At 44.8% G+C, this 576716-nt stretch overlaps 1 protein-coding gene and 1 long non-coding RNA gene across 2 annotated transcripts; both read left to right on the forward strand.

Moving 5' to 3' along the window:
- The first annotated feature begins 83156 nt into the window (after positions 1-83156).
- LOC144771596 (uncharacterized) lies at positions 83157-371197 on the forward strand. Its single transcript, XR_013599381.1, has 3 exons — positions 83157-83285; positions 324041-324151; positions 371089-371197. It is a non-coding gene; the product is annotated as an uncharacterized LOC144771596 (long non-coding RNA).
- Positions 120115-142033, forward strand: LOC144772209 (uncharacterized). Its single transcript, XM_078656752.1, has 3 exons — positions 120115-120398; positions 122726-124210; positions 142015-142033. Exons 2-3 carry the CDS (start codon positions 122889-122891, stop codon positions 142031-142033), a joined length of 1341 nt encoding a protein of 446 aa, XP_078512878.1. The 5' UTR covers positions 120115-120398; positions 122726-122888.
- Positions 371198-576716: the final 205519 nt, after the last annotated feature.

A 576716-nucleotide genomic window follows, 5' to 3' on the forward strand; every position in this document is an offset into this window, starting at 1 on the left:
TAAAATTGGAGTTATGAAAGCTTAGAAGATTTCAGTGAATATAGCGCCAAAAAGCACAAACTGTGGCTATGTGCATACGCTGGGCCAGATATCAGGCCAACTGCAACATAGCGCGGGCTGGATCAGGGACCCAGTTAGGTACGCTGAACACAGTTAATTCTGGTTGCGAAGAAATGCTGAGTCCTGCATTGAGGATGTGTTGTGCAACTGAGGTGATGCAGTGTCCGGGCAAAAGATGCAGTTCTGGGGAGCTGTTAAGTGCAGTACAATGCAATGTTCTTGCGTGGAATGCATCACACAACGGTGGTTCCGATGGAGTGCATTGGGAGAGGCAACGTCTTTGCATGAAGGTGCATCACGTAGCTGCTGTTCCGATGGGCTGCTGTAGGCGATGCATAATCCTTGCTTTGGGGAAGTCCACGCCACACAGGCAATGTATCAGTTCCGAGGGCGATGCGTTGGACAGCAGAGATGATGCTCCAGGTCTGCGAGAGATGTGCCATGCCTCGGAGGAGATGTGTCAGTTCTCCTGAATCCACAAATGGGCTGGAAGAGCACTTTCAAGCCCATTTGCAAGGGTCCAGGATTAGGGCTGCACCACTTGGGTATGGAGGACTCATAGATGGCAATGCCAAGGTTCTAGGTTCAAGGTTGTTGTAAGCGTGTCCTGTCCCTGAGTTTTCTGATCAGGAGGCCAGCCAACTAGCCTTGCGAGTCACTCTGGGGTCTGGGTTTAGAGTTGCAGGTTCAGTCCTTCTCACTCAGGCAAGAGGGCAACAGGTTAGCACAGAAAGGCAGCAGTCTTACCGGGCAGCAGTCCTGCACAGTGGCAGTCCTTTCAGCAGCACAATAGTCCTTTTTGGCAGGGTCTACAGGTTCAGAAGTGTACTGAAGTGTTCAGTCTGGAGGCCAGTATTTATTCCTGGTGCCCACTGTAACATAGAGGATGCTTCTAGATGTTTCCACCCCCCTGTGGAGTCAGGCATCACCTCCCTCCTTGTCCTGACTCTGGCTCGTCTGGGATCATAAAAGACTCATGACAATTCTTTTGTGACAGGGTTCAGGCAAAAGCTTTGTGATGTGAAAGTGTGGTAGGTCTTCAACAGATAGGAACCGGGAGCTGTTTAAACAGGATCCTACACATGTACTCCCAAATGTGAACTAAGTATATCTGATTGGTATGCAGTTCCTAAGTGCAAGTGTGAGTGTTCAGGTCTATGAAAAAGTGCCCTCACAGGGGGTGATGAAGCATGACATCACGAAGGATGTCATGCTTCATCACTGGGACAGCTCCTCATCGGGCTGGCGCTGCAATGCAGAACGGGCACCCGCGAAGGGGCTCTTTGGCGGAGATTTCATTGATGAAGCTGTTAAGTGCATGTGGGTGTGCAGAATAGGCAGTGTAATGAGTGCAAAGTGGTGTCTAAAATAGAATTAGGGCAACCCTATTGCCTACATTTTATTCCTAGGGTCACTAACCTAACTAAAAACAAGGATCCTTAACTGGATACAATGACCCTAAAGGGCATGTGTAGTGAAGAAGGGCGACATGTTTCTTGCCTATGGTAGCCCCTAATGGGTCTCTTGGCAATTAATCAGGACCAATAGTTTCAGAGAGAGTATCTAAACTCCAACACTACCGCAATGCTGGTTCTAAAAATGAGGGGATACAATAGTTACCAGCTTTGCAAGTGAATACCAGGTCCAATTCACCTAGCATTCCTGAAAGAGAAAATGATAATGAAAACAAATTTTAGGTAATGTGCGACTGAAATACCCCGCAGCGTGTGGTGGCCAAGTGATCACAGTGTTGATGAGGCTGTAGTAAGGCATTCATTGACCATAGGGGGAACTCATTTTGTAGCTCCTGTGTGGTGCCTCGATGTGCTCCAAGTAAGAATTAACGGGAAATATCCCATGTGTGCCCATGTGTGCTAGCACCGTTGGCGTAATGGTGTAAAATTATCGGCATGACTAATTAATCATAACCAGCCCGTCGTGACTATTGCGGCAAGTTATATTGTCATACGTGTCCCTAATAATGGATATATGAGAAGAGAGCCTGAAGACCCAGTTTTGCTCCTTCCTGAAGAGAGCTTCCTTCTGTATTTGGGGGTGGGATTCCAGGATAGTCCAGTCTAGGTCATTGGAAGTGTGGTTCATTGCTCTAAAGTGTAGACACATTTTGGTGTTTGTCTTCTTACGTCTTATATTGCTTCTGTGCTCCGTTATTCTTGTTTTCACAGGGCCTATTGTCATCCCCTTTTATTTGAGCTGGCATGGGCAAGTGATTAGGCAGACGCAGTTGCTGGGGGACAGTGAAATAATGATGGCTGAGCATGTTACATTTTTAATAGTCTTAGAGATGTTTCTGTATCCAGGTCTAGTAGCACAGACGTAAGAGCACTACTACTGACTGAGTTAATGACATCTGCAGAAAGACCAAAAGCAGTCTGTTAAATGCTATCTAAAGTGGAAACTGTAGGGAGATCTGGATAACCAGAGTTGTGTATAGGCAGGAATGAAAACAAGTGAAGATATCTTGGGAAAGCAAGCTTTGTGGCGAGTTGCTCCAGACTTCCACGACTAATGACAAAAAAGGTTTTGGTGGTTAGTGGTAATGGGAATTCCTGAACTCCTGCTGGGTCTTCTATGCTCCCTTGTGAATGGGTTGCTCATTTTAGTAGCCTCTAATCATCTACACCAGTCATTGATTAGTCCTCGGAAGCACTTAATCTTGTACTTGTTTCTTCTCCTAGCTGGGACGAGCCTCGTGCTTTTTTAGTATTTTCCTTTGAAGAGACTGCCTTAGCAATCAAAGCAATGAAACAAGGGAAAGCACCAGGCTTGGACAAAATCCCAGGTGACCTTCATCAATCTGATAGCAGCATCTGGGTCCCATATATTAACACCATTACAAACGCAATTGTTGCAGGTGCACTAATCCCACCCTCTTGGAGAGGGACTGTGATCATCATCATTTTTAAAAAGGGGAATCTGGGTGCCCCATCCAATTACAGCCTGATTAATCATCTGGATAATCTTCAGAAGGTTTTTGTGAGCAAATTTTAGAACAGTTAGTGGAGTGGATAAATGACAACCACGTAATATTCAAGTCTGAAAGCAGGGTTTAGACCCTTGACCACCTCCATTAACCAAGTTTTAGACCCTTGACCACCTCCATTGACCAAGTTTTCCACTTCTTGCAGATCAAGTGAACAACTGTTGATTTAAAGGACAGTGAGATTTTTGTGGCATTTGTAAACCTCCGTGCCACTTTGATCTGGTTCCAAGTGAAAACCTGTGGGCAACCCTGGGGGAAACGGGAGTCCCTGGTGAATTGTTAAGAATTATAGTACAACTCCATGAAGGGAACTATGCCAGAATCTGTTGTGACACCAAGTGGGACTAACTGATCGAGTCCGTGTTCAGAAAGGCATCCGCCAGGGATGTGTGCTGGCCCCTACCCTCTTTTTATTGTATATTAAAATTTTTATAAAATATATAACTAATTGTGCCAATGACCCTCCTTCTCTTACTGGGTGAGAAATCCAAGGCATTTTTTATGCAGACAGTACTCTTCTTCTAGCAAATATGAGGGTGGGTCTCCAACATTTAGTTGGCAGCTTCTGAGCATTTTGCAAAGATTATGGCCTAGAGTTAAATGTTTCCAAAATAAGACTTATAATTTATATCAAGAGGAAGCAGGTAAAAGGTATGGTTAAACTATGTGATGAGGTATTGAGAAGGTACCAGAATTTGATTACCTATGGGGTCAGATTAGCTGACTCTGGATCCTGGGCTCCACGGATTGAAAAAAGTTTTCAGGTAGTAAGCCATAGAGCAGGGGGCATCATTAGAATTTTATATTCGTGCTTTCATAAAGCCTGGTTGCATCCCCCTGTGGGGCACTCCTGAAAACAAATGTGTTTTGTTTAAATTTCAGTTGATGTTTCAAGAATAATGTTCATACAAGAAAATGTTGCGTAAAGTTCTTTGTTTGAATTTTATTCATTCATCTAAAGATTTCCTTTTTGGTTGAAGCAGTAAATAAACTCATTCCTTCAGTTTTAACGTGTCTTTAACTTGGTCTCCAATGCATTTCGAGCAAAATTTGCTCTTCATCAGGGATAAAATCCTATGAAAATGAGAATGAATGCTGGCTTACTGATACATTCCATTGAAAATAAACACATTATAAAAACTCACAGTGGCTCAAAAAATAAATAAAGTGCTGTAGTAAATCATGCTGGTGTAACATGCCTTAGTGTAAACTAATGAATGTAGAACTTTTCACTCGAGTTACTAGTCACGGGTGTGTGAACAAGATAGATGCCTCACGGGCAAGGTTCTGTAAAAGAAATCCAAACGGATAAGATTAAGGTCACACATTAGACAGAGCTATTCAAAGAGTCTCAAAACTAAGTGCTACCGCGGTTGTCAATAAAGTTGTATACGCTATGCGTTATAAAACGCTATGCGTAAAGGTAACTCCAGGGTCTCTTAACACGCTCTCCCATAGCTGCGGAGAGCTTTAAGAATGGTAAAAAAGTCCACTTACTTGGAAACCGAGTCTCTAACTCTCGTGTGGGAGTCTCTACCATCCGGCAATTTGCTCTGATCGAGTGTAAGTTTGTCTATACAATGTAGCGTGTCACGTGACGTTTAGAAAAGGTAAACACTAAAAGTGGACTAGTTCTCATAAGGAGAACGGCAGACATATTGGAGTGTAAGAACGCGGTAAACTCAGAGAAACTAATAGTGTGCAGTGTGTAACACTATCTAAAGATGAAAAGTGAAATAGTGTACATGAAAAATAATTCTATATATACAAAGAAGGAAAAAATGAACAACTTTTAACACATCATAGAATGTAAAACAATGATGAAAAATCTGGTATGGAGGATCCCAGAACAGTTCAGTCATGCAAAACTGATAATGCCTGGTACTAGAGGTAACAGGCATATTCCACTCTTTCATTCAGTCCAAACGGTTTTTGTGATTGTAGCTTCACCATCCAATAATTTTCTCTGCGTAGCAGTTGTTTATTGTTATCACGTCCTTAAATTTTGTCTATTTTCTCAAGTACCATGAATTTTAGTTTTGAAATGTTGTGTTGTTGTTCCATGAAGTGGACGGCCACTGTAGATTTATTATTTTTGGTTTATTTTCAATGGAGTGTATCAGTAAGCCAGCATTCATTCTCATTTTCATAGGATTTTCTCCCTGATGAAGAGCAAATTTTGCTCAAAATGCATTGGAGACCAAGTTAAAGACACGTTAAAACTGAAGGAATGAGTTTATTTACTGCTTCCACCGAAAGGAAAATCTTTATGTGAATGAATAAAATTCAAACAAAGAACTTTACGCAACATTTTCTTGTATGAACATTATTCTTGAAACATCAACTGAAATTTAAACAAAACACATTTGTTTTCAGGAGTGCCCCACAGGGGATGCAACCAAGCTTTATGGAAGCACAAATATAAAATTGAATTTAAAATAAGTATGGGTGAAATTTGCGAATTCGCAGTCCGCGAAATCGCACGAAAGCGAATTCGCGATCCGCAGAATTCGCGAATTCGTGCGAATTTGCAAATTGTTTTTTTTTTGCATGTTCGTGCGTTTTTTTGCTAATTCGCAGGCTGCTTGCAGTGCACCGACCGCGAGGTTGCCCATGCGGTCGTACATGGGCGCGGCCATCTTGTGTGCATTGCGTATTTCCGTTTCCGCTATTGGCAATATCGCGTTGTGTGTGGGTGCTATTACGAGTTCGTGCGTGTTTCTGCCTACTCGCGGGGGAAAAATCGCGCAAACTTACCCACGCGGTCCTCAATGGGCGCGGCCATCTTTTTTTTTTTCATTCATTGCTATGGTTCTGTGCATGCTTTCTAATCCTCCTTTCATCTGTGTAATCCTTTGTTTCTCTGGTCTTTTTTAAATCTTTTCTACTCTATATCTATCCCTCTTTTTTTCTAGATCTATATTTTGTGTTTTTTTCAACTTTTCGTTAATTTTAAAGCTACTTTTTAAACCTTTTTTTTCCTTTACTTTTTCCCTATTCTTTCCTTTTTTTTTTCTTTCTGCTGTACAGGACCATGGCAAAGGGAGCCGGGAAGGAGAAGGGGAAGGGGAAGGGTCCCGCACCCCGTACCCGGCTTCCTTGCGGGCGGTTGCGAGGGGAGGAAGTGGTGGCCAGGGAGACATTCAGCGCAGTGGAGGTGGCCGCAGTGATCTTTTTTGTGCAGCGCCACCTCCCCAAGACCGTGGCAGCAGGGGGCAGGCTCACGGCAGGGTATGGCCTCCGGGAGCGTCACCAGCTGTGGGAAAAGGTGTGCCGGGCCATGCGGATGGAGTCAGGGGTCTGGCGCACCTACCAGCAAGCGACGCACCGGTGGTCGGACCTCCTCGACCGCGAGCAGGACCTGCTCCACCTGCTTGGTGTGGAGGTCCCTGGCCTTGGTGAGTAGCTATTTAATAACTACTCTGTTTTCTTCTGCTCTGTGTTATATTGTTAATATATGTTTTTCCCGAAGAGCAAGAATGCTGCCAATTCGATTACATTGCAGGTAAATTAACGTTTAAATAGCTTCTGTGATTGCAGGTGCTCGCCTGCTCAGTGGCGTTGCTACTATGCTTACTTGTTTGCAACTTTGTGCTCATTTGGCCTGAATATGTATGCGTGTAGTACTTTACAGAACTGTGTAATGCTAGAGAGACTAGAGACTCAAGTCTAGTCCTTCCTTTGTACTCCTGCTGCCACTAAGAAGAAGAGATAGTGATGGATTGATAGGTTCAGGTTGAGTATATTATAACTTGTTATTTGGTCTGCAATCATGATGACTGACGGTGTCTGTCACGTCGTGTGCTGCTGAGTGCTGGCAGTCGTAGTAGAACCTTTTTGTTGTTGGTTTAGTTAGTGATTTATATAACTTTCCAAGTAGACGGTCTGCGAATCCAGCAATACTGTACTAGTATCCTCCTAGTTGACCAGATCAGATAGGTCAATACATGTAGTGCAATTCTTGCTAATTTGTTTCCCCAAGATAATTTAGGATTGTGGTCAAAGAAATCAAATATTTCCAAAAAACAATCATCCATGTTTGTGTTTATTTCATGATCATCAGCACCTCCCAGGGGCAAGAGGACAGCACCACCCCAGACTCTGGCAGAACAGAGTGGACAGGAGGAACGATCCACTGCAGGCTCTTCTGCTGGCCCCAGTAAGTAGTTCTGTTGTTAATATAATTATACTTCCCTAACTCTATTTTTTACAAAATAGTCTTTGATCTCCTTGTACACTGTTTCTACATTCTTATCCTGCCTCTCTACCATCACTCTCTGTGCTACTACTATTTACTATTATTTCGGAGTCGGTCTGTGTAGGTAACTAAGCTTGTCTAGTCGGCAAACGGTATTAAACAAAACTCTGATCCAGCAATAGCTCTAGGGGCACTCAGTGCAGTCCTCTGGGTTGCCCTTGCTGTCTATTCCAGTCTTCTTAATGTTAGTGCTTTGACAATTTCCAACAACAAAATGTCAATGTTCACCAAGAATAAGCTAGTAGTTGTCTTTTTGATTTGATAGTAGCACATACCATACCACTAGTGTTTCAGGGACTATTCTGCACATACAGAAGTATGGACAAGAGAAATAGGACATTGTTGATGATAGGTGCAGTTCGACTTTCCACATACCTCAGTCAGAAGTAACTGTGTGGGACTCGGGAGCCCTCACCTTGTTGGAACTTCAAGTCCTCCTGGTGGTGATGAGGAGTAGTTGGTTCTGTCTGTAATTGTAAAAATGTTGCACGTTAAAGAGCAAGCATTCATCAGTTGTGCCAAAAAGAGTTGCATGTTATGGCTAAGCATATAAGTTAACACCCTCCCCAAAACCGTGACTTCTTTTCACTCCCAATAATTAAAAATTGTTTAACATTTTCTCTTCCATTACGAGACGAAGTAGGGGGTGGTGTATGGCATCTAAAAATATGACATGTTTTTTCTAGGTGTCACAACATCAGATACAGCACTTGCCAACACCTGTGCCGGGGCCAGCAGCGTGGAGGGGTCCACTCAAGCGGCGGCGCCACCAGGAGGAGCTGAGGGGGATGGCTCAGCAGCGGCGGACGGTGATAAGTTATTATTATCATCCTTTCTTATTGACATTTTAGAGTAGGCTCGCAAAGGAGTGTATGATGTACTGTACAGTAGAAAGTACACTACTACAAGTACACTGTACTGTTAAGAACAGTTACTGATTTAGAATTACATTTTTTTAGCCAATCACGGAGAAGACAGTCACCCATGACTTAGCAATAGCATTAGCGGTGGTAGTTCTCGAGTAAGCAATGGCCCCCTCTATTTGACTTCAAAGCAGCTGGGAAACTTTTATCGTGAAGCCAAGTCATATCAGATGAACTTGTGGGATGTGATGAACGAAAAGGGAAAGAACTTAGGGTCAATGGAAGGACTAGCGAGTCGTAACATTTATTACTAAAGAATGATACATGTTTTTGAATGCAGACAGAGGTGGCTGATAGGAAGGAATCAGATGCGTGGCTGCTTGAAGCAAGGATGGTTGGAGGAAAAAGAAAAAATGACTGCCTGTGTGGGTCAATCAGAAAATTCATGTGTGGTGTGCATTGCAATATATCATTTGGGTGAAACTCAAATGCAAGTCAAGAAGACGGTGGTTTACCAAATGAAATGAAAAGGGTGTTATTTGGTTGTTGAGAAAAAGTAAAGTTGTTACAGTTGAGACATTAAGAAAAATGATAGACGTTTACTTTGGAAGCCAGGATGGTTTCTTCTTCCTCATACATAGCAGAGGTGTATGTAGAGCAGACGCTCAGTGCATGAAGAGTGTTACTTTGTTTGAACAGCATGTCCGTGCCAGAGTAGCAAAGCAGAGGAAATCCAAATACTGCAAGTTGTGATTGTTCTGAAACTCTCCCTTGCCTAAAGTAACAGTACAGTAGTTTACTTTGCAAGCGCAGCATATATTGTGTATGTATTGTATAGTTGACAATTATATCAAGTCAATTCCCCCGGCAATTATGGTTACCACACTCACTCCCTATGTTCATAATTTTCTTTCTGCTGTGTTAATCATGGGTGGACTATCGCTGTTGTTCACTCAATCTATCAGAATAAAGCACCTAAAGTCATGCATCACATAAGCAAAGAGAACATATGATCGGCTGGAGACATGATCAGAAATTAATAATCTTCATTTTTCTTTTGTAGTACTGAAGGCCCGGGGGGGGAAGTGCGAAATATAAATTACATTGAGCAGTAGCCCTTGATGTAACCGACTATGGCCAGTGCCACCCCTATACAAAAGTAAGAGCTTCCCATCCCCACCTGCATATACTGCTTAAAGTAATGCATGCAAGTCTGCGTCATCATGGCTTGTGTCTCTTTTTCTTGGGTGCAAGCTGACTGAGCTGGCATTATGCCGGCTACCACAAGTTCACGTACAAGTAATTAATTTCTTTCGCAAAAGTAGAGAAAAAAAGAAGAAAACAGGTGTACTCTCCGACTATGGATGAGTCCATAGTGCTGCCTGGTAGTAGAATTCCTGAAACTTCCACTGTTACTGGCCTACAAAGACAGCGGAAAGATACATGCCAAAATGTTATACTGTGCGTGCAAATTGCTAGTGTTACTGTGAGACAACTTTCTGTTGAATTATTTTGTGTTTTTGTTAAAGAGTATTAGTTACATTATTTTTCTTTCTTTCTTCATATAGATGCTCCCAAAAAGCTCACCAGAGGGGAGATGACTGCCCGGGCCAGGGCCAGGAAAATGGAGGCCGTTCGAGTGGAATATTGCCGGCTGTGGGCTCGGGAGAACGAGGAGGGAACGTCACCAACCTCCTCCAGCACTGCCACCGTGTCCAGCCAGCAGCCTCCATCCCACCGCCGGGCTCGGACAGCCCCCTGCTGCCGCTCAGCTGCAAGACCATCAGCAGCTGGCCCCCTCAGAGCCTGGAAGGCACGCATGCGCCACCTAAGCTTGAGAGTGGACTACCTGGAGCGCAAGGTGGACGACCTTAAAAAGCAGCTCTGGGACCTCCGCAAGGACCTCCTGCCCAAACACCGCCGGAAGTGACTGTGTCCCTTGCCCCTTTTTTAAAGACTGTTGGGGGGGTGGAATCGGGAGTAGGGGATTGTTTATTTTTGGACTACTTCAAATGGACAATTGTTTGGGTTAGGGAGGGGTGGGACTAGTTTATTTTTTTGGGGGGAAATACATTATTCATTTTACATACTTCAACATAGTGTACGCTTTGATCTTCTTTTGTGGGTTGGTGGGCGGGAGTTACGGCACGTTTGGTTTTCCTCAAAATTACCAGCATGAATTATCTAAAACTTCCAAAAATGCCACTAAGAGAGTTAGTGAATTCAATTGGCCTACTAGTACTTTACTTGTACTACTATGAGTCTCTCCTTCGCATCCTAGCCCATCTTTCTACCTCCCCAAAATGCTTATCTTACCTGTGATTCGTGTTTGAGAACAGAGCTAGGCACAGCGCTGGCTGCATGGCAAATGGCGATTACACTATCCCGGACCGAAATTCCGTTGTTGTGGTGTTAGTAGTAGGAGTGGTACCACACTAGCAGTAGCAGCATATGAAAAACAAAGTAAAAAAATTAGACATTGAGTGGCATGAGAGGAGTATTAGAAGGAACAGTAGCCTAAGCAATGCTAAAGATAAGTATGGGGAAAAAAGAATTGCATGGATGATTATGACTACAACAAGAACAGTGATACAGCAGCGTAACACAACAAGTCTTCTTGACATGTAGGAGGATGATGTTGACGATGGATCCAATCGATGGTGGGCATGAAATTTAGAATTTATTTTAAAATACTCATTGTTGTTTTTTTACCCAGAATTACAATATCCTAGGATTCATCTAGCTGACTTAAAATTGAGTTGATGAGGTTGCTTGCACCTTATCCTCCTCAGCAAGTGTGTGAAATTATTGTTGTAATTTGCTCACACCTCTATGAAAACCACACAGCCCGGGGGAAGAGGGTTAGGGTTTGAAACTTGGATGGGAATGGGGTTTGTGGGTAAAGTTTTGTGGAGAGAGGAAAAAAAAACACAGCATGTACAAACAACAAATGAAGATAAACAAATATTTGGATACAAAGCTATTCATAAATCTTTTAAGGGACATAAAGGAAGTGCATGCACTACTGCATGCATGAAGTTGTTTTCTAAATGGATAAGTTTTTGTAAAGTAAGTAGTACTATCTACAATGTACTATGAAGAAACAACAATGTGACAGTACAGGGCTGCAGTAATTACGTAATTTCACTTGCCTATCTGCCCTCAGAGAGAAGAACCACTTTGTACATGAAATGAGTTTAAAAAATAGCAAAGAAAAAAGTATACAATGGCTGGAGGGATGAATTGAAGCAGAGAGCGAACAAATGCACAGTGTCACACACAGTAGTTCACAGCAATAACATTACTTAAAAGATAAGTTGAAATGAAGATGGATACTGTAACTGTATGTTGTTGTAGTTGTCCTGTTGAATTTGGGAAGTTGCATGCATCCAGCCATTACTCTTTCGTGGTACTCCTCCATTCCATCTGACGCTCCGCCTATCCATGTTGGGGACCAGAAGACACCTTGTCCACTGACTGCCTGGCGGATGCTGAATTGCGGGTCGCTAAGCCTGAGGTCATCCTTTTTGTCATTGCACAGGGTAAAAGCCGGCCTGTAATTATTGATGGGAAAACGGGAAGTGAAATGTAAACACCACGGAGAAAATAAAATAAGGTACGCTGTGTAGTGCAAAAATAACAATTTTAGTTTCAGAGTCGACAGTATTACAAAACATACAAGCATCATTTCGAAAGTGCGTACTCAGAGTCTCCTTTTCAAGGATAAATAAATGTGGGCGAAATTTACAGATCTTTCCCCCCAAACTATGTGTTAAGTGGAAACAGCGATTTCAGAACCCTAACCGTAACCCTAACTCTAACCCTAGGCCCTAACCCCCCTTTTTCACCATGGATTTTGTCCAAACCACTTGATTCCGATATTAGACCTTCCCAGCAATGCCCCAAGACCCACCAACCTACCCGCAAAAAAGCAGACCCCCCCCAAACAGGCAAAAAGCAAAAATGGAAAATCTCATACTTAGAATATTTTCGGCCTTCTTTCAATTCTGTCCAAACGCGCTCTGCAGCTAGGCCATAACTCCCCTTTTCCACCATGGATTTCCTGAAAAACAAATGCAATCAAAATTAGACTGTGCCAGCAGTGCTCCCAGACTCCAAATCCCACCCCAAACACCAGGAACCCCCCAAACAGCACCCCAAAAACAGGCAAGTGAGCAAAACGGAAAAACTTTTTCACCATGGATTTAGTCCAAACCTCTTTTATCCGGTATTAGACCTTCCCAGCAATGCCCCCAGACCCGTCAACCCAGTCAAAAAAAAGTAGAAGACCCCCAAACAGGCAAAAAGCAAAAATACAAAATCGGGCACTTAGAATTATTTTGGCCTCATTCCAAAATCACTCCATGGGAGCTCTGCAGCTAGCCCCTAACTCCCCTTTGCCACCATGGATTTTCTTCAAACCACTTGCAATCAAAACTATCCATACCCAGCATTGCTCTAAGACCCCCCAACCCCCCAAACACCAGGAATACCCCCAAGCAGGCCCCCGAAAACACGAAAGTGAGCGAAAACTCTGAAAAGTGAAAAACTTTCACCATGGATTGTCTCCAAACCACTTTTATCCGGTATTAGACCTTCCCAGCAATGCCCCCAGACCCGTCAACCCAGGCGAAAAAAAGTAGAAGACCCCTAAACAGGCAAAAAGCAAAAATACAAAAACGGGCACTTAGAATTATTTTGGCCTCATTCCAAAATCACTCCATGTGAGCTCTGCAGCTAGGCCCTAACTCCCCTTTGCCACCATGGATTTTCTTCAAACCACTTGCAATTAAAACTATCCATACCCAGCATTGCTCCAAGACCCCTAACCCCCCCAAACACCAGGAACACCCCCAAGCAGGCCCCCGAAAACACGAAAGTGAGCGAAAACTCTGAAAAGTGAAAAACATTTTCACCATGGATTTAGTCCAAACCACTTTTATCCGGTATTAGACCTTCGCAGCAATGCCCCCAGACCCGTCAACCCAGGCGAAAAAAAGTAGAAGACCCCCAAACAGGCAAAAAGCAAAAATACAAAAACGGGCACTTCGAATTATTTTGGCCCCATTCCAAAATCACTCCGTGCGAGCACTGCTGCCAGGCCCTAACTCCCCTTTGCCACCATGGATTTTCTTCAAACCACTTGCAATCAAAACTATCCATACCCAGCGTTGCTCCAAGACCCCCCCCAAACACGAGGAACACCCCCAAGCAGGCCCCCGAAAACACAAAAGTGAGCGAAAACTCTGAGCAATGCTCCCAGACAGGTCAACCCAGGCGAAAAAAAGTAGAAGACCCCCAAACAGGCAAAAAGCAAAACCGGAAAAACTCACACTTAGAAATATTTAGGCCTCATTCCAAAATCACTCCAAGCGCGCTATGCAGCTAGGCCATAACTCCCCTTTCCCACCATGGTTTTCCTGAAAAACAAATGCAATCAAAATTAGACTGTGCCAGCAGTGCTCCCAGACCCTCCGACCCAGCACCGCAAATCTAGAACACCCCCAAAGAAACCCCCAAAAACCTGCAATACTGGTATAATCTAAACATGGCAAATTGCGCTGTTCACAAAAAACACAAAAAACAAACAGCAATTGGTTTCAACAGAGACAGACAGCCATTGCTGTCCACTGCATGCCATCTTCTCTTTATTCATTACCTGTTCTACTTTCTGTCCGCATCTTCTTCGGAAAGTGAGGGCCCACAGGGCAGCCTCTCCTGTCAATATCAGAAGTAAGTCTGTCAACAATCAGCAAGCATGTAGTCAGTAATTTCAGTCCCACTTGAGGGGACTCGTCTACGAAGACAAAGTTTATTTATTCTCCATAATCCATCCAACTGCCTTGAGGGAAATGGATAGGGTGATTTTGGAGGAGGAGGATAGAGGAGCATGATTGAGTTGTGAACTTGTGAACATCAGGAATGCAGACTGCGGCACCTTCAAATCAATAAGGAAAATAAGATGAAGACAGTGCTGATGATGGACTTGTTGTGATTAGGTGATTAGAGGTTTGTTGTGGTAAAAGTTGCAAAACAAAGGAAGACACACAGGAATAAAAGTGAATAAGTACGGAAAAAAAGGAAGTAATTTTCAGGCCTCGGTGTCAGGGAAGTAGAGCTCGTCCTCAAGGTCTATGAATTGAGACGGGAGTAGGTCCGGTGACAGAGAAGAACTTCCGTCGGCATCACTTAAGTCGGTGTCCTCTTCTTCCTGCGTGCATTCACGTATTTTGTAATCGAGTGGTATGAAGTGCTGATTCATCTTGATTATTGTTAACCTTTCCACATTTTTGGGCGAGAGGCGGGTCCTTTTTGAAGTTACAATGGCACCAGCAGCACTGAAAACACGTTCAGAAGACACACTTGCGAGTGGGCAAGACAAATAATTTAGAGCCAGGTTGCTGATCAGTCGCCATCCAGACCTTTTCCTATACCAATACACCAATGGGTTCTCATTAAGACAGACCTCTGTTGGGTCATCCAGATAGGCCTGCACCACTGACTCAAGGTTCTCCAGGGTTGCTCCACTTTGCGTAAAATCTGTGGCCTTTACAGCAGTGGACCGAGCAAACCCATGCTGAGTTAGCCAATCCGCTTCTGACAATATTTTTTTTGGGCCTGGTGCAGGTGAGGATGATGATGACACGGTTGCTGGTGTCGTTAACGGCTGTGAGGGAAAGTGACTCCCTTCGGCCACGGATTCAGAAGTGGAACTTGACGCCAGATGGCCTGCTGATTCAGTTGTACTTGTGCTGTCTCCGTGCAATTTCATTTGCTCTTTTTCTAACCGAGTGGCTGACACAGCGAGCCAATGTTTGTATTTGAAACATCTGCTTCATCAAAAGGAATGAATGCTTTGCTGGCCACTGCCTTTTTGTACCGTGGATCCAGAATAGTGGCACAAATGTAATGTTGTTCTGTATGTTTATTTTGAAGCCTTTCATTGTGAAGTAAGCGCCTTAATAACTTCTCCGCCAAACCATATGCTTCTCGCTTTTCAGCATGATCTCTGAAGGTTGCAGACACCTCCTTCAGTTGGTGCTCTAGCCTGACCAACAATGGGATAGCTTTGCCCAAAGAACAGTCCTCCCTGCTGACTTCACGCGTGAAGACCTCAAAAGGACGAAGCATGTCTGTCAGGCTTGCAATTAGCTTCCATTCCTCCAACTCTAGCCTCATTTCTTTGTGAGTAGAACCCAGTTTATAGACATACTCATTTATTACCCCCCACTGCTCAGACAGATGCTCAAGCATGTAAAAGGTTGAGTTCCAACGTGTTGCCACCTCCTGGATTAGTCCTTTGACTGGCAGTTTACGTTCATGTTGAATGCTCCTCAGCTCCTTCCGGGCCTTAAAAGAATGGCTGAAATGTGTGCAGATTCTTCGGCAGGTGGTCAGTAATTTGATGACTGGCTCTTCTTTTTTCAAGAATTCTTGCACCACGATGTTAAGACTGTGCGCCAAACACGGCACTCTGAAATATCCACCATCAGTCATGGCCCTAACTATATTACTGCCATTATCCGTGGAAACATAACCAACTATGCGATGTCTTGGATGCAGCCATTCATTGACCTTCCTGTTAAACTCCTCCAAAAGGTTAGGTGCAGTGTGAGATTTCTCCATGGCAAACTTGCCTACTGTTGCATGTTTGCGAGTAGCTTGAAAAACTTTCTCCGTGTCAACACCTGCTTGTTTTAACTGCTGTTCGACCCCTGCAAAAGATACCCAGTGTGCAGTGATGCACATGTAATCAAGGGCTTGGCAACTGGTCCACATGTCTGTTGTCATGTGGATAGTGTGAACAGCACTCTTCAGAATAGCTGCACCAATCACCTCCAGCACATCTTGATTTAGTGCTGGAACAGCAACCCTGGCAAAATAGGACCGGCAAGGAACCTTCCATTTAGGGCAGACTGTTGCCACAAATTCAAGAAAACCCACCCCTTCCACGAAAGAGAAAGGGAGAATGTCCAGCGCTAGCATTTTAGCCAGATTTGCGTTATACAGACGTACCATTGGGTGGTTGCGTTCAAATGGCGCATCCGACCAAAACACGCTGCTAATGGTGGGCTGGACCATTTTACGTGATGATAATGATGATGATGCAGACTTCAAACCAGTTAGGCTCATTGATTTATTTTTTTGCATTGGTGTTTGTCCCAGACTCTTAGTGTGCCTTATACATGTTGCAGGGGTAGAGGGTGTGGGTGCTACCACTGCAGTGCTGCTGCCAGGGGTACGGGGTGTACCAGAAAAAATGTCGGTCGGTTCTTGACTTCCCTCCTGCACAATCAGCCCCTCGTCAGCATAAGATGCAATGGCAATGGATACATTTGGATCAGTTCTACTTTGGTTTTCCCGGATCTTCCTTAGGTGCGCCTCCCACCGGATAGTGTGGTGTTTTTGGAGATGACCTCTCTGGCCTCCGGTACCATAGTTGGTACCAAGCTTACCCCGACTAACTGATACTTTACAAATCGAACAAATGACCATGTTTTCTGCCTTTTGGCTAACAGTAAAGCAGTCCCAAACTGGGGACTGGAAATGTCTGCTGGTGGTGGAGGTGCTACTTTGACTTGCAATGCCAGATGAAGTGGAGGATGGGCGTGGCTGAATTTGTTTCTGTTGTTCACTTACAGCACCACTACTTGAGGTAATGGAGGTCGAGCTGGATGGAGGTCCCTGCCGGCCCTTCTGACGAGAAAGTATGGAAGCTGTAGGACGTTTTGGTGTTGTAGCTAACTGCGTCGGTGGTGGTACCAGTGCCACACCGCCCACATCCTGCTCAGCATCCATTCGGGATAGGGTGAAAATGTTTCTCTGCTGCATCCCGCTGTGGCTGGAGTGACGTCTGTGATGTCTGGGTCATCGTCAGACTGTTCATCAGCAGCAGAAGACACCACTTTTTGTTCATCGGCATCAACCATAGGCCGAAGCCTTGCGGGAACCTTCCTTTGTCGGCTTAGCTACCTTTGTCGGCTCATGGCGTGCCTCACTGTCAGACTGCATTGCTGGGTTCCAATCATGATCAAGGTAATCAGAATGAAGGGGGCTTGAAGAAGAACTTGTAGTAGTAGAAGTAGCACCCCTCCTTGACCTTTTTCTTGCTGGGGATCTGGAAGACAATGGATCATCCTCAGTAGGAGTGGCTTCCTCGGATGATACCTCCACTTGAATATCAATTTCCTGATGTGCCCCTACTTCTGGAGGAACAAGCGTTGTAGGCAGTTGTGCCGCTCCTTGAACCTCTAGTTGCACCTCTCCATGCACCTCTACTTGCGCCTCTCCTTGTTCATGTACTTGCGCCTCTCCTTGCCCATGTACTTGCGCCTCTCCTTGCCCATGTACTTGCGCCTCTCCTTGCCCATGTACTTGCACTTGTACTAGTTGCACTTGTGGTTGTCGTTGCGGCTGTGGTTGTTGAACACTCGTCAGCTGAGTTACATCCGGCGTTGATTGGATGGTACTTTCTTGTGATGAGCCAACATCACTGGTCGATGGTGATTGAACAACCAAAGTGGCTGCCTTTGCGGCACTCATGGGCTTGGGCCTAACTTGGCGTGGTGACACTGAGCCCAATGAAGCGGAGGTGCTGCTTCCAGCTTGGTCCCCGGCGGACACCGCTGGTGCTGCAGGCGTAGTTTTTTTTTCTCCCAAAAAAGGTGTCGGTGGGCACACCAGTCTCCGTGGTAGGTGGTGCCACTTGCTTCTTCTGCTCCTTCTTACTGGCAGTGGCACTGGCAATTTTTTTTCGCTGAGGCGCTACCGCCACCTTTCTTTGGGGCCATCTTCTTCAGATGTCAGAACAGCAGGCCGCAGTTGCACGAGTTGCAGAGTTGTCTTGTCTGTGGCCACACGTGAGACACGTGACGTTGTGCTGCACACACCGCTGCAGCACTTCTTCCTGGCACTGGTGGTTCTCTTGTGCACCTAAAAGCAATGGAAGCCAGAGGAACATCAGTTAAACACCCCAAAAAGTCGAGAAACACACAAAAATCGCCACAATCAAATGCCATCCATGCCCTCAATCGGGTTTAAAATCAAGATACCCCACTGAAAGACTTGGTCCACGCACCACTCAGTACCCCTGGGCATAAAATGGATGAAAGCAAAGCAAACTGTGTGCAGGCCTGAGCACACTGCCTGGCTTCCAAATGGCCCCTTGACCCCCACCACATGGCCAGGCCCTGCCTGGACCAGGCCTCATAATGCCCCCACCCACATGGCCAGGCCCCAACAACACCCCAAAAAGTCAAAAAACACACACAAATCACCACAATCCAATGCCATCTATGCCCTCAATCGTGTTTAAAATCAAGACACCCCACAGAAAGACTTGGTCCATGCGCCACTCAGTACCCCTGGGCATAAAATGGATGAAAGCAAAGCAAACTGGGTGCAGGCCTGAGCACACTGCCTGGCTTCAAATTGGCCCCTTGACCCCTGCCACTTGGCCAGGCCCTGCCTGGACCAGGCCTCAAGGCCCCCACCCACATGGCCAGGCCCCAACAACACCCCAAAAAGTCAAAAAACACACAAAAATCACCACAATCCAATGCCATCCATGCCCTCAAGGATGTTTAAATTCAAGACACCCCACAGAAAGACTAGGTCCATGCACCACTCACTACACCTGGGCCTACTGGCTAGTGAGGCTTTACAGGCACCCCAAAATTTTAAACAATCAACATATAACAGCTAAAATTCCATGACATAAATGAGAATTAAGTTAAAAAAACCACAGAAACAGTTGTATCATGCACCCATGACTAACCCTGGGCCTACTGGATACTGTGGCTACCCACAGGCCACAATATAGTTTTTTACAGTTGTGAAAAAGTTTTAAAATTGTAGTTGCAGCAACTGCAATGCCCCAAACAAACAACACCAACTTACTTGTAAAATGTCAAATCCAAAAGTGAAGTAAAAAAGTCCTCAAATACAAATATCCAGCAGCAGCCACAAAAAGTAATCTTTCCAGCTCCAGATCCAAATGAAAAGTGACCAGGAGATGGACAAAGCACTGGGAGGAGCCTGCTGGACAGGAACAGGAAGTTGGAGACTCTGGGGCACTTTCTTCCTCCCACCACCACCCAAAAATGGACTCCTTGCACCAAAAAGTGCAGCCAAATGTCAATCTGAGGAGTTAATCTGATCAAAATCAAGATTTTCAGAAGGTTTATGCTGCCTGCAGTGGATTTCTTATGCAGAATTGCAATTTTTGCAATTTCGGGCACGCGAGCTGTTCAAATCTCCTGCCGGAAGTCAGCTGCGCGGCGCATCTACGTGTTCGGCATTGTTTACTCCCGCGATGCGTGATCGCGAGCCCTTATGACGTACTCGCGTTGTCAAACTCTTGCTGTGCAAGATGGCAAACCGCGTGACGTAATTGCGGTCGAAAAACTCACGCGCGATCACGCACGAAGATCTAAAATGGCGCAGCACACGCAAACCGTGGGGAAAAAAACTCGGCGGACTCAGAATCACGGTAAGTCAACGCCGCGCGCGCGTTATTGTATTTTTCAAGCGCGACCAAGCAAATTAATCCGCAACTTGCGAATTTACGGATTTTTGGGCAAATTCACGCGATTCGCGGACCGCGAAATTGTCAAAAATCCACAACTTCGCCCGCAAAACGGATTTTACGCCCACTCTTAATTTAAAGACATTCCTGGATGGAAACGTCACCCCAGGGTGCACCCATTTCATTGCAAACACTTTTAGTGGTTAACCATTCAAATTTCAACTTCTAAAAACATTTTAGGCTGTGCACTATATCCATCCACTTCAGATACTAAAGGCATCATTAGAATGACACACATGGCCCAGTGGTTTCCTACTATCCCTGCAACAGACATATATAAAATGCAGGCACAGGGAGCAGCACTGTATGGTGCAGAACTATGGGAACATTGTAATCACCGTGCCTTGAGTGTCAAAGAGAATAACCTCTTTAGAGCCATTACAGGGTTAGGAAAGGGAACTCCCTTGCTTCCTTTAACATTAGATCGTGGGACTAACTTGGTTGCTGAGTTTGGTGGTCCTAAAAACGCTTTTGTACTGAGTCTACATTTGGACCATTAGTTACCTTCAAGATTATAGATGGGGCTGCATGGTGCATGGACCGATCTGGGTCTACGGGAGACATGGGGGATCTCTTTTACATTCAGGCTAATACAACCAAAACAGTCATCTATAGGTATTGAGAGAGGATAGCTGCCCAAAACGAACATTCAAGTCACAGAGGGAGCCTCTCAAGGTGCATTTTAATGCACAAATCTGGGCCTAAAGCTGAGGAATACCTCAATTTAATTTGCCCAGTGCAAGCTCGCACTTTGTTCTTGATGTTTTGATATGAGATCCTGCCAATAGCGGTATTTACTTCACAATGGGATTCCAATAATGAAGGATCAAGAAGCTGTAATTTTTGTTCTTCTACTGATGAAACAGAAGAACATTCGGCTCGAAATATGTGAACCCTCGGTGCAGGTGGCTCGTTCCTCTGTGTAGGAATGTATCAATTGCGAACTAAGTGAGCGCCTTAGGGATTCGCACAGGTCATGGTGAGACGAGAAGGTGAATAATGATGACACACAAGCTCAAATATCATTTTGTATTCGGGGATCAGAAACTGGAACTAAGGGCCTGATTACAATGACGGTGAGTCCTCCACCGACAGCCCGTTGGTGGCAGTCCCATTACCATCGTAAGACTGATTACCGCCCGCCATCTTAATGTGGGAGGGGGTGAGGCGAGACCAACCGCCATGCATAGGACGGGCTCAAGGAGCCTATCAGTCAGTCGGAGGGACTTGTATCCCTACAACAGTGGCGGTGCCTGCCAGACACCACCGTAGGGATTACAATGTTTCTTCCTTACAGAAAGGTACTTTGGGGGCCCGCAACGTGCCCTCTTCCTCCCTGGCCCTCCAACATGGCCCCGGGGGGACACCTGTGTTGTCCCCAACATATCCCTGCATGATGTGGCAGGCACCACATGGTGCCCACCACATAGTGCAGGGATATGCATGAGGTGCACCATTTGTACTGCAGCGTGTGCTGCACCGCGCAGCACTTACTGTAATACTAAATATACACTTTTTGCATCGTGATTCAGGGTGTGGGACCGCCAACAGCTTGTTGAGCGGCCCCATTTTCCACCAGCATGGCAGTCAGATGTAAATGGGAAATAAATTGATGGTAATTAATCGATATTTATAATAATAATTACTTATCTAATTAAATATGCAAATTGTGTAATACATTTATTTTTTATTTTGTGTAGTTTGTTGTTATATGGCTACAAAAATAATTATAATATTTAATTAATGTTAATGTATAATATTTATTAAATTGATAATTATGTAAAGTGTGTAATTAAGATATTGTTTTTGTTATATCTTATGTGTGAGTTGTATTTGTAAGGGTACAGAGTGAGAAGTTAATTAAATATAATTAATTTGTAAGTATTTAAATAGTAACTGTATAATTGATAAGACATTATGCAAAATGTGTAAATAATGTAATTTAAAATATATATATTTCAAGTGGGTGTTCTGTAGTTTGTATAAGGTGGGAAGGTGCTTAAGTAATAATAAATTTACAAATATTTAAATATGTTGAGAAAATTGTGTTTTTATTACGTTATGTGTTAATTGTGTTGTGCTTTTTAAATTTAAAAAATATCGTATTTATTAGTTGTTATTAATTTGGAAATATAGAGAACTTATTTATGTTAAGCACTGTAAGCCCAAAAAAATAATAAACCACAAATGTTGCCGTTGGTACAATAAGGAATGCAGGCAGCCAAGAGTTCTCCTCGGGGATGAAATTAGAAGTGGCGAGCCTGCCATGGTACATGCAGCTAGGCAGGCATACAAGAGTTCCATGAATAAAGCTAAACGCTCCTAGGATGAGAAAAGGTGGCAGGACCTCAAAGAAGCTAGTATCAAGAACAATAGCAAAGTATTCTGGAAGATCATAAAGTGGGACAGACCGGGTCAACCCGAACATCCACAAAATGATGTCACACAGGAAGACTGGGCCAAAAATTTTAAACCACAATATGCCCGTAGTCCAATTGAGCGAAATATGGAATGCCCTAGCCATGTGTTTTATGTAGAAGAGGTTTTTAATAGTAACGATGTTGTGGTAGCCCTTGATGCAGTGCTTCTAATGAGATTGCACGAGGGCAATTATGCAAAAATTTGTTGGGGTTCCCAGGGTATGCTGACCAACCCTTTTTCAGTAGAGCGAGGGGTGCGCCAGGGTTGTGTCATGGCACCCACCTTATTCTCCTTGTTTATCAACGGATTCGTTGATTGCATTACAATTATGAATACTGATCCCCCGATTTTAGCAGGAATATAAATTCCTATTTTAATGTTCACGGACGACACATTGATAATTTCAATGACACCAAGTGGACTCCAGCGAGCCCTGTTCATTTTTTTTTTTTTTTTTTTTTTGGGATCAAAAACTTTTATTGCATCCTTCAAACACACTGCGGAATGCCTACAACCCAATGGGCCGGCCGCTATTATTCAGATAAGTAGACATGGTTATGTTACATATACCGCAGGAAAATATTCCATAAAATTTGTAGCATGACGACCGTTACATACACAGGTCCCGGCATTTCGTGCAGTTAGGCAGAAAGTATTGGTTGTTGATTTCCCCTTTTCATAACTAAACAAACAAACAAACTAAATAACTATCAGGAACAGAATTGTGGTCAGGTTCAGTGCCATAGTGGTCATTTGAAAGCAACCTACTGAGGACTCCCTGGGCAGAGCCCTTCAAGGTGGCATCCCATCCTGTAAAAGGTAAGTCTTTGCCCATCCCCGTGGGCCTGTAATGTACAATTCTAAGCCCTCCTGGCCCCATTACATTGCTGGATAGTGGAGCAGCTGCCCCCCTGCCAGTGTCCGTGCTTCTCAACCTCATACACCTCTCATCTCATTATTCCCCCTCCCCTTCGTCATCCGAATCCTCTAGGTCCTCCTCTGGCAATGGGTCACATATCTCTCCTCTATACGCGTTCCATTTGGACCAGACTTTATTCCATTTTGCCGGGCAGGCGCGGCTAGCGTAGACCGCCCTTTCCGTCACCATTGTCTTGTCCATGTTCAAACACCATTGTGACTTGGTCGGTGTTTCTGGGACCCCCCAGCGCTGTGCGACATCCCTTTTCGCTATCCCTAATCCCACTGTGACCCAGAGCCGTCCGTGTCGTGAGAGGTCGGTAGGCTCCCATATATTGAGGAGGCACCTCCTCGGGTCCGGTAGTAGCGTCGAGTCTAGTGCTTGCGAGATTGTCCGAAACACCTGTTTCCAATATTCCTGAATGCGAGGGCAATCCCATATGGTGTGGAAGAATGAGCCCTCCTCCCCGCACCCACGAAGGCAGTAAGGGTGTTCTATCCTGTGGATACGATGTAGCATTGTTCTAGTGTAGTATACCCTATGTATTATCTTCAATTGCACTAGTCGTAGTCTTGAGGAGATTCCGACCTCCCTAGGTGACGCCAGTGCCTCACTCCACTCATGTTCGTCCATCCCGCCAGTGTCCCCCTCCCACTTTGCCTTCAATGTCAGTGTCGGGTCTGGTGCATTATTAAGTATTTTGCGATAGACAAGGGACGTTGCACGTTCTACCATGAATTCAGTGAGAAGACGGTCCTCTAGCGGTGAGGACTCCGGCAGGTCTGTGTCCGGAGGCAGCACTGCCAGTAAAGCGTGCCTTATCTGGATGTACCGGTAGAGCTCTCGTTCACTGAGGTCATACACTTCCTTCAACCTATTGAAGGGCACAACCCCGCCCTTCTCCCAAAGATCCCCCACTGTGGAGATCCCTATCGTGTCCCAATGTGAAAACCCTTTGCTGTTCCTCAGGTGACCCAGGGCTCGGGAGTCCCACAGCGGGGTCAGCTTGGTGATCACCCCCTTCCACCCAAGCGCGGTCGTCGCTGCATGCCAGACCGCGATAGTCAATTTAGTGGGCCCCACTAAGGAGCGAAGTTTACGGTGATCGTAAAGCGGAGCCAACACGGTATCCGAGCCCAGTTGACCCCTGTCTGCCCGGAATGCCGGCTCATCCTGTGGGGCATGTAGCCAGTGGTTGATGGGCTTAAGGTGCACTGCCCAGTAGTAAAATTTCAGGTTGGGCAGGGCGATACCTCCATCAAACCAGCCTCTGTGTAATTTAGATTGGGCTATACAAGCAGGGTGCTTCCCCCACAGGAGGCTGGAAATTAATGCTGCTACAGTTTGAAAGAATTTGGGGGCAATCGGGAATGGCGTGTTCTCGAGGACATATAACAATCTGGGCAGTGCCATCATTTTGTAGAGTGCGGCCCGGCCTAAGAGCGTCAGTGGGAGGTCAGACCAGAACTTAACGTCGCGTCTGAGTCTATCTACGTGGGGTTTCAAATTTTTATCCATGAAGTCAGTAGGGTCCCTGGTAACATGGATGCCTAAGTATTTGAACGAGGAACTAGCCACCCGTAGAGGGCAGCTCGGGTCAAGGGCCGGAGGTTGTCCCCTCAGGACAAACAGTTCTGACTTAGTCCAGTTCAGCGTGTAGCCCGAGATCTTGCCGTGGGCATCACAAAGCTGTAACAATGCCGGAATACCATCGGTAGGATTAGATAAGTAGACCAACATGTCGTCCGCGTAGAGGGACAACCGGTCCTCCCACCCCTCCCTCCAGCTGATACCCCTAAGAAGGGGCGAGGTTCTGATGAGCGTGGCGAGTGGTTCCAGCGAGATCGCAAACAGCAAAGGGGAGAGGGGGCAACCTTGTCTTGTACCCCTTCCCAGGGCAAACGTCCGAGAGACATGGCCATTAGCTACTACTCTAGCCTCCGGGTCTGTATAAAGCAACCTGACCCATGCAATAAAGCGGGGCCCGAACCCTAGGCGCGACAGCGTCTCAAACAGGTACGCCCATTCCACCAGGTCAAACGCCATCCTGGCATCGAGTGCCAAGACCACCGCCTGGGACGTTATCGAATCCGCCCTAGCCAGCACGCCATGTAGGCGTCGTAGGTTCAAGGCCGTATTCCTGTGTGGCATAAACCCGGACTGGTCTGGGTGTATCAGAGAAGATAAGTGGGGCAAGAGTCGCGTCGCCAGGAGTTTGGCCAACACCTTAACTTCCACGTTAAGTAGCGAGATAGGGCGGTAAGAGGAACATTCCTCAGGTGGTTTGCCCGGTTTGGGGATAGCCACTATAGTCGCTAGTCTTTGATCAGGCGGGAGCGTACCCCGCTCCTGACACTCCTGAAACATGTCTAACAGGTGTAAGCTAAGGGCCTCAGGCATTGCTTGATACCACTCCACCGGTATCCCGTTAGGCCCCATGGCCTTACCCGGGGTCAAGGCCTGAATAGCTAAGTGAATTTCTTCAGCGGTGACATCCGCTTCTAGTTCTTCTGAGGCTTCCGGGGACAGTGTGCGGACTTCGATCGGTGCTAGTGCGTCTCTGGCCATCTCAGGGGTGACCATCCGGTCAGGGGTGTACACCTGTTCAAAGTGTTCTGCCAGGAGATCTACAATGCGCTCCGGGTTGGTGTGCAATGTGCCTTCTGTGTCCCTTAGACTCGGAACCCCCCTAGAAGTCCCGTCCCGTTTATCGAGCCAGGCCAGCAGTTTCCCGGCCTTATCACCCACCTCGTAGACCCTATTCTGGGTGTCGGTCAGTTGACCCTTGACATACAGACGGAGATGGTCGTTGTAGATCTGCTGTTGTAATGTCAGTGCGTGCAGGGTGGAGGGTGTGGGGGACCGGTCGTGTGACTCCGCTAGGTCCCGCAGGGCCAGGTCTATAGTGTCTAATTCTCGGGAGCGCTCACGCTTGTACCCTGTGATGGTGTTTATCGCTGCCCCCCTCAGAACGGTCTTGTAAGCCTCCCATAGTATCTCGGAGGATTGTACTGAGTGAACATTTTCAGTGAAATACTGTGTTGTAACCTGTTTGAGTGCCTTGCGGACCTGGGGAACCTTGAGATAAGTGGCCTGTATGGGGAATAGACGCCTGCGTGATCTCGTCTGTGAGGAGAGAGTGAGTGTAAGTGGAGAGTGATCCGAGATCCCTCGAGGGTGAATCGTCATTTCCTCCGCTAGTCGGAGACCGTCCCCCAGGGTTAGGAAAAGATCAATTCTTGACAGACTCCCATGTACTGAGGAGTGGAAGGTGTATCGGTTAGTATTGGGGTAGAGGTGTCTCCAAATATCAGTTAGACCCATGGCAGTTAAGAATCGTTGGAGGCGGGGGACCCCCCCCCGCGGGGGCTTGTGTGGGGAACCTATCGAGTTGTGTGTCTAGGATGGCGTTGAAGTCCCCTCCAAGAATAATCTCGCCCTCCGGGAGGGCCAGAATAAACTCACCCAGTTTGGGGAGGTGAACTGAGTGCAGTGCCGGGGGAATGTAGACTGAAACCAGGGTGAGAAGCTTTCCCTCCCACTGCCCCTGCAGAGCCGCGAAGCACCCTTGATCGTCAGTTTTTGTGAGCATGGGGATAAACCGTGTATTCTTCAGCATCAGGATTCCGGTGCCTCTGGAACCGGACGTAAAGTCCGAGTGAACTACCATCTTGTACCCTCTTCTATCCAGGGCTTTGACCGCTCCCCCCGTTAAGTGCGTTTCCTGCAATAGTATTACCATGGGCTTCAGTCTCCTGATTGCAGTAAGGACCAAACCTCGCTTAACCTTGTCCCCCAGCCCTCTCACGTTCCAGGACATGACCCGCAAGGCCGGGCCTTGCTTTTCAGTATCCACTCCGCCCCTCACGGGATTGAAAATATCTGCCATTGGGTATTCCGGGGCCGGTAGTGTAGTACCGGAGAAGTGTTGTCTGGGCACCGGGCGTTTCTACGCTCTCTAAGGAACAGGAGGATCTCACGGGGTGCCTCCCCCCCCCTGTCCTACCCCCCCTCCCGGGGTTGATCCACTGCCAAAGGCTCTGCTGGGAGCCGTATCTCCCTGTGCGGTACCTTCGACTCGCTTAAACACATATGGAATCCTTGTTACTTTCCTTGACCATGCATGTACGTTCCTAACTTCAACAAAACCCTCCCCTCCCAAATACCCCCTCCCTGCATCCCTGCCTAACGGACTTCCAACTGCCCGCCTCCCCAACTGAGCAGAGCGCTTTACCCATCCCACAACCAGAGTACTTGCGTGTAAGGGGGGAGAGTGTCTCCCCGAGCAGGCGGCATCCCTGCGTGCTTCTGGGGTAGTGTCGCCAGAGTCCAAAACCAGCTACCAAACGATTTGACGACCATCAGCAGTTATTATCGGCGCCCTCGCTTAAACGGGAATCATTCTTCTCCGCCATTTCCTGCCAGTCCATGTAAGTGCGATCCTTCTGCTCCGCTTCTGCCGGATGATTGTGAGCCTGTCCCGTTTTGTCCTCCACGGTCGTGATGGTGTCTCGGCGGTTTTCGCTGCCGGTCCACAGTGTGCCATCCCTCCAACCAGTCTCGAGCCGCGTCCGGGGTGTCAAAGAACCAGACCTTCTTGTCTGCCACCACCCTCAGCCGGGCCGGAAACTGCATCGAGTATTGTAGTTCTTGTTCCCTCAACGTTTTCTTGACTTCCAGGAATGTTCTCCTCCTCCTGGCGACCTCCGCCGTATAGTCCGGGAAGAACGCTACTCTCGAATTTTGGATCTGGATGGCCGGCGCCACTCGTGCGGCCTGCAGGATGGCGTCGCGGTCTCTAAAATTGAAAAGCCTTGCCAGTATTGGTCGAGGTGGCCCTCCAGTCTTAGGCTTCCCCCCCGGCACCCTGTGGGCCCGTTCCACCGAGAAGAAGTTCGACAGCCCCTTGGGCTGGAGCTTGGTCTTGATTAACTCCTCCACGTAGAGGTCCATGGCTCCCGTGTTTTCTGATTCCGGCACCCCTAAAATTCGGACGTTGTTGCGTCTGGAGCGCCCTTCCTGGTCATCCAACTTGTCACGAAGCGCCCTGTTCATTTTTGAAGAGTTCTGCTCTGCTCATGGTCTTGAAGTCAATGTGTCAAAAACTAAACGTATGGCTTTACCCACATAGAACTTTTAAAGGTGGTATTTTAATGAATAACTGACCATTGTAACAAGTTAAAGCGTTCATATATTTGGGGGTAAATATTCAGAGTGACCTAAAGTGGAACAAGCAAATTGACCTGGCCACAGTTAAGCACCAGCAATTGTCGGGAGCGTTACGCCTGGAGCACAAAAATTCTCTTATGAAACCAATTAGACCGGGGCTGCAAGTATATGATATAAAAGTGGTCAGCTCAGCCCTTTATGGTGTAGAACTATGGGGGTTTGAGAACATGCCTAAACTTAGTGCATCAGAAAACAGGTCCCTACGTGGTATCACCAATCTCCCCCAAAGTACGGCGTTGTGTCCCTTATTTTATGATCCTGGTAGGAAACCTTTATCTGACATTGCAAAATTACATCCTGTGTTATATTGGTGCAGGCTGTGGACAACACCAGAATTGGCGCCATATGCCAGGGGCTTCATAGACGTAATAAAATTTGACAACTTTCATAAAATTAGCTGGCTACGCGGAATTAGAGACGTCCTAGTAGAAATTAGTATGACAATGCTATGGGAGGATCCTACCACTGCTTGTTTTCCCTAAAAAAAGATTCTAAAAGAAAAGTATTGAGAGATGGTTGCATATAACATTCTGAGATCTAGCGTATCATCCTCATTGACAGGAATCTTCTTGGAATTTAAACACACTCCGAGTTTAGAACCATTTTGGGACACAGTAACCAAACCACTCGATAGGAAACTGTATCGAGTTGTTGCCCCTAAGGTCTCTTACATCAAGGTGGTCTAAATCATGTGATAGTAAGTGTCCTACCTGCATGGCTTGCATAAAATCAGTGGCGCACATGTTATTTGTCTGTCCAGCCCATGAAGCCCCTCGTCGGGTGTGGTTGAGGCCTATATGCAAACTATTAGGCACTAGAAGAAGTATGGAAGCAGAAAGAATTATACGTACTAGTAACTCATCCCCCATTTCAATAGCAGTTGCACTATATCTTGAGTGGGCGTGGGTAATAAGGTCGAAATCTATACCTGTATGAAATGTGCATGCTAACTGTGACAAGATAGCTTACTGGTTTAAGTGATTTAAATACTTACATATATCTAAATTTATCTAGTTCTCTCTACAATTCTGGGCCCATCCAGCCAAGATGCATTTTTATTTACTGTGCTCCTTTGTTTGAGAGCTTTATGTAAGGTTTGGGTATTTGTAAATACTGAGATCTCTTCTTAAAAATAATTTCAGAAAGTTGATATATAACTGGTATGTAATTATGCTTTCCCAGACAGACTTATTTTATAAATTATGTATGACATTTTCATATAAACTATCGAATAATTTGTATTGTGCTTTTATGACTATATGTCGAATAAAGCTTGTTTGGAATTGGTATAATGTAGGAAGTTGCTTAAGTAATAGCAAATTTACAAATATTTAAATATTTTGAGAAAAATGTGTTTTTTATTACATCATGTGTTAATTGTGTTGTGCTTTTTAAATGTAAAAAATATTGTATTTATTGGTTGTTATTAGTTTGTAAATATATGGTATTTTAACTATGATATTACTATTTGCATTAATGTATACTATGTGTTAAAGACTGTAATAAATATGTAATTTCTCTATTTTGTAAAAATAAAATTATATATGTAATATTTCAATTTAAATATGTAAACTTTTGTTATTTAGTAATGTTTTAAAATGTTTTAATTTCTTTGAAGTGAACTACAGTGTGTGTAATGTTGCATAAATTGTTGTTCTAATAGTAAAATGTACCCTTCCACAATCCAACACTTTCCTACTTTTGTACCGTTTGGAGTTGGAATAGTAAATATTACTCCTTCACAATCCAACACTTTCCCTACTGCTGCACTGACTGCAGTGGGGAGAGTACATTTTACTCATCATCAATCCAACACTTTCCCCACTATTGCACTGACTGGAGTGGGAATAGTAAATATCACTGACTTTAGTGGGAAGAGTACATTTTACCCTTCATGATCCAACACTTTCCTTACTGTTGCACTGAGTGAAATCAGAAAAGAAATTTGTACACCTCCACAACCCAACACTTTCCCTACTGTTGCACTGACTGGAGTGGGAATAGTACATTTTCCCCTCCTTAATCCCACATTTTCCCTACTGTTGCACTGATTGGAGTGGGAATAACCAATTTTACAGCTCTGCAATCCAACACTTTCTCTACTGTTGCACTGACCGAAGTGGGAATAGTAAATTTTACCCCTCAGCCATCCAACACTTACCCTACAATTGCACTGACTTAAGTCAGAATAGTAAATTGTACCCCTGCGCAATCCAACGCTTTCCCTACTGTTGCATTTATTGTAGTGTGAATAGTATTTTGTACTTGTACTGAGTTGGATGATTTTTGTACTGTTTCTAAATTGGAGTGACTATACTATATGTATGATGTGTGGAATTTCATAGTTTAGATATTTTTAATAAAATGTATATTATTATGTTTTTGTGTAATTCAAATCATAATATATTTAATTAGTAATTTTTTTAATATATAAAATATTTTTTATAAATATATATATTTTTTTTAATACTTTTAACACTTTGTAATGGGTGTGGTGGAACGTGTAGGACTTTCATTACCAGCATGCACCTTTACTCAGGGTTGCGGATCCCGAAACGGGTCAAGCCCAAGACATTTTACAGAGTTTGCTGGTTTTAAATAAATCACATCAGTACGAGTGTGACTTTGTATTGAGGACAAACCTTAGAAGCCAGGGGCCAGCCCTGTCTAGTTAGGAAGTCGACTTAAACCCTCCACATTTGATTCCATCCTTCATGTTTATGTGTAGCAGACACATTTTAGCAATACAGACTTGGACCAATCTCACTGTCTCATCAGTTCTGAACAAGCAGCCCCAAACAATTCAATTGAAGACTTTCTCTGCATCAAGTGGCAAGGCAACAACACATCTTCTAAATCTTTAGTGAGCCAGCGTAGAAGTGAAAATTGATTTCTAGAAGATTCTAGATCTCCCTGGGATTAAATCAATCTGCTTCTCATAGACACGGTTAGGAGGTACCTTTTTCAGTTTATTGGCCAAGATTTTGGTCAGGATCTTGACGTCTACATTGACCAGTGACATAGGTCAGTAACTGGCACATTGAAATAGATTGTCCCTTGGCTTTTGATTTGAGGAGGTCAAGGAGGTCAAAACATCATTACAAGAGGCTGACAGAGTTCCAAGTAAATATTGCCTCATTGAAGAAGGAATGAAGCATTTTTTATCAGAGATAAATGTTCATTTTGTAGATTTACAGCTCATAGCAATTCTTACCAAACAATGTGTTATTGCGCAAGTCATTAATGACATTCAAGAGTTTTACATAGTTATCTCCCATTCTAGCATAAGTCTGTCTTTGTCTAACAATTTAAGCAAAGTCAGAGTTAACAGGTATAGGTGCTCTTCCTCTAACGAGCCAGGCTGCTCAGATTTATACAAGACTGCAAAGAATGTGGAGAATGTTTTTGCAATGTCAGGTGTGTAGGTGTAGAATGTTCCTTGGGCATCATATACAGCTGGTATATCTGACTTATTCTCCCTCTTTATGAGTTGTGTTCCGAGGGATCTACCAACTTTCTCCCCGGCTCTTAAAATCGCCATTTTGTTCTAGATATAGCGTATTGAGCTTTGGAGGTAAAAACAGTTTACGCTTTTCTCTCTTGACGTCATGTGACAGATGAACCAAGGGATGTCAACAATATTTCTCTGTGCGGTTTCTAATGGGCATCTTCCAGTTTAAGCTGTTCTGCTAATAAGAATTCTCCTGAAAGTTGCATCCCTCTACATTATTCTTCGTCAAGTGGCCTTCCCTGTAGTCCAGAGTTTGAAATGAGGTTACCGAGCCATCTTTGTCCATCAAATAGTCATCAAAGTAGGATTTTCTTTTCCAACATGGGTCATATATTAGGTAACATTCATGCTTCACAACTTGGGCAGTAGTGCCATATTGCTAAGGTCAGGGTGCAAGAGGATTGGCAAGTAGTCTAATAGAGCCCCTTCATAAAAAGAGAAAGCATGTGGAGACCTGAAAAAAGTCAATACTTGAGCTTGAGAACTGTGCACAAGATGTAAAATGAACTATTAGTGCATATGTCTCCACAAATCCACCAAATCACAATCATTTGTGATAGCTTTCAAAAGTAATCTGTTATTTGTGTTTATCATTAGTGCTGAACTGTGCAACGAAAATCAGCTATAGAAGCTTCCAATATCATCATATTAGTAACTTTGTCATGCCAAATTCTAGCAGGAGTCCTGATAATAAATAGTGAAACTGAAGTTTTGAAGAATTTGAAGACCAAATGGAGTTCTCAGTTAGCATCCTAAATATGTGTAAAGTTTGGTGAAGAAAAATTAGCGACTTGAGTCTGGTCAGGTTTTCCTTAGTTTACTGCCTAGTGACATCATAGGCAGAATTACCACTCCTCACTTTTTGGAGATGTTAAAAATGGGGGCTTCATCTTGTATGTCATGGTCAGCGCAGTTCCTATAGTTTACTTTGCCTATCCAGTCACTCATCAGCTTGTCTTGTCAATTCCAAGGGGGTTAAATGGCTTTCTTCTATAAGGGCAATGTCAGAGTGATTAGAACATAAATAGTCCAGAATTTCTTCTGTTTTACATTATAGCTCAGTGCTTTACATTCAGATAAAAAAAACAATACTTTTTTCTTATGTCTCCTCGGTTGGTTCATGACATAAGATCTCAATGTACAGCAGGGACTGGTGGGAGGAAAGGGCGAGAGGGAAGTCATATGGGAGAGAGTGGTGGGGATGCAGAGAATGGGATTGGTAAAACGGAGGGTTACAGGCAATTATTGCCTCACAGCGAGTATGTGAATACCTAGCGGTCTATTGGAAGAACACTAGAAATGAGTGAAGTTAGGAGGATGGGGGACAAGCAGTAAAGTGGTAAGGTACCATGAGGGATTATCTGTGCAAAGAATAATTTCCATGAGGAGAAAGCTTGGGATGTGTTGTCTGGCACTGGCCCATGCTGGGAATTCGAAGGTGAGAAAGTAAGTTTCCCATTGAGACATAGGAGTAAAGAAAAAAAGCATCATGGAGGTGGTAGTGGTCTTGAGGGGTAGTGTGGTAGCAGTTGTGAAAGAGGTAAATGCAGGTGAAGCTAACTACAGTTCGCAGCTTTCCAACTAACTGTAATTTTACCTACAACATTCCAAACAGTGTTCAAAGTTGAAGGGAGGAAAAGGAACATGCCATTGAAGGATAATTAATACAAAGATACCACACAAAGCTTGAGTTAGTCACAAGGATAAATATTTCCATCATATGCTCATGCTGATTCCTTAATTTAAAAGCCATAAAGGAAAGATAGTAAAGCGAAACAAGGAAACCCTCAAGGTAAATAAGGACCTTGGGTAACAGTTTATATATGCGAACAATGGTCTTTAAATAATCAGATGTCAACAAGATAAATATCGACTGAAATCAAAGCCATATTCCAAATGTCCAGCCGGTCAAAAATGTAATATTGTACGTAATCAGACAACCGTGGTTGAGAACATCATTATAGTGGGACACAATCCTGTATCCTATATGAAACATGCAATATACAAAAATCACACAAAGAGATTTCAGGCAAGAGAGGTTGTAAAATATAAATTCTTTCAAGTTTAGTATAAACAGTCAATGCTCTAGTTTTACACAGTGGATTAATGTGTAAGCTGTTTATCATGGGTCGACGACGTTTCGATCCTTACAACGAATTACTAGGATCATCATCAGGACAATGATTAGTGCATGCCTGATAAGTTTGGAAATTGCCTCAAAGTTTGAGGGAACCAATTCTGATTGTTAAATGATTCAATTTACGGATCTTTAGGAACAATTCAATTGCATGTATCAGATATCAATTCCGTTAATTTTCCTTAATGGTGGACATTGCGGCTACGTCTGTGTGACAATGCACAATAAAATGCAGCGTCCTCGCTGAGAATCTTCCGAGTGACCCGAGGAAAGATAACCAAGTTTAGTGGACCACACATACATATTTGCATAATTTACTACCAGCACATTTCCTAAGGGTTTATCGTAGTGGGTACAAAGAATCTTAATGGAGTTTTGCTGATAGAACATATTAAGGAAAACACCTCGTGAGAAGGAATACGACAAAGGCAGATAGAAAAAGGCAGCCCTCTCAGCTGCAGACATTGGGAGATAAGAGCAAATGAAACAGTCCTCTACCTGCACGATTTCACACATTCTGCTAACATCTGAAAATAAATGTTAGAGCTATAAACACTTTCATCATGCGGAATGTGTGAAGTCGTACCTCCATGCACAGTTTGACTAACAACAAGATTAATGGTTGTGTTTACAGGAGTACGGGAAACATTTCCACCAGCAGATGATCATCTAACATGCACCCAACTACAGAGACAGAAATGACAATTGCCTAACTTGCAAGTCATCCTTTTTTACTTTTGTCAGTGGTCTTCTCAAAATAACCCCCTTTTGTGGGTGAGAGCTCAAGGAGGTTCATCTATGTTGGTCACACAGTCATCAAATTCAATGCCAATTTTTGCAAGACATATCCAATCAGGACCTGAGTATTAGCTGTTGATTTTCCTCTCACTTTTAGGTCATTTTGATTTTAATGGGTGTGACTCTCAGATTTGAGGCCTGATTGCTCTGAAAGTGCTGTCTCCTCCAACTCACCAACCTCTCTTATGGTTTCATTTTAACCCTGTTAACAGACTCTTTTGGGTAGTCTTTGTCTTTGGACACTCTTCCTCTGTTAATGCAAAATCCTTGGATGTGCTGAGATCTCAGGTTCGGATGAAACTGATTCACCTTCAGATATGGCATTTTCTCTACCAATTCTGCTCTCTATATCCTGTGAACCTGGCTTGTCCTGGCTTGAGTGAGCTCTCAACGAGTTCTTACTGTCTTTCTGAATGTTTATTTTAAACCTGGTGCTTGGTGTCACAGCAGCAACTAGAATGACACTTTGTCGAGTTTGCTCTGTGGGCACTGCAGGTTCTTAGACTGGCCTTCTCCTCCTTCTTCTTCAGATGCTTGAGAAAATTCAAACCTAGGTGGACTCCAGGAGCTAGTGGATGTTAGCTTAGCTTCATCCTCTTCTCATCCTACTCTTTTGGTGTTGGAGGCATTGGTACCGAGTCATTGACACCAGTGTGCATCAGCCTCAGTAGAGGCTTTGGCACAAAGAAAAGGTTTGGGATTTGGAATTTCATTTTAAGAAATGTTTCAATCAATTCATGGGCCACTCGCCTGATTCCCTTCTCTATTTGATGTCCCAAGATCAGTTTGAGACCCTCCCTGTATTCCTTGGCTAGTTCTCCTTCAACTTCTCCCTCATACTCCTTTGTGACTTCCTTTTTCCATTTCAACTTAACACTCTCCTTTTTGGACCACAACTCCCTGAACTTTTCAGACTCAAACCTGTCCCTGATGTTCTTAATCAACTCCCTTACAGATGCTCTTAGCCCCATCGACTTTAGGAGCTTCAGCTCCTTGTCGCCCATTGTCATCCTGATATTCTTTTGAAACTTCTTTCTTAATGTCAAATCAATTCCAAATTTGTCCACCAGTCTCTCTATTTTTTTAATGACTCTCGCACCACCCTTGCAGCTTCCTCTCTGATGTAAAGTAGCTTGCTCTCATCATAGTGCCCTAGGAAGTCCATCCCTACATTACCCATAATAATTTCATCAAATGTTGGCTTTCCATTAGGCAACATTTAGTCTTTGTGAGGTCTGTCCCTTACTATGGAGGTTGTGTGACCTCCTGCCACAGGGGTTGTCATAGCCTCTCCATGGGCTGGGCCTGATGTCATTAAGCTGGACACCCCTGAGACATCATTAGGAAGGCTTAGAAGGATCTGATTCTGAGACATGGTAATGGCAGTCATAATAGGGGTAACACTTGGAGTTGTCAATGAGTGTGAAATACCCATTCCTACAGGGGTTGAGGGTCTAAGCAGGAGTCGGAACAGCTGTCTCTGAGTAACCTTGGGACTAGCTATCTTCCAGGGGAGCCACAGTGTTTTTTTTAAAAAATTCAGCTTGTGCTGTAGTACTTGGTGCTGTTGTCGCATTGTATGGGCAGTCTTAATTTAAGGAGCTCATCTATGAAGGAATCTTCCTCCTCGCTCTCTACTTCTGCTTCGTACATAGCTTTCTTTTTCTCACTAGGATTTTCCTTTTCTATCTCCTTGCCCTCTATTAGTGGGCAAGCTCCAACTGTCTTAATCACTTCCTCCTTCTCTTTTGCCTCTCATCTTCCTGACAATTCATCCACGAATAAGCCTTATGGTGAATGTTTGATGCAAACTTCTTTGTCTTTTTCTCATTTGCAACTTGTTCCCAAAGAGTCAGCGCCTCAAACTGTGTCGGTCTATGCTGAGGTCTCATGTCATACATTTTTCACCTTAAATGTTCAATTCTGGGACTGAAAAAGGTCCTGCTCAATGGGATTCTAAATTCTCCTTACTTGGACGTACATTTGTGACATTGGACTAAGCCACATGGACATTTGTAACCCTTTCTTTTCTGCCATTTACCTAGCTGGAGTACCTTCTGGCGGTAATTTCTCTTTCTTATTTACATATTTCTCTTTTTACAAAAAAGGATTTTCCATTCTGATATTGTTATCTGTCATGCCTTTCCCAAATCTTCTCTCTCTCTGCACAATTGTGTTCACGATCAGCTTACAAATACCAGTGCGTCCTCACCCTATCGCAGTGCGGTTTCAGAGCCTGCCAGACAATCCCTGGGGAGCACCAACTGATGTAAACACCTAACTATTGCCAAGCTCTCATGAACTCATTTCACCACAATTAACATTCTGTCTGCTTCTCATAATCAGAAACGTTTACAGTACCAAGAAGACTACTTACTTTCACACACCAGTAGACTCTCAACAAGTGCAAGTTGCTGTATTTATGTGTGTTCACTCCTGTGCACCAAGGAATGAACTGACACTGAGCCCGATTAATGCACTTGCATGATAAAAACATTACGTCTCCATCTTGATGTAACTGATAGTGCCTCACAGTTCACCTCACCTTAGCAGACAGTTCAATAATTCAACAAAATCTAGCTTAGGCACCATTCTTCTGGGTCAGGGCAGGGTCAATTTGAATCTTGGGGCAAAACCGCTTGACCCATGAAGGTACGGTAATTGGTTCTAAAGCCAAATGGGTTGATTTAATGGTGATTGGATCCAATCAGAACCATAAGCTCTGCTACCAGATTTGTTGGCATGTAAATCTGTATCACCTGGACTTACCCTGGGCACACCAACGGCTCGGACCAAGATTGGGGTAATTCCTATATGGACTTCGGTGCTCCCCGATTGGCACCGTCTTTACCTTAGACTCAGTAATGAACTTGGACTGTGACGTCCTCAATAAGAATGACTGTCAAAGTTTCATCCAGTCATGGCTTCACTGGCTAGCAAATTTTTGTCCTACATTCTACTAAGCTTGAAAGCATTGGTGCCGATATACTTTTTAAATACCACATGATTGGCCGACTTCCTTGCTTGTAGAGAATCCAATGCCTTTTCCAGAAATTGATGGTGTGACAATGTACAGTGGTGACAATTTCTTGCCAGATTAGGTTATCCAGGAAATTTGACTTTGAAGCTCTTAATTTGTGGCACAAAGGGAGGAATCAATGCTGTCTGGATATGCCTTGGTTTAACAGTCCATATTCTAGACACACGTGGGCGGGTGATGCTGTTCTTAGAAATTGAAAGATTGAGTTATATATTTTAACCGCCAGGCTATTCAGGAGTCTTAAATCTTCTCCTAGCTAGATTTCACTATATAGATTGATGATGGCAATAACTTTGCCTTCATAACCTGAAGTATTAGGTGTAAGCCGGAGCCCCATAGATGTTTTGAGGCGACTGAGAATGTGAATTGAAGTGCCTGAGCTTTATTTCGAATTGATTCTTTCTGCTGAGCCAGATTTCCTCTTGCTTTGATCCAGACACCTACGTACCTTTATTTGGATGGAATGCTGATGATTTCACTTCTCAGACACCGAGCCCCATTACTGATGACTCTTTTTCCAAAGACAGTTATCTTTTTATTCAGCATATTCACTTCAAGCTTTTTTGTCCTTGTGTATGTGCCACATTTGTTGATCTGTTGCTGGAGGCCCACTTTTGTTTTGCTCACTATCGCCAAATCATCTGCATAGAATAAATCCCACCATTGTGCAAATTAATTTTTAAGATAAAAGCTGCCGTCACCTAGTGTTATCCTTGTCCTGGTGTCAGAATATATAATTCTTTTGCTCTTAGCAACTTCTTTGGGATTGACCTGGACAGAATTTTTTCCACAATTCACATCTGGTATCCTAATCAAAGGCTGCCTTGAAATCAACTTAGCAGATGTATAATAATGTGGGTGAACAGACAGCCCATGCCGTAAGCTTAGAAATTGCCATCAGATTCCAAATGCAGACTTGGTTTTGTCAGAAGCCTTTCTAAATCAGGGATACTAGCCCCTTTTCCTCCACCCAGAATTTGAGGTCTTCCAGCAGTAGACCTGCGAAGCGTTTTGCCTCCATTTCCACAAGAGATATCAGATGATCGTTTATTGGCTGGTTCCACTCCCCAACCCCCCACTTAAAATTGGATGTATTATTGAATCTCTCCAGGAATCTGGGACTTTTCTATACGGTGCACTGCAATGAAAAAAAGAGCTAATTTATCTGCCCAAAATGCAGGCTATCTAAAAAAAACTCTTCCCGAAATCCCGTTTGGCCCTAGAGCACAGTAAATATGTGATTGAGCAATAGTTTTTTTCAACTTATGACTGATCGATTCTATCGCTACAAGGGATCCAAATTCCTGCAAATCTGCACCATCTTGATTTTCCTTTTGCTGCAGAGTTTGGCTCCTCAAAGTCTCTCTAGGATTAACACGGCCATTAAGTGGCCAGCATGCCTCCTCCTTTTTTTATCATATGATAAGAAATTAATATACTTTCTGAATACTAAACATCTAGGACAACCTCAACCATACAGCGATCTAAACAGAGTCACTGCTCTCCTACTGCAGTGCTTTGATACACTACACCATCACACCTTACTTTGGAAACTGTATTGGCCTCAGTTAACAAGGGACTGTAATGTACAGAATCTCATCATAAGTTACAAACAGATCTTAAATATTCCCTCTTGATCTGTTCCTATTGTTAGAGATATCTCTCTGATGCCAGCATCCTAAAAGGCTGCACCATCAAACCACTTCAACAAATTCTTCAACCCTGATAAATACTCAATCTTAAAAAGCCTTTGAATCAAGACTCTGGATTCCATGTCTCTTTCTAGAATTGTACCCACCAAACATACATATATACCATAATCTCCTGAGCGAGACTCCCTCGCTGCCCTGCCTGTAAACATCAAAATGGGGAACCTTGGGAGGATCATGGACATCCAACTTTCTCTTCAATACAGGTATAATTGGAAACTGAACCCTATTTCTTCACTATGATAACTTTGTTTCAATTCTTCCAATAACTTAGGTTCCCCTACAGGCTACAGGCTGGTATGACCTTATTTCTTACCACCTTGATTTTCTTAATGGTGGATCCTATGAGTGCCCCAGTATTTGTCCTACGCAGACTGTACATTATTCAGAATGCCTGGCAGGCCTGCCAATGTACCTCCGTAGCTATGAGCACATCACCCCTACCCTTCATGTTCTTTATTGTTGCACAGTGGCAAGGCATAGATCTTCAATAACACCAAATGGCTATGCTTATTTCAAGGTTCTCTGTATCTCTCATCAATTCTTCCAGGTCTTGATCTTTTTGTTCTGCAGCATACCTACCTAGAAGAACCCTCAGATCAAGACTGGCACTACCCCGGGCCGTCATCGAATTAATAATGTCCCCCAACTGTGGGACCTCCTTTGTGCTACAGATGACAAAGCGCCTTATGTATGAACACATTTTCCCATAGACACAGAATAGGCAAAACCCTTTGATACATCTGGCCCAAAGCTCCTTAATGACCTTTCATAAAAATTCTGAAAACTGCTTAGCCACCTAAAGATCCAAAGTGCTGAATAGGTCTGACTCTCTTGAACGTACTGATTCTGCCCTCCCAATCAAGACCACCATGCAATATGGGCTCTACTAATAAGAAAATCTCATATACAAAACTAAGAGCTTAGTTGGAGCTTAGTTGGAGACAATAAGCCAGACAAGCAAGATTCTAATATATTACACTCTTCACTAACAAGTTATGGTACAGTGCCATTTCTACTGCAGCATGACTAGCCCAACTCTCTGGCCTTATCCAAGACACACAGTGCTTTCCACATTGGTCCTGCTATGAATAGGCAATCTATAAACCAAACATAATTAGCAGGGTGCCATCATGCAAGACTTATCAGCCTCACGCTCCTCTGCATCAATGACAGGCCTAAATGCATCACCAAGTCTACGGCGACATAGCTACAGCTCTCCTCTGGTTATCACACATAACACTGAATGGTTCTCACATGAATCACATTGTAAACCTACCTTTCCTACTTATCAAAACTTGCTGGCAGGGTTGCTTCAAATTTAGCTGGTACAGCACTGTGCTTCAGGGCACATCATTAATATGAATGTGTTATTCTAACTATATAGAAAAATATAATACACATGTGTCTTTCTTGTACAAGTTACATCTGAATGTGCTCCTACATAAACTGCTATGTCAGTGTCAAATGTAAAACTCTTCTTACTTATTGATAATTGTATGTATATTGTTGCCCTCATTAGACTTGTCAATTCTAGGTGTTTTCTCTCTTCTCTGGGCTCGAGGCTCATGGGAAATTGTTTTAAATGTATTACGCCATCAACATTTAGGTCAGCCTCTCTTTCAGCATTTATTCATCCTGAAGAAACTATAGAGGTCAAAGAGTAAAACATTCACCAGTAACATATACTGCGATCTGTACATCACCAGTTCAAATCAATTCAGCCTTTCATTCTTTCTGAGTTAGGTTAGTTTAGAACCACTAAGTTTGATATAGGAATATCTGGTATTTACAGCCCTTAGAAACTGCATAATTGAGAAATGGAGCACTATATGAAAACAGGTTATTATCTATTTATAGTACTTATACTGTTTTCTCCTAACAAAAATCCTTGATATCTGTGATGGTATGTATTGCACAATTAGCACAACATTAGGAATATGCCATTGACATTTGATGCTTGCAAGGGCTCATTACATAACACAACAGTTTTCATATGAAAAAGTTTGGTTTTAAAATTAATTTCAAAAATCGTACATCTAAGGTACACAAAGTGAATGTCTTTTTCCATTTGTGTTTCAAAATTTTAATTTAACTACTTCTCATTTAGTAAGCCCATTCCTTTATTAAGGATAACCCAGTCACAGTGGCATATAACCAGTACCACTGTAATTATGCAGCAAGAATACATTATTCTGTTGCGTTGATTAACTTGTGTCACACCTGGATGGCAAACTATGCAATATAGACAAATTATGTGTATTATAACAAAGAAAGTTTCAATTTTAGTACAGATTTCCCTTGAAAAGAAGCCCAAGCTTATAGAAAATTATACACATTCACCAGATCCTAAGATGGTGCTAATAAACAGTAATATTATCTTGCAGAGCAGTAGAGGAACTCCATTCTAATAACATGGCCCTTCACACATCTCAGATTGAACCGGTTTGTGTAAAATAAATACAAATGAATTCAAGACTATGGGGCCGCTTATGATGTGGCCCATAAAGGCTCCGACCAACGGATCAGCAGAGATGAACAACACCACCCATTGCTCAATGTGTTACGGGCAGTTTACTGCCAAAACATGAGCTCCCATTAGGAAATGGGACAATGCGACCAAACAGTATTCGGTCACATTGTAATTAGCCGGCCGGGACCACCGGCCGGAGTTCGATCAGTCCCAGGACCAACATAGTGTCAACATCGTAATCAGGCCCTATAAGTAGACATTTCTTTCTAAGGAAGAATGGGTCTCTTTTATTCTGTGCATCAAATTTATATTTTAAAGTATGTCTTTAGTTTTGGATTCACTTGGAGTACACACTATAGTGCCACTAGAAGCCATCTCTTCAATTAGGCAAAAGCATGTGGTATTGTACATTATAAATGTATTATGCATGTCTATCAATAGAAGACAATTTAATACTCAAAGATTCTGGTTCTAAAACGAGATGCAAATATGCTTTTAATTTTCTTAAACTTTCACTGCCCTCTTGTTTCAACTGCTGCTTTGAGGACAGTGTGAGAAACTCAAAAAATATTTTTCATAGATCGTGAATGAGAAAGACTAAGGGCCTGATTTAGATTTTGGCGGACGGGTTACTGCATCACAACAGTGACGGATATCTCGCCCCCCGAAATATAAATCCCATGGGATATAATGGAATTTATATTTAGGTGGACTGGATAACCATCACAATTATGACCGGGTAACCCGTCTGCCAAGATATGAATCAGGCCCTAATCCTTCCCATTCAAATTAAATGTAAAAAGATGTGGAAAAAACATTCTCTGGTTCATCGGTTAGAAATATTAACACAATTTGGACAAAATTCTAATCTCGTTGCTACTTAATTATAGCTATTCAATCAAGAGCTGCAAGCTGACAAGTTAACTGATTCATTTGAGATAAAAATACTTTTATATTTAAATCTGCAAATTATACCTGGAAATGTTGGTTTCTTTGGCAAATTTGTAATTATGTGGAATATACTGAGAACAAGGAACTCCTTTTCAGTGGCTTTAATATAAACACTAAAGTATTCAAGTTACATGTTTCTGATATGCGTTTTGCCTAACAGCTCAAGCAAAGTATCTCTTCTTTCACTCACCTGGATAAAAGCTGGCATAGGAAATTGTAAAATTATCTACACATGGATATAATGACTAGAATCAAACATAACATTTTTGTGGGTCATAATAAACTCCACCATTTAAAGGCAAAACAAATCAGCACTGGTTTTCGAGAAATACTACCTTAATCTCTTATTCACACAGAATTCAAGGACACAAGAATACATCTGGTTCCTAATATAAGCCTTTCTGCAAAAGGAGAGTGGAGCTTAATATTGTGTGCTGATATAGTCTATATGAAGATACGTATGACCTGTATTTTGCATCATATGCCCAGAGGTGGGCTGGGGATCTTTTAAGAGCATTTTGGATGAATTCAAATGCAATGCTAACAGGAAAGTTGATGGAATTAAAGCTGATTATTCTTCACTAACCAAGCTTTAATACCGTAATGTCTTAAATTTCCAATCCAATTCTTGTTTAACTATTGTAGGGATTATGCTGACATTTCACCTGACTGCATCATTAAGCTATCTCTTTGACATGTTCATTTATATTTATTATAATAGTGTTCCTGCTCTGATCTGATATGTCATATCTGATTTTTAGCAATGCCAGAATTCTTTGAGGGGCTGTAGAAAACAAACTGAGGTGGGGCCTTTATAATTTAAACACAATGTGCTGTAGTGAAAGTGGAGGTATAGCAGATCCTGCATCTGGTGCCAACAAATAGCATTGGCCATGTTAGCTGGCTTGTCAGTGGGCTGATATGCTTTCAAATCTATAACCAACTGTATGCCGCATATGCGTGAGGCCTTTAAAAAGTACGGGACCTGGGGCATAATGGTCCCGCCGCAAAGTCCCCTTCTGACAGACCTCTCTAGTTTACTTTTCCCATTAGTTTTCATCTCTCTGTTTAAAACTTGATTTGTTTCCATTTCTTCATTTCACCTTGATACTCCAGAGTATGAATCATTAAACAATTTGCTAGATTCTTCTTTCTAATTAAGTTTATTGACTTCCTCAGTGAGTAACCATGGTTATTTATTCTACTGCTTATAGTCATGCTAGCAATTTTAATTACATATTCTATTGTTTAAATAGAAGATGCTGCTAGAAAATATTTCAATTCAATAAAAAGGCCAGTGTTGTATTCAATGTCAACCATTTTTAAACACTTTGAAATGTTAGCCATGTTTTGGTAGCTAGTAAACAGTGTGAATTGCAAACATCACATTAAGGGATGCTTTTTCAGGTGCTTATATTCTATTCTTAGGTTTATTTGCGAGCTTCAAAGGTGCCACTTTGTAAGAAATTGGAATAAAGGGGTGATGCCCTACTCAAGCAGCAGCCACAATCCTTGTCAGGGTGAGGCACAAGCTAACCCAAAATTAACCTGTGCTTAACCCTCTGGTAGCTTGGCACAGAGCAGTCAGACTTAGCTTAGAGGCAATGTGAACAGCATTGATATAGCACTTCAAACAGTGATAACGCGAAAACACACCACAAAAAGAAGCCCACACCAGATTAGAAAATTGAGTAAATTTAAATAAATAAAACAAGATGAAAACAACAATAATACAATCAGTAGAACCGGATATATGCGATTTAAAAGACTTAAATGAAAATAGTGTCAAAAAGCCCAAAGCACCAGTGATGCATCTGGTCGTATGAGACCAGAAGAAAGTCACAAGTTCAGGCCAACTCTGAGGGAGCACAGGTCGGACACAGGGACCAGGTTAGTCCAGCTGAAAAGTTACCTTGTCAGTCCTAAGCAAAAAATCCTGTGCGTGGTGGAGTGGTCCCCGAGCCGCAGGGAAACATTTTAGACGGTCATCGATGTAGCACAAAGAGCAGGCCTAGCAACGCGGACAGTCATGGTTGTAGTGCAAAGATCCTGTTGTCATCACAAATGGTCCGGCTGAAGCTTCGCGGTGGCGTTACCCGCGAGTGGTCAATGTTGTAGCATGAAGTGTCAGATTGACTGAACTGTGCATTGGTGGGCAGTGCGAGCGCCAAGGTTTTGATGCCAACAGGCCTGTTCACGGTCACTAGGAGACCAAAAACCTCAATTCAACTCCACTGAATTGAAGCACACCAAGGTCACATCATGGGTCCAGGACCTGAGAGGCTCTACTTGTGGGTCAGGTACTAGCTCCAGCTGGGTCTGGGGGCTAGTTCACGTGGTTGAGAGCCTGTTATGTCCATGTGGCTATGAACAGAAGTCAGAAGACTAGCCTTTGGAGTCACTGTGGGAGTCCTGGTTTCAGGTGCAGATCGAATCCCAAATGTGTCAGGCAGGAGTACAGCAGTGTAGCAGGGCAGCATTTCTGCAAGGGGGCAGGTCAGCAAGGCAGTAGTCCAGCAGGGCAGCAGTCCAGCAGAGTGGCAGTCTTTTCTGCAGCTCAATTGTGGGGTCCAATATTTATAGCAGGCACCACCTTTGAAGTGGGAGAAGCTTCTAGAAGTTTACCTTTGAAGTGCACAGGTTTCCTGACTCCCGTGCTCTGGCTCCAGACTAACTACAGGGGTTATGCAGCCATTTATGTGGAGGACAATTCAAATGCTAGTAGGGCTGTGCCTAGCTCTACCCTCCCATCATGCCAGTGTTGGCCCATACAGGCACACCTAAGCTCACTATTGTGTGTGACTGTCTAGGTTGACTTCACAAAGCCCAACTGTCAGCTGCATCCAGCCATTTGACCCAAAGACAAGGCTACCTGTACTAAATGTCTAAGGCAGGAACATGCTAACTTTCTAAAAGTGGCATTTTCCAAAATGTAATTTCAAATTTGATATTACCATAGGAGATGATTTTTCATTACAATTCCAAAGGCACCAAACACAAACTTTTTCGCTATTCCCATTTGGAAGTCACAGCTTATTAAATGTAAAAGGGTCAAACCAATGTTATCCTTTGGGAGAGGCAGGCCTTGCAGTAGTAAAAAAATAATTTAAGTACCAGGACATATAAAACATAAAATCACATGTCCTATTTCTTATAATACATTTCACCGCACCCTGTGGACTGTTTAGGCTCTACCCTAGGGGAGACTTATATGTATTAAAAAGGAATGCTTGAGTCTGACACAAGGTTTATTTTGTGAGGTCAAAATGGCAGTCTAAAACACCATGCACAGTCTGTATTGGCATTTCTGAGACATGTTTAAAGGTCTACTTAACAATAACTGCTGCCGGCCCACTAGTAGCTTTTAATTTACAGGCCCTGGGTACATGAAGCATTACTTTACTATGGACTCATAAGTAAATTAAATATGCCAATTGAAGATAAGTCAATGTTACCATATTTTAAGGAGCACATACACTTTAGCACTAGCTAGCAGTGGTAAATTGCACAGAGTCCTAAGGCCAGCAAAAACGAGATTGTCAAAAATAGAGGAGAAAGGCAAAACGTTTGGAGGAAGACCACCCTTAGGTTGATAGGTCTAACACAGTTTTTCTACCAATTCCCTCACCTTTGCCTCTTCCATAGAGTTCAGTGTATTGTCTCAGCGATTTCCGCAGAAAAGTTTAAGAACTTTTTTTTCTGACGGTTACCTATTTATTTTCACTTGTGTATATGTTCATAGATGCAATCCCTCTACTGTGGTGAAGCTGATTTCTAGCACCACAGCATTTTCCTGTGTGTAAGGATTGTACGTGTCCTAAGAGACCTACATTTGTCTCCTTCACCAAGCTACTATGGAACTCAATACAGAGCTTACATTTTTGGTATAATGAAGAATGACACCCTCAGCAGGATTACCAGTAATCTGAGTGTGGTAATAACAATGCAATATCCCGGCACTCATCACAATCAGGGATGAGTAAGGCTGGCTTCTGCTCTCAGTCTTCCTACTTTCGTACACATGAATGCCCACCATGGTATATTCACTACATTTGTAAAATATTGTTTACTTTAAGATAAAATAAAGAAAAAGATGATACTTTTAAGGAAGATGTGGAGAATGAAGTTATTCTGCAAATTCCTGGCACTTCAGTAGAGGAATAAAAGTATTTGTCAATATCGACATTATTGTAACTCTTTAGCGGTCAATTTCATATCCAATACACACATACACACCTCTGACATGCCTGTGAGAATGCCGACTAGACTAAAATAACTTCAAAATTGTGTGTATCTATCATTCATGCATACATCGTAGGTGCACATTAACAATTACATGTTCAAGGTATTATTTATACTGTTGTCAGGAAAAAAGCTTTGTAAATCTTCCCAAAATACACTATCAGGGACTACAGATAAAGTTGAATATAAATAATGCTCATTTCGACATTTCCTCTAAACAGCTTTGCAGTTCAGAAGCCATTGTTTGAATGTGAATAAAGTTGTAAGAAGTTACAATCTCACAGTGTCTGCTTTATACAAAGTACTGCAGTTATTTTGAAAAGTGCTAAGACAAAGGAACTTAGTTAGAGTTTGCCAGATGGGATACTCTGTCAACGCGTGGCAGCTATCCTTTCTACAGGACCATCACATTTGTGATAGCATATCTTGTCTGCCATCCTCTAAAAAAAGCCTTACATCTTTGCAAAAAGAGTGTTATAAACCTCTTTGGAGGCTAGCTGTATTTATTTATGAAAAATTCTATCTATGATAATGCCTCTGATACAATTTTTGACATTAGATAGGCAATTGCAAATATTACTGGCCAATGGTGCAAGACGAAAATGTGTTTTAATACGTTTTTGTACCCTACATCAAGCAAATGTCAGACCCCAAACCAGCAAGAACTTGGAGTAGACACTATCTACGTATTCAATTTTTAAACAATTTTTATTCAGTGCAAATAGGTCACCAGAGGACGTCAAGGTACTTTATAACTTTCCCTCATAAAACAAATGACTAACACAATACAGAGTAAATATGTAAGATCTTGAACTTTTGATCTTCTAAGAGTAAATAGGTTTTACCTCCTGTCGGAAAGCTCTGACCTCACCTCCCACAAGACTTGTGAACTGCAGACCCAGCAGAGGGCCTCCGGAAACAACTGGGAACTCTAATAGAGCACAAACACCAAAAAAACAAGGGCTAATCATAGTCATGACTATCCGACTATCCTTACAGAAGGAACGTGAGGGAAACAAAAACATAAGCAATGGAGGGCTGGGTGACAAACTGCAAGGCAGCACTGGCAACCCACCAATACAAATTGTTGCCTGACAATGTGCTTCTCTTCCCCTTGCCTTTTATACTGTACCTGCCACACATGACACTGAACAGGAAGAAGGGAGCCATTTGTTTGGGATCACTGACAGAATATCGTCACTAAAAATATAGTGTGGACAGAATATTGTGTCAAAATATCTAGGACCAAAATATTGAGAAGATAAGTGCAAATAGGTAAGTATAAATTTACTATATTTAACTCCACATCAGCGCACCTCGAATATATATATATTTTCATGGTACATAGATGTGAAGTTATCCATAGTAAAACTTTACTCACCTATAAAAACTAACATTCAAAATGTTTTTGTGCTCGATGTTCTTGACACAATATTTTGCCCCAAGTTATTTTTGTTTCCGATATTTTATCTAAACACCATTGGATTGGGAACATTTTAGGTCCAGTCTTTCCTTTCTGGAACAGACCATCTTGAAACAGGTTGTAAACAAATGCAACCCAAATACCTGTTCGACTGCTATCCCAGACTCGGATTCCACTGTCTCCAAATCTTCTGACCTGGCTTTGCTACCTACCAACACAAAACTGAACGTGATGTTGAACTAACCAAGACTTTTTTAATCCCTGACATGGATGTAAGTGTAAGCCCTGCAAATAAACTAAAATGATACAATTATTTTGTTTTGGGTTTCCATGTAAATCCATCGCCATTGGCTTTGCATAATTTAGTGTCAATTTATTTGAACTGTCAAAAACAAAAAGAGAGAGTAAGGGTTTCTCCACGATGTGGAGGGAGGTACTCCTGACTTCAGAATCTGGAAGTTTATCCGCCTGACTGTGACTAACAGTTAGGTCCTGAGGGCCGAGGGTTGGATGCACCTTACCGTGTGTATACCGCCCAGGTTCTCTCATCACTTTTTTGGTCCTGACGAAAACCTGGAAATCTCCAACACAGGTTGAAACATGTAGACCCAAGCACTTGTGACATAGATATAGTCCGTCCATCTAACCCACTCTGATATCTTCATTTGTTTTTATTATTGTCCAGTACCTTCAGATTAAAGTTTTATTGAAGGTATACTGCGCCAATTTTTAAATCACTTTTTGCACTACACTCACAAAAATTACCCGCTCCACTGTAATTCAGGTGTAGCAGCACACCCGGATGGCACTAGGCTATCCGGGTGGGACCCCGATGATGAAGCATGTCACCAACCAGGTTGGTGAGTGAGGGGTCTTCTAAAAAAGGAACATCTTCCTTGTGACTGCATCCCTTCCCCCTTCTCCATTAGGACAACTACCTGGTCCTTTGGTGATACTCCTCCTTTTTGTTTAATTTATTTGAACTAGCATAAACCAGCAATGCATTTGCAGGGTGTCTGAAAACCATGAGTCATCTGAGACAAAAGAATCTATACGTTTTTGTATAAGGCCTGCTCATCCTTATCCTTCAATACCACTGCAGCATGTACTTAGTGTCTATGATTTAATATGCTGACAGCAAAAGTCTTTATAACCTTAGGCACACTACATTTTAGGCCAGTTCGAATATAGAATTTCTCTAGGTATGAAAAACGATTGAGAACGTAATAAAACATTGAGATATTTAATTTTTATAAAAATCCCTTCCACTGGAAAACAGAGAGGGTACATATGAAGGTACTACAAAGAAACAAACAACAGTCTCAGAAACAAGCCTGCATGACATTGGCAAACATGAACTTCAATAGAAAACTTCTTAATCTCATGCACAATGTAGGTTTTCATTTGAGTGACAAGTAGATAAAACCTCATTCTATTTTCATTTGTTAGAACTTCCCAGCAGTGTGGCAAACTCAGAGCTTGGCTGAACCTGAACGCCTTCAAAAAAGGACAACTTCTAACTAGCTCCCATGAAATTAAGGGCAATCACAGGTCTTAAAGGAGCTGTCCAGTAAATGATATCACAATCTATTTCAAAACCCAAGCAGCCATTTAACAAAACACACGATTGTAAAATGCCCATTGTTGGTGATTGTAAGAGATGCAGGGAACATCCTGGAATGGTCTAAAATATCCTCCTTCATGTTTGCCTTTCCAGGTAGTCTTAATTTGACACATGTAAATCGGAAGATTTTCGGAACCTTGTAATAATTTTGACTAGGCTCTTTTACAAATGTATTGCCCTAAAATGTTGTCCTTTCTCGGATTTGCTACACATTTTTTATTTCACTGATGTTTTTATTCTTGTTGCAAATGTGAAGATTATATTTATTTTGTGCTTTTGTGGCCTTTAATTAGGCCGAATAAAGTTTTTTTGATTTGATTTTACTATGCTCTTATTGTCAGAATTCAGATTTGCATGTTCCGATATTAAAGTGAGAGTTTTATTACATGGATTCCCACAGCACAGTCCACTACATATCCCCAGAAAAAAAAGAAGCATAGTTAGTACAATTCAAGGTCAGCTCTTGTATTCTCTTCCCAGCACTCTGAAGCCAGTCATTTAGAACCCTCTACATCTTTTCTTACTGGTTCTGCACCAAGGGATGGGAAGCCTTAATAGTTTCTGTACCCAGGCACTGTAACTGTCTCCCACTAATCTTCAGACTTCACAACAGCTTAGGTATTTTAGTATAATTATCAAATCTCACCTGTATAGCACGATTTTCGTTCTCGCTCTGTTTTAAATCGCATGCTGTCCTTTTGATATCAAAAATATAATATCGGGTCAGTAAGTGTTCCACTGATTACTAGGTTTCCCAAACTGATTTTCTTTGTTAAACTACAGGGTTCAAAAAGTTCAAGTACCACCATGGTGCGCAAAAGCGGCTGTTTCCTTTATTTTTCTCTAGTTTAGTATTGTTCCACAGGGCTGTGTTTTTCACTTTCATATACCTAAATACACACAGTTCAATCAACTAAGTATTTAATATTTAACAGTGTTATATTCACCACTGATTTAAACTTTGAAATGTGGGAGTAATCTGAGGTAAACTGAAATAAATAATTTTTGTGTCCCGGAAAAACTTGAAGGAACATACACCATTTAAACTGAAAATTATCCTTGGCTGATCCCTTAAAAATAGACAGAACAAGTGCAGATTGAGACGCAGAAGGGGTCAAATGTTTCAGAAAATACTTTGAGCTCTTTGAATTGCTGCCATTCAGCATTGATGTCACTCCATTGGAAGTTTGGACGGATTCTGCTAATCTCCGCAGGTATTAATCTCCGAATGAGCATAGCAACAATGTCACATAGCCTGGTAACTATGAATTTGAGAGGGCCGAAAGGGAGGGAAGGGGGCAGGAAAGAACAGAAGAAAAAAATTAGCAAGAATCTTGAACTTCATTTGATGGTCGTTTCACTCTAAAAGACCATTACTTTATAAATTAGAATATATTTTTGAAAAGTTTAAAGATGAATAGGAATGTGGTGGCTATATAGTAAGAAAATCAGCAAAACAACATGACACCCATTAGCTGATGTTAAATAGGTAATAGTTCATTGCTAACATTACATATAATTTCAATATCTACATCCACTGATGCATTTGTGATATGATTTAAGCAAGTGCGGCCAGATATTAAAAATCAATGTGATGAGGATGGTAAATTGTGCTGTGCACAGGCGGAATCTCTGTGCACTCAGCACAAGGCACAATACAGTGGTATGTGGGATTACAAAAACTCTATAGAGTTGCCTCCGTTATTTATTTATTTATTTAATGTGATTTTATATAGCGCGAACTTTACCCGAAGGTGTCAGAGCGCTTTACATACGAACCAGTTGCAAAACATTAGGATTTAGGATTACATGCATTACATAAAAGATACAAACAGAAAAAATTGCAAATGTACAAGATGTAAAGTCACACAAGAAAGAGATACAAACAGAAAGAAAGATTTCAAATGTACAAATAGTAAAGTCACTCAAGGAAGAGATACAAATGGATATACTCTGAGTCACATAGGAATGGTAGAAAGTACAATTGTCTACTGCATATACTAGTGATTAGAGTTATCTCTATATACATATATACACATAGTAGATTTTCCCAGGTCAAGACCCCAAAAAAAACGAGAAGAGAGGAGTTCCATTAAGTGGGGTCGGACCTTGTGCCCTGCACAAGGTCCTCTGTGCCTTGGGAGAGCAGCAGTAGTATTTAAAGCTCTATCTGAGGGTGCTGGTGGGGAGGGGAGTGCACATGCAGCTCAATAGGGGCTGAAAGATCTCAAAAGGTTGTTTGCAATCCTAGGCTCTCACTTCACCGTAATTGTGAAGAAAGCATCGACCGACCGTGGAAGCTGACTCTGCACCAGAATGAGGGTTCCATAACTGTACCAGAAGCACCATGGGAATCACAGGATACTCTGACCGGAAGCATGCACCTACCTCCGGTGCTGCCTCTGCCCAGCTCATAAAGCAAATTGCAAAACTGCCCTGGTTCTGTGAAATCTCTGATTTGCATGGTACATGCGCCGACATAAATTGTCAAAGGTCGAAAGCCCATGTCCAGAAACAGGTGCCAGACATACAGGGGCTTATTTATTTTAAAGAAATGTAGGCACAGCTTCGACTATTTCAGTTTTGCGGGCATTTAATTAGGGTGACCAGAATTTTAAAGCAAAAAACCGGGACATTTCACAAAAATAGAAGGACTATAACTTTACGTCCAACAAGCGCACAGAATGACAGCGCTCCTCAGCAGAGAGTCACAGAACAGGCAGTAAGAACATACCTGAGATGCAATCTTTTAAACCCAGAGGGGCAGATTTACAACTTCTGGCGCATCTCTGCTAATCAGCAGGGATGCGCCAGAACAGTTTTGACAAGCCAAACCACCCATGCTCCACCACTGATGCGCCGCTCGATGGGCAGATGTGTGTCGCATCCCCCGGTGGAAAGGAGGCGTATTGCTGGAGTCACGTCGCAAGTGCGACACAGCTCCAGCAAGGCTCGGGTGCCCCTATGCCTAATGTTGGACCTGGCCCTTTTGGCAGGTTCACCCCGAAACTTTTTGCTTTTTCCTAGCCTGTTTTTAGAATCTGGTGTTGGTGATTTTAGGCTTCTGCGCACTTTTTCACTGTGGTACAGTGTAAAGTGCGTGAGCTCTCTGTGTATGTGTGGTGAGTGACCTGCCCTCCCATAGGAATGAATGGGGAATATGTATGCCCATGGTAATTCCTGATGTGTGGGGAGTGCAGGGTCGAGTTTGATATGTGCGAACCCGTGAGATTGAATGCTGCGTAATGGTGTATGCGGCATGGTTGTGTCTAGTCTAGAAGTGCCACTTTGAGAAGTTGGTATATTTGTGTAATTTGTGCCTGGCGTGTGATTGGCTGGTGAGCCTGGCCCAGAGTGCCTGGGCCTGCTTGTGGATTGACTGTCTGGTCTGAGGGTGACAGGGGCTGCAGAGCCCCCAGGAGGTTGTCTGAGTCAGCCCGTGGATGAAAGGCAGCATCTGCTGCCAAGGAAGTGGGTGGAGATAGCACCTGAGTGTGAATGAGGCTGTGCCTGCCTGCCACAATGCTGGCTCCACCTCCCCGCTGGGTGACTGTCACCTCTGTCCCTGATACTGACAGGACTTCCCTATAACCAGTTATAGCTGGTTCTCACACTGTCTGCACAAAGACTTCAAAGACTTTTCTGTGTATAAGAAGGGGCTGTGTCCCCTTCCAAAATGTTCTTGTTTCTGACTTGAATCTACCAGGGGTGGGCGCTGCCCAGCCCCTGGATGCCTGGAGGACTTCTGGGGGACCCCTCTGCCTTTCCTGGGCTGAAGGGGGGACTTGGCTTTGCCCTGGATTCCTGCTGTTTTCCTCCTGGACTCTGGAGACCCTTTTACTGGGTCCCCTTTGCTCCACCTTCCTGATGGACTTGTCCTGGACCCTGAAGGACTTTTTGCTGCACTTTGCTGCCCAGGACATTTGGGGACCCCTTTGCCTGGCTCTCCTGCCCCCTTCACTCATGGGGGCAGCTTTAGTGCTTATAGCGCTGGGAGAGCGCTTTATTTTTGACCCCTAGCGAGCGTGTCGCTATCACGCATTTTGCGTGATGTTTGGCAGGTGCCTACCTTGCTTGGCGCCCGATTCATGTTTTGTTTTATTGATGTGTGCCACCCCATTTATTTAATTAAATAACGGGTGCTCACCCCATTTCTACTTTTATTTCTACAACCGAGGGTGCCCACCCCTCGGTTTGCCCCATTGTTGCACCGCCGCGGCCCTCGCTCGAGAAACCGGAAGTCAGGCGATGCTTTGCCTGGCGGCGGGCGGGACTTCCGGTTTTGCGAGAGGAGTCTCGCGCCCGCCGCCGGCATCAGAGGAGTGAGGGGAGAAGCGTTGCGGGGCTCCCATGAGCTGAGGGAGCCCCGTGGTGTATGGAGGGAGCCCTGGGTCCCAGGAGGGGGCCCGGGTGAAGCACCGTCGCCGCAGCCTGAGCGGAAGAGGAGACGCGACCCACGAAAGAGCCAGTGAGTTGGGCTCTGTGATGAGGGGCGGCGACCCGGAGAGAATGTAGTGCCCAGGAGGCACAGAGTCAGGGCGGCCCCGGTTGCGCAGGGGGCCGCCCCAACGTGGCACAAGTTGGAGCAGCCCCGTTTGGCAGTGGGCTGCTCCCCGTGTATTGGCAGCGTCCCAGTGAGCCCCGTGTGGCACAGTGTCGGCGGTGCAAGCAGGGCGGTCCCGGTTGGCAGCGGGTCGCCCCAACGTTGTCTAGAGCCCCGAGAGGCTCCCTGGGGGCCATCACAGTGATCTTGAGCCCCAGAGGGGGGCTCCAACGGCCCACAGTGTTTTTGCAGAGCCCACGAAGAGCCCCAGAGGTACATTCAGAGCCTCGAGGGCTCCATGGGGCATATTTGTTTTAGAGCCTGTGTGGCTCCAATGTGCGCAGTTTGCTAGCAGTGGGCACAGTTTGCTCCTGAGGGCTAGTGAGAGCCCTGCCGCAGTTCTGCTTCACAGCTGCCCAGCAATTAGTGGGCAGCTGCACCGTTTAGGTTTTGTGTGGTTCCCAGGTGCCCAGCAAGTAGTGGGCATCTGCTAAGTTTAGGTTTTGCGCCAGTGGCGCACCCCTGACTGGCGCTGCATGGCAGCGCGCCCTGACATTCTGGACACAGGGCTCTGTAGTCCCTTTATTGGATGGGGGCTGGTATGTAAGTTTTGCGCAATGTGGTTACCTGCTATGTTTAGGATGGTAATTGTCTACTGTGTGTTTTTGCGCTATTGATTTGGGTTGGGGCACCTCTGAATGTTTTTAATGCATTATGTGTCTTCCTTGATTTTACACCTCTGAATGTTTTTATACATCATGTGTCTTTCTTTCCCTGCGCTGCACCTCTGAATGTTTTAGGCATCATGTGTCTTCTTGCGCTGTACCTCTGAATGTATTTTATTGCATCATGTGCTTTGTTCTTAACACCGCTGAATGTGTAGGTTTATGCATCATGTGTTTCCCTTTACTACTCCTCTGAATGTATATTTATGCATCATGGGTAATGTGTTCTTTCCTAGACCCCTAAATGCTGTGTGATACTTAGGTGGTTGTTCTTTCTAATACAGGTGGTCCTAGTAAGGTCCTGGTCCCTGCGTGACATTCTCCTAAGGTGTTTAGGGTTGCGAAGGTGGTACTTACCTGTTCCCAGTATTTACTGGATGTGATTTATAACTGTTATTTTGTTTTATATCTTATTTTCTATGATCTACAAAGTACTATTTCTAAAAGTGTTGATTCTGACAGTGGCCCATGTGGCCCTGTCCTGTACATATTCCCTTGTGAATATTGCCCGTGCCAGTTGGCACAATGTACATGTGTGATTTCTATCTGATGTGGTTTTGACAATACAGAAGTTATTTTTATATAACTTTGTGTGGAGTTCCTTTTGTGGTGTGCCTAGGATGTTGTTGCTGTTGTGCGCTGGCGCAAATGCTTTACACATTGCCTCCGAGTTTAGACTCACTGCTTGTGCCAAGCTACCAAGGGGGTGAGCAGGGGTTATCTTGGCGTGTGACTCCCTTGCCCTGACGAGAATGGTGGTTTCTGCCTGGCTTTGGCGTCAGCCTTAGCCTACCAGAAATAGCCAGTTCTAACATTGTTGGTCAGCGGTGCGGATTTGGACTTGTGTTTGCGCAGTGCCACAGCGACAGCTGGCTACATTACAAAAACTTTGCATTTTTTAAATAGTCACATGTTTGGGATTATTGTTTGTGATTTTGTTTTTCCTCAAGAGTGCCATTTTCAGATGGTGTTCCTGCGCTTTATATTTAGTGGCAGATGAGAGAAAGTGACAGGGCGGGACGCCAGTAGTGGGGGAGATTCCCACAGATTAGGAATCCCTTGCTGGGTCCAGTGGCCAATCCCTGTTCCTGTCCCTGTGTGGGTAGATGGAAGAGAGGGAGTGTGGAGGAGAAACGGCTAGCTCGAGAGGGTGGTTATCCCCTGAGTGTAGTGTGTGTGTCTGGATTCCCCAGTATGGTAGGATCCAGTGGTGGCAGCTAAAATGTGTCCAGTGCATGAAGTCCCATTCTCAGTTCCCAGAGTATGGTGCCTGGTGCTCAGTAAGAGGGGTACAGGTTGAGAGTCAGGGGCAGTGAGGAACTGTCTCGCCAGTCTGGAGGGGGAGTGTATGGATGAGTGGTGTGTTGAACTGGAGGAGTTGGTGTGAGGTTTTTTTAAGGAGCTTGCACGTGAGGTGTACCTCTGGTGGTGTGCAGGAGGTCCAGCAGAGGCACTGGATAAGAAGGTGGATTTCTGGCGGTGTGCTAGATGTCTTGCAGAGGCATTAGGGAGTGATTCTAAAAGTAGTGGCTTGTGTATCTGATGATCCTGTGTAGGTGAAGAGGTTCATGTGTAGCCCAGCTAGGTTCCATTAGGATGGTAGGGGTGTAGGGGCTCACGTCCTGTCTCAGTGGAGGCGGAGTGAGTGTGGGACGGTGTGTCCCACGTTGGCCCGAAACCCTGTCTCTGGGCCTGGAGGGTTCCCCTGGGAGCGCCTGGTCAGGGGCCTAGGCTGTACTTACAGGTCATTTGAGGAGGATCTTCCTGTGTCTAGAGGACGGGGAGTGTCTGTAACCAGACCTCCGGCGGTCCTGGTGTTGGGTAGTACCGCTCCTAAGTGGAGGGTGCAGAACTCTGGAAGGGGGTGCAGAGGGACGGTGTACTTCTGACCCCGGTGCAACCTGAGGGTTTAGATCATAGGTTGGGAGATTAGGAAGCTTCCAGGTCAAGAGGAATCTCTACCAAAGTGGATCAGCTGAAGAGATTGAGGGGGCTGCCCTTGCTGTGTGGTCTGGGGCCCACCTGCAGTTTGTTGTTTCCACTAAGGTAGAGGAAAGGGGACTTTGCTGTGTGCTGTGTCCCCCCACCTGCTTGAAGAGGGACTGTGCTGTGTGCTTTGTACCTCAGAAGTGAAATAGTTTCCAGGTGGTAGACCAGTGGTGGAGTGAAATCCTGATCTGGTAGGAGAGTTGTGTTCTGGTGAGTGCTTCCCTGTGAGGGTGCGGAAACCCAGAAGTAGAGGTAGGGTGGGGCATTCTTGCCCATGACCTCTGGTCAGCCTGAGGGTGTGGTCCCTAGGTTGTTGGATCAGTGGTAGTTGTAGCTACCCTGAGAGGGAGAGTGGAGAGTGGCTATTGTGTGCCAGGGGTTACTGCCCCCCACTCTGTGGATTGGTTAGGACCTGTGATATTTGGATGGCCTAGGGCCTGGTTCTGGCTGTGGATGACTAGTGTGTACCAGTGGGGTATCCTAGTTGGGTCAGAGAGTTCTTGTTTGGAGGAAACCATGTAGGTTCAGAGTGGCGAAAAACTGGAAGGTGTCCCTGCCTTGCGGGCCCGTGTCCGTGTTTTGTCGCCCAAAGCAGTGAAGCCCATCAGTGGAGTGATTGGTCTACCCTGTGTTTTGGCTGGAAGGGGGTTGTGTTGGACCTGGCCCTTTTGGCAGGTTCACCCCGAAACTTTTTGCTTTTTCCTAGCCTATTTTTAGAACCTGGTGTTGGTGATTTTAGGCCTCTGCGCACTTTTTCACTGTGGTACAGTGTAAAGTGCGTGAGCTCTCTGTGTATGTGTGGTGAGTGACCTGCCCTCCCATAGGAATGAATGGGGAATATGTATGCTCATGGTAGTTCCTGATGTGTGGGGAGTGCAGGGTCGAGTTTGATATGTGCGAACTCGTGAGATTGAATGCTGCGTAATGATGTATGCTGCATGGTTGTGTCTAGTCTAGAAGTGCCACTTTGAGAAGTTGGTATATTTGTGTAATTTGTGCCTGGCGTGTGATTGGCTGGTGAGCCTGGCCCAGAGTGCCTGGGCCTGCTTGTGGATTGACTGTCTGGTCTGAGGGTGACAGGGGCTGCAGAGCCCCCAGGAGGTTGTCTGAGTCAGCCCGTGGATGAAAGGCAGCATCTGCTGCCAAGGAAGTGGGTGGAGATAGCACCTGAGTGTGAATGAGGCTGTGCCTGCCTGCCACAATGCTGGCTCCACCTCCCCGCTGGGCGACTGTCACCTCTGTCCCTGGTACTGACAGGACTTCCCTATAACCAGTTCTAGCTGGTTCTCACACTGCCTGCCCAAAGACTTCAAAGACTTTTCTGTGTATAAGAAGGGGCTGTGTCCCCTTCCAAAATGTTCTTGTTTCTGACTTGAATCTACCAGGGGCGGGCGCTGCCCAGCCCCTGGATGCCTGGAGGACTTCTGGGGGACCACTCTGCCTTGCCTGGGCTGAAGGGGGGACTTGGCTTTGCCCTGGATTCCTGCTGTTTTCCTGGACTCTGGAGACCCTTTTACTGGGTCCCCTTTGCTCCACCTTCCTGATGGACTTGTCCTGGACCATGAAGGACTTTTTGCTGGACTTTGCTGCCCCGGACTTTTGGGGAACCCTTTGCCTTGGTCTCCTGCCCCCTTCACTACTGGGGGCTGCTTTAGTGCTTATAGCGCTGGGAGAGCGCTTTATTTTTGACCCCTAGCGAGCGTGTCGTTATCACGCATTTTGCGTAAGGTTTGGCAGGTGCCTACCCTGCTTGGCGCCCGATTCATGTTATGTTTTATTGATGGGTGCCACCCCATTTATTTAATTAAATAACGGGTGCTCACCCCGTTTCTACTTTTATTTCTACAACCGAGGGTGCCCACCCCTCGGTTTGCCCCATTGTTGCACCGCCGCGGCCCTCGCTCGAGAAACCAGAAGTCAGGCGATGCTTTGCCTGGCGGCGGGCGGGACTTCCGGTTTTGCGAGAGGAGTCTTGCGCCCGCCGCCGGCATCAGAGGAGTGAGGAGAGAGGTGTTGCGGGGCTCCCATGAGCTGAGGGAGCCCCGTGGTGTATGGAGGGAGCCCCGTGTCCCAGGAGGGGGCCCGGGTGAAGCACCGTCGCCGCAGCCTGAGCGGGAGAAGAGACGCGACCCACGAAAGAGCCGGTGAGTTGGGCTCTGTGATGAGGGGCGGCGACCCGGAGAGAATGTAGTGCCCAGGAGGCACAGAGTCAGGGCGGCCCCGGTTGCGCAGGGGGCCGCCTCAACGTGGCACAAGTTGGAGCAGCCTTGTTTGGCAGTGGGCTGCTCCCCGTGTATTGGCAGCGTCCCAGTGAGCCCCGTGTGGCACAGTGTCGGCGGTGCAAGCAGGGCGGCCCCGGTTGGCAGCGGGTCACCCCAACGTTGTCTAGAGCCCCGAGAGGCTCCATGGGGGCATGTTTGTTTCGTGCCCACGAGGCTCAGGGGGCCATCACAGCGATCTCGAGCCCCAGAGGGGGGCTCCAACGGCCCACAGTGTTTTTGCAGAGCCCACGAAGGGCCCCAGAGGTACATTCAGAGCCTCGAGGGCTCCATGGGGCATATTTGTTTTAGAGCCTGTGTGGCTCCAACGTGCGCAATTTGCTAGCAGTGGGCGCAGTTTGCTCCTGAGGGCTAGTGAGAGCCCTGCCGCAGTTCTGCTTCACAGCTGCCCAGCAATTAGTGGGCAGCTGCACCGTTTAAGTTTTGTGTGGTTCCCAGGTGCCCAGCAAGTAGTGGGCATCTGCTACGTTTAGGTTTTGCGCCAGTGGCGCACCCCTGACTGGCGCTGCATGGCAGCGCGCCGTGACATTCTGGACACAGGGCTCTGTATGCCCTTTATTGGATGGGGGCTGGTATGTAAGTTTTGCGCAATGTGGTTACCTGCTATGTTTAGGATGGTAATTGCCTACTGTGTGTTTTTGCGCTATTGATTTGGGTTGGGGCACCTCTGAATGTTTTTAATGCATTATGTGTCTTCCTTGATTTTACACCTCTGAATGTTTTTATACATCATGTGTCTTTCTTTCCCTGCGCTGCACCTCTGAATGTTTTAGGCATCTTGTGTCTTCTTGCGCTGTACCTCTGAATGTATTTTATTGCATCATGTGCTTTGTTCTTAACACCGCTGAATGTGTAGGTTTATGCATCATGTGTTTCCCTTTACTACTCCTCTGAATGTATATTTATGCATCATGGGTAATGTGTTCTTTCCTAGACCCCTAAATGCTGTGTGATACTTAGGTGGTTGTTCTTTCTAATACAGGTGGTCCTAGTAAGGTCCTGGTCCCCTGCGTGACATTCTCCTAAGGTGTTTAGGGTTGCGTAGGTGGTACTTACCTGTTCCCAGTATTTACTGGATGTGATTTATAACTGTTATTTCATTTTATATCTTATTTTCTATGATCTACAAAGTACTATTTCTAAAAGTGTTGATTCTGACAGTGGCCCATGTGGCCCTGTCCTGTACATAATCCCTTGTGAATATTGCCCGTGCCAGTTGGCACAATGTACATGTGTGATTTCTATCTGATGTGGTTTTGACAATACAGAAGTTATTTTTATATAACCTTGTGTGGAGTTCCTTTTGTGGTGTGCCTAGGATGTTGTTGCTGTTGTGCGCTGGCGCAAATGCTTTACACATTGCCTCCGAGTTTAGCCTCACTGCTTGTGCCAAGCTACAAAGGGGGTGAGCAGGGGTTATCTTGGCGTGTGACTCCCTTGCCCTGACGAGAATGGTGGTTTCTGCCTGGCTTTGGCGTCAGCCTTAGCCTACCAGAAATAGCCAGTTCTAACACCTAACATGCTGCGCCAATCCTTATGCTTGCTTCAAGCAGGCGCAAGGTTTTGATGCAGCATGGCTGTAAAAGTGACTGAGTGAAATCTTGTAGATTTCACTCAGCCACTTTTCCGAGTTGTTCCTGCACCGGAACGCCCCCCATGCCAGAACGCCCACATGTGGCACAGGGCTTTACAACGTGACGCATCTCCCTAGATGCTTTACGTTGTGAATACCCAGCAGCATGGCGCTGCCTTTGCACCGCCGCTGCATCACAAAAGTGACGCAAAGGCGGCACAAATGTGGCGTACAGGGCTTGTAAATCTGCCCCAGTAGCTTGCCTGTGAATTAAATTGCTTTCTTGGAACAATTGCTAACTATTCCCGCTTTGTAAAACATAAAAAACAACTCCCCCCATTTTTAGTCGACCCTCTCCAAAAACGGGGACATGAGCTAAATTTATCTAAATCTGCCTGGACAGCTGGTGAAAAATGGGAACCGTCCTGGCAAATCCGGCACGCCTGGTCACCCTACATTTAATGCATTTGTACAGGTGAGTTGATCTCTTCTAGAGAGCAAATTAATAAACTTAGAAGGGAACAGTCTGTGGCTCTGCAGCTTGAACTTGATCATGCCGCGCTCACTCACTCCACTGCCCAAACATCAAGAATAGAATAGAACCAAGGTCCATCATGCATGACAAAATCTTAAAGACTATTCCATGTCTAGGGAAATTGTTAACCAAAATACTTGTTTTCAGAAATGTTATGAGGAAAGCGAGCACGTTGGACGCGTTTTGGCATGTTCAGTTATGAAAAAAATGAATAAAGAAGCTATTAAGACAATCTTTAATGAAGGTGAAGGAAAAGTGGTTATCCAGTCAGATTTGATAGGCAATGTTTTTCTAGACCATCATTCAAGGCTGTATGCCTCAATTAATAGTTCTCCTCCTGTACATATTGAGGACTTTTTGCATTCGATTCTGTTGCCTGCCCTGTCCAGTGAGTTACAAGGTACCTCTACAGTGTCTATTGCCTTGGCCAAAGAACAAGTCTCAATAAAATGTTCCCCCAATTGCAAAAGTTTGTCAGTGCGATGGTCTGCTGGTTGTATTGTGCAAGATGTTTGAAGCCCCAGTATATACACTTTTTGTTATTCTTTTCAATGAGATCATTGAAGGGTGGGAGCTTCCCAGTTCTTTCCCGGAAGCTATGATCAACAGTTTTGTGAAAAAAGAAAAGCTCCCGGAAAAACCAGGCTTTTATCACCTAATTAGCTTGCTGAATAGCGACTGTAGAATCTTTACTAAAATCAGTGCAGCTAGGCTAGCCCCCTAGCGCAAAATGTGGTCTTCTTCGACGTTTTATTGAGGTCAGCGCTAAGGAGGTTGACCTCTATGGAGACTTTGTAGATTTTCGTCTCCAGGTTGGCGCCAAGTGACTGGATGGCCGCCATGATGGAAGCCAACGACGGCTCCTCCGGGCCTGACTGATCTCCAGCTGGACCCTCCGCCTGTGGAGTTCCCTTCTGGACCATGTACTTATCCAGTTTATTAGTTTGGGAGGTCGTACCTTGTTTGGGCCTCATGACAGCTGTGTCCCACTCCGTATGGCACGGCCAAGTGAAGTACCCAGTCCCGCCCGGGAGCACTGCTTGTGTCCTCCGTGGGTATCCGAAATCCCCACAAATGTCTCAGCTGCTTCACCGCACCGTCACCCAGGTCACTCAAGGGGTATGTGGGGCCCTCCGTACCTGCTGTCCGGGCTCCCGGCCCTCAGTTGTCCACTCAATGCGACCATCGCTTCGGGCCCGTGATCACCGGACTCCGCCTCAGACCCTGGGCACCGCCTCAATGGAGGTACGTATGCTGCTTACGCCAGCACTCCCCGGCCATCTTTCTACCCAGTGGGGCTCCTTAAGGGTTGTACAGACGCAGTTGCTCTTGTCCACTATCCCAAACAAAGAGGGCAACGCACTTGGTCGATGGAACTGCCAGGCTCTCCCCGACTTGGATTCACCGCCGCCTCTCAGGCCCTTCAGGTCCCCACTTTCGGCAGCTGTGGGGCCCCTGCCCCGATTGGGCCCTTTGTAGGGACGTGGGTGGTGTCCCTTACTGCACCTTGAGTCGCTGTCCTTCGCCATGTCCCAGGACGAGGTATCCGCCGGGCATCTAGCTTCCCTTCCAATCCACACAGGCCTCAGATCACGCTTATCATGGGCCTAGGTTCGATCTCCACTCCGGCTCCCAGCGTCCGCCGACGGCGATATAGGGAGGATTATGTGGCTCCAAAGGTGCAGCGTCGTAGTTATTGTGCCCCCTGATGGAGGCCGAGGCCCGCCGCATAGACCGAGCCGGGCTCCACCACGCCCCGACTCGGCCGCAAAGCCGGAGCCTCGCCTGATGTTCCTGGTCGCCCGCGCTGCATCTATGCTCCGTGCCGGTGCACGGTCCCCAGATGACAGGGGCGCCGCGCAGCAACGGAGACACACAGCGGGCCGGAGTCGGGCCGCTAGGTTCTCCTTCCACGCGCCTGTGTCAGCGCTGCCACAAGAGTGCAGGAATCTACGGATATTGGCCGGATTTAATGGGGGTGAAGGCTCGGTGACACGGAGCTCTCGCTCGGGTCAGGCGGACATCTTAGCCAGCTCCTGGCAACACCCCCTTGCCTGCCTTCTTACCTGAGTCACTGTTTTCTTTTTTCACGTTCGTGAACTAAGGACGTTTTGTACTTAACAAAACTCTTCATTTTTGTTGCCTCTCATTTACATTTTGCTGGATATACGCTGTATTTCATGTATTTTATTGAATTTCTGAATCATGATGGGTGTTTGTAATATTACTATGAATTTTTCTACCTGATCAATAAAATAAACTTTAAAAAAAGAAGAGTTTTGGACTTCTGTCATATGCCAGGAAAACATGTATACGTTCATATTTGGCACGCATCCCTATGTTCAAGCTCATAGTGAGAATGGTAAAGATGGCATGCTGGTCGTAGATGTCTGATCAGCCAGGACAATGATGGCCAATGGAGGGACGTAAGTGCACTGGAGTAATCAAATTCAAAAGGGGAGTAAATGAGTTATCAAGTATTTTCTGAGCTTGGTGACATCCTCAAACCTTAAATGTAGTGGAAAGAGCTTCACAGGGAGGACCCCACATTGCAAAGTGTCTTCCACCAAGTCTCTTGTATCTAGTAATTCTGGTAGTCCGGAGACATCTGCTTTTGCACCTGATGTGTCTGGTCATTACATAAAAGACTAACAGCTTTGTGGAATAAATTGATGATGGCCATGGGGTGTGAGTGTTCAAGGCCTCTCTTTCCATTATAGCATGCAAGGCAGAAGTGATGTGCCAGTTATTTTTTCAAAGTGAACAACAGATTGGTAACCTAGTTTTAGATATCTGGATGTAGCCTCTACTAAATGTCTTAATATAATACAGGCGGGGCATGGAAACCCTTCAAAAACTGAGATATCAATTTTGGAGTGGGGAGCCATAACAACATAGTAAACACAATCTGGTTAGGCCACAGCACAGCTCACTGAGAAACTCTTCCTAGCCCCTGGTATCTGTGGCAGTTGCAGCAGTCAATTCCCCAGAGGAATGTGCTAAAGTCAAGCACTAGCAAACAGCATTAAATGTAAGAAGTAAAATTCCCAAACTAATTTAGAAAAACAAACAATAATAGACAAAATAAAACAGACATTGATTTAAAAAAATGATTGGGAGAAAAAAAGATATGTGGATTTTTATCATTTTAAGACAGAGAATAGCAGGAAATGCACTGTTAATGTATGTGTATTACCCAAAAATAACCAAAGGAGAATTCTCTTACACCAAAAAAAGTTGCCAGAAAACTATTCTGCCTCACTGAGGTTGGGGAGTAGTGGGCAGAGTGAACATTCATTCAGGCTGGCACTCTCAAATGATTTCAGTCTTCTTGGCACTTTCTTTTGGGACTTGAGTCACAGCTCCAAGGGCTTAAGAGACCTCTGTGACACTGCTTCTGGCTAAAGCCAAGAGACCCAATTTGTTGACCATACTGTCAAGGTAGGCAAAAATCGCTCATTTCCAAACATGTCTAAAAATCAAACAACTTCTAATTCAGTTCAGGTAAGTGAAGATGACTCCTACTAACTTGATATATACAGATGCTACTTTTCATGAGATTGTATGCACTAATAACATTAATTACATTGCAGGGCCTATCTACACAAAACGCAGTTTAAACAATCACATCTACTTCTATAAAGAAAATAATTTTGAATCTTCAAATAACTTATGGATGCAAGTTTAAAATCTCTAAAACATACTAATTGTTAGGGACGTCTCTAATTAGCAACTATGGGCCATATGTATGAACATATGTGAATTATTGTGCCTTTCCATTTAGGCCCTCATTCCACTGAATAATTTCCCTCCTTGTGGTGTCCCCATCCACCCTCAGACTTTGGTTCTTGTCCTAGAATTTTCCTTCCCCTGTAAAATACTTGAGTCGGAACAAGACAAATGTCCTGTTGCTCTACTGCTCTGTTCCCCATATGCCTTCAAATGACCTCTTGCAGGAGGGCATAGGTCTATGCCCTTGGAGGCTATACAACTGGAGGTACATGCATAATTTGGGGCATGATGTATCAAAGGGTTTTGAGTCTATGGGGACTCCATAGACTCAAAACCCTTTGATACATCATGCCCCAAATTATGCATGTACCTCCAGTTGTATAGCCTCCAAGGGCATAGACCTATGCCCTCCTGCAAGAGGTCATTTGAAGGCATATGGGGAACAGAGCAGTAGAGCAACAGGACATTTGTCTTGTTCCGACTCAAGTATTTTACAGGGGAAGGAAAATTCTAGGACAAGAACCAAAGTCTGAGGGTGGATGGGGACACCACAAGGAGGGAAATTATTCAGTGGAATGAGGGCCTAAATGGAAAGGCACAATAATTCACAAATGCTTAAACAATACCGGGACAAGCGAAGGCTCCAAACAGTCTCAGTGGGGTGTTAGTGGGAAAGTGGCACTGAGGGGTCACAACGGCTCTGTAGGTTTTAAATGCTCTGAGCTGGGTGGGCAATGGAATAAATACTTTGCACCAGCATTTCTGATTTTCTCGCCTGTTTACACTCTTATGTCTTGAGCTGTTATCACTATCACACAGTGCATGGCACTACATAGTCAATACACCAGTGCTGGGAAATGTTGCACCAGTGTCAATACCTGTGCTCCAGTATCAGATCAGTGCTAGATTTAGTTTTTGAATAGCTCATTTGTTGAAAATATCAGTTTTGAACTGGTCTGTTGGTGCCGTGAACAGACACACACACACACACACACACACAATGTATGTGAAAAGACTCACACCAACGCAACCTTTTAGAGCGACGGCGGATAAAAATGAGCTGCTCAGTTTAAGACACGCTTAACGAATCAAGGTGCATCAAAAATTGCCACTTTTCACCCTTTTGATTTTCTATTGAGCCCCACGCATCGAAGAGCCCACAAGCCTCATATTAAAATAAGAAACAGGATTCTTGGCCTCGCAGCACGGCGTGCCACAGCGGCTCCCAGTTGAACGCGCCTTTTCATAGCCCTGAATGAGGCTTATCCGTGGCCTCCTCATTCACTGCCAGTCAATATCTTCACGCGGCTTGTGTCCAGAGAGGGCTCGCTGCCAGAGAGCTTCTCGTCCCCCTTCCATCACTGAATAATGAATACGAGCTAAGTGATGGGCTAATGCCTGGCCGGGCTCACAAATATTCCCCCCAGGGCTCGGGGATCAATAGCACTTAGCTGTTGTTCTACACTCTGGAACAGGGAGCAACGACGCATTATCTTCCAGCGGGCGCGCGCCCGGCAACAAGCAGGCGCATTACTTGCTCCGTGCACGCTGAACAAAGAAAGATGAGGCATTTACTTCCGTAAGCGCGGCTATGTATAATATTGTATTTATAGAACAAGAGCAAGAGAGAGAAGTGACTCCCCTCGGACTTCTATTTTTGAGAGGAGAAATGTCCTCTTTTCCTGCCTATTGATTTCTATGAGAGCACGACGTTATGGAGGCACGCCTTCAACTGTGAGGCGAACCCGTCTGCGCTGGGTTCTAGCGAGTACATCATTTATTGGGCAGTTACTCTCTCCCAAAAGGGAGCTGCTACCACGAGAAGCTTACGTCCGGACAGCTCTACGCATCATTTGAGAGTGCCAGGGCCCGTTACAGTGCTCCAGACTGTAGACTAAAAACTCCTAGGCCTCTGCAGGTTCCATGATTTCCCACACAACCGCCCCATCGATTGCCTCTGCAGCTCTCGTGCGTGCAACCCCCCTGCTCTTGCAATGAAAATGACTGCCTTGTAAATCCACGTGACTGCCTCTGCAATTCAGTGACGTACCATGTACATGAGTACCTTCTCATTTAACAGGGATGCTTTTGCAATCCTCATGATTACCATCCATATAAGTGTCATTTCAGTTCCATTGGTTTCTTCCCAAACAAAATCATTGTCTTACAGTTTACACGAATGGCCGCACAATTCACACAGGTCACTCAATACCTCCTGAGAGGATCATTCCGTTAGGAAGATCCCTTTTTGTTGTCTGTTTCTTTATTCCGCTAAGGCGGTGGTTCTTTACCTGGTGTCCATGGACACCCAAGGGGCCGCAACACCGACTCAAAGTGAATTTCGAAAAGCTTCAAACTTCCCACTAAAATCCCGATGTTTTACTTTTTTGTTTGTGAACTAAATAAAAATATTTAATAAGGTGTGCACTACTTTGATGTATACTTGTTTCTGTATTTTTGTGTATTGTTTGAGGGGCAAATCTTTTTCCAGTAGTCATTCAGTGGGGATTCACAGAAGTATAAAAATGTTAAGGACTTTGGCAGCTCATTTTACCACTACAAGTAGTATATGAGATGTGCTAGTAACAAGTGTGTTAATTGAACACTAGAGATAAACAATATTGGAAGTTGATCTCCTTTCCATTCTTTGTTGCAAGCCATTGTTTTCTTAGTTAATTTGATATTTAAAACTTAACTGGAGCGTGCCTTATTGTATGGTTTCAGACTGCAGTAACAGCAACCTCATACATGAGGCTCAAGCAGGCTTTCTATGGCCATGGTATCAACATTGTACGCAGCTGGATGCATATTTTTGCAGCAGGATTTACACTAGCACTACTGGATGGATATTTCTGAAAAATAGCGCTTCAGGAGGGGAGACAACTCTTGCCACTGGCCTGGCTGTTCTTGCCATTGCTACTTTCAACCAAGTATGCATCCATCTTCATCCTATTATACCCACTCATCTTCTAGAGGGTGCTCATGATTTTTCTCCTCAGCTTAGCCTAAATTCCCATCGTCATTCTCATTCTCATAATCATTCTCCATATTATTATTACCTTAGGGCCTTATTACGACTTTTGGCAGTCCTGGAGCAGGCGCACGCCACTGTACTGCTCCAAGACTGCATAAACTCACTGCCACCTGCCCACCAGATGATAAGTAATTTTTGGATGGGCGGGCAGCGTGGCGGTCCAGTGGTGGTGCTGTTTAAAGTTTCATTGTGAGCCTGAAACAGCCCGCTGTGGTATCACCAGTTCACATTCCGGCACAGGACGGATTGCACCATGTCATGCATTCCTTCCTGTGCAGGAGCTAGGGGTGCAAAACTAAAGGGGGCACAACATGTGCCCCCCCCTACATGCACCCCCGTGCATAGAGGCACAATGAGGCCCTTTTGAAGGCGGTGTGATCGCCATGAAAAGGGTGTGGGTGAGGCAACTCAAAATATGCTTGGCTGTGCCGCTGTGGCACTGCCAGCTTATTATGGCATTGAACCGCTGCCAGACCTCTGCAGCATCCTTGATTCCGCGGTGGTAGCAACGGTACACTCCGACTTATAATACTGTGGGCGGTCCCACAGTGTGGCAGTGGTCGGATCACCACCAAGACGTAGTTGTAATAAGGCACTAAGGGCCCGATGTAATGTAACCAAATACCGGTCGGTAACGGCCGATTTCAGCCGTTACCAACCGGTATGTGGTCTTTGATATGTAGGGGGCCTAACATTTACAGAATCGGTAAATTTACTGATTTGGTAAATTTACAGATTCAGTAAAATACAGAATCAGTAAATTTACCGAATCGGTAAATCTAGATGTAGGTGGCACTGAAAACAGTGCCACAGGCCCTTAAGAATTTGTTATTTACCACAAAATACTATTTGGTGGTAAATAACAAATTCCTGTGTACATGCACATCTGTGCATGTACACCTGTGCCATGTGGCACACATACATGCCCTTAGGGAATGCATGTGTGTCACATGGCACACAAGCAAGAATCAGGGGTGCAACAGGGTGTCAAAGTGACACCCTGTCCCTCTTGACACTTCGGTAATTTTACCGAATCGGTATTTACCGATTCGGTAATTGCCATTAATTCCTATGGGCCTTAAGGCCCTTAGGAATCAATGGCAATTACCGAATCAGTAAATACCGGTTCGGTAATTACCAAATCATACCAATTCGGTAAAAATTACCGAATTATTTCCTACATCTCATTTACCAGATCTGGAATACCGAATCGGTAAAATTCGATATTCTAGAGTCGGTAAATGAGATTTACCTACATCGGGCCCCTAATCTCCTGCATGCTTCCTTATTCTTTTGTTTTCTTTTGCCACCCTCACTGTTTTGTCCATGAACTACTCTTTGAAAACTATCTTCTCTTTAATCTCTGCCAATTTGACAGCAACAATCCCCTCCTCCCACTGTCTTTGCCCTTTATAGCTGGTCCAGTGTTACATTATCTTCCTTTTCCTGTGGATGACCCATTTGTTCCGGTTCTCTTTTAGCATATCATTGTAATGTATTGTAGATTTGTATCCACTTATTATCACTGACAAGGCACTGAAGAGCTTTGCAAATGGGTAACATACTCCTTTGTTTTTCTGGGAGTCACCCGACAGGGCCTCATTCTTCTTCTCGGTCCTGCTAAATCCATTGGTCTGCACTTCATACTTCTTTATGAGATCAAAAACAATTACGATCAAAGCCAACTAGTTTGCCTTCAATCACTATAGTTTCAACTGGTCTCAGTAGCAGAAGAAATGTGTGCTGGGCTGTGTTTGTTTTATTACTAGTGCATCTCAAACATAAATACACTACAGAACATTTACAGACCAGTGACGTTGGACGAGAAAGCTGTATGTATCTTTTTCTTCCCTTGAAAAACAGTTATAAGAATTATATATATGAAAGCTGTATCTAGTAATAGACACGAGGGGGTTCATAACTGATGGTAAACAGCACTGGAGATATTAGCAAACTCAACGGATTAATCATTGCATCATGCCTGAAACCACCTAGAGAGTGGTGTTTTAACATGTTCAGTGAGCATACTTTGGATAGATTCAAAGTTCATGGGCATTAGAGAGCTATATATAGAAAATGTTCTGATCCTAGTTATACATTGTGCTGAGAGAGTGTACAATGGTGATGAGCAAGGATGATCGTCTCCAGGACAGATGGGATCAGAGGTCCAACAAAAGAAAATTATTGCAATGTATGGATCAAAATGAATTTCAAAGCCCAGTTTTCCAAATGCATTACCCCAAAATCAGAGATTTTGTAGACCTCCCTTAAATGGACCTTATTAAATAAACCTCTATCTAGGGCCTACGACCACCACACCCAGTATTCAATATTATTCCAGGATGCACCTATAAGTACATGGTGTGTGCATCACAAAACACTGGTTGCACAGCAGCAAAATATTTGTGCCGAAGAGAAATAGTTTCCGTCTTACACAGTGTGACACAGAGGGCAATATGCTTATCAAGAAGACATTTCCAGACATGTAACACCTTATTTAAATATTGCAGTTGTAATAATGTCTAACACTGCTCCTGTAGCAGTTAATAGGTCATCAAAACACCTGTGTCATAAAGTAAAACACTATCCAAACTAATGCAGTTATTTAACTTTAATTTGCCATCATATATTAGTGAGCCCAATGAATAAGTATTTAAAATTTGCATATTGAGATATTAGGTGAAACAGGATGCATATATTAAATGCCGTTCTTGTTTTAGGTGTTCGTTTAGGTTAATGATGGTGATCCTGGTAACCAATATCACAGATGCATCACTGGTGGCAAAAATACAAGTGAGTCAATGCACAAAACAGTGTTTGACTGAAATATCAAATCAAAAATATTATAGGCCAAAACTATCATGACCATAATATTATGATGTCAAAAGTATTGTAGAACTTTAAAATCAAAAGTGAGAATAATGTGTTTTAAAGTATTTAATATTGTTTTTAAATATGTTTGTGTATAATAATTGTATTTGATAGAGTGGTTTAACATTTTGTTTTAAGTAAGTTAGTTTGATATATATAAGTTATTTTAGTATTACATGGTATTAGTATTATACGAATAATTGTTTAATTTGGTTTTATATGAAATTTATATTTTTTACATTTTAATTCCGAAATTGTTAATTTAGTAGTAGGCTGTTGGGATTAGAGGTGATTAGAGTGGGACGTTTATTAAAATGTAAATGTTTTTTTTTTTATATTTTATATTTTATTGTTTTCTTGCAAGGAAATACAGCAGTACAAAGTTACATAAATAAAAAAAAAGATATCCAAAATAAAAAGCAACATACAAAATTTATACAATTCAAACAGTATGATTAAATCCATTCAGCAATAGGTGCCCAAATTTTCTCCCCCAAAGCTCTTCTTTTAACCCCCTTTAACTTATAAATAGCAGACTCGATATTATACATAAAAAATAGTTTTTCCCGCCAAGTAAAAAATGAAGGAGGATCTAAACTAATCCATTCCTTAGTAATACAAGACCTGGCTGCCGCCATACATATACATAAGAAATAAGATATTGGCTTTAACCTAGTAGGGGTATGCTCAATACCCAGTATCGCCAACTCAGCAGTTACAATAAACTCACATTTAAGAACAACAGAGAGGAAGCTTTCAATTTGTTGAAAAAACATCCTAAGTTTGGGACAGGAGAAAAACATGTGTACTTCATCAGCTGCAAATAGCCCGCAACGGCTACAGTTCGTTCCAGTTGTCGTACTCCACTTGACGACTTTGCTTGGAGTATAGTAAAGATTATGTATACACATAAAATGCTGGGATTTCATCATCCCTGTAATCAGACAATCTGAAGCAAATTTAATAGACAGCAAGATATCTATATCAGGAATACCTAACTTATTAGCCCATTTCGACTGACATTGTCCCAGATCGTCCCCACATTCCTGAATCAAACTTAAATAAAGAGTTCCTATACCAGGCTTTTTCTGTAAAAGTTCTAATAGTGGAATTTTTATCATTTTTACTCTCTAATTCCTGAAATGAAGCAATTTGACCATTAACGAATAAGTCTCCCAAATATCGTAATCCTTTCTGCTCCCACCTATACATCGTTAAATCACCAAAGATGGCTGGCAAAAGACCCGACGATGTTAAAGGGGTATAAAAATTTATTTTAGGAAGAGCTAAGAGTTTTCGCACTTTTTGCCACGCTCCAAAGGCTGCCTTCAATGTCTTATACTTTGTTTTTTTGTAGTAACTGGGCTCAACAACCTTAAGAAAGCTACTCTTCACTGTTTCGCCCATAGTCATTTCATAAATCAATAGAGTTTGGCAGTTCGGCACTTTTACTCTATCTCCCATAATTAAAGGACTAATGAATTGCAATACAGCAGATAAGTAATAAAAAAGAAAATAAGGAACATTCCAGCCGCCACACTCGTTACTGAGTATCATTTTCTTGAGGGCTTTACGATGGCGTTTATAGCCGCACAAGAACCGGGAAGTAGTCCTTTCTAAATTTTTAAAAGAAAGCAATTGAAATTCTAACGGTATAGTGCGATACATATACAACACTTTTGGTAGAATCAGCATTTTTAAAATGTTGAGTCTGCCATACAATGATAAGTGTAGATGATCTAAACGCTGTAGCATGATGTTAATTTGTACTATCACAGGGTTTATATTAGGTTCCGGTATTTTCTCTATGGGCAAAAAAATCCTAATTCCCAAATATGTAACCTCTGGAGTAGTAGAGATATTCAAAGGTGGGTTGTCCCCAGAGCAAAGAATCTGCGTTTTTTCTGGATTAAGTTTATAACCGGAGAAGGATCCAAATTGTTTAGCAAGATCATTAATGGCCGGTAGGGCTGTCTGGACATCAGTAGTAGTTATCACTATATCATCGGCGTAGGCTAGAGCTCGATAGTTAATATTAGCCAGATGGATGGGTTTGATTTTTTGTTCCAAAATAAAACGGTTAATTAAAGGATCAATATAAAAAGCAAAAAGTAAAGGAGAGCAGGGACATCCTTGTCTGGTGCCCCTGGTAATTGAAAAAAAAGGGGAGATTTGCCCATTAATTCGAATATAAGCTTTCGGGGCAGTATACATAGTTTTTAGTGCTTTAATAAAACCTGAGCCAAGTCCTTTCCTAGATAACACTTCCCATAAATAGCCCCAGGCAACCCGGTCAAAAGCTTTTTCAGCATCTAAAAGTACAAGGCCAACATTGGACCGGGTTGCTTGGGACCAATTCAAAAACGTGATCATTCGTCGAATATGATCTGCCGTATCTCGGGCTGGGATAAAACCGTGTTGATATTTAGAAACTAACGGAGAAATAATATTAGATAGTCGTGAGGCAAGGATTTTAGAAACATTTTTACTATCGGCGTTTATAAGTGATATGGGACGAAAGGAAGAAGGTAGTAAGGGAGGTTTGCCCTTTTTAAGAAATACAGTAATTATAGAATCATGCCATGATTGAGGGGCAATACCTTGTTGAGCTCTTAAACATAAATCTACCAATTCTAATTTTAGAACGCCCCGAAAATGCTTAAAGAACTCTAAAGGAATAGCATTGGGGCCTGCAGCTTTTCCTGAGGCTAAAGACATCAGAGACAGCTCAATCTCCTCCCAAGTAATTGGTAGATCCAGTAGATCCGGTTTCTCACTCTTATGACTGGGTAAAATAGCATTCAAAGCTGATTCAATACATTCAATAAATTGAGTGATCTGATCTGAGCAATCTCCCACAACGTCCTCCGTATACATTTTAGAATAAAAATCACAAAACACTTTAGTATATCTTCTATTTTGTTAAGGGTCATCCCTGTGATGTTATTAATTTTGTCAATGCTAGCAAATGCCGCTTTCTGCCTAGCCCTCTTAGCCAAATATTTTCCTGAGTTTTCTCCAACTTCATAGACTTCCGTCCGAAAAGCGGAAATTTGCTGAGCAAATTTTAAAGCAAATCCTTGATGAGTCTTAACCTTAAGAGCCAATAGTTCCTTTATGATAGTTTCTGTAGCTAGTCCTTTGTTACAAGCCTGCATAAGTCGAATGTCCAACAATCTTAAATTATTCATTTCTATTTCCTCTTGCTTTCTAATCTCCTTCTGTTTTCTTATTGAATAGCTCAGTGTTTCTCCTCGAACCCCACACTTGAAAGTATCCCAGACTACTTCTAAGGAGGCAGATCCCTTGTTATTAGAAAAAAACTCAGGAATCCAGGTATTCATATGCTCGACATAAGATGAATCAAGCAAAAGTTTGCGATCAAAAGACCATGGTCGAGGGGTGGGCAGAATATTCAGTTCAAAGCTAAGAGTTATAGGATTATGGTCTGATATAATTTTTGGTAGCACCCTATATTTCATTTTAGTAAGTTCATTATATAATGTCTTAGAGACAAAGAAGTAGTCCAGCCTGAAATATCTTTGATGGGGGGCAGAAAAAAAGTACATCCAAGAGTCCCCCCCCTTTTTTCATACCCCACGTCTATCAATCTATATTCTTGGACAATCCCCTTAATTGCCTTAAATACATTCTTCTTCCTCCCTAGGTATGGAGTATTCCCGTAAATATCAAATGTTTCATCCAAGTGTAGATTAAAGTCTCCACATAATATTACGTTGGGTGACAATAAAGCTAACTCCACACTTAAATGATATAGTACTGTGGGGTCATCGAGTGTTGAGGCATATATTGAACAAATAGTAATGATCGATCCCCCAAGTTTGAGTTCAGCAATAACCCATTGTCCCAATGGATCTTCTTTAATTCTTTTAACTTCGCCTAGTCCAAACCTCTTTAAAATAGCCACCCCTCCTATTGTGGAGCTTTGACGGGAGCATCCTACCACCTCCAATCCAAGATCCCTAAGCCACCCTCTGTTTGCCCAAGAGATATGGGTCTCCTGTATACAGATTAAATCCGTCCGCATAGATTTTAGCATCTGAGCCATTATACCCCTTTTTTCTTTTATCATTTAAACCACAAACATTGATGGAACATATCGTCAATTTAGCCCTTATTTTGTATTAGTGCATTTGCGCAATTAAGCATGTGGTAACAGAAAATTCCAAAAGTCATGAACTTTAAAGCAATACATCCTTCAGCTGTATTTCCTTGCACCCAAAAGAAAGCATTTTCCCACCCACGTCCCGCCCAGCACACCCTTCCCAGCCCACCCTCTTCCCAACACCCCCCCACCAGAAGCTTAAGGGCAAAGGCCCTCATTGATGGAAAGTAAGTGTGAGCTGTGTGATTTCCCCCGAGCCGAGCCGGCCAGACCTAAATAATACCCTATTTCTGGCACAGAAAAAAATAAGAAAAAAAAATAAGAAAATAAGTGAGAGATAGGGGGGCACACCACCAAAACTGAGAAATATATAATCATTATCCTTGTCCTGTCCAGTCTTCTACTACATTGTATCTAAGAATTGCTGTGCTTTAATCTCAGATAAAAAAAGTATTTTTTCCCTTATGAACAACCTTGAGTTTAGCAGGATTTAGAAGAAAAACTTGCCCCCCCCTTAGACTGTATTGGTGCCATTAGTTGTTTAAGTCTCCAGCGTTGCTGCACTGTGGCCGGGCAAAAATCAGGTCGAACAAAAAACTCATGCCCCAAACCCTTTCTAGTTTTTAAAGGCCTAGCCAAATCATACAAGATCTCACGAAGTAAGTAGTTCTGTAGACATATAAGGATAGCTCTTGGATTTTTGTTTCCCCCCCCCCCCATATCACGTTTTTGGTTAAAAGGAAAACGATGGGCTCTTATAATTTCTTTATCCCAATCCCATCCTTTGAGATCCGGAAAAGCATCCGAGAGCATCTCTACAACAAAACGACGAGCGTCTTTTCCCTCTGATTGTTCAGCTACTCCTAATATACGTAAGTTGTTACGTCGTGCGCGGTTTTCTAAATCGGTCAGTTTCCAGTCAATGAGGAAGCAAGATGGCGGCCGCTACTGCTGCCGAGTGAAGAGCTGCGGCGTTCTCCCCGATGCCTGACCCGATCTGACGTGACTATCGAATGGGTCTGCTGCTGTCACGTTGAGCTGAGTTTTCTCCGTTCTGCTGTCATTGCCAGGCTGAGATGCGGTCATTTTGGACATCTATGGCTGCCCGGAGCTCGAGGCTGCGAAGCTGCGGGGCGGCTGTATGCTGTAGTTGTGAGCTGTGAGCCATGGCTCTACGGCGAGAGGTGGGGAGAGAGGCGCTGATAGGAACCACTGAGCTGTGCCGTGCCGTGCCGTGCTGACTTGGACTTTCACGACTGTTTGCAGCTCAGGGGCTGTGAAGCTGCAGCGCGGCTGTGTGCTGTGCGCTCCGGTCGGGAGGTACGAGCTGCGGTTCACACAGTGAGAGGCTGGGAGACAGATGCCGACGGGAGCCACGGAGTACTGCAAGAGTTCTTGGATGACGGTGTGTGAAAGCGGGTGAAAGTAATTAAACGCCTCGAGAATTGCTGAAGACGCCGAAGGCTTTCCCTTTTTCCGGTAGGAAGCTCCTGTGGTGCAATATTGAGACTTTGTGTCTGTGCTAGCAGATACTGCAGTTACTTGAATCGGTGACTACATTGTAACACAGTAACAAATATTCCTGCATTTGGGAGATATTAGCTCAAGTAACGCTCAGGGCTAAAAACTTAAAATCTAAGTAATTTACTGATATTGTTATAAACTGTCACAGACATTGATAAATATCTAGACAGTACTTCAATAGCTTATTTAAAGGCTTATTTAAAGGCTTATAAAATTTGCTGATATCAGTACAAGGACTTTTGCTACAGGAAGAGACCTGCTAGTTACTGAATTATTTAAGTAACAATCATGGCGCCTAAAGGCAGAGGAGTAAAAAAAACTGTAACTAACTCAGCCAACGCCACAACTGCTACGCCTAGTGTTGTGGAAAAAACTGCAACTGCGCCAATCTCAACGACAGAGCCAAACCCATTCAATAAAGATGCTTCTGAGACTCGGGCTCACCAACAGAACGGGGCCATTAAGGAGCCTGTAATACCTGATTTATTCAGGAAGAAGAATACAGTTAATCCCTCTAGGAACAATAATAGCGAGCAGATGCCTATTACTGACTCACGTGATGCTATTCCTAAGAAACATGGCGCAATTCTCTCAACTGAGTCTCCTTTAAACCTGGCTTCGTCCACAGCTGGAGATGGAGCTGGAGTGGGGGCTGGAGTGGGCGATGATGACTTAGCTGAAGTCTGCCAAGCGGTAGAGGAAGTCCGGGTCTCGCCTAGGGCACATGATCAACCTTTAAATGATGTAGAATCCATTGAATCGGGTGGTCAATTTTGTTCTATGTCTGATGTGTCGATAACTGCTGATGGGGAATTTGAAGAGGAGTAATTTAATGAGGGTCATCAGCCTGTAGAAGACTGGGCTGATGATCGCAATCAAATTTCTGAGGCAGAACTTCTTCGTTCTGATTTTCTGTTGAACGAAGGAGCTCCCAACACAGTTCGTAGGGCTGTAGAGACTAAAAATCCCCCCACAGGTGAAAATCTAGCCTTAATAAATCAACCGCAATGGGAAGGGGCTGGAATGGCTCCAGAAACCGAGGCCGAATCTCCAGAACTATTGGAGGGAGATGAAGAGATCACATTAAAATCAATATATAAACTACAGACCTCCATGTATAGACTGATTATGGCTCACAGAGAAGAGACTAAAGCAGAGGGACTCCGCACTCAAGGAGCTGTGCGTAAATTGCAGAATGTGGTTCGTCGCTTAGCCAAGTCTAGTACTGAAACTAATTTAAGAGTTCAGGAGACCGAAGCTCGTATCTCTGTTGTGGAAGACGAATTTTCTACACAAAAAACTTCAATTAAGGATTTGGAAAGTACTAGACAAGGTAAATGTTTGTTTTTAATTTAGAATTCATCCTATAATACATTTTAATGTTTTAATTGCTAATGATGTCATTTTAAAAAAAAAAATATGAATCATTTCTCATGTTGGGGGGCGTGGCCAAGATGGCGACCAGAGCGGACACTGCCTAGAGAGCTCCGCAGCCCACCCGTCAAACTATCCTCAATAATCCTGCCCACCTGAGCCCGTATAGAATTGTATTGGCAGCTCCCATTGCTGGGGAGGTAGGGGCTGTAAATTGAGGGGCGGCAGGCCTCCCCGTTGCCCTGAGCCGTGATCTTGTGCATGTTGGGCCTATGCTGCCTCAGCGCGGAGTGAGCTGAGAGGGCCCTGTGATCATTGGGGTGACCCGCCTGAGTGCTGAAGCAGACGTCGACCTCCTGCCCATCAATGACCTAAATAGCAGAGGCAGAAGGACTTGCATGTGTGCCCCCAGCTCTAAAGTTTACCCTTGTGGGGAGCTGAGGCAGCGCTGCAGGCGGGCCTGGCCTGGTGAGTGGAGCCGGGGTCTGGTGCAACCTGCAAGTGGAGGTGCAGCAGACAAGAGGCGACACCCCATCTCCCAGCGGGAGGCCTCGCCGGAGTGGACCCTGCCGAAGAAAGTGAGCCTATATGCAGCTCGTCACTGTGCAGGAGCACACGTGTACGAGAGAGCTGGCCTGGGCCCGTCTTCGGGTCCCAAGCGGTCAGGCTGAGGAGTTGGGCCCGAAGTGGTGAGGTGTTTCCTGGCAGTGTCGCCCCCCCCCCCTGTGGGGGTATCATGTGGCAGGGGCATGGTGTGGGAACTCCCATGAACAGAGGAGGGGCGATCCCTGTAGGCACCTGGATCAGCAGACAGCAGCAATGTGGGCCGGGATGTAAGAGATATTGAGACTGTGGACCTGATGCTGGGCCTCTGCCCTGGGCATGTCCCATCTCCGTGGAGAGATGTGGCCTGTCTCGGGGCCTGCGGGAGGGCCTAAAGTGGGTGCACTTGCACAGGACACCCCGACCGAGTAGGGGGGACACAAACGAACCAAGAGGCCCTAAATACAAAGTGGGGACTGCAGCAGCTGGCATCCCATTGGGCCCATAAACTCAGAGGGGGACAAAAGCAAGGAGGGAGTGCACTTGAATTCTCCCCCCATAACTCTGCTGCTTTTGCTACTGGTGGCCCCGTGGGCTGAATCCTTGGGGGCCCCCTCTCGTTCACCCACCTAACAGAGCTGTAAGGCCAGAGGCAGATAAAAAAACAAGAAAGGACAGCAAAAGAGGGGGACAAACAACAACAAAAAACAACAAAAAAACAGAGAAAGTGTCTGAGAACTGGGCTCACTGAAGTAGCAGGATTTATATTTACCTGTCCCATAGCAATAAGGCTCACAGAAGCAGGTGACACAGACCCGTTGGAGTCCGGCTGGTCAGTGAGTAGAACGGCACCCAGGATATCTAGAATAAGTAGAAGGGGTTGACTGCGGGTGTGGAGGCTGCTAAAAAGCGGCAGCGACCCCTGGTCCTGCTCACTCCTTCCGAGGGGGATGCAGAGCCTCAGGCACACTAAGACTGTTTGGAGATGAGGTCAGAGGGTGATAATAAAGAATGAACTAAACAATTAGACGAGACAACCACGTCAGGGAGTCCCCCAGACCCTGACCACACTTACGCGAGTGCTGCCATGAAAGGAACAACCGACATATCATAGTGTCGACTGGGAGCCGTTGATAGTCTGCATGGCCCTCAAGTTGCGGATTGCGTCACGGTTCCCTGACCTCCGCACAAATAGTGGTGTGAAGTGGACGAGCGGCCCCATGTGGCCAGGTAATGGGCTGTACCATGAGCAAGGACAGACCCCAGAAAACGGATCAACAGATGAAAATGGATCACTACAGGGTCCTGGGTGTGCCCCCGAGATCGGGCCCACCACATACTCCACTGACGGGGGCAGCACAGCCGGAGCCCACTAGGGGCCCAGATTCTCACAGCTATTGAGACTTCCAGTTCAACTGTCCAGGCAAAAATAGATGCGGTTTTGCTGGATGTTGGGCTGCTGCGTGCTGACCTCTTCACTGTTGCAGACCGCTCGCTAGCCACAGAATAAACAGTTGGTGAGCCGCAGAAAGAAGTCACCACACTAAAGACAACACTAACCGAACTCTCACACAAGATGTTATCCCTGGAGCGCCGGGCCGAGGGCGCTGATGGGGGCTCCTGCAGGTGCAATCTGTGCTTTGTGGGATTTCTGGAGGGGGTAGAGGAGAAAGAGCTGGAACTTTTCCTGGAAAGATGGATCAAGGAGGCACTCCAGACAGCCAAACTCTCCTCGACTTTTATTGTGGAGCAGGCGCACAGGGCGCATGTGGCCGGGTGCCCAAACCTGGACCCTTATATCCAAGATCTTAAATTTCAGAGATAGGGATTGTACCCTTAAAGCGGCCAGGCGTGATGGATATCCTGCCATCGGGAACCAAAAAATCGGCATATTTCCATACTACACCTGTTTGGTTCCACAGCAGAGAGCGTCCTTTATTAGAGTGAAACAAAAACTATATGCCATGAACATCCAATACATGCTCCTTTATCGTGCAAATTTGAAAGTTCTCAACGCTGATCGGGCCCACTTCTTCACGGCCCAGAGGCGGTCTTGGACTGGCTAGAGGTCCATGGAGACAAGAGGACACTGCATAGGGGGAGAGAAGTGGGGAGACCCTCAACTAACCCCAAAGGGTGAAAGAGCTACAGCCGTAGCAGAACAAAAAACTCCAGATCAATTCAATGAGTGGTGGTACGAGGGCATGGATCCCGGGATTTTGAACAAACAGATTCTGGTAGGGAGGGCAGGAGGTCTCCCAGAATAGATCAATTGACACAACAGGCAGAACGAGAGGCCACCAAGGCACTGGTGGAGGTGGTAACGCCTACAGGTTCTGAGGCGAGCACAGGAGAAATTGTCGAGCAGCTGGGAGGCCTCTGAGAGGTTCGTGGATGGAGGCAGCAACTGTGAGAGGATGGATTTAACAAAAGGTTTTTCAGAAACCGTGCCATAGATAATAGCATCTTTGCTAGAACAGTCTACTGTGTCGCAATGGTGTTTGCCTCCTCCACCCTGAAGATGGAGGAATGGACTTGAATAGGCTCTGGTATTAGACAGGCTGACATTGCCTCCTCTCCTCTCCATTTTCTTTTCAGCTCTTTCTACATTGTTGTGTCATGCTCCTGCTCACCTGAACATCCAGATAGTTCTGTTGGATTCTGAAGACAGTTCGTACCCACCCTGAAACCTCTGATTCCAGCACTCTGATTACATACAGTGTGCAAAGAAAAGAAGCTCAAGGGAAGGGGGAAGTGGATAAAATAATAAAAGAAAGATAACACTGCTCCTGTTGTGGCGTATACTGGAGCTTAGCCGAGCTGGGTGCTGTACCTATCCAAGACACAAACAAGATGACATATGAGTACAGCCTATCCCTAGTCTAGTTTATTGCTTTCTTCTACTAGCTTTCACAATTCTCCAAAATCTTGCATGTACCTCTCTGTTAATGGTCTTTCTGCTCTCCAGGCAGGGTTTTCATTAAGGGTGGGCGGCCAGCTACGCTCCGTGCACGGAGTGCGCGTAGTGCCGTCTCCTACGCATTTTGCGTAGCGGGCGTAGCCAGGCGGCACTACGCGCGCTCCGCAGACGGTGCGTAGCCGGCCGACACCCGCCTCCCTCCCGCCCTCTCTAAATACTTAAATAAAAGGATAGAAAGCTCCCTCTCGCCGTCCCTGGATTCGCGCCGCCATTTCGGATACTAATGCGCATGCGCGGGCGGCCGCGCATGCGCATTTCTCATGAGAAATGCGCATGCGCGGGCGCCCGCGCATGCGCATTAGTATCTGAATCGGTGGCGGCGCGAATCCAGGGACGGCGAGAGGGAGCCCCGGGGACGCGGCAGACAAGGTAAGTGTTTTTAAAAGCTTTCTATCCTTTTATTTAAGTATTTAGGGAGGGCGGGAGGGAGGCGGGCGGCGCGTAGTGGGGCTACGCGGAGTGCGCGGGTGGGCGTAGTTTTGCGCCCACTTCGCGTAGCTCCGCGGAGCCCCACTCCGCCCACTACGCCCAGGGTGAGTTTTCATACAAGGTGTGGTATCCTACTTATGTAAAAAGAATCACCATTAAGCCTTACATATGTCAGGTACAAAACATAAATAATACAGGCGTGGTTAGAAGTTTGCGTCTTAACTCACTTTAAATAAACTCCAGAGTAGCACACAGTAATGTTCTCAGATTCTTTAAATACGATGCGCTGTATTCCTAACTCAAAACACAGCGTGTAAGTCTTTCCAGAAATCGGGGAGGAAATCACACTTGAATTATAACTCAATTGTTTTTAGCTCTGGGTATGAGCTTTATATAGAGCCAAAAAATATTAGTCTTTTATAACAATGTCTCAGCAAAGAAAAATGTAAAGCAAAGTTTTTGTAATTCACCAAATATGTCTGTGTCTTTATCCTTGGAATGTCTTCAGGATAATTCTTTATAAAAGTATGTTAAAGAACTTACTTGACAGTCGTTGGTTTAACTTTCTTGCTAACCTTGGTCTTTGTCTTTTTGTTTCAGATCGTTCCGCTTTCGAAGGGGAGCCAGAATCAAGAAGCGCCGGAAACAGCAGGAAGGAAATCGGAGCCGGATCCAGATCCGAGGGAGAGATGCAGGCCCGAAGAGGAGAGGGGCTTGAAAGGAGGAGCCAAGCACCGGAGGACAGAACCCACGCAGAAGCCGAGGAGCAGGATCTTCAGGTAAGCGGGAATGGTCTGACGAGCACAAGCAACAGCTAGCGCTCTGGGCTATCTTTTATAGACAGCGGTGGGTGGGGTTCACATGCGCTGCACATTGTACGATTTTTCATTGAAAACGTGCAGTGCTTCGTTAATATGCAAAACCGTGTTCGAGAGGGTAATAACTGTAGCAAGCAACACGTGGCAACAAGTGAACAACAATCCTTGGTAAAAACAAATCCAGCATTTTGGCAATAATAATTTAACAAACATAGCCATGCCTCAAAGCGTGCATTTATCAAGATTCACTTTATGTTTTATCACATGTAAATAATGTTTATACAATATAATGCACAAAAGAATAGAATGTTATTTCAAGGAAAGGGGACAAGCTCTTTGTTGTGCAGACATCCTAACATGTTGTTTCCTACTTTGTCTTCTTGCTTCTATTCTTTTCCAGCCTTACTCTCTTAATTAGATTATCATATTTCCTGATGGTAACAGGTATGAGGCTGCAAGTGGTTAGAGTTAATAGCGGTAGGAGAGGGTGTGTGTGTGTGCCAACCATGGTTGAGGGGGAGTGCTGCTGACGACACATAGTGAGTCTGGGAAATGTGCAGTCCCTGGCCTGGCAGAAGGTACATATTGGATGACTGAATGTGGAGTGCGTGTTGGTAAAATTAGAATATGACGTGCATAAAGAGAGTAAGGGGCAGATTTATGAAGGCCTTGCGCCGCCGGTGCGTCACTTTATTTGACGCAATGACGGCGCAAACAATGCGCCCTATTTACAACGTGACGCATCTAGGAGATGCGTCACGTTGTAAAGCCCTGCGCCATAAGGAGGCGTTCCTGCGCAGGGGGGGCGTTCCTGCGCAGGAACACCTCCTAAAAGTGGCTGAGTGAAATCTATGAGATTTCACTCAGTCACTTTCAGGACAATGCTGCGTCAAAACCCTGCACCTGCTTGAAGCAGGCGTAGGTCTTGACGCAGCATTGTGGAGATGGGGCACCCCCGAGCCTTGCTGGAGCTGCGTCGCGCTTGCGATGCAGCTCCAGCAATGCGCCACCTCTACGCCACAGATGCGTCACGCATCTGTGCCGTTTTTGCCCCATGGTGCGCCGCATTGTAAATGCGGCGCACCATGGGTGGCGGAGCAGTGGCGCAGGATGACTGGCGCATCCCTGGGGATGCGCCAGTCATCATAAATCTGCCCCTTAGTGTATAGCTGTTTTTGTTATGGAGTTTTCATGACAGAACTGATTAAATTTGCTCGCTGAAAATGTGCAAGCGTAGGGATTCGGGTTTGTGATTGGGGATTATATGGGAATGCACGTTTTCTTAATACAGTGTCTACCCAGGGGGTGGGATGTTCGAAATATTCATTTCACAAGCCTCTCTGGCAGCGATGGTGGCAATGCGCAGATCTTACACAAAATGGATAGGACAGGCACGGGTTGAAGGATATGGAACAATACAAACATAACATGGAATGTGAGGGGGTTAAATTCATTTGTGAAACTTTATAAATTACAAACATATTTGCGGTGACAGTGCATTCAGGTTGCTATGCTACAGGAGACACACCTGCTAGACATTGGAACATAGAAACTCCATAAGAAGTGGAGAGGGAAGCTGTTCGTATTTACATACTTTACCTACGCTAGGGGGATGGCCATATGGGTAGCCCCACAGTTTAAACATAAATACGAGGCGTATGTGAAGGGCAGATATGTGATAGTGCATAGTGAGCTCGATGGTGTAGAGGTGTGCCTGGTGAATGCTTATGCCCCAAATACAGTTGACGGTGAGTTCTTCAACAACATAGAGAGCCTGCTCCTCCCATACATTGGGATGCCATTAATATGGGCAGGTGAACTTAATTGCATGCTCGACTGCTAATTGGACAAGCACCGCCGACATAACACACTAAACCGCTCATGAAGACTGCCCCGAGTTAGGTGATGAGCAGGCTCCATTGTGTAGATATCTGGCGCCATACACATGTAGGTGAACAAGGTTATACTTGTTAAACACCGGCCCGCGAGGTGTAAAGTAGCCTCAACCGTTTCCTGCTCTCTCGGGAGGCGTGTGGTGGAGTAACGAAGACAGAGGCGATGGGACGTTTTTTGTCGGTCCGCGCTCCGGTATTGCTGGAGTGGGGACCTGAAAGAAGTAGGTCGAGGGTCCCATTGTGGTGACTGAAACAGGCCACAGTACGTGACTTGGAATTTAGAGAGGAACTCAGGGTGTTCATTGTAAGTTACTTCGCCATGAAATGGTCAATTACTGGGACCAGAAGTACAGAATGGGACACATTCAAAATGGTTACTAGAGGGGATCATTTGTCCCGTGTGGTGGGCACTAGAAGGTGATTAGAGCTTGAAGTGACAGAGGCAGAGGATAGGATGACCAGGCTTCAACGTGAGGAGCGGGCATCGGGGCGCACCAATGACTCACTCCTGCAGGCACATAGCCGAGTTGGGGAGGTCTGGGAGAGATTGGACTGTCTGGTCCATAAGAAATATCAACAATTACTACATAAGGAGGGTGATAGATCTGGAAGGCTATTGGCATGGTTGCTAAAGTGGGAACTCCCATCCCCACTGATATTGACATTGCGTCGCCCTGTTAGAGTCATGGTCACCACGCAGACTGGTGTCAAAACGGTACTATTTAATCACCTAGATGAAATATACCATGAGGTCCCAGGGGATGAGTTGCCAGTAGAGGGGGGGATCTTCTGGATGTCCCCTTCCCATACCTCAGAGAAGAACAGAGGGAGGAATTGGAGGCAACAATCTAACTAGAGGAATTAAAGGAATCATTACAAGGTATGGCTCACTTTAAATCACCGGGCAAGGACGGGATCCCAATAGAATTCTAACAGACATACACAGATGTTTTGCTCCAACGCCTATTGGAAACCTACAGGAGGCAAAAATGGCTGCATGCCTACCGCGATCTATGAGAGAGGCGCAGATAATCATGCTCCCCAAGCCCGGTAGAAATATAGAAGACCCTTTCCCTACTTTGCAGTGGGAATAGTACATTTAATCCATCCAGAATCTGACACTTACATACTTTTGTTTAATTTGACAATCTTAAATCTAACCCCTCCAAAGTCCATCATTTTCCCTACTGTTGTTTACGAGGGAATGGGAATACCAAATCTGTCCCCTCCATGTCCAGCATTTTCCCCACTTAGAAGAAATAGTAAATCCAACACCTCCAAATTTCAACATTTTTCCTACTGCTGCTAAGATTGAAATGGGACTATAAATCTGATCTCTTCAAAGTCTAACATTTTCCCCAATTTTGCTTACCCTGGAGTGGCAATAGTAAATTTGACTCCTCCAAAGTCCAATATTTTCTCTTCTTTTGCTTTATTTTGTGAATAGTATATCTGACCCCTCCAACACTTTTACTATCTTTGCTTATTTTGGAGTGGAAATAGCAAATGTGACCCCTCCAAAGTTCAACACTTTATCCTACTGTTGCTAGTTTGGAATTGGAAGTGTAAATCTGATTCCATCAATGTCTAACACTTTCCCTACTATTGCTTATGGCCTGATTATGACAGTGGCATTCAGACGCTAACAGACCATCTGTGGCGGTCTGACTGCCGTCAGCCCTTCGGTCCAACTGCCGTATTCTGATACTGGCGGTCAAACCCAGAGCTGTTGGACGCAAGGCCACCACTTCTGCCAGGATCATAGAACCAGATGGTGCAGTCGGAGGAGCATCCCAGAATAGTGGCAGTGCCGAGGCTGGCACCACCACCGGGATTTTAATGACCCTTTCCAACAGCCTCTACATGATGGTAACCCCACCATGAAAAGGTTGCTGAAATGGCATCGGGCGGCCCCTGCACCATAGCTCAGAATAAAATGTGCATGGGCAACATGTGGTGCCCCCCACTCCTGGCACTGTCATGTGTGCACTGTGTGCCACGCATGACACGGTGCGTGGCACACAGTGCACAGACGTATCAGAGGTGCTGCACTGCAGCGGCAATTGCTGCAGCCCTTTTCTATGGCAGCAGCATGCCTCCACGTGTAGCTGCCGACTTTTGACTACCAACCCTGAGGTTGCATCAAAATACGGTTGCCCGACAGCCCGCATGCTTTTCAGCTGTCTCTCTTCTCAAAACCTATCATTGTAATAAGGCTCTTAGTTAGGACTGTTAATAATTATTTTCATTTTATATTTCATTTTTTGTGAATTTTCTTTTTAAAATTATATATTTTCTATAATTTGCTTCATATATATGTTTATAATTAGTTCTTATTTTTTTATTATTAATAATTTTAATGTAATTCATTTTTTATTAACTGCGTAAATATTTTTACATTTTTAAATCATGTACTTTTTTGTTTCATTTCATAAAATGTTTACATGATTTGTATTTATTTTCAATTATATTATTATTTTAAATATCATATTCAACACTAAGTTAAAAATAATGCTGTTTTTTAATGATATTCTGTCCACAATAGTTCCATCTCAATATTTTTGTAGTTCACATACATAGTTTTGCTTACTGATATTTGTGCATCTCGTTATTTTGATTTAGATATTATGCCATAACATGCAATACATATACAGGCAACGAATTCAAAATAAAAATACTGAATTGAAAGAACAACAGGAACTCAAGTGACAGTTCTCAAGTTGACCACAAAGCGGCGAGGCTCCTTTGGCTAGCCTGAATATGAAACATCATCCTGTCTCAGCATATTGTACAACCTGCCCACATACATGAGATCAGCTGCAAAGTGCCACCAGAGTGCTTGAGGCAGATCTTGAGGAGGCGCTCACCTGCTTCTTTGTTGACATTTTGCCAGCTGAATCTTCTTCCTCCTACAACTGGCACCCAAAATAGCAATGAGACCTGCACTAGTCTGGTAGTGGCAAGAGGTGCTGGTGATCCTCTAGGTCCTTTTCACAACACTAGTCCCAAACTGATCAGGTTTTTAAGGCCTTATTGACTACAGGTAAGGACCCCATTTTAGAGGTGTTGAAGAGTTGTGTGACCACTTCCCTATGCCACCAGAGCCTGGGTGGTTGCTCAAGTACATACTGTGTCTGTGACCTGCTAGCAACTCTTCACTGCACCTTTGTGTCACTAGAGTGAGGCCACATAATGTGTGCGGGGAATGTGCTCTAGGATGCCAGGCAAGGCCTGGCTGATCCCATTCGATGAGTGGGAGGACCCATTCTGGTGGGCCAATGAGGAGGGTCTACAGTCAGATGTGAGTGGCATGTGGCAATGCACATCACAGAATCCCTGGTTGGCCACCTACATGAGACATTGCAACAGGAGTGGAGGGTGCCACTTGCACTGAAGCAATACTTAGACCAGAGGAGAAGAGGTGGCAGTACTACAGGCTTGAGGGATCTTCTAAGACTTATGAGTTTGCTGCAACTGGTGTGCCTGGACTTCAGGGTAAGATATTCTCACTTGCCTTGACAATATGGTCTACATTTCACATATTTGAAAACGTATATGAACTTATGAGCTTGAACTAAAAGTGGGTATCTTTGTATGTGCTGTTTCCAATGACTGTGATGAAGAGTGATATCTGAAGGCAGATGCTGTGGGGACATGTAGCCCATCATGGTGTGCCACATGAGCCGTGATTCTTAAAAGCTGTTAAGATGAGATGATCTCTACTATTACTGTGTTCTTGGGAAAACTGAAGCAAATAAATCCAAGCTTTATTTTGACGTAAAGCACAACACAAAGACAATGGAGAGTCAGCAACCTCTGCAACTAGAGAAAAGGCAAGTCTAGTTGCTGATTTTGGACATCTAAAACATAATTTCAAGCATAAATGGGAAAATAGACTCCCTTACAATGCACATAAATCGTGAAAAGAGGATTGGAAAACCAACATACCCCATACCTGGCGAAGTGCAGCATTTCTAATATTGTGGTGGACACATCCATCTAGAAATGGAAAGCCTGTACAGGTGGAAACAATAATTGAAGTATTCAAAATCAGAAATGAAGACGTAGAAGCAAGTTAACAACGACGCATCATGAATATTGTGAGAAAAACAGAATCTGCAAGAAAGATGGAATCATTTGTGGAGCAATTGCTTTTCACACTTTTAGTATGTCTTTTAGTATGTCAATCTGTTTGCTTTTTTGTGGTGCGGTCTTCAATCATTAATACAGAGAGTCCTTTGTGAGTCCCATTAAGGCCCATCTTTGCCCATCTATCGAACTGTAGGGAACAGAATGCGCATTTCTGCTTATCAAAGGAAGGTTACATACCTTACATACAGAGGGGGCTTTCTCTATTTTACCTGATTTCACTTTGGCTGTTCAGGAGTCATGAGATGCATTCTGTTCTGTCATTAAGTACAAGAAACTCCAACATGTGCATGCTATATTTGGCTAGATCACTGTGAAGGGTAAGTGCATGTCCTGACTAACCTATAAACCTCGGCGTTTTTGAAGAATGGGGGAAGCATCCATGCATTTTGTTGAAACAGCGAAAGGCAACTTCTCAAGATGGAGCGATCCTGCTATTTCATCAGAAATGTCACTGGCTGCTGGTTTGTACCAGAAACATGTGCTTACAGCCCTTATCCTACTCAGACTTTTACAGCTCCTACTGATAATATCATGCTTCATGTGGTTTGATGGTTTGTCTTTACACTGTTTGATGGTTTGGGTTTTTGGGATGATATGCGTTATCCACTGAAAGTTTGGGTGTTAGTGTGAAGGGGAGAAGCAGTGGTACACATGACATCTACAGCCAGAACCACTTGGTATATGCCCCATGAGTAAATACTTTGTCAATTAGTATTCATGATTAGAGTGGTATTAGCCTTCAGACCAGTATTTCTATGACACATAATCTATATTACAAAAGTCGAGGTCTACGTATAATGCTTCGTATCACTATTGCCAAAGGTAACAGGTGCTTACGTACTTTGATAGACATAATGTGGATAATGCACTATTACCGGATACCCATTCACAAGGTATGCTGACCAAATTTTCGCCTAAAAACCAAGCTTACTCAACTTCTTTCTATTTTACTCTATGCACTCCATACGCGTGGCAATACTCATTAAGCAGAGCACACTTCCCCCACACCTGCAGGCACAGAAGGCAGATGCTTAGTAATACAAGGTGTCCTGAAATGTGTCAATATTGTTATATTCAAAACATATGGCACTACCTTAAACAACCTCTCCTTCTTTCAGGCTGTGATGGTGGCTTGTGTGCATCACTTCCAACAATTGATTGTCTGAGAGGGGACATCGAGGTTACTTTAAACCTCTGCTGAATACACGAAGTGCAATGGCTGTGAGAGAACTGTCACCCTTACTAAGGTAGCACAAACTGATAGATATTTGGAGAGACAGATTTCCATTGTGCTTGGAGTATACCTTCCACTCAGCAGTGGATACCATGTCATCGTGTTTATATTACTGGCTGGGCACTAGGACTGATTTAATCTCTCGATATGACTTGTAAACTGTCTATTCATTGTTCATTTCAAGTTTCAGGTCACTATTTCTGGCAGTGGTCTACTATCCCACACATGGCAATTGCAATCTATGCCATTGTTAGACTCAGTCTTTCATAAAGAATTGGAACAGACCATTGGAGCGTACATTTAGCTCTTTGTCAGCTCTAAGCACTGTAGGTGACCTTGCAGGTGACAATTAGGAGGGTCTGTCTGACGAAGCATTCTGCGATACTTCGATCCAGCTGTGCTTGACCTAGAGACTACCTGCCGAGATATTAGAGGTGCGAAGGGAAGAAGGGAATAGTTACTATTCATTCAACATTGCAGGACTATTCAGAGGCAGTAGACAGGGAGGTCAAGCTTTCAGACACACACTCTGCAGCGTGTGTACACAGTTAAGATAACCTGAGCGAAGCGCTTTCAAAACTGATCAGTCATGGGCATCAAGTGGTAACACTGTGATAAAGAGAGACCTGGGAGAGTGCGTGTATGACATTAATTGTACATAACTGGACTTTGCCTCATTCGGCTTTGAATTGTACAGTTCATGCACCGCTGCTGCCAAGTCAGAGCTATCATCACATTTCAGACTAGTTCCATTGGCATGGATTGGCATCGTGAGCACTTACTCCTAAACATCATTCTGCCGAAATGCAAGTGCACATGTCCTGGGACTGCCGGTCTCCCTGCTAAGATTTATAATGAATACATTCATATTCTATCTTGCATCGCTTTCCTATGTATGAGGCAAAATGTTCAGGAGTCCTCCTGCTCATGTTGCCCGAGCATGCTTAGCAACTCTTCCCAGGCCAGATAAGCCCCCACTATTGCTCGTAATAAATGTAGCCAGCCAGTTGATACCCCCACTGATTGAGCTTTTCCTGCCAGATAAAAACAGTTTAACACTTGATGCATCCACGTCTCGTAACTTAAGTACTCTGTATTCACTGCTTTATCAGAAAAGTAGTCGAGGTGATGGCTGTAGTCTTCAATATAAACACAAGAGAGAGGGGTGAGGGTCAAGAAAATTTATACTCTAACACCCCAAACCCCAAAGAAACTCGATTGTATGCACAAGGGGGGTGTATAGAGTGAGTTATATCAACAAATTAATAAATGTGACCAAACAGAGGAAGCCCCAATAGGGCAAATTCCTCTATTTGAAAAAACTGCCCTCACCCACATACCGAAGTATGTGACATGCTTCATCATCGGGCCTGCTTGCAAAACACCCTGGTGTAGCCACACACAGGGCGGAGCATGAGGGAGGGGGAAAAAAATAATAAACTTTTCTTAACGAGACTTACAGTCAAGACAAATGGACATATACAACATATAACAAAAATCTTGGTGAAAGTAGTGTAAACTCCAAGTGATCACCACTGAAAAAAGTGCGACGAAGGGTGCAGTTAGAGAAAGTGATTTAAAACTGATTAAGGGTGTCAACCAGAACACAACCTTTATTAAGCTTTTCTTGACACCCCTATCAGGATTAAAAAGAAAGAAGAGGATGGGAAAAAGCCACAATGAGATAGTTAGGAATCTCAAGGCTACCCTCCTACCACTGCCAGAGTCAACATGTTTTGACCGCTCTGTATGTGCCCAAGGGGTCACTCCGGTCTTCTTCAGGACCGTCACATTCAGTGTCACTCTGGGTTTTTCCGTATTTCGGATAATAATACCCTTGCGGTGAGGTGGGTCCACTGGATCCGTACACCTCCCGTAGTGAGTGTGGAGACAGTTCCCTCAAGTGCGGGAAAACATGTACTGTTGTGAAAAGAGAAGACAGTGTAAACAACATTAGTAGTCATATATTCTTACTGCTATTCCCTTTTCATTATGTCTCCTTCAGGCAAAACTCATTGGGGTTCCATTATCTAACATGGGGCTATACACCCGATATCAAAATGTACCCAGGAGTCCTGCTCAAGTATGTCTTAACGTAAGTCCATTCTTAACCTGATAAAAACAATGTGCAGGCCTTTGTAATATATCCATTTCCTTACATATTAGTAGATATTGGTATCCCAATGCCACAAAACCTTTGATGCGAATGGAGATTGGACATGTATTCCTTGGGTGGGTTAAACTGTGATGCACAATTCCAATCACCATGATTGCGATTGATGGTACAGCTTCGGCAACCGTTAAAATGTAAAGGAGGACAAGATCGAGGTGCCATCTTTCTCCTACTTTGTTTGACTCTAAAGTGTAGTCACTGCCAAGCAAACATGAGCTCGGAAGAGGTTAAATTAAGCATTCCCGCTCCAATCTGAGCAACACTAGTGAAAGTGTTGGACTTTGGAGATGTTCATTTTACTATTTCGACTCCAGTCTGATAAAAGTAGGGGAAATGTTGCTCTTCGGAAGAGGCAGATTTACTATTCCTAAGCCTAATTAAATAAAAGTATTTAAATATACACATACAATTACAATTTTAAAATATCTTTAAAATAAATGTTTGCATGTCATATTAAACAAATAAAATGAATGTACTAAAAATACAATTTATATTATAAATAGAATAACAATTATTTAAAAAAGAATTCCAAAATTTTCTATTAAAATGCATCCCAAACTACAATGAAAAAAAACGATAAACAAATAAATGTAATTAAGTATTGGACTGTTAAGGTGTCATATTTACTATTTGCAGTGCAATCTGAGCTTCCAAGCAAAAGTAAGGAAAGTGATGAACTGTGTAGGGGTCAATGATACAATTCCCACTCCAATGTGAGCAACATTAAGGAAAGTGTTGGAATTTGCAGAGGTCATATCTACTAATCCCTTTCTAATGTAAGGAAAATTAGGGAAAGTGTTGGACTTTGGAAGGGTCAGATTTACTATTCCCACTCCAATGTACGAAATACTATGGAAACCTTACTATCCACACTCCAATTTTAGCAACAGTAGGAAAAATGTTGAATGTTGAAGGGGTCGAATGTACTATTCTCACAAACAAAAGTATGGAAAGTGTTGGACTTTGGAGGGGTCAGACCTACTATGCGCACCGAAACCATGGTGGCGGTCCTCAGACTGCCAGACTGCCTATCTTCCCACCGCATTAGAACTGTGGTGGTTGGACCATTACTAGACCACTGACGCCCATGATCCATGATCACTGGTGGTGGTGCAGTTGACTGAGGCTGCCAATATGATGACAGTGCCGCTGCAGCACTGCCAAGCATATTAGGAGTTTCCTCAAGCCACACTTTTAATGACGGTCGCATCGCCATGAAAAGTGAGGCGGTGAGAAAACAAAGGGGGCCCTACAGGGCCCCTTCTGCAACTGTACCATGGTGCATGCAGGGGAGCACATGGTGTGCCTCCACTGTCTGCATGCACCCCAATGTTCCTGCACAGACCAAGTGCACAACATTGTGCATTTTAGTCCATGCAGGAACAAGCTTTGGCATCCCCATTGCGGTGCCTATTTCAAAGGAACCACCGTGGGAACAACAAAGAAATGCCCACCACAAACTTAAAAAGTGGTAATATGGCAGGCGGTCTTTTTTGGCTTTGGCGGTGTGGGAGCGGGGCGGCAGCATGGTGGCCCTGCTCCCAAACCGCCATAGTCAGAATTAGGCACTAAGAAACAGTAGGAAAACCTCTGGACTTTGTAGGGGTTACAACTACGATTCTCACTCCAAACAGAGCAACAGTAGGGAAAGTGCTAGTTATGAGACAGTTCAGATGTACTCATCCAAATGCTTAATTTTGGGATTTTTTTTTTTAATATGCACAAAAAAGTTACCATTTGAAAATATCTTTAAAAAAAGTGAATGTCTTTATTAAATATATAACAAATAAAATTAAAAGTAATAAATACACATTTATAATACAAATGGAAAAATGGAAAGGTTTTCATTTAAAACACTTCCCACTTCCCTAAAACACAAACATCGAAAATCAATAACAATTATTTTAAAAATTAATATTATACATTAAGATGTTAAAGGGTTATTAATACAACAAAATAAATTAACACAAATAATGAATAAAATAAGAATGAACACAATAAAAAAGAAATACATTGTCAATTAAATAATTAATTAAAATCAACACATAATTAAAATAACAATAAAGAAATTAATTCAAACAATAAACCAATTATTACAATTTAAATATTTAATACAAACTAAAGATTTGAATATTTAAAATCTTTCCATTTTAATCCCTACAAACTCTCCAACCGGCAATGAAATTATTAATGTATTACTAAATAAAAAAGTTAGATTTCATAAAAAAATACAAAATATACTAAAACAAATCAAACGCATAATATTGCAATAATACTAACATACTACTTTCCAATACTAACATACCAATGAGTTATCAAACTACTTAAAATTATATTGTATTCAATTACATTAAAACACCATATTATATACTTTATTTAAAAAAAAGAAAAATAATAAAATGTTATCTTACATTAGCTAAAAACTCAATATTCTTAGCTTCCACAGCTTGTCCCATGACATTCTTGACATCACAATATTTTTGACACAATAGCTGTGTCTCACAGTGTGTTTTCCTCAATATTGTGTTAAAATACCTTTTGCTCATTGGGCGGTAGACTTTCATTGTCCCTTTACTTGGATGATATTCTCCTCTATATTAGGAATCCTGCCAGTTGTTTATCACCTTTTATTTGAAGATTTGTCACATTTACGGGCCTCTCTCGTCTGTACATAAACTAGGTCCAATAATCTAGAGCTTCGCAGCCCGCCATTCTGTATGACAGTGTCAGAAATTTACTGTGATATGTGGATGTTTCTCATTTCAAGCCAATTAAATAATTAGAAATGGTGCGTTAGTGACATTAGGATGTTAAAAAGAGGTATATTACCTGAAGCAGAACCATAATTTCTATAAATGCCTCTTTACCCACCAAGAATAACAATAAATCAATCCAGTGACCAACCAGTATGTCAATTCTCCCATAAGTGACACCATACTTGTCTTTAATAACTGTGCATCTATTTCACAATAGATGTCCATACCTAAACAGCAGAATAGAAAGGCAAGTTCACAAGAGATAGCATCGGAAGTAAGCAGAAAAACACATTTTGAGCTATAACACTGTATCCCAGGCTCATTTATTCGTTACTGGCTTCATCGCCAGGGCTGGACTGGTAACCAAAAGCAGCCCTGGCAAAAAAAATTCAAACCAGTTTTGCTCCTGTCCGCCTTGCTTTCTCATATTTATCTCCTTCTCTAGCTTTCCTCTCTCTATCACTCTCTTGAAGCCGCTTTGCCTTTCCTGGGGAAGATGGAGGTAGTAACAGAGGCGCCAGCAGCGGTCTCCGGCACTAAAATCTGGCCTCCAAATCTTCCAGCCAACCGGGGACATGCCTGGCAGAAAAAACAGACAGTCCAAGCCTATTCATACTCCTTCTCTACTCCATTTCTGTGATCAAAGCAAATACTGCATTCCACTTTGAACATTTGGAGGTGTTGTGTCTACCCCTTAATACCCCCCCACCCCAAGGAAGTTAATCCAGTAATCTGTCCATGCTGGGCCTCAACAACCTGATTGAGTGTGAAGGCTGTGAATCACTTTATTCTCCTCGTTTGCCTCTTGGGACCAATACCTCACTCCCACCTACAATGGAGGCTATGGGTCAATCACAATTGCAGAAGTTGGAGTTTTGAAACATGGGTGAACACTGTCCAAACTGTGCGTTTCTGACTCTGCAGACAGTTAAGGACGCTGCAGGCAGTTGGCCTCATTACATTGTTTTATCTTTTAGATCATGGGCAGCTGTACAAGCGGCATGGGCCACCTTCTCTGCAGAACCTCGACCCTAATGCTATTTATCCACTATTCTCAAATCTTGATTGATGTCCATTAACCACCCAGTTTTAAACAGTTGGACAGAAAAGCATTGCAGGTAAAGGTCAAAGGAGAAACGGAACAGGTTCAGCTGTCCCAAAACTGGAGAAGCATCTTTAGATGCTAGTCATAAAGAAATACCTTTACATTTTACAAAAACTGTTCCCCTTCTTTTTGTTGAAAAATCAACTATCCCTGGACAGTTAATGCTACCCTTTAGGTTTGAAATGGAGGTGTTTTTTTTTATCTTTGGGGTAAAGCTGAGGTAATTACAGATAGTTTTACTGTTTAAGAGGAATCTGAACTGATATTGATTGAATTTCTTGTTATATCTGTTTTACCTGGGTCTGGATCTGTAGCGACGACCTTGTTCGCCTATTAGTTTTTAGACCAGTAGTAGGATTACCCCTTTTGAAAGTCATTAATAAAAGCATTACATTTAGAAACAGGCACCACAGGATCTACCATTGCACTTCGCACTTTTTTATGTCAAGCCTAGTGGCAACTCACATGAGCTGCTCGCTCTGCGAGACTCCTGTAGTAGAGTATGGGAGAGAAGCCACACCCACTCTCCACCCATATTTTTCATTAGCTTTTGTCCTTGTCTTTTGTAAATGCTGCCATCAGATTCGTTAATAGGCTTGTTAGTCCTTACTTAGGACCGCCTTGTCTTCATTTGTAACCTTCCACGGCTACTGGCCCTTTTACGTTGGTTCTTACACAGGACCTGTTATTTAGTCTGTAAACACTATTTGCTTTATTGAGTTTCTCTTACTGCAAGCCGGACATGCGCTGCTTCAACTGAAACTGCTTGTGTGTTTTTTTAAGCAACACGGCCGCCCCCGTAACATGGGCTCCTGCTTTCAATGACTTTAACCCGTCATTCTGACGTGTCTGCTTCAACCCCTAGTAAAATGGATTTAGAAATGATTAGCGAATTAAGTCATGTCAATTCCAGGTAGCACATAATCCTGTGCTAATGGGCTGAAGCTGACAACAACACATCTGTGTTACACAGGACTTTAAGTGCGCCGGGTCTCACCAGTGCAGAGCACCAGCAGTTTTTTAAAGGAGGCCTCGAAACAGGTCTCTATCGGGCTCTGTTTTGTGCCCTGGCACAGGCGGTCCATTTTTTTCCGGACTGCAGTGACAGCAGGCACATCAATGTGCGTGTGCTTACACTACTCACTTCTCACTAATGGAGAATTTATGGCATGACGTCATGCCAGGTGAGCATTGTAGGGTGGGAACTCCTTTAAAGGGAGTCATTTTCTCTCTGATTTCCCTTCTCTTTTTAAAATCCAGGAACAGCAACATTGTTGTGGTGTCACCACAGCATTAAGTGGAAGCTTTTACAATATTATATACAAGCCATAGTTGCTGCTTATTTACCTTATACAACTAACAGCCATTGACAAGGCCAATAGTCCTTGCTTGTTATAGGTATGGTGTTACTTATTGTATCATATATCTGGATGCAATGACAGAAACAGCAAACTACAAGTCAGGAGGAACACTATGCTGAGCACAGATGTTTAGCTTATGTGTTTTTAAGCCATGCCTTTAACTACACTTGCCATGCCCCTTCGGGAGACACACCCAGGGGCTTATCACCAAGCAATAGCGATAATTATCGCTATTGCTTGGTTAGAGACAAAATTTTACCGGTGAGCTGCGGCGATTTTTATCACAGATAAACCTTGGTATTACCAAGGTTTATCGCAAATGCGATAAAAAACGTCCGCAATGCATGAATATCGCTGAAAAGTCAGCGATATTTATGCATTACCGAGCTAATGCTCTTAGCCATGTTATCCACCTCCCATTGGATAACATGGCTAAGAACTGCTCAGGGCAGGTGTTAGCTTTTGGAGATATTCGCGCTTAGCGCGAATATCTCCAAAAGTTGGTAATAGGAGATAGCGATGTTAGCGACTGTTTCCAGTCGCTAACATCTTGGCACGCCCACTTTGCATGTAATTAGTGATAAATATCTCTGCATGCAAAGTGGGGCCCAAGATGGTCGCTATCTCCTACTAGCTGTCGCGAACTGGTGTTAGTGACAGCTAGGTAATAGGGAGATAATTTTATCTCCGCTTTCTTGGCTTTTAAAGCCAAAAAAGCAGAGATAAACCCCCTTGATAATATGCCCCCCAGTTTTTTAATCCCACTTAAAGTGTTACATGTCATCTGTTCTAAAGCCACCTGAGGCATTGTTTTCAAACCCTGTTTTATTAACAACACCACCACCAATACCAGCACCAACACCAATGCCACCAATACCACCACCACCACCAATACCACCACCACTACCAATACCACCACCACCAATACCCCTACCACCACCAATACCAATACCACCACCGCCATCAATACCACCACTACCAATACCACCACCACCAATACCACCAGCAATACCAATACCACCACCACCAATACCACCATCAATACCACCACCACCACCAATACCACCACCAACAATAACGCCATCACCACCAATACCACAACCACCACCAATACCAACACCAATACCAACACCAATACCACCACCACCAATACCACCTCTACAACCACCACCACCAATACACCACCACTAATACCACCAACACCTCTACCACCAATACCACCACCACCACCAATACCACTGCCACAAATACCACTACCAATGATACCAACACCACCAATAAAAATACCACCACCCATACCACCACCACCAATACCACCCCAACCAATACCACCACAACTAATACAATACCATCACAACCAATACCACCATCAATACCTCCACAATCAATACCATCACCACCAATACCACCACCACCAATGCCACCACCACTACCAATACTACCACCACCAATGCCACAACCAATGCCACCACCAATACCCCCACCACCACCGATACCAATACCAATACCACCACCACCATCAAAACCACCACTACCAATACCACCACCACCAATACCATAACCACCACCACCAATACCACCATCAATAATACCACCACCACCACCAATACCACCACCAACAATAACGCCACCACCAACAATACCACAACCACCACCACCAATACCACCACCACCAATACCACTGCCAATACCAATACCACCACCAATACCACCACCACCATTACCACCACCACCAATACCACCACCAATATCAATACCACTGCCAATACCAACACTACCACCACAAATACCACTATTAATACCACCACCACCAATACCACCACCACCAATACCACCACCACCATTACCAATACCATCACCACCAATACCACCACCACAACCAATACCACCACCACCAATACCATCACAAATACCAACACCACCACCAATACAACCACCAATGCCACCATCATTACCACCAATACCACCAATACCAGCACCAATCCCACCACCACGTTAACACAACCAATACCACCACCACCAATAAAAATAACACCAATATCACCAATACCAATAGCACCAATGCCAATACAACCAACCCCAGCACCAACAATACCACCAATACCACCATCACCACCAACACGCAACCACCCATTACACCACCATCACCACCATACCACCACTACCAAAATATCACCAATACCACCACCACCACCAATACCACCACCACCAATACCGCCACCCCCAATACCACCATCACCAATACCAATACCACCACCAATACCACCTCTACCAATACTACCACCAATACAATACCACCATCTCCAATACCACCACTAATACCACCTCTACCAATACCACCACCAATACCAATGCCACCACCACCAACGATACCACCACCACCAATACAAATACCACCACCCATACTACCACAACTAATATCAATACCACCACCACCAATACCACCAATACCAATACCATCACCACCAATATTACTACAATCAATACCACCACCACCACCAATACCACCACCACTACCAATACCACCACCACCAATACCTCCATCACCAATACCACCACAATCAATACCTCCACCTCCCATACAACCACCACTAATACCACCAATACCACCACCACACATACCAACCCCAGGGCCAACACTAATACCACCATCACCACCAATAGCACCACCATCACCAATACCACCACTACCAATACCACCACAACACCACCACCACCAATACCACCACAACCAATACCACCACCACCACCATTACCACCACCACCAATACCACCACCAGTACCATCACAGATACGACCAATAACACCACCAGTATCACCACCACCAATACCACCACCACACCACCAATACCACCACCAATTTCACTGCCAATACCAATACCACCACCACCACCAATACCGCCTCCACCAATACCACCACTATCACCACCAATACCCCACCACCATCAATACCACCACCACCAACAACATCACCACCACTAATACCACCAAGAACTCCACCATCAATACCACCAACACCACCAATACCACTGCCACAAATACCACCACCAACTATACCACCACCACCAATACAAATACCACCACCCATACCACCACCACCAATACCACCACAACCAATAACACCACAACTAATACCAATACCACCACCACCAATACTACCACCACTACCAATGCAACCTCCACCAATACCACCACCAATACCCCCACCACCACCAAACCACCACCAATACCAATACCACCTTATCCACCACTAAAACCACCACCACCAATGCCACTACCAATACCATACCACCACCAATACCACCATCAATACCACCACCAGTATCACCACCAACAATAACGCCACCACCACCAATACCACCACCAATACAAACACCACCAATACCACCACAAATACCAATACCACCACAAATAATACCACCACCACCAATATCACCACCAATCCCACCACAAATACCACTTCCAATACCAATACGACCACCATTACCATCACCACCACCACCAATACCAATAACACCACCACCACCAATACCAATACCACCACCAATACCATCACCACCAATACCACCACCACCAATACCACACCAATATTAATACCACTGCCAATTCCAACAGTACCACCACCAATACCACCAAAACCAATACCACCACCACCAATACCAGCACCACCAATACCACCACTACCATTTCCAATACCATCACCACCAATACCAATGCCACCACCAGCAATACCACCACCACAAATGCTACCACCACCAGTACTACCACCACCAATACCACAACCACCAATACCACTGAGACAACCAATACCACCACCAATGCCAACACCACCAATACCATCACACATACTACCAATACCATCACTGCAAATGCCACCACCACCAGTACTACCACCACCAATACCACAACCATCAATACCACCGAGACAACCAATACCACCACCAATGCCACCACCACCAATACCACCACCACAAATGCCACCAATACAACCATCAATGCCACCATCATTACCACCACCAATACCACCAGTACCAGCACCAATACCACCAACACCAACAACACAACCAATACCACCACCACCAATAAAACCACCACCAATATCACCAATATCAATACCACCAATGCCAATACAACCAACACCAGCACCAACAATACCACCAATACCACCATCACCTCCAACACCACACCACCTTTTACTCCACCATCACCACCATACCACCACTACCACAATACCACCACCAATACACCCAATACCACCAATATCACCACCACCACCAATACCACCAACTTCACCAATACTGCCACCACCAATACCAACACCACCATCACCTCTACCAATACCACCACCAAAACCACCTATATCACTAAAACCAATACCACCACTACCAATACCACCAGCACTACCAATACCAATGGCACCACTACCACCAATACCACCACCACCACCAATAGCACCACTAATACCACCAATATCACCAACACCACCACCACCATGCCACCACTACCAATACCAATATCACCACCAACACCACCACTGCCAATTCCAGTACCAACACCACCAATACCAATACCACCACCACCATGCCGCCACCACCAATACCAATAACATCACCAATACAAATCCCATCACCACCAATAACACTAATACCAATACCACTACCAACACCACCAATACCACCACTACCAATACCACCACCACCAATACCACCACCACCAATCGCGTTACCACCACCGCCAATACCAATACCACCACCAATACCACCAATGCCACCACCACCACCAATACCACTACCAATACCACCAATACCGATAACACCACCACCAATACCGCCACCATCAATACCACCACCACAATTACCAATATCACCACCACCACCAGTAACACCACCACAAATGCCACCACCACCACCATCACTACCAATACCACAACTACCAATACCAATACCACCACCAATACCTTCAATACCATGAAAATACCACCAATACCACCACCAATGCCACCATCAATACCACCACCAATACCAGTACCAATACCACCACCACCAACAACACAACCAATACACCACCACCAATGCCACCCCCACCAATATCACCAATACCAATACCACCAATTCCAATACAACCAACACCACCACCACAATACCACCAATACCACATCCACCACCACCAATAACCCACCACCAATTACACCACCATCACCACCATACCACCACAACCACAATACCCCCACTACCACAATACCACCAATACCACCACCATCAATACACCCAATACCAACAATACCACCGCCACCACCAATACCAATACCACCATCACCAATACCAATACCACCACCAATACCACCTCTACCAATACCCGACCAAAACCACCAATACCAATACCACCACCACCAATACCAACACCACCACCACCACCACCACCAATACCAGTACCAAAACCACCAATACTATGTTTCCTCCCCGTGTTACTTTGACACAAATGATGCAAGTATGTTACCTGTAATTTGCAGATCCTAACGTGATTTCTTTGATTGTACTGATGTATCTATGTAACCTGTAACCTCCCCTCCCTAATGTAAAGCGCTCTGATACCTTCGGGTCTAGCCAGCGCTATATAAAACTGTTCAAATAAATAAATAAACCACCAATGCCAGCATCAATACCACCACCAATACCACCAATACCAGCACCATTATCGCCAACAAACAACATAACCAATACCACCACCACCAATATCACCAATATCAATACCACCAATGCCAGTACAACCAACACCACCACCAACAATACCACCAATACCACCACCACCAATAACCCACCACCAATTACACCACCATCCCCACCATACCACCACTATCACAATACCACCAATACCCCACCAATACACCCAATATCACCAATACCACCACCAATACCACCACCACCACCAATACTGCCACCACCAATACCACCATCACCAATACCAATACCACCACCAATGCCACCTCTACCAATACCACTACCAAAACCACCAATACCAATACCACCAATTCCACTAAAACCAATACCACCACTACCAATACCACCAGCACTACCAATACCAATAGCACCACTACCACCACCACCACCAATAGCACAACCAATAACACCAATATCACCAATACCACCACCACCATGTCACCACCACCAATACCAATATCACCACCAACACCACCACCAACAGCACCACTGCCAATACCAGTACCACCCCCACCAATACCGCCACCAATATCACCAATTCCACCACCACCATGCCACCACCACCAATACCAATACCACCAACAACAACACTAATACCAATACCACTACCAACACCACCAAGACCACCACCACCAATACTACCAACACCAATCCCATTACCACCACCGCCAATAGCAACACCAATACCACCAATGCCACCACCACCACCAATACCACCACCACCATTACCATTACCACCACCACCAATACCAATACCACCACCACCAATACCACCACCACAAATGCCACCACCACCAATACCACCACCACCAATACCATCACCACCACCAATACCTCCAATACCATCAAAATACCACCAATACCAGCACCAATACCACCACCACCAACAGCACAACCACATCACCACCACCAATACCACCACCACCAATATCACCAATACCTGCAATGCCAAAACAACCAAAACCACCACCAATACCTCCAATACCACCACCACCACCAATATCCACCACCAATTACACCACCATCACCACCATACCACCACTACCACAATACCACCACTACCACAATACCACCAATATCACCACCACCAATACACCCAATACCACCACCACCACCACCGCCAATACCACCACCGCCACCACCAATGCCACCACCACCACCAATACCAGAACCACCAATACCACAACCTATACCACCAATACCACCACCACCAATACCACCACCACCAATACACCCAATACCACCACCACCACCACCAATACCACCACCACCATCAATACTGCCACCACCAATACCAATACCACCATCACCAATACCAATACCACCACCAATCCACCTCTACCAATACCACCACCACAAATACCACTAAAACCAATACCACCAGCACTACCAAGACCAATAGCACCAATACCACCACCACCACCAATAGCACCACCAATACCACCAATATCACCAAGACCACCACCACCACCATTCCACAACCACCAATCCCAATATCACCACCAACACCACCACCAATAGCACCACTGCCAATACCAGTATCACCACAACCAATACCACCACCAATATCACCAATACCAGCACCACCATTCCACCAATACAGATACCACCACCAATACCAATAACATCCCCAATACGAATACCACCACCACCAATACCACCACCAATAACACTAATACCTACCAGATTTTAAATAAAGCAGCTAAACTTCATTCACTTGTTTTGGATAAAGACATTTTTTCTCATCGTTCGCACTCTTGGACTGTAGTAAATGGCTATAAGACACTGACACCGGCACTGTTTTTGGAAACAACTTATTCCATCTTTATTAAAAGAAAGCTGATGTCATTGAGATTTGGTAACTTTCCAACATTAGCTGATGAACCAGCCTGGAAACGGCAGGTAGCTGTCTCATGTCGTTTGTGTGGCAGCTCCAAAGAAGATCTTATACATATAATTTGCCATTGTAAGACGCTGTCTAAGGAACGGTCATATTATTTAAAGAGTAGTTTTCAGATTAAGAGGTTGCGAACATGTAGATCTGCTACTATTGGATGCCTGGACACAACTGCCCCTCGGTTACATTGTAAGCTGGTGAAGTTCTTGCAGGCATTTGAGAAACGCATTAAACACCATGAAGATATGTAATGCTAATGATTTGAACTATTGCACAATGATGTAAATATTGATCGGAAATCTTTGAGTTTTACTTTTTGCCATATAATAGACATTTTATTGCTAATTTTAACGTAATTTTATAAAACAAAACAAAACATTTTCATTTTATATAATGGATGTGTTTTTATCTAGCAAATTGTTATGGTTTTAATTTACTGAACAATAAAGTTTATTATTATCACTAATACCTACCACTACCAACACCAGCAATACCACCACCACCAATACTACCACCACCAATCCCATTACCACCACCGCCAATACCAATACCACCAATGCCACCACCAATACCACCACCACCAATACCACCAATACCAATACCACCACCATCAATACCACCACCACCATTACCAATACCACCACCACCAATACCAATGCCACCACCACCAATACCACCACCACAAATGCCACCACCACCACCACCAATACCACCACCACCAATAGCACAACCACCAATACCATCACCACCACCAATACCTCCAATACCATCAAAATACCACCAATACCACCACCAATGCCACCATCAATACCACCACCAACAACAGAACCAATACCACCACCACCAATGCCACCACCATCAATATCACCAATACCAATACCATCAATGCCAAAACAACCAACACCACCACCAATACTCCTGTCAATACCCCGCCACCAATTACACCACCATCACCACCATACCACCACCACCACCAATACACCCAATACCACCAATACCACCACCACCAGTACTGCCACCACCAATACCAATACCACCATCACCAATACCAATACCACCACCAATACCACCTCTACCAATACCACCACCACCAATACCACTGAAACCAATACCACCACCACCAATACCACCAGCACTACCAATACCAATAGTGCCACTACCACCAATACTACCACCACCACCAATAGCACCACCAATAATACCAATATCACCAATACCATCACCACCATTCCACTACCACCAATACCAACATCACCACCACCACCACCAATAGCACCACTGCCAATACCACTACCTCCACCACCAATAGCACCACTGCCAATACCACTACCTCCACCACCAATACCACCACCAATATCACCAATACCACTACCACCATACCACCACCACCAGTACCGATACCACCACCAATACCAATAAAATCACCAATACGAATACCACCACCACCAATACCACCACCAATAACACTAATACCAATACCACTACCAACACCACCAATACCACCAACACCAATAACACCACCACCAATCCCATTACCACCACCGCCAATACAAATACTACCAGCAATACTACCAATGCCACCACCACCACCAATACCACCACCACCAATACCATCAGCACCAATACCACAACCACCATGAATACCACCACCACCAATGCAATACCCCCATCACCAATACCAATACATCACCTCTCCACCTCTTGCTTACTAGTAATAGCAGGGACATTGTAGAGGTCAGTTCTGCAGCCAATACCACCACCACCAATACCACCAGCACTACCAATACCAATAGTGCCAATACCACCAATACTGCCACCACCACCAATAGCACCACCAATAACACCAATATCACCAATACCATCACCACCATTCCACCACCACCAATACCAATATCACCACCACCACCACCAATAGCACCACTGCCAATACCAGTACCACCACCACCAATACCACCACCAATATCACCAATACCACCACCACCATGCCACTACCACCAGTACCGATACCACCACCAATACCAATAAAATCACCAATACGAATCCCACCACCACCAATAACACTAATACCAATACCACTACCAACACCACCAATACCACCAACATCAATACCACCACCACCAATCCCATTACCACCACCGCCAATACAAATACTACCACCAATACTACCAATGCCACCACCACCAACAATACCACCACCACCAATACCATCAGCACCAATACCACAACCACCATGAATACCATCACCACCAATACAATACCACCATCACCAATACCAATACCATCACCTCACCACCTCTTGCTTACTAGTAATAGCAGGGTCACTGTAGAGGTCAGTTCTGCAGCCAAGACCACCACCACCAATACCACCAGCACTACCAATACCAATAGTGCCACTACCACCAATACTACCACCACCACCAATAGCACTACCAATAACACTAATATCACCAATACCATCACCACCATTCCACTACCACCAATACCAACATCACCACCACCACCACCACCACCAATAGCACCACTGCCAATACCACTACCTCCACCACCAATAGCACCACTGCCAATACCACTACCTCCACCACCAATACCACCACCAATATCACCAATACCACTACCACCATACCACCACCACCAGTACCGATACCACCACCAATACCAATAAAATCACCAATACGAATACCACCACCACCAATACCACCACCAATAACACTAATACCAATACCACTACCAACACCACCAATACCACCAACACCAATAACACCACCACCAATCCCATTACCACCACCGCCAATACAAATACTACCAGCAATACTACCAATGCCACCACCACCACCAATACCACCACCACCAATACCATCAGCACCAATACCACAACCACCATGAATACCACCACCACCAATACAATACCCCCATCACCAATACCAATACCATCACCTCTCCACCTCTTGCTTACTAGTAATAGCAGGGACATTGTAGAGGTCAGTTCTGCAGCCAATACCACCACCACCAATACCACCAGCACTACCAATACCAATAGTGCCAATACCACCAATACTACCACCACCACCAATAGCACCACCAATAACACCAATATCACCAATACCATCACCACCATTCCACCACCACCAATACCAATATCACCACCACCACCACCAATAGCACCACTGCCAATACCAGTACCACCACCACCAATACCACCACCAATATCACCAATACCACCACCACCATGCCACCACCACCAGTACCGAGACCACCACCAATACCAATAAAATCACCAATACGAATCCCACCACCACCAATAACACTAATACCAATACCACTACCAACACCACCAATACCACCAACATCAATACCACCACCACCAATCCCATTACCACCACCGCCAATACAAATACTACCACCAATACTACCAATGCCACCACCACCAACAATACCACCACCACCAATACCATCAGCACCAATACCACAACCACCATGAATACCATCACCACCAATACAATACCACCATCACCAATACCAATACCATCACCTCACCACCTCTTGCTTACTAGTAATAGCAGGGTCACTGTAGAGGTCAGTTCTGCAGCCAAGACCACCACCACCAATACCACCAGCACTACCAATACCAATAGTGCCACTACCACCAATACTACCACCACCACCAATAGCACCACCAATAACACTAATATCACCAATACCATCACCACCATTCCACCACCACAATACCAATATCACCACCACCACCACCAATAGCACCACTGCCAATACCAGTACCACCACCATCAATACCACCACCAATATCACCAATACCACCACCACCATGCCACCACCACCAGTACCGATACCACCACCAATACCAATAAAATCACCAATACGAATACCACCACCACCAATACCACCACCAATAACACTAATACCAATACCACTACCAACACCACCAATACCACCAACACCAATACCACCACCACCAATCCCATTACCACCACCGCCAATACAAATACTACCACCAATACTACTAATGCCACCACCACCACCACCAATACCACCACCACCAATACCATCAGCACCAATACCACAACCACCGTGAATACCACCACCACCAATACAATACCACCATCACCAATACCAATACCATCACCTCACCACCTCTTGCTTACTAGTAATAGCAGGGACACTGTAGAGGTCAGTTCTGCAGCCAAGACCATCCCTGCCTCCCTCCATGCCTACCATAAAACACAGCCCACCCTGTACCAGGAGGTGAGGCCAGGGCCCTACTACAGCTAGAGTGTTTTTATTAGCCAAAGATAGCAATGACATTAGGCAATGCCACACTGCACACTGAAATCACATTGAGGGCAGGAAATAGTCCTACCTCCCACCTTTCCTCCTGAGCCACGACAGTGTAATGACAGAGCAAAAACTGTTGGAGCGCTTTGTTCGTTTTTATGGCTCAGACCACATTTTACTTTCACTTCACACTTTGTGTCTTTGTAATTTACAAGACTTTCTCATCTCCTTCATGGCACTTTTTATAACTATTTTGAAGATGTCGTTGGCTGGTCTATTCCTCTGATATTAACAATTTAACAAGTTGTCGAGAAGGCCCTTTGTTGCAGTGCAAAAGGGTTGACCTACGTGACAGTTTAAGCTATTAGTACTGTAAATGACAATGCCTTTTATTTACGTTTTAAAACCCAAAACATAAATAAAAGGCATTGTCATTTACAATGCCAATAGCTCAAACTCACGTGAATGCGAGACCTATTGCATTGCAAATGCTTGTTTTACTTACTTTCAGAATTGACCGTTTTAACTGAGGTTAGCCTCTAATGTTTCATGGCCAATGTGCTCACAGCAAGAGGACTATTAAAGGAAGAGGGCAGGGCGTCCGTACCTCTGGCACATCCATGCCCAGTGGCCTGCCTTTATGCCCTATTTTAAAATATGCACAATTACATTACAGTAAGTATAGAAATATGCTCAGAGCTTGAAGATGTATTCCATGTAAATTAGCTGTTGGTATTACTGATTGAATTTAATGATATAATGGGGAGTAGTACTCTTGGCAAGGTAAAAACAATTCATCTATGGCCCCACTACAACAGGTAATTCAGGTGGCATATCTTAATAAACGTTAAGATCATTAAACGTGGAGTGGAAGTTAATGATTATATAACACAAATAATCTAGATTTATTGCTGCGGATGGAATCATGGTGATGGAAGAGTCAATACCCCAATTGCTTGAGGTAGATCCAAAGGATTACTACCTGTTCTATGTAAATAGAGAGGGTAAGAAAAGGGGTGGAGGAGTAGCTGCAATTATACACAGCCGATTGAACACTAATCACTAATCAACTTAACTGTAAAACTATTGGAGAGGAGGACCTACTACTTTTTAAAATGGAATTTACCAATAAAACTATTGCCTATTTACTTGTATCTTGCCTATATATATATATACACTAATCACTAATCAACTTAACTGTAAAACTATTGGAGAGGAGGACCTACTACTTTTTAAAATGGAATTTACCAATAAAACTATTGCCTATTTACTTGTATCTTGCCTATATATATATTCACTGAAAAAACCATAGGTTTCAGGCCTTATATAGTTAGGAATTAGCATTTAAAAAACCTTTGAAATTCACTGAAAAAACCATAGGTTTCAGGAGTTATATAGTTAGGAATTAGCTTTTAAAAAACCTTTGAAATTCACTCAAAAAACTATACGTTTTAGTGGTGTTATAGTTAGCTGGACATTTTACTCATACAAAACAATTGAAATTGCTCCTATATAGTTAGTTGTACTAACTATATTTCGCGCACCCGCAATCCAATGCTGATGATGTCACATATTAGATCATTCATGACATGGTCAGTGACATCACTGATGACATCTCAAATGACATCACTGATGACATCACTGATGACATCATCCAGTGAATGTGGTTTGCTTCGTTATTTAAATATGCATTATATATATAGCAATTTGCATTGAAGAATAAGTGGATATATATAAATACATATTTGGATGGAGGATTTAGTAGCAGTGTAATTGACTGTTTACTTGACCAATTTATAATGTCTCACTAAATATAGTGGATAGTGACTAAACTGTGTGAATATCTGTATCACTTTGTCAGTTGTTGTGTAAACTGATTCTACAGTTGGTTACTAGCTATGTGAAAGTCTATATTAGTTATTGATTAGTTAACTGAGTATTTGTATGGGAGTGTGAAAGTGTGTGTGGTTCGGTGGGGGGTGTGTGACTGTCCAAAGATGTGTGAATAGTTGATTCAGTAGATATATGAAGTTAAAACTACATGTTCTAACAGTTGTTTGGGTGAGTGAATATCTTTATGGGTGTGGTGATGAGCAAATATATTTCTCAATGGTACAGGTCCAACAAACTAGAAAAATAAAAGGCAGTGTATGTGTCAGTTGTTGTATATAAATAAGTATACATAAGACACAATGATTGTGTGAGTGACTGTATGGATAACTGTATACTTGTAATAATGATTTTATAATTCACTAAGTATGACTTACTATCTAAATGAATAGAAGAAGTGGTGTTTGTATAAGTGTTTTGCTAAGTAAATATGTAAGTATGATCCATTGTTTGCATAAGTGAGTAGGATGACTTCATATGTGAATAGGATGCGTGCTGTTGTTTAATGTCGATATAGATGTATAAGTATTTTTGATAGTGTTCTATTGTTCATTGACAGCATGTATGAGTGAATCCATAGGTAAGTGATTAGATGTGTGTATACATCTATGAATCACTGAGTGGATTTTTAGATACTTGTATTGCTGTGACAATGGATTTAAATATGATACTCTGTATTTTACAAAGAGTGATGAAAAATTGTAATAGTGTATGAAAAGGTGTATGTGATTGTCACGTGGATGATGTCATCAGTGATGTCATCAGTGATGTCATTTGAGATGTCATCAGTGATGTCACTGACCATGTCATGAATGATCTAATATGTGATATCATCAGCATTGGATTGGGGGTGCGCGAAATATAGTTAGTACAACTAACTATATAGGAGCAATTTCAATGGTTTTGTATGAGAAAAATGTCCAGCTAACTATAACACCACTAAAACTTATAGTTTTTTGAGTGAATTTCAAAGGTTTTTTAAAAGCTAATTCCTAACTATATAACTCCTGAAACCTATGGTTTTTTCAGTGAATTTCAAAGGTTTTTTAAATGCTAATTCCTAACTATATAAGGCCTGAAACCTATGTTTTTTTCAGTGAATTTCAAAGGTTTTTTAAATGCTAATTCCTAACTATATAGGGCCTGAAACCTATGGTTTTTTCAGTAAATTTGCAAGGTTTTTTTAAATGCTAATTCCTAACTATATAAGGCCTGAAACCTATGGTTTTTTCAGTGAATTTCAAAGGTTTTTTAAATGCTAATTGCTAACTATATAAGGCCTGAAACCTATGGTTTTTTCAGTGAATTCGCAAGGTTTTTTAAATGCTAATTCCTAACTATATAAGGCCTGAAACCTATGGTTTTTTCATTGAATTCGCAAGGTTTTTTAAATGCTAATTCTATTAGCGGATAACGTTTTTATATATTAAAACGTTTTTTAAATCTCAAATGCCTGCTTTGCTAACAGAGTTTTTAAGCACAGGCTCGTTTGTCTCTGGTGGCCATCTTGGGAGACTGCATATCAGAATTGTTTTAATGAAATATAAGAGGATTTGAGAAGTCACTCAAAATGTGCCCTAATTTTTCTTTCTTCAGCACTAATCATAATTTCTATGGCAAAATGAACCCCCTCATTTTGTTCCTTTGCAAATTAAATGTTTTAAGTGTTAACACTTTATTCCAAACAAGATGACTTCAGGTGTGCCATACTTTTGTCATAAGTAAGACTGTTAGCGCTCTAGTTGTTCTTTAGAACACTCTGGGACATTCTGTCATTGGGCTATAGTTGGGCTACATCTGGCTGATATTTGGCCTACATTTGTTTTTTTTTGTCTCTGGTGGCCATCTTTGGGCTACATTGGGCTACATTGGGCTACATTGGGCTACATTTGGGCTCTAACATATATATAGCCCAATGTAGCCCAATATATATTTTTTCAAAGTTAATTTTTCGTAAAAACCACTGGAGCACATATCTTGAGACATAGCAAAGGCACATCGGGCTACCACTCCCTACAATTTTGCCAAGTTTGGTGGAAAACCATTCAGCCGTTCGGGCTAAAAGTGAGTCCAACCGCCCTATGGAAATTAACGTGGGGAAAACACATTTTGGGACCCCCCTTTTATCTCGGCCCCCGCTTGACGAATCCCCCCCAAACTTTCAGGGAAGGACCGGAGTGCCGCGAGGCAAAGTTAAGGAAACTTTCAGGAAGATTCCTCAACTGGCGCCAAAGTTATTCCCAATAGAATGTTGCGATTTCCCTATGGAAAACAATCCTAACTATATATACCTACTGGCTATCGCCAGTAGGTAATATATATATAGGCAAGATACAAGTAAATAGGCAATAGTTTTATTGGTAAATTCCATTTTAAAAAGTAGTAGGTCCTCCTCTCCAATAGTTTTACAGTTAAGTTGATTAGTAATTAGTGTTCAATCGGCTGTGTATAATTGCAGCTACTCCTCCACCCCTTTTCTATATATATATTACCTACTGGCGGTCGCCAGTAGGTAGTTATAGTTAGGATTGGCTACCATAGGAAATCCGCAACATTCTATTGGGAATAACTCTGGCGCCGCTTGAGGAATTTGCGTGTAATTTTCCAAAATTTTGGCCAGCTCCGCTCCGCTCCTTCCCTGGAAGTTTCGGGGGGATTCGTGGAGTGGGGGCTGAGAAAAAAGGGGGGTCCCAAAACATGTTTTCCCCATGTTAATTTCCATAGGACGGTCTGAGAGTCTACATCCCGAACCGCTGAACGGAATTACGCCAAACTTGGCAAAATTGTAGGGACTGGTACGCAGATGTGCCTTTGCTATGTTTGGTGACAATTGGTCCAGTGGTTTTTTTGAAAATTAACTTCAAAAACACATATATATCTATATGCGTGCTTTGAGCACTTACAGGTACTCGTACCGGGGATCGCACCCGGCGCGCTACGGGAGTGCGCGAGCGGAAAGCTGATTGGCTGTCGGGTGTCTGTCAACATTCTAAACAGTCCGGAGAGTCCGCCATCTTGTGTCTCGGTAGAATCGAGACACAAGAGGTGAAAAAGAAAGGGGGAAATAATTAAAAGGGGGCAAGGTAGACATCCCCTGACCCCCTAGGTTTTCTGAGGGGGGCCTAGAAGGACCTTGAAGGGCAAAAAAACTTTTCTTTTTTTAAAAAAAAATTCGCGGGGTAAGCGCTGGGTGCGCTCCCAGGTGCATTCTCCGGTACGCGCACCCTGAGCGTACCACGGGGAAAAATAGTGTAAAAAAATAGAGTAAAAAAATAATGTAGAGTGTTTAGAGGTAAGTTGGCTCTGAAAAGAGCTGTTGTGTTAAGTGGGTGCTTTTTGTACCTACAAGTAGGTACCAATGCAGAGACTTATATTCAAGAGGAAAACTCTATACCCCCCCATCTGTAAAATGCACACCATCTCTCCTATAGATATCTTGCATGTTGTAACGCAAGTTGCTGTGGTAAATGGAACCCATACCATAGTCTCTGAGGTAAGCAGAAACAGATTTATTCACATGTTTCCTTGCTTTCTCAATCTGTGGACAAAATTGGTTGGACCAGTTCCATTTTTGCCTTTGGCATATATTAGAAAATACCAAGGCAGTTTTTGGAAAAAGTGACATCAATTGCCCAAAGATGTCCTTTAAAAGCATTTCCAGACCTACACCAGTCAAAGTGCCTAAGTCATTTCCACCACAGTGCACTATTAAAAGGTCAGGGAGTGGTAAATGCATAAAGGATTTTACCAATGGTATCAATTGGTGACTCCTCAATCCTCTCTGTCCAATCCATACAATGTCCACATTTGGTAAATCAAGATTGTAAATACCTCTGTTAGCTGCGTATTTTTGACTCCAGTGGACATAGCTATGACCCACAAACCAGACTTTTGTCATTGTGAAGGTAGATGTGCTTCAAGTCAGATGAGTTGTGGAAATGAAATGGCAGTTTGATTATGAAAAAAAGTGGTTGTGAATCAGTGCAGTTGAATAACCATAAATGATTGGAGCTTTGTTAAAAATCTCCACTGAAAATTAGGGTGCATGCTTTTTGTTTTTTAAGAAGTCATTTCAATGGTTGAGAAAAAGTCATTTAAAGAAACATTGCATTTCATTAGCTAGTAGATTGAGAGGTCAAACAGCCTTGAAGGATTGTTTTGCAACATAGTATGATGAACTCTTTTTCATTTTTTTAAGAATACAGCTCTTTGATGAGAATTGGAGGTAGTTCTGAAAAGAACTTTTTTTTTCTTCATTTTTCCTTTTTTTTAACAAAAACAAAAACAGGGAATGGGAAACTGCTCAACAGGAGCAAAAAAAAATAATCAAAATTAGGACTGGGACGGCAGCGGTGGTTGTCTATTGCTCGAACCATGAGCATAACACTTTGTTCCCCATAACAAAGTAGCTGATCACATTGTCTGCATTTAATTACGGCTTCATTAAAAGCAGGCTGAATATTAGGGATCAGCTCTTCTGGTCGCCCCCTCACCGATGTAGTTGGTCCTCCGGTTGAAGTAGAGGCACCATCCCTGGGAGCCTCTCGTGCCAGAGCCCTGACACTCTCCCGGGCATAGTTCTGGGGATGCCTTCTCTGCACGTGGCGAATCATGGTAGAATTACCAAAACTGTACTTCCTTGAGGGGTCTCCTCTGGAAAGCACAGTATGGCAGATCTTACACTCCACCTTTGGAGCATTTACTTTCTTCCGTCCCTCTGGTATATCAAAAAATTTCCAGATAAAATGTCCCTTAACTCTAGGCTGAGGAACCTCTTCATCTATAAATCCCTCTGTGTCATCACTGCTGCTGGATGCTCTGGCAGCCATGATAATCCAACAAAGAGTCAAGAGCAAAAAGACAGGTCTTGCAGTCACAAAAGTGAAAGAAGAAGTGAAGGAAATGGGTGGGGATTTCATTCTTTGTAAAAACAACTGTTAGCAACCAATGAAAAGTGTTATTTTAAGGTCACATGACTTGACACGCTTACGCTGCGCGCACCAGAGCACTTCCGGGGGCGCTTACGCGGCGCGAACGTAGGCTCTTCCGGGGGCGCTCACGCGGCTTGCCTGAGTGACATTTTGGTAGCTTTACGGAAATGCTAAATCATTTTCATTTCGTAAATCAAAAATACTGCTTTTATAAGTATGGTACTGAATGTCTTGCATTATTATATACTTTTCATACATATTTTTTTTTACGAACGGAGAAATAGCGCTCTCGGGAGAGCTTACCGGTGCGCGCACCCTGAGCGCACCAGGAAAAAATTATTTAAAAAAATATACATTGAACAAATATATATTTTTTTTTAAATATATAATTAATACTTATAAAAAACAGCTAATAAAAAAAATCATAGGTTACAAAGTCGATATACAAAGGAATTTGCTTTTTAAAAAACAATGAAATTCACTGAAAAAACCATAGGTTTCACAAACGTTATAGTTAGGAATTAGCTTTTAAAAAACCTTTGAAATTCACTAAAAAAAACATAGGTTTCACAATCGTTATAGTAAGGAAGTAGCATTTAAAAAACCTTTGAAATTCACTGAAAAAACCATAGGTTTCACACTCGTTATAGTTAGGAATTAGCATTTAAAAAACCTTTCAAATTCACTGAAAAAACCATATGTTTCACACCAGTTATAGTTGGCTGAACATTTTACTCATACAAAACCATTAAAATTCCCACGTTATAGTTAGTTGGACTCACTATAACTCGCGTGCCCGCAATCCACTGCTGATGATGTCACATATTACATCATTCATGACATGGTCAGTGACATCACTGATGACATCACTGATGACATCTCAAATGACATCACTGATGACATCACTGAAGACATCTCAAATGACATCACTGTTAATGTTATGTTATGTTATGTTATGTTATGTTAAAACAATTTGTATAGCGCTACTAACACCTGAAGGTTTCTTTGCGCTTGTGCTGAAGAGACAGAGAGAAAGTGAGGGACAGAGCTAATTGTAGGCCTCAGTGAACAAAAAAGTTTTAAGGAGGGATCTAAACCTAGAGTAGGAGGAAGGCAACCTTAGAGGGAGGGGAAGGGCATTCCAGAAAAAAGAAGCCAAGAAAGAAAACCTAAGTCCACCATGTTTCTTCCTCTTGAATCTCGGGACTGATAGCAAAGCCAGTTGGGATGAGCGAAGATTGCGTGAGGGGACATATGGGTGAAGGAGAGAGGAAATGAAAGAGGGGCCACCGCCTGCAAGAGATTTAAAAATTAAGCAGCCTAATTTAAACTTGCAGCGTGCAGTGACCGGGAGCCAGTGAAGACTTTTACAAGAGGGCGAACATGTTGGTGTCTGGGTTGTCGGAAGATGAGACGAGCGGCCTGATTTTGAATCAGCAGGAGTCTCTTGGCTTGGTAGTCAGGAATGCCTACGTAAAGCGCGTTAGCGTAGTCGAGTCTAGAAATGACTAACGCTAACAAGGCCAAGGTAAGGGCCTCGATAGTGAGGAGGCGGGAGATTTTGCAAATCTTCCTTAGCTGAAAGTGGCTGGAGGACACTACCGCGCTGATTTGGGGTTTCATAGAGAGATCACTGCTTATGATAACCCCCAGGCTTTTAGCTGAGTTCACTGGGCAAGGGGGGTTGCCTAGACTGGACGGCCAAAAAGAGGGTTGCCAGGGATTAGAAGGCCCCCCGACAAGAACCAGCTCAGTCTTGTCGGGGTTGAGCTTAAGATGGTTTGAGCTCGTCCAGTTGCTAATGAAACAAAGGGTGGTTTGAAAAGTGGAGATTGATTCATCCGAGGGGTCGATGGTAAAGACCAGTTGAATGTCATCCGCGTAATTAAACGCGGTGACATTCAAACTGCGGAGAGAGCGGATCAAGGGAGCCAAATGCAAATTAAAAAGGAGTGGGGACAAGGAGGAACCCTGCGGGACTCCGCAGGTCAACCCGACCTGGTCTGCTGAAAATTGGGACAGTCTGACTGCCTGTTGGCGTCCAGACAGAAAAGAGCAGATCCAGTCAAGGGCGGTGCCCTGGATGCCGGCCTCTCCGACACGGTCGACAAGGAAGCCATGGTCGACCGTGTCGAAGGCGGCCGACAGATCCAGAAGCACCAGGGCCTGACAGATGTTAGCGTCGGCCCCTCTGCGCAACTCCTCCATCACAGAGAGTATAACTGCCTCTGTGGAGTGCGCAGGTCTGAACCTAGCTTGCTGGGAGTCCAAAAAACAAGATTCCTCAATGAAGGAGCTGAGAGTCTGGGTAACATGTGACTCCAGAACCTTACTGAGGAAAGGGAGGAGAGATATGGGCCGAAATTTGCTCATAATAGAAGGATCTGCCGAGGTTTTTTTTAGGATGGCCACCACCTCTGCCTGCTTAAAGGAGCAGGGGACCTCGCCCATGGCGAGAGAGTTGTTCAAAAGAGCCAGGGGGGGTTCGGGGCAGGCAGTGAAGGCTTCGCGGAGAACAATGTGAAGGCAGCAATCACTAGGAGAGCCGGAGGAGACTTTATGTAGGAGGGTAAGAAAGCCTTCCTTCGTAATGGGGGGGATCTGGGTTAAAATGTGGGAGTCTGATGGGGGACAAAAAACAACAGGCTGAGGGAGGGCAGGTGAGGCTTGAGCGGGGATACTGTTTTTAATCTTGATTATTTTGTCAACAAAAAATTGATTAAGAGAGTCACAAAGTGACTGTGAAGGGGGAGGTGCAATAGTTACTCTTTCGGGGTTAGATAGTTCCTCGACTATTGAAAAGATGTCCCTGGATTTATTTGCTGAATTCGAAATTTTATTAGAAAAATAAAAAGACTTGGCTGAAAATATAGCTAACTTATACTTTTTTAGCAGGGAGGAGAATATCAATTTGGTTTCAGGGGAGTAGGAGTTCGGCCTGTCGGAGCCCAAGTTTCAGGGCTTTAAGATCTTCAGAAAACCACCTTTGGGCTAACCCTGGGCGAAGAACTACGCTCCGCTCGCGGAGCTTGCGGAGTTTCGGCAGCTCCGCGTTCCGCGGAGAACGCGTAGCTGTCGATAACTCCGCGATCCGGTGCGTAGCGTAGTTCTCGCGCGCTGAATAACATTATCGCGTGCGCGGCAATGGCTTACCTTCGTTCTGCGTTCGTTTTTTCCTGGTCGCTTGTGCCACCATGTTTGGAAACACTCTCGCACAGCCCCGTGCGACTGTGCGAACGCGATAACGTCATTTTGATGCGAGATAGCGTCATAAGGACGCGCGAGGATGCTTTTTGGTAAGATCGAGTTGCCGAACACGCAGAAACTGCATTCTTGCACAGAATAACTCGCGAGCATGTTAAAACCATAATAAATTACCATTTTGGTTAGGAAAAAAAAGGCAAAAAACCTTAAAGTTGTACCTTTGGCTTTATTTTTAGGGGGGAAGGACCCCTCTTTTTGTTTCTACTCTTGTTTTGCAGAGTAAGGAGGAAGGGCTCTTGAGTTTACAACTTCCTGTTCCTGTCCACCAGGCTCCTCCCAGTGCTTTGTCCATGTGGTGCTCACTTTCCTTTGGATTTTGAGCTGGAAGGATCACTTTCTGTCTGTGTTGGCTGCATTACTGATTTACCTTGGATTTAATGAGGACTTTTTGAATTGGAATTCTCTTTTTCAAGTAAGTTTGTGTAATGTATGAGTGATGTAGACTTGTGCTTGTTTGATTTGATTTTTTTTTAACAACAGTATTCAATCCTGGAATTAAATTATTGATGGAGGCCTGTACTTTCATGAGGTCCCAAATTGTAAATTTTTTCTAACATTGCATTTTGTGGAATTTAAAATGTTTCTAATTTTTAAGCCAATATGTGACCCTAGTAGCTAGTACCCCATGTAGTTAGTGTGTAGGCATGCATGAGTTCATTTTATTAACTTTCTGTGGTTGGCCTGGCCATGTGTTGGCGGCCATTTAATGTTTCCAGCCACTTTGCTCTTGCCATAGGCCTCCAACCTTGTGGCCTACTCTGCCAGTAGGCCATAGGTACTACTCATAGGGTCATGAAAGTTAATCAACTGTTTTTGTGGTGTACCCTTAATGTGAAAAACATGGATGGCTTGGATTGATATAGAAAATCTTATTTTTATGTGTGGGGTATTTCTGGTTTTGGGTGTGTTTAAACTTTAAATACTCTGTCAATTTCTGCCATTAGGTAACCCTAGGAATACAGCTTGGGTAGTTTTGGTAACTTCGCACCATGTGAGCACGTGAACTTACATTTTTTGTCGTGTTCGCGCACTCAATGTACTTGCTCGGGAACGCGAACACGACTTTTTATTCCGTTCGCGCTGCCGAACATGCCGATTTAGCATTCTCGCGGACAATATGTCCCGAGTTGCATAAAAGTTTCTCAAAAATGTTGCAGGTCTTTCTTGTGCACCTAAAAATTCCTCATTTATGTTATGTTCTCATTTTGTTAGTACTTTTCTCTTTTTGGAGCATGGACCACTTCCATTTTCTCTCCTCTGTTATTTTTTTTTTTTTTTTGGGGTGGGGTGACCAATTTGGGCGGTGGTGTGGTGTGTCCATTTTCTGAAGCAAAGCATTGTCCCTTTGCCATAGGCATTATTGTCTGTCTTCTCTTTCTTGTCATGTTGTTCTTGGTGGCCAGGCCATGTGGTGGCGGCCATTTTGTGTATGCTTCCTTTGTGATTTATTTTGCCATGTTGTTGTTGGTGGCCAGGCCATGTGGTGGAGGCCATTTTGTAAAGTTGTCCATGTTGTTGTTGGTGGCCAGGCCCTATGGTGGTGATCTTTTTGTGTATGCTTCCTTTGTGATTTATTTTGCCATGTTGTTGTTGGTGGCCAGGCCATGTGGTGGAGGCCATTTTGTATATACATCCTTTGTGATTTTGCCATGTTGTTGTTGGTGGCCAGGCCATGTGGTGGCGGCCATTTTGTGTATGCTTCCTTTGTGATATATTTTGCCATGTTGTTGTTGGTGGCCAGGCCATGTGGTGGAGGCCATTTTGTATCTACATCCTTTGTGATTTTGCCATGTTGTTGTTGGTGGCCAGGCCATGTGGTGGCGGCCATTTTGTGTATGCTTCCTTTGTGATATATTTTGCCATGTTGTTGTCGGTGGCCAGGCCCTATGTCGGCGGCCATTTTGTGTGTCCTTCCTTTGTGCTTTTGCCATAGGCATAGGCCTCCAACCTTGTGGCCTACTCTGGCAGTAGGCCATAGGTACTACTCATAGGGTCATGAAAGTTAATCAACTGTTTTTGTGGTGTACCCTTAAATGTGAAAATCATGGATGGCTTGGATTGATATAGAAAATCTTATTTTTATGTGTGGGGTATTTCTGGTTTTGGGTGTGTTTAAACTTTAAATACTCTGTCAATTTCTGCCATTAGGTAACCCTAGGAATACAGCTTGGGTAGTTTTGGTAACTTCGCACCATGTGAGCACGTGAACTTACATTTTTTGTCGTGTTCGCGCACTCAATGTACTTGCTCGGGAACGCGAACACGACTTTTTATTCCGTTCGCGCTGCCGAACATGCCGATTTAGCATTCTCGCGGACAATATGTCCCGAGTTGCATAAAAGTTTCTCAAAAATGTTGCAGGTCTTTCTTGTGCACCCAAAAAAACAGAATTTGTCATTTGGTTGTTGTTTTGGGAGCCTGGGCAGGGGTTTCTTTGTATGTGTTTTTGCGGTGTTATGTTTACAACCTCTGTCTTAGCCATGGGCTATTTATTCCTTGCACATTAACCTGTCATGTGCAGCAGGCATCCTCGTTTTTCTGTCCATATTGGTATCTATAGGCCTGCTTCACTTTATTGGTTCTTTCTGGACTTCATGTGGCCTTTGAGCTGTGGTGCTGCTGGACTGGTATTATTAGTCTTCTGTTTTGTCTTTTATACATTGACCTGTGTGTCTTTCAATTGTTCACGTTGCCTTACTGCTTGTTTGACTGATGTTGTTCTGCCTTCTTTACTTGTAGGTGCACAAAAAAGACTGAGGAGGTGCTGGTTGTTTTTTCATCCATCGCTCGTTCTACCGCCAGACGGACGTCCTTCAGTTGGACGCCACGTGTGGTGTGTGACTCATCTGACCAGACATCTCTGCAATTTGTGCTGCTGTGAGCTGACTGACATCAGAACAAGATGGGCCCTAAGAAAGCTACCAGGTCCTCCACCACAAAGAAAGTTGCTGCGAAGAAGGAACAGCAGAAGGAAGTGTCACTTAAGTCTGGTATGGACCCCAAAACCTTTTTTGGCACCCCAAAAGGTACGCCTGCAGCAGCGGGGTCTGGGGTGCAAGCTGGGACCAGCACATCTGCATTAGTGGGGGCAAGCCAGCATCCCAGGGCCAAGCACATGATGAGGGTCGAAGAGGTAGCCAGCCTTCTGCTTGCGAGCAGTGATACTGAGCCAGAACTAAACTTATCGCTGTCTCAAAGTAGTACACAATCCACGCAAGATGGAAGTGCTCAACAACCACCGCCAGCAGTAGATGTTCAACAACCACAACCACCGCCCGCAATAGGAGTTGTTCACCCACAACCACAACCACTTCCCGCAACAGTTGTTGAACAACCACAACCACCGCCCGCAACAGTTGTTGTTGAAAAACCCCAGCCCGCAATAGTACTTCCTCAAGAACAACAACCACCATCTCCGCACCAAATAGTAGTAGTTGTTCCTCCCGAAGTCGGGGCAGTTCAGGAAGTAGAGCCTCCTTCCGAGCAAGAAGAAGAGGAAGCCACTTCTGTAGGTGATCTATTTCCTTCGAATTCACCAAGGGAAAGGAGGGTTAGTGCATCGAGTTCTTCGCAAAGCATCGCTTCCGATGACCTTGATACGGATTGGCAGCCACAACTATCTGCGCATTCAAAGGAGAGACATCCCAAGAAGACCATGCTAGGAAAAAGGAAGTTTCCAGGCAGGCTTGAACTTATGGAGGTCGATGTAGGTGAGCAGGATACTGCTGGTGATAAAGACGGGTCTGACACTGTCATCATCACAAGCGTTATTCCTGGTGCAGAGGATGTAGAGACAAACATTTTCACCCTATCCAGAAATGCTGCAATGACTGATGAGCAGGTACCACGCATAACTCCTACACACTCAACACCCACAGTAACACCAGCTCCAATTTTTTCAACAGCGAAGGCCCGGCAGCATCCGACATCCAGCAGAAGCGCCACTTCAACAGAAGGAGGTAGTGGCAGTACTAGGACTGAGCTGTCCCATAGTCAAATTCCACAATCCTCCAGTCCATCCGGCATTGGCAGTGGGTCCTCCTCTTCCTATGGCAGGAGACAAAAGTTTACCTCCCCAGTGTGGGACTTCTTTACGGTTCACCCAGTTCAGGAGAACATTGCTGTATGCACCATTTGTCATGCCAATGTTAGTCGTGGTAAGCTTGGTACAAACTATGGGACTGGAGGCCAAATGACCCATTTGAAAAAAACACACGTGATCAGGTGGGAGAACCACCTTGCAAGCTTAAAAAATGTTAGCACTCGTGTTGGTGGGGATACAGTGGTACAAGGTCCACTCATGGTTGACCAGGAGGTAGAAGAAGAGGGAGACGATGACCTTCTATCTAGGAGTGGTACACAATCGACCCCTGTCGCCAGCACTGGAGTGGTAAAGTCCACATCCTCCGCATCTGCAACTTCTCAGTGGCACCAGAGTCAGCTGGAAACACCAAGGAGTGCAAAGTCTGCGATGCAAGGTGGTCCGTCTAGCACAACTCAAAGACATGCAAAGCAGCTTACCATTCCTAGCATGTTAAGGCAGGAGGGAAAGTACGAGCGGAACCACCCAGTAGCACGTTTATACAATGCCAAACTTGCGAAAATGTTAGCACTGGACCTTCTCCCATTTTCATTTGTTGAGGCTGTTGGATTTCTGGAATTAGTGGCAACCCTCTGCCCAAAATGGAACGTTCCCAGTCGCTACTATTTTGCCCGAGTGGCTGTTCCAGCACTACACCACGATGTGCTGGAATTGATTGGGAAAGCCTTACAACAGAGTGTTGTCCATTGTATCCACCTGACAACAGACATGTGGAGCAGTTGCGATGCTACAGATTTCATGTGCATCACCGCACACTGGATCTCTTTTGCAGGTGTTAAAGACAAGTTAACTTCAGGCCTCCGTGACGTTGCTGGAATTTTTAATGATACGCGCAGACATGCAACTATAGCCATGTTTGGTATGGACAAAAGTCATACTGCTGAAAACATTTTGTCTGACTTTAACGACAAGGTCTTTGAATGGCTGAAACCAAGAGGCCTTAAGATTGGTTTTGTTTCCACCGACAATGGCAGTAATGTAGTGAAGGCAATGAGAGAAGGACATTATTTCAGGGTACCCTGTTTGGCACACTGCATAAACTTAGTCGTGCAAGACTTTCTGAAAAATGAAGCCAAAGTCAGCAACATAATGGCCATCTGCAGAAGAATATGCACGCACTTTAACCATTCTTTCAAAGGACGGAAGCTGCTACGGGTCATTCAGCAAGAGCATAGGTTGCCAGTCAAAGCACTGATCCAGGAGGTCCCAACACGCTGGAACTCAACTTATTTCATGCTTGAGCGTCTCTTTGAGCAGTACATCCCACTGAATGCTTATGTCATGTCAAGAAGATTAGGGGATCCTACTGTTAATCTTAAAGCCCTGACCATTGAGATGTGGCAGTGGGACCTCATTAAATGCATCACAGAGATGCTACAACCCTTTGAGGTCTTCACACGTGCAGTTAGCAGGGAGGACTGTACTATGGGCCAAGCCATCCCATTGTTGTACATGCTTGAGCAACAGGTGAAGGAGGTCTGTGAAACATACGAAGGTGACGAACAAAAAGTTGATGCATATACCTTAGCCAAGGGCTTAGTCAACCGCTTGTGTGAAAATGTAAGGCTCAACAATATTGTGTCAGGTGAACATTACATAACTGCAACAATCTTGGATCCACGGTACAAATTATTTGTCAGCAGTAACGAAGTAATTCCATTTTCAGATGAGGATGTTGACAAGTACAAAACTTCCATAGCTGCGAAGCTAATGAGTTAGAAACTGAACGGCTGTTACTTAAAGGCCTGCCACTGCCAGCCCAGGCCAGTCCAAGTACTCCTGACGCAAGTTCTTCACAGCGTGAGAGCAGTGCGTCTGCTTTCCAGCAGGCACCAACAGTACCAAAAGCAGCACCTACACGATCTGATTCAGCAGACCCAACCAAAAGCATAACTGATTTTTTTATACAGAAAGGGATGGGTAAGTCCGTTGCTGTTGCAAAGGGAAAAGAGGACCAGCAAAGCCGAGCACCAATGAACATTGAGCGGATGGTTCAGGCCTATCTGGATGACACAACAGAGGTGTTCATGGAGCAAAGCCCATTGGTCTATTGGTATGAAAGAAGGAGACAGTGGCCAGTGCTGAGCAGGCTGGCGATAAAGTATCTGGCTTGTCCTGTAGCCAGTGTCTCCTCTGAGCGGGTTTTCAGTGCTGCTGGTGCCATTGTCACATCGAAAAGGACTAGTCTCTCCCCCAAAAGCGTGGAGCGGCTGACAATGATAAAAATGAATCAACGCTTCATACCACCAGACTATCAAGTACGTGAATCACCGCCGGATGAAGAAAGCGAGTGTGAAGAAGACGTCCTCACTACTGGGTTACATGACCTACTTCTGTCTGAACGCACAGAGTTTGAGGACGAGCTCCTCTTCCCTGACAACTAGGACAGGTATGTTAAAGGAATGATGCAATGCATTGCATAGGATTGTTTAGCCGACTCTGAGCAAATGTGCATGGAATTAAAGTATGCTAGTAGTAACTTCAGACTCACGTGATGGGCAATTTTCCCATGTTATTTAATAATATAAATTATTTATGCACTTGTGACCCTACTACTACAGGTGCAGTCAGTACTTAATTTATCGTTCGTAGTGCATGTTCATGTTGCACAACGTACATTATTTGGTGAAACAGTCCCCCCTCCACCCCCCCAACAAACACAAATGAACTTCAAATGTTTTCTTGTGAAAATAATATCTTTGTTTTATTTTTATATTTTAATAATGATAATAGAAAAATAAAATATATAACAAATGTAACCCCCTGACCCAGAGCTGTCCCTCCCTACCCTCCCCTAACCCCAACCAAATTTCAACCCAAATGTACACCCCAACTCCCACATCCCACCCACCAACAAAAGGATTAAAAAAGGGGCAAAAAACAGGGTCCATTTCAAAGCCGGCGGGCTTTCAGGTGTTTGTCCACCAGTATTTTGACACGCTCCTCTAGACCGTCCTCCTGCTTCTTCCGCTCCTCCTCCAACTTCGCTACCCGGCGGAGAATCTTTGCTTTGAAAGCACGGCACCTACACTTGCATGCATGTGGTTGTTGTTGTTGTTGTGGGGGGGCCGCCGAAGATGTAACAATGCGGCGGCGGGCGGCTGCCTGACCACGGCGACGTAGTCCTGCAGGCTTGGGGCCCGGGGCATTGGAAGAGGCAGCAGCTGCTGCCGCCGCCTCCTCCTCCTCCTCCTCGGCCTGATCCACCAGCCGGCGGTAGGCCTCTACAATTGCCTGCAGTTTCCGCTGCCGGGCCCGGACTGCCAACTCCTTCCTGGTTGGTTTTTGGGAAGGAGTAACTATAAAGAAAGAAACAGAATTGTTAATCCAAACTCCCCGCAAATCAAGAACACAACATTGATTCAACACATAGTGGGCGGCACAGTAGCACTAGCAAGCAAGCTGAGTACCAGAAATAGTGTTGCGTCTATCTTGAACATTCTACAGCCTCTATTCATTTTTCGGACTTTTTGTCACGGCTTTATGTCTGCCCTATTAGCATGGGTGTACTTCAACGGTCACACACATTAGAACGAACACCTGTCTTTTACATATCTCCTTTTGTTCCGGGAAGGCGGGAACACTCTCAAAGTAACATTAATTAACAGGGGGCAGCTAGTAGCACATGTCTAGTAAAGACTATAATACTTTATACCGCGCAACAAACCTTATTTGGTTTGTGTTTCACCAGCAACGACCCATGCACCCAGTCGTCCCCTCCTTCCCTTGCCTTTGGGTTTGCCCAAAACACCGCAGCTGCTGAGACTATCCACTAACCACCGGTATTGGGTGTGTCTCCCAACCACGCTGGCAGCTGTGTTTTCCCCTTTACATGCTTTAACAACAACCCATGCATCCGACTGCTATCAGGCACTTGCATTACTGTAGTGGTAATGCTTAGCATGCTAATGACAAGTAAAGGTAACATATATTTTCCAGTAGAGTACAGTGAGAAAGTTTTCCCCTCCCACCAAGTAATGCAGATCACTATTGAATCTAACTTACCATCGCCCGCCGCTGTTGGCTCCCCCCCCACTGCTGCTGGTGTAGGTGCCTCTGTTCCTCCTGTCCCCGCCGGGAGCGCTGAAGCAGCGCCGCTGTCCCCGTCGGCACTGGTCGATGGTAAGGGTTCTGCACCTATAAAAATAAGTACGCCTTTTTAGATGGATGCACAGCCCACTTTGTACTTGTTCACCAAGAATGGAGTTCTTCAAAACAGTTAAGTCCAACGTACGTAATCAGTATGAGTCCACATTGCATAGTACAGCAGAGTCACTAGACATATTATTAGCATTCATTGTTATCGTATGGTACCCAAGCTCATCTCATCTGTCCTGCTACTCTAGTCCTTGGAAATTGGAAGTGAACTATGTAACCTTTGTACATCAATGTATCCAGTTTTGCGCATGTGTTAACTCGCAGCTTGTTGCGCAGTACGAGAAGACGCTCTGGGGCAACACATCATTGTTCAATGCATACACCTGAAGAGGTGGGAAAGTAAAAGGGCCCGTATTTAAGTTTTCTATGTGGATTGTGGGATACAGTTTGCTTACAGGTTACACAACTTCTTTTTAGCATGGCTGCATAAAACTGGCATAAATGTATTTAATACTGTCTAACGTGCACCACTTTTGTCATTATTTTTTGGCAGGTGAGAAGATTGCCTTCTACGAAGCGGACATTTCCATAGCTTACAAAAAAAGAGGAATATCTGACCAGTATACGTTGGTGAGAGGTCTCCGATAGTTGCCACATTTCCCTATTGTGCACTAGTAGCTGTACAAATGTTGATTACTTTATTATGCCTGTTTTAACTCTGGATTTTTTCTGGTGGGCCCTTCAACGTATTGGACGGAAGCACTTAAAAACATTGATGTTACTTACTTACTTCTAACAAAATAAAGCTTTGGAATGACCACTTTGACTCTGAAGTTTATTTTCACTGTCTGTTGTCTTAGAGACTCACACGAGTGAGTGAGCAAAAGGGGGTTTCTTAGCTAACGGTTTGTGTCCTAAAAGCATTCGGCATCTTGGTATTGGGGTTCAGGAGTGTGATTTGAACAATAGACCAATGACTCAGGCCATATAGGCTGACGTTCAGTGAATTGTGCGTTCCTCAGAGTTCTGTGACTGAGGTGTAAGTAAGGTCCAACCTGCCTATCAGTACCAACAACATCCAATTTTCGTGTGCATAGTTACATAGTTGTGCAATATGTATATAACTCCGTAGGAGATAGAAGAATACCCACAAGACTAGTAGTGGTATACTAACGTTTACAAAAATACTAGACAAACATCATTCTGGATGCCTACTTGGTTGCTGTCAATTGACAAAGCACTGCAGACACATTACAGAGGAAAAAACAAGCACTGTTGGACTTACTGGGGACAGCAGCAGGATCCGCAGTAGAGGAGCTCTGTGTAACTGGTGGTTCACCCGCCGACTCGGTCCCTGTATTCTGCTTGCCCCTGGATTCTGTGGTTCATGTAAAAATTAAAATAATAAACATAGATAAATACATTGAGTGATGTGAAACATAGACATAATTGCAAATCACACTGCTACAGTGGAACAGAGCCGGAGGCAACAAATCCATGCCAGGGGCCGCAACGCAAATATGTATCCATCCTTAGAGTATTATTACATTAAGGATATCTATTGGTGCGGTGGCCCCTGAAGTTTGGTGCCCCTGTGCAGTTGCACAGCTTGCACATGCCCCCTAGAGCCGGCCCTGGCTGAGGTAAGAAGAACAAAGTAACGTTAGCATTCTTTGCAAGAAAAGGATTCCATTCATGCAGAAGAGAAGGCCGTGAAAAAAATGCTACAATATGCAAACAACGTACAATTAATAATTATCCATCCACCGCTATTTCACTGACGGACAAAGGAAGGACAAGACTCTATTAATAGCATTAACTAACTCCAGTTCTCAGCAATAAAGAAAATCTCACATCAATAAACAGCAACAGCTAGCGCCAAGTTGAAACAACACGCAAGAGCCAGTGAAGAAGAAGAACACTGTCATACAATGACAGTAGATATACCGGAATACATCGCAAATGTAACTAGGGGCAACAGTCATCGCGTTACTTATTCAGCCAATATTTACAAAGATACAATAACAATATTTAGACAACTATATATCTATATATGTATATATATATATATATATATATATAATCTATATGTATATAAATATATATATATATATATATATATATATATACACACTTTATTTTTGGGGTAGCCACTCACCAAGACCCACAACCTCCACACCAAGCAGGTCCAACAGGTCCTGCTCACGGTCCAAAATGTCGGCCCAGCGGTGGGACAGCTGATGGTGGGTACGCCGGATACCGGAGCAGCGGAAGACTGCACGGCGCACCTTCCCCCACCGCCGGAGACGCTCTTCAATGTGCTGGTATCCGGAGCCGGGCCTGCCGCCTGCTGCCAAAGTCAAGGGGAGGTGACGTTGGATAAAAAAGACCAGGGCGGCCAACTCCTCCTCCCCAAAAAGTTGGCGGGGCGTCACTCCTGCCGGGCGCATTCTGCCGCAAGGCAGCCTGGTTTTTTTAGGCACAGCCGCCTTGCCCTTTGAGCCGCCGATTCTGCTGGCACCCTTCACCATGGTTCTGGGTGGAGGGGAGAAGGAAAGTTGAAGACAAAAAGGTTAGGGGAAGAAAGAAGAAAGATAAAAGAAGGAAGTAATATAAAACAAGAGAAAAGTTGCAAAAAAAGTGGTAAAAGTAACAATAAAATGAGAAATATAAACCTAGGCACAGACAGAAATAGGTACGAAGTAAAGAAAGTTAGAAAAACTGAGGGAAAAGACCAGGATGGAAGAGATAGGAGTGAGATGCTGAAGTAGGCCCAAAACCATAGCCAGAGTGTGAAATCGAAGATGGCTCTGCCCGTCGCGACCGCCGCGGTAAGTTCGCGCGATATTTGACGCGATCACGCACTTTGGCAGTGCGAACGAGAAGATGAGTTCCCGAACATGTCTAACACAACGCGAACACGTTACTTGTGACCCGGAACCGGAAATAAGGGAACGCAAGCGGGCGGGACAAACCTCATTGAGTAACTTAGCGCGCTAGCTATCGCGAGCATGCAGGCAGCGCCCCGAACACGCGCACCGCGCTCCCGAAGACGAAAAACGGTGCGCGAACGGGTCTAGCAACCTACTACGCATGTCCGCGGAGCTACGCGTAGCTCGCGGAGTGCAAGTGCGTCTTCGCGTAGCTTCGCGGAGTGCGGCTACGCGAACTACGCCCAGGGTTACTTTGGGCATCATGGCGACGCCTGGCTTTGACCAGTTTTAATGGTGCCACGGAGTCAGAGGCAGAAGTAAGCCATCAGGTCAGATCCTGGGCTTGAGAGTCAATAGATCCAGTACTAGAGGGGACAAATGTGCTAAGAAGGGAAGTGAATTTGCTCAGGTCGGCCCTGTTCCAATTACGCGCGGGAAAGTTGGTTTCTAAAGCATTGGTAGCAGGCAAGGGCATGGCTAAAGTGAAAGTAATCAAGGAGTGGTCTGACCAAAGGCAAGGGAGGATAAGGGGAATGGAGATGTCCAGGCAGGAGGTCCAGACCTGGTCCAGAATGTGGCCCTTGATGTGAGTGGGTGAGAGTATGTGCTGGGTACAATTCAGACCCACCATAAGGTCAGAAAAAGCAAAAGAACATGGGGATTCATGAGCATCAGAGGGCCAATAATTAAAGTCACCTAGGACCAGGATGTTAGTGTTGTTAATGGCGAGTTGGGAGATGAAATCACCAAACTGGGCCGAAAAGCTGGGCATAGGCTGGGGAGGACGATATACCAGGACGCATATAAGAGACGAACCTGGTTGCTCCAACCTAAGCACCAAGCAGTCGGTCATAGGAATACTAGTAGTGGCCACTGGGGAAAAACGGAGCGGGTGCCTGATGATGGCTGCAACACCACCGCCTGATTTACTCGGAGGGCGGTTTACTTGAAGTATGTAGTAGCCCGGCGGGATTGCAGCCAGAATGTCAGGAGAGGAGTCTTCAGTGAGCCAGGTCTCGTGAGAAATAAAATATCAGGTTGCTCGGACTCCAGAAGATGGAAAACATCCAGCTGATGGATGACCAGGGAGCGGGTGTTAAGGTAGATCGCTGATAGCTTAGGTTTGCGGGCCCTTACAGATGGTGGGGAAGTAGTCCTGGGAACCCGGTCAGCCGGTCTGGAGGCGCCCGATAGGGATGTAATCTCGGGGAAAGCCTTTCTAGCCGTAAGCAAACCCAATGAAGCAAGCCTGGGGGAGGACTCAGGGGGGGGAACATGGGATCATGGAGGTGGATGAGGGAAGAACGGGAATATGCAAGAGGATAGGCATAATGGCGTGCCCCGTGTCCCGGTCGGCCGTGGATGGGCGCAGACGGGCTTAACTCAGGCGCAACTCCGGCGCGCCTTCGTCGCGCCCGCTGCGCTCGTCCGCTGCGCTGACACATGAGGCCCGTTTAAGTAGGGGCGGATCTCGGGGGTGTGGCGATGATGTCACTCGCCTGAGCAACCCATCCCAAGATGGCGCCCCCGGCCGCTGAGAGCCCGCCGAGACGATCAGCACCCAGCCGGCCGCCGGAGCTCTCCTGAGGTGGGAAGCAGGTGAGTGTCCTGTAGAGCTTTGTTAGGTTCCTGGAAGTAGGTCAGGGCAAAGAGAAATTATCACGAGATAACATCACTGATGACATCATCCATGTGATAATACGATGCACCTCCTCACTCTCTAATCTAACCTTTGATTCACCCAGTGTTAAATACAAACTACCATTCATTCACCCATACAATCACTGATACATACAGTCACTCATCAATAGAACACTATCATATCCACTCATACACCTATACAGACACTCACACGCTGATACTCATCCACAGAGTTACTCACACACCTAGTCAGTTATGCAAAGAATGAATCACACTCCCATTTCCTCAACTACACAGTTATACACACTAAACCTTCCTTATTCAAACATATACTAACACATACTTACTCTCTTTTACAATCACTGATACAAGTACAAATTGATCCATACAGTCACTTACGCAATCACAGGCTCTCTTGTATAGTCATTTATATATGCCAACTCTCACATGCACTGTGTTTACATATGTACTTACTTGGACATGGAGCACTTAGATAGCTATTAACTCACCAACACACCCATGCACACAGTCAACCACCCATACAGCTCTTTCAACATGCACTCTTGAACCCATATACCAAGTGAATCAACTGCTCACACATATATGCACAGAGTCACACACCTCCCAGCCACCCACACACACACTCACCCTCACATACAAATACTTGGACAACCAATCAATAACCCATATAGCCACTCATATAGCTACTGATCAACACATGCAGCAGCTTACACAACAACAGACATAATGTTGCACACATTCAGACAGTTTAGTCACTAACCCATGCATTCAGTAAGACACATTTAATCTCCCACTCATATAGTCAGTCACACACCTACTAAATCCATTATCCAAACACTCATACATACACTCATTCTACAATATGTTAAACACATTTTTAATTTTTAATTTAGAGGAACACACATTTACTGGATGATGTCATCAGTGATGTCATCAGTGATGTTACTGACCATGTCATGAATGAATTAATATGTGACATCATCAGCAGTGGATTGCGGGCACGCGAGTTATAGTGAGTCCAACTAACTATAACGTGGGAATTTCAATGGTTTTGTATGAGTAAAATGTTCAGCTAACTATAAGTGGTGTGAAACCTATGGTTTTTTCAGTGAATTTGAAAGGTTTTTTAAATGCTAATTCCTAACTATAACGAGTGTGAAACGTATGTTTTTTCAGTGAATATAATATATATATATATATATATATATATATCCATACTAATATTATAAAGAGAGAGCCCAAACATTTGAGGCGGGTAATCTCAGTAACCACAGCACCAATCACAACACCCAATACAGCGTTGGAAAGGGCAGTTGCAGCAGAAGGACATAGGCTATGCAGACGGCTGTCATATACATTTTTTTAAAATTATTTTTATTAACTTTTCAAGAAACAGTGTTGTTCATCACAATCATACAGTGCAAGACATAGAATTGTACCATAGGACACCATATACATTTAAAAGGTAAAAGAACCGTGCCTGCAAAGTACTCCCTTGTGGGCGTGTCTGCGTTGTGCTGTGGGCGTGGGCTGGGGGCGTGACTAACACTGAAGGCATGTGGGACGGCCATCACATCGTGGCCTGTGGGTGTGTGCTGGGGCGTGACAAATGCTGGGGGCATGACAAACGCTGGGGGTGTGTGTCCGCCCTTCATGCCATGTGAGTCGTACATACAAGCGTCAATTACGTTGCTGCACAGCATCAAGGGGCACGCTGGGGGCGTGAGAAACGCTGGGGGCGTGTGTCCGGCCTTCATGCCATGTGAATGCAATTGCGCCGCATTAAGGGGCTCGCTGGGGGCGTGAGAAACGCTGGGGGTGTGTGCTACATTCCGCCCTCCATGCCATGTGGGTCGTACATTAATCAGAAGATCGTCTGCTGTGGCCATGTGCTGGGGGCATGACAAACGTGTTCAGCTGGAGGCCTGGTAAGTAACATTACTGCAGCCTCTCCTGCGGTTGTTACTGAACTCTCTCATTCAACGAAATTAGACGCGCCTGCTACCATCAACCAGGGCTCTAGCAGGGCTCAGGCGGCGGATCAGTACACTAATTACACACGCCTGATAACATCAACCAGGGCTGCAGCTGGGCCTCAAGCGGGGGAACACGCGCCTGCTAACATCAAACAGGCCTGCATCTGGGCCTCAAGCGGGGGAACACGCAAATGAGCGTGTCTGCGATGACAATTACTGCAGCCTCTCCTACTCGCTGTCACTGAACTCTCTCATTAAACGGATTTAACCGCGGCTGATAACTCTCTCATTCAACAACATTACACGCGCCTGCTAACATCAACCAGGGCTGTAGCCGGGCTCAGGTGGTGGATCACTACACCAATTACACACGCCTGCTAACATCAACCAGGGCTGCAGCTGGCCCTTCTCCGTCCCTATTCTAATAAAACAAAAACTGTTGTCTACCGCAAGATTTTAAAATAAATTGCCCTTGCCAAATACACACATTACACACATTCTATTTCATACCCGGACAATGTCGGGGCAGGCTGCTAGTATATATATATATATATATATTTTGTTTTATCTTTGGCGCCGATTGATGAATCTTCGCGAAAACTTTGTGGGGTGCTCTGGTCTGCTCCTATCCACAGCCCCCCGCAGCCCCAGGGACCGCCACTCCCCGGGGCTTGTTTCTAGAAACATAAAACTTCCTGTGTGGTGGGGCTCGAGCCCCCACACACACCCCGGGGACCGCCACCTCCCCGGGGCACTAAATATTTAAAATAGGGGGTCCGTTACAGACCCCCAAGCCCCGGGGACCACCACCCCAGGAGCTTTTCATTATCTGGGAGGGGGGCTGCGTGGCCCTCCTTCTGGAGCCAATGATGGCCCTGGGGACCGCCAACCCCCAGGGCCGGCTCCTGCCATGTCGCGGGGTGCCTACCCCCGGGATACTGTTGTTTGCTATACCTCCCTATGGCTCCCTATGGCTCCCAACCTGCCATAGCAAACTTGGTTTGGATTTTGATTTTGTATTTTCAAAATGCAAACCCGATTGCTTTTCCACACGGGGAGCTGCATGTTAGCAGCGCCCCATGTGGAAAAGCAATGCCAGCTCCCGAAGGACGCGGGGAGTTGGCGGGACCGTGGGGGCATTAGGGCTCCCCCATGGTCCCCAATGTTGTATATACGCCCCAGGGGATGGGGTCCCCGGAGAGAATATAAATTAGTGAAAGGAGCTGAATGTAGGAGTTGCGCACCCAGTGCGGCACCCAGCGTGGCCCCTTGGTGTACACAGGCTGGGTGCGCTACTCCCAGCGTTGCCCCCTGGTGTGAACGTGTTGGGTGTGTGACTCCAAAACGTGCTGGGTGCGCGACTCCAAACAAAAAAATAATATTTTTTTAAATATACATCAAACTTATATGTTTACATTTTGGGTGGCTCTGAAAAGGACCCTTGTGTTTATTGGGAGAATACGGTACCTACAAGTACCTATGCAGAGTCTAAAGTTGTTGAGAAAGACTCTGTTACCCTCATCTGTAAAATGTACACCATCTCTCCTGTAGATGCCGTCCATATTAAAACGCAGATTGTTGTTGTAAATATACCCCATCCTATAATCTCTCAGATTTGCAGACACAGCTTTATTGACATGTTTCCTAGCTTTCTCAAACTGTGGACAAAATTGATTAGACCAGTTCCATTTCTGTCTTTGGCATTTGTTAGAATAGACAAAGGCAGTTTGGGGGAAAAGTGACATAAATTCTCCAAAGGTGTCCTTCATAAGCATTTCCAGACCTACCCCAGTCAAAGTGCCTAGGTCATTGCCACCACAGTGCACAATTATGAGGTCAGGGTGTTGGAGATGCAAAAAGGATTTAACCAATGGCATGAATTGGTGCCACTTTAATCCTCTCTGTCCAATCCATTTAATATCTACATTTGGCAAAGCTAAATCTTTGTCAATATCTCCGCTTTCAGCATACATCTTGAAGGGAGGTCTGGATGCACTTAGAAGGTGTCTGTATGTGAAATGGGCAGTTTGAAAACTAAGATTTTTCTAAAATGGTGGATAAGATGCAGTTTTAAAAAAAGAAGAGAAATGATTAGCTGTTTGTGAATATTATGGACTGAAAAATAGGGTGCATGTTTCTGTGTTTAAAAAGCATGTTTCTTATTGGTTAGTAAAAACTGTTTAAAAGGAACATTAGATAGCTGATATTTTGAAAAGTCAAGCATACTTGCTGTTTGAATTTGCAACATTGTGTGCTGAACTTGTGACCTGTGTGTTCAGTTGAGTGTTCCATGAACTGTTACTATGGTAACAGGCATTAAGCAGAATGGGGGTAGGTTTCAAAGTTATGTCAATTGGAAAGGGTTGAAATGTATAATCAATAGAAATGTGTGTTAGCTCTTGAATTAATGTGGGAAGAAATGTGATTTGATGTTTACATGTATATGTGTGCAGAATGAGATGGAAAGTTTGCAATTTTTGGGTTTTGCTAAGAGCAGTGCAATATAGACATTCTATATAAGAAAATCTGGTGTGTGATTCAGACACCTCTTAATCTACAAATCAATTTGAAAGGTGAGTTATTAATTTGGGAGTTGTTTCTGTGTTTCTCCTACTAAAGTCCAGGGAATAGTCTTGCTTTTCTAGAATCACACTGTGAGTCTGTGTGTACTTGTGCAACCATTGTGGCAGAAGCATGTGGTTACTTCATGTGTTTGCTGACACATAAGTGCCTAACAAGCTATCCTGTTGTCAAATTTCAGTAGTATTAGAACCCAGTGATTGCTTATGCATTCGCAGAATGAGTCAGGCATTCACACTAGAGTGCTGTAGTGAAATGTGTCCAATGTATGCAGTCACCTTACCCCTTTCAGACTCCTGTGTTTCTCCAGCTAAAGTCCAGGGAATAGTCTGCCTTGTCTACAATCACACTGTGAGTCTGTGTGCACTTGTGCAACCATTGTGGCAGAGGCATATGGTTACTTCATGTCTTTGCTGACATATACGTGCTTAAAAACCTATGCTGTTGTCAAGTTTCAGTAGTATTAGAACCCAGTCACTGCTTATGCATTCACAGAATGAGTCAGGCATTCACAGTAGAGTGCAGTAGTGAAATGTGTAGAATGTATGCAGTCACCTTACTCCTTCCAGACTAGTGAGTTTATTCTGCTAAAGTCCAGGGAATAGTCTTGTTTGTCTAGAATCACACTGTGAGTTTGTGTGCACTTGTGCAACCACTGATGCAGAAGCATGTGGTTACTTCATGTCTTTGCTGACACATAAGTGCTTAAAACATATCCTGTTGTCAAGTTTCAGTAGTATTAGAAACCAGTCATTGTGTATGCATTCGCAGAATGAGCTAGGCATTCACGCTAGAGTGCAGTAGTGAAATGTGTACAATGTATGCAGTCACCTTACCCCTTGCAGACTACTGTGTTTCTCCTTGCTTGTCTAGAATCACACTGTGAGTCTGTGTGCACTTGAGCAACCATTGTAGCAGAAGCATGTGGTTACTTTATGTCTTTGCTGACATATAACTGCTTAAAAACCTATCCTGTTGTCAAGTTTCAGTAGTATTAGAACCCAGTCATTCCGTATGCCTTTGCAGATTGAGTTAGGCATGCACTCTAGAGTGCAGTAGTGAAATGTGTAGAATATATGCAGTCACCTTACCCCTTTCAGACTACAGTGTTTCTCCTGCTAAAGTCCAGGCAATAGTCTTGCTAGTCTAGAATCACACTGTGAGTCTGTTTCCACTTGTGCAACCATTGTGACAGAAGCATGTGGTTATTTAATCTCTTTCCTGACACATAACTGATTACAAATCTACTGCCCTTGCACTCCTCTAGTGACCCAGTCAGTACCACGTATTAATCCATTCACTGCGCCAAAACGCAACCACTTATAAATTCACCCAGGCACTCTCCTTGCAGTACTCTAATCATTGAGTCAGTACCCAAGTACTCATGCAGTGACTCAGGCCTTAGCAACATAGACTGATTCAAACCCGTATCCACTATGCATGCAGCCCTCTAACCACCTACACATTTTTCTTTCACACCTCCAATGCACAGTCAGTGTCCATACACTCCAGCAAACACCCTGTCACTCCCTTTGAACTCCTCTAGTGACCCATTTAGCACCATGTAGTAATCCATTCGCTGTGCCAAAACCCAACCACTTATAAATTCACCCAGGCACTCTCTTTGCAGTACTATCACCATTCAGTCAGTATCCAAGTAATCACGTAGTGATTCGGGCCTTAGCACATGGACTGCTTCAAACCCCTGTCCACTATGCATGCAGTCCTCTAACCACGTACACATTTGTCAAATCAATTACTTAATATACTATGTATGCAGACCTGCAAGAATCTACAAAGTAATAATACAGTCTTCAAATTACCCTGGGCCTCATTTATGAAAAGTGACGCATCACTGCGTGACAACAGCGATGCGTCACTTTTCACTGCGCCCTCCTTGCAACACCAATGATGCGTCATATTTACAGTATGACGCATCATTGCACAAGGAGTTACAGATACGTCAGTATTTCTGACGTATCTGTATGGCGCAAAAGTGATGCATTGCTGGAGTATGTCACAAAAGTGATGCAACTCCAGCAATGTATCCTTTCACATGGGGCAAGCCCCATGTGAAAGGGCCTTCGTCAGTTTTACGCCTGCTGTGAGGCAGGCGTAAGAAATTGATGCATTTGTGTCCTAGAAGTGGCGCAGTGAAATCACATAGATTTCACTGCATCACTTCCATGACCCTTTCTTGCGTCAATACGCCCCCCTTGCATACATTATACCTGGCGCAGGTATGATTTGGCGTAGGGGTTTACAAAGTGACACATCTACCTACATGCGTCACTTTGTAAATATGGCACAACAGGGCGCATTTTTTACATCACTGGTGCGTCACAAAAAGTGACGCACCAGCGGCGTAAAAGTGACGCATAGCCTCATAAACGAGGCCCCCAGTTTATATCTATGTAGTTTTGGAATCTCTCTGTCATAGAATCCCATGTGACCTGAACAAAAAAGATTTGATTGGTTCATAACATTTACCATTGTAACTACTGAAGGACTGCAACCATTTCAATCATTATGGTTGGAGCATCTTTGGAGAGATATCTCTGTGCTTACCTTCTGTCACCCTCCTTCAATTTTTCTATCAATCAACTAGCAATATGTTTTTATTGTAATAGTCTACCAATACCTAAGCACTAATAGGCCAGATTTAGAAGCATCCTGTATCAACAATATGTCACTTTTTGTAAGATAGTGATGGCGCCAGACACTCCTTCATATTTACAAAGAGAGGAAAATGCACCCTGTGTAGCTTTTCTTCTCCATGTAAATACGATCTCATCATACACGCCACTTTGCGTTGAAGGGGCGTTCCATAGGTGTTGCTGTGGGTGTTTGCACACAACGCTCATGCAACAATACACATCTCTAGATTTATCATAAATCATAAATCTGGAGATGTGTGTGAATGCTGCACCATCCTCTAGTTGGTGTAGCAAGGCACAACAAGGAGAATTTTTATTTCTCCTCATTTTTTCTCTTTCAATATATGCTGCATTGCACAGCATACATTGAAAGAGAAAAATGCTTTCACTGATTGTTTTTGTGCGGGAAGGTGTCTCTTCTGGCACAAAAACAATCTCCGCACGATACAGATATCCTTGCACCATGATGCAAGGGTGCCTGTATTGGCTGCAGTTTGTGAAGCAGTGCAGAGGGAAGCATAGAGATGCAACATATTTATGTATATATGTTGCATCCCTGTGCTTCGAAAGTACCACATCACACTGCAGCTAAAGAGCTTACAGTGTCATGCTGCAGCACTTCCTTATAGTTCTGCACTTATACATTCACCATACACTACTAATACATTCTTTCAGTCAATTATGCACTACACATACATTCAACCAAACTTTCACACATTATCATACAAATATAATTATTTCTTTAACCAGAGGAGTTAGTTCTGAAAATAACTTTTTTGGTGTTGTTTTTTTGTTTTATATATTTTTTGTATTTTTCTAACTGATTTTGTTATTTTTTGGGTGTTTTTTCAAATGAAAAAAAGAAAAAAAGACGAAAAAAACCAGAAAACTTCAGGAATTAACAAGCATTCCCCCCAAAAAAGAAACAAAAGTCTAGCAACAGTGATTTTGTTGCGCAGCACACACTGCTTCAACGGACTGCTCCCCATAGGAAATTAGTTTATTTCACTTTACACAGTGGTGCTTTAGTAGAGCTAATTCAGGACGTATGTCCGGTGGTGATGGTGCTGTAGAACTGCCAGATGTACCAGGCACTGCAGGTGGAGGGTTCTGTTCCGCTCTTCTACACTCCTCCCAAACCAGATTCACCGGATGTAGAGTCATCAAGAGTTTATACATTGTGGCACTACCTCGGAACAAAACACGCTCACAGATCTTGCAGGTTACTTTGGTGGCATTCACTTTCTTCTGCCCCTCTTGAAAGGTGAAACACATCCATACCACTGATACTGGCCTTTGTGAACATGGAGGTTCCGGTAAAAATTCTTCCTCTGAAAAATGTTCCTCCTCCTCCTCCTCCTGTGGCTGCTGTCCTGAAGCCATGATGTAGTTTTATTCTCCAAAACACCAAAAAAAAGTAATGGAAATATGGTCTTCCAAGCAGAGATCACTCTCCAAAGAAGCTCAAAGAAGAATGATGGAAATGGGTGGGGTCCTTCAATAGTTACAATGGGAAATGTTATGAATCAATAATTTCTTTTTTTTTTAGGTCACATGGGATCCGCGCACCGTGTGCACATGCACACCGCACTCTATGCAACTTCGCGAAATTGCATTTAAAAGTAATAGAAGTTTATTAAAAGTAAAAATATATTATTTTTATGAATAGTTTAGATAATCATTTGCTCTAATATGTATATTAAAGACATATATATATATCATTTTAGATACAAAAAATGTTTGCGGGAGTCACGCACCCACCGTGTCCAACACGTATATGACGTCACACAGAAGCGCGCAAGCGTGACGTACACTAATGCGCATGTGTCGCAATGCCTGGTCGCAATGAGTAACTAAATATCTTTGTGCTTTTTAGGAAAACAATTTCCCATTTCCTTGAAGAGATGCCCAAGACCAATTTGAGGTAGATATAATCTTGAAATATTTACGAGTGCAATAGAGATGATAGAGAATGAGGAGTGTGTACTAAAACAATACACATGTTTCTTGGTTTTTACAGAATCCAGTCACAGCCCTGAAGAGAGCCCCCAAAAACAGACTGGGACTTGAAACATGTTGGCACTTCTAACCAACAGGGAAAGAATGTAAATAAGAATGCGTAGCAACTTAGGGAAATATATGTACTGAATACTATACCCCTTTGTTAGCTGAAATGTTGTTTACCCCTGTTGTGTGGTAACCCCAGGGCTCCTTGAAAATTTGATTTGTGGGTTACCATTTTTTTCTGTTTTTGGACTGGAAACCATCTCAAAAATGTTTCTGGTATTTGTCACTATGTCTCAATTCTGTTTTGTTTGATGTAATGTGAAGTTATGTGTATCTGACCACTGCCTTGAGGATTTATAAAATGAAATGATTGAAAATGAATAGGTAAATGCAATAGACCGACTGATTCGTGGATTTGGTCTGAGTCTCTCTAAAAGTTAGCAGCCAACAAATGGTCAGTGAGATGTTTTGACTTTTTTTAACACTTCTAAAAGTGGCATTTTCCGTATTGTAATTTAAAATCCGACCTCACCGTAAGTTAAGATTTTAAATTAGGATTCCAGAGACACCAGATTTTGGGGTCTTATCTCTTCTCTATTGGAAATTGCACTTATAAAATATAATACAGTAATCCCAATGTTATTCTATTGGAGAGATAGGCCTTACAATAGTGAAAAATAACTTTGGGAGTTTTTCACTACCAGGACATGTAAAACTTAAAAGTATGTTACCTGGCTTTTAAATACATGGCACTCTGCCCTCTGGGTTGTCCAGGCCCCACCTTAGGGGTGATTTATATGTATACAAAGGGAAGGTTTGGACCTGACAAAAGGTTAATTTTGCCAGGTCAACATGACAGTGTAAAACTGCATACACATGCTCTGCTATGGCAGGCCTAAGACATGGTTAAAAGGCTACTTCAGTGGGTGGCACAATCAGTGATGCAGGCCAACTAGTAGCATTTAATTTACAGGCCCTGGCGAAAGGGTGTACCACTTTACCAGGGACTTAGAAGTAAATTAAATATGCCAATTGGGGATGACCCAACGTTACCATGTGTAGTAGAGAGAGCACAAGGACCTTAGCACTGGTTGGTAGTGGTAAAGTGCTCAGCGTCCTAAAGCCAACAAAAATGAGGTCACATAAAGTGGTGGAGGAAGGCAAAAGGTTTAGGGGGTGAACCTTCAAAAAGGGCCATTTGCCAACAGTCAGTCTATAAAGTTGATCAAAAATGCACTAGATGCGTGACAACAGTGGTTGATACTCATGTGCCAAGCAAAACCTGTGCCCTGGTATATTAAAGAATTTAAGGAGCCCATGATTAAACTGTGCCAAATAGAACGCCAATGGTGCAGAGAGTATACAGAAGATTTAAAAGTTGCATTTAAAATGGGCATTTATGAGTATAAATACAAATTCAGATTAGTTCAATCTAATTATTACACCAATAGGATATTGGAAGCAACAAACAAACGAAATGAAACCTTTAAGATACTTCAGGAACCAACCTCCCCATAAGTGGTGTTGTCTAAGGTGATTCACTCTCAGAAATTCTGTGATAAATAAAAGTATTTTTTTCAGTGATAAAATAAGGACAGTTAAAGATAGCATTTCCTCTGGACATTTGATTTTTGGGGAACCAAATAGGAAAAAGAATAATACATTTTTGGGAAATCAATGAAAAACGAATGGATGTTCTTCTTACCAAAGGTGCATCAGGTTCCCCAAAGGACCCTTGTTCTCCATCCTTTTTTAGTGAATTCATGGCCATAATTTGTTCCCTTTGCTGACATTACTACATCAAGCTCCTAAACAGGGAATAGTGTCTCACGCATTTAAACACAAAGATGGTTATCCCCTTGTTGAAAAAGCAAGGGGCGAATCCATCGGCCTAAACAAATTATAGACTAATGTCACTGCTTCCTCTTACAGCAAAACTGTTAGAGGCCCATGTGGCCCAGTAACTGTGTAGTCATCTACAGCACACATCCTTCCTTCATTCAGCACAGCCTGGTTTTCGCCTGCTACAGAGCACAGAGTCTGTAAATATGACTGCGTTGGATGAATTAAAAAGGAAAAATTAAGGGCGTGGCTAAGCGGCCGTGTGAGATGGCCGAGGCTTGAACGGGCTCTTCCCGACCCGCGGCAGTAAACCGTCCTGCAGCCTGCAGACCCGGACGAAAGCCCTCTCGAGGTGCCCCCCCGAACGGCAGACACCCTAGCGGAGGCTGCAGAGTGGCTTTCCAGCGCGGCAGGCGCCGTTAGACCGGCGATCGGGCACTCGACTAAGGGGACACCCAGACGGCGTAAGATGGCAACTCCGAAGCGCTGAGAATAGCGCGATCCTGCTTTCCATTTGGCAGCCTGCTGATGACTTCTCCCCCTTCAACCGGGTGAGGCGAGGAGGGGGGCCTGGCCCCTGGCGACGTTGAGGGAGCCCGGTGGTGGGACTGGAGGGGCGACGACCTGCCTAACATTGCCGGAGGCGGCGGTGGCAACGGCCCAGACCCGGGAGTAAATTTAGGCCCCGGCTTTGAGGCCTACCTTCGGGCGACCGTAAGGACGACGGCGTGGCACCGCTATGGCGGGGGGAGAGGCGGAGTGTGACACGCTGCCCTGCTGTGGACTGCGGGGGCGCGACGGAGCCCGTGTGGCCTGGGACCCTCTGGTCGCCTCTAGGAGTGTTCCATCCGCACCCGGAGGGCGCCTTAGAAGACGGCGCCCTGGCAGAGTCTGGGGCCTATTGGGACAATGGAGGGCCTCTGGGGGCCCGCGTGGAGGCAGTCAGGAAACCTGTGTCGCCCTTTCCCTTCCCGCCTTGCTCAGGGTCGTTCCGGATGGACTACTGGACCAAAGATTGCGTGACCCTCCCTCCTCCTCAATTGACTGTGCGGTGCTGGTGGCTACGTCCAGCCCTTAAAAGATCCAGGGTGTGAGGTGTATCCATCGGCGATCTGTCGGCATAGGACAGGACATATATCAATTGCACCGGCTCTGGGTACAGGTGCCAAAACACTGTCCCATTTTCTGCGACGTGACTTACCGGCTGGTCTCTCGCTGTGGGGGGAAAATGGCGTCAGGAAGTAGGAGCTCCAAAAATAATGCCCAGGCGAGACTGTCCAAGTATGCGTGGCAGCAGGGTGGAGACAAAATTTACTCGCCAAGAACTGCAAAAAGACAGCGCGAAAGGGTCATCCCCCCAACCAAAGGAGCCCACGCTCCATGACGTCCTGGCAGCCATAGGGGAAATGCGCATGTCTATGGAGTCTGTGACGACAGAAGTTTCACTGCTTCGTGCCGATTTTAAGCAGACGAACGAAAAAGTGTGAGATCTCAAAGTGGTGACGGCGGCGCTCCAGGAAGATACCTCCGAGCTCCAACGGCAAATGTCGGACATGGAAAAAAGACAGGCTCGTATGGCACAGCAGCTCGACGACTATGAAGGGAGGGCCAGTCGCAACAACGTCAGGATTCTCAGGGTTCCGGAGAAAACGGAGGGGCCGGCGGCTGACCTTTTATGTGGAGGAGCTAATTATGAAACATTTGAAGCCCAAGACGTTGTCTGCATATTTCTCCATAGAACGAGCCCATAGAGTACCGGGCGGGAGGCCTAAGGTCGGGGCCCCTCCCAGGCCAATTATTGCCAGAGTCTTTAACTTTCACGACCGAGACAATATTTCTACAAACTGCCAGAGCAGCCCCCCCAGTTAAGATTGATAACTACGAGGTCTCCTTCTTTCCGGATTTCACGGCTCGGGTCCAGGCGCAGCGACGCAGCTTCCAGGCGGTGAAACAAGAACTGCGAGGCAGAGACATCAAATACGCGATGCTGTTTCCAGCGAAACTAAGAGTCAAAAGGGACGGTAAATCTTGGTTTTTCGACTCACCGGTGGCAACTTGGGACTGGCTGGATGGATGGACTAAAGTCGGAGGCAGACCCGGTGGACACCGCGTCGCACCGGAGCGGGGACCTGGAGATAAACCGGAGACAGCAGCGATGGGAGATGACGTGGGGGCAAGCGGCCTCTCGGAACAGGAGTGAGAGGCACAAGAGACCTAAAGAAGGACTGACTGACCCTGATGGACACTTGCAAGTATTAGGGGGGATGGGCAGCGTGAGAGGGGTGGTATTGGGAGTAAGTGTCTTATTTTAGTGATTCCGGGTTTATAATATGGTTTACTGTCTTTACTTAGACATGTTGTGACGATTTTCCATAGGCAAATATTCTTGATTGCAGGCTGCACTGCTGTGACCTTATATTAGATAGTTATGCCGCGGGGAGGGAGGGATCGGTTCGCCTCTACGCAATTAGTACGGGTGGGGGACACATAGGCACTCTGCCGGGTTGGGGGGTGGACGAATTGCGGTCCACAGGCAGGGGTGCAGGGAGGGGGGAGGAGGGAAGTCAAGGGGGTGTTTCGGGGGGAGTTGGCACAGAGTTATTGGTGAACACGACTGCAGTAATGGTGTACAAATTCAGATCGCAATGTTCAAGGGGAGGGAGGGTTGGTTGCACTTTGTTTGGTGTTTTAGTTTTGGACTGTATTTCAAGGATATCAGTTATTGCATGGGTGGACTGTTGATGAGCTTTCAAGGAGGTTTCAGTAATGATGGCGGACGGGGTCTTGGCTGATGTAACAACAAATGATAATTCCCCGATTGTGGCCCTGGTACCCCCCCTGACCCTGCTTACCTGGAATGTGCGTGGTTTGGGTGACAAAATCAAAAGGGGTTTGGTGTTGCAATATGTACGTAGGGCGGCCCCAGCATTAGTGTTACTTCAAGAGACGCATTTGGTGGGGTCGACATGTAAGGCTTTGGATCGATGGGGCTACACAATGGTGATACACTCTGAGTTCTCCTCTGGATCCAGGGGGGTGGGAATCCTGAAGCGTAAGAATTCTCCCGTGATAGTTCAACAGGTGTGGAAAGATACTCAAGGGCAATTTGCTGCTATCTCCTGCTTATGGGAGGGGAAGATATTTAATGTGGTATCGGTATACGTTCCCCCTGCCCTACACTCAGTAGCTCTCCCCACCCTCAGTGCATTTCTGCTCACGCTCCCTGAGGGCGAGCATATAATGGGTGGAGACTTTAATTCAGTTCTCGATGAAGGTCTTGACCGCCACCCCAACAGGACAAAAGGGATGAACAAGGCGAGGCTGAAGAGCTATGTAGAAGCTATGGGTCTTACGGATGGGTGGTGGTTCAGGCACCCCGAGGAGCGTGGCTACACCTTTTATTCAGGGGTGAACAATAGTCTTTCTCGTATTGACCATTTCTTTGTTTCAACTGACATTCTGCCACACATACTCGATGTAAAGATTGGCCCAAGGGGTATATCAGATCACTCCCCGCTTCTCATGGTATACACCTCTCATGTAAAAACCCGGAGGCGTATTTTCCCGATCCCGCCCCATTATTTACAGATTTCCAAAATCAGAAGGGACCTAGTAGCGACCACGAAATGTTACTTCCAAGAGAATGTCGCTACCGTGGACTCCCCTGGGATCCTATGGGAAGCATACAAAACGGTGCTAAGAGGCCAGGCGATAGCCTCCATAACCGGTTATAGGCGGACTGTGCAGGAAGACCTGGCAACATTAGAGCGAGACGTAGGCAATTTGCAGGCCAAACATGATCAAGATCCTACTGAGGAAGCTATGCGACAATTACGCCTCAAACAGGCGGAATTCACGGAGTATCAGCGAGTGCAGGTCAGACAACGGCTCATGCGTACTCAACATATGGTATATGAGGTGGGCGATAAAGCGGGCAGACTATTAGCATGGCTCGAAAAGAAAGACCGGGGCCAGAGAATAGCACAGCTTCGCTCCATCGACGGTAGGGTGCATACTTCCCCCACAAATATAATAAACACTTTGGCTGATCACTTTGAGGAGGTATACACGTCCTCTTCGGAGATGTCTTCTGAGGAGGCACAGACTTACATTAAAGATATCCGAATGCCCTCCATTTCAGACGCAGATGCTGACGTTTTAGAGTCGGACTTTACTGTGGAGGAGGCCTTGGGTGCTATCCACTCCTTACAGTCGGGTAAGGCTGCGGGGCCAAATGGAATCCCAATAGAACTGTATCAGCGCTTCTCAGATCATATAGCCCCACATCTATTGCAAATGTTTAACGACAGCGTGGCCTTGGGGGAAATACCTAGAGATCAACGGACTGCAACAATCATAGCTATACCAAAACCCAGTAAGCCCCCTGGCGAATGTACGTCATACCGCCCTATTTCGCTATTGAATATTGGCCAAAATGATCGCTGCGTGACTAACCCCGCATTTGGAAACGCTGGTGCATACGGATCAATCCGGATTCATGCCAAACAGGAGCACTGCTTTAAGTCTAAGAAGAATTCATGCGGTCATGGCGCAGATCCCGGCGATATCTGAACCGGCTGTGATCTTGTCATTAGACGCGCGTATGGCCTTCGACATGGTCGAATGGCCATATCTATTCGCGGTCCTGTGACATCTAGGCTTTCGGACGAAGTTTTGCGCATGGATCAAACTCCTCGATACGAATCCACTTGCGCATGTCGTGGCCATTGGCCATATTTCCGGGGATTTCCGCCTGGGTCGTGGTACGCGTCAGGGATGCCCCCTGTCGCCTCTGCTTTTTGCATTGATTTTGGAACCCCTGGCAGCATGGATACGGTGTGACCCTATGATAAAAGGTCTTAATTGGACTGAATCGTGGGAGGAGCGCATATCGTTGTATGCTGATGATATTCTTCTCTATTTGACTCGCCCCAGGCGTTCTCTGATGGTTCTCCTTGACATATGTAAGATCTTTCGGAGGGCCTCGGGATACACCATCAATTGGGCCAAGTCGGTGCTATTCGTCCTCAATGGGCCCCCACCTATCCTCCCGAATGACTGCCCCCTGAGAGTTTCTGCCGAACCCTTCAAGTATTTAGGGGTATGGGTGACACCGAGTCAAGAGATCTTTTATCGTCATAATTTGCTGCCACCACTTGAGAGACTTCGCACGGATGTGCGGCATTGGCACACCCTACCGCTGACCCTGTTAGGAAAAGCCGCTCTGTTTAAAATAATGACATTACCGAGATTTCTTTATATCCTAGAAAATACCCCATTTCTGGTGCCTCCGAAATATTTTCAGTCCATCAACGCATTAGTCACTGGCCTACTTGAGGGGATAACCCTCCGCGTATCTCCCCACTAAAGTTGGTAAGAGAGTGGTTTGATGGGGGCATCGCGCTTCTGGATGTCCAGTTGTATTATTGGGCGTCACAATTAAAAATCATAAATCACTGGCTCCACGCCCCACAGACAGAGCCCGCGTTTAAGGTGGACCGATATGACCTAGGGGCTGGAGGAGTGATGACCGCGCTCTATGATCCCCGGAGTGTAGCAAACCTGATAGGCCCTACGGCCCACACAGTGAAGCTCTGGCACATGGCATCAGCACGTCTCAAATGTCAGAACACGATCACGCAGATGACACCACTTTGGGCGTCGCGCCGCCTCGGCTGACTTAGTAATGGCAAGGGATTTGAGGCTTCGGACCACATAGGAATTTCGACGATTGGAGACATTTACAGACGGGGTAAAATCCTTACTTTCGACCAACTTGCGGCCCAAATCAGTTTGGTGGAGGCGGAACGTTTCTGCTATCTGCAAATCACTCATGCCCTGCTATCGGTGCTACCGGCAGAGGGACGGCTACCTGAATCCACTCCTCTAGAGGATAGATTGCTTACGGAACATGTGCTTAACAAGGCAACCTCATTGGTTTATCGTAAGCTGATTAACAACATGCCTGACCCCATGGACAGACTTAAAACCGCCTGGACTACAGAACTCGATGACATTGACAACTCGGACTGGCAAACCACACTCTCCTCGGCTCCGGAGGTTGCTATATTGTCACGACATGTCTTTACATTATTTATGTATGATTGATAAGTGCAAAGTGACCTTGAAAATGTCCAATGTTCAATTTTTATTTTCAATAAAAAAAATTTTTTTAAAAAAGGAAAAATTATCCGGGAAAAGATGTTGCACTGGTCCTGCTAGACTTGTCTGTGGCCTTTGACATGGTCGATTACAAAACGCTGATCGACCATGTAGAGGCAGAGTGGGTGCAAGGCATAGTGCTGCAATAGATTATATCCTTCCTAGAAGAGCGCAACACAGTCCATTAGACTGAAGCAGTTTTCATCTAAACTTAAGAAGTTAGGTTGCGTGGTCTCTCAAGGATCCTCACCATCCCTGCATCTTTTTAACCTTTACATTAGACCTTCTTATAATGGAGCTAGCTGCTTGGGGCTAAGGTGTATATGATTATACCAATGACCGCCAATTATTGTTCGATCTAGATGGCACTCAGTCTTCTTATGAGCAATTCAAAACGCAATAAGATATATTCCCAGGTGGATGGACACTAGTCATCTGAAACTGAACCCAGACAAAATGGAGCTAGTTCTCCTGAACAACAGGAACTTTGCCTCGAACCATCTTTATCAGCCAAATGAATTGGGACTACCTCCGACTTTATCTACCTCGGTTAAACGATTAGGGGTGGTGATTGATGAAGATCTCTCATTAATTCTCCAAGTGAACTCCTTGGTCTCTAAATATATGTTATTACTAAAAATGGTGAGGAAATTAGCACTTCTCCTTTCTGTTGAAACAAGGAAGCTGATAGTAATAGCCCCTATCACTTCGAGACTTGATTAATGATTATGCGAATGCAATTTATACAGGTTTGCCTAAGATTACTCAGCATAAATTACAAGTTATTCACAGTGAGGCTGCCAGGTCAATATTCCTTTTGCATAAATATACACATGCTACTCCTCTTTTACAGAAACTTCATTGGCTTCCTGTGAAAGATCGAATTCAGTTTAAAATATGTTGTATGATGTTTAGTAGCATGAAAGCTCCCCCTTTTATGACCGAGAGAATAAGGAAATATATTCCTTCACGTAAGATCTTCCTATGCTAATCAATTAAACGTACCTAGATTTTGGAAGAAAAGATCTAGGGACGGAGCTTTTCAGTAATAGCTCATGCCACGTGGAACTCTCTGACAGCAATGTTCCCTGAGACCTACTACAATATCTTTCAGAAATGCCTTAAGACCTGGGTGCTTATACAGGCCTATGGAAATTGAATAGTTAAATAATTACCCTATCTATTAGCATCTTTACTAGTGCCAATAGACCGTTGGTGAAAGTGCGCTTTTCAAGTATACTTTAAAATAACTTTGACAACAGCTAAAGAAATGTAAATGTGTTCAACTGGTTAATCAGCAAATGTATGGAGCCAGGGTACACTCTAATCGCTTGAGTCACTTGAAGCTTCATGGTGACAAAGATGTGTTCAGTTTTGAGAGGTAATTAGAAGTAATGTAAGGGTGCTACCACTCATGCTCTGATGTGTGTCCTGTTAAAGGACACGTACAATGTTTGCAGTAGGTACAGTACGACGGTGTATTACTAAAAGGTATATATTTGAAAGCACTTATTTTACTGTGTACACTAAGGGCCTAATGTACGATCCGACAATTTGAGAGTCGCAAGTTGCATCGCATTTGCGACTTGCAAACTGGAATGCACAACAGTGTCTGAGGCACTGCTTGCAATTCCCAATGGGGTCGGAAATTGCATGCTTCATGCATATTAATGAGGCAAGCGCAATTTGCCACCCCATTGGGAATGGCTGGCACTCCCAGGGATGGTGGCCTGCTGTGGAAATCAGACAACCATATCTGGGACTGCTTTTAAATAAAGCAGTTTTTTTTTAAATGCAACCCGTTTTCACTAAAGGAAAACAGAATTCATTTAAAAAAGAAGAATTAAACTTTTCAGTTTAATTTTTTAAGAGCAGGCAGTGGTCCCTTGGATGTTGTGCATGCATTCACAAAGGGGAAGGGGTCCCCTAGGGACCCTTCCCGTTTGCGAGTGCTTTACCACTTTTCTGAGAAGTGTGGAAACTGCAAGTGCTTTGCAACAGCAATTGCGGTCGGAAAACATTCTTACATAGCTTCAGGAGACGCCCTTGAAACGCCCCTTCCTAATAGTGAGTCGCTAATCCTATTTTGCGAGTCCCAAATTGATTTGCGAGTCGCAAAATAAGATTAGTACATGGGCCTCAGGTTTTTTGTGGGCGCAAACAGGTCTAAAACCCATTTGCGCCCACAAAAAACCTTTGTACATCTGGCCCTAATTCTTTTTGTGCATTTTGCGACACCGTATTTTCTGCAGTATTTAATACAATTTTAAAATAATGGCTTACATGTTTAAGCGCTTTCTGTGACAAGCTGGGACCTCGTAGTGCCAAGACTACACCAGTCACTATTACCCAAAGCAACAATTAGGGTTCAATTCTGTTTCTCTGATTACACACGCAGATATATTTAGTGAACGCGTTACCCAATTGAGGTTTCATAACTGAAATGTGTGCGTTTCCCACTTACGCCTATTTCTCATTTAAGATATATGCTTTAATTTATATGCATTAACTCACCGTGAACGACCAACAAAACAACTACAGAGTATTTTGTTCTTTTCTTTAACCTCGCCCCCACACCACTGACCCACCCCCAATTCACCCATGATCGCATTTCTCATAACTTGTTCATGCACTTTAACCACAGGATAAGGCACTGAGAGAGGATGCACCCTGCTACCATTGTCATCCTGAAAATCAGACCTGGTGTCACCCAGATGTAGCGCCCACTGGAATGCAGTGTTTTTACATTGAAAGAGACAATTGGGACTTTGTTAAACCCATCCCCACTGATAGCACTTCTGAGATTTGTTAATGACAGCCCAGCAGCAATACTCTGATATGCTGCAGTGACCCTACGGATAGCTAAGAGGCAACCGGCACTCAGGTGGGAATGCTGTCCTTGCCTGTTGGACTTGGCAGGTTCACCCCTAAACTTTTTGCTTTTAATTGTGGCCTGGTGTTAGTTGTTTTTGGCTTCTGCGCACTTTAACACTGTGTCCCAGTGTAAAGTGCGTGCGCAGTCTGAGTGCGTGTGGTGAGATTGGCCTGCTCTCCCATAGGAATGCATGGGGGATATGTGTGCCCATGGTAGTTCCTGATGTGAGAGGAGTGCAGGGGCGAGTTTGGTATGTGCGAACTCGTGAGATTAAATGATGCGTGACGGTGTGCACAGATTTAATGTGACTAGTGTAGAAGTGCCACTTCTAGACATTGGCATGTCTGTGTGCAGTGAATGTGAATTGCCTGTCTGGCTTGTGAGTGACAGGGGCTGGCTGGTGTGCTTGGCTCCAGGAGTCAGGATGGGTCTGCCCGGTGGTGAATGGGAATATCTGCATGTAGATGGGAGGGAGGAGTGCACCTGGGACCTGAATAGGGCTGTGCCTTCCCTCCACAATGCTGGCTCCGCCCCCTTTGATGTCCCCAGCCTGTCCTGTGAATGGGGAGAGGGGCTGAGCACAACAAAGTACTCAAGAATCAGTTGTACCTGGTTCTCCCCCTGCTCTACAACCTTAGAAAAAGGGAAATTGTGTATAAAAAGGGGCTGTGACCCCATGTGAAATGTTCTCTCTGATCCTGACTTGAGGGGGGCCTGCTGCTGCTGCTGGGCGCCAGGAGGAACCGCCACTGGGGACTGCCTCCCTGCTGGAGGGCCCTGTGAGCTGGCCCCTGGCCCAGCCTTTGCCCCCCTACCGTCTACAAGACTTTCTGTGGACTTTTCTGCCAAGTGCTTCTAGGGGCGGAGGAGCGCTGTGTTGCTGCCCCAGGAGGACTGCTGGGGGCCTGCAGCACGAAGCTGCACCATGGTCCCTTCCTTCCTTAGCCGCTCCAACGAAAAGGCCTATATTATTGTTGAAGGGCCCAGAGTGGCCCTTGCCTTCCTTCCCTGGTGGCCATTGTCAGAGTTGCCCTGCGAGAGCGCAGGCAACTCCAACGTTGGGGGCAAGTGCCTTCAGGAGTCCCTCGAGTGGGGCTTCCACAGTGGTGCAGGTATCATGACTTCCACAGCTGTCCTGCGAGAGCGCAGGCATCTGCAACGTGGGGCATATTTACTTTGGGGCATATGGTGTTTAAAGGGCCCAGTGAGGTCCTCAGGGGTCCGTGCTACCCCAGAATTACAGGAGCCAGTGTGCTCCAGGAGGACATGATCTCCAGAGCCTAGAGGGCTCCAACGTGTGGCTGATTGTCTCCCTGAGCCCCGTGGCTCCAACGTTTGGTGCCATTTGTTTAAAGGGCTTCTGAGAGCCCTTGCCACATTTTTCCCTACCACACAGCTGCCCAGCAAGTAGTGGGCAGCTGCCACGTTTAGGCTTGTTCTCTTGTGTTGTTGCTTTTGGCTGCGTGCGCAACCAGCCCTGACTATTTGGGACAAAGGGCGCTTGAGCCCCATGGAAGGCCAGTTGGCCTGGGGTCAGTATCTAATGTGCTTCCTGCGCAAGGTGATTGGTGATTTGGGTCTGTGATAATAATTGCCTAATGTGATTTATGCGTAATGTGCAATGCCTTTATGCCTGTGATACATCTAACTGTGTTTTTTATGCTTAGGAGGTTGTTTTGCCTAGTATAGTATATGCTAGTGAGTTCATGTTTCCCTGCGTGATCTATGCCAATGGTGATTAGTATTGCGTAGTGTGTACCTACCTTTTACCAGTGGTTACGGGTTGTTATTTTGTGCTTCAGTTATTACCTGTGCTAAATCTACCATTTCTACTGAGTGCTGATTTTGACAGTGGCTCACGTGGCCCTGTCATGTATAAATAATCCCCTGTAAATACTGCCCAGTGCCCAGTGGCAGTTGGCACAGTGTATCTGTGTGATTATGATCTAATGTGTTTATGGTAATACAAAGGCTATTTTTTTATATATAACCTTGTGTGGAGTTCCTTTTTGTGGTGTGCCTAGTGTGTTGCTGCTGTGTGTGTGTTGCGCAAACACTTTACACATTGCCTCCGGGATAAGCCTTACTGCTCGTGCCAAGCTACCAAGGGGGTGGCAGGGGTTATCTTTGACGTGTAACTCCCTTGCCCTAACTAGAGTGGTGGTTTCTGCCTGGCTTTGGCGCAAGCCTTAGCCAACCAGAAATTCAATTTCTAACATTGCCCTATGACACAATCTAAACACCTCTAACCATAATGGAGAGCCACATACAGCAATGCTTCCACACTCCTTTAGACTAAAAGACATACCATATATACTTTTTTGATAAGCTGAGACTTACAGCTATGCTATAGGCATGCAGGAGATGGTGATCACAGTAGGTAGAGAGGATTACGTGGCATTCTTAAATAAATAATGAGGGTATGAGATGACATGTTAAATTGATTATCTGCTACCTGATTGTCCCATGTTTGTATGTATTTGAGCACTGTAAAATTGGCGCTATGTTTACTTGAAGGGAAACCCCTTGTGATCATTTTCTTCATGACAAGGGAAGGCTCAGCTACCTCAGTAGGCTTAAGGGGATCAGAGCCATAACTGGAGAAATGGGAAAAGGTAAGCGCCTATCCCCACTAGAGAGGATGAGAGGAGGGTATTAGACCTGGCATATTTGGCCTGGTTTCCCCTGTCTTTTTGGCCTCTAGATCCTGTATTTTTCATGCTGTGCTGGATTTCGTTTTTGCTGGTTTAGATGCTTTGGACACTCTGCCACTGCTGATCAGTGTCAGAGTGTAAGTGCTCCCTGTGTAAATTGTTATGATGATTGGATGTACATGATTGGCATATTTGTATCACCAATAAGTCCCTAGTAAAGTGCACTGAGTGTGCCAGGGCTGGTGATGACAAATGCTACTAGTGGGCCTCTGGCACTGATTGTGCCACCCACATGAGTAGCCCCAAAATGGTGTCTCAGGCCTGCCACCGCAGTGCCTGTGTGCAGTCTGTGAACTGCCATGTCCTCCTGGTCAGTGTCCCCACTGACCAGGCTTAACCCTTCCCTTTTCGTGCACATTGGTCACCCCTATGGAAGGCCCAGGGTACCCCCTTGGGCAGGGTGCAGTGTATGTGAAAGGTAGAGCAGGAACTTGTGCAGGTGACATTCTCTGGTAGTGAATTACAGCCATTTTCGTTTTTCACTGCTGCAAGGCTATCTTGCTCCATAGGCTATCATGGGGGATGCTGGCTACAGTGGCTACCAGAATATCTTCCCATAGGAACAAGATAGGACATAAGAGTCTAGTATCCCTGAACTCAGAATTTAATAACACATCTTTTAGGAATGGTTGTTTTTTAATCCTGTGTTTGAGAACAGCACTTTTAGAAAGTTGCTGTTCTCTTGTCTGACCTTCCTGTGTGCCTTTGCCTGTTTGTGTATTGACTGTCTGGTTTGAGAGTGACAGGGGCTGGGGATTCCCAGGGGAGGCTGGCGGAGTCAGCCCTAGGCTGAATGACTGCATTTGCAACTTGAGTGGTGGGAGGAGATAGCACCTGGGCCTGAATAGGGCTGTGCCTGCCTTCCACATTGCTGGCTCCACCTCCTGCCGGGCGGCTGACGACCCTGCCCCTCTCTCTGAAAGGAAAGGCGAAGCCAGGAAAACAAAGTGCTCAAGGAACACCCAGAACTGGTTCAGACCAGGCTCAGGCCCACTTGCACAAAGAGAACAAAGAGTTTTAGCGGTATAAGTACAGGACCCCTGACAACAGAAAATTAGATCATCCTGGAATCAAGAAGGAACCTCTGCCAAGGAGAAAGCTGAAACTGAAGAAGGAAGATTGTCCAGCTGTTGCTCTGCTGGATTGCCCTGCTGTTGCTTTGCTGCCAAGGAGAGGGGAAGGACTTTGCTGTGTGCTGTGTCCCGTTGCTTGAAGGAGTCTCCAAGGGCCTGAGAAGAGCTGGCTCACTGTTTTGAAGTCCCAGGTTCCCATGAGCTCTACTGAGAGAATTCTGTCCTTCCTGAAGTGCGTGGCCCATGTGTGGTGTATCTGGAAGTTGTACCTGTGCTGGGAAGCTGGAAACTAAGCTTTAAAGCCTTTGCTACAGAAAAGTTGTTGTATCGCTCGCTGCGGAGCGCATCCCAGCAGTGCGAGGAAATTCCCGCCGCTACGAAGGCCGAGATCGTTGCAGCGCCTGTTGCCGCTGCCAAAGCCGTCCCATCCTTCGTTTGCTGGACACACCAGACCGGTGCGGGAAAACTACCATTGCTGCAAGTGTCGTTGCAGAGCCTGTCGTCGCTGGGTGAGATCGCCGCACTGCTTGCGGACCGCATCAGGTCACTACGAACATCGTCGCAGAGCCATCGCATCGAAGAGCTGCGAGACAGAGATCGCCGCTGGATCGTGCATCGTCGCCCCAGAGATCGTCGCAGCCCCTACGAGATCGTCGCATCGTGCCTTCCTACGGAACCTATGCACCGGAATCCCTACAACTGGCCTTCCTCCCCATACAGATCGGATTCATCGCAACGCGCTCGCTGCTGCAGCGGGGTTGTCGCATCGCCTCCACTAGATCTCAGGAGCAACGCATCGCTTGTTTTCCACCGCATCAGTTTCTGCGTTTGGAACTTTGTCGCATCTAAAGGTACTGTTGGCTAAACGTGACGCAACTGTGAACTTTTCACGAATTCTATGGATTATTTTTATCGCAACCTTAAGAACTCTTTTGCAACCAAATTCTTGAACTGTGTATGTTGGATTTTTGTTGTTTTGTCCGTGTGGTTTAGATTAAATACCTTTATTTTTCTAAACTGTTGTGGAGTCAGTTTGTGGTGTTTTCACTGTGTTACTGTGAGTGTTGGTACAAATACTTTACACATTGCCTTCTGATTAGCCTTGACTGCTCGTGCCAAGCTACCTCGAGGGTGAGCAGAGGTTATCTCAGAGGGTTTCCTCCTTACCCTGACTAGAAGCAAGGGTCCCTATTTGGAAAGTGGTACCTACCTCTGCCAACTAGAGACCCCCAGTTCTAACATTGGTGGCAGCGGTGGGATTCGAACTTGTGTTTGTACTGGATCCACAGTGATTGGTGTACATCACTAGTGAGTGCAGACCACTACACCACCACATACTACTGTTTTTGATTTTTGATTCTATTTTTGAGTAACACTTCAAAGCATCATGTCTGAGAATGGGAAGGCACCCAGTAAGGAGGCAGAAGTAGAGTTGGAATTTGTCATTGAGGAGTTGTATTCCTACAAAGTTGATGAACTTAGGAAATTCTGCCACGAGTTTGAGTGCCCCATAAAGAGCGGCTACAGGAAGGATGAGCTGCAGCGAATCTTGAAGGCCCATTGGGAGGCACAAGAGGCCAATGATGTGAATACAGGGAATGGTTTTCAAATCACAGATCTGCTCGTGAGCAGAGTGGACTCAAGGGCTGGCAGTAACCATTCCGGTAGGGGTTTCACCCAGGAAGAGTTAGAGGAGAATCAAAGAGAGAGAGAACATGACTTAGAAGTCCTGAAGTTGAAAATGAAGCAGTTGGAAATGGAGAAAGAGGTGCGGCGGAAGACACGAAAAATGCCCGTGCCCTGGAGGAAAATAAATTGCTTTTGGCTCATGAGGTGAGCATGAGAGATCTTAAAGCCAAGGAGGTGGATGCCAGTTCAAATGGTGGCAGCGCACAGCCAGTGCATGGGGGTAAAGTATATATTCCCACGGATCTGGTACAGAATTACAATAGGAGTGAGGATATTTATGCCTGGTTTACTTTCTATGAGATTGCATTGAGAATGAATGGTGTGCCTGAACAGCATTGGGGGGCAGGCCTGTGGAAACATTTTGAGGCTTCTGGGAGGAGGGCTCTAGAGCCCTTAGAATTAGCAGGTGCCATGACTTACCCCGATAATAAGGAGGCCGCCCTATCTCCCAGGTATGGACTTACTCCAGAGCAGCACAGACTGCAGTTTAGACATTCTAAGAAGAAAGAATCTGAGACTTGGATGGAGTGTGTGAATTTGTACTCGCGTGCACTGGAAGGTTGGATGAAGGGCTGCAAAGTAACTGATTATAAGGGGTTGTTGCATTTAATTAGTTGGGGGCACTTGAGTAGTCTTTGTGTTCCAGAGCTGCGCCAACATCTTTTAGACAGCAAGCTGACAGACCCCATTGAGCTTGCTAAGGAGGTGGACCGCTGGACCAGTACCAGGGTCCACAGAGGAATTGTGGGTACCACAGCCAAAGGTGGGCAGGGTCCCCAGCAGATGAGTGGGGGGACAAGGGTAACCAAAAGGAGTCATCGCAAGGGCCACAAAATAGTTCCCAGGAGAAGATCCCAACCCCCCAGACCTAGACAGCCATGGCCCCCTAGGGGCAGGCGGGATAACAGAGACCCCAGGGACAACAGAGGTCCCCCTACCTGCTTTCACTGCAATGAGGTGGGACATGTTATCAACCGATGCCCCAAGAGACCCCAGCACCCACTGGTGCTCCAGCCCCAGGGTTAGCAAGTGTAGCTTTGGGAGGGGATTTGATTTCTAGTGGGGAGGAGGGGCTAGCAGTTATGTCCCTTGTCTCTTTAGAAGACCAAGAGATGGTCCAGGAAACCTTACTGCCCCTGAACACTAAGAAATATGGGCGGAAGGGGACCGTCAATGGGAGGGAGATAGAGGCTCTGAGAGACACAGGGGCCAGCGTGACATCCGTGAGGTATCAGTGGGTGTCTGAAGAGCAGTGTATCCCCAATGTACTCTGCCCCGTAGTAGCAGCTGACAGTTCAGTGCGCCTCTGCAAAGTAGCACGTGTTCCCTTTGAGTGGAGGGGAGTCTCTGGTCTTTTGGAAGTTGTTGTCAGTGATGCCTTGCCTGTAGACTGTCTGCTAGGTAATGACCTGGAGAGTTCTCCATGGAAGGATGTAGAACACCGAACTCATTTGGAGATGATAGGGTTGCCTTCGTGAATCTGTGTGACCACGCGTGCTATGGCAGCCAGTAGGGGTGATTCAGCAGAACTGGAGCCTGAAACAGTGGCCCAGAGACCTGCCAGGAGAGGAAGGGGCAGAGGGGGCGGGAAACCAGCCCCAGCCGTTCCCACGGTCCAGGAAAAAGCAGACCCTGAGGGGGATGCCCTGGAACCTACAGGGGAACAGGTGGCCAAACTGGGCGACCTACCTGAGCTGACCCATACGCAGCAAGAAGGTGGGCCCTCCAGGGAGGAATTCTGCAAGGAACAGAAGAGTGCCCTTCTCTCGTGGGTATGCGGTAACAGGCTGCAGACCAGGCAGCAGGTGGAGCAGCCAGAGATCACTTCATCTACTGGGAAGATAACTTGTTATATAGCGAGCCTAAGTTTGCTGAGCCCGATGCAGTCCGTGTGCTGGTGGTACCCACATGCTTCAGGAACTTCCTAATGGGTCTGGCTCATGACGTGCCTCTCACAGGACATCTGGGGCAAGACAAGACCCTAAACCGGCTTGTCACCCACTTCCACTGGCCCCAGATGAGGAAGCATTTTGCTTCCTTTTGTAGGTCTTGCCAAACATGTCAGGCCAGTGGCAAGACTGGAGTGAAGTGCAAGGCACACCTTTAACCCTTTCCTGTGGTGAGCACCCCCTTCGAGGGGGTAGGCATCGACATCGTGGGGCCCCTGGACCCCAAGACAGCCTTAGGCAACAGGCTCATCCTGGTCTTGGTGGACCATGCCACCCGGTACCCGGAAGAAGTCCCTCTCAGGACAATCACAGCACCCGTGGTGGGCCGTGCATTGATGGGGATCTTTTCCCGTGTGGGGTTTCCCAGAGAGGTGGTGTCCGACCGAGGTACCAACTTCATCTCTAGGTACATGAAGTCTCTGTGGGTGGAGTGTGGGGTAACTTATAAGTTCACCACTCCTTACCACCCTCAAGGAAATGGGTTGGTTGAAAGGTTCAACCGCACCCTGAAGGGTATGATTATGGGCCTAGAAGAGCCCATGAGACGGAAGTGGGACGTCTTGTTACCATGCCTGTTGTTTGCCTACAGGGAGGTGCCTCAGAAGTCCTTAGGGTTCAGTCCCTTTGAACTCCTGCATGGCCACCCTGTTAGAGGACCTCTCGCACTGGTGAAGGAGGGGTGGGAAAAGTCCTGTGGGAAAACCCCCCAGGATGTGTTCAGCTATGTGTTGGCCATCCGCAACCAGACACAATGCTTCAGGAAGCACACTCAGGAGAACCTGGAAGCTAGCCAGGAAGAAATGAAAAGATGATACAACCAAAATACCACTCTGGTCGAATTTCAACCTGGGCAGAAAGTGTGGGTAATGCGCCAGTGGAGCCTTGTGCGCTCCAGGACAAGTGGACTGGGCCCTATGAGGTGGTGGAAAGGAAGAGTGAAGTAACCTACCTGGTTAACTTGAGGACCCCCAGGGAACCCCTGAGAGTCTTTGTCATGAACCGCCTCAAACCACACTTTGATAGGTCTGAAGTTACAATGCTCATGGCTACAGATGCTGGAGGGGAAGAGGGTAGTGATCCTCTCCCTGACCGCCTGGCAGCCAAGGAGCAAGACGGGTCAGTGGATGGTGCGGTCCTCTCGCCCTCCCTGACCCCAGAACAGCAGAGGGACTGTCGCCAAATGCTGGGTCAGTTTGCCCCCCTGTTCTCCCTGACCCCAGGTATCACCAATTGGTGCGTCCATGATGTGGACACTGGGGATAGTTTACCTGTAAAACAGAAATTTTACAGGGTAGCTGACAAGGTCAGGGCCAGCATCAAGGAAGAGGTTTCCAAGATATTGGTGCTAGGGGTGATTGAGCCCTCCAGCAGCCCCTGGGCTAGCCCAGTGGTCTTAGTGCCAAAAGCTGCTGCACCCGGTGCCACTCCAGAACTCAGGTTTTGCGTGGACTACCGTGGGCTCAATGCGGTCATGAAGACTGACGCACACCCCATCCCCAGAGCTGATGAGCACGTGGATCGGTTGGGAGCTGCCCAGTACCTCAGTACGTTTGATTTAACATCTGGGTACTGGCAGATTGCCTTAACTTATGGGGCCAAAGACAGTTCTGCATTGTCAACACCAGAGGGGCACTTCCAGTTCCGAGTCATGCCCTTTGGGTTGAAGAATGCCCCTGCCACCTTCCAGAGACTGGTTAACCAGGTACAGACCGGGCTGGAGGAATTCAGCACCGCATGCCTGGATGACATTGCTGTGTTCAGCTCCACGTGGGAGGAACACTAGCAACACCTCTGTGAAGTGTTGAAGGCTCTGCAAAGGGCAGGCCTTACAATCAAGGCCAGCAAGTGCCAGATAGGGCAGAGATCTGTGGTGTATTTGGGACACCAGGTGGGGAGCGGCCAGGTGGCGCCCCTACAGGCAAAGATTGATACCATTCTGGCTTGGGAGCCCTCCAAGACCCAGACAGAGGTGAGAGCCTTTTTAGGTCTCACCGGGTATTACAGACGGTTTGTCAAGGAATATGGCACCATTGTTGCCCCCTTGACAGAACTGACTTCTTAGAAGCAGCCCAAAAGAGTGAACTGGACTGAAGCCTGGCAGACTGCTTTTGATGCCCTGAAGACTACCATGTGCACAGCACCGGTGCTCAAGGCACCTGTTTCTCCAGTGAGTTCATAGTGCAGACAGACGCTTCAGAGCATGGTGTGGGCGCAGTACTCTCACAGATCACTGAGGAGGGCTGGGACAATCCTGTAGCTTTCATTAGTAGGAGACTACTCCCCAGGGAACAGAGGTGGAGTGCAATTGAGAGGGAAGCTTTTGCTGTGGTCTGGGCCTTGAAGAAGCTGAGGCCCTACCTGTTTGGGACTCACTTCTATGTTCACACCGACCACAGGCCACTCCGATGGTTGATGCAGATGAGGGGTGAGAACCCAAAACTGTTGAGGTGGTCCATCTCTCTACAGGTAATGAACTTTACGGTGGAACACCGCCCTGGTACAGAACACGCCAACGCTGATGGTCTGTCCAGATTTTTCCGCCTTAGTGAAGAGAACTCCCAAGAGGGTGGGCAGTTCCCCCCACTTTCAGCTGGAGGGGACACATGTTAGACCTGGCATCTTTGGTGTGGTTTCCCCTGTCTTTTTGGCCTCTACCTCCTGTATTTTTAATGCTGTGCTGGATTTCGTTTTTGCTGGTTTAGATGCTTTGGACACTCTGCCACTGCTGATCAGTGTCAGAGTGTAAGTGCTCCCTGTGTAAATTGTTATGATGATTGGATGTACATGATTGGCATATTTGTATCACCAAGAAGTCCCTAGTAAAGTGCACTGAGTGTGCCAGGGCTGGTGATGACAAATGCTACTAGTGGGCCTGTACCACTGATTGTGCCACCCAGCCCCAAAATGGTGTCTCAGGCCTGCCACCGCAGTGCCTGTGTGCAGTCTGTGAACTGCCATGTCCTCCTGGTCAGTGTCCCCACTGACCAGGCCTAACCCTTCCCTATTCGTGCACATTGGTCACCCCTATGGAAGGCCCAGGGTACCCCCTTGGGCAGGGTGCAGTGTATGTGAAAGGTAGAGCATGTACTTGTGCAGGTGACATGCTCTGGTAGTGAATTACAGCCATTTTTGTTTTTCACTGCTGCAAGGCTGTCTTGCTCCATAGGCTATCATGGGGGATGCTGGCTACAGTGGCTACCAGAATATCTTCCCATAGGAACAAGATAGGACATAAGAGTCTAGTATCCCTGAACTCAGAATTTCATAACACATCTTTTAGGAAAGGTTGTTTTTGAATCCTGTGTTTGAGAACAGCACTTTTAGAAAGTTGCTGTTCTCTTGTCTGACCTTCCTGTGTGCCTTGGCCTGTTTGTGTATTGACTGTCTGGTTTGAGAGTGACAGGGGGTGGGGATTCCCCAGGAGGCTGGCGGAGTCAGCCCTAGGCTGAATGACTGCATTTGCAACTTGAGTGGTGGGAGGAGATAGCACATGGGCCTGAATAGGGCTGTGCCTGCCTTCCACAATGCTGACTTGCTGGGTGGCTGACGACCCTGCCTCTCACTCTGAAAGGAAAGGAGAAGCCAGGAAAACAAAGTGCTCAAGGAACACCCAGAACTGGTTCAGACCGGGCTCAGGGCCCACTTGCACAAAGAGAACAAAGAGTTTTAGCAGTATAAGTACAGGACCCCTGACAACAGAATATTAGATCATCCCGGAATCAAGAAGGAACCTCTGCCAAGGAGAAAGCTGAAACTGAAGAAGGAAGATTGTCCAGCTGTTGCTCTGCTGGATTTGTGCTGTGTCCCGTTGCTTGAAGGAATCTCCAAGGGCCTGAGAAGAGCTGGCTCACTGTTTTGAAGTCCCAAGTTCCCATGAGCTCTGCTGAGAGAATTCTGTCCTTCCTGAAGTGCGTGGCCCATGTGTGGTGTATCTGGAAGTTGTACCTGTGCTGGGAAGCTGGAAACTAAGCTTTAAAGACTTTGCTACGGAAAAGTTGTTGCATCGCTCGCTGCGGAGCGCATCCCCGGCAGTGCGAGGAAATTCCTGCCGCTACGAAGGCCGAGATCGTTGCAGCGCCTGTTGCCGCTGCCAAAGCCAACGCATCCTTCGTTTGCTGGACGCACCAGACCGGTGCGGGAAAACTACCATTGCTGCAAGTCTCGTTGCAGAGCCTGTTGTCGCTGGGTGAGATCGCCGCACTGCTTGCGGACCGCATCACGTCACTACGAACATCGTAGCAGAGCCATCACATCGAAGAGCTGCGAGAGAGAGATCGCCGCAGGATCGCGCATGGTCGCCCCAGAGATCGTCGCAGTCCCTACGAGATCGTAGCATCGTGCCTTTGCGAGAACAAACTTCCTAAGGAACCTACGCACCGGAATCCCTACAACTGGCCTTCCTCCTCATACAGATCGGATTCATCGCAACACGCCCGCTGCTGCAGCGGGGTTGTCGCATTGCCTCCACAAGATCTCAGGCGCAACGCATCGCTTGTTTTCCACCGCATCAGTTTCTGCGTTTGGAACTTTGTCGCATCTACAGGTACTGTTGGCTAAACGTGACGCAACTGTGAACTTTTCACGCATCTATGGATTATTTTTATCGCAACCTTAAGAACTCTTTTGCAACCAAATTCTTGAACTGTGTATGTTGGATTTTTGTTGTTTTGGTCTTGTGTAGTTTAGATTAAATACCTTTAATTTTTCTAAACTGTTGTGGAGTCAGTTTGTGGTGTTTTCACTGTGTTACTGTGAGTGTTGGTACAAATACTTTACACATTCCCTTCTGATTAGCCTTGACTGCTCGTGCCAAGCTGCCTCGAGGGTGAGCAGAGGTTATCTCAGAGGGTTTCCTCCTTACCCTGACTAGAAGCAAGGGTCCCTATTTGGACAGTGGTACCTACCTCTGCCACCTAGAGACCCCCAGTTCTAACATTGGTGGCAGCGGTGGGATTCGAACTTGTGTTTGTACTGGATCCACAGTGATTGGTGTACATCACTAGTGAGTGCAGACCACTACGCCACCACATACTACTGTTTTTGAATGTTGATTCTATTTTTGAGTAACTCTTCAAAGCATCATGTCTGAGAATGGGAAGGCACCCAGTAAGAAGGCAGAAGTAGAGTTGGAATTTGTCATTGAGGAGTTGTATTCCTACAAAGTTGATGAACTTAGGAAATTCTGCCACGAGTTTGAGTGCCCCATAAAGAGCGGCTACAGAAAGGATGAGCTGCAGCGAATCTTGAAGGCCCATTGGGAGGCACAAGAGGGAAATGATGTGAATACTGGGAATGGTTTTCAAATCACAGATCTGCTCGTGAGCAGAGTGGGGTCAAGGGCTGGCAGTAACCATTCCGGTAGGGGTTTCACCCAGGAAGAGTTAGAGGAGAATCAAAGAGTGAGAGAACATGACTTAGAAGTCCTGAAGTTGAAAATGAAGCAGTTGGAAATGGAGAAAGAAAGTGTGGCGGAATACAAGAAAAATGCCCGTGCCCTGGAGGAAAATAAATAGCTTTTGGCTCATGAGTTGAGCAAGAGAGAACTGGATCTTAAAGCCAAGGAGGTGGATGCCAGTTCAAATGGTCAAAAAACCCAGTTGATGGACAGAATGTAGAACAATGTCATACATTCACCCCAGTACAAGGATCTGGGCCTAAATCCATTGTTTTTTTGCACTCCACACCACCCGGGGTTAGACACTGGCTATATGCAAATCAGCTCTGACCCTGTGCCTCATGGGAACAGTCCAGTCCGAACTACCAAGCCATGTCTTTCCCAGACCGGAATCAAGCATCCAAGGACCGGTTTCTGGCTATCAGCCTTCATTCAGCCCGGATAGCTTGACTCCATTGGGGTGGAGAGCCTGGGACTCACGTCTGAGCATACCCAGCCCACTCGGGGTGAAATTTGCAAAAAACCCAGTTGATGGACAGAATGTAGAACAATGTCATACATTCACCCCAGTACAAGGATCTGGGCCTAAATCCATCGTTTTTTTGCACTCCACACCACCCTTGGTTAGACACTGGCTATAGGCAAATCAGCTCTGACCCTGTGCCTCATGGGGACAGTCCAGTCCGAACTACCAAGCCATGTCTTTCCCAGACCGGAATCAAGCATCCAAGGACCAGTTTCTGGCTATCAGCCTTCATTCAGCCTGGATAGCTTGACTCCAGTGGTGTGGAGAGCCTGGGACTCACGTCTGAGCATACCCAGCCCACTCGGGGTGAAATTTGCAAAAAACCCAGTTGATGGACAGAATGTAGAACAATGTCATACATTCACCCCAGTACAAGGATCTGGGCCTAAATCCATCGTTTTTTTGCACTCCACACCACCCTGGGTTAGACACTGGCTATATGCAAATCAGCTCTGACCCTGTGCCTCATGGGAACAGTCCAGTCCGAACTACCAAGCCATGTCTTTCCCAGACCGGAATCAAGCATCCAAGGACCGGTTTCTGGCTATCAGCCTTCATTCAGCCTGGATAGCTTGACTCCAGTGGTGTGGAGAGCTTGGGACTCACGTCTGAGTATACCCAGCCCACTCGGGGTGAAATTTGCAAAAAACCCAGTTGATGGACAGAATGTAGAACAATGTCATACATTCACCCCAGTACAAGGATCTGGGCCTAAATCCATCGTTTTTTTGCACTCCGCACCACCCTGGGTTAGACACTGGCTATATGCAAATCAGCTCTGACCCTGTGCCTCATGGGAACAGTCCAGTCCGAACTACCAAGCCATGTCTTTCCCAGACCGGAATCAAGCATCCAAGGACCGGTTTCTGGCTATCAGTCTTCATTCAGCCTTGATAGCTTGACTCCAGTGGTGTGGAGAGCCTGGGACTCACGTCTGAGCATACCCAGCCCACTCGGGGTGAAATTTGCAAAAAACCCAGTTGATGGACAGAATGTAGAACAATGTCATACATTCACCCCAGTACAAGGATCTGGGCCTAAATCCATCGTTTTTTTTGCACTCCACACCACCCTGGGTTAGACACTGGCTATATGCAAATCAGCTCTGACCCTGTGCCTAATGGGAACAGTCCAGTCCGAACTACCAAGCCATGTCTTTCCCAGACCGGAATCAAGCATCCAAGGACCGGTTTCTGGCTGTCAGCCTTCATTCAGCCTGGATAGCTTGACTCCAGTGGTGTGGAGAGCCTGGGACTCACGTCTGAGCATACCCAGCCCACTCGGGGTGAAATTTGCAAAAAAACAGTTGATGGACAGAATGTAGAACAATGTCATACATTCACCCCAGTACAAGGATCTGGGCCTAAATCCATCGTTTTTTTGCACTCCCCACCACCCTGGGTTAGACACTGGCTATGTGCAAATCAGTTCTGACCCTGTGCCTCATGGGAACAGTCCAGTCCGAACTACCAAGCCATGTCTTTCCCAGACCGGAATCAAGCATCCAAGGACCGGTTTCTGGCTATCAGCCTTCATTCAGCCTGGATAGCTTGACTCCAGTGGTGTGGAGAGCCTGGGACTCACGTCTGAGCATACCCAGCCCACTCGGGGTGAAATTTGCAAAAAACCCAGTTGAGGGACAGAATGTAGAACAATGTCATACATTCACCCCAGTACAAGGATCTGGGCCTAAATCCATCGTTTTTTTGCACTCCACACCACCCTGGGTTAGACACTGGCTATATGCAAATCAGCTCTGACCCTGTGCCTCATGGGAACAGTCCAGTCCGAACTACCAAGCCATGTCTTTCCCAGACCGGAATCAAGCATCCAAGAACCGGTTTCTGGCTATCAGCCTTCATTCAGCCTGGATAGCTTGACTCCAGTGGTGTGGAGAGCCTGGGACTCACGTCTGAGCATACCCAGCCCACTCGGGGTGAAATTTGCAAAAAACCCAGTTGATGGACAGAATGTAGAACAATGTCATACATTCACCCCAGTACAAGGATCTGGGCCTAAATCCATCGTTATTTTGCACTCCACACCACCCTGGGTTAGACACTGGCTATATGCAAATCAGCTCTGACCCTGTGCCTAATGGGAACAGTCCAGTCCGAACTACCAAGCCATGTCTTTCCCAGACCGGAATCAAGCATCCAAGGACCGGTTTCTGGCTATCAGCCTTCATTCAGCCTGGATAGCTTGACTCCAGTGGTGTGGAGAGCCTGGGACTCACGTCTGAGCATACCCAGCCCACTCGGGGTGAAATTTGCAAAAAACCCAGTTGATGGACAGAATGTAGAACAATGTCATACATTCACCCCAGTACAAGGATCTGGGCCTAAATCCATCATTTTTTTGCACTCCACACCACCCTGGGTTAGACATTGGCTATATGCAAATCAGCTCTGACCCTGTGCCTCATGGGAACAGTCCAGTCCGAACTACCAAGCCATGTCTTTCCCAGACCGGAATCAAGCATCCAAGGACCGGTTTCTGGCTATCAGCCTTCATTCAGCCTGGATAGCTTGACTCCAGTGGTGTGGAGAGCCTGGGACTCACGTCTGAGTATACCCAGCCTACTCGGGGTGAAATTTGCAAAAAACCCAGTTGATGGACAGAATGTAGAACAATGTCATACATTCACCCCAGTACAAGGATCTGGGCCTAAATCCATCGTTTTTTTGCACTCCACACCACCCTGGGTTAGACACTGGCTATATGCAAATCAGCTCTGACCCTGTGCCTCATGGGAACAGTCCAGTCCGAACTACCAAGCCATGTCTTTCCCAGACCGGAATCAAGCATCCAAGGACCGGTTTCTGGCTATCAGTCTTCATTCAGCCTTGATAGCTTGACTCCAGTGGTGTGGAGAGCCTGGGACTCACGTCTGAGCATACCCAGCCCACTCGGGGTGAAATTTGCAAAAAACCCAGTTGATGGAGAGAATGTAGAACAATGTCATACATTCACCCCAGTACAAGGATCTGGGCCTAAATCCATCGTTTTTTTTTGCACTCCACACCACCCTGGGTTAGACACTGGCTATATGCAAATCAGCTCTGACCCTGTGCCTAATGGGAACAGTCCAGTCCGAACTACCAAGCCATGTCTTTCCCAGACCGGAATCAAGCATCCAAGGACCGGTTTCTGGCTGTCAGCCTTCATTCAGCCTGGATAGCTTGACTCCAGTGGTGTGGAGAGCCTGGGACTCACGTCTGAGCATACCCAGCCCACTCGGGGTGAAATTTGCAAAAAACCCAGTTGAGGGACAGAATGTAGAACAATGTCATACATTCACCCCAGTACAAGGATCTGGGCCTAAATCCATCGTATTTTTGCACTCCACACCACCCTGGGTTAGACACTGGCTATATGCAAATCAGCTCTGACCCTGTGCCTCATGGGAACAGTCCAGTCCGAACTACCAAGCCATGTCTTTCCCAGACCGGAATCAAGCATCCAAGGACCGGTTTCTGGCTATCAGCCTTCATTCAGCCTGGATAGCTTGACTCCAGTGGTGTGGAGAGCCTGGGACTCACGTCTGAGCATAACCAGCCCACTCGGGGTGAAATTTGCAAAAAACCCAGTTGATGGACAGAATGTAGAACAATGTCATACATTCACCCCAGTACAAGGATCTGGACATAAATCCATCGTTTTTTTGCACTCCACACCACCCTGGGTTAGACGCTGGCTATATGCAAATCAGCTCTGACCCTGTGCCTCATGGGAACAGTCCAGTCCGAACTACCAAGCCATGTCTTTCCCAGACCGGAATCAAGCATCCAAGAACCGGTTTCTGGCTATCAGCCTTCATTCAGCCTGGATAGCTTGACTCCAGTGGTGTGGAGAGCCTGGGACTCACGTCTGAGCATACCCAGCCCACTCGGGGTGAAATTTGCAAAAAACCCAGTTGATGGACAGAATGTAGAACAATGTCATACATTCACCCCAGTACAAGGATCTGGGCCTAAATCCATCGTTATTTTGCACTCCACACCACCCTGGGTTAGACACTGGCTATATGCAAATCAGCTCTGACCCTGTGCCTCATGGGAACAGTCCAGTCCGAACTACCAAGCCATGTCTTTCCCAGACCGGAATCAAGCATCCAAGGACCGGTTTCTGGCTATCAGCCTTCATTCAGCCTGGATAGCTTGACTCCAGTGGTGTGGAGAGCCTGGGACTCACGTCTGAGCATACCCAGCCCACTCGGGGTGAAATTTGCAAAAAACCCAGTTGATGGACAGAATGTAGAACAATGTCATACATTCACCCCAGTACAAGGATCTGGGCCTAAATCCATCATTTTTTTGCACTCCACACCACCCTGGGTTAGACATTGGCTATATGCAAATCAGCTCTGACCCTGTGCCTCATGGGAACAGTCCAGTCCGAACTACCAAGCCATGTCTTTCCCAGACCGGAATCAAGCATCCAAGGACCGGTTTCTGGCTATCAGCCTTCATTCAGCCTGGATAGCTTGACTCCAGTGGTGTGGAGAGCCTGGGACTCACGTCTGAGTATACCCAGCCCACTCGGGGTGAAATTTGCAAAAAACCCAGTTGATGGACAGAATGTAGAACAATGTCATACATTCACCCCAGTACAAGGATCTGGGCCTAAATCCATCGTTTTTTTGCACTCCACACCACCCTGGGTTAGACACTGGCTATATGCAAATCAGCTCTGACCCTGTGCCTCATGGGAACAGTCCAGTCCGAACTACCAAGCCATGTCTTTCCAAGACCGGAATCAAGAATCCAAGGACCGGTTTCTGGCTATCAGTCTTCATTCAGCCTTGATAGCTTGACTCCAGTGGTGTGGAGAGCCTGGGACTCACGTCTGAGCATACCCAGCCCACTCGGGGTGAAATTTGCAAAAAACCCAGTTGATGGACAGAATGTAGAACAATGTCATACATTCACCCCAGTACAAGGATCTGGGCCTAAATCCATCGTTTTTTTTGCACTCCACACCACCCTGGGTTAGACACTGGCTATATGCAAATCAGCTCTGACCCTGTGCCTAATGGGAACAGTCCAGTCCGAACTACCAAGCCATGTCTTTCCCAGACCGGAATCAAGCATCCAAGGACCGGTTTCTGGCTGTCAGCCTTCATTCAGCCTGGATAGCTTGACTCCAGTGGTGTGGAGAGCCTGGGACTCACGTCTGAGCATACCCAGCCCACTCGGGGTGAAATTTGCAAAAAAACAGTTGATGGACAGAATGTAGAACAATGTCATACATTCACCCCAGTACAAGGATCTGGGCCTAAATCCATCGTTTTTTTGCACTCCCCACCACCCTGGGTTAGACACTGGCTATATGCAAATCAGCTCTGACCCTGTGCCTCATGGGAACAGTCCAGTCCGAACTACCAAGCCATGTCTTTCCCAGACCGGAATCAAGCATCCAAGGACCGGTTTCTGGCTATCAGCCTTCATTCAGCCTGGATAGCTTGACTCCAGTGGTGTGGAGAGCCTGGGACTCACGTCTGAGCATACCCAGCCCACTCGGGGTGAAATTTTCAAAAAACCCAGTTGAGGGACAGAATGTAGAACAATGTCATACATTCACCCCAGTACAAGGATCTGGGCCTAAATCCATCGTTTTTTTGCACTCCACACCACCCTGGGTTAGACACTGGCTATATGCAAATCAGCTCTGACCCTGTGCCTCATGGGAACAGTCCAGTCCGAACTACCAAGCCATGTCTTTCCCAGACCGGAATCAAGCATCCAAGGACCGGTTTCTGGCTATCAGCCTTCATTCAGCCTGGATAGCTTGACTCCAGTGGTGTGGAGAGCCTGGGACTCACGTCTGAGCATACCCAGCCCACTCGGGGTGAAATTTGCAAAAAACCCAGTTGATGGACAGAATGTAGAACAATGTCATACATTCACCCCAGTACAAGGATCTGGACATAAATCCATCGTTTTTTTGCACTCCACACCACCCTGGGTTAGACACTGGCTATATGCAAATCAGCTCTGACCCTGTGCCTCATGGGAACAGTCCAGTCCGAACTACCAAGCCATGTCTTTCCCAGACCGGAATCAAGCATCCAAGGACCGGTTTCTGGCTATCAGCCTTCATTCAGCCTGGATAGCTTGACTCCAGTGGTGTGGAGAGCCTGGGACTCACGTCTGAGCATACCCAGCCCACTCGGGGTGAAATTTGCAAAAAACCCAGTTGATGGACAGAATGTAGAACAATGTCATACATTCACCCCAGTACAAGGATCTTGGCCTAAATCCATCGTGTTTTTGCACTCCACACCACCCTGGGTTAGACACTGTCTATATTCAAATCAGCTCTGACCCTGTGCCTCATGGGAACAGTCCAGTCCGAACTACCAAGCCATGTCTTTCCCAGACCGGAATCAAGCATCCAAGGACCGGTTTCTGGCTATCAGCCTTCATTCAGCCTGGATAGCTTGACTCCAGTGGTGTGGAGAGCCTGGGACTCACGTCTGAGCATACCCAGCCCACTCGGGGTGAAATTTGCAAAAAAAACAGTTAATGGACAGAATGTAGAACAATGTCATACATTCACCCCAGTACAAGGATCTGGGCCTAAATCCATCGTTTTTTTGCACTCCACACCACCCTGGGTTAGACACTGGCTATATGCAAATCAGCTTTGACCCTGTGCCTCATGGGAACAGTCCAGTCCGAACTACCAAGCCATGTCTTTCCCAGACCGGAATCAAGCATCCAAGGACCGGTTTCTGGCTATCAGCCTTCATTCAGCCTGGATAGCTTGACTCCAGTGGTGTGGAGAGCCTGGGACTCACGTCTGAGCATACCCAGCCCACTCGGGGTGAAATTTGCAAAAAACCCAGTTGATGGACAGAATGTAGAACAATGTCATACATTCACCCCAGTACAAGGATCTGGACATAAATCCATCGTTTTTTTGCACTCCACACCACCCTGGGTTAGACACTGGCTATATGCAAATCAGCTCTGACCCTGTGCCTCATGGGAACAGTCCAGTCCGAACTACCAAGCCATGTCTTTCCCAGACCGGAATCAAGCATCCAAGGACCGGTTTCTGGCTATCAGCCTTCATTCAGCCTGGATAGCTTGACTCCAGTGGTGTGGAGAGCCTGGGACTCACGTCTGAGCATACCCAGCCCACTCGGGGTGAAATTTGCAAAAAACCCAGTTGATGGACAGAATGTAGAACAATGTCATACATTCACCCCAGTACAAGGATCTTGGCCTAAATCCATCGTGTTTTTGCACTCCACACCACCCTGGGTTAGACACTGTCTATATTCAAATCAGCTCTGACCCTGTGCCTCATGGGAACAGTCCAGTCCGAACTACCAAGCCATGTCTTTCCCAGACCGGAATCAAGCATCCAAGGACCGGTTTCTGGCTATCAGCCTTCATTCAGCCTGGATAGCTTGACTCCAGTGGTGTGGAGAGCCTGGGACTCACGTCTGAGCATACCCAGCCCACTCGGGGTGAAATTTGCAAAAAAAACAGTTAATGGACAGAATGTAGAACAATGTCATACATTCACCCCAGTACAAGGATCTGGGCCTAAATCCATCGTTTTTTTGCACTCCACACCACCCTGGGTTAGACACTGGCTATATGCAAATCAGCTTTGACCCTGTGCCTCATGGGAACAGTCCAGTCCGAACTACCAAGCCATGTCTTTCCCAGACCGGAATCAAGCATCCAAGGACCGGTTTCTGGCTATCAGCCTTCATTCAGCCTGGATAGCTTGACTCCAGTGGTGTGGAGAGCCTGGGACTCACGTCTGAGCATACCCAGCCCACTCGGGGTGAAATTTGCAAAAAACCCAGTTGATGGACAGAATGTAGAACAATGTCATACATTCACCCCAGTACAAGGATCTGGGCCTAAATCCATCTTTTTTTGCACTCCACACCACCCTGGGTTAGACACTGGCTATATGCAAATCAGCTCTGACCCTCTGCCTCATGGGAACAGTCCAGTCCGAACTACCAAGCCATGTCTTTCCCAGACCGGAATCAAGCATCCAAGGACCGGTTTCTGGCTATCAGCCTTCATTCAGCCTGGATAGCTTGACTCCAGTGGTGTGGAGAGCCTGGGACTCACGTCTGAGCATACCCAGCCCACTCGGGGTGAAATTTGCAAAAAACCCAGTTGATGGACAGAATGTAGAACAATGTCATACATTCACCCCAGTACAAGGATCTGGGCCTAAATCCATCGTGTTTTTGCACTCCACACCACCCTGGGTTAGACACTGTCTATATTCAAATCAGCTCTGACCCTGTGCCTCATGGGAACAGTCCAGTCTGAACTACCAAGCCATGTCTTTCCAAGACCGGAATCAAGCATCCAAGGACCGGTTTCTGGCTATCAGCCTTCATTCAGCCTGGATAGCTTGACTCCAGTGGTGTGGAGAGCCTGGGACTCATGTCTGAGCATACCCAGCCCACTCGGGGTGAAATTTGCAAAAAACCCAGTTGATGGACAGAATGTAGAACAATGTCATACATTCACCCCAGTTCAAGGATCTGGGCCTAAATCCATCGTTTTTTTGCACTCCACACCACCCTGGGTTAGACACTGGCTATATGCAAATCAGCTCTGACCCTGTGCCTCATGGGAACAGTCCAGTCCGAACTACCAAGCCATGTCTTTCCCAGACCGGAATCAAGCATCCAAGGACCGGTTTCTGGCTATCAGTCTTCATTCAGCCTTGATAGCTTGACTCCAGTGGTGTGGAGAGCCTGGGACTCACGTCTGAGCATACCCAGCCCACTCGGGGTGAAATTTGCAAAAAACCCAGTTGATGGACAGAATGTAGAACAATGTCATACATTCACCCCAGTACAAGGATCTGGGCCTCAATCCATCGTTATTTTGCACTCCACACCACCCTGGGTTAGACACTGGCTATATGCAAATCAGCTCTGACCCTGTGCCTCATGGGAACAGTCCAGTCCGAACTACCAAGCCATGTCTTTCCCAGACCGGAATCAAGCATCCAAGGACCGGTTTCTGGCTATCAGCCTTCATTCAGCCTGGATAGCTTGACTCCAGTGGTGTGGAGAGCCTGGGACTCACGTCTGAGCATACCCAGCCCACTCGGGGTGAAATTTGCAAAAAACCCAGTTGATGGACAGAATGTAGAACAATGTCATACATTCACCCCAGTACAAGGATCTGGGCCTAAATCCATCGTTTTTTTGCACTCCACACCACCCTGGGTTAGACACTGGCTATATGCAAATCAGCTCTGACCCTGTGCCTCATGGGAACAGTCCAGTCCGAACTACCAAGCCATGTCTTTCCCAGACCGGAATCAAGCATCCAAGGACCAGTTTCTGGCTATCAGCCTTCATTCAGCCTGGATAGCTTGACTCCAGTGGTGTGGAGAGCCTGGGACTCACGTCTGAGCATACCCAGCCCACTCGGGGTGAAATTTGCAAAAAACCCAGTTGATGGACAGAATGTAGAACAATGTCATACATTCACCCCAGTACAAGGATCTGGGCCTAAATCCATCGTTTTTTTGCACTCCACACCACCCTGGGTTAGACACTGGCTATATGCAAATCAGCTCTGACCCTGTGCCTCATGGGAACAGTCCAGTCCGAACTACCAAGCCATGTCTTTCCCAGACCGGAATCAAGCATCCAAGGACCGGTTTCTGGCTATCAGCCTTCATTCAGCCTGGATAGCTTGACTCCAGTGGTGTGGAGAGCTTGGGACTCACGTCTGAGTATACCCAGCCCACTCGGGGTGAAATTTGCAAAAAACCCAGTTGATGGACAGAATGTAGAACAATGTCATACATTCACCCCAGTACAAGGATCTGGGCCTAAATCCATCGTTTTTTTGCACTCCACACCACCCTGGGTTAGACACTGGCTATATGCAAATCAGCTCTGACCCTGTGCCTCATGGGAACAGTCCAGTCCGAACTACCAAGCCATGTCTTTCCCAGACCGGAATCAAGCATCCAAGGACCGGTTTCTGGCTATCAGTCTTCATTCAGCCTTGATAGCTTGACTCCAGTGGTGTGGAGAGCCTGGGACTCACGTCTGAGCATACCCAGCCCACTCGGGGTGAAATTTGCAAAAAACCCAGTTGATGGACAGAATGTAGAACAATGTCATACATTCACCCCAGTACAAGGATCTGGGCCTAAATCCATCGTTTTTTTTGCACTCCACACCACCCTGGGTTAGACACTGGCTATATGCAAATCAGCTCTGACCCTGTGCCTAATGGGAACAGTCCAGTCCGAACTACCAAGCCATGTCTTTCCCAGACCGGAATCAAGCATCCAAGGACCGGTTTCTGGCTGTCAGCCTTCATTCAGCCTGGATAGCTTGACTCCAGTGGTGTGGAGAGCCTGGGACTCACGTCTGAGCATACCCAGCCCACTCGGGGTGAAATTTGCAAAAAAACAGTTGATGGACAGAATGTAGAACAATGTCATACATTCACCCCAGTACAAGGATCTGGGCCTAAATCCATCGTTTTTTTGCACTCCCCACCACCCTGGGTTAGACACTGGCTATGTGCAAATCAGTTCTGACCCTGTGCCTCATGGGAACAGTCCAGTCCGAACTACCAAGCCATGTCTTTCCCAGACCGGAATCAAGCATCCAAGGACCGGTTTCTGGCTATCAGCCTTCATTCAGCCTGGATAGCTTGACTCCAGTGGTGTGGAGAGCCTGGGACTCACGTCTGAGCATACCCAGCCCACTCGGGGTGAAATTTGCAAAAAACCCAGTTGAGGGACAGAATGTAGAACAATGTCATACATTCACCCCAGTACAAGGATCTGGGCCTAAATCCATCGTTTTTTTGCACTCCACACCACCCTGGGTTAGACACTGGCTATATGCAAATCAGCTCTGACCCTGTGCCTCATGGGAACAGTCCAGTCCGAACTACCAAGCCATGTCTTTCCCAGACCGGAATCAAGCATCCAAGAACCGGTTTCTGGCTATCAGCCTTCATTCAGCCTGGATAGCTTGACTCCAGTGGTGTGGAGAGCCTGGGACTCACGTCTGAGCATACCCAGCCCACTCGGGGTGAAATTTGCAAAAAACCCAGTTGATGGACAGAATGTAGAACAATGTCATACATTCACCCCAGTACAAGGATCTGGGCCTAAATCCATCGTTATTTTGCACTCCACACCACCCTGGGTTAGACACTGGCTATATGCAAATCAGCTCTGACCCTGTGCCTAATGGGAACAGTCCAGTCCGAACTACCAAGCCATGTCTTTCCCAGACCGGAATCAAGCATCCAAGGACCGGTTTCTGGCTATCAGCCTTCATTCAGCCTGGATAGCTTGACTCCAGTGGTGTGGAGAGCCTGGGACTCACGTCTGAGCATACCCAGCCCACTCGGGGTGAAATTTGCAAAAAACCCAGTTGATGGACAGAATGTAGAACAATGTCATACATTCACCCCAGTACAAGGATCTGGGCCTAAATCCATCATTTTTTTGCACTCCACACCACCCTGGGTTAGACATTGGCTATATGCAAATCAGCTCTGACCCTGTGCCTCATGGGAACAGTCCAGTCCGAACTACCAAGCCATGTCTTTCCCAGACCGGAATCAAGCATCCAAGGACCGGTTTCTGGCTATCAGCCTTCATTCAGCCTGGATAGCTTGACTCCAGTGGTGTGGAGAGCCTGGGACTCACGTCTGAGTATACCCAGCCTACTCGGGGTGAAATTTGCAAAAAACCCAGTTGATGGACAGAATGTAGAACAATGTCATACATTCACCCCAGTACAAGGATCTGGGCCTAAATCCATCGTTTTTTTGCACTCCACACCACCCTGGGTTAGACACTGGCTATATGCAAATCAGCTCTGACCCTGTGCCTCATGGGAACAGTCCAGTCCGAACTACCAAGCCATGTCTTTCCCAGACCGGAATCAAGCATCCAAGGACCGGTTTCTGGCTATCAGTCTTCATTCAGCCTTGATAGCTTGACTCCAGTGGTGTGGAGAGCCTGGGACTCACGTCTGAGCATACCCAGCCCACTCGGGGTGAAATTTGCAAAAAACCCAGTTGATGGAGAGAATGTAGAACAATGTCATACATTCACCCCAGTACAAGGATCTGGGCCTAAATCCATCGTTTTTTTTTGCACTCCACACCACCCTGGGTTAGACACTGGCTATATGCAAATCAGCTCTGACCCTGTGCCTAATGGGAACAGTCCAGTCCGAACTACCAAGCCATGTCTTTCCCAGACCGGAATCAAGCATCCAAGGACCGGTTTCTGGCTGTCAGCCTTCATTCAGCCTGGATAGCTTGACTCCAGTGGTGTGGAGAGCCTGGGACTCACGTCTGAGCATACCCAGCCCACTCGGGGTGAAATTTGCAAAAAACCCAGTTGAGGGACAGAATGTAGAACAATGTCATACATTCACCCCAGTACAAGGATCTGGGCCTAAATCCATCGTATTTTTGCACTCCACACCACCCTGGGTTAGACACTGGCTATATGCAAATCAGCTCTGACCCTGTGCCTCATGGGAACAGTCCAGTCCGAACTACCAAGCCATGTCTTTCCCAGACCGGAATCAAGCATCCAAGGACCGGTTTCTGGCTATCAGCCTTCATTCAGCCTGGATAGCTTGACTCCAGTGGTGTGGAGAGCCTGGGACTCACGTCTGAGCATAACCAGCCCACTCGGGGTGAAATTTGCAAAAAACCCAGTTGATGGACAGAATGTAGAACAATGTCATACATTCACCCCAGTACAAGGATCTGGACATAAATCCATCGTTTTTTTGCACTCCACACCACCCTGGGTTAGACGCTGGCTATATGCAAATCAGCTCTGACCCTGTGCCTCATGGGAACAGTCCAGTCCGAACTACCAAGCCATGTCTTTCCCAGACCGGAATCAAGCATCCAAGAACCGGTTTCTGGCTATCAGCCTTCATTCAGCCTGGATAGCTTGACTCCAGTGGTGTGGAGAGCCTGGGACTCACGTCTGAGCATACCCAGCCCACTCGGGGTGAAATTTGCAAAAAACCCAGTTGATGGACAGAATGTAGAACAATGTCATACATTCACCCCAGTACAAGGATCTGGGCCTAAATCCATCGTTATTTTGCACTCCACACCACCCTGGGTTAGACACTGGCTATATGCAAATCAGCTCTGACCCTGTGCCTCATGGGAACAGTCCAGTCCGAACTACCAAGCCATGTCTTTCCCAGACCGGAATCAAGCATCCAAGGACCGGTTTCTGGCTATCAGCCTTCATTCAGCCTGGATAGCTTGACTCCAGTGGTGTGGAGAGCCTGGGACTCACGTCTGAGCATACCCAGCCCACTCGGGGTGAAATTTGCAAAAAACCCAGTTGATGGACAGAATGTAGAACAATGTCATACATTCACCCCAGTACAAGGATCTGGGCCTAAATCCATCATTTTTTTGCACTCCACACCACCCTGGGTTAGACATTGGCTATATGCAAATCAGCTCTGACCCTGTGCCTCATGGGAACAGTCCAGTCCGAACTACCAAGCCATGTCTTTCCCAGACCGGAATCAAGCATCCAAGGACCGGTTTCTGGCTATCAGCCTTCATTCAGCCTGGATAGCTTGACTCCAGTGGTGTGGAGAGCCTGGGACTCACGTCTGAGTATACCCAGCCCACTCGGGGTGAAATTTGCAAAAAACCCAGTTGATGGACAGAATGTAGAACAATGTCATACATTCACCCCAGTACAAGGATCTGGGCCTAAATCCATCGTTTTTTTGCACTCCACACCACCCTGGGTTAGACACTGGCTATATGCAAATCAGCTCTGACCCTGTGCCTCATGGGAACAGTCCAGTCCGAACTACCAAGCCATGTCTTTCCAAGACCGGAATCAAGAATCCAAGGACCGGTTTCTGGCTATCAGTCTTCATTCAGCCTTGATAGCTTGACTCCAGTGGTGTGGAGAGCCTGGGACTCACGTCTGAGCATACCCAGCCCACTCGGGGTGAAATTTGCAAAAAACCCAGTTGATGGACAGAATGTAGAACAATGTCATACATTCACCCCAGTACAAGGATCTGGGCCTAAATCCATCGTTTTTTTTGCACTCCACACCACCCTGGGTTAGACACTGGCTATATGCAAATCAGCTCTGACCCTGTGCCTAATGGGAACAGTCCAGTCCGAACTACCAAGCCATGTCTTTCCCAGACCGGAATCAAGCATCCAAGGACCGGTTTCTGGCTGTCAGCCTTCATTCAGCCTGGATAGCTTGACTCCAGTGGTGTGGAGAGCCTGGGACTCACGTCTGAGCATACCCAGCCCACTCGGGGTGAAATTTGCAAAAAAACAGTTGATGGACAGAATGTAGAACAATGTCATACATTCACCCCAGTACAAGGATCTGGGCCTAAATCCATCGTTTTTTTGCACTCCCCACCACCCTGGGTTAGACACTGGCTATATGCAAATCAGCTCTGACCCTGTGCCTCATGGGAACAGTCCAGTCCGAACTACCAAGCCATGTCTTTCCCAGACCGGAATCAAGCATCCAAGGACCGGTTTCTGGCTATCAGCCTTCATTCAGCCTGGATAGCTTGACTCCAGTGGTGTGGAGAGCCTGGGACTCACGTCTGAGCATACCCAGCCCACTCGGGGTGAAATTTTCAAAAAACCCAGTTGAGGGACAGAATGTAGAACAATGTCATACATTCACCCCAGTACAAGGATCTGGGCCTAAATCCATCGTTTTTTTGCACTCCACACCACCCTGGGTTAGACACTGGCTATATGCAAATCAGCTCTGACCCTGTGCCTCATGGGAACAGTCCAGTCCGAACTACCAAGCCATGTCTTTCCCAGACCGGAATCAAGCATCCAAGGACCGGTTTCTGGCTATCAGCCTTCATTCAGCCTGGATAGCTTGACTCCAGTGGTGTGGAGAGCCTGGGACTCACGTCTGAGCATACCCAGCCCACTCGGGGTGAAATTTGCAAAAAACCCAGTTGATGGACAGAATGTAGAACAATGTCATACATTCACCCCAGTACAAGGATCTGGACATAAATCCATCGTTTTTTTGCACTCCACACCACCCTGGGTTAGACACTGGCTATATGCAAATCAGCTCTGACCCTGTGCCTCATGGGAACAGTCCAGTCCGAACTACCAAGCCATGTCTTTCCCAGACCGGAATCAAGCATCCAAGGACCGGTTTCTGGCTATCAGCCTTCATTCAGCCTGGATAGCTTGACTCCAGTGGTGTGGAGAGCCTGGGACTCACGTCTGAGCATACCCAGCCCACTCGGGGTGAAATTTGCAAAAAACCCAGTTGATGGACAGAATGTAGAACAATGTCATACATTCACCCCAGTACAAGGATCTTGGCCTAAATCCATCGTGTTTTTGCACTCCACACCACCCTGGGTTAGACACTGTCTATATTCAAATCAGCTCTGACCCTGTGCCTCATGGGAACAGTCCAGTCCGAACTACCAAGCCATGTCTTTCCCAGACCGGAATCAAGCATCCAAGGACCGGTTTCTGGCTATCAGCCTTCATTCAGCCTGGATAGCTTGACTCCAGTGGTGTGGAGAGCCTGGGACTCACGTCTGAGCATACCCAGCCCACTCGGGGTGAAATTTGCAAAAAAAACAGTTAATGGACAGAATGTAGAACAATGTCATACATTCACCCCAGTACAAGGATCTGGGCCTAAATCCATCGTTTTTTTGCACTCCACACCACCCTGGGTTAGACACTGGCTATATGCAAATCAGCTTTGACCCTGTGCCTCATGGGAACAGTCCAGTCCGAACTACCAAGCCATGTCTTTCCCAGACCGGAATCAAGCATCCAAGGACCGGTTTCTGGCTATCAGCCTTCATTCAGCCTGGATAGCTTGACTCCAGTGGTGTGGAGAGCCTGGGACTCACGTCTGAGCATACCCAGCCCACTCGGGGTGAAATTTGCAAAAAACCCAGTTGATGGACAGAATGTAGAACAATGTCATACATTCACCCCAGTACAAGGATCTGGGCCTAAATCCATCTTTTTTTGCACTCCACACCACCCTGGGTTAGACACTGGCTATATGCAAATCAGCTCTGACCCTCTGCCTCATGGGAACAGTCCAGTCCGAACTACCAAGCCATGTCTTTCCCAGACCGGAATCAAGCATCCAAGGACCGGTTTCTGGCTATCAGCCTTCATTCAGCCTGGATAGCTTGACTCCAGTGGTGTGGAGAGCCTGGGACTCACGTCTGAGCATACCCAGCCCACTCGGGGTGAAATTTGCAAAAAACCCAGTTGATGGACAGAATGTAGAACAATGTCATACATTCACCCCAGTACAAGGATCTGGGCCTAAATCCATCGTGTTTTTGCACTCCACACCACCCTGGGTTAGACACTGTCTATATTCAAATCAGCTCTGACCCTGTGCCTCATGGGAACAGTCCAGTCTGAACTACCAAGCCATGTCTTTCCAAGACCGGAATCAAGCATCCAAGGACCGGTTTCTGGCTATCAGCCTTCATTCAGCCTGGATAGCTTGACTCCAGTGGTGTGGAGAGCCTGGGACTCATGTCTGAGCATACCCAGCCCACTCGGGGTGAAATTTGCAAAAAACCCAGTTGATGGACAGAATGTAGAACAATGTCATACATTCACCCCAGTTCAAGGATCTGGGCCTAAATCCATCGTTTTTTTGCACTCCACACCACCCTGGGTTAGACACTGGCTATATGCAAATCAGCTCTGACCCTGTGCCTCATGGGAACAGTCCAGTCCGAACTACCAAGCCATGTCTTTCCCAGACCGGAATCAAGCATCCAAGGACCGGTTTCTGGCTATCAGTCTTCATTCAGCCTTGATAGCTTGACTCCAGTGGTGTGGAGAGCCTGGGACTCACGTCTGAGCATACCCAGCCCACTCGGGGTGAAATTTGCAAAAAACCCAGTTGATGGACAGAATGTAGAACAATGTCATACATTCACCCCAGTACAAGGATCTGGGCCTCAATCCATCGTTATTTTGCACTCCACACCACCCTGGGTTAGACACTGGCTATATGCAAATCAGCTCTGACCCTGTGCCTCATGGGAACAGTCCAGTCCGAACTACCAAGCCATGTCTTTCCCAGACCGGAATCAAGCATCCAAGGACCGGTTTCTGGCTATCAGCCTTCATTCAGCCTGGATAGCTTGACTCCAGTGGTGTGGAGAGCCTGGGACTCACGTCTGAGCATACCCAGCCCACTCGGGGTGAAATTTGCAAAAAACCCAGTTGATGGACAGAATGTAGAACAATGTCATACATTCACCCCAGTACAAGGATCTGGGCCTAAATCCATCATTTTTTTGCACTCCACACCACCCTGGGTTAGACATTGGCTATATGCAAATCAGCTCTGACCCTGTGCCTCATGGGAACAGTCCAGTCCGAACTACCAAGCCATGTCTTTCCCAGACCGGAATCAAGCATCCAAGGACCGGTTTCTGGCTATCAGCCTTCATTCAGCCTGGATAGCTTGACTCCAGTGGTGTGGAGAGCCTGGGACTCACGTCTGAGTATACCCAGCCCACTCGGGGTGAAATTTGCAAAAAACCCAGTTGATGGACAGAATGTAGAACAATGTCATACATTCACCCCAGTACAAGGATCTGGGCCTAAATCCATCGTTTTTTTGCACTCCACACCACCCTGGGTTAGACACTGGCTATATGCAAATCAGCTCTGACCCTGTGCCTCATGGGAACAGTCCAGTCCGAACTACCAAGCCATGTCTTTCCAAGACCGGAATCAAGCATCCAAGGACCGGTTTCTGGCTATCAGTCTTCATTCAGCCTTGATAGCTTGACTCCAGTGGTGTGGAGAGCCTGGGACTCACGTCTGAGCATACCCAGCCCACTCGGGGTGAAATTTGCAAAAAACCCAGTTGATGGACAGAATGTAGAACAATGTCATACATTCACCCCAGTACAAGGATCTGGGCCTAAATCCATCGTTTTTTTTGCACTCCACACCACCCTGGGTTAGACACTGGCTATATGCAAATCAGCTCTGACCCTGTGCCTAATGGGAACAGTCCAGTCCGAACTACCAAGCCATGTCTTTCCCAGACCGGAATCAAGCATCCAAGGACCGGTTTCTGGCTGTCAGCCTTCATTCAGCCTGGATAGCTTGACTCCAGTGGTGTGGAGAGCCTGGGACTCACGTCTGAGCATACCCAGCCCACTCGGGGTGAAATTTGCAAAAAAACAGTTGATGGACAGAATGTAGAACAATGTCATACATTCACCCCAGTACAAGGATCTGGGCCTAAATCCATCGTTTTTTTGCACTCCCCACCACCCTGGGTTAGACACTGGCTATATGCAAATCAGCTCTGACCCTGTGCCTCATGGGAACAGTCCAGTCCGAACTACCAAGCCATGTCTTTCCCAGACCGGAATCAAGCATCCAAGGACCGGTTTCTGGCTATCAGCCTTCATTCAGCCTGGATAGCTTGACTCCAGTGGTGTGGAGAGCCTGGGACTCACGTCTGAGCATACCCAGCCCACTCGGGGTGAAATTTTCAAAAAACCCAGTTGAGGGACAGAATGTAGAACAATGTCATACATTCACCCCAGTACAAGGATCTGGGCCTAAATCCATCGTTTTTTTGCACTCCACACCACCCTGGGTTAGACACTGGCTATATGCAAATCAGCTCTGACCCTGTGCCTCATGGGAACAGTCCAGTCCGAACTACCAAGCCATGTCTTTCCCAGACCGGAATCAAGCATCCAAGGACCGGTTTCTGGCTATCAGCCTTCATTCAGCCTGGATAGCTTGACTCCAGTGGTGTGGAGAGCCTGGGACTCACGTCTGAGCATACCCAGCCCACTCGGGGTGAAATTTGCAAAAAACCCAGTTGATGGACAGAATGTAGAACAATGTCATACATTCACCCCAGTACAAGGATCTGGACATAAATCCATCGTTTTTTTGCACTCCACACCACCCTGGGTTAGACACTGGCTATATGCAAATCAGCTCTGACCCTGTGCCTCATGGGAACAGTCCAGTCCGAACTACCAAGCCATGTCTTTCCCAGACCGGAATCAAGCATCCAAGGACCGGTTTCTGGCTATCAGCCTTCATTCAGCCTGGATAGCTTGACTCCAGTGGTGTGGAGAGCCTGGGACTCACGTCTGAGCATACCCAGCCCACTCGGGGTGAAATTTGCAAAAAACCCAGTTGATGGACAGAATGTAGAACAATGTCATACATTCACCCCAGTACAAGGATCTGGGCCTAAATCCATCGTGTTTTTGCACTCCACACCACCCTGGGTTAGACACTGTCTATATTCAAATCAGCTCTGACCCTGTGCCTCATGGGAACAGTCCAGTCCGAACTACCAAGCCATGTCTTTCCCAGACCGGAATCAAGCATCCAAGGACCGGTTTCTGGCTATCAGCCTTCATTCAGCCTGGATAGCTTGACTCCAGTGGTGTGGAGAGCCTGGGACTCACGTCTGAGCATACCCAGCCCACTCGGGGTGAAATTTGCAAAAAAAACAGTTAATGGACAGAATGTAGAACAATGTCATACATTCACCCCAGTACAAGGATCTGGGCCTAAATCCATCGTTTTTTTGCACTCCACACCACCCTGGGTTAGACACTGGCTATATGCAAATCAGCTTTGACCCTGTGCCTCATGGGAACAGTCCAGTCCGAACTACCAAGCCATGTCTTTCCCAGACCGGAATCAAGCATCCAAGGACCGGTTTCTGGCTATCAGCCTTCATTCAGCCTGGATAGCTTGACTCCAGTGGTGTGGAGAGCCTGGGACTCACGTCTGAGCATACCCAGCCCACTCGGGGTGAAATTTGCAAAAAACCCAGTTGATGGACAGAATGTAGAACAATGTCATACATTCACCCCAGTACAAGGATCTGGGCCTAAATCCATCTTTTTTTGCACTCCACACCACCCTGGGTTAGACACTGGCTATATGCAAATCAGCTCTGACCCTCTGCCTCATGGGAACAGTCCAGTCCGAACTACCAAGCCATGTCTTTCCCAGACCGGAATCAAGCATCCAAGGACCGGTTTCTGGCTATCAGCCTTCATTCAGCCTGGATAGCTTGACTCCAGTGGTGTGGAGAGCCTGGGACTCACGTCTGAGCATACCCAGCCCACTCGGGGTGAAATTTGCAAAAAACCCAGTTGATGGACAGAATGTAGAACAATGTCATACATTCACCCCAGTACAAGGATCTGGGCCTAAATCCATCGTGTTTTTGCACTCCACACCACCCTGGGTTAGACACTGTCTATATTCAAATCAGCTCTGACCCTGTGCCTCATGGGAACAGTCCAGTCCGAACTACCAAGCCATGTCTTTCCAAGACCGGAATCAAGCATCCAAGGACCGGTTTCTGGCTATCAGCCTTCATTCAGCCTGGATAGCTTGACTCCAGTGGTGTGGAGAGCCTGGGACTCATGTCTGAGCATACCCAGCCCACTCGGGGTGAAATTTGCAAAAAACCCAGTTGATGGACAGAATGTAGAACAATGTCATACATTCACCCCAGTTCAAGGATCTGGGCCTAAATCCATCGTTTTTTTGCACTCCACACCACCCTAGGTTAGACACTGGCTATATGCAAATCAGCTCTGACCCTGTGCCTCATGGGAACAGTCCAGTCCGAACTACCAAGCCATGTCTTTCCCAGACCGGAATCAAGCATCCAAGGACCGGTTTCTGGCTATCAGTCTTCATTCAGCCTTGATAGCTTGACTCCAGTGGTGTGGAGAGCCTGGGACTCACGTCTGAGCATACCCAGCCCACTCGGGGTGAAATTTGCAAAAAACCCAGATGATGGACAGAATGTAGAACAATGTCATACATTCACCCCAGTACAAGGATCTGGGCCTAAATCCATCGTTTTTTTTGCACTCCACACCACCCTGGGTTAGACACTGGCTATATGCAAATCAGCTCTGACCCTGTGCCTAATGGGAACAGTCCAGTCCGAACTACCAAGCCATGTCTTTCCCAGACCGGAATCAAGCATCCAAGGACCGGTTTCTGGCTGTCAGCCTTCATTCAGCCTGGATAGCTTGACTCCAGTGGTGTGGAGAGCCTGGGACTCACGTCTGAGCATACCCAGCCCACTCGGGGTGAAATTTGCAAAAAAACAGTTGATGGACAGAATGTAGAACAATGTCATACATTGACCCCAGTACAAGGATCTGGGCCTAAATCCATCGTTTTTTTGCACTCCCCACCACCCTGGGTTAGACACTGGCTATATGCAAATCAGCTCTGACCCTGTGCCTCATGGGAACAGTCCAGTCCGAACTACCAAGCCATGTCTTTCCCAGACCCGAATCAAGCATCCAAGGACCGGTTTCTGGCTATCAGCCTTCATTCAGCCTGGATAGCTTGACTCCAGTGGTGTGGAGAGCCTGGGACTCACGTCTGAGCATACCCAGCCCACTCGGGGTGAAATTTGCAAAAAACCCAGTTGATGGACAGAATGTAGAACAATGTCATACATTCACCCCAGTACAAGGATCTGGACATAAATCCATCGTTTTTTTGCACTCCACACCACCCTGGGTTAGACACTGGCTATATGCAAATCAGCTCTGACCCTGTGCCTCATGGGAACAGTCCAGTCCGAACTACCAAGCCATGTCTTTCCCAGACCGGAATCAAGCATCCAAGGACTGGTTTCTGGCTATCAGCCTTCATTCAGCCTGGATAGCTTGACTCCAGTGGTGTGGAGAGCCTGGGACTCACGTCTGAGCATACCCAGCCCACTCGGGGTGAAATTTGCAAAAAACCCAGTTGATGGACAGAATGTAGAACAATGTCATACATTCACCCCAGTACAAGGATCTGGGCCTAAATCCATCGTTATTTTGCACTCCACACCACCCTGGGTTAGACACTGGCTATATGCAAATCAGCTCTGACCCTGTGCCTCATGGGAACAGTCCAGTCCGAACTACCAAGCCATGTCTTTCCCAGACCGGAATCAAGCATCCAAGGACCGGTTTCTGGCTATCAGCCTTCATTCAGCCTGGATAGCTTGACTCCAGTGGTGTGGAGAGCCTGGGACTCACGTCTGAGCATACCCAGCCCACTCTGGGTGAAATTTGCAAAAAACCCAGTTGATGGAAAGAATGTAGAACAATGTCATACATTCACCCCAGTACAAGGATCTGGGCCTAAATCCATCATTTTTTTGCACTCCACACCACCCTGGGTTAGACATTGGCTATATGCAAATCAGCTCTGACCCTGTGCCTCATGGGAACAGTCCAGTCCGAACTACCAAGCCATGTCTTTCCCAGACCGGAATCAAGCATCCAAGGACCGGTTTCTGGCTATCAGCCTTCATTCAGCCTGGATAGCTTGACTCCAGTGGTGTGGAGAGCCTGGGACTCACGTCTGAGCATACCCAGCCCACTCGGGGTGAAATTTGCAAAAAACCCAGTTGATGGACAGAATGTAGAACAATGTCATACATTCACCCCAGTACAAGGATCTGGGCCTAAATCCATCTTTTTTTGCACTCCACACCACCCTGGGTTAGACACTGGCTATATGCAAATCAGCTCTGACCCTGTGCCTCATGGGAACAGTCCAGTCCGAACTACCAAGCCATGTCTTTCCCAGACCGGAATCAAGCATCCAAGGACCGGTTTCTGGCTATCAGCCTTCATTCAGCCTGGATAGCTTGACTCCAGTGGTGTGGAGAGCCTGGGACTCACGTCTGAGCATACCCAGCCCACTCGGGGTGAAATTTGCAAAAAACCCAGTTGATGGACAGAATGTAGAACAATGTCATACATTCACCCCAGTACAAGGATCTGGGCCTAAATCCATCGTGTTTTTGCACTCCACACCACCCTGGGTTAGACACTGTCTATATTCAAATCAGCTCTGACCCTGTGCCTCATGGGAACAGTCCAGTCCGAACTACCAAGCCATGTCTTTCCCAGACCGGAATCAAGCATCCAAGGACCGGTTTCTGGCTATCAGCCTTCATTCAGCCTGGATAGCTTGACTCCAGTGGTGTGGAGAGCCTGGGACTCACGTCTGAGCATACCCAGCCCACTCGGGGTGAAATTTGCAAAAAAAACAGTTAATGGACAGAATGTAGAACAATGTCATACATTCACCCCAGTACAAGGATCTGGGCCTAAATCCATCGTTTTTTTGCACTCCACACCACCCTGGGTTAGACACTGGCTATATGCAAATCAGCTTTGACCCTGTGCCTCATGGGAACAGTCCAGTCCGAACTACTAAGCCATGTCTTTCCCAGACCGGAATCAAGCATCCAAGGACCGGTTTCTGGCTATCAGCCTTCATTCAGCCTGGATAGCTTGACTCCAGTGGTGTGGAGAGCCTGGGACTCACGTCTGAGCATACCCAGCCCACTCGGGGTGAAATTTGCAAAAAACCCAGTTGATGGACAGAATGTAGAACAATGTCATACATTCACCCCAGTACAAGGATCTGGGCCTAAATCCATCTTTTTTTGCACTCCACACCACCCTGGGTTAGACACTGGCTATATGCAAATCAGCTCTGACCCTCTGCCTCATGGGAACAGTCCAGTCCGAACTACCAAGCCATGTCTTTCCCAGACCGGAATCAAGCATCCAAGGACCGGTTTCTGGCTATCAGCCTTCATTCAGCCTGGATAGCTTGACTCCAGTGGTGTGGAGAGCCTGGGACTCACGTCTGAGCATACCCAGCCCACTCGGGGTGAAATTTGCAAAAAACCCAGTTGATGGACAGAATGTAGAACAATGTCATACATTCACCCCAGTACAAGGATCTGGTCCTAAATCCATCGTGTTTTTGCACTCCACACCACCCTGGGTTAGACACTGTCTATATTCAAATCAGCTCTGACCCTGTGCCTCATGGGAACAGTCCAGTCCGAACTACCAAGCCATATCTTTCCAAGACCGGAATCAAGCATCCAAGGACCGGTTTCTGGCTATCAGCCTTCATTCAGCCTGGATAGCTTGACTCCAGTGGTGTGGAGAGCCTGGGACTCACGTCTGAGCATACCCAGCCCACTCGGGGTGAAATTTGCAAAAAACCCAGTTGATGGACAGAATGTAGAACAATGTCATACATTCACCCCAGTACAAGGATCTGGGCCTAAATCCATCGTTATTTTGCACTCCACACCACCCTGGGTTAGACACTGGCTATATGCAAATCAGCTCTGACCCTGTGCCTCATGGGAACAGTCCAGTCCGAACTACCAAGCCATGTCTTTCCCAGACCGGAATCAAGCATCCAAGGACCGGTTTCTGGCTATCAGCCTTCATTCAGCCTGGATAGCTTGACTCCAGTGGTGTGGAGAGCCTGGGACTCACGTCTGAGCATACCCAGCCCACTCTGGGTGAAATTTGCAAAAAACCCAGTTGATGGACAGAATGTAGAACAATGTCATACATTCACCCCAGTACAAGGATCTGGGCCTAAATCCATCATTTTTTTGCACTCCACACCACCCTGGGTTAGACATTGGCTATATGCAAATCAGCTCTGACCCTGTGCCTCATGGGAACAGTCCAGTCCGAACTACCAAGCCATGTCTTTCCCAGGCCGGAATCAAGCATCCAAGGACCGGTTTCTGGCTATCAGCCTTCATTCAGCCTGGATAGCTTGACTCCAGTGGTGTGGAGAGCCTGGGACTCACGTCTGAGCATACCCAGCCCACTCGGGGTGAAATTTGCAAAAAACCCAGTTGATGGACAGAATGTAGAACAATGTCATACATTCACCCCAGTACAAGGATCTGGGCCTAAATCCATCTTTTTTTGCACTCCACACCACCCTGGGTTAGACACTGGCTATATGCAAATCAGCTCTGACCCTGTGCCTCATGGGAACAGTCCAGTCCGAATTACCAAGCCATGTCTTTCCCAGACCGGAATCAAGCATCCAAGGACCGGTTTCTGGCTATCAGCCTTCATTCAGCCTGGATAGCTTGACTCCAGTGGTGTGGAGAGCCTGGGACTCACGTCTGAGCATACCCAGCCCACTCGGGGTGAAATTTGCAAAAAACCCAGTTGATGGACAGAATGTAGAACAATGTCATACATTCACCCCAGTACAAGGATCTGGGCCTAAATCCATCGTGTTTTTGCACTCCACACCACCCTGGGTTAGACACTGGCTATATGCAAATCAGCTCTGACCCTGTGCCTCATGGGAACAGTCCAGTCCGAACTACCAAGCCATGTCTTTCCCAGACCGGAATCAAGCATCCAAGGACCGGTTTCTGGCTATCAGCCTTCATTCAGCCTGGATAGCTTGACTCCAGTGGTGTGGAGAGCCTGGGACTCACGTCTGAGCATACCCAGCCCACTCGGGGTGAAATTTGCAAAAAACCCAGTTGATGGACAGAATGTAGAACAATGTCATACATTCACCCCAGTACAAGGATCTGGGCCTAAATCCATCGTGTTTTTGCACTCCACACCACCCTGGGTTAGACACTGGCTATATGCAAATCAGCTCTGACCCTGTGCCTCATGGGAACAGTCCAGTCCGAACTACCAAGCCATGTCTTTCCCAGACCGGAAAAAAGCATCCAAGGACCGGTTTCTGGCTATCAGCCTTCATTCAGCCTGGATAGCTTGACTCCAGTGGTGTGGAGAGCCTGGGACTCACGTCTGAGCATACCCAGCCCACTCGGGGTGAAATTTGCAAAAAAAAACAGTTAATGGACAGAATGTAGAACAATGTCATACATTCACCCCAGTACAAGGATCTGGGCCTAAATCCATCGTTTTTTTGCACTCCACACCACCCTGGGTTAGACACTGTCTATATTCAAATCAGCTCTGACCCTGTGCCTCATGGGAACAGTCCAGTCCGAACTACCAAGCCATGTCTTTCCAAGACCGGAATCAAGCATCCAAGGACCGGTTTCTGGCTATCAGCCTTCATTCAGCCTGGATAGCTTGACTCCAGTGGTGTGGAGAGCCTGGGACTCACGTCTGAGCATACCCAGCCCACTCGGGGTAAAATTTGCAAAAAACCCAGTTAATGGACAGAATGTAGAACAATGTCATACATTCACCCCAGTACAAGGATCTGGGCCTAAATCCATCGCTTTTTTGCACTCCACACCACCCTGGGTTAGACACTGGCTATATGCAAATCAGCTTTGACCCTGTGCCTCATGGGAACAGTCCAGTCCGAACTACCAAGCCATGTTTTTCCCAGACCGGTATCAAGCATCCAAGGACCGGTTTCTGGCTATCAGCCTTCATTCAGCCTGGATAGCTTGACTCCAGTGGCGTGGAGAGCCTGGGACTCACGTCTGAGCATACCCAGCCCACTCGGGGTGAAATTTGCAAAAAACCCAGTTGATGGACAGAATGTAGAACAATGTCATACATTCACCCCAGTACAAGGATCTGGGCCTAAATCCATCGTTTTTTTGCACTCCACACCACCCTGGGTTAGACATTGGCTATATGCAAATCAGCTCTGACCCTGTGCCTCATGGGAACAGTCCAGTCCGAACTACCAAGCCATGTCTTTCCCAGGCCGGAATCAAGCATCCAAGGACCGGTTTCTGGCTATCAGCCTTCATTCAGCCTGGATAGCTTGACTCCAGTGGTGTGGAGAGCCTGGGACTCACGTCTGAGCATACCCAGCCCACTCGGGGTGAAATTTGCAAAAAACCCAGTTGATGGACAGAATGTAGAACAATGTCATACATTCACCCCAGTACAAGGATCTGGGCCTAAATCCATCTTTTTTTGCACTCCACACCACCCTGGGTTAGACACTGGCTATATGCAAATCAGCTCTGACCCTGTGCCTCATGGGAACAGTCCAGTCCGAACTACCAAGCCATGTCTTTCCCAGACCGGAATCAAGCATCCAAGGACCGGTTTCTGGCTATCAGCCTTCATTCAGCCTGGATAGCTTGACTCCAGTGGTGTGGAGAGCCTGGGACTCACGTCTGAGCATACCCAGCCCACTCGGGGTGAAATTTGCAAAAAACCCAGTTGATGGACAGAATGTAGAACAATGTCATACATTCACCCCAGTACAAGGATCTGGGCCTAAATCCATCGTGTTTTTGCACTCCACACCACCCTGGGTTAGACACTGGCTATATGCAAATCAGCTCTGACCCTGTGCCTCATGGGAACAGTCCAGTCCGAACTACCAAGCCATGTCTTTCCCAGACCGGAAAAAAGCATCCAAGGACCGGTTTCTGGCTATCAGCCTTCATTCAGCCTGGATAGCTTGACTCCAGTGGTGTGGAGAGCCTGGGACTCACGTCTGAGCATACCCAGCCCACTCGGGGTGAATTTTGCAAAAAAAAACAGTTAATGGACAGAATGTAGAACAATGTCATACATTCACCCCAGTACAAGGATCTGGGCCTAAATCCATCGTTTTTTTGCACTCCACACCACCCTGGGTTAGACACTGTCTATATTCAAATCAGCTCTGACCCTGTGCCTCATGGGAACAGTCCAGTCCGAACTACCAAGCCATGTCTTTCCAAGACCGGAATCAAGCATCCAAGGACCGGTTTCTGGCTATCAGCCTTCATTCAGCCTGGATAGCTTGACTCCAGTGGTGTGGAGAGCCTGGGACTCACGTCTGAGCATACCCAGCCCACTCGGGGTAAAATTTGCAAAAAACCCAGTTAATGGACAGAATGTAGAACAATGTCATACATTCACCCCAGTACAAGGATCTGGGCCTAAATCCATCGCTTTTTTGCACTCCACACCACCCTGGGTTAGACACTGGCTATATGCAAATCAGCTTTGACCCTGTGCCTCATGGGAACAGTCCAGTCCGAACTACCAAGCCATGTTTTTCCCAGACCGGTATCAAGCATCCAAGGACCGGTTTCTGGCTATCAGCCTTCATTCAGCCTGGATAGCTTGACTCCAGTGGCGTGGAGAGCCTGGGACTCACGTCTGAGCATACCCAGCCCACTCGGGGTGAAATTGGCAAAAAACCCAGTTGATGGACAGAATGTAGAACAATGTCAAAAATGGTGGCAGCGCGCAGCCAGTGCATGGGGGTAAAGTATATATTCCCAATGATCTGGTACAGAATTACAATAGGAGTGAGGATATTTATGCCTGGTTTACTTCCTATGAGATTGCATTGAGAATGAATGGTGTGCCTGAACAGCATTGGGGGGCGGGCCTGTGGAAACATTTTGAGGCTTCTGGGAGGAGGGCTCTAGAGCCCTTAGAATTAGCAGGTGCCATGACTTACCCCGATAATAAGGAGGCCGCCCTATGTCTCAGGTATGGACTTACTCCAGAGCAGCACAGCCTGCAGTTTAGAAATTCTAAGAAGAAAGAATCTGAGACTTGGATGGAGTGTGTGAATTTGTACTCGCGTGCACTGGAAGGTTGGATGAAGGGCAGCAAAGTAACTGATTATAAGGGGTTGTTGCATTTAATTAGTTGGGGGCACTTGAGTAGTCTTTGTGTTCCAGAGCTGCGCCAGCATCTTTTAGACAGCAAGCTGACAGACCCCATTGAGCTTGCTAAGGAGGTGGACCACTGGACCAGTACCAGGGTCCACAGAGGAATTGTGGGTACCACAGCCAAAGGTGGGCAGGGTCCCCAGCAGAAGAGTGGGGGGACAAGGGTAACCAAAAGGAGTCATCGCAAGGGCCACAAAATAGTTCCGAGGAGAAGATCCCAACCCCCCAGATCTAGACAGCCATGGCCCCCTAGGGGCAGGCGGGATAACAGAGACCCCAGGGACAACAGAGGTCCCCCTACCTGCTTTCACTGCAATGAGGTGGGACATGTTATCAACCGATGCCCCAAGAGGCCCCAGCACCCACTGGTGCTCCAGCCCCAGGGTTAGCAAGTGTAGCTTTGGGAGGGGATTTGATTTCTAGTGGGGAGGAGGGGCTAGCAGTTATGTCCCTTGTCTCTTTAGGAGACCAAGAGATGGTCCAGGAAACCTTACTGCCCCTGAACACTAAGAAATATGGGCGGAAGGTGACTTTCAATGGGAGGGAGATAGAGGCTCTGAGAGACACAGGGGCCAGCGTGACATCCGTGAGGTATCAATGGGTGTCTGAAGAGCAGTGTATCCCCAATGTACTCTGCCCTGTAGTAGCAGCTGACAGTTCAGTGCGCCTCTGCAAAGTAACATGTGTTCCCTTTGAGTGGGGGGGAGTCTCTAGTCTTTTGGAAGTTGTTGTCAGTGATGCCTTGCCTGTAGACTGTCTGCTAGGTAATGACCTGGAAAGTTCTCCATGGAAGGATGTAGAATACCAAACTCATTTGGAGATGATAGGGTTGCCTTCGTGGATCTGTGTGACCACGCGTGCTATGGCAGCCAGTAGGGGTGATTCAGCAGAACAGGAGCCTGAAACAGTGGCCCAGAGACCTGCCAGGAGAGGAAGGGGCAGAGGGGGCGGGAAACCAGCCCCAGCCGTTCCCATGGTCCAGGAAAAAGCAGACCCTGAGGGAGATGCCCTGGAACCTACAGGGGAACAGGTGGCCGAACTGGGCGACCTACCTGAGCTGACCCATAGGCAGCAAGAAGGTGGGCCCTCCAGGAAGGAATTTTGCAAGGAACAGAAGAGTGCCCTTCTCTCGTGGGTATGCGGCAACAGGCTGCAGACCAGGCAGCAGGTGGAGCAGCCAGAGATCACTTCATCTACTGGGAAGATAACTTGTTATATAGCGAGCCTAAGTTTGCTGAGCCCAATGCAGCCCGTGTGCTGGTGGTACCCACGCGCTTCAGGAACTTCCTAATGGGTCTGGCTCATGACGTGCCTCTCGCAGAACATCTGGGGCAAGACAAGACCCTAAACCGGCTTGTCACCCACTTCCACATGCCCCAGATGAGGAAGCATGTTGCTTCCTTTTGTAGGTCTTGCCAAACATGTCAGGCCAGTGGCAAGACTGGAGTGAAGTGCAAGGCACCCCTTTAATCCTTTCCTGTGGTGAGCACCCCCTTCGAGCGGGTAGGCATCGACATCGTGGGGCCCCTGGACCCCAAGACAACCTTAGGCAACAGGCTCATCCTGGTCTTGGTGGACCATGCCACCCGGTACCCGGAAGCAGTCCCTCTCAGGACAATCACAGCACCCGTGTTGGGCCGTGCATTGATGGGGATCTTTTCCCGTGTGGGGTTCCCCAGAGAGGTGGTGTCCGACCGAGGTACCAACTTCATCTCTAGGTACATGAAGTCTCTGTGGGAGGAGTGTGGGGTAACTTATAAGTTCACCACTCCTTACCACCCTCAAGGAAATGGGTTGGTTGAAAGGTTCAACCGCACCCTGAAGGGTATGATTATGGGCCTAGAAGAGCCCATGAAACGGAAGTGGGACGTCTTGTTACCATGCCTGTTGTTTGCCTACAGGGAGGTGCCTCAGAAGTCCTTAGGGTTCAGTCCCTTTGAACTCCTGTATGGCCACCCTGTTAGAGGACCTCTCGCACTGGTGAAGGAGGGGTGGGAGAAGTCCCGTGGGAAAAACCCCCAGGAGGTGTTCAGCTATATGTTGGCCATCCACAACCAGACACAACGCTTCAGGAAGCTCACTCAGGAAAACCTGGAAGCTAGCCAGGAAGAAATGAAAAGATGGTACGACCAAAATACCACTCTGGTCGAATTTCAACCTGGGCAAAAAATGTGGGTAATGCGCCAGTGGAGCCTTGTGCGCTCCAGGACAAGTGGACTGGGCCCTATGAGGTGGTGGAAATGAAGAGTGAAGTAACCTACCTGGTTAACTTGAGAACCCCCAGGGAACCCCTGAGAGTCTTTGTCATGAACCGCCTCAAACCACACTTTGAGAGGTCTGAAGTGACAATGCTCATGGCTACAGATGCTGGAGGGGAAGAGGGTAGTGATCCTCTCCCTGACCGACTGGCAGCTAAGGAGCAAGACGGGTCAGTGGATGGTGTGGTCCTCTCGCCCACCCTGACCCCAGAACAGCAGAGGGACTGTCGCCAAATGCTGGGTCAGTTTGCCCCCCTGTTCTCCCTGACCCCAGGTATCACCAATTGGTGCGTCCATGATGTGGACACTGGAGATAGTTTACCTGTAAAACAGAAATTTTACCGGGTAGCTGACAAGGTCAGGGCCAGCATCAAGGCAGAGGTTTCCAAGATGTTCGCGCTAGGGGTGATTGAGCCCTCCAGCAGCCCCTGGGCTAGCCCAGTGGTCTTAGTACCAAAAGCTGCTGCGCCCGGTGCCACTCCAGAAGTCAGGTTTTGCGTGGACTACCGTGGGCTCAATGTGGTCATGAAGACTGACTCACACCCCATCCCCAGAGCTGATGAGCTTGTGGATCAGTTGGGAGCTGCCCAGTACCTCAGTACGTTTGATTTAACATCTGGGTACTGGCAGATTGCCTTAACTTATGGGGCCAAAGACAGGTCTGTATTCTCAACACCAGAGGGGCACTCCAGTTCCGACTCATGCCCTTTGGGTTGAAGAATGCCCCTGCCACTTTCCAGAGACTGGTTAACCAGGTACAGACCGGGCTGGAGGAATTCAGCACCGCATACCTGGATGACATTGCTGTGTTCAGCTCCACGTGGGAGGAACACTAGCAACACCTCTGTGAAGTGTTGAAGGCTCTGCAAAGGGCAGGCCTTACTATCAAGGCCAGCAAGTGACAGATAGGGCAGGGATCTGTGGTGTATTTGGGACACCAGGTGGGGAGCGGCCAGGTGGCGCCCCTACAGGCAAAGATTGATACCATTCTGGCTTGGGAGCCCCCCAAGACCCAGACAGAGGTGAGAGCCTTTTTAGGTCTCACCGGGTATTACAGATGGTTTGTCAAGGGATATGGCACCATCGTTTCCCCCTTGACAGAACTGACTTCTAAGAAGCAGCCCAAAAGAGTGAACTGGACTGAAGCCTGGCAGACTGCTTTTGATGCCCTGAAGACTGCCATGTGCACAGCACCGGTGCTCAAGGCACCTGATTTCTCCAGTGAGTTCATAGTGCAGACAGACGCTTCAGAGCATGGTGTGGGCGCAGTACTCTCACAGATCACTGAGGAGGGATGGGACAAGCCTGTAGCTTTCATTAGTAGGAGACTACTCCCCAGGGAACAGAGGTGGAGTGCAATCGAGAGGGAAGCTTTTGCTGTGGTCTGTGTCCTGAAGAAGCTGAGGCCCTTCCTGTTTGGGACTCACTTCTTTGTTCAGACCGACCACAGGCCCCTCCGATGGTTGATGCAGATGAGGGGTGAGAACCCAAAACTGTTGATGTGGTCCATCTCTCTACAGGGAATGGACTTTGCGGTGGAACACCGCCCTGGTACAGAACACACCAACGCTGATGGTCTGTCCAGATTTTTCCGCCTTAGTGAAGAGAACTCTCAAGAGGGTAGGCAGTTACCCCCACTTTCAGCTGGAGGGGACACGTGTTAGACCTGGCATCTTTGGTGTGGTTTCCCCTGTCTTTTTGGCCTCTACCTCCTGTATTTTTAATGCTGTGCTGGATTTCATTTTTGCTGGTTTAGATGCTTTGGACACTCTGCCACTGCTGATCAGTATCAGAGTGTAAGTGCTCCCTGTGTAATTTGTTATGATGATTGGATGTACATGATTGGCATATTTGTATCACCAAGAAGTCCCTAGTAAAGTGCACTGAGTGTGCCAGGGCTGGTGATGACAAATGCTACTAGTGGGCCTGTACCACTGATTGTGCCACCCAGCCCCAAAATGGTGTCTCAGGCCTGCCACCACAGTGCCTGTGTGCAGTCTGTGAACTGCCATTTCCCCCTGGTCAGTGTCCCCACTGACCAGGCCTAACCCTTCCCTATTCGTGCACATTGGTCACCCCTATGGAAGGCCCAGGGTACCCCCTTGGGCAGGGTGCAGTGTATGTGAAAGGTAGAGCATGTACTTGTGCAGGTGACATGCTCTGGTAGTGAATTACAGCCATTTTCGTTATTCACTGCTGCAAGGCTGTCTTGCTCCATAGGCTATCATGGGGGATGTTGGCTACAGTGGCTACCATAATATCTTCCCATAGGAACAAGATAGGACATAAGAGTCCAGTATCCCTGAACTCAGAATTTAATAACACATCTTTTAGGAAAGGTTGTTTTTGAATCCTGTGTTTGAGAACAGCACTTTTAGAAAGTTGCTGTTCTCTTGTCTGACCTTCCTGTGTGCCTTGGCCTGTTTGTGTATTGACTGTCTGGTTTGAGAATGACAGGGGCTGGGGATTCCCCAGGAGGCTGGCGGAGTCAGCCCTAGGCTGAATGACTGCATTTGCAACTTGAGTGGTGGGAGAGATAGCACCTGGGCCTGAATAGGGCTGTGCCTGCCTTCCACAATGCTGGCTCTACCTCCTGCTGGGCGGCTGACGACCCTGCCCCTCACTCTGAAAGGAAAGGAGAAGCCAGGAAAACAAAGTGCTCAAGGAACACCCAGAACTGGTTCAGACCGGGCTCAGGGCCCACTTGCACAAAGAGAACAAAGAGTTTTAGCGGTATAAGTACAGGACCCCTGACAACACAAAATTAGATCATCCTGGAATCAAGAAGGAACCTCTGCCAAGGAGAAAGCTGAAACTGAAGAAGGAAGATTGTCCAGCTGTTGCTCTGCTGGATTGCCCTGCTGTTGCTTTGCTGCCAAGGAGAGGGGAAGGACTTTGCTGTGTGCTGTGTCCCGTTGCTTGAAGGATTCTCCAAGGGCCTGAGAAGAGCTGGCTCACTGTTTTGAAGTCCCAGGTTCCCATGAGCTCTACTTAGAGAATTCTGTCCTTCCTGAAGTGCGTGGCCCATGTGTGGTGTATCTGGAAGTTGTACCTGTGCTGGGAAGCTGGAAACTAAGCTTTGAAGACTTTGCTACAGAAAAGTTGTTGCATCGCTCGCTGCGGAGCGCATCCCCGGCAGTGCGAGGAAATTCCTGCCGCTACGAAGGCCGAGATCGTTGCAGCGCCTGTTGCCGCTGCCAAAGCCGTCGCATCCTTCGTTTGCTGGACGCACCAGACCGGTGCGGGAAAACTACAATTGCTGCAAGTCTCGTTGCAGAGCCTGTCGTCGCTGGGTGAGATCGCCGCACTGCTTGCGGACCGCATCACGTCACTACGAACATCGTCGCAGAGCCATCGCATCGAAGAGCTGTGAGAGAGAGATCGCCGCTGGATCGCGCATCGTCGCCATTTAGGGGTATAAGTACAGGACCCCTGACAAGAGAAAATTAGATCATCCTGGAATCAAGAAGGAACCTCTGCCAGGGAGAAAGCTGAAACTGAAGAAGGAAGATTGTCCAGCTGTTGCTCTGCTGGATTACCCTGCTGTTGCTTTGCTGGCAAGGAGAGGGGAAGGACTTTGCTGTGTGCTGTGTCCCCTTGCTTGAAGGAATCTCCAAGGGCCTGAGAAGAGCTGGCTCCCTGTTTTGAAGTCCCAGGCACAAAAGGACTTCACCCACAACTTCCCCTGAGCTCTACTGAGAGAGTTCTGTCCTTCCTGAAGTGCATGGCCCATGTGTGGTGCATCTGAAAGTTGTACCTGTGCTGGGATGCTGGAAACTAAGCTTTAAAGACTTTGCTACAGAAAATGTGTTGCATCGCTCGCTGCGGAGCGCATCCCCGACAGTGCGAGGAAATTCCCGCAGCTACGAAGGCCGAGATCGTCGCAGCGCCTGTTGATGCTGCCAGAGCTGTCGCATCCTTTGTTTGCGGGACGCACCAGACCGGTGCGGGAAGACTACCATCGCTGCGAGTGTCGTCGCAGAGCCTGTCGTCGCTGGGTGAGATCGCCCCACCGCTTGCAGACCGCATCACGTCACTGTGAACATCATCGCAGAGCCATCTCATCGAAGAGCTGTGAGAGAGAGATCGCCGCTGGATCGCACATCGTCGCCCCGGAGATCTTCGTGGCCACTACGAGATCATCGCATCGGGCCTTTGCGAGAACAAACTTCCTACGGAACCTACGCACCGGAATTCCTACAACTGGCCTTCCTCCCCATACAGATCGGATTTGTCGCAACACGCCCGCTGCTGCAGCGGGGTTGTCGCATCGCCTCCACAAGATCTCAGGAGCAACGCATTGCTTATTTTCCACCACATCAGCTTCTGCTTTTGGAACTTTGTCGCATCTAAAGGTACTGTTTGCTAAACGTGACGCAACTGTGAACTTTTCACGCATCTATGGATTATTTTTATCGTAACCATATTCTTGAACTATGTATGTTGGATTTTTGTCATTTTGGTCTTGTGTAGTTTAGATTAAATACCTTTATTTTTCTAAACTGTTGTGGAGTCAGTTTGTTATGTTTTCACTGTGTTACTGTGAGTGTTGGTACAAATACTTTACACATTGCCTTCTGATTAGCCTTAACTGCTCGTGCCAAGCTACCTAGAGGGTGAGCAGGGGTTATCTCAGAGGGTTTCCTCCTTACCTTGACTAGAAGCAAGGATCCCTATTTGGACAGTGGTACCTACCTCTGCCAACTAGAGACCCCCAGTTCTAACAGAGGGTATGAAAAGAAGAAAGTCAGACTGCTATAAGGGGGGCTGCACAAACCAGGATAAACATTTGAAGGCGCATATAAGGGCAACATGGAGAGGCTAAGAAACCTGGACCGTGGCTGAGCCTGGACTGCATCAGTTTCTGCAGAAAAGGTTATCCACCTGCACCACATCATGGTCAACAAAGGGGTGCTTGTCACAGGTGCTCTCAGCAGCAGCAAAGGAAGAAGCGGGGGGCGTGAGAGGGGGGGGGAACGAGGATGGTAACAGTGATCAGAGTCCTCGGCTAGACCTATGCCCATGACTCCATACTATAGTGTACGCCTCACTATATACACCCCACTTACATAAAACATGACCCATGCCCATACACATCACATGTGCTGTGCACACAACACCATATTGTATTGTGCACCCCATTTGCCTCAAACGCCCTACACATATCACATATCACATGTGCTGTGCACATAACACTATTCTCTTTTGTGCACAAAACGCTCCCTCACACTGAAAGCAGCTATGCACCATACCCCCTTGACCTTACACCACTCATCTGCTAATTGTAACTACATATGCAACCTGTGGTGAGAGGGCGCGTGGGTCTTGAAGGCTGAAGTAAATTTTGCAGTGGCCTCTCAATTCTTTTGTGTACATAAATATTAAATGTCTCATAACTCACTCATAACTGTTCCATCTCCACTGCACTAGTGATTGGTGTGGCGTGTTCATTAAGGGATTCACTGCTCGCACGTGTGTCTTCTGGAGGGATGCATAATTCCGTGTCACATGCACAGATTGTCACAAGCTGGCAGCTTGGTGGTACTCGCTTCTTTCCTTTAAGGGGTCTTTGTTTTAGTCTCCAAAGCTTAGCATGTGCCAAAAAACGAGAGCCTAGTGAGGACAGCTTTCATTGGCTTGCGACAAGTCAGACTTACTGATGGCCAATAAGGGCCTGGCTTTATGTCCAGAGGGTAACTCCTCACTTGAACAGTCTTCATGTTCACTCATAAGGGTCATCACTAAGTCATACCCTTCACATCAGTGTATTTGAAAAAAAAACTACAGCTATGCTATCATAGATTGTTTAAAAAAAAAAAGCAGTGATCTTTTAAAATGCATCGCCAATCGTTCATTTTCAGAAGAAGAGTGCTTTTAAAAGTGACTTCTTCAACAACAGAACATTTTCAGTCTAATCTTTAACACCTTCTCTTGCTGTCCTGTGCTGGCAGAAAACTGGTTTTGCCATTGCACTCTCTTTCCTCACCATATAAGTTAAAGTGTTGTGCTGCCTTGTATTGCTTAAGTGCCGAATTTGAATTGTATTAAACAGATGTGTTTATAAAACTGATCTTGGCCCTTTTTACCACTATGCATTACTAATGGCACTCCCAAGCTCCATTTCAAATAGTACTGAGATGTCTAATATGGACTTTATCTGTTTGCAACAGGAACCTCATTTGTACCTTCAGTGGATTTGCGCAGTAGCCTTGACCTAATGTTTGTTAAAACCAGACTGATGGCATACATCCGGAGTCAAAATAATTAATGCAGCATATTCCATCCACTTTTTACTGATTTAGGGTATGTTCATTTACCATGTCCAAAGGTGGTTTTCATGCCATCTCATGTTTTTGTGTCTGGCCCAGACTAGTGTAGCATCAGTGCTTGTGCTTTAAGTCAGCAACTTTCTCGTGTGACATGTGTTTGATGGTGGTGATGGAAGTTTGACTGTAATGGCCCTAGTTTAAGTGGCCTCTCTGAGTGGTGCCAATGTGGGCTCTCTAGGCCTCGAGTATTGCAGGCTTTAGGTGCTCGTCCTGTCAACCACAGATGAAACCAATCAAGAGCACTGCTGCCACGCCTGATGTGGAGGTCATTTTGACCTTTTGTTTTAACTTCGTTGTAACATCTTTTGTGGTGTTTTCATTAATGCACAATCATTAATGGCTTTCGATGTTAGTTGATGTTGGGCCTAGTTAGCCCTTCTTGGAAACCTCTTGGAAACCTCTCCCCCCATTGTCACAATTTGTTGCATACGGTTGGTGAGTGAATGTAGTGCCATATGGAAAGGCTGTCACACACTGAATTCCATCTATTGTACACACCACAGTGAAGAAGTTGATCGTACACAGTACCCTGTATTCCCCACGGTAGAAATTGCTCACTGAACTCATCCTGTAGTGCAATCTCTAAATGCACTGCACTGATTTCTCTGCATTCACCTGCACCAAAATTAGTTAAGACAGCAGTATAAACCCTTCTCTGTCTCTCTTTAACACAAAGTCCTACGCAAACTTTCATTTTAATTCCCTGCTGATGTGCTTAGTGTTCTCTTGCTGCCTAGTTTTGCTAGGAGAAGACGTGTGGGCCTTCAAGCCATGCTGGGGATGCTGCCACCAGATCTCCTGAGAATTCTTCTGGTTGGTCACAAAAGGAGTTGGAACATATCACCTTTGAGGTCAGGGTAGTTCGCCTACCTCCAGTTTCGAGTCTCATCGAAGTATTGGTGGACAATTACCCCACATGAAACATGCGCCAGAAGCTCGATTATGGCTCACCTACATTTAGGAGTGTTGAGGTTTCCTGGATAGGGCTCAGGACACAGTTCATATTTGTCCTCAGCTTAGCAACTAAAAGCAAGCGAACTCGAGATGGGTACAAATTCTGAAAATAGAAAAGTTGTGGATCTCAGATGAACAGTATTTCAAAGCCTGACAACAATTATAGAAAAGCTAGAGTAAATCAGGAGATTTAAATGAGTGTTTGGTTGCTGCAACATGTGGAGACTACTGTTTCTTAAGGTCACTTTGTATGTAGATATTCACAATAAAATGTTGTGCCTTTTTGTTCTTCTCGCTACCGTCGGGTTACAGTTACCTGCTTACCAAACTCTAATCTCTGCTATCCATCTCCCTCCCGGTTGCAAGTACATATTATCTCTCCGGTTACGATTGCCACTCTAGTCCCCAGTAATGGCTTTTCGCCTTGGCAAAGGCCCCCATTTCTAGAGGTTAAAAGTGAAAATGTTGTTCCTGCCATAAAAGGATACCACAATTTCAGATGAATGCCTACATTGTCTGCGAAACCTTTGCAGTTGGATAGACTTTTTTTTATCTAACAACAAATGTTTTCAAAACTGCCAAATGAGCAAAGCCCAGCAAGCATTGTACACGTGACAGACATATTATAGAAATTCCCAGCACCAAATCTCAACCCCAATGAGAGTCTCCAAAACAGCAGACAAGAACCCCCATCCCCCCTCCCACAACCACACACCCTATGGACATCATAAAACAACATTATGTAAGCATGCTCCTTGCCCATACACAACACAATCGCATTAAACCAGTGAGTTGCTCACTACTAGCCTGCCAATCGGGTCCCGGGAGACCAGAGGCCCCAAGAGTAATAGATCAATGCCTCAGTGTGCGGCCCAGCCCACCCATATCTTCCCGTCCTTTTGCAGACATCCCCATGCCTGAAACACCGCCACTTCAGCTGACAGGCATCTATCCATGGCCTTTTTTCCAATTACCTATACTAGGTGGGGACGTCACCTTCCAGTGTTGCGCAATGTAACGCTTGCCAAGTTTAAGACCCAAGAATAGCCGGCGCCGTTTGTATCTGTTCCTCCCGATGTCTTCTGTGTCATGTAGGAAAATCAGCTTTGGGTCTGCAGGGATGTTCCACACTAGGACACGCCCCAAGTATGACCTAATGCTAGACCAGAAGTGTTGCAGCGCCCCAAAGTTCCTTACCGTGTGAAGGAGCGACCCCTCCTCCAAGTCGCAGTGGAGGCACGTGAGCGACTTGATAGCCCTCATCTTATAGAGGCATAAGCATGTATAGTAGATCCTATGGAGGTACTTAAATTGGATCAACCGGTAACGGGTGGAGACAGTGGAGTACATAGGGCTAGCCAATGCTTCAGCCCAGTCGTCGTCCGTCAGAGTGGGCACATCTGCTTCCCACGCCACCCGAGTCCTGTGTATAGTGGTCGTGGAGTGTGTAGTGATTGTTTGATAAATTTGTCTAATTTTATGGGCCCCCAGATCCCCCATGAGCAACCGGCCTTCGAGCGTGTGGAACTCAGGCAAAGTCATGAGGTTTCTTATTAAGGGGGACATGGCATGACGGAGCTGCAGATATCTATGAAATTGTGTTTTATGAAGTTCAAAGTCATCCTGCAGCCTCTTGAAAGTCTTGAGCGTGGACCCCTGCATTATATCCCCCAAAGTGGAGATCCCTATGTCGTCCCACCTACGGAATCGTACCAAAGATGAAACTGGCCGGAGGTGGGAACCTTGCCAAAGAGGTGTTGCGCATGTCAGCTTACCGAACCAACCCATTTGGTGGACCACCCGTCTCCATATCTGAATGACTGTCCTACAGGCCGGGGGAAGCTCAGTCAGAGACGAGGAACCATACAGGAGGTAGAGCAGTGGGGTTTCTGCCATGAAGAGTCTCTCCACAGCATAAGCCGGGACTGCCTGATAGCTATACCACCATTTGTTTATCACCCGAAGGTGCGATGCCCTGTAGTATGCCCGAACGTCTGCCACCGCTAACCCGCCGCAGTACATAAATCGATCACATGTTTCAAGTGCCACCCAAACCGCTCCCCCCCAGAGAAACCTGTTCAAAAGAGCATTGATTTGACGGAACCATGATGGTGGGAAGGGAAATGGGTAATCCTTCAGTCGATAAAGCAGTCGTGGTAGAGCCACCATTTTAAAAATGGCAGATCTGTCGTATAACGAGAGGGGTAGTTGAGACCACGCTGTCGTCTCATCTCGCACCATGGGGAGCAATGGCACACTGTTGCGTGATCATGCCACTGTCGGACCATACCACTGTTGGAAGGCTTTCAGTACACCCCAAGGTACCAAAAGCCTTCCTCCGCAACAATCAACTGCGAGGCCCAAGCTTGAGACAGCTAATCCCTGGTGATAGGGAACAAAATGGACTTAGATGGCAGCCCGGTTTAAGAAAGACTCCCATCTCCGCATGCCTCCAATCCGGAGGCAGGATATGCCGTTCTGAGGCGTCGCAGAGCGCTCCCAGTAGATAAGGGCCCAGAGTCTCCAAATGGGGCCGCAGGAAGTTGCACGGGAATCTGTTCGATCCAGGCGCAAGTCCGTGTGTATGTTGGATAGTGCCGCCCATAGCTCGTCCAAAGAAATGGGTTCCTCTAAGGCGGCAGGTTGCTCATCTGAGAGGCGGCGGGGAGGAATATCTACGAAGAAGGCGTTTATAAAGGGTTCTGCAATAGCCTCCCCTTCCTCGTATAACTCAGCATAAAAGTCTGTGGAGACCTGTACAACCGCCTCCACGAAGGCGCACATGACCCCCTCGGGGGAACGCCGTTGCTTGACAAAGCCTATGAAACATCTGGCTAGATATATTGCCCTATTGGTAGATCCTATACTGAGTGTCCAGCCAGGCCTCTTTGGCAGAGTCTGTGTGGGTTTGATAAAGCTGCTGTTGAACATTCAAGTGGTTCCATCGGGCAGCAGGGTCAGAGCCCTCCACCTCCAGGGAATGGAGCTCGGCTTGTCTATTTTTCATGTCTTACACCTGAGCAAGGCTACGCTGCTTCTCCCCCCTGCGATAGCTGATGTCAACCCCACAAATCGTGGGCTTGAACGCCTCCCATAGAGTGACCGGAGACTGGCAAGAACCCACATTAAAGCTGAGATAATCAGCGATTGCCCGACTCAACGTCTCCCGATATTCCCTGTCCCGAAAAAACCAGGGGGACATGCGCCACCTATATGGGGCCCGGTTAGTCTGCAGGCGCTGCTTAAATTGGATCGTGAATGATCACAGAGTCCCCTGGGGCAGTATGGATGTATTTGACTGTAACTAGAACAAATTCCTTTCTGTGTTAATCAGTTTTAAGGTTTATGACCAATTGGTCTTTCTCACAGGTTTTGGATTCCTGGTGTGCAGATAAACGATATGGGTATTTGGTATTACAGAACACAAGATTGAATAATTTCTCTCAACATTTTATTTTTTAGAATTAAAATCAATCATATAAAATTCATTACACAACATTTGATGTCCAACATATAATTTTCGAGCATCCCCTAATCTAATACAGAAATCAATCCTAATCTTTTTATGCCCGAAAGAAAAAATTAAAACAATATCATCATACAATAAAATATTTCATATTAAAATAAAGTATACTATTGCGGATAGTCCCTTGTCGACGCGTTTCGGTGCGTTGAGATCTTTTGGGCACCTTCTTCAGGACAGACTTAACAATTTATTACTGTATATTCATGTTATCTAAAAAGTAAGATAAAAACAATTATTATCTAACTTAGTTGAGAGTTTATTCTAGTCTATACAGTGCTGAGTACTCGCTTAACCTTATATCATTCTGACATAAAAAGACTGTCTTACTTGGATTGCATTTACGTCAATCGTTCCCACATCTAATTAGGTTTGGTCAGTCTCAAACTTCACTATGTATCAATTTCTTGAATTTCTAGAACATAGAGAGTACAGGGAGGTATTATTAATAATTTCTCCTTTTTAGTTGAAATAAACCCCATGTTTATAATGCCACTTACTTAAAAACAGGAGAATATTATTCTTCGTGTCATTGGTGATTACTTGCGACTTTCAAATTCGCGCAATATGTCGAGTTGGTGGATTTTTTGGTCATCCACCTGAAAATAATACAACCCAATCAATACATTGCCCGTTGAAGTTATTTTTTTATGGCAATATTCAGAATTTTTTAAATGTTTACATACCGGACGGTTTGTGGCTTGTCTTCTGCCAATTTATGTGTGGGCGGGTCTTCACTTGATCCTAGATTTTGGCCACTCGATACCAGTATGTGCAGAGAAACCCTCTCTTTTAATGCCTAATGGTACAGAGACATATATGCATTTAGTGCTTTTTCGTATTTATGGATGGCTCGTTTCTGGCTCATTCTATCCTTAAAAATTCAGGCTTTGTTTCTTTGTTTTTGTTTTTCCTTGTGGCTGTGATGTCCCAGTGACTCTTGTATATTATTTTAGCTTGGATAAAGATGGCCCCCACCATTAGGTGCATAGGTAGCTTCCATTTAAGTCAGCTTCTCCTATTTCATATATTACCCCTATTTTTGACATCATATTTCATATGGCAATGTTACTTAACCAGCTCAGCCATTTACTGGGGTGAGCATTATTCGCGCCCTTCCCGATTTTACAAACGTCAAATATTAACCGGCTCAGCCATTTGTTGGAGTGCGCTCTATTCACTCCCATTCGGGTTCTCCGAGTGTCATTATATGGATTAGGATAAGTTTCCCCATCTGCGTTTGAAGCTGTCTAGATTTCTCTTATTTCAATCTAAGTAGTAATGCATTTTGAAACACCAAAGCTACTTCTTTATCTTAAACATTACGGCAGGACCAATGGCGACGCTCTCCCATTAAGGGTTGCTTACCTGAATAACTTGGCACCGCACCGTCGACACGTCCTCTCTCCTGTGGGTTGGTATGTGGAGAGATGGGTGTTTGCGGTTTTTTATACTTGTGGCGCGCACCAATTATTAGTTAATCAGAGACACCTGCTTCCACTCTGATGATTACCTGCTTATATTTTAGCAGTCCGCTTTTACTCGTAGTTGACTTTATTTCTATTTCTAATACGAACCTGAGCGCCATTTTGGTAGTTTGTTTACATTTTTTCAAACTACAAGATGTTTTTTGATTTCCATCACTGCGGCGATTTTGATTATATTGTGCTCAAAACATGATTTTTTCGCTCGATTGACGCCGACCCGCTCCAACCTTCAAACAAATACCAGGGTGCTAATATAAATTGACATTGGTCCCTTTGGTGACAATAAACTGTAAGCAGTGTAGGGACTGAATGGTAACCCATTTAATTAATCACGCAGGTATATCGAACGTGTCTATAATCCATGCACACTCAACATATTTCATACATATTTTAATATCTTCGGTATATGCATTTCAATATACCCAACAAACATTGTCCAATTACAAATAGAGTACCAATATTTGTGTATTTTCTGTTTTATAATGCCTCATCAATGATCTTAAACATTTCAAATTCCTTATAAAATTTTATTCCTCCTGTTATTATATAGACAGAGCATAACATTCGCAAGTCCAGACATTTGTATTTCAGTACATTCAATGAGAACATTTACTAACCAAACCTAGGAAACAAAGTACATTGATGTATGTCTTCTTTTCCTAACCCATCTTGTTTAGCCGTCCTTATAGTTATTTAATACGATGTTATATTCATTTTGGTTTTTTATCTCAATTTAGTATATCACATTTTTCCTTTCTCCTAACTGGGATTTCGTGCACATTCACTGCTTACAGTTTATTGTCACCAAAGGGACCAATGTCAATTTATATTAGCACCCTGGTATTTGTTTGAAGGTTGGAGCGGGTCGGCGTCAATCGAGCGAAAAAATCATGTTTTGAGCACAATATAATCAAAATCGCCGCAGTGATGGAAATCAAAAAACATCTTGTAGTTTGAAAAAATGTAAACAAACTACCAAAATGGCGCTCAGGTTCGTATTAGAAATAGAAATAAAGTTAACTACGAGTAAAAGCGGACTGCTAAAATATAAGCAGGTAATCATCAGAGTGGAAGCAGGTGTCTCTGATTAACTAATAATTGGTGCGCGCCACAAGTATAAAAAACCGCGAACACCGATCTCTCCACATACCAACCCACAGGAGAGAGGACGTGTCGACGGTGCGGTGCCAAGTTATTCAGGTAAGCAACCCTTAATGGGAGAGCGTCGCCATTGGTCCTGCCGTAATGTTTAAGATAAAGAAGTAGCTTTGGCGTTTCAAAACGCATTACTACTTAGATTGAAATAAGAGCAATCTAGACAGCTTCAAACGCAGATGGGGAAACTTATCCTAATCCATATAATGACACTCGGAGAACCCGAATGGGAGTGAATAGAGCGCACTCCAACAAATGGCTGAGCCGGTTAATATTTGACGTTTGTAAAATCGGGAAGGGCGCGAATAATGCTCACCCCAGTAAATGGCTGAGCTGGTTAAGTAACATTGCCATATGAAATATGATGTCGAAAATAGGGGTAATATATGAAATAGGAGAAGCTGACTTAAATGGAAGCTACCTATGCACCTAGTGGTGGGGGCCATCTTTATCCAAGCTAAAATAATATACAAGGGTCACTGGGACATCACAGCTACAAGGAAAAACAAAAACAAAGAAACAAAGCCTGAATTTTTAAGGATAGAATGAGCCAGAAACGAGCCATCCATAAATACGAAAAAGCACTAAATGCATATATGTCTCTGTACCATTAGGCATTAAAAGAGAGGATTTCTCTGCACATACTGGTATCGAGTGGCCAAAATCTAGGATCAAGTGAAGACCCGCCCACACATAAATTGGCAGAAGACAAGCCACAAACCGTCCGGTATGTAAACATTTCAAAAATTCTGATTATTGCCATAAAAAAATAACTTCAACGGGCAATATATTGATTGGGTTGTATTATTTTCAGGTGGATGACCAAAAAATCCACCAACTCGACATATTGCGCGAATTTGAAAGTCGCAAGTAATCACCAATGACACGAAGAATAATATTCTCCTGTTTTTAAGTAAGTGGCATTATAAACATGGGGTTTATTTCAACTAAAAAGGAGAAATTATTAATAATACCTCCCTGTACTCTCTATGTTCTAGAAATTCAAGAAATTGATACATAGTGAAGTTTGAGACTGACCAAACCTAATTAGATGTGGGAACGATTGACGTAAATGCAATCCAAGTAAGACAGTCTTTTCATGTCAGAACGATATAAGGTTAAGCGAGTACTCAGCACTGTATAGACTAGAATAAACTCTCAACTAAGTTAGATAATAATTGTTTTTATCTTACTTTTTAGATAACATGAATATACAGTAATAAATTGTTAAGTCTGTCCTGAAGAAGGTGCCCAAAAGATCTCAACGCACCGAAACGCGTCGACAAGGGACTATCCGCAATAGTATACTTTATTTTAATATGAAATATTTTATTGTATGATGATATTGTTTTAATTTTTTCTTTCGGGCATAAAAAGAATAGGATTGATTTCTGTATTAGATTAGGGGATGCTCGAAAATTATATGTTGGACATCAAATGTTGTGTAATGAATTTTAATTGATTGATTTTAATTCTAAAAAATAAAATGTTGAGAGAAATTATTCATTCTTGTGTTCTGTAATACCAAATACCCATATTGTTTATCTGCACACCAGGAATTCAAAACCTGTGAGAAAGACCAATTGGTCATAAACCTTAAAACTGATTAACACAGAAAGGAATTTGTTCTAGTTACAGTCTGTTTACCCAGTCCTTTCTGGTTTTCTGGGACACTCTCTTATTTTTAAGATTGTTACAGCTCTAGTAGCTGGAGAGTTAGAACGTGTGTAAAAACATGGATACTCTTAGGATCTTCGGCTTCTCTGAAGACCAATTTAAAAAACTAATAGGAGGGGGATCTAAAACCATTAATTCAATGACCCTGTCCAGTAAAGATGATGATAGATGGAATAAACTATGGAACCTAAAGAAAAAGATAATCCGCACTGAATTACACTCAGAGTTTATTATCCAGTATTGTAAAAAGGGAGTAATACCAGTGGGACTTCAAATTAAAAATGAACCTGGTTTATTCACAAAAAATGAAAAGTTTAAAGAAAATTGGACACTGATCGCGAACCGTTGCAGTCGCGATTGGATGTTACTCATCATCGAAACAGCCCAAGAAATTATTTTAATAGAAAGAGAAAAGATAGAGAGTCTAGAGAGGGAATTAAATGAAAGCACTGCCCTAGACGATGCAAGAAAAAAATTAGAGGAGATAAAAGAAGATATTAACGGATACGAGGAATATATGATTAATAAAAAAACAAATACATTGAGAAAAGATGTAGCCAACTACAAGGTTGATCTTGTTTACCCTTATATTCAAAAGGACTATTATGAGCAACCGTTCCCCAACGAATATAGTGGTAACCAACAAAAATACAATAAAAATAGATACTTCAAGAAAAATATAACCTTCTCAGACACCTCGTATAACAGCTCAGATTCTGAAGGGGAGAGAAATAATGAAAATAGAAATAGGAAAGACCAGAGAGATGATGAAGCAGGAAGCAGTAGGGAATATACATCTGCTTTTTTAGGCCAGCAACAGAGACGCCAACCCAGGTGTTTCAGGACCCGGGGGAGGGGACGTCCCGGCAATGCCCAGACAGGGAACACTATGAGGAGACCATACATGCGCACTCGCAGTCACAAAGACTGGGATTAAACACCCCAAATCAAAATAAAGTTCCAATCATAAATCTCTCCAATAAAATTTTAACATCTGATGAAGTGCGAGTCTTAGAAAAAGGTTTAGGTTTTGCACCCAGCACACAAGGTTGTAGATATACCATAGAAAAAGATGTCCGTGACCTTTTCAGGAAAATTAGATTAAAAAATGTTTTTGAGGGTAAGGGGGAAAGAACTACAAACAACAAATCCGGCCTCAAACCTTCTTCCACCTGGACTCCATCTATTAATATGGTAGGCACTGAGGTGGACACCATTGAAAAAGCAGTGATTATTGGCTTAGAAAAAATATTAAACACTAAACCTTGGACTCCCAATATTCTAACTAAAAAGGAAAGAGCAGCACTCAGAAACTTATCAAATAGTGAAGAAATAACTATAAAGCCTGGAGATAAGGGAGGAAGTATAGTCATAATGAGCACAGACGACTATGATCAACGCATGTTCAAGCTTTTAGACAATAGGACACACTATAAACTCTCAAACGTAACAGACTGGAACAATCTGAAAAAGAAAGTGAAGGATGTGGTCACTTATGCAAAAGAAGATGGCGTTATTGGGGAAGAAGAATTCCGCTTCCTCATTAATGACTACCCCAAAATACCAGCACTGTACGGGCTCCCAAAGGTCCACAAGAGCTTAGATGACCCACCAATGCGCCCGATAGTGTCAGGAATAGATTCCTTGACAGAACCATTAAGTAAATACGTGGACCACTATATCCAACCTCTTGTAACCCTATTACCGTCGTACATCAAAGATACGACACATATGATATCAAAAGTGGAAGGTATGAAGTTCAACAAAAATACACAGTGGCTAGTTTGTCTTGATATTGAATCTCTTTATACAAATATTCCACAGCAAGACACTATAAACATGATGGAAGAGATTTTAAGTAATGACCAAGAGGAGTTATCAATGGAGAACAGGTTCATAGTAGAATGTATAGAGATTATCCTAAAAAATAACATCTTTTTATTCAAGAAATACTTTTTTTGCCAAACTAAGGGTACCAGCATGGGAGCCACATGTGCTCCCAGTCTGGCGTGCCTATATGTTGGAAACTTCGAAAAAGTACATATATACAACGAGATTAGTCCTTTCTTTGAAAATGTCCTTCATTGGTCTAGGTTCATAGATGATATTTTTTTCATCTGGGACGGACCAGAACAAGATCTAGTGATGTTCCTAGAGTGGCTCAACAGTGGTGACCAGAACCTAAGATTCACATTTACCAGAAGTCAACAGGAGGTAGATTTTCTAGATATCAAGATCAAAGAACAGGAAGGTTCCCTCATTGTAGAATTATATGTTAAACCCACTGATAGAAACACGTTGCTTCACCACACCAGCTACCATCCTAACTGCCAAAAAGATGGAATTCCTTTTAGTCAATTCTTACGCATTAGACGTAACTGCAGTAATAAACAATCATTTGAAAAATACTCTGAGATACTGCAATCCAAATTAACACAAAGAGGGTATCCTAAACGCCTGATTAGAGAGAGCTACAAGCGAGCAAAATACTACAACCGAGATAGCCTTTTTGAATCTAAGGATAATTCTCGAGAGAAAAGAAAAGAAATGATAATGGTTTCTGACTTTAATAGCTACAGCAATAAAGTCAAGAATTTAATCAATAAGAACTGGTCCTTACTTAACAAACAAGGAATAGCACCTCTAACCAAACCCATTTATGCGTTCAGAAGAAATAGAACAATTCGAAATCAGCTAGTACAAACGTTCCGTGAACCAAAAACCTCTGGTTTAAGGAATATTACGAACAATACACCGATAAGAGGCAATTTACCGTGTGGAACATGTTCCCACTGTAAAAATATCATAAAATCAGACAAAATTGAGATTGACGGAATCAGTCATTGGATGAACGACCATGTGAACTGCCGTACATCTAATGTAGTTTACATGCTCATTTGCCCCTGCAATAAAATTTATGTAGGAGAAACTGGACGAGAAATGCGTCAGAGACTAACGGAACACAGGTCGGCAATCAAGAACCTCAAAAAAGGTGCACCCCTTGTGGATCATTGGATCTGTGCAAAACATGGAGCCGATGATCCCAAGTGGTTCATTTTGGAGAAAATTAAGGTGTCACTGAGAGGGGGCGACATACTTAAAAAACGCAAACTCAGGGAACAGTTCTATATGTCTAAATTTAAGACATATTACCTAGGCCTCAACTGTCGCAAAGAATGGGAACGGTTAATCAAATAAAAATTTCAGAGTGACAGTTAGATTACCACCACTCAGGATGGGGCCCAGGGTGCTAATATAAATTGACATTGGTCCCTTTGGTGACAATAAACTGTAAGCAGTGAATGTGCACAAAATCCCAGTTAGGAGAAAGGAAAAATTTGATATACTAAATTGAGATAAAAAACCAAAATGAATATAACATCGTATTAAATAACTATAGAGACGGCTAAACAAGATGGGTTAGGAAAAGAAGACATACATCAATGTACTTTGTTACCTAGGTTTGGTTAGTAAATGTTCTCATTGAATGTACTGAAATACAAATGTCTTGACTTGCGAATGTTATGCTCTGTCTATATAATAACAGGAGGAATACAATTTTATAATGAATTTGAAATGTTTAAGATCATTGATGAGGCATTATAAAACAGAAAATACACAAATATTGGTACTCTATTTGTCAAAGTCAAAGTCAAAAAGCTTTATTTCGATAAAAATTCGTTATCATAAAAGCGAGACAATAATAATAATTTTTACAATTTACATTATTACATTTTCTTAAAAGAAAAAGAATTCTATATTCCTGGCCCGATTGAGAGAAAAGGGTTTGCTCAGTAACACATAGCCAGTTAATAACAAGAATTTAAGACATTAGTAGAATAAATATTCTTTAAAAAAGAATTAAACAGAGTGTTTTAGCTTTCTGGCTCGAATAGCCCAAGCCCAAAATAAAAATTTGGCTAGGGCACACACATAGGGTACATAGCTATCCGAAACAAGTATCCTAATTGCCACAACATGACTCCTGGTTCCCAGCTGACGGCATAGGTTCTTCAACCACACCCTTCTTGGATTAGCGTATTCCTTACAGACAAATAAGAAATGGGCTAATGTCTCTGGATGAGCTAGGCATGATGGACATAAATCAGTTTTGCCTATACAAGATTTCCATGTTTTGGTAAAGGTATTCAGTGGCAAAGTACCCATTCTAAACCTAAAATACAGAGACCGGGCAAAAGGTTTCCCGATTATGTCCAAGTAGGGTTCTCGCCTGGGACAATCTTTAAACATCAAAAAATCCTCTGTAAGCCTACCAAGGGACGTGCTGGAGTGTCTTTGGGAGCAAATCCAATCCCAATAGAGCTTTTTGAGTGTTTGTTTTGGGGGTGAGCTTCTGCTTAGCCAAGAATCAAGTAGGCCCAAGTTGGACAATAGAATTTTCATATCTTTTAACCATTTGATTCTGGCCCAGTTTGATGATGCCATTATTTCTTCAAGACCTCTGGCGTAGCCACTAAGTTCTTCTACCCGCCAAATACGGGCCCACAACAGAAGAGGGCGGAATTTCGCAATTTCGCCGATCTGGGTGCAGCCAAGGTCCATAAATAAAGGTAAAAGTGGGGTACTTTGGGGGAGGGACATTATTTGTCTACAGAAATTATTCTCAGATCTTTGCAGAGCTTCAGTAGATGCAGAGCCCCAGAGTTCAGCTCCATAAAGGGCAGAGCTGACACCTTTGGCAGCGTAGATCTCGAGGACTGTTCCTATTGGTTTGAATGAACTGCAACGTTGCTCCCTCAAGAGGGCACCTGTGATCCTTTTATGGCTCAGCAACATCTTGTCTAGATGGGGCGTCCAATCCATTTTGTCTGAAAGGCGTATCCCTAGGTAATCAAATACCTTTACCCTTTCCAAGGGCTCAGTATTTAGGATAGGGGGACGCACCTGTTGTTTAGGGGGATTGAGGACCAGGTACTTTGTTTTATTGGTATTAATTACCAGGCCCCGATCAGTACAAAAGGATTGGAAATTGTCCAGGAGTTTCTGTAGTCCCATAGGAGTTTTGAAGATTAAGAGCGTATCATCCGCGAAGAGGAGGGTCGGTATGCGTTCACCAGCCAGGGATGGTTCGTCAGATGGAAATTTAAGTAGATGCTCAACCACTCCATTGATATACAAAGAAAAAAGGGTGGGAGCCAGAACACATCCCTGGCGGACCCCTCTCTCGACCGGAATACAGCCCGTTTTCTCCCCTCCAGAACCCCACCTAATTTGGGCAAAGCTGTCCTGATGGAGCCTGACCAGTAAGGATAATAAATACTGTGGCAGCCCCATGTTAGCCAGAACCTTCCATAATGAGTCCCTAGGGACAAGGTCAAAGGCAGTCTTTAAATCAATAAATGCGAGATAAAGACTGCCCTTGCCTATCACTACCACCTTCCAATATATCATCATAAGCCTAAATGCTTGCTCTATCGTTCCAGTACCTACTCTAAAACCGGCCTGGAAATCGGTAAGAATTTTGTTTTCTTCTACCCAGTTGAGTATCCTGAGTAAAAGAACTTTACCGACAACTTTTTGGCTGACATCTAGCAAGCTAATCGGCCTATAGTTGGATGGATCATCCCTTGGGCCTTTCTTGTGAATGGGGACCACCTCCGCCCCCTTCCATGATGAAGGAATGGGGGCGCCCCTACAAATAGCAACAAGGAGGGAATGGATAAGTTTGCCCCATTTAACACTATCAGATTTTAGCAGGTCCCCGGGAATACCATCTGGTCCAGCAGCTTTTTGTGGAATAATAGAGTTTATAGCATATTCCACTTCCTTTAACGTAAAGTCAAGGTCGCTAGAGAGAGGCATATAGTTAATATGAGGAGAGGATTGAACAAACCCTCTCTCATTGGGACCATTGTGACAGGAATAAAGTTTGGAGAAATGGGCCTCCCATACCTGTCCCGAAATGTTGCAAGTTATAAGGTCACTGTCTGGTCTATTTCGTGCCCTTATAGTGTCCCAAAAACATTTGGAATCTTTTTTCATACTTGCTTCCTTGAGGGTTAGCCAGTAGGCATCATCCCACTCCCTTTTGGCTAGCTGGAGGGCCTTTTTATGTTCTCTTCTGGCAGTTTGAATTAATGTGAGGGACTTCCCTTTGACTGCCTCTATTAGGCGGGATTTGGCCTTTCTGCATGTAGCCGAATACCAATCGTGCTTGCCTTTGGGTTTAGATAGAAGTTTCTGTTTCCCTGGAGACAATTGTACCCAAAAGAGGTCCCCTATGGTTTTTATGGCAGCTTCAAAAATAGTAGTGGCCTTAACTGCAGATTTAATTAAATCAATAGAGACAATTTCGGCTTGAGTGCCTTTGACCACTTCATCTATGGTGGATAATTTGTCGATATTACACATAATCTTGCTCCACTTTAGTCGCCTGCCACAGGAGGAAACAGTAATCCCCTGTGGGCAGCTTAGTGGGACTGGCAACGTTTTGATGGGCCAAGGGTTTTTTAAGGATAAGGAGAGTGAATTATGGTCACTCTCTATGGTAGTAATAAAAACCATGTCGGTAACAAAACTCCAGAGACCCCTGTCCAACAGGATGTAGTCAATCCGTGTAGAGTGACCAACTCTGTTGAATGTGGGAGCACCCAGCAGATCAGATCGAGTACGGCCATTGGCTGCTCTTAAACCAAACTCTAGTGTGAGTGCATTTAAATGGATTGCACTGCGAGTCCAGCGCTTGATGGATGGGATAGAGAGGGTGGGGATACCCCATCTACCATCCTCTTCTCCCAAGTCAGGTATTCCTTCTAGGGGGAGTGGCTCGTACGTGCAGTTGAAGTCCCCTGCTACTAAAATATGACCAAGTCCACTCTGCTCCCCTAGTTGGGCCTCAAGCTCCATTATTGTAGGTGAAATACGCCCATTTGTTGTTCCTCTGATGTAAACATTATAGAGGTCAACAGTTATCCCTCCCTGTAAGCCCAGTAGGGAAATACCAAGGATATCAGGTGTTCCTGCCTTCTTCATAGTTAACCTGCAGTTGAGCAGGATGCTTATCCAAATAATAAGCCCCCCCGATGGCAGCCCCTTCCCTGCCTTGGGTTTCACTGCAGGTGTAAAAAAAGTAACAAACCCAACCCGGTGCAGTGGTTCAGTAGCCCATGTCTCTTGGAACATACAAATTTTATGAGCATCAACCAGGGCATTCCACTCCGGGAGACCTAATTTCCTAGAGATCCCAGCAAGATTCCAACTAAGAATTTTTAGCTCGCCATATGGTGGGTCACCTTCTGGGATCGCAGCAATTTGGGGGTTAGATGAATCTACACTGCCCCTAATTGATGTAGGTGGTGACACCTCTGAGTATATGAGGGGAGATGTATCCAATACTACATCCTTCGTAGTGTTATTACTGTGAGGGAAATTAGTATCTAGGCCTCCCTTGAGGGTAAGTCAATCAACCTCATCTAGTACACAGTACCTATTTGGATGGGCAAACTGTGAATAAGAGGGGTTAGAGGACGAAAACGGGTCCTGCCATGGCTGCTGCCATTGATTGTTGGCTGAGAGTGATGGCTGAGGGAGTTGTTGCCACTGCTGGGCAGGTTGAAAAAAGGGTGGTAAGGGATGAAAAGGTTGTTGCCACTGGAGGCCAGCATGGTGCGGAAACAAAGATGGAAAATTAGGCGGCTGCTGCCAGTGGTTAGGGGCATATTGTGGGGGATGTGCAGGCCCTTGATTGCTTGGAATAATTGGCCGATGGAAGTTGGATCTTGACGAGTTGGGGAGGAAGTAAGACAAGGGGAGTGGTTTGATTTGGGTAGCAGGGCCACTGTTAGGTGAATTACAGATGAAACTCGCTGCCCCTACATCCCTAAAATTAACAGTAATTACATCCCCTGATATTGTTTTCTTACTCCTACCCACCCAGTCCCCTCTACGCACAGCAAGGATTTCCCCGCTCATACTGTTGGGTAGGGGTCTGTGTAGTTGGAGCCACTGGGCACATTTGTTTCTTAACTCTACATAAGTTTCTTTTGCTCCTTCCTTCAGTGGGGGAACAGCAGTCAACACAACCACAAAAGGAGAAACTTCTGGTGGCAGGCTAATGGATTTGTAGCGAGCCTGCTTAGGCTTAGGGGCTTCAGAGTTATTTGTAGAGTGAGAAACTGGGGTGTTCGTGGGTTTTTCTTTAGGGTCCTTCGCTTGGGAGGTGGTAGATTTAGTACCGGCGGCTGGTTGTTGCAAGGACAAGGCATCACTCACCGCTTTTGGGGTAGGGATGAGTGGGGGTTGAACAAAATTGTTTCCTGGATTGGGCAATGTTTGTTGGGTATATTGAAATGCATATACCGAAGATATTAAAATATGTATGAAATATGTTGAGTGTGCATGGATTATAGACACGTTCGATATACCTGCGTGATTAATTAAATGGGTTACCATTCAGTCACATCACGACATCTACCCTAGGGTATTAGGTGTACAACCTACAATACAAGTGCAAAAACGGAGACGTAGAAAATAGAGAGAGTGAAAAAAATAAAAGTGAAAAAAATAAAAGTATTGTGGCCGCAATATACATCAACCCCGTTTGATACCAACCCGTCTCCTCATAAATCTTCAAACAAGTATTTGTTTGAAGGTTGGAGCAGGTCGGCGTCAATCGAGCAAAAAAATTATGTTTTGAGCACAATATAATCAAAATCGCAGCAGTGATGGAAATCAAAAAACATCTTGTAGTTTGAAAAAATGTAAACAAACTACCAAAATGGCGCTCAGGTTCGTATTAGAAATAGAAATAAAGTTAACTACGAGTAAAAGCGGACTGCAAAAATATAAGCAGGTAATCATCAGAGTGGAAGCAGGTGTCTCTGATTAACTAATAATTGGTGCGCGCCACAAGTATAAAAAAACGCGAACACCCATCTCTCCACATACCAACCCACAGGAGAGAGGACGTGTCGACGGTGCGGTGCCAAGTTATTCAGGTAAGCAACCCTTAATGGGAGAGCGTCGCCATTGGTCCTGCCGTAATGTTTAAGATAAAGAAGTAGCTTTGGCGTTTCAAAACGCATTACTACTTAGATTGAAATAAGAGCAATCTAGACAGCTTCAAACGCAGATGGGGAAACTTATCCTAATCCATATAATGACACTCGGAGAACCCGAATGGGAGTGAATAGAGCGCACTCCAACAAATGGCTGAGCCGGTTAATATTTGACGTTTGTAAAATCGGGAAGGGCGCGAATAATGCTCACCCCAGTAAATGGCTGAGCTGGTTAAGTAACATTGCCATATGTAATATGATGTCGAAAATAGGGGTAATATATGAAATAGGAGAAGCTGACTTAAATGGAAGCTACCTATGCACCTAATGGTGGGGGCCATCTTTATCCAAGCTAAAATAATATACAAGGGTCACTGGGACATCACAGCCACAAGGAAAAACAAAAACAAAGAAACAAAGCCTGAATTTTTAAGGATAGAATGAGCCAGAAACGAGCCATCCATAAATACGAAAAAGCACTAAATGCATATATGTCTCTGTACCATTAGGCATTAAAAGAGAGGATTTCTCTGCACATACTGGTATCGAGTGGCAAAAATCTAGGATCAAGTGAAGACCCGCCCACACATAAATTGGCAGAAGACAAGCCACAAACCGTCCGGTATGTAAACATTTAAAACATTCTGATTATTGCCATAAAAAAATAACTTCAACGGGCAATATATTGATTGGGTTGTATTATTTTCAGGTGGATGACCAAAAAATCCATCAACTCGACATATTGCGCGAATTTGAAAGTCGCAAGTAATCACCAATGACACGAAGAATAATATTCTCCTGTTTTTAAGTAAGTGGCATTATAAACATGGGGTTTATTTCAACTAAAAAGGAGAAATTATTAATAATACCTCCCTGTACTCTCTATGTTCTAGAAATTCAAGAAATTGATACATAGTGAAGTTTGAGACTGACCAAACCTAATTAGATGTGGGAACGATTGACGTAAATGCAATCCAAGTAAGACAGTCTTTTCATGTCAGAACGATATAAGGTTAAGCGAGTACTCAGCACTGTATAGACTAGAATAAACTCTCAACTAAGTTAGATAATAATTGTTTTTATCTTACTTTTTAGATAACATGAATATACAGTAATAAATTGTTACGTCTGTCCTGAAGAAGGTGCCCAAAAGATCTCAACGCACCGAAACGCGTCGACAAGGGACTATCCGCAATAGTATACTTTATTTTAATATGAAATATTTTATTGTATGATGATATTGTTTTAATTTTTTCTTTCGGGCATAAAAAGAATAGGATTGATTTCTGTATTAGATTAGGGGATGCTCGAAAATTATATGTTGGACATCAAATGTTGTGTAATGAATTTTATATGATTGATTTTAATTCTAAAAAATAAAATGTTGAGAGAAATTATTCATTCTTGTGTTCTGTAATACCAAATACCCATATCGTTTATCTGCACACCAGGAATTCAAAACCTGTGAGAAAGACCAATTGGTCATAAACCTTAAAACTGATTAACACAGAAAGGAATTTGTTCTAGTTACAGTCTGTTTACCCAGTCCTTTCTGGTTTTCTGGGACACTCTCTTATTTTTAAGATGGATGTATTTGACACCCTATGCATGTAGGTGTGGAAAGAACAGGTAATCGAGGCGGGAAAGAGTGGGGTGGACTGACGACGCATAGGAGACCCCACTTCAGAGGGGTGAAGGGCCCGCCATGTGTCCACCCATCCCAGAGTGTGTGCCAGCACGTTTAGTTTGGACGTGGCCAGGGGTATATCTGATTGTGGAGCTCACCACCTATCTAAGGGCCCCTTAGTGTTGTTCCAATCACCCCAGAGTACCATCAGGCCCCCTGGAAGATCTCCCCCGAGCTGTGTCAATTTATCTGTAAACGTCTGGCCTAGCGATGGGGGGGGCATAAATACTGCCGAGTGTTATCTGTTCACCGGCTACAGTACTCGCAATCACAGTGAAGCAGCCACCGGGATCCAGCCAGTGTTGTGTAACCTGGAGCAGCACTCTACGATGTACAAGTATAGCCGTGCCCCGTGCCCCTCGAGTGAAGCTGGAATGATACACTGTAGTATAGCTGTATTGGGCAATGCATGGGGCTTTCATGCCCAGAAGGTGTGTCTCCTGGAGTAATTGGATGTATGCCGCATAGCGCTGCGCCTGCATGAGCATGGCCCCCCGTATGACCTTATTTAATAAGCCTCGCACGTTCCAGGCAAGAATGTTCAGTGTCCTCGGTGTAGAGTTACCTGCCATGTGTGCCATTCCTAGATGTCAGGGCAAAAAGGGTCAACCGGTGTGCACCCGGCAGAGCAGTAGAGTGTGTGCATGGTGCGGAAACAAAAGACAGAACAAACAATAACACAATAACTGTCCCCACACCCATACTTATATAGTATCTGTTGAGGTGCAATCCCTCACCAGGCCCTCAACAGGTTGACCCAAGCTGTTCCTTCATGGATCCCCCCTCCCAACTTCATTCAACATTACCCAAACTTTACCCAAACATTTGGGGCATGTCATGGCAGTTCCCTCCAGGACTGGTAGTAGAGACCCCAACCCTTAACACCCACGCAAGCCAGTAAGTCCACAGCTAAAATTCGTGTCCCGCCCCGGAAGTGAGCAGGAAGCAGATATGACCAACGTGCCCCAGTCTACCTCAGTCCCCCGTGTCCGTCGGTTCCTGGGCATGCCAATTGGAGCGGGATCTGTTGTGTCTTGATGTGGCGTCTCTACCCTGGTGACCACTTCGATGCCAGCCCTGGGAGGAGTCCGAGTCCAACAAGGGTGGCGAGTGCGGTTTGAGGATGCTATGCTCATCTGTCCATACAAAGACCTCCTCTGTGGTGTAGAAGAAAAATGTTTTAGCCTTATACATCACTATTATCCGGGCCGGGAAAAACAATGCATAGGATAAGTTTAGTTCACTTAGCCGTCTCTTGGCCGCCACAAAGAACTGGCGTTGTTGCTGCACCAATTCAGTATAATCAGGGAAAACCATAATGGGATGTGACTGAAAGATCATTTTGTTCTTATGTAGCAGGGCATACCTGAGAAAGGCGTCGCAGTAGGCATAGTTAAGGAGCCGGGCGATCACTTGTCTCAGACGCTCCCCTGGTGGCGGCTTCTTTGTCAAAGCGTGGTGGCCTCTCTCAACCATGAAGCAGGGGGACATGTCTTCTGGGGGCAGCAGTGCCCTGAGCCACTCCGAGATGAAAGCGTCCAAAGAAGACCCCTCGCAGCCGTCCAGGAAGCCCACCAAACGTATGTTATTGGGGCAGGCCCGCCCTTCCGCATCCTCAACTCCGGTCGCCAGGTCCTGCGTGTTCAGTCTTTTGCTGGAGTACAGATACAGAGTTCTCCACCGTGGAAACCCTGGTCTCCGCCTCAGTGATGCGGTTGACCGCCTTCCGCAGATCTTGGCAGAGAAACAACACCTCTGACCCCACGGCTCCAATGTGGGCCTCAAGAGCAGTCCACGATTGATTGATCGCCTCCAGCAGCGTCGCCGTGTACGAGGACAGGGCCTCCATGGATTTCCCCCGGGAGGGTTTGTGGTGGTGTAGTGGTCCATTGTATGCTGCTTGGGGGCCGATGACCGTATGTGGCACTTTGTGTTGGAGAAGGACGTGTATTCACTGATGAGAATTCATTCACTCGCGTGCGAGACTCCTGCCAGAGACAAACCTGCCTCTACAGGTTGGCTTTGATAATAAAGCTGCTTCTTTCACATATTACTCCAGTACCCACCTATAGATCGTCCATGGTGGCCCCAGTAAGGGCCGTGTACCCACAGGAGGAGCCCTGGTGCACCCTCTTGCAAGAGGTAGTGCAACCACGTTTCGACTTGGGAGCTCCATGCCCTCTGCTACAGCAGCGATCAATCAATCAATCAATCAAAGCATTTGTAAAGCGCACTACCTACCCATGAGGGTCTCAAGGCGCTGGGGGTAGGAGGTGCTGCTACTGCTCAAAAAGCCAGGTCTTGAGAAGTCTTCTGAAGGAAGCAAACGTTGATAGGATGATCCTGTACAGGAGACTGGGCACTGCTTCTGTAACATGGAGACCTGCTCTCCTGTGCAGCGTGGACTGTCTCTTCGCATGCTGCACATTAGCATGAACCATGTGCTCAGTAAACTCAACCATGTTCTGCAGGTATGAAGTGTTAGCACAGGGACATATAAGAACCAAGTCATTTCATAAAGACTTGTCCACAAAGTGCACATTCTGAAAGAATGTGGACAGTTCCCCACTTCACCTGAGATTCTGCCCCATTATTCACTCTAGATCATAGGTCTCCAAACTGTGGTACGCGCCCACCAGGGGGGGGGGGGGCGCAGCATTCTTACAGGGGGGCGCGCACTTCACCTTCTATTGTTCCTTTCAGGCTCCAGTCGCCCGTCGTGCATCTCAGCCCGGGCTGCTGCAGCTGCTGGGGGCTCAGCTGAGTGTCTGTAGTCACAGGTCTTTAAAGGCCAGAGGCGGAAAGATTTCAGTGGGGTTGGGGAGTGGGAGGGGGGCTAATTCTTCCAGTGATAGGAAGAGGGGCGATTCAGGGGCTCTTAAGTAGGGATGAAAAACAACAAAGCCTCATTAAAGCGTAAATGGTCTTTTAAAGACCTGCGAAGTACTTGGTGCGGCTGGCAGCTCCAAAACTGTCTGTCACTTAATTATCCTTTATTTCTGCGTTGGAATGTTCTGGAATTTTTGGGAAGCATCAACAGTTTCACCTCCCAGTGTCAAACAGTTCTACTAATAAAAATAGTACCTCGCATGTGTGGGGAGTGTGCCATAATGGGCAATAACAGGCCAAAAGTGGGACTGTGTGGAGTTACTATGCAATCTAGATGGGAGTCACATGCCTACGTTTTGGAATATCCCGGTTCTGTGCTATATGCCCATCCACACACACTGAGTACCCTTTTTATCAGGAGAATTATGAGATCATTGGATGGTGCTACTTTTGCCTTTTACTTAACGTGTGGGTGTTTTCTGTCACAGGAATTAAGAAATTATGATTTTTCGTTTATATTTTGACATTTGGAAGACATTTTGGGATGTATACAAGTCATATCGCCCTGGATTCCTGTGTCTCTACTTTTTAGCAATGTCTGGCGTTGGTAAGTTTCACTGGATGCAGGTCGACCCTAAACATAAATACTGCAGAACTGGTAACTCCATGCTCAAGCCCAAATAATATCCATGCATGCCTGGTACCCCACACTCAGAAAACTAAATTCAATTCAGCTGTGGTCCAAGCCTTGGCAGGGATATCTTCCTGGAGGAGACAATCTACAGGGAATTACCATGTTTTGGGAGAAAAATTCCTGAAATCTGAGAAATGTCATTTTCGAGAAGGTGTCCTGTCCACCCAATCAGGGAAAGGGAGGTCTGGCAACAAAATGTGTAGATGTGGAAAATATATGGTTGTTGTATGTGTCCATATAGTCCTTGAGCAGGAAGTTCATGCTCACGGGGCTGGTGTGGGCTAAATGCCGAAAAACAATCAGGTGGTTGGCAACTAGGCTCCCAGGATCTAGGGACTGGCTCAGAGATATGTCAGAATGGGTGGTGGCTAAGGAGCTACTAACGAAACAAATCAGGGGACAAGATAAGGTAGAAGGCTATTTGAGAGCATGGGCAGCTATGTTGACAGCATTAAGAGACACCCCTCCACACCCCAACACCCTACCGCCCTAGGCATGTGGGGAGTGAGGGGCTAGTTGGAGACATGTGGAGGTGAATAGCAACAATTTTGGAGGGGGTGGGTTGTGGGAGGGGGCTAATTCTTCCAGTGATAGGAAGAGTGGAGATTCAGGGGCTCTAAGAAGGGGTGGAAAACAGCAAAGCCACATAATCATGCATTTTTTATTGTGTCAGAAAGCATGTTTTGTGGAACTTCTTGTTTCTGATATCTTGTTTAGGGGCAAGGATGTGGCACAACAGCCAGCACTCATGACTGTAGGGCTGGGAAACCAGGCTCAATTCTTGATGTCTGCTCAACATCCTGTGATTCCGGGCAAATCACTAAATCTCCCTGTGCTTACAAAAAATGAATGTGTGCTTGTGTAATGTAAAAGATGCTCCTGTAAAGTGCTCCAATACCTTTGGGTCATGTTCGCATTACGTAAAACTGAAAAAAATATATTACAACATTTTGTGAGCACTCCCGTTTCCAGGCATTGCTCAAGACTGGAAGTGGAGCACAACCTAAGGATGGCAGAAGCAAGAATTCATCCACACATTGTCTCTGTTGAGAAAAACATGCACTCCTACACATGTGTTTTGGGAGTGTTTTTGCTAATCTATCCTACATTTTGTGTTTTATGTGAAAAATAAAGCACCAATGAAATTTCTTGTGCTAATTGTTTTCTTTTCATTTGAAGTTTAGAATAAGCACACGCACTACAAAAACTTCCGTTTACTACACACTTTTTAATTTATTTAATATTATTTTCCCTATAAAACCTGGGCTGTGCAGGAGGGAATGGCCGTCAATGATGCAGAGTACCAGCTTCCAGAACTTTTTTATCAGGTGGTGGTGGCGGTGGGGGGGGCTCGACGTGTAAAAAGGTTTAGATGGGGGGTGCTCGGCCGACAAAAGTTTGAAGACCTCTGCTCTAGATTAACACTTTGGATTAATAGGGGCCATTAAATATCTGTTTCTGAGGGAACCATGTTCAGGAAGAACAGTGGTTTGTCCAATAATGAGCTAGAACACTTTAGAGTCCAGAGATTGAATGCTTTATAAAGACCTCTGAAACTTCTCGGTAACACATTATCTTCGAAAAACCAGCAGAGCTGCAGTGTAAAGAAATCAAACATTACACAATTAAGATGCATGGTGGAGGCAATCATAGATATAGATATAATATAAGCCAAGAAAGTTTAAAACAGCCCCTAGCATCAACCAAAAAGTCCCACCCAGTAATATTACCAGTTGTCATCATGGCCACGTTGTAACTAGTCTACCATGCAGAGACAGAAAGTTACATAGAGCGCATGGAGGGGAACTGTGTTATGTTTACCTATCTTCACTACCGCTTTGCATTGAATTAAGGTGACATTGTGCACGCACAAAGAAGTATACCATAGCAGTATCAAAATGTAAATTATATTCTATGAATTTGTACAGCGGATCTATAGGAAATCATCTGTTGTACACAATTTCACTTCCATGCCAAGCGATTGCTATTCTTTTTCTATAAATAGAAAACACTGACCTGTCCCCTTATGTGAAAGTACAACAGGAAAACTGAGCATAACTGCAAAACAGTCCTTGCAAAACTTTGAAATGTAACCTAAAATTCATTTACAATAAATACCAGGACTGGACATGGGTGCCCAGGACCCTAGAAACACAGCGGACCTGATGTAATTCTGTAGCATATAATAGGTGAGACATCAGGGGCCCAATTTAGAGCACAGTTCTTTAAGATCTGTTCATGGAATGTCCACGGATTTGGAGAAATGTGCCAAGATAATGAGACCGTGACCTTCCTTCAAAGATTTCACTTAATATTACTGCAAGAAACATGGAATTTAACATCAAGACCCATAGCTGGCTATGAAGAGCACCATATACTGGTGGAATAAATCTCCAACTTCGTCATCCTGGGGGGAGGGAGGGCATGTCAGTGTACATCAGCTCAAAATATAATTGGATCTCAGAAGAACTGGATGTAGGGGAGAACTGGCTGCACGTCTTGAAACTTAAATGTAAATGTAGTACACAAACAAGGATTGGGCAGTTAATCATCATAATGTATACATTCACCCGGATACAAAATGGAAGAAAGAAAGATCGATTAGACTGATAAACTCAATAAAATTGGTGCAAATCTTGCATCAGCATGGCCAAATGATTGTTTCAGGGGATTTTAACATCAATTTTGTAAGGAGTACTTCAAACATGAGGCAAAATCAAAGCGAGCGAGAAGCAGCAAAACTACAAAAAGAACTGGAAACACAAGGCCTGACAATTACGTTTCTGAGCGGTAAAAGGCAATCAACTATAGACTAGACCTATGTTAGCGAAGAGCTTCTCTACACTGTGAATTCCTTTAAAATTCCCCCCTGTCCGGAGAGTGAGTCTCCGTCAAGAGTTGAACATTAAAATTCAACTGCAAAGCAAAGGACTTAACACAAATACCAGCAAGTTACAACCTAAAAAAACGATAATGGCACGGAACTAACACAAAACAAGTCATAGGCGCCGTATACGAGCATGTAAATAACACAGGAACCTATTAAAAAACGCGCGTGTAATTCTCGAATAATACTCTAATGAAAAACTTTCCTGTTAAACCGGCAAGACAGAGACATTTTTAGCGGATAACAAGCAAGGAATGAATCATGGTACACCAAAAATCTGCACAAAATAAAAGGAAAATGCTAAGAGAGGTGAGAACTCAGGTAGCAGCAGCAAGACAAGGTATAAAAACGGATAAAAGTAAAATCACAGCAATGAGGAAAATTGTAGGAAAGAATGCAGGGAGAAAAAAACAGGCGCATTAGGAAGACCTCGGAGGAAAACTACTCTGGGCCAGCAAACTGTCAAATACTAAGGAAGCTTTGGGGTATAATAAACAGGCTAACAAAAGGATAGATACAGTACCAAAACGCAGGAATAAGTGAAGAAACCGGGAAATCATATGTTCACAAAATGTATGCTATTTCCCAAAATAGGAAGATCACCCAGGAGACAAAGGTGCAGGTAGTTCAATTACTGAAAAATGCAAACTTTAAACAAACACAAAATCAGTACATCAAAGGACCAACATCAGAGATACAACCGCAGGAAAGTGAGGAATCTGAAGGGGAATCCCTTGACTTAACGCACACGGACCCATAGCAGTAACTGATGCAAAACTAGTAAAAGGAATATCATAAAAATTAAAGGCAGAGGGAGTAGCCAGCCCGAATGGTCACACCAATGCACTATTCAAGCAAGCTCCAGGCTATTTGAGCTATTTTACGCCTCTCTTCGATTACATTGACAGTCAGAACAGGATGCCAAATTATTGGAAAGGGAATATATTCCACCCAATATATAAAAACAAAAGCTGCACCAAGCATGAAAAATATAGTCTGATAGCCCTGATTGATGTGGAAGCAAAAATATATGCTTCCTGCATCTTACTGGAGGAGAAAAGCGTGATTCCAAAATTTCAAACAGGATTCAGGCCCGGTATGGGAACAATAACAAACTTGACAGTCTTAGCAATGTTAACTGAAAAAGCCATGAGAAGAAAATCTTGGTTGTTAACATGATTTATAGATTTAAAACTAGCATTCGAGTACCACAAGATTGACTCTGGGCAAAATTGAAAGCATGGGGGCTACCACAAAAATTACTTGACCCCATAATAGCATTATATAGAGACACTTGGACGCAGGTGATACTTGGAGATGGCAGCAGAGTTTCAGCTAAGATAAGCATCATCTTTAGCCTGAAACATGGCTGCATGTTGGCACCAAGCTTATTTAATTTATATCTGGTGGACATAAATAGTCATTTGATAAAAGCCAGGAGCCATCCACCCAAACTGGCAAACGCGTTAATTATATGTCTGCAATACGCAGATGATGTTATGGTTTTGAGCCAAAGTCCGACTGGCCTGCAAAGAGTCATTGTTAGAAATGGGATCTCTGGTTGGCTAAGGCTTGCGCCAAAGCCAGGCAGAGACCACCACTCTAGTCAGGGCAAGGGAGTTACACACCAAATATAACCCCTGCTCACCCCCTTGGTAGCTTGGCACGAGCAGTCAGGCTTATCCCGGAGGTAATGTGTAAAGCGTTTGCGCAACACACACACACAGCAGCAAAACACTAGGAGAACCACTAAAGGAACTCGACACAAGGTTATATATAGAAATAGCCTTTGTATTATCATAAAAACACATTAGATAGTAATCACACAATATACACTGTGCCAACTTGCACGGGGCAATATTTACAGGGGATTATATACACATGACCGGGCCAATCAGGCCACGGTCAGGATCTTTAGAAAAGCACAAGTAGAAAATGTAAAGGCACGACCAGTAACTACAGGCAAATTTAGGAACTTAGCATTAGATCCTGTAACAGAAAACAAAGGATGCAGAAATCACCTTGAGCTTGAATCACATTAGGCATAAAACTGTATTAGGCCCAAGCCTCAGTGGCATCACACATTACGCAATAGGCATCACAGGAGGCATCACCAGCACAAATACCTTAGGCAATACATGTAAGCATTAGCACCATCATAAACACATTGGGCATCACATGAGGGCCCTGCGCCCTACCAACTTCCAACTGGCCTTCCTTGGGGCTCAAATGGCCTATGTTCACAACAGTCAGGGCGTAAGCTTGCCAATGCAGCAAAAGCAAAAGGCGCAATTGCTCAAGCCTGAACGTGGAAGCTGCTTACTACTTGCTGGGCAGCTGTGAAATCACAAAGATGGGCACTGGCACCCTCTGTGCCCCACTGGGACTCTACCAAAATAAATGTGCCCCAAACGTTGCAGCTGCCTGCGCGTCGCAGAGCAGCTGAGGGAATGCACCAACAGTCCTGGCACTTACTGTGCAGCGATGTCTCTCCTTCAATTGGCCTTCGCAAATGAATTGTTATCCCCCACTGTCCCCTTAAGTCCAACTTTCAATGGTAGAGGAGCCTCTAACTGTATAGATTTCATTATCATGGTAATCAGGGCTCCTACCTCCATCACAAGCTTTAAAACCCATGACTGCGCATTTAGTGACCATTTCCCGATTTCCTTCATCTTTTCTGCGCAGATGGCACGAGGCAGAGGAATCTCGACGAGGCTTTATAACAAGGAAAGTTTGACTGTGAACAGATTGAATGGTTACACCTTAAAATGGCCCAGCGTAGACCCGGAAGTGATCACTGAAAGGGTTGTCAGAAACTCCATGCTTGCAATTAGCTCATGTTTGGCGGATTGTTCAACCCCGCAGGAGATCCTTGACAACTTTAAGGTAGTAACCAAATACGTTAATGAAGCTCTAACAGTTATTTCTAAAAGAAAAAGGAAAAACAGGGTTGGCTTGCACAAAAGCCTATTCCAATTTAAAAATCGCTCTAAAAAAAGTCAACAGAGGTAGGATTGAGGTAACCCAACTTAGGAAAATATACAACAAAGCTTTAAGACAAAGAAAGTTGGAATTGAAAGAGGAATTATGGATAGCTTTACATAACAGCTGTGCAACTAACGATAGTGTAGCTTTTTGGGAAGTTATAAATACCCCTTTTTACTCTGGTCCTAGGGAATCCAGTAATATAGAAGTCGCAATTGCCAAATCGGATTGGATAGTTCATTTTTCACAGATTTTTGGACTAACGGAGGATATTACCCAAATCCAGAGTAACCAAGGGAATCCCAGCAATAGCTTAAGGTCATCTTCCATCCCACTGGCCCTAGATTTCACCTTGGCAGAGGTTGAGCATGCCCTAAACGCCAGCAAAGGGGGAAAGGCCCCAAGCCCTGACGGGGTACCCGTTGATTTTTATAAATACAAAATGGATCTATGGGCCCCTATACTGCTCAGGGTACAAGAAGCTACGGGTAAAGTCGGCCTTTTGAATTCTTGGTCGGAATCCGTTTTGGTTCCGGTGTTTAAAAAGGGCGATCGCGAAAGTCCATCGTGCTATCACCCTATCTCATTACTGGACTCGTTGGGAAAAGTGGTGGGCCGCATTCTGTTAGAACGCCTTCAATACTGGACGAAAGATAATAACATCATAACTGACCTCCAGTATGGATTCAGGGAAGGCCTTGGTACCATCGAGCAGGTCCTTAACCTGACGTTACTCAGGAGTAAATATGTGGACGTGAAGGGTGGAAGATTACACATGGCATACGTAGATCTTACTGCAGCGTTCGACTGCGTAGGTCACACAAAACTCTGGGGTATCCTAACAGTAATGGGTGTTGAGCCTCTGTCGGTTAACTATCTGCGTGAACTCTATTCCAATGTGACCGCCAAGGTGAGATTTGGTCTTGGGGGACAATTATCCACATCCTTTAGGGTTGAGTGGGGAGTAAGACAGGGCTGTGTCCTGGCCCCCTTTCCTTTTACTCTCTATACAAATGGCCTTGAATTAGCCATGTTGGAAGGGTGCCAGGACCTACCCCTAGTCCACAAACATCCGAACCCCGCTCTCCTATATGCGGATGATGCAGTGATCATTGCTCGTACTCCCCTTGAACTCCAACGCCCACTAACCCTATATAATGTATTTATGTCAAATCTAGATTTAAAAATTAACATTAAAAAAACATTCATCATGACCTCCGGCCGCAAATTAAGAAAAGGGAATGACATCTATATAAACAACTCTAGGGTAGACCATACTCCCACTTATCCCTACCTAGGAATTGTAATAGACGAAAAAGGAACCTGGAGAAGAGCTACAGTGGCTAGAAAATTGCTATTTTTAAAATCCACAATGGCCTTAGTAGCTTTTACCCACATATTAGGAAAATGACCCCCGGAAGAGATGTTACATATTTACCAGGCCAAATGCGTTAGTATAGCCATTTATGGGGCGGGGGTGGGGGGATATGTACAGGTAGATTCCATTCAAAAATTGGAAAATAGCTTTCTAAGATTTCTATTTGCAGTTCCACAAAGCACGTCCACATTCAGTTGCCATTTAGAATTAGGCATGACTTACATTTCCGATATTATAAAGATCCAGCCAATTCTTTTATGGCACCGTCTTTGGACATCAAATAAGCTAGCGTTCACTCAATCGGTTGTAACAGACTGCCTGATACTTGAAAACGCAAAAAAGCTTAAGTGGCTGGAATACGTTAGGAAGTTTCTCTACGATCTTGGCCTGGAGAATTATTACCATAACCCCCTTGAAATGGCACAGACTTCGAGAAAGTTGTTAAAAAATCAATGCCTAATGCATTTAGCAGGCCTTTGTTTGCTGGCTGAAGTAAATAAAACTTCTGTCAAGCACTCATTGTTAGTTCAAACATCTTTGACGATTCAGCCATACTTAACTTGGAATCTATCTAGATATGAAAGATTTTTACTGACTCGTTTCAGATTTAACATCTTACACTGATTTGTCACCTTCCTAACGGTTAATGACTGGACAAAGGTGCTGTGCTGTTGTCCCTGTGACGGAATATCCCCTCAATCGCTTCTTCACCTAACTCTTTTCTGTAAATTTTATATAGAACCCAGAACGCGATGGCTCATGCCAATCCTAAAATGTTTGAGCTTACGCCAATGTCGTCCCGCTTTTATGGTTCTACAACTTTTGGAATCCGACCTTTTAGCCAGAAATATAGCCAGGTTCTTAAAAATTTTCATTCGACACAGAACTAATCTGCAATTTAAGTCCTGATGCACTTTAAACCTTTGTAGCATGTTTTTAATCAGAACATTTTTTAATGTTATTTTTAATATGTAATTAATTTACTGTGGTCGTTTTAACAAATAATTCATGTATTTGTTGTCAGAATGTATTTTTTAAAAAGATTTTTATACTTTTATGGGTTTTTTTTCCAAATGAAACCGAAATAAAGTAAATAATGAAAATGAAAAATCCTGTGCAGCTCTGGAGAGTCCCAAGACTAGCCAACAGTTGCGGCTGCCCACGGGCACCACGGCCGTGAGTCCCCCACTGGGACTCTTGAAAAACAAATGTGCCCCCAATTTGCAGTGACCCGCTCTCCTGCGGGGCCGCTGAAGGCCACAGGCACTGCCACCACTGTGCCTTGTGGGCACTGAAAATGCACTTGTTCTGCCCCCCAGTCACTGGGACTTCGCAGAAACTCTGCTCACTTCACTGTGCCTGCGCAGGACTCCGGTAACACTGGGGAGGCTTCCCGGCAGCAGGACGCCATGTGGGGCTCCTCTCAGCTCACTGGGGACCGCCTTGATTCGCCAGATCGCCTGACTTCACCCGGGCCCTCTTTCGGGACCCGGGACTTCGAGGCTCCAGACTGCCTGCTTCCGTCCCTTTCTTGGCCGGCCGGCCAGAACTTTCTGCTCTCCTGGCCAGGCCCTGCCCACGTATCGGCGAGGGTTGACTGACTTCCTGGTTGGACTGGGCTGCGGCGGTGATCTCCTCGATACGGGGTAGGCTCCCATTATTTTTAAATAAAGTCACTTGCGGGATGGGCACTTGCTAAGTGTATTTTTAAACATATCAGGTCACAGAAAAGGCAAAAAGTTTTAGGGGTGAACCTACCAAAAGGGCCAAGTCCAACAGTCATCAACGCCCTGACAAATTACATTGAGCTGCAAGGGCTGGAGCTGAAAACAAAAGTGGTATGCTTAGTGGACACTCAGTTCAGCAACTACAAATGGTATGTAAAAGGCGAACAACTAGAATCGATACGCTCGTACAAGTATTTAGTATTAAACATGGGGCATCACATGTCATTAACTGACCAAACAATGTCAATGAGAGCTAAAGCTCAATCATTAATCTTTCCTTACATACTTCTAAAAAAGAAATTGAGCTGCCCTTCTCATAGCCATCTGATGAAAGTGATGGCAGCACAGACGTTACCCTCCTTGACATACGGTTTGGAAGTATAGTGTGGCAAGGAAATAGATATTCTGAACGAGCTACAGAACAAGGTGTACAATCAAGTTTTTTGCCTCCCTAAAGCAACATCTCCAGCCCAGGTCAGTTTAGAATTTGGACTTCAAAACCAGAAATATCAAACAATTAATACCTTCGTAAAACTATTCTGGAAACTTCGTGCCTAAGAAGGTGGATCACTGAATAACTTATGTTTGGCAGAAATCAAGGCACAGATGGAGCAAAAGCAATCAAATTCATGGGGCGCACATCTAGCTGAATTAGGTATCCAAGAAGCATGGGACAGAAAGATGGACAGGGCAGCATATGCAAGGCTAAGTAATGTCACAGCAAAGAAAATGTCACTTTTGGAAGACAAAAATATCCTGGTCAAACGGTGACATGCATGGCAGTGATAAACTCCTACATCTATTTGAGGCTGCAAGGCTACATATCAGCGCATTTTGATCCAGCCATAAAATGGAGCTTCATACGGTACCATTTAGTAGCCCACAATGCAAAATACCTACTTCTAACATGGAAAGGCAGAAAGCAAAACATAAACTGCTGTCTATGTGGATATAAAACAGAATTCATAAGTCATCTAATGTATATATGCCCAATAGTCAAGGACCTAGGAAAGACACTTCTTAAACCAATTTTTAATGAATTAAACATTTGCACCTGTAGGCAAGCCATTACCTGATAGATGGGTGGCACAGCCAACAAATTGACATGTAGAGGGGTAAAATACTTTTTACGAGCAAGCGACCTCCTCCGAAAAGCGGATTTACAACAGTAACAGGCTAAACAAATGGACAGTTTTTATGAACTATAACGAATGAAATTAATTCATTAAGAAATCAGTGATGAGCAAGGTCTTAATTTACCAGTTATTATAAGTAAATATAAAGTTGCTCTGAAGGGAAAACTCTTCTTGTCATTCGTTGATTTGAGTTCAGCGTTTGACTGTGTAAATCATGAAATGTTGTGGAGAGTACTTAAAGATATGGAAGTTAAGTCATCCTTGCTTTTATTTATCAAGGAATTATATGGGGAGGCAGGAGCCAGGATCCGTTATGGGAGACAGGGGGAATGCTCAGCCAAATTTTGTATAAAAAAGGGAGAGAGGCAAGGCTGTATACTTGCCCCTTTCCTTTTCTCCTCATATATAAACAGCCTGGGCCAATATTTGATTTAGCATCGACAGGACTACCCGATTATCAAGAATACCCCATTTCCCATTCTACTCTATGCGGACGACGCAGTCATCATGGCGCAGACGCAAATGGGGTTAAAAGTTAACATCAGCAAAACTTTTACTATGAGCTGTAGGAAAAAAACAAGGAAAAAATGTGATATCCTTATTAATAAAACCATTGCTGAAAGTACAGATAAGTTGTCCTATCTGGGTATTACTTTTGATCGGACTGGGTCCTGGACGGCAATGTAGGCAAGAAACGTAATGTTCATTAGAGCCATTGGCCCGGTTATTAATTTCTTAAGGAAATTAGGCTGTAGACCTGTCACTGAGCTATTAGCTATTTATAAAGCTAAATGTACATCCACAGCGACATATGGGTCAGGCATTTGGGGATTTGTAGATGCTGAAAATATTCAACATTGTGAAAACGCTTTTATTCGTTATCTCCTGGCGGTTCCTGGCTCCACTGCTACTATTAATTGCCTTATGGACTTGGTCTCCCTTTCATTTCTGATATTATTAATTTGAATCCTTTATTACTCTGGCATAAGGTATGGGCATCAACTGAGACTGGTTTTAATCGTGATGTGATTGTAGATTGTCTTAAACTAGAGAAGGTGGCTAAAGTTCCATGGCTCAGTTATATTAAATAATGGCGACCGACATTGGCCACCCTGAATATTATGATACGCCAGAGATCATGGAAACAATCTCTAGAACATGTTTGAAAACTGTTTGCCTGATTTATCTGGAGAATAAGCGCTGGCTTAAAGAGAGAGATAAAAAAATTGTTATGAGAACCAACTAATGACAATTTGTCGGGATATACAACTATATTTGGTACAGATCCAGGGAAGCTTTAGTTGTATGCTCCCAACCCGTTTTCTTTTTGGGGTCTTCCACAGAATGATTACATTCCCAAATGTTATTGATTGGTTGAGAAATCTACTCTTATGCCCGTGTGTTTATATTTCTATTCAAACAACGTTGCACAGTGTCTTATTTTGCAAATTTTATACACGTCCCAGGAAAATCTTTTAAAAACCGATCTTGAGGCAAATGGGCTTAAGACAATGTAGAACAGCGTTATTGAAGCTACAGCTTTTAGAAAATCAATTGATTATAATGGTAGTTTCCTCCTTTCTAAAGTCTGTATTAGATATAGAAACACAATGTGATGATCTACCGCCATGTTACTCTTGTTTTTATGGATCTATTCTGTTTTTAAACTGTGTAACTATAGCAAAATGTAGTTCATTTTTAAGTTGTGCTTTTATGATTTTCATGTTTGCAAATTCGAATAAAGCTGAATTTGATTTGATTTGAGTGATGAGTCATTTATTTTAATGGCAAGCGTGTAGCAGAAAAAGAAAAACTTTTTTGGGATAAGATAAACATTTCTTTTAACTTTTGTAAACAGTTCTTTTTTATAAAGCGAACAAGGTTCCTTTGATTTGATTAAAATAACCCAATATAAGTATTAAGTCCAATATATATATTAAGTCCAGAGCTGACTAATAACAGGATGGCTGGACAACCTCAGTGCAGGTCAAGTGAAGAGTTACTGTGAGAAGAGGGGGAATCCTACCATGATTTCTTCTCCCTCCACGCGGCTGCCTTGTTAGTGGATGTATGAAAGGCTGACAAGCAGCTCTACGGTAATCCTTCATCCAATGCCACACTCCCAAATTGGGACCTAGGTCTTCTTGCCTCCAAAAACGTATGTTACCCTGCTTCACTGTCATGAGAAGCAAGCAATGGAAAAAGGATGGCTTGCATATAATTCCTTAACAGAAACAGAAAAGGGATGGAACTCAGCAAAGAGCCATGAAGACAAGGGACCAGTGTGGCAGGCAACACCCTAATTCATAGATAAAGAAGAACTATTTGGAATTGGCCAATATATGGGTGAACATATTGGCAACGAGTAATGTTTCGACTAGTATAATATAGGCGTTAATCACTTACACGTTTTTGGGCCATCAAAAGAGAAGAAAGTCTACTTTGTCATGAACATACCCTCACAGGCATTATTTAATACAGGATTGCAAACCAGACAACACATCCTCGTCTAAGGACCATGAAAATGTTAGTTTTTAAGTAGTATGATTTGTTAATATTTTGTTAATGACAATTTCATATATTCTATAACGTTATAGTGAATGCATATTTATATCCAAATGAAATTTAATAAAACGAAAAAAGTCATTTAAATTAAAAATATGAGTTGCAAGGGTCCACAGGCATGGATGAAAGAAACAGAGGGGATAGCATAGAAAACACCCAGCAGCTCTTACACTCAGAAAAAAGTAGCAAACTACCATGCTTTACACTCCCAAATCTGTTCTTTAAAAATAATAGAAGAAATAGCACCCAATCACGTACACCTATAAGACATTTAAATTGACTCTAACATCATAAAACTGGGGAACTCGAATGCAAGCTTAATTGGGCTATTTTCCTCCTTTACAGTCACGCTTAAAAGTGCCAATGTAGGTGTCTTAAACTTATGATGAGAAACATAACCAAATGAGAACAACATATTACCTAAATGCCAGTATAGATATCAGGGTATAAGCAGATAAGTAGCACATTTTGGTTACACCCACAATATCACTTGGGGAATACACGGCTGTTGACTTAAACTGGTTATATTAGCACAAATGTTCAAAACACCTAACATACATGAGCACTTGTCATGCACATGATTACAGGAGCACGCGTAGGTGCTGTCAAAACCACGATCTAATGCACCATTTGAGAAAAATGGCCATACATTGTCAATGATATAATGCACCTAATGGGGCCAATTCACAAGAGCTTTTATAAGTATGGGAAGTAGTACTACAGGAGTGCTCTGTTATGTACTTTCCTATGTCTTTTAAATCGGCCTGAAATGTCAAATTCCCTATTAGTAAAAGTGAAAAGACGATAGAGTCATTTGTGTTTCTTCTAATATACCCATTTTGTTCACATTCAGATATTTTGGGATCAATTCAAGACATGTAAGAATACATTTAAGAGACTACAGGAATATTGCATTACCTACTCCAAATTACTTTTGTGAATAGGCACTAATATGTTTGCAATTGAATCAGTGCTCTTTTCGTTATCAATGTGTTGCTTTCATGAAAGTAATTGACCACACTCTGAGAAGTGCTGTAGCTATTGTAAAAGTTCAATGTTGACCATATTGTGCCAGGCATTGTGCAAAGTGCAAACTGACGATAAGCCAGTCCAACATGGCTACCTCCCTTTTCCTAAATTATTCGTCACTAGCGTGTCAAATGGCAACACACTTCTGTCAGGTCATTGGCTCTGTGTTGCGTGCACCTCTTCTTGGCTGTGTTGTGGGAGCTAGACTCTTTGTGCGCCTTCTTTACCAGGCAGCACCCCCAGATCTGCCAGAGGTTAAGGAGGCACAGCACAATGAGGCTTATTTAGCCTGCCAAGCCAAATACCGAGATTACCAGGCTTAGGCCTCTGCAAACAATGAGGAATAAATTGACTTTTGATTGACTGAAAATAGATGTTGTTAAAATGGATTTGCAGCGCAAGGGAAGGGCACAGCTCAGAAATGAAATCAGCTTTGGGGCCAGACAAACTTCACAAATTACCTTTTCAGGAAGTAAGCTGCTAGGGAATTAGTAAAAAGCAAAGAGGGCACAGCGCTGCAAAGACATGATTTCTAAAATGTAATATTTAAATCTGTGTGGACTGTTGTATTGTTTTTATATTCACTATAGCTCGTTTGTGCAACATATAGTGTTTTAGATCCTGATTATTTCATTCTCACCTGCTCAATTCAAAGTGTAGGGAGACATACACATATTAAACAGTAGGTGGTTCTGGTTTTAGCCGAGTGGGGTTAAGAGTTATGTATTTGTACTAAGGTGTTTTTTGTAAAAGATTTTTTATCTTGAGGGTATCTTTTTCATATATAATTCCATAATAGTTCAGAAGATTTGCTGAGAACTGAGTATGCCACTTCAGAGTACTTGTAGGTGCAATGATCAACAGGTGATCTCAAGCAGGGGCTGGATTCAGGTGGCGCACCAGTTTGGCATTCTCATTTGATAGGAAGTCTGGTAGCCTACAGGGTTTAAAATGTATTGAGTATGGTTGACATGTCACTACACATTGAGCCCAGTGTCCCAAATGTGCATAAGCACACAGGATGGCGGGGCCTGTCCCTTCAGAGGGTGAGGTAGCCACTCTCATTCATCATCAGAGTACTTTGTAGACATGCACTCTGACCCTTACTAACCATGATCAATGCCTCCCCTACTCAAGGCATCTTCTCACAAGTTCTTTAAACACAGCAGGCACTCCCAGTCTTGAAAAATCCACAGTACACCCTGCTCTTGCCAAACATCATCTACCCTTCAGTAGCGAGATCATTGGAAATGCAGTTTACGCACAACTCTAGGATTATATCAACAGCAATCATATTCTGCATGATTATCAGTCTGGCTTCATAACATGCTGCAGCATGGAGACCGTTATCTTACAAATTGTAGACTACAGCCTTCGGACCATTGATAAAGGTGACGCCTGCCTCCTTATATTGCTGGACCTTTCAGCCACTTTCGACACCATCAACCATTTCACCCTCGTCCACACACTGAATTTTCTAATGGAATTTGTTGACATCATCCTTTACTGGTTCTCTTCCTACCTAGACAATGTAAACCAGATCTTTCAGATGAGAGCTTTCAGGTGCTAGATGCTCCCTATCAGTTCTGGAGTCCTCCAGGGTTTCCACTTACTCTTTTTTTAACGTCATCAACATTTACACTGAGTCCTTTTGTACCCTACTCACAGCATCAAAGGAAACCAATATGCTAATGACACCCAGCTCTGCTTGAAAATATCTTCTATTTTAGACAGCCAATGCCTCCAACACTGTCTGAAACTCACCCAGTCTTAGATGTCCAGCCACTACCTGAAGCGAAAACCTACCAAATCATAATCCTTTCTGTTCACCAAGAACAACAGGCCCTAACCTGTTCAAACATGGTGCAATACCATGAAATTGGATTAATTCAATCCCAATTTTTACTCAACACCATGTAATTCAGATTCACTCTTGAAACTGACCTCACGATTCAGAAACAGATTAGCAAGAAAATCACGAGACTCTGGCACCAGCTCTTGCTACTAAACAAAGTGCAAAAAACACAGTTGATGGACAGAATGTAGAACAATGTCATACATTCACCCCAGTACAAAGATCTGGGCCTAAATCCATCGTTTTTTTGCACTCCACACCTCCCTGGGTTAGACACTGGCTATATGCAAATCAGCTCTGACCCTGTGCCTCATGGGAACAGTCCAGTCCGAACTACCAAGGCATGTCTTTCCCAGACCGGAATCAAGCATCCAAGGACCGGTTTCTGGCTATCAGCCTTCATTCAGCCTGGATAGCTTGACTCCAGTGGTGTGGAGAGCCTGGGACTCACATCTGAGCATACCCAGCCCACTCGGGGTGAAAATTGCAAAAAACACAGTTGATGGACAGAATGTAGAACAATGTCATACATTCACCCCAGTACAAGGATCTGGGCCTAAATCCATCGTTTTTTTGCACTCCACACCACCCTGGGTTAGACACTGGCTATATGCAAATCATCTCTGACCCTGTGCCTCATGGGAACAGTCCAGTCCGAACTACCAAGCCATGTCTTTCCCAGACCGGAATCAAGCATCCAAGGACCGGTTTCTGGCTATCAGCCTTCATTCAGCCTGGATAGCTTGACTCCAGTGGTGTGGAGAGCCTGGGACTCACGTCTGAGCATAACCAGTCCACTCGGGGTGAAAATTGCAAAAAACACTGTTGATGGACAGAATGTAGAACAATGTCATACATTCACCCCAGTACAAGGATCTGGGCCTAAATCCATCGTTTGTTTGCACTCCACATCACCCTGGGTTAGACACTGGCTATATGCAAATCAGCTCTGACCCTGTGCCTCATGGGAACAGTCCAGTCCGAACTACCAAGCCATGTCTTTCCCAGACCGGAATCAAGCATCCAAGGACCGGTTTCTGGCTATCAGCCTTCATTCAGCCTGGATAGCTTGACTCCAGTGGTGTGGAGAGCCTGGGACTCACGTCTGAGCATACCCAGCCCACTCGGGGTGAAAATTGCAAAAAACACAGTTGATGGACAGAATGTAGAACAATGTCATACATTCACCCCAGTACAAGGATCTGGGCCTAAATCCATCGTTTTTTTGCACTCCACACCACCCTGGGTTAGACACTGGCTATATGCAAATCAGCTCTGACCCTGTGCCTCATGGGAACAGTCCAGTCCGAACTACCAAGCCATGTCTTTCCCAGACCGGAATCAAGCATCCAAGGACCGGTTTCTGGCTATCAGCCTTCATTCAGCCTGGATAGCTTGACTCCAGTGGTGTGGAGAGCCTGGGACTCACGTCTGAGCATACCCAGTCCACTCGGGGTGAAAATTGCAAAAAACACAGTTGATGGACAGAATGTAGAACAATGCCATACATTCACCCAGTACAAGGATCTGGGCCTAAATCCATCATTTGTTTGCACTCCACACCACCCTGGGTTAGACACTGGCTATATGCAAATCAGCTCTGACCCTGTGCCTCATGGGAACAGTCCAGTCCGAACTACCAAGCCATGTCTTTCCCAGACCGGAATCAAGCATCCAAGGACCGGTTTCTGGCTATCAGCCTTCATTCAGCCTGGATAGCTTGACTCCAGTGGTGTGGAGAGCCTGGGACTCACGTCTGAGCATACCCAGTCCACTCGGGGTGAAAATTGCAAAAAACACAGTTGATGGACAGAATGTAGAACAATGTCATACATTCACCCCAGTACAAGGATCTTGGCCTAAATCCATCGTTTGTTTGCACTCCACACCACCCTGGGTTAGACACTGGCTATATGCAAATCAGCTCTGACCCTGTGCCTCATGGGAACAGTCCAGTCCGAACTACCAAGCCATGTCTTTCCCAGACCAGAATCAAGCATCCAAGGACCGGTTTCTGGCTATCAGCCTTCATTCAGCCTGGATAGCTTGACTCCAGTGGTGTGGAGAGCCTGGGACTCACGTCTGAGCATACCCAGCCCACTCGGGGTGAAAATTGCAAAAAACACAGTTGATGGACAGAATGTAGAACAATGTCATACATTCACCCCAGTACAAGGATCTGGGCCTAAATACATCGTTTTTTTGCACTCCACACCATCCTGGGTTAGACACTGGCTATATGCAAGTCAGCTCTGACCCTGTGCCTCATGGGAACAGTCCAGTCCGAACTACCAAGCCATGTCTTTCCCAGACCGGAATCAAGCATCCAAGGACCGGTTTCTGGCTATCAGCCTTCATTCAGCCTGGATAGCTTGACTCCAGTGGTGTGGAGAGCCTGGGACTCACGTCTGAGCATACCCAGCCCACTCGGGGTGAAAATTGCAAAAAACACAGTTGATGGACAGAATGTAGAACAATGTCATACATTCACCCCAGTACAAGGATCTGGGCCTAAATCCATCGTTTTTTTGCACTCCACACCACCCTGGGTTAGACACTGGCTATATGCAAATCAGCTCTGACCCTGTGCCTCATGGGAACAGTCCAGTCCGAACTACCAAGCCATGTCTTTCCCAGACCGGAATCAAGCATCCAAGGACCGGTTTCTGGCTATCAGCCTTCATTCAGCCTGGATAGCTTGACTCCAGTGGTGTGGAGAGCCTGGGACTCACGTCTGAGCATACCCAGTCCACTCGGGGTGAAAATTGCAAAAAACACAGTTGATGGACAGAATGTAGAACAATGCCATACATTCACCCAGTACAAGGATCTGGGCCTAAATCCATCATTTGTTTGCACTCCACACCACCCTGGGTTAGACACTGGCTATATGCAAATAATCTCTGACCCTGTGCCTCATGGGAACAGTCCAGTCCGAACTACCAAGCCATGTCTTTCCCAGACCGGAATCAAGCATCCAAGGACCGGTTTCTGGCTATCAGCCTTCATTCAGCCTGGATAGCTTGACTCCAGTGGTGTGGAGAGCCTGGGACTCACGTCTGAGCATACCCAGCCCACTCGGGGTGAAAATTGCAAAAAACACAGTTGATGGACAGAATGTAGAACAATGTCATACATTCACCCCAGTACAAGGATCTGGGCCTAAATCCATCGTTTTTTTGCACTCCACACCACCCTGGGTTAGACACTGGCTATATGCAAATCAGCTCTGACCCTGTGCCTCATGGGAACAGTCCAGTCCGAACTACCAAGCCATGTCTTTCCCAGACCGGAATCAAGCATCCAAGGACCGGTTTCTGGCTATCAGCCTTCATTCAGCCTGGATAGCTTGACTCCAGTGGTGTGGAGAGCCTGGGACTCACGTCTGAGCATACCCAGTCCACTCGGGGTGAAAATTGCAAAAAACACAGTTGATGGACAGAATGTAGAACAATGCCATACATTCACCCAGTACAAGGATCTGGGCCTAAATCCATCATTTGTTTGCACTCCACACCACCCTGGGTTAGACACTGGCTATATGCAAATCAGCTCTGACCCTGTGCCTCATGGGAACAGTCCAGTCCGAACTACCAAGCCATGTCTTTCCCAGACCGGAATCAAGCATCCAAGGACCGGTTTCTGGCTATCAGCCTTCATTCAGCCTGGATAGCTTGACTCCAGTGGTGTGGAGAGCCTGGGACTCACGTCTGAGCATACCCAGTCCACTCGGGGTGAAAATTGCAAAAAACACAGTTGATGGACAGAATGTAGAACAATGTCATACATTCACCCCAGTACAAGGATCTTGGCCTAAATCCATCGTTTGTTTGCACTCCACACCACCCTGGGTTAGACACTGGCTATATGCAAATCAGCTCTGACCCTGTGCCTCATGGGAACAGTCCAGTCCGAACTACCAAGCCATGTCTTTCCCAGACCAGAATCAAGCATCCAAGGACCGGTTTCTGGCTATCAGCCTTCATTCAGCCTGGATAGCTTGACTCCAGTGGTGTGGAGAGCCTGGGACTCACGTCTGAGCATACCCAGCCCACTCGGGGTGAAAATTGCAAAAAACACAGTTGATGGACAGAATGTAGAACAATGTCATACATTCACCCCAGTACAAGGATCTGGGCCTAAATCCATCGTTTTTTTGCACTCCACACCATCCTGGGTTAGACACTGGCTATATGCAAGTCAGCTCTGACCCTGTGCCTCATGGGAACAGTCCAGTCCGAACTACCAAGCCATGTCTTTCCCAGACCGGAATCAAGCATCCAAGGACCGGTTTCTGGCTATCAGCCTTCATTCAGCCTGGATAGCTTGACTCCAGTGGTGTGAAGAGCCTGGGACTCACGTCTGAGCATACCCAGCCCACTCGGGGTGAAAATTGCAAAAAACACAGTTGATGGACAGAATGTAGAACAATGTCATACATTCACCCCAGTACAAGGATCTGGGCCTAAATCCATCGTTTTTTTGCACTCCACACCACCCTGGGTTAGACACTGGCTATATGCAAATAATCTCTGACCCTGTGCCTCATGGGAACAGTCCAGTCCGAACTACCAAGCCATGTCTTTCCCAGACCGGAATCAAGCATCCAAGGACCGGTTTCTGGCTATCAGCCTTCATTCAGCCTGGATAGCTTGACTACAGTGGTGTGGAGAGCCTGGGACTCACGTCTGAGCATAACCAGTCCACTCGGGGTGAAAATTGCAAAAAACACAGTTGATGGACAGAATGTAGAACAATGTCATACATTCACCCCAGTACAAGGCTCTGGGCCTAAATCCATCGTTTTTTTGCACTCCACACCACCCTGGGTTAGACACTGGCTATATGCAAATCAGCTCTGACCCTGTGCCTCATGGGAACAGTCCAGTCCGAACTACCAAGCCATGTCTTTCCCAGACCGGAATCAAGCATCCAAGGACCGGTTTCTGGCTATCAGCCTTCATTCAGCCTGGATAGCTTGACTCCAGTGGTGTGGAGAGCCTGGGACTCACGTCTGAGCATACCCAGTCCACTCGGGGTGAAAATTGCAAAAAACACAGTTGATGGACAGAATGTAGAACAATGTCATACATTCACCCAGTACAAGGATCTGGGCCTAAATCCATCATTTGTTTGCACTCCACACCACCCTGGGTTAGACAATGGCTATATGCAAATCAGCTCTGACCCTGTGCCTCATGGGAACAGTCCAGTCCGAACTACCAAGCCATGTCTTTCCCAGACCGGAATCAAGCATCCAAGGACCGGTTTCTGGCTATCAGCCTTCATTCAGCCTGGATAGCTTGACTCCAGTGGTGTGGAGAGCCTGGGACTCACGTCTGAGCATACCCAGTCCACTCGGGGTGAAAATTGCAAAAAACACAGTTGATGGACAGAATGTAGAACAATGTCATACATTCACCCCAGTACAAGGATCTTGGCCCAAATCCATCGTTTGTTTGCACTCCACACCACCCTGGGTTAGACACTGGCTATATGCAAATCAGCTCTGACCCTGTGCCTCATGGGAACAGTCCAGTCCGAACTACCAAGCCATGTCTTTCCCAGACCAGAATCAAGCATCCAAGGACCGGTTTCTGGCTATCAGCCTTCATTCAGCCTGGATAGCTTGACTCCAGTGGTGTGGAGAGCCTGGGACTCACGTCTGAGCATACCCAGCCCACTCGGGGTGAAAATTGCAAAAAACACAGTTGATGGACAGAATGTAGAACAATGTCATACATTCACCCCAGTACAAGGATCTGGGCCTAAATCCATCGTTTTTTTGCACTCCACACCATCCTGGGTTAGACACTGGCTATATGCAAGTCAGCTCTGACCCTGTGCCTCATGGGAACAGTCCAGTCCGAACTACCAAGCCATGTCTTTCCCAGACCGGAATCAAGCATCCAAGGACCGGTTTCTGGCTATCAGCCTTCATTCAGCCTGGATAGCTTGACTCCAGTGGTGTGAAGAGCCTGGGACTCACGTCTGAGCATACCCAGCCCACTCGGGTGAAAATTGCAAAAAACACAGTTGATGGACAGAATGTAGATAATGTCATACATTCACCCCAGTACAAGGATCTGGGCCTAAATCCATCGGTTTTTTTGCACTCCACACCACCAGACCGGAATCAAGCATCCAAGGACTGGTTTCTGGCTATCAGCCTTCATTCAGCCTGGATAGCTTGACTCCAGTGGTGTGGTGAGCCTGGGACTCACGTCTGAGCATACCCAGCCCACTCGGGGTGAAAATTGCAAAAAACACAGTTGATGAACAGAATGTAGAACAATGTCATACATTCACCCCAGTACAAGGATCTGGGCCTAAATCCATCGTTTTTTTGCACTCCACACCACCCTGGGTTAGACACTGGCTATATGCAAATCAGCTCTGACCCTGAGCCTCATGGGAACAGTCCAGTCCGAACTACCAAGCCATGTCTTTCCTAAACCGGAATCAAGCATCCAAGGACCGGTTTCTGGCTATCAGCCTTCTTTCAGCCTGGATAGCTTGACTCCAGTGGTGTGGAGAGCCTGGGACTCACGTCTGAGCATACCCAGCCCACTCGGGGTGAAAATTGCAAAAAACCCAGTTGATGGACAGAATGTAGAACAATGTCATACATTCACCCCAGTACAAGGATCTGGGCCTAAATCCATCGTTTTTTTGCACTCCACACCACCATGGGTTAGACACTGGCTATATGCAAATCAGCTCTGACCCTGAGCCTCATGGGAAAAGTCCAGTCCGAACTACCAAGCCATGTCTTTCCCAGACCGGCATAAAGCATCCAAGGACCGGTTTCTGGCTATCAGCCTTCATTCAGCCTGGATAGCTTGACTCCAGTGGTGTGGAGAGCCTGGGACTCACGTCTGAGCATACCCAGCCCACTCGGGGTGAAAATTGCAAAAAACACAGTTGATGGACAGAATGTAGAACAATGTCATACATTCACCCCAGTACAAGGATCTGGGCCTAAATCCATCATTTTTTTGCACTCCACACCACACCACCCTGGGTTAGACACTGGCTATATGCAAATCAGCTCTGACCCTGAGCCTTATGGGAACAGTCCAGTCCGAACTACCAAGCCATGTCTTTCCCAGACCGGAATCAAGCATCCAAGAACTGGTTTCTGGCTATCAGCCTTCATTCAGCCTGGATAGCTTGACTCCAGTGGTGTGGAGAGCCTGGGACACACGTCTGAGCATATCCAGCCCACTCGGGTGAAAATTGCAAAAAACACAGTTGATGGACAGAATGTAGAACAATGTCATAGATTCACCCCAGTACAAGGATCTGGGCCTAAATCCACCGTTTTTTTGCACTCCACACCACCGTGGGTTAGACACTGGCTATATGCAAATCAGCTCTGACCCTGAGCCTCATGGGAACCGTCCAGTCCGAACTACCAAGCCATGTCTTTCCCAGACCCGAATCAAGCATCCAAGGACTGGGCTGGGTATGCTCAGACGTGAGTCCCAGGCTCTCCACACCACTGGAGTCAAGCTATCCAGGCTAAATGAAGGCTGATAGCCAGAAACCGGTCCTTGGATGCTTGATTCTGGTCTGGGTAAGACATGGCTTGGTAGTTCGGACTGGACTGTTCCCATGAGGCTCAGGGTCAGAGCTGATTTGCATATAGCCAGTGTCTAACCCAGGGTGGTGTGGAGTGCAAAAAAACGGTGGATTTAGGCCCAGATCCTTGTACTGGGGTGAATCTATGACATTGTTCTACATTCTGTCCATCAACTGTGTTTTTTGCAATTTTCACCCCGAGTGGGCTGGATATGCTCAGACGTGTGTCCCAGGCTCTCCACACCACTGGAGTCAAGCTATCCAGGCTGAATGAAGGCTGATAGCCAGAAACCAGTTCTTGGATGCTTGATTCCGGTCTGGGAAAGACATGGCTTGGTAGTTCGGACTGGACTGTTCCCATAAGGCTCAGGGTCAGAGCTGATTTGCATATAGCCAGTGTCTAACCCAGGGTGGTGTGGTGTGGAGTGCAAAAAAATGATGGATTTAGGCCCAGATCCTTGTACTGGGGTGAATGTATGACATTGTTCTACATTCTGTCCATCAACTGTGTTTTTTGCAATTTTCACCCCGAGTGGGCTGGGTATGCTCAGACGTGAGTCCCAGGCTCTCCACACCACTGGAGTCAAGCTATCCAGGCTGAATGAAGGCTGATAGCCAGAAACCGGTCCTTGGATGCTTGATTCCGGTCTGGGAAAGACATGGCTTGGTAGTTCGGATTGGACTGTTCCCATGAGGCTCAGGGTCAGAGCTGATTTGCATATAGCCAGTGTCTAACCCAGGGTGGTGTGGAGTGCAAAAAAACGATGGATTTAGGCCCAGATCCTTGTACTGGGGTGAATGTGTGACATTGTTCTACATTCTGTCCATCAACTGTGTTTTTTGCAATTTTCACCCCGAGTGGGCTGGGTATGCTCAGACGTGAGTCCCAGGCTCTCCACACCACTGGAGTCAAGCTATCCAGGCTGAATGAAGGCTGATAGCCAGAAACCGGTCCTTGGATGCTTGATTCCGGTCTGGGAAAGACATGGCTTGGTAGTTCGGACTGGACTGTTCCCATGAGGCTCAGGTCAGAGCTGATTTGCATATAGCCAGTGTCTAACCCAGGGTGGTGTGGAGTGCGAAAAAATGATGGATTTAGGCCCAGAACCTTGTACTGGGGTGAATGTATGACATTGTTCTACATTCTGTCCATCAACTGTGTTTTTTGCACTAAACAAAGTGCAACATTTCCTCACAAAAGGTGTCTTAAGAACTGCCATTCACAGATTTGTACTCTTGCATTTGGATGTTGGCAATGTCTTGCTCCATGGTCTCCAAAACTCCACACTGCCCCTTCTTAATAGCCTCCTCCTGATTGCATCAGTTCTCATCAGGGGCTCGTTGGAATATGACTACACCACCCACACCCAAATGAAACTCCACTGGCTCCGCTTACCAGTCTGCGCAATGTTAAAAACCAGCTGCATCCTATACAAAGCCATCACGGCTGACAGCCCCACCTATGAGACTGACATGCTGACCATCTCCAGGGGCTCTCAGCACACCAAGAGCCAGGAGGCCATCAGACTGGAGGTGAAGAAGTACAAAATGAAAAAAACACAAGGCAACAGGCCTTCTCGATCTCTGAACACAGGATCGGAAACTACATATCAACATCCACCAGGATCAACCCAAGCCTGCTTGAATTTAGAAAAATATGAAGATGCGCCTCTTTCAAAAACACTATATCATGATGCAGTAATAACATGCCGACTTTGCCATCACAACCCCGCAACCCAACCAATCACTTGCTGACTGTATCTTTTGGATTGACCCTTTAGAGCACACTGCTGCCTCTCAGCTAGGATCCTGCTATACAAATAGCACATATTTACATACAAAATCTTGGTATTGTACGCTAGCAGCAAAAGGAATGCCCAAACAGGGACTTTTCTAAACACCCATAGACCATGTGGTATACTTAGTGACTGGAAAGGTTTGTAGAACTACGTATATGGCTCTGTGTGTTTAGTATCCTTTATCCAAGTTACTTTATTTGCAATTAGATTTGTCGGTTGCAGTGGTGTTTCTGGACACTAATTTCCTTGTAGGAATATACTGGCTAAGATCCATGTCCTAAAGTGCCTTCGATTTTTATTCTATGTTCCACCATTAACCAGAGATGTGCTTTCAAGGTTAGTGTTATGTGGTAATTATCAATTAGGGTACTGCTTTTCAACAGGACTGTGAATTTTTTTTGGGGAGGATTTTGGGTCTGTCGCAAAGAGTCCGTTCCTAGAGGGGTTCTTGGGGGTTCACCTCCTGACATAAGGAAAGCTCACTTCCCTTCAGTGATCTTACGCATCTGGGCCACTCAAAAGGGTCTAACGCACCCTACATTGTGAAATTCATGAAAGCCAACAAGGCTACACTAGACAGAAGCACAAGGTATTTAATGGGTGATATAAATCTTTATATTTGTATTCCAGTCAGATCCCATTGCAGTCTAGTATGCGTCAAATTATCCACAATTGCATATTTCACAAATTCTACTTTCTAAGTGTAAGAAGATGAAACTCTTCTGCTTCCTAAGCTTACTGGAGCAAATGATTTTCACAGGGAGTTCCCTCCATCTGGACAGCTTCTGTGGCAACAAGCATCTCAGTTATCCGTAACTCAATGTCAGGGGCCATTTTCCTGTAAACTACTATCTTGATTTAGTGACATGACTGGTGATAGCTTCTCTAAGTCTATAGAAACAGGAAAGTGTATCTTTGCAATGGAGAGATGCTCTGCGGCATGCTGTATTGGAGTATGCATTTAAAGCCCTGCCCATTCTCTTGCCATATTTTTCATTGGTTGTTGTCATAGCCCTTCGTAAAGGCTGGCTTCTGATTCGTACATAGGCTTGTTAGTTCTTCCTTAGTCCCGCCTTGTCTTCATTTGTAACCTCCTATGAGGACTGGCCCTTTTACTTCGGTTGTTACACTGTCTGCTTTATTTTCTTTAATGCTCTTCCCCTATTCCACCCATTACAGCAGCCGCTCACTTTTCTTTAATTAGTAATGTATTTATTCAAATTACAGCACAGTCCGCTTTGATTATAGCGGCCATGCCTATTTAATTATTTAATATACAGCGCAGACTGCCCTCCCTTTAGCAGACGCTCTACAGAACCTTTTGAAATTACTTTTTTTTTCTTACTTTGGGTGAAAGCACCATACGGGCGTTCACTTTAATGTCGGCCACACCCTTTTGTTTAGACGCTGCTCACTGTAACCTGAGTATGTGAGTAGCATCTTAAAAAAGGGGCGTGGCCACCATTAAAGTGGTCTCGCATTTGCCAGAGTTTGAGCTCTTGGCATTAAAAATAACAATGCTTTTTATATATGTATTCCTTTTAAAACATAAATAAAAGGCATTGACACTTACAATCCCAATAGTTTAAACCCTTACGAACGCGAGACCTATTGCATTGAAAATGCTTCTTTATAAAGCCACAACAGCGATAACATTTGATGGCAGTTTCTCCTTTCAACTCCAACATGAGCACTAACAATTACTTACCTCGTACTTCTTCCTGATCCCAGTCCTGATAAGATGACCAACAACTATATCTCTCACAGCATTTCCCTAGCTAAGAGAGAAAAAACTTCTCCCACTCATGCCCCTCTCAACATGGCTCCCACAGGGAGTAAGATCACCTGAATGAGAAATTGTAAAGCCCGAGTCGAAATCTTCCTGTTTTATTGTCTGTCTTGCCAGCTTTCATCATCTATGACAAAGTTAAGTGAGATTTTCTTTTATACATTTATATCTATGAGATGTTATACCAGGTTTTGCCGGCTGCCAGTAATGAACTTTTATGCAAACAGCCAATCTTTGGCAGAGTAAGCATGCTACCTCCTCTGCAGAGCGATTAGATGGTAGCCTCTGCACTGGAAAGGCTTTTCAAAGCCTATTTCAAGCCTTTTTTACAGGTTTGACAGTGCCCTTTATTCCTTTTAGCTGTGCTAAAAGGTTCTGGGTGAGCACGGTAATTATTGGGGACCACCATTTCAATCCAAGATGGCAGCAGTCCTGCGAGAGTTCTTGAGTTCTCGCTGTCCGCACTGCCAGGCAACGGCTGTAAATGGAAAGTTTTCTTTTTTAAAGCCCATCTTTTACTTCAGGGATCTGTCTGTCATCATGGAGGGGAAGTGTGCTGTTAAGAAGAGGACTCTTCTGACGAGGAAGCTCCTAATATGAGTGTTCAGCTGGAATCTGCTGCAGATATATAGGGCCCGCAGTTAGTGATAAACAAGGCTGCTGAGGCCTCTTTCACGGCTCTTGAAGCACAGCACTCAGCCAAAGTCCTTTATGTTGTCAGCTGCAGATAAGGACATTTCTTATCCCTCAGAGGATGACGGGGAGCAAAGAGGAAAATATGTGCAAGATTCAGAGACTGACCTTCGGCACAACCTTTCATTTTCCTGAGGTTTCTTCCCAGCCAGATTAGGAGGACTTTTTTCTGCAATATAAAAAATGAGCCAGATTCCTTACTAGTGCACAAGGCCATAAAGGGTCTGCTATCTAGAGAGTGGACTGACATAGAGAAGTCAGCTTTCCCTAGATTTCTGTTCAAGTGATACTCTCTGATGAACTTTCTGGGAGAATTTCCTGTAATGGCAAAGGGAGACTTTCTTATGGCAGGCCTGGCATTGAGCGGCACCGTCATTTTGGAGGATGCCACTCATTGGATTAGGTGGACAGAAAGGGTGAGACTGCAATAAAAAGATTGTAGGCAGCAGCCAGTTTTGCAATAAGGGCTGGGACATATACTGCTTGTAATGTCCAGTCCTTGTTGCATGACTGCAAAGCTCTCGTCGAGGAAATCAATTAGTGAGAGGATACGTCCTCTAGACTGGCTATGATGGCGCAACAAATCAGGTTCCTCTCCAATATATAGTTTGACTCTGTTTCATCGCAGTATCATCACATGTTCAGCAATTGCAGCCAGAAGGCATATCTAGATGAGTGCATGGAAGGCAGATTCTTCCCAAAAGAGCCTGCTGTGTCATCTTCCTTTAAAGAGAATTAACTTATTTGGTCCTCAAATCAAGGGTCTTGTGAAGAAGTCAGTAGAGGACAGGAAGCTTCTCACTCCAGTGACACCCCCCTCCCGAGCAGATATTTTCCTTTTGCATAGCCTTAGGGCAGGCTTCATCTCCTGGTACAGAAAAGCTCAGGAGAATTTCAATCTATTTTAGATCTGAATGGTGTCTATTTTGACATTCCAAACCAAAGATTCAAGATAGTGAGTCTCCAAGATATTGTATCTCTTATCTCTCTGGACATGTTTTGGCCACTAGTGACTTAATGGATGCCTACTTGCACATTGTTATGAGTCTTTCATCTCAGAAATATTTTTCCCTGGGTCATCATTACCAGTTTTGTACCTTCCCCTTTGGCCTGTCATTCTTTACTAAGACTTTGCAACCTTGATGGGAAACCTTCATTCCCTGGGATTGTTGGTGTTCCCTGATTTGGATGACTGATTAATCAGTTCCTCTTCTTTTTCGAAGGATCAAGAAGTAGCCCGGTTGGTTTGCGAATACCTGTCATACCATGGTTTCCTTCTCAACATGGCCAAGTCACATCTGGTAATTGCTCAGGAGCTTCTATTTTTAGGTGCTGTGTTCAAGACCAATGAGGGAAAGGTTTTCCTTCCACTTTCTTGCCAGGAGAAATTGATTTTATGCCGAAGAACTTTTCTGTACTCTTGTGCCCTCCCAGCGGGCATTAGTTGAGGGTGCAGGGGGACATGTTGGTGCCCTTATGTCTGGTACTTGGGGCTAGCCTGCATTTTTACAATGTGGTGTGTGATCTACTGCACTTTTGGAACACGACATCTCTCGACTTCGACACCTTAGTTCCAGTTCTTCCGGATGTGGCTCAGAAACTCCTATGGTGGTAAGATCCAGAGAAATTGGGAAAATCAATTCTCCTTTCTCCGCCTCATCCCCAGACTATCACCACGAATGAGAGCAGTCTCAGATGGTGAGCAACCTTTGGATATCAGTCAGCCTAGGGCCTCTGGTCTTTGGAAGAAACATTTAATTTTTCGAACTGAAGGGAGCTGTAGGCACCCCGAAAGCTCTGCTGAGGGGGTTGAATATGCGTGTGGATCTTCAGAGTCACACATTCCCTACCTCTGGATCTATGTCACTAGCTCTGGAGATCTTTTAGCAGATCTTCAACATATTAGGGGAGCCATGGGTGGATCTTTTTGCCTCCCCACAGGGTGTGCAGTTTCCCAGGCTTTGTACTCTGCTGCCTTTGCCAAGAAGCTTGGAGGTGGATGTAAGGGGGTTCCCTTGGCCCAGCAGACTTCTGTTTGCTTTTCCTTCATTCCATCTCATTTCCAGGTTGCTAGCAAGATCAAGGCAGTGCAAGAAGAGATTCTTATGATGGTTAAAGCATGGAAACTATGCCTTTGGTACCCATTTCTCAGACAATTGGGGGTACATCCTCCTTGGTTTCTTCGTCCAAGCCCATCTCCTTTCAGATTTTCACTTAGAGAAATCACGTTGTCATCTTTCTCGGGGAGGTCTGGCGCTTGAGAGGTGAAGATTAGAGGTGGCGGGTATTTCTCCTAACATAGCTACATCTATTCAAAATACAAAATTAAAGGCTGCTCTCCACTAAGGATGGGCAGTGAACTCCGCACCGCTGGCGGAGTTCATGGAGTTTGCCCCACCATAAGGGTTGTTTGGTTTAGTGCAAGTTGCACCACTTGAATAAGTGTGCACCATATACTAAGCCAGCCTCCTACATGAGCTATTGTGATTCAGCACACCACTGACTACATGAACGAATGTCTGCGCCTCCTAAAGAACTCGGAGCATTACAGACCCTTGATTCAGGAGCCAACTCCTAGATTATGTCTAATCATCACAACACTTGTGAACGAAGGAGAAACCAATGGCTGGATCTCCTCACACAAGGCAGATTTCCTCCTGAATACGAACCCAAAGACACCATACTTTTACTTGTTTGCCTAAGATTCACAAGTAAATACGCCCATCACCAGAAAGCCCCATTGTCTCAGGGATCGGACGAATATTGGAGCAGCTCTCACCTTTTTGCACCCATTTTCTCCAACCTTTGGTAGCAAAAACTCCCATATACCTAAAGGACACTAAGGGGCTTATTTACAAGCCCCGTGCACCACACCGGCAGCGCAACCTGCTGCGCAATATTTACAAGCACGCATAAAGCCACCCTGCGAGTGCTTGTAAATATCGCTCCTTTTCACACAACACTTTACAAGTTAGGGGTGTGACATGGGTGTTGCTGTGGGTGTTTCCATGCAACACCCATATCCACTGATGCATTTCCAGATTTACAAGCATTCGTAAACCTGGAAAGGCATCAGAATGCTACGCCACCCTGGGGGTGGCGTAGCGAGGCGCCACAAGGAGACATGTTTTGATTTCTCCTCGTTTTTATCCTCTTTCAATGCATGCTGCATTCTACAGCATGCATTGGAAGAGAAAATCACCTCAATTGATTGTTTTTTCCAGGAAGGGGCCCCTTTCTGCACAAAAATAATCTTCCCACTACACAGACATCCTTGCACCATGTTGCAAGGGTGCCCTCATCAGCGCATGACAGCAGTTTGTGCGCCAGCGCAGGGAAAAGCACAGAGATGTGACATGTTATAAATATGTTGCATCCATGTGCTACGAAACTAACGCAGCGCGGCACAGCAAAATTACTTGGGCACCGTGCTGCGTTAGTTTCTCGTAAATAGGTCCCTAAGAATATTCTGAACCTCACTGAGGAAATCATTGACACTGGGGGGTGGATCTCCTTGTTACAATAGATGTGGATGCACTGTACATGAATATTACACAAGAGGCAACCCTATAGGTGATTGAGGAAGTCATGAGAGAGGCTGTTTGGACTTCTCTGACCCCTATTTATTTTGTAATGACTTGTGCTAACTTAGCACTTAAGCAATTTGTTTTTCAATTTGATATCACATTGTACTTACAATGTGGAGGGACTTCAATGGGAAGTGCCTATGCCCCCAGTTTGGCCTGTTTATAAATACATCACTTCGAAGAGACATCCATTCCTACTGAAACCAATCCTTTCAGCTTCAGGATTCAATTGTGGTGGAGATACATAGACAATATTTTAATCATCTGGAAAGGCGAGACCACTGATATTCAAGACTCCCTTGAATGGATTAATTCCATTGACCCTCATCTGAAATTTACTGGGCATGTATCTGATGTCCAATTGATCTACCTGGACCTACTCACAACTCTCGAAGGAGGGTAACTGAAAACAAGGACATTCACCAAACCAGCAGATCATAAAAAATTCCTTTTATTTGGGATTCACCATCCTAGTGCAAGTAGGTTCAACCTGCCTTATGGACAATTCCTCAGACTCTGGCAGAAATGAAGTGAGATTGGCAATTTCAACAAAACAGCAGACAAACTAGAGCAAAAACTCCTGGTATGAGAATACCACAGCACCTAGTCAAGACAGCACCCAAGAGACCCTATATCAACCATCGTAAAGCCATTCTAGCCCCAACGGAAAAACCTCTCAATCCTCAACTCACTTGCATAACATTTAATCCAGCCTCTAACAGCATTATGAAGTTGATTGAGAAATGATGTTCGATTCTTAATATAGGGGAATCTAGAATGACCAAACCATTGTTTTCTTACAAACGCAAAAAGTAACATTTGGATCTCGTTGTTCACACTAGACCATGCAGTGTAAACACTCAGAAAAACATCACAAGTGCATGGGGGATGTCACCAGTTGAAGGATATTATCCCTGTGGGAGGTGCATTGTATGCCCACTTATGCAAGCTACCAAAACCCTGCACCTTGGTCTCAATAGGGAGTGGCATCAAGAAAAACATACTACCTGCCAATCAAAAAACTGCGTCTATTTAATAACCTGTCTGTGTGGTCTCAGATATGTGGGGATGACCACACAAGCAATAAAAACCAAGATTGGCAACCATCAGAGTAATATCAGATCTAAAAGGTTAACCTCCAAACTCTGCTCCCATTTTGTCGCCATGAACCACACCACCACAGATCTTACATGGACTGTCATTGAAACTGTACTTGGTCAGTCAGGATGTTCCCAGGAGACTGTATGAAAAGGAACAAATCTAGGAGTTCCACCTCCAGAAAGACTGCACAGAATTAAATGATAAGATTCTTTAGACTGATTATAAATAGTCATTTCTATCCTATTGATATTCTGCCTGGCCCCTACAATACAAACACTGTGAGGTCACTTATATAGATTTCCAGTTTTATTCTATGTCACTACATTCAGCCCTTTAGAGGCCATCTCCACCTTCAGGCTAGAGCGACACATTATTGAAGGGTCTCTGTTTTTATAGTGTTTTTTATTTAGGGGCTTGTGCAGCTGTATGTTTAGATTTGGTGCATGCTGCTAGCGTGCTTGCCTTGGCGCGCACCAGTGCCTGGTCTTCAGGGTGGGGGAAGGGCTGGTGCGTTGTGTCATGCGCAGTATAAACTGCACGAACGATGAACTGGGCGCATAATTTCAGCTGCGCTATCCAGCAGTCTGCGCTTTCCAGTGCAGCCAAAGCTGCAAGGTTAGGTGAGTTGTGTGCGCGTTATTTTACACACAACTGTTATCCTACAGGTGACAGAATAGTGCTTGGCTGTGGGACACCATCGATAAATTTCTGCACAGTGGCACCCGCAGGAAACTGCCCAGTAGCTGCCTGCCTCAAGAGCCCAGACAAGGCCTTGCAGCGTTATAACAAAATACGGGAAGCAGCTGAGGGTGGTCCAAAAGTGAAAACATTTCTTCCTGCCAGTCAGTGTATTAGTACCATGCTCCTACCTGTCCCAGTACCATCTCGTCTCCATCTCACCCGTCCTCTCCCTTCTGCAATGGGCACCGTTGCAGCCACAAGCACCTTGAAGAACACCTCGCATCCCTGCCACTGTGACTGTGCTGCACCGCTACCTCCGACAGTGCCCCTCTCTCCACAGTGGCCTTCTCCCACTATCCCATTGCCCCTCTCTCCACAGTGCCTTTCTCACCTGTATCTCAGTGCCCCTCTGCTTTTAGTCCCCTTCCCCTCTGTATCAAAATGCCCCTCCCTGCAACAACACTCGCTCACTCCTGTTACAGTACCCCTTGGCTCCCTCCCTCCCTCTCAGAGCACCCCTCCCTACCATCACGTTGTATTAAAGCTTGCACTGGGTCCTGAATATTAAAACTTTGAGTTTGCACGTGAGACCGCGAAGCCCTTCTCAGTCTTGGCCACTCGAACCAGGAGGCATTCCCATTTACCCCCTAAGCAGAGAGAGGATACACAGGGAATTTCTCAGCTTTGACCTGGAGAAAAATAGTATTGATTTAAAATCAGCTATCAGATGGGCTAGGCTGTGTTGAGCACTCTGTACCTCCCCCCACCCCCACAAGCCTGCTGAGATCTCTCGCCCCACATCTTCTCTTCACTTCCAAAGACACATGTCCCACAAACCCCTGATGCATACTTACAGCCTTCTGTCCCTGTTGGAGAGAGTTCAGAGTTTTGTCTAGTTGAAGTTTTGACTGTAGCACAGAGGGGTAATGTAGAACATGTACCATGCAGATGACAGAACTATATTTATGTGGATAGCTCAGTGGGTTTCTGTTTTTTTTCACAGACGTCCTTTTGTTACTCGCTGATCATAAATTACAATCCTAATATAGCACAGGTGGCAGACTCAGTAGAATTTTTGTGCTTTATTAGTTAAAAAAGTATGTGTGGGAGCCTGTCTGAATGGAGTTGAATGTCTGACTTCATTTGAAAATAGGTGGCAATGGGATTTTGCGACTTATAGTCTGATCATGTAATAGAACTATTTGTTTGAAGCATGAGAGTGTGGTTCTCCATCAAGGCATAATCCCAATGGTATAACTGACACTTTATTATGTTTCAACAGTAATACCTATTGTGACATAACAAAACATCTTTTTATGGCATAAAACTTAACACAGTTAAAGAATCGCTATTGTGTGTCTTGGACAACACTGCTGTGCATTGATGAGACAAGCCAAGAATTATACACTCCTGTCACCTCTCAACTTTACATAATCAATGACTGTATATTTAATAAAGCAGAGGTGTACTCTTAGTCTTTGCTTGCTCTATCTCAGTATCTTCTTTTCTTCCTCCCCTTCACACCTCACTCCTTCACTTCTCTCCAATCTTGCTTCACTTTCTCCCCTACATCTGCGTTTTCTCATAATCACCACCTCCCCTCATTAAATGCTTTTCATTGTTCACCATTCCATCTTTCCCTTCCACTCTACTCTCACACGCTCCCCACTGTCCGCTTTTCTTCCCTTGCCTTTCTCCTCTTTTCACTTTTCCTTATCATCACGTTCCACTCCAATCTTGCAATCCCAATCTCTGCTTTCCACATTTCTCTTCACATTGTGTACTGCATTTATCTTTGCCTTTAGACCTCTACATATGTTTTTATCTACTCCAGGAATATGCGTTCTATCTTAGGGTCATAAATTGAAATCTTGGCGTGGCCACTCAGTCTTTCATCTTTAGATAAAATTAGTGAAATTGAGCTGGATAAAAACATTTTTAATTTGGTGTCAAGGCCCCCTCTAGTGAATATGTGCTTTACAAACATACATGGTGTGTTTCTCCCTCTATCCCTTTATTTCTTACTTTCACATTCTTTTCTTATTTCCTCCGTCTATCATCCATTACTTATTTCCTTACTCCAGTGGTCCTCTTCCTGCCTGCATTTGTTACTGCCTTTTTTTAATGTATTCCTTCCTTCATTCTTTTCTTTCTTTTAAAGATCGCAGTGAAAGCACATTTTATTTTGTTTGCAAAGCTAGCTGCCTCAAGTCCTCAAATGACCTTTCTCTAATTTGAGTTCACTTTTAAGTTTTTGTCATAGGCTTCCAATATGTTATATTATGTTATATTGATTTGTATCGCACACTAATCACTCAGGAGGGTATCCAGGGATTTAGGCAGGTGTGTAGGTATGAGGTGCCTGAGTTGCTTTTGTGAAGAGCCAGCCTCCATCTTCTTGCGGAACTCAACAAGGGAGGAGGTGACTCTGATGTGTTGAGGCATGTGGATGTGGGTGGAGCCAATAAAGGGATGTGGGTGGGGCCACTGGAGGGTGTGGGTGGAGCTGGGAAAGTGGGTGTGGCCTCGTTAAAGACTGTGAGCACCTGCACTTCATATTTTACAAATTAAGCACCTGGCGAGTGTGTGCCTGGACCCGGGAGAGGGCATCGTTCCCGACCATGCCTGAGCAAACGACAGGCGGTAGGACTCTACTGTGCATGGGGGTGTGATGTGGAGGCTGGGGGGGCACAGAAAATGCAGGCCTGACGAGAAGTGGGAGACTGATATAGGATGACTGCTTTGAAAAGGTCGGTAGGGCTGGGGCAGCATCAGTGGAGTGGCAGGAATGTGCCATCCAAAGCCTGAGAGAGCCAGTGGCTTGTTCTGTGTGTGTCTCTGAGAGACTGTGAGGGCCGGGGTAGAGTCAGTCACATGTAACGTATCTCTGAAAAGCTTCTAGAGCTGGACAAAAGTCCTTTGTAGGTCAGATTGGTGCTTTGAAAAGGCCTGGAGGGCTGGAGCAGAATCATTCCCCCACCACACTAGGGGCACTGGAAGGCTGGCAGGCATTGGTAATACATGGTAATACAGAGAGGCCCTGCCCCCTTCCAACCCACTGAGCCCTGATTCTTAAGTGTACCTTTTGCATGCCTGGCACCCCCCTTCAATGCTGCTTCACGCGGGGTTCGGTAATTCCTCCATTCACTTCCGTCTATCGCCTCTCGGTTTAATCTTAGTTTGCTCTGGGGGGTAAATGGCTCAGGAGGGGTCCTTCTGACCGCTCCTCAATTGTCAGTGATTTGTTCACCGTTACCATTGAGAATTGTGGTCAACCACCTCAGGTGACTTCTGAAGATGGAGGTCGAGAGGGAGGAATATGGGGAGCTTGGGAGTAAAATGATACAAACGTAAAAAGTAGAAATAATTAAAACACTCTGTAAAGCGCTGAATTAATAAAAATATAATTTCTCATAAAACAGCCTGTAAAGTGCTGAATATATAAAATTCGAATTTCTTCTTCGTGTCCGAATATTAACTGCCTCCTATCGCGATGCACTCCGCGCATTATATTTAAGTATCCGTGAGGAGGGGTTGTTCATTAGAAGAAAGTGGCGACTTCATCATTCCCACAGAGTGAATACAGAATGAACCCCTTGGTTGTATAGGCTGCAAAAATCACGATGAGGCCACAAAAATGTTATGTCTCAGGGCAGGCCCCTCAAACGCCTGGAGCTGCCGTGGGCAGTAACATCACATTCTTGTTCCGGGTGTTGGTGCTGCCACGGAATTGTCGAGCCAACAAAGAGCAGACTTCAGCTGCAATCCAGCTCACATGGGGTCCCTAACTGCATGTCCATCATTACCACAACAAGCCACACACCCTTAACCTCCCACACGACACGGTTCACACCACACCTCAGCGCACCCATAGCCACCACACAAGCCACACAAGCACTCTACGCTTCCACAACCCACACAAGCACTCTACGCATCCTTAACTACCACACAACACTGTCACACCAGCGCTCTACATATCTATACCTACCACAGCACCACACAAACACTTTTACGAATCCATAACCACGACACAATCTACACAAGCACTCTACACATCCATAACCACCACAGCACCACACAAGCACTCTAGGCATCCATAACTACCACACAACTCACACAAGCACTCTATGGGGGATTGTGCTCTAACTAAACACGTGAGTTGTTTCAGAGATGTTGGGGATAATTTCACCCATTTCCGGTATATTTGTGGACCATCCTGGGAGACTTGGGGTGGGGGTAGGAAAGGAGACTGAGCAGCACACTTCATTCATGCCCTCACCTAACAGTTCGTTAGCGGTAGTTTTGGGCACCAGCACCTAGAGGTGGTACAGTTTGTCCAGAGTGCTATAAGTGTTAGCACACAATCACTTTGGTGCAGCATCCATTTCCTTCTCAGACCCATAGAGGCAGATCAGGAACTGGGTGGGCATGCCTGAGTGTAGTGCGTTCTGATGCTGGCATGTGTGCGCTTCGGCAGACCTTGCCTGAAGTGCTTTCTCCTCCCATTCAGTTTGTATGGAGCCTGCCACAAAGTGATGAAATGTCCACTGCGGCTTGAGCTGCTGTGAGTCGGGATTCACCAAGTTGTCTAAGTGGTGATGTTTCATTTGTCTTAGAAATATGCGACTTTAGTTTGTGATAATTTTGTTATATTTTCCATAAAGCGCTGAACGGCACCTATACAGCCTCTAGGCACAGCGCAGAACATAACGGTATAAATCATGTGCGTGAGATTGGTGTCTGCCTTTCTTATGGGATTACCATGTCATGGATTTATTATTTTTTATCACAAGTGTGTCCTGCACCCGAGGTTAGGTGTTTTTTATTGAGCGATTCAGTCAATACTTTTAAGGGCATGATTATGGGGATGCCTGAGACCATGAGGCATAAGTTGGACATCCTTTTGCCATGCCTTCTCGTTGCCTACAGGGAGGTGTATCAGTGTGCCGGTCTTATATTAACTCTAATAGGATGCTGTGAAGAAAGTCTGATTGCATTTCACTCCAAAGCAAGCTCCTTTTTACCCAGTCAATGTCAGATTTTAATGGAGGTTAAACAGAATGAGACTTTCTTTGTATAAGTATATTTTAAACTAGTTTGCTGGACCCACATTGGTTGATCAATTGTCCTGATACCTTGTCTGAAGTCCACTTGTTTAGGAGAAATAATGTTATTTAATGTCTTCCTTTCTTGTATTAGGTTCAATACATTGCAATCAAAGAGCTTACCAGCACTGTCCACAAGTGAAATTGACAGATAGTTGAAGGAGAGGTGTGATTATATGATTTTTTTAATGCATGTTTACTATATTAGCCCTTCACCAACAACTGGGCATGACATGCATACAATTGCATTTAAAACCATAGTTAAAATGTGGGCACTAATTGTTTGAGTCTGCGTGGTAGATATCTCTTGAAACGCCATCTGAACCCGATGCCTGGTCCAATTTGTGCAACAATATTACACATTCAACATTAGGTACAGTACAATCAAACCTCACATCATGGGGTATAGTTACAGAGTTAACTATTAATCTGCTGTTACTGCAGGGATTTAAGTAATCATTTCTCGAAATGTTAGAGCCTTTCGGTCAGCTGATAGCATCTTCCACTGTGTTTTGTAGGCTCCTGTTATCCCAAACCACTAATTCCCAAAATCTTTTTACTTTCTTTTTCAAGTCATCCCAGATCTTATTTTGGTGTAATTGTTTCTTTCTTGCCAGCATTTGTTTATATTTACTTCTTGCAGTTCCAAATTCATGGCCCGCGGATAAAGATCTGCAACGATTTTGGTTTAGTGACCGGGGTGCTGATTTTGAGCGTTTGCATTCATCAGTATACAGAAACTTCAAAAGGACTTTATGCGATTTGCCTTCAGCAAAACCTATCTGTACACAGATTACAAAATACCCTCAAATTATAAGAACAATTTGTCAGAAAGCCGATCCTCAGATTCCGAAGCTTCAGGGCTATAGTAGGTCCTGAAGAAAGCCAATTGACCCTACGTGGGCAGAGAAACGGCTGAAACATATCGACCTTATAGAAGTCCTAGAACACTATATCCAAAAGATATCTGACTGTTGTTAATATTACCCTAGACCCAATCGAAGAAAATAACCCTCATTAGAGGATCTATAGGTATTTTTAGTTCACTTCCACTCCATGCACTTGCACTTATAAGAGCTCTTCTTACAAACGCACTGAGCCCACTCATACACACTAGGTGCATGAGTGTGGGTCCGATGATAAAGCAAGCCACAGGTGGTACCTGTGGATGAGGACCCTATTATATATATATATATATATATATATATATATATATACATATACACACACACACACATATAGAGACATATACATATACATATACATATACATATATATATATATATACATACCTATTTATACATATACATCGATTTCTTCAAAACCGCCCTTTCACCTTCTCAGTAAGAACATAAAGCGCACGAACATCACTTTTCTTTTACGCTTGATTATTTTATTCTCAATTCGTAGTTCACATGATAAGGTGATAAGGTGAATACCTTTGTACAAACCCATTAGTGTCACATGTGTTTGTATTTATATAGCGCACTTCTACCCAGAGGTTTCGTAGCGCTGTATTCATACCACTGTGGAACCCATCCTGGCTTTCCTGTGAAATGTCCACTCCTGGGCTCCCCAAAGGTGAAGCCAGGCATCCAAGCCCTGCTGGGGCGTTGTGGAGATTAAGCAAGCTATTGCCCAGAGTCACAGAGTGGGACCCATGATTAGACTTGACACCGAGGTGAGAATTATCAGGTCCGGGGAAATTGAGTCCAAGACCTCTGCATCAGCGTCTGCCGCTCTAACCATTGAGCCACGCTTCTCCACGTGCTTCTCCACGTGCATATATAAAAGCCCTTGATCACATAAAGGCTGTTATCGGTTGTAGCCATTTTAAATGTTATGCCCTTCCTACTCAGGTCACATGGTCCTGTATATATATATATATATATATAAATATATATATATATATATATATATATATATATATATATATATATTCACTGAAAAAACCATAGGTTATACACCATATATAGTTAGGAATTAGCATTTAAAAAACCTTATTTTACTCACACAAAACCATTGAAATTCCATATATAGTTAGTTTTCTAACTATATATCGCGCACCCGCAATCCACTGCTGATCATGTCACATATTACATCATTCATGACATGGTCAGTGACATCACTGATGACATCACTGATGACATCTCAAATGACATCACTGATGACATCACTGATGACATCTCAAATGACATCACTGATGACAACATCCAGTGACTGTATTTTTCTGTAAAGTTAAAATATGTCTTACATATTTAAGAATGAGTGGATGTATAAGTGTCTGGATGAAGGATTTAGTAGGTGCATGACTGACTGTATGAATGAGTGATTAAATGTGTCTCACTGAGTGCATGGGTTAGTGACTAAACTGTCTTAATTTGTGCATCATTATGTCTGTTGTTCTGAAAACTGCTGCATGTGTTGTTCAGTAGCTATATGAGTAACTATATGGGTTATTGATTGGTTGCCCAAATATTTGTATGGGAGACTGAGTGTGTGTGTGGGTGGCTGGGAGGTGTATGACTCTGTGCATAGATGTGTGAGCAGTTGATTCACTAGATGTATGGGTTCAAAAGTGCATGTGGAAACAGCTGTATGGGCGGTTGACTGTGTGCATCAGTGTATTGGTGAGTGAATGGATATCTCAGTGCTACATGTCAAAGTAAGTACATATGTAAAACACAGTACATGTGAGAGTTGACATATATAAATAACTGGGCAAAAGAGCCAGTGAATGTGTGAGTGGCTGTATGGATCATTGTGAACTTGTATCAGGGATTGTATGAGAGAGTAAATATGTGTTAGTATATGTTTGAATAAGTAAGGTGTGTATAACTGTATAGTTGAGGAAATGGAGGTGTGATTGATTCTTTGCATGACTGACTAGGTGTGTGAGTAACTCCATGGATGAGTGACAGTCTGTGAGTGTCTGTTTACACTGAGTGTATCTAAGGTTATATTAGAGTCTGAAGAGCTTCATCGTATTATCACATGAATGATGTCATCAGTGATGTGATCAGTAATGTCAAATGAGATGTCATCAGTGATGTCATCAGTGATGTCATTTGAGATGTCATCAGTGATGTCATCAGTGATGTCACTGACCATGTCATGAATGATGTAATATGTGACATGATCAGCAGTGGATTGCGGGTGCGCGATATATAGTTAGTACAACTAACTATATATGGAATTTCAATGGTTTTGTGTGAGTAAAATAAGGTTTTTTAAATGCTAATTCCTAACTATATATGGTGTATAACCTATGGTTTTTTCAGTGAATTTTCAAGGTTTTGTAAATGCTAATTCCTAACTATATATGGTCTATAACCTATGGTTTTTTCAGTGAATTTCATTGGTTTTTTAAAAGCTAATATCTATAGCTGTAAAATGTATTCTTCTTTAAATCCAAAAATATATTTTATATGTTTATTAATAATTTTTTTTTAAATATTTTTTTTGTTTCGCTCCCGGTCCGCGAACCGGAAAGCTTTCCGTTAGCTTAAATTGATGCCGCGACCCGGTCCGCGAACCGGTAAACGTTCCGTTTGCGCAACTGCCGCTTTAGAAATCAACATCGTGACGCGTCGCGAAAGCGCGACGTATCGCGTTGCCGCGTAATGCGTCTTATGACGTAACGCGTTAGCGCACCCGGAAGTGCCCCGGGGCGCAGACCGAGGCGCGAAACGCAGCTCCCCGGAAGCGATCCGCGTCTCGTCGCGAAAGCGCGACGTATCGCGTTGCCGCGTAATGCGTCTTATGACGTACCGCGTTAGCGCACCCGGAAGTGCCCCGGGGCGCGGACCGAGGCGCGAAGCGCAGCGACCCAGAAGCTATCCGGGGCGCGAACCGGAGCGCGTAACGTAAGCATAACAGGTCATGTGACTTGTTAATAACACTTTTCATTGGTTCATTTCACTTTTGGTTTCATAATCATGTAAGGCTAGGTCAGGTGACCTAAAAATAACACTTTTCATTGGTTGAGAACTATTGTTTTTCCCAAATGATGAAAACCCCTCCTTCTTTCCTCACTCTGACTTTCATCATTGTGAGAGGAAGACCTTTATTAATACTTGAGAAATGGCTTCAGTAGTTGCTTCAGCTGGTGCACCCCCACCACCACCTCCACCTCCTCATGGGAAGAGAGGACCACCTCCCCAGGTCATGACCAATACAGAGGAGGAAGAAGAAGAAATAGAGGAAGAGGAGAGAGAAGAACCACAGTTCTTGGAAGAGATGCCCCGGTTTTCCCATAGGAAAGCCAGTTTCATCTGGCAGTTTTATTCAATCCCTCCAGGGCAAAAGAAAGTGAATGCGAGGTATGTCACCTGCCTCATCTGCAAAGATAAATTATCAAGAGGGACTGATAAAAAGTATAGTTATGGGAACTATACCATGCATAGGCACATGACCAGGAAGCATCCACTCAATTACAGCCGGGCGGAAATACGGGATATGGAACAAAATCCAACATCAACTCCTGTGGCCAGGTCAAGATCGTCAATATCATTGACACCAGCAGAGGCACGGGAAACTGTGCCAAACATCCAAGAGAATTTTGGCCACATGAAACATACTTGTATGCACTGTGGTGCGTTGATAGCATGTGGCAACATGAGTATCAATTCAATAAACCTAGCTTACAACAATCATAATTGCCCTAACCGCCCCCAGTAATTTTTTTTTTGCTCCTGTTGAGCCCTTTTCAATGCCTGTTTTTTGTTGTTTCCCCCCCCAAAAAAAACCCAAAAAATATAAAATCGTTCAAAAAATACAAAAAAAACCAAAAAATGTTCAAAAAATAAAAAAAAAATATAAAACAACAAAAATATTTTAAAAAAAAGTTCTTTTCAGAACTACCTCACCTTTCAAAAAAAATTGCTAGAATGTTTAGCACTCTGGCAAGCTCTATTTCTTTTGGTTCGCTTCCCGGTTAGCTTCCCGGTACGCGGACCGGGAGCTAACCAAAAAAAAAAAAAAGAGTAAGTATAAGGAAAGTAAACAGAGAGTGATGTTAAAAGAAAGACAGCTATAGGGAGTAAAGAAGAGATACTGTTTAATAGATCTATTTACCGAAGAAAAGACGGAAGAGGGTATAATTGTGAAAAACAAAATAGATAAGGAAGTGAAAGAAAAAAAAAGAGAGTAGAACAATAACAAAGAAGAGTTTCTTGGAGAATGTGAGTGAATGTTCAAAATAAGATTAAAACATGGGGAATAACAGAGAGAAAAAATAGAAAACAGAAAACAAAAAATAACAGAAACAGATTAATTAAAACAGCAAAGAAATGTAAGTAACATAGAGCCATATCATCAACATAGGCAATAAAAGTTTTGCAGCTTTTATCGTCAGAAATGTGTCGCTAAAGCCGCTTTTGCGGCAGAAAACTGCCGCTAAAACCACTTTTGCACCAGTTTTCTGCCAATAAAAACAGCAATAATTTTATTGGCTGTGTTCATAATATGCCCCTTAGTGTGCTTCAACTACACAGAGAAAGCATTATGAACAAGTAGTGATAGAGTGATCAGTCAAAGACACTAAGAGTAATAGAGACGGAGTGAGTGAACAAGAGTGAGGAACTATGAGAAGAGAGGGACTGAGAAAAAGAGTGGAAGGAGTTGAGTAAGTAGGTAATAGAGAAAGGAATGAGGAAAGTAGCAAAGGCAGGAAACTGAGGGTTAAAGAAATGAAGCAGTGGAACTAATAGAAGTTAAATGTGATAGAAATGTAACGAAAAGAGTACAAAATATTTACCTTATAATTGTCGTTAAATTACTCACTTTTTGTTTTTATACTTTCAATCTGTGAAAGAGAGAACAAACATTTGAAAAATATTAAAACATGTATTTAAAAATTACAAAAGACAAGGGAAAAGATTGAAGGACAAACAGTTTTTCAACAACTTTGACACTTACAGAAGCTTCTGCTTCTCCAGGCCCCCTACACAGTCCTAAAGATATACATTTTAAACTAACAGTATCTTGTTGCAGATGAAGTGAGGCCTATCTTAAAACATGGTGCATCTTTTGCATTGCTGTTGTCTCAGAAAAGTGTCGCAAGACACTAAAATTTTAAATGATTGCTTCAGGATGCCAATAAGATGTGTCCTATCCAGAGGTTTGTTTGAGGTGAGGCCTACTCAGGGTTGCAGATGAAATTTAGAGTTGTTGAAGAGTACAGAGAAGATAATACATTTGCAGGCCTACCAATGAAGTGAGTCATGTCCACTGCACTCTTGAACAAAGGCCAAACCTCCTCTGTTTCCCTGGACAGACCTAAACTTGATCTGCACAATGTGATTCGTAATGATAGGAAACACAGGTGATGTAATTGAAATACGTGCAATTTCTTTTGCTCATTTCACAATCACATCACTTGTGTTTCCTTTGCTTAGGTATCTCATTGTGCAGATGTAGTCCAGCATATGAAAGAGTACGCAGAAGTGCAGCACTGCATGCAACAACTTTGACACTTACAGAAGCCTCACCTTCTCCATGCCTCCTACACAGTTCTACATATACATCATAAATGCAAACAGTACAGAATTAATTATACATGTTAAATGGTTTATTTTTGCTGTTCTCAGAATGTATCAAAATTCACTAAAAACAGTGACTTGAAGGTATTCATCATATAACAGCGGGGAAAAAAAAACACAATCAAAATGATTGTGTTTAAAAAACCCATACAACATAACAAATCAGAATTCAGAACTCCTTAAAGTTAACTTACTTTCCATGACGTCAAAGGATGTCCTATGAACAGCTTACACTCTGTTGTGCTGTTATTACTTTCAGCCCGCCACTTTCTGAAAGAAAACCTCCATCGTTTTTAAAAACATGTTACATGCAATAAATGACTTCTTGCTCTCTACCACAAGTTTCCACAAGGCCAAATCTTGTCAGAGCCATTTATAACTCTTGGATTTCTTGTAAGCCAATCCCGTCATTTGGCATTTCTGCAACTTTCAGAATTAAAATGTTGAAGATCATTTTCACAATCCTGGAATAGTAATATCTTCCCCTTCTTGCTCAGTCATGTTCTACATTTCCTATGACACTGATACTGCTTACTATGAAGCAGACTTACACTACCTCTATGACTACTACAATTATTTAATTCTCTACATCACTTTTAATCACAAAGCAATGTAAAACAGTAGACAGCATTGCAGACTTACATTCCCTCTACTCTATGTTTTGATAGGCTGCTTCAATTAGCTTATAAAAAGAAATAGTTTTTCTGAACTCATTCAAAGTGCACTTATTTCTCCATGACGTCCAGTCTTATGGTTAGAAGTTATGTCTCTGAACTACACTTATCCTCAAGGCCAAATCGTGTAGGAGCCATTAGAACTTCTTGAAATTCCACAGAGCACATCCCGAGATTCTTTCCCTAAAATTTTGGTTTTAAAAACACCAGGTAAGAGTTTTTAAGGTCATACGGCAATTTTTTTTTTTAAATTAAAACAGAATCATTGCAGAATGACCAGCCATTTCTAGACTTTAAATAAGCTGTGTAATGTCCTGATGTTATTGAAGGACCGTCATGATATATAATTGCTGCAGTTACAAAAGTCCTTCCTGATATTGACAACTGCGAAGCCACAAAATTTTTAATTAAAGTTGTCAATTTTGTTCCATCAGGCCTACATCGTTGGAACATTAAAATGACATACTGGCCATATGTTCGTATAAATAATGTGGACATCATTTCAGATTTACATTGGCTACACTCCATGTTGTGATCAGCTGCTTTTACTAGCTTATTAAAGGAGACTGATTTACTGTCTGGCAAAGTTAAATATATAAATCTTTCTGAGTCTACACTAGTAGTACTTGATACCATACAGTTCTCGCAGTCATGCTGCCATTGATAAGAACGCCCAAACAGCTGATCTACATCTACACCTTCAGCATGCAATACATCAAGCATATACATTAAAAACTCCTGACAATCTTGCTGAATATTTTGAGAGAATTGTGTTTTGCCTGAACATCTGTCTAACAGATTTCGAATTTCAGACACACTTTCTATGTTTGTTCTATCAGTGCTACATTTCTCTAACACAGAATTTAACAAACTGCAAAATCTTTGATCAGAATTGACCACAATCTCTTCTTTTACATTTTCTAGAGAAAACAAAACATTAACCACTACATTAGCATAGCAGTTGACACCAGAACTGTTTTCAAATTGAAAACCAACAACATCTTCAACAGAATCCTTTTTGTTTCTGCTTATAATTTCAGGTTCATCGACTTTTCGTCTTTTTGCTACAACCTCCCCAGTATTGGTCACATTTCTTCGTTTCCGGCCTACCACACGTTTCTCAAACAAAGGATATTGAGGCAAATGTGGCGCATACTCTCTTCTTAACCTATTGTATTCCTTAACACAATCTAGATCCGTACAAATGCTTGTGACATCACACTCAATCAAGTACAATCCCGATAAAGTTCTAACTCGTGACAATGCCACATATGCCATACCCTCCTTGAACACAGAACTGCCAATATTCACCAATGCACTGTCTACACTTAAACCTTGCGATTTATGGATTGTCACCGCATATGCCAAGCAAACAGGGAACTGCTTACGGCGAACATATAAGTCTTTTACAAGCAAAAATCTAGCAGAACAACGACCAATTAGCTGTACTTCCTCAATGCCATCAAATTTAATTTTTAAAAATTCAATTCCATCTCTATTTCTGTATTTTACAAAATCAACAACATTACCCATTGATCCATTTACCAGACCTCTTTCAACATGTAAATTCCTTCTTAAAATTATACGGCAGTTCAAGCACACATTCAGAGTCTTTTCAAAACCTGCAGTTTTAGATATACTCTTCTCTAATGAATCCAATTTTGTTTTCAGATTCTCAGACAAAATAATTGTTGATCCCATATGCTCAACTCTGTCAATAGCTTCCAGTTTCACAATCTCTTGCTTTTCTAAATGCAACATTTTGTTGTTGAATTTGGCACATTCTGCAAGAGTTGGCATCAAACATATTCCAGATTTCTTCTCAGTAATTTTCTGAAAAATATTCTCAGGCACAACATCTTGTTCTGGATATAAATTTGACAGTAATCGTGCATGTAAAGCTTCTTTCCCATGCTCGGTCACTTTTCCAATTCTAACATCTTGTAGAATAGTCTTGTAAACTTCATCCTTCGCCTGACGCATATTTTCATGCAGTTCAGCATAATTGAAGTTTAACCATATATTGACGTTGCCAATGCTGCCTAGGCACTTCCTGGTATCTTCATGCGTGAGCATTTTGAACACAGGTTGCCCTTTCACTGGTGTCAGCTGCAGAAGATCTCCGAAAACAATGATGTGTTTGCCACCAAATAACACATCATACTCTGTTTTGAGAACTTCTTGCATTCTCAAATGCACAAAGGCAAGCATGACATTGGAAACCATGCTTACTTCGTCAATGATAAGAAGTTTCATTTTCCTCAAGATTCTTGAAACTTCAAAACAAGCATCTCCAGATAGCTTGTGATATTGTAATTTGTTGTCATGCTCCACTGGCAGCATCAGTAAACGATGTAAAGTAATCCCTTTAATGTTATGTGCTGCCAGTCCAGTTGGAGCGGTGACAACACAAGACAGCGAGGACTCTGTCCTTTCCTGCAAATAGCATGAAATTGCTTTAATGAGGAAACTTTTTCCAGTTCCCGCTTCTCCACTCACGTACAGTCGGACAGGCTTCAACGACGTACATGAGCACTCTTTCTTGTCATGACTTAATCCATGATCAATTTGCATGGTAACTTCGTCATATATTTTCCTCTGCTCAACGTTGAGTTGTCTTTCCAACTCTTCTAAGTTAACCGCATCCTCCTGAGCATGTGCCATGGCTCTTTCCACTTCATTCATAGCAGTGGCAGCTTCATTTTCGATAACAGGTCCTCCTAGTGGATCCTGACTCAATGAAGCAGAACTCTGACTGTCCTGAGAACTGTCTCTGGCAATCTCGGCTGCAATCATTGCTTCCTGCTCAATTTCCACATTCAACATTTGTACATATTTGGGAAAAGCAGGACATTCTATGGTCTCCTTGGCGGCATTGAAAGAGTCTTCGTAACAGAGAAAATCTCCAAGCAGTTCCTCTTCTGCACGCCAAGGCTTGAAAAGTTGCAAAAGTGCTAAATAGAAAAACTCCTTTTTTTCAGGAGATTCGCCACTCAATTTTCGATGGTTTACCAAGTGGCATTTTCTTTGCTTGACCAGACATCCCTCACTTCCTATTACAGCATACACTCCTTTCTCAGTATCTTCTTTGATGTTCCTCTTGAATATGTAATTTTGAAGAACCTCATACAGACAAACATTCTCGAGGTGAATGCTTCGATTTGGATAATATGTATCCAACATGTTGGTCTTCAAAATGTCGGTACTGTTTGGCTCCTTTTCCGCCAAATACTCAATTTCCTGCACAGGTTTGAGAACTCGATTACGCGTTGCAGCAAGACCAAGACTCGCCCAAATGATACTCCTGGACTTGGCATAGAGACTTGCTGAAGACAACCGGTCAGAACATTCGTACGCTCCGATTTCTCGATGCGACAACATCTTCAGACTGAAACTGTACAACTTCTTGCTGAGGCTCTTTTCATGGGAAATGTCCTTCCACATATCCTTCAATTCTGTCTTCTCTTTTTTGGTGATGTAAGACGTCACATACCGAGCCACAGCCATACAGTTATCAGCCACAAACTGTATATCCATGTTAGCATTCCACATGGACAAAATCACCGGGTTGTAGTCGTTGATGTACTTGGACTCTTCGTTCCTCTTCAAATTGTATGTGTTTTTAGGTGATTTCTTCATCACATTATGTCGCAGCGAAGACATCAAACTGTTTACTCTTCCTTTAGAAATCACCGGTCGTGGAAAGCCGAAACGACATTTGGTGTAGAACTTGTCCTTGTTTCGGAATTTACGACGACAGTACTTTCCACATCGATGGCTTTGGAAACGCAGAACGTTTTCTCTTAGGCTTTTCTTCTCCTTTGCGTTTGGAACAGCACACGTAGAATACTGTTGTATAAAACTCATCACTGAGTCTTCTGGATCCGTTCCAAATTTAGGTGCATCCTTGATCCACAGCAACATATGTATATGAGGAGCACCTCTTGCTTGGTACTCCTTTCTCCAGAAGAAATCCAACACCTCTCCAAGAGGTGGATTCTTCTTATTCATGATGAAAGACATCATAGCTTCAAATCTATGATTGAAGTACCTACATACATTGACTGGATCCAAAGAGCACAGTTCTCCGGGTGTCTTGAATTCGATGTTTTCTACGTTAGCATTTGCCTCTCGTAGAAATTCAAGTAAGTCTTCCCAGCCATACTCGGCACAGCTCAGAATGAGGAACCATGTGGGAGTACCTAAGTTCCTCAGCATACATTTTAAATCACCATGACGACGGTACCAGTACTCATTAGTACCACGCTGACACGCCATGAGATTAATCAGGTGAGAATCCAAAATACTGTCTTGGACATTGACTTTATCCATAAAGTCACTTGCCGAGATGTTTTGCATGTGTATACCACTTTTCAAGATGTGGTTCACTGCATATGACAGTCCAGACAGATCGCTTTCAAGCAGGAGATGAAACAAATAAGGAATGCATTGTCGAAACCTAGCATCTCCTGCATACAATCGCAAAGTCCGGTATTCAGAAGCAGGAATTTGATGAGGTCGCTCATCATATCTTCCTCCCTGACCTGTTGGAAAAAGCTGTGGGAAACACCGAGCTTCCAAACTTTCCTCCCAAACACTAATGGGACTCCCTTTGGCTTGTTTCATTTGAAACAACTCAATAGCATTCCCCATGACTTCCTTGGAATGCAAAGGATGAACACTATAATGTTCATATATTTCTTCACTAGTAGAAGTTTCTACTTTCTCAATTTGACCAGCACACAAATCGCTATTCTCTTCCTCACTTACTTCCTCTTCTGCAACATATACATTCTTATAGTATTTATTTATTTTTTTCAAATACAATGTTGCCTTTTTAACTTTCCTAACATCTACTAAATCTTGCCATATTTTCTTATTCTTTGTCGGAACCCCATTAACTAAGATAACCAGAGGTTCCTCGTCCACTTTTTCTACTCCAATTGTGTTAATGTTTTTCTTCAAATCTAGAGGCAAATAAACAACTCTTCCCTTTAATCCTCTCTGTAAATCTGATGGAGGCAATTTCCCTGTCTTTGGCTCCATTCTTACAATAGCCTGAAAGGGATGGATACTTTGAATCAAAATAGATTCATAAGTATTTAAATCCTTCAATTCAGAAGGAATCTCAACCAATTCCAGATTATTATGAACTGCTCTAGCAGGCATCTGGTTTTGATTTAATTTGCAACAACAATAAGTACACACACGTTGATCCAATCCCAAATCAAAACAATTTTCTACCATCAAGTATGTTGCGAAATCCTTCCATTCACTATTATTTTCCCTTTCACTTTTTTGCATATAAATCCACTAACTTAGTCTGATTCTTATAATAAGTGCGTCGACAACACACACAAGTGAAATTTGGCCTCTCACTTGATTTGACCTGAAACGTGGCAATTTCCCTCTGGAAATTATCTGTACTGGAAACCTGTACACTATCTTCCACATCACCCGCTTCTTCTTGGTCAATTTCAACATTCTCCTTTTTATTTCCAAAGTAACAAAACTCAATTTCTTCACATATATTCTTCACATCTATTTCAGAACCATGCAAAAGAGCAGCACATATTTTTTTAAGCATAATTGCTGGACTCTTAGCATAATACAACATTCTAACTAATTTCCTCACTTTATTATGAAGCACTGCTAGCATCCTGAAATGATGAAAAACACTCTGGCATACTCTCCTGGAAAGACAAGCCAGTGAATGACCATGCAAACCTGTCACTTCTCTCACTCTGCAAGGATCTAATTCTTGCAACAAACTTATTTTCTGCTTCAAACTTTTCTTATTAAATGACCGTACAAAATCACAAAGCAAATTGATGGAATCCTGTCGCACACTGCAAATACTACTACACTTCCAGGTGTACACAGGACCCTTAGCACGTCTTCCTAAAACCTCATTACCTAACACCTCTTCTGCCTCTGTTGTCACAAGTTTTTCTTTTTCAACTGGACAACCATCTTTCACTTCATAAGCACGACCACTGGTGTCAACTGCATGCACCAAATCATTATCCTGGAAATAACTCTCCTCATTAAAAAATGCCTCACAGCTTGAACTATGCATCCATTCTCCAGAAAAAACTTCACAAAAATTACTACGATTAACTATTCTCTTCCATCTACTATTTCTTTTGAAATCATAAATTGCCTTGTTTAGCTTCCTAATTCTATTGATTATCAAAATAAATAACTTACGTTTAATTTCAAATGCCTGATCAATAACTTTCTCAACTTTTTTTTTCTCTTATAAAAAACCACTTTCTGTTGACCTTTCTTAATATTTTTTAACAAATTGCCAATTATCCTGTTGCGGAACATTCGTTTACGAATGTCCCTAAACTGTTGTTTCCTTCTACTATCATGCACAGAGTTATCTCTTGCTCTAGCAGTAACATTTTTGATTGGCCTTTCCTTTCCATTTGAATTGCTTCTCTTTTTCTGGACTGAAACATTTTCTGTAGTAATATTTTTTTTACTACAAATATTTCTTATGAATGTTTTTGTACTCTTACCCGGTGCTTTCTTGTTGACTTGACAAATCTTTTTGTTAGAGGACTGCTGCTTTTTTTCAATCACCTGCTGTCTTTGACGTTTTGCAGCCTTTCTCAGTCTTTCTTTCGTTGGCATGGTGAAATGTTGAAATGATCTGCAGTTGAATCTGTGGTAAAATATATTAAAAAATGTTATTAACCACTATTACCCAACAGTACATCAATAACAGTAATCAAAAACTTAAAACACTACTTTACATTTTTACATATAAGATTTTTTAGTGCATGGCAATTTTAGAATACAGAAATAGCAGAAAAGAAATGGAATTTATATTCATGTTACCTGTGCTATCTTATATGTGAATCTGATCTAATTTTATGAGCATATTTTAATATTTTATTGAAGACACTACACATAACCTGTTTTTGAAGGTGTCTTTATTTTTAAATTAAACGGTTTACATTTTTACTTTTTATTTATTATATATTTTAAAAATAAATGTTTATAGTTCCATAGGATCAAGCAGGTCAGCTTCCCAACCTATGTCATATAATTCGGACAAATCTGCATCCCCATCACGTTCTTCTTCATCCTCCGGATTTAAATCATCCAAGGGATCAACATCCACTGATGTTTCAATTACAAGTTCAATGATGAGGTCAAAATCAACTGATTGCTGATTGTCGCTCATGTTGATGTTGTCTTTATCTTTAAAGAAAGATAACAACAATGAGATGTTGCAGAGTAAGAGACAAATCTCAGAGATTATAATAGTAAAATTGTTTAACAAGAGTAACATTTTGCAGCTAATATTTAGCCATGTCCAGCGATGCTGAGCAGGTGAAGCCTATGTCTAATTTTTCAGTGAACAGGACTCATCTCTTCTTAACCTTGGATAAGCCTCACCGACTCTGTGTCCCCCTGCACATACTTAAATGTAAAGGGGCAGATTTATGTTAAATGGCACATCCCCAGGCATTTAAGTAGGCATAGGTCTTGACGCAACATTGTGGAGATGGGGCACCCCTGAGCCTTGCTGGAGCTGCATCGCACTTGCGATACAACTCCAGCAATGCGCCACCTTTACAGCACAGATACGTCACGCATCTGTGCCATTTTTGCCCCATGCTGCGCCGCATTGTAAATGCAGCACACCATGGGTGGCGGAACAGCGGCGCAGGATGACTGGCACATCCCTGGTGATGCGCCAGTCATCATAAATCTATCCCTAAGCTTCTTATCTTGTTACAGATGAACCGCCATATGTATCATCAAACTATTTTGCATTTCCTAAATAGCGAATTTTAAGGAATAAATAGCAATTCTTTACCATTCCTAATTTGCAATGAGCAAATTGCTAATTGCAAATTACCCATTCATTTCCATGGGCTAGGAGGCTCATAGGAATGAAGGTGCAATTTGCGATTAGCAATTAGCTCATCGCAAATTAGGAATTTTTCCAAGGGTGCAGGGGTGTCTCAAGAACACCCTGCTGCACCCCTGAAAAAGAAATTTGGGGGCATATGGCGCACATACATGCCCTAAGGGCATGTATTGGCGTCATATGGCACCTTTTGTTTTTTGGAAAAAAAGCTTTTTGAAAAGAATTCGCAAATTACCACCAACTAAAAGTTGGTGGTAGTTTCCAAATCCTTAATGTCATTTTTTACATATTTTTTGTTTGATACATTGCATTTAAGGAATCGCAAAATTTGCAAATCCTTCAGTGCAATCGCAAAATAAGGAATAGCAAATTTTGCTATTCCTTATTTTGCATCAAACTTGTTTGATACATACCATTTGTCTAATTAGCATTCGCAAAGGCCGAAATTCGCAGAATTTTGATCTTTGCGAATGCTAATTAGCTTGATACATATGGCCCCAAGTGAGGCCTGTCTTGCAACATGGTGCATCTTTTGCATCACTGCTGCATCGGTTTCATGTGGCACGTTTTTTTTACACCATGACACATCTGCCTAAATGCATCAATTTGTAATTTTGTCGCCTCATAGCAAATCTTTTGCACCGCCACTGCATCATAAAAGTGACGCACAGTGGCGCAAAAGAGGCATACACCTATCATAAATCTGTCCCTAGCATTTTAAATAATTAATCCAGGATGACGATAAGGTGTGGCCTATCCAGAGGTTTGTTTAAGGTGAGGCCTACTCAGGATTGCAGATTAAAGTTACGCTTGATGAAGAATACAGAGGAGATAATACATGTAAAGGCCTACCAATGAAGTAAGTAATGTCCACTTTATTGCGCCAGTCATCATAAATGTATCCCTAAGCTTCTTATCTTGTTACAGATGAACCGCCATATGTATCATCAAACTATTTTGCATTTCCTAAATAGCGAATTTTAAGGAATAAATAGCAATTCTTTACCATTCCTAATTTGCAATGAGCAAATTGCTAATTGCAAATTACCCATTCATTTCCATGGGCCAGGAGGCCCATAGGAATGAAGGTGCAATTTGCGATTAGCAATTAGCTCATCGCAAATTAGGAATTTTTTCAAGGGTGCAGGGGTGTCTCAAGAACACCCTGCTGCACCCCTGAAAAAGAAATTTGGGGGCATATGGCGCACATACATGCCCTAAGGGCATGTATTGGCGTCATATGGCACCTTTTGTTTTTTGGAAAAAAAGCTTTTTGAAAAGAATTCGCAAATTACCACAAACTAGAAGTTGGTGGTAGTTTCCAAATCCTTAATGTCATTTTTTACATATTTTTTGTTTGATACATTGCATTTAAGGAATCGCAAAATTTGCAAATCCTTCAGTGCAATCGCAAAATAAGGAATAGCAAATTTTGAATTAAGGACATTTTAAGTCATTTCCACATGTGCAGTGTTTTCAAATTATGATTTGAAAATCGTTTTTAGGGAAAAGGAATGGTTTGTAAATTTATGACAAGGACATAATGGTGTATGCTTCTTTATAAGGCATTTCAGTGTCTCTGATGTCATTTTTCCCATATTACATTATAAGACCTTTCCCCATGGAGCACATTCCTTGTAAATATGCTCCCACCTGTGCATGGTAAATTTAGATTTTGACTGTTTGAGTCACATAGCCATGTTAAAAGTGACCCAAAAAAATTGCAAAGGCTTTAAAAAAACACTTTCATGTGTCTTAAGGACATTTTAAGTCATTTCCCCGTGGGCAGTGTTTTGTAAGTGGCGCAAAAGAGGCATACACCTATCATAAATCTGTCCCTAGCATTTTAAATGATTAATTCATGATGACGATAAGGTGTGGCCTATCCAGAGGTTTGTTTAAGGTGAGGCCTACTCAGGATTGCAGATTAAAGTTACGCTTGATGAAGAATACAGAGGAGATAATACATGTAAAGCTCTACCAATGAAGTAAGTGATGTCCACTTCATTGCGCCAGTCATCATAAATGTATCCCTAAGCTTCTTATCTTGTTAGAGATCAACCGCCATATGTATCATCAAACTATTTTGCATTTCCAAAATAGCGAATTTTAAGGAATAAATAGCGATTCTTTACCATTCCTAATTTGCGATGAGCAAATTGCTAATTGCAAATTACCCATTCATTTCCATGGGCCAGGATGCCCATAGGAATGAAGGTGCAATTTGCGATTAGCAATTAGCTCATCACAAATTACGAATTTTTCCAAAGGTGCAGGGGTGTCTCAAGAACACCCTGCTGCACCCCTGAAAAAGAAATTTGGGGGCATATGGCGCACATAAATTTTAACAACATTCCTTTACCTCAAAAACGATTTTCAAGTCATAATTTGAAAACACTGCCCACAGGGAAATGACTTAAAATGTCCTTAAGACACATGAAAGTGTTTTTTGAAAGCCTTTGCAATTTTTTTGGGTCACTTTTAACATGGTTATGTGACTCAAACAGTCAAAATCTAAATTTACCATGCACAAGTGTGACCATATTTACAAGGAATGTGCCCCACGGAGAAAGGTCTTTTAATGTAATATGGGAAAAATGACATCAGAGACACTGAAATGCCTTATAAAGAAGCATACACCATTATATCCTTGTCATAAATTTACAAACCATTCCTTTTCCCCAAAAACGATTTTCAAATCATAATTTGAAAACACTGCACATGAGGAAATGACTTAAAATGTCCTTAAGACACATGAAAGTGTTTTTTGATTGCCTTTCCAGCATGGTTGGGTCACTTTTAACATGGCTATGTAACACAAACATTCAAAATCTAAATTTGCCATGCACAGGTGGGAGCATATTTACAAGCAATTTGCGCCACAGAGAAAGGTCTTACATTAAAATGGGAAAAATAACATCAGAGACAGTCAATTGCCTTATAAAGAAGCATACACCATTATGTCCTTGTCATAAATTTAAAAACAATTCCTTTTCCCCAAAAACGATTTTCAAATCATAATTTCAAAACACTGCACATGGGAACATGACTTAAAATGTCCTTAAGACACATAAAAGCGTTTTTTGATTGCCTTTGCAGCATGTTTGTATCACTTTTAACATGGCTATGTAACACAAACATTCAAAATCTAAATTTGCCATGCACAGGTGGGAGCATATTTACAAGCAATTTGCGCCACAGAGAAAGGTCTTACATTAAAATGGGAAAAATAACATCAGAGACAGTCAATTGCCTTATAAAGAAGCATACACCATTATGTCCTTGTCAGAAATATTATAACCATTCATTTCCTCAAAAACGATTTTCAAGTCATAATTTGAAAAGACTCCACAGCTCCTATACAGAAAAACAGCCTGTCAGTACTAATACTTCACATTTTCTCCAATTACATTTTCTCAAAGAAACAAAATCTATTTGTAAAACACTTGAGACAAAGCAACATTTGAAAAACACAACTTTCTTCATAATTTTCTCCTTAAAGCACACAATTCTCTATCTAAATGAAAGAAATATTTTCTCACCTTAGCAAATACTTTGAGTTTCAAAACAGTCTCAGAAACACACCAATTTGTCTTCAGCAGAGCAAAAGGTATGCACTCCAGAGTCTGCAGCTATCAAAAGCACAGAAATGCTGTAATTCTTCACACATATCTCTCATGTCACCCAATCAAAACTCTTCCCTCACTTTTTTTCAAATGAAAACCCTTCCCCCCTCTGCCATTTCATGCCTTTTCTGCATGGCAACCACCTCTTGGAAGACTTCTGGTGTTTGCAAGTTCACACAACAATGTTGCAATTGAACTCTGAACTCTCAGTGCACCTCATATCCAGTGCATTCTTTCATTTAATGATTTTTTCTTGACCACTCAAAATACATCTTTCAAACAACTCATCAATGCACCCTAACTTTCTGTTTTCAGCAATCAAAATCCACCAATCACTGTTACTGCTTCATTAACACAGAAACTCCACAGTTTTTTTCATTTTAAACTCTTATTTTTTCAACTGCCATTTCATTGCCACACTTCATCTGACTGCAGGAGAACCTTCTCTCACCATGTTTTCTGTCTGGATTGTTGGACATAGTTACATCTATTGGGCTCAGAGGTATGCTGAGAACAGGAATTTACCTAACCTCAATTTACAAGATGTGGAAATTAAGTGGTTTGGCCACAGAGGATTAAAATGTCACCAATTGATACCATTGGTGAAAACCTTTATGCATTTGCCAAAACCTGACCTGTTAATTGTGCACTGTGGAGGTAATGATTTGGGCACTTTGACTGGGGTAGGTCTGGAAATGCTTTTAAAGGACACCTTTGAGCAATTGATGGCACTTTTTCCTCAAACTGCCTTGGTATATTCAAATATATGCCAAAGACAGAAATGGAGGTGGTCAAACCAATTTTGTCCACAAATTGAGAAGTCGAGGAAGCATGTAAACAAATCTGTTTCAGCTTACATGAGAGACCATGGAATGGGCTCCCTGTACAACAATAACTTGCGTTACTACATGCAAGATATCTACAGAGGAGATGGAGTTCACTTCTCAGATGAGGGCAACAGAATTTTCATTCTGAATTTAAGACTGTGCATTGGTACCTACTTATAAGTACCTAAATGTACCATAAACCCAAAAGCTCTTCTCAGAGCTACCCTACATCTGATCACTCACAATTATTATTTTACTCTAACATTTTTCACTAATTTTCAACAAAGTACGCTCCCTGGGGCGCTTCCCGGTACGCGAACCGGGAGCTAACCTCGCGAAATTTTTAAAAAAAAATGTTTTTTTTTCGCACATATAAGCCTCCTCAGCCACCCTCAGAAAACCTAGGGGGTCAAAATAAGTCTACCGTGCCCCCTTCTACCCATTCTGAACATTATTTGCCCTCCATCTTGTATCTTAATTCGACCGAAACACAAAATGGTGGACTCCCGTAACGCTTAAGGTTCGCGAACCGGGGCGCTCACCAGTTCGCGTACCGGGTCGCTCCCTGGGAAGCGCACCATCAAAAAAGGTGGGAAAGTAGTTTACAGAAAAGCGACTGGAGACAATTTCACCAAATATAGATTAGCTCATACTACATACCAATCCCTACCATTTTCACAAATTTGATTGGAATTCCATTTAGCCATTTAGCCTGTAGACCTCTCTAAATACCCTGAGGTAAATTACTTCTCAAAACACATCTGAAGTGTTGGAATTGAAAACCAATTAAAATGTTACTTTCATTTTCTACTTTTTTTACCTGACATTTGATTGGTTATGTATCTGAATATATATAAAGAAAGAGAGAGAAACACAGCCATTTTGACTACTACTTCCTGAACTACATTGCAAGATCATTTTCACTCACAACTTAAACTTGTTTTTAGAAGGTGAGATATTATTTTATAAATTTGAAAACATTTTCAGATAGTTATATACTATCCCTCTGTAAGAGTTAGACATTGAGAAAGGCTTCTTTATTATAATTATGGATTGATTTAGGTTTCTGTGGTATAATTATGAATTTACTTAGGCTTCTTCACAGGCACTTTTTAATAGTACTACTTCACGCCTGAAACCATACAGTGCCCATAGATTACTTCTCTGTTATAAACTCACAAGTACCTGTCTGAACTTAAACCCAACAGTGCCCTATCTCTACTGATATATTTATTTTTTATGCAAATTACAGCAATAAAATGGAAGGTGAGCAGAATGTTTCCTTCGAAATTGTTCTGGACAGCAACAATGAACAAGTTATGGAACCCATTGATGACTTAGAATTCATGGATGAGTCACGGGACTATGAATTACTTCAATGTGTAGAATCTGTCGATCATTTACTCCATTATGATGACGGTCAAATGTGGGAACTTATGTTCACTCAACAAGAGGACATATCGGACAGTCAAATGCTAGACGTTCTATTAAATTTTGAAAAACAATCCGAAAAATAAAATTGTATGTAATATTAAAAAATTGTTTGAGTCTTTAATCATTTTTATATGTAATTCATAAACTAGTTAAATGTTAGAAATGTTATTAAATTTTGAAACACAATCACAATAATAAATAATTGCTTAAAAAATAAAAAAATTAAAAAATAATCAACAAAACCAACAATCAATTAACATACAGTATTTGAAAAGTCTATCATTCATTTTTCATTATAGTACGCTGCCCAGAACGCTTCCCGGTTCGCGAACCGGGCGCTACCCACGCAAAAAAATTTTTTTTTGCCCCGCGGGGCCCTTTTAAAGCCTCCACATTAAACCTAGGGGGTCAGGGAGGATATACTATGCCCCCTTATGGTCATTTCCCCCTATGTTTTGGCCTCCTCTTGTCTCTCGATCATACCGAGAGACAAGATGGCGGCCGCTCCGGACTGTTTAGAATGTTGACAGGCACCGGAGAGCCAATCAGCTTCGCTACGCGAAGTTTCGGTACGCGTAAAGTCCGCGAACCGGAGCGCTGCCCGGAGCGCGCTTACAGATATATATCTTTTTTTAAACGTTAATTTCTCAAAATCCACTGAAGCACATATATTGAGACCTAGCAAAGGCACATCGGGCTACCAGTCCCTACAATTTTGCCAAGTTTCGTGCAAATCCATTCAGCCGTTCGGGCTAAAAGTGAGGCCAACCGCCCTATGGAAAACTCAATGTTAAAAACACGTTTTGGGACCCCCCTTTTTTCTCGGCCCCCCCTTGACGAACCCCCCCAAATTTCCAGGGGCTGCTCAGAAACAAAATGTTCCATTTTCCTGAAAATTTCAGCCAATTCTGTCCTCAAACGCCAAAGTTATTCGACATAGAATTTTCAAAAATCCCATAGGGAAAAAATCCTAACTATATATACCTACTGGCGACCGCCAGTAGGTAATATATATATATATATATATATATATATATATATATATATATATATATATATATATATATATATATATATGTGTGTGTGTGTGTGTATGTATATATATATATATATATATATATATATATATATATATTCACTGAAAAAACCATAGGTTATAGACCATATATAGTTAGGAATTAGCATTTACAAAACCTTGAAAATTCACTGAAAAAACCATAGGTTATAGACCATATATAGTTAGGAATTAGCATTTAAAAAACCTTATTTTACTCACACAAAACCATTGAAATTCCATATATAGTTAGTTGCACTAACTATATATCGCGCACCCGCAATCCACTGCTGATCATGTCACATATTACATCATTCATGACATGGTCAGTGACATCACTGATGACATCACTGATGACATCTCAAATGACATCACTGATGACATCACTGATGACAACATCCAGTGACTGTATGTTTCTGTAAAGTTAAAATATGTCTTACATATTGAAGAATGAGTGGATGTATAAGTGTCTGGATGAAGGATTTAGTAGGTGCGTGACTGACTGTATGAGTGAGTGATTAAATGTGTCTCACTGAATGCATGGGTTAGTGACTAAACTGTCTTAATTTGTGCATCATTATGTCTGTTGTTCTGTAAACTGCTGCATGTGTTGATCATTAGCTATACGAGAGGCTATATGTGTTATTAATTGGTTGCCCAAGTATTTCTATGGGAGATTGAGTTTGTGTGGGGGTGGCTGGAAGGTGTGTGACTCTATGCATAGATGTGTGAGCAGTTTATTCACTAGGTGTATGAGTTCAAGAGTGCATGTGGAAACAGCTACATGGGCAGTTGACTGTGTGCATGAGTGTATTGATGAGTGAATGGATATCTCAATGCTACATGTCATAGTAAGTACATATGTAAAACACAGTACATGTGAGAGTTGGCATATATAAATAACTGTGCATGAGAGCCACTGAATGAGTGAGTGGTTGTATCGATCATTGTGAACTTGTATCAGGGATTGTATAAGAGAGTAAATATGTGTTAGTATATGTTTCAATAAGTAAGGTGTGTTTAACTGTATAGTTGAAGAAATGGAGGTGAGATTGTTTCTTTGCATGACTGACTGGGTGTGTGAGTAACTCCATGGATGAGTGGCAGTGTGTGAGTGTCTGTATACACTGAGTGTATCTAAGGTTATATTAGAGTCTGAAGAGGTTTATCGTATTAGCACAAGAATGATGTCAAATGAGATGTCATCAGTGATGTCATCAGTGATGTCATTTGAGATGTCATCAGTGATGTCATCAGTGATGTCACTGACCATGTCATGAATGATGTAATATGTGACATGATCAGCAGTGGATTGCGGGTGCGCGATATATAGTTAGAGCAACTAACTATATATGGAATTTCAATGGTTTTGTGTGAGTAAAATAAGGTTTTTTAAATGCTAATTCCTAACTATATATGGTCTATAACCTATGGTTTTTTCAGTGAATTTTCAAGGTTTTGTAAATGCTAATTCCTAACTATATATGGTCTATAACCTATGGTTTTTTCAGTGAATTTCAATGGTTTTTTAATAGCAAATATCATAAGCTGTCGAATGTCAAGTACGTGGTAAGTGAAAACATTTTCGTGTTTATGCACACTGATCTGCTTTGAATGGTGCCCCCCCCCCTCATTTCTATTAGGAGTACTCTCTCTTTGCAGATAGTGAAAGGTAGTTAACGCAGGCCTTTGCCCCCGTTGTAATCCGTCGTGCCTGCTTCTCTCTCCATTTGATTGATTGTTATCCAAGTATTTACTGTTTTAGAATTAGTTCTCTTTGGTTCATTCTCTATTTACAAACAAACACAGAGTCGCAATACTCTGTTTAGTCTTTGCAGATAACGAAAAATCGTGTAAAAAAAAAGAAAAGGAATCGAGCAAAATCAGTAGGCCACTAATGGGATCTCTTTTTGACCTCGCTAAAATAGAAACATTAGGAACAACCCCTCATGACAAATACAAAACTAGTGAGATGAACTGAACTCCACACAATGATGGCTGCAAAACAGCTCGGCTCCGCCACCCACCCCGCCCAAAATAACGATAAAGAACGGCTGCCATGATTGGTTGCGGAATGACCACGACGGAGCTACGAAATGGTGCTGCTCTCATGCTAACCCCAGCTTCAGTCTGAAACATCCAGAAACACTGTAGACTACCAATTCGATCGGTTCCGGTAGCGCCCCAATGTAACCCGGTAGAGAAGAACTAGCCCTCCCCTCTTTGACTGATGGTTCTTGTTGCCTGTCCCTTCTGTTGTCATTTAACAGAACTATTTAGCCTGCTGAAAGGGGTTGTGTTCCGACCGCTGGTTGGTGGAGACATTTTGACTATATTCTGTACCTGCGTTGTCGCGTAATGCGTCATATGACGCGCCGCGTTAGCGCATCCGGAAGTCATCCGGGGCGCGCAGCGCGTAACGTAAGCATAACAAGTCATGTGACTTGTTAACAAAACTTTTCATTGGTTCATTTTACTTTTCTTATTGTAATGATGAAAGGCTTGGTCATATGACCTAAAAATTACGCTTTTCATTACTTCCGAACATTATTTTTTCTTAAATATATGTTATAATGTTCCAGGCTAATGTACTTTCCCGGAAATTTTACAACTGTCCTGCAAGTAAAATATATTCTTTTTTCGAGAAAAAGAGCGTTTCTTCGTCCCATGACGGAGCCGTTGAGCAAAAGAGGGTCGACCTGCTGTCTTAGTCGCCGATACGCCTGAATATGAGATTCTTATCGATCACTTTATGTTGCAGGAATAGAAAACACAACAGCCCTTGACCATTTATCTTTACTGCGTTCCTTCGTATTATACCTTTTACCCTTCATGTAATTGGTCTGCTTTATTTCACTTGCCTTTTAATGATTCTAAAACAGTCACTATTATTAAAAACTTTACCAATGTATATACTACTACCATGTTTTCTTTTAAAAACCTTTATTGTGAAAATTTCATTATACAAATACGAGCCTATAACCACGTGGGCCTGCCACAGAGCAAACTGTAATCGTATATGATGAATAGACATTTACACTGTAGAGGAACGTAACGGGCGGGCCATTAGGTTGCAAGAACTAAGGTGTCTAACAGTTACGGAATCGGTGGACGTACATTTTATAATTAAAATACGACAGGGCCAGTTACAATAAAATTATCTAGATATACATTTGCGGGCAAGTACCATGGGTGACGTTAATTCGAACTTTCAACAGTACAGTAATCAATAACACATCAGAACTTAATATCAATAGGGATGTCGAAATAGTCAATCAATTCTCGTCCCCGCCCGCCATGTGCTTCAAAACTGCATACGTATCTCGTGATTTCAAGGTTCTGCAACCAGTACACAACAAGGAGTTACGAGTCCCATTTATTCCGGCGCCATTTTGGGCGAGGACGGGCAGGTCCAGGATATAGTCAAAATGTCTCTACCAACCATCGACTATGATGATGTTCATATGCTGTATTTATTAGAGTAACACTCATCTGTCCACATGAAATTAATTTGCCACAATCTAAACATGTCATTTTAATCTTTCCAAAGTTCTTCTAAATATTTGGGACCGTTTCCCTTGCCTCTGAAGCTCTCAGTGCCACTTCTTTGATGAATGTACTAGCAGGTCAGGGGTTCTCCTCCAAATCTCTCTTTTATGCAGCACTATAATTAATTGGTGCCACCTCTCCATATGACGATGCATGGTATAGTTACCACAACTATATATTTTTTCGGTTCCTCTGGAGAGTTCATCGTGGCAGATGAAGCGTGTAACGTACCGGGCATTTACCTTTTTTTGCATGTACAGGAAAGGAAAAAAAATCGAGCGTCCGAGTTCTAAGGTGTCCCAGGGCCATTTTAGTGGACCAGGCCCAAATCCAAAGAACAGGCCGCCATTTTGAGAGTCCTCTTGCAGCCGCCTGTCGCTGTAGCATCAAGAGCAGCCGAAACTCAGCTGAATGGCAACTGAAACGGTAAAGGGGCGCCCCACTACAGCAGACGAGCCTCCACCTAGGAAGGCCCATTCACGCCGGCTCCCCCCCCCTTCGGGCACCCCACGCCGTTATTCGGAGCAGTATTGTAGGATGGCCACACCAGTGCGGCAACTTGCTAGACATCACCTCGGTGGTAACCGAATCTCAACGCCTTGTGGTGTCTTCTATTCAAAAAACATTGTTATGCTGCCTTCGACCTATTCGCCGCAAGTGCGCACATAACTCAACTGCATAGCTTGCTAGACACCACCTCGGTGCCATCCGGATCTTGGAATGTCAGCACCTTTTGGTGTCTTCTCTTCAGAAAATATTGTTGCGCTGCCTTTGGCCCCATTCGCACATCAGTCCGCTACTGACGCCATCTCACAGGCCAACGGGGCGCCCCACGCCGACTTTCAACATTGTAGGATGGCCACAGAAGTGCGACAACTTACTAGACACCACCTCGGTGCCATCCGGATCTTGGCGCGTTGTGCTGCCTTCGGCCTATTCGCACATCGGTCCGCTACTGACGCCATCTCACAGGCCAACGGGGCGCCCCACGCCGACTTTCAGCATTGTTGGATGGCCACACCAGTGCGGCAACTTACTAGACACCACCTCGGTGCCATCCGGATCTTGGCGCGTTGTGCTGCCTTCGGCCTATTCGCACATCGGTCCGCTACTGACGCAAACTCACAGGCCAACGGGGCGCCCCACGCCGACTTTCAGCATTGTAGGATGGCCACACCAGTGCTGCAACTTGCTGGACACCACCTCGGTGCCATCCGGATCTTGGCGCGTTGTGTTGCCTTCGGCCTATTCGCACATCGGTCCGCTACTGACGCCGCCTCACGTGCCAACGTATTTTCTCCGCATTTTATACCCTATGCCGCATAACAGGTCATGTGACTTGTTTATAAAACTTTTCATTGGTTCATTTTACTTTTGGTTTCCTAATGATGGAAGGCTTGATCATATGACCTAAAAACAACACTTTTCATTGGATGAAAACTTTTTTTTTTCCCAAACGATGAAAGCCCCACCTTGTTTCTGGATGTTTCAGACTAAACTGGCGTCAGCATGAGAGCACCACCATCTCGTAGCTCCGTCGTGGTCATTCCGCGAGCAATCATGGCAGCCGCTCCCCACCAGAAGCCTGCAGGAGTCGGGGCCCCCAAAACTTTTGATGAATTCTCAAGGCGGAGGGGACGCTTTCGAGAATGGGGTCCAAGACCTAGCAGACAAGCGTCCGATTTCCAAGGTGTCCCAGGGCCATTTCAGTGGACCAGGCCCAAAAAGGAAAGAGCCTGCCGCCATTTTGAGAGTCCTGTGACAGCCGCCTATCGCTGCACCGCAAGAGTGGGCGCAACTCAGCTGAATTGCGGCTTTTGACACAGTGGACCAAAAACGGACGGAATGGCAACTGAAACGGTAAAGGGGCGCCCCACTACAACAGATGACACTCCACCTGGAGAGGCCCGTTCACGCCGCCTCCCCCGGGGCGCCCCACGCCGTTATTCGGAGCAGCATTGTAGGATACCAAAACCAGTGCGGCAACTTACTGGACATCACCTTGGTGCCATCGTTCTGCTGCCTTGGAACTATTCGCACAACAGTTTGCTACTGATGACCCACCCCCGCGACGCCCCACGCCGTTATTTGCTGGGTGGCAACTTACTAGACATCACTTTCGTGTCATCTAGATTTCGGCGCGTTCTGCTGCCTTGGAACTATTCGCACAACAGTTTGCTACTGATGACCCACCCCCCGCGACGCCCCACGCCGGAAATCTGGACGTTGTGCTGCGTTGGGACTATTCGCACAGCCGACCGCTACTTCGTTGTTTTTCCCTAAAAATGTTTATATGTTATTACTATTTTTGTTTTCTTGTATATATTTATAAATTATTAAAGTTTTATAATCTTACTACTTTGTCGGAGTGCTATATATTTTTAATGTGACACATAATTGTAAAAACTTTGATGTACAAAGAGTCATCCCTGGAATCTTCCGCTTCACGCTCGGTCCCCTCCCCAATCACAATACAGGATGGTTTTCAGATAATAGCAACGCTTCTGCTGTGACGGATCTCATCGAGTGTGGGCCTTGATCTACTATAACTCCTTTGAAGAGGGGTGATTCTTTACAGCTGTGGCCATAAACTACATCTGCAGGGCTAGCTGATAGCCTAGGACCGGCCTGGACAATCGGACACAGAGGAAAAGGAGTGTCAGAGGGTGCGGTAGTGAATAGGGCGAAAGGGAGGTGTCGGGCGGGCACAGGGTGTGATTCTCAGGGAAGAGCAGCGCAGATGGGAGGAGGTTTATTACCCATGCATAAGACAGAGAGCGGGGGTGACCACTGCCTGGGTGAGATGCTTGCGAGGGTGGGGAGCCATGCTAAGGATCGACAGCGTGCACAGAGTGGGTCTGGTCAAGGCATCTAAAATGGCTGCCGTGCACGACAAAAGTGTGGCATTTGAAAAAAGACAAGATGGCGCAGACAATGTTTTTCAACACTTCCTGATTTCCTTCGAATCGAACGTTAACAGACGTTGGGGCATATTACCAAAGTTAAGCGATATTTATCCCTAACGATGCATTGCAAAGATTTTTTTACCGTCAGAAATTATCGCAGATAAACCTTGCTATTATCAAGGTTTATCGCAAATACGATAAAAAACGACCGCAATGCATTAATATCGCTGAAAACTCAGCGATATTCATGCATTACCGAGCTAATGCTCTTAGCCATGTTATCCACCTCCCATTGGATAACATGGCTAAGAACTGCTCAGGGCAGCTGTTACTTTTTGGAGATATTCGCGCTTATCTCGAATATTTCCAAAAGTTGATAATAGGAGATAGCGATGTTAGCGACTGTTTCCAGTCGCTAACATCTTGGCATGCCCACTTTGCATGTCATTAGTGATAAATATCACTCACATGCAAAGTGGGGCCCAAGATGGTCGCTATCTCCTACTAGCCGTCGCTAACTGGTGTTAGCAACAGCTAGGTAATACAGATATAATTTTATCTCCGCGAAGCGGAGCGCTGTTACAGATATATATCTTGTTTTTGAACGTTAATTTCTCAAAATGCACTGAAGCACATATATTGAGACCTAGCAAAGGCACATCGGGCTACCAGTCCCTAATATTTTACCAAGTTTCGTGCAAATCCATTCAGCCGTTCGATTATTATTATTATTATTTTTTTTTGCCCCGCGGGGCCCTTTTAAAACCTCCACATCAAACCTAGGGGGTCAGCGAGGATCTACTATGCCCCCTTATGGTCATTTGCCCCTTCGCTTTGGCCTCCTCTTGTCTCTCGATCCTACCGAGAGACAAGATGGCGGCCGCTACGTACTGTTTGGAATGTTTACAGACACCGGAGAGCCAATCAGCTTCGCTTCGCAAAGCTCCGTAACGCGAAAAGTACGCGAAGCGGTGCGCTGTTACAGATATATATCTTTTTTTGAACGTTAATTTCTCAAAATCCACTGAAGCACATATATTGAGACCTAGCAAAGGCACATCGGGCTACCAGTCCCTACAATTTTGCCAAGTTTCGTGCAAATCCATTCAGCCGTTCGATTATTATTATTATTTTTTTTTTTTGCCCCGCGGGGCCCTTTTAAAACCTCCACATCAAACCTAGGGGGTCAGCGAGGATCTACTATTCCCCCTTATGGTCATTTGCCCCTTCGCTTTGGCCTCCTCTTGTCTCTCGATCCTACCGAGAGACAAGATGGCGGCCGCTACGGACTGTTTGGAATGTTGACAGACGCCGGAGAACCAATCAGCTTCGCTTCACAAAGCTCCGTTGCGCGAAAAGTACGCGTCCTGGAGCGCTGCCCGGTCCGCTGTTACAGATATATATCTTTTTTTAAACGTTAATTTCTCAAAATCCACTGTAGCACATATATTGAGACCTACAAAAGGCACATCGGGCTACCAGTCCCTACAATTTTGCCAAGTTTCGTGCAAATCCATTCAGCCGTTCGGGCTAAAAGTGAGGCCAACCGCCCTATGGAAAACTCAATGTTAAAAACATGTTTTGGGACCCCCCTTTTTTCTCGAACCCCCCTGGACGAACCCCCCCAATTTTCAGGGGCTGCTCAGAAACAAAATGTGCCATTTTCCTGAAAATTTCAGCCAATTCCGTCCACAAACGCCAAAGTTATTAGACATAGAATTTTCAAAAAACCCATAGAGAAAAAATCCTAACTATATATACCTACTGGCGACCGCCAGTAGGTAATATATATATATGTATATATATATATATAAATATATGAGACATGGATTTGTCAGCAGACAAACCCAAACATATCTGGAAATAGGAAACAGTCCTCAGCAAATATGATGCAAGCACTAATTTACCTGGGTGCATTTAGCCCACTCACTTGGGGAACTAACAACATTTATGTATCCATTTAGGGCTACTCTTCTCATGTGTATGACTGTATCAATCACATTCTAAATGAGCGTCTAAGTCTGATTTGTGATCAACCTAATGGATCAGGGTGTTCTCATATTGATAGTTCCATGGTAATTCCTTGTTGTCCAATATATTTCTAGTTTGCTTCCACTGCCTGAAACCTCCCACAAGGAAGATTTTGTGACCCTTTGATAGTGGCATAAACTGCCTTTTTGATATGCAATTTCTGGTGCAGGTAGGGGACGTGGCCTGATGTTATAAGTGTGCAAACGCGCCCTTTGCCACGTTTTAAGTTGGGGAATTAAGTCCTCTTGAATCCTGAGGGTCCCTGGGGGCCAACTAACCCACCAGGTATGTCCAGTAAGTGCCACTGAATTGCATTGCAGAGAGGTGTAAAATGGGGCATGGCCTCGGACTACATTTCTGCAACGCAGCTCTGTGGTGCTTACTGGAGGTATATGGTGGGCTAGTTGGACCCAGGGACTCTCTGGAGTCAAGGGGACTTAATCCCCCAACTTAAAACGTGCCACAGAGCGCCTTTGCACAGTGGTAAAGGGAGGGGGCGTGCTAGTGGTGACGTGTGCAAACATGCCCTGTGGTGTGTTTTAAGTTGGGGAATTAAGTCCCCTTCAATCCTGTGGGCCTCTGGGAGCTAACTAGGCCACCAGGTACCTCCAGTAAGCGCCACAGGCCTGTGTTGCAGAGAGGTGGTCCAGGCCACGCCCCTTTTTACATCTCTGTGCAACGCAGCTCTGTGGCGCTTACTGGAGGTACCTAGTGGGCTAGTTGGACCCCAGGGACCATCAGGATTCAAGGGGACTTAATCTCCCAACCTACAACGGCCACAGGGTGTGTTTGCACACATGTTACCTGAGGTCCCCCTCCCTTCACCACTGTGCAAACACGCCCCGTGGCGCATTTTAAGAGGTCGTTTTAATCCCCCTGCCCTAATATGTACTAGGGCCTTAAAGAGGAGGTCATGCTAATCACAGGGGTACCCCAACGCATAGTGTTCCCTAGTGTATGTAGGTGTTTTCACTGTATTCTAAGTGTCTTTTAGCATAGCACTGGCTCTAGACCTGGTTAGTAAGAGTCAGTTACCACCAGTACCCATCTGAAAAAGTTGTGGGTACAGGATGTTTTGCAAACAAGACCTTTTTCTGCTTCTCTGTTGGTACTTTCTGCACATGTCTTGCTTCTTCTTGCACTTTTTTTCTTCTTTGTGGACTTCTGTTGCCTCTTACTGCATTTATTTTGCTTCTTTCTGTGCGTTTTTTCTTCATTCTTCACATGTCCAACCTCTGTAGGCATAGTTAGAAACTAGCATTTAAAAAACCTTTGAAATTCACTGAAAAAACCATAGGTTACAGGCACGTCATAGTTAGAAATTAGCATTTAAAAAACTTTAGAAATTCACTAAAAAACATAGGTTTTAGTGAAAGTTATAGTTAGTTGGACATTTTACTCGTTCAAAACCATAGAAATTCCTCCGTTATAGTTAGTTCTGCTAACTATAACTCGCGTGCCCACAATGCACTGCTGATGATGTCACATATTACATCATTTATGACATGGTCAGTGACATCACTGATGACATCACTGATGACATCTCAAGTGACATCACTGATGACATAATCCACATGACAATCTGATACACCTCATCACACACTAGTATAACCTTTGATCGCTCACTGTAAAATACAGAGTACCATATTTAAAACCATTGACACACCAATACCAGTTACTACATACCGACTCAATGATTCCTAAGTCTACACACAAACTACCCATTCACCCACAGAATCACTTATACATGCAGCCACATGCACTCATACACTTATATAGACATTGACTCATGAAAAGAATCAATCACACTTACATTTACTCGCCTACACAGTTATACACACAACACATCATTTATTCATACACATAGTAACTCATAGTTACTATGTTAAGAAATCACTATTACAATTATACACTCATCCACACAGTTACTCTCACAATCACTGACTCTTACGTATACTTATTTATATTCACCAACTCTCACATACAATGCCTTTTATTTTTGTACTTTGTTGGAGATGTAACACTTAGACATGTATTCACTGACCAACACACAAATAAACACACTCATTCTACCAAACAATCGTTTCCACATGCACTCCCTCAACCCAACCATTCACACTCTCAGTCTCCGAAACAAATACTCAGCCAACTAATCAATAACTAAAACAGACACTCATGTAGTTAGTGACCAACTAATACAGCAGGTTATACAACAACAGAGACAATGATGCACACCTTCACATAGTTTGATTACCAACCTATGTATTTAGTGAGACACTTTTAATTACTCACTTAAACAGACAGCCAGACGGCTACTAAATCCTCCATCCAGACAGTTATATATCCACTCAATCTTCACTACAGATTGGTATATATATATATATATATATATATATATATATATATATATATATATATATATATATATATATATATATATATATATATATATATATATATATATAATACATATTTAAATTTTAAACAAAACCACATGTACTGGATGATGTCATCAGTGATGTCATTTCAGATGTCATCAGTGATGTCACTGACCATGTCATGAATGATGTAATATGTGACATCATCAGCAGTGCATTGCGGGCGCGTGAGTTATAGTTAGCAGAACTAACTATAACGGAGGAATTTCTATAGTTTTGTACGAGTGAAATGTCCAACTAACTATAACTTTCCCTAAATCCTATGGTTTTTTCAGTGTATTTCTAAGGTTTTTTTAAATGCTAATTTCTAACTATAACGTGCCTGTAACCTATGGTTTTATCAGTGAAAAATAAATAAATATATATATATATATATATATATATATATATATATATATATATATATATATCTATATATATATATAGTAAAAGTGTAAATGTGTTCCTTTATAATTATTCTTAGGGGAACTTGACTCCTTGATCTTCTCTCTCTGACTTTTTTGGTTGGAGGCATTGATTTATCATGTTTGAGTGTACAGTAAAATAAAGCTGCACCCCACTGTGAGGTCTATAACCCCTCAATATAAACTTCAGCAGCAGCTCATAAAGGTATGTGTTTGAGTGTCCATGCCCCTATAATGTTTCTCTGAGTACAGTGGAGGATCTACTCAGTTCTATCCCTCTGTAATTATTCTCCTGCCTATCATGGGGATTCCTCACATTTCTCCACATAAGAAACTTCAGTTAAAAACAGCATCACTAGAAACATATTCCTCTAGTAGCCTGCACTGCATGCTCACAAGAGGGCAATCATTGTACTGTCCAGCAATAAAATACTCTCACTCACTAATCTGGAATCATAGTAATGCATATCTGGCCTCTTCATTATGGTAAAAAAGCCTGTAATGACAAAGCCAACGTGATTGACTAAAGAAAATAATTTGGAACCTTGCATCAATTCTACTTGGCTGTGTGGCCCAATTTCCATGAATTGAGAATATAAGACGGAGCTCCAGTTCATCAGTTTGAAGACCCACACTGAGTTTGAATAACATGGACTGTTGGTGCTCTCTGGAACATAGATGCATGCTTCCTATCTCCTAAATCCTGGGACCAATATTACAGCTTTGCTTGCAACCTTACTGATGTCTGTCCACCTGCTTACTTGCCATGCTTACTGAGAGGAGACCTAGCCATCTAAGATGCAGAGAAGTTACCCAGAGTGACTTGAATGCATCCATAAATCATCACCAAAGCTAGTTGAGTGCAACTGCAATGGCAACATAATCCATGTGCACCTTCAACCAAGGGTGATTGTGCTTGGCACAAACTCTGTTTTGCAGCAGCATTTGATGAACCAACAAAAATGGTCCCCCTTTCTCTCATCTCCAACAGCCCTTAGCTTCTGCTGTCATGAGCGGGGCCTTGCGCCTGGGGCTGAAAGAGCACCCTATTGACCCTGACACCTTATGCACATCTCTTGCAGCTTGGCTTGCCTGTTTTTTGGATTACATTCGTACACACTGTGGGAACTTTGACCCATTAAGATCAAATTAAACAGACACCTACTATACTTAAGAGAAACCCCCATAACATCTTTAGGCTTAGAGTTACAGATTTCTATAGGCCATGGAACCTGTAACCCTAATAGTAACCCAATTCCAAATACCATTTGAATCGTTTGACCATGGTCAGTGAAGATATATCAGTGTTAGGATGATTTTGGGGTTGCTCAATAATGTTATGAAAGTAAACTGGTATCCCATGTATCAAGAGAAAGTACATTACTGTTAACCCAAACAATAAAGTATTATCAGACCCAATATTCCAGGAGCCATAAGATATTAAATGTGTTCAGTAGAAAGTCAGATGATTGGACTTTCATCTAACTATGACTAATGGTGAACAGACACGCATTTTAGCAAAGGCTCTTTACTGAGTCCTTAGGGACACTTCTGACTTTGAAACTTGTGTCTTAACCCCATAGGACACACAGAACAGTTCAATAGCCATCAATGCAAAAAAGCTTTAGTACTTTGGGCAACTCTCAAGCTATCTGTACAACTGAACTCTATAAGTATCACATTGGCCCATTGTTTCCTATGAGAGATGTTCAATGGAACAGTAAATCAAAATGAATGATAAATGAGTCAGAGGTAACTTTTAAAGGAACATTGTAGGGAAATGAATGAAGGATAGAATTGCATAAAATGTCATATTAAAAAATATCCGATGGCTGCAAATGTATTTTTGTAGCAATTCATCAAAAATATAAAAAACGTATTGTTATGATAGATGTCTTTTAAATAAAAAAATACTAGTGTTAATCCAAGATTTTCAACATTTTGTATTTCAAGTATGTTTTAACACAGCATAATACCATAACTAAATATTTGAGGTATTTGAAATAGGATATTGAAAAATCTAAATCTTGTAATATTCATTTTGCAGACTTCAGTATTATAGATCTTTTTAGTAACTGGTAAATTAGACATAGTGAGTAATGCAGGTAAAGGAAATGGTGATATCAAGCTTTGTTCAACAGAAGCCATGAGGGTGGATTTGTAAGCACTGTACGATTGAAACTAAAGGAACTTTCTTTCAAATGAACAGTTTATGATAATTTTGAAAAGCTGGTAAACCAAAACCGTCATTGCACTTTTAAATTTTTATTTGTTATCATTAATACAATGAGATTTGTTATTCCAAAGAAATTGAGAAAAAATATATCTAAATGTTTATACAACTTAAGAGGTAATTGAGTAGGTGTCTTCCAGAACTAAAAGCACTGAAACACAATTTAGCATTTTTATTAAAAATATGGTATACCAACCCTTTGCTTAACAGAGAGTTTAATTCATAATATAGTTTTTCTAATTGCATTTTATATTTACTATTATTAGATGTGATACAAGGGTGTACATGTTTTGCTATTTCTTTATCAAATTCTTTAATTCTAGAATTAAATGATTTGTTATTATGCACTATAATAGATAATGTTACCCCCTAATATATGGGTTAAATAGATCCTATCAATTAACAGTTGAAGAAATACCTTCTGGATTAAAAGAAAAATAATCATGTTGAGCTAACAAAAGTTTAAGGTTATTCTTATTATTAAGGACAACATTTGCATTCATGCACCATCAGCCTTAACATCTTTGAGTGGAGTTAAGTCGTAAAACACAAGAAATGAGCGCAGGATCGGAAATGTCAATATTCTGTATAGTAGGCTGAGAAACAGATTCAATTAATTTATGGGATTTTAATAAATAATCTATTTGAGAGTAAGAATTATGAGGATGAGAGAAAAATGTAAACTGTTTCTCCGTTAGATGATGCATGCAATCACCAAATATCTACCAATTTGGTAGTTGTAATAAAACGATTTAAGTGTGAAACAAGAGTTGGGAGGATGATATTTTGTTTAAGATGTTCTACCCAATAAAGGGTTACATGTTAGGTTAAAATCAACTCAAATAATAAGCAGAACATTACCTAATTTGAGCACTTCAGAGGTGAAAAGAGACCAACAATGCGGGTCATCATTTGTTGGACAATACACATTAATCAGATATAAAAAGGTATTATCAATTTTAATTTTAAGGACATGGTAGCGATCATCAGAATCAGAACATTTGTTTAGTATTTGGAGATGTCATTTTTTTTACACAAAGAACAGCAAATCTATTTTTCTTGTTATGCACAGGAGAAGTAATAACACTACCAACCCTTTTTTGTTCATATAGGTAAAAACTGTATCAATATCTGGGGGTCCTGGGGTAAACAGATATCAGCGTTATATCTCGCCAAGTAATCTAAAACCTTAGTACATTTAACAGGGTGTCGTCAGTCTTTAACATTGAAAGAAACAATTTCAATACTATTAATATTATCCATTTTCACCAAAGAGAGGAGGCAGTGAAGAAGAAGGAAACGGATAGGATGGAAGAATTAAAAGTAGCTCTAAAACTATATGAAAGGAGGAAAAGGAAAGACACAGACATGAATCAAAAAGACAACATAAAACATAAATAATACTCTAGAATCACACACAGGCATTTGCAAGAATGACCTGCCTGTGCAAGCCCTCATAAAGCTACTCAGCTAAGTAGGCTAGCTATGATGAGAATTACAGCAAGGGAATCAAGTGTCAGTCACATTTGTTTCCATGGAGAGTGGTCAATGGTGATCCAAGAAGACACGGAGATCACCAGGACGCTGAAAGTATATGGAAAAACCCTATTTCTATATTCTCAAAGTAGACGGGTCAAAAGGCTATTTTTAAAACCATAGCTAGCCTAAAATCAGTGAACTCTTTGCAGAATTTAATAGTCTCCTTGGCGAAGTCTTGATGGATAAATATTTTATTACTATGAACCATTAAAGACGGATTCTCTCTTGCTGCTTTCCATATCATCACTAGATGATTATGGCACAGAACTTTAAAGATGATTTGACGAGGTTTTTTATGACTTGAATTACAATCTGAAGGAATTCTGTGTGCCTTGTCAATCTCAACGTTTCTAGGAATTTTAAATGTAAAAGACCTGATTATAATTTTCCAAATACAACATGCAATCATTGCCTCTTACATCTTCTGGTAAATTAAAGATAGGCAAGTTGTATTGTCAATTCCAATTTTCTAAATCAAGTAATGTTACTCATTGGCAATATCTTTGCTGTGACAGGCATCAGACTGTCAATTTTTGATTTGTCATCTGGCATTTTTATTCGATTGTCAGATACTTTCATAGAAAAACTAGCCATGTCTTTGTATATGTTTTTAATTTCTGATGCAAAAGTATCTGTTTTAAAATGAACTGCTTGTAATTCTTCCAGTAATGTGGATGAAGAAGGCTCATTGGAATCCACATTTTTTACTTAACTGTTGGAGGAGAAGTACTATGTTTGCTGTTTTTTTTTGTTTGTCCTCATTTGTATTTAGCCACAATAGATTGGAGATGCAAAAAAGGGGAGGGAACGACAAGAGAGGAAGGTTTTAACTTCCAGATTTCGGCTATGCCAATATATGAGAGAATCTGATCACTCCTTTTACAGAGGGGATGTACTGGACAACTCGGACCCTCAAATTGGTCCAACCTTTTACTCCTCTCTTCTCTCCCTCCTTCCAAATCTCTTTCTCCATTATAACAGGACATACGGAAAATCCACACCAGGACTTTCAGTCCAAACCATTTTGGACTTCCTGGCCTGTATAGCTATCACATAATCATAGGAGTAAATCCTTAACTAGAAAGAAAAAAAAAGGAAGCAAAAAAAGAAAGAAGAAAAAGAAAAGAGGATTGCTACCTTAGAAGATAAATTAAAAACAATACTTTAGGCAGTAATTATTTATTTTTACATTCGCCTACTTCTGCACCAATCATCCCATACATTCCAAATTTTTGGTTTTTTATGTTGCGTGTTGTCCTATCCAATTTTTCAAACTTATATATCGAGTTAAGCCATTCACACTCAACAGGGGGAATAGGCAAAATCCACTTGATACACAACTCCCTACGCGGCAATGAATTAACAAAAATAAAAGAATTTTGTGGTGTTTTAGATACATTAATTGTTACATCCTCAACTGAGGTCACACCAAACATTGCCTGTGGAAGTCTCACCTTGGCATCATACCCCATAATGCTGGAAATTGTCTCACCTACTTTTCCCCAGAAGGTTTGGATGGAAGGGCACTGCCAAAACATGTACTTCATCTGCTTCAACTTCCCCGCACTTTAGGCACTTCGCTCCTTTGGAACCAATTTTGGATAGCCTTCGTGGGGTCCAATACGCTTTATGAATAGTAAATAAATGGTTTTTCCATAGAGGTGCAGACGTAACATTTTAAAAGGGGGTGGCGATGGACAGAGTATCTGAATTAAGCAGAACACTCCTACCCAGTCAAAAGATCAGGGCTTGATCCATCACCGTTTTTTAGCTCACTGCACCATCCCAGTTCAGAACCTGGCTACATGCAAATTAGTCTGACCCTGGCCCAGTGCATCATGGGAACAGGGTAGACCAAACTACCAAGCCAATTCTTTACTGGAAAGGAAACAAGCTTCCGGGGACCGGTTTCTGGCATTACAGCCGTCTTCGGCCCGGCTTGCTTGAATCCTGATGGTGCAGTGAGCAAGGGACTCACATCTGAGCATACCCTTCCACACTTGTGGTGGCCAAAACGATTCAAAAGGGGGTGGCGATGGACAGAGTATCTGAATTAAGCAGAACACTCCTACCCAGTCAAAAGATCAGGGCTTGATCCATCACCGTTTTTTAGCTCACTGCACCATCCCAGTTCAGAACCTGGCTACATGCAAATTAGACTGACCCTGGCCCAGTGCATCATGGGAACAGGGGAGACCAAACTACCAAGCCAATTATTTACTGGAAAGGAAACAAGCTGAACTGGGATGGTGCAAAGAGCTAAAAAACGGTGATGGATCAAGCCCTGATCTTTTGACTGGGTAGGAGTTTTCTGCTTAATTCAGATGCTCTGTCCATCACCACCCCCTTTTATGAATCGACTTAACATTTTGCCATAAAAAAGACAGAGATACTTGCCATAAAGTATCAAGATCGTAGCATGGCAGCTCCTTCCTCCAAATTGATTTAAGCCATGGCTGAGAGTCCTCGTGGGGTTGAACTAGCATCCAATACCATTCGGCGATTTCTTTCCGCCCCAAAGAGGTAGTAACAACTTTGCGTTAAAAAAGTTCAATGCCATTCCTTCCTTTTGTTAATGATTTGGCCCAACTTGATAATTGGTAAAATTTGCATTGGAGACAGCCCCATCAGTTATATCCTCCTGTTTTTGCCATGATATTATTTCCGATCCCTCTAGCAATCCCCCCCATCTCTCAATCCTTTTCATTGCTTAGATTGGAACTGCAAGAGCGTCTTGTAGGCAAGCTGGTGTCCCAGTGAGTTCCATATTGGGGCATAAGAGCAATAATAGAGGATTCGTAGTATCACTCTTATTTGATGCCAAACTTCACAAGCCGCTAGTAGGATTTTTAGTTTCCCTTTTTAAAAAAATTTCGAGTCTCCAAATTTAAAGAGAAAGAACCTGGATTGGGACTGAAAATTTAAGGTCAATGCATGGAATAATGGTGTAAAAGAGGTGGTATCGCCCAATAGCTGCCTGAAAATCTTTAAATGAAACGCCCTCTGGTATTGCAGGAGATCTGGACTAGTAATCCCTTCATATTCCTTTTTTGCCCTAAGCTTTCGCCAAGCTATTCGGGGTCTTTTTTTAGCCCAGATAAAACTAGTGAAGAGACCTTGTGCCTTAGTTATCCAGTCCTTCTTGAACTCCAAAGGAATTCAATTAAATAAGAACGTATATTTCGGCAAGGTTACAATTTTTAGCAGGTTCGACTTTCCTAGAAAGGATAGGGGTAGTGAATCCCATTTCTGCAATTGTGCCCTAACTTTAGATATTACTTTGTCAAAGTTCACCTTTGGTAATAATTCGAGTTTCTGAACTACCTCTATCCTCAGATACCTAATGCTATGTCGGATCTGATCACAGTTGAAGTGTGTGTTCCACTGCACAACCTCTGTTTTGACTGGGTTAACTGCATACCCCAATACTTCCCCAAAGCTTTTTAAGGTGTCCCAAAGAGCTACTATAGCGTCTTGAAGGTGTCCCGTAAAAATTATTAGGACATCCGCATAAAGGCTTATTTTCTTGACCCATCCATTGCATGTGAATGGAGTAATATCCTTACACTCCCTTAGTTTAATGGCAAGCGGCTCAATATACAGGTTAAAAAGTAATGGTGAAAGGGGGCACCTCTATCTGGTGCCCCTGCCTATTGTAATCTGGGATGAAAGAGTATCATTTACCAGGACTCGGGCAGCAGGGTTTATATACAATGATTTAACTGCTGATAAGAAAGTATGGCCTTAGTTAAAGCGTTGAATTACTTCTTGAAGAAAGACCCAATTGACCCTATAGAACATTCACAATGATCAGAAGGGCTTAGTTAAGGGCAGGCATTCACATGATTTAACACATGAACTAATAGGCACCATTGATATGGCTACTGTAAATGACTTGCCCCTAATAGTAATGACTTGTGACTATGTTTGCTTTTATTTTATAACTTGGATATTCTTCCTTTCCATATTAATAAATAAATTATATTACAGTAAAGCGTAATGTTATTTGAAAATAGAGTTAAGTATTAATGAAAGTTACTGCAGTAATAAACTGTGCAGCAGCTAAAACCAGCTGTGGGAGTGGTTTAGGCCTCAGCCATGCCCTTTCCTAGGAGCAACTCCACCCTCCTGACATGAAATTCAGCAGTGCCTTACATGAGAGCCCAGTGAGAGGTGTGATGAAAGAAGTGCCTCCAAGACTGCAAAACGATACTCAGCAACGGTATTGCCAGAAAGTATTGTCCACACCAAGCTCCCAGATGCATAAAAACCACAGGTAACACACGCTGTATTTAGTTTATTTAATCGTCAATAAAAAGAAGCATCACAGAGATTAGCGGGAGGTGGCCATCTTGTTTTGTGCGCCTGACTCCCCACAAGCGTATTTCCTGGAAAAAAAATATATATACACACACACACATATATATATATATTCACTGAAAAAACCATAGGTTATAGACCATATATAGTTAGGAATTAGCATTTAAAAAACCTTATTTTACTCACACAAAACCATTGAAATTCCATATATAGTTAGTTGCACTAACTATATATCGCGCACCCGCAATCCACTGCTGATCATGTCACATATTACATCATTCATGACATGGTCAGTGACATCACTGATGACATCACTGATGACATCTCAAATGACATCACTGATGACATCACTGATGACAACATCCAGTGACTGTATGTTTCTGTAAAGTTAAAATATGTCTTACATATTGAAGAATGAGTGGATGTATAAGTGTCTGGATGAAGGATTTAGTAGGTGCGTGACTGACTGTATGAGTGAGTGATTAAATGTGTCTCACTGAATGCATGGGTTAGTGACTAAACTGTCTTAATTTGTGCATCATTATGTCTGTTGTTCTGTAAACTGCTGCATGTGTTGATCATTAGCTATACGAGAGGCTATATGTGTTATTAATTGGTTGCCCAAGTATTTCTATGGGAGATTGAGTTTGTGTGGGGGTGGCTGGAAGGTGTGTGACTCTATGCATAGATGTGTGAGCAGTTTATTCACTAGGTGTATGAGTTCAAGAGTGCATGTGGAAACAGCTACATGGGCAGTTGACTGTGTGCATGAGTGTATTGATGAGTGAATGGATATCTCAATGCTACATGTCATAGTAAGTACATATGTAAAACACAGTACATGTGAGAGTTGGCATATATAAATAACTGTGCATGAGAGCCACTGAATGAGTGAGTGGTTGTATCGATCATTGTGAACTTGTATCAGGGATTGTATAAGAGAGTAAATATGTGTTAGTATATGTTTCAATAAGTAAGGTGTGTTTAACTGTATAGTTGAAGAAATGGAGGTGAGATTGTTTCTTTGCATGACTGACTGGGTGTGTGAGTAACTCCATGGATGAGTGGCAGTGTGTGAGTGTCTGTATACACTGAGTGTATCTAAGGTTATATTAGAGTCTGAAGAGGTTTATCGTATTAGCACAAGAATGATGTCAAATGAGATGTCATCAGTGATGTCATCAGTGATGTCATTTGAGATGTCATCAGTGATGTCATCAGTGATGTCACTGACCATGTCATGAATGATGTAATATGTGACATGATCAGCAGTGGATTGCGGGTGCGCGATATATAGTTAGTGCAACTAACTATATATGGAATTTCAATGGTTTTGTGTGAGTAAAATAAGGTTTTTTAAATGCTAATTCCTAACTATATATGGTCTATAACTTATGGTTTTTTCAGTGAATTTTCAAGGTTTTGTAAATGCTAATTCCTAACTATATATGGTCTATAACCTATGGTTTTTTCAGTGAATTTCAATGGTTTTTTAATAGCAAATATCATAAGCTGTCGAATGTCAAGTACGTGGTAAGTGAAAACATTTTCGTGTTTATGCACACTGATCTGCTTTGAATGGTGCCCCCCCCCCCCTCATTTCTATTAGGAGTACTCTCTCTTTGCAGATACTGAAAGGTAGTTAACGCAGGCCTTTGCCCCCGTTGTAATCCGTCGTGCCTGCTTCTCTCTCCATTTGATTGATTGTTATCCAAGTATTTACTGTTTTAGAATTAGTTCTCTTTGGTTCATTCTCTATTTACAAACAAACACAGAGTCGCAATACTCTGTTTAGTCTTTGCAGATAACGAAAAATCGTGTAAAAAAAAAAGAAAAGGAATCGAGCAAAATCAGTAGGCCACTAATGGGATCTCTTTTTGACCTCGCTAAAATAGAAACATTAGGAACAACCCCTCATGACAAATACAAAACTAGTGAGATGAACTGAACTCCACACAATGATGGCTGCAAAACAGCTCGGCTCCGCCACCCACCCCGCCCAAAATAACGATAAAGAACGGCTGCCATGATTGGTTGCGGAATGACCACGACGGAGCTACGAAATGGTGCTGCTCTCATGCTAACCCCAGCTTCAGTCTGAAACATCCAGAAACACTGTAGACTACCAATTCGATCAGTTCCGGTAGCGCCCCAATGTAACCCGGTAGAGAAGAACTAGCCCTCCCCTCTTTGACTGATGGTTCTTGTTGCCTGTCCCTTCTGTTGTCATTTAACAGAACTATTTAGCCTGCTGAAAGGGGTTGTGTTCCGACCGCTGGTTGGTGGAGACATTTTGACTATATTCTGTACCTGCGTTGTCGCGTAATGCGTCATATGACGCGCCGCGTTAGCGCATCCGGAAGTCATCCGGGGCGCGCAGCGCGTAACGTAAGCATAACAAGTCATGTGACTTGTTAATAAAACTTTTCATTGGTTCATTTTACTTTTCTTATTGTAATGATGAAAGGCTTGGTCATATGACCTAAAAATTACGCTTTTCATTACTTCCGAACATTATTTTTTCTTAAATATATGTTATAATGTTCCAGGCTAATGTACTTTCCCGGAAATTTTACAACTGTCCTGCAAGTAAAATATATTCTTTTTTCGAGAAAAAGAGCGTTTCTTCGTCCCATGACGGAGCCGTTGAGCAAAAGAGGGTCGACCTGCTGTCTTAGTCGCCGATACGCCTGAATATGAGATTCTTATCGATCACTTTATGTTGCAGGAATAGAAAACACAACAGCCCTTGACCATTTATCTTTACTGCGTTCCTTCGTATTATACCTTTTACCCTTCATGTAATTGGTCTGCTTTATTTCACTTGCCTTTTAATGATTCTAAAACAGTCACTATTATTAAAAACTTTACCAATGTATATACTACTACCATGTTTTCTTTTAAAAACCTTTATTGTGAAAATTTCATTATACAAATACGAGCCTATAACCACGTGGGCCTGCCACAGAGCAAACTGTAATCGTATATGATGAATAGACATTTACACTGTAGAGGAACGTAACGGGCGGGCCATTAGGTTGCAAGAACTAAGGTGTCTAACAGTTACGGAATCGGTGGACGTACATTTTATAATTAAAATACGACAGGGCCAGTTACAATAAAATTATCTAGATATACATTTGCGGGCAAGTACCATGGGTGACGTTAATTCGAACTTTCAACAGTACAGTAATCAATAACACATCAGAACTTAATATCAATAGGGATGTCGAAATAGTCAATCAATTCTCGTCCCCGCCCGCCATGTGCTTCAAAACTGCATACGTATCTCGTGATTTCAAGGTTCTGCAACCAGTACACAACAAGGAGTTACGAGTCCCATTTATTCCGGCGCCATTTTGGGCGAGGACGGGCAGGTCCAGGATATAGTCAAAATGTCTCTACCAACCATCGACTATGATGATGTTCATATGCTGTATTTATTAGAGTAACACTCATCTGTCCACATGAAATTAATTTGCCACAATCTAAACATGTCATTTTAATCTTTCCAAAGTTCTTCTAAATATTTGGGACCGTTTCCCTTGCCTCTGAAGCTCTCAGTGCCACTTCTTTGATGAATGTACTAGCAGGTCAGGGGTTCTCCTCCAAATCTCTCTTTTATGCAGCACTATAATTAATTGGTGCCACCTCTCCATATGACGATGCATGGTATAGTTACCACAACTATATATTTTTTCGGTTCCTCTGGAGAGTTCATCGTGGCAGATGAAGCGTGTAACGTACCGGGCATTTACCTTTTTTTGCATGTACAGGAAAGGAAAAAAAATCGAGCGTCCGAGTTCTAAGGTGTCCCAGGGCCATTTTAGTGGACCAGGCCCAAATCCAAAGAACAGGCCGCCATTTTGAGAGTCCTCTTGCAGCCGCCTGTCGCTGTAGCATCAAGAGCAGCCGAAACTCAGCTGAATGGCAACTGAAACGGTAAAGGGGCGCCCCACTACAGCAGACGAGCCTCCACCTAGGAAGGCCCATTCACGCTGGCTCCCCCCCCTACGGGCACCCCACGCCGTTATTCGGAGCAGTATTGTAGGATGGCCACACCAGTGCGGCAACTTGCTAGACATCACCTCGGTGGTAACCGAATCTCAACGCCTTGTGGTGTCTTCTATTCAAAAAACATTGTTATGCTGCCTTCGACCTATTCGCCGCAAGTGCGCACACAACTCAACTGCATAGCTTGCTAGACACCACCTCGGTGCCATCCGGATCTTGGAATGTCAGCACCTTTTGGTGTCTTCTCTTCAGAAAATATTGTTGCGCTGCCTTTGGCCCCATTCGCACATCAGTCCGCTACTGACGCCATCTCACAGGCTAATGGGGCGCCCCACGCCGACTTTCAGCATTGTAGAATGACCACACCAGTACAGCAACTTGCTAGACATCACCTCGGTGCCATCCGGATCTCGGCGCCCCACTGCAGATGAAGTGCCTCTCAACTATGAAACCACCACGGTGACATCCGGATCTTGGCGCGTTGTGCTGCCTTCGGCCTATTCGCACATCGGTCCGCTACTGACGCCATCTCACAGGCTAATGGGGCGACCCACGCCGAGTTTCAGCATTGTAGGATGACCACACCAGTACAGCAACTTGCTAGACATCACCTCGGTGCCATCCGAATCTTGGCATCTCAACGCCTAGTGGTATCTTCCATACAAAAAATATTGTTACGCTGCCTTTGGCCCCATTCGCACATCAGTCCGCAACTTAGACATCACCTCGGTGCCATCCGGATCTTGGCATCTCAGCGCCTTGTGGTGTCAGTCAGAAAATATTGTTGCGCTGCCTTTGGCCCCATTCGCACATCGGTCCGCTACTGACGCCATCTCACAGGCCAACGGGGCGCCCCACGCCGACTTTCAACATTGTAGGATGGCCACAGAAGTGCGACAACTTACTAGACACCACCTCGGTGCCATCCGGATCTTGGCGCGTTGTGCTGCCTTCGGCCTATTCGCACATCGGTCCGCTACTGACGCCATCTCACAGGCCAACGGGGCGCCCCACGCCGACTTTCAGCATTGTTGGATGGCCACACCAGTGCGGCAACTTACTAGACACCACCTCGGTGCCATCCGGATCTTGGCGCGTTGTGCTGCCTTCGGCCTATTCGCACATCGGTCCGCTACTGACGCAAACTCACAGGCCAACGGGGCGCCCCACGCCGACTTTCAGCATTGTAGGATGGCCACACCAGTGCTGCAACTTGCTGGACACCACCTCGGTGCCATCCGGATCTTGGCGCGTTGTATTGCCTTCGGCCTATTCGCACATCGGTCCGCTACTGACGCCGCCTCACGTACCAACGTATTTTCTCCGCATTTTATACCCGATGCCGCATAACAGGTCATGTGACTTGTTTATAAAACTTTTCATTGGTTCATTTTACTTTTGGTTTCCTAATGATGGAAGGCTTGATCATATGACCTAAAAACAACACTTTTCATTGGATGAAAACTTTTTTTTTTTCCCAAACGATGAAAGCCCCACCTTGTTTCTGGATGTTTCAGACTAAACTGGCGTCAGCATGAGAGCACCACCATCTCGTAGCTCCGTCGTGGTCATTCCGCGAGCAATCATGGCAGCCGCTCCCCACCAGAAGCCTGCAGGAGTCGGAGCCCCCAAAACTTTTGATGAATTCTCAAGGCGGAGGGGACGCTTTCGAGAATGGGGTCCAAGACCTAGCAGACAAGCGTCCGATTTCCAAGGTGTCCCAGGGCCATTTCAGTGGACCAGGCCCAAAAAGGAAAGAGCCTGCCGCCATTTTGAGAGTCCTGTGACAGCCGCCTATCGCTGCACCGCAAGAGTGGGCGCAACTCAGCTGAATTGCGGCTTTTGACACAGTGGACCAAAAACGGACGGAATGGCAACTGAAACGGTAAAGGGGCGCCCCACTACAACAGATGACACTCCACCTGGAGAGGCCCGTTCACGCCGCCTCCCCCGGGGCGCCCCACGCCGTTATTCGGAGCAGCATTGTAGGATACCAAAACCAGTGCGGCAACTTACTGGACATCACCTTGGTGCCATCGTTCTGCTGCCTTGGAACTATTCGCACAACAGTTTGCTACTGATGACCCACCCCCCGCGACGCCCCACGCCGTTATTTGCTGGGTGGCAACTTACTAGACATCACTTTCGTGTCATCTAGATTTCGGCGCGTTCTGCTGCCTTGGAACTATTCGCACAACAGTTTGCTACTGATGACCCACCCCCCGCGACGCCCCACGCCGGAAATCTGGACGTTGTGCTGCGTTGGGACTATTCGCACAGCCGACCGCTACTTCGTTGTTTTTCCCTAAAAATGTTTATATGTTATTACTATTTTTGTTTTCTTGTATATATTTATAAATTATTAAAGTTTTATAATCTTACTACTTTGTCGGAGTGCTATATATTTTTAATGTGACACATAATTGTAAAAACTTTGATGTACAAAGAGTCATCCCTGGAATCTTCCGCTTCACGCTCGGTCCCCTCCCCAATCACAATACAGGATGGTTTTCAGATAATAGCAACGCTTCTGCTGTGACGGATCTCATCGAGTGTGGGCCTTGATCTACTATAACTCCTTTGAAGAGGGGTGATTCTTTACAGCTGTGGCCATAAACTACATCTACAGGGCTAGCTGATAGCCTAGGACCGGCCTGGACAATCGGACACAGAGGAAAAGGAGTGTCAGAGGGTGCGGTAGTGAATAGGGCGAAAGGGAGGTGTCGGGCGGGCACAGGGTGTGATTCTCAGGGAAGAGCAGCGCAGATGGGGGGAGGTTTATTACCCATGCATAAGACAGAGAGCGGGGGTGACCACTGCCTGGGTGAGATGCTTGCGAGGGTGGGGAGCCATGCTAAGGATCGACAGCGTGCACAGAGTGGGTCTGGTCAAGGCATCTAAAATGGCTGCCGTGCACGACAAAAGTGTGGCATTTGAAAAAAGACAAGATGGCGCAGACAATGTTTTTCAACACTTCCTGATTTCCTTCGAATCGAACGTTAACAGACGTTGGGGCATATTACCAAAGTTAAGCGATATTTATCCCTAACGATGCATTGCAAAGATTTTTTTACCGTCAGAAATTATCGCAGATAAACCTTGCTATTATCAAGGTTTATCGCAAATACGATAAAAAACGACCGCAATGCATTAATATCGCTGAAAACTCAGCGATATTCATGCATTACCGAGCTAATGCTCTTAGCCATGTTATCCACCTCCCATTGGATAACATGGCTAAGAACTGCTCAGGGCAGCTGTTACTTTTTGGAGATATTCGCGCTTATCTCGAATATTTCCAAAAGTTGATAATAGGAGATAGCGATGTTAGCGACTGTTTCCAGTCGCTAACATCTTGGCATGCCCACTTTGCATGTCATTAGTGATAAATATCACTCACATGCAAAGTGGGGCCCAAGATGGTCGCTATCTCCTACTAGCCGTCGCTAACTGGTGTTAGCAACAGCTAGGTAATACAGATATAATTTTATCTCCGCGAAGCGGAGCGCTGTTACAGATATATATCTTGTTTTTGAACGTTAATTTCTCAAAATGCACTGAAGCACATATATTGAGACCTAGCAAAGGCACATCGGGCTACCAGTCCCTAATATTTTACCAAGTTTCGTGCAAATCCATTCAGCCGTTCGATTATTATTATTATTTTTTTTTTTTGCCCCGCGGGCCCTTTTAAAACCTCCACATCAAACCTAGGGGGTCAGCAAGGATCTACTATGCCCCCTTATGGTCATTTGCCCCTTCGCTTTGGCCTCCTCTTGTCTCTCGATCCTACCGAGAGACAAGATGGCGGCCGCTACGTACTGTTTGGAATGTTTACAGACACCGGAGAGCCAATCAGCTTCGCTTCGCAAAGCTCCGTAACGCAAAAAGTACGCGAAGCGGTGCGCTGTTACAGATATATATCTTTTTTTGAACGTTAATTTCTCAAAATCCACTGAAGCACATATATTGAGACCTAGCAAAGGCACATCGGGCTACCAGTCCCTACAATTTTGCCAAGTTTCGTGCAAATCCATTCAGCCGTTCGATTATTATTATTATTATTATTTTTTGCCCCGCGGGGCCCTTTTAAAACCTCCACATCAAACCTAGGGGGTCAGCGAGGATCTACTATTCCCCCTTATGGTCATTTGCCCCTTCGCTTTGGCCTCCTCTTGTCTCTCGATCCTACCGAGAGACAAGATGGCGGCCGCTACGGACTGTTTGGAATGTTGACAGACGCCGGAGAACCAATCAGCTTCGCTTCACAAAGCTCCGTTGCGCGAAAAGTACGCGTCCTGGAGCGCTGCCCGGTCCGCTGTTACAGATATATATCTTTTTTTAAACGTTAATTTCTCAAAATCCACTGTAGCACATATATTGAGACCTACAAAAGGCACATCGGGCTACCAGTCCCTACAATTTTGCCAAGTTTCGTGCAAATCCATTCAGCCGTTCGGGCTAAAAGTGAGGCCAACCGCCCTATGGAAAACTCAATGTTAAAAACACGTTTTGGGACCCCCCTTTTTTCTCGACCCCCCCTGGACGAACCCCCCCCCAATTTTCAGGGGCTGCTCAAAAACAAAATGTGCCATTTTCCTGAAAATTTCAGCCAATTCCGTCCACAAACGCCAAAGTTATTAGACATAGAATTTTCAAAAAACCCATAGAGAAAAAATCCTAACTATATATACCTACTGGCGACCGCCAGTAGGTAATATATATATATATATATATATATATATATATATATATATATATATATATATATATATATATAGCCAACAAAGTTTTGCCACAAGAAGAGAACTTTCCTGCAATGCCTTCTGGTCTTCTGGGTATTCTGGTACTTGCAGTTCCTTATTATTAAAACACAGTGGTTGGTGCCATGATTCGTGCAAATTAAAATTTATTTTTTGCCCATGTGGGTTCCTGAAAGCAGAAAACACTGCTTGCGCTGTATTCGATCACCTGCAATATCGGACTCTCATGCCCTCTCAGCTCTTCTGTCGATAGTGCTGCAGGGCCGCGAATCTGCAGCGGGGCATTCTTGCGGTTAGGCTAAAATCCAACAAAGTTTTGCCACAAGAAGAGAACGCCACTCGCATGAGAGTAACTCCTTTTAATTGCAGAATTCAGCAAACACACTGCTTCTTATTTCATGGAGCATCTTGAGCCAAACGCGTTTCGGAAATCCATCTTTCCTTGCTCACTGGCAGACACTTGTTACGGCTGCCTATAGGGATCCTGCTTTATACACTTCAAGTTCTTGCCCGAGTGGGCGTTCATAAGTCCCCGTCTCCGTGGGCGTTCATACCTCTATGCCTTCTGGTCTTCCAGGCATTCTGGTACTTGCAGTTCCTAATGGGGTGTTTTATGGATTTGTTTTACTGGCGTTTTGAAAACGGACCCCACTGGGGGAATAATGAGCCTGTTATCAGAATTACAAGGACCAGCATGCCTTCATGGAATCCACCTGGGTGTGGCATGTAATTATCAGCGCATGCGTTTAAATGGTTGTGGCAATGCTGTTCTGTTTCACTATGCTTTCCCCCGAAGAAGGAGTCGTAAGACTTTGAAACGCGTTGGGATGTCAATTTAAACTCTGGACTGTGTAATACTGCAACGCTCTAGTTGATGCACGCACAGGCACCCCTACATCCGCAGGCCAGGCGTGGCCTGCGGGGTTAAATAAAAGGAGGACGGGTGCTCGTGCACGTCACTTCCGACTACCACGCTGAGTGCGCCTGAGTCGTTCATGGTGCGCGATCTGCCCCTGCGCAAGCGACTACGTTCTGTACATGGCCTCCTGAAGGCCTCAGCACGCCCAACATTACATTGGCGATGAGCGGAGGGGGCCCAACCCTCACCCGTTCACCGGAGGTCTGTCGGAGCTGTCCGCTCCCTTCCGCGGTGTCTACCGCGTGTCTCCTGGCTGCGTGCCTGCCTCCACGGCGCCGGCCCGCCCTTCCCTGCTCTCCTCACCTTTGCCCGGGTGTCCTCCCTGCGGCCGCACACGAGGGAGAGGGAGAGACGCTGACACTGCTGCCTTGGCTGCCCCGCTGCCTGCGACTGGGTGCCGGGTTGTCCCGCTTCCTGCATGGCCCGCGGCCGGTGCCGCACCTGCCGTCTCCCACGCATCCCGCGTGGTTGGAGGAAAAGTCACCCTGCCATACCTCACGCATCTCGCGTGCACCGCGTATTTTGGCCAACGACAGGCCTGGAGGCTCCTGTGGTGGTTTGGGAGGTGATCCATTGGCAGACAGGCGGCCGGAGAGAAATCCTGGAGGGGACCACGCCCACCACATCGCTGGCAGCATGCTGACCGCGTGGCAGGACTGAGGTAGGCCGCACTGCTACCGCACGGCGCCGCAGAAAGGCCAGACAAGGGGTGAAACACAGGCGGAGACACACAACATCTCGACTAGTGAGGGGCAGAACAGACTCCCGGTAAACTTCATCTACACGTAGAAACTCCATTATCATGGGGGACGGTGATCCACCTGCACCCGTCATTAACATCCCTTTTCAGCACGCCGCAGCAGGGGTGCTGCCACCATTCAGTGAGGCGGTAGACCCATCCACGGCCTCGCCGCGGTGGAAGATATGGCTCGAGAGGCTGGAGAACTACTTCGTGGTCACGAGGGAGACGGACAATGCGGTGAAGAGGTCATTACTACTTCACTACGCTGGGGACGAGATTTTTAGACTGTTCAAACACCTACCCAATACGGGTGCGGCAGACAGCTATGACGCGGCTGTTGCCGCCCTTAACGGTCATTTTGATCCCCAGCTGAATGTGGACTTTGAAGTATTCAAGTTGGGGCAAGCACGTCAACGGGAGGGTGAGTCGATGGACCAATTTCACACCCGTGTCAGAGAACTAGCCAGTTCCACCGACGAGGATCAACCAAGGGCCATAAGAAGACAGATCATTCAGGGGTGCCGAGACAAGACTCTGAGGGGGCTGATCCTACGCAAACCAGGGATTTCACTGGAAGACATTCTCATCCTGGCCAGATCTCACGAGCTCTCGAACGTCAGAGCCACGGCTATGGAACAGGCCTTACACAAACCCCCAGTCAAAACCGAAACCATTAAGGTAGAACGCGCAGATGCCGTGCGGCCCCGATCACGTGGTCCGCCACAGAGAGGACCCAGAAGAGATCCGCCCCAAGCCCGCTGCGGATATTGCGGCCACGAGCCCCACGCGGCCAAGGACTGCCCGGCCCAGGGGCAAACATGTGCGAGCTGTGGAATCCCAAACCATTTCGCATCGGTCTGCCGCAGGAAGAACCAGCCCAAGAACTCTAAGAGGTCATGGACGCCCTCCAAGGTCGTTCGCCAACTGTCACTGAACGACCCACCCCTGGCGAAGGCGGAAAAACACCTACCCACGGTGTACGATGACTCGAAGTCGGAGGATGAAGAGGCGTACGCCATTTCCTTTACACGGGAGCTCAAGCGACGACGACGGCCCCAACCAACCTGCATTGTACAGATGGGAAACAACGAGGTGAATGCAGTCATTGATACGGGCGCCACCGTTAATGTCTTGGGGCTGCAAACATTTAACAAGCTACGCCCACGGCCCGAGGTGCTACCCTCTAAGACAAGGATTTTCGCCTGCGGAGCAGACACACCGCTACCCCTCAAGGGAAAAATCATAATACCCATCCAGGCTGATGAGTCCGAAATTACAGCGACGGTCCACATAATTGACCGAGAGGCTGACACTGTGCTGAGTAGTCACACAGCGGAGGACTTGAAACTGATAGCATTTGCCAATCGCATCAGAGCACACCAAGTGGATGAGCTATTAGAACGATTTCCTGAACTCTTCAGAGGCCTGGGGTGCATAAAATGCGAACCTATCAAACTTCACATTGACAAATCCGTCGCTCCCACAGCGTTGCGCCACCGCTGGATACCCTTCCACCTTCGCCCACTAGTGGAAAAAGAACTGGAGAAACTAGAGGGCCTAGGTGTCATAGAGAAAGTAACAGGACCCACCCCATGGGTCTCGCCCATGGTCATTGTAGAGAAGCCAAAGCAGCCGGGCGAAATCCGCCTGTGCATAGACATGCGGCTACCAAATACAGCCACCCGGAGGGAGAGGCATCTGACCCCCACCATGGATGACATTGTGGCCGATGTAAACGGGTCAAAGTGGTTTTCTAAAATTGATCTCAACGCTGGATACCATCAATTACCACTAGCAGAGGAGAGCCGGTTCATTACCACCTTTAGCACTCATCTTGGCCTCCGGCGCTACAAGCGCTTAAACTTTGGCATCTCTTCAGCGGCAGAGGTGTTCCAGAACACGATCAGAGAACTCTTGTCTGGATTGCCGGGGGTGATAAATGTCAGCGATGACATTCTGATACACTCCGCCACCGCGTCAGAACACTATAAGCACCTCCGGGATGTCCTGAAGAGACTGAGCACCTACGGGGCAACGCTCCACAATGACAAATGTCAATTTTTCCAACCTTCTATTGAGTTCTTCGGTTATGTCTTCAACCAGGAGGGAATTCAGATCGACCCAAGGAAGTCCAAATCCATAAAGGATGCTCCAGCGCCAAAATCCCCGACGGAGGTGAGAAGCTTCCTCGGGATGGCCACCTACTGTGGCCGATTCATACCGGGCCTAGCCACTCGAAGCGAACCCCTCCGAGCACTGACCAAAATGGAGGCCACGTGGCAGTGGGGCCCGAAAGAAGACTACGCATTCCAGGGAATCAAGGATGCTCTCCTGGAGAAGGCTACACTCTCTTACTTTGACCCCGCAAAACGCACAGAGGTAATCGTCGACGCCAGTCCGGTAGGCCTAGGCGCTGTCCTCACCCAAGAACATGAACCGGACAATGGACAGCATTGGCATTCGCCAGCAAGGCCTTGACCCCAACTGAGACGAGATACGCCCAGATAGAGAGAGAGGCTCTCGCTATCAAGTGGGCCTGCAGCCACTTTCACTTATATCTGCAAGGACACTCCTTCGTCATGGTCACTGACCACCAGCCCCTGGTGCCCCTCTTCAAGGGAACTGCCCCACACCCACCACCTCGCATTGAACGATGGGTGATTCAACTCGAGATGGAGGTGGTATATCGCCCAGGGGCCAAAAATCCCGCTGACTACCTGTCACGTCACCCCTCACCACAGGAGCCAGAACCTGTGGATGACGACTGCGAGGAGTACGCTCGATGGGTTGCCCTCACCTCATGCCCACAATGCATGACGATAGAGGAAATCAAGGAGGCGGCCACTGCTGACAACGTCTACATGAGGTCGCTTCAGGCAGTTCCAAATGGTTCCTGGGCTGATTACCTATGACCACCCAACTCCTGGACGGCCGAAGATAAAGAAGCGCTCACGAAGATCTTGCGCAACAGGCACGAGCTAAGTGCCACGGAAGAAGGGGTGTTACTCAGAGGGTCACGACTAATGATACCACAGAGCTTAAGACACCGGGCCACGCAACTCGCCCACGGTGGTCACCAAGGCACGACGAAAATGAAGGCGCGCATGAGGGAGAAGGTGTGGTTCCCCGAGCTGGAAGTTATGGTGGAGGAGTACGTGAAGAACTGCATGTCCTGCCAGTTGACAAGCGATCCTGAGAGACCCGCTCCAATCATCACGGAGGAAGCCTGCACAGCCCCGTGGACCAATGTCACCATCGACTTTGGCAGTTTCCTGGGGGAAGCACACACGTTGGTGGCCATCGATTCTTACTCCAAATACCCTCTGGTAGAGAGAGTCACCTCCACTGCGTTCACACATGTAGGGCCGGCACTGGAAAAGATATTCTCTATGTTCGGATACCCTGCTGAAATACGGAGTGATAATGGTCCGCCATTCCAGGGGACCGAGTTTGCCACGTTTCTCAAGGCCAGGGGCATTCTACTTCGACGGATCACACCTCAGTGGCCCCAGGCTAATGGGGACGTTGAGAGATTTATGCGGACCCTTAATAAGGTGTTCCGGATAGCGGTGGTAGAACAAGCCGACCCTGAAGAGAGAATGCACGACTTCTTACGGGAATACCGGGGGACCCCCCACTGCACCACCCAGAGGAGCCTGTGGACCCTCATGTTCCAAGGACAACGCAGAGACCTCCTTCCCACTGTCCTGGGGTAGACACCTGACAGGACCAATACAAACGATACACAGGAACGGAGACGGCAAAGCAACCAGCGAGCCAGCCGACGCCGGAGAGCCCGGCCAAGACACCTAAGCCAGGGGGCCAGAGTCATTATACGAAACAGACACCCTGGGGGAAAGTTCCAAACTCGCTATGAGCCAGGCACCTGGACGATAACCGCCACGAAAGGCACCATGGTCACCGCAAGGAAGGGTGAAGAAGAAGTATCGAGAAACACCTCCTGGTTCAAAGTGGTACCTCCCGGGCCGAGACAACATCCGCAGACCGTGGATGAAAACAGCAAACCGCCCATGGCTATGGTACAGGAGGAGGAGGACAACTCAACACCAGGGAGTCAGATGGAGAGATCCGAGCCGGAATGTGTGTCCCCTACAGTATCGAATACCATCAGAAGCACACCCCAAAGTATGGAATGTGGCCGGGGCAACATTCAGAGGTACAATCTGCGGCCTAACCCACCGCCGAGTCCGAAGTTAAAGGACTATGCCTGTTCGCTGAGACCCTGAAGCCACCACCAAGGGACATGCAAGTACAGAGGCATATTGTTTGAACTCTAAGTTTGATGTACCCACTGTCCAGCCGCTGAAAACATTTATATAGTTGGATAGGGATGTAATACTGCAACGCTCTAGTTGATGCACGCACACGCACCCCTACATCCGCAGGCCAGGCGTGGCCTGCGGGGTTAAATAAAAGGAGGACGGGCGCTCGTGCACGTCACTTCCGACTACCACGCTGAGTGTGCCTGAGTCGTTCATGGTGCGCGATCTGCCCCTGCGCAAGCGACCAGGTTCTGTACATGGCCTCCTGAAGGCCTCACTACGCCCAACATTACAGACTGAGCAAACTGTTGCAAATAAATTTGTGGTGTAAGCTACTCTGCTGCTGGCTTGTTCTTACCTCAGGGCAACGTGTGATGAATTTAAATGCGGTGGTCCGGACGCAAAGAACTTGCCACTGCCTGCCGGTGGGGCCTCTCGACGGAAAGAAACTTCACGTCGATGCAAAGGTGCAGCAGATTGAATAATGAAAGTCACAGCAGCCGCGGCCTGGGGGCCCACTGGGGTGTTTTATGGATTTGTTTTACTGGCATTTTGAAAACGGACCCCACTGGGTGAATAGTGAGCCTGTTATCAAAACTACAAGCACCAGCATGCCTTCATGGAATCCACTTGGGTGTTAATGTAATTATCAGCGCATGCGTTTAAAGGCTTGGGGAAATGCTGTTCTGTTTCACTATGCTTTCCCCCGAAGAAGGAGTCGTTAGACTTTGAAACGCGTTGGAATGTCAATTTAAACTCTGGACTGAGCAAGCTGTTGCAAATAAATTCGTGGTGTAAGCTACTCTGCTGCTGGCTTGTTCTTACCTCAGGGCAACGTGTGATGAATATATATATATATATATATATATATATATATATATATATATATATATATATATATATATATACAACAAATGTAATTAATTGTAATATGGTAAGCACAAGTAGTAATGATGGATGTTTCTGAGAGCAGAAATTGAAGCATATATGATGTGTGCTTTTCATTTTTAAATGGCACAAGTGCATATTTAGGAGCTGAATATGTTTGATGCAAAGAAAAAATCCACAGTGAAAACTCTGTCATGCAGTCATGCAAACACCGCCAAGAGACACATTTATTTTACCCTAAAGTAAGATGAATCATGGGATAAACTAATAAAGTTCACTATTTGTGTAAAGAAACTCAAACAAACACATTGAAGAAAAGCTCCAAGTATTTTAATTGCTTCCATTCATAATCACAACTTTTGTGCAAAGTTGTTTGAATCATTAGCAAATAAAGAGAAAAGATGCCATTTTCATTTCATTTCATAGCAACACAAAAGAAAAGAGTTTGAACTGTTTGTTCCAACCATTTCAACAGAACATATGAACAATTGTACATTATGGAACATGCACAGTATTCAGAAGCAAAATACATGGTGGCGTTATGATCCATGAAGTGTGAAAATGTTACCATTATATATTTGCAAGGTCAGGATAAGTCTTCAAAAAAGGTAAAAAAAAAGAAAGCATCCAGTGTACTCTGAGTAGGAATCTCACCATAGATCTTGATAATGCAAGTTTTGTTTTTAATGTGCATTCCCAGAATGAGAATGGTGCCAGAAAGAAGACTTTCATGATTGTGTGATTAGCATCTTAATTTGCAACATTTACAGATAAGAAGGTCTGGCCCCAAACAAACTGAACCTAGACATGAAGTTCTCTGAGAAACAGGGAATCTTCCTGAAATAGCTAATATTTGTAGTCGATGGCACCACTATCGGCTGAAAAAATAGCCAAGCTACTGAAAATCAACCAAGTTGGGACTATCTCTCGGTCAGAGTTTTTGCCCTTGAACTTATTGGCAATCACATTTCAATATCAAGAGATGCCTAAAATAATTAAAGTAATAGGGTTTCTTGCAGATTTGAGGCTTTTACCTGGAATCTGTTCCTGTATTCAAGAGGGAATAAGCTTTCTGACACACTGGAGAATCTGATACTAGCGTCTCATGGCTCTCTAATCTATAGGGGTATGACCTGCAAAAAAAGGTTAGCTTGATGCCTAGTGAATAGAGCTAGGAAAATCCACTAGAAGTATTACCTTTGGGAGAATAAATATAACACCTAAAGCTCTCAAACTCAGCACAGTGATGTTCAAAAACTGCCTTTTTAGAGTAGACTCTTTTTGAGGATTTGGGGAAAGAATTCTGATTCCAATTAGAATAGAAAAAAAGGCTCAATTTACTATAATCTAGTGAGGTTAAAAAAATGGGACATTTCTTAAGATAGTGGGGCATGAAGGGTGGTGAGATTATGAATTCATTTGAATATAAAATGTGGCCTAATGTGATTCCACATCATCACAAAATGAAATATCTGAATTGTAGAAATGTACACATATCACTAGGAAATAAATCTGAAGTCCCTGATTTGTCAGGATTTTATTAGGCCTGGGTTTGAGTATCCTGGAGTAATCTGAGTAATTTTGATAATTCTGTGCTACTCTGTGCTACTCTTTGATATGGAATTACCGATGATTACATGATTACTCTTGATCGTGTAATTAAGAGCAATTTGGGGGAAAAAATCCTATTGCGACAGCCCATTTAGCAAGTGTGAGCAGCTGCCTGTGCTCGAGATTTGTGCCCTGCTGTATTTAGTGGTGTCTTAGCATTCAAAATAGATGCAAGAATGCATTTTCTGCTTAGTAAATAGCTCTAAATGCTGGTAGTATACTGGGAAAAATCCTACCCCAAGAGCAAATTTAGCAGCCAATTGCACTCTCTATTAGTGTTCTGTTGCATTTAGCACTATTTCATAGTGCAAAATGAATCCTCACATCCATTTTGGGTGTATTTTGGGGACATTTTTGCACTATGAAATAGTGCTCAATGCAGAATTTACTCTTGTTGCATAATTCAATCATAATCTTGTGGAATTCTTAGGTAATTCTGCGTGATCACACTACATGGAAATATGCAAGTTACTCCCACCTTTAGTGTGTCTCACGTATGTCTACTTACCTGTCAAACCATTATGCATACCAGGATGTTTTCTTCCATTTTCTTACCTTGTGGCGACTGATTAGCACCACGATGAGCATGTGCATATCTACCTTGGGAGACACCACTATTGAGCATGTTGGACAAGCAATCAAGGCGACGCATTGATCCATACATCCAAATGAATTGCGCATTTTATATTGTTTATTTTGTATTTCTTACATTTGTCTTTTAGGTTAGTTTTTTACTCTCCTTTAATCAGGTATCTTTTAGGGGAATGCCTATGCTACACAACATGTGTTAGGTGTAGGGGCGAGCTATATAAAGCCTTTCTTTTAGGTCCTGAAGAAGCGTTGTGGATCCTTTTGGTCCATCAGATGCGAAACATGTCGACCTGACCATGCTCACTGTTTCAGACTACTGGGGTACATTATCAGCCTCCAGTAGCCCTAACCTTATCATGTTTTTTTTTTAACCATGCCAAGAAAGCCACCATATTAAACTTTACCTAGGTATCTCTTAGCCTTTTGTAACTTCCCTCACATAACAACACACATTCACTCCACCCCACATACTCTTGATGCACTTACATACATTTTTCTCATCATAGGCCAAACCAATTAAAAGATCACCACTGAAGCGACCCTCTGTGGGGCCCGTAAGGCATTGCAGCACCGGCCAACCGAGGAGCACGCCTGATGATGAAGCATGACCTCTCCCGGTATGTATGAAGGCACCAAGAAGTAACCCTTCTTCACCGTCCCACCTTACATTCCTTTCCTAGTTTGTTATATTAACAATTTTAGAGCCTGGGTACTGGACCTTTATTGGCTCCTAGTCCTCCCTCCTTTTTGTTGAAATAGTTTTTATCATTGTCACAAATTACTCCTGCAAAACCTTACAGAAGTAGAATATCCAGCTCACATGAATTTGTACATGTTCCCATGCAATTTTTTGTACTTTCTGGTGAATGCTAGGTAACATTTTATGTGCAACCTTAATACATGTTATCAGTATTTATTCATTGTTTGAGGCTTGCAAGACCTGGAGGATGGAGACTAAAGTATATTCCAGAATGCCACTATATTGTGTAGATTAATGCTGCAGAGTTGAAGAAATACCCAACTTTCTCCAAGGTCTAAGGTAATGATTTCAGACACTGTTATATCAGATTATATGATGGTTTGACCCACTCCTGATTTTTTTAAAGTAGTGGATAGTGAGAAAGGAACCAGTACACAGCAGTGCCGTCCTGAGCCGTCAGGAGAAAGCAGTAGGCTGATATCTGATACTGCCTGGCACCTGAATCCACATCTACCTGACAGTCTTGGTATTAAAGAAAAAAGTTTTCTGAGGCTGGGACACTTCTGTATCTGTCCATGGGATCAAACGAAAAGAATCTGGTATAGCCATAGTGCTTTGCAAAAAAGGAAAGAAAAGGAATAGAAGATCAAATTGTCAGCAGGAGTCAAGAATGATTGGTGCAGATTCCAGTATATCAGTAGAATTAAAGCCCATTTATTATGTTAAAAATAGCAACTGTGAGTGTTGATTGCGAACCACTTGAACTTAGAATATGTTGACAGTTGAGCACCTTATCTGGCACCAGACTGTGCTGTGCTTGTGTTGTTGGTGTGACCATGAGTGTATAATATGTCAGCTGTTTGAGCTAGCGACTTGCTTTCTAGTGCTACTGTACTAGAAATCAGTGATTACTGATTGTTGCAAAGGCCTGTAGTAGAGTAGTGCGTACAGGATGGTTTACTGATGTTTGTCAAGATGCAGCACTTTGGCAATGTTGTTTCACCGAAGGGCTTTAAGTATTTAATAGTTTGCCTGAACCAGAGAGAGAGGGAAAAGTGAGGGAAGAAATCGAGGCTTATAAAGCTAATATTTCAATGATATAAAACACATATTGTACTGGAAGCACAAATATGAAACTCCAGAGTACATGCTGACAATAAAAATGTTGATTTTTAATCACATTGTTGCATTTTAAGAATTAATTGCATAGGCAAGTTAGGAAAGATAAAAGACAAGTATTACATGCAAGAATGAGTGTGGTTTACGGAGTTTTATACCAATTAAAGAAGTAGTTACTGGCATTCAAGGCAATGAGTGGTCTAATAATGTGAAGACGATGTGAAAATCTAAGAAAATCGATGAGGAGGCATGTTAGGCAAGTGGGTTAAAATACAAGTGACAATGAACATGACTGCACAATTGATCTTCCCTTTTAAGTTCCTGAGACATTAGCCATGCATTTATCTAAGTAGCAGGATGCATTAGACGTTTATGAAGGTATGTGGTAGGGGGATTCACATTTTGAACATAATCTAACTAACTGCAACAGATGGGACAACATATTTTCAAAGACACTTGCGCTTTGACCACAGATCAATATTATTAAAACTGTATCCTCTATCAAATGGAAGCATACAGACTAAAATGTGGTTTATTTTATCAATTGCTTTGCACCAAATTCTATGCACCCACAGACATTCTAAGAGCAAATGAAACAGTGTAGCTTGCAGAGCAGAGTGCACTCCACAACGTGAATACTTCTCAATGTTTCTCTTGTCTGAGAAGATTGATGTAACGCAGCTTCTGGCTTCTGATGCATCTTTAACGTGCATCAGTTGATATACTGCATTCAGTATTTGGAGAATTGCAATAGGCTAATCGATCCACTGTGATTCTCCTTCTAGGATCTCAGGCCACTTCATACATGGCCCACCTGGTCAAGGCTGGTTGACTTCTTGCAGTAAAGAGTGAAGAGTTGTTATCTGCCCCCTACAGCCCCTCACACCAATAAATGGCCTAGCAATGTCTGAGGTTCTTTAGGGAAGTCCAAAACCTTGGAAGTAGGGGGAGGTGGGGCCTTCAATGACTTGACCTGGGCATACTAAAAACTCTTTATTGCCAATGGTCCCACCATGCCATCAATAGGTACTATGGAAATAAGGTGCCCTCATAGCACAAGTTCATCAATCTCAATTTACATGCCCAGCAGCAGGTAGCAAATGATCTGCTTCTTAGTACCTTGAGGTCAAGTGACAAATCCAAGATCTTTGCATTACCATTGAACAGGACGGATAGCCCAGACAATGTAGATTTTCCTAGTAATTTATGAAGGAAAGTCTTAGTTTTATAAAAGACACATAGGTGAGTATTATGCTTTTCTAATCTTGCATTTATTTCAATGGCAGCTGCCATGAAAACTGTAAAACTAGAAACCCCATGAGGCTTGGAAACAACTATCCAAAGGGAGACAAAACATAGTACTATTAACAGGCAGTAGGATAACAGCATTACCTAGAACATATATTTTGACTGAGAATAGTTCTCTTCTCTTTAGTGAGAAGTTAAGGATAATTAGAAAACAAAGGAAAAGAAGATTACACAATGGTAAACACTAATGTAAATGTAAACAGTACTTGGCAAAAGTCTGTTAATCTGAGTCCCAAAGTGAGAACCGGAAACTGAGAAGGATAGGACATGCCAGAAAAAGCAGCATCTGAAGGTTTCACATGCTAGGGTGTTCTTAGGTGGATGAAGGTTGTGGAGCAGGAGTAACTGTCAGGGCAGGAAAACACCAAGTTAATACAGTGTTAAGGTTGGATAATACTTTCCTTCATGTCTTTTAATAAAATGAAGACTTTCCTTCACAAATTATTGCAAAACTGGAGGCTCCTATTATGCCTGTTTGAAGCATGTTAATTACAATAGAATGTACTATGTACAGGTTTACAATAAAATGTCAAAAACATTATCATTAGACCAATCAGCTGATCTCAGAATGTCCTCTAGATGGGAACTGACCTAGAAGGATTTGGAGGAAATGACTCCCTTGGAAGAGTAAGCACCAAAGATGGAAATATAAATTATTGCCAGGGACATGACCGACTTGACCCAACTAGCAAGACTAGGGAAAGAAACAGAATTATGGGATTTTCTGAAAGCAACCAGGAGTTGGGATTCTGAGGACATTCTGAGATCAATTGTGTTTTTTTCCATACACTTTAAAACATTTTCAAACACAAAGTCTGGATTTATCGGGAAAATAAGGGTAAAACATTGTAGTTTCATTTGTTTTTGTGTGTTTGGCACTGTGAAAAGAAAGCCTGTGGGACTAAACTGATGAACATAATTATTTAATGCTTTAACGTCACGCAGACTTTTGAATTATATTAGACATAATAGCTTAGTAAGTTTTGCAGACAAGTCCAAATGCCTGATGAGTCCAGGGGAAGGTGAGAAAAAAAGGTAAAGGACTGGGAAGTTGATTGCTAATTCCAGGAAAGAAGGAAACCATATCTGTGACTGCCAGAAGAGAACTATTATTACTAAAGTTGCTTGCTGTTATCTGACTTGAGCCACGACCCTGTTGGTTATAAGAAAAGGAGGAAAAGCGTAGTTGATCGTTTGGGACCAGTCTGATAAGAATTCATCTCAGGCCAAAGTTAGGGAATTAGGGCAGCAGCTGAAGAATTGGGGAAGTTTAGAAATTGGTCTGGTCATGAAACGATCTATTTGGTAAGGTCCCCATTTGCGAAGCAAAGACCTGAATACCAAAGGATGGAGCTTCCAATCACTTTAGTTGCGAAATTAATGAGAATGCCAATTGGCTATGGTGTTGAGATCTCCTGGCAAATATTCTGTGTGAACTGAAATCTTGTTTAGTAGGCAGAATTCCCCAAAGCTCTGAGAGAGGCTTGGATTTGGTGCCTCCAAGATGATTAATGTAGCGAACTGCAGAAAAGTTGTCCATACGGAGAGGAATGGAGCAATATACTCTGTTTTTTGCCAGGCGTTAAATTGTAAAGGAGCCTGCCAGCACCTCCAAACAATTTATATGCAATCTGAACTCCTCGTAAGACCATGTAACCCCAGTCGAGATTGGCCCACATCGGGCACACAAACCCGCCCAGCTTACATCCGATTCTAATGCACAATCAGGGTTTATTCCCGATTGAAGCTTCAGTTGAGATTCTGGATCCATACTGATGGAGTCGCAGTAAGCAAGATCCCTACGCAAACGGCGAATCGTCAATCTTTTGAGGCTCGATAAGGGAGGGAACCCAGAAAAATAGCCTATTTGGGGGAAGACAGAAGACTCACAATTCTCGCCAGCGATCTGAGAGAAATGGAAGAACTCTGAAGAGTCTGAAGAATCTCTGATTTGATGGCCTTAACTTTTGCCAGGTGTAAGTGAAGGTTTGCACTGGATACATTTCTCAGAAATTCTAAGAATTCCATCAGAGTTGAAGGAATTAGGATTGATTTTTCTGTGTTTGTGAGAAAACCCTGATCTGAAAGGAGGGAACAAGTAAAGTGCACTTGTGATAGGAGGGTATATGAGTTTTGGCACATTAAAAGAATATTGTCTAAGTAAATGATAGGTCTGATACCTTGGGATCTAGGATGAAGGACAACAAGCTTCATTATTTATTTAATTCAAACAAAAACAAAAGCAACCCAAATGTGCTTGCAAACTGCGTATAGCTAATTAGCCACAATACAATTGTTCGCTAGGAACTCATTTAAGTACGAAATTATAATTTTGCACGAAATTAATATCTTGCGCGATTTAAGCGAAACCGTATCTGATATAGTCAATATGTATTTACATTCGTTTTACATTTGCAATTTTTATAATTCATTTCGGAGCACGTATATGACTAAAGAGAAAACACAGCCCAACACAAACAGTTCTCATGCAACACTCACTTCAGCCGAAGTAAGCGCATTTTATTGGCAATTACAATCTTGGAAAATAGAAAAATAAACTTCTACTGTGTGTTGACACTATTTACATATGTGTTTAAGAAGGACGTGACTTATGTGATCCCAGTGGAGTGACCATAAACAAACCAGTGAATATAGCTGCAGTGACAATATTAAAAACAAGGGGTTGGTTATTGGAGTAAAAAGGATGTCTTTGTAATATCAGAGTAAATCAGTGGTTCTAGAGTATATTTCTAGTGTTCTGGGACTATCCTTTTTCAATGTTGATGACGTTTCGACCCTCTATCATTACGGGGTCTCTTCAGGACGGGGATTCTGGAGACAAAGGCACTATGAAAATGCCAAAAGTGTAATTCCTGTTCCCGCCAGGCAGACCAACTGTGTCGGGTATTGGTGGATCCAGAGAAAAACTATTTGAGTATGTTGACATATTTCTATAACCTTTGGTAGCCAATCTACCGTCCTACATCTGAGACACGAAACACATTCTCAGCACGCTGAATGGCCTCACCTGGGACGATACCATGACAACGGTCACACTGGACGTCACTCTACACAAGCATTCAACATGACTTGGGTTTACAGGCATTAAGATGCATGCTCAACTCTCACCCAGCGAGCCTCTGGGAACACACAGGCACGTTACTGGAAATGATATAAATAATCTTGGAAAACAATGTGTTTCTTTTTAAAGGGTCATGGTACAGACAGATACGTGGAGTGGCCATGGGCTCTAAAGTTTCCCCATCATATGCTAATCTGTTCATGGCATGGCTGGGAGAGAACTGGATATGGGGCACTGTGGGCAGAGAATGGAATGACCCTTTCCTGTTCTGGGGCAGGTGCATTGACGATTGCTTACTTATTTGAACAATACAGAAAAGGGGGTGGTGATGAACAGAGTGTCTGAATTAAGCAGACCACTCTTACCCAGTCCAAAGATCAGGGCTTGATCCATCACCGTTATTTATCTCACTGCCCCATCCCAGCTCAGAACCTGGCTATATGCAAATTAGTCTGTCCCTGGCCCAGTGCATCATGGGAACAGGGCAGACCAAACTACAAAGCCAATTCTTCACCAGAAAGGAGACAAGCTACCGGGGACCGGTTTCTGGCATTTCAGCCTCTTCGGCCCGGCTTGCTTGAATCCTGATGGAGCAGTGAGAAAGGGACTCATGTCTGAGTATACCCTGCCACACCTATAGTGGCCAAAAACGATACAGAAAAGGGGGTGGTGATGAACAGAGTGTCTGAATTAAGCAGACCACTCTTACCCAGTCCAAAGATCAGGGCTTGATCCATCACCGTTATTTATCTCACTGCCCCATCCCAGCTCAGAACCTGGCTATATGCAAATTAGTCTGTCCCTGGCCCAGTGCATCATGGGAACAGGGCAGACCAAACTACAAAGCCAATTCTTCACCAGAAAGGAGACAAGCTACCGGGGACCGGTTTCTGGCATTTCAGCCTCTTCGGCCCGGCTTGCTTGAATCCTGATGGAGCAGTGAGAAAGGGACTCATGTCTGAGTATACCCTGCCACACCTATAGTGGCCAAAAACGATACAGAAAAGGGGGTGGTGATGAACAGAGTGTCTGAATTAAGCAGACCACTCTTAGCCAGTCCAAAGATCAGGGCTTGATCCATCACCGTTATTTATCTCACTGCCCCATCCCAGCTCAGAACCTGGCTATATGCAAATTAGTCTGTCCCTGGCCCAGTGCATCATGGGAACAGGGCAGACCAAACTACAAAGCCAATTCTTCACCAGAAAGGAGACAAGCTACCGGGGACCGGTTTCTGGCATTTCAGCCTCTTCGGCCCGGCTTGCTTGAATCCTGATGGAGCAGTGAGAAAGGGACTCATGTCTGAGTATACCCTGCCACACCTATAGTGGCCAAAAACGATACAGAAAAGGGGGTGGTGATGAACAGAGTGTCTGAATTAAGCAGACCACTCTTACCCAGTCCAAAGATCAGGGCTTGATCCATCACCGTTATTTATCTCACTGCCCCATCCCAGCTCAGAACCTGGCTATATGCAAATTAGTCTGTCCCTGGCCCAGTGCATCATGGGAACAGGGCAGACCAAACTACAAAGCCAATTCTTCACCAGAAAGGAGACAAGCTACCGGGGACCGGTTTCTGGCATTTCAGCCTCTTCGGCCCGGCTTGCTTGAATCCTGATGGAGCAGTGAGAAAGGGACTCATGTCTGAGTATACCCTGCCACACCTATAGTGGCCAAAAACGATACAGAAAAGGGGGTGGTGATGAACAGAGTGTCTGAATTAAGCAGACCACTCTTACCCAGTCCAAAGATCAGGGCTTGATCCATCACCGTTATTTATCTCACTGCCCCATCCCAGCTCAGAACCTGGCTATATGCAAATTAGTCTGTCCCTGGCCCAGTGCATCATGGGAACAGGGCAGACCAAACTACAAAGCCAATTCTTCACCAGAAAGGAGACAAGCTACCGGGGATCGGTTTCTGGCATTTCAGCCTCTTCGGCCCGGCTTGCTTGAATCCTGATGGAGCAGTGAGAAAGGGACTCATGTCTGAGTATACCCTGCCACACCTATAGTGGCCAAAAACGATACAGAAAAGGGGGTTGTTGTAAATTGTTTTGTCCACCCTAAGCGTGGAAGGGTATACTCAGATGTGAGTCCCTTGCTCATTGCACCATCAGGATTCAAGCAAGCCGGGCCGAAGACGCCTGAAATGGCAGAAACCGGTCCCCGGAAGCTTGTTTCCTTCCCAGTGTAAGAATTGGCTTTTGTAGTCTGGTCTGCCCTGTTCCCATGATGCACTGGGCCAGGGACAGACTAATTTGCATACAGCCAGGTTCTGAAACTGGGATGGTGCAATGAGCTAAAAAACGGTGTTGGATCTAGCCCTGATCTCTTGACTGGGTTAGAGTACTCTGCTTAATTCAGAGACTCTGTCCATCACCACCCCTTGTTGTAAATTACTTATTTGAACAGGCGACAATGATAAACTGGCCAGATTTGTGACACAACTGAACAGCAATGATGCCAACATTAGGTTCACCTATACCCATAGCAAATCCTCCCTCAGTTTTTTGGATGTGGAACTTTTTGTTTCCAGCAACACAATTGAAAGCAGACTATACAGGAAGACTATGGCATGCAATAGTGTATGACATGCCACTAGCGCGTATCCCAAACACCAGATCAATGCTATCCTCTACAGGGAATTTATACAAGCTCTATGTAATTGCAACATTGATAGTGACTTTGCGGGTTGCCTCAAAAATATGGGGGACAGATTTGTGTGCAGGAGTTACAGCCAAAGAACGATACATAATACACTGAGCAGGATTTCACGAGTAGAAAGGCAACAAACACTTCAAGATAGAGGCAAACGAGGGGAACCTAAAATTATTCGTTTTGTCACAGATTACAATGCACTCAATATGACACTCACCAAGAGCATGCGAAAACACTGGCACCTATTGTGTGCTGACAAGACTTTGGAGGCTTTTATCTCTCCTCGACCAGAGGTGACATTTCATAAGAGTAAGAGCCTCAGAAGTCCCAGCTATCCGAAAGTGGGTATTCAGAGAAATTGGCTTTTGTCACAGGGTCGGGGATTCTACATGTGAGGATGCTGCTCCGCGTGTAGATGGGCCTCAGATAAAAAGAAGGGGTTTTCTGGCCCCAATCATTGCACTTAGAAGATAAATACCAACATCAACTGTCAGACCAACTGTGTGATTTACGCAATCGTTTGCAAATGCCAACAAAATATATTGGCAGCACTATTAGGGCTCTGAAGGATCGCATTGTAGAACACATCAGGGCAGTCAAACAGGCTGACACTAGATACCCAGTGGCAATGAACATAACGGATTGTCCAGCTCAGGTCAGTCACAAGTCCTTCTCCTTTTTTAAATTTGACACCATATCCAGACACGTGAGGGGTGGTAATAGAGAACTTTTGTTGAGGAGGAGGGAAGCAACCTGGAATATGCGATTGAGAAGTGTTGGGATGGACTTGAATACAGACCATGAGTTACATTACTTTTTGGAGGACTAGCACTTGTGGTCCATTTTTGTGTATCATTTCACCATGACATAGTTTGTCTACGCTACTGTATGCTACACATCATGTGGGTGCGTCACTACCCCTGTTATATCCCCATCGCCAACATGGCACTCCTATACTGACCGACCTTTCTTCTTCTCACTTTCAAACTTTTAGCGTTGTAAATGCTAGAAGTACTAAATTGTCAATTTGCTCTCTGGCTTACACGTGTAGACCGTTCTAAGAAATGACGAACTGTTGAATTATGTTATTATTGTTACAACCCTATTCTTACTTCTAATCTGGCTCTTCTATGTTGACTGACATTTATTTGCTCTCACAATGTCAACAGTTGATTGGCAACATGCTTTTCAAATTAAAAGTGTAGACCTTCACTAACAAACTTTCGTATTGTGTGAATATGTTATGTATGTTCCAACACTTTGCTTTTATTCAGGCATTGATATATATATTACAAGCCTCAAAAAGTACATTCTGTAGATAATTGACAGAACTGTGTCTGTATTTGTATTTGTATTTTGTATTTGTATTCGTTTGTATAGCGCTAGAATCGACCCCCGGAGGGGTATCTCTGCGCTTTAGCAGGACTGTGAAGGGACAGGTATAGATTCAGAGAGAAATGCAACATATCAGGCCCGGCAGAAGAGGAATGTCTTGAGCATTTTTCTGAGCTGCAAATGCTCGGTGCATTGTCTCAGGTGCAGTGGGAGTTTATTCCATAGGAGGGGGCCGCAATAGGAGAGAGCTTTTCCACCACGTCTGGCATTTCTTATTCGTGGTATGACCAAAAGGTGTTTAGCACCTGAGCGTAGAGATCTGGGAGGTATGTAAGGCATAAATTTCTCAGCAAGATATGAGGGGCCCAGGTTGATCAGCGCCTTGTGGATGATGTAGCAGGTTTTGAACTGAATACGTTGGCGAATAGGGAGCCAGTGCAATTCCGTAAGAAGGGGCAGTGAAGGGGTACGAGGTGGAACGTTAAGAACCAACCGGGCCGCCGTGTTCTGCACTACCTGCAGTCTGTTGAGCAGGGCATCATTAGCTGAAATCAGCAGGCCATTGCAATAGTCCAGGCGACTCAGGACCATCGCCTGAACTATGGTTTTTCGTGCGGAATCCGGGAGGAGGGGGAAGACTCGGTGCAGCATGCCAATAACATGGAAGCAGGAACCAGCAGTTTGGCTAACATGTTCTTTCATATTGAGATCCCTGTCAAGGCGGATCCCCAAATTTTTAACCGTGAGTTTGGGCAGAGGGGGAGGTCTCAGATCTGTTGGCCACCAGTCCGGTGTCCATAGAAGGGGGGGCCTCTTCCGTAAGCATGATCTCCGTTTTTTCTACATTGCATTGGAGAAAATTATTCGGCATCCAGTGCGAAATGGCCCTCATTCCGTTTGAGAAAGCCAGTTGGACAGGATATGAAAAATTATTGAAAGGAATGGGGAGCTGAGTATCATCCGCATAAGAAATGGGGATGAGCCCATACGTCCTCATAAGGTTGGCCAATGGAGCAACATTGATGTTGAAAAGACTAAGAGTAGGGCTCAAGCATGAGCCCTGAGGTAATCCCTTGGTCATACCCACCGGCTCTGACTGATAAGAGCCTGGGTTGACAGTTTGGAAACGATCCGACAGGAAACTTTTCATCTATGCCAGAGCTGAGCCTCTTAATCCAACTTCCTCCAGTCTTCTGAGCAAAACGCTATGGGAGATTGTGTCGAACATCGCGGATAGGTCCAACAGCACCAGAATCGCCGAATGACCCTTATCTAGGGTCATTCTAATGTTATCAGTTACTATGAGTAACGCAGATTCAGTGCTGTATTTGGGCCTAAACCCGGACTTGGAATGATCTAAACATCCAGACCGTTCAACATAGTTGGACAAGTGGGTGTTCACATGTTTCTCCATTATTTTGCTCCAGAATGGAAGAAGCGAGATGGGGTGAAGGTTGGAGAGGTCAGTCCATGGAATGTTAGATTTCTTGCAGATGGGTCTAACCTGGGCGAGTTTCCATTCCTGTGGGATGTGTCCTTCTGAGAGAGAGAGATTGATAACGGACTGTACCACGGGGGACAGCTGAATCTCCAGAGATGGAATCAGCTTAGCTGGGATGAGATCCCTAGGGTATCCAGATTTTATTCTATAGATCAAGGCTTTAACTTCTGCTAAAGTGATAAAAGGAAAACACTCTAATTTATTCTGATTTATCACATCCAAATGGTCCATAGTCGTAGGAATCTGTGATGGGTTGTCATCTACAGTTATTTTCTTGTATATGTGTTTGATCTTCTGGGCAAAGAATACAGCAATATTATCGCACAGTTTTTGGGATGGGGTCTCCAGACGTTCACAAGTTTTAAGATTAGTGAAGGAATGGAGGATTTGATATAGTGTTTTTGGAAGAATTGCCTGCCTGCGTCAGTTCTGACTGGAGATGAGTTTTACGCGCTAATCTTATATTTTTATGGTAGCTAGTCATAGAGGTACGGTACATTTCCCTGTCCGCCTCGTTATGTGATGAGCGTCATGCTCTTTCAAGTTTCCTGCATAGTTGCTTCTGATTACGCAAGAGAGGAGTGAACCAGGCAGCTTGCGGACAATTGGGAAGACTCATAGAGTGTTTAAGCAGAGCAAGATGGTCAATGGCTGAGGTCATCGCGATATTACATTTTGACAATGCTTTCTCAGTATGGTCTGATGTGAGAAATTGTGGTTTCGTAAATCTGCTTTGGAAATTATCTGCTGATATCTTCTGCCATTGTCTCTGCTCATGTGGAGCGGTTTGAGTGCGGCTTTTCAGTTTATTAGAGTACTGAATGTCAAATTCGATGACAGAATGGTCTGACCAAGTTAGTTGTTGGGGGGGCTTACACTTGATCATTGAAGAGTTGGAGAAAAGAATATCCAAGGTGTGGCCTGCTATGTGGGTCAGCCCCTCATTACGCTGACATAAGCCTAAGAGAGATAGGTCCGTCAGAAAAGTCTGGACGTCCGGTTTGGAATGACATTCACTGTGTACATTAAAATCTCCTAATAGCAGAAAAGGACTTCCCGCCTTCACATGGGGAGAAAGGCATTCCACCAGTTGAAGGGAGAAGTCTAATAGGGGTCCGGGAGGACGATAGACTAATGCCCCTTTCCAACTATCCTGCTGGGGTAGGTCAATTCTAAAAATCAACATCTCTACAGTCGCCTCACAGCGTTCCTCTACAACAGAGACGTTTATGCTTTCTTTATGTATGATAGCAGCGCCCCCCCACCCAGTTTTTATGGGCCTGTCTAATCTAATCATTTTATATCCCTCTGGAATGCCTAAAGTTATAGCAGGGACCGAGGTTTCAACCAGGTTTCGGTGAAAAGCCCGATTGTAGGTTGGACAGAGTATACAAGGTCCCAGACCTCGATTGAGAGTTTTGGTAGGGACCTAATATTGCACAGCATATTCCCCCATACCCATACCCTGTGGGAAGTCTTAGGGTGGAGGTCAATTAAACAACTGTCTTGGTCAGAGTTTGTTTGAAAATGACAGCTTTGGCAAGAGAAAGGTCCTTCAGAACATGGCCAGGGTTCAGTCTTACAACTGTGAGGTAGTTTGATGTGGAGGTTGATGAAGCAAGGTAAAGAACAAGATTTTGTTCAAACTTGTGAAGTCAAATCTCCTATAACCGTAATTTAATTAATAAGCTTGTGGTGAAAATTACTAATCAAATTAGTTTAAGAATACATTGATCAGTACACGCGGGATAAACTAATGTGCTTTATGTTGCAAACGCAAGAGAAAAATAATAAACTAACTTTGTCTATTGTCTTTGTCAGAATTAAATGCGGCTGTTTAACTAATGGCATGTGGTTATTTTGTGTGCTTATGTTATGTCTTTTCTGTGCAAAAGCTCAAGGAGTTCGTGCAGTTCCCAAAGGAAAAGTAAATATAATGCTGCTTGTTTGTGCTTTTGCTAGGTAACATAATTAACAGGTAAAATTAGTAAAGGGGGTGGGTAACAGAATGGGTCTCAATTCTTTAATTAATTGATGTCTTGTGTTTGTTTAATAATAGTTTCCAAAGTAAGGCCTAAAGGTGGTTCAGAAAACATGGCTGACAGAGCTTCAGACGCGAAAGCTTGTCCAGAGCGATGTCTTTACACATGAGTGCTTGTGAAGATTTTTACTGCACTATCGTCATTAATTGAAAAAGCAGTTCTTTGGCTGTGTTGAACGTGCTCACGGAGAAAAGGCTCAAGGACAGAAACTTAAAGTGTCTGCCAAGGCTAGGAAGTAAATGTTTGAAACTCGAGGAAAAGTTACTTTCTTGAGGAAGTCGAAAGATGTGGAAATGAAAGACAATAGGGCTTATGTGAAGCCTGGACTTGGTCAAGAATCGGAGATTACCTAACATATTTTATCATGGACTGACACAGGACAGCCAATGAAAAGCTCGGATTTTGCTTGAAAGAATGTAAAATGTAGAAAGTTTAGCCAGAAAGAAAGGTATAAAACCTGACACCATGAGCAGGGAAAAAAGGCTTGCTGCAACTCTCTTCTTTTCGATTCCTGAATGACGTGACATGCTTTTGGACTTTTGGCGCACTTAAGGACAGCAGACTTTAAATGATATTTCCTTTCTAGGTGAAGTGAGAAATAGACAGGGAAATAGATCTAGGGAATGGAAACTGTTATTCTACTAATATTTCATGTTTTCTGAGCTTGCTTTGAAAGTGTCAGTTTTTTAATTCATTTCCTAATCAAAATGCTGCTTTCTTAATTGCTTTAAAAATAAAGATTTCTAAAACGTAAATGCTTATTCTTTATGAAAAATAAAGTTAATAAAAATAGTTTTGAAAAGACAAGCTGGTCTTGTTTATTCATGATCTAATTACCATCAGTTGATCCAATCGCCTTGGTGGTCTGATTGTTAAATGATAAAACCATGGTAAAAATAGATAAACTGCAGTTGTATATAATTTTGTAAATAATATGTAAATAGTTTAGTTAATCATACCACCTGATTCAGTCGCTCAAAAATTGTCTCTTTGGTAGTATGGGCCTACAAATGTGTTTTATGATTAATGGTGAGTATTGAGGTGATAGGAAGCGTTATTGAGACAGTTTTTCAGTAGGAGCGCTGGATCAATTACTTGGTAGCAGAGTTCGGTTTCTATGGTGATTAATCTGTTACATGGTAATACATGGGATCGATGTCTAAAACATGTTAAGTTTGTTCAGTTGTTATATGTAGTCGAAAGGTTTTTTCCAGCAGTGTGAAAATTCCTAGTTTGTGCCGGCATGAGAAGTGTGACAGGTGAAGTTACACAGTGCATTTGTTCTGTTTCAAAATAGTGGTATCGCCGTATATCACAAGTGTTGTGGACGTACATCACAAGTTTAGGGATTTTAGGTGTGTAAGGTAGAATGCATAGTGAGGATTGTCTATGAAATCGTAGCTTTCAAGTATAGGGAATTGTGTCCTGTTTTAAAACTCACTGTGAAAAGAGTAGTAGGATTTATCTAAACTTGAGTGAAGGGTAAGGAAGCATCGTCTATCTTACTGGCGAGTGAGGATTTCTATTGGTGGGTTAAAGTCCTACTAAAGATTTTTGTATGCATGGTTAGGGATTTTTCTGTATGAATATGCGTAAATGAATTTGTAATATACGATTGAGTAGATCTATGAATTGTCGCCAAGGAGGTGTAAAATATCTCTGTATGTGCATTTAGAGAGAAACAAGTTTGTTATTACCTGCTAGAAGGGTAAAGTAGCCTTACTTTATCAACAATTTTAAATATTCTGCGAAAATAGCGTCGTCTATTTCACGTGAAAAGAATACTTGAATGATTGGGAAAGCTATCACTTTATTTTAGCGAAACAGACAAATGGTTTGTTTTTGTGGAGTTATTAACAGAATTCAATTGAAAGATTTGTAAATATGGCGCTTTGAACATTTTTTGTGAAGGAGGTGTTGGTTTAAGGAGCGAGGGACAGAGTAGCTGCAGCGGTAGCATACGTCACAAGTGTCGCGCTGTGATTGGCTAACATACATCACAGTGTTCGCGCACAGATTGACTCCTGTGACAAAGGCAAGCTTACAGCTGATTGGCTCATCCTGAAAAGCAGTAATTCTATTGGTTGAGCAAAATAGTGACGAAGCTTAACCTGATTGGTTTGTTGGTAAGTTTCGCGCACTGATTGGTTGGTGTTGCGGAATAACAAGGAAGTTGTTACGATCTTTACCGAAGTAAGGGAAATTGTTTTAAAAAATGGATTATTATTACATGTAAGAGAAAATGAAACTTTCATGGTTTCAGAAATTGAAAAACAAACTTAAACCTGACAAGAAAATTTCAACGCGAGGTGGAAGATTACTTCATAAGTACAAAACACCTGCAGCGTATATGTTGGGTGAATATGGTTATCATACTTGCCTTTGGATTGAGAATTGGATGAAGTATACTGAAAATGATGGTGTATTAGCATGGCCGGAAGACGGATCATTTAACATGGCTGTTTTAAAAAATTTAAGAGAAAAAATGATGAAACTTGTACCAAAGCCTAGACCTACTGAATTTGAAGCTCTAGTTGAATGGGAGGATGAAATGTTTGAATTACAACGAGAGAATAGAGGAATATCAAGGGGAACAGGATTAGGTCTTAATAGAGAAACACATGAGGATAGAATGCGTCGATGGAGAAGTGCCGACATGTGTGATGGTTTGTACCCAGTGAGACTAATTGATGAGGTAACTGGACAAAAGAGTGCCCAAAAGAAAAATAGAAATAGTGAAGAAAGTGATTCAGAAGATGCGGTGTTAGAAGAAAGTTTTACTAGAAAACCGCCACCTTATCAACCAGTTTGTTCATGGACTTCTCCAAGTGCCCCTCCAAGAGAAATTATTGATGAGACGTCTCCTAAAACAAATCAGAATTATAGAAAAACACCTGAAAGAGTAGAAACAAGATGTAATTCAAATATTTCAGGAGAAAATAGAAATTATGTTGAAACCACAGTTCAAAGAAATGAAACCCCAAGAAATGGAATAAGAACAGAAAGGAATTACCAAATACCTCAGAATATATTCGTTCAAAGAATGAATTAATACAGCAGTTAACTAAAAGCATGGAAGCAGTATCAGTACCTGTAACGATAGGACCTGTTCTTCCAGTATTTGATCAAAAAGAAATTAGGCACTCAGCTTTAACTGTTCCATTAAATTCAGAAATACAGAAAGTGACTGAAAAATTGTATTCGGATTTGTCTGAAATACATCGAGAGAAGACAATGATGCCTGACTTAACTTTTAATCAAAGTTTGTCAAGTAAAACTCCATCTGGTGCAGAATCTGATTCTGGAACTCCAGAAAAGAGTCTGAGTAAAATAAATTTAACCCAACCCCCAGAATGTAAATTACTTGATGTTGCATAATTGAAAGCAGATTTAGTGGAATTAATACTTGGAACGATTGGAACTGACAGTTTGAAGGCATATCAGGATGATGAATTATTATTTATTTGCAAAAGCATAACATGGAAAACGAAAAACAAATATGATCAATTAGAGGATATGGCTTCTGAATTAGAAGTAGATTTGAGTAAGCAGAAGAATTTGCAGAAAACTTATAGGGTGGATTTCTCGGAAAAAGATATTGAAAATATGAATACCACAGGAAGAATAATTCATATAAAAGACTTGATTGTGATTTTGAGAAAATGGGGTGAACTAAGTAAATGGAGAGGGAAATGGACAAAGAAAAGAGATGAAGACAGAACAAGTTTAGCTTTTCCTATCAGAGAAAAGAAGGAAGAAGTAGTAAATGAGTTTCCAATGAGAGAAATACCAGGAGGAGGGTATGTGCATGTCCCATGGACAAGACAGGATATTTTAATGTTTACAAATGATTTTCCTGGATTAAGAGAAAAACCTGTAGAATGGCATCGACAGGTAGACAGGTTTGTGAAAGTTTCAAAAGTTTTGTGGATTGATCTTGATGGATTCTTTGACATAGTTGTCCCATCAGATCTTTGGGCAGAATGTAAAATTACTATAAATTGGCCTAGAGAAGAATATGCTTGAGATAAAGTAACAGGTGCTCCTTCACCAGAGGTAATAAGAAAGTACGATCAGGTGATTGTGTTTTTGAAAAACAAGATTCCCCAAAAAGAGATAGATTGGGTTAAAATAGATATAACAACCCAAGAGCCAAAAGGGTCAGAATATTCATTTTATGAAAGACCACAGCTGGTATTTAAACAATACAGTGGTTATGAAAATGTAAGTGAAAAAGACATGAGCCATTTTATATACAGATTTGTATATGGCTTAAGACCTGAAATTAGTGAAATGGTAAGAACTGGAATAGTTGGTTGGCAATCACACACAGTAGATGATATTCTGAGAAAAGCAAAATACTGTAGTGATGAAATAGATGTTAAACAAAAGAAGTTAAAAGAAAAGGCTATGTAGGCACAGGTAAAAGTGGCTGAATAACAAATAGCGAATTTGGGAAATAAAAATGTTGATCAGAATCAAAGGAAATTTAAAGGAAATTATAATAAACCGAAATTAATGGGAAATATAGAAGAATTAAAACAGAAACACCCATGTTTTAATTGCGGCGAAATTGGACACTGGAAGCGTGAATGCAAGAATCCGCCCAGAAATTATTTAAAAAATGCATCATTAAATCCACAGATGCACAATGAGATAAATCATCAGCAACAGCTACAGCGACAGGTAGTGATTCAGCAAAGTCAGTTACCACAACCACCACTTCCAAACTGTGTAAATGTGCAGAGATACAGTGCAGAAACAGGATTCAGCAGAGGTGAACAGGTAAACAGATTGCCAAGAGTGAATGTGTCGAACGTGTCACAACAATATTGGTTGAAAGAAGATGGAGGGAGTGATTCTGAAGATTATTTCTGACGGTGCCTGAGAGAGGAGGAAGAGTTTGTGCTTGGAGCCACTCTTGAGGTAGATCAATCTGGTCCATTTGTAAATGGTAAAGTGAATGATGTAGAAATTACTTTCCTAGTGGATACAGGTGCTACCCGTTCTACTGTTAGATCAGTGGAAATAGAAAACCTTCCTCTCTCTGGAGATAAAATCCAAGTAGTAGGTGTAGCTAATCAGCAAATTAAAACATATCTAACTGAACCAGTTGAAGTTGAAATAGTTAAATTTAAAGACATGCATAGATTTGTAGTTTGTGACAGCAGTCCTGTAAATCTGTTAGGTAGGGATATCCTGTGCAAAATGAATTGTGCAATATATTGCTCACCGGATGGTATTGAGCTACAAACTCCAGAAGAAGATGGGCTTTACAAATTAACAATGTCAATGGTTGAGACAGAAGAAAGTAAATTATTTCCTGTGTTTGATAAAGATAATCTACCTGGAGAATTAAAAGACACAGTGAATGTAAAAATCTGGGATTTCACTGGAGATGAAATGGGTTTGATGAAAAATGTAGATCCAGTAAAAATATCAGTAAAGCAAGGGGCAGATTATCCAAACATTCCTCAGAATAAGATGAAAGCAGAAGTGATTGAAGGAGTAACTCCTGTAATAGACAAATTCATAAAACAAGGTGTTCTAAAAGAAATTGAGAGTAGTCCATGTAATTCACCAATTATGGGAATTAAAAAGCCAAACGGAACTTTCAGAATTGTTTAAGACCTGAGAAAGGTTAATAAAATTGTTGTTCCATGTTGCCCAGTTGTACCAAACCCAGCGGTAATTTTATATCAGATTCCGCATGATACAGAATGGTATACGGTTATTGATTTGTGTAATGTATTCTTTACTGTTCCATTGCATCCAGAAAGCCAACAAATTTTTGCGTTCTGGTTCAAAGAGCGTATTCTAGCACGGTGTCGAATCCCTCAAGGGTACACCGAGAGTCCATCTATTTTTAATCAGTTGCTAAAGAAATCATTGGAAATCTAGATTTACCTGGAAAATCTACGTTAGTGCAATATATTGATGACCTCCTTGTAGCTGCAAAAACAAGAGATAATTGTTTAACAGATACCATTACCCTTTTAAATCATCTGGCAGATGAGGGACATAAGTGTCTCCTGCAAAATTACAGTTTTTGAAACAGTAAAATATCTTGGTCACAGAATTGCAAAGGGAGTCAGACAAGTGACAGCAGAAAGATTAAAAATGATTCAAGCAATGCAACCTCCAAAAACACAAAGACAGGTTAGAATGTTTCTAGGAATGGTTGATTATTGTCACCAATGGATTAGTGGGTTTTCAGTAATCGCAAAGCCACTGCAGAGACTGACAAAAGCAGACATAAAGGACCCGATTAGCTTAACAGAAACTGAATTAGAAGCTTTTGAACAGTTAAAGAAAAGTTTGTGTGAAGCTCCAGCATTAGGAATGCCTGACTATGAAAAAGAATTTGAGCTGTATTGCAGTGAAAGAGAAGAATGTGCATTATCAGTTGTGATTCAAAGATATGGAAAACTGAGAAAGCCAATAGCATATTTCTCAGCTGTTCTTGACCCTGTTGCAAAAGCATTACCAGGTTGCTTAAAAGCAGTAGCTGCAACAAGTGTAAGTTTGGAACAAAGTGAAGGAGTAATAAGGGGATTTCCTGTAAAAGTATATGTACCACACTCAGTTGATATTCTTGTCACTAGAAGCAGAACACAACATTTGACAAATAATAGGCTAACAAAATATGAAAAGGTTATCCTTGGCTCGGACAATGTTTCAATTGCAAGATGTGTGAATTTAAATCTTTCCACATTGTTACCTGACACTACTGAAACAGAAATCAGGGATGACGTTGATCATGAATGCCTGTATGTATTAGAATATTGCACTGAACCCAGACAGGACATAAAAGATGTCCCATTAGCTGAATCAGATTATGTTCTTTTTGTTGATGGTTCATGCTTAAGAACAGATGAAGGTGTTCTGAGTGCAGCATATTCGGTATGTACAGTTGCAGATGTAATTGAAGCTTCCTGTCTCAAAGGAATTCGTTCAGCTCAAGTAGCAGACTTAATTGCTTTGATTTGTGCATGTGAATTGGGAAAAGAGTTAAAAATTACCGTAGTGACTGATAGTCAATATGGTTATGGTGTATGTAGTCCATGACTATGGCCAGCTCTGGTCTCAAAGAGGTTATTTAACTTCTGCGGGATCACCAATTAGAAATGCACAGTTGATTAAGAGATTAATCAATGAAATTCAACTTCCAGAAAAAATTGCAGTAGTAAAGTGCACAGGACATAAAAAAGGTGAGGATTACATAATAAAAGGAAATTCATATGCTGACACAATAGCAAAATTCTGTGCAAAAGAAAATGTGTAAATTAATTGGGAAAAAGAAAATGAACATGTTTTGAACTCACTTATGCTAACATCTGTAGTTGAGACTTGGCAGGGAGTAAAACAGTTGCAAGATGAGGCAGATGATGAAGAGAAAAACACATGGTTAAAAGCAGGATGCAGACAAAGAGAAGAAGATGAGGTTTGGGTTTACAAAGATGACAGACCAGTAATGCCAGATAGTATGATTTCTGACATGGCACGCATGTACCATGGTCCAGGACATATTGGTAGAGATTCAATGATTAGATTATTCAGACAAACATGGTACAATCCAAAATTCTGAATAATTGCAGAGTCCCTTTGTCAAAGGTGTCTTATCTGTCAACAGATCAACCCAAACAGAAAAACTGTTGTGAGCATGGGATCCATAGGACGGGAGGGTGGTCCATTTACCAGAATACAGCTTGACTTCATTGACATGCCACCTCACAACAAACTCAGATATGTCTTGGTGATAATCTGTTTGTTTTCAAGATGGGTAGAAGCATTCCCAACACGCCGCAATGATTCAATTACTGTGGCAAAATTGCTTTTGAGAGAAATCATACCAAGGTATGGATTTCCAGTAACGGTCGAGACAGATCATGGCACACATTTTGAAAACAGATTGCTAAAATTGATTTATGATGCACTGGATATAAAGCAAAAATTACATTGTGCTTACAGACCAGAAGCATCAGGTGTTGTTGAGCAAGTGAATGGTACAATAAAAAACAGAATAGCAAAGATGTGTCTAGCAATAGGAATGAAGTGGACAGATGCACTTCCACTTGTTTTGATGTCTTTGAGAAGCATTCCAGATAGAAAAACAGGTTTGAGTCCGCATGAGATCCTAATGGGTAGGGTTATGAGGCAAGCATTTGTTCCAGTTGATAAACTGTTGAGCATTAATGATAGCATCATTATGGATTACTGCAAAAATCTATCTGATGTGGTGACTTCTGTGTTCCATTAGGTGGGAACTGAAGTAATTACAAAAGAGAAAGAACAAGCTCATGATCTGTTACCAGGAGACTGGGTAAGGACAAAAGTACATCGAAGAAGAAATTGCCTAGTACCAAGGTGGCAGAAGGCAAGACAGGTGATATTAGTCACAACAAATGCAGTAAAGTGTAGGGGATTGAAGAGATGGATTCATGCTAGCCACACCATACGTGTGGCAACATCTGAGAATCCTGATGAAGGTGAAACAATAGCTGATTCAGATTCAGAAGAAGAACCTGAAAGAAATCCAGATCCTGAAGATCGACAAGATAGTCGACATCTGGAAAATTCAAATGCGAATGAGGCATTAAATGAAGAAACTGAAGAAATTGTGATACAAGATTCAAAAGAAAATGAAAATGATGAAGATCTGCTAGATCAGGAAGCAGAAAGGGAAACTGAACAAGTAGAGAGTCATGATCAAGATCAGGAGAGTATTGAAAAGCAGATTGGAAGCTCTGGAAGAAGGAACGAAGATTCTGAAACTGGAGAATTGGAAGTAATTGAAGAAGAAGAGGAAGAAATTCCAAGTACCAGCTATAAAGATGTTGTTCCTAACAAAGTGAAACTGCGGAGTAAAGAAGTTCCTGAATCTAAAGAAGAATCTGATACAATAAAACTGATTATTAATGAATCAGCTGATAACACAGAAAGTGAAACAGATGATAGTGGAGAAGAATCAAAAGTGAAAAGATCAAGGAAAAGAGCTTGGAGAGTGGAGTATAATTTGGCAGAACCGAAAAGGAAATTATCAAGAAAAGGAGATAATTGGCCAAATGAAAATGAAGGTCTAAAATTTAAATTAGTGAATGAAGAAAAAGAGCAGGTGAACGAGATCACAAGTCAAAAAGAAGAAGTCTCAAATAAGAAAGTTCAAGCAGAAAAGAAAATTGAAGTGATAAACAGCAGAGCAAAAAGAGTAATAAAGCCAAATCAGAAGTACAAATCACCTGAGTGGACCTACATAATAATTCCACCGGTAGTAGAAGTAAACAGTAGTCAAAGAGATTTTGATGATGCAAGTGATAATGATTGATTTTGTTCATTAGGTGACACAAGGTCGAAGAAATTGTGTTAGCTGGAGAAAACATTGATGTATGACATTAGGTCGAAGAAAAACTGTTAGAAAATAAAATTATCTTTTGAAAAAAAAAAAGAGGGGAGTATATTTAGTAATTTTTAATTTTTAATTTTTCTTTTGAAAGAAAAGATGCCTTATACTAATAATAATTCAAGATGTTCAATTTTCAAAAGATGTTGCAAATTGTCTTCAATATGTGTAATCCTGATAATTTTAGTTTGATTAATTTTAGCTGTCATTTTTCCTTTTGGAATAGATAAAGAGATGTATAAAACTAACATGACTAGTAAAGTTGTGGTTAATCAAGATAAAGTTGATAAGACTGATAAAATTATTGTACATAAACCAGAGATTCATCAAGATAGATCTGTTGGAGATTTTTCTAGTAATACCTTTTCAAGACTTTTATCTGAATATGTTAAGGTGATGGATGTAAAAGACTGCTACATCTGTGTGAAGTTACCTACTTCTGTGTCTGAAGGTGTTACATATAATATGCTTCCTCTTACTTATGGTATAACATGTAGTGTAATAGCTAGTTTATTTTATCAAACTGGTCGTTTGGAATATTATTACTCAGATTTTGATGAGATTTTTGCAAATTTGAAAGTTGAAGATAGCTTGAATAAAGTGAAATATGCTAAACAGATGAGGGAATTTTTCCTAGTAACTAATGAACTTACTTATGAGTACGCTTTTAGAAATAATTTAACATGTAAATTGAAAACAGAAGATAAGTCGTTTTTAAATATGGTGGAAGAGAGAAGGGCAATTTATAAGCAAAATGAGATGTTGAAACATACTAAGTCTAAATTTTGGCAAATGGAAGATGAAAAGCTTAATGGTAGAAATGAAAATGTTGCAATTCACATAGATAAACCTGTTAGTGGAGAATTCTGTATAAGAAGAGATAATTATTTTCTAGGTGCAAGTCAATGTGAAGACACTTATCGTATTATAGGGGGTTAGGGATTTAAAGGAGGCAAAGATCCAATTTTTCCTGGAATTTATTTTGTTTGTGGGAACAAAGCTTATTACAATCTCCCGGTCCACTGGTATGGGACATGTTATGTTGGTTTAGTTTTCCCCCACAAATTTGATGTAGATGGAAATGCAAAAGGTTCATTTGAAATTAGTAATCACCTGAATAGATTTAGAAGGGAAAGTTTTACAGAAATAATGGGAGATATATTTGGTGCATTAATACCTATGGTATTAATAACCCTGAATGCAAATAAAATCAGAAAAATGTCTACAATTGTTGATAGATTGTCAACAGATACTGCATGCAAGTGGATTTCTATTAGTGAATACAGAGCTTATTGCTATGAGGACTATGGTGATGCAAAATCGTCTTGCTCTTGACATTTTGCTGGCAAAAGAGGGTGGAGTCTGTGGAATTTTGCATGTTCAATATTGTTGTACTTATATACCTGACAAAAGTCAGAATATAGAAATGTATATCAAGAATATTACTGAGTTGAGGGGGCGCTAGAGGGCGCACGAGTGGAATGGCTGCTTGAGCGAGTGGCTCCCGCGCCCTGGTACCTAATCCTTTATTTATCCTGTACCACAAGGTGAAGAATCGCCACCTAAATCCAATGCTGTGTTCAGACATGCTTTCCTTACACTCGCTGTAAGTTTGGAGCCGCTGCGAGCTGCGGGACCGGAGATATCGCGGACTGAATATTTGCCGAGGTGTGCTCTGGAGCTGGCGAGGGTGGCACGCCGGAACAACGACCTACGACAGTCCGGGGCCGCCCACGAGGGGCTAGTCCGCACCACTGGACGACTGCCTGGCATCGCGGAGACAACCTGCACAGAGGTCTGTGGCCGGGAGGGTGCTGCTGTCCGCCCATTGCCTGAGACTGCTCCCTGCTGGAACGGGCTGCCGGGGTGGCGACTGGAGAAGAGTTATCCCGCTGCGCCCAGCGGGGGGATAGTTGCTGTGACACTCGGGATCTGCCCGGACCGGTGGCCGCCATTTTGTCATACATGCGGAGGTAGGGGACACTGTGAGGGCTCTGAGTCACCGGAGAGTCCTGCGTCCTACCCGGCCTGGGCAGAAAAAGCACCTCACAAAGCGCTGCATAGAGGGACAGCCTGCTGCCCTCCTCCTGAGTTGAATCCTAACTGCACGGAGCCGGCTCCATCATTCTCGCTGCCACACGTCGACTACCACTGACGTGAGGTGTATACCTACTGTGTTCTGCCTGCTAGGGACGGCTGCGACCTCCATACTGCCCTCCCTTCGCTGATTCTCGGCGCTCATTGCACCGGTGACCAGGCTGCAGAAACGCGCGCTACTGGAGTTGCGGATCGACATACACTTCCTCATTGCCCTCTCCTCCGTCGTCGCTGGTGTGCCTAGGACGGTGGGGGTACCCTCAGGCTTATACCCTCCTACTTGCTACACCGTACTGTCCTTGCCAGCGACTGCCGCACTGAGGGCCGCCGGGCCTGCCTGGGATCCCACGCTGCCTGGTGACTCGCTTGTAGCCTCCACACGCGCATAGCGCTTGCCGGGCGCGTGGTGTTTGCGGCCTGCTCCCTACCGAGGCCATGGGACGCCTCGATGGCCGCCAGGCGAAGCTGAAATTTGATGGCACCAAAAAAGGTGCGAAGTCGGTGCCTGAGGGCCCTGGGCCCAGCGGGACGCCGCCTGCGGCCACTGCACCCCCAACAGCGGACCTAGATCTTCCTGCCCTGTTCCAGGAAATGAGGCAGGGATTTGCGACGGTGGTTGAGAAGGTTGACGGAGTTACTGCCCGGCTGGACGCCCTGGTCCACAAGGTGGATCGACATGAGGAGAGACTGACGGCTGCGGAACACCGAGTCTCTACCACCGAAGATACTACTGCAACTCATACGACGCAGTTAGCTCGGATGGATAACTTGCTCCGAATCATAGCGGCGAAAAATGAGGATTTGGAGGCCCGCAGTCACCGCAACAATATACGCGTCACAAATGTGCCGGAATCTACAGACACGGGCAGGATGGAGCTATATATTGAGAGACTGCTTAAGGGGTCGATTGGAGATGATGCTTTTTCTCCCCAATTTATTGTCGAGCGAGCGCACCGGTCACTTGCACCAATGCCCAAACCCGGATTGCCACCTCGGCCTAATATTGCCAGGCTGTTGAATTATCGTGATCGCGATACGGCACTGAGGGCGGGCCGTACCCAACGTAACTTGCAATACAATGGCCTCACCTTTTCCATATATCCGGATTTCACACCGATGGTGCAGGAGGAGCGCCGCAAATTCCTACTCGTGAAGAAGAAACTTCGGGAAGCCCAAGTGGACTATGATCTTTTATACCCAGCGAAGCTGCGAATCACTCATCAGGGACAGCAACGGTTCTTCGCAAACCCGCAGAAGGTGGAAGACTTCCCCAAATCGCTCCGGAGGGCGCGGCAGGAGGGGCAGGATGATGCAGCAAATTTGGAACGTGAAGACTTGCCGCCGGAGCCCGACGAATGACACTTGCCTCCATGGATTGCGCTGGCTGCCTCTCCAGTTCTGATTGAACATTGATCGTCGTATGGCCCTTGGTACCTGCACTGAACATGAACATCGATCTTGCATGGCGTCGACACACCTGTGGTAACGTAAACCAGGGCCCACTCTTTCGGCCCTAGGCTCCGCCGAGGGTGGTTCAGACTGGAGCTCTGGGCCGGGGAGTGGCTGTGCGTACTCTATGTCTTACCCCCACAGGGTGCTCCCCTTAAAGCTGTTATTGACTGTTTTGTTATTACGTGGGTTGGGAGGGGAGGGGCGGAGGGGGGAATGTAGGGTGGGGTTCAATGGCTACTGGCATGATTGGGATGCTGGGGTGGGAGGGGGGATGGGCTGTTACACGTTGAGGCTATACTTCTTTGGAATGGGTAGGCAGATTCTGCGATGGGGTGCGTGGCCTTGGTGGTGGGGAGCTACGGACCTGAGCTCATTATATTGGCTGATATTACTGTTTCTGCTGTGGACCGACCTATGACTGCGCAAAATGCTACTGTACATTTGACTTGTTTATCCTGGAATGTTCGAGGGTTGAACGATGCTAGAAAATGCCGCAATGTTATTGCCTATCTTGATAGACACCGGGCTCAGGTGGTTATGCTACAAGAAACCCATTTGCCTCCACGAGAAAGGGTTACCTTTGCAAGTAGGTGGGCTCCGACCGCATATTTTCTTCTTATTCCACATATGCGAGGGGGGTGGCTATTCTTGTGGCCCGGACTGTACCATTTCACAGATATGGGGACCTTGCTGATAGGGAGGGACGTTACGCACTATTGTGGGGCAGACTGGGCCGGGACACTTATACATTTGTTGTGGTTTATGCGCCTAATGTGGATACACCTACATTTTTCTCCACCCTATGGGGCAAGATATTGGCTGTGGGCTCCCGACATGTCATCTGGGGAGGCGATTTCAATCTGGCACTGGTACCTCGATTGGATAGAGCTGATGGGGTGTGCTCCTATAAACCCCGGGCCCGTGAGGCACTGGAGGGAGCGCTAACGGAAGGGGGACTTCTGGATGCTTGGAGGCACCTGCACCCGCTGAGGAGGGAGGGTACTCACTTCACTTCACACACGGGAACATGGGCACGCTTGGACTATTTCTTAATTACCAGAGGGATTGCCGCAGAGTTGGTGGGAGCGTCTCATTTACCTAGAACGCACTCTGATCACAGCCCCGTTGTACTACACCTTGGCATTCCTGGGTGGGAATACCTGCGCCCACATTGGAGACTTCGCCCAGAAATCTTGCTGGACACCCTGTTTCGTACTGAATTGGGGGAAGAAATAGCTGCTTTTTTCCCCAGAAATAAGGGATCAGTTGACTCTGTTGAACACATTTGGGAGGCATTCAAGGTGACCATCAGGGGCTATTGTATATCCAAGAGCTGTGGGGTCTTACGTGATATCCTTCGTACTATTGGCACACTGGAAAAAGAGTTGGGTGCTCTGGAACGCCGCATAGTGGATGACCCTAACCCTGCACTGCATGCTACCTTTCGGGAAACACTGTCAAAATTTGAGGAGGAGGCTGCTCGGGAGACTAGGTTCCGTGGCAGACACTGGCAGGCCCGGAAATATTGTGAGGGAGATAGACCTGGGAGGGCGCTAGCTGCACTCACTCAGCCACCACATGATCGCAATATCATATTCGAACTTACAGATGCACAGGGCACTACTGTCAGAAACTCGGATGACATCCTTAACTCTTTCACGACACACTATCTTTCACTGTACACTACCACCACGGGGTCTGCAACGTCTTATGCTGAATACTTGAAGGATGTAGCATTGTTTTGGCTTAGCGATGTGGACAGGGCTTTTTTAGCTGCGCCTTTTGAACTAGATGAGATCCGCGACGCTATTATGTCACTTCAGAATGGTAAGGCCCCCGGTCTAGACGGCATTCCTGCCGAATTTTATAAAGCATATATTGATATCATGGCTCCTGTCTTACACGAGGTCTATTCGGAATCCCTTGACGAAGGCGCTCTGCCCTGCTCTATGCGTGAAGTTGTCATCACCTCCCTATTGAAACCTGACAAAGATCCCGGCTCCTGTAATTCATATCGCCCACTTTCCCTCTTAAACTGCGATGTAAAGATACTCGCTAAAGTTCTGGCTACACGGCTATCGCTGTTAATGACCAGGATTGTGCTGCCAGATCAATCCGGATTCGTGGCTGGCCGATCTACGTCGCACAACCTCCGCACCCTGTTCTCTCTCCTGCGCACAGTGCATCCTGAAACACCTGTCGCAGCAGTATTTCTTGATGCGACTAAAGCCTTTGACTCAGTCAAATGGCCCTATCTATTTTCTGTCTTGGCTAACATGGGGTTCCCGCCCCTGTTTATATCCTGGGTTCGCCTGCTTTATACTCGGACGACGGCGAGAATACTGATCAATGGCCATCTGTCACAACCTATCGACATTACCAGAGGCACGCGTCAGGGATGTCCACTCTCGCCCTTATTGTTTGCTATTGCCGTTGAGCCGTTGGCTTGCCGCCTGCGTCAGCTCCATCGGGATGGAGCGGTCCAATGCTTGCAGCGACAAATTGATGTGTCCCTGTACGCAGATGACATCACCTTATATGTTAAGCACCCTGAGTTAAATCTTAATCCCTTACTTAGAGAGTTCATCATGTTTGGCGGAATGTCAGGAGTGCACATCAACTGGTCCAAATCCCAAATTTTCCCGTTGACGGAAGCGGTGGGTGACTTTCCCCTGGACTACCCATTGGAGTGGTGCCGCACTGACCTTCGCTACCTGGGGATACGTATTTCCCGGGATAGGGAGGAGACATTACGGGCCAATTATGGAGTGACTATCACAAAACTGACTGCTTCTGTGGATCGCTGGCTCACCCTACCGCTTTCCATGGCCGGTAGGGCATCTCTAATTAAAATGGTTATCCTACCCCGGTTCCTTTATCTTTTTATCAATATTCCCTATTTCCCCGGCGCTTTCTTCTTTAAGACGCTAAAGACCGAGCTACGCAGGCTGTTTTGGGGAGGCAAGAACCCGCGGCTTCAATGGTCCACGCTTACCTTATCCTACGACAAAGGAGGATTCGATGTGCCGGACTTCGAGCAGTACTACCAGTGCGCTCAGGCACACTTTGCCCACCACTGGATGGCTCCTACACCTTACATGCCACATATTGCGGTCGAGGACTGGATAGTGCACCCCATCCCACTCTCGGGTTTGCTCCACTGCCCGGAATCATCCATAACCACACCGAACACATCCGTCTCATGCACGATGGATGCATGGCGTCGTATGGCCAAGACCCTGTTGTGCCAACTCCCTTACTCGCCGAAGCTGCCACTTACCTATCATTCAGAGCTCACCTTATTGCAGGAACAAGGATTCCGCACCCTATGCGCTAAACTACGTGTTTCCTGCTGGGGAGACTGTGATGTATTCCTATAGGTTCTGTATCGATCCCCCTATTCCTGACCCTATTCTGGTTAACGAGTTAACTAGCAGCCATCCCATGATGCAGAAACCGTTATCTGATTACGCCAGACCACGGCACAGGAGCGCGTTATCTGATTAGGTCAAAACGCTTGCCATCTAATTAGGCAAAGCAATATTCCTCCAGCCCCTGATAAGGCATACGGAGTCCTCAAAACAAATCAAACCTATGACAACCTGGGAAAAACCCTGCGGCCATTGTTTTGATTTCACCGAGAACTTCAGTAAAAGAATGTGCTAACGACCAGCTCGTATGATATCCTTATTGACGTATCTATGTCCATCCTTACGTCAATCTCGGCACCTTACAGGTATAAATATTACCGACATTGCCTTAAGCAAACACACGCGGTGGTGACGAGATCAGAGCAGCGAGACTTGCCGAAGCCCAGCAGAGAGCGAAGCCCCCGGCGCTGCCCCGCCTTCCTGACGCGCTGAGAACGAGACGCTGCTTTCTCCTGCCGAGAAATCCAGCTCCGGCGCTTCCGAGCAGCCCTCGCAGGCAGCTTGGAATATCGAGACCTCAGACGAGAGATACTATCCCTCAACCATCCTAGATCTCAGGTACGGAGCTGAATAACCCCTTACAGAGAATTCTTGAATCAGTCACTTGGCAAAACAAACTTAACTTAAACTGCTACTTTCTATCCCCGCCCACGTATTAGGCTTAGGTCAGGTACACTGGGGTAGGTGTAGTTAGAAGCAACAGTTGAGTACGATTAGTCAAATGTTTATATGTATGTACCTATTTTATCCATTTTAAATAACGTATGGCTTAGAAACCATATCAATGTTTTTACAGTATTATTTTATAATTCTGCTTTTATTGTATGCACTTTACTTAACCATAAGTATTGCAATAATATCGATCCATTTCTCTTGTACGAGAAAAGAGACTGATCAATAAATAACATCTTTTATTGAACACGCCCGTCTCTTCCTTTTCTCTACAATCTGGTGAAACTAAGAATGCACGTACTGACTGAGTAAAATAAGTTGTCTTTTGTTTTCACACGACTCTAGAGATACACTCTTGATTAGGGGAGAGCAAAGTTGTCATGTTCTATGGTTGTCAGAAACTAAATCCCTTCTTGTCTATCCAGGGAGGTTCAACTCCTCCTTGTCTATTCGAGAAAGTTTCTAGTGAACTCTGAGCTAGCTGGCAAACCCAAAACTTTAAGTCTAATATCGACAGTAGAAGACCTAGTTAACGTCTGGTCTAGGTCTATACTATTGGAGGTATTATTCCAATGCGCAGAGCCTATTGGGATAATAGGAACTACACTACATGGCGCCCAACGTGTTTGGATAGGCGATAAAACTAACGCAAGACTTTAGAGTAACTCAGTCGTGCTTTTTCACTCAGACCCCTTTTTCCCATAATACTCCAAAGACGTCTGGAGTGGGTGAGAGGTAAAATCCGCCATACCTCGCAGGAGGGAACTCCTATGTATGGTTCTTGGTTCAATCAACGTTGAAGGATACACTGTTCCAAAATATTGTGCATCTAAATCTTTGTTTCCATAAGGAACCTGATCTGCAAACAAACAGAATAACCTTCCTGACAGTAAAATGCCAGAAAGTGATGATGAAAGAGAGAGAGCTAGAGTAGCAGCTGAAATAATAGAAGCTGATAATACTATGCAAGGAGCAGACCCGGATATAAAACTCATCCCGGTCAACATAAGAAGATCTATAACGTTAAAACTTATAGACAATGGACTGACACCAAGAGGTGGTACAGTCATATTCGTAATTGAGGCACACAAATATCGGCAGACAGAGGTATTCTATTCATGGATACACTTTCCAGCAGCAAATGCTGTAACAAAGGAGTTCCACTATTATAAAATAGAGGAACCACCGGATACCTACACTCCTTTCGAGGAAGTGGAAGTACCACTCAAATTCCAAGAGCACCTGCTCTTGTTTAATGGCGCCCTAAAACATAATAATCACATCACCAGGCTCGGCCCACTAGGTAGACCAGGAGCAACGTGGCCGGTCCTAGCCGGATACACACCACATCCAGACATCGAAAGGATGTCTGCAGCAGATGTTTTAGTACAACTAAAACAATTAATTAAAATATATAGACAACTAGTCCAATATGTAATGCGGACTTCAACCATCCAACCTGTAGTTAAAATTCCACAGCTGACCCCACATCAGGGGAACACAAATAAAATTACACCACAGAACATACAGTCCTGCCTAGGTAAAGTACCAGCTAAACGGGAACAAATACCATTCTGGTTAGCACAAAAAATCACCCAAATAGAGGCGGTGTTTCCAGACACCACCCCTGTGGATAAACACAGGATTCTGACTATCTGTCTTCCAATGGGAATCGCACCACACGTGGAGGACTGTGACACTTGGGGTACAGTCTTTGCTTCCATTTACACAAAAACACATGGTGTACCATCCATGTCGGTAATACCAGATGTGCTAAAACAAATTCAAGACGAATACGGTCCAGAACCCGCTTTAACTCTCGGTATGAAATTACTAAAAGACTTCAAGCAGGTCTCGGCAATATTACTAGCCAACATAAAAGGAGAAGCAGCGAATGTGGCGATCCGCCAGAGGTTAAAAGAGACAGATATAGCAGACCAACCAGCTGAAATTGCCAGAATTATAGAAAAATCCTATGAAGAACTAGGTGGAGATAGTTTGGGTGGAATACCAGTGAAGCCCCAACTAATTGAAAGTCCTGAAAAAATATTTATTAAAAATAATCTAAACAGTCAAAAGAAGAACTGGGATGGAAACAAACAATCCAATCCAAAAAGAAAAGAGATTCCAGTCCAGAGGAAGGTCTCCTCGGCGGAGAGAAAGATCTCCGGACCAAGGACCCAAGTCTCCCCAAAGGGAGCCCTCTGTGAAAAAATACAACCTTAGAAATAGGGATAACATAAAGAAACCGGATAGATATCAAGATTTTGATACACGTCCCTCTCAATCTTTTCAGACTTCCTCGCAGAAATCGGAAAGAAGAGGACGATCGGAACCCAGGGAAGGGCACGTCAAGTCCAAAGACAAGGAACCTGCTCATCCAAATAAAAAATTACAGTTTCCAAAAAAGAAGGTAGCCAGTATTAAAGTATTCAACAATGCCGAGAATACTGAGGACACAGCTGAAAAACGGAGAGTGGGCTCAGACAATGCTAGACAGCGCAGCAGAAGTGAGCATAGCACGCAAAGTCCTTATGAATCATCTGGAGACAGTGGACACAAATGAATACATTCAGGTGGAAACTGCAGACACCAGAGTTAGCAAACCTCACAAAATATATGAAATAACTTTACGTATAGAAGGGGATAAGACAAGAAAAATAAGGGGCCTTTTTTGGGATAATCTCTCCAAGGGCTATGACATCCTTCTAGCTGAAAAAGACTGGCCACCAGAGTTTGTCAGGGAGTGCCCACACGGCGAAGAAATAATTATGCCTGCCTTCTCAAATCATATTCCAATTCATAAAAAATATACACTTGCAAGAAAGTGGGCAGTAGCTCAAGCTCCTGCTTTATATAAAAATCATGTAGGATGGGATGAGGACTCTCCTCCTCACAAAATCCAGTTAAAATCACAACCTACTGCACAAAGGCAGTATCCAATCAAGCAAGAAGCTAAAAAACAGGTAAAAGGAATTCTAGATCAACTAGAATACCAGGGGGTGATTGAAACTTGCACCTCACAAATGAACAACCCTTTGTTTCCTGTCTCCAAACCAGACAATTCATATCGTCTAGTTTTGGATTACAGACACCTTAACTCATGTTGCAAAACATTTGCAGTACAAAACTCGCATAGTGCTGCACTAATGAATAACATAGTGCGCAAAAAATATAAAACAACATTAGACATCTCTAATGGATTTTTTTGTCAAAATATAGCACCAGAGAGCAGATACTTATCAGCGTTCTCAATAAATGGCGCTCAAAAAGAATTCTGTTGGTTACCCCAGGGGTACAAGAACAGCCCAGGAGTATTCTCAGCGAGGGTAACAGAGTTACTACAAACATATGATGACGAAGCATTATCTTATGTCGATGACATATACCTAACAGATGATGACTTGGATACTCACTTGAAGAGAGTGAACACCATAATACTTGGGTTCGCGGCAGAGGGTTACAAATTCAACTTTAAAAAATCTAGAATTGCCCATCTAACAGTCCTGTTCGTAGGATATGAATTATCAAGTGAAGGCAAAAGCCTGGCTGACAATTTCCTAGAGAAATGTGCCGTACTCCAAGCACCTAGAACACTAAAAAACCTACAGTCAATTCTAGGTTTCCTAAATTTCGGAAGAACATACATTGCAAATTACGCAGAAAGGGTCAAACCCCTTTATGATCTAATAAAACCAGATTTTAAAAAAACCAATTGGACTCAAATACACACAGAAATTCTGAGATCCTTACAAACAGATATGTTAATTAAAACAAAATTAGAAACACGTGATAACACACGCAACCTTGTGATTCGAGTCATCCCAGGAAGATGCGGATTCACATACCTGACCTCTAACGAGGGATAAAAGGTACCAATTGCATTCAAATCGCACTTGTACACAGAAGCTGAAAAGAAATTCAGCATTAAAGAAAACATTGTTCATGCAGTTCAGACCGCAATAGCTAGAGAAAAAGATAAAGCTGACGGTAGACACATCACAGTCAGAACAGCGGAATCAGCCTTTGAGGCATTAACAACCCCGTGTAATTTACCAACAACAGCATTGAATCCGGAATGGATACAATGGGTGAATTCCATTACAATGGACAAAGTAAAATACTACTTTGATCCAGAACTAGAGGAACTAAAATATCTAGAATATGAAAGAATATTCCCTCTGCCAATCGACATTCTGCCATTACGACAGTACGCTTGTGTAAGCTATACAGATGGACATGCTCAACCATCCGTTTGGGGAGAACAAGCATACAACCCCACATGTGAGATTACAAAAGAAGTGTGGCGCGGAGGTATACTAAGACCTCTATTAACAAAAACACACTCAGTAGAAACTAATTCAGAACAACAGACTGAAATAATAGCATTGAAAATGGCGCTAGATAATGCAGATCGCGAATTCCCGACACTCATAGTGTCCGATTCGTATTACTGCGTCAAATCATATAACAGCGATTTACAGAAATGGATTCAAAACGGTTACAAAGATGACAAAGGTACAACAATAAAGCAAAAACTGCTTTGGGAACAAATAGTTCTGTTAAAAAAAGAACTACCAAAGACTCACGTGATACACTCACTGAGTCATCAGCGTGATGGCGTTCACGTTGCAGGGAATTCATTGGCTGAGAAAGCCACAGCGGTAGCAACTGAATCGGCTTCTGTAGCTAGAAAAAAGCGCGCAGTAAAATACATTGACGGTGAAACAATGCTGGCGGTGAAAACGTCATCAAAAGGCGACTGCTCAGCGTTACCGATCAGTTATCCACTCAAATATACATACATAATCGATGCGAACTCCGTTCCTTTTGCTCGAATCCCTGGAGTGGGGGATAGAGTAATTCCAAGCAAGGACAGGAGAACTTTGTTAATAGCAGACGCACATATGGGCGAGGGTCTCAGACACCTCAAACTAAAAGATTCTCTGGAAGAACTACAATCAGTGTACTGGTGGCCAGGCATGAGCCTGCATCATCACATTTTTGTAAAAAAATGCCCGGGCTGCAACAGAGATCGCAGCGGCGAGAGGAACGGGGTAATACCATGGCGTTTCACTCAATAAGGGTTAAACAATAATCAGTGAAACAAGTGTAAATAATGCGTCCCATTAACAAATAAAGACTAGTTTCCACTTATAAATGTAGACCCTAGCACTCGGCTGACATCGGGACTGTTATACAAAGATTTGCGAGTCTAAATGGCATATACGCTAGGAGCATGCTACGTTTGACCAATGTTTTCACTTTAGCCCTCAAGCTTGTGGGAAAGCACGGCCAAATGAGCATAGCGAAGCGGGATTCTTCTCACTTCCTTCCTGAGGGATACGGGATGGTGTAAAGAAAAAACCAAGGCATAAAGCAATCTATAACAGCAAAGGTATTAGGTTCGGGAGCTGGGTGGGTCAAACATCTAATAAGTGTCCAACGTAGTCTAAACAACTTGCCAAGAAATTCTCTGAGGGGATTCAGTCCGTACGAATTACTGTTTGGGACTAGGATGCTAGTCTTAGATCTTGACAGTCAGACTTCAGTGGTGAAAGAAAAAAGCTTTGATATCAAAGATCGTTTGGCTATTTTACAGGACTTAAACGAAACAAGAAAAGACCTGAGCAACATAAAGTTGAAACAGCAGCCAACAACCACTGAAGAACCACCACCTGTCCCAGCAAGACCTGTCTGGATTCCAAAAATCAGGGATCTAGTCAGAGAAAAGATCGCGGTAAAGAAGGAATTTGGGCCTTCTTACAGAAAAGCAGTTCCTGTCTTGTCCATCAACGGGACAAGATCAGTTGTATTACCGCCACTTGCTGGTAAAAAGGAGAACCGAGTTGTATCCATCAACCTGGTAAAACCACAATCATGTGGCCGATAACAAACAGTAGGCCAAGTGGACTCCCGATAAGTAGTAGAACACCAAGGTTTGCTACAAGTACAGAGGTGCTAACTAAAAGGCTAATCACATTCGAAACGCCTACAGAACAACAACAAGGACTATGCAACAATGCAATGGAACTCACACCTCTGAAAACCCAAATAAAAACATTTAGTAGAGACACACCAACCTACAATGAAGTAACAAATGAATATGCCGTAGCTGCAAGAAACAGTAATCCTGAAGCAATTGGAACAATAGACAGAACGGCATCCGGCTACTTCATCAACTTTGATGATTCTTCTGAAGATCTAAGTGAATCAAAGACACAGCCATCAACAAAAACTTTTAAAGATAAAGCTAAGGAACTTTTGAAACAGCTGAAAGAAACCTATCTGATTTCTCCGTGGATTGAATTTTGGGTGTCTTTTGGTGTATTTATCCTGATACTTTGGCTCATCATGATACTATGTTTGGGACGCGTCATTGAGGGAAAATATGCTAAAATGGACACAGCAAGCCAGAAAATCAACTTGATCCTCAAGCCACACACGTCTTCACACGTCAAGAAAAGAGAACTTTCTTCAGTCAATTTCACAGCCAATCCTATACCGGGTGGGGTAGCATGGGACAATACTGACTATGAAATTTATGGTCCGGTTGAGATCCTCAAATATCCACACCAAATCAAGATCTCGTTGAGTGACTTTGTAAAACCAAACTCATTTGCTGATGATTGGGACTTTGAAAGTATTAATAACATGATGTCTGATCTAGTGATGTCTGCTAAATTTACCAAACATGATTATTTGCAGGGTTCATCTAATTATGATAGTATGTACTGCTACAACCACTATGGTAACCATTTTTTACATAAATCAGCACAACCTAGAAATGTTTTAAATTATAATCAATGGGAACATTGTGCAACCCCTCCAAAAGGAAGCTCAAGAACCTTTTATGACAAATATTCATACTTTTCAGGGTTCAACACAAGTAATGCTGAAACATTTTATTTCAAATTGTCAAATAAGACAGGAACAAAAACCATGCTTACAAACACGAAATTGATATATTCGGACTCATTTTTTTAACAAATGAATACATTTGGTTTTGATTATTGGGACAAAAATGTTGAAGTAAAAAGTGTTTGGGGTACAAAAGAATGGCAAGTACAAGGTATAGAATCATTGTTTAGAGCCTGCATGATCCCAGAACAAATTATATTCTTGAATGAAAGTATTCAACAAACTACCTGTCTTGGATTAGCCAAAATCAAAGACTTAAATAAACCGTCTATTCCAAAACCAACAATGAACAGCAATAACTCTGCAGATGAAGAGATAGACGTAAACTATGTATTAAACCAAAACAGAACAAATCCTGATTGGAAACAATGGTTGATCTGGCCCACAGATACTAATAACTGTCAAGACAGATTCCTGAACAAAACACAGGGGTTCACATTGACCAGGCCAGACCCTAGATATTCCCAAAGACAACACCCAGGGATAATCACCACCTACAGTGTGGGCAAACTCTGCCTTCAATGGCTAAAAACTTCCACACTGACAGAAATTAAGCAACACCTAACTTTACTTACTGATGGTGCTGACTTGAGTGATTTCATTATGGGACCGCGCAAACAGCGTCAAAAACGCTTCATAGCAGCCTCCATATATGCAGCTTACAACGAGGCCTGGAAGATAACTCAAATTGAGACAGCAGAAAGTATACGGGAAATTGACCGTATTAATTTGGAAAAATCGCTTTCTGTAGTGGACAATGGGTTAATGACTCTGTCCTCCAGAATATTTTCATTGGACAGCATTGTGTCATCAGCAATCGACATAATATCGCAAGACTTACTGTTGTTACAACACGGTCAGTCTCAATTGCGTTCTATTGTACAGCTTGGCTGGACGTTACAAAACCTGCGTTCAGGCTATGTGCCTTGGCGTTTAATCAACACAACGTCACTATTCAATATCTTTAACCTTACTGATAAACAGATCAGTATGGCACAGAAGGGTGCTGATTATACAATCCTGAGCATTGAGAAACTCGAGAGATTACCATTGACAATGTCAGAACGACCTGTCATTGAATGGATAATACATGGGATAATTAATATTCCGATATCTACTTTCAGATTTCAATACTGCCAAAAATATATACATGCTGGCAAGTACGAAAAATTGGGAAAAGGGTACATTAAGACAACATGGAACTTGCCCTATTCACATGCATGTGTCAGTAATAAAGGACAGAAAGTGTTTCTTAGTGGCAATAATTGTGCAATGTCACTAAGCGGTACACTTCTGTGTAATGGAATTAGTTTGCATGGAGCCTGTGAAGGGAACTCAAATAACCTTTCATGTCACCAGCTAGGCGCACCTGGAACAGAGATAGAACCATTCTTTAAAAGACTCTATAACGGGAGTTACATTCTAATTGTGGATCGCAGATGTTGTAGTCTACTGCCCGGGGTTCCTTATCTCGTTAGTACGACTGCGAAGGTCATGTGCTGTGGACGCTTATTGTTCCCCAGCTCCTTTCCAGACAGGGAGGCAAGGGCATGGCCTAACTTGAAAATTACTTCTATTCGAGTTGATACTTTAAGCAGAATGAAAACAGTGCTTCTTCAGATGCCGACCAGGCTCACGTCATCAAAAGAAACGTATGATCTCCTAGTCGCAAGGACGACTGCAGAGATTCACTCATTGTTATCAACTAATTCCCCCATGCATTTCGCAGAAATCCTGAATGAAATTTTAAATATTTCTGATACCAGTGGAGTCTCAAATGTATTTAAGACAGTATTTTCGATGGCATTTAACACCATTCAAAGCCATACTGGGTATTTTTCCAGACTTCGTCCATTCGATTTTTGGAGGAGTTCCCCTCATTTTGGGACTAATTGCAGGAATCCTATTCTTAGTCCTTATATTTCGTTATGGCAAACCATGTCACAGACAAAACACCTGCGACAAGGGAAGAAACAATCCGAGCCATTGGATACCGGGACCGGATATCAAAAATCCTGGGACTAACCCGGCTTAGAGACCTGAACATGACTTGGTTTCTTTCATTTCGGCCGATATGGCAAAGATGTGTTTTACCTGTATTAAGGTGCATTCTGTGCGGAGAAGAATGCGTGTTGGACACCTGTCTGACGCTACAATCGGATGCGCCAATGGATGCAGAAACACTGTTGGGTCCGGTAAAGGCTCATGCATTGTGCTGCCCTCAACGGCTGCCAATCCTGATGACGGCATTCGTGGAAACTTCACCACTACGATTAAGGGGTAGTGAAGATCAAGATGAAAGCAGCATCGATCAGGTACAACCTTCTGTCAGCAATACTACTCAAAACGTCAATGGAGACAATCATGCACATGAATGCATGGTTACATCCTTTTCCGAGTTAGTGGAACTCTCACAGGAAGCTGTTGACAGCTTTTTCAGCAGCCTCCATGATATGATGTTCTCACCAGAGCAGAAATAATGACTCTTGAACAAGCTAGCACACGGCGTTCCCGACACCTTGAATTTGGCCTTCAACTTTAATAATAAAGTAGCAAGATCAACTTTTCCTCCAGTCCACGGACAGCAATTTTTTTAGCAGCCCCAAAATTTTTTACATTTTACGGGACACTTTTCTTCTGCTTAAAGTAAGAACTATTCTTAGAGAACTAATTTCTGTTCTTAGAAACTTCATAGACATTAGCTGCATGCTGGTATGTTCATAAATATTTTTTTTTTCTCTTGAACTGTGATGAAGTGGTCTCGAACTTTTCTTCTGTATTAAGAGCCATTTCATGTGTAATTCTCATATTCGATTACTAATAATGTATACATGCGTGATTAATTTAGCATTAGTCTACTGCTTAAGTGCATATAGTACATATGGCTATTTTATTTTTCCCGTACATTACATAATTTCGAAATGCATTATATGTATTTTGGGGTGGTAAGGTATACACGATACTCTACAGTATGTTTTACTATGCCTAGATTCGTAAATATGGCCATAGTTAGCGTGGAGTGAGTGTGATGTATTCCTATAGGTTCTGTATCGATCCCCCTATTCCTGACCCTATTCTGGTTAACGAGTTAACTAGCAGCCATCCCATGATGCAGAAACCGTTATCTGATTACGCCAGACCACGGCACAGGAGCGCGTTATCTGATTAGGTCATAACGCTTGCCATCTAATTAGGCAAAGCAATATTCCTCCAGCCCCTGATAAGGCATACGGAGTCCTCAAAACAAATCAAACCTATGACAACCTGGGAAAAACCCTGCGGCCATTGTTTTGATTTCACCAAGAACTTTAGTAAAAGAATGTGCTAACGACCAGCTCGTATGACATCCTTATTGACGTATCTATGTCCATCCTTACGTCAATCTCGGCACCTTACAGGTATAAATATTACCGACATTGCCTTAAGCAAACACACGCGGTGGTGACGAGATCGGAGCAGCGAGACTTGCCGAAGCCCAGCAGAGAGCGAAGCCCCCGGCGCTGCCCCGCCTTCCTGACGCGCTGAGAACGAGACGCTGCTTTCTCCTGCCGAGAAATCCAGCTCCGGCGCTTCCGAGCAGCCCTCGCAGGCAGCTTGGAATATCGAGACCTCAGACGAGAGATACTATCCCTCCACCATCCTAGATCTCAGGTACGGAGCTGAATAACCCCTTACAGGGAATTCTTGAATCAGTCACTTGGCAAAACAAACTTAACTTAAACTGCTACTTTCTATCCCCGCCCACGTATTAGGCTTAGGTCAGGTACACTGGGGTAGGCGTAGTTAGAAGCACCAGTTGAGTACGATTAGTCAAATGTTTATATGTATGTACCTATTTTATCCATTTTAAATAACGTATGGCTTAGAAACCATATCAATGTTTTTACAGTATTATTTTATAATTCTGCTTTTATTGTATGCACTTTACTTAACCATAAGTATTGCAATAATATCGATCCATTTCTCTTGTACGAGAAAAGAGACTGATCAATAAATAACATCTTTAATTGAACACGCCCGTCTCTTCCTTTTCTCTACAATCTGGTGAAACTAAGAATGCACGTACGGACTGAGTAAAATAAGTTGTCTTTTGTTTTCACACGACTCTAGAGAGACACTCTTGATTAGGGGAGAGCAAAGTTGTCATGTTCTATGGTTGTCAGAAACTAAATCCCTTCTTGTCTATCCAGGGAGGTTCAACTCCTCCTTGTCTATTCGAGAAAGTTTCTAGTGAACTCTGAGCTAGCTGGCAAACCCAAAACTTTAAGTCTAATATCGACAGTAGAAGACCTAGTTAACGTCTGGTCTAGGTCTATACTATTGGAGGTACTATTCCAATGCGCAGAGCCTATTGGGATAATAGGAACTACACTACAAGACTTGTTTGTTAATGGTCAGTTTAAAACTGCGGACCTTTTTTTTTTCCAGACGCAAGGCCGCACCCCTTTAGAACTTTTTTATTACGTACGTCTGCGTGCGGGGATGCGGGTCATACTCCCCAACTTCCCTGATGAACCTGAGGTTTTGCCTCCGCTCCACTTCCTATTAGGCTCCCGGGATGGGACACATTTGATATCTGGCCTTTACCGTCAGCTCAGGGGCGCTGTGCCGATACCGGACTCCAGTGCTCGGGCGCGATGGACCGCTGAGTTGGCCACTGACCTCACTGACGACCAATGGCTGTACTGATGTGCGCTCACCTCCTGCTTATCTGCCAGTAGCAGATTCAAAATTATACATTATAAATACCTGCAACGGATGTACTATACACCTGTGCGCAAACTCAGATTTGGTTTGGCGGAGGATGATCGCTGCGTGCGCTGCCATGCCGGCCATGCGGATATTCTGCATCTGGCGTGGGAATGCCCACAGGTGGCCCTTTATTGGCAACAAGTGACGGATGCCCTTACAGGCACGACGGGCACTACGGTGCCTATGGACCCCTTGGTAACGATTCTCGGATATACTCAGCGGGTTCCTAGCTCTAGCCGGAAATTTGTTGATACTGCACTGCTTCTGGCCAAGCGGCGTGTGGCCTGTCGGTGGGGCCGTGGCAGGGCACCCAAATTTAAGGACTGGCTGACGGACTTGACCTACTGTCAAGACCAATATAACACATTCGCTGATTTATTGCCTACATCCTGCAAACCTAGAGACATATGGGGCCCTCTGGTGTACTACATGCTCCGGCGGTCGGTAGGGGGAGATACGCCTGGGGAGGGCATTGCCCCTCTTTGATGCTACATCGTACGGCCCTGGAGGAGGCCTACACTCTGGCTACACTATCCACATATCACGGTGTTCAGCATGGAACGTGCGTTGCCTCCTGCGATTAGGCTGGACTGGTCAGCTTTTCGTACCAATCCCCCTATGCCCACCATTGGGGATCCCCCCTCCTTTCCCCCCTCCTCTGAATTGGCCCATTACCCCCTCCACCATACTTTGCACATTCCCGAACTCATCTACCTCCTTACCGCGGAGCATACACGTCACAGCACATGTCATTGCCTTCGGACCTGCTAGTGGACTGTTCGGAGCGTGGAGTTACGACTGCCGAGCGCTGCACTGCACTACCTACCTAGACTGCCTTACTGATTTGTCATCATTTCTTTTTTCAAGGGAGAACGAAATGCCTCTTAGTTTCTACCAAGTTGGGAAGTTTTTTTGGGTTTTTTTTATCACTGTTCTGACACTGAAAGTTAAAATAGATAACACTTTTCTGCTGCTGCTCATCCTTCACGGGCCCTACAACGCCAACTACATTAATGCCATCGCTCATGTATGTACTATGCCGCCGGGCCTCAGGGATGCCGGCTACGAGGCTGTGTAATAATTACCGTACCACGCTGCCAGCCTCCGGGTTGTGGGCACGAAAAGCTGTGTACTCTGCCTTGTATTATGTAATAAAGCAGTGTTGAACTAAAAAAAAAAAAAAAAAAAGAATATTACTGAGTTACATAATGAAGTTGAACCTTTAGAAGATGAAAGTTTTTCAGAACGTTTAAGTAAAAGATTTGCAGCAATTAAACACTGGTTTCAAGAAATTGGTAATTCAATTATAGGTAAAATAGTTTTTCCTTTAATAGTTATAGCTATAGTGATACTTTTGTTAAACATTAGTTGCATGATACACAGGAGACGAAAACATGTAATAGAAAAGAAAAGAATTTTCAAACTAAGAAAAGAAAAAGAAAAAGAAATCGAATTAGAAGAGTTTCGGAGAACTCAATATGAAAAATGCAGAAAAACAGATGAATCTAAAATTTAGAAATACTAATATTGAGAAAGTCCAAAACATGTTCAAGGGTTGAAAATTGATAAATTTTGGGTATTGTTTGGTGATTTAGAAATCACTGGATGAGGGAGTTGGTGAAGAACAAGATTTTGTTCAAACTTGTGAAGTCATATCTCCTATAACCGTAATTTAATTAATAAGCTTGTGGTGAAAATTACTAGCTTAGTTTAAGAATACATTGATCAGTACACGCGGGATAAACTAATGTGCTTTATGTTGCAAACGCAAGAGAAAAATAATAAACTAACTTTGTCTATTGTCTTTGTCAGTATTAAATGCGGCTGTTAACAATGGCATGTGGTTATTTTGTGTGCTTATGTTATATCTTTTCTGTGACAAAAGCTCAAGGAGTTTGTGCAGTTCCCAAAGGAAAAGTAAATATAATGCTGCTTGTTTGTGCTTTTGCTAGGTAATATAATTAACAGGTAAAATTAGTAAAGGGGGTGGGTAACAGAATGGGTCTTAATTCTTTAATTAATTTATGTCTTGTGTTTGTTTAATAATAGTTTCCAAAGTAAGGCCTAAAGGTGGTTCAGAAAACATGGCTGACAGAGCTGCAGACGCGAAAGCTTGTCCAGAACGATGTCTGTACACATGCGTGGTTGTGAAGATTTTTACTGCACTATCATCATTAATTGAAAAAGCAGTTCTTTGGCTGTGTTGAACGTGCTCACGGAGAAAAGGCTCAAGGACAGAAACTTAAAGTGTCTGCCAAGGCTAGGAAGTAAATGTTTGAAACTCGAGGAAAAGTTACTTTCTTGAGGAAGTCGAAAGATGTGGAAATGAAAGACAATAGGGCTTATGTGAAGCCTGGACTTGGTCAAGAATCGGAGATGACCTAACATATTTTATCATGGACTGACACAGGACAGACAATAAAAAGCTCGGATTTTGCATGAAAGAATGTAAAATGTAGAAAGTTTAGCTAGAAAGAAAGGTATAAAACCTGACACCATGAGCAGGAAAAAAAGGCTTGCTGCAACTCTCTTCTTTCCGATTCTTGAATGACGTGACATGCTGTTCGACTTTTGGCGCACGTAAGGACAGCAGACTTTAAATGATTTTTCCTTTCTAGGTGAAGTGAGAAATAGACAGGTAAATAGATCTAGGGAATGGAAACTGTTATTCTGCTAATATTTCATGTTTTCTGAGCTTGCTTTGAAAGTGTCAGTTTATTAATTCATTTCCTAATCAAAATGCTGCTTTCTTAATTGCTTTAAAAATAACGATTTCTAAAACGTAAATTCGTATTCTTTATGAAAAATAAAGTTAATAAAATTAGTTTTGAAAAGACAAGCTGGTCTTGTTTATTCATGATCTAATTACCATCAGTTGATCCAATCGCCTTGGTGGTCTGATTGTTAAATGATAAAACCATGGTAAAAATAGATAAACTGCAGTTGTATATAATTTTGTAAATAATATGTAAATAGTTTAGTTAATCATACCACCTGATTCAATCGCTCAAAAATGGTCTCTTTGGTAGTATGGGCCTACATATGTGTTTTATGATTAATGGTGAGTATTGAGGTGATAGGAAGCGTTATTGAGACAGTTTTTCAATAGGAGCGCTGGATCATGGAGGCTCATCAGTTCCTGTCTAGTGTGGGATAAAAGTATGTGGGGGTTGTGCTCTGTGAAGGAACGACCAGGGTCCCTGGCTCCTGGCGGCGGTCTGGAGTGGACGGGCTTCCCTTTGGCGCGCCTTTGGCACGTCCACTGCACGCGTCCGCTGCGGGCGTCCGCTGCGGGCGTCCGCTGCGCGGTACAGTTTGCATGCCCCTTTTGTAGTGGGGCCCGGTCTGGAGCTAGACCGCTAACCACCGCCTGGAAGTTGCCTCTTCCCTCCACACAAATGGGAATGAGCCCGCGGTGGATCGGGGAAGGGAAACCGGCATGGAGCACAGTCTCAATCACAGTGTCAAAACAGGTAGAGTGCGCAACAATAATGGTGAGTGTATAATAACGTCCTATGATTACTCTTGCTTGCACGTCTTGTCCTAGAGTGTTTTGGACACAATTTCACGAGAATTGGAATGTATTCCCTCGACTCGGTTTTAATGTTGCCATAGTTTAGCACAGGTTTCGACCTGAACATAACTTTTCATTACTCATTCACTCAATACTACATAGGATTTAACTTAGATTGTGGAGTTTAACTGCTCCAAGATGGCGGACAGTTTTCTCCATACTATTATACATCTGTTTCATCATTTATAAATTGGACGTTATACAGAATGGCCCCATAAAATATATTTGTGGCCATGCAGATACCCCAGTACGTTGGCATATGATCCTTGATACACTTTGGGTTCAGGACTGCACCATCCACTTAGCTTTTTGGAGGCAGCGGTACTTTCAAACATTAACTTTACTCCATTTCAAAATGGCCGACGCAGGTGTAGTCCTATGACTATGTCTGCGGTCTCTCCTGTATTTAGGCGTGAACGTCAGAAGGCCAAACTTTTTGGCGGACACGCCGGAGGCAGCCCTGCTACTAAACAGAGGTAAGCGCCTGTGTTAGGACACCCGGTAGCACTCAGCGGTTGCATACTTTACACTCCTGAGATGTGCACCCTTAACTTGGGGTACACTCCATAATAGTATTACATGGGGAGGACATATACACTGATTGTAACAAAATCCCCATCTTCCCTCTATTATGTTTAGGGTTTGTGTTTACACCAGCAAAGACTTGGTTGCTGGCAAGAGGCACTCACTTAGCCCCCAAAGAGTTTTACTATGCCACGTCATCATTCTTCATGAAGGAAATATGACTTATACTCAGAAGATGCACACTTAAGGTACCAGGAACTTCCTGTTGTTAGCTACAAATGGCCTTTACTTAAGTGGGGCGTACTCACAATTGTAACTGGGACTTTTCAAGCGTTATGACTGGCCGTTTTAACTTAATGAAAGAATGGGCCAATGAGGATTAGCCTAGCATATCGAATTTAGGTATCTATACCTCTGCTGTTACAGAATAGGACCCGCTCTTGCTCTCTCCTTTGTGTTTCTTCTTTGGGGAGATTGAGGTCATATTCTGACCCCTTGTCTAGTGGTTACATATGAATCCCCCTTTTTGTTTGTCTCATCCCTTCTTCTTTTTTTCATTCCCAGTATATATAGTTTCTGAAAGTATAGATTTCCTCAACTACCTTTCTTTACCCTTCTATGCCCTTTTTTTTCTCCTTGTGATCTCAATCTTAATGGATGTACATCTATCCCCAGCTCCTTCTGAAGTGGGGAACTGGCAGGATAAAATGACATATAGATGTTTTTATTTTAAGGCTTTCAGAATGTGTTATCATGAGATTTATGTGGCCCTCTACATCTGAAATGCCTAGCTCCTGAACTCGCTTACTGATGGATTATAATAAATGGGTACAAATAGTACTTAAAGAAACTTTGTAGCAATTTGTATAGGAATGTTAATAGGTGTATCTTTTGTGCTTTTATATGTATGTTTGTAATAATGTTTTGTCTTGTGATGGATGTTTTTTACATATGTATGTATATATGTTTACATTTAAACAGCCTTGAAGAAGTCCCATACTGGGACGAAACACGTCGGCTGTACTGTTTCTCTACCACGCAACGGAATAAAGAGATCAAAATTGAGGAGCCTTGCTATTGTTATTATTTGGACTTAAACTTGCATTATCTCTTGTATTTTGTGGTGCACCTGTGCTTACGTTTGAATTGTTTACTCCCAACTTCTGTACACTTGTTTGTTTCTTAGCCCTGAAGAAGTCACTGCGCACAACAATCATAATTGTACACTAGTATATACTCACTACGCATTTCCCAGGAGCGCCATTACCCTACACAATCCACCAACCACGAAGTCCAACATATTAGCTGAGTTATTTTATAAAGGAATCTCCAAATTAGAGAACTTCCGCCTTAATAGGGGGTCCTCTATAACAAGGTTTGACAACATTGGTCTAATTTTAACAAAAGACCTTTCCTTCGTTTGTGAGTAATGGCACAGTTTTCATTTCCAACAAATAAAAAGCTCTTTGGATCCACATTGACAGATCTTCCAGATCAACAGTGGAGTTGACAAGCCTAGCTGCTTCACTTAAATCAAAAATATGGGCCAGTGTACCTATAATGTCCAGTACCTTATCGTGGTAGGTCCACTCCTTTAGGAGGATCTTTACCAAATTTGGAGAAAAAAGTATGCCTAGTAGGATCAATTGTAGGTATGGAAGTGATATTAGAGGGTAGCGAAGGCCTTGGGCATTCCATTTTTAATTTGGCCATAGTTTGTTTGTCCTGGGGCATTCAGTAGAATTGAGGTGGTGTATAAGTTTGATGGGGGTCAAACATGAGCCTACCCTCTGTGTCTAAAACAGTTCTAGCTATTATCATGAGAGGGTGAGACCACTTTAGTCTTCCTAGCCGGGGAGGGCTGAAAAAGAGTATCTATCCCCCAACAAATCTCTGTCATCTTCTGTATCCGGATTGCCCATGTCATTATCTGTGTCAAGATTTTGATAAATCACAATTTTTGATGACTTATCTTGATTATTTTTAGGTCTCGCCTGGCGTTAGAAGTGCTCATGCGTTGCCCTTGCCATGCGAGGGCTTCTTGGAATCAATACGGTTCCAAAAGTCGTGTCGCTGCTCCACCTGCATTTTTGATATGTGTGCGTCATTTTGCGTCAAGGATTATGCAAAACACACCGGAGGCAATCATTACATTGAGGGTTGCCACCCTGTCCGCTTTTGGCCCCGCCCACCAGGATAGGATCTTTTACTTGCGGAGGGACACAGCCTCCTTGAATTACTCGGTAAGCACTATATTTTTCATTTTTGTCAGTTACATGCGTGGTCCAGCTCTTCGTGCAGCTTTTCTGGCTTTTGAGCACTAACATACCAAACGCGCAATGCAAATATAAATAAGCAGCTGTCTTTGCGGAACCGCGCTTGTTATTATCATTGTTATGACTCCACAGCGTCTTTCCACAGAGGTGTCCTGTACAGCCAGACGCTCTGCCTTCAGCATTTCCCATCCTCAGTGTTTATTTTACGGACTGCAAAACTCACCGAACTTAGCTTTTCCTGCAGTCAAATCGAGAATGCTATGCACACAGCGCTTCATGCAGCTTTGCTGGCTTTTGAGCACTACCCTACCATTGTCAAACAGCGGAACCATGAATATGTTGTATCTTGTTTGCCTCCTTTCATCTTTATTTGTTTAGCTTGTTTGTGAGCCCAGGCACTACTTTTGGCTGCCCCGAGTGACAATATAACTGTGGCGCATGTAAGGTGACAGCCTCACTCCAGATCACTGCAGACACTGTTGCCAGTCCACACCTTTTCACCTACAAATCGCTGATTTCCGGTTTGTTAGTCTAATTAGTTGCGTGGGTAAAAAAAAACAAGACTACAAGACCCAGAATGCATCAGGCTAATCACAGGATGTCCAGGGCTGCGAACAGTATCCACTGTGACCCAAAGTAAGGCGATACCTGTAGGCCGGCCTGTCATGGTAAACAGGGCACCTCAACTGGCGCTATGTGACATCAGTGTGGAACCAAGACTGTGCCTTATGTCGTAATGGACAGCGAGTCCCCATTGGGCATCAGAGCGGGGTCTCTGCATTTCCTCGTTAAAGGCAGAGCAGCTGCAATGTTGTCCATCATTCAGGCCATTTGCTAACTGATGACGTCACCTCAATCCCCCCAGTTTACGCCCCCTCTGGTAATAATATTCTGTATACATAGGTGGCCCATATTATGCATTTCAGATATGTAGATTTCTGTGAGGGGGTGGGGTCGCGTACACGTTGTAGAGACTCCCCAATTACAGACCAACTCTGCACCTCTCCGCAGTTAAATGGGTAAAATTGCTGAACTAGTAAACACTCGGAGCAGACAGCACACGTTCCTGGATGAAAAGCCAACTCAGCCCTTCATCATTCTGAGGTCTAGTATTTAGGGTGATTTGTAAAAACAAAAACTGAACATATGCAAGCAGTAGCCATAAACAACCAGGACGGAATAGGCGTTATCAGAACTGACATCTGCGTTTTTCTTGTTCGTTCTTGACATTGTTATGTTTGTTGTGGTACCTTTTCCTGATAATGAAACACCAATAAAAAGAATTATATTTTAAAATTAAAGAACAAAAACGGAGGCATTACATACTGTATCAAAACAAGTTATTGTAATGGTCAATATTCTATTTTCTTGGAGGGCTCCACTTTCGGCCCTTTTGACTGTCTTCCTGTTGTTCTGGATGCAACATCCTGAAGGCCCCTCCTGCCCCATTTCTAGTCGTTTCACATTCTGTGATAGGAGCGTTCCTCGCCGCTGTTCATCTCCAGGTGACCAGACAGGCCTTGATATATGAAGGAGACACACGGGGTTGCAGGAATTTCATGCTGATGTTCACACCATCTTTACTTAAGTGGCTTTGTAGAAAAAGAACTCTCAAAATGAAGCCCAGCCAAAGCTACATGTCAATGGTAGGGTTTGCACATGCACAAATTATTCTGAAGTTGATGGTAGCAAATCCTGGCACTCCCCTCTGGTAACTGTTAGAAGGAGGCAAGAATATATAATTGTATATATAATCAGGGCTTTAAGTGGGCCGGATCCTGCTGGTGCTCAGCACCGGCAATTCTAAAAAGCAGGTGCTGAGACGTGTCTCTATCGGGCTCTCCATTTTTGCCCTCGCAATCCGGATGAAAAAATAAATCTTAAATCAGTAGCAGTACCACCCTTCACTGCCTTTGAGGTAACTTCAAAGAGACTCATAGTTATTTCACAGACTCATCATTTCAAAACCGAAGCATTTTCAATGTTCTATTCAACGAAGCCATAGTAGTTGCTTCTTACACAACTGACAACCATTTACAGACCCAAAAGTCCTGGCTTGTTATAGGTGTAATGTTACTTGTTGTATCATATATCTTGATGCAATGACAGATAGAGCAAAATACCATTTAAGCAGCACACTATGCTAAGCACAGATTTTTCGCTTCCGTATGTTTAAGCTACGCCCTTAATTCCATCGACCACGCCCCTTTGAGAGACCGACCAAGTTTTTTCAGTTCACTTAAAGCCCTGTATGTAATGCATGTGATCAACTTGTGTAATGTCGCCTCCCCACCCAAGCGCATAACTTGCCGCCAGCCTATAATTCAGGTTCCAGGATTTTATCAATTGCTATAGCCCTTGGGAGCGGGATAAAATGATTATAATAATAACCCACAAGACCTCAATTAAAGCAAGAATAATTACAGGACCATATAACAATAATCTCCAAATAAACCTACCAGTGAGGTCATTAGCATGGCCAGCACACACAAATATCAGTCTTGTTTTACAGTCTTGGTTAAAGCCTGCCATCACCTGGACCAGTTTGTGGATCGCACTGAATTCTGTAAACGAGTACATATATGTTTATAGATACAATTACACTGAAAGGGAAGGGAAGCTAGGAAGGGCACAGCCTTGTTAGCTTATAGTGGATTTAGAGCCAGCCCTTTCCTTTAAGTCAGTTAGCTACATTGTCCTTCTTATTTGCCTGCTTCTTATGAGCTAAAGTGCATGGGCTTTCTTTACTCTTCTGTTTGTCACCCCCCTGGTGCATGAGCGCACTATGTCCTTACACTGCCTACTTTTTCAGGCGCTACTTTTTTCTTTTAGGTTTAAGCACTCAATGAGTATATGTGTTTTTCAGCTATCTCCCTATATTATGCTTCTCTTTCCGTTTCTGCTGCTGAGGCCTTTGCGCTTCTCCCCTGCTCCCTCCATGATGCCCTTGCCCTCCTCAAATCCATGCTGCTTTCTTGTTCCTGTGCTCCTAACGCTATGCTTTAAACTACTACACAGCTATCAAATACATACAACCACAACATATCACATACATACACTAAATAATACATAGCTATAACACAATACCATTAGCAATGCAAATGGCTTTAACTTAAACAAAGGCGAGGCCTATTGCATTTCCAATGCTTGTTTTACTTTGATTTGCGTTTTACAGCTATCAAAATGTTTCCCTCCTTGGAAGGAGGCTAGTGAGAAACCATGTCCTGAACTGTGCGTGAGGAATCCTCACTAGTCACAAGTGCAACATTTGGTTTGGGAGCAGATAATTGTGCATTTTTTGACAATTGAGGTACGTCTAGGCTTTCCTTTTTCTGCTTCCCCCACACAATGGGCCAAAATAGTCTTGGAAATCAGATTAATGACTGACTTTTTAAATATTTTTGTCACTTTCACCATTGAGACTGCAAGAGCCTGTTCTAGAGAGGAATGAATGAATTAATTTAAACTATTTTTCAAAGTTTCTCCATCTTCCTCATTTTCATTTAGTTTAGAGGCACTATCTAATTCATTGTTTGTAGGGACTGGAAATGAAACTTGGTAAAGATTTTGCAAAAACTGGGTTAATTTTGGACAGGGGGGAGAAAGAACACTTGCTCCTTCTAATGGGTGTGTGCCATCCTGAGTGAAAAACCTGAAGAGAATAGGAAAGGGAGAGAAGCAAGGCTGCGCCCCTGGGAGTGTCTGAGACTCTGTGCCCGAAACAGCAGATGCCAAACCGAGATCCTACCAGGAAGGCTGGACAACGAACAGGCCATTAAAAGACCCGCAACCAATGTGCAAAGTAAGAGACAAACCAGCACAGGAGAAGCATTTTTGGAGCTGCAACACCAAAATGTTGAACGCAGCCGGAGATGCATGACGAGGTACGCGGGCCACAAGTGCTTGCTAGCACCATGAGAAAGGGAGCCATTGAACAAGCCAAACATTAAAGCAAGAAAACAGACCAGTAATCATATAAACACAAAGAGTGGGTTTGCTCAATTTGATCCGCACATCTACTGACTCTCTAAGTCCATAAACAAATTATTTTCTTATATTTCACTTGGTAAGAGGTGCTCTTAAATGTGTTTTACACCCACCCACTGGGGTGTCAATCAGTCTATGGATCTAAAGGATCCCGACCCAATATTATATACACTACACCCAAGCACACCCAATCATTATTTCTGTAATCCAGTTGTGACATGTATCACATATTAGCATATAGCAAAGAGAATCCTTTTATAACACAGTCCAAATCCCAGAGAAGTCTTTAGTCCAATTTCCTGAGATTCAGCTCCAAAAAGTACTTAATCACACTTACCAATCAGGTCTTGTGCACTTTATTTCAAATACATATATGTTGACACAGCAGCAGCTGACGCGTGTTTCGACCACAGGGCTTTTTCAAGGCGCAAAACGAGTATTATATCAAGGATTGTGGTTTTGACTACCAAATACAGTTTGATAAAGTGTTGATATGTTTTCTCTAAAAAATCACTTTCCCATGTAAAAGCAGAAGTTTATCTTCAATGTTGAAGTATAGGTACGAGTACATGCGGTCGAGGCAGTGTAGAGTAATACACAATCCAACGGTACATCACAATTGGCCCATCGGACTTTGATAAGTCCAGAAGCCTGTAATATAACAGGCATTCTCTCAGGCGCGTTCACTCTCACTGATTCTCGTAGAAGACTAAAGACTTCTCTGGGATTTGGACTGTGTTATAAAAGGATTCTCTTTGCTATATGTTAATATGTGATACATGCCACAACTGGATTACAGAAATAATGATTGGGTGTGCTCGGGTGTAGTGTATATAAGACCAGTAATCATGTAAGCAAATGCACATAACAGAACAGAATATTTACAACATGTAGTGAGCGATAATAATGCACAATACTAATCTTGATACTGAGCAGCAAGAAAAGAGGACTGTTCGCAATCAAGATAGGTGCTATAGGTAATGCTGTTATCCTAATGGCTGTTATTAGTACTACGTTTTGTCTCCCATTGGTTAGTTGACTCTAAGCCTTAAGGGATTTGTAATTTTATAGTTTTCTTGACTGCTGCTATTGAAATAAGTGCAAGATTAGAAAAGTATAATAGGAACCTCCGGTCTTGCAATAAAATGATAAAGCCTTTCATCACGTAATGTACATTCTAAATGCTACATCCTTATTCTGTCCTAGGAATTTGATCATGCTAAGAAAGTGATGATCCTGCAGTCTCTTCATCAGGGCATATGGGCTAATATCATCTTTATCACCCAGGCTGAGCCGTAATTATTGTATAGCACGAAGTGCAAGTGTAAATTGGAGTCAGCTAATCTCTCTTTAACTGAAAGCCATGTCATTACTTTGAGTTATGTTACAGTATACCTATGTGCCCAAACACATTGCAGTGATTAGAATCAAATCCAGTTTACTAACCCAATAGACAACTTTGGTAGTATCAACATTTTAGCAATGTCAATCATTGAAAAGGGGAGAATACATATTTTACCTTTGAGCTTTTTCAAGGCTTTTATGTTACTGTTCCTTAAACTAGACAGTTCGACGCCTTTCATGCCAGACGCACTGAGCGATGCCAGATCAGAACTGTCATTTGAAGGCTGGTGATCAGCAATATCATCATCATCATCATCATCATCAATAAATCTTTATTCGGCTTAAGCAGCCATAAAAGGATACAAATAAGAAAAACATTCACTACATTAAAAACATCACAAAAGGGATCCCTAAGTCTTTTCAATACATAGGATAAGGTGCATTTCTAGTGGGCTTTACAGCAACTGAATAGACCTCCAGAGTTTCAGGTTAATTAAACCATAGCCTTCAACTGAGCATGAGTCATACAATTCAGCACCTGGTGACAATTCATAACACCAATTCAGATTTGCAAAAACATTATCACAATATATAACAATGTGTTAAAAACAAATCCTAAAAAAAACAGGGTCATACAACTCTTTACATGCAACAGTTTCACTGGGGCAACTCAATGTGTTATAATTCATATATTTTCCTAATGGCCAAAGATACTTTTATTTAACTGGCTATTGCACAACAAATGTTGGGGTGGCCAATGATTGCAAATGTTTAAAACCATCAACATATGTACTAGGGAGGATTTTCTTTAACAGTGGAATTATAAATCTACTCCTTGACGTTTTATATAAAGTGCAGAATAGGATAAAGTGCATTTTGCTTTGGCTTGCAAAACTATCACATGGACAAAAAGAGAGATCATTTGCCCACCCACACTGGTGTGGAAACGCCAGCAAAATATGCACAATATCTAACTGAAATCTAGTTGGGTAAAATCTAATCTGCTAGTTAGTGGTAAATGTTAAATAATATTGCAATGGGGCAGGGGAAAAATGCATCGGACCGATTTCATCTTGATGAAGATAATACCTGTTTCCCCTTGAATGTAATGCCCCTTTGATGATAACTTTAGCGTTCAGTGGAATACTTTCAGGGCTATCATAAAAATGCCCCAGTCCTATTTCATGATATTTGTCCTTCAGGAAACGAAGCCATGGTATTTTCAATTAATTTTCAAAGTTTTGGCAGTCTTTCATTATTTCTCTTGAGAACATCAGTTCTTCAGAAAGCCATTTTCTCGCCCATAATAGTAGAGGGGCACAAGATATATGGGCTTCTAACTGTTCTAGACCCAATTCATCGTGACATAGGCGGTTAGGGACACTATTATGCATCATCATCATAAGCCTTTTAGTGAATTTATTTTCCACTACTTGTAACTGGCGTGTATTGTGATGCCCCCACACCCCTGCGCCATACATTGCAATTGAAAGGCCTTTGGCTTTAGAAAGAGTAATTATTTCCCTCACAGGCTTGTGGCCTAATTTGCAGGCAAAATTAAAAAGTCCATCCGCCGCCCTGGTTGTGTGGTGAGCTCTTGGTATCAGGAGTGGATCCCAGCTTAGTTTATTGTTAAATAATTTGCCCAAGTACAACAAATTCTTGACCTTTTCTATTCTCCTGTCCTGTGCTACAAAGATCTTGGTCTTTGTACTCTTTGGGCCACAGGCCATGATATATGATTTAATAAAATTAACTTTAAGATCAATTGAGGATATAAAATCGATAAAAGTATCCAGGGAATTCTAAAGGCCATTCGCTGTCGTAGCCATTAGCACCGTGTCATCAGCGTAAGATAACAAGGGGACAGATTTGCTGCCAATCTTGATTTTTATTTAAAAGAGAAGCCTCCAGACCATTTGTGTAAATTAAAAACAAAAAGGGGGCTAGAATGCACCCTTGCTGGACACCATCTGTTGAAATTATCTGCTCCGTTTTTTCCCCTTGAGTGGCATATCTTATGGAAACTGAGATGTTAAAATGTAGCCTACGGATAAGCGACACCAAAGATTGTTCCACCCCCATACTTTCCAGCATATCCCATAGTTTCTCTCTGTTAACTGTGTCAAAGGCTCTAGACAAATCCATGAAGGCCAGGTGGATCGAGCCCGTCTTGGCCTTCACGTATTTGTTAATAATTAAGGAGATTTAGGCATTGTTCAGTCGTACTGAGCCCCTCCTCAAACCATATTTGTGTTGGATATCACTCCTGTCGTCATTGCCCAGGTCTCCAGCCGGCCAAGGAGAACTCTACCCAATAACTTGGCCATGGCATCAATGAGCGATATAGGCCTATGACAGGCCAGGTCACTTCTATTATCATTTTTGAAAATAGGGACACTATTGCCTCCTTCCAGGTCACAGGAATTGGGCCAGTAATTACTGCCTTAAATATGTTCATCAGCAAGGGTGCCCACAGGTTTGGGATTATTTTTAAAATGCTCAATGGGGACCCCATCAGGGCCTGGTGCTTTCAGGTGGGACCCCAGGGATAGAGCCTCCTCAACCTCAGTTACTGTGATAGACATACTGAGTATGGTAGCTGCACTAGGGCTACAGACAGGTCCCTTGTGTGTTCCTCAACCATTTTGTTTGGGGAATTAAAAATACCATTAAAATGGGTAACCCAATTGTCTCCCAATATCAATGAATCCATCTGCCTGTCTTCTTCCACAAATAATGGGCAATTTCTGATTTCCCAGAAATTGTTTGTATCTCTTAGGGATCCTGCTCTCTCTTGTTCTTCCCACGCTAAACTTCTTAGCTGTGCTTTTCTCCCCTCAATTATTATTTTATATTTATGCCTTGCCGCTTTGATTTGCTCTCTGTTACGGGGGATAACATGGAGCACCTGTTTTAAGTCTTTATGGGCCCTAGAACAATCAGGTTAAACCACCGAGCCTCATGGGGTTCCCCAGGCTTGGGGCTGCTTATCAGCCTCTTGGCTACCTCAGCCCATAGTGACCCAAATCCTGAACAACATCCTCTAGGGGTGAGTCTGACTTCAGACACCCCCATTGACAATATATCCATCAAATTTGAGGGGGTGAATCTAGACACAAACCTGACACCCTTGTTCCAATGTAAATGGATCGAGCGATTAACGCCCTCTCCTGCTTGGACCTTGAATTCGAGGGAGATGAAAAGGGGGTTATGGTCACTTAGGCAGTGAGGTTCCACCACAAAGTCCAAGATGAGCTTTAAAAAGTTTGTAGATATTAACATAAAATCAATGTAGCCAGCCCACCACATTCAACATAAGTGGGGCACTGTAGTGAAAAGTCCTTGGCCCAACAGTTGATGAGGCCTAGGTCCTTCTCTATCAGGTCAGAGTTTAGAGCTTCTCCCTGTGATGAGTGGGTAGGATGGGGTAGGGGCTGATACTCAGTATCTTCCAGTCCACACACACGTTGAGTGTTGTGCTTACACAATGTACAGTTAAAATCCCCATCCCAGATGATACATAGTGGATGCCACTTCCCAGTGATTTGCGTGAGCTCATATTGTACGGTCTTGGTGGCTTTACAATTATTTGGGTCAAAGATATTGTGGTACAAATTGACCAACAGTATTTTGGCCTTGCTTAAATTATTAATCATAATTAGTTGGTACCAGGGTGATGAACTTATACTAGTAACTTTTAGAGATCCTTATTTTATTGATATGAAGACTGCAGTCCCACCCTTGGCCCTTCCTGCAGCAGAAGGTAATGAAGGCACACAAAATGAGAGATAGCCATCCAGGAATATGTCATCTCTCAACCAGGTTTCCTGGAGGCAAATGAGGTCAAAGCCTCCGATATATCCTAAGCACTCCTCATTCACTATCTTAGAACAGAGGCCTGCAATATTCCATTAGATGATTTTGAAACAAGAGGTAGATTTCCCCTTATTTTCTGAGGCCCTGACTCTGTCAACGGGGGGATGGGATATGGAACACACTAGGGGCACATGCCCTAAATGTACAGTTTCTACAACCTCTGCAACTCTGCCTAAATTGTGACCAGCCCATATAATTTTACCCTCCCCGGGTACCTCTTTGGGATAAACTGACAGTCATTCAATATCAGCAAGGCCTGATAGGATTCCAAACCGGTTGGGGTGGGTAGGCACCAATTGCTGTAAATAGGTATGAGTTCTTGGACCTAGGGTCGAGGGCCTTTTGGACAGGCTGATACCCCTATTGTGTGGGTAAAAAAAAGCCCAGGGGGTACACCCTTATGGGGTCATTTCCCCCTGCAGCAGCATTAAGGACACCTCAAAAGGAAGTGCACTAGCCCAGGGTCCCTAAAGTTGAGAACCACACAATCTCCCTTAACTGATTTTGTTGTGCGGCCCACCGAGATCACTCGCCTAGCCATGATGATGTTATCTATCAGGTTTACCTGGAGCAGTAATTTACTACGACACCAGTGCGCTTTGGCGGCTTTCTTGGCAACCTGGTGGGAGATAGGGAACTCCAGTGAGTACCAAGGTGTAGGGGGTACAATCTGGTGGTAGGTTCAGAGTAACTTTTTCACCATCCCTTTTGCAGATATAATTGCTGGGCACTCTAGATTTGGGGTGTGAAGTGGAGTGTGAAATGGATGTCGTTGGTTGGACCCAATAGTCAGATCACGATCGCAAAATTTGAGACTCCTTGCATAACCTTGCGTTTTTGCCCAGGGGGTCTGTTACCCAAGGGGACCCTTCGCAAGTATTCGCCGTGCGCTCTAAAGGTAGGGCCACACAGGGGGCTTCTTCCAGGGGGTTTGAGGTCAATATATTTGGGGGGCAATCCTAGCATTTAGTATAGCCGCTGTACTACTCTGGTCAATATCCTCGGCTTTCTGTAAGGCCTGTGCCGAAGACATATTCAGCAATATCAAAAAAATATAGCCATAACTGCCAAGGGTTCTAATTAACATTCTAACAGCCTGGTTTAAGGACTGATAAGGAAAATTAGTTAGGGTGTGGCTGGATATCACACAGGAAGTTTACCTGTAGTAATGTTCTGTGCCTCCGGTCTCCAGTGTGCGTCCTCTGGCGTTCGATCGGCTAATGTCATTTGCAGTTCGAACCTCCGAGAGTGCGCTGCTCCTTGCCGTGGCTGAAGCCTTATAATATGAAATGAATCTTCTTACCTGCAAAATGGTGGTATTCATCTGTTGATCCTGTACACCACATATTTGCGATGACTGGGGAACTTCTTCAGCCACTGGTCCGGTCACATAAAAGGAACACCATGCATCCTAGCTGGCAATTTCTGATTTTTCTTACTTGAAGTTGCTCGGTATCGCTGGAAATCTGGAATCAGTGGCGGACATCAGTAGAAGCCGGTAGGAACGTTTTAATTTGTTTCCGCCAGTCTTTTGAAATTGGGCTTGGGCAAGCGTTGATTCACGCGCAGGTTTCACGCTGTGTGTCAGGTTAAAAAAAGGCACACATGCTGGTATTATGTGCTTCAGAATAAAGGAACTGAGGTTTTATGTACTCACGCTGCGTGAGGACGTCGGCGGCCATCTTGGCTTGGGCAATTCAATTGAGCTGTCAGCATTTCTCGTTCAGCTGTTCGCGCATTACTGTGATGTGCACACCTTAAACATTGAATATTGTTTTCTATTTTAATTAAAACATTGATGCACACACCTTCAAAGGGGAGATTGAGCCTTCATTAATTTTAATAATAATTTTAAATTGTTTTCACATCAACTGGTGCCAAGTTGTGGTTTCTACTGGACATACTATTGTCATGTTTGCTTCTTTTCTTCTATGCACTTCTGGTTTTCAGCGTATTCGGTGATACGCACACCACTGCATTTTACATCAGACTTTTTTTTATAAATAAAGAACATTTTTTTATTATTTATTTTATTCACTTTAAAGTGCGCATTCAGTGATGGCAACAGCGACAACACATCAAATCACTCAACCTCACAAGAACTTGATGATGTATTTGTGGATGTATGATGGTGCTATGCGATACATAACACCGCAGTACCATCACAACGCAGCTTTTACAACGCAAGTTATTACCACTACTTGCGCTGTAGGGTGCTGGACTTAGGAAAAGTATGATTTACTATTCCAACTCCAGCCTACGTACAGTAGGGAAGGTGTTGGAATAGTAAATCACACTATTCCTTAGTCTAGAATGCCCTCCAGCACAAGTCGTGGTAACGACTTGCGTTCTAAAATCCACGTTGTAATGGTACTGCGGTGTTATGACCGCGTCATAATGGTTGTTTCCCGTATTGGATAAAGTGAAAGAGTTAATTATTTCTGCTCAGGCACTACATGCGTTTCGTGACGATTGTCCTTCTATTATCACAGTGGATGCTAGCATGAATGCTCTGGGGGCGATCTTTAATTAAAGAGTAAATGGCAAAGAGTTGACTGTGGCATTTGCATCTAGATCCCTCAGACATTTTGAGAAGAACTACAGCACTATTGAGCGTGAAGCTTTAGCTTGTGTCTGGGCGGTTCAGAAATTTAAAATGTATATTTGTGGTCGAAAATGTGAAATCGTTACAGATCACAAGCTGCTCACTTTTGTTTTCACCAAAGTTTCCCGTAATACGATGTCTGCAAGGTTGACTCGTTTAATTTCAAAGTTACAGGAATATAATTTTGACATTAAGTACATACAGGGAGGCAAAATGTTGCGTGCTGATTTTTTTATCAAGGATGTTGATGGAAAAGGATGATGAAGAGACAGTTGATGAAGACGAAGTGAAGTGTGTTGCTGTGTTGGATGTCAGTTGCAGATCGAACCTCCGAGTGTGCGCTGCTTCTTGCCGTGGCTGAAGTCTTATGATATTAAATAAATCTTCTTACCTGTAAAATGGTGGTATCCATCTGTTGATCCTGTACACCACAGAGTTGGTTCTAGAAGAGGAAAATAAAAAGTTTCTAGGGAGGACGTGGCAGCCCAACTCTGTTTCTGGAGATCCACTCCATGCATTCTTGTTTGCAGCTTGCACTTGCAGGGCTGGATAGAGATTTTTAGGCAACCTAACCAAACTTGCATTCATCTGGTACAGCTTTCCCTGCTAATTTATGAAGATGTGTTGCCTGTTAAAGCAGCGTGTGGCCTATAAAGGAGTACAGCAGCAGATTTTGTGGCACTATTAATGCACTATTTTGTCATTTTTTACATGTTAACCCAGGGCAAACCTTTCATTTCATTGGAATTAGTTTAACTAAAACGTGATATTTCATTGTGCTGCCAAGAGTTGGCGTGCCAAAGCACGCTAAAAGGTGTGGCAGCACTTTTAGAACCTTTTGCTACATTTCAGCTATTAAATATTCTTTGCTAAAAAGATGATGGAATTTGGGGCAATGATGGTAAATTCATAATTTTGTAGCAAAGGCCACGTTTGCATCATTCCAGTGGCCCTGCCTATGAGTGGGACGGTACACGGTTGCCTGGATTAATTGCCTTGCAAATAGCTGGTTCTTCGTTCTAGGCCCCAGCCAAAGGGTACGCTGCGTGCACCTTTGCTATAATTACAACATACATTGATTTCCCCATTGCCTTAAGAGATTATTGGTATCTGCTTTCCAAGCACTGTATGTAGCACAGTAAAAACAGACATCATGCACACTGTGCCTATCAAAGGACAAACACTGGATGCCTTTCGTTTCGCTCCTCTGGGCGCTTAGCACATCTCATTACTTTCCATATTAACATGCTCATTGCATTTAATGACTTGTGATGACAAAACACTGCATGGCTCTGTTTATTGCATCATTCATGGCAGCCCATTGCTCTCGGTTTATTGTTTCTTGCATAGTCACAAAGCCCCCTAATAACGTTATCACCATCGTTTTTCGTCATCCCTATAAAAAATACATTTAAAAATAAAGTGAGGCATATCAAATTGCACATTTCATAACTCCTGGCTGTAAAGTGTCCAATTTAAAAACCCGTCCTATGCCTCGGAACAACAGCTCATCCTTCAGGGCATTCTCTCACCACCCCCTGCAATCAACATTGTTTAAGGTTTTCAATTCTAATAATCCTTATGCCTGATATAGTCGGTACTTTTTAATAATCCCGCTGTACGGCAGCACTCTGTTTTCCATATTTCCAATATTGTCCCTGCGCGCTCCAGTTCTCATTTGTAACTTTCAATGCGAACTGGTTAAGAGCTATTTCCATCAGCCTGTCAAAGGCCATTGATTTTTAGAACACATTCCGACCTAAGTAACAACCTGTCCACTCAGCTGCTCCAGCCAGGCGATTCCACCGCGTGGAATTCCATGTTCTACATGCTTGAGAGGTGTTGGCAGTAACCGGAGCCCAAGCGTGGCTCCGCGAATGATTATGATGCTGTGCGTGGAGTGACGCCGCCGTCTGTTCAATAACAGCCCCGCGAATACACGGGTCATTACGTGGAAACCGGCAGAGCTTCCGCAGCTGACCTTGCCTACAGTACTGGTGAATTCTGGAAACAGACCCTTAGAAAGCACATGTATTGAAGTCTCTCTTTGAGGTCGTAATCGAACTGAGCGTTATCGTTAAGGTCCGTATTTAAATAATGCGAGAAGTGAAACTACAAGTTCCAGGATGCAAAGCGCACTTGCCTGAAAATCCACAATAGTAGTCTAATTCAGTAATTCTGCCTTTTTTTCTGAGCCCACTATTGCGTTGAAACACATTGGAGAACCCCAAATGGATCATGATTGAAAGACTAGAGTCTCAGTCCATTGTTACCCCTAGATTCCTCATTTGGGCTCAGTTGTTTGGTGGCACGCCTGGTTGCTGAGGCCATATTGTTGATGGGTGGTGTTGATCCATATGCAGCATATTGATATTTCAGTGTGTAACCTTTTATTGCTATGGTTAGTGGTCATTCTTTATTTGACAACTTGAGGCAATGTCCATTTAAGCAAGGGTCAACGTCAGAAGGTCTCTCATACTTAAATTTGATTTGTGTATTATCTGAATAACAGTAAGAGTTGAGATTGCAGGAGGAGAGTAGGTCTGATAGAGAGACAAGGCAAATGTTAAAGAGGTGTTAGAACTGTTAGGTGCATTTTTTGTGAATTGAAAGGAGTGACCTGAAGAGGTAAAGTGAGATGATGAACTACCTAAAAAAAACATACAATCTGCTCCAGTTCGCTCCCTGCACTCTAATTTTGTCAAGTCTCTGTATAGAAGCTTGGGATGATGAGCAATTTCAGTGTCAAGTGAGAGTTAACAATATATGCATGATTGTACTCCAATGTAGATATTTGTCTTAAAGCAGATCTGTCAATCTTCCTATCTTTTTTACTAAAACAGTATGTTATTGGCCAGACATTAGAAGGATCTCTTTGTTCAGAGCATGTTTGAATTAGTGAGGGTTTTATATAGGGCATTTACATTTCCTTTGGGAATATACCTGTATTCAAGCTGTTTTTAACAGTTCAGCTTAATTGGCTGCAGAGCAATTCAAGAGGTAATTAGTCTGCTGGTGATTCTGCTGGCCTACAAGTGTTTGCAGCATTGATGATTCTTCTGTGGTCAAGAGGCTAAAGGTGATTACCTGTAGTTGTTTCTTTTTTGTTATCTGGTGAACTGAGCTGTGCTCCTGGTAATGTAGTTGAGCAGTGGAAAGGCAAGGAGGGAGACTGAAACTGGTGAGTGGGAAGTAATTCCGGTGTGCCTTGCAAACAACAAGGGTCAGTGGTGAGGATGCCTTTTGTTGTGTTGCCAAGAAACCAAGATGTCCTAAGGTACTATGACATCTCGGGGCACCAAATGCAAGCTTGGCTGCACCTGGACCACACCCTCTGACAGGATTCCTGTCCCTCCGGCCCCCTACAGGTACTTCGCCACAAATCCACGCACCCTAGACCCTGGACGCAACAACAACTACTGCCTCGCATCACCCCACTCCACAGAAGGACCGTTCACCTGTCTTTGCTGCCAGTTCACTACCACCACATGCCAAACCGCCTTAATAGAAACCCGTACCATGCCATCCCGCCGTTGGAGACATCCCCAGAACAACTCAGATGCCCCCTGATCAAAACTAGATCGCTGTGCAAATATGCCACTGAAGTTTGGGACACAATCTCCACCCTCTCCCCCGACGTGATCTTCATCACAGAAACCTGGCTGACCCCAGACATAATGTTGATAATAATAATAAGAATAATAAATAAGTTTGTAAAGCGCACAGCTACCTCAACAGAGGTGACCTGGCGCTGAAACGCATATTCATGGTGAGGGGTAACCGAGGAGTCAGTCTACGGCATGTTAAAGAGCCAGGTTTTTAGAACTTTCCTAAATGCCTGTTCTGATTCCATTCAGGTGGAGGGGCAGAGTTTTCCAGAGTTTTGAAGTTTCATCGCCATTGTTAGACCTGGTACCATTTGCGTTATTCTCCCTTCCATTTTTCACTGATTAGCTCTTCTGTTTTTGATATGCTTTGCTGGTTTAGATGCTTTGGGCACTGTGCCACTGCTATTCAGTGCCACAGTGCAAGTGCTCCCTATGTTAAATTGATGTATTGATTAGTGACTCCAGGATTGACTTATTTGATTTACTTGTCAGACCTTAGTACAGTGCACCACGTGTGCTCAGGGCCTGTAAATCAAACACTGCTGGTGAGCTTGCTTTAAAAAACTAGGGAGTTAGGCCCTTAGGAATTTAGGCTGGGCCATAGAACAAGTAATCAACAACAAAGATGCCTACTCCACACTTATTTTCTAAGCTATCGTTATTCTTGCTTAATGGTCAGACACACATTACTTTTTGTTTGCACCGGTATTTTATTTATACCTTTTGATTTGAATTTTTTGCTTTCTATTTAACACATTTCCTGTATGAAAAGGAGAAATGAGAATATTACATTTTCTATACAACATAGTAAAACTAGAAGGACATTTTTGGATGTCGAGGTCACACATGTAGAAAGCAAAGTGAAAGTATCCCTCAATAAAAAGGACACTGATAAAAATACAATGTTGCCCCATTAGAGTGCCCACCCCGAGGAGTCAAAAAGCAAATCTTCCATATGGGCAACTCCTAAGAATCAGGAGAAATTGTACTGAGACGAGCGAGTATGAGAAACATGCACATGTTTTTTGTAAAGAGATGGCACAAAGGGGATAACCTAAAAAATTGTTGAAACATTCATGTAAGAGAGCACGATTTACACCAAAAGAATGCCTCCTTCAAATAAAAGAGAAAAAGGAATTAAACCGATCGGTGGGTGTAACTACGTTTGGACCCGAGACACACAAATTCCGACAAATAATACTTAGAAATTGTCACCTCCTTGAGGATCTGGAATGTCCTTTTCTAAAACCAATTTTTGCCCTGAGAAAAGAACCAAAGCATAGGACAACAGATTGTCCATGCTGACACAGCATTGCAAAAACCCAAAAGTGATTTGCTATCTAAATGGAATTTAAAACTAGTGGAAGGCCATCACAAGTGTGGCAATTGTGTGGCCTGTCTTGATATCATTGAAGATCACAAATTTAACGATCAGTCCATAAAATGGAAACATTCTGACTTTACAAATTGCAAGACGAAAAACATGGTATATGCGATATTATGCCCCTATATGAAGATTTATATAGGGAAGACAAACCAACAAGTAAATATGAGAATAGCCCAGCATAGGTCTCGTATTAAAAAAAGGTGATTTCAGCGCCGATGGTCGAACACTTTGTTCAAAAGTCTCATGGGGAAAATTAATTTAAATGGACAATCTTATTTTGTATGAATGCGATGAAACGCCCTGTAGACATTGATAACATTTTGCTGCAAAACGAGGCATATCTAATTTTGAAATTTAATAGTGTACAGACAGGACTCAATACTCTGTCCAAAATATCAAGAGTGTAATGGATTTTGGGCTCGATGTGACAATAAGAACTCAGTTTCCCAAAATGCAACAGACTGGACTACATCAAAATGTGATTTAGAATTGGTACTGCATTTCCCAGAATTCATTTTTATAAATAGAAAAACTAATGGGAGCTCCGCCCCAAAGATGTCTGCCCAAATCTTTTGAGAAGCTGACAACTGCCCCTCAGAGCGATATACAGGTAAACAATACTGCTCGAATTTAGCTACATGCAAACCCAAATGTTTGTTGAGCGGTGAATTAAACAAACTCCTTTTCTGCTTCAGGAATCGAAGTAAGAAAAGAATAGGAGTAAGGAGCACCCGCGCCGCTTGGGAACCCCTTCTACCGAGGTACACTTAAGCTCTATATTAATTGAAAAGTGTGAGAACTTGAAATGCTAGAACACTTAACTAAATGTATTTTTTTGATCCCTTGGATTGAAAGGGACGCGGTCATATCAACGCACGCGTCTTTTGGAAAACGAAGATCGGATATAAAGCAAGCGTCACACAGAGACCTGTCAGGTACGTGTAACGCTGGGCACAGTTGTGACTGAATGCGCACTAGAATCTATTAACTAAAACGTATCTATCGACATTTTTTTGGTAGATACACAGAAAACTGGTGAGAGACGCATTTATTAAAGAAAGCAGCAGCCTGGTCGAAAAAGAGGGTGATATTAATTCGGAGGTAGGCGTTTCTATGAATAATATAGTCAGTATGACTAAATACCATCCATATAGGCCCCAAATTAAAAATTTGTAATTCTTGTAGGATTGATCAAGGCGGTTTTATATTTAGAGGTGAACCCAGGATCATGAACGATTAAGAAAGACTGCAAGTACAAACAGAAGAAGACCAGTTTGTTTTGCACTCAGGTATATATAAGCTTTTTCAAATATGTAAACACTGTTTTGTTTTTATACATTTTGTACAGAAAATCAAGAAATCCCTGATGAGAATCTGGGTATTTACATCCCTGGATTCGAAACGCGTCGGCATAACAAAGGCATGGCAAAGGAGCTTAACAATATAAAGGAACCAAATACTTGATTTTTTGATAGTTTAAATTTATTTGTGCTATCAATGTAATTTGCCATTTAATTTTGGTGATTGCTCCCTTGTCTTAAATTTGGATATTGATTTATTCATTTGCAATCCAAGAAAGGTCATGAATGTTTATTCTTTCTTGTGTAATTATTTCTGTGTAAAGTTTTGTACTTTGAATGCAGTATGTAAGGTTTGTCTTAGTAATAATGTGGACTGGAATTGGTGTTGTAAATAATTTGTTTGTAAATAGTGCAGAGACCTCATTTCTCCTTTTCACACAGGAAATGTGTTAAATAGAAAGCAAAAAATTCAAATCAAAAGGTATAAATAAAATACCGGTGCAAACAAAAAGTAATGTGTGTTTGATGATTAAGCAAGAATAACGATAGCTTAGAAAATAAGTGTGGTATAGGCATCTTTGTTGTTGATTGCTGGTGAGCTTCCAGCACTGATTGTGCCACCCACAAGAGCAGCTTGTAAGTATGTCTTAGGCCTGCCACTAAAGAGCCTGCGTGCAGTCTAGTACTGCAATGTCAACTTGGTAAGTGCACCCACTTGCCAGTCCCTAAACCTTCACTTTTCTACATATCAGACACCCCTAAAGTAGGCCATTAGTATGGAAAAGGTAGGACATGCCCTGATGTGTGTGGCATGTCCTAATAGTGAATTATAGCCATTTTTGTTTTTTACTATTGCAAGGCTACCTGTGCCCATAGGCCAGAATGGGCCATTTGATTATAACATCGTATAATCCTAACTGACCCGGGGAACATGGTAGATATTCGAATTTAGTATGCCTGAACTCAGAATGATGAAATACATCTTTTAGTAAAGTTGTTTTTGACATTCTGTTTTCCAAAATACCACTTTTAGAAAGTGGGTATTTTCTTACCTAACCGTCCAGCCTGCCTCTGCTAGCTTGTGTATTGCATGTCTGGTTTGTAAGGGACAGGGGCTGGCTTCAGGAGACAGGGTGCATCAGCACAGGGCTGAATAGACCTATGTGCATGTAGAGTGGTGGGAGGAGTAGTACCTGGGCCATAATAGGGCTGTGCCTGCCCTCCACAATGCTGGCTCTACCTCCTGTGGTGTGTCTGGGGACCCTGGCCCACCCTGACATAGGAAGAAGGTGTGCACTGGCAGAATTCACCCAGAACTGGTTTGAACTAGGTACAGGACCGTCTGCCTTCAGAGGACAGAGGATTTTGCAGTATAAATATTGGGACCCAGACCCCAGGCCTTTAGATATCACTTCTGGGAAAATAAGACAAACCTTTGCCAAGGAGAAGAACCAAGGAAGCTGCAGGAGTATGGACTGCCCGTCTGTCAGTGTGATGTTTGCTGGGTTGGGCTGCAGTGGTTTCTTCTTTGCCAAGGAAAGGAGAAGGAACTTTCATCATCTTGCAGAATATTTCTCCAAGGGCTTGAACTTGTGCTTGCCTCCTGCTGAAGTCATAGGGCTACAGGACTTCACCACCAGCTCCCTATAGCAGTCCTTGCAGTCCTTGCTGCTCATGCGCCATTTTTTCAGTGCCTTCCTTAGAATGGTGGCGTGGGGGGGGGGGGGGGCTGAGCAGGACAGGAGTGCCCATCTGCATCCTCGCTGCCTCAGGTTTCTTCCTCTTCCTGAATGCATGCCTTGTATACCAACATCTGAGTCTCACAGATTCTTTTAAAAAAGAAATTCAGAGTCTGATAGTTTCTTACGCTGTTTTCCGCCTTGATCAATTTTTTATTATGATACATTTGTGCACACTGCTAAACATATGTATTGTAGTGTATGTATTAGGAGTATGTGAACGTCAGTGACATTCTACTACTAAATTCAGGATGTAATGCAACATCAGTCATTTTCTTTGACTACCTTCTACTTTTAGTGTACATTTGTCCTAAAGTGCCCTTAATTTTTTTAGAGTAATCTGCAACTGACATGTTCTAGTCTTTGTGTTAGAAACGGGAAAAAACGCTAGGCAACAACACCTTAGGCATTAGCAGATGCATAAGGCACCTCCTGAGGTACATAGGGCCTAATCATATTAGAATGGGGCATACACATGAGGCATTTCATCATTGCGCACATTAGGACAGAACATTAGCATAATGGTGCATCCCTAGTAACCCTCAAATATCCTGTAAGCATTAGGGGGGAAAGGAACCATTAGCAATATAACCACATACATTAGGCATAAGCAACATTAACAGTACACTTTATGTAAATACACCTGGAATAGCTGTCCCAAGGTTGCAGATTCGCTTCTGGCGCTACTGCGCCTGGGGAGCCCCAACTCGGGGGCTCTCAAATTACCAATGGCCCAAAATCAGCACTGCAAACCGGAGGGAAAATCATTAGGTATCATCCTAGGTAAAAATGCATAATGCAACAATATTATGCAAGAAATCATATGGGGCAATTGGTCTGGCCAGCATAACCACAGTTCGCCCCAATCGGGGGCACAACACTCTGAAACTGGCCCCAAGCCAACTGGCCTCTGTCCGGGCTCAAATGCCCTATGTCCCGCAAAGTCAGTGCTGGCTGCAAAAACAGCAAAAGCAAAGTGCGCAAAGCACTGGGGCAGGGCAGGAGTGTCTCTCACTCCTCTCTCTCTTCTCCTGAGGAGTAAAATGCCCCCCCAATACGTTGCAGCTGCCCATTTTCAACCAAGCAGGCAGGGGGGAATCCCACATGCCGGGATCCCCTCGTAGCGCTTTAGAATCCCGGCGCTGCAGACAACCGCCCTTCTTCTCCTGGGCACAGTTGTAGCGTCTTGGCAGCAAGCAGAGTACAGTCAATGAAAATATGGTACTCTGGCAGCACTCCAATGCAGCACACACACAGGGGAATTGAAATATAGCGCTTTGACAGCACAGCGCTGCAGGCGTCAGCTCCTCTTCCCCAGGCACCTTGAACATAGAGCTTGCGAGGCACTATGTCCCACTAAAAGCTTCAGGCAAAGAAGATAGTGTACCTCTTCTGGCAATAAGGAAAACAGTGCCCACCAGGTGCTAGAGTGCAGGCAGAGCAACACAGTCACTTCAAATATGGCGCTCACCAGGCTCTAGGTGACTCACACTTCCCGGGGTCCCACCCGTGGGAGTAGCGCCCACGCTCCTCACCTCCTTGGAGTGCAGGCAGTCAAAGTATAGCACTCATGAGGTGCTAGGGCAGCAGAGCAGGCAGGCCAGGCTGGGCAAGATCAGCAGACAGTGGGCACTCATCAGTAAAGGACAGCAGCTCCTAGAAGCAGTCATCTCCCATAAAGTGGCACTCCTCCTGACACAGCAGTCTTCACTCCAGCAAAGGCTCTCACTGGCAAAGTGGACAGCTGAGAGGTACAGATGGCCTCAGGGGCCAGCACACAGGCCCATGCGGCGTTACCTCCTGGAAGAGTTTGCCCTCTCATTCCAGTCCTCCCTCAGTCTGAGCACATGGCATCTCTACTACTCTACAAATACACCCCTCCTCCCACCTACCAGAAAGAGCTGGAAGCTTCTAGAAGGTCCCTGGCAGTTCCAGCCTCACTGTCACTGGGGGAAGTGTAGAGCACCTTGTCACTTCAAATACTAGACCGCCAACCCACCTCAGGCAGGCGGCACAAGCAGACAGAAATGGCGTCCATTTTAAAAGTGACATTTCTGCAATGGTGAAAATAAAGGTGCGTACACCATTACACAGCATTTATTATTTTTCTCTCACACCACACATGGCATACACATTTCCTACCATGGGGGAGATGTCCTCTAAAGGAGGGGGTTCCTAATATACCTATGTAAGGCAGAAAGCACACACACTTTGCACTGCTAACCAGTGCCAAAGTGTCCAACATCCTGAACCCACCCATTCCATCCCAGCGAAAGGGCTGGGGGAAAGGCAAAAAGTTTTGGGATGACCCTGCAAGCAGGGCCAAGTCCAACACATGCTTTATGTATGCATACACTAAAATATGTATAGTTTATGCATGCATATTACTAAAAAAATACTGAGTTTGCATTGACCCTTGCCTTTAATAGCCTATGTGCAGTGTATTGAAGGTGTACGTGCAAGGCCCTTGTGGTTGTGGGCGGACTCTGAACAGGCACTACATAATATGCTGGGAGGTGTTAAAATGTGAGAAGTGAGATGTTATCATGTAGAGAGTGATTCTATGTTGGAGAATCTATGTTGGAGAATAAAGACATCTATGAATCAGCTCCATGTGTAGCATAGTTTATTTAGATGTCGCAGGTCTGTAGAAGACGCTATAACTGGTGATGAGTATGGAATACGTGCCCAAGAAGAACACGGCTACTCTCCCTGAGAGTTTGCAACAGTACAGCAAACTACTGGTATGTGCTAACTGTCCAACTACATTCAGTAATGTCATCCAGAGACAAGCTGCAAGCAATGGCTAAGGCAGGAAAAACATGATGACTGTGGTGGTTCTTCTGGCTGTGAACAGGTGCTGCATCAATTTCTCAGATACACCGCAGCGAGGCATTGGCTTTTCAACCACACCGCAAACTTGCGGTGGGAAAAATGGTGCTGGGAGGGTGATGCGTGGTTTTTGAGTCTTTGAAGCAGCCACATCAGCTCCAAGGGCCCAGAATTGGAATTGGCACCACTTGGCAGATCAGTACTCCCAGCAGAGGAGTTTAGAAGGGCTGCAGATAAAGTTTCTGATGGCTCTGAGACTTCTTAACAGGAGGCAAGCACACACAAGCCCTTGGAGAATCTACTCAAGAAAGATGCCAAAGCAAATTCCAGTCCTTGTTCTCTCTAAGACTGAAGCAGCAACTGCAGGCAGCCCCAGCAAAGCAACACAGCAAAGGGGCAGTACTCCTCCTGACAGCTCTTCTTCTTGGCAGAGTCTCATCCCATTCCAGAAGTGTTCTAAAATTGTGGGTTACAGGTCCAATACGTATATCCCTTTCTGCCTTTGAAGTAGGTACACTTCAAATTCTGGTCTTTGTAGTGCACAGATTCTGCCTTGCCCTCTCCTGGCTCCAGACACACTACACGGGGGTGGAGACAGCATTGTGAGAGGACAGGCATAGCCCTATTCAGGTGTAAGTGACAATCCTCTCATCAATCTAGCTCAGGAAGGCCCATCAGCCTGGTGATGGGCAATCAGGATATGCAGGGCACAACTCACCTCTCTTTGTGTGACTGTCTAGAGTGAAGCCCAACTGTCAGTCTAAACCGGACATTTATTCCACAGGCAGGCAGAGGCACAGAATGGTAAATCAAGAAAATACCCACTTCTAAGAGTGCCATTTGAAACACACAATTTAAAAACCAACTTCACTAAAAGATGTATTCCTAAATTCTGAGTTGAGCAGCCCAAGCTCCAAATCTCTATTGCTTCCCAATTGAAAGTTATACTTGTTACACGGCAACTCCAATGATAACCTATGGCTAGATATAGTCCTTGCTCCACCCTGTGCCCCACTCTCTTGAATCTCTAAATAGCCCTGCTCGCAGCCATCATCAGGAACCACGGACTCAACATCATCTCCTACGCCGACGACACCCAACTGATTCTCTCCCTCACCATGAAACCCACAGTCACCAAGAGCAACATTCCACAATGCAGCAAAGGCTGTCACCACATTGATGAAGGACAACTGCCTCAAGCTCAACTCAGAGAAGATCAAAGTACTCATTTTGGGCTCCATCCCCTCTGCCTTGGATGACTCCTGGTATCCGGAAGCACTTGGAACCCCCCACAGACCAGGCATGAAACATTGGCATCATCCTGGACTTCTTGCTCAACACGAACCGCCAGATCAGCACCATGCCATCATACTGCTTCCACACGCTATACCTGCTTCGAAAGAACTTCAAGTGGATCCCCACGAAGTCCAGAAAGATAGTTACCCACGTGATCAGCAGCAGCAGACTTGACTACGGCAGTGCACTCTATGCCGACATCACCCAGACACTCCTCAATAAACTGCAGAACATCCAGAACGCGTCTGTCAGACTCATCCTGAACATCCAATGCCGCACCCATATCACTGGTCACCTGAGAGACCTCCAGAGGCTCCCAGTCTACAAAAGAATCACCTTCAAGCTCCTCACACATACCTACAAAGCCCTACACGACACAAGACCTGCGTACCTCAACCACTGTCTCTCATTCCAACCACCCACCAGAAACCTCTAATCCACTCCACCCAACTGGCCCTGGCCACTGTTCCTAATACCTGGAAGACAACAGCTGGAGGAAGATCCTTCCCCTACCTCACAGCAAAGACCTGGAACATCCTGCCCCGCCACCTGAGGCAATCACCATCACTGCCTCATTTCATTAGGGACCTCAAGACCTGGCTCTTCGATTGAACTGCAGTGCCCGCAAAGGATCAGCAGGGCCCCACCCATCGCCTTTAGACCCTACGGGTGAGTAGTCGTGATTTACAAGACACTTGATTGATTGATTGCAAGAGTGAAAATGGAATTAGCAGTATTTCACTATCCGGACAGGTGAAACACACCAGTACATGGTCCTACGTTTGGGGTGCCTTACATGTAATAAAAAAGAAGGTTTGGTCCTGGCAAGTTGCTGCAATTGCCAGGTCGAAATGGCAGTTTAGCACTGCACTTGCAGACACTGCAGTGGCAGGCCTGAGCCATGTAAGTTTAGCACTGCACTTGCAGACACTGCAGTGGCAGGCCTGCGCCATGTTTGAGGGCTACCCATGTGGGTGGCATAGTCAGTGCTGCAGGCCCAGTAGTAGCATTTGATTTACAGCCCTCTAGCATACATAGTGCTTGTTACTAGGGTCTTACCAGTAAATCAAATATGCCAATCATGGATAAACCAATCACAATTACCATTTACACCAGAGAGCATATGCACTTTAGCCTTATTAGCAGGGGTAAAGTGCCCAGAGTCCTAGAGCCAACAAAAAAGGTCAGGAAAAAATAGGAGGAAAAAGGCAAAAGGTTTAGGGTAACCCTGAAAAAGGGCCAGGTCCAAAAAGTTGCTGCCACCAATACAGGCAAACACATGTTTATCATCAAAGACTTTATTTCAAATCAATCCTGTAGAAAGGGTACTCGACCCTTTTCCAATGATGTTGAATTCTAAAAGTTTAAGAATGTGCAAGGTGAGGTAACCAGTCACTCAAGAAGGCAGGCATAATATTGAGAGGCTTGAGAGTCGTCATACCAGAGAGACTATGACAACAACTAATAGAACTAGCCCATGAAGGACACCGTGGTATTGCAGCCACAAAGAGAGATATACGAGATTGATTGTGGTTCCCTTGGTTCAATAAGCAAGTCAAAGAGCTAAAATGTGTCACATTTGTATGTGTCTCCCAAAGTGACACATCACCCAGTAACAATGTCCGACCTTCATGCTCATGCCTGGTAGAGAGTTGCAGTTGACTTCTTTGGCCTCTAGCTAATGGACATCATCTCATGGTAGTCATTGATGAATATTTGTGTTTTCCTCTGGTAGAAGACCTATCTTTGACAGCACATGACGAAGTCAAAGACCGACTTGATGACATTTTGCAGCGTCGGGCATTCCAAAGCCCTCAAATCTGACAATGGCCAATAGCAAAGAGTCAAAGAATTTCTTTGCCAACTCAATATGAAATAGTATAAAATATCGAAGGAGTACACCCCTCTGGCTCCAAGCTAATGGTGTAGTTGAGCGATTCATGGGTACCCTTGAGGGGGTGATTCAATGAGCATCGATGGAAGGAATTGATCTGAACCAAGCCCTGTGTCAGACCCTATGTGCCTATCGATCAACTCCTCACTCCGCGAGTGGGGAGAATCCTGCCACCTTGCTCTTTGGGAGAGCCATCAGAACTAAACTACTGTAATGGACGTTCAATCGACCAGTGAAAATTGGCCAAGGTTCATGTCAATAATACAATTCATAAAAGCAAGATGAACGCATATGTCGACAAGAGCTGGTACACCCAGGAAATAAGCTTTGACTGAGGAGACTCGGTTCTGGTTAATCAGAGACAGAAACGGAAAACAGTTACTCCATTTCACGCTGTCCTGCTGCGGGTTGTAGTGCACAAATGGCACATGGTGACAGCACCTCGTCCCAGAAAATAAATCACATTAGACTCTTCACATTTTAAACATTTACCTCAACGCTGTCAACTCATGGAACTACTTGTGAGTCGACCCGCTCACAAGTATCGCTTGATTGCCTGAGCCTGTGCCATCGGTACCCGATCAAGGTGGGTTTTCTTCATTTTAAGTCTCTCAAGCTGGCAGACAAGTGTGACACCCTGCTGACTAATTGAGGAGACGGGATTTCTTAATGATGTCTACCACTTTCCATTTAACAAAGGGGGAGATCTGGGGCCAGATGTAGGTAATTCTATTTTACCGACTCATAAATACCGAATTTTACCGATTCGGTATTTATGAGTCGGTAAAATAGAAGTACAGAGATTTAGGTAAATCCAGATGTTGATTTACCAAATCTGTAAAAGTCGGTATTTATCGATTCGGTAAATACCGACCGGTAATGCCCATTCATTCCTATGGGCTTTGAAGCCCATAGGAATGAATGAGCATTACCGATTCGGTATTTACCGAATCGGTAAATACCGAATTTCACAAGGGTGCAGGGGGTGTGACTTTGACACCCTCTAGCATCCCCAAAACAGGTTCGGGTGCCATGTAGCAGGCATACCTGCCCTAAGGGCAGGTCTGCCTGTCATATGGCACAGGTGTGCATGCACACATGTGCATGCACACCGGAATCGGTATTTTACCATCAAATAGAATTTGATGGTAAAATACCGATTCTGTAATGCTTGTGGGACTCAGAAGAGTCCCACCTACATATCAATTTTACCGAATCGGTAAAAATACCGATTCGGTATTTTACAGAATCGGTAAATTTACCGATCAGTAAATTTACCGATTCTGTAAAATACAGGGCCCTACATCTCAAATTGCATTTACCGGTCGGTAACGGCCGAATTCGGCCATTACCGACCGGTAAATGCCTACCTACATCTGGCCCCTAGTGTTTTAATGATGTTCGCGCTTGGACCCTTGCGATTCTGGAAGGATTCTGAACAGGAGCTTCATATTATACAGGGAGGTGTTAAGGTGTGGTTTAGCAGAAGAGTGATATTATCATGCAGAGTCTGATTGTATGTCGGAGAATAAAGACGTCTATGAAAAAGCTTCAAGCATGGCATCATTCGTGTATATGCTCTAGGGCTGGAGAAAATGCTACACTTTGCATGGCTTCTTTTTAAATAGAAAAATATGAATCAGGCATTACATGAAAAGACTGAACATGATATTGTCGTTCTATTCTTTAAAATGTTCTCTACTCTCATAACATTTCAGTGAACCTTGTAGGTTACCTGCAGTCCAATGCGGATTTCGCTATGCCTGCACAGCACGTTTAATAGGTATGACAAGTTAAAATTGTTCTTTTCGTAATTATGATATCTTACCATATTCACCGAGAAGAGATGTTAATTTTTTTGCGCACTTGACATGATTTCTTGATTGAGATTTATGGAATGTGCTCTTTGGGATTTTTCTGTGTAAATTGCCAATAAGACATAAGTTTAAAAAATGAGGTTTGCACTGCACCTTGGAGAGGCACTTCTCTTCATATGCAATAACGTGATACCGTGTAAAATGCAAAACTTTTCCAGCTCTATAACCATTACAAAGACTACTGCTTTTTCTCTCACGGAGAAGTGCTACAATTTTCCATTAGTGCTCACATGCGCACAGGTTTTGTTTATGGCTTTTACACCACCGAATTTTCAAATAATGCACACTATAATGTTTTCCGTGCTTTCAACCTATTCTTTGTTTTTGCTTTAAGTGTTTTCATACATTTTGAGGAAACGGAGTCAAATTAAGTGAGTACTGGTAGGAACTGTATTCTGAAAATTTCTATGGCCACGCAACGGACTAAAAAAGACAAATGCACACTTCTGGCAAGCATGAGGTTAATGCATTCCTCATCTAAACACTCACCCTGCCATTTTAAGAGGAGTTATCAATTCTGGTTATAGGCGTCATACAAAAAGTGGGATTTCTCACCTTAAACGATGCACAGTGTTGAAAATGATGCATGAAATGGAACAGGTATATTTAAAAAATTAGGCAACATGCATTGGACTAGATGTAGCATAGGAATAGCGATTTCTTAATTGCGATATTTTGTGAAGCACGAGTAGGAACTCGCTATAGCTAATGTATGTAACTCATTGGGGCATATTCTCAAGGACTTTTTGCCGAGTTAGCGGCACTTTATCGCAGCCAAAGTGGCGATACATTAATCGCCCTACTCACAAGCTGGTGCGAACAGCCGATATCACCAGTTTTCCTGCGAAAGCAGCCGAAAAAAACATCACCACAGATGACCCCGGCAACTATTTGTATTTGTATTTGTATTTAATTATACTTATAGAGCGCCTATCACCCAAGGTCTCTAAGCGCTAAGATGTTGACACAGTTCGAAATACAAATGCACTACAGTATCCGGCAGAAAAGAAAGATACTCACAACTAAAGGGGCAGGCAGCAACCTCATATGGACCTAACCATAGGCTTCTCGAAAAAGCACTGTTTTCAAGCACTTTCTGAATGGTAAGAGCCTGGTTTCTTTACGAAGAGTGTCTGGTAGTTTGTTCCAGAGTTTCGGAGCCACTACGGAGAAGGTTCGGTCATCCAGTCTAGCTCCTTTAAACCGTGGGCAGACCAAGAGATTTGAGTCTGATGACCGGAGCAGACGACTGGGTGAGTAAACCTTCAAACGGTCCCTGATATATTCTGGGACTATGCCATATTGTGATTTATGTACAATACATAAAACCTTAAATTCAATGCGCTGTTTCATTGGGAGCCAATGCAGCTGCTTCAATACTGGGGTTGTGTGGGCGCTTCTGGGTAGCATGTAGATTAACCTAGCAGCATCATTCATGACAACCTGCAGTCTTTTTTGGAGTGCCTCAGGTAGCCCAAGATACACTGCATTCCCATAGTCTAGACCGGAAAGAATGAGCGCAGTCACCACAATCTGTCTAGTTGATACTGACAGCAGGTGAACCAACTTCCAGAGTTGCTGCATTAAGCCAACACAGCTCCCAACTACTGCTGAAACTTGCTGCTTTAGTGACAAATCAGTGTCCAACCTGATACCTAAACTCTTAACTACGGGTACTGGCGAGGGCACTGTGCCTAGCTCTAGATGCCAGCAACAGCTGGACCAAGGTGAAGCCATTGCGGACAGCACCAGGACCTCCGTCTTATCTGGATTAATCTTCAATGAATTGAAAGTCATCCAGTTAGTGATAAACCGGAGGATATTCTGAACATTGGCCTGAGAGGAAGTAGTATTATCAATACGGATGATCAACTGCGTGTCGTCCGCATAGTTAAAGACTTGACAGTCCAGTTTGGATAATGCATGAATCAATGGCTTTAGGTAGATGTTGAATAAGAGGGGGGACAAGGCTGAACCTTGGGGTACGCCCCACCCCAACCTACCAGTCTTAGACGTATGCTCTCCCATCTGGACTCTCTGAGAACGATCAACCAGAAAAGAGGAAATCCAGCGGAGGGCAGTCCCCGATACTCCCAACCGGCCGACACGGACCACCAATTTATCATGGTCTACCGTGTCAAACGCGGCTGAGAGATCCAAAAGGATAAGAGCAGTAGGGATCTTCCTATCTGCTGCACATCGCAGATCATCTAGCACTGAGAGCATCACTAATTCCGTGCTATTGTGTGCTCGGAAACCAGCTTGTCTGGCATGGAGACAGTTATTGTCTCCAATATAAGATGAAAGAGCACAGAGCACATGTTGCTCCAAGATCTTGGCCATAAAAGGGAGCTGAGAGATCGGTCGATAGTTTTTTAGATTTTTGACATCTGCTCCCGTCTTCTTAAGCAGGGGGGTAACTAGAGCTTCTTTAAGTTTCAGTGGGACCATCCCGCTAGCTAATGATGTGTTCAGTAAAGTCAGTATATCCCCTTCCAAAACAGGCATGATAGCTTGAAACACTTTAGGAGGGCAGGGATCTTCGGGCGAGCCAGATTTAATTTTAGATGTAATACGAAATAAATCGTGAGACCCAAGGGGGGGGAAATCCAGCAAAGGATTATTTTGTAGCATTAGCAGTTCCTCTTCTGGCGGAGGGACTGAGGTGAGGTAGGAGTTATTTATATTAGAAATAATACCCTTGACTTTAGTCAGGAAGAACTCTTGCATCTTCTCGCACTCATCCTGGTCAGCATCTGGACTGGGTACTTTAGGACAGCTTAACTCTCTGAGGACTTTGAAGGATTCCTTTTGGACATCAACTGCATTCTTTATCTTGAGTTCATAATAGCTAGATTTAGCTTTAGCCACAGATGATTTATAAAGTACCAAATTAGCATTATATATGGATTTAGAAGCGGCATCCATAAGATGCCTCCAGAGGCGCTCAGATTTGCGAAGTGCTTGTTTTTCCGTTCTCAGGGCTGGAGTGTACCAGGGTGCTCCCTTACTATTTTCCGAAAGCCTAGTCCTTACTACTGGCACAGCATGATCAACCGCGACCAGCACGTCAGTTACCAATTCTTCATACATTAAATCCAAGTTGGTGGCCTGGGCTGGGGGAGATGCAAGATCCCCCAGGACTCTATTAGATTTAGCTTCATCGAAGGCTTCCTTAAATTAAAATTTATCAAGTTTTAGCCATTTACGATTCATTTTCCATCGGGCCGCTCTGCTAATGATATGTAGAGTAGGCATTCCCGTGCAAAAAGCCACAGCAACACCACTTCGTAACATTCTCAATGACCAGCCAGATCGGCGATAAGATCCCAAAACATGCGATAAGGCACATTAGCAGCAGGGATTCACCACCTGCTCTTACCTGGTGTAAAGTCGGACAGCAACTTGCACTATAAAAGGGAGCCCAGCCCAGAGCCACAACTAAAGAAGAACAGATGCCATGGAGCTACTGATCATGCAGCTCGGACACCCAAGAGGGCCACAACACCCAGCCCCCCCAAGCTCCCCCTTCCCCCCCGGAGCCCTACCTCGGGGAACCCCCCAGACAAAGATATTTTATATCAATTTTACGAAATCATGAACAAAACAATTCACCTGATATTGCACAATTACAACAATTAACATTCATGTGTAGTCAGAAAAAAAGTGAATCATTCATTCATCTTTGAATTTCCAAACAAATCATTTTATTCAAATTAAACTCAAAACAACTATTTGGATGAGTCATAGCAGGTCTTCTCTGGACAATCTGTAAGTCACAGCCTGCAAGACAAAATTCAAGATAAGAAGGTGTGTCATGCGCTCATCAAAAGACAGAGAGAGAGAGAAAGAAAGAGAGAGAGAGAGTGAAAGGAAGAGAGGGAGAAAGAGAGAGAAAGAAAGAGAGAGGGAAAGAGAGAGAAAGAGAGGGTGAGAGAGAGACAGTGAAAGGAAGAGAGGGAGAGGGAGAGGGACAGGGACAGGGAGACGCAGAGGGAGAGAGAAAGGGAGAGAAGAGGGAGAGGGAGAGGGAGAGGGAGAGGGAGAGGGAAACAGAGTGCAGACACTGCGGACTCAGGCCTCACTGCTCACCTGCTGCCACCGGTGTGTCTCCAACCACGTGACAGTTTACACTGCAGTTCCCCAGGTCCCTTATCTGAAACAGAGTCAAGATTTATGAATGGCAGAGTTCATGTCATTGAATACGCCATCATCACCTGCCCGCCCCTGCGCACACAGGCTGCTGCACCCCAGTCCTTCCTGTCACCCAGCGGTGATTGCCCACCCCTGCACACCCAGGCCTCACTGCTCACCTTCCGCCACCAGCGTGTCTCCAAGAGGGCCCACCACGTGCCGGTGCAAGCTCCAAGCCCAGGGACCGCGACCCAGGCAGCCTCCACATTATGCAGCATCGCACCATGGGCCACCAGGTCACACACAGGATTCTGGATCTTGATTTCGCAAATGGCAGAGATCATATCGATGCACATGGCATCATCACAGGCTGCACACCCGCTCAGCTCTTTAGGTGCCACTAACTCTGTGAACCGCGAGTCAACGCCACTTGGGGTAGGCCAGCGCTGCCTGCTGGCTCATGCCTACACTGCGGTCCCGCAGGGCTCACACAAATCCTTACCAGTCCGGACCACCAGGACGGCGCATCATCGCAGGCTGCACATCTGCTGAGCACTTAAGGTGCCCCTACCTTAGTATACCGAAAGTCACCATCCCATGGCGGTAGGCTGGTGCCGGCCGCAGTGTATCCGGTGCCACCAACTCTGTGCAACGCAAGTCATGGACCCTTTATGATTGAGTAATGTGGTGCAGATGCCATCATGTCACCTCCGGCAGTGGGGAATGTGATGTGGCAGGGCCCTAGGCCTTCATGGGTAAATAACCACACAGATACACCCAGATAGACAGTGGAAATGGCCTCGAGCACGTGCGCCCGACCCTTTTTATTGGCAGGGTCACATGTCCTGTGACACCTGTGCTGGACGGGTGTGGTGTGGGTGAACCAGCTCCCAGGGAAGTGGCTGTGGCATGCTGACAACTAGACCTGTGATCAGCAGATCACTATAGGGAAGACCTGGGACATGCAGCGTTGTCATCCCCCCATGTAAGCGTAAGTGGAGTGGGCGGCCCGGCGTATGCCAGTCCAGCTTAGGGGTGTGAACAATGACCCTGGGGCTCTGGGCGTGGTTCCGTCCTGGGCTGGACAAGGACGTAACTAATGCATGTGTCTCTGTTTTAGTGTAGGCGCCAACCCGGAGCGCAATCGGTAATGTTGCACCTTGTGACTCAAGGCCCACAACATGAGCAACATGGACGTAAGGGGGAATCACTGACCCTACATTCATCCATACTTCCTCACTTGAATGATCATAGACATGACACAACTGTGTGAATATGAATGTTTAATGCACATTCAGTGGAGTATTGTAGCTGGAGTAGTACAGGGCCATGCAAACCCCACTTTACGTTGTTGCCCCGTGGAGGGCCAGCCAGAGTCCTTTTGGGAATGACAAGTTCATCGGAAGAGGAAGAGTTCAATCCGCAGTCTGATTGCTGTGTCATTGGTAACCAAACAGAATATGGCAGTCCATGTCGAGGTCCAAGGTGAGTATCGTAAAGTGTATCGGGGGACAGTGGAAGGTGATGATGGAGAGGGCAGAACCAAGCAGAAACAGCCCATATGGTGGAGATGAATGCTACTGCTTCCTTCTTACCAGTAAGGCAGATTCATCCACAACTTTGTCCTCTGCTGTTTCATGTGCCTCACATATGTGTGGTGGTGTTCTGTCTCCAGCACTATGTGGCAGTGACACATCAGGGGCCGGAGGTGGAATGGCTGCCGCACTGTGTGGCACTGACACTTCAGTCGGACGGATATGTGGATGGAGTGGTAGCAGCAGCATTCATCCGCGCCAGGCCTTGTGGCAGCAATGCCATGATGAGGGTCTACGGGGCATGGAAGAACCCAGCTACCTCTTGCTGGTGTGCAGCCGTGGCAGCCACTCTTTCCGCCTGCGTCCACTCCATGTTCTCCATGATCCTCCGCATGTGTCACAACTCCCGGGTGACATCGCTGGAGCCACTCTGACTAGACAGTTGTTCTTGTCTCTGAGTCAGGACTCCAGCGATGACAGCCATGGATCATTGGAGACCATGGAGCGTACTGTGGGTGTCAGTTAGAGATTGTGAGTGGTCCCTGATGGGACTTAGACACCCACGTATGGCATCTAGTTTAGCTGCCATGCATGACATAACATGGAAGGCCATGTGTTGTTAGGGGGGTCCTGGGAGGCAGCTGTGCTGGTGGGTGCTGCCTGCTGTGTGGTCTGTGCAGGGGTGGGGTCTCCTCGATGCAGCTGGGCTGCCCTGCTTCTGGAGGTGGGGTGCAGAGGCTGACCATGAGCTGTTGGAGAGCGTCGGGGTCGAAGGTGGTGAGGTCCTCTTCGTCATCAGTGAAGAGTTGTTGGGTCTGCTCTGCAGGAGATGTTGATTCTCCTTCTGCAATGTGAAGGGGAGATGCAGTTTATCATTGTGTTTACATGTCTGTTGACACATTGTACATGTTTACATACAGACTTCATGACAGTGTACATTGTGACTGGGAGGAGCTGCCTATTTGATGTGGGACAGTTGACATTTCGACAACATCACGGATGTGTGTTTGTACTTGTATATTATCAACTTACATTTCCCTGCTGTGCCACATGTTATTGGCCAGTTTCTACACACAAGCAGAGACAGTTGTGTCCTCCGTTCTGTTGTGAACGTGTTGCGGTTTGTACCACATTGTTGTCAATGTTGATTTGCTCTCCATGTTATGTGTGTGTGCTGCATTTTGGGAGAGTCGCCCCTGCAACTCTGACATTGCTGCCCCTTATCCCTTTCATGCTGTGTGCCTTTGACTTCTATGCTTAAACAGTGCTGAGATGTTGCATACTTGGGTACATTGGGCTCTTGGTGGGAGTTGGGAGTCTGGGGCATGGTTTGTCCACAAATGTGCTGTTGACGTCAGGGGTTGTTTGTGCACGTGGATGTGTCAAAGTGTGACCTGCTTCTTAATGGATGTGGTTCACACTCAGCCACCTTAGTGTTGTGGCGTGCTACATTTCATGATATATTGACTGTAGCAATGCTATTCATCATGCAGTGTCACTTGCATTGTCAGTGTTGCTCACAGACACGTCGCTTTGCTGGGTTTAGCACATGTGCATGGGTTGGCTGTGAGATTGGCGATGTGTGGGAAGGGCCCCCTGTGGGCACATAGTCGACTGGGCCTACTTGCTGTTTCTAGGTGTGCTGCAGTGTGCCAAGGGGATCAGAGACATGCTCCAGAGTCATTGTGGGTGTGCACTGTGCTATACTTAATTGTGCATGTGTGCCATTGTGCTCATCTCCCCCCGTCCCCCCAGTCCCTGGTCGTTACTCACCCTGTTGCTGTTGTGTTAGGTCATGTTGAGCAGTGTCTGGTCCCCCAACTCCTGCCACCGTCTCCACACTGATGACTGTGGACACCATTTCCTCCATCACATCAAGCTCTTCCTGTGGCACTGGACTTCCACCTCTAATCTGCATTGCTGCCTTTTGGTTGTTGGCGAATTTCTGCTTAGTTTTGCGCTTCAAATCATTCCAGCGCCTCTTGACCTCTTCCATTGTTCTTCTCAGCACTCCGACTGCATTCACCTTGTCCACGATGGACTGCCATATTCAATTTTTTGTTGCCAATGACACAGTGGAGGTGATAAATAGTTGTTGGTGGTGTTCTATCACCTCAGTTATCAGGATCCTGTTTTCTTGTGGACTGAACCACATCTTCCTCTTCTTCTTGTCCTTGCCCTTCCCTGACCCCGAGGTCCCAGGCTGGTCCTCCGTGGGGCTTGTGGGGTTCTGGTTGTCCTCTGTACTTGCTCTGGCTACCTCCATTGTGCTTCACAGTTGTTTTGGTTTTGTTTGTGTTTTTTTTTTTACTTTCATAGTGATTTTTCCCGCCTGATGTGTGTGAATTGCAGGCCTGGCATAGATTATCGCAGATTTTCTTATTGCAGTTGGGCCCATCGCAACTTTTTTTCACATTGGGGTTTAGGGCCCGATGTAGGTAATTTAATTTTACCACTTCTTAAATACCGAAACATACCAATTCGGTATTTAAGAAGTGGTAAAATGGAGGGGGGGGGAATGTAGGTATTTCAGAATCGGTAAATACCGAATAGTTGAGATTCGGTATTTACCGATTCTGTAAATACCGATTCGGTAATGCCCATTTATTCCTATGGGCATTGAAGCCCATAGGAATCAATGGGCATTACCGAATCAAATACCGATTGCAGCAAGGGTGCAGGGGGTGTCACTTTGACACCCTCTAGCACCCCAAATACAGGCATGTGTGCCATGTGCCACACAGATATGCCCTAAGGGCATGTCTGTCTGTCACATGGCATAGGTGTGCATGCACACATGTGCATGCACACCTGGATTCGGTATTTCACCACCCAATTGGATGGGGTGGTAAAATACCGAATTCTGAAGGCCTGTAGCACTGTAAACAGTGCGACCTACATCTGGAATTTACTGAATCGGTAAAATTACCGATTCGGTATTTTACAGAATCGGTAAATTTACCGATTCTTTAAATTACCGATTGTGCAAAATATTGGTCCCTACATCTCAATCACCAAATACCGGTCGGTAACGGCCGAATTCGACCGTTACCGACCGGTATTTGGTGACCTACATCGGGCCCTTAGATTCTTATCGCCATCCCAGTGACTTTATCGTGGACATTTGATGTGTCATCAGAAAAATATTGCATGTTACCGGCATGTTGTGAATGGGGCGATAACACAGAATTATGTTCGTACATACCAATATTTGGAAGGGACGCCCTGAATTGCCCCATACCTTATCGCAAACCCAAATTGTGACTCAGTAACAGGTTACCGAATTGCAATTTAGGGTTGTACATTTGGAAATGCTTCACTGACCAATTCTGCGAATTGGGCGGTTTACAACCTCAAAAAGGCTTCATACAGCCAGCCCATAAGTTATGTGTTATTTTGAAAAAATTGGTTTAGCTACAGGTAGAGGTAAAAGGAGGTAAGGATAATTTTATAAAGCATAAGCACAGGTGCACCACACATCAATTACAAACACTGAGAGAACAAATGTATAATCTGTATACAATGCAGATATTGTTCAAAAACATTTTTTTCTTTTATTCCAATTTTCCAAAACCGTGGTCATAAACATTAATTTTCACAGTGATACAGCCGATGCGTTTCGTCCTACTAGAGGACTTCTTCAGGGCACTGATAACTTGAGCAGGCCAATCACAGCAACGAAGAAGAACCAAAGGAATAACCAGAGCAACTGTTTATATATTGTTCCCCATCTAAATCACGGTTATCAGGAATGCTCAGTGACAATAGTTTAGGCAGCGTTCCTCAAAGTCATAGATGTTAAAAAGACACAGATAATGCGAATGTCAATTGGATCCAATGAAGGGGCACCGATGATTACAGCAAAATACTGTAATATCATTACACCCAATACCGTATGCAGCAGACTCAAACTATATCAGTTCAATGCAAGCTGTATATGCAAGATCAGAAGTCGACAGCCGATATTAGACCTTCATCAATTCTTCAGGAGCCAAACGTCATGGCAGGGAGAGCGGGGGCTCCCTGCTGTGACGTTTGGCTGTAATCATCGGTGCAAAAATTCACCTGTGTCACGCATATAAGAGGGCAGTGCCTGTACATATGGTCTCAAGAAATAATCAATATATTTGGAGGCATTTTCGTACATATTCCCTCTTGAAGAGACTATCGGTCTCCCTTGGGGGTTACTCTTATTTTTTTGCAATTTTCGAAAATCACAATTTAAAAAATTGTATTCATCACTGTCAATCAGTAATTCATCCTCCACTTTTTAAAACTTTTCTTATATATTTCATTCCTTTTCTCATATTTCAATTTATTTTATACTTCATAATTATTCTTTTCATTCAATTGTCTTTTGCCTTTTACATACATATCAAGTGGCCATACCACCACATTGCCTCCTTTATCTGATTTTTGATAACCTATGATCTATTGTTTTTAAGTCCTTTGAATGCATTCAAATGTCGTTCACTTAGATTTCTTTGCACACATTTTCTTTTTCTATCCATCTTCTTTTATTCCTCTACCATTCCTCTCTCAAATACATCAATTTGCTACATTATTCATCTGTGGTAAAAAGGTTGATTTCGGTTTAAAAACACTTTCAAATGCATAATCAATCGTCACATCATCATTAATCAAATGTAATATTGGATTAACTATCCAATTGTCATTCCCTTCTAGCTCCCCAAAAGTGTGCAACATATCCATGTCCTCATTCGCTAAAATTGAGGGTTTGTCTTTTCCTGGTCGTGCTACCCTTGTTTTATTGGCATACCACCTTTTAAGCTTTATTTTATGAGTAAAATGAAACAGAGCAACCCTGCTCTGTGTGTAGTTAACGGGGGCTGTATGGCAGAATGATAAACATAATGCCAAAACTTCAGTTTGAATTTTTTTTGGTACATAATCCGAAAAGTTAACCAATGTTAATTCATCACTTGGATGCTGTCTGGCATCTTGTTTGCACTGCCACATAGCTGTGAAAATTGCCTTGTCTTTTTTCGCCTCTCTTGGTGCCTCCTCTGCCACCTTGTCGTCGACCTGCATACTCCTGGGTTCTTTCGTAGCACTGGGTCACCATTCTTGTGCCATGAGGCCTAATTCTCTTAAAATGTTTGATTTTACTCCAGTACTGATGCATCACTCTCACTGGCATTGCTTTCCATTTGGTCTGTTGACCCTCCAAGAGCTGCCGCCTTTCTTTTCTGACCTGAAGTACTCGCAGTGGCTGAGGTGGATGCTCTCGGCAACTTGTTTTTATTGCTTTCTCTTAATTGATCCAATTTTCACCCAAAAAATAATACTTGGCCTTTCTCATAATCTATTTGATCCCTGTAAAATTTTTTAACATTACTGTTGAACAGTCGTGATTATTCGTTACCACTCCTCAATCAAATCTGGATCAGGATTATTCAGTGTTGGGTAATAAAGATTCTGAGTCTTCTGGGAATTCTTTTGCAGTCCACATATATTTGTAAAGTTGAAGCCTCCCACCACTTTGCTTGCTCCTGTTTCAGGGTTTTCCATAACTTATCCCATAGTTGTTTCTTTGTCTGGATTTTATTATCCTTGCCATTGTTCAATTAGTTTTCTTCAGTTGTACTCTTGGGAATTTATATAAACAGCTTATTTGCTGTCTCTCTTCTACGGGACTCTCTACTTGCTACCATTGTTGTACTTTCTTCGTCGTCCAACCCTTCACTGTGCTTTCATGCACACACATGCATTTGTCTTGGCTGTAGCCAAACCTTTTGGCCAATGCAGGTTCTGTCTGCTTTCCTGCAGCAAATATGTAATTAGGGGCTAGCTCTGTATGGGGAACTAAGTGGCATATTATCAACAAAAAGCGATATTTATCGCTAAGTAGGGTTAGCGGCAATTTTTTTATCGCCGCGCATCACAGGATTTTATTGCTGAGATAACGTGCTATTAGCAACGTTTATCTCAAAAGCGATAAAATTCCCGGCGATCGCAGCAAAATCTGTGAATATCGCTGAGAATACAGCGATATTCACGCATTATCGCTAACAGGGTCTTAGCCATTATATCCACCTCCCATTGGATATAATGGCTAAGAACTGGTCTGAGCAGGTGTTAGTTTTTGGAGATATTTGCGCTTAGCGCAAATATTTCCATCGCTACGCTGTGTTGGTAATAGGCGATAGCGATGTTAGCAACTGCTTTCAGTCGCTAACAGGTTGGGTACGCCCAGTTTGCATGTCATTAGTGATAAATATTGCTGACATGCAAAGCGGGCCCCAAACCGCTCGCTATCGCCTACAAGCTGTTGCTAACTGCTGTTAGCGACAGCTTGCTAATAGGGTGATAGTATTATCGCTGCTTAGCGGCTGAAAACGGCCGCTAAAGCGGCGAAAATTGACTACCGCCCCCTTGATAATATGCCCCTAAACTCACTGCTTCGATGTATCGGTTTGAGGAGGTCGCCAAAGACTCCGCTTCTCTGCCTGTTTTCTATGCTGTTTGGAGCTCCCTCTTTCCATGCTGCAATATATATATATATATGCTGCTGGAGCATAGTCACCGAAGACCACCTAACCACCACCCTCGCCCAGAGCCCACCCGCCGACCCCACCGACCCCGACACCGCAGCCCGCAACCTCAGACAGTGGATCAACGACTACGCCAACACCCTCGCAGTGATCAAGAAACCCTCCAACAGTCACACCAAAAAGAAAGCCAGCTGGCTCACTGAAGACCTCCGGGCCTCCAAGCAAACCTGCCAAAAGCGGGAGAAGATCTGGCTCCGTGAATGAACACCGGACAGCCACACAGCCCACAAGAACACCACCCACAGACACCATCACCTCATCAGACCCATGCCCACACCACATCTTCAACAAAGCCAGCACAGCCATCGCACCCCATCTCCGGAAAGCCATCAACACCTCCTTCGAGACAGCAACCTTCCCGGAGAGCTGGAAGCATGCCGAGATCAACGCCTTACTCAAGAAACCCAAGGCAGACCCCAAGGACCTCGAGAACTTCCGGCCCATCTCCCTGCTCCCGTTCGTGACAAGGTCATCCAGAAGACCATCAACAAACAACTGACCCGCTACAACGAGGAGAACAACATCCTGGACCCTTCCCAGTACGGGTTCTGCAGCAACCACAGCACCGAGACTGCCCTCATCGCCGCCACCGATGACATCAAGTCCCTGCTGGACAACGTAGAAATGGCGGCCCTCATCCTCCTGGACCTGTCAGCTGCCTTCGACACGGTCTGCCACCACACACTACGAACATGCCTCCACAACGCCAGGATCCAAGAGAAGGCCCTGGACTGGACGACCTCCTTCCTCTCTGGCAGAACATAGAGCGTCTGCCTTCCCCCCTTCGGCTCCGAAGCCGAGATCATCTGCGGCGTACCCCAGGGCTCATCCCTCAGCCCAACTCTGTTTAACATCTACATGTCACCGCTCGCCCACGTCGCCCGTCGGTACAACCTCAACATCATCTCCTACGCCGATGACACCCAGCTGATCCTCTCCCTCACCAAGGACCCCCACACCGCCAAAACCAACCATCACAAAGGAAATGGCCATCGCTGAATGGATGAGGAACAGCCGACTGAAGCTGAACTCGGACAAGACAGAGGTCCTCATCCTCGGATCCACCCTGGGATGATTCTTGGTGGCCGACCGCACTGGGAGCTGCCCCAACACCCACCGACCACGCACGTAACCTAGGGGTCATCCTCAACTCCACCCTCTCCATGACTAAACAGGTCAACGCTGTCTCCTCCTCCTTCTTCAACACCCTCAGCATGCTCCGCAGGATCTACAAGTGGATCCCCACTGAAACAAGAAGAATGGTCACCAGGCCCTCGTCAGCAGCAGGTTGGACTACGGAAACGCCGTCTATGCAGGAGCCTCGGACAAACTTCTGAGATGGCTCCAATGCATCCAGATCACCTCTGCATGCCTGATCCTTGACATCCATCGCCGCAGCCACATCACACCCCACTTGAGAGACCTGCACTGGCTCCCAGTCAACAAGAGGATAACCTTCAAGCTCTTCACCCACGCACACAAGGCACTCCACAGCACCGGACCAACGTACCTCAACAGACAACTCAGCTTCTACACCCCCACCTCACCCTCGCCACAGTCTCCCGCTTCTGAAGAGCGACCTCCGGCGGCAGATGATTCTCCAAACTCGCTGCCAAGACCTGGAACACCCTCCCCATCCACCTACTGCAGACCCAAGACCTGCTGACCTTCAGAAAATTCCTCAAGACCTGGCTTTTCGAGCAGCAGCCGCATTCCCCACCCCAGCGCCTTGAGACCCTCACGGGTGAGTAGTGCACTTTACAAATGATATGATTGATTGATTAACTGATTGACATATCAATAAATATATATAGAGATATATACATATATACATATATATATATATATATATATATATATATATATATATATATATATATAACATACATATATATATATGCATATATAGATCAACAAGGTTGCCTGCTAAGAGAAGGTCCACACAGGTGAGTAAAGTTCAGACACTCATTTATTGAAGAAACAGCGGTGTCAAACAGCGTGCTGCCTCGCATCAAGTTCATGACCTGCCCAACGCGTTTCGTGCACTGGAGCACTTTGTCAAGGGCTGCGGGCATCTTCGGTGACATCAAAGGCACAGCAGTTTCTTGACGCACTAAGGAACACAATGTCCCTGCCCATGTGGGCGTGACCGTACCACGGCCTGATGGTCTTTGTAGTGCTATTACTCCTCCTCTTGTGAGTTGCCGGCCTTGCGCTCTTAATGAAAAATAAAATCCCAAGTGGGTTGCGGTGAACAGTCACGCCATATGTCCTGCACATGGCATTCTCCAAAAGGCATCTCCCGTCCTTTCAGCTGCAGCGTCGTGTGGCGTCGCTGCAGAGCTGCATCACTGCAGCGGGACACTTCTCGCGGCTCAGGCTGTGCCACTTCACATACATATATATATATATATATATATATATATATATATATATATATATATATATATATATATATATATATATATATATTTATATATTCATTGAAAAAATCATAGGCTTCACACATGTTATAGTTGGCTGGACATTTCACTCATACAAAACCTTTGAAATTGCCCCGTTATAGTTAGTTCAGCTAACTATAACTTGTGCACCCGCAATCCACTGCTGATGACGTCACATATTACATCACTCATGACATCACTGATGACATCTCAAATGACATCACTGATGACATCACTGATGACATCATCCAGTGAATGTGTGTCTTTCTGAAAAATAAATATTTTTTATATATGTATATCTAAAGGTCGATGGAAGAATAAATGGGTAAATAAGTGTCTAAATGGATTTTTTTTGTAAAAATGATTGCATAACTGACTTATTAAGTGTATCTTAGGGAATACATGTATTAGCGAGTAATGTTTAGATATATACATATCTGTATCAGCGTCTTACTTTGTCAATAGATGGCTGCATGGGTTGGTGAGTTGCTACATGAGTGTCTATATGGGTTATTAGTTGTTTTTTTGAGTATCAGTATGAGTGTCTGTATGGTTCGGTGGGGGTATTACTCAGCACATAAATTCATGAATGAGTGACTCACTGTATGTTTTTGAAGACAGCATTTGTGCAAGACTGTATGGGTGGGTGAGTGTGTGTATGGGTGTGTTAGTGAGTGAATGACTGTCTCAATAGTATCTTTATGAGTAACTACATATGCTTTAATCTAGTATATGTGAGTATTAATGTATATAAGTGATTATGGGCCAGATGTAGGGGCCCAAAAACCGGTCGGTAACGGCCGATTTCGGCCGTTACTGACCGGTATTTAGGAATTTGCATGTAGGGGCCATTATTTTACAGAATCGGTAATTAAACCGATTCAGTAATTCCAAATGTAGGTGACACTCCTGAGAGTGTCACAGGCACTTAAGAGTCGGTATTTTACCACACAATCCTATTGTGTGGTAAAATACCGAATCCAGGTGTGCATGCACATCTGTGCATGCACACTGTGCAATGTGACACACAGACATGCCTAAGGGCATGTATGTGTGCCACATGTTCGGTATTTACCGAATCGGTAAATACCGAATGTTACCGATTCGGTATTTCTATTTTAGAAAATACCTACATCTCCCACCTTCATATTTACCGATTCATGAATACCGAATTGGTAAAATTCGGTATTTATGAGTCGGTAAATGTCCCTCACCTACATCTGGCCCTATATGTGAGAGTGAGAGATTGGAAGAGTTCCTGTATAAATAAGTATGTGTTTCTATAAGTGATTGTTTAAGAGAGTAAGTATGTGTACGTTTCTGTAAAAGTAAGTGTAGTGGTGTGTGTATAGCTGTATATGCAAATAAATGGATGTTTGATACTTTATTTGCATATGTGAGTATGTGTGTAACTCTATGGATGAGTGTCGGTGTGTAACAGGATGTATAGGTGTATGAGTACATATGATGATGAGTACATATATGAGTGACTATATAGAACTGTTGGTGAATGAGTGGATGTGTATGTAGATGGTGGAATTACTGAATAGGTTTTTGTAGCTGGTATTGGTATCTCCATTGTTTTGAAAATTGAGTTTCTATTTTGTATTTTGGTGTCCTAACCCCAGGTCACTCCCCACGCCGCACGACTCGCCTGAGGGCCCGAGTGCTGCCGAGTGTTTGCCGCTGGTGTGCCCCTGGGACTGCCCACCTTTCTTTGCTGTGTTCTGCCCCTGTAACTGTTATAGTTTACTGTATCTGTTATCTGTTATTGTGTACTGTACTCACTGTTTTTCTTGAGGCGCTCCTTCTCGCCCCTGCCCTCTGTGCCCCCCCGCTCCTCACGGCCCGGCCCCCTTTTTCCTTTCTGTAACCCCTGCCCTCGCCCATTGGCCGCCCCGCTCCCTCCTCCCAGCTGCCCCTCCCTCCCACTTAGCCTCTTATGGGGGACGCGCGGCGAAGGTGAGTGTGTCCTGACCCCAGGTCACTCCCCATGCCGTATGACTCGCCTGAGGGCCCGAGTGCTGCCGAGGGTTAGCCGCTGGTGTGCCCCTGGTACTGCCCATCTTTCTTTGCTGTGTTCTGCCCCTGTAACTGTTATCGTTTACTGTATCTGTTTTCTGTTATTGTCTACTGTAGTAACTGTATTTCTTGAGGCGCTCCTTCTCACCCCTGCCCTCTGTGCCCCCTGCTCCCCGCTTCCCGCCGCTGCTCCCCTGCGGCCCCACCCCCTTTTTCCTTTCTGTAACCCCTTCCCTCGACCATTGGCCACCCCGCTCCCGCCTCCCAGCTGCCCCTCCCTCCCACTTCGCCTCTTATGGAGGATGTGCAGTGGGCGCGCCGCTGGCGCGCCAAAGGCAATCCCGTCTGCGCCCATCCGTGCCTGGACCGCGCCCAACACCAGAACTCCTGGACCACGCAATCCCCGCAACACCAGACTACACTACGACTCCAGAACCCTTCACGCACTCAACACCGAACGAAACCACCCCTGCCACCGGGCCACCCTGAAGCGCACCCAAGAGCCCTTCACCTGCCGGAACTGCAGATTCACCAGCATCCAGCCCACCAAACCACCAACCAGAGAACCCAACCACTTCCACTGCATCCTCCTCAACACCGACTCCGCTCGCAAGCACGCTATCGAACTCTGGGACCTCCTAGATTCTACCGCCCCCGATGTCACCTTCCTGACGGAGACCTGGCTGAACGCCACCTCAGCATCAGACTGTGCCATAGCCATCCCACAGGGCTACAAGATCTCCCGCAGAGACCGCACCAATGGAGTGGGAGGGGGAATTGCCATCATCCACAAAGACACCATCAGAATCTCGACCAACACGGACGACACCCTCACCTCTGCCGAGCACATGCACTTCCAGATCCACACCGCCCCCAACACCACCCTCAGAGGAACACTCGTCTACAGACCTCCAGGACCACAACCACACTGCAGCGACACCATTGCCGACCTCGTCGGCACCCACGCCCTCGCCTCCACGGACTACATCCTCCTCGGGGACCTGAACTTCCACCTCGAGAACAACAGCGACGCCAACTCCACCACCCTGGTCGACAACCTCTTCAAACTCGGACTCAAACAGCTCGTGACGACACCCACCCACGCCGCTGGACACATGCTGGATCCCATCTTCTCCACCAGCTCCCACGTCTACTTCAACCACACCACCGAACCCCACTCGACCGACCACAGATGTGTCCACTTCACCTTCAGGAAACCCACCACACACCACCGCACCCAGCAGCTGCCACGCCGCTGCTGGGGCAAGGTCACCAAGGACCAACTGACTACCGCCCTCGCCCTGAGACCACCCACCGACCCCACCGACCCAGACACCGCCGCGACCAACCTCAAACAGTGGATCAACGACTGCGCCGACACCCTTGTCCCTCTCAAGACCTCCACAACCAACGACACCAACAAGAAAGCCGCCTGGTTCACCGAAGACCTCCGGACATCCAAGCGCACATGTCGGAAGCTGGAGAAGAAATGGCTCCACGACTGAACACCTGACAGCCACACAGCCCACAAGAGCGCCACCCGCAGACACCACCAACTCATCAGGACTGCCAAGAGGACCGCCTTCAAGGACCGCTTAGACAACAACGCACACAACACCAAAGAGCTCTTCAGCATCGTGAAAGAACTCTCCAACCCCAGCTCCAACACCAGCGACATCCCACCATCACAAGACCTGTGCGACTCCCTGGCCACCTTCTTTCACCGCAATATCACTGATATCCACGACAGCGTCAACTCCGACACCCCCGCACCCACTACCGAGTCCACCACCCCTGCGACCACCACCCGCACCAGCCGCCTGACCGCTTGGTCCAATGTCAAAACCATGAACTCCAATCACTCCGGATCCCCATCGGACCCCTGCCCTCACCACGTCTTCAACAAAACCAGCACAATCATTGTCCCCCACCTGCGAAAAACAATCAACAGCTCCTTCGAGACAGCAACCATCCCGGAAAGCTGGAAGCACGCCGAGATCAACGCCCTTCTGAAGAAACCCAAGGCGGACCCCAAGGACCTCAAAAACTTCCGGCCCATCTCCCTGCTCCCGTTCCCAGCAAAAGTGACAGAGAAGATTGTCAACAAACATCGAACCCGCTACCTCAAAGACAACAACATCCTGGACCCCTCCCAGTCCGGTTTTCGCAGCAACCACAGCACCGAGACCGCCCTCATCACCGCCACTGACGACATCAGGATCCTGATGGACAAAGGAGAAACAGCCGTCCTCATCCTCCTGGATCTATCAGCTGCCTTTGATACAGTCTGCCACTGCACCCTATTAGCACGCCTCCATGACGCTGGTTTTCAAGAGAAGGCCCTGGCCTGGACCACATCCTGCCTCTCCGGCAGAACCCAGAGTGTCTGCCTCCCACCCTTACGCTCAAAATCCACCGAGATCATCTGCGGCATCCCACAGAGATCCTCCCTCAGCCCGACGCTGTTCAATATCTACATGACACCGCAAGTCCACATCGCACGACAACATAACCTCAACATCATCTCCTATGCCGACGATACCCAGCTGATGTTATCACTCACCGAAGACCCACACACCATCAAAGCCAACCTCCACAGAGGAATGAAGGCCGTAGCCGGCTGGATGAAGGACAGCAGACTGAAGCTGAACTCAGACAAGATGGAGGTCCTCATTCTCGGACCCACCCCATCAGCATGGTAAGACTCCTGGTGGCCCACATCGCTAGGCACACCCCCGGAACCCAAAGACCACGCACGCAACCTGGGGGGCATCCTCGACTACACCCTCTCCATAACCAGACAAGTCCGTCTCCGCGTTCTGCTTCAACACCGTCCGCATGCTCCGCAGGATCTTCAAATGGATCCCTCCTGACACAAGAAAAAACGTCACTCAGGCCCTCATCACCAGCAGACTCGACTACGGGAACGCCCTCTACTCAGGAACAACAACCACGCTCCTAAGACGACTACAACGAATCCAGAATGCCTCGGCACGACTGATCCTCAACGTCCCCCGACGCAGCCACATCATACCCCACCTGAGAGGCCTGCACTGGCTCCCCGTCAACAAGAGGATCACCTTCAAACTCCTCATCCACGCACACAAAGCCCTACACAACACCAGATCTACATACCTCAACAACCTACTCAGCTTCCACACCCCCACCTGAAACCTCCGCTCAGCCAACCTCACCCTCACCACAGTTTCTCGCCTCCGGAAAGCCACCGCCGGCGGTAGATCCTTCTCCTACCTCGCCGCCAAGACCTGGAACGCTCTCCCCAGCAGCCTACGACAGACTCGGGACCTGCTGGCCTTCAGAAGACTCCTCAAGACCTGGCTCTTCGATCAGTAGTGGCCCCCCTCCCCCCAGCGCCTTGAGACCCTCACGGGTATGTAGCGCACTTTATAAATGCAGTGATTGATTGATTGATTGATTTTTAAATGTGTGTATCAAAGGATATATTACGCTGAGAGGAGGTCTGCCACTCTTTCACAAGGATGATGTCATCAGTGATGTCATCAGTGATGTCATTTGAGATGTCATCAGTGATGTCATGAGTGATGTCACTGACCATGTCATGAGTGATGTAATATGTGACGTCATCAGCAGTGGATTGCGGGCTCGCAAGTTATAGTTAGCTGAACTAACTCTAACGGGGGAATTTCAAAGGTTTTGTATGAGTGAAATGTCCAGCTAACTATAACATGTGTGAAACCTATGGTTTCTTCAATGAATTTGCAAGGTTTTTTAAATGCTAATTCCTAACTATAATGTATGTGAAACCTATGGTTTTTTCAGTGAATTTGCAAGGTTTTTTTAAATGCTAATTCCTAACTATAACATGTGTATAAGCTATGGTTTTTTCAGTGAATATATATATATATATATATATATATATATATATATATATATATATATATATATATATATATATATATATATATACATATATATATATATATGCACTGGAAAAGTAAACACCCACTTCCCTTACAAAGAAGTGGAAAGTTTGCATGTCTGCAACCTTTCTTATTTTTCACCTTATTCATCTTCCGCTCAATCATCACATCAGCCACCCGTACACACACCTACTTGCTGCCTTTCTTGGCTGGGGTTGTCAATTATTCTTATTTAATTCAAATTCAAAGTGCAGGCCCTTTATTCAGCCTTCTTGGTAACTACTACCCGTGAATGGCAGTGGGTAATTTGCACACTTGCGTCCTTTCTTGCATCCTTTCTACCGCACACTGTGTGTACTTTGTGCACTAGCTTGCTTCCTTAGATGTGGTACTGGTTTCTCTTGCTCCCACTGCAGAATCCAACACCCTATCTGTGTAATGAGCTAGAAATCCAAAGATCCACTTCACTGACAAGGCAGTGGGTAGTCTGCGTGTCTCCAGCCTTTCTTATTTTTCACCTTTTTCATCTTCCACTCAATCAACACATCATCCACACATACACACAACTACTTGCTGCATTCCTTAGCTGTGATTATCAACTATTCTTCTATTTCATATTCCTATTCGAAGTGCAGGCCTTTATCGAGCCTTTTTATTGTAACAACTACCCCGGCCGAAGGCACAGTGAAATTTGCACACTTGCTCCCTTTCTTGACTGGGGTTATCAATTATTCTTCAATTTCATATTCTGATTCAAACTCAAAGCCCTTTATCAAGCCTTTTTGTTGTAACTACTGTTGCAGGGATTTTGCTCCTACACAGAACTGTGCATAAAGACTTAGGACCTCAGTGAATTACGGTGTTCCAAAACCCACCTTAGTACCCAAACCCCCTAACAGACTAGCAATCAGTGACTTATTGGTTCTTCGTCCTATAGCAAAAACACCAATGACTAGTCAACCCAGAACATGCAACTTAGATTACCTCAAGTAAGGTGGATAACAAGAGCACTCTTTCGTTATATTCTTACACCAGTCCAAAACAAGGAGTAGATAAAGGCACGTGCAAATTTGAAATGTTTATTTCTAACGCCGTAATCTCATGCGCAGTACCTTAGATAATACAAGCAAACATATTATCAGAAACAAGGTTGTCAGCATTGTTACTATTCCATAAAATACAAAGGGAGAAAGCATCTTATAATGCTAAAGGGAAACAGATTTAAAACATACCTAGATTTCACCTTCCCTACCTAGCAGGTTAGTTTATAACTACAGAAGGTCTCATAGGATTACATGGGCGGACCCATACCTCTGGTACGCAGCAGTAGTGTATCACATTGAGTTCTGCACAAGCTGTCAGGATACGAATGTTCTTCAACTGTGTGTAATCATGCCTGCACAGTACATTATTAAACGCGCCAGTATCAGAGGTGGCCACAGCTGCATATGTGTAATAGCTCGAAAGTGCGAGGATAATTCTGAATGACAGACACAGTGTCCAAGATAACCTTGATGTTCCATGCTCTTACTATACACACTAATCTAGCGAGGCAGTCTACAAATGTAGCATAACAAATTATTCTCATGTGAAGCAAAATACCCAGCCTTCTCTAAACAATATCGCAAGTGCGTGTCGTGTGCAAAACAGAGCAGGAAAGCAAAAATGGCGTTTTATCGTCTAATAAACCCATGCTAACTTAACACGGTGTGAGTGCAAGGTTCAGCCCCACGACACCCTTCCTTGATCAAAGCACGTGATATAAACGTGGGCGAATTAGGAACGCAGAGTCCAAGCCTGAAAAGCAAAGTCAAGTTCAAATTCGCAAAAACAATTATTCGCTATTTCATAGAAAGCAGTAACTAAATAATAAAGAATAGGTAGAAAAATCCAAGAGTCTTATTCCAACAGCGTATAAGCACAGTATGTAGCAACAGCCTCCAAGAGGAAGTCATTGTTCTCATCTGAAAACATTTCAGCCATCCAATTCAATAGTGGGAATGAACATACATGTTCCTCAACGACCGGAGCCTCTATCCCCATCGGAGGAAAACTCGGGTCATCTTCAATGTAACTGCGTGCCAAGAAGTCATGCGCTGCTGCAAAAACATTCCAACGTCCCATTATTCTATGTATCGCTGCTAAGGCCATAATCCCGCCGCCAGAACAGAGCAAGTCATGAACCACTAAGGGGCTCATCAGCTGGTCATAATCCGCGTTGGGAGACACCGTACTGCAGAGACACAAATCCAGGGCCCAGTCGAAATTGCAGCTCATGCAATGGAAGACAGGTTGAACGCATGTGGAAAAGGAAAATTGAAACTATAATCCATAAGCTGCACTCAATGTAGCCAGAGGCAGCACTCCGTAATAACTAAGCATTAGGTTGCAGAGCAGCAGCAGCCGAGAAATATTGTCGTATGCTGCAGGATGTGCATCCATATTTAAGTAAATAAATTAATAGAAGTATACCGGCAACTAATGCGAGTATTAAGGGGAATCCACCAAAGGTGCTGGAAAAAATCTAATAAAAAAATGCTGACAAGACACCAAATATAGTTTGAAAAGAAGTCACAAGGCCACTGCTTATAACTTTAAAAAAGTAAGGTAACCCCGTAGTCGAGGACGCATTAAAGATAGTCTGAATTAACTCCCCAAAATGCAGGGGCACGTCTGTATTTAATAATGCATGCACTTCTGTGCTGGTGTTTGCCACATGAAGGACAAATGTTTCTCTAGCAGATGTAAGAGCAACCTTTTTTGAGACAATAGTTCTCTTATACGGATCATTTGGTTGACTCTGCTTTCAAGGTCGGAATCGACGGCCAGATGGAAACATCCAACCCCCCGATGCAGAGGAGTAAACACAATCTTTTTTATAGCAAACCACACACTCAGTTACCGTAATCATTTAAGCGATGCCTGCTAACATCGCACAACAATCTGCATTATTTCAAAGTAAATAACTCCCGTTTGCCAGTAAACTGAACGTTGTTATGATAGCAGGTGTCTGAGTGCCTTTCAAAATTCAGGCCAAATTAGGTGCATCTTGATTACAAGAGCCATGCAATTGTATGTGTCTACAAATTAAGGAGTGATCTGGTGCTATTGTGCAATCCTCGCCATTCAGATAATAAGCGCTGCCTAAAGATCCATATCTGCCTATAGCATAGTATTTCATGCAAACCTCAAACTTAAACAGGCTAAAAGGTAACGTTATGATACCGTGGATAAGCCACACAGCTGAATCGGATCTCCAATGAGTGACCACTTGTAACCATTCTCATAGCGTGCCCTGTGTTCTGATTTGACATTGAGAGAGTTATCGCACCATAGTTTGTACTGCTAATCATTCTCAGCATTCGCTACGAATACGCTTTCACGTTACGCTTCACATCAAAGCTTCTGTATGACGTCATGTAGGGCACCCCGTACGCGAAAGACGCGAATGTTTTTAATTGTTTAAAAACATATATTTATGTATTTAATGAACATATTAACAGAATACATTATATAGGGAAGTTATGAAAATAGTTTTTTTAAACTTTGAACAATCGTATATTACTTTTGAAAGCAATTACACAAATCACGGTGGACCGTCATGCGTACTCGCATCGTAAGAGCACCATAAGCACAGCGTGTACGCGTACACAAAGCCATGTGACTTTAAAAGAAGAGATTTGATTGGTTTATAACACTTCCTATTACAACTGTTGAAAGTTCCGTCCCATTTTAATCATTCTACTTTGACTTTCTAAGAAGAAGCATCTCTTCTGAGAATCTTGTCAAATAGAAGGAAGATTACCATAATAACAGCAATGGACTCATCTTCCAGCCATTCTTTAGAGGAATATTTAATTCCTGAAGAACCTCCAAAGAAGAGGAAAGAAGCTCTAATTTGGCAGTTTTTTACTTTTCCAGAAGGGCAAAAAAAGGTTAATGCTCCAAAAGTAACCTGTAAAATTTGCCAAACAACTCTTTCAAGGGGTGATCCATCTAAAAAATACTCCTTTGGCACAGCAAATATGGAGCGACACATGAAGAACTTGCACCCCAACAACTTTGCTCAAGCTGCAACACAGAGGTTGCAGGACAACCCACCTGCTGCTGCACCAAGCACATCAACTGCTGCACCAGCATTTTCAGCAAGCAGTCCACACCCACAAATTGATCCTGATTTTGCTAAAGTTAAAATTCCATGCATTTATTACAATAAACTTTTGTGTTATGGGGAACAGTCTATTGACCTGATAAAACGCAGGAAGCAGGAGCATCGCTGTCTTCCACATTAGTTTTTTATTTCATTCTTTTGTTCCTGTTGGACACTTTTTGAGTTCCAGTTCAATTTTTTTGGTTTTAAAAAAAACTTGTTGACAAAACACAAAAAAAATAGAAAACTAAAAACACAAATAAAACAGAATTATAACGATCTGCTCCTAAAAACCACACGACACGGAGTTAATAATGTGAGGATTTAATTTCCCTAGCGCCGGGAATGCTACTTGTCCATTGCTAGACTCGCGGCAACTCTCGTGGCCGCCTACGTTCCCAGAATGCACTGGGCGCACGCTCTGGTAAACTAGAGCGCGTCGCCACACGAATGTTTAAGGAGCTGCAAAGGGACCCCATTCCCCGGGACTCAAAAAATAACATTTGGGACCGTGTGGGGAACCCCAATACCCCCACGTTCCCAGCCAGCTCCCCACGTCGTTCGAGAGCCGGCATTGCTTTGTCAGAGAGAGCAGTTTATATGCTCCTCTCTCTAACAAAAAGCAATCTGCTTTCCTACTTAAAAAAGACAGCATATTAACTTGCTCTCTCTTTCAAATAAAAAAGCGGTTTGCTGTGATAAAGTGGAAGCCGCGATGCTCCCCCCCTACCATAGCAAACAGCAGTGTCCCGGGGGTAGGCACCCCGGGACACTGCAGGAGCCGGCCCAGTGAGGTGTCAGACCCTAGGCTCATCAAGAGCTCCAGGAGGGAGGCCATGTGACCCCCTCCCAACATTAAAAAGCTTCAAGAGGTGGTGGTCCCCGGGGCTGGGGGGTGCGTGCCGTCACGGACCCCCTATTTTAATTATTACTCCCCCAGGAAGGTGGTGGCCCCCAGGGCGTGTGGGGGGCTGTGAGCCCCCCGCATACTTCAAAATAAAACCCCGGGGTGGCGTTCCCCGGGGTACCTTACAAGCCCCCCATTATAGAAAAAAGTGCCCCCGGAAATTGCCCCCCCCCCGGGAGCTAATTAAGAATAAAACAGACTTCTAGTTTTTTTTTACCTTTTCCACCGCATACAAGTACCATATGCGTATCCCGCGTTTCTTTTATTTTAAAAAAAAATAATAATTTTGGGCCTAAAAATCCTTGTGGGACCACCTGAGCATGCCTAGAGGGTCAACATGTTTCTACCCTGCCCCCTTTCCTTATTTTTCAATGTTCTTTTACAGTTTTCTTGTGACTCGGTGCTACCGAGGCACAAGATGGCTGCCAACACTTCCTGGTTTGGAGTGTTTACAGACAGTTGACATCCAATCAGCATGCAGCTCGTGCTTATAATTTTACAGATTTCTGTACGCGTGCCGTACTTTGTCTTTAGATATCACTATGAATTTACTTTTGATTTTCTCAGGAACTACTGAACTGATTTACACCATTTAACAAAAAGCACAATCTGCAAACCGAACTGCCAAATTTGGTGTAATTCCATTCAGCCGTTCGGGCTGTAGCCCTGGCTAAAGGTCTCTTTGGAAAGTTACATGGGGAAAACATGTTTTGGGACCCCCCTTTTTTCTCGGCCCCCACTTGACGAATCACCCCCAAACTTTCAGGGAAGGAGTGGAACGGAGTGGGCCATTTTCTTGGAGAAGTTCGTGAAGATTCGTCCACCAGTGACAAAGTTATTCCAAATAGAATGTTGTGGATTTGCTAAGGAAAGTAGGTCCTAACTACCTACTGGCAACCGCCAGATAAAAAAAAAACATGTAATTACATATATGTGCAATGGTAATATGTATATGAGGTTGGGTTTCACCCAATTAAATAAACCCATACATATATTACATATATTATATATGTATATAAATATATATATGTATATTGCCAAACGAAAAGGAAATGAAGGAACAAAAGATTCCACAACCCCACTGATTTAATGCAGGTATGTTGATTGAACAGCAGAAAAGGACGACGTGTTTTGACCATGTCTGTTGTCTTGGTCGCATGACCTCCTCCTCTATTCGAACTATACTTAAAGGTACGTACATGTCACATGTGGGTAAAGACATAAAGAAAAGTGTACATTTCATTCATGTTACACATGGTGAAAAGGAAACATAATTCAACATTATTCGCAATACACATCTTGTCTGGAAAGAAGGGGTGTGATTTCAAACGGGTGTTTTTCCGATCAGTTTTATGGTCTGGTCTGTTGTTTCTTAAAAAATAAACTTTGCCTCGGTGATTGCCGAGTCAACAATTTTAAGCAATTTCCATGCCTGCATTCAAGACATATTATATTGGCTGAGAAACAACTCTCTGCAGATAAGAAGGAGATTCTTTGTTGTGCTGGTGGGAAAGTGTCATACTCTCTTCCTACTGACTTCTGGCCCATCCCTTTGGTACCCTCTGAGATGGTTTGCAATCTGGGAATCTGTTTCAATGCTGCAGTTCAGAAAGAAATTAAAGACCTGGCTCTATCCAGGAGCATAACATCATCTTCTTTGGAGGAGGCCCTCCTTAAAAAAGCAAACTTAGATCCTATTAACCCAGGGAATTATCAACCAATTACCCTACTACCCTGGCTATGCAAGGTCATAGAGAAACCCGTCAACAAAACACTGACCGAGTTCCAAGAAACCAACCACCTGCTTGACCCTTCCCAGACAGGATTCCGACCCATGCATGGGACTGAGACCGCCCTTTTCGCCGTGACAGAGGAGGCAGGAAAATCATGGATCAAGGAGGCACCGCAGCCATCATCCTCCTTGACCTAAGTGCCGCCTTCGACACTGTAAATCATAACATCTTACTGCAAAGACTTACCAATCTAGGAGTCTCAAAGAGAGGACTCACATGGTTTGAGTCTTTCCTGTCTGATCGATCCTTTCAAGTCTTTGAGGGCGGTGTCACCTCCTCTAGCAAACCTTTTGGCTGTGGTGTGCCGCAGGGCTCTTCTTTGAGTCACACGCTCTTTAATATTTACATGAGCCCCCTTGCTGAGATTGTCCGCCCCTTCGGGATAAAAATAATCACCTATGCAGACGATACTCAGCTAGTGGTGGCTCTAAACCAATTTCACATCGGACCCAACAACCTGAGGGACTGCCTAGAAGCGGTGACCTCATGAATGACATCATCTTGTTTCAAACTAAACAGAGACAAGACCGAGCTGATGCTCCTAGGTAACTCCCTCAATCCCACTATTGACTCCCTCTGGCCTACGTGTCTTGAACCTGCCCCATACCCAAGGACACAATTAAGAGCCTGGGCATCTGGCTGGATAAATCTCTTAATTTTAACCAAGCAGCCAAACCTTCAGCCACCTGCTTTGGTATACTTAGGCTTACCCAGTAAATCCTTCACTACTACCCTTTAAGGCCAGACAAATCATGATCCAGGGTCTCATTTTGTCCCATTTGGACTTCAGGAATGGCCTTTACCTAGGGGCCCCCCATGCCACCCTAAACAAGCTCCAGGTCATCCAAAACTGTGCAGCACGAATCCTTCTTCAGATACCTCGTCGCCTCCCTGTCAAAACCGAACTTAAGAAACTTCATTGGCTCCCAGTCAGGGAAAGAATTGTATTCAAGGGCCTGTGTATCGCTCACTGAGCCTTCTGGAAAACTGGGGCCACCATTGACCATTCTCTGATCACCCCTTACCAACCCAATAGACTGCTTAGATCAGCTTCTTCCTTCCTTGTCATATTACCCAGGATCAAGAGAGCCAGATGTGGGGGCCGCTCATTCACCCACAACTCGGCTAAACTCTGGAACTCTCTTCCCCTCCATCTGTGTTCAGAGTACAATCTTCTGCCTTTCCAAAAAAAGCTAAAAACCCTGCTGTTTAACAAATCAGACTAGGCCCCCACCGTCCTTCCACATGCGTTTGTCCACAGCGCTAGGCCGCCTCAGGGTAGCTATTGTGCTATACAAATGATCTTTTCATTTCATTTCATTCTTTTGTTTCTACTGCACTATGGTCTCCATCTGGCTCAGACGCTGTTAGGTACCATGTCTCGTTAGCGTCACGATACCCGTTGGATCACAGTGTGCTTTATAAGTAGTGATTACATTACATTCCCCGGGCCGAGCACCGTGGCAGTGTGCCCAGGGACTCTTGAAATACAATTTCACTTGTGCAGCCCGCCCACCACCCCCGAAGAGTGCCTGTGTCCTGACCGGACTCTGGTGTTCTTAACTCGGGGTAGTTGGATTTATCTTTCCGGGAATGTCCCCGAGCTGTGCACTCTGCCAGTGCACCCAGGGACTCTCAGAAATGCCAGGAATCCGCTTGTAACCGCGCAGTTATGTGCTGGTTGTGATCTGATGTGGAGAGGCTTCCCACATGCCCCCCCAAGCTTCTGGGCATCAGCTGGGTCCAGGGCAAGTCAGGAATCCGCAGCCCGTCCTCCACTTGAGGTGCAGTGGGTATTTCCCCTGAAGTAGGTGTTCACTCCTTCGTGCTTTCCTAGAGTTCACGCAGCCTTGCCACGGAAAAGCTGTGAAGCGAGGGCCCAGTTTCCCCCAGGTAGCAATCAAGAGTTCCCTCCTAAGCCTTTTACCCTTTTGCCACTGATCACGCAGCCTTGCCATGGACAAGCCGTGGAGTGAAGGCCCAGCAACCAATGGGTGCCAAGGTCAAGGATGCCCCTTGACCAATCACAAGTGTACTCCTACACATGATCTTAGCCAGAAGGCTGAGAAGTGATATGTGTTTTGAAAATAAAATATGGTGATGATTTGATGCACATCATGTATGCGTCATGATGTGTTAGGGTCCATGGTGTTTTTTGCTGGGGCCTTGCCTGCGGTGGCCAGCTGTATTTTAGGGGTTGTAGTGTGGGTCTAGTGGCCGTTGCAATGATTGCTCTCTGCTAATGGAGACCCAGGGTTTTAGGCAACCAGGGTGGCTAATGTGATGGCAGAGTCTGCGAGCTCATAACAGAGATACAGGTATAGCACCTTCCTCTCAAATTGGAGGTTAGAGAATCGAACAGCCCAGTAGGGCTACCAGGGGTCAGTGCCTTTTGCAAAGTATGTAACTATGTAGTGTTTGAAGTCCAGTATATAAGAGGACTACAAATTATTGGCTATAGTAACTAGGAGTAGTGAGGGACTGAAGATTCTCCATTAGCTCCAGTCCGCGTACTTTTAGCCGGGGTGTATAGTTCCGTGTGAGGTCTCTGCCACATGTATCTGCAATAGTCAAAGGAAAATCATCATTGGCAGGAGCTTACTACACGCTTGCCTCAACATATCGGGTTCCAGCAATTACTTTTGATCAACATAGTTATACAAATGGTTATTCAATTCATAGCATCGACTCATGTGGCATTTGTTGGTGTGAACAAGCTGTAAATGAAAACATGCGAGGAAAAGAGGTGGGGTGTGAGTTATCTGCCAAGGTTGACCATGATATATAAAAACTTCTAATTTACAGGTGAGAATACATCTCTTCATCTTGGTTAAGTCCATCTGGGAATTTCGTGCCAGCCAGGAGGATGAAATGAGATTCCAACTTGCACAGGGTTGCTTGGTGATTGCCTCCTCTAGGATTTTGGTTAACTGTGTCCAGTTCAAAGAATCTTGCTCTCGCCCAGTCTCCCTCATGCTTGGTGGAAAATGCCTAGCTGTACTGTAGGTGTGATCCCTTTTCAGGATAGTCCTCCGGTGTTCTAAGATTCTCTTTTTAACAGCAAAAGTTGTAGAAGCTAGGCACCAGAGGCCGCAAGGGAAGACAATGGCATATATCATGAAATCGGTATTGCAGGTAATCAGTTTTGGAATCATCCACTGAGTCTTAGTTCTTTCTAAGGAGATCTCAGACACATTGCTGCTATTCCTGCAGGCTTTGCAACTACTGCAAACGGTTATTCAATTCATAGCATCCACTCATATGGCATATGTTGGTGTGAACAAGCTGTAAATGAAAACATGTGAGGAAAAGAGGTGGGGTGTGAGTTATCTGCCAAGGTTGACCATGTTATATAAAAACTTCTAATTTACAGGTGAGAATACCTCTCTTCATCTTGGTTAAGTCCATCTGGGAATTTCGTGCCAGCCAGGAGGATGAAACGAGATTCCAACTTGCGCAGGGTTGCTTGGCGATTGCCTCCTCTAGGATTTTGGTTAACTGTGTCCAGCCCAAAGAATCTTGCTCTCGCCCAGTCTCTCTCATGCTTGGTGGCAAAATGCCTAGCTATACTGTAGCTGTGATCCCTATTCAGGATAGCCCTCCGGTGTTCTAAGATTCTCTTTTTAACAGCAAAAGTTGTGGTACCTAGGTACCAGAGGCCGCAAGGGCAGACAATGGCATATACCATGAAATCGGTATTGCAGGTAATCTGTTTCGGAATCTTCCACTGAGTCTTAGTTCTTTCTAAGACACATTGCTGCTATTTCTGCAGGCTTTAAAATTACTACATCTGCGGAAGGCCTTGGTTTGTTTCAGCCAATTAGTTTCCTTTGTCTGCAGTTGACTATGTATGAGAAGGTCTTTTAAAGAAGCGCTTATTCCGTAGGTCACGGATGGCATAGTGCCTACCTTATTTTTGAGGATAGGATCCTGCCTGAGAATATCCCATCTATTCCTCAAGATCTTACTTAGCTGGTCTGCCTGGCTGCAATATCTCGTAATGAACTGTATGGGTTCCTTGACCGCTTCTTTTGGAATTATCTAAGATGTCATCTTTTCTAGGATGAGGGAATGAGTCCTTCACCACTGGAAGGGCAAACTCATGTAAGCACTCCTGTGCGAAAAGAATCGCTTTAGAAAGTTAACTCTCCATTGGTTGCATTTGACTAGCGTTTATTCAACATCATCATATTCATAGTGAAATGTCCATTCATTTGTATAAACTTCATATTTTCATTTCGCACAGGAGTGCTTACATGAGTTACATGAGTTTGCCCTTCCAGTGGTGAAGGACTCATTCCCTCATTTAACCTTTACACCTCAAGATCAGGAGGTGTTGCTTTACACCACCCATACACTGTGAAACGTGGATACAATAGTTAACCACTGTTAAAAAAGGAGTGTGACCGTCTCCCTATTTCTTTTGATCTTTTCTAGGATCTCATCCATGGATTGTTTCTCTACTCGTATCGCCGCCTGTTTTAGTGCCTTGCTGGAGAAGCCTCTTTCTTTTAAACTTTCTTAATGTTCTGTTTTGTTTGTTTATGAGCCAACATCGTGCTACAGTTACTTTTGGCCCTTAAAAACTCGCTATACAGTATTCCCCATGAAAAGCTGGGTGGATGGGAGCGGGATGCATGCAAGATCGAGTTGCCAGCAGTTTTCTTGCTAAAAAGCTTGGTGCTGATCTTACCATTCTCTACAGTAAGCTTCAGGTCAAGGAAACCAATGGATACTTTTCTGTAGTGCCTGGTGAATTTCAGATTGATCAAGTTCACATTCAAGGAATCAATAAATTGGTTAAGATCGCTTTCTGTCCCTTTCTAAATGAAGAAAATATTGTCAATGTACCTCAGCCACTTTTTTACATTAAAGATCCAACGCTCTGTATCCTCATTCCAGAGCACCTGCTTCTCCCACCCACCCCACCATCAGGTTGGCATAGCTCAGGGTGAAGCAGGTGCCCATAAAAGTCCCTTATAGTTATTTAAAATGCTCTTTTTCAAAGATGAATATATTTTCCCTTAAACATATCTCAATCATCTTAAGGAGCATTAGCGTATGTTCAAGATATTCAGTATTGTGATTTTTTTAAAAGAATTTACATACCTTCAATCTAATGCTCTTATATGATGCCTCTACATGAAGAAATACCAGCCAATGGTTGTCCCCCATGGTCACATCTTGGATTTTTTTGTAAAAAGTCAGTTGTGTCTCTCAGATATGATTTAAGATTTTTTACAAAGGGAAAAAGAAAATGGTCTACAAATGTGCTGGTGTTCTCTACGAGACTATTTTTGGAAGATACTATGGGTGTACCCGATGGATCTGAGGCATTCTTGTGTACCTTTGGTAGGAGGTAAAATGTAGGTGGTGGGTGTCTTATTCTCAAGTAATTGTTTCTCATCCAATGTTAGTAACTTTCTTGTTGTGCCATGTTTGGAGTTTGCTCCTGTAACTGTGGTGGAGATCAACAAGGTACTTCCTGTCTACCCTTCTATAGCAGTTAGGATCATTGAGCTGATGGCATACTTCTCTTGCGTACATTGCTCTAGTCACGAGAACCACGTTGCTGCCCTTGTCTGACGGTCTGATTATGAGGTTGCGGTCACTCTAAAGGGTTTTGCCTGCCTCCCACTGGGTCTTAGTCATGTTCATCTGATGTGATGTACTATTCAAAAGCTTTAGCAGGTCCTGGACTACTAGGTCACTAAAGACATCTATGTTGGCCTTAGCAAGAATTGGAACGCAATTAGATCCCCCCTAAAGTCAGTGGAAATTGTCCCTCCTGTGTCTATACTTAGTAAATCTGTGATGTCAGCTGTATGGGTAGGGTCAAATGGGTCGAGCGAGTCACTGATTTCGTTGTGTGATCCCTGTTGGTCTAGACATGTCATTGTCTGTACCGTGGCAATGTCCTCAATTGTTACTCTTGCATCCTGGATAAGGAATGTTCCTTGTTTGTCTCTTGTCCCCCCTGGTTCTCTACAGGCGGCATGCATTTTAAAGAGTTTCAATTTCCTTTCAAACTTATATAGGTCTACACGTGACTGAGCATAGTCAAACCCTATCTCAAGGCAGAAGGATAAGCCTAATTGAAAGACATGTTGCTCCTCATTAGTAAGAACCCTATCAGTAAAGTTAATTACCATCAGTTTCATGTCAGAGTCTGCCATTATATTTTCTTTGATGTTTGGCCCGTGTTCCCTTTCCGGTGGTTTTTAGACTGCCTTCACCTGTTTCTTCATTTGCGATTTTGCCTCTGTTTCTTCGTCCTTTTCCTTTCTGCCTCCCTCTGGTTGATTGTTCTTTTGCTTTCCGGAGGAGGCGAAGTTCCTTGGAAAAAGACTGTTGCTCTGTGGTGCCTCATGATACACTTTCAATTGACTCCTGGTCTGAACTGAGATCTTTTACTGATTCATCTTTACTGGCTTCTAATAGCCTGGATGCCTTATCTTTTGATGCAAACGTTTGTGTTGTTTTCTTGCCACCACCTCCTTCTCAAAGGTTTTCATTTTGTTGTATACTGATTTTTGTACTTTCTCTGTCTCCTTCTGGTCGGTTTCTTTCTTAAACTCATCCATTAGTTCTTGTATTTGTGTAAATAGCCCTCTGTGCTCGTCTCAGGCATTCGTAACTAGGATCTCAAGCCTTCTTCTGGAGCACGCTGTGGTGTTTTCTACCAAATCCTTCAGGATTTGTGACTTGGGTATTGCCAGTGTTGGAGTGAAAAAGATTCTTAAACCTCTGGGTATGCTGTTGACATCTAGATAGTTTTGTATTGTGGTTGCTTCCCACCACCTGCTGATTTCCTTGCGTCTCAAGCACTCCAAGGTGTTGCCTCTTTGTTTTAAAATCAGTGGTACTGTATCCGGAATTGCATTCCCTGATGGCTGTGTTAATGTCCGATTTTTATTGAAGATGCCCTTGGCAGAGGCTTCACACTTCTTCAAAACCTCATGTGCTGTGCTTGTCATGGTGAAAACAGTGCACGATTTTGCACTTCTTGCTGGCAAAACAATCATGCGTTTGACCCCCAGGTGCTCAGGCGAACTCTAGCTAGCAACAATGTTCTGGCGGAAGTATGGGCGCAGGCGGCTTTCCGCGCTTTCCCCGGTGTGTGAGCAGCGTCTCGTGATCAGGGAAGTAGGAAATGAAGCCCCACAGCAGAAGCGTGCGGCAGCCTACCTTCACCCGTCGCTATTGCTATCGTCTCTTGTCTCCCAGGGCCTCTGGCGTCCTTGGTTCGTGTACCGCACAAGCTTGTCGGTAGTCGGCGGGTATCCCAGTCAACAAGGAATCCAAATGGTGATTGGGTGGAGGTAGGGATTCCCTTCCAGTCGAGTCGGGGCATCGTAGGTGGGTGCCGCCGCCAGAATATTGCCAAACGAAAAGGAAACAAAGAACAAAAGTTCCCACAAGCCCACTGATCGTATGCAGGAATGTGTATTTGCACAGCAGAAAAGGACGACGCATTTCAACCACATCAGTGGTCTTGGTCATATGACCTCCTCCTCCATTCAAACTATACATATATATAATTTGTGCCCCCACTATGCACAGTTTTGACATCAATGATGTCATTTCAAATGTAGCAATTACTTTATCAGGCATTTCATAGAGCATTTCATGAGTGATGCAATATGTGGGGTAATTAACAGTGCATGGCCAGGGTGTGACTTATAGTTACTTTAAGACACAAGTTATTGTTACATCAAATAACTATAACTGGTGAATTTCGATGGTTTTCTCATTTTAAAATGTTATGCTGTCAATTAACTTTTCACCTAACTATAATGTTACTTTAATCTTTGTTTTTTTCATTGTATTTCTAAGTATATTTAATGTAAAGTAATATGAAATTACAATTCCTAACTATATGTACAATTTAACCTTTTTATTTCAGTGAATTTCTATGTTTTTTTTTAAATAAAGTAATATTTTATTACAATATGTGAAGCTAAGATTATGAAGGCGGTACATTGTGTGGGGTTGGCCCCAGGGCCTGGCCTTTGGCGGGCAGCCAGCCCCTCACCTTCCACAGCCTTTGGCAATGTGTGGCAGAGGTTTGGATTCAGGGCCTGGCTTGTGGACATGCCCTGCGTCCAACCCCATGTGAGCAAACATCCCTATAAATTGTGCAGCCTTCTTGCATGCTAACGTGTGGTTTGTCTCACAGGTCCTGGCAGAGCTCAGGCAGAATTACTGATTTTGTCAAAGAGACAAAACTCAAACATATAAAGAATATACCTATTGGCTTTATCAAAGGATAGGCATTTCAATACTTATTAAACAGCTTTGTCATCGTTCTCAAAAATCACCAAATGCATCAACTGTGTATTTCAGTAATCCACTCAATGTAGTAATGTTTAATAATATTGATTATTATAAAAATGTTTCATGAATTTTTAACAAAAATAAATAGGTGTGTCTTTCTTTCAACAATGTTTTTATAATTGCATTTTATGAGCTGAAAAATGCTAAAAGAAAGACTCAGAGATACTTTAAAAAAAATTAAAACCAACATGTCGCTGAGTGTTTCTTTTAACATTTTACAGCCCAAAACAGTCACAGGAGGGCCTTGCACTCCAGCTGAAGAACATAGAATTCCTGCTCAGAGTGCTTTAAAAATAATATGTTACGTTTTCTGGGGTCATGGATGACCCAGTAGACTTACTGTTTTTGTAATGTTGCTGGTAGGCTGCTGCACTCTCTGCAGCACCCACAATGTTACAAAATGCTTGCTGTGCCCCTGTGCCTTCTAAGTTAGTATGCAAAACAGTGAAGGGAGGAATGCCTGAATTAATCTCAGCCATAGGTAACCAATTGGGTCATGTCCCAATCCATCATTATTTTGTGCACTGTGCCACCTCAGTTTGGAGTGGACCTAGCTATATGCAAATCAGTCTTGACCCTGCTCCAATGGGAACAGTCCAGCCCAAACTGCTAGCGCCTTCTAAGAGCATCACCAAGCTCCCAAAAAAAGTTTAAAGAGCCCACATCCCACAGAAACCCAGTTTAGGAAAGAACTTAAAACCTGGATTTTCGCCCTTACTGACACTGCCTGTAGAGCCTTAGTTTAAAGTGTATAGGACCCTCCAAACTTTGTCAGTCAGCCGGCCTATCTCCATCTGGCTGGGGTACCTAGCGCCAAGATGCTCCCTGGAGTGGTAGTCGCGCTTTATAAATATACCTTTACATTACATTACATTTCATTACATGGGGCATTATGGGGCACTCCTTCATGGGGAATAATACATGAGTGGTTAGCAAATCAATGTCCTGGGAGTGGACTCCCCAAGACAACACAGCTGAGCGAGCCTGAGAGATGGGGTCCCAGGGGCTTAAGAGGCTCAATGAAGGGAGCCCCCCTCCCCTTCAATTTTAATGCTGGGATCTGGCGGATGGTGCCCCACTCCCCTTTGATTATTATGCCAGGCCCTGAGGGTTAGGGTCCCTGGTGCCATGACTGTCTCAGTGTGAGGGGATTGCTTGCTCCCTCCTACCTACTATTTATCCCTGGAAACAGGGATGGGGTACACTGGAGCTGTGATCTACTCAGGAAGGGGGTCGCTGTGTGTCCCACACCCCTTTCATAAACAAGTTGTGCCATGGGAGATAGGGTGCCGGGGGCTGTAATGATTTCAGGAGAGGGGCCTCATGATTGACACCCTCCCAAATAATCAAATACATTTACCCCTCGACCCTGCCCCACTTAGGAGGAGTCATATTTATTTAACAAATTCCCCCCGCCACAGGAGTAGCAAGGGTTAGGTGGCAGGGTATCCCTACCATGCCGCCTTATATTATTTTTTCTGTATTTTCAGTACAGGGGATTAAATCCCCGGTGTTTTTCATGTTGCCGCCAGTCAATTAGAGTGCTCACTCCCTGCAGGAACCTCACCACAGAAGCGAGTTGCCACAAGGGAAAATAGCTCCATTAGCCAATCAGAATGCTCTATGTTTTTTAAGTTGTGCTTGCAGGGCCAACGGTTCAGCCATACAAATATTTTTTAACCTTCATTTCTCAAAAAGTACTTAACAGATTTACACCAAATCACAAAATGCACACTGCATTAACTATCACTCTCCCTTCCTCCATGCACTGGTTATACCCTTGCATATTATCTGACTTATAGCATGTGAAATCATAAGAGTCATAATAACACGTATTACATCTGAAATGAGATAATTTCTGAGAATACATTACAGGGTAGAGTGGCAAGTTATAGTTAATGTATGGTGCATAGATTATAAATGTGAGTTATAACTGGTGATGTGCAAATTAGAAATGTAATCATAGTGTTGAGTGTCATTCAGCTGAATGTTGCTAAGTGGAATTTGGTAGAGTATATTAGAGGACAGTGTCATAGAGTATAGTGTTGTACACTGAAATAAAGTGAAGGGGTGTAGAGTGGAGTGGCATAGGGCGGAATGAGGTAAAGAGTAGTGGTGTACTGTGGACTGCGGAAAAGCATAGATTGTACTGTTGTACACTGCAGTGGCTTACAGGGGAGTTTAAAAGAGCACAATATTGTAGACTGTAATTGCATAGACAGGAGTGCCACAGATTAGCATACAGTGGAGTAGCTTACAGTGGAGAGGTATACAGTAGAATGGGGTTGAGTGTAGGGACGTACAGTGGAGTGACGTAGAATCAAGTGCCATAGAGTAGAATATTGTTGTAGTGAGTGTTGTACAGTGAAATACCATAGATTGCAGCAGCGTACAGTTGAGTGGCATACATTGCAGTGGTGTAGAGTGGAGTGCGTTGAGTGGAGTAATGTACACTACCATACAGTACAGTGGAGTGTTGTGCAGTGGCATGGCAGATACTGAAGTGGAATAAAGTGGAGTGACATAGAGAGGAGTGGCGTTTTGTGGAATGACGTACAGTGCAATGGTGTGTACTGGATTGGCATAGAGTGGAGTGGCATAGAGTGGAGAGGCATAGAGTGGAACAACAACTAATGTAATGCCGTAGAGTGGAGTAGCATTCAGTGGAATAGCATGCAGTGGAGTAGCGTATAGTGGTGAGGCTTACCGTGCAGTGGTGTACACTGCAATGTCGTAAAATAGAATGTAGTGGACTGTAATAGCATACAGTGGAGTTGTTTAGTGTGTAGTAGCATAGTGTGGAATGTGGTAGAGTGGAATGCTGGACAGTAGATTACGTAGAGTGGAGTGACTTACAGTAGATTAGCGTAGAGTGGAGTGGGGTATAGTATAGTGACTTAGAGCAGAGTGGCGTAGAGTATAATAGCGTAGAGTGGAGTGGCATAGAGTGCCGTGGCATAGAGTGGAGTGTGGCACTTGAAACAGACATAGCATGAAAGTGGGTGAATGCATATAGAAGTAATGTGCCAGGTATAAAGATTATGAGGTGTAAATGCTAATTTTTGGTAGTAAGTGTTATAATACTTAGTAATATATTGTGCCACAGTAACTTCACAGTATACCACAGTACATGCTGATAAGAAGGAGATATCTGATTGGCTAATGGCTGTCTTCACAAAATGTGAAAGGAAACCATGTAGTTTTCAGCACACTTTCATTGTGTTCTAGATGATGGCCTATATATAGGTATGTATTATGTTTTATAGATGTTCCCTACCTAGTGCCACTTTATAAAAGTGATAATAGTTAAAGAAATGTATTTATACATTTCTATATATTTTCCAGGAAGTTTAAGGAGAACTGCACTTTAAAAAAGAAAAGTTTAAGTAATGCAGTGAATTGTGGGTATTACTGTGGTACTCCATAGACTTTTTTGTGACGATTTTAATATATTAAAAATGAAAATACACTGTACTACACTATATTTGTAAAATATAGTGTAGTACAGTGCATTCCGAATTTTTAACATGTATAGTTATGTATTTACCACAGTCCTTCCAAGACTGTACCGCAGTACTCTGTTCATTTTTCTAAAAATATATAGAAACTTGCGATTGGTGACAAATACTTACCCTACTTACCTGCAGTACCTATAATGTGTAATTTAATGGAAATCCGACTTAACATTTGGCTGCTTCATGTGAGTACAAAGTTTATAGAAAAATGCATATATATATATATATATATATATATATATATATATACATATAACCTACTGGCGGTCGCCAGTAGGTAGTTATAGTTAGGACCTAGTTTCCATAGGAAGTCTGCAACATTCTATTTGGAATAACTTTGGCACCGGTTGACGAATCTTCATGAAATTCTCAAAGAAGATGGGGTGCTCTGCTCCGCTCCTTCCCTGAAAGGGGTGATTTGTGAAGCGGGGGCTGAGAAAAAAGGCGGGTCCCAAAACGTGTTTTCCCCATGCAATTTTCCATAGGGTTCTTTAAGTGAGGCTACAGCCCGAACTGCTTCACGGAATTACACCATTTTGGCAAAAAGGTAGAGTTTGGTTCACAGATTACGCTTTTTGTTAAATGGTGTAAATCCGTTCAGTAGTTCCTTAGAAAATCAAAAGTAAAATCATAGATATATATCCGAAGTTGTACCGAACGCGTGCCGTCCGAGGACAGTACGCGTACCATTACGAGCACGAGCTGCATGCTAATTGGCTAAAAACTGTCAACACTCCAAACCAGGAAGTGTTGGCAGCCATCTTGTGCCTCGGTAGAACCGAGGCACAAGAAAACAGAAAAAGAAACAGGAAACGGGGGCAGGGTAGAAACACCCTGACCCCCTAGGCCTGCTTAGGGGGTCCCACAAGGACCCCCAAGGCCCAAAAAAAAGAATTTTTTTTTTAAATCGTGGGGTACGCGTAGCTACCCTGCCGATAAAAAAATTAATTCCATTTGATTTTAGGCCCCGGGGTGCCAAATTCCAGTAACAATTTACTCTTGGCCGCCCAGCCCCTGGGACCGCCACCCCGTGGCTTATTTTAATAGGGTGGGGGGGCTCTTAGGCCCCCCCAGCCGCGGGGAGCACCACCCCGGGGCTTTAATAGTATGTATGCAGCCCAGTTGACCGCCACCCCTCGGGGCGTCTTTTTAAAAAAATAAAAAACAAAAAACCTGTGTGGGGGGCTTAAGCCCCCCCACACACCCCGGGGACTGTTAGCTGCTCCCCATGCAGAAAAGCAATGCCGGCGCCCGCAGGATGCACGGAGCCGGCAGGTACAGTGGGGGGCTTTGGGACCCCCCCACGGTCCCCAACGGAGAGGGCAGGCCCCAGGGGATGGGGTCCCCAGGGCCATAAGTTGCCCAGGAAAGGGGCCCCGTGGCCCCCCTCCACCATTAAAGATTTCAACAAAATAAAAAGATTGCCAGGCACTGGGGGATGGGGTCCCCGGGGCCTCAAGTGGGAATAGAAGGGGGGCTATGCAGCCCCCCTCCACAAAAATAATTAAAAAGTTGGCCATGCCCTGGTGGATGGGGTCCCCGGGCCCAGAATTGGCCACGGAAGGGGGGACACGCGGCCCCCTTCCCGTAAACATTTTTTTTAAAAATAAGAATTGGGTGAGGCCCTGAGGGATGGGGTCCCCAGGGCCAAAAAAAAAAGAAAAGAAGGGGGGCTACACAGCCAAGGGGATACCATTAAGAAGAAACGTACATTTTGGTAAAATAGCCATTTTAATAATGTTAGCTCTCCCTATAAACGTGAGAGATAAGTAGTTCCATCCCTTTAATAACTTCCTCATCTCCTTAGCTTTAGTCACCAGATTAGCTTAGGCTATTTCGTCAATGTCTTCTAAAATTTCCATACCCAGGTATTTAATTTTCCTGTTTACTTTAAATACTGGTGACATAGTGTTCCAGTGTAACACCTCAGTCTTCTGGTGATTTATTTGGTACCCAGATATACTCCCAAAGTCAGATAATATGTCCGTTATACTGTTAATAGAAGTGTTGAGGTTGCTTTTGTATATCATTAAGTCATCTGCATATAACGCAACTTTCAAATTCCACCCATTAAAACTAAATGGTGTAATATCATGAGCCTTCCTTATCTTCTCTGCCAAGGGTTCTATATAAAAGTAAAAAAGGTGGGGGGAGAGTGGACATCCTTGCCTGGTGCCTCTTTTTATTAAAAACCTTTTGACAGCCTCCCGTTAATAAGTAGTTTTGCCATGGGTCGTGAATAGATGTTCATTATGGCTCTTACAAAGTTATCCCCCAGGCCGTAATAGAGGATGACTTCTTGTAAGAAAGACCAATTCACGTGGTCAAAAGCTTTGGCCGTGTCAAAAGTTAGAACCGCCAAAGATAGTTTCTCATGCGCAGCAATATCAATTGCTCCGATTAATTGATGAGAAAGATCATGCAATTGTCTTCCCCTCATAAAGCCTTTTTGCCAAAATTTGAGTGAATATTTTATAGTTAGTGTTAAGAAGTGAAATCGGCCTATATGACTTGCAGTTAAGAGGATCTTTACCTGGCTTTAAAATTAAACTAATGGTCGCTTCATTCCAGTTTGGTGGAGGTAATGCCCCCTGCACATAAATAGTATTAAGCAGGTCGTCGAATTTCGAAGCCAAAGAATCTTTCAAGAGTAAGTAGAGCTCATTTGGAATGGCGTCTGGCCCGGCTGCTTTTTCCTCTTTTTAATTTCTTTATCACCTCCGCTACCTCCTCTGTTGTGATGGCTGCATTTAGTGATTCAGATAGGTCTTTATCTAGTTTAGGGAGGTGCAAGTCGTTCAGGTAGGAACTTACTGAAGGAGAAGGCACTAGGTCTTCTTCAAAAAGTTCCTAGAAAAAACTTACGGAAGAATCCTCTATATCTAATACATCCACTATTTCCTCCATATTCATAATGAGAAAGGCAACCAGCTTGCCACTTCTTCCTTACACTTTCCCCCCAAAAGAGTGCTAGGTCATTCTTCTTTTCTAATAATTCCCCCTGAATCTCCTTTTTTCTACCTCCAGAATGTTTGAGTTTGAGTCTAATTTCTCTTGTCTCTTTAATATTTCAGATTCTAACTGGGAGATTCTCTGCGTTCTTCCTTTATAATTACTTGCTGCTAAGCTAATTATGACCCCTCTGAGTACAGCTTTATATGCATCCCAGGTTAGGTTAAGTGGAGTTTCCCTCTTTTTATTTTCTTTAAAGTAGTTCAGAGTTGAGATTTAAATTTTTTCCACTATTTCCGGTTCTAATAGGAGGGCGCGATCTAGAGTCCATCTTTTCTCACCCTGTGTTTGATTTAGTTGAGCCTCCAAATAAACTAACGAATGGTCTGAAAAGTGAGTGGGGAGGTGTACAATCCTCTTAACTAGTTTACTAAAAAGTTTATCAACCAAGAAGAAATCGATTCTTGAGGCATGACCATACTTGTAATTCCTATAGGTAAACCTATTATTTAAATCTCCCTTACTTTCCCAAATATCGACCAGCCCTAAATCTTCTCTTAGTCTGTTCACGCCCTCTCTCATTTTAGGGACGTTTAAAGCTCTATTTGGTGGGTGTCTATCCTTTGTGGGGTTCAATAATATATTAATGTCCCCCCTATTATAATCTAAGTGGTTACTGTTATTAATTGTGCATATAAAGTTTGTAGAGGAGCGGGGTCGTCGATGTTGGGGCCATAATAGCCTATCACCACTAAGGAGATGTTACCTATCCTGACTTTAGCTACGGCTCACCTTCCTTTAGAATCTACACAACTATCTGTTAGGGTTATATTTGAGTGATTTTTTATAATGATTGCAACTCCTTTAATGTTAAACGCCTGATTTGTACAGACACTATTTCCCATCCACTTTTCGTGTTTTGTACTTTCATGCCACTCTTCTTTAAGAAGGTGAGTTTCTTGTAATATGATTATATCACTCTTCACTAGCTTAAGATACTCAAAGATTTTTTGAAGCCTTTTCCTTGTTCTCAGCCCGTTGACGTTCCATGACATAATTCTTAAATCGCCTAGTATATTAGGTTATAATTCTGCATTTTACCTTGATGTGACATGCTAAATTTCTATACACTGGACAATATTTTTTTTTCTTTTTTCCCCAATGCTCCCCACCAAAAAAAGACTTATTAAAAATGTGCATGAAAAGTAAAAACACCTTAATCCTATCCCCACCCTGGAGAACCCTCCCTACATTCATCGGGCAATTAATTACCCTCTATGAGATTTCGCCGTTGTGAGCTTTTACTGTGAAAAAAGGGAAAAGGAAAGAAGCTGCCCCTTCCAACTTGGCTTCAAAGATTCTTTTTAGCTTTTATTCTTTCTAGAAGTGCTTCTACGTCTTGGGTTTCCAGCATGTTATACGTGTGGTTGTCCCACATTTTATGCAAAAGAGCCGGGAATTTAATTTGCACTGTTGCCCCTATATTTCTCAAATCTGGCATATACTTTCCCAGAGCCCATTGCCTGTCTGCTGTAGCCTTTGAGATATCAGAGCGAATTTAATAACTATAGTCATCTTTTGAAAGAGTACCTACTTTCAGGGCCATGCTCAGAACTTTTTCTTTTAGTGTGTACGTTTTGAAGTTGACAAGAATTCTTCTTGGATTTTTCCTCATTTTATTCTGTCTAAAATAGTCCCATTGTACTCTTTGTATGTCCTCATTTAGGCTTCGCTCGTCCAATTCCGGGATAACTTCCTTTAAGAGTTGTACTATGAAAGTCCTGATGTCTTGTCCCTCCGTCCCTTCCGGAATGTTCAAAAGCCTAAGGTGATTCCTTCTTGAATTGTTTTCCATGGCCTCGATTTTATCTTTCAATTCTTTTTCAGTGGATCGTATTTTCTCAATTTCACTTTGACATGATTTCACCTCTTCTCTAGTTTGCACCAGACTTTTCTCAACCAATACTACTCTGTCGGCTAAGGCATTAAACTTAGGGGCACATGCATCAAAGCCTTTTGGCATCGCAAGCGGTGCGATTCGCAAAAATCAGCCTTTTGCGATCGCAAAGTTTGCTTTTGCGATGCATCAAGGGTCAAGGCCCTGGCAATTTGAGAATTCGCAATTAATTGTGAGTTCTCAAATTGTGATTGCATTTAAGAAATCACATTTTGCGATTCCTTAAATGCAATGCATGAAAGTTAAAAAATCTGCGATTTTGCAAATAGGGGGAGCAAATTACCATGAAGTTCAACTTCATGGTAATTTACAAAAACTTTGAAAAATGCACTTTTGTGTATTTTTCAAAGTTTCATGTTGCGCACACACATGTCCTAAGGGCATGTGTGTGCGCAACATATGTGCACAGATCAATTTCAGGGGTATAACAGGGTGTCCTTTGGACACCCCTGTACCCTTGTAAGGGTACAGGGGTGAATTGCATTCTTGCAATTGAGAATGTCTTCCCATTCATTCCTATGGGCCTCTAGACCCATAGGAATGAATGGGGAGGTATTCCTTAATTGTAACTCGCAATCTGCGAGTCGCAATTACGGAATATTTAGAAATCGCATTTTTTTTTGCGATTTCTTCATGCCTTTTGCTATTCCTTATTAGCGAATCCTTATTTTTCGCTAATAAGGAATCGCAAATGGCATTGTTGATGCATGTGGGCCTTGGACTCCAAAGTTTCACAAGTCGCCTGAATTTTTTCTTGGTTCCTCTCAGACTTAGCAAAGCTGAGTTTCATTTCCCTGAGGAGGTGACCCAGCCTGACCTCGTCAGTGCTGGTCGCTCTACCCGCCGCGTGGCCCCTTCAGGAAGTCACTGGTTCCCTGCTGCTGCCGCCGCCGCTCGCATCGCTGCCCTGATTGTGCCCCCACTGTGGTCTGTACTATCGCCCTGATTTGTTTGAATTGTATTGTGCTGTTGTCCTGATTGTCCTGTTCAGCCTGCCCCGTGTACTGCCCTGCCCCCGTTCGCCGTAGTCTTGCCCTGTTGGTATTGTGCCCTGTTGGTATTGTCTCTGTTCTGTTGCCCTAGCGCTTCCGTCCCCACTGCTGCCCACCCCGCTCCCTGCCGCTGCTCCCCCGGCGCCCCGCCCCAACTCCTGCCGGTTCCCTCGACCCTCCCCACTCGCCACGACGCTCCCACCTCCCAGCTGCTCCTCCCTCGCTCCGCCCCTCCCACTACGCCATTTATGGCGGAGTCCACGCGTACGCGCAGCGTGCACGCCGATTGTGCGCAGAAGGCGCGCCAAAGGCAAGCCCGTCTGCGCCCGTCCGCACCTGGCCTGCGCCTACCGCCAGACCCCCCGGCCCCCGTGGACGCCAGCCCTCCCGACGGACCTACAACTACGCCACCCTCATTGCACTCAACACCGGCTGAATCCCCGGCTGCCACCGAGCCACCCCAGGACGCACCCACGGACCCTTCACCTGCCAAGCCTGCAAGTTCTCCTGCAGCCGGACCTGCACGGCACCCACCGAGAAGAGCAGCGGCAGCAACCACCTGAAGTGCATCCTGCTCAACACCCACTCCGTCCACAGACACGCCGTAGAACTCTGGAACCTCCTCGACACCACAGCTCCAGACGTCGCATTCCTCACGGAAACCTGGATGAACGCCTTCTCAGCACCAGACATCGCCATCGCCATCCCGGACGGATACAAGATCACCCAGAGGGACCGCGTCAACCAGACAGGAGGAGGCATCGCCATCGTCCACAAGAACACCATTCGCATCACGACCAACTCCGACGACACCTTCACAGCCGCCGAACACCTACACTTCCAGATCCACACCGACCCCAAGACCACCCTCAGAGGCACCCTCATCTACAGACCCCCGGGACCACGCACACAATTTAGCGAAGACTTCGCCGACTTTATCAGCCCGCACGCCCTCCCCTCCGATGACTACCTCCTCCCCGGGGACCTCAACTTCCACCTGGAGAATAACAACGACCGCAACACCACCACCCTGCTCGACAACCTCTCCAACCTCGGACTCAAGCAACTGGTGACCACCCCCACCCACTACGCCGGCCACACGCTCGACCCCGTCTTCTCCTCCAGCAAGGACATCTCCTTCAGCCACGCCACCGGACTACACTGGACGGACCACAGCTGCGTCCACTTCAGCTTCAGAAGGACCACGCTCCACCACCACCAACAACAGGGTCCCCGCAGAAGCTGGAACAAGATCACAGCCGACCAGCTCGCCGCATCCCTGAGCCAGAACCCTCCCGCCAGCTCAGCGAACCCCAACCAAGCCGACAACAACCTCACTAGGTGGATCCGCAACTGCGCAGACGACCTCGCTCCACTGAAGACCCCTCCCAGCAGACCCGGAAACAAGAAAGCAGCCTGGTCCACCGACGAACTCAAGAGCTCCTAGAAGACCTGCCGAGCCCTCGAGAAAGCCTGGCGCAGAGACCCGACACCAGACAACATGACCACCCTCAAGATCGCCACTCGAAAACACCATCAACTGATCCACGCCACCAAGAAAACCGCATTCAAGGAATGACTGGACAACAACGCCCACAACAGCAAGGAACTCTTCAACATCGTCAAAGAGCTCTCCAACCCCAGCGCCGGAAACAACGACATCACCCCTTCGCAAGACCTCTGCAACTCGCTCGCCTCGTTCTTCCACAGCAAGATCGCAGACATACATAACAGCTTCAGCACACAGCCGACGCACCCTACGACCGCACCAGCACCTCCCACCACCACCCTCCGCGCCTGGACCCCGATCAACACCGAAGACACCATACGCACAATGAACTCCATCCACTCCGGATCACCAACCGACCCCTGCCCTCACCACGTCTTCAACAAGGCCGACTCCGTCATCGCTCCCCATCTACGGGACATCATCAACGCATCCTTCGACACCGCAACCTTCCCAGAGAGCTGGAAGCATGCCGAACTCAGCGCCCTACTGAAGAAACCATCAGCGGACCCCACCGACCTCAAAAACTATCGCCCCATCTCGCTCCTCCCGTTTCCGGCCAAAGTCATTGAGAAGACCGTCAACAGACAGCTGGCTGCCTTCCTCGAGACGAATGGATCACTCGACCACTCGCAGTCCGGCTTTCGGGCCAACCACAGTACCGAGACCGCCCTCATCGCAGCCACCGACGACATCCGAGCCCTGCTCGACAACGGGGAAACGGCGGCCCTCATCCTCCTGGACCTCTCCGCGGCGTTCGACACAGTCTGCCACCGCACCCTAGTACAGCGCCTGCACAACATCGGAATCCAGGAGAAGGCACTGGAGTGGATCATCTCCTTCCTCGCTGGAAGAACACAGAGAGTCCGCCTCCCCCCGTTCAGATCAGAAGCCACCGAAGTCATCTGCGGCGTACCACAAGGATCTTCACTCAGCCCCACGCTGTTCAACATCTACATGAGCCCCCTCGCTGCCATCGCACGCCAACACAACCTCAACATCATCTCCTACGCCGACGACACCCAGCTGATCCTCTCCCTCACCAATGACCCCGCCACCGCCAGAACCAACCTACACGAAGGGATGAAAGACGTAGCCGAGTGGATGAAGAACAGCCGCCTGAAACTGAACACAGACAAGACGGAAGTCCTCATCCTGGGATCGTCGCCCTCCGCCTGGGACGACTCCTGGTGGCCCCCTGCCCTGGGCAGCGCACCCAAACCAACAGACCACGCATGCAACCTGGGCTTCATCCTGGACTCCTCCTTCTCCATGACCAGACAAGTCAACGCCGTCTCCTCGTCATGCTTCAACATCCTAAGCATGCTACGTAAGATCTTCCGGTGGATCCCCACCGAAACCAGGAAGACGGTCACCCAGGCCCTCGTCACCAGCCGACTGGACTACGGCAACTCCCTCTACGCCGGAACCACCGCAAAACTCCAGGAAAGACTCCAGCGCATTCAGAACGCCTCAGCACGACTCATCCTGGACATCCCCCGACACAGCCACATCTCCGCACACCTGAGAAACCTGCACTGGCTCCCCGTCAACAAGAGAATCACGTTCCGACTCCTCATCCACGCACACAAAGCTCTCCACAACCAAGGCCCAAGATACCTCAACGACCGCCTGAACTTCTACACTCCAACCCGCCGGCTTCGATCAACCAGCCATGCCCTCGCCGCCGTCCCCCGCATCCAAAGAGCCACAACGGGAGGAAGATCCTTCTCCTACCTGGCCGCCAAGACGTAAAACTCCCCCCCCCACCTCCGCCTGACCCAAGACCACCTCGCCTTCAGGAAGCAACTCAAGACCTGGCTGTTCGAGCAGTAGCAAACCCCCCTACCCCAAGCGCCTTGAGACGCTCCGGGTGAGTAGCGCGCTATACAAATGCTTGATTGATTGATTGATTGATTGAATTTTTTCTTGGTTCCTCTCGGACTTAGCAAAGCTGAGTTTCATTTCCCTGAGGAGTGCCCCCATCAAGGCGCCTGACTCAGGTTGTTGATGTTGTTCCATATTGCCATCTACCTGGTGTTGGGCTCCCTCATTATACCCAATTGCTTGTATCTCCTCCCCAATTTTGTCCGCCTCATCCCCAAGGTCATTGGACATAAGGAAGCTGTATCTATTGGATGATTCCATTTGGGGTGCAAACAGGGGGGGTATAGTTTTGTTCTCAGCAGAAGGGTACTCAATGGCCTCCTTTGGTTTTAAAGCATTATTCTGGGGTGGTGACTTATCTTGAATTTTGAAGAAGGAGCGGAGAGATGAGGTAATTAGGTTAGGTCCTTTCTTTTGTTGCACTTTTTTAGCGGTTGTTGCAGCTCTAGTTGAAACTACTGCTGCTGCTGTGCACCCCTTCTTTTTGTAGTTCTCTGTGTTTTTTATTGGGAGTTACCCCGGTGTTTCCTTCTGCTTAGGAGCCAACTTGCCTCCGGATTTGGGCTTGGGGTTGGGCTTGGGCTTGCGCTTTATCCTGTTTAATGAAGTCGGGTAAGATAAGATCTCCCCCTGTAGGTGGCTGTTCTAAAATCACCCTTTTATTTCTTAACGTGTAACAGAGGGGGTTTGTATGGATTGCTTCGTTCCCTTAAGCGGAGTCCACTTTTAGCGTGTCTGTGATTATTCTATTGCTGGTTTTCCCTGTATAATTTTCCCGCTGTCCTGGGGTCAGGGTTGCGGGGGACTGTGTAAGTGGGCTTACTGTATCGTCATTTGCAGAATTTATGGATGAGTTTATAGTGACAGACAACCTGCGTTTAGCTTTGGATTTATTTTTTCCTCTTTTCCTGGTGGAACTCATGCAGGCTATATCTCTGTTTACTTTCACAGGTACCATTTCCCCTACTCTGCTTTCCTTAACCCCCCCACCACGGGCCTGTGTAGTGCTGACAACAAAACAGGAAGATTCCAGCAGGACCAAGCAGCGTAAAGGGATTTGTTTGTCAGCCCCCAAGAACTTAATTTGCTTGTAGAAAGGCGCTGATGCCGGAATTGTTTGGAAGCAACAGCCCAGAAATTACTCTCCTTCTCCAACACAGTACCATAAGGGAGTGAGCTGATTTCCACTTTCACTGCTCTCCCTCACAGCCTCGCTTTTCTCTCCACACTCCTCTCTCCATCTGTCAGACACTACAGACGCCTCAGGCCTCAGGCAAGACCGTCACCTCGGGCTCACTCTGCCCCCTGACACCGTCGGAACTCCCTACGCTTGATCGTGTCTGTGTCCGCTGAGCCGAGCCGGGCTCTCCAGGTGCCTTCCCCGTGCAGAAAACACCACTGATACTCCCCTACGTTGGGAATCCTCAATGCCTGTAAGGATTTCACCGGTATGAAATCACAAGAAAGCTCTGCATGAGCGAGCCGCATTCATTTTAGCGTTTCCTATGTCCCCTCACATCGGCGGACCTCGCAGCCGTAGCTCCTATCCGGCCGCCATGTTCTCTTCAAATTACACAATGTTTTGACGATAACTGTATTCTCATAGGTGACTGCAATCAAATCCTTAACCCCTTTTTAGATCGGAACTCATCAATTCCCTTTGTTCCTCACAAAACTCACAAACTCTTTACACAAACAATTAAGCAATACAAACTTATAGATGTCTGGAGGCTTTGTAATCCCACATTACGAGAATTCACCTACTATTCCCCGATGCATCATACCCAATCATGATTAGACTATTTTTTTATATCTCACAACATATCCCAATCGTTGATGCCGGTGGATATTGGATCTATTCTAATATCTGATCATGCTCCCACTACTATCCAACTTGACATTTTACAGAAGCCCAATTAAGTTCGGAAGTGGCGCTTCAACAATGCCTTACTTTTAGATTCAACATTTACGTCCTCCTTTACATCTTTTTTTCATGAATATTTCCTTTTTAATCAATCAGATACCTTGCCTTTTCATGTGGTTTGGGATGCATTTAAAACAACAGCTAGAGACTTTGTTATTGGATATGTCTCAAAAAAACATAGAAAGGCACAAGAATTGACCAGAGCCCTTTTAGCCAAAATAAAGAGATTGGAACATTCTTATTACTTTTCCAAATCGAAAGCTTGTTTGTCTGAACTTATAAATGCCAAATTTCAGTTTAACAAAGACACAAACAACAACGCCTCAAATTATCTATTGAAATCTAGTGCAACATTTTATGGGGGCCAAAATAAAGCTGGCAAATTATTAGCTAATTATTTGAAGGTTAAACATAACAAACTCAATATAGAATCTATCTTGGATAAAGATCATTCTTTGAAGTTCAAGGATGAAGATATTCCTAATGAGTTTCTCCAGTTTTATAAATCATTGTATACATCTGAAACTCCTTCCTCTGATCATTCCATTTCTCATTTTCTATCCAAAATTCAACACTCTTCTGCCAAACGCCCGGATCTTTCATTGTTAGAATCTGACCTTACACAGAAAGAACTTACTATTGCCTTACAAACACTTAAGAAAGATAAAGCACCCGGCCCAGATGGCTTCACTGTTGAATTTTTTGCCCATTTCGCACATCTATTAATTCCCAAATTACATATTCTCATTAATACTTTTTTAAATTCAGGTGAATCTTCTGGTTCCTTCTCAGGCGCTCTTATATGCCTAATACCTAAAGATCCACAACATTGCAGGAATTATCAACCGATTTCTTTGGTCAATATTGATTATTTAAAAAAATCAAAAACCCTTGCCTTACGTTTGGAATCCCTGTAGCCTGAACTTTTAGGAAAGGAACAATCTGGTTTTGTTAAAGGAAGTCTTATCACAGACACATTTTTTGAGATCCTATCTAAAACTTCACATATTCCACATTCCTTAGCAGCAATAGCTTTGAATGCTGAGAAAGCATTCAACAGAGTTGAATGGCCCTATTTGTTCCATACACTTAAATGGTTTGGCCCAAAAATCATTGCTTTGAAATCTATTTTATACTCTAACCCAAGCGCTGCAGTTTGTGCAAACGGTGGTGTATCTTCCTATTTTTAATTGGGTAGGGGAATTCGACAGGGATACCCACTTTCTCGGTTTCTTTTCAATCTTGCTGTAGAACCTTTTTTGTTAAGAATTCATCAAAATGATAATATTCATGGTTTTAATTTCAAAGAGACTAAAATTAAAATGGCAGCTTATGCTGATGATGCTCTCCTATTTATCTCAGAACCTCAATCTTCTTCTCTCGCTTTTTTAGAGGAGGTCAATTCCTATGCAAATGTTTCTAGTTATAAATTAAACAAGGATAAATGTGAGATTTTACCTTTAACAAAATATACTTTTAAGGCTGATTTCACTGCTTCAGGTTTTGCATGGAGCCCTCAGTTTATAAAGTACTTAGGTTTATAATTTACCCCCTCTATCTCGGTAACGATATCACGCTGTATGGATAATTGTACACAGAGATTATCTTTTTTAATGGCAAAATGGCATCTTCTATATTTATCTTGGTGGGGCCGCCTAGAAACTACAAAAATGATGTTATCTCCATAGTTCTATATACAATCTCTAACATTCCACTCTCTATTCCATTAAAACACTTCAAGAAATGTAATTCTACGTTATCCTCCTTTTTATAGAGTAAAAAGAAATCGCGTATGTCTATAGTAAAACTGACCCGTCCAAAATCAGAATGTGGGGTAAATTTCCCCGATTTTCAGACCTACCATACATCCTTTTTACTGCATCAAGGCTCACAATGGATCTCTGAATCTCCCATGGACTGTCCTCTTTGGACTACACTTGAACAGTCCTTCATCTCTCCATTCTCATTCCAAGAATGCTTATCTTTCACACGTAAACCACAATCCCTGTGCACTCCTATACTTAAACATACCTCCAAAATTATACCACCTGCTTTCTCTTCTAGCTCCATCGACTGGTCTTCATTTATTAATTCTACTATATGGCATAATACTAATATATTAATACGTAACAAACCCTTTTATTGGAAAGCTTGGAGACAACGAGGTTTAATTTGGATACATCATTTATACATCCAGGGTGAGATTATGTCCTTTACACAAGCTTGTAGTTTCTTTGACTTACCTGAGTCCTTTCTTAATAAATATTCCCTTCAAACACAAGCTATCCAAAATGCCCGCTCCCACTTTACAATTTCCACCACACTCCGATGACTTTAAGGCTCTTTCTGTGGATAAACTACGCACTCTCTTAATCAATAATTCTAAGGCCTCTGTTATATATAGATTTCTTCAGAATTCACTCACTTCAAGAGAAAACACTAAAGTTGAAACATCCTGGGAGAAGGATTTTGAGACTTCATGGCCAGTGGATTTTTGGGACAGAATTTTGCTTAAGTTACGAAAGTCCTCTAGAGCTGCAAATACTATACAAACACTCTTTTTCATTTATAACAGACTTTTACTTTCCCCACTCACTCTCAGCGCAAGGCACACTGATCTCTCAGACACCTGTTGGACCTGTTCTTCGCCACATGCTGATTTATATCATTTACTCTTTACATGCACACCTGTTCATGATTTCTGGAAAAAGGTTTGGGCTCAAATCAATTTGATTTTTGGTTCCTGTCACTCCTTCTCTGCTTCACATGACTTCTTAGGAAGTGTATCTCCGATTTGGGCGAACTATGATTCTAATGTAAGGATAATAGATGTATTGCTAGCAGTTGCCTTTCAACAAATAACTAAGAATTGGAAAGATTGTACTAAATTATCATATCAAGCGTTATGGTATGCTATCTGTTATAATCATAGACTTGATACTACCTTTGTTTACCCGCTACATTTGAAGTCAAAATGTTTAGACCTATGGTCACCTGTTACATTGTTTATTGATGCTAGTGCCCGAGACTCTTTGTTCTTTCTCTCCCCTTCAACAAGAAGTTAATAAACCTCCGTGACTTTCCCCACACTTAAATTATATTGTTTAAATTGTATTCCATTTTACTTTATACTCTTGTAGTGCAGATTGCAATTACCATTGTTCACCGACGATTTGTATATTAGTATCATTTTTATATATATGTTACGTTTTCTTGGATAACATTTTTATTTTCTGGGTTTACCAACTCTAATTTGCTTTATTGTATGCAATATTACATTGTTACCATACTTTCTGTATTGTTCTTTTTCCCTTCCCCTGAATAAACTTACTTTTTGAACTTAAAAAAAAGACAATCTTCGCACATGCTTGCTGCATCTCCTCTCCACCGCTTCTGTAGCACCTTAAAATCACTGTGAGCAGAGGGTAGTGCTTGAGAAGCCATCAATAAATAAAATAAATTAAAGTGCAAAGTGCTCAAGGTAATCAGGGTCATTAACAAGACTCGTACTCCAGCAAAATAAATCTAATCTTCTATAAAACATACGCACACAACACAAACAATGTGCAAAGACGATCTCTCTCCTGCAAAGCAGTTTGCACATTCACCTACTGTGTAAGTAATACCGCCAAATTATACGTTTATGGATGAAGGCTTGCTTGTCTACGTTCAAATAATACCAGCAGGAGTTGTATTCACTTTTTACAAAAACAATTACGTATTGTTCCAGAGACAGCAGGTTTGATTGTACACCAGACGTGTTCTTCAAAGCTCAATGTTGTGAGCTCGAACTCCAGATAAAAGCCAAACCAAAATGCCTCCCGGCCGGCGTCTGAACCGCTTTATCACCTTTGTAGTCGAAATCGATTGACAAGAGGTGAATTCAGGTCAGGTCTCTTCAGTTTTTAGAGTGCCATCTTGAGAGGAATTACATGTATTCACTCAAAGTGCAGCGGCTACTAAGGACAATTTGGGTGTGGTGTTGAAATGTCAAAGTTTTAATATTGAACCGTACTTATATGGATTCCACAATATCGACTACTCCCAAGGTAAGTGTATGGGCAAGGCCGAGGGCTAGAATAGCCCGTGCCGCCATTATGGCGGTCGCACCAGACCCTGGGGGAAGGGGGTGGGGTCGCCGCGCCAGTTGATGACGCGGCATTTCCACCCCCAGGCTGACCTTTAGGGAGGTTAGTGTAGAGCATAGCTTTCCAAACTATGTGGCGCGACACATTACTGTGTCGCGCCCCAACCGGAGGTGTGTCGCAAGATGCAATGATCTGCCGTCTGCCGGCAATCGGCAGAGTCAAGCTGCAGGGGCTCTTAGAAGGGGCGAAGCAACAACAAAGCCCCATTAACATGCACAAGGTCTTTTAACAACCTGTGAAGTACTCGGGTGCGGCTGTGAGCGGTCCCGGGCTACCACACACAAGGGGAGGGGGGGATCACCTGGTCGGTAAAACATGCAAACTGTGAAATATACTCCCAAAGAAAATAAATACGAGCATTCTGACACATGCACGACACCAAAACTCAACAACTGTAGATAACACTTCAGCCCACACCCTTCTCATATCCATGTGCTACAGAAGTAGTAAGGGTCCAATTGAACATCTGGGGTCCTGGCAAGGGGTGGGGAAGCGTTGTACAATGGACACTTTATAAACAAATAGGAAACCTGTGCAGTAGTAAAATAGGAATTACACAATTTCCCTCCACATACATAATTATTGTACACAGTAAGTACACGTACAGTTAAAAACATTAGAGCAAGCTAGCACTGTACCTGCTTCCCGTATATCAGTTCAAAGTATCTAAAGGCAATGCTCCTTAAACAAAGACAGCCATGTCTCAATCATAAAGCGCCAAGTGACCGGATGGCTGGCTTTTCATTATAGCAGCAAGTTGCTGCCTTATCGCCCTGAAGAGAATACACATGTGCAGCAACGGAAGCCCTGACAGTACATCTCACGACACATGCGTATCAATGAGAGGCACTAAGGGTCTGTGCTGGGAATGCGACGGCGTTTCTGTTCATGAACCCTTGATCTTACGCACTTCGCAGCACTGTTTCTTGGCGCTAGCCATGTATACATACAGTTGCCGGAGCTTTGCTCGGTGCCAGGGGTCTCTCCTCTCTGTATCCTGTTTGAGGTGGAACGGCAGCTGCATTGACCTGTTCTCCAGAGGCTGAGGTAGGTCGGCTGAAAATTGTGTGCAAAGCCCTTCCTAGTAGCGACTCCACTCGAGGGGATGGATAGTAGGCTGAAAGTTCCTCGCTCTTTGCAGCCCATGTGCACACGTTCCGGTGTCCAAAAAAGTACCAACAAAAGATTGTCAGTGCGAGAGAAGGAAGGTAGAGGGGGGGCTGAAGTAGAGAAATGTCCGGGTTTTACAACAGCGTCTGGGTAAAACATCCAAATGTCCCGGTTTTAGTATGCTGTTTAGATCACCCCCGCGGGCCTTCCAGGAACAGGCAGAGTGGTGCTGCAAATCCAAAACCCAAGAACTACAGTTCCAAAATTGTGAGAGCACATAATCACACATAATGAAATGAAAACATAACTCATCTTCTCCCTTTCCAAAAGACCTAAAACATAACAGCGTGCCTGTGCAGTGCTTGAAATGTGAATATCGAAGTATAGGTACTCAGTGTCCCAGAGTACATTTTTTCAACTGCGACTTGTCAGAACTCTCCTATTGAAGACATTGCACCTATGCTGAAAAGTGCAGATACTCTCCCTTTGTTAATGAAGTGCAGGACCCCAGTACCTGACAGTAGCTGTCCTTTTGAAGCACTGTGTCTGTGCCAGCTGTGGCCACTTTGTAGGGTCCACTGTGCTTATGAATAGAAAGAAAGCAAGAAAGAAAAGCGCTATAGGCAGTGTTCAGTAGCCAGGTACATCCCTTCTGCTGTAGGTTCTGCCCTGGGTAGATGGTATGGGAGATGGTAAAGCTAATACATGTTGAGCAAAGTTAGCTGAGTTGCAAAAACTGAAGAAAAAGCAATTGAAGCTAAGGAAGACCAAGAACCCTAAGTGGGAACTGACTCTCCAGGTGGCAGAATGCTCAAGCGGCATTGAATGCCAAGTTTCACCCGAGTCGAAACCTCCTGCTCGTAAAAGAGTCACTGCTGTTAAAGTTGAGATGCTCTCCACCAAAAGAGTATGTCATGGAGAGGACCCTAAAGGTGTGTCCTTTCTTTAACTTTTTAATGTGTTTTGCTCTTGACATTTCACCCCATTTACATTCTCTGGTTGCATTCAATGTTGACGGCTGTTCACCTTCCAGAGTAGTAGGGTGAATACAATGATCGAATTCCAGCAAGCCCCCCTCCTCCCCCCCCCCCCCCAGGTGCTTCTGAGAGGGTTTGAGGGTGTTCCTCTCTGCTTTCCCCTCCCTTGCACCTTGAGAAATTGTTGAAATAAGTTGGTCAAATGGTACATTTTAAAGCGCAGTTTTCACTGATTTGCTCCAGTCATAGGATTTGAAAGAGCCATCATTACATATTCAAGTACTGCCGTGATGTGCTAAACCAATTACACCTGACGCTACTTGATATTCATGGAGCACGGGTTTAACAGCTCTATTTATCTGGTAAATATTTTTGGGGAAATTGACGTCATCTGTTTTTTTTTGCAATTACTTCATGTTTCTTCTTTTCTCCAGTGGTGAGGAAATAATTAAGAAATGAGGTTAGAGAAAATCTGTTTGCTCTATTCACTATCATATGTGGAAAAGTAGCAAAATGTGTTTGCTCTATTTTTTTTAGCACAAGTGTAATGTTTTCACAGTACTACCTTCAGTCCACTTCCTGTCTTTACATTAAGGGCCTTGTCCTACCAGTGGCTATCGCCTCTTCATGCCATGATAAAAGGCCATGTCTGCATACAGCACCCAAAAAACAGGGAGAGAGACAAAGAGTGAAACAGAGAGAGTGAGACAGAGGGAGACGGAGGGGGAGAGAGAGAGAGACAGTCAGAGGGAGTGAGCTAGAGAGGGAGTGAGCTAGAGAGGGAGTGAGACAGAAAGGGAGTGAGACAGAGAGGGAGTGAGACAGAGGGAGGGAGAGGGAGTGAGACAGCGGGAGGAAGACAGAGAAGGAGTGAGACAGAGAGGGATTGAGACAGAGAGGGAGGGAGGGAGACAGTCGGAGGGAGACAGATGGAGGGAGACAGTTGGAGGGAAAGGCCACCTCCGCCACTGATTCCCTCACTAGTACCCTTTAACAGTGCCCCTCAAGTCTCTGTGTGTGGGGGTGTGTGTGGGGGGTGGGGGGTGGGGTGTGTGTGTGGGGGGGGGTGAGTGTGGGGTGTGTGTTGGGTGTGTGGGGTTGTGTGTGTGGGGTGTGTGTGGGGTGGTGTGTCTGTGGGGTGGTGTGTGTGGGTTTGTGTGTGGGGTGGGGTGTGTGTGTGGGGTGTGGCGCACGAACCCACCATAGGTGGTTCGGGCTCGCTCGCTGCGCTTCCTCACGTTACCGTGTCCCTAAAATGTTTTTCACAAAAGGGTGTGTCACCAACATGAAAAGTTTGGAAAGCTGTGGTGTAGAGTATGAACCGGAAGCACCTTAGTACTTCCGGTTAACGCTGCGCCGACGTCCAGGCAGACTGGTCTAGACTGGCCTGACCTGGGCTTCCCCTTTAAGAGGAGGTAGTGGGAGCAGAACAGTCTCTTGTTCCTTGCTCCCCACTGGATAGGACACTGGGCCTGCATATATATATATTTCTACATTTCGGTGTTATATCTTTATGCACATGCATGCAAATTGGTAAAGCTTTTCTTCTTTGTTCCTCCCGCATTCACTTTCACTCTAACCCTCTACCCTACCCTTTTCCATGGAACATTCCTGTTGTAGAGTAGACACTGGAATATTACTTGAAGTAAAACAATCTTCTTTGCTTCACCCTTGAAGTGCCTCAGAAACGCATTGCTCAGAACTGTCCCACAGGAGAGGTTTCAATTCACCAACTGTTAACCTTCTCAAACATTTTACTCTAGTCAAGAGGACCGAATCATGGGGGTTGAAAGGAAAATGGAGCAGTCGAGGACAGCGGTGTAGCATCCAGCTACAATAAACACAACAACTATTCTGGTGTTAACAGGAGCTTTATTCTTAACATGTTACTCCTACCTTGTCCCTGCTCTAACTAACTATATCCTGCGTCCACTCCTCCTCTTCCTCTCGCCCCCTAGCTCCTCCCACTCCCAGCTACTAGTGTGCTAACTTCATAACATCTCCCCCCTTTGTAACAAAACAAACAGAGCATACTGACTTCTTAGTCCATCTCCTCAATCAGTCTCTTGGGTGGACGTATGTCACGATGAGGTCGTGGCGACCTGGCCCTCAGACCATCAGTACTCAATGTCTCAGTGATCGGAGCAATGTTCTCATGACCATTTGGCTGTGGTTCTTCAACTCTGGGATTGTGTATGTCACTCATCATGGTTCTTGAGGTGTCAGTTGGCAGTTTCTTGAAGTGCGAGATGTTTCTCGTAACTCACCGCTGCTCGGACTCCGCAGTTACCATAGTCCCTTTCCTTCTGGTGACCACCAGCGGTTCATCCTTGAATGTACAGTCAGTCTTTTTCTGCATATCTTGCTTGACGATGACACTGTCCCCTTCATTTAATGATAATGACCGTGCTCTCCTCCGGTTGTCGGCATAGGCCTTCATTTTTCTTTTGTTGCGGTCATCAGTGGCTCTCATTTCCCACGAGTCCTTCTCAGATGATGATACTTCCAGGGCTCCATCCCACGTGGGAATGCGATTCCTCATGGGACGTCCCAGCATGAGAGTCGCCGGGCATTGGCCAGTCGTAGCATGAGGAGTTGTACGATAAGCTCGAAGAACTTCATTGAGCGCTGTTTGTAAGTCTTTCCCTTCCACGGTGGCATGTTGGAAGGTCTTTTTGAGGGTGGCCATGAACCTCTCAATTGTCCCATTCGCCTGTGGCCAGAGAGGCGTGATCCTGCGGTGATGAAAGTCGAGGTGCTTCGCAAAAGCAGCAAAGTCATTTCCGTTGAAAGGAGGTCCGTTGTCTGATTTAACGATCTTGGGAACTCCCCACGCTGCAAAGACCTCATCAAGGACTTTGAGAGTACTGGCAGTGTTCGTAGATGACACAAAACAGGCAATGGGATACCTGGAATACTCATCAATGATGGCCAGCACATATTTGCCCGATGACAGGGGTCCATAAAAGTCTATGGCGATTTCTTGCCACACACCACTGGGCAGGCTGGTCATATGTAAAGGAGCTGGAGGATCGCCCTTGCTGGTGAGTTGGCAGAGATGGCAATCTTTCAAGGTGACTTCCACTAGTTGATCAAGGAACGGAAACCACACTCGTTCCCTTAGTGCTCGTTTGGTCGACACTATTCCTCGATGTCCTTCATGTGCAAGAGCAACCACTCCTTGTCTCAGTTGTGTAGGAATTACAATCCTCTGATCACGCAACAATATGCCATCAGTCGTGACGGAAAGCTCACCACTCACATGCCGGAAGGCTTGTAGTTCACGTTGAGTCAAGGAATCAGCTTTATCGTCTTGAGGATCATGCCTCCATCTATTATTGCGGATTTTGTGAAGGACTCTCTGCAAGATGACATCCTGTGCTGTCATCTCCCGAATAGTCTCCAGAGGGATAGCTGGAGGAAGAGCTTGATCCGTTACAAAATGAATGTACTCTTCCGCAATGGAGGATCGGGAAGCTGATGATGGGAGAGGATGCCGGGACATGTAGTCCGCTGGATTTTCAGATTTCCCTGGTTTGTGAAGTATAGTGAAGGTATATTCTTGTAACCGTAGGCCCCACCTTTCGATCCTCGGGGGCATCTTGGATCTTGGATTTCCATAGATGGTGATGAGAGCTTGATGATCTGTGATTAGGGTGAAATGTTTTCCGTAAATAAAGACATGAAAATGTTCACATGCCCATACCACGGCTAGGCTTTCCTTTTCGGGTTGGGAGTAGGCTCGTTCCGGCTCAGTCAGACTACGACTCGCGTAGGCAATGATGCGGCGTTGATCTGAGTCATTTTCATATTGTGCCAGGATCGCTCCCAGACCTACCGGACTTGCATCTACAGTTATTTCAGTTTTTCGCTTTGGGTTGAAATATGACAAGTGATTCGCCGATTCCACCGCCTTCTTGATTTCCTTGAATGCCTGCTCACATTGGGGAGTCCATTCAAACGGCTGACCCTGCTTGGTTAGCATGCGGAGGGGGTGGCTGATTGTAGCGTAATCCTTAATGTAGCGAGCACAATAACTGGCCATTTCCAGGAACGATCTGAGGTCGCTGACATCCCGGGGACTCTTGGTGTTGTTTAAAGTCATGATTTTGTCAGGATCAGGTTTCATGCCAGCACCAGAAAAGATGTGACCGAAAAACTTCAGCGTGGTCTGGTGAAACTCGCATTTCTCTTTGTTCAAAGTCAAATTGGCTGCCAATAAGGCATGGCAGACACGATTGAGCGCAATGTCGTGCTCTCTGACGTCAGAACCATAGACAAGGATGTCATCACTATAGTTGAGCGTGTTTGGAATATTTTGAATGACTTGCCGGATCATTTCCTGAAATATCTCGGCCGCCGAGGACACACCGAAGCTCAGTCTTTTATATCTAAACAACCCCAGGTGAGTTGCAAAAGTAGTGATATATCTGGACCCTGCTTCCAATTCCAGTTGATGGTAACCTTTATTCAAATCCAATTTGGAAAACACAGTGGCTCCGTTAAGTGCTGCGATCATGTCGCTCAAGTGTGGCCCCGGGTGCCGCTCTCGTTCTATCGCAGTGTTGGGCAAGCGCATGTCCACACAGAGTCTGACTTTGTTGGCCGTGCCCTTTTTGGGAACGATGACGACCGGCGAAACCCATGGGGTCGGGCCATCAGTGCGTTCAATGATGTCCGCAGCCAACAAATCTTGGAGTTCTTCCTCAACAGCGGCCTGTAGGTGAAATGGTACTCGCCTAGGGTGTTGGGCGACAGGCCTGACTTGTTCGTTGATGTGCAGTCGCACTTGACAGTCTTTCAATTTGCCCAGACCTTGAAACAACCTGGGAAACAGGCGAGTCACGTCTCGGATGTCGCTAACTTTGAAGAGAATTTCCACCAGGTGGAGTCGTTCAGCAGTTGGTAGGCTCAAAAGACAGTCTGCTTCAGGGCCCTTGATAACGTGGATGACTGCTGAAATAGTTGTGTTGTCGTGTGTAAGTGTCGTCGAGAATTTCCCTAGGCAGGGAAGTGGCTTCTTAGCCATCCACGTGAAAACTCTCACAGGTGCGAATATCAGGGGAGGTCGTGGGCTCATCCTTTCATATTCAGTCACTGGAATGTAATTCAAGGAGGCACCAGAGTCTAATACAAACTTTGAGTCGTGATTTCCAACTTTGATGTCCAGCCGAGGGTATCTCTTAAGCTGGTCCGGGTCTGCTGCCAAATTCAGATATTCAATGGTGTAAACAGAGTCTCGGGACGAAGGTCTGGATTCTCTGGAAGGTGACCTCCTCTCCCACCGAGACCGACGTGACTCTCTGCTGGAATGTGACGATTCAGGGGACCGCTCCTTCTGATCTTGGACAGCTCGCGCATGGTGTCTTCGAGTGTCGGACCGCGACACTCTTGGAGCTCTGCTTCGTGTGTCGGATCGTGTGGTACCTGAGTGGCCACTTCGCTTCTCTTTGTTGTAATCCCCGCACATCGCTTCGAAGTGGTTAGTGCGACCACACTTTCGACATCTCTGGCCCATGGCCGGGCAGCTGTCCACATGAGGGTAATCATATCCACATCGGTAGCACTTTCTCACTCTTTCCTGTCGTCTCTCCTTCCTCCATGGTTCTCGACGTTGATAGCCTGATTGCTCTTGACGGGAGGATGTGTGCGACCTCCATTGTTTGTCTCTGGAGCTTCTTCGACTGTCACTCCTGGCGTGTACGCGTCGCGCCTGTTCATGACTCCCTTTGTGTTCCGTTTCCATGACGGCGGCGTACTTCTCCGCCTGATCATAAGCTCGTGTCATCTCCTCTATTTCATCCAATCCATGCGGTTTCCTCAGTAGTCGTCTCCTTAGTTGATCCGAATGACATCCGTCTATTATTTGGGATTTGATGGCAGCGTCAGTAGAGAAAGAATCAAATTCACAGTACTTGGCTAGTCTCCGCAGACGCACCATGAAGGCACTCATGGGCTCATCCTTCCCTTGCCTGGCGGAGTGAAATGTGTGTCGTTCATAGTCTACATTTCTCTTGTGAAGAAACTTCTTGTTCAGGATCTCACACGCTTTAACATAAGTATCGACGTCGGCAGCGGCCAGGTCTTTGAGTATCTTGACTATCCCTCGCCCCGCCAGGTTGCGCAGAGCAATCAGTTTCTTTTTCTCATCAGTGATGTCTGAACCTTCAATATAATCTTCAAACTCTTCCAGCCACTCTTGCCATTTGGGGCCCATGCTCCCTTCCGTTGTTACCTTGATAGGAGCGGGTGCTCGCAACAGTGATCCACTGGGTGGAGGTTGAGCATCTTCGTCGGACATTCTGCAGCGATCTCACTTGTCTTTGCCAGTGCTTATTTATTTTCCACTGCTTGTTCCTTTCAGTCGCCAATGCTTGTTTATTTTGCCAATGCTTGTTTCTTGTAGTCGCCAATGCTTGTTTGCTTTATCAATGCTTGTTTCTTTCAGTCGCCAATGCTTGTTTATTTTGCCAATGCTTGTTTCTTGTAGTCGCCAATGCTTGTTTACTTTGCCAATGCTTGTTTCTTGTAGTCGCCAATGCTTGTTTGCTTTACCAATGCTTGTCTTCTCTCCAGCGCCTGACTTCAAGATGGCCGCCGTTGCCTTGCACAGGGTTGTCCTTACTAGGCGCCTGACTTCAAAATGGCCGCCGTCCTTGCAGGCACACACGAGGCTGGCTCTCCAGGCTCATTCACTCGGGGGCACTCAGAACTCACCGGCGGTCGGCTTCTGGGGCAGTCCACGCCAGGATTCACTTCTCCACCACCACCACGGACATCAGGTGAGATCGGGGTGGGCTCCCGACTTGCCTCCGCAGTTCCCGCGTTCTTCCGCCGATGGCCTCCTAAACCTCACGCATCGGGCGTGAGGTTTTCCGACGTCCAATTTCGCTTGGACACAAATCTCAGCGCTCGCAGCAGCGCTTGCTGGCGGCACGTCGTGGGCGTCGTCCACACCTCTGGGGCACTCCACAGGGTCGGAGTGGGCTCCCGATTCCTGCTTTCTTTTGGCCTTGCACTTGGGACACACGCTTCCAGTGTGCAGTGCGTTTGCAGCGCGACAGCTGCTAGGGACAAGGCGTTCGAGGCTCTGCACAGTGGGGTTTGCTCAATCCCACCCTCGTCGCCAGTTGTAGCATCCAGCTACAATAAACACAACAACTATTCTGGTGTTAACAGGAGCTTTATTCTTAACATGTTACTCCTACCTTGTCCCTGCTCTAACTAACTATATCCTGCGTCCACTCCTCCTCTTCCTCTCGCCCCCTAGCTCCTCCCACTCCCAGCTACTAGTGTGCTAACTTCATAACAAGCGGGAACGGCAGAAGAGATGCAAGGGTAAAATGGGCAATACTACAACACACCTCTTTTCTATTTACTTTCACTCTTGCCCTTTTCAATGGAACATTCCCTTGTATTCCACCCCTCAAGCTTGCAATGGAACATCCTGACAGCTGTTCAAGGTTCGGAACTTTGAGGGGACTGTGACTGGCAATCGGTGGGGAAACTGACAAGGTGTTTGGAGATCAACTTATTTACCAAATAAACTCCATCAGTTGTTTAAAAGGCCTTCAGTATTTATATGCAAGCTTTTGGATCGTACATGAGTTCCAGAAATATTTCTGTCTCTCAATATGTAAGGAACAAAATTCAGAACATCCAGGTCACATCATCTTTCTTTGGACTCTTGTGGTAAGTCATTAAATGATAAGTATTCTTCATAAGCGTTCAATACAATCTCATTGGTATATGAATAGGCAGGTATGAGTCCAAGGCATAGCTAGGCTTTATCTTCCTTGTAAGGCTAGTCTTGGTCCTAAAGGAAACCCCATGTACCCTTAGGGGGGAGAACAGGGCGCTATCAGTTCACCTCCTGCCAGCAGTACATCTACTCCCAACTCCCAACGAGCCGGCCTCCTTCCCATTCCCAATCACTTTTGACATCAGTTTGGTAAATTACAGCAGTGTGGCCTTATAAAAGGGAAGAATACTGGGCTGGCATAACTTGTTCACTCCCTTTCTCTTCCTATTGGTGTTTCGTGGATACACATGTCTGCTTTCTGCTGTTCTCAGTAGGCACTGGTCTTCTGGCCCTGAATAGGAGAACAAGCTCCGTGCCCTTGTAGCTACACTCAGAGATTCTATGGTTTTTTGGGGGTCGATGTCATGGGTTCCCATGAATAGAGTTTGAAAGTAAGTCCCAATTTTGGGAAATTCTATATACTTCCATGATTTATTTGGGGGGCACATTACTTCAGTTGCAAAAATAATGGAAGTTAGTATTTAGGTGAAATGCTAGTTAGAATTCTGTAGTAGCTAAGACGAAGTTCCACCCAAGCAGAGGAAATAGACGAAGAGTTTCCTAAATGCCTTTTTCAATGTCTAAAGCAAGCTACGCAAAATGGTTCCAGACTGTTTTCAGATTAAAAAATTACCAGCTGTGGAACTCCTTACTTATATGATAGAGCACAATAAGGTACTTTTTGCAAGTTAAACTTGGCTATTTGATCTACATGTAAGCTGCATTTTCTTACATCAAAGCTTTCTACAACACAGAGAGACCTTCTCTAACAGTGCTATAACTCTTCAATTAAATAGATAGCTAGACGGACGGACGGACGGACGGACGGACGGACGGACGGACAGACAGACAGACAGACAGACAGACAGACAGACAGACAGACAGACAGACAGACAGACAGACAGACAGACAGACAAACAAACAAACAAACCTGGGAACCCAAAGCAGTCCAGGCAATTTTCTCGCACTAGCCCTTGTGGAAGCACTGCCTGACCCCAAGAGTCTGGAGACGCTTGCCTGCTACTTTTGTTACTGGGGCCGATATTGCAGCACCTCTGTAAATTTGACCCCCACCATTCCAGCCTCCCGGGGAAGCGTGCAATGCCTGTCCAGCCCAGATAGATATATAGTTATCAAAGTGAAATTACAATGGTGTAGATCAGACCCCTAAGAATACTTGTGAACCTTCAAACCCTGAAGTAATACTGTAATTACAATGCTTTAATAGTCACAGATTCATAGCTACCATTGGTGTAGCAGGTACAGTGGCACTGGTGCCCAGAGCCCTGAGTGGCCGACTGAACTTGCTGTGTTTTACCACTTCAAGAGGTGTCAATTGGGTCATTTTCCTTGTTTGCATTGGGCCCATAGAATCCTGTCTGTGCTACTGCATACTCACTTATATTTCAGGAGGATTCATTAAAATATGCTTATTAATTAGTAGTAGAAGTAACATTTTATTGTATTTGATTAGTTAAAATCATCACAAGAAGATAAAAAGGGAAATAAAAAGGTTGTAAATAATCATAATAGTCAGACATTTGTTTGTCTCTTTCTAAAAGTAAACCAGCAGCGATCATATACATTTATCTCTCAGGCTGCACCATCGGTCAACCACATAGGAGGTGAGCAAGCGCCTCCGGGTTGCATCCACATAGCCTGCATCTTTGGTTTGTATACGTTTTGGAGATCTAGGATGACCTGACATATTTTATTGGAAAGAGCATGAATCTCGCTCTGAGTGTTCCCGGCGTGCTGACCCGTGTAAGTGTTCAAACAGATGATATTGAGTATCCAAAGAGTTCGAGATATCCATGATTAAGGATGGGAATGAGTGCAAGATACGACAAGATTCAAGAAACAAGTCTTATGTGGCCACAGGGTGTAATATCTGGATACAAGGGGGAATCAGTGCAGTGAAATAAAACGAGATGGACTGCAGTTGGCACAGTAAAGTTTTGTTTGCTCCTCTCTTGGCAATAGTTAAGAGAAGTCAACTTGTGATCACCAATTGCAAATGACATCTTTACCCCAAAAAACATTGAGTGCCCCCTACGTGGTCTAGGAACCTATCGCAGATCAACAGTGTTGACTTACAAGAAAGAATATCCTCCCTCATGCCCATCTCCCCGGACGGCCTCTCAACTGCAGAACTCACAGCACATTACAACACAACAATGTCCTCCATCTTAGACCAACTTGCTCCCTTGAAACTGAAAAAAAACCAGGAGCATAGACTCCAGAACCTGGTTCAACAAGGAAAGAAGGCAACTCAGAGCCTCAGAACGTCTCTGGAAAAAGAACCCCTCCTCCAGCCATTGCGAAGAGCTCAAATCAGCAAGAAGAAAGTACAAAAAAACATATCAACAACAAAAAAAAACTTCTGTCCCGCTGGACAAGTGAAAAAACAGACCAAGAGAACTCTTTGACATCATCAAAAAACAAACGTCCAAGCCATCTAATACCCATGTCCAGCCCCCTAAAGCCTTATGCAACAACTTCGCCAACTTCTTTAACGGAAAAATCGCCAAGATCGAACTTTCCCTTGACATCAACCCATATCCTCCTGGCAGCAACAACATCACAGAAATCGAAACCACCTCTAGCAGGCGACCCGCAATTACCTGGTCCTCCTTCGACCCCGTCCCAGAAGCTGAGATCCTCAACTTAATCTCCTCATCCAAGCCCTCATCCCACAACTTGGACCCCATACCCTCCCAAATGGCCAACGATCTGAAACTAACCCTTGCTCCACTCTGGTGTGAAATCATAAACAGCTCCCTAAAAACGGGCACCATACCTGATTGCCTCAAGGTCGGTCAAGTCACACCTCTCCTGAAGAAACCAAGCCTAGACACTAACGACCTGAATAACTTCAGACCAGTCTCCAATCTTCCCTTCTTGGTCAAAATTCTGGGAAAATGTGTGCTCCGGCAACTGAACAAACATATTGACACTAACAACCTACTAGACCAGCACCAATCAGGTTTTAGAAAAGGTTGTAGCACCGAAACCTTTCATCTATACGCAGATGCCACCCAGATATACCTGGAATCCTCCTCCCTCACCAACATTCTAAGACTCAACAATACTCAACAATACTCTCAAAGAAGTCCAAGAGTGGCTATCATCAAATCACCTTAAACTCAATCAAGGAAAAACCGAGATCCTCCTCATCTGCAACAAGGGAGAAAACCCGCAAATGACGGATTGGCTGAAAGCCATTTATGAACTCAACAGGAATCTCATCCTGACAAACTCGGTAAAGTCACTGGAAATCACCCTTGACCACAAATTATCCATGAGTAACCACATCAAGAACTCCGCTAAGAGCACCTTCCTCAATCTGAAGCTACTAAACAAAATCAAACCCTACATTCCACCTATGGACCTAAAACGAGCCACCCAATCTCTGGTGTTATCGAGACTGGACTACGGGAACGCAATCCTCTCCGGTACACCTCTCTCCCACCTGGCACCCCTACTAAAAATCACCCTCAATGCAGCAGCCAGAATGGTCTCCGGAGTCAAAGAATTTGACCACATATCTCCCGCACTCAGAGATCTGAAATGGCTCCCAGTGGAAATGCGTGCCACCTTCAGAAGTGCCTGCCTGACACACAAAGCCTTGCACACAGGGAAACCAGAATACCTAGCTTCTAAACTCAAGAAAGCCGGCCAGTCTAATAGTCTCAGAAGTTCCAACTCCCTCCTTCTCATCCCCCTGAAAACACACAAACAAAAAACCGCAGCACGCTCTTTTGCAGGCAATGCTCCAATAGTCTGGAATGCCATCCCCGTGGACATCAGAACTACCCCCTCCTTTCTAAAGTTCAAAAACCGTCTAAAAGCCCTCTACCTCAACCGTGCCTTCCCGAACCCAATTATGTGGCTCACAAGCTCTAACCTGACAGTCACCGGACCTCACGCACCCTCAACCTACCTCATCCCCTCACCCCATCCTATAGCATTGGGTCTCCACCACTAGGAGAATTTCTCAGGATAAAACTTTGCCGCGTCAGCAAGAACACACCCTGACCGATCTACCTCAACGACAACCTTCGATCCCTTGATCCCTATTCCTCAGTGTCACAACTCAGCCCTCAACTCATGTGTACTCTCTGAACACTTATGTTTGCTTGTATTAGCTCTTTTACTCTGTATTTGACTTCTCCACATCCTGTTGTGAAGCACTCCGATACCCTCGGGTCTGGCCAGCGCTATAGAAAACTCCTAAAATAAATAACTAAAAATAAATTGTCCACTTGGCTTAGGTTGGTTCGGTTGGTTCACTATAGCAACCCAAGAGGGATAGGATACTGTGGAGCACACTTTATGAATAAACAACTCGAGTGACAAACTCATGCTAGAAGATCCGGGAACAGTGTGAATCTAGGATTCATCCTCGACTCCTCCCTCACCATGTCTAAGCAGGTCAACGCCGTCTCCTCCTCCTGCTACAACACCCTCCACATGCTCCGCAGGATCTACAAGTGGATCCCGACCGAAACAAGAAGAACGGTGACAGGCCCTCGACAGCAGCAGACTGGACTACGGCAACGCACTCTATGCAGGATTCCTAGCCAAACACCTACGACGACTACAACACATCCAAAACGCCTCCGCCCAACTGATCGTCAACATCCCCCGCTGCTGCCACATCACCCCCCACCTGAGAGACCTACACTGGCTCCCCGTCGACAAGAGGATCACCGTCAAACTCCTTACCCACGCACACAAAGCACTCCACCACTCCAGACCAGCCTACCTGAAGAGCAGACACAGCTTCTACACCCCCACCATCCAGCTCCGCTCCGCCAGCCTCGCCCTCGCCACTGTCCCCCGCGTCCAACGAACGACCTCCGGCGGCAGATCCTTCTCCTACCTCGCCGCCAAGACCTGGAACACCCTCCATACCCACATACGGCAGACCCAAGTACTACTCGCCTTCAGAAGACTCCTCAAGACCTGGGTCTTCGAGCAGTAGCAGCACCCCCCTCCCCACAGCTCCTTGAGACCCTCACGGGTAAGTACCACACTCTACAAGTACTCTGATTGATTGATTGATTGTGAACATTTCCAGTGCTCCAGGCAAGACAGAAATGTGCCTGTTGGAGAGCTCCTCATACCCTTGAGATAGGAAAAATTGTATCTGTTGCAATAATTTGAAACTGCCATTAATTGGTCCCCTGAGGTTGCTGGCTTGCCTCACTTCATGGAAGCACCAGCCCTCTGCAAAGATTAACTCCAGACATGGACAGGTGCAGTAGGTAAATGTTTTGTGAAGCATGGCCTAAAAGAAGCTGGATCAAAGGAGCCTTGCCAAATCTGCAACTCACCACAGCACATGACTCCCAAGGCAGCTAATTCAGGGATCTGTCTTGCTAGATTCTGACCTGCCTTATAACCCTTAAGCAATAAATTGAGGCTCGGGCATCCGTTAACTTTTTGGTAGAAAGTCATAAAATGCAAGGAGTAAAATTTGAATGCCATTGCCATTTTGTGGAAGTCTAAATACATCCAAGCATAAATCTTGGCCATTATTAATTTTCATAACAAAGACGATTTGAAAGTTATAATGTAAACAGACACAATGGCGGCCATGGAAGTCTCACTTCCTGCTTCATATTTTTGAATGCTTACTGTTTTACCTGGACTTGCAAACGGCAAATAAATGTAAGAACTTAAGCACAGCAGGCACCGAAACCCGGCACATTTTCCTCTAATAGCACAAAAAAAGTATTCACTCTGTACCCTGACAATTTCATGTCTAACAACTGATTTGCCATTAGCATTTTGATGTGTCCCTTAGTACGTCATATCCTACCAAAAAAAGGTGGACAACACAAGATATGGCAGACTTCTCTTGCTACCATAATACAAACAAGTATTCAGTGTCCATGAAAGATGTAACAATAATTACCCCCTTTTATTGAAAAAGGAAAAAGACCAGCTTCCAATATAATACAATTGAGATAAGGATAACTGACACCTGTAAACCTCGACGAGCATCGAACATCGGAATAAACTAACCCTGGACTATGGACAACGGTTTCTTTTCCCTAATTTCATTTTGAATGAACATTCCTTTAAACAAAAACTTTTACAAATGCCCCTTGTATAAATGTCTGCCGGGAATCGGCATGTCACTTGGCGGCGGTGAAGGAAGGTGCGTGGGTCCGCCCAATCACGGCAGACTTCAATTAAAGGATGTTCCTCCAGCCCGCGTGCGTGAAAACTGCAGCGATGGCTGCCACGGAGGCGCGTCAAGGTTACCCAAACAACCTTCATCCGGCTCCCAAGAAGGATAATGATCTATCTCTAATCAACAGCGAAGGCTCCTTTTGATATAAAAATAGCCACGGGAGTGAAAAGCCCCAGTGATTTTTGTTTCCAGTCTTGCAAGTAAATGCTCGGAAAGCAAATCAGCCGGTAATGTGTTCTACAAATGCAGGAAATATTCTGCGATTAGAGGGTAGGGGACTCGCAGCTGCCTGGATCACGGGAACTGTGGGGAAGGCAAGGACCCAGGTTCCCATGTTGTCGGGGGTAATACGGGGCGACGAGGCAGCTTTATTTATCACATTATTCATTTATTTCGAGTGAAATGTAGAGTGCTGTGAAGCCTTCATAGTGGGCACACCAGAATTCGAATCCTTGTTGCCAGGTAGCATGTAGGAAGGGGGTCAGTCCCAGAAGCAGCTGGCTCTGCATTTGGGGGGCTCTGGTCTGTCTGGTGGAGATGTGTTGAGGTCTTGCCCTATCAGGTAGAAGATGCAGGCTTTATCAAATGCATTATTTGTACCAAAATAATGAGTACCCAAAAGAAGGCTAAGCTACCAGTATGAAACTCCATAGAGAAAGTTGCATTTTCACACTTTTAATAGACAGTCAGGAGTGGTAATTGCGCACTTCTATCCAAGTCCTGCCCTCTTTTTCCACTGAAGGCTCGAGCAAGTTGTCTGTTTCTAGCTCGGCCTGAGGCCCTCTAGCACTCCAGAGCTGAGCTTTCTTGGTAGCTCGGCCTCCCTACACCCCAGTCGTCTGTTCACTCAAGAGACCTCCTCCCCGCCCATGAAGAGAGCTTTACTTCCAATCAATGATGCATGTTTGTGTGTGGTAGGGAAACATTCACCAGGGCAGAGCTCGAGAGTTTATAGGCACGCCGCTTCCCAAATGTCTGAATGGATTTATGGAAGAGTTGTCTTGCTCAGCAAGTGAATCGAGCATTGGTAAAGCCAGTAGGTCTGGAGTCTGCCACCAGTCTTCTGGCAAGTCTTGTTTTGTCATGCCTTCTGCAAAAGTTTATTGTTTGCGAATGTGCTGGGCCTTTATCAATCTAAAACAAAAATCATTAGCTACAGACAAAAAAAGGTTTTTATGGTCTAAAAAATCACATATTTCCATAGTAATGCCTGGCACTGAAGGGAACTACTTTGTTTGCGGATAAGTTACTTGTGAAAGGGACGCATGCCATAACGTGAGCTGACGAAAGGATGAAGCAAGAAAGATGGAAAAAGAAAGAAAGGGAGGAAGGAAGGAAGGAAGGAAGGAAGGAAAGAAGGAATGAAGGAGAAAGGCAAAGAAGTAGGAAAAAGAAAGGCAAGGGAGAAGGAAAAATAAACAAAGAAAGACAACAAAAGAAAGAAGGGGAAGAACGAAAGAAAGAATGTGGCAAGAACGAAGGAGAAAGAAAGATAAAAGCAAGAAAGTGACAAGAAAGAAAGACGCAAGAAACAAGGAAGGAGAATAGAAAGAAGGAAAATAGGCAAGAAAGAAGGAAAGAGAAAGAAAGAAAGAGAGGGAGAAAGAAAGAAAAAGGAAAGAAAGAAAGAAAGAAAGAAAGAAAGGACATAAATAAAAAACAGAAAAAATAAACAGAGAAATAACTTAATACAGAACAGCTTTAAATGGCCACAATCTGGTATGCAGTGAAATAATAGCAGTCAGAAAAGCAAAACACTCCAAAAGGAATTAACAGCATCATTGGCAGGAGTTGGGATCTGATAAAGATGGGATGTGAATCAGAAGCGTCAAGCTATCACGTCAGGCTCTAAAAACAAAGGCAACTCTAAAGTAATTATGAAGTACAGATGAGAGTCAGTCTGAGCTCGGTAAAGGAAGATGACAGATTGACTCTGCTTCAGAGGGCACCTCCCTCAGTACTCTCTCCATAGACTCCGCTGCCCCTGGCGCCCTCCTCACCCCCAAGAACACTAAGGGGCTTATTTACAAGCCCCTTACGCCGCCGGTACGGCACTTTTTCCCATGTTAAAAGTGACGCACCAGCAGCGCAAGGGGCTTGTAAATAAGCCCCTAAGCTTTTAAAATCATCTATGGTGAGGGGAAATCAAGTTTGGGAATAAGCGTGTCCCCCCCCGCTTCTCATGTGAAAGTAACTGGACTTAATGCCTAACAGCAATCGCTGCCGGTATCTGAAGGCTCAATGTGCCGGCTTGGCTCAGCAGCCGTTCGCAGCCATATCTTCTCTGCAGATCGGCATGGTGGCTCTTGCTACATCTGCTCTCATCTTCTGATCCCAGGGTCATTATTCAACCTGGGTTCCGAGATGGCTGATGTCCTGATTGCAGCTGTTCAGGAAGGCTGCGGGGAAATAAGGGTGGCCCCTGGCTTGTCCTGCTACTGGACACTAACTTTGGCCCTAGAACAGCAGGGTAACGGCAGGGTGAATGGTTCCTCTTTAATTAATATGGAAAATGACTTGGGAAAAGATAAATGTCCAGGAAAAATGACTTGTGCTAGCTTAGAAGCTGCCTCTCATAGACCACTTTTAACACCTATTAATAAACCTGGCTCACCTATACAACTACTACATCTGCAACCATGCATGAGCAACCAGATCACGGTGGACGGTGGTCCTCAAATTGCCATTATACCTAGGGCAGGGCACCAGCAACAACTGAGCTCAGGCACCAACGATCTCCGGCCTGAGGTATCCGCAGGCGTTGGACATTCCTATCCCACTTACCTTTCTATAGATACACAGACCTGCACTCAGTTGGAGCACATGGTCCAGCAAATGGAAGCAACCGATGTGACTGACGAGGCGCCAGGAAGCCGCTTGGCCGCAGTGCGCTTTACTAAGTTTCTTTTTCATTTCATTTCATTTCATTTCAGAGCCCAATGCCTTAAAAGTCTGCACCCCAGTGGGAGGGGAAGACTTAAAGGTGAAAGGTGATAAAACCACTAGAGGGGCTAAAGAAGGCAAGGGCTGCAACAGCACTAAACACCCAGTAACTGCCTCCGTGGGGCGACTCAAGGATTCCGCCCTGAGTGGCACAAAGGTCGGTTCAGTCTTTAATCCCTTATGCAAATGGGTGGCATCCAAGGGAGAGGTCAAAGCTATCATCTCTTGACTATCCAACTCTGGTAATGTGGAGGCTGTGGCAGCTGAGGTGGAAGACCCACTAATATTCTCTCACTCCTGCTCCAATGTAGTGGCTTCATTACCCGCTCAACTGGGCAATCCGGCAGGAAACCAGGCGGAGCTACTGGATCTTCCGGCTTTGTATCTTCACCTCTTGCATCAACGGAAAAGGTAAACTCCACGAAAGGGCCACGTCCGGCTGACTGTGAGGAACCCTCCTTGTCTACAATCTTGCAGGCATTATTCACCCTGAGAGCCGAGACCCCAGAATACTATCTGCAAGCTAAAGTCGATAGCAGAGAGATGAACCAGACATTTACGGATGTCACCACCAAGGTCGCCTCATTGTCTTCGGAAGTCACACATCTAATAGAACGGCTTGCAGCAGTGGAAGAAGTTAACACTTCCACCGTGGGAGTGACTAAAACTCTAAAGACTCAGCTGCCATTCTTACAGGAAAAGGTTGAGGACCTCAAAAACTGCAACGTTGGCAGAATCTTAGGATCTTTAGCATACCGGAAGGGAGGGAAGGCTCTGACCCATGGGCATACGTTGTTAGCCTTTTCCAGCAAACATTTCCAGATTTGGCGGACCGGGATATGGACTCAAAAGTACAGAGGGCGCATCGATTGCCTCTTACTCTCTCACGAGGGAACCAAGCCAAGTCATCTTTTTCACGCCCAATATTGATATATTTGGGAACATTCTGCTTCGTCAGGCAATCTATGTGAAAGCCCATACTTCCACTCCTGTCAAATTGGATACAATTTCTATGTTTGCATGCTCACATCTGTGTAAATCTACAATGGACAATCGATGGGAGCTATGTCAGTTAATAGACCCCTTCAAGGCAGTCTGTTCACAAGTTTTTGTGCAAGATCATCAAAGACGGCCACTCACACTTTTCCATACTGAATATGATGCTAAGCAAGCGCTCTCAAAGTGGCAGTCTAAAACTGCTGGCCAATCGTAAAGAGAAGGGCAAGCATGCAAAAGGGGGCATGGAGTCATTTATCTCTCTCTCCTCCTCGTTTGAGACACTTTTGTACACACTTTTGGGGGATGGGAGGTGATGGTGGGGGCCTCAGGGTTCAGGGGGGTGGCTAGGGCACTCTCTCTAGGCTGTCAGTCAACGACAGCAGGGAAGGAGATGATTCCTTTCTGTAGGTACTGCGGGGGGGTTAGTTGGGGCAGGCCGGGGGCTGGCATTGGTAGATAGCGATTTTTCACCAACCTGTCGGAGCAATGGGGTAGGGGGTTGGGTAGGGAGGGTGTTAAATAGCCACTCAATAGTTAGAAATCCACTTGTAGAACAAAAGGGGCAAGAGGACGGAATTAGGGGGGATGTGACTGAATTGAGTTTATTGAGTTTATTCAATGTCTGATTTAAAATGCATGTGTTGGAATGGGTAAACAACCTTTACAACGCAACTTTTACATCGCAGAGCCTTTACAACGCAACCATTACAACGCAAACTATTGCAACGCATAGCTCTAGGGGGCGCTCTAGGATAGGGAATAGGTTAATTTACTATCCAATAACCTTCCCTAGTGTCCACGGGGACTGGAGTTGGAATAGTAAATTAAACTATTCACTATCCAGCACCCCAAAGCACTATGCGTTGTAATGGACTGCGTTGTAATACTTGCGTTGTAAAGGCATGCGATGTAAAAGCATGCGTTGTAATGTCATACATCCGTTGGAACGTTGCGGAGCTGAACCAGGCCAGAAAGAGGCAATTAATTGGGGAGGAACTCCGTGTATTTAAACCTCACTTACTGGGCCTAACTGAGACTCACCTTCCTTACAAGGATAGATCTCAATTGAAACAACTTGGTTTTGATACATTAGTATGTACCTCACAGGCAGTCTCTGTGCGAGGTGTTGCCATATAGAAATCTAGGAACTTAGCAGCCACAGTCCTATGCACACTAGCCGACTCTAAGGGAAGATGGGCGATAGTTCAGCTGTCGATTTTAGGGCATAAGTTTACGATCTGTGTAGTATATGGCCCCAATACTGATTGCCCCAACATTTTCAATTATCTAGGCTCCGAACTGCTGGGGTAGGCCGGGGATTTGATAGTTATGGGTGATTTGAACTGCATCAGAAACAATAAAATAGATACTACTAACATCAAAACTCGGGCTAGATTGCTTAGGATTAGGGCAGCTATCCTGAACTTCTTCGTGTACACCAGCTAGACGATGCTTGGAGGACACTGTTCCCAACATCGCCAGGCTACACGTTCTATTCATCCCCACATAAAAAGTTATTTCGTATTGACATTATCTTTATCAAGAGACATCTATTGGAAAAAGCATGCATAGAGGTCTGCCCCAGAAATACTTCTGATCACAATCCAGTGATGCTAACTTTGCAGATGCAGCTGGGGGTCAGACAATCTCCCTGGGCTTTCTCATTTCCTAGACACTTACTTAGAAATCTAGAGTATCAGGCACATATTCGAAGAGCACTTGGGGAGTACATAGAAAACGATGCGATGCGGGCACTGCTTCAACCTCGACGGTATGGAACTGTATGAAAGCTTTTGTTAGAGGGGCTACTTTTCAGTTTATTTTAGCACAGAACCGGCATGTAATCCAGGAGGCAGAGCAGGATCATCTAGACTCCCTAGATCTGGATGCCAACATGAAAAAGCTATTGCAGTAAGGGACGCAGTGGAACAGACAATATATCTCCAGCTTTTAGAAGTTTGATCCAAGCTTAATAGAGGGCTAACAGATAAAGTTGCCACTAACTAAGTATGAAACCCTTCAGTATGACTACGGTGAGAGGGTTGGCCATCTTTTGGCCACTCAGATCGCTGACCAGAAGGCTAGATACAATATTAAATTAATTAAAGGAAGACGGTCTGTCTTATACTCGACCACTGGATATAGTCAAACAGTTTAGACTAATTTATGCTAACTTATACCGCAAGTCAGCTTCATATAATAAACACACTGCTCTTTATTATATACAGGAGAGTGATTTGCCGAGACTCGACCCCCTGGAGTCTGCATCTTTACAAAAAGAGATGGAGTTGGGTGAGGTCGAGGATGCAATCAAGACTTAACCCTCAGGCGAGGTAGCTGGGGAAGACCCTATTCCGCTCAAATTCTATAAAACCTTTATGAACATTTTGGTACCTGTCTTTACGTAATTAGTTATTGACATCACTAACGGGGATGGCGCCCCTGCATCTTGGAGTGTCACTAACATCGTGGTATCCCCTAATAAGGGGAAACCAGTTGAGGACAGAAGCTCTTACCGTCCAAATCTTTGATTAATGCTGATGCCAAAATCTTTTCTAAAATCCTGGCTTCACACCTGACTCCTTCTATCCACCAGTTAGTCTCGGAGCAACAGCATGGCTTTGTCCCTGAGAGAGACACAGCAGCTCATATCAATACAGCTATCGCTGCCTTTGATGTTTCTGGCAAATTAAATAAACACATAGGGATGGTCATGCTCGATGCCGAAAAGGCCTTTGATCGTCGAGTTGCATGAGAAGCACTCCGGCTTACTATCTCAACATTTGGCCTTGGTTCTAGGTTTATCTCTGCTGTTCAGAAACTGTTTAAAAAACCTGTAGCAACAGTTAAGCTGAATGTTATTTGATCAGCCCACTTTGCTGTTCAGAGGTGCACACGGCAGGGCTGTCTTCTTTCCCCTTTATTGTTAGCCCTTTACATCCAGCCTTTTATAAGGCATTTGCTGCCAAATGTAAGGATTTCCCCAGTATGTCTTAGCGGCCTGGAATTAAAACTGACTGAATACGCGGATGACATTGTCATCTTCTTTGCTAACTCAGTCGATGCTATAGTTGAAATTACGCGAGAGGCCGAGTCCTTTGGCACTTTTTCTAGCTGTAAGGGAAATCTGGCCAAGACCCAGACAATTTAAATTTTTTAACCTGAAACGGTGCCTGTATCATTAGGGGCTACAAGAACGGCAACTTACTTGGGCATCTGTCTTAACAGTCAAGTAGACGATGTTGTTACTTTGAATGATGAGCCTCTTCTTAAAACAGTCTCGGCTAAACTACGCAGTTGGCATCGGCTCCCTCTTAGTATATACGGAAGGTGCAAAATAATCAGAATGAATATTCTAAATTTATATCACTCAATACCCCTGTGGGTTCCATGGTCCTTTTTTAAGCACCCAGACAGTGTCATAGGTCATTTTATTTGGGGATTTAGACATGCCAGGATGGCTTTTAAGTTTATTAAACTACCTTATAAACAAGGGGGTTTTAAGCTCCCAGACTTCAAGCTCTCCTACTGGGCTGCATTTATCGGACGGATCCGAAGCTTGCTCAATGGGTCTGATGCTGGCACAGCTTGGCTATCATATCAGTTAGCTTGCGGACCGACCACTGGGTTCATGCTGTATAAGATTTCTGTTCCCAACTACTTTAAGCGGGTTAGGTTCAAGGTAATTAAAGATATCACCAGGATCTAGCAAGATATCTGCAAAGAATACTCTCTGCCCTCGCTGCACTAGCACATAGTGTTATGGGGCAACCCTATGCTGCCCAATATATTCCATGACCACATTAGAAGAGGCTGGCAGCGTAAGGGCATTAATAGATTAGGACAGCTGTATGATGGATGGGGGTTCGATCTTTTGCAGCACTAAAATATGAGTTTGGGCTTCCACAGAGTATATTTTTAAAAAATTTACAAATGAGGGACTACTTTCTATGGGGCCAGAGGCTATTAGAAATGTCAAGCCCTTGGTAAATACTGTCTGCGATATATCTGAGCTCTGGCCGAGGCATTAACGGTACAGTGTACCAGAAACGTCTCGCAGCTGTCAGTGATGCCAGCTTGCAGATAGCTATGAAACTAAGTTGGATTCTTGAAACTGGTATACAGGAATCATTGGATACTTTAGATCTAGCAGTATCCTCTGTCAATTTGAAATTACAACAGCACCGGACAGTCTTCATGTTGTACTATACGCCGAAGCTTATCTCCAAATGGGCTACATCTCAATCTTCGGTCAAGTCATTCTGTCCAAAATACCAACTTTTAACTGCAGACTTAAGGCACATGTTTGCTACGTCTCTAAGGCATAACATATTCTGGAGAGATTTTTCTTCTATTCTTACATTACTTCTCAGCCACAGTGCTCAACTTACTGAAAAGGAAATAGTCCTAGGGACCAAACGTGATGTAGTTAGCCACGAGAATATCTTAGCCTCAATTGTCATCGCCTGTGCCCATTTATGCATCACCAGAGTCTGGATTAACGACCTAAACCCAAATGTTAATGAAGTCTGGGCTATACTCAGACAGGTGTATGAAATGGAACTTGCTCTACCTAAGGCGAGAGGCCCCCGTTCTTGGCTAAAATGTAAAAGGGTCTGGTCTAGTCATCAATGGGCCTAACATTGTACTGTCATTTTATCCTATGTATTTTGCCACTATCGTCCCTTAACACTACTTCAGCTGTAGCGTTTTGGTTTCTTATGTCTCTTTTCTACTTTGTCTCCTGATACTACCTATTGCATTGTATTTCTTCTTTTTTCTCTCTCTTTTTTTCTTTTTATGGCTGTAATGGAGAAATTTATCGACTTGAATTATGTTGATATTTCTACTGTTTATATGATACTTATGTTTTATTTTGTTTGCTTCATCAGTTTTGTAATGTGTTATACTTATGGCTAAATAAAATATAAAAATATTTTTAAAAAAAGAAGTAAAGACAAAAACACTGGCACTGAAAAGAACTATTTTATGTGCAGATGTGCCTCTTGTGAGGGAGCAAAATACAGTCACTCAAAGGGAAGTTAACCAGTGGCTTAAGTAGGATGACCCACTGCCCGTCGCTTTATGCTGTAGTGGATGGAAGCAAAATGTGAATGACACAACAGACCAATGGATGAAAAGAGATGGCTCAAAGACCCTATATGTAAGTATATTACATTGTGTACATGTTTTAGTAAAATCAAAAGGTTTGGCTAACTCCTGAAGTAAAGCATACATTGCTAGAGCCTCCTACAAATAATATGCACTCAAATAATAAGCTGGGACTAGGATCTTTCCATGGGGATGACCAGTACTTTTTTAGAGTGCAAATTAAGTTAATAGGCATGGGGTGTCTATCAACCTGGAATAAATCCATATTGTTTCCATTCACAAATGGGGCTTGTTTGTTTGGTTGTTGTGTGTACTTTGGTTACACTGCAAAGGCGGAATGGGGTACCAGCCTTTTTTTATTGGCATAATAGTTTGCAAAATAAAAATGGGTAAATTGTGGTTGCCTGGTCAATTTGGCAGTTAGAGGGAAGAGAAAGGACCTGCATGCAGGTACATGTGTCTGTGCCTAACCTGAATATTACAGAAGAAAGTTCATAGGGTGTTGAAACAAATGAAATGCTTGGTCTATCCTCACAGCAGGGATATTAGTGCGTTCCGAAGGCAAGGGATATTTGCAACTAATCTTAGCAACCCAGGGTTACTTATCTGCAGTGCAGATTGGCCAGTCATTCTGCAGCCTACATCTTGCTTACCCAGCACCATATTTTCAGCCTGACACGGGCACCAATGATATGCCATGCAAGAAGGAAACCGGCACTTGCATGGCAGTAAGCACTTCGATGGAGGCCAGCAGTGGTAGATAGGGCTTCTCATGGACGCAGTGCCGAATAATTATTCAAAGCAGGGGCGGTCAGTTTCACTTGTCGGATTTAGCTGGAACAGCATATGAGGCTTAGTTCTCCACCCCCAAACTCCCAAGTAGCAAATACATCCACTCAGCAACACCACCAGATAAAAAGAGTCACTCTAGGTTAACCCATAGGATTATCCAATAACATCACAGTAAGACATGGATACAATAAGCACGTACATGAAATGTAATATGCAAGAATATACTTTTTTAAGGATGTTTCGTTTGCTATACGATTTCTGTTGAGGACAAATTACACTGTCTAATGTGATTTATTCGGTAACATTTTTAAATAAGAACCAAGAACGCTCTCGCCCTTAAATTCTGCGCTAAGGTTTACTTAAAATTACTTTTTATAAATTATAACCAATAACTTCACAGGTGTTAGAAAAAAATCTGTATTATTGACTCAAGACAAACACTTGTTCAGTCAAGTTCATCCTAGGCACTGGTCTACCTGGCCAGGAATTCATCCTAGGCACTGGTTCATCCTGGGCACTGCTCGTCCTAGGCACTGGTGCATCCTGAACTGAATTGAAAAGTAATTTTTTATAGCGCTACTGCCACTCCTAACGAAGTCTCCTGGTGCTGTGGGTATCAACAGATCAGCTATATAGAGAAAAACCTAAATGAGGTTTGGGCAACAAGCATCCGATATTCCGAAAATCCACGTGGTTCATCCTAGGCACTGGCTCTTCCTAGTTACTGAATCATCAAAGTCACCAGCTCATCCTATGCATTGATTCATCCTAGGCACTGGCTCATCCTAGGCACTCACTGGCCTATCCTAGGCACTGGCTCATTTTAGGCACTGGCTCATCCCAGGCACTCACTGGCCTATCCTAGGCACTGGTTCATTTTAGGCACTGGCTCATCCCAGGCTCTGGTTCATCCTAGGCTCTGGTTCATCGTAGCCACTGGTTCACACTGGTTCAGCTACCGGCAGCACTGGTTGAACTTAGACACTGTTTCATCTTAGGAAAAGGGCTACTCTAAACATCTACCTTCAAACGTTTTATATCTGGCCATTAGTCTGTACAGCCTGCTTTGTGAGAGCCGCTTATGACAGCTAAGGGACATCTCATCTGAAGCTTTTTATTCCAGCTCTCAATTTAATATGATGATCTCATTTCATAAACGAGGACTTCTGCCAGATCCTTTATGGCAAGAAAACAATACATTTTTCCCCGAGTGATGCGCACCTGCCAACGATCACTCATTCTGAACAGAGGCGATTCATTACTAATGCAGCCTCTCCTGGGTATGTCACTCCTGCAGAGCACAATGCGCCTCAATGAGACATGTTCCAATGTCATCCGGTGGTGTTTTGCAATCTCCTTCGCTAGGGCTGCCACAGACTGGCAGGCAGAGTTCGGATATGGGAATCCATCATTCTCATTGTCAACCCGTTTCTAGTATTTCTGCATTTAAACCCCGATGCACGCATCGTTTTTACGTGCTTAAAGATTTACGAACAGAAAAGTCGCAACCTCCACACGCGAGCCCTAAACAAGACTCCATCCAGTGCAACATCCGGGAGGTTCAATGCATACGCGCCTAAGTTGTGCAAAACTTGCTGCACAGAAGTTCACTCCTGTTTAAGCCTACTTTCCTATCCTACTGTTTTCTTTCTTATTTTCATTTAATGATCTGCTGTAGTATTGGTATGGTGGTGAAGCACAGGCTGCAGCTGGGATACTCCCACATGGCCCACCAGCAAATAGCTCTGGCGGTCATACATCGACTTTACTAGGACGTTACTGGCTGGTGAGAGTATTAGTTTTTGGAGGCACAGGTGTGGATTTAGCCCGCGATGTCTTACCCAGTTGTCCCTTTCCTTGAATGCAGCAAAATATGATGGGTGAAATTATTAGATTCAAACTTTAGGGCCTTGTCGGAAAAGTGCGGCTTTACTCGCTATTGTACAACAAACGTTAAAACTCATACCAGAGCATACCTAACTAACACTGCCCACTGGTAAGGACACAACCAGCATAAACATTCAGGAGACAATACGGAGCTGCGGCCAGCTGTGGAAACACAGTAATTGATGCGACTCACTTATCTCTTTTTAGGTCTCTCCTACGAGACGCGCATGCGCTTCATGGGAAAAAGACCTTTAGCCATGGGCACAGCTTAGCGGGCAAAAACGTGCACACGTTGCATTGCTTCCAATGGCAACGTGTGCACGTCTGGCGATTCCCTTGCGGGAGCGAGCCTTGAAACTATATGGTTCCTGCTTGCTCCCGCAAGGGAAACAGGTGCAAGCCCCCTCCTCTCTCTCCTCCCCCTGCTGCCAGCGTGAGGCGCAAACGCTTGTCTTTTTTGGATCCATTTCACAAGGAAGCAACTAAATGACAGAAGGAAAGAGAGCTTGTGTACCGTTTCTTCAAGTCACGGTTTTCAGTAAGTGAGGAGCAAGACAAAAAGAGAGGGAATAATAGGAAGAGAAGGGGCAGCTGCCAGCACAGAAAAGAAGAGGACATTGTCTGTGTCTTCTCTGGGCAGTAAGGAAGAGACAGAGTCCTCTTCCTTCTCTTCCCGACACCGAACGTCCACGATAGCAAGTGCTGTCTCGCTAGTACGCTTCTATTCCCAGCTCTGTATTCTATATTGCTCATTGCCATAGGTGTGCTTCTCTCCCACCTCCTCCATCTTGATGTATTCACCCTCGTGTGCTTCTGCCCTCCCACGTTGCTTTCTCGCATGAGTGCGTCTCCTCTCTTAGCCCCACGGTGCTCTCTCTCCCTCTTGCATGTTTGCTTTTCTCCCTCGGTGCTCCAAATTCTTCTCTCTGAAAGGTTTGCCTTTTTCCGTCCCCTACCCATGCCCTCTTTGTTGCTTCCCCCCACTTGCTCCCCTGTGCTGCATCTGTCCCCGATCCCAGCACCCCATGTTGCTTCCCCACCTGTGCCCTCTATGTTGCTTCTGCCCTCCTGCTTTGCTTTTGCCCTCAGTTTTGTTTCACCATCCACCCACCTGATTTAAAAATGATTTTGCAGTTTTTTTTTTTACTTGCCAATACAACAGAAAATAAAATGGGGAAATAAAAAACACCCACATCATTTTGTAGGCATGTGCAAGTCTACAAAGCAATGCAAGCGACCTTACCCAAGGCTTTATTTTTTATAAATCTTTAGCCACGCTGCACGGCATTGGAGATGATGTCCTGCATTGCTATAAACCATTGGCAAAGGAAGTAGATCCCAAAGGAGAGACCTATTGACTTCACTGAAGCTTTTTTGTTGTTGCTTAGTGCGTCCACGATTAGTTCAAAGGCCCGCTGAAATAGTGTTGGCTCGTGTGCTAGCTGGTATCAAGAGTATTTTAAACTGTTGTGTTATCTGCCTTTGTATAGAGCTACACATAATTCCAATGGCTTCACAGCTGATGCTGGAACTGGGGCACTCTGACATGGATCTGAAAAGGCCATAAATTGATTGTTCCCGACATTTGCTGGTGTTTACATGTGATGAGTACAGGGTATGCTCAATGTTTAATACTGAAGTGGTTTGTGTAGACTACTTTGAATGTAAATTTCTTTCACTGTTGGGAGATATTTGGAGAAATTTGTGTGTACGGGTAGTTGAGCTGAAGACACTCATTTTTCTGCATTGTGTGGCCAGTTGTCAACTGCTTGTCCAAAATCTATGCAACCCTTTAGTCAATCAATAAATGAGGGACTTATAAAGCGGGACTACTCACCCACTAGGGTCTCAAGGTGCTGGGGGGTCTAGGGTGTCTGTCTATAGTGCCTTTCAGTGATGTGTGTTTGGCTGCCTTTTGCCAAATATATTGTTGCCTTATTGTACCTGTTGGGGCCAAGGGTTCTCTATAACTTTTTGTCTGAGGATGACCATGTACAGGCCTTTCTATAACGACTGTGTGTGATATAGAGTCGAGTGGTATTGAGAGTCCAGCGAAAGCGTGGATATCCGACATAAGCAAGGTGCATGTGGTAAGTACTGCTCATAATAGTATGCTGTTTGTTAACACAGGTGGTGTACCTGGGCTGAGGCCACAGCTGGTGTATGATGTAAATCCGCGCTCCCTCAAGAGAGCATCCTTCCTACAGCAAAAAGCCTAGTAAACAATCCTGGGCGGAAAATAAACATTTTAGAATCCTTATTATCAGCCAGAGGAGGCAAAGGAGACCAGCAACGAGTTAGAAATAACATCACCTTGTTCCCAGTAAAAGTCTTTAATGCAGGTCTGTTTAGAGTGTGTGCAAGAGAAGTCTTAAGAGTCCTGTCAAGGGTACTGCTTTTTACAGAGGTAGTTTCTCTTAGCACTGTAGGAGAAAGCAGACAATGTGCTGAGTTTAGTTTTTTTGTGGAAGGCAGTATGAAGTTCTTTTGGCTGTTGTAAGCAGGTGCGCACATTTGCTTGAAATGTGACATTCATGAGTATGCTGACAGGGTAAATTGCGTGGTAAATGAAATGTGGATTGTGACTTTGGTACAATTTTTTTTGTTGAAGTGCTGATTATTTGGATGCCTAGATAATGTGTAGGAATAGATTATTTGGTGTTTATAAATGGTGGCCTGTTAGCAATGTGATCTCGCCCTTATGGTGTTCCTAATATATTTCCTTTGAGTTTCCAGCGGTGAGCTAGCTACGAGTTTTCGCTTTGTATATTGTTAAGGAAACATTGGGGCATATTAGCAAGAACCTCGTTAAAATTATCGCTGTTTTAGCGGCAGGAAACTGCAGCTAAAACGGCGATAATGGGCTTGCTAATATGCGTTATAGAATTCCAGTAGAAGCCCAGGTTAGATGTCTTGGAATTCTTTAATGCATATTAGCAAGCCCATTATCGCTGTTTTAGCGGCAGTTTCCTGCCGCTAAAACAGCGATAATTTTAACGAGGTTCTTGCTAATATGCCCCATTATCTATAAAGACCTAAGATTCATTTTCCTTATCTTTCACATTAAAGTTATGAGGTTAACAGTTCTGAAGTGGGTCATTAGGGTTTGTGATTCATGATATAAATGTGTACATTCGTGTCTAAAGGTATGCTGGTGGTAGATTAAGCAGTGGTATGATTAAGTTGGTGTTTTGGGTGAAGTAAAGAATGAAAAGAAAATATCTAATTGGCTCATTGGTAGATGTGAGATATTTTGCTTTGGATGATCCAGATGTCTGTCAATTCATGTTTCCATCTGCATGGAGTGGTGGGTGCAGGTGAAATATTTTGTCTTGCATGACTGAGTGTACTGGGCAAGTTACTGGTCTTTTAGCAACCTTTAACTAGATTTTTTACATCTAACATGACAGTGTTCATTGTATCATTAACAAGCATTGGCATAGCCAGTAGGTCTCGCCTTTGGGACCTTATAAGTGCTTAGCCATGCAACAGTTGATGTTGTTGCACCAAGGATATTGTGCTGGATAACTAAACACTTATAAGGTCCCAAAGACGAGACCTATTGGCTATGCCAATGCTTGTTGTTTTTTCTCAGTTGTTTTTTCACGTCTAGCTTGTGCCTCCAGTCAGCCAATGAAAGCTTAGAATAAGAGAAAGTCTGCACTTTCGTTTTGTGCCTGGCACTGGTGCATCCTTCAGTCCGTCATGGGTACGGGCCTACTGCCCAACAGCCCTATAGTTTGTAAATACAAGCTCCTACTCCACTTCAGACGTTTGAAGACTCTAACTTACCTAATGTGTTTGAATATTGTTGTACCTTGATTTCCTTTCCCTGCTGCTCAGCCAGTATGAATGTGATGTGTATGTGAAATGTTAGAATGCTGATGAGTTAGTAGAATATTGGAGTGCCTGGTTGTGAGAACATAGAGACAGCTGGAGACTGTGGGCTGAGCAGCAAGGATGCTGCTCCTGGTGGGCCCTTGAACAATCTTAACTACTTAACTGAAGAACAACCATCCTTTAACCACCATCCTTCATCCAAGCTTAAATAAACCTTTATTTAAGTTATACCTCATGGCTACGTCTGGAGTTCCTACGATTCATCTTTGTAACAAATATGTTCTGTTCTTGCATGGGGGATTGTGCCTCACTTAGGCTGGACTAAACTTAGGAAACCTCCCCTCTCCCCGATGCTTTGTTCTTGTGTAGACTGCAGGTATGAATCTCACATCCAGAGAAAATTGATATTGAGGAAGCGACATAGATAGATCTCTCTGCAAGAAGAGCTGCCCTATACAGTGAAAAAATGCAGATGGCGCATACCACAGGCCCTATCATGAACCCTTTTTTCTGTGCTTCAGCACAGGAGAAGGGATCTGTGCATTTACTTTTTGGCATCTGTAGCATATACATTAACTTGAAATATCTCAGTGTATGTGTTGCTGACAACAAAGCGGAGGGCGGTAATTGTCTCTTTGTGTTTCCAAGCTTTGCTGTCAGCAGAACATGCATTAAGTTCATGTTTGTGCCCAAGAAGCCATAAAGAAGTGCACTGATTCCTTCTGCACTGGGGCAATGCAATAGAAAAGCTCAGAGATTGCCCAAGAAGTAGTGATTGGGCCGAGTCAACATGCGTCCTTGCATTGACTAGGGATCTCCTTCGGAGGGCGAACACCCATTACAATGCTGGCATTACTACACATGCTTTTACATTGCATGCGTTACAACACAAGCGACGTTATGACGCATACACATTGCAACGCGTCCCATTACATTGTATGCGCTTTTAAATCACATGTGGTGTAATGGACACGAGGCGGAGCATCGGGACAGAGGTGGGCGAGCACCGGGACGGACGAGCACCGGGACAGAGGCGAGGAAGAGACAAAGCGAGGAGAGAGAAGTAAGGGGGATTGTGCTTAGAGTATAGTTTAGGGCTTAAGGTTTAGGAAAGTGATAGGGGGTCAGACTGTAGGGTATGCTTAGGGCTTAGGTTTGAGGGTACTGTCAGGGGGTCTTACTGTAGGGTACTGAATTTGGGTTTAGGGCTTAGGGTTTAGGGAAGTGTTAAGGGGTCGTAGTGTAGGGTAGGTTTAGGGCTTAGGGTTGAGGGTAGTGTCAAGGGGTCTTACTGTAGGGTACTGTTTTAGGCTTCAGTGTTTAGGGTCGGGTCAGGGGTTCCTCATTTAAGGTAGTAATTAAAGGTTTTAGAATTTCAGGTTTAGAGGAGTGGACCTAAGGGTAAAAATCGCGATGTCAAAGCATGCCGGGTGTTTGTGTGCGTTGTAAAGGTATTTTGTAACATTTCAATGGAAATGCAATGTAATGGTTTGCGTAGTGGATACTTGCGATGTAAAAGAACATGCGATGTGTAAATTGCGATGTCATGCCATGCGATATAACCGTTTGCGATGTAGCATCATACATCCCCTTCTGAGCAGTCCCATTATTCTCCTCCTCCCTTTTCATCCCCTTTGCGCTCTAGCCTTGATTCAGCTTGTGTGACCACAACTGTCAATCGCCCGGGGCCTGGGTGAGATGAGAGTGCCGTCAAGCTACTTTCACTGATCCCCAACCGCCTGGCAATAACCTGTTTCTTACGCACATTCCTGCACTGACTAGAGAATCCCTCCTCCCCCTACTTAGGCGTGTCAAGTCAGGCTCTCCAGCTGACATTTGCCCGGCCCGCATTCTCTGTCAGATTTTCTCTGATGGCCCATCTCCTGCCCTCACCCTCCTGAATGATTCCTCACACATGGCACTGTCCCTGCCCCCTTCAAAACCACTATAATCATCCCTATATTAAAAAAGCCAGGGGCGGATCCTGCCTCCCCGGCAAACTATCGCCCTATATCCCTTCTCCCGTTCTTGGGAAAGGTCGCTGAGTCCCATGTCACTCAGGTGCTTAGTTCTTTTATAAAGGATAGCAACTACCTTGCACCCTGCCAGGCGGGTTTTCGTTCTCGGCATTCCACCTAGAAGGTGATTATCTCAGTCATGGATCAACTCAGGGAGGGGCTCGATACCAACACTCCCCAGGCCCTTGTCCTCCTGGATTTGTCCGCCGCTTTTGACACGGTGGACCATTCTATTCCTCTGCCCCGTGTCGAGGCGGCGGGCATAGGGGGACCGATATTGCCCTGGCTCGACTCCTTCCTGTCTGACCGTACGCAAGCAGTCCATCTGGCCGAGTTCTCTGCCCCGCCCCGCAGGGTGCAATGTGGTGTCACTCAGGGTTCCTCCCTCTCCCCTCTTCTGTTTAACCTTTACATTTTTCCTCTTATTTTTGCACTCCAACAAATGAAGGTCACAGTGTACAACTACGCTGACGACCTCCAACTCATTTTTAATTTTTCTCCCCTCACATCAGGTATCACTAGCTTTCAGTCCGTTATGCTGTTTATCCGGGATTGGATGAATGCGAACCATCTTAAACTCAACCCGGATAACACAGAGCTGGTGTTGACTGGTGGCAGTGGTAACCCTTGGTCCCCCTCGTTTTGCCCCCCTTCTCTAGGTTTACCCCCCACTCCTTCACACTCAGTTAAAACCCTTGGCATCACACTTAATCATCATCTGACACTTCACTCCCATATTAGTTCTGTAGTTTCCTCTTGCTTCTTTACTCTGCGTATCATTAGGAAAATATCTCGGTTTTTCTCTCCCTTTGCACTTAAACTTATTCTTATGGCCATGGTCCTATCTAAGATCGACTATGGAAATATCATCTACAATGGTGTCCCCGCTTACGCACTTCAACACCTTCAACTGGTGCAGAACCAGGCAGCACGCCTGGTATATGGCCTATCCAAATCCCACCATTCCTCCCCTTTGCTTATTGCTTTACACTGGCTCCCTATTAAACAACAGGCCCTTTTTAAACTTGGATGCCTTACATTCCAGGCCCGGGCGGGCACGGCTCCTGCCGTTATAAACTCGGCCATTACTAATTACTGCCCTTCTAGAGACCTGCGCTCGTCCACCAAATCTTTTTGGGTAATTCCCCGTTTTAAGATCAGGAGGTCAGAAATTCTCGGTCCTTGCTCCTACTTTCTGGAATGCACTCCCGCCCCCTGTTAGACTTTCCTCCTCCTATATGGAGGTTCGCAAGGCCCTCAAAACTTTTCTGTTTCAGCAAGGTTTTTGCCCCTAGCCCGCTGTGCCCTTCCTGTCCTGTAAAATAACCCCTAGCGCCAAGAAACTGCATAGTGTACGTGCGCTCTACAAATTCCTTAAAATTCAAAAATTCAAATTCAAGGGCTCCCATGATCCTGACAGAATGTGTAGGCATCCAACAACTGGCAATTCTCTGTTTCCAGGGATCCTGAGCACACTGAAGCAAAATAGATTTTGTGCATTTGGTCCACCTGAGCTATCGTTACAAAATTCCTGTTTGCTGTGCTATTGGCATTTTTTACTTTGAGAGGCAACTAAATCTAATAGAAGGTTAGCCTGGTAGAAAGTTGTGTGCAGTGTATCTTAGGGTTGCACAACAGTTAAATACGGGTAAATTTCTCCTTTTATCATACACTGACGCCCAATGCTAACCACCTAGTACACCTAAATATCCCAAGCACAACTGGGATAGTTGGAGTTTTACATGACTTTCACTGGACTTAATTTGCTGTGAGCTTAATTTTATGAAAAGCAAATAAGACGTTCAGCACTCAGAAAACCTCCAGAGCTATATGATGTGGTGTTGATCTCTTAGGAGATAATATTGCTCAATTATTTTATAATGGCCGTAGTCTTTCTGAAGCGAAGCATGGTATAGGAACCGGAACCAACCTACAAACCAGAGAACGGAGCCATACTTCTAAAGTTTGGTTAACGATTCACAAACGTAATGAACACTTTTTGAATACTTTATATTTTTGAGTAAGTTTACACTTTTAGCTATTCAAAACATCCGAGAGCAAATTACTCAAAACAAGCATTGGCATAGCCAATAGGTCTCGCATTTGGGACCTTATAAGTGTTTAGCCATGCAACAGTTGGTGTTGTTGCACCAAGGATATTCTGCTGCACTATAAATACTTATAGGGTCCAAAAAGCGAGACCTATTGGCTATGCCAATGCTTGTTTGTTTTTTGTTACTGTTTTGTTTAAGTTGCCAGATCTACAATAGCTGGACATGGGTTTTGTTAACAGTTCTTTGCATCAAATGAACTTGTTTTCATTGCTCTGAATGTTGTTTACATTCTGGTTGTAGGAAGCAGTCATTCCCGGGGGTGTGGGGGCTGCCTAGCTGTGTGCATGCGCCGAACTTTGCAAATGAGAAAAAGCCTGGTGCAGGCGCAATTTACAAGTGTGGAGTGAGTGAGCCCCAGAAAGCATGACTCACTCACACAGGAATTCATGCACTGCACCTGCATACTCAGCATGGTTTAAGGATACTCGACCCACTCCCTCTGAGGCATCAAACACATATTTACCAAGAAACTCTGAGAAGAGCCTGCCTGCCTCACTGACGGCTGGTGGTGTGTGTGCCTGGTGAAAGCGTGCACTGATGGCTGGTGGTGTGTGTGCCTGGTGAAATTGTGCACTGACAGCTGGTGGTGTGTGTGCCCGTTGAAAGCGTAAACTGATGGCTGGTGGTGTGTGTGTCCAGTGAAAGTGTGCACTGACGGCTGGTGGTGTGTGTGCCCTGTGAAAGCGCGCACTAATGGCTGGTGGTGTGTGTGCCCGGTGAAAGCGTGCACTGACGGCTGGTGGTGTGTGTGCCTGGTCGAAGCATGCACTGATGGCTGGTGGTGTGTGTGCCTGGTGGAAGCGTGCACTGATGACTAGTGGTGTGTGTGCCCTGTGAAAGCATGCACTGACGGCTGGTGGTGTGTGTGCCTGGTGGAAGCGTACACTGACGGCTGGTGGTGTGTGTGCCTGGTGGAAGCGTGCACTGACGGCTGGTGGTGTGTGTGCCTGGTGGAAGCGTGCACTGATGGCTGGTGGTGTGTGTGCCTGGTGAAAGCGTGCACTGATGGCTGGTGGTGTGTGTGCCCAGTGAACGCGCGCACCGACGGCTGGTGGTGTTTGTGTGCCTTTTGAAAGCGTGCACTGACGGCTGGTGGTGTGTGCCTCGTGGAAGCATGCACCGACGGCTGGTAGTGTGTAACGGCTGGTAGTGTGTGTGCCTGGTGAAAGTGTGCACTGACGGCTGGCGGTGTGTGTGCCCGGTGAAAGCATGCACTGATGGCTGCTGGTGTGTGTGCCCCGTGAAAGCGTGCACTGACAGCTGGTGGTGTGTGCCCCTGGTGACAGCGTGCACTGACGGCTGGTGGTGTGTGTGCCCGGTGGAAGCGAGCACTGACGGCTGGTGGTGTGTGTGCCTGGTGGAAGCGTGCACTGACGGCTGGTGGTGTGTGTGCCTGGTGGAACCGTGCACTGACGGCTGGTGGTGTGTGCCTGGTGGAAGCGTGCACTGATGGCTGGTGGTGTGTGTGCCTGGTGGAAGCGTGCACTGACGGCTGGTGGTGTGTGTGCCTGGTGGAAGTGTGCACTGACGGCTGGTGGTGTGTGTGCCTGGTGGAAGAGTGCACTGACGGCCGGTGGTGTGTGTGCCTGGTGGAAGTGTGCACTGATGGCTGGTGGTGTGTGCGCCTGGTGGAAGAGTGCACTGACGGCTGGTGGTGTGTGTGTGACGGTCGTATCAAATATCATGTACTGGTAGGAAATTCTTTAGTGCTGGGTTAGCAGAAGTTAAACTATTGATAATACCCCACAATATTTTAATTAAGACGGTCCGGAACAACTCACACTGAAATTTTAAGGGGGACTGAGTTTCAATTGTGACAAAGACCGACAAAAAAAAAATCTTTGTGTACACTGAGTTCAAACCTTAAAATATCCTAGTGAAACAAACATTATAGCTGATTGTAGCACTGATCATTTACACATTACATAATTACATATGCCTACCCTTCTCTTTCCTGACAAGTTCTTCCGATCGATAACTAAACCAACCTCAACTTTCTATGGAACGGAAGCAAACCTAATCTTAATTACACCAAAGTCTGTGCCGGCAGACGATACAAATGCACTGAGGTCCAGCCTCGGCTTCTCAATGCAAGAAGTAAATAAACTTAAGTCATAATATACAATATTCTTTCTTGTTTTCCTTCCACGCGTTTTGCTCTAATGTTTTACACTGGCAAGAGTTTCCATTTTCGTGTACTTGATTATTATTCTTCATGCCCTCTGTATTATGAACTGAAACGTTTGAAGTAGAAAACTACACAATGAAAGCATAATTCCTAGATTGATGTGTGTGCCATGAAGCTGTAGATTTTATTTTTCCAAACGAAAATGTTTGGTTTCCAAAACTCATGCCATAAATGTCTTGTTGTTTTTCAATACATGTAAAGGGACTGTTAGGAACCCTGTGCCTCAGCGCTGCCCACATCTAAGTCACAAGCAGTCAAGTTCCATGCCGAGCTACGTGGGTGCAATTTCTAAAAGAAGCACTGCGCGGATTAGTGGTAGTTTATGAGTCAACTGAGCTCCAGCCCAAGGAATATAGGGAATGGTGCCAAAGAGGACGCCCACATTTTCTAGGGTTTAAGAGCAAAAGAGGGTCTGTGCAGCAGTGGAGATCGACCCGTTTACAGCCCAAGGGCACATGCTGGGGTCTAGTCTAGGCCCGAGAGGGGACCTACCATCATCCATCACCACCCCCTTTTGTACCACTTTGTTCGCCATAAGTTGGCAGGGTATGCTCAGACGTGAGTCCCTTGCTCACTTTGCGCCTGGATTCAAGCAAGCCCGGCTGAAGACGGCTAAAATGCCAGAAACCGGTCCTCGGAAGCTTGTTTCCGGTCCAGGGAAGCCATGGCTTGGCAGTTCGGGCTGGACTGTTCCCATGAGGCACAGGGTCAGACTGATTTGCATATGGCCATGTCTGAACTGGGATGGCAGAGTGGGCTAAAGAACGGTGATGGATTAAACCCAGATCTGTTGACTGGGTGTGAGTGTTTGATTGGTTCAGATGCTCCGTTTATCACCACCACCTTTTGTACCACTTTGTTCACCATAAGTTGGCAGGGTATGCTCAGACGTGAGTCCCTTGCTCACTTTGCCACTGGATTCAAGCAAGCCGGGCTGAAGACGGCTGAAATGCCAGAAACCGGTCCTCAGAAGCTTGCTTCCGGTCCATGGAAGGCATGGCTTGGCAGTTCGGGCTGGACTGTTCCCATGAGGCACAGGGTCAGACTGATTTGCATATGGCCATGTCTGAACTGGGGTGGCAGAGTGGGCTAAAGAACGGTGATGTATTAAACCCAGATCTGTTGACTGGGTGTGAGTGTTTGATTGGTTCAGATGCTCCGTCCATCACCAACCCCTTTTGTACCCTCTGGAGAGAAGCAGCAGGGTGGGATGGAGGGGCGCCGGGTGTGCAATTGCACTCATAACTCACAGCAGCATCTTGAGTGGCAATCGCACAGCTGAAAATTACGATGGATTGTGCACGAGCCCTGCCAGTAGAATAGTCTACTTACCAGCACCGATTCGTAAACAAGGGTCACTTGGGTCTTGCGGGTGCCAGCTCAATGATTAGCAGAGGCAGTAATCATCTTGGTGTGACGTCACTGGAGCCCACCCACGGATGGAAGGCTGCGTATGCCCCAGCTACATACGATTGCTAGCGGGCATGTCATTGTCTGAGCTCTACAGCCAATCAGGGAGTGTAAAAACGATAAGCTATCCTAAGCCACGGTACAGTATCCGCCCCCACCTCATTCGGACAGCTGATATGACTTTCCACAACAAACTTCAAAACAAGCACGGATGAGACGATTAGCATAGGATGTTAAACAAACAAAAAAGGTAAAGATTTAACAGTAAGGGTTTTTGGTGTGGGGGTATGTAAACATGCGTTTTAAATGCAACAGAGGTGCTTATTGAAACACGTTTAGGCATGAAAATTAAAAGGGATCAAGTGACTGTGAAGCAGCAACCTGTCTTTAACAAGTACAAGCGCCTGCTGCAGCAGGGGAAGGGGGCCTGCGCGATTCCCTTGTGGGAGCGTGCCACCATATGGCGCCGCGTGCAAGGAAATCGCCAGACGTGCAAGCGTTGCCATTGCAAGCAATGCAACGCGTGCACGTCTTTGCAGGGAAAGCTGTGCCGATGGCATTAGGTCTCTCTCCTATTCAGCGCATGCGCGCTGCTTAGGTGAGACATATAAACGAAACAAAACAGTAATACGACCAGCTCCACACATGGGCAACCACTGGTACTACAACACCTTACCATAGAAGATAAGAAAGGAAGAGAATTAAAATAAAAGCACAGAGGAAATAATGGTAATTTAATTACCAAAAATATTAAGCATTTAAATACATATAATTTAATGTTAAAAAATATATAAAATAACACAAATGTATTATTTAATTATAAATATTGTAATACCCTACTTTTAATGTTAAAATGAATGGAACACACATATTTATTAAAATATAATAAAAAGAATTCTATAGAAGCAGAGAACATGGTGGCCAGCTAGCGAGAGATTGCGGAGACGCTAAGCTTTGGAGATGCATATAATAGCATGAGTAGTGAGCACTAGAGGAAAGGAAAAATAAGCTTTTGGCTATGGACTTCATTAATGAATCTTAATGCGAATTACCTGGGGCCGTGCTTGGGTGATCTGTCGACCCCCGGCTTGGCACCTGTAATTAGAGCACCCACGGCGGATAGAGTCGGCCATGAGTCTAATGCAGAACGCTGGTCCAGAGCCATGTTTGATCTGCGAAGAGGGCAGAGAGCTTCAGCAAAGATCCTCTTCCGGGGAAAAGGAGGCAGAGACAGTGACAGTCATGCACAGAAGTCAAAGAGCATACTTGCGGTATGGCAGAGAGATGGGTAGAAGCAAATCAGCTCCTGGAGGCAGAAGCCAACTCAGAGCCAGTATCAGGGCCAAGTGGAACAGGGGGCTCAGAAGGCTCAGAAGTAAGGAGACAAAACGCTACCTCGGATCCTGGAGCAGACACCAAGAGGGAAGACCAGAGAGATAGTTGGAGAATCTTGGGAAAGAAGTTTAAGTGTGTGGTAAGGAGTGCCTGCAAGGAAGAGCCTAAGGTAGCCTAAGGTAGTTCCACAAACTACCAAAAAGTCACCCTTGCATAAGATAGTGGAGATTGAGAGCACAGCAACTGAGTCAGCCATTGCAATACATCCTTATGTGAGTACAGACAAAATCAATTCGTGAAGCGTAGACCTTCTAAGATTAAACAGTCGGTAGCTAATCAGCAAAAAGTTAAAATCACCTCCTCACTACAAACCTACTTTAAAATCATGCCCAAGTCACTTATTCTCAGTGAGCCACTACGAGAGACAGAGAGATCAATCCTAGGAAAGATAGCGGAACAGTTAATGGTGTTTGAAGATGCAAGACAGTATCTTAATTCAGAAGACATGGCAATAGGGATCATGAACTTGGCTGGCCCCAGCAGGTATCAATCTTTAGAGGAAGTAAAGGGGGAAAAGCAAATAACATGGAGCATCATGATCTAATGGCAGTGGGGGATTCCCAGCCACCCAGTGACGAGTTACCCAAAGAAAAGTATCAAGTTTACACACAGGTTTCTATGGGTGTAGCTGGTATGGGGGGGGCGTGGCTTAAGCGCCGATGTAGCTGGAAGCGGGACTCCGGAGCTCCTCCGCTCCCGCCCCGCTCCGCAGCAGATCCTGACCCCCGGCTCGGACCTCGGACACCCAGACACGCATGGGAGGGTCTGGGGAGCGCTGGGGATAACTTTGGCGGCCCTGAAGTCCCCGCAGCTGCCAGAAACGAGCGTTGCTCGCGCTGAGGAGCACCCGGAGTTACGAGCGGCCAAAATGGCGTCCGTGGTCCCGGCCCACTATGCCTGACGGTGAGTTCCTGCGGGCGGCGGAGATCACGGGGGAGCAGAGGTGATCGCCCGCGCTGCAGCGGGAGCCCCCCGGTGCTGGAGAGAACGGAGGGCTTCATCCAACGAGGCGGCGTTGGCGGAGCTCGGCGACGAGTCCAGCAGAAGGCTGCCTGACCCCAAGATGGCGGCCCCATTGTGACGGAGCCGGACCGGGCTTTCTCGGTGGTGAGGCCGGGCGGACTGGTGGTTCAGCCTTGCTCCTGTGGTGGAGCCCCTGTTGCCCTGTGCCCTGAGAGGACCGGAGCCAGCATTGTTGGCGGGTCGGGGGTGTGTGGCGCTGGGGCGAGACACCCGAAGTGACGTGCGGCCAAAATGGCAGCTGCTGCCCGAATCAGCACGGCCTGAAAGCGGAGCGCTGGTGGAGCCGGGGAACCCAGGAAGAAGCAGGACACATCGCCCACATCGTGGCAGTGACCCAGACGCCCGGGGCTGTCCTGGTGATCTTGGTGGCAGTCGGGCCCGGGACCTCGCTGAGTGGGGGGGGCCGCCTCACAACTGGAAGAGGGACGCCTGCCTTCACCACTGGTCGGTGGCGAGTGGTGAGCGGCCTTGCGCGAGGGAGGCACACGGAGGAGTAGAGGAGGTGCCGAGACTGTCAGCGGCGTGAGCCGGCCCCCGGACCAAAGGCGACGAACTGTTGGGCACCCGCACACCGGGGGCCGACCTAGCCCTCCCACCCCGAGGTGCAGAACACATCAACCTGCAACGTCCCGGAGAGGGAGACACTCGCCCCGCACCTGGAGAGGGGACCCCCCGGGAGACCCCCCCTGACCTGATGTAGTGGGGACCTGCGCCCTGGGGTTGCGGATGAGCTGGTGTGCTGCCAAGTGAGAAGAGGGGAGGCGCAGAGGTGCTGGGTGCCTGCGATGACGCCGGGGCGGAGATCAGAGGTGCCCGGGTTTGCTGGAAGCCGCGACAGACGCATACCTGTCGTGGCACTCGGCAGCATGGTGCGAGGAGGCAGGAAGAAGGGCTTTAAGGCACTGAAACTAGATGACCCAGGCCATCTCGTGGAGGAGGACGTGCCAGCTACTGGCTCGAGGGGTCCGGCGTGCTCGCGAGATCCCTCATTGAGTGACATTATGCAGGCGATTGTAGCATCGCGGGAAGCTATTGAACAACGTATGGACACCATCGGTTCGGACCTGTCCCTCCTGAGGGACGACCATAGGAAGTTGAAGGAGCGAGTGGCGTCCTCGGAGTCGACCCTGAAAGAATTGCCTGGAGACGTGGCTACACTGAGAGCTTCGCTGGCGGAAGTGGCGCAGAAGGTCCGAGTGCTGGAGCTCAGAGCCGAGGACAGCGAAGGGCGCTCTAGGCGTAATAACCTCCGCCTCGTGGGAGTGCCAGAAAAAGTGGTGGGCCGGGATGCGGTCTCCTACTTGGAGAGGTGGCTGCGGTCTGAGGTGGCTCCAGAAGGACTTTCCCCGTTCTTTGCCCTAGAGCGCGCCCGCAGAGTCCCAGCGGGACCGCCCAAACCTGGTGGTCCGCCGCGCCCGATAGTGATGCGCCTCCTGCACTTCAGAGACCGGGACTGTATCCTCCAAAGGGTCAGGGACCTGCCGGACCTGCGGATTGACAATAGCAGGGTCATGGTTTTCCCAGACTTCACGAGAGATGTGCAAAAGCAACGGGCCTCCTCCACGGCGGTCAAGCGGAAATTGAGGTCTTTGCAGCTGTCATATGCTATGCTGTTCCCGGCCCGGCTGAGGGTCATTGCTGGGGATCACACCCACTTCTTTCACACACCGCAGGAGGCCTGGAGCTGGCTGGACACTAGAGAGGAGTCAAGCACGGATGCCCCCCTGACGACATCGCCTAGGAGGAGCTCTGCAGAGACGACGCCAGCGAGGAGAACTGGATCCCCGTCGGGATGGCAGCAGGAAAGAGCTAAGGCGGTACTGGCGGTAGTGGCCATCAGCCAGGGAGAAGCCAGGCCTTCCAGTAGTGCATCGGAGCTATCGAAGAATAGTGCTCTTAGCCCTGGCTCCAGTAGTGTGCAGGATCTCTCGGAGGCGGACCTACCGGTGGTGACTCCTCAAACAGCGGACGGAATCCTCAGCTGATGCGGCCTGGGCGGTACTGGACATATCTACAAGGTACTGGGTTGTGAGTTGCGGATGCCTCCAGAGGCTGAGCGCTGGGATGATCACCGACGAACCGTGGGGGGGGAGCCTCCTGAATGTTCCAGGGAGAGGGGGTGGGAGCGGGGGACTTCGGGCCTGTTTGGGTCGGCGTACTGACCACCCTAGCCATCTTCTGTTAAGATACACTTGCTTTACTAGAGTTTGGATGGGGATTCCACGTTGGTTGTCTGTCCGGGGGAGTGGGAGTTGGTTTTTTGTGCTTGGTTTGGTTGGGGGGAGGTTGGGGGGGGGGTCCTGGGCGTGTCAGGGAGGGCGCAGCAAAGATGAGTGAAGCACGATGGGCACTGCAATGGGACCCGACCTAGGTGTAAGCGTGCACTGACGGCTAGTGGTGTGTGTGCCCTGTGAAAGCATGCACTGACGGCTGGTGGTGTGTGTGCCAGGTGGAATCGTACACTGACTGCTGGTGGTGTGTGTGCCTGGTGGAAGCGTGCACTGACGGCTGGTGGTGTGTGTGCCTGGTGGAAGCCTGCACTGATGGCTGGTGGTGTGTGTGCCTGGTGAAAGCGTGCACTGACGGCTGGTGGTGTGTGTGCCCAGTGAAAGCGCACACCGACGGCTGGTGGCGTGTGTGTGCCTTTTGAAAGCGTGCACTGACTGCTGGTGGTGTGTGCCTCATGGAAGCATGCACCGACGGCTGGTAGTGTGTAACGGCTGGTAGTGTGTGTGCCTGGTGAAAGTGTGCACTGACGGCTGGCGGTGTGTGTGCCCGGTGAAAGCATGCACTGACGGCTGCTGGTATGTGTGCCCCGTGAAAGCGTGCACTGACAGCTGGTGGTGTGTGCCCCTGGTGACAGCGTGCACTGATGGCTGGTGGTGTGTGTGCCCAGTGAAAGCGCACACCGATGGCTGGTGGTGTGTGTGTGCCTTTTGAAAGCGTGCACTGACGGCTGGTGGTGTGTGCTTCGTGGAAGCATGCACCGACGGCTGGTAGTGTGTAACGGCTGGTAGTTTGTGTGCCTGGTGAAAGTGTGCACTGATGGCTGGCGGTGTGTGTGCCCGGTGAAAGCATGCACTGACGGCTGCTGGTATGTGTGCCCCGTGAAAGCGTGCACTGACAGCTGGTGGTGTGTGCCCCTGGTGACAGCGTGCACTGACGACTGGTGGTGTGTGTGCCCAGTGGAAGCGTGCACTGATGGCTGGTGGTGTGTGTGCCTGGTGGAAGCGTGCACTGACGGCTGGTGGTGTGTGTGCCTGGTGGAAGTGTGCACTGACGGCTGGTGGTGTGTGTGCCTGGTGGAAGTGTGCACTGATGGCTGGTGGTGTGTGCGCCTGGTGGAAGAGTGCACTGACGGCTGGTGGTGTGTGTGTGACGGTCGTATCAAATATCATGTACTGGTAGGAAATTCTTTAGTGCTGGGTTAGCAGAAGTTAAACTATTGATAATACCCCACAATATTTTAATTAAGACGGTCCGGAACAACTCACACTGAAATTTTAAGGGGGACTGAGTTTCAATTGTGACAAAGACCGACAAAAAAAAAATCTTTGTGTACACTGAGTTCAAACCTTAAAATATCCTAGTGAAACAAACATTATAGCTGATTGTAGCACTGATCATTTACACATTACATAATTACATATGCCTACCCTTCTCTTTCCTGACAAGTTCTTCCGATCGATAACTAAACCAACCTCAACTTTCTATGGAACGGAAGCAAACCTAATCTTAATTACACCAAAGTCTGTGCCGGCAGACGATACAAATGCACTGAGGTCCAGCCTCGGCTTCTCAATGCAAGAAGTAAATAAACTTAAGTCATAATATACAATATTCTTTCTTGTTTTCCTTCCACGCGTTTTGCTCTAATGTTTTACACTGGCAAGAGTTTCCATTTTCGTGTACTTGATTATTATTCTTCATGCCCTCTGTATTATGAACTGAAACGTTTGAAGTAGAAAACTACACAATGAAAGCATAATTCCTAGATTGATGTGTGTGCCATGAAGCTGTAGATTTTATTTTTCCAAACGAAAATGTTTGGTTTCCAAAACTCATGCCATAAATGTCTTGTTGTTTTTCAATACATGTAAAGGGACTGTTAGGAACCCTGTGCCTCAGCGCTGCCCACATCTAAGTCACAAGCAGTCAAGTTCCATGCCGAGCTACGTGGGTGCAATTTCTAAAAGAAGCACTGCGCGGATTAGTGGTAGTTTCGGAGTCAACTGAGCTCCAGCCCAAGGAATATAGGGAATGGTGCCCAAGAGGACGCCCACATTTTCTAGGGTTTAAGAGCAAAAGAGGGTCTGTGCAGCAGTGGAGATCGACCCGTTTACAGCCCAAGGGCACATGCTGGGGTCTAGTCTAGGCCCGAGAGGGGACCTACCAAGCTGCCATCGTCCATCACCACCCCCTTTTGTACCACTTTGTTCGCCATAAGTTGGCAGGGTATGCTCAGACGTGAGTCCCTTGCTCACTTTGCCCCTGGATTCAAGCAAGCCCGGCTGAAGACGGCTAACATGCCAGAAACCGGTCCTCGGAAGATTGTTTCCGGTCCAGGGAAGCCATGGCTTGGCAGTTCGGGCTGGACTGTTCCCATGAGGCACAGGGTCAGACTGATTTGCATATGGCCATGTCTGAACTGGGATGGCAGAGTGGGCTAAAGAACGGTGATGGATTAAACCCAGATCTGTTGACTGGGTGTGAGTGTTTGATTGGTTCAGATGCTCCGTCCATCACCACCCCCTTTTGTACCACTTTGTTCGCCATAAATTGGCAGGGTATGCTCAGACGTGAGTCCCTTGCTCACTTTGCCACTGGATTCAAGCAAGCCGGGCTGAAGACGGCTGAAATGCCAGAAACCGGTCCTCAGAAGCTTGTTTCCGGTCCAGGGAAGGCATGGCTTGGCAGTTCGGGCTGGACTGTTCCCATGAGGCACAGGGTCAGACTGATTTGCATATGGCCAAGTCTGAACTGGGGTGGCAGAGTGGGCTAAAGAATGGTGATGGATTAAACCCAGATCTGTTGACTGGGTGTGAGTGTTTGATTGGTTCAGATGCTCCGTCCATCACCAACCCCTTTTGTACCCTCTGGAGAGAAGCAGCAGGGTGGGATGGAGGGGCGCCGGGTGTGCAATTGCGCTCATGACTCACAGCAGCATCTTGAGTGGCAATCGCACAGCTGAAAATTACGCTGGATTGTGCACGAGCCCTGCCAGTAGAATAGTCTACTTACCAGCACCGATTCGTAAACAAGGGTCACTTGGGTCTTGCGGGTGCCGGCTCAATGATTAGCAGAGGCAGTAATCATCTTGGTGTGACGTCACTGGAGCCCACCCACGGATGGAAGGCTGCGTATGCCCCAGCTACATACGATTGCTAGCGGGCATGTCATTGTCTGAGCTCTACAGCCAATCAGGGAGTGTAAAAACGATAAGCTATCCTAAGCCACGGTACAGTATCCGCGCCCACCTCATTCGGACAGCTGATATGACTTTCCACAGCAAACCTCAAAACAAGCACGGATGAGACGATTAGCATGGGATGTTAAACAAACAAAAAAGGTAAAGATTTAACAGTAAGGGTTTTTGGTGTGGGGGTATGTAAACATGCGTTTTAAATGCAACAGAGGTGTTTATTGAAACACGTTTAGGCATGAAAATTGAAAGGGATCAAGTGACTGTGAAGCAGCAACCTGTCTTTAACAAGTACAAGCGCCTGCTGCAGCAGGGGAAGGGGGCCTGCGCGATTCCCTTGCGGGAGCGTGCCACCATATGGCGCCGCGTGCAAGGAAATCGCCAGACGTGCAAGCGTTGCCATTGCAAGCAATGCAACGCGTGCACGTCTTTGCAGGGAAAGCTGTGCCGATGGCATTAGGTCTCTCTCCTATTCAGCGCATGCGCTCTGCTTAGGTGAGACATAAAAACGAAACAAAACAGTAATACGACCAGCTCCACACATGGGCAACCACTGGTACTACAACACCTTACCATAGAAGATAAGAAAGGAAGAAAATTAAAATAAAAGCACAGAGGAAATAATGGTAATTTAATTACCAGAAATATTAAGCATTTAAATACATATAATTTAATGTTAAAAAATATATAAAATAACACAAATGTATTATTTAATTATAAATATTGTAATACCCTACTTTTAATGTTAAAATGAATGGAACACAAATATTTATTAAAATATAATAAAAAGAATTCTATAGAAGCAGAGAACATGGTGGCCAGCTAGCGAGAGATTGCGGAGACGCTAAGCTTTGGAGATGCATATAATAGCATGAGTAATGAGCACTAGAGGAAAGGAAAAATAAGCTTTTGGCTATGGACTTCATTAATGAATCTTAATGCGAATTATCTGGGGCCGTGCTTGGGTGATCTGTCGACCCCCGGCTTGGCACCTGTAATTAGAGCACCCACGGCGGATAGAGTGGGCCATGAGTCTAATGCAGAACGCTGGTTCAGAGCCATGTTTGATCTGCGAAGAGGGCAGAGAGCTTCAGCAAAGATCCTCTTCCGGGGAAAAGGAGGCAGAGACAGTGACAGTCATGCACAGAAGTCAAAGAGCATACTTACGGTATGGCAGAGAGATGGGTAGAAGCAAATCAGCTCCTGGAGGCAGAAGCCAACTCAGAGCCAGTATCAGGGCCAAATGGAACAGGGGGCTCAGAAGGCTCAGAAGTAAGGAGACAAAACGCTACCTCGGATCCTGGAGCAGACACCAAGAGGGAAGACCAGAGAGATAGTTGGAGAATCTTGGGAAAGAAGTTTAAGTATGTGGTAAGGAGTGCCTGCAAGGAAGAGCCTAAGGTAGCCTAAGGTAGTTCCACAAACTACCAAAAAGTCACCCTTGCATAAGATAGTGGAGATTGAGAGCACAGCAACTGAGTCAGCCATTGCAATACATCCTTATGTGAGTACAGACAAAATCAATTCGTGAAGCGTAGACCTTCTAAGATTAAACAGTCAGTAGCTAATCAGCAAAAAGTTAAAATCACCTCCTCACTACAAACCTACTTTAAAATCATGCCCAAGTCACTTATTCTCAGTGAGCCACTAAGAGAGACAGAGAGATCAATCCTAGGAAAGATAGCGGAACAGCTAATGGTGTGTGAATATGCAAGACAGTATCTTAATTCAGAAGACATGGCAATAGGGATCATGAACTTGGCTGGCCCCAGCAGGTATCAATCATTAGAGGAAGTAAAGGGGGAAAGGCAAATAACATGGAGCATCATGATCTAATGGCAGTGGGGGATTCCCAGCCACCCAGTGACGAGTTACCCAAAGAAAAGTATCAAGTTTACACACAGGTTTCTATGGGTGTAGCTGGTACGGGGGGGCGTGGCTTAAGCGCCGATGTAGCTGGAAGCGGGACTCCGGAGCTCCTCCGCTCCCGCCCCGCTCCGCAGCAGATCCTGACCCCCGGCTCGGACCTCGGACCCCCAGACACGCATGGGAGGGTCTGGGGAGCGCTGGGGATAACTTTGGCGGCCCTGAAGTCCCCGCAGCTGCCAGAAACGAGCGTTGCTGCGGCTGAGGAGCACCCGGAGTTACGAGCGGCCAAAATGGCGGCCGTGGTCCCGGCCCATTATGCCTGACGGTGAGTTCCTGCGGGCGGCGGAGATCACGGGGGAGCAGAGGTGATCGCCCGCGCTGCAGCGGGAGCCCCCCGGTGCTGGAGAGAACGGAGGGCTTCATCCAACGAGGCGGCGTTGGCGGAGCTCAGCGACGAGTCCAGCAGAAGGCTGCCTGACCCCAAGATGGCGGCCACATTGTGACGGAGCCGGACCGGGTTTTCTCCGTGGTGAGGCTGGGCGGACTGGTGGTTCAGCCTTGCTCCTGTGGTGGAGCCCCTGTTGCCCCGTGCCCTGAGAGGACCGGAGCCAGCATTGTCGCCGGGCCGGGGGTGTGTGGCGCCGGGGCGAGACACCCGTGCATGCGGAGGTGTGCCACAGTGAGTATCTCACGCGCACAATCTCCGATCATAACCCGCTCCTTTTGCACCTGCCCTGGTCGCAGTGCCGCCCCCAAATTCCTGCCTGGAAGCTGCGCCCAGAGGCGCTGGATGACCAGCTCTTCCGCACCACGATAGCCTCGAACATCGAGCAATACTTTCAGGTCAATGCGGGCACCGCGGGCTCAGCCGTAATTGAATGGGACGCCTTTAAAGCGGTGGTACGGGGGCAATGCCTCGCGACGGCGTCGGGTGTTCGAAAGACTCTGTTGGCAGACATTACGCGGGAGGACGAGAAACTCCGGGGTCTGGAGAGAGCGCGGCCTGAGCGTCCGGACACCCACGCGGCCCTACTGGAGGCGCGGGAACTAGTGGCGGCGACGGTGGAGCGGCTACGGTGCTTCGACTACAAGGCCTACCTCACTCGGGCACTCTCGGAGCGTGATAAGTCAGGAGCTCTCCTGGCCTGGTTGGCCAATCCGGCACAACGGAGCTCGGTCATCCTCGAGCTCAGAGACCACTCGGGTGCGGCGCGATTTGACCAGCAGGGGATTAATGGGATTTTCTATGATTACTACACGGAGCTTTACCGTAGCAGGATCATGCCGCCGGAGGACGCATTCCGGGTTTCCTGGAGGGACTAGACTTGCCGGAACTGGAGGACGAAGCCGCAAAGCTGCTCGGGGGCAAAATTGAAGAGAGGGAAGTGAGATTCGCCATCAAGAGCTTGGCGAGAAATAAAACGCCTACTCTGACGGACTCCCTACGGAATTCTATCTCACCTACACTGATCTCCTTGCGCCCCGCCTAACGTGGCTTTATAATGAGGCGAGGCGGCTGGGCAGCCTGCCGGTGACCACTGGTGAGGCGCTCATCGTCCCACTATTGAAACCGGGCAAACAATCGTGGGACAGGACGGCGTATCGGCCACTGTCCATGCTCAACCTGGACTACAAGATCTTGAGTAAGATCCTAGCGACGCGGTTACTTCCTCATATGTCCACGCTGACCAATCCGGGTTTATCCCGACCCGCAACACGGCGCTTAATATACGACGGCTCCTACATGTTTTGGAGGCTGACACCTACGACGGCGAGGAAGCAGCGGTGTTCTCGGTCGACATGGAGAAGGCCTTTGACAGCCTGGAATGGCCGTACCTTTTCCAGGTCATGCGCACGCTGGGCCTGGGCGAGGGTTTCATGGATTGGACGTCGCTACTTTACCGCAACGCCACAGCGAAGGTCAGGACTGGCAGGATTATCTCGGAGATGTGTATGGTGGGCAGGGGCACCCGCCAGGGATGCCCTCTCTCCCCCCTATTATTTGCCATAGCGGTCGAACCCCTAGTGGCGCGAGCCAGGCAGGGACAGGCATATCAGGGGCTGGATGTCTACGGACAGGTACACCACATCGCCTTGTACGCCGATGATCTCCTGATGTTTTTGGCGGACTCGGCAGCATCCCTGCGTGGGGCTAAGTCCCTCCTGCAATCTTTGGGTAGTGTGTCGGGCCTCCGGGTGAATTGGACGAAGTCCTACCTGTTCCCGGCCCGCCCGCGCAGACTTTGTTCCCAGTCTGCGGAAGGAGTGACATGGGAGGAGAGGAGTCTACGCTACCTGGGCACCTCGATCTTCCATGATCAGGCAGACATCCTTGAGGGCAATATCGGGTCAGCAATACGGCTCACCAAGGTGAACTTTGACTTCTGGAGCACGCTCCCACTGTCGCTGATGGGAAGAGTGGCACTCCTTAAAATGGTGACCCTGCCGCGGCTGCTTTATTTCTTCAGGACCCTCCCGATCTGGATCCCGGTGAGCTACTTCCGGAATCTGAGGTCGATGGTGGTAGGTTTTCTATGGGGGGCGGGCAGACGCAGGGTGGCACACAGCACACTTCTCCGTCCCAGAGCGGAGGGCGGGCTGGCGGTGCCGGATTACGAACTATACTACCTGGCGGCCCAGCTACAATGGCTGACACAGTGGGTTGCGAGAGCCAGGGGAGAGGGTGACGGATCGGGAGAGCCGGCGGGACCGGTTCAGGTATTGGCCCGGATTGTCCTGGGACTTCCGATGGGAGAATTCCACCTCACCCAGGAATTTGCGACGGCACGGAAATGCTGGAACAGATACCGACGGAGGGGTCACATCACAGTGCACCTGAGATCCCGCTGAAGCTGTGTGGGGCTCTCCCGCACCGGGGCTCGTGGCGCCGACTTGAGAGCTGGGAGCAGCAGGGGCTGGAGTCCATAGGGGACCTATATGAGAACGGGGCACTGCTGCCTTTTGACCTCTTGCGAGACCGCTTTGAACTGGCGGGGGGGGACTTCCTCCTCCACGCGGCGCTGACGGCGGCGATCCGCAAGCACTAGAGGACGGGCATGTCGGAGCCGCCGCTTTCGCTGGGCTGCCAATACGTAGTGATGATGGCGGGGACGGTCAAGGCTGTCACGTGCCTATATAGACGCATGGTCTCGGAGACTATCGCCCCACTCCTATCTCTGAAAGCGAAATGGGAGGCCGACTTAATGACGGACATTTCTGAAGAGGTATGGGCTAGCATAGTGGCACGGGCCCGGAACGGGACGCGCAACGCTAGGTTCCAGCTGGTGCACTTCTACGTCCTGCACAGGGCCTACCTGACCCCTGACAAATTGCATACATATTTCCCGTCCCACCCGGCGACCTGCCCGCGTTGTCCGGCGGACGTGGCTGACTTCCAGCACATGTTCTGGTCCTGCCCGCAGTTAACTTCCTTTTGGCGGGAGGTAGTGGATACTCTGGGGGAGATCACGGAGAGGGACTTGCAATTCAGCATGGCACACTGCATCCTACACTGGTTCCCACACACATCAAAGAACAAAATAACTAGTAAGTTTCTGGATCTAGGCCTACTCTTAGCAAAGCGGGCCATAACATCCCAATGGAAATCACGTAGGGGTCCCACTATAGAGAGATGGAAGGCTGAACTACACAAATTTACCCGATGTGAGGGGGAGCTCCGCATGCAGGCCGCGCTCAGGGCGAGCAATGACACGGCTCTGGAGAGGGCCAGGGCGTGGGAGCGGTTGATCCTCGACCTCCAACTCTTAGACCTAGATGACGATGATACCCCAGCGCATAGCCCTGCTCCGGCGGAGTAGCTGTCTGAGGTGGAGATGGCCGGACCTGCACCCCTTGTTTCCCTGCTTCCTACGTGATGACTGTCAATCTTAGGTGATTCCTCCTGACGTTCTGCCTCGGGTTCGGGTTAGTAGAATGGTATGCAGATTCGCATTAGTGGTACTCTGACACGCATGGGGGGGTTAGGGGTAGGGGTTGGGGGAAGGGGGGAGGGGCGGGGAGAGGAGGGGGGGGAGAAGGTAGGACGGAGAGGGGAATTGGGAGAGCTGGGCAGGGGGGAGGGGTTTGCTCGGGGGGGGGACGAAGTTTGGTTGGGACTGTTGTGAGTTACAAAAATGGGGGAGACTGTGGGGACCGAAAAGCGGCCTTGCCATCTTCCAGACAACAGACTGTCGCTGATCCATGTGACACCCCCCAGGACGGACCTTTCTCTACGATTGCGCCGCTCAACCTCCGGGGTGTGAGCTAAATGGCTGTGTGAAGGAAGAAATGGGGAACTATTTGTACACTGATTAATGTCTGGAATGGCGCATACAATATGTCATGAATACCTGTTCTTGCTGCAAAAGAAATATATTTACCAAAAAAAAAATGGGTGTAGCTGGTACGGCCACACCAGAGGGGTCTTCCATTGCCTCAATTGAATCTATGATTCTTGCTCTTACCACAGAAATCAGAAATATATTTCAAGTCTCTGAAACAAACCAGAAAAAAATACAAGTGACATGCAAGAATCTTGCCAAGAAACTAGACTCTCTGGAAACTAGGACCTCTATAGTTGAGAATACTATGAACTAGAAGACTCAGTGGAAAAGATTAAGGACGAAATATGCCTCCTGAGGGTGAGTGAAGGGCATTGCAGGAGAAACCAGAGGCCTTGGAGAACTATCCCTGAGGAAATAATGTGAGAATACAAGAGCATCATTACGATGTCAGGCAGAAACTTTCCGCCCAACTCTGTCTCGGAATCGGAATTGCCGACTTACAGTCGGCGGTTTTGCCCAACCAATTACAATGCGACTCAACACTGATCCGTATGAGTCCCATTGACTTCTATGGGAGCCCGTGTTGCGGCCGACAACACAGGCTTCCAAGGGGAAACAGGATGTGTGTGGAAAACCCTGCACCGTGTAGCAGGCACCCCATTGTGTATGCCACAGAGTGTAGGGTTTTACAAGGGGCTCCCTTAGGTACCCCCTCGGCCCCAAACCAGAGGCCTCAGGATGAAGAGGGGCCTGCTAGGGGCACCTCAAGGTCAGTTTCCGACAGCCTTTTCATATTGGACATGCTGACTCAGAAAGGCTATTGGAAACTGGCATCGTAATTGCTCGGTCGGAAATGCTGTCCGTAGAGCTGTACAATGCAGTTCTGACCGATATGTATTTTCCCGGAACCGATCCGGAAAGACTGCGCGGTTTACAAACCGACCACGAACATCGTAATCGGTTGGGAGAATGGTAAACCGACCAAGAAGGTCACATGGGTTCCGACACGATCTAGGGGAGTCCGACTGTCGGGAGGAGGCTTTCCGTCCGACATCATAATGAGGCCCTAAATATCCCAGAAGGAGTGAAAGAAGGACAATTTGATAGCATATATGGTGAAGTTAATTAAAGCAGGAGTTCAAACAGAGGATGCTGATCCAACAGTTTCAGAGATATTCAAAGGGTTCCCATTCAGAAAGAACCCCAACAGAAGCAAGCCCAGAAAGATTCTAGTAAATTTCCATACACACGCTATAAAGGAATTAATTCTATCCAAGTCATTACGACCAAATCAAGAAGATGGAATTAGACCACATGGTATTGGTTGACAAAGAGGTGATGAAGGTACTGCGCTCAAAGATGGAGGAGTTTTTTCAGATTAATACAGGTGCTGCCCTGATGAACATAGTGTGGGGCTCTTTTAAAGCTTTTCTGAGGGGGAAAGTCCCTAGCATATCATCCTTTAAGAGGAAGGTGTACAATAAGGAGGTCAATATTTAGGAGTCTGCATTAAGGAATGTGGAGGAAAAAATGTCACTACAAAAGTTGGGACCCAATGAAGTAAAAGTACTACAGGGTAGGTTACAATGACTCAAACAGAAATCTGTATGCCGTACTGAAGGCCAGAGTTAGTAGGAGGTATGAAGTGATTAAAATAGCCCATTTTGAGTATGGGGAGAACTGTGGGATACTGCTTGCCTTGAAAATTAAACTGGACCAAGTATGGAACCCAATAAAGGAACTATAGTGCAGTAATTCTGGGGTGCTCTTAAGAAGCAGTAATAAGATTGAAAGTGTGTTCCACAGTTTCTTTGAAGACATACATACAGTAAATTAGAGATAACAGAGGAGAGTGTGAAGGAGTGAGTTGTTAGAGAGGAACTAGGTAGACTTAGCGAAGATAATTGGACTCAACTTAATAGCAATGTTAAACCCTTTAAAGTCAAACAGGCAATTAGATCCAGCAAAAGAGGAATGGCCCCAGGTCCCGATGGTTTGCCAGTGGAATTATGTAAAGCCATGGGAGAAATAATACTACCTGTAATGACAAGTTAATTCAAGGAGGTCTTTGAGAATGTGTTGCCTTTGCTTGCTTCAAGAAATGAGGCCTTTGTTACCCTAATAGTCGTGAGTTGTATAAACCTATATAACTCCTAAACTCCTAAACTGTGATTGTAAAATTTTCACTAAAGTTTTGGCTGAGAGTTTGAATGAAGTGAGAGGAGGCCTCTAACATGAAGACCTAAAGGTTTTTTTAAGGGGTAGAATGAATTAACCTATGGCCTCATTGGCTCGATAGATCTGGCACCTTCCTATTACATCCCTCTGGCAGTCGTTACCTTGGATGCTACAAAAGCATTCAACAAAGTTGATTGGATGTATCTGCAAACTACGTTAAGCCATTATAGATTGGCGGACAATTTTTGTAGAGTCTTGCACCTGATCTGTCAAAACCCTTCTGTCAGAATACTTGTAAATAGTTACCTTAGCAAGGCTTTTAAAATATCCAGGGATACGAGGCAAGAATGCCGGCTACTGCCTTTATTATTTAACCTATACATTGAGCCATTGACGTGAATAGCTGGGAAAAAAAGGTATTCTTGTATGCAGATAACCTTATGGTCCATACATCAGATTGCACTGACGATTATTGAGCAGCTAACATTGGATTTGGGGCAGGCTGCGGATTACTCGGTTAATACCTACCAAATGGAAATAATGGTTTAATTAAGGATGAAATGAAATATCTAGGTTTAAAGATCATGCAAGATCTTAGGAAAATCCCTGAAGCAAATTGTGCAAACATTCTCACAGAGTCATGTAGATTGATGAAGGGTTGGTCATAGCTCCCGCTTAATGTTTTTGGGAGAATCAATCTGGTCAAGATTGTAATACTACCCACATTTATGTTTCTGTTTAACACAATCCATCTGAATTTAAAGAAGGAGTGGTTAAATAGATTGCAAGGAAGGATTAATAGTTTTACTTGGGCCTCGAGGCACACAAATATCCTGGAAGAACCTTCAGAGAAGAAAAGAAAAGTGAAGTGTGACACTATTAAATATGCAGTACCATGCATGGGCATTCCAAGGAAAGAATTGGAGAATTTTGTTAAATAACCCAGACAGCTCAGAGATAGGCACTATGTACAAGGCCATGCTGAATGAAGGACATCAGAGGCGGGGAGGTTTACTTCCTGTATAAATATGGAGACCCAAAGCACTACAAGAAGGTGAGGCTTAAGGTACTACAAGCAATGGCTGAACTTTGGTACCAAATTCGGAAGACTACCAGGCTCACACACAATAGTAAATTTGCACCTTTTTGGGGCTCGCAGGCCTCACCAGAATGTGTTAAGGACAAGCTGTCACTTCCCATAAAAATAGTGGGTATTCAGACATGGGGCCAACTCATACAGGATTATAAGCCTTTACCATGTGACGAACATTATGTGATAACAGAAGGGAACATATTGAAGTTTAAGTATTTACAATTAAAATGTTGGTCTCAGAGCTTGACTCATGAGCTAGGTGAAACTAAAAAACTGAAGAAAAGTCTAATGCAAGGAACACTAAAGAGGAAGGAAATCTCAAGATAGTATTAGTTATTGAGGGATATGGCTGATGAGGACTTTACATTACCAGAGAAGCTGTAGGGAGTGTTCTTGCAGAAGATGCAGTTCAAATATTTATGGCAAGTATCAATGAGCATTTTGTACAGTATTGTCAAACCCACTTTTTAAGAAAGAAGCATCTCTTTTCCCTCTACAGAGCATACTGGATGCCATACAGGATATTGAAAATGGGGTAAGGAGACGTAGCTAAATGCACGAAATGTGAACTAGAGAAGGCCAATGATAACCATATGTGTATGGAATGCCCCAGGATTCACAGCTTCTGGGAAAATGTGTGTAAGGCTATGAGTAGCATCCTTGGAAAAATATCATTTTGAGACCAGAAAGGGGCCTGTGAAGCCTAGTAACGATGGAACAAAGTTGGAAGTGCATGATGGGGTTTCCACCGACGCATGCTGAATGGCTCAGTTCAGTAAAATATATACTGGAAATGAATGCCATATATATTACTGTTAGAAGTATATGTTTTGGCTGCCACTGATGAATTGGTTAGAGCAAAGCAATTACTAATGGGAGAATGGCGGGAAATTTGGTTGTTTGACATCAAACAAAATTTTTGATTATACCTATCTCTGTCTCTTGTACTTTGATATTTGGTTGTATACCAATGTGTGCCGAAGATAAAGCAAATTCTTTCTCCGGTATGACAACTCTGTAAAAATAGGGGTGCAATTTTGGAACTGTGGGGGATAAGCCCAATGTAAATGAGGACAACAATTAATAATGATCATCATTCTATACCTCACTTTTGATAATTATTGATAATTATTCATGCATAAAAAATATATTGTTCTTTAAGTGTGAATTATTTTTTAATTTGAAATTCTAAAATGCTTTTAATTTAATTTAATCTATGCCCCATAATCAAATATATATTTCAAAATTAAGTTAACAGTGTTGTAGCATTTTTTTTATTTTGTTGCACATTCAAAATAAATATATAGAATTCGTTTACAATAACATTTAATATAAACTATTTTAATATTTATTTTCAAGTTGAATTAAAAAAAAATGTATTTGCCCTATACTTTACCAAAGGGAGACTCTGCAGTTCCACTACACTGCCACTTCTGCTTGTTACCATCTATTACACAGTTTCTAGTCTTCCATGTTTTTGCAGACATTGGAAAGACTCCTGGTATTTTGGCGTTCATCATCATCTTTTCCCTTGTCAACGACTGGTAAGCAATATTTTAATGGTTTGCTTTATGACTGTAAAGATTGCTTGAAAATCCAGCAATGCAGCAATCCAATTCTTCTGTGCTGTATTGTCAAGAGCTGCAATCCATGTATTGACATCTTACCTAAAGTGAGCGAGATGTTACCACTGAACTAGTACAGAGGAATGTTGTCATTTCTCTCTCTTTCTGTCTTTTCTTTTTCCAATATAAAGTTTCTTCTTCTATCTGTCCAGGATTCGGGGGGAGGGGTTGTGGATTCTCTTTGGATCCAAGCTCAGCATTTTGGAAAGCTGGCGCATACTGTGAATGCTTGCAGATACCACCTCTTCTGTGAGAAAGTAAAAAAAATGCACCAGCACGTAATTGCTATGTCTTAGATTTTTTGTGGATATCGTAGAGGCATACAGCATGAACTTAGTGGTTTTCCACTTCCTTTGTGAATCTGGACCTCTCTTTTTGCAAGGGATTTTTGGGCCTCTGAAGGTTTCTCCACATACATCAGATTTTCCTTTGGTAGTCGGAACTTCCCATGTAAAATTAACTTTCCCATAGATATAAATATGTTGGTTTCATTAGAGACCTTTTTATTGGTCTAGGAACTATAGAAGGGAAAAGACACAGTCAAAGACCCTTCTCGGCAGAGGCGGCAAGAATATTGAAGTGTTATTGTATCATAGTCAGTGTATGATAACTGTTTGGAGTTTGCAATAGCTTAACATTTTCAATAACTATTATTGAAAAAAGAGACTGACATTGCCACGAACCCACAAGACCAGAATCCAAATTAGAGGCTTAATCCAAGGTCTCAGTCAGTGCTGGTCTCTGGTTATCCATTGGGTGTCACTACTGCTGGTGTCCATGTCACCTTCCTCCTCCACTGATGCTCTTGTAGCACCATCTCAAAGCCAAGCTCCTTAAAGCAGCAGAAGAAGAGAAAAACCTGTCTCCAATCTATTGCTTTCACACATCATAAAAGGCTGAAGAGTAGAACTTTCCTTATTGACTGACATCCTAAAGGAAGAGAGTGTGAGTATGAACAGTTGTGGCTCCTGTATGCAGTCTCACTAAGAAGTGCATTTCTGGTTAATTTAAAATAGCCCAATTAAGTGTTAGAGTGAAACTGTGCCCAATTCACTACGTTTTCTTTCCTTGATTAAGTGTGATTTAAACGCTTGAATTTCCAAAGACAGAGAGCATATACTGATAGAAAAATCATTGAGAATCGAGCAGTCTGCTCACTACAACTTTTATATATTTCAATTGGAAGTGTATCATCCCCAGCAGCTTTCCCGGAGGGAAGGGAAAAGATAGCTAATTTCAATTCAGCAAGGCTAAAATCTTCTTCCAATTGAAATATATAAAAGTTGTAGTGAGGAGCTTCTTCATTTTCTTTGCTCAATTATAAATCAAATAGGGATAACTAGTAAGACTCCGAGTTCTTGGAATACTGCTAAAATCATTTTCTTTCTAAAAAAGAATAAAACACCTTCAGAGTGTGGGTCTTATAGGCCCATTTCCCTGATTAATTCAGATGTCAAAGCATATGCTAAATTAATTGCTACAAGAATATCTCCTCTTATGCCCAAATTAGTTAGCCAACATCAACACGGTTTTGTGGTAGGGAGAGACACAACATTGCACGTTAACATGGCTATCACTGCTTTTGATGTTGCTGCAACAAATTCCTCCCCACTCGGCATGGTATTACTCGATGCTGAGAAAGCATTTGACCGAGTGGGGTGGTAATATCTTTGGGCTACTCTTAAAGAAATTGGTTTTAAAAAACACTTCCTAAGGAAAATACAAGCACTTTATGATTGTCCAAATGCTATAATAGGGTACGATAATTTGCTGTCCTTTAGATTTCCAATTTTAAGAGGGACACGTCAGGGGTGCCCGCTATCACCTCTTTTATTTGCTCTTGCTATGGAGCCCTTTATTAATGCTATACAATCCCAGGAACGTATAAAATCATTTCACTTTGGCACTAATTCACTTAAAATTACAGCATATGCCGACGACTTGGCGATTTATACAACAGATGTCGCAGAAGGCATGGACGGAATTATTAAAGAAGCTGACGCCTTTGGTGCAGTATCGGGCTACAAATTAAATCTAAATAAAACACAAATCATAGTTAATTATAAACCACGGATCCCAGTCGCTGGCATATGCCACACAGCTACCTACTTAGGTATTAAAATTACATCCAACATCAAGTGTATTATTGCAGTGAACTATGATGTTTTATTAAAAGATACTAGCATTCTTCTTAAAAAATGGCATAAGGTTCCCCTAAACCTTATTGGTCGAATAAATCTCATCAAAATGATCATTCTGCCAAAGTTTTTGTATTTATTTAGGTGCATTCCTTTAAAAATTACCAAATTATTCTTTAGAAAACTTGATGGCATTCTAGGCAGCTTTATATGGGGGTTTAAAAAAATGCAGATCACTATCTACTTTAAAGTTACCATTCAGTAAGGGTGGCCTTAACTTTCCAGACTTTAGAACTTATTTTTTTGCTTCCTTTTTGGGACGTCTGCAGAGCCTTTTTAATTCCAATAATCCTTATTACTTTCACCAATTTATGCTTGGTACCGACTCTATTCAATTCCTTGCTAGAACCAATGACCCAAACTATTTTAAAAGAGTCAGGTTTAAGACCGCCAAAGACATAATAAATATATGGAATATAATACTGGTACTCAACAAAACGTCAATCTTTCACCCTAATTTAACTCTCTGGAACAATCCGAGTTTACCAGGTATTTTTAGTGACTTAGGGTGCAGGAATTGGTCCAACGTAGGCATAATCAAACTGGGCGATTTATACTGCTCCTCAGGTTTGTTAGAGTTTGAAACACTTAGGATACTATATAAACTACCGGGGCATGCGTACTTTAAATACATTCAAATCCGAGATTTCCTTATTGGAAAACTAAAGCTTAAAAAGATCTCAAATTCAGATTTTTGGAATTGTATGTATGGAGGAGGCGGGAAGAACAAAGCTATGATCAGCCTAGGGTATAAATGTTTTAGTCAATATAAGATAGATGACTGCCCTAAATTGGCTCAGAAATGGACCTTAAAATTTACGACCGGTATTTCATCAAACACTATTTTCACATTTTTAAATAATACTGATACTTTAGTTCATTCATCTAGTTTAAAACTCCAAGCCTATAAGACTATTTGCCAGCTTTATTACACCCCGCAACAATTTTGTAAATGGTCTTCTAATAATGTTCACAATGATCGTATGAAATGCCCAAAATGTCAACTTCAGGCTGCTGATTTAGAACATATGATTGTTTCATGTCCGGTTTTGTTTTCATTTTGGGATAGTTTAGAAAATATTCTGAAACAGAAACTATTAATTGACACATCATTATGACCTGAAAAGATTCTTCTTGGTATTCAACCTACTATTTCCCCATTTCGAGATGTTGTTTTTATTTTGTTATCATGCGCAAGATTGGTTATTGCAAGGGCATGGATTTCGGACCAACCACCTCATGTGAACGAATGGTGGTTTCTGGTGAAGGAGATATATGATATGGAATTATCTTTAGCTAGGAAAAGGGGTGATAAAGCACTTCAATCAAGCATTTGTATAGCGCACTACTCACCCGGAGGGTCTCAAGGCGCTTGGGGAAGGGGGTCCGCTACTGCTCGAAGAGCCAGGTCTTGAGCTGCTTCCTGAAGGCGAGGTGGTCTTGGGTCAGACGGAGGTGGGTCGGAAGGGAGTTCCAGGTCTTGGCGGCCAGGTAGGAGAAGGACCTACCTCCTGTGGTGGCTCTTCCGATGCGGGGGACGGCGGCGAGGGCGTGGTTGGTCGAATGGAGCTGGCGTGTGGGAGTGTAGAAGTTGAGGCGGCTGTTGAGGTATCTTGGGCCTTGGTTGTGGAGAGCTTTGTGAGCGTGGGTGAGGAGACGGAAGGTGATTCTTTTGTTGACAGGGAGCCAGTGCAGGTCTCTCAGGTGTCCGGTAATGTGGCTCTGTCGGGGGATGTCGAGGATGAGTCTTGCTGAGGCATTCTGGATCCGCTGGAGTCTCCTCTGGAGTTTGGCGGTGGTTCCGGCGTAGAGGGAGTTTCCGTAGTCCAATCGGCTGGTGACGAGGGCCTGGGTGACCGTCTTCCTGGTCTCGGTGGGGATCCACCGGAAGATCTTACGTAGCATGCGCAGGATGTTGAAGCATGACGAGGAGACAGCGTTGACTTGTTTGGTCATGGAGAGTGAGGAGTCCAGGATGAAGCCCAGGTTGCGTGCGTGGTCTGTGGGTTTGGGTGCGCTGCCCAGGGCGGGGGGCCACCAGGAGCTGTCCCAGGCGGAGGGTGATGAGCCCAGGATGAGGACTTCTGTCTTGTCTGAGTTCAGTTTCAGGCGGCTGTTCATCATCCACTTGGCTACGTCTGTCATCCCTTCGTGTAGGTTGGCTCTGGCGGTGGCAGGGTCGTTGGTGAGGGAGAGGATCAGCTGGGTGTCGTCGGCGTAAGAGATGATGTTGAGGTTGTGTTGGCGTGCGATGGCCGCGAGGGGGCTCATGTAGACGTTGAAGAGGGTGGGGCTGAGCGAGGATCCTTGAGGAACGCCGCAGATGACTTCGGTGGCTTCTGATCTGAACGGGGGAGGCGGACTCTCTGTGTCCTTCCGGCGAGGAAGGAGATGATCCAGTCTAGTGCCTTCTCTTGGATTCCGACGTTGCTGAGGCGCTGCACTAGAGTGCGGTGGCAGACAGTGTCGAATGCCGCGGAGAGGTCCAGGAGGATGAGGGCCGCAGTTTCTCCGTTGTCGAGCAGGGCTCGGATGTCATCGGTGGCTGCGATGAGGGCGGTCTCGGTGCTGTGGTTGGCCCGGAAGCCGGACTGCGAGAGGTCGAGGGATCCGTTCATCTTGATGAAGACGGCAAGCTGCTTGTTGACGGTCTTTTCGATGACTTTGGCTGGAAACGGGAGGAGCGAGATGGGGCGGTAGTTTTTGTGTTCGGTGGGATCTGCTGATGGTTACTTCAGTAGGGCGCTGAGTTCGGCGTGCTTCCAGCTCTCTGCGAAGGTAGCGGTGTTGAAGGAGGTGTTGATGATGTCCCGCAGGTGGGGTGCGATGATGGCGTCGGCCTTGTTGAAGACGTGGTGAGGGCAGGGGTCGGTTGGGGATCCGGAGTGGATGGAGTTCATCGTGCGGATGGTGTCTTCGGTGGTGATCGGGGTCCAGGCGCGGAGGGTGGTGGTGAGGGTCGGTGGTGCGGTCATAGGGTGCATCGGTTGTGTGCTGAAGCTGTTGTGTATGTCTGCAATCTTGCTGTGGAAGTAGGAGGCAAGGGAGTTGCAGAGGTCTTGTGATGGGGTGATGTCGTTGTTTCCGGCGTTGGGATTGGAGAGCTCTTTGACGATGTTGAAGAGTTCCTTGCTGTTGTGTGCGTTGTTGTCCAGTCGGTCCTTGAATGTGGTTTTCTTGATGGTGTGGATCAGTTGGTGGTGTTTTCGGGTTGCGAGCTTGAGGGCGGTCATGTTGTCTGGTGTAGGGTCTCTGCGCCAGGTTCGCTCGAGGGCCCGGCAGTTCTTCTTGGAGCTCTTGAGTTCGTTGGTGTACCAGGGTGCTTTCTTACTGCCGGGTCTGCTGGGCGGGGTCCTCAGTGGGGCGAGGTCGTCTGCGCAGTTGCTGAGGGTTCGCGGAGCTGGAGGGGGGTCTTGGCTCAGGGTTGCGGCGAGCTGGTCGGTCGTGATCTTGTTCCAATTTCTGCTTGCGACCTGTTGCTGGTGGTGGTGGGTCGTGATCTTTTTGAAGCTGAAGTGGACGCAGTTGTGGTCCGTCAGTGGAGTCCGGTGGCGTGGCTGAAGGCGATGTGCTTGCTAGATGAGAAGATGGGGTCGAGTGTGTGTCCGGCGTAGTGGGTGGGGGAGGTCACCAGCTACTTGAGTCCGAGGTTGGCGAGGTTGTCCAGCAGGGTGGTGGTGTTGCGGTCGTTGTTGTTCTCCAGGTGGAAGTTGAGGTCCCCGAGGAGGATGTAGTCAGCGGAGGGGAGGGCGTGCGGGCTGATGAAGTCGGCGATGTCTTCGCTGAATTGTGTGCGTGGTCCCGGGGGTCTGTAGATGAGGGTGCCTCTGAGGGTGGTTTTGGGGTCGGTGTGGATCTGGAAGTGCAGGTGTTCGGCGGCTCTGAGGGTGTCGCCGGTGTTGGTCGTGATGCGGATGGTGTTCTTGTGAACGATGGCGATGCCTCCTCCAGTCTGGTTGACGCGGTCCCTCCGGGTGATCTTGTATCCGTCCGGGATGGTGATGGCAATGGCGGGCGCTGAGGAGGCGTTCATCCAGCGCTGACTAATAGCGCGTGTAACTGGAAACTACACCCTCTGAGGCGGAAAGCCGGAGGAGATACTCGCACTTTTTTTTTTTTAAATTGTATATTCTCTGTTTATCATGTTTTAAAACTTTGTACCTGCACCAGAAGCTTTCTCTGGGCAAAACCGCCAGGCAGGCTCTTCACCTTCAGCGGAATTAGCGCTGCTTGGTGTTATTCTTTGACCACGGACGCCATCGCTTCAGACGCGAGGCCACGCCCCCTGTCAGGCCACGCCCACAATCCCCCTCCCTAAATGTGCCTCCAGCGCAAGCGCAGCGGACGAGCGCAGCGGGAGCGCCGTTTGCGCGCCGAAGGCGCTCCTAAGGCAAGCCCGTCTGCGCCCGTCCGCGCCAAGACCGCGACAGGCGCAGGAAACTCTGGACCCGGGCCCCCCATGATAAGTTACCAAGCCAGCTCTCTATTAAACCTACGCAGCGGTATAAACTGTGCCTGCAGAGTTGACATCAATACCATCAAGGGGCCTTTCAGCTGCAAGCTATGCAGATGGACCTCCTCCCCTGTCATGACTCCAGCCTCTCAAATAAACTCTAGGGAAGACAATTCATCTTTTATTGGAGGGTTGATTAATGCACGATCCATGGCCTGCCACAACCAAGACATTAAAGACCTCATCCAGGAATTTAACCTTGACTGTCTTCTCATAACGGAGACCTGGCTTACGGACAATAGTAATCCTGACTTAGCCACTGCTCTTCCACAAGGATACTCCATATTCAGGCAAGACAGATTGAAGGGGAGAGGTGGAGGAGTAGCCCTGTTGCTGCGCAACTCCTTCAAATGCCACACCTTCACCATTGACTCACTAAAAGGAGCCGAATCCCTGGGATTCACTATTAAACTTAATGAGTCCACCTCCTTTTCAGGAGGGCTTGTCTACCGCCCCCCAGGTACCGCTACCAAATTCCTAGACTCTCTCAGTGATACCCTTGGTCAGCTCCTAACCAGATATCCACATGTCACCCTGCTGGGTGACTTCAACCTGCACCTCGATTCCACAGAGGATGCGCAGACACTCAACTTCCAACAAACTTTGGAAATCTTCAACCTCCAGCAAAGGGTTAAACAACCCACCCACCTAGCGGGACACACTCTAGATGGGGTCTGTACCAACCTCCCCTCTCTAGAAACCCACACCCCAGTCCCACAAATCTGGACAGACCATAACCTGATCCCATTTCTCATTAGAACACCGCAGTCCAAAAACACAACCAAACCTAGTTCATCCCCAGAGAACCATGTCAACTGGAAAAAGGTAGAAGACTCTTTTAAACTCAAACCTACCTTTGAGACTCATATCCCCAGCATGACTGGTAACGTGGAACAAGACTCCCAATCCTTCCACAACTGGATACTACACGAAATCAAAGTACGTGCTCCACCCAAACGCATTAGGAAAACGGACACTAAAGGCAAAAGAAACGCCCCCTGGTTCTCGCCAGAAGTAGCCAAGGCTCATCTGCTTTGCAAAAAAGGTGAACGCAAATGGCGAAAAACATATGATAGTATGGACAGAAACTCCTATGTCCAACTAAGGAAAAGCTATCACTCCATCATAAAAAGCACCAAAAAGAGTTCTACACCAAAGCCATTAATGAGGCTAAGCAAAAGCAAAAAACCCTGTTTGCAATAGTGAAGTCCTTCACTCATCCAAAAGCCTTACAGGCCGAAATACCTCCCTCTCAAGATCTCTGCAATCAAATAGCAGATTTCTTTGAAGAGAAAATCAACCTCATTCAGAAAGACTTTCCTCCATACCACAACCCCCAGTCCCCCTTCACTCAGGAACAAGAAGGAAAAACAACTGGATACCTAAAGACCTTTTCACAGGTCACCCTAGCACAAACCAGGGAAGTCATTCTAGCATGCAACTCAGGAGCCCCCTCTGATTCCTGCCCTCCCAGAATCCTTCACCAATTGATTGAAACTGTTAATCCCATCATAAACACAATAGTAAATACCTCCCTCAGCACTGGCATCGTCCCGAGTGCATGGAAACAAGGCATTGTCAAGCCTTTAATGAAAAAACCGAACAAATCCCCTTCTGACCTGACCAACCTCCGTCCAATCTCCCTTCTCCCAGTGTTGGGAAAAATCACTGAACAAATGGTCTACAGGGACCTCAAAAACTATCTGGAAACGAACAACATCCTCCACCCCCAACAATCAGGCTTCCGCCCCCAGCACTCGACAGAAACAGCCTTGATCGAACTGACTGACTCCATAAAACTCTTACAGGACCAAAGAAAGAACGCCGTATTGATCTTGTTGGACCTCACAGCAGCGTTCGACACCATCTCCCACCTTATACTCCTGGATAGACTTAGGGACATCGGCATCTCCGACCTGGCATTGGACTGGATAACATCTTTCCTAACAGAAAGATCCCAATCCATCACACTAGGACCTTTCAGTTCTGCAGAGAAAAAGATTCGATCGGGAGTCCCACAAGGCGCCATCCTAAGCCCCTTGCTTTTTAATGTCTACCTTATTCCCCTTATCTCCCTGATCGAATCATTCGGCATCACTGTTACATCGTACGCCGACGACACCCAACTCATAGTCCCGCTAGAGGAGAACTCTACGACTGCCGAACAAAATCTAAAAAACTGCCTGAAAGATGTCTTTCTGTGGATGGAAACAAACCACCTCAAGTGCAACACAAGTAAGACAGAAATCCTCCCCATGGGGAAAAATGTCAACTTCTGTCCTCATCTTTGGTGGCCAGAGGATTCCACAGCCCCTCCTCAGACCGTCACAACAGCACGAAACCTTGGAGTCACCTTCGATACTGACCTATCCTTCCACCTGCACATCAGGAAGGTGGCAGGAAGCTGTTTCGGAATCATTAAATCCCTCAAAAAATTCTTCGACTTCCTACCAACGGAAGCTAGAAAGGCGGTAGCTGTGGCGCTAATCCTTTCGCGCATAGATTACTGTAATGGTCTAATGGCTGGTGTGAAAAAAGTCACACTCAAAAAACTGCATAGCATTCAGCATGCGGCTGCCAGGCTGGTGCTCAAACTCCCCAGGAGGTCTTCAGCCTCTACTGCTCTGAGAACCCTCCACTGGTTGCCCTTGCACAAAAGAATCCTTTTTAAGATCCTAATTGTTGCATTCCGGGCATTTAACCACACTGGCCCCAAATACCTAATCAGACGCTACCCCCACTACAACCCCCAGAGGACTCTGAGATCCTCCAACAATAACCTACTAAAAGCAGCTAACTTCAACTTAAAAACTAAAGGGGGTAAAACACTTACCCACCTATCCTCCAGAGCATGGAACTCCATGCCCCAGCATTTGAGATCCCTGACCAAGGAAATCCACTTCAGGAAACAACTAAAAACATGGATCTACAGTCTATCTGACGAGTATGTGCTGGATGCCATCTAATCCTGCCTAAATTCGACCTCGTACTCATTTTCCAGTTAGCGCCAGGATGCTCCTTCCGGAGCGACAGTTGCGCTCTATAAATACCAATACCAATACCAATACCAATCCAGGTTTCCGTGAGGAAGGCGACGTCTGGGGATGCGGTGTCGATCAGGTTCCAAAGTTGGACGGCGTGTCTGTGGACGGAGCGGGTGTTGAGCAGGATGCACTTAAGGTGGTTGCTGCTGGTGCTCGATTTGGCGGGAGTTGGTGTCGTGCAGGTCCGGATGCTGGTGTACTTGCAGGAATGGCAGCTGAAGGGTCCGTGGGTGCGTTTTGGAGTGGCACGGTGGCATCCGGGGATCCGGCCGGTGTTGAGTGCGCTGAGGTCGGCGGCGTCGTAGGTCCTGCGGGTGGGCTTGCGACTGCGGAGGCCAGGGGGTCTAGCGCTGGGCGCGGTCCAGGCGCGGACGGGCGCAGACGGGCTTACCTTTGGCGCACCTTCGGCGCTCAATCGGTGCTCCCGCTGCGCGCGTCCGCTGCGCGGTCGCTCTGGGGGCGTCATAAGTGAGGAGCCGGGAGGGCGGGTCAGCTGGGTGGCGGGAGCGGGGCGGCCAATGGGCAGGAGGGGGGCGGAGACGCCGGAGGGCAGTGGCGGGAAGGAGGACCGAGGGCGGCTCATCGGCGGCTGGAAGGAAGCTCACAGGAAGGGGTACAGAAGGCAAAAGGGGAGAGGGGAAAACAAAGTTAAATACACAGGCGAGAGGCAAAAGGGGAAACAAAGGCACAATACAGACGGCGGAATGCAGAGGGGGAGAGGGAAATCAAAAGTTAAGTACACAAGGCGAGAGGGGAAACAAAGGCACAATACAGACGGCGGAATGCCGAGGCAAAAGGAAGGCAGCAGTAGGAAGTGCACAGCAGTCAGCAGGGCAGAGTGCTGGCAAACAGCGGGCAGGAGCAGCAAAGTGGGGGCGACCTCGCCTGGAGCAGGCTCAGCGGTCGCTCCTTACCCCTGCGTTCGGTCCCCTTAAGTGAGGAGCCGGGAGGGCGGGTCAGCTGGGTAGCGGGAGCGGCGCGGCCAATGGGCAGGAGGGGGGCGGAGACGCCGGAGGGCAGTGGCGGGAAGGAGGACCGAGGGCGGCTCAGCGGCGGCTGGAAGGAAGCTCACAGGAAGGGGTACAGAAGGCAAAAGGGGAGAGGGGAAAACAAAGTTAAATACACAGGCGAGAGGCAAAAGGGGAAACAAAGGCACAATACAGACGGCGGAATGCAGAGGGGGAGAGGGGAAATCAAAAGTTAAGTACACAAGACGAGAGGGGAAACAAAGGCACAATACAGACGGCGGAATGCCGAGGCAAAAGGAAGGCAGCAGCAGGAAGTGCACAGCAGTCAGCAGGGCAGAGTGCTGGCAAACAGCGGGCAGGAGCAGCGGAGTGGGGGCGACCTCGCCTGGAGCAGGCTCAACGGAAAATAGACAGAATATGGGGATGTCTTTTTACTTGTTCAAATATGAATTGATTTAATTAAGGGTCTTGCCTACCTTGATATCTTATCTTTTGTCTCTTAGCTAATATATGAATTTGCTCTGATTACTTGATGTGTTTTTTTTCTTTTCTTTTTATGTATTACTCTTTGTATTTATTAAGAAGAAGTTCAAGACACAGTATGTACTGATCAAATGCATTCTTGTTTATACTTCTCCTTTTGTTTTATTTTTTATTAACTATGAGCTGCTTGTGTTATCAATAAAAAAAGGTTTAAAAAAAAAAAAGAGAGAATCAAGCAGTCTATTTTAGAAAGAGCATTGGCCAGGCAGGCTCCTATCCCCATTTGTCAGGTATTTTCAGTGACTAAAAAGTCACATACTGCAAGTTAATTAATATCCTTTACTCCTTCTTCTAAAAATGGGAGAGGATGTGGCCTAAGGACTAAGGCGGTGGACCTCAAATCTGGGGAATCGTGTTCGAGTCTCGGCAACGCCCCTTATCATCCTTTGATTCTGGCCAAATCACTTCATCTCCTCGTGCCTAACAAAAAAAAACCATAAAACGAATGTGTCTTTGTGTAACGCTACTGGTGCCTATGAAAAGCGCTCTGATACCTTTGGATCAAGTTCGCGCTATATAAAACTCCAGGAAAAAAAATACTGGCATTTGACATGAGGTTAGGGCAAGTAGGAACGGTTCTAAGTGAAGGCAATATTAGGTGGTTGCCTAGCTGGCCAAGACTCCAGCGTGTCTGGCCCAAAATGTATCAAATGTGTCTGAAATGTAAGGGGCAGCTGTGCTGGCAAACTGTCACACCACCTATGAAATGGAAAGATGTTAGCAAAAGTGTTGGGGTGATAAAACTGAGGCAGCCAACACATATACATTCACTGTTAATTTTAGGCAGGCTATACGTCTTTGACATGATTCCTTCTGTCCCATTCGTCTTACTTGTGAACAGATTTAGAGCCGTCTCCATGCATCATCCATCTACAACTTCCTTCCTTCTCCTTCAGCTTCTTGTCTTGACTTTCAATTGTATGTGGTGAAACTCCATTCATTGTTTACTATGTCTATTCCCTCTAGAGGTTCAATTGCCTCCATACGCCGTCCCTCTTTATATGCGGCCTTGAGAAGTGACAGCATGATATTGAATGGGGACTCACAATTAATTTTCAGGGTGGGATCACAATTTACCTTTCTGACAGTATTACTCCACCCTATAAAAACACAATAGTCTCAGGTTCTACGTACGTCAATGCTGATGGCATCAGATAATATATTTCTTAACACAAATCCATTTGGTGCATTAACATGTGTAAATGGACATCCTGCCACCCAATCACTCTGCAGACTCACTTTTCCTAGTATTAACAAATAAATATATCCTATGAGATGAAAACAGCTACAGTATTGAGATGCAATCTTACTTATTCAATTAATAATACATTTATAGAAAGGAAAACATCTCCTCATTAATCTTTATAATAATTAGAAATCTTTCATAGAATGACAGACAGATACAATAGGATTAGCTATAAAGATAGAAATTAAAAGTCCTTTTGGAGGTTGAAGAGGGATAAGCAAGGAAAGGGAAAAGAGAAGAGAAGAGAGGAAGAAAGGATTAAAATAGATTTAAATATTGTTTCCAATTACTAAGCATATATTGCTTTGAGGCACTCTGTTTTATGTTATACTGGTACTCTTCTTCTCTCTTCAAATACATTATATACAAATCTATTGCCAGTTTCATTAGTTCAGCAACCCATTCCTCAACAGATGATGGTTTTTTGGTGTCTATTTCTGCTTATAAATACTTTATCCAGCATCATAGTTCTATAAATCAAATTCTGGTGACTGCACCGTTGTTCTTTATTTGAAAGAAAGGAGGAATAGTGTAATCAAGTGGTATCTTCTCATTAAAGCATTCATAACCAAATCGTTTCTATCTAGAACATCTCATCACAAATTTGTGATTTTAATGCATGACAATATCATATGTCCCAACATACCGTTTCCTTTGTTGCATGCCCAGCAAATACCTGACATTGATAATCCAAGTTGTATCATTATAATAGCTGTTCAGTAAAGATAAAATGTTATTTGTTTCAGTATGTATTTTAGGTTGAGGTCACGTTTTGCTTCACCAACCATTTTGTTAATCTTTGGCTATCATGTGAAGCTAAAGGTGGTTTCCGCATCTTTTTCCCATACTCTCAATATTCTATAAAGGTATGATTAACAGACATCCATTTCCCTCATGTATTAGGAGTGGTATAATCACAACAGTTGATAACCAGTTATTTTTTACAAGACTGAAAGGAGAGCCTTCCTCATCATAATTCCAGCTGATATTCAGGATTTCCAAAATATACATGCATTAGTTAATGTTAAGAGGTGAATTACTCCAAAGTAATACACAAGAGTACATACAGTAAGATACCTCAGTTTCATGAAAGACATTCAAAAATAGTTACAAATGCATTTAATGATGGGTAACAGTTTCAGTTTGTTATATTAAACATAGAAACAAGGTTAAGTGGCCTTAGGGACTGTTCTCCATTATCTACAAGTTTGAAATATTAGCCTTGTTTTATCTAAGCCAATAGTGATAACTTTTAATTACAAATAATTTATAATAATTATATCTTGAGGGAACACAAAACCTTCTTTCTGACTTTTTGTATTACCCTTGGTAATAATGAGTTTTTTTCAGACACCTACGAGAACTTTGTTTGTTCTAACCTGTCAAATGTGTTAAACAGTGCCGCAGTTGGTGGCAATACAAGCAGTACATTAGAGAGAATACACATTTCACAGCAGACATCTTTTCGGGGGTCCTTGGGGTCACTATTGTCTCGGAGAGGGGGGACCACATGCCCCCTCTCCCTAAAATGTAAAAAGGCCCGAAGGGATGGGGCCCCGGAGCCACTACTGGCTCTGGGAGGGTAGCCATATGTGTCCCTTCCATTTAAATATATGTTTAGGTCCCGAGGGATGTGGTCCCTGGGGCCAATATTGGGTTTGGGAGTGGGGCCACACTCCTTCCCCTTAAAATATAAAAAAGTCCCACATGATAGGGTCCCCGGAACCTGTAGAGGCTTGGGGAAGGGGACTGAATTCCCTCTCCCCTTAATTAAATATTATGGCCCAAGGGATGGAGTCCTCAGGGGCAAAAACCGTTCAGGGAGGAGGGCCATGTGACCACCCCCCCAAAAAATCAAGCCTCATCCCCTTAGGCCCTGGCCCTCTCTGGGGTGCTTTAAAAAGAAGCACGGAAGCCTGTACTTCTTTTGGCCACAGATTTGAGGATCATCCATGAATTGGTGGCAAACAAAAAAAAAAGTAAAATTTTTGGTGCCCAGCCTAGGTAGTCGGTGTATCCCTACTCTCTCCCTTATGTCTTTTTTCACATTTTTTTCATGGACTTGGGACTGAGTCCTGAGTCCTATAATGGCTGCCACCACTTCCGGGTTGAGTTGTTGGCATCCAATCAGATCTCAGTTTACTATATGTTGGCTCAGCGGATCTTCGACGGCATGATATATACAATTTTTAAACCTTAATTTCTCCAGTACTAGTGAATGTATTTACACCAAAACACCAAAAACACTCTTTTTAGACCAAGATCGAGTTTTCGGGACAACACTGTGATTTAAAGCTCAGTTTTCACTGTGGTGATTCTTAACGCAGCAGTGCGGTTGGGGGTGCTGCCTCCCTGGTCTCAAGCAGTAATCGTGCAAGCCTTCAAGAAAGGGGATAAGGACAACCTCAGTGCTACCAGTCCATCTCCCTGATTTATGCAGTAGTTAAGGTCCTAGGGACGGTAGTTTTAAACGGGTCGATGGCGTGGGCCAACACTAACGATATCTTCTGAAAGGCACAATATGATTTTCGGCCAGGTAGGACGACCTCCGATCAATGCTTGAATTTATATTTAATTATCAATAAGTTCATTGTGGCCCGGTTGGAATCCCTTCATTTGTCATTCATGGACCTTACGTCTGCTTTCGATAGGGTCAAGCGTGTGAAGTTTTGGAATAATTGTGCGAAAAATTCTTCCCATTCTACCGTTCGGGGCTAGAAAAATCTTGGTACAAGCTCAGGTCTTGTCCAGGTTGGATTATGCCAATGCGCTGCGTCTGGGGTCCCCGTTGGCTACCATCGCCAGGCTACAAACCACCCAGAATCAGGCTGCCCGATTATTGCTCAATGTTCCCAAAATTCAATCAGCCAGACCAGCTCTTAGGGCTCTACATTTGCTTCCTATTCAGGAGCGCATTAATTTCAAATCATTATGTATTGTTCATAAATCCTTCCACAACCTAGGCCCTCCCATTCTTAAGAACATTTTACAGCGGTATGAGCCTAATAGAACCCTCCGCTCTAAATCGTTACTCCTGGCTTCCGTTCCAAAAATCAAGAAAACCAGAAGTGGAGGTCGACTATTTTCTCTAAATGCCGCAAAACTGTGGAATTCTCTTCCGCTTACCCTTCGGGCCAAACCCAACCATCTTTCCTTCCGCAGATCCCTCAAGACGTGGCTATTCCCGTAAATCTCTTTTATCATCTGCCTAGGGGTCTACAAGTGCTGGGATGCTTTCGGGTAGCCATGCGCTATATAAATACCATTTCAATTCAATTCAATTCAATTCAATTTGCTCCAGGGGATGGGGTGGACCCGAGGATATTGGCCCTTTTATCAGTGCAGTTCTCCCAAGAAATGACTATTCTCTGCCCTCTCCTTCAAGCAGGGGCCCTTTCTGTTCACCCTTTACATCAATGGTCTTGAGCGAGCAGTCCTCACTGTCCAGGCAGATTACCCGAGGGCGGGTATAAGACATCTCCCAGTGTTTTTATATGCTCACGACATGGTCCTCATGGCACAAACTGTTGTTGGGCTCCAGGTACTAATGGATAAGTTTGATGCCTTTATGGCGGGTTTGGCTGTAAACTTTTCTAATGGTAGTTGGCCCTCGGACCACTAGTTCCAAAACATTCTAGTTGATTAACCATACCCTGGCAAAAGTACAGACCTTTCCTTATTTAGGTGTGTTGCTTGATGTAAACAAAAATGGGAAGCTCCTATTCAATAGAAAAAGGAATGGGCTTGTCTGATCTACAGGGGCAGTGGTTAGCTTTACATGTAGGTTGGGCTCTTGGTCTCCCCATATTCTACTCAAGATCTATTAGGCCAAATGTGTGTCACAGGTCCTGTATGGGGGTATGCTGAGATTGTCAAAGTTCAGACTTCCAAAAATCAATGTTTAAGATGGGTGGTTTAGGTTCCTCACAGCACCCAGGCCTTCTCTGTCAACAAGGCCCTTAGAATCAGGTTTATAGCTAACAAAGTTGCCCTCAGGCCTTTGTTGTGTTGGGTAAATGTCTGGACCAAGGAGAGTCTTAAGTTGAACAGACAGGTTCTTTTGCACTGTTTCTCTCTTGACCACATGCCTAAAACCTTTGGATTGCCTACACGACCTTACAGTAGGCAGACATATTTCTGGATCCACATTCCTTGGTGGCTTTAGAACAAAAAAGGGTTAAGGCCCTGTTTTCTATCAGTAGACAGAGAGCAGGCCAAACTGATGAAACCATCAGTGAGGGGAAATATGCTGTTGGAAACAGTACAGGGCCTGGAGCCCTACCTTCGACAGGTACATAATATGAGGGAGAGGGAGAGATTTGTCTTGGCTAGCTTCAGATTTAACTTGCTATCTCATCTCTTGGCATCATCAAGTGGGTGAGCTCACTGTTGCTCCATGTTTCCTTGCAGTTACAACAACATGTCTCCACAGGACACCTTACTTTTTGTTATGTTTTGCAAACATGTTAGTGTGCTTAGAAAGCAATTCATTGTTCCGCTGCTAAAAACCTTTAATTTTTATCCAAGTAGGTCCTGCTCTCATGTACTTGCAGTTGCTCCCTATTGACCGTGCATTTTATGCTGTTAACTGATTGTTGCTAATAGGACGTTTTTATCTTGTTTTATTGATGTTTGGTAATTGTTAGATATGAGGGTCTCTAGTTGGCAGTGGCTGGCCACAGTCCAAGTAGGGACCCTTATTCCTAAGTCAGAGTAAGGGGGCTACACCCTTTGATAACCCCTGCTCAAGCCTGTGGTAACGTAGCACGAGCACCTGGGCTTATTTCAGAGGCAGTGTGTAAAGCATTTATGATCATACACAGTAACACAGTGAAGGACACTACAAAGGGATACCACACAAGTAGTTATAAAAAATAAGTATTTTTATATATAGACTTAACACAAGACCAATAACGGTAAAAAGCCACAATACTGAAAAATGGGGGTACTCTTGAAAAGCTGGAAAAAGAGTTCAAAGTGTTCAAATAGGGGTTCAATTAAAAGCAGGGGACTCTGCGACCCTTTTACTTACAAAGTACCTGGATTTCGTAGCAAAACAAGCAAAATGTCGCAAACGAGCTGTAGCGATGACTTTCCCGACGCTGGACGGGCGATGTGTTGAATCCTTGCCACAAGGAAGGATGATTCACCGGTCTGCGGGTGCGTGCAGGACAAAGCGACAGACTTCTTCACGCTAGGCCAGCGATGCATTGAATCCTTGCCGCAAGGGAGGATGATGCGCTGATCCTGTGGCGTGTGCGATCGGGTTGCAATGAAAGAAAATGGCGCCCGCGAGGGAGCGACGATCCATGTGCGATGCAAGGAAAATGGTGGACGCGCGGCGTCTGCTCTGCGATGTTGTGATGCGATGATCCGGGGTTAGCGAGCCTTCGACCAAGCCAGCAATGTGCGATGCAATGATCTTTGGTTTGCGTGCACTCGGCGGCAGCAGTGCGATGATTTTTCTTACGCTCTTCAGCTGCGGCGGCTCGCAAACAGGCGTTAGCGACGATTACAGCACTCTCTTCTCTGTAGTAGAACTAGAGGCCCTGGAACACACAGGGGCCTCACCTGCAGATAGAAATCCTCACTGGGAGGAACCAGGAGGCTGGTGGGGGAGTCAGTTGGGCCTGTGACTCCAGCAGGAGGCTAGCTCTCTTCTAGCCCTTGGGTGATTGCTTTGCAAAATAAAAGTCTCTCAAAAGTCCTTTTCCCTCTTCTTCCAAGTACAAGGGGAACTACTGTAGGCCAATCCAAGAAATAGCACACTAGCACAAGGACAGTCCTCTCCTGCAGATTCCTTCAGTGAAATGGACAGAGGTTCTTCTTGACATCCAGGAGCAATACCAAAATCAGGGGTTTGGGCACAGATATTTATACCTCAAAAGTCTCTACTCACTGAACCCAGCCAGAACCAGTTCTGCTCAGGCCTGGAGCACTTTGTTTACCAGGCTGCATCCTTCCTCTCAGAAAGAGGGGGTCTGCCATCAGACGCACAGTAGAGGTGGAGCCAGCATTCACCTTGCCAGGCACAGCCCTATTCAGGTCAAGGAGCTACCCCTCCCCAGTACTCAATGCAGATCTCTCTATTCAACCCAGGTCTGACTCAGCCTGCCTTGCCCCTCTAAACCTAGACAGCGAATACACATAACAGCAGAGCACACTGCAAGGCTTAGGCAAGAAAATACCTACTTTCTAAAAGTGGTATTTTCAAACACAGAATATTAAAACCAACTTTGCTAAAAGATGTTTTTTATTATTCTGAGCTCAGGCATACTAAACTCGAATTTCTACCATGTTCCTTGGGACAGTTAGGACTATAAGATGTAATAGTCAGACTGCCCATTCTAACCTATGGAGAACAGGTAGCCTTGCAGCAGTGAAAAATAAAATGGAGGGTAATTCACTACCAGGACATTCTACACATATCAAGCCATGTCCTGCCTTACACATACAATGCACCTACCATAGGGGTGACTAACATGATGCTAAGGGAAGGTTCAGGGTAGGGGTGGGCGGAATTTGCGAAATTCACTTTGGCAAACTATCGCGAAAATGTAAAAAATCTCCGCGAACACGCAGAAATATCGCAAAGACGCAGAAGTTTTTTTCCCGCCCGTTTGTGGTATTTTCTGCGTGATCGCATTGAAAATGTCTCGCTAACTTACCCATGCGGTCGCTCATGGGCGTGGCCATCTTGTTTTCATTTGTCCTGCCCGCTCGCGCTGCTTACTTCCTGTTCTGGGTCATGCAATGCATGCTCGCGCCTGTTCGCGTTACGTATTTCCTGTTCGGGAACGCTTTAACGTGTTTGCGCCGCTTTTTGCATGCTCGGGGAGAAAATATCGCGCAAACTTGCACATGTGGTCGCAATGGGTGTGGCCATCTTGTTTTTCACTCTTGATATGGTTCTGGGGCCTGATATTTTCATTTCTTGTACTTGCTTTTTAAATTGTATTACCTTTTCTTTCCCGCCCCGTCTCACTCTCCCCTGAACCATGTCAAAGGGCAGGGCTCGCCAGAGCCAGAGCCGCGAGGAAGGCGAAGCCCACAAGGGGTGCAGGCACGGGACCTATTTGGGGAGGTGGAGTTGGCTGCACTCATTTTCTTTGTGCAGCGCCACCTCCCCTCAACCCTGGCAGCATGTGGCAGGCCTAGGTCCGGGTACGGGCTCCGGGAATGTCGGCAGTGGTGGGAGAAGGTGTGCCGGGCAGTGTTCCGCTGTTCTGGGGTTCGGCGCAACCAGGCCCAGCTGACGCACCGGTGGTCCGACATCCTGGACCGGGAGCAGGACCTGCTGGACCTGCTAGGAGTGGAGGTCATGGGTCTTGGTGAGTAACTATTTAATTATTACTACTTTGTGTCTGTTCTTCTGCTCTGTGTTATATAATTATATTGCGAATAGCTAGAATGCTGCTGCTTACGTTACAGGTTAATTACGTTTAAAAGTCTTCTGTGATTGTTATGACACAGGTGCTCTTCTGCCCTACTACTAATCTTACTTGTTTGCAACTTTGCGTCTGCGCACGCTTAGCCTGATTATGTAAGAGTTTATTTCAGAGAAATTAGGTTACGTAATGCTATATCAATCAATCAATCAAGCATTTGTATAGCGCGCTACTCACCCAGAGGGTCTCAATGCGCTTGGGGGGGGGGGGGGTCCTCTACTGTTCGAACAGCCAGGTCTTGAGTTGCTTCCTGAAGGAGAGGTGGTCTTGGGTCAGGCGGAGGTGGATGGGGAGGGAGTTCCACGTCTTGGCAGCCAGGTAGGAGAAGGATCTTCCTCCCGCTGAGGCTCTTCGGATGCGGGGAACGATGGCGAGGGCATGGCTGGTCGATCATAGTTGGCGGGTGGGGGTGTAGAAGGTCAGGCGGTCGTTGAGGTATCTGGGTCCTTGGTTGTGGAGAGCTTTGTGTGCATGGGTGAGGAGTCGGAACGTGATTCTCTTGCTAACGGGGAGCCAGTGCAGGTCTCTCAGGTGTCCGGTGATGTGGCTGCCTCGGGGGATGTCCATGATGAGTCGTGCTGAGGCGTTCTGGATGCGCTGGAGCCTGTTTTGGAGTTTGGCTGTGGTTCCGGCGTAGAGGGAGTTGCCGTAGTCCAGACGGCTGGTGACGAGGGCCTGGGTGACCTTCTTCCTGGTTTCGATGGGGATCCACCGGAAGATCTTGCGTAGCATGCGTAGGATGTTGAAGCATGACGAGGACACGGCATTGACTTGTCTGGTCATCGAGAGGGAGGAGTCCAGGATGAAGTCCAGTTTGCGTGCGTGGTCCGTTGGTTTGGGTGCGCTGCCCAGGGCGGTGGGCCACCAGGAGTCGTCCCAGGCGGAGGGTGATGATCCCAGGATGAGGACTTCCGTCTTATCTGAGTTCAGATTCAGGCGGCTGTTCATCATCCACTCGGCTACGTCTTTCATCCCTTCATGTAGGATGGTTCTGGCGGTTGTGGGGTCGTTGGTGAGGGAAAGGATCAGCTGGGTGTCGTCGACGTAGGAGAGGATGTTGAGGTTGTGTCGGCGTGCGATGGCCGCGAGGGGGCTCATGTAGACGTTGAACAGCGTGGGGCTCAGTGATGAACCTTGCGGTACGCCGCAGATGACTTCGGTGGCCTCGGATCTGAATGGGGGGAGGCGGACTCTCTGTGTTCTTCCGGCGAGGAAGGAGATGATCCACTCCAGTGCCTTCTCCTGGATTCCGATGTTGTTTATGCGCTGCACTAGGGTGTGGTTGCAGACAGTGTCGAACGCTGCGGAGAGGTCCAGGAGGATGAGGGCCGCTGTTTCTCCGTTGTCGAGCAGGGCTCGGATGTCATCAGTGGCTGCGATGAGGGTGGTCTCGGTGCTGTGGTTGGCCCAGAAGCCGAATTGTGAGTGGTCGAGGGATCCATTCGTCTCGAGGACGGCGGCCAGCTGTCTGTGACGGTCTTCTCGATGACTTTGGCGGGAAAAGGAAGGAGCGAGATGGGGCGGTAGTTTTTGAGGTCAGTGGGGTCCGCTGATGGTTTCTTCAGTAGGGCGCTGAGTTCGGCGTGCTTTCAGCTCTCTGGGAAGGTGGCGGTGTCGAAGGAGGCGTTGATGATGTCCCGGAGATGGGGTGCGATGACTGAGTTGGCCTTGTTGAAGACGTGGTGAGGGCAGGGGTCGGTTGGTGATCCAGAGTGGATGGAGTTCTTCGTGCGGATGGTGTCTTCCGTGTTGATCGGGGTCCAGGTGCGGAGGGTGCTGGTGGGTGGCGTTGGTACGGTCATAGGGTGCGTTGGCTGTGTGCTGAAACTGTTGTGTATGTCTGCGATCTTGCTGTGGAAGAACAAGGCGGGCGAGTTGCAGAGGTCTTGCGAGGGAGTAATGTCGTTGTTTCCGGTGCTTGGGTTCGAGAGCTCTTTGACGATGTTGAAGAGTTCCTTGCTGTTGTGGGCGTTGTTGTCCAGTCGTTCCTTGAATGAGGTTTTCTTGGTGGCGTGGATCAGTTGGTGGTGTTTTCGGGTGGCGTGCTTGAGGGTGGTCATGTTGTCTGTAGTCGGGTCTCTGCGCCAGGCTTTCTCGAGGGCCCGGCAGTTCTTCTTGGAGCTCTTGAGTTCGTCGGTGAACCAGGATGCTTTCTTACAGCCGGGTCTGACGGGGGGGGGGTTTTCAGTGTGGCGAGGTCGTCTGTGCAGCTGGTGATCCATCTTGTTAATTTGTCGGCGGCTTGGTTGGGGTTTGTTGAGCTGGCGGGAGGGTTCTGGCTCAGGTATGAGGTGAGTTGGTCGGTGGTGATCTTGTTCCAGTTTCTGCGGGGAACCTGTTGCGGGTGGTGGTGAGTGGTGGTCTTCCTGAAGCTGTAGTGGACGCAGCTGTGGTCTGTCCAGTGGAGTCCGGTGGCGTGGCTGAAGGAGATGTCGTTGCTGGAGGAGAAGACGGGGTCAAGTGTGTGGCCGGCATAGTGGGTGGGGGTGGTCACCCGTTGCTTGAGTCCGAGGTTGGCGAGGTTGTCCAGCAGGGTGGTGGTGTTGCGGTCGTTGTTGTTCTCCAGGTGGAAGTTGAGGTCTCCTAGGAGGATGTATTCAGCGGAATGGAGGGCGTGCGGGCTGATGAAGTCGGCGATGTCTTCGCTGAATTGTGCGCGGGGTCCTGGAGGTCTGTAGATTAGGGTGCCTCTGAGAGTGGTCTTGGGGTCGGTGTGTATCTGGAAGTGAAGGTGTTCGGCGGTTGTGAGGGTGTCGTCGGAGTTGGTCGTGATGCGGATGGTGTTCTTGTGGACGATGGCGATGCCTCCTCCGGTCTGGTTGACGCGGTCCTTCTGGATGATCTTGTATCCGTCTGGTATGGCGATGGCGATGTCGGGGCGTTCATCCATGTTTCCGTGAGGAAGGCGACGTCTGGAGATGTGGATTCGAGGAGGTTCCAGAGTTCGACGGTGTGTCTGTGGATGGAGCGGGTGTTGAGCAGGATGCACTTCAGGTGGTTGCTGCTTGTGCTCGGCTTGGCGGGTGCAGTGCAGGTCCGGATGCAGGAGAACTTGCAGGCTTGGCAGGCGAAGGGTCGTGGGTGCGTCCTGGGGTGGCTTGGTGGCAGCCGGGGATCCGGCCGGTGTTGAGTGCGTTGAGGGTGGTGGCGTCGTAAGTCCGGCGGGTGGGATGGCATCTGCGGGGGTCAGGGGGTCTGGCGCTGGGCGCGGTCCAGGCGCGGACGGGCGCAGACGGGCTTGCCTTTGGCGCGCCTTTGCCGCGCCCGCTGCGCGTACGCATGCACTCTGCCATACATGGAGAGTTGGGGGGGCGGGGCGAGGGAGGAGCAGCTGGGAGGCGGGAGCGGGGTGGCGAGTGGGGGGAGCGGTGCGGTGATGCTGGAGGGAGCGTGGGTGGGGCCGCGGGGGAGCAGCGGCAGGGAGCGGGGTGGATCAGGGAACAAGCAGGGACAAACGGGACAAAATCAAGTACAATGCAGAGAACGACAAAGGGAACAAAAAGCAAAATACAGTACAGTCAACGAGGCAGGCACAGAGGATGACGGAACCAATGAAAAGTACAATGCGGGAAGGACAGCGATACAGTTACCAGAACACGAAGCAGGCACAGAGGGCAGGCAGGGTCAGGGGGCCAAACCAGCAGGGGCAGAACTCTCTAGTCAGCAGGAGGAGGCCGGGCACACTAGGGGTGGGCCACGCGGCGGGAGGAGCGACCGGGTCCGACCAGGTCAGGTCAGGTCACAGCTCCTCGCCCGTGAGCCTCGCCTAATGAACCCTTGTGGGAGGGAGGAGCAGCTGGGAGGCAGGAGCGGGGTGGCGAGTGGGGGGGAGCAGTGCGGTGATGCTGGAGGGAGAGTGGGTGGGGCCGTGGGGGAGCAGCGGCAGGGAGCGGGGTGGGTCAGGGAACAAGCAGGGACAAACGGGACAAAATCAAGTACAATGCAGAGAACGACAAAGGGAACAAAATGCAAAATACAGTACAGTCAACAAGGCAGGCACAAAGGATGACGGAACTAATGAAAAGTACAATGCGGGATGGACGGCGATACAGTTACCAGAACACGAAGCAGGCACAGAGGGCAGGCAGCATCAGGGGGCCAAACCAGCAGGGGCAGAACTCTCTAGTCAGCAGGAGGAGGCCGGGCACACTCGGGGTGGGCCACGCGGCGGGAGGAGCGACCGGGTCCGACCAGGTCAGGTCAGGTCACTCTATAGTGACTCTAGTCCTTACTTTGTCCTGTAACTAAGAGATAGGAGCGGATTGATACTTAGGTTTAGTTACTTTGTATGAGTTTGTAATTTTTTACTGGTATGCGTGATGCACCCTCTGTTACGTCACGTGCTGCTAGTACCCTAGTTTTTATTAGAACCTTTTCAAGTTTGTTCAATGAGTGATAGCTTAGCACTAGCAGAACATCAGCATCAATCAATCAACCAAAAATTTGGTGTATACAAAAATGTAGTCATGTGTCCTCCATTTATTTGACCATATGCATTGTTGAGGACTAAAAGAAGTGGAAATGCATACTTAATGTACAATTGGCACGACTGGAATAGGTGGGCTAGGTCAGGTGGTACATCGTGCTTAGGCTTAGTTAGTATTCTGGAATCGGAATGGAAGACTGAATTAGTGTTGATAAATAGTAAGTAGTCGATCCGCGAATCCCCAGATACTACTTCTTGACCAGATGAGATCGGTCAATTTAGTTATTTCAATTGTTGTTTACATAAGTGTTTTTTGACCGTTCTTTAAAAATATTTTATTTGTTTGACACCATCCATCAATGTTTGTCTCTTTCTTATATCTTTCCTGTTCAGCACCCAGAGGCAGGCAGACAGGGGCGCAGTCGGCGGGACAAGAACAGCAAGAGGAGGACACCAACGCGAGCTCTTCTGCTGGCCCTAGTAAGTCTTCTTGTTTTTAATAATAATTCCTATTCCATAACTTTTACTGCACCATATTTTTCCCGAACTATTGTTTACGTTTCCTAATGCTATTTTTACCAACAATTATCCTTAGATCTGTACTGTTTCAAAAATCTTGTTATCCCTGCCTTTGCTATGATGACTCTCTGTACTGCTACTACTATTAGTCTGTCAGTACTGTAGTAGCTAAGCTTGCCCAATTGGCCACTCTTTATTTAAAAGGTCTTAAATAAAACTCAGATTCACCAGTAGCACTAGCCATTGAGTCCAGTCCTTTGGGTCGTCCTCTTGTACTACTTCTAGTCTTATTGATCTTGAGTCTTTGTTAATCTTGAGGCTTTGGCAATTCACACCAAAAAATGCCCAACCAGAATTAATACTATTTTGATATGATAGGACATACTACTACTGTTGTAGGGATTTTGCACATACAGAACTTTGCACAAGAAAATAGGATGTTGGTGATGGGAGGTTGGACCTTCCTCACACACCTCAATCAGAAGTTCAGAACCCACTACAATCCCCTGCTCGACTAGTTATAGTAGTGTCTTGTCATAACTATTAGCTCTCCGAACCCTCCCACCAAGATAGCCAACAAGTAGGCAACCCAGAACAGAACACACCCAGCCTCTCAGTCGTGGAAGCAATGCACATGCACACCCTTACTTTCGCTCGCTCACTTGTGTACGTCCACACCAAATACCACCAAGTCTATGTAAGTTCAAAATTTTTATTTTGAATTGACAAGCTCTGTACGTTGTTCTATAATGTAGCACCAACAGGAAAATCAATAACATTAAAACAATAAACATTGTTACACTTACTTACAGTTGGGAAATAATCATGATAACTGAACAGTGGTGGAAGCAACACCATCCCCTAGGTAGGAATATAGTTTATATTAATTTATAAATGACGATCTCTGTGTGAATTCTGGGGACCCCTCACCCTAGAAGAACCTAGTACTGGTAGTTGTTGCATCATAAGCTCTGCAAAGCTCTGGTTCATAGAAGGAAATCTTCCATCTGTAATGCAAAAAATGAAATGGTGTGCTTTAGCATATTGCAAGCATTTCTCAGCCGTGCCAAAAAGTGTAGCATTTATGGATAAGCAATATGACTAACAGTACACCAGAACTCCATAAAAAAGTGGCTTGTTAATATTTTGGTTTACCGCTTGTACGCAGCGCTTAGAAAGTAGCAGTATGAGGTCATGTGGGCTCAAAAGTGTCTTATACAACAAACTGCAAGGTAACGTCACATGTGCAAAAATAAAAGACGCAAAGGTAAAATGTTTGCATGGCTCGGGCTAACTAAGCAATGGCTACAATGACCCTAGGGACCATATATAACTACTAGTGTCTACTCTACTACTACCTGATGTGTACTAGTGGTGTATGTTGTATACTATTAACTAATTTTTTAATCTTGCTAATGACCAATAGGGGGAGGTGTATATCATGCCTAAAAATGTGTAATGTTTTCTAGGCGCACTACCTACCACCATTGCCAGGGCCAGCGGGAAGGCGATGCGGAGGGGGAGGATGAGGCAGTTGCCGATGGAGCGGTAGGGGGAGTGCCAGCACCAGTGGCGGGCGGTGATAAGTTAGATTCATAATCCTTAACTATTCACCTTACACTCACTGAAAGGGTGTACTGTATGTATACTGTACAGTTGAGACTTAGGGCCCCATTAGGATGGCGGGTGGATTGCCCCGCCAGGCCGGCGGTGGTCACCGCTGGCCCGGCAGGGGCAAACCTCCCACCATCCCTGTAGAAAAGACCCCCCACCATATTACAATGGCTGGGGGGGGTCCGCGGCGGATAGAAACCGTCCACACATTTTCCGCACAGTCTACATGTCGACCGGGCGGAAAAGGGTTAATATGGTGGCGGTGTCTGAAACACACCGCCAGCCTATAATCTGCATTTTGTAATGCGGAGTATGCTTTGGGGGCCCGTTGCAGGCCTTCATGGAGGGTACTTATGGTACCCCCCTGCTTTTCAAAGCACAACGTGGCAGGCTCCACACCGGGCCTGTCACATTGTACATGGAAAAGCACAAAATGTATTTTTAGCATTGCGGCAGGCGGTGCTTTCAGCACCGCCTGCCACAATGTTAAAAATACGGGATGCACCCGCCACTGTGGCGGACGCATCCTAATTGCCCCCAAGGGACCCCCGCCCTTATGGCGGGCAGTCCCTTTTAGCATGAGGATGGTGGGCAGACAAAGTCCGCCCGCCATCCTAATGATGACCTAAGTAAGAGTTGTTGTGAACATTTGAAGAGTGAAGAAAAACACCCTTTAATTGGCATTAGTAAAGGCATTAGGGGCGGGAGTATTGAGTAACCAATGGCCTCATCTATCTGTGATTTCAACTCCGCTTTGAAAGTTTTATGGAGAAGACTAAAAGTCAGATCAGATCACCTGGTGCTGAACTAAAAAGTAAAAGACGGGTGAAAGGAAGAAAGGACGGGTGAGATTTAATATTTATGACTGACAGAGAGAAGGATACGTGTGATGCAAGCATGCAAATTGCAAAGGTGGCTGATAGTAAAGAATCTGATGCATGGTTGGTTGAATGACTGAAAACAATCCTGCAAATGTTAAAGCCCAAGCAAGTGGGAGAATACGTACATACCACAAATGTTATGTACTGTGCTTTATAGTGCTACCATGCCACTATGTGTATAATTAACTTGTCTTACTGTTTTTCTAAGAGTATATTTTACAATTGTCTTGGTTTTTCTTTTTGATATACAGCAACTCCTTCCAAACCTGATCGGAAGGAGTTGCCGCCAAGACACGGTGCCGCAAGCTGGAGGCAATCCAGCTGGAATATAAGCGGCTGCTGATGTTGGAAGAGGAGGAGGAGGAGACTGCAGCACTTCAAGCCTCCTCCAGTGCCCCGGGCCCCAGCCACAGCCACCGTCTGGCGGCCGCCCGCCGCCGCCTTACCCTCTCTGGTGCCCCCCCACTGTGGCTTCAACTGCCGCGCTCTAAAGTGCCACGTCGCCAAACTAGAAGAGGAAATGCAAAGTGCCCTCCAGAGACAATGCCGCCACACATAGACCCTGTCTATTGCCCCTTTTTTAATTATTGTTTTGGTGGGTGGGAATTGTGCATTGGGGTTTTGGACATTTGGACTTTCTCATTACTGTTACGGACATTGGTTAGGGTTAGGGAGGGGGGTGGGTCAGCTTTTGTGTTTTTTTTACATGGTTGATTTTTGCTAGGGTTATATTAAATCTATATATTTCTACTTTACATACAATGTTGTTAATGTTTTGTAGGTGGGGTTACTGTTTTACATCACACTGTTTCCTTGCTGGTGCAGGTCCACCCATAGCCAGTGTTTGATTTAAATAATTGGCTGACTGTGTAAGACACAAACAGATAGATGCGACACCCCTCACTGATTGAGTTGTCCTACTAGTACTGTCAGTCACTCTCTTCTTGTCTATACATTCTTTATCTGGATACAAAGGGGTGTGTGAATTGATTGAAAACATGTCCATTATTAATTATGCCTCCCCCAAACTTCTCTTACCTTTACTTGATGTTTAACTTAGGCACAGCGATGGCTGCATGATGGTTTCCTTCTTCTAACATGCCATGATTGTGGTGGTGGTGGTAGTAGTAGTATTAGACACTGGCAGGGCAGTAGCATTTGCAAAAAATGAAAATGAGACAGTCAGTCGCCTTTGAGAGACTGTTTGAGGAGTAGTAGAATGAAGTTCAGTACAGAACTTACCGAGCAACAGTATTATGCAAAAATATTGTACAACAAAACATACTGGTGGTGGGGATCGCCTACTAGACAGAGTTACAAACTATAGTTGTATTGAGTCACTTGACTAGGCCAACAGCGTAACAATTAGTGCTGTGTATGAGGATGACAACAAATCCAATCAATGCCGGCAATTAATGCTGAGGTATATGTTCCTTTGTTAAAAATCACCTCTAAAATATATTGCTCATGGGTGGGCAAGCAGAAGAAGATCATCGCTCTGCCTTGAAATTGAAGTACTGTTGCTTTCGCCATATCCGCCCTAGCAAGCATGTGATTAATCATTGGTGTACATTTAATTTAGTCACACCTCAATAAGTCACACAGCCCGGGGGAAGAGGGTTAGGGTTTGTTGAATGGATGGGAAGGGGGTTTGGGGAAAGGTTTGACAGTGAAAAACAGTACGCAAGGACAAACAACAAACGACAATCTTTGTAGACTACCATACCTAATCCATATCAATATGTTAAGGGAGAAAAAGGAAATGCATGCATGATGATGATTGATAAGGAGACCCAGATTACATACACTTCTTGTTCAGTTGTTCCGGGCTTAATACTTTTACAGGTAGCAAATACAATTTTAAGTATTGGTAGGGATGAATCATAAACAGAGAGCAAACCTAATGATAATAACAACAACAAGAAGAACACACTGTTGTAAAGATTGTAGACAAAAAATCAAATTATATAAAAGAAGATGAAAGTTGATACTGTTACTGTGTTATCCTAGTCAAAAGTGTGGATTGGATTTGCATCTCGGCATTCCTCTTGGTCCTCTCGTCCATCAATCTTGGGTGTCGCCAGTCGCCACTGCCCGCCTGGAAAAAATGTAGATTTATTGGTAAGGTAAGTGTGCATTGTAATGTTTTCCCAAGTATAGGGCAATGCCCGGCCTGTAATTGTAGATGGAAAAACAAAGGGGCTATTGAAAAACAAAGTTGAAACAAATGCACTAGTTATGGTGTAGTGCAACAAGAACACTTTCCGAGGCGGCATGTATGCATCATCTCTACTCTAGTCTGTTTCCAGCATTGACCTTCAACAGCAACAGGACAGAGCAGGCCCACAGTGACGGCACGGTGCTTAGCACATCCTACGTTTAGAGTACTTTTTTTTAAAGAGTTGGACAAAGCACATATCCATTCCAAACGTAGCATTTTACAATTTAAGTTAGTAAATCAATGTACCGCAGTCATCCCACCGCTACACTCGACTCCACTTCTATACAGACATTTGGGTCTGCTGTGGTTGTTGTTGACTTGTTTACCTTTAGGCTTTTATTATGCCACTCATGAAACATCCTCCTGACTTGTTATTATTCCATCAACCATCTCTGATACTTGTACTGACTGACTGTGAAGATCGGCCTACAGTAGAAGTAAAATTTTGTTATTACACAACAAGAGAGGAAATATTATTGAATTGGGTCACTCTTTAGTGTGTACAGTAAGACTACTAGTACACTTTGACTTCACTTTGTGCACAACAAACAAACAACAAAAACACAAACACCAATCGCTCAGAGTCAGGTGTCCAATGCATGCCATTCATTTTCATTTACTGTTCTCATCTTAAGTTAACGGGCCGTCTTTTTCGCCATCATCATCATGGACAGTGCTGTTGTCATACTCCGTGTGCAGATTGAGTCTCCTTCCTGTATTCAATCAAAAGAAATGTATCAAGCTGCAGTAGAAGTACAAATTTCTTATTTGCAAGAAGGGGAAAATTGCCTTGAGTTACGTTCAGTGTGTACTGTAGAAAGAGGATTAGTGCACAATGAAATAACTTCATGCACAACAAACAACAACAAAATCACTCAGTCTGTGACTGCGTCCAATGCATGGCATCAATCATTACCTGTTCCATTAATGGGCAGTCTCTCTCTGCTCTGAAAGGAGGATAGATATAGTAGTCATCATGTTCCACTTCTTTTGGCGGGACTAGGAAACTTTTTATTGTTTCTTCTATTTTCCATCATCCAATCATCATGAGGGCAATGGATTTAGGCGGGAAATTCAGTATGATGGAGGGAAGGAGCTGGATTTGGAGGACTGTACTGTCAAATGCAGACACCTGAAACTTGTATATTGAAATAAGAAGAGTAGAAGACAGTGGTAATGGATTTGTTGTGATTCAAAGTTTGTAACTGGAACGACAGACACACAAATAAAGGAAAAAAAGGGAGGAAGACAGTAAGTGCAAGCCTAATTGTCAGGGAAGTATAGCTGGTCCTCAAACTCTGGGGGTTCAGCCAGTAGTAGGTAATCATGATGTGACACACTACTTCCGTCACCTGAGCCGCTCTCCTCATCTTCCTTGCTTGCTTCATATATTGTGTAATTCGGTGGTATGAAGCGCTGATTAATTTTGATCATTGTTAACCTCTCCACGTTTTTGGGCGAGAGACTGGTCCTTCTCACTGTTATAATGAAACCAGCAGCACTGAAAACACGTTTGGAAGAGACACTTGCAACAGGGCAAGCCAGATAGCTTGTCCTCAACCTGCTGAGCAGTGGCCATTCAGCCCTTTTCCTATACCAATACTGCAATGGGTTTTGATCAATATACACCTCTGTTGGGTCGTCCAGATACGCCTGGACCATCAGCTCAATGTTCAGGGGTGCTGCTGCTAACCTTTCGGGCTCTTTTCTCTGTGCATCAGCACTGTGCTTATTAATTCCTAACTGTAAATACCAATCGTGTAACTATTCTACTGGGCCTAATGATCCAGTTACTGTTGCTGTTGTCAATAGTGATGGTGAGTGTTGTGAGCCAAGCGCACTGCCCTCAGCCTCCGAAGTTGCATTTGATGCCGCATGTCCTGCTGCAGTGCTTCTTGTGGGTTGATCTTGCAGGCTTTTAATTAGCAGCCGTTCATTTTTCAACTTACTCGCTGCCTCAACTATCCAAGTTTTGTAGCGGGCAACATCCATCTCTGAAAAAGGAATGAATGTCTTCAGTTCCAATTTTGCCCGTGGATCCAGAATTGTAGCAGAAATGTAATGTTCTTTTGACAAAATCTTATTTTGCATCCTTGTATTTTCAGCTAAGCGACGGACTAAGCTCTCCACCAAGTCATAGGCTTCCTTTTTGTCCTCTATACCTTTGTATGATTCAGACACCTTCTTCAGATGATGCTCTAACATTTGCAATAATGGGATAGCTTGGCCCATTGTACAGTCCTCCTTGCTGACTTCATGTGTGAAGACCTCAAAAGGACGAAGCATCTCAGTCAGGTATTTAACTAGGCACCATTGGTCCATCTGAACGGTCATGCCTTTCGCAGTAGCATCCAGTCTTTGCATGACATATTCATTGAGTGGCCTTTACTGCTCAAACAGAATATCAAGCATGTAATACGTTGAGTTCCAACGTGTTGCCACCTCCTGGATGAGTGCTTTGACTGGCATCTTATATTCATGTTGAATGATCCTCAGCTGCTTCCGAGCTTTAAAAGAATGGCTGAAATGAGTGCATATTCTTCGGCCGATAGTCAGTAAGTTGCTGACTATCGGTTCTTTTTTCAGAAAGTCTTCAACTATAATGTTTATGCAGTGCGCCAAACACGTAACCCTGAAATAGGAACCAAGGTCCATGGCCTTAAGTACATTACTGCCATTATCTGTGGCAACAAAACCAATACTAAGCCCTCTTGGGCGCAGCCATTCAAAAATCTTTCTGCGAAACTCTTGCAAAATGTTTACAGCAGTATGAGATTTCTCCATGGCGAACATGGCTACAGTTGCATGTTTCTGAGTAGCTTTAAAAATCTCAGCTGTGTCAACAGCACCTCTAAGCCCCACAAAAGAGACCCAGTGTGCAGTGATGCACATGTAATCTGTGGCTTGGCAACTGGTCCACATGTCTGTGGTCAGGGGGATATTGTGAACAGCACTCTGCTGCAAAGCTTGTCCAACCAATTCCAGCACATCATGATGTAGTGCCGGAACAGCAATTCTTTCAAAATAGGAACGGCTGGGAACCTTCCATTTGGGGCAGATGGCTGATCCAAATTCAAGGAAACCCACCCCTTCCACAAATGAAAAAGGGAGAAGGTCCAGTGCTAACATTTTAGCCAGCTTTGCATTGTACAACCGAGCCGTTGGGTGGTTGCGTTGGAACTGCCCCTCCAACCTAAGCATGCTCTCAATGGTAGGCTGGATTACTTTCCTCTGTGGTGCTGTTGTTTTCATTAATCCACTTAGGCTCAACTACGCAGTTTGTCTCATTGCGGTACTCGGGCGCCTTGGTGTCTCAGCCTGACTCTGAGTATGGCTCTTACTGCGGTGCCACTCAGATGTTACTGAGGAGGATGTGGGCGGTACCACTACACTACTGGGGACAGGGCTAGAAATGCCTCCCTCTTCTTCACCTTCCACTGCAATAATATTGTCCCCTGATTCTTCCTGACCAACTTCAATGGGTTGAGTTTTTCTACTTTGTTTTAAGTGAAGTCGGTGATTCTCCCACACGATAGTGTGGTCTATTCTGAGATTACTTGCTTGGCCTCCGGGACCATAGTTTGCACCAAGCTTACCCCGCCAAACACCTTGTCGACAAATTGAGCATATAGCAATATTCTCCTCCTTGGTGCTAACAGAAAAGAAGTCCCAAACTGGGGAGGAGAACTTTCTGGCACTGCTGGATGTGCCACTTTCAATACCAGATGAACTCGAGGGTGTGCTTGGAATGTGACTCTGTGCAGCTACACTGTGACTTTTACTACCACTACCTACTGAGATGGTTGAGCTGGATGTAGGTCCCTGCCGGGCCTTGGAAAATATGGCAACTGGAGGTCGTGGTGGTGTAACCTGTGTTGGTGGTATCCGTGCTACATCCCGCTCAGTAGCAGCCTTTCTGGATAGGGTGAGGATGTCGGTCTCCATTCCCTTTGGGGCGGGAGTGATGTGTGTGATGACTGGCTCGTCTTTATCAACATCATCCCCCTCTTCTACATCTACCTCCATAACTCTAAGTTTTTCTGGAACCTTCCTTTTCAGAAGCATTGTCTTGTGGCGTGCATCTCTCTCAGACTGAGCTGGTGGCTCCCACGTGGCATCATGATCATCAGAATCGGGGCTTGAAGAAGAAGATGATGGACTAAGCCTCCTTTTCCTTGCTGGTGGTCTGGAAGGGAAAAGATCTTCTGAAACAGTGGTTTGCTCCACTTTGTCTACAGGAAGCTCGATTTCCTAATATGCCCCTACTTCAGGAGCAACACCTCCCAGACCCCCTGCTTGTTGCTTGTGATTTGTGAGTGTCCATGTGGCTGGTGGCCTTTTTTGTGTTGAGAGTTATTAGTGTCCTGCTTTTGCCATATAGGCCTGCATGGGTTTCCTATTGGCTTACTGCTTCCATCCATCCACCCCCTTTGACGTCCCCTAGTCACAGCCACTTCCCATACAGGGTTGTAAATTTCAAATAAAGTTCAATATAAATGTTCCAAGATTTTCTTTATTCATCAATCTTGATCAATATATATCCATGATTTGTGTATTTGATGTTTTGCAATCTCAATACAAAATATTGGGCATTCAGCTACATGTCCAAAAGAAACATATTTCTATCCAATGCATTTTGGCTGAATAAGCCTTCATCAGGGATATCGATTCTAGAAAAAATAGATAAATCATACATGAGGATACATGGGGAAACATATATCTTATCAAAGGTGTAAAACAACCAGATCATAATCATCGACGTTTTGTCTCTACAACCAATGGTGAGAATGTTCATTTAGTATCAGAATAAAGGTAAAAAGCATGAATAATGTGCATTTAACCGTAAAATCAGTGTGCAATCGTCATAGTGAGAAAAACGATGAGTTTGAAGTGTAATCACGACAAAATATCCCAAAAATACAAAAAACATTGTCTGGACGGTGGTTACAAACATGCTTAATCTCCCCGGTGGTACGTATATCACAATAGATTAAAACCATCTAACCTCCCTACGTGTAACGAGATGAGCTATAACTTACAGGACGTCTTACATCCTCTCTGCAAAATCCCGTTTGTCGAAGGATACCGGCAGCGTGAAAAGCCGCAATATCTAATTAGGTACAGATATCAAAATAGGACTTAGCCGGAAGACTCTCAAATGAACGTGTAGTTCGCTGCTGGCGGCCATCTTATAATGGGGTTATAGTGGAAATCTATAGCCGTAACCAACTACAAATTTATACACATGTGGTATGTATATTAACAAAGGCATATAACATTCTAAATTGAATAGAACAAGTTTGGAGAGTCATACGATCAAACCAAGATGATCAGAATGTTCGATAATATATGGCGGCCATCTTTGAACAGGTAAAGCCCCGGGGTTATAATCTGATCTATCGTGGAAAGTAACCAAGACAACATGTGTGTCCTAATGAATCAGTCTATCGTTCAAATAAATCTTAGGGGAATTAAAGAAAAACAAAAAAATATATATCAATAAAACATGTTTAAGTGTGTTCATAAGGTAAAAGAAAGTCCCACTATTATGTATGAAATGAGTGTATGTGTAATAAAGCACAAGGGTATATGTTGGTGTAGACGTTGTTCGGGCGAAAAAAGAGAATTAACTATAACGGGGGAATTTCAATCATTTTGTATGAGTGAAATGTCCAGCTAACTATAACATGTGTGAAACCTATGGTTTTTTCAGTGAATTTCTAAGGTTTTTTAAATGCTAATTCCTTACTATAATGTGTGTGAAACCTATGGTTTTTTCAGTGAATTTCTAAGGTTTTGAAATGATAATTTTTTTAATGTATTAATTGTTATATTTTTTATACTGATTTACTACATTATTTTAAACTATTATTTTTAGATATTTTATTTTTTAAATTACATTACACATTTTTAATATACATTAAAAAAAAATGTTTTTAAAAATATTGAAATTGTAATGTTTATTTTTTTATTTATTATTTTTTTAATTTATATATATTTTATATAGCAGGCAATGATATCCTATGGAAGGAAATTCAAGTTACTGGTAAGTACAGTTAAATTTACTTTTCAGGAATAGTAGTGAGCTAGATTGGGGAATTAATTCCTCTTCAATCCTGAGGTCTCCTGTAAGCCAACTAGCCCACCAGGTACCTCCAGTATGCGCCAGCTGTGTTGCTGAGAGTCGTTCTAAGGGCACGCCCCCTTTTTACAACACTCTGCAACACAGCTCCGTGGCTCTTACTGGAGATACCTGTTGGACTAGTTGCCCCCTAGGGGACCTCTGGATTGAACAGGAATTAATTCCCCAACTTAAAACGCGCCTCAGGGCATGTTTGCACTCTATCACCTCAAGCCCCGCCCCCTACCTTCACCACTGTGCTAACGCACCCTGTAGAGTGTTCTAAGTTGTTCTAAGTTGGGGGGATTAAGTCACCTTGCATACTGGGGGTCCATGGGGGCCAGCTAGCCCACCTGGAACCTACAGTATGCGCCAGGGGGCTGTGTTGCTTTGCCCCGGGGGTGGTGGTCCCCAGGGCAGTGTGGGGGGAATTGGGCCCCCCCACACTTCTTTTTCACAATGCCCCCGGGATTTGGTCCCCCTGGGGGGTGATTTGAAAAAAAGCAGACCAGGTTTTTTAAAAGAAAAATTGGGGCCTTGGGGGTCCTTGTGGGACCACCTGAGCAGGCCTAGCGAGTCAAGCTGTTTTTACCCTGCCCCCTTTTTGCATTCTACATGTTTGTTTTTCTGCTTTCTTGTGCCTACCGAGCACAAGATGACTGCCAACACTTCCTGGTTTGGAGTGTTCACAGCCAATGAGCATGCAGCTCGTACTCGGAAAGGTACGCGTATGGTACTCGTACGGTACTTGTACCCCACGATTTGTGTTAAAAAAAATGGGGGGCCTTGGGGGTCCTTGTAGGACCCCCTGTGCAGGCCTAGAGGGTCAGGGTGTTTCTACCCTTCCCCCTTTTTGCGTTCTACACGTTTGTTTTTCTGCTTTCTTGTGCCTCGGTCTACCGAGCACAAGATGGCTGCCAACACTTCCTGGTTTGGAGTGTTCACAGCCAATGAGCATGCAGCTTGTACTCGGAAAGGTACGCGTACGGTACTCCTACGGTACTCGTACCCCGCGATTTTTGTCAAAAAAAAAGTTGGAGGGGCCTTGGGGGTCCTTATGGGACCCCCTGAGCAGGCCTAGGGGGTCAGGGTGTTTCTACCCTTCCCCCTTTTTGCATTCTAGACTTTTGTTTTTCTGCTTTCTTCAGCCTCATTCTACCGAGGCACAAGATGGCTGCCAGCACTTTCTGGTTTGGAGTGTTGACAGACAGTTGAGAGCCAATTAGCATTCAGCCCGTGCTCGGGAAGGTACAGAGTACAGTAAGCTTACCATTCTCATACGGTACTCGTACGGCACTCGTACCCCGTGATTTTTTTGTCAAAAAAAAAATTGGGGGGGAGCCTTAGGGGTCCTTTTGGGGCCCCCTGAGCAGGCCTAGGGGGTCAGGTTGTTTCTACCCTGCCCCCTTTGCGTGTTTTCCACCTTTGTTTCCCTGCTTTCTTGTGCTTCAGTCTACCGAGGCACAAGATGGCTGCCAACACTTTCTGGTTTAGAGTGTTGACAGACAGTTGACAGCCAATTAGCATTCAGCTCGTGCTCGGGAAGGTACAGAGTACAGTAAGCTTACAGTAAGCTTACCGTAACACCTCCAATATATATCTATGATTTTACTTTTGATTTACTCAGGAACTACTGAACGGATTTACACCATTTAACAAAAAGCGTGATTTGCGAACAGAACTCTACCTTTTTGCCAAGTTTGGGGTAATTCTTTTCAGCCGTTCGGGGTGTAGCCCCGGCTAAAGGTCCTATGGGAAATTGCATGAGGAAAACACGTTTTGGGACCCCCCTTTTTCTCGGCCCCGGCTTCACGAATCACCCCCAAACTTTCAGGGAAGGAGCGGAGCGGAGCAGGCCATTTTCTTGGAGAAATTTGCGAAGATTCGTCCACCGGCGCCAAAGTTATTCCAAATAGAATGTTGCGGATTTCCTTTGGAAACTAGGTTTTAACTATAACTACCTACTGGCGACCGCCAGTAGGTAATATATATATATATATATATATATATATATATATATATATGAGGCAACCACTGTCCCCTCGCGCAATTGTTCTCCCTCGACCACGCCTGTGGACACAGACACGGACCAAACTTTCTTTAGATGCTGTTAGTCTTCATTCAACTGTCGCCATAACGTTTCGGCACAAAGCCTTGATCACATATATATATATATATGTATAGTGCTTTTTTTCCACTGAAAAAAAGCAAAGGTTGAACTGACGTAATTGTTAAGTATGGTACTAAGACATTAAAAAAACCTGATAAATTCACAGAAAAATACAAAGGTGATGGAATGAGACAAGAACATTTGAGATGTTTTCAAAGATGTCATAAATCAAATAATTTAACATGTGATGAGTGATATGACATGCAAGGTTATATAGTTGGTTAGTTGACCAAACTATTGCAGCCAAATTTCAAGCGGTTTCTGGTTTTCAAACGTTAGTTCTTATCTTTCCGTCACCTATGGTTAAAGTGATGTTGGTGAAAATGTCATTTAGTGAAAGCAAAAAACTCCTTCGCCTGAGTTTGGCAGTTGATAAATAGTGCTAAATGCCCAAGAGGGCATTTGCATCAATGGGGGGGGACTAGATTGTTACGTGGGTTACCAAATTTACACCTTAATATGTATCAGACCAAAAATTTGTGTGAAAATATTGCAAACACAAAGATTAAAAGTTTCATACATTTATTTAAAAATAATTTAAAAATAATAATGACACATTATTACAAAACAATTTCAATTTTATGCACATTCGTCTTTGCTGTTGGCCAGCTCAAATAAAAACTCAAATTTTTTATAAAAAATGCCAGTGGGCATAAATACACAAGTCTACATGTACATCATATTTATTCAACATAAGGAACAAACTGTCAACGCGGCGTTTCGGTGCCTCGAATACTCTCGTAGAGGTCTCCACATATAGGTTTGTGAATAGCATTTTGTAGTACAAGTAGTACTACTCTAGAACTACTTCACATACTACAAAACGCAGTTTATGAATAGGCCCCTAAATTGTTAAAAAAGATACCATAAAAATGGGTGCCTTACTTTTAATTAGCAAAATAAACAATTGATGGACACAATGCTGGACAATGCAAACATTCAACCCCAGTCACAAGGATCTGGGTTTAATCCATCATTCTTTTTCTCACCACACTACCCCAGTTTGGAAACAGCCATATGCAAATCAGTCTTGACCCTGTTCCTTGTGGGAACAGTCCGGCCCGAACTGCCAAGCCAGGTTTTCCATGGACCGGAAACAAGCCCGGCAATATTTAAATTACGTTAGCCTAATTTGCATAATTTTGTGTTTTGCCTGTATAAGGAAATCTCCGTAACTATGCATTATGCTGTGATTCACTGCAAATGTATAGTGCTGGAGAGCAGGAACAACTCAAATGCAAGCAGTGTTTTTTCGCTGCAATTGTTTTTTCACGTTGTATTTTTAATATGAAATGCATCCTTGTGTCAAAAAATCATACAAGACACATGTTTTGCTAAAGTATACTGGTAAATGACAGATTTGCATTTTGTGAAATTATGCCTAATCTTCATGAAACTCCATGAAATTATTCAAAAGCAAATCACATGAATGTCGTACACCCATACTGTTATCCTTGCACATTTTGCTGCAAAGGAGCATGTATATTGCTGTTCCTCATGTAATAGTGTATAATACTGCAAACATGATAAATGGATCCTACTTTGCACAAATTGACCCTCAAATTAAAATAAAATACTTTGAATAGGCTTTTTTGTATCAAAAAGCGTCTTTCACAAAAGGGCATATCGTATATGCCACTCATTCTCCCTAGGCAAAGTATAGTGTACGAACTGCATTTCTGTGTCTGCATTCTAGCAGGTTGTGGGTTGTCAGAAAGTGAGTATTGCAATGACATTTTTTTTTCTTTTAACTAGACAGCTTAGCTGTTTTCTTTTCTTCTCTTTTTTTCCCCTCTCCTTTCTCCAACATGATCTTGCATACTCCCTTTCTCCTGACAGCTCTATCTTACCGCTCTCACCCACTTTCCCCGTCTTTATGTAACATTATTATCACCCTCCTCTCCTGCGCATACTTTCAGTGAATCACCTCTTTCACCCTTTTATTCGATATTTTCATATTCTCCACCCACTCATGCAACCCCTCTCTCCTTCCTTCCTTCTCTTTCCTTTCCTTCATCACTCTTGTTTGTTTTTGCTGCTATAATGCTTCCTATTTCTCTCCCTTCAGCAGGTGTTGCACTTCTTGCGCACTCCTGTGTAAAGTGCACCTTTCCTTCAGTCGCACAACTGTCTGTGCCACGCGAGACCAGTCAGACCAGTGACCATGTCGAGGGATGAAGAATGTAAACATGAGGCCTTCACATAAGAGCCTTAGACTTAATATATCCACGTAGGATGAAACCAGACGCTACTCACACGCCCTTCAATTCACACCTCTCATATGATTACTTTATGAGATTACTTTATGATATGGTCACATTATACTCATTTACAATTGATAGAGCGCGCGAGGTCACCCAGCCAATGATTACGCCGTTTCCGGCTTCAGGGCCCATATACTTTCAATTCACACTATTCATTGACCAGGCGACTTCACGGGCTGCTACCAATTGTGTGTGTGTTCCCTATTGTTATGACTCAGTGTACCCGACTTACCATCCACCGACACGGGTACCTATGACATTAATGAATCAGGGGCCTAGCTGTAAAAGGAAAGGCAGCAATATGCAATTTCAAATGACATTCAATATTGTTTAAATGACCACGGACAACTGGAAGTTTTAAAATGTTTATCTAAAGTTCGTTATCATCAAGCATGAGGTACACTAGAATGAGGCAATCAATAACCAAAATAATGTAAATTATATAGCTATAGAGAAATAACGACAGGGTAACCATTCAAATGCAATATGAAATGCAATTGGGAAAATACTATATAATCTCAGAAATGTTTAAGCATGGACAGACTATGCATGGGTTACTATAGGAGGGCCTATAAAGAGTAACACGCTAAACTTAAAGTAAAGGGACCTTTGAACAGTCTAGGTAAGGAGGTTCTAGACCATATCAGAAAATGACAAACTGCAATGCAAAATATAATTTCTACAAGGTAGGATGACATGAGAACATATCAAGAAAATTATGCAAATGACTTTACGTTTCAATAGTTTGTGGCAAAAGCATGGAAAAATTCAACATGTGCAAAGGTGTGTCTTTATTTAAGCAAAAGACAGAAATATAGAAAGGTGCAAGTTTAAAGAACTTAGAGCCGTATTTACCTAGACTGGTGTGGAAACCAAACCCTGGCCACGGGTCAGTTTAAGGACAGGAAACCCTCAAGGAAGGATACCCCTCAAAGACAGCAGTTGCAGAATGGACACCCCGGACAGGACAGGATACCCTCAGATTAGGAAATCAGGACAGGACCCTCAGGACAGGACAGCAAACCCTCAGGACAGGACCGCTCAGGACAGGACCGCACCCGCAGTTTGGAAGCAACGCCTGCGCTCCACCCTCTCTGCAGCTATCGATCAAGACCCCGATTGGGTCAACGAACTCCCAGCAAAGTGCTTCGCCAGCACTTTAAGGTTCAGTAGAACCTCAGTCTATGGTCAATTTCGGACAGAGTGCTCCGCAGCTCTCTGTATCTTCAGTCACCTATTGAGTACGATGGGTCAGTGACAGGTCAGCTAAACCAGACAAGTCGGACAATTCCCTAGGTAAACCCAGGGTAGATATACTCTTTTGGGACGGTGTACCACCCCCCAATGTTGCAAAGTGTCAGAATCCCTCAATTTGGATTGGTCCTAAAGTAGGATTTGGGTAACACACCAATCAGAATACACGATTTGTATGCCTACTTTACATATTTGGGTACCGCCTAGTAAGATTGGGGTTCTCATGAGAACTGTGCAGAAATACGAGTGAAAATTTACATTGTAACACATGAGGAGCAACATTCGCCGTTCTCGTAGCGCAGAGGTGGCTTTCCCAGGCGCATCTTGACTGTGGCTGCCAGCTGGCTGAGTTCCACTGTCCAAAGCGGCCACCTTTCAGTATTCTCTGGTCATGCGCAGAAGAGACCGTCAATATGGCTCCCAATCAGTTTGGACCCCCATTCCCCGCGGTACATGAAAAGTAAGCGAGAACAAATTAATACACAGAAAATAACGTTATGAAATCACATTCACAGGGTTGTATTTTCAACTTATCATTGTAACATATACTTATGCAGTCTAAATGTTAGCTACATGGAAACAGGCACAAGAGCAGTGGCACGAGCAGTACCACATGATGGGCACAGCTATGTATTACGCATGCGCATAAATTTCCCTCCACTTCTGCAGACGCATCAGGACACGTGAGTGTGGCTGACGCATGCGCAGTAACTAAAATACAAGCGGCGGCCATTTTTAAGTACACGGATTAAATGCATTAGAAATACACGTAAGCAAGCTTCATAAACTTTACTCAAACTTAATATAAATGTTAGTAAGACGTACATTTATTACCTTGTTACACATAAACGAGGTTCTTGAATACAGCAAGGTCGCAAAATATGCGAAGCTTTGCTTCATCAATCCCCTCTTTGATGATATTTACTATCATCACAAATAAATGGAACCAGATGCCAACTTTCTTTCACACTTTATACAATTCTATCTCTTCCAGCAATCGTTCCAATTTCTCTCTTTCAGTTTTGGTAGGGTGAGAAGTCTTCACCTTTTTGTATATCTGATCATTCACTTCTTCCAATTCAATCTCATCCACACTTCGTTTCACCCCTCTGGCATTCACTTCATGCTTTCCGGTGCGCTTGCGGCATTTGCAGCAAACAAATATGAAAAATAGGATGAGACCTATAATCCCAATTGGCATCAATACTTTGAGCAATAAGCCTCTACCTATACTAGCGAACCAATGACCTACATTTGAGAGACCATCTACCAGTCTCTTCCAGGCACTATCAACCTCGAGTGGTCTGAGTTCCTTTGCCAAATTAGTAATATTTTTCACATATCTTTTGATCTGTACACTTTTATCCGGAATATAAGTGCAACAATGTTGCGCCTTCAACATCCGGCAGACTCCGCCCTCTTTTGCTAATAAGGTGTCAAGAGCAAGTCGATTCTGCAAAACCATTGATCTGATCGCAACCATTTCGGTATTGACCAGCAGAAATCCATGAGCTGTCTCAGTAGACAATACATCCACTATAGTAGACAATTTGCAAATTCTGTGAGTGTTCAGAACCACTCCCACTCCAGGTATCAGTGCACTGAAAATACTACCCATAATTTCACCTATACTTTCTATTTTACTACGCACTAAGCCATTAGTATTTTCACTGCTTCCAGCGCCTCCATTCACATGGTATATTTTCGGGAAGACAATGCCAAAATAGCAACTTCCATACCAGTGATCCGGCAATTTGAAATAAGCCTTGTCCCCACAAATATAATAAATTCCAGGAAACACAGGCTCTGACCCATTTTTGAAACCCCAACCTCCAATTACCTTGTAATTATGTTCGCATTCACTGGAACCAATGAAAACATTATTATAATAGCTAGTCTTCTCGCGGTGAAGACATAGCTTGCCTTTCTTTTCAAAATCCAGCAACAGAGCAGGACCCGCCCCACCAGTTGAGGTGCCTTCCATGTTCTCTGCCCACTTTGGCTTTTTCTGACTTTCGTCATTAGCCTTCTTTTGTATTTTAATTCTCCTTTTCTCTGCCATGTTTAGGAACATCTTTTCCTGCTCATGCAAAGAACAAGTCAAGTTATCTCTGTGTGCGTCCGCTATGTCAATGTTACCTATAGTCAGGAAATAATCTCCCATGTATCGTATTGCGTCACTTTTGGTATGTACAGGATTCAAGTTCCCACGTATAGGAAGTTCAGAAAAGATCACGTCATTGTTAGAGTAATAGTACTGTAACGGTCCTCTTTTGTAAAATAAGCTGGCTAAAATGCTACAGGAAATTCCGTATGTCAGTGGCAAGTGATGGTATGTCACGCCTTCAGCCACAGAAGTAGGTAGCTTCATGCAGACATAGCAATCTTCAATTTCCATAGTCTCTACATAGTGTATTAACAAGTTTGCGAAAACATTTAAGCGTGTCCTGTTTTTGATTCTATGATAATGTAGTTCCTCATCTGATGCTTCTAAGTCTTGTTTTGTTTGTCTCAGTGCTCTCTCATGTCTAGCTACACTCTGTGTTGTCAGCTCTTCACTGTCAGTATTTACAATTTCAGTAGGGACAATGTTAGTATCTTTACTCACAGCAAAGGGTATAAAGATTGTTAGTCCTATCCAGAGTAATATCAGGACAACTACACTACAGACACATACCTTGCAGCAAGTTTTGCAACAGCTGCGACTAGGTCTACCACTCACGGTTGAATCAGACATTATGGCTCAGAAGAAGTTTCTCGACCCCTCTTTGTAACTTTACACGAGTATCTTACTTTGTGCAAATTCACGGTGGCTCTTCTTCCTCCTCGTCAGAGTACTCAGGGACGGGCTCTCCGTCGCTTACGTCAGTGATGTCGAGATCTTCAAGCTCTTCTAACACAAGTGTCCATTCAGGTGACTTGTACTTTTTGTTTTGTCTCTTTATTCGATCACTCCTTCTTTTGGAAGAGTCTTCTGGTTGTTCTGCTATACGAGCACTTCTCCTTTCTTCTGCACGTTTTTCTTCTACTGTTTTTATTTTCAATCTCAATTTCTTTATGTATTTAGGCTCAAGATGCTTTCTTTTCTTAAGTCTCTTGGTTGGTACTTGGACTTCGTTTCCTTCTCTTGCCCTCTTATTCTCATTGGCTTGTGGCAATTCTGCTTCAGTTTCTTCTTCTTCTATCTGACTAATTCCAGGGCTAGTATCTGTTTCTTCTGCCTGGGTACTAATCTGGCCTTGTTCAGGTATACTGTGTGTTTGCTCTTCAAGTGTCTCTGATTCTATTTCCTGAACACTTTCTCCTAATCCTATCTGATCCTGTTCAAGCTCTTCGATCTCTTGATTTTCTTCTGCTTGAACTATTACACTATGTCTAGTCTGTCCCTTCCCGATATCAGGTGTCAGTGGTGGAGTATCAATCACTTGTTCTGTATTCCTCTCTTGTTCAAGATCCTTCACTTGTTCAGTATCGGGCACTTGTTCAGTCTTATTCACTTGTTCTGTATCAATCACGTGCTCTGTCCCTGTCTGACCTTCTCCTTCCTCAGTTTTGATGTGAATCTCAAGATTCTGAGGCTCTTCGCCTATGCCTTGCTTTTCCTGACTAGTCCACTCTCTACCTTCCCAAAGTCTTTCATTTGTTCGAATAGGGTCTTCAGTGAGGTCAATCAATGGAATCCACTCTTCTGGCCATATGCTTGGCAGCTCGTCTTCAGCTACTTCTGGCTCAGCTCCTTGGACTCCTTCAGCAGGCTGGGCTCCTGGTAGTTCGTTGTCAACTATTCTTGGGCCAACGTCTGCTGATTCTGTAGCTTGACTGGTACTGGGCTGTACGTTGTCAGCTACTTCTGGTCTGGCTCCTGCAGAGTCCTCTGCTGGACGCCCTTCTGCTTCAGGCACTTCGTCTGGTGGTACCTTCTGGGTGTGGCTGGCGTGTATCCAACGCGGAACCCCGGCACACTTGACTGCTGTGGTAGTAACCAGAATCACCTGACGTTTTTCTCCCCACCTTGGCTCCAGGCAGGTTTTCCGAGTATGCTTCTTTATCTTCACCCAGTCCCCCGGGACCAGTTTGTGGAGAGGAGTCGTTGGATTGAGGATGGCGTCTTCTCCGATCTGGCGAGAGATAGAACGCACTTGGTCACCCAATCTCTTGCAGTATTCAAGTACCAAATCATCAGTAATACTCAACAGTTTGCTTCCAGGCACCCATGCTTGTCTCATCACTCTTCCCATAATTATTTCATGGGGACTTAGGCCTGTTTTGCGATCAGGGATACTTCTGAGTCCCATCAGGACCAAGGGCAGGGCCTTTACCCAGGTCAATTTAGTTGCATCACACAGTTTGGCTAGTCTGTTTTTGATAGTTCCATTTATTTGTTCCACTACTCCAGAAGCCTCTGGACGGTAGGCACAGTGAAGCTTTTGGGAAATTCCAAAGGCCTTACAGAGTTCGTCGATCACTGCATTCTGAAAATGTGAGCCTTGATCTGATTCAATAGTGACTGGAACCCCGAACCTAGGTATCAGTTCTTTTAATAAACACTTAGCTACTGTTTTTGCATCATTTTGGGGAGTAGGGAAAGCTTCCACCCACTTGGAAAATAAACAGACCATGACAAGGACATATCGTTTCCCTTCACAACGGGGCATGGTGATGAAATCGACCTGTATCCTTACGAAGGGACCCCCGGACCTCCCAATTTTTCCCAGTTCCACTACAGTCTTCTTCCCTGGGTTCATCTTTTGACATGACAGGCACCTCTGGCAGAGGGATTCCGCTACTTTCCTGAACTTTTTACTGTACCAAGTCTGTTGGAACACTAGAATCATGGCGTCCCTACCAATGTGTGATCCTTCATGTATCAACCTCGCCATTGTGCTAAGTAAGTGTCTAGGCAATACAGGCATACCAGTCGGACCTAAGATGACACCATCCACACGTCTTGGTCTACACCCATCGTCCTTCCACTTCTCTCTTTCTTGCCAAGGTGCCGCCTGCTGCCACTCTTTCACCTCATCCCATGTAGGCACTTCCTCAAACACCTGAAGTTGGCAGCTGGTTCCTGGCCCCCCTCGTTTTGGATTCACGATATACCGATCTCTTGCGCACCATTGGGCCACTCGATCAGCATAATTATTCCCTAGTGATACCTTGTCCATGCTCTTCTTATGAGCAGCACATTTTACCACTGCCAGTTCCTTTGGTAACTGGATTGCCTCTAAAAGGTCCTGAATAACTTTTCCATTTCGAATAGGAGTACCCGATGAAGTCAGGAACTCCCTCTGCAGCCACAACTGGCCAAAGTCATGCACAACCCCATAACAGTACTGACTGTCAGTATACACTGTTATGCGTATGTTCTTCCCAATTTGGCAAGCTTTTATCATAGCAATCAATTCGGCTACTTGTGCAGACTTGATGTGATATAGATAACCTGCTTCCTCAATTTTCTCGAAGGACACTACTGCATAGGCAGCACTCAGGCCTCCTTGTTCATGCCTTAGACATGAACCATCTACAAATAATTCTTTGTCATGCTCAGGCAAGGGCGTTTCTTTTATGTCTGGGCGTGGCTTGGTGTTGAATTCAGTTAAGTCTATGCAATCGTGTTCATCATCCACCCCCCCTTCCATATCCTTTGGGTCGGGGAGTAAAGTGGCTGGGTTCAGAATACTGCACCTAACAATGTTTACATTGGCAGCACCCACAAGAATCCTCTCATATTTAGTCAGCCGACTAGGGGTGAGATATTGTGTTTTTGTTCTGGTCAACAAAATTACCACTCCATGCGGAACATACACAGTTACCGGATGTCCCATGACAATTGACTCACTCTGTTCTAAACTGGCACAGGTAGCAGCTACTGCTTTCAGACAACCTGGTAATCCAGCAGCCACTGGATCTAAGGTGGCAGATAAATATGCCACAGGCCTTCTCGTTGTGCCATGTTCTTGAGTTAGGACTGACAATGCGCAATTATCGCGAGTGTCACAGAATAGGGCAAACTCCTTGGAATAGTCTGGCATTCCCAGTGCAGGAGCAGTACACAGACAATCTCGTAGTTTGGTGAAGGCTGTTAAGCTTTCATCATCCCATTCTACAATCTCCGGTGTTCCTCTCTTAGTCATTTTTATCAAGGGCCTGGCTAGGACTGCAAATCCCAGAATCCACTGCCTGCAGTATCCTATCACACCCAGGAACATTCTAATTTTTTTCTGAGTACGGGGCAACTGCATCTTTTGAATTATTCTCACTCTTTCCGATGTCACTTTTCTGACACCTTTTTCTATCTGGTGCCCCAGATATTTCACCGATTTTGCACAAAACTGTAACTTGTCAGGGGACACTTTATGTCCCTTTTCACACAGATGATTCAGTAGGGCAATGGTGTCAATCACACAATCCTTATGACTTTTAGACGCCACCAAGAGGTCGTCTATGTATTGCACTAAGACTGAGTTCCCAGGCAAGACCAAAGTTTCCAAACATTTTTTCAAGATCTGATTAAAGATAGAGGGGCTCTCTGTATACCCTTGAGGGACCCGGTTCCAGCAATACACGTGACCTTCGAAGGCAAATGAGAAAAGAAATTTGCTATCTGGATGCAAAGGAATGGAAAAGAATGCATGACACAAGTCTATCACTGTGAACCACTCTGCATCCCAGGGAATCTGATACAGAATCACTGCTGGGTTCGGGACAATAGGGCAACAGGGAACTACTATTTTGTTAACTTTTCGCAAATCCTGCACTACTCTGTACTTGCCACTAGGTTTCTTAATGCCCATAATCGGAGAGTTACATGGGCTACTCATCACCTCCTGTATGATGTTTCCTTCTAACAATTTCTTGATTTCCACAGCAACACCAGCTTTCACTTCTGCATTCATCCTGTAGGGTTTAGTATTGGGGTATACCGCATTGTCCTTTATTGCTATCTGTATGGGGTCCACATTTTTCATCAACCCTACATCTTTCCCAGTAAAGTCCCACACCTCCGGCTTCACTGCTTCCTGGAGTTCTTTGGGTAAACCCTGCATGGTCATTCGTTTAATTTCCGAGTCAGGGCGGACTAACATTAATTTATAAATGCCGTCTTCATCTGGGGTCTGAATTTCAACACCCTTTGGTGTGCAAAAGATGGTACAGTTCATTTTGCACAGCAAATCACGTCCCAGTAAGTTTACTGGACTGGTGTCGCAAACTACAAATCTATGCATTTCCTTAAAGTTTCCAATTGATATTTCCATGGGCTTGGTAACAGGAGTACTAATCAATTGATTAGATACACCCACTACTTGGATGGCTTCTCCCGAGAGGGGTAGGTTTGGAACGTCCACTGTTCTCACAGTAGAACGGGTAGCGCCAGTGTCCAACAGAAAGGTGACATCGTTTCCGTCAACCTTTCCTTCAATGTATGGTCCGGACTGGTCTACCGGCAAGGAGGCGCCAAGTACGCACTCCTCGTCCTCCCCTCTCAGGCCCCGTCAGTACTGGTCATCACAAAGGAAGGTATCATTTAAAAGATACTGCGAAGTTGCTGCATTTCTGTTCTCATTGCTTTCCCAGACTTCTATCTCATCTCCCTCTGCCTGTTTTCCCCTGTATACTTGCTTTGGTGCTCGGGGCACCTGAACTGTTTTTACCTGTGGTTGAGTCTTTCTCGGTCTCTCTTTCTGCGTCTGTGGAGTTAAATCAGGAGTTTTGGAGTTATCTTCGGGCAAGTAAGGACACTCGTTACGCCAATGTCCAATTTCGCCGCACTGATGGCAGGGAAATTTCTTCATAGCCTCCTCCCTGCTCATTTTGGGCCGGGGCTTGCCTCCTCCCCCTCCCCCAGGGCCTTCATTCTTAGCATTTTTGACCATGTTACTCAACTGCTTTTCCTGCTGCTCTGCGAGCTTCACCTGAGCCCACATCACTTTTTCCTTTAGAGCCTTTTTCTTTTCTGCCATCTCGTCCTCGCAGTACTTGGCGTACCGCAGGACCTCATCTACCTTCTTGGAGTGCCAACAGATTTTGTTATCTTTTATCCATTGACAAATCTCAGGTCTTAAACCATTTACAAACCTGTAAATGAAGTGCGTCATGTCCTTCATCTCGATGTTATCTATACCACTGTATGTTTTGAACACCTGTAACAGCCTTTCATAATAGGAGTGCACTGTCTCTTCTCTTTCCTGCGTTGTTCTATCTATCCTGGTCCAATCAGTTTCCTTTGCTGGGACCTTTAGTTTCAGATGCTGAATTACCTGCTCATATTTTCTCATCACTTCTTTCGATGGTTCCCCAGTTTTTTCATCTCTCGGGTATTCCTCGCTAGGCCAGGCTATAGCTATTTTACACTCGGTCCATAGATCGACTGGGACCACAATGTCGAAAAACCCATCCAGGTCTTTCCACAGGCATTTCTGTACCTTTACAAACCTTTCCACTTGCCGGTACCATTCAACTGGCTTCTCCCGCAATTTTGGGAAATCGTTAGTAAAGGACACAATATCCTGTCTGGACCACGGAACGTGCACATACCTCCCACCGGGTACTTCGCGCATGGGGCATAAAGTTTCGGGTTTGTCTACTTCTCTCAGAGGGAACTCAGGGGTAGCTTGTCTGGAACGGGCCTCCTCTTTCTTATGTGCCCACCTTGTTTTCCATTTTTCCACGTCTCCCCATTTTTGCAAGACTGCAAGCAATTCTTTAATCTGCAATTTTCTTCCTGACACATTCAAACTTTCTAAATCTTTGTCGGAAAACTCAGCTCGGTATGGTTTCTGCAAGGGCTTCGATCTTGATATATCTATCCCCATACTAGCTGCAGTGTCGGTCAGTTTTTCATGGAGCACCCTAGTACTCCGGGTAAGACTTTTACACATAAACAGCAACTCTTCTTCAGAATAGGTATTCAATCTGTCTAACCCCACATTTCCTGCCATTAATTCCTCTATTTCTACTCTCAGTTTGTAGAGGTCTAAAGGCTTCGTTTGCGGAGCCTGTTTTTCTAATTCACGACTCCAATTTTCAATTTCTTCCGGTGTTACCAAAGAGACACTCCTAGTCCCTGTTGCTGATTCTAATTTAATTTCTTTCGTATCAAAAGGATTATGCCTCTTCTGCACTCCCTTTCCGGTCTGTTTGTTTGGTAGATCCAAGAACACAACATCAGACCCACACTCACTGGACTGATCGTCTATTAGTAAGGGCTCTTGCTTCGGCGGGGCCATTATCGGGTTCATAACTGGAGGGTTCAGACCTCCTTGATTATTCCCGTACAACCACTGGTCCGATTGTTACCGGAATAGTCAAAGCTTCAGGACTGGTATTTAACTGGGAAATTTTCTGAATTATTTCTGACCTCTGTTTAGCTATGGCCTCTTGCTCCCTTTCATCTAACACTCTTCCTAATGTTCGGTCAGGTATCATCTGTGGGGTCAGTTGAGGCGTAAAACTCGGGGCAGTAGGATGCGTCTCACTTGGTCCCCCACCATAATTTGGTTTCGGGAACAAAGTTCCTGTGCCAAATGACCTACGCTCTTCCCCATATGGAGGCTGCAAAAAGGGTACTCCTGAACCTACTGGCTTTTCTTCGTTCTCATAAAGGGGTCTGGGGTAAAATGTTCTTTCACGGGAATATTTTTCCTCTGAGCTTTCGGGCATTCTAGGATATATATTGCGTACCTCCGGGGGCTCGGGTTTCTCAGAATAGGGTAATACCTGGCCCCCTCCCCCCCTACATAGGGATCTGTCCTCCTCCTTAATAGATGGACGTTGGACAATTTCTCCTGTACTGGAAGGTCGGGCTCCCTCATTATAAGGGGGCGGACTTCTCGTAAAGATGTCATCCAACAATTCATTGTCTGACTCTCCAAGGGCTCCCCAATGCTTACACTTTTCTGTCCTTTTTTCTCCCCCCGACGGGGTACATGCTGGCATCATAGGAAACAGACCCTCAACAATCATGCTCTGCCTCCACTGTTTCATCCTCTTATCCCTGGTCTCTTGTTTCAGCCTGGGGTACCATTTGGTCAGACCTTTCTCCATTCGGGGTTTTTCTCTTTCAAAAGCCTCAATCTCCCATTCCTCTAATGCCTCATACTGCGTTAGTCTCGGTCTGGGATGCAATTCATTCATGCGGGTTCTCAAATTGAATAAAATTCTACCATTAAAAGTACCGTCTAACGGAAAAGCCAATACTCCGTCATCTTTTGTGTACTTCACCCAATTCTCCAACCACACACAGGTGTTGTACCCTCGGTCAAACATCATGAATGAGGCAGGAGTATTCGGTGGCGGGACAACAACGCCTTCCCTAGATTTAATCGGTTTGTCCGTTTTGAAATAATTCTTTACCCTACTTACAAGGGACATCTTTCTCTTTCCTCCGTACATAATATCGTATCTATTGGCTTTCCACTGATCCCTTTCGAACCCTTGGTTTCTCGGATCGGGTCTAGTCTCTGGACAATACGAGTGCCACATACGATTTCTACGCTTAACTTTGTTTACAAAGTTACCTCCAATCAGAACGCGTCTTGCAATTCCGTGCGACCAATGAGGTGCACGCGTTCAAAATAGTTTCGGCCAATGGGTGCGCGGCCCCTTCGTGAGACAGTCCTCACTCCTCGGCGCTTCACCCCTCCTTTACAATTCCAGCCCCGCTACCCGCCCGCTGTTTCTACCAATCCCAGCGCGGCACGAAGTGACGTCAGAGACGCTTCGCGACTGACTCCCTCCCTTCACAAGGTAACGGAAACTTTCTTTCCTTTAAAGTGCTCAGTGCTTGGTTATTTTACAACAAATACACATTCGCCACAGTGCTCAAGTGTCTAGACAGTATAGCTTTGTTTCGCTGCAAGTAAACTACTTCCATTTACTTTTCACGCGCTGCGGGCAGATCTCTTCCGCCTACCCTTCACTCTAGCATCAGTGAACCTGTTATTCCCCTAAACTCATCCACTTCTTTCCGGGATATGTTCCGAGTCTAAGGTTTCTCAGCGGACCCCTTTGCTTTCACCCAAGCTTCGAGGAACCTGCTACTTTTCCGATGTGACCCTTACTAGGTTACGCCACTATGGGAATTTTGCCAATGAACCTCGTTACTGACATTTATTCACACATGTATTCAGAAAACCCTAGTTAGTGCTTCCCGGTTATCCTAACCTGCACCTAACTTTCTTTTAAGCCTGTGACCTCAGGACAATGGATTCTATTCACCACTTGCCCTTTCAATTCCCCGGGGAGTTCGGACAACAAGAAACTAAACGGTTGACAAACGCATGGATTAATACATATAACAATATAAGAACAAGAATAATAACAATACAGCAATTCATGAATTGTTTTTACAAGATATTATTCGTGCGTATTCACAAGAGATTGATCAGGTCTCTTAGAACAGCCGCTCTTTTTAGCAGCTTCCGACTCAACTAGTCTAACTAATCCTGCCTAACCTTTAGCTAGTCCCTAACCATACCTCTGCTTACCAGAAAACTGATAGAGCGCGCGAGGTCACCCAGCCAATGATTACGCCGTTTCGGCTTCAGGGCCCATATACTTTCAATTCACACTATTCATTGACCAGGCGACTTCACGGGCTGCTACCAATTGTGTGTGTGTTCCCTATTGTTATGACTCAGTGTACCCGACTTACCATCCACCGACACGGGTACCTATGACATTAATGAATCAGGGGCCTAGCTGTAAAAGGAAAGGCAGCAATATGCAATTTCAAATGACATTCAATATTGTTTAAATGACCACGGACAACTGGAAGTTTTAAAATGTTTATCTAAAGTTCGTTATCATCAAGCATGAGGTACACTAGAATGAGGCAATCAATAACCAAAATAATGTAAATTATATAGCTATAGAGAAATAACGACAGGGTAACCATTCAAATGCAATATGAAATGCAATTGGGAAAATACTATATAATCTCAGAAATGTTTAAGCATGGACAGACTATGCATGGGTTACTATAGGAGGGCCTATAAAGAGTAACACGCTAAACTTAAAGTAAAGGGACCTTTGAACAGTCTAGGTAAGGAGGTTCTAGACCATATCAGAAAATGACAAACTGCAATGCAAAATATAATTTCTACAAGGTAGGATGACATGAGAACATATCAAGAAAATTATGCAAATGACTTTACGTTTCAATAGTTTGTGGCAAAAGCATGGAAAAATTCAACATGTGCAAAGGTGTGTCTTTATTTAAGCAAAAGACAGAAATATAGAAAGGTGCAAGTTTAAAGAACTTAGAGCCGTATTTACCTAGACTGGTGTGGAAACCAAACCCTGGCCACGGGTCAGTTTAAGGACAGGAAACCCTCAAGGAAGGATACCCCTCAAAGACAGCAGTTGCAGAATGGACACCCCGGACAGGACAGGATACCCTCAGATTAGGAAATCAGGACAGGACCCTCAGGACAGGACAGCAAACCCTCAGGACAGGACCGCTCAGGACAGGACCGCACCCGCAGTTTGGAAGCAACGCCTGCGCTCCACCCTCTCTGCAGCTATCGATCAAGACCCCGATTGGGTCAACGAACTCCCAGCAAAGTGCTTCGCCAGCACTTTAAGGTTCAGTAGAACCTCAGTCTATGGTCAATTTCGGACAGAGTGCTCCGCAGCTCTCTGTATCTTCAGTCACCTATTGAGTACGATGGGTCAGTGACAGGTCAGCTAAACCAGACAAGTCGGACAATTCCCTAGGTAAACCCAGGGTAGATATACTCTTTTGGGACGGTGTACCACCCCCCAATGTTGCAAAGTGTCAGAATCCCTCAATTTGGATTGGTCCTAAAGTAGGATTTGGGTAACACACCAATCAGAATACAAGATTTGTATGCCTACTTTACATATTTGGGTACCGCCTAGTAAGATTGGGGTTCTCATGAGAACTGTGCAGAAATACGAGTGAAAATTTACATTGTAACACATGAGGAGCAACATTCGCCGTTCTCGTAGCGCAGAGGTGGCTTTCCCAGGCGCATCTTGACTGTGGCTGCCAGCTGGCTGAGTTCCACTGTCCAAAGCGGCCACCTTTCAGTATTCTCTGGTCATGCGCAGAAGAGACCGTCAATATGGCTCCCAATCAGTTTGGACCCCCATTCCCCGCGGTACATGAAAAGTAAGCGAGAACAAATTAATACACAGAAAATAACGTTATGAAATCACATTCACAGGGTTGTATTTTCAACTTATCATTGTAACATATACTTATGCAGTCTAAATGTTAGCTACATGGAAACAGGCACAAGAGCAGTGGCACGAGCAGTACCACATGATGGGCACAGCTATGTATTACGCATGCGCATAAATTTCCCTCCACTTCTGCAGACGCATCAGGACACGTGAGTGTGGCTGACGCATGCGCAGTAACTAAAATACAAGCGGCGGCCATTTTTAAGTACACGGATTAAATGCATTAGAAATACACGTAAGCAAGCTTCATAAACTTTACTCAAACTTAATATAAATGTTAGTAAGAGGTACATTTATTACCTTGTTACACATAAACGAGGTTCTTGAATACAGCAAGGTCGCAAAATATGCGAAGCTTTGCTTCATCACAATCATGACAAATTCCTTACTAAATGTTCCTCACGCCATGCCAGTGCAGTTGATAGTCAGGCATCAGCCAGCATTTTATCTTTAGGGGTCTCGTAGCACTGACGTGTTTGCTAATAGCTACTCCAGTGTGTTGTAATGTAAACTAAGGCATTAATAACATAACGCTATTAAAACCTTTCATTATATAAACAAGCATTGGCATAGCCAATAGGTCTCGCCTTTGGGACCTTATAAGTGTTTGGTTATCCAGCGCAATATCCTTGGTGCAGCATCATCAACTGTTGCATGGCTAAACACTTATAAGGTCCCAAAGGCGAGACCTATTGGCTTTGCCAATGCTTGTTAATTTTGTTAGAGATTTCTTAAAGCTCAGGAATCACCCCCGCAGGGGTATCTCCATGTTGCAGAAGAGTATGCCAAGGCAGGGTGATCAGCAACTGAAGAGTTATGTTCCTAAAGAGAACGAGAGTTGGAGCTATTGGCATTGTAAATGACAATGCCTTTTATTAATTTGTTTTTAAAACCAGCAATCGGTGCATAAACACGCATTTTTAACATATAGTCCTTGCTTACGAGAAGCCAGGCTGGCAGTAGAAGAGGCTGTCAGCCTTGCTTCTTACAAGCATGGACTAGAAGTGCAAAGTGCTTGTTTACACAAAGCTTGCAGGTTTTCAAACGCAAAATAAAAGGCATTGTCATTTACAATGCCAATAGCTCAAACTTTCGCAAATGTGAAACCATTCTGCTCATCTCCGCGAGAAACCCTTCCATCTCTCTCCCACCCCAAAACAAGAGGGCATCTCCCATGGTTGGTACAGTAAACTGTAATCATCTCCTGCCAAATTCTTCTCCATGTAGAGTTTGAGAATAAAGAGCCCAGAAAATGCATTAATCATCAAAGTTAACCACAATTGTTTGCAGAAGGTGCATTAATCCCGCTAGATATTTAATAAAGCAGCCTTTTGTGACCAATTAAGTAAACCAGAACAGATTTACAGTCACGTTTCTCCTTGTTGCCATATTTCATTGCAGCAGAGTTGTTAAAACATAAGTGTATACATTTACTTTGATAAACCGCTTTTTATGACTCCACCCCTTTCAACTGCCACACCTTGACCTCCAATGTAAGGGCTCGAGGTTTTTTTTTTGTATTTCAGCACTGACGTCATGTTATAGTTGGAACAGTACACCACATACGAGAGCTCGAAGCATCAGATATATTGCTGGACGGGGCAGCTAAATACGTTCTTCGTGAAATGAAAAAACACGAAGGCGTATCTTTATTACAGCTTCTCGGTACCTTCCAGCATATTTCCGATCATTTACAAGTTCCCACTCACACACAGACAGTAAGTAGTGTACCAGCTACCATTATAAAACTACATATCACTAAATTTGTGTTCTCTATGTGGTATATAAGAAGGAAACTACTTAAATAATATGGCATTCTCTATTTTTAAATTACTAAGACGCTACATTTATTCTGGATCAACAAAGGTTATTTTAACTTTTTATAAAATAAGGATTTTATATTATTTAAATTATTTAAATTTTTACTTCTTATCAACCTGTCTTTGCCCCTCTGAAATTGCATGATGTATTTTAAAACTGATATTTACAAATGAACTGTGGTAATGTGAAGATGCTCATTTTATGTACTTTTATGGTTAAAACTAACCGAAATAAAGTTTATTGAATGAATGAAAACTACATATTTGAAGACGAGTTTCATTAATAAAATGTCAGCTTAACATATTTTACAGGAGCATTACAGTAGAAAATGCAGGAAATCATTAGTGTGGCACATGAGAGAAGGTTGATTAGAGATCTGTGCGACACGGTCAGTTGTGGCAAATGCTCAACGCAGTATCAATAAAAGAGCCATTGTGGGAACATCCCCTGACAAAAATCTACAACCGAATAAAGTCTAGTCCCAGCAGCGTGCTGTAAACTTTCCATGTTCTATGGCGTGAATCACATTCACATGTACAGCTCCCGAGACCCACGCGGCATGTGCTCACCACAAGATCCATCCATCTCACAGCGGCACCACTAGTTTCAGGTGTAAATGCGCCTTCTGCTTTTGACACAGGTCTTTGCGTGCTCACAAATGCCGTGCCCACAAAACCAATAACTTCACTTTTGTGTTTTCTTATTTATTTCCATGTATGCTATGGGAGAGACTTCGTACACAGTAGTCACCAGCGAGTACATAAACATTTTAACAGTGCTACGTTTCAGTTTAAAAACACGACATTAGCTACTTATTCCTTAATTTTAGCACCGTTTTGGCAAATTGGAAGAAAAAAATGTGCATTCACCATTGACACCGAACAGTATATGTTAATTCGGACTTCAAAAGGAGAACGAACGTATATCATATGCCAATAAAATGCCAGGAAAAGACTAAACAGAATACTCGCGGAATCAGAGTAAGTACCATTGCTGATCGTCACTCAAATTAATGAGAGAGACATAGCTCGGAAACCACTAGTTAAATACCCCCAAAGCCCAGCTCCCAAAAAAATAAACATTACCCTCACATCAAAGGGTAGTCGTGGGAGGAGAGGACTGCTGCAAGAGACGGTTTTCGCTTGAAAGGTCTGCATATTGCTAAATGTTATGTTGAATGGAAACGAAGCACAATAATCCCCAGGCAAATGTCCTAAACAGGAGGTTTTTTTAAAAGTTTTTTTTGTAGTTTTGTATGTACAGCAATAATAGATAAATATATATCAAGTTGGGGAACTTCGTGCGATTTCGGGAGTAGGCACAAAGGCCCCGTGCAAAGGCCTTCCGCATACCTCCCCGTGACAAATAATTGACAGCTATGGGCAGACGTCCATCGGATACCAGCTCTCCTCAGAGATACAACCCTACCCAGGATACCATGGATCCATGATTGTTGGGTACAAACTGGGGCCATGCTAGAAAGGCAAGACATTAGCTGTTGAAAGGAAGGTGTACGTAACACGAGGAACTGTGAAATATAGGCTTGAAAGATTTACTGGGCCTCCAGTTGCAACCGTGGCCCGTGGAGGGAGTTGCGGTGGGGCAGGCAGGCGGGGCGGGGGAGGGGCAGGGTGAGGGGTGATAAACGCCGGAATGTGGAGGATTACAGGTAAGTAAACAATTAAATTAATAAAAGAATTTCGTTCCGTGCCCTGCATCGCAAAATGCAATGCAGGCGCGCTACAAAATTCGTTTTATTAATTTGATTGTTTACTCACCTGTAATCATCCATATTCCGGGGCCTCATTTATGAAAGCCTTGCGCCACCGGTGCGTCACTTTTTCCCATGTTAAAAGTGACGCACCGGCGGCGCAAGGCCTTCATAAATAAGGCCCCCGGTGTTTATCACCACTCACCCTGCCCCTCCCCCGCCCCGCCTGCCTGCCCCACCGCAACTCCCTCCACGGGCCGCGGCTGTCCAGTTGCTGTACTGCCTAATCTACCAGAAAGTGTTACCCGTTTTAAAAGTACTTGTTTGGTTACCGTGTGCCAGTGCCAGACGACTGTACCTGTTGCGGTATTTTCGGTGTGAAGTCTGTTACGTTGGCAGCTCTGCGCCGAACCAATTAGCGTGGAGTATGCTAATCAGACGTACCAGTGGTTTTGGGCCTTCCTGGGAGTGACCGGCAGTGGTTTCGTTTACCTGGGAGGGGCGGGGTTAATTCCACCATCTCCGTCTCACTTACTCTGTGCGTCAGCGAGGATTGGAACATGTCTACGGAACTACGAAACGCTTCTGAATATCGGTAAACAGAGCGCCGTCTGCTAGTGCGACAGCTTCAAGTAGTCCATGAGCTGTCTGATGCTTTAAGACCCAGAGCCACGTTCACAGTGCACACAGAGGCCCTGTAAGGGGAACGCACAGTCTCATAGAATTCACAACAATTATTCCATGTTTACTAGGAAATGTACAGTTCACAGACGTCACTTCATCAGTCGCCATAGTTTCATGGAGAACGGCAACAAACGTTCTGACACTAAATGCTGATTTTCAACATTAAGTAATGAGTAGAAAATCATGATTTTAATAAAGGCACGGAGGCTAACATTATGCATACACCTTTATTACCACTCAGGCAGCAGCAACAAAAAAAGTTAGAATTAGAACACAAACACATTCCAGAACTCTGAACATGTATAATCCCAAAGAACCTGCAGCCATCTTCTTCTTCTGTTAGGGTGCTGCAAACATAAAAGTAAAACCAAAGTCTCTTATTCGAACAAATCCAAAAGTCTTCTTTTAGGAATCCACTTCTTCAAATCTTCAACTTCTCAGAACAAACTTCTTCTTTAACCTGAATTAGAAACAAAATAAAAACATTATAACTTGGGCAGGAAGAGTGGAGGGATAATATTAGCCTCCATGCCTTTATTAAAATCATGATTTTCTACTCATTACTAAATGTTGAAAATCTGCATTTTACATCAAGGCCAGGAGGCCAATATTATGCATGTTCAAAGTTCATCTACAACACTAGTCATCACATTTTCCACTGGTTTAAAATAAAATCTCTTAAATGTGGACTCACAGCTACAATCAGCAGCCTTCCTAATTCCACTTAAACTAAAGCCTCTCATATAAGCCTTACTTGCCATGGCTCCTCTCACAGAATGAGCCCCAAATACCCTAGTATCAATTCCAGCCTTTAACATCACTTCTCTCACCCACCTGGCCAAAGTAGCAGATGAGACAGCCTTAAAAGGTTTTCTTAAAGAAACTAACAACTGGGTACAACCACTTGGTCTTAATCCAAACGTTCTTTTCTCATATTCCTTTAAACAATTGACCACACACAACCTTTTATTCTCATCAAATTGTGGATAAAAAATAGTCCTTGACATAGTCTTTGTTCTTTTCCGTATTTCAAAACAAACACCCTTCGGTTAAAAAAACCTTGAATCCACCTCCAAAGCTCTAATATCGGAAACTCTTCTACAAGAAACCAAACAAAGAAGAATGGAAAGTTTCCAAGTCAAAAACTTAATTTCCAAAAACTCATTCTCACCCCAACTATCTAACTCCTTTAAAACTAAAGAAACGTCCCAAAGAAAACCATATTTCGCTTTAGGAGGTAAAACTATACGAACACTTTTAATCAACCTTTTAACTAAAGCATGTTGTCCAATTGGAAGACCATCAACCAACACATGACCAGCTGAAATTACCGATCTGCTAATATTCACTGAATTATAAGCCAGACCTTCTTCAAACAAAATCGTCAAACAATTCACTTCATCTACCACAGGTGCTGATATGGGATCCAAATCCCTCTCAAAACACCAACTAGACCATCTTCTCCATGCTGATCTGTACACTTTTGTCGTTTCCTTTGAACATGACTTTGTGATGAGACTCTCAGCCTCCTCCGATAATCCATATACTTGCCAAACTCTCCTGAAATCAGCCATGCCATTAGTCTTAGTTGACCTTTTTCTACTAAGTCGTGAACATTCTCCAAAGGATCCAGATAATTTCCTTTATATTCGGTAACAACGGATCCTCCACCAACAATTCCATCACATTTGGAAACCACACCTGGGATTTCCAAAATGGAGTTATCAACAATAACTCCGCCTTCTCTCTCCTAACTTTCATTAATACTCTCTGTATCAAAGAGAATGGGGGAAAGGCATAATTCCTTCCCAATCTCCAATCCTGAAGAAAAGCATCTATCCCTTTTGCTTCCGGATCCGGTCTCCAACTGTAAAACTCCCTTATCTGACAATTCAACCTGTCCGCAAACAAATCCACTCGAAAAGGACCCCACTTTCTCTCCAAACTGTTGAATAATTCTCTGTTCAATTTACAATTGCTCACATCTTTCAGATATCTTGAAAACCAATCCGCTTCTACGTTGCTCAGACCCGGAATATACTGAGCTTGAACTACCATCTCCTTCTCCAAGCAGAAATTCCCAAAAACTTTTGCTAAATTCGCTAGTCCCTTCGATCGCAGTCCCCCTAACTTGTTCACTGCCGACAGATTGTCCATCTTCAAGAGTACACAACACTTCATCCGATCCTTCATAAAACTTTTCATGGCAAAATACCCTGCAAGTAGCTCCAGGCAATTTAAATGCATCTGAGACTACTCCTTTGACCATTTTCCCCCTGTTGACATCAAACCACATCTTGCTCCCCAACCATGAAGACTCGCGTCCGACTATATTTCTACCTCTGGTACCTCTCCAAATATCGCCCTGCCATTCCATGCATCCAGATTCATCATCCACCAATTCAATTCCTCCCTTGAATCCTGAGCCATCCATAACCTCTGAAAATACCTTGCTGCCTTCCACGATTGATATCCTTTCAATCTCTGTAATGCTCTGTAGTGAAGATTGGAGAACCGGGCCTTATGGGCTTAGCGGCGCAGGGCACGCCTGATATCTCCGGGTTCACCTGCCTTATCAGACAGAGACACGAGGCACTCTGTTCGGCGTAGAAAATCAGGTTTATTAGCTGCAGCTAAGCACAGTTATCCAAGAAGTACAGAAGTATATTCTTAGGAGACTGCCACTTCATTCCGTGGCGAACAGTCTTTTATACAGTACACATTTACAATACTCACTCCCAAAACATACAGAACTGACAAATGGGAAAAGTTCGAAAACAAGCTATCGGGTATCTCGTATACGCCCTTCTTTCAGACCCCGTGTTCTCCCCTCCCCTCAAGTTAACCAGTGCTAGTGCATGTTATTCAATTTGCAGGTGGCAGGACGTATTTACGAAGAGAATACACAGAAAGAATAGTGAAGGCCAGTTAAACAAGATAAAATAAAGGAAGAATGGTGAGACCCACACAGCCAACTAAGACAAGGATCAATCAGTCTAGACATGGATTAACTAACTCGGCCAGTTCCTGACATCGGTTTCTTAGACAAGGACAAAGGGTTACTCTTTAACGGGAGAGGCGAGCAGCTGAAAAAGCAAAAACACTATGTTCGCCGTGTCGCCTGAATGAGGGCAACATAAAATGGCGGCTGTCACAAAATGGCGGCTGACTACGAAGCAAAGTCGAAAATCACGGCACCTCAGTCCCTCCATTTGCCATTACTCAGGCAAAACACAAAGGACTCACGCTAGTCTGAGTCAATGTCAATGGTCATGAGGTCATTGAGCTGTTGCTGCAACATCATCTTAATGTTTTCTGTTTGCTGTGACACAGGCTTTGGAACACACAAGGTGGCACAAAGACCGCAGAGAGCTGGGCCACATTGCAAACAGAGACAACAGCAGAAAATGATGGCGAAAATCATTCCAAGGAAAGTTAACACTTTCCATCCCCATGTGGACAGTAGTCCCCAAAACCATCCCATCACAGACCAATCTCCTGAGTCCTGATGAATAGACTCGGAAATGACATGTAGCTTAGAAATGGCTTGGTATACTGTAGGAGCATTATCCGGAATGTAAATGCAGCAACTAGACCCAATCAATTTACAAACTCCTCCGCTATCAGCAAGAACAATGTCTAGCGCCATTCTATTTTGTAAAGTCATAATACGATCCGCCTGAAGTTCAGCTGTCATATTACTCAAGGCTCCAGAAGTTACATTTATTGTAGCCTCGACAACACGAACCAACTGTCTAATGTTTCTGCTATTGACCATTGGGCCCCAAAAGGGGAGAAACCCTTTAACGAAGTCTCCTCCCTCTTGTCCAGCTGTGTCTCCAGAATCAATAACTACTCAACCATATATTTTCCTGTGGTGTCCTGAAGGAGCAGTGTATGTAGGGGGAAGAAGGAAAGCTATATAACATGTTCCTGAAAAATAGGCAGCAAGCCAGGTGTAGGCCCTATCATGACAGATAAAATATGTACCTTGAGATGGTACTAGCGGAGAAGAAATCAAGGGGGAATAAAAGTAGGTATGGGAACAAACACTCTTTTCCTGTTTATTCTTATTGTTCTGACCAGTTATTTGCAAACACAAGGTGCCTTTATGCCGTACTGTCCAAATTGGTAAGGATCTTCTTCGTTTCGCTCTATCAGTGAGGCTAGTAATGTAGCGAGTCACATTCCAACCATCATATGCTCGTTTCTCATCCACGGGAATCTTACTAATATCAGCAATTTTGACCATAGTCACTATTCCTTTAATCAAAGGACTATGACTATAGTCTGATCCACCAGCATATAGATCACCAGGAGGATATCGAAGTTGGTTCTGATATGCATTGGAAAACATAGACTCTTTGACTCTTTGACTCTGGCTCTTTGACTCATAGCCAAATAAGCCCAAGCGGAACCTTCATATGAAAACGGGAGAACTAAATATGGCATCCCTTTCTCAGCATTATGGGGTAAAAGCCCACAAACCCAACAATCAGTAGTGTTAACTACCAGTTGATGCTGATGTAACAACTGGATAAAAGAATTGTTAAAATATTCTGGTCTCCTAACTTGTTCATGGTCTGGGAGTGTGTAGAACTTATGCGGAGAGTCAGTAGAAAAAGAGAGCAGAGGAACAGAAGTTGGAACAGGTGCTTGCTGCATAGTGTGGACAATCCAACCCACAAAAGCTAATAAAATACATAAACACACTAGAATACATAGTGCTACGCCACATCGACTAAATAGCAGTTTCTTGTATTT

The sequence above is a fragment of the Lissotriton helveticus genome, chromosome 1_1 (assembly GCF_964261635.1).
Source record: "Lissotriton helveticus chromosome 1_1, aLisHel1.1, whole genome shotgun sequence".
NCBI classification, from domain to species: Eukaryota; Metazoa; Chordata; class Amphibia; order Caudata; family Salamandridae; genus Lissotriton; species Lissotriton helveticus.

What these genes read in the sequence shown, in the direction of transcription:
- LOC144772209 (XM_078656752.1), top strand. Translation starts at nt 122,889, where the DNA reads ATGGGCCCTAAGAAAGCTACCAGGTCCTCCACCACAAAGAAAGTTGCT.